Below are 539524 nucleotides of genomic sequence, written 5' to 3'. Positions count from 1 at the left end.
TGCTACCTCTGCACTAAATTTATGACCTTAGGCTTGTTTCTTAACCTCCCTTGGCCACAGAATAAAACCTTCAACCTAACAGGATTATTGTGAGGATTAAATAACATGATATGTGCTGAAAAAGTTAAAATATGTAAATACATGAAGGTCTACATGGGACATAATATTGAGCAAAAATAGTAAAACTGGATCTGTATTCACTGATATAAGCCAAAATTCAATTTAGCATGATGTAAAGCATTAGAATTTTAAGTCCACTGGATTTTTGTGCTTGTATAAATTTAGCTGGTTATAATAAACATTGTAACTTAAATATATTTCCATTTCCACAGCCCCCATCCCTTTCTCCCTTTTGCTCTTCCTCCTTCCTTTCCCCTTTCCCCAAGAGCAGTAAATATTAGTTGAAGCCGTGGGACAGCCAGACCAGAGCTGTCATGTGGAATCCAGTATGAAATCAGCCACCCAAGATGTGGAATTTATATTTACAGCTTGAAGGCCAAGAGAGGAGCTGGGCATCTCACTCAAATAATACCCAACCTTTTAGCATTGGCATTTAAATAAAAAATCAGATCATTTTCAAATGCCAAACCCATCATTTTACTTACTTCCTCTTCCTCCTCAGATTTTTGGAGGGTGGGCATTTGGCATTTCTCTAGTTTCTGCTGCATAGAAACGCAAAGCCTAACTTCAAATCACCTTCTGAAGAGGATGACAAGTACACGGACTCTAGCATCAGACCAATCTGGGTTTGAATCCCAGTTTTTCCCACTAAGGAGTTCTGTTTCCTGGGTTCTAAATCACATGACTATCTGTGTATTATCAGGCAGCAAAGGTACCAGCCCCCAGGGGCAGCCTGCCAGATGGTTCCAAAATTGCTGACTCGGGGAGGAGGCTGCAGTGGTCAGCCTGGGTCTGACAGGCCTCTGCTGTCATCCTTGTAGTCTGGGAAGCACAGGCCTTGGAGAAAAGGCTACGAGAATTTATAAATCTGGGGTAAGTGTCTAATGGAAGGCAAATTTCCCATTAAAAGAAAGGGAACTGGAGAGAATGTGACATTCCCAAAGCCATAGCTGAGAAACTCAGAAAGCCTGTCAGAGGACAGTGCCCCTGGGCCTGGAACCCCCCAACCACATCCCTGCCCTAGGTATGGCTCTGCCCTGCACGGACTACCCATCCATACTCTCTCTGCTCCAGGAGAAGAATTTGCTGAAGCACCATCCCAAACAACCCAAACAAGGTTTCCAGCAAAAGGCCCAGATTGCAGCTCAGCTTTCTTAACAGCGGCAAGAGCTGAAAGACGACAGCTGTTGGCATGGAACGGTGTGATCCTCACATCTCATTCAGCCCCCAAACTTCAAGGCCACCCTGTCTTCTTTCCTGGCATCCATTCATATCCTAACAGCCTGCAGATGCATATTGGAGAATAATGTCACCTATTTTCATTTAAATCACAGTAAAGGTAAAAGTCAAATTACAGTGTTTGCATTTTCTCCCTCAGAGCAGAAGCAAGCGCTCTTTGGACATACATAGCCTTGTTTCAGCACAGATGTCAGCAGTGCGGAGTCTGTAAATCTGCCCAGGCAGTTCTGTTCTTGAATCATTAAGAACAACCGAGTGGGTGGAATGAGAACATGAAATTGCTGTGTGCACTCATGTTTTGTTTATGGAGCAATCATTTCTAGACGTATTTTCTTTTTTCACAAAGAATCTTTTCTGTGTTTGCCTTTTAATGCCCCACCTTCCTTCCTGTCCCCAGTTCTCCCACACCCACTAAAAGGAAACACTGAAAGCATTACAAAAATCTCTGCAAATTTAAAGAATATGTTACATTAAGTGTCTCTCTGAACCAATTCCATTTATTCAGTCAAAATAAATGATTTAGTAATATGCATAACATGGGTAACAATTGAACCTGTACACCGTGTATTGTTTTAAAAACTCATATAACAGCTGAACCAGAGTCATAAAAATCACTTTCCTTTGGCCATCACTGTGCAAAGAGGACCTTGTCAACTCAGTGAAGTGAAAGTTCCTGTGATGCCAATTATCACCGGTGTTTAACTAGTGGTTCCTGTACCTGCCAGACTAGTTTCACTCAAAACGAGAGTCTTCACTTAAATTGACCGAGCCTCAGTTTCTGAATTTATAAAGTGGGAATGGTATCTCCTTGGTGAGGATTGAGTGCCTAGAACACAGTAAGCCCACGTCAAACGGCAGCAGTTCACTGTTGTTACTAATAGCTGCAGCAATTAGGTGGACAGAATGGAGTAGGGTTTTGCCAAATGCTGTTACTCCTCTCCTCTGCCTGCCCCTCCCCCAACCTTGGCACAGAGCAGGCACCCAGGGGACCACCCATCTCCTGCCCTGGAATTTGTGTGTCAAATTCTGGAGCGCTGTTTACCATCCGGGTGGGTCTCACTCTGTAGTCTCTTCCCTCTCACTGTTTCTGGCTTCTCTGCATCGTCCTGCCTGGCACACACCTCCAGCCAGGTTCTCTGTGGCACATCACCCCAAGGTTTGCCTGGTTTGGGCGTCCTGTTTGCTGCTGGAGGCAGAGAATGGTGGCATCAGGTGATTTAAAAGAGGGAAATGAGCTTGGTTTGTAAAAAAGAAAATGTTTCATGGAACAGATCTAATAACAGTGTCATGATCATTTCTCCTCTGCCAGTTCTAATTGCAAAGGATTCTTTCAAAAACTGCTGAGGATTCCTGCTTCTCAGCAAGCTAACCTGACAGCATTTACAGAAGATTTTCTTCCAGTGGAGGGCTGTCCAGGCTTTACCAACACAAACAGGGTCCAGGGAAGTCTCCCAGCACCGAAGACATAAGGGAAGGTCAGCAGGGCCAAGATGTTTGGTCCAGAGAAGCCGGGAGTTCTCTTGGGCATTCTGGGCTTCTGAGGAAGTGAGTGAAGTCATGCCCTCCCTGGGAGAGCCTACAAGGGTCGGGAGGTACTTTGCCTTTTGGTCAGAAACCCTGTCTGGTCAATATCATGTCCCAAGGAAGATGTCCTAACTCCAGGAATGCAAATGAGTCCACTTGGCCAGCTTCCCCCAGGGTCTGGGACTGCCCAGGGCTGTCCATCCCCAGGCAAGCGCACCCCAGGAGCTGATCAAATTAGAGAACTAAGAGCAGCAGCCAACAGATATTTTCCAAAAGAGCTGTAATGCTGTCAGTCAACTAGCAGTTAATTTCCAGTGGGTTGTAAAAGTGCCATTTATCCTGCAAACTTTGGGGTGAGCAGCCCAGTAGGATTATAAGTTAAATGATGCAAGAAGAATAACACTGGGGGAGAACTTTGTGCCTCAAATTTAAACACAAAGCAAAAAGACCAAAACTGCTTTTGTACTGATTGCAAATATTGTAGCAAATGAATCCCTTTACATTAAATTCCCTTTGCAAAGCCAGGGGTATCTGGAGTTGACAGCAGCTGGAGACCCATGGCCATTTAGCAGCACCTCCGGCACAAAAGGGGCCTTACTGCTATGTCTTTGTGGGGCTGGGTCTTTACAGGTTGGCACTGTGACACTACTGGGCCAATAAGGGGGTGGTCTGCAGGGAGAATGAGCAGAGTCAGGCCGAGAAGCATCTTGGGGTGGATCCTGGGGCAAATGAGGCAGGCCAGGGAAGCAGCTGTGACCCTGGAACAGTGAGGCAGTTGGCTGGGGCTGGCCAGATGCTGGTCTGCTGCCATGGGACATTTACCCACCCCTGGGCTGGCAGGCCCCTGAATTTAGACAATGATAGGGAACTTTACATTTGTAAGAATAGTCATGTAAGAAAGAAACAACTTAACTTCATGCAGCCATGTAGCTGCCACACTGGGTGGTGGGGTCTGCATGTATATATGTGGGGTGGAGTTCAGAGAGGAGGACATTTAGAAAAAGAACTCCCAAGAGTCTCATTGACTTTTCTACTTAAAATTTGTTGGATACAGAAGATGGCACCATAGAGAGGAGTGGAAGATAGTTTGTCCCCTGGAACAGCTAGTAAACAGCCAGGAACAACTAGTAAATAATCTAGAATAAATGGGGGGGGGGGACAAACGTGACTGTCCACTCATCATACACCAACCTGAATTGGGAGGAATGCCCGAGATCGCAGCATAAAAACTAAGTAAAAACTGCAGATTCAAGCTGGGAGCCCCCTCCCCGCACAGCCCAAACTGCAAAGCCTTGTGGTGCTAGAGAGCAGCATTCTCTGAGCAAGCGAATATAGCTCAGCTAAGCTCCAACTGGGATTTTAATTAACAAACATGGACTGCTCAATACAAGCTATGAATCCCCAAAAAGCGGACAGAGGCCTTTGGTGGCCACTGACCTTGGAGAGCCAGAGGGTGGCTGCGGACTGGCTCTGAAAGGGGCTTTCTGTCCCTTTATCAGCTCAGTGTAGAAAGCCTCAGCCATTTTCAGTTCCCAGAGCTCTGACCCAGACAAGGGTGGAGATAGCACAGGCAGAGAGACTATTCAAATATAAATGACCTCTCCCTAGGGGGCGTATCTTCCCTAAGAGGAAGAAGGTGGTGCCAAGCTCTACTACCTGCCTTCCATGCAGAACAAGACCCCAGAGCATGGGGGAAAACAGCCACAGGCCACACCTCCTTACACCAGCCTGGAGCTATAGGCTGACAGGCACCACCTGCTGGGAAGAAAAGCACAGTGACTTGGGGCTTCACAGGGTGTATCAATCTTCTAAGACACCCTCAGGGAAATGGGATACTATTGCCCACTTCCAAGACCTGAGCCCATTCTGGTCTGGGAAAACCTGATTGGGGTAACCAAGGAAACCAGATGCCTAGACAACAGAAAACTACAACCTATACTAAGAAAAACAAAGTTCTAGCCCAGTCAAAGGAGCAAATTTACACTTCAACTGAGATACAGGAATTTAAACAACTAATGCTAAATCAATTCAAAAAGTTTAGAGAAGATATGGCAAAAGAGATGAAGCAGATAATGAAAACACTGGGTGTACATAAGGTAGAAATTGAAAGTTCAAAAAAACAACTAGCAGAATCTATGGAAATGAAAGGCACAACACAAGAGATGAAAGACACAATGGAAACATACAACAGCAGATCTCAAGAGGCAGAAGAAAAATGTCAGGAACTGGAGAACAAGAAACCTGAAAGCCTACACACAAAAGAATAGACAGAGAAAATAATGGAAAAATATGAGCAGTGTCTCCAAGAATTGAAGGACAACACAAAATGCAGGAATGTACATGTCATTGGTGTCCCAGAAGGAGAAGAGAATGGAAAAGGGGCAGAAGCAATAATAGAGGAAATAATGAAAATTTCTCATCTCCTATAAAAGACATAAAATTACAGATCCAAGAAGCACAGCGTACCCCAAACAGAACAGATCTGAATAGGCATATGCCAAGACACTTAATAATCAGATTATCAAACGTCAAAGATAAAGAGAATCCTGAAAGGGGCAAGAAAAAAGCGATCCATCACATACAAAGGATGCTTGATTAGACTATGTGCAGATTTCTCAACAGAAACCGTGGAGGAAAGAAGGAAGTGGGGTGATACATTTAAGATACTGAAGGAGAAAAACCGTCAACCAAGAATCCTATATCCGGCAAAACTGTCCGTCAAATATGAGGGAGAGCTTAAAATATTCTCTGACAGACAATGACAGAGTTTGTGAACAGGATACCTACTCTACAGGAAACACTAAAGGAAGCACTGCAGACAGAAAGGAAAAGACAGGAGTGAGAGGTTTGGAATACAATTTTGGGAGATAGTAGCACAGCAATGTAAGTACACTGAACAAAGATGACTGTTAGCATGGTTGAAACAGGAAGGTTAGGAGCATGTGGGACACCAGAAGGAAAGAGGAAAGACTGGGACTGTATAACTCAGGGAAACCTAGGGTGCTTAACAATTATAATAAAAGTACAAATATGTTTTTACATGAGGTCAAACGAATGTCAACATTGCAAGGTGTTAAAAATGGGGTGGGATGGGGGGAAATACAATCAATGCAAACTAGAGACTAAAATTAACAGAAACATTGTATTATGCTTCCTTTAATATAACAAAGGCAATATACCAAAGCTAAATGCATATGGGGAGTGGCAAAGGGGAAGGGTATGGGACGCCTGGCATTGGTGATGTTGTCTGACTCTTTATTCTACTTTAGTTTAATGCTATCTTTCCTTTTGCTGCTTTCTAGCAGTCATTTTTTTTCCTCTCTCTCTTTTTTTCTTTCGTCTCTCTACCTTCTTTGGCTCTTCCTCCTTCTTTGTGGAAGAAATGGAGATGTCCTTATATAGATAGTGGCGATGGTGCTAAACACATAAATACGTGACTATTCAGGGAACCAATGATTGTTCACTTAGGATGGAATGTATGGTGTATGAACAAAACCGTCTTAAAAAAAATGGGTTGATGAAGAAACCTTGAGGGCACTATATGGAGTGAAATAAGACAGTCACATAGAGACAAATATTGTAGGGTCTCACTGATATGAACTAATTATAATATGTAAACTCATAGACATGAAATATAAGTTACCAGGACATAGAACTAGGCTAAAGAGTGGAGAGTGGTTGCTTACTGTGAGCAGAATGTTGAACTAGGGTGAACTTAAACGTTTGGAAATGGACAGAGGTGATGGTAGCACGTTGAGAATAACAGTGCTGAAGGGTGTGTGAAGGTGATGGAAAGGGTAAGCTCAGAGTCACGTATGTCACCAGAAGGAAAGTTGGAGGTTAAAAGATGGGAATGTATAAAACAGTGAATCTTGTGGTGGACAATGTCAGTGATTAACTGTACAAATATTAGAAATCTCTCTCATGAACTAGAACAAATGTATGACACTATAACTAGAAATTAATAATAGAGGGCCATATAGGAAAAAAATATATACCTATTGCAAACTATATACTACAGTTAGTAGTATTTTAACATTCTTTCATCAACAGTAACAAATGTACTTATACCAAATTTATGAATCAATAATGGACGGGGTGTGGTTAGGGGTATGGGAGGGTTTGAGTTTCCTTTGTCTTTATTTCTTTCCTGGAGTAATGAAAATGTTCTAAAAATTGAAAAAATTTAATTGTGGTGATGGATGAAAAGCTATATGATGGTACCATGGGCAACTGATTGTACACTTTGGATCTTTGGATAATTGTATGGTATGTGAACAAACTCAGTAAAAAAAAAAAGTTATTGGATACAAAGCCTTAACCAACAGTAGTCCCAAAATACTGAGCTCCCTATCTGAGACTCTACAAAAGTTTCATTCACTAAGTTTTCTCTCAGAAACTTAAATCTACCAGAGTGTTCCTATGCCAGACAAGTACTAAAACCCAGAAGCAACAGCCTCTTTAAGAATGTCAACCAGATGCAGCCCCCTTCCCCATAATGTCAACGCCCCTTTTCAATATGAACAAGTTAGGGTGGTCACTGCCTAGACACCCCTGAAGATCAAGAACATGATTAAATGAGAAGAAGGGGTAGCAACAGATGGGATAGGATTTAACAAAGGATTACAAATACCGAATTTTTTTTTTAGATGCTAGGGTGTTAGAATAGCTAGAAGGAAATAACTGAAACCCATAACTGTAACCCATAACATTCTTTGAAATTTACTCTATAGCTACTCATTAAATTGTATTTTCAAAGTTATCACCTTTCTGTATATATCTGATATTTCACAATAAGGAAATAACTGAAACTGTGGAACTGTAACCCATAACAAAGAGTAACTACCTGTTAAATTGTACTTTGAAAGTTATCACCTTTCTGTATATGTTATATTTCACAATAAGGAAATAACTGAAATTGTGGAACTGTAACCCATAACATTCTTTGAAATTTGCTAACTACTTGTTAAATCGTACTTTGAAAGTTATCACTGTTATGTATATATGTTAAATTTCACAATAAAAATGATTTTTAAAAGTTATTGGATACATAAAATGCTATTCTAAAAATATTACCCAAAAAATGCAGTTAACTTGGATAACAAAGGGAGTATAGCAGTGCTGCTGGAGAAATTTCTGAAGTGAGGGAAATGTTCTATATCTGTGCTGTCCAGTACAGAGGCCACTAGTCACATGTGGCTATTGAGCACTTAAGCACAAAATTTAATTTTAAATTTTGTTTGGTTTTAAATTAGATGGCCACATGTGGCTAGTGACTATCATATTGGATAGCACAGGTTTAAGGGAAAAAGGGGGGAGAGAGGTGAAAGGAGACATAAGAACAGCCTCTACTTGCCCAAATCCCAGAAGAGGGAAAGCCAACTCATTTATTAATGAATTCAGGCCACAGAAGTAAAAAAAAATAATTTCAACTTGTATTGAAAAGTGCTTTAATTCCTGTCTGTTGAACCACAAAACCGTCTCCTTTTCACAATTTTGTTGGGAAAAAAATCATTTTGCTCTTCTGGAAAATGGAAGTGTCACTCTCAGCATACAGAACTGATGACTTGTGCCTACCATTAATATCTCCATCTTCTAGCCATGCAGAGCTTTGCCTGCCTAGGCTTCTATAAGTCACATTGGAATTTTTCCAACCAGAGGCATAAACAAGTTCTTCTATTGCTATTGACAAGTCAGGTTTCCCACCCTGATTTAGAGAACCTCTCCACTCAGATGGGCACTGAATTTCAACATTTCTGTGTGTAAAGTAGCAACTTACTCCTCAGAAATGTCCCTCGTGCTGCCGATTGTTGTTCGGCAACAAGCTCATGTCATCAGATCAGAGCACCAGCCCTGGGCGTGGGTGACCATAGATGGCGGTCACCCTGAGGTGACCTCTTCTGCTGCCCACCCACATCCCCAGCAGGCCTTGAAGCCCTGAGCCTTGCCCCTCGCAAGGCACAAAGGTCAAGCAGGGTGCAGTGGTGAGGTGGAACAAAGGGACGGACAAAGCAGGGCCCAGGCTGGCAGCAGGCTGAGTGCTGGGAAGCAGGGAGGGAAGAGGGGCATGAGGCTCTTCAGGTTAAAAAACAGCCAACTGAAAAATCCGGTAAGCCAGCAGCTTGGAGCCGCCTTTCTGAGCCAAACAAGAAGCTTTTAAAAATCCATAAAGTACAAGCACTGCACAAGGGCACTCTCTGATGTCAGAACTCTGCCCTGGCCTTGTGAGAAGCCCCAAGGATGCAGTTTCAGAGGGCCTCTAGGTGGGGGAGAGTGGGGTGGGAAGTCCCAGGTGGTCAGAGGGGTCTGGGCCGGCCTGGCCAAGCGGTTCAGCCAGGCCCGCTTAATTGATATAGGCTCCTAATGAACAGGGTAAACACCACTTGGGGCTATTTGCTATGCAGTGGACCCCGTGGAAGAGAACTCAGACTCTCATAGGCAGAAAACACACACATCCGCAGAAAATAATGTGCTGGAAAAGTTAAAATTGAAGACGTACCGTTCCGAGTGTGCAGAGGCATTAATGCTTATGTAATTAATCATTTCATATTTGAAGATTGGGATTTTTTTCTCTTTTAATTAATTAACCAGTAGACTCATTATAGTTCATTTTTCACGTCAAAAAGGAAGTAGGTTCTAGGAGAAGGGAGGGGGGCTGCCAGGGAGCATGACGACAACAGAAGGGGATCTAGTGGGCCGTGAAGGGCACAGGGAACCCCCACCAGCCCAGCCCAGAAAATCCCCCAAGGAGGGGCCAGGAACACGGAATTGGTCCATATAACACGGGTGGCACCCTGGGGCCAGGGAGCAGGGGGCTGCATTCCAGTGGCCCATTGCTTATTTGACTCTTCTTGAAACAAAAATCAATTTACCTCTTGAATGAAATAAGCCAGACACAAAAGGGCAGTGTATGGTATGACTTAACATGAAATAACTAGAATACGCAATTTCATAAAGACAGAACATACCTTACAGGTTACCAGGGGCAGGGGTGGGGCTGGGGAAGGGGGAGTTGATGTTTAATGGGTGCAGAGTTTCTGTTTGGGGTGATGGAAAATCTTGGTAATGGGTGGTGGTGACAGTAGCATGGCATGAATGTAATTAACGCCACTGAATTGTTTACTTGAAAGTGGCTAAAATGGGAGAGAGAGAGTATAGCACGAGGGCTAAAGCTTGGGCTCTGAAGTCACCACCCTGGGTCCTGACTGTACCTTTTTAGCTGGAGACTCTGGGCAAGTCACTTAACCTCTCTGTGCCTCAATTTCCTCCTCTGTACAAGGAAGATAATAAAAGTATCTACCTCAGGGTTGTTAAGAGAAGAAAGTAAAATAATGTATAGTAGATGCTTAGATAGGCATCTGGCATAGTGAAGAGTCGGAACAGGAGGTTTTATTACTAGAAGAGTTGTGCTCCCTTGTGAAATGCAATAGCACCCCCGACTTCTTCTTCACAAAGCTTTCTGATAGCAAATGCAAAGGGGAGAGCATGGCAGCAACTCCTTGGGTTCTGGGCATAAGAACTGCTATGAGTAGAGGAATACACACTTCCTATTCAGGGTCACTGCAGGCAAATCCTGAGAGTTCCCAAAGGTGACTCCTGATTCAAAGTTGGAAGACTGAGAAAGCGGAAGGTGGACAGACAAAAGGAGCAGTTTTAGAAGCTATACGCAGGCCAAAACCGCCATGGGCCAGCCCAGAAGAGCCTCACATTTGTGTTTCTGGTGGAAGGACAGCCTCCCAGGACACTCGGGCTCCAGCCTCTCACTGCAGCCCTGATAACAGGCCCAGGCAGCAGCAGAAAGGGGTCAGCCTCTGCAGGAGGACCTGAGAGATGAGCATCTTCCCACCCACATGCTCCCACCTAAGCTTCAGACCATGTCCCAGGTCCCTCTGGGAATCAGGGGAGTTGGGGAAAAGCCACCAACCTGTCCTTCTACCACAGCCCCAAGCCTCACTCCTCTCCCAACTGTTCCAGGTCTCTGCAACAGCAACCCATTTCATTGCTCCTATGGTTCTATCACTATCTAAAATTAACTTGTTCACTTATTTGCTTACTTTTTAATTGCACATCTCCCCCTCCGGGCTGTTGGCACATGAAAGGAGGAACTTTGTTTCTCTTGCTTGGCACACAGTAGAAGCTCAGTAAATATTTGTTGAATAAATGGATGAACTGCTCTGTGCATTTCCACTTGAAGGGCCCACTTCTTCCTCAGTACATCTTTCTCTCAAACATAACAAAATCTCCGACCTCTCCCTCTTCCCTACCTCTATTCCTGGCCTCCTGGTCAGTTTTTTCCCAGCCTCTCTTTCTTTCTTCCCCACATTGCCAGCCATCAGCCCTGGGCTGCTATCCCAGCTTGCCGGCCTGCTATGACAAACCATTCAGTGGGTGGGCTTAAACAATAAGCATTTATTAGCTCATGGTTTCAGAGGCTAGAAGCCCAAAGTCAAGGCATCAGCATGGTCATGCTTCCTCTCCAACGTCTGCAGCAATTCCTTGGCCCTGCCTCTCTGCCTCGTCGTGTGACAACCTCCCTGTGCAGGCTCTTCTGATTTCTTCTGACTTTCCTTCTGGTTTCCACTGACTTCTGAATTCTGGCTCCTTTTTTGGCTTTCTCTCTGACTCTGTCCAAATTTCTTTTGCTTATAGAGGACTATAACTGTGTGGATTAAGACCCACCCTGATTCAGCTAGGTCACACCTTAACTAAAAATAGCTTCTTCAAAAAGTCGTCTTTACAAGAGATTCACACCTACAGGAATGCACATTAAGATTAAGAGCATGTCTTTGTTGGGTGTATAGTTCAATCTACCATAGCTAGTCCCCAAAAATTAGTTTCAGATTTCAGCCTCTTCCTATTCCAATTTATCCCTCCCAAAACCTCTTTTATAAATCCTTTCACTACATCGTCCCCCTGTTCCCCAATGCCTAATTCATATCAACTCCAAATTTGTCTGCTTAATTTTCTAAATACCCAGGTCCAAAGGGTTTTTATGTTAATTGTAACACTCAACATTATTGAGGGTTCAGGGAAATCTGTACCTGCTCATACATTCTGCCTTTTGAACTTTAGCTAATCTAATAGGCAAAAATTATATTTCATTGATGTTTTAATTTGCATTTCTTGAAGCACTAGGGTTATTATGGCAACTTCTCCTAAGAGTGCTGCTGGTTTCCCAACGATGTATTCATTTTAGCCAGCGGATTGTGAAAATCTGAAAATTGCATCGACATTCCCAGTACTCTGCAAAGCCTCCTATTGCAGGCAGTTGCCTGCTCCCCAGGGCGAACTGGGGAGACCCTGGACTTGCCAAAGCTGTGCCTTGGGGGGCCTTACCTACTCGCCAGCCTTCCTCTTTTTCACCCTCAGGACAGCCCTGTGACAGGGCTTAGGAGGCAGGGACACTGGAGTTAGTCAAAGATCAGCAGGGCTTGGTTTCCTAAGGGACTGGGAACCCTAGGGAGGGTCTCAGGAAGCCTCAGGGCTCAGACCTACCACTGACAGAGCCATTGACAATTCAGCTGCCAGTAGGATTCCAGATTTAGTGAATAGTAACACAGAACAGCCAGTTAAATCTGAGTTTCAGATAAGCAATGGATAATTGCTATATGTCCTAAATGAGACATACTTATATTAAAAAATTACTTATTGTTTTTCTGATATTCAAACTTAACTGTGCATCCTGTAATTATCTGGCAACCCTAGCTACCCAATATTTCAAGATTTTTATCAACCTGCTGTATTAGTTTCCTATTGCTGCTACAAGAAATTACCAGAGATTTATTGTTTTAAAACAATACAGATTTACTCTCTTACAGTTCTAGAGGCCAGAAGTTCAAACTCTGTGTCAGTGGGCTAAAGTCAAGGTGTCAGTAGGAGTGGTTCCTTCTGGAGGCTCTAGGAAAGAACCTCTTCCCTCGCCTCGTCCAGCTTGTAGAGGCTCCCTGCGTTCCTGCCTCAGGGCCCCACCCTCCATCTCCAAAGCCAGCAGCAAAGCGTCTTCTCTCCTCTCTTATCTCTGCTTCCATCCTCACGTCTTCTCTCTCTGACTCTGATCCCCCTCCCTCCCTCTTATAAGGACCGTTGTGATTACACTGGGCCCAGTCAGATAATCCAGAATAATCCCCCCTCTCAAAATCCTTAACTTAATCATATCTGCAAGTTCCCTTTTACCACATAAGGCAACATATTCACACAGGTTCAGGGATTCAGACCTGAACATCTTTGGGGAGGGGGAGTGTAGGTGGGGGGGACATAATTCTGCCTTCTATACCTACCTGGGGATCATCCTACAGTACATTGCTCCTGTTGGAAAAGGCAACCTGAGTTCCAAACTCCATCACCAACTTTCTTCACTGATCGGTACAAAAGCACCCGGCATATTATATTGTAACTATATTTTACATGATTTTTTATTAAGGCTATCTCTGCCTTCCTGCTCCCTGCCTTGAAGGCTTTGAGAATAGAGACAAGAATATTTCTGAGCATCCTAGACCCAAAATGCAGTAGATGTGTATACAAGTGATGATTCAATCAATACTAAACTGTGAATTAGGGCTTGTTTCTAACAATATATTTATCTTATAGAACTAAACAAAACAAGGTGTGGACGTGGCTCCACACCAGAGAGCTGAGTACAGTGCTCCGAGGAGCTTGGACAAGAGAGAAAAGAATAAGGCAGCAGGGAAGGAGCACCCCCAAACCGTGCCCCCAGGTCCTGGATGCAGACAGTGTACATTTAGGAGGTAGTTATGGGTGTGTGTGTGTGGGGGGGATCCCCAAGCTGACCCTGAAGCAAGAATTTGGGAGCACGGTGAGGGAATCGGGCAGTGAGACCAGGAAGGGAAAAGGGGGTGCTGTGGGCAACTGGGGCTCAGTCCCCCAAGTGGCCTCCTAGGGACTGTGTAGAACATACTGCCAAGTTTTCCCACAGAGAGGTATCAACAGGGACATCCGTTGCAGTCTGCCTCTTGCTCGGGCTGTGCACATGAGACCTGTTTGCAGGTGACCTGAGGGGGACCTAAGGGGGCAGGGCACCAACTTTGTCTGCTCAAAGTGGTTATTATCAGGAGGTGGGAATACAAGGATGCACATCTTTAACATTATCTACTTTTGCATTATTCATAAATTTTACAAAAAAAAAGAATACTTCAATTTTGGGGAAAAAAAATAGATAACATGAACTATATATGCCCCAGCCCTAAAGGTCCAATCCTGCAGTTGATCTCCAGGAAAATGACTGGTTTTCAGCCTCCAGGGCAGCTTCACTGAGATTCTCCTAAAGCATGCACAGAAAACATTCTCCTGGCATCTCTGCTTTTGGTTACTAATGATCCTCTTTCTCCTACCCCCTCACTTGTCACCATCTTCATACAGTTATCAGTTTCTAGTCACAGTTCATCAGAGTCCATCTCTGATAATTAATTTTCTCTTATCAAAAGAAAATAAATCTCAGTAATTATAAATTCATCAAGTCCATTCTGAAATGATGAACTCCTTTTTCCCTTTATTTTCTTGTTATAATTAATTTTGTCTTATCTGGCTGTTTTCAGACAAGAGATACCCCCTAGCAGGATGGGCCCATATGAGAGCTTAGGCCATGAAGAAAAATGCTGCCAAACCACCTGTCAAAGGTGACAAAACCCTTCTGAGTATGAAGAAATCAAGTGACCTGCTAGGCTCCTTCGAGGCAGAACACTGTCCCTTGGGTAACAATGATAAGATAGCGGGGTCCCCACCAGCCGTCCCTGCGGCCGCTCCCAAGGGCAATGTGTAATAACAGCCGTCCCTGAAACATCCCCATTTTGGTAGATAAACCAGAAACACAGCTACCCAAAGGCAGTGGGACCCCTTTCCTGTCTAGTTTCCTGAAGAGAAAGCAGAATAAAAAATACAGAAACCTTTTTTCTACGTATTCCTCCCACAGATTCTTGTTGAGTGTCTGCTGTGTGCCAGGCACTGTGCTAAGTGCCCCGTCAGAAATTAAATATGAATTATTCTTTCCAGGAGCAATAAAATGCATGACACCTGAGATAAGAGCTGGTCAGTTCTGAAATGAAACAAATTAAGGGGTGGGAAGGAAATAGAAAGAAAAGGGAAGGGGTACAAATAATTCCTGAGGGAAACACAGCTCCCAGCTCACTGCTGGCAGCCTGAACACTCATGATGGACAAATTTTAGAAATACATATATATGATCTCCCATTCTATCTAGACTCTTAAGGAACACAGTATTTCCATAAATAAGCATAAACCACTCACACGTACATACACATGCACACACACTCCAGAATGCTCCATCCACAAGCCTGTCACATACAGTGGGAAAGGAGGGGCTGCCTTTCTGCTTACTCTGGCAAATGTAACTGCATTTCTGGAGTCTCACCCTTAGGCCTGCCTCGCAGACACTGGTCCCTGTCATGCAAGTGTCCCTCATGCTGCTGGCTCAGGGTGGGGGTGGGGTGGGAGGGTGGAAAGGATGACCCAGTAGGGCTGGTTAGAGCTCAGGCCACGGTCCCCTGCCAGCTGTTCCCTGACTCCCCATCCTTCCACCCTTCAACTGCGCAATCTGTCTTGTAAAAACAATTGGCATTTGGTTTTCAGGGGATGAGCACCAAATGCAAAATTAGTTGCCAACCAGAATTTAAGCTGTGTCACAAAATTGGTTGCCTCCTCAGTGAGTTAAATACAATTAGCTCCCCCCTTATCTTAGCTGTGAGTTACGATAACCAGCTGCTGAACCTCTTCCTGATCTCTCTGCAAGGGAGTTCAAGGGAGGGAGAGATGGGCATTCGGGAGATGGGCATTCGGTGGGATACGCAGTTGGCAGAATACTGCTGCAAGATGATCATCTCCTTAGCAGCAAAGAATGGTTGGCGCTACCCCCACATTTATTCCAGCTAAGGATTTCACTCCCCTCTCCCTCCCCGCATCCACACTCAGAGCACTCAGAGCAGTGGGGGACCACTCAGCTCTGACAACTTTCTCTGCCACTGACATTATCTCCTAATTATCTTCTCAGCAGTGAAGGCCTGGTACCAGTCGTCAAGTTATGCAAAATAATTATAATGCCCAATTCTATTGAGAGGAAAGGAAATCCTGTAGTTCTTGGAGCTTCTTGGGGCCATTATGATTTTTCCAAAGGGTCTAAGTAATGGTCACGACAATCACAAGGGAAACACACACACACATATACACACACACATTACTGCAAATGACAATTACTTGGAAAACAATAACACATGTTTTTCAGCCAGATGAATATGTTTGTCCTCAGCTGAGCTTCCAAGGACCAGAACCATTAAGTTAATGGCCTGAAACAGAGCCCAAAGGATGTCAGCCCTGTGTTTATTCCGTGATGTACACCCTGGGTGGTGGGATGCACTGCAGCCTTCAAAAAAAGGATACTATTTTCTTTAGAACAAATGACTTTCCAACAGCCTTGAGGTATGCAGCTGCAGTGCGTGGCCTACTTTGCTAGGGGAAAAGGCCAGTTTGGCCCAGAGATCAAGTAGTGGTGTTTAAAAATCAACTTCCACAAGTCTGTCACTGCCCTTGTGCCCTTCCTTAGAGAAGGAAGGCTGGAAACCTCACCTGGAGTCCCCTCCCCAGCCTCAAGCCCCTTCTCTAATCTTGGGTCGCCTCTTGGTGGCCTGAGCCTGTTTCCTCTCTCCACTCCCCATGTGGAGCCAATTGGTCAGCTGGATGGACCCTGAGACTGCTGAGCCTCCATGAGCTTTGCTTGGTATCAGAAACCCGGAAGCCTGGCTGGCCATGCTGGTGGTGAGAATCGGAATCCGATAAAGGGCTGGGAATGGACTGGTGCTCTCACTCAAATGGGAAAGCCACCCAAAGCGTTTGCAAGCCTGACACCTGGGGGTAAGGACCACCCATGAGTTCTGCTGGAGGTTAAGTCTACCTCCTAGCCTCTTTCCTCCAGAAAGACTCTCTGGAGACAGCCTGAGTGAAGGGCAAAGGCCTCACAATTTGGCACAGTGCACACTGCACAACTTCTTAGTTCTTGCTTATATGGACAACAGCTTTTAGATTTGCAGACGAGAGCAGCCGTGTGGGTTTGCTATAACTGGGAGTTGGAATTGAATCTCCAGTCCTGGTTTGACTCTGAAACTCACTGTGCTGTTTTCTAAAAACCACCTAACTCTTTGGGGCCATTTTCTTTCATTTTGCAAAAAAAAGTTATCAGAGCAACCTCCCAAGCCATCAGCTTACTAGTCATTAAACCTCAGACTTGCTCAGGTGAAAGGTACTGTCTAAATTTACAAAAAAAAAAAAATCATTAATGATTCTATTACTGACTTTATGGAAGAAAATGTTGCAAGAGCAAGATGGTAACATTTGAGCTGCAACTTTCCCTTCCCTTCCAAAAATACAGCAGCCTGGTGCTTCTCCAAGCCCTCCTTTTTCCTCTCCTGCCCACCTGCCTCTCCCCAGCTCCACAGGGCACAGCCTTGCCAGTTTCTGGAGTGTGGTCGTTAGCAAGGCTGATGCTGCCTCTTGGGGAAGCTGGGACGCAGGGACCATCAGCTGGGCTGGCAGTTGTCATTTATAACTTCAGGCCCCTACTATTTCTACTATTAGGGGAACAAATGCCTCCCCAATGCTAGTCTTACCTCTTTCCTTCCTCAAATCAATTCAACAAAGATTTATTGGGCAGTTACTAAATGTCAAATAGTGGAGGAGATAAAATTTAATCCCAGTGAAGAAATATTTATCATTACCCAGGATATGCAAGGCACTGAGGGTGGCTCTGAGGACATCCCAAGTGCTCTCTTTGAGACAGTGACAGAAGACACTGTCCTTACCCTCAGGAAACACTCAGCCTCAGAGACGATAGTAGGTGGCAGCCCCCCAGCTGTGGCACAGGCTGAACAGGTACAAGCAGGTGCTGGGGGCCGAGGGGGTTGTGTGGGCAGCAGAGGGAGCCTTTCCCAAGGCGGGGCTAAGGAAAGCTCCTTGGAGCCTGACTGAGAAGCATGCACAGGATTTCAACAGGGAAAAGAAGGTGCTATGGGAACCTGATGCAGAAAGTCACAGAGTCAGCCGAGTGCAGGGAGAGATCATGTAAAAGACCCAGTGTGGAGAGGAACAAGGAGAGATGGGCTGTGTCCTCGGGTCAGGACAGTTTGGATCATCTTGGAGGCCATGCTGCAGGGTCTGAACCTGATTCCCCAGCGTCAGGAAGCCAGCGGGAGTGTGGGAGCCAGGACACCTTGCTTCCTCTGAGGAAGTGCCCTTCCTCTCCGTCCTGCTGAAAGGTTTCTTGCTTTCCAGGTGTGCGGGACAAAGCAGGCAGGAGGCGGCGCTGGCTCTGCCTCCAGCTCGCTCCTGTCCCATGGGAGAGTGTGGGGGAAGCCGAGGGCTAACTCCGATCACACGGCCCAGCTGTGGGGTTCCAGGCCAGTCCTGCTCTGGTCTGAGTTTCCTCCTCAGGAGGACGAGAGGCTGAGCCAGGCGACCCCTGAGGTCTGTCCCTCTCCAACAGTGCTACTGTGATTTGGGTGTGGCCCATCTGGGGACAGGGGACAGGGGGACAGGCTCCAGGTCTGCCTCTTCTCCTAGTTCCCCAGTGGGAAGAAAGATCAAGGGTGAAAGGCCAGAACTGTCCCCTCTCACCAGCCACTGACAGGCCTGTGTGCCAAGACACATGGATTTGACGTCTGTGGTCAGCTTTATCAGCCTACAGCTAGCAGCAGTAGCAGCAGGAAACCAATAAAACTGAAGCCACAAACAATAACCACCACCCTTTACTGGGCTTGTGCAATGTGTGCTGGGTGCTCCACATACTCTATATGCCATTTAAACCTGACAACAATTTGCATGCTAAGTATTTTGCAGATGAGAACACGGGGGGCCAAAAAAGGTAAAGTAAAGCTGCCAAGAGTCACAGAGCTCGGAAGTGGGGGAAACCATGTCTGCACCCCGTCCTACCCACTGCATCCAGATTCACCCTTCTGAAGCCCAGTCCTGCTCTTCTTCCTTGCTTTGTTCATGAATTTCCTCACTACCTAGCAACTAAAATCCAATCTTCTTAGCATAGCAATGCAAGACCTATCATATGTTCCCAGTCTTATCTCCCCTCCCCAAATCTTGTATGTGTCATCCTGAGAACAACACCCTGTGTGTTTTCACTTCTGGCCTGGACTCACCTTTCCCCCTTCACCTAAAATATCCCTGTGCTCATCTGCGCCTGTCAAAACCCCACCTGCCTATAGGCACCAGCTCAAGCACCCTCACCCAGGAATCATCAGCTTCTCCTTCCTAGCCTGGGGTGCCTTCCCAAGCCCCCACCGTACTCTGTGCTTCTTTCTCAGTTTTCTCGCTCAGGACAGTCTTGGTACCTTGAGCCAGACAACTTTTTTGTTGTAGGGAACTGTTCCCTAAATGGCAGGATGTTTAGCCTTTCTGGATCCTGCCCAAATGTCAGTGATGGTCCCCAATGATTATGATATTTCGAGAAATCCCCCTTACATTTCCAACCTGACTGCCTTGAATAATGATAATGTCTGTCTCCCCCAGTGGACTGTGCGTGGGCTTGTACTGAGCTTTGCATCTCCTCTACATCTAGCACAATGCCTTGCACATTCCACGCACTGATATATGTCTGTTGAATGTACATATAGCACAATGCTCTTTTTCTTTTCTTACTTTATAAGGAAACGGATTTTTTTTAAAGTTCTAGATTCAGTAGCAATCCCCACACCACCACAAGCTCGCCTTCCTGGTACTTCCACTTAGACACCTAACTTTTTACTTAACTTCCCAAATCCCTGAGCATTAATAAATCTAGCAAATAGCACTGATGTTTGCAACTGTTCTCATTCACTAATGCAAAAACTGTAAAATCCCTCAGAGGATTTAAAGAGCTTATCCAAGCTCATACTTGCCAATGCAGAACAAATATACAAACAGATAGGTTTGAAGTTAGATTCCAACACTGACAGATTCTGGCTTTTCCAGCTATCTTTAGCAAGCACTGCCTTCCTTCTGGGACCTGGCATCCAAGCTTCACCTTGCAGCCAGGTGGATGCACAGGAATAAATCAAGGCTGGCTACTCGAGACTCTCTCAAAGCCTGCACAGCCTTGAGGTTCCAGAAAACATATGGCTCAGAAATAGCTCATGGTTGGCATGGAAGTAGGAGAAAGTGGCATCTTTCTAAAGATGAACTTTATGAGGAGCAGGATTTGCCTGGGGTGGGTCTGTGAAGGACTGAGGCAGCTCTACAAAACCCACTCATGAAAGGGCCCAGGACTGCTGCAAAATAGAGGGCTGGACAGGAGAAGTCAGGCACTGGTCTTGGAGTTGGAGGACTGGTTCTTTGTCCTGGTTCCACCACCAACTAGTCATGTGACTTTGGGCAGCCTCACTCATGAGTAGCGTTATTACCTGCCTTACTTCCTGGTTGTGCCAGTCAACTAAGTTAACACACAGAGAATATGTTTTATACCATAAATCACTGCACAACTATTATCCCTGGCCATTCCAGGGATGAAGGGGTCTATCCCATCACAGAGGACCCGAGGCTGAAGGAGCCCTGACAGCAGGTTAACTCAACGGTGGAAATGATCTCTGGGTGATCTACCACCCCCTCTCAAACACTCTTCCTGGCGAAGACCTAGGGAGTTGTGTTTCTTTCCTCCCAGCAGCAAATTGAAGCCTTCAGAATAAATTCTTCATATTTATTGTTCTTTAAATTATAAAGGAATACATGTTCACCACAGAAAAATGAGCGAGTGAAAACAAGAAAATTTAAAACACCCGCAATCTCACCTACCTAGAGAAAACCACTATTTATACCTTGCTGTTTCTTCTCCCCTTCTTCTAAGCAGGTAGATCGAAAAAAATAAATAAGGTCACATCATGCAGATACTTTGTCATCTGCCTTTTTCACTCAACAATATATGGTGACATTCTTTCCACATCGCCAAATGTTCTTCTCCAACACTGCTTTTAATAACTTCGTAAATCCCTCTGTATGGCTATGCCCTTGTTTATATAGTTCTCAATTTTGGCCAACTTTCCCCATTGCAAGGGTGTGAACACCCCACACCCTTGACTATTCCCTTAAGACAAATTCCTGGGAGTGAATTGTAGGTCAATGGGCGTGCACACCTCTAAAGCCTTTGATGAGTCGTGTCTGAACACTTGCACTGACACTGTATTCCCACTAGCAGCAAACGAAAATGTGGCCTCGCTTCTCCTTAAAATAAACTTTTTATTTTGGAATAATTTTAGATTTACAGAAAAGTTACAAAGATAGTACAGACAGTTCCCATATACCCCTCTCCCCGTTTCTCCCAATGTTAACATTTTACCTAACCAGGGCACATTTGACAAAACTAAGAAATCAACACTGATGTGTTACTGTTACCTAAACTGTAGACTTTATTCGGATTTCACCAGTTTTTCCACTAATCCTATTCCAAGGTCCAATTGAGGATCCCACATTTGCATTATGTGTGCACTTTTTTAAAAAATTTTTATTGTGGCAACATACATACAGCATAACATTTCCTATTTTAACCATATACAACTATACAATTCAGTGCTGTTAATTACATTCTGGCATTGCTCTTTTTTTGCCTTACAATAACACAAATTTATTATCTTACAGTTCTGGAGGTTAGAAGTCTAAACTGGCATCACTTTTAAAATCTTACTTTTTATCCACTGCAGCAAAGTTCCATGGTATTTGGGGGTGTCTCTGATGCTAGTTATTGGTTATTGTTCATTGCTTTGGGCTTAGACTTGTTCCAGCAGCAAAGTACTTCTGTTGTGCAAAGCGGCAAGGGCAGATCAGAGGAACTGACCATTGTGTTCTGCGTCCCCAAACTTTGTAAAGATCCCACAGAAAGGTGCTGAGCGTGTTCCCGCTGGGTCCTCATTTGAATGTTAGGCAGGAAACCTTTATAAACAACCACAATTGGATTTTCCTCTATCTTTGGAAATTTTGGCCTTTGATTACAAAGCAGGCTGACGGTATCTTATTTGGCTCATTCTCTTGCTCATCTCCTGTAATCATTAAATTACAGAGCCATATTTCCAAAGCTCTAGGAAAAAAAATGAATTAGGAATCAAATCTTTTAAGCTCCTGTAGAAAAGCTCTGGACTCATTTATGAATGGCGGATGCAGAGCCCAGGGAATGATCTATTCCGAGCCGTCCTGGGTGAATGATTGTCTTCATTTTCCGTGACTCTACAATGTTCTCTCTTTAATGGGGAACAAGGATGGCACCTTTAATAGCCTGTTCCTGGATGTATATTTGATTGCTCCATGACCCTATCCTCAGGGGTAAAAGTGAATGAAGGAACCAGAAGTCATGAAATACATGAATGATCAAGAGGGAGAAAATAAAAGCCAGAAAAAAAGGCTGCTGGTTTGTTTATCAGACACCTCCGAATAACACCAAATTGATCTAGTGGAGCGGCTCCGTTCCTTTCTCAGAACTGTCAAATCGAAAGTCTGTTCTTTCCTTAGGAAGGGCCGGTTCTCTCAGGAGATGACTTTAGAAACTTAACAAATATTCAGTGAGCCATTAGAACAATTCTTGGACAAGTTCGCAGGCTGCATTATCTTCCAAGCTCCGAGTCTGTCTGAAAGCATGATTGATTTGCTTATGTTTTCATTTTCTATCCTTTTCTCCGAGATTCCTATTTGGACTCCTTTCAGCCAAGCTCCTTGGGGACATCTATGTGTTTTTCCTGCAATTCAGCATTGGCTTAGGATTTCCTCAAGGCTGTCGCCAGCCCCCTCAGTCCAGGGGGAGTCCTGGGGCCCAGCCGGTGAAAGCTGCTGCCACTATCTTCTTCCAGGGCAGCTCTGCCAGGATGTGGCTCTGCAGGCCAGATTTGCATTCCAAATGTGGGGCCCATTTGCCTCATTATATGTTGTGCCTTTATTAAGACTGGGGGTGGGGGGTCAGGGCAGAAGAGTAGCTCTAAAATGGTGCTGCTGATCCTTTATTTGCCAATGCATTGAAAAAATCCCAAACAAGCCACATCTTCCTCAAGGAGCCTTGCAGACGCCCCTCACTTCGAGAGCTGCCAAGGACCCAGGGCAAACTGAGTCACCTGCCTCAGCTCCCACAACTCGAGGCTAATTACTGTGAGCCCAGAATCTTCTGCCTCAAGCACCTTCTAGTTTGCACAAGTGTCCTTGAGATTGGTTTGTTTACAATCAGTTTGGGGAACAAGGATTGAAATTTATACGCCTGAGTATGGGAAGCTTCAAAGAGATAAGGTTGCAACAGGAGCAGATCAAATTTTTCTCTACAGCTTCCCTCGCAGCCTGCTTTTCCTGGTCTCCCGAGTTAATCACGAGAATGAATCTCTAGCACACACTCGTCTCTCTTTTCAACACTTTGTACCTCTTGTCTTTGATTAATTCAGTTGATAAAGATGGTCTTCTGTTACCAAGTGCTCTACTAGTATCTTAAAATTTGGCCCCTAATTTTATCTTCCATAGATAGAGCAGAATATATGGGGATTTCTTTATTCCTAACAAGTAGAGCATCTGAAATTGGCTAAAGAATCTTTTCATCAGTTCAATTCAAATGAAGTCAAGATGTACCAAAGCCCATGCGTGGGAATCGATCCTGAGAAAGTGATGCTAAACATTGAAAATGCTTCAAAGGCATGAACACAGGAGTCTCTCTCTGCTACTGTCCTCTAACATTTCTTAGTTAGTCCATGATGCAGCCACAACTCCCTGCCCTTCCTGGTAAGCTGGTTCCTTCCACCAATCTCTGCTTCTCCTTGGGCCTTTGCTTTCACCACTGCTGGTCATAACCAGAAATTCTGGGATCAACTTGCTACAGAGAATGGGTACCCCAGGGAGGGCAGTGCTTATTTCCACTGCCTTGTCTCTTCTAATTCATTCACTGGGGACACTAAAAAGTCACCGGTAACACAAGATTGTGGTGTGTGGCTGACTCAGGAGTGTTTGTAGCACAACTGTATCAGTTAAGGTTGGATTTGGCTCCATGTATGTAGTTTGGGGCAGTAAGCAAAGTGCTTTCAAGCCCAGGCTACCTGGCTTAATTGCTTTACTACCTATAATTTGACTTCAGGCAAATTATTAATCTTTCTGTGCCTCACTCCTCATCCATAAGCAGGAATAATAATACCTATCCAGTTGAGTGTGGTGTGAGGATTAAATGAGTTAGTATGTAAATCAAGCACTTAGAATTGTACTAGGCATGTGATAAATGCTAGCCATTATGATGCTAATAGTTTTTTAGAAAGAGAGAATTCCATTTCCTTTTACATTAAAAAAATAATATGTCCAGAGGTAAGCAGCGTAGAGCTGGTACAGCAGCTTCATGGTACTATTAGACCCAGACTCCTATCCTTCTGTTCTCACTCAAGTTTACCACATGACACAAGATAACTGCTGGAGCTCCAGTCATTGCATCCAAATTGCAGTCTGGAAGAATGGAAGGTGGACGGGCAAAAAGAGATTATCCCTTGCTGACCCCTTAGTGTATGACCTGATTGGTCTCTGGAACAATGCATATCTCTGAGACACCTGAAACTCGGAACTAGAGCTCAGCAGATATGAATGTCAGTATTAGTGTGTACAGCAACTGTTAAAAAAAAAACCGAAAAAGAGCCCAGACTTCAATTAGTGATATGAATGAAGCAAATCTGGTTAAGACTAGGGCAAACCAGGCCAAACGGTAAAGGTCAAAACTAACTGTTTTAAAACTTCAACTTCCATGTGAGACCAAGGGAAGAGAGGTCTATTTGGTGCAGGGTCTATATTTTCTAAACAGTATAACTCTACAGTCGGTTTGTTCAAACACCACGATTGCATGGAGCTTTGAACAGGAAGTGAGATAAAGTGGGTTGGTATAGGTTAGAGTGAAATAGTGACACATCCCAAAGTAATTTGGGCAGAGAATAAAAAATATTTTACGCCCCCCACCCCCACCCCAATGAGCTGGGGGAAGGTGCAGAAGTGTTGGACTTCCTCACCTGGGCTGGTGTTGATGTCACAAACAGTGGGACTGACAGTTTGATGTGCCAAGCCCTCTATCATGGGATTTGCCTGTGTGGGGCTTGTTACTGCAAAGGAGAGGCTAAACTTGCATATAATTGTGCCTAAGGGTCTCCCCCTGAGTACCTCTTTGTTGCTCAGATGTGGCCCTCTCTCTCTCTCTCTAACTGAGCCACCTCGGCAGGTGAACTCACTGCCCTCCCCTCTATGTGGGACCTGACTCTCAGGGGTGTAAATCTCCCTGGCAACGCAGGATATGACTCCCGGGGATGAATCTGCACCCGGCATCGTGGGATTGAGAATATCTTCTTGACCAAAAGGGGGATGCAAAATGAAACGAAATAAAGTTTCAGTGGCTGAGAGATTTCAAGTGGAGTCAAGAGGTCACTTTGGTGGACATTCTCATGCACTATATAGATATCACCTCTTAGGTTTTAATGTATTGGAATAGCTAGAAGTAAATACCTGAAACTATCAAACTCCAACCCAGTAGTCTGGACACCTGAAGATGATTGTATAATAATGTAGATTACAAGGGGTGACAATGTGATTGTGAAGGCCTTGTGGATCACACTCCCTTTGTCTAGAGTATGGATGGATGGGTAGAAAAGTGGGGACAAAAACTAAATGACAAATAGGGTGGGATGGGGGGATGGTTTGGGTGTTCTTTTTTATTTTTATTTTTTATTCTTATTCCGATTCTTTCTGATGTAAGGAAAATGTTCAGAAATAGATGGGGGTGATGAATGCATAACTATATGATCATACTGTGAACAGTTGATTGTATACCATGGATGATTGTATGGTATGTGAATATATTTCAATAAAAATGAATTAAAAAAAAAAAAGAGAGATTATCCCAGCTGAGTAAAATCCCTTTAAAAAGACTCCATGGAATCTAACATAGCACTTCTGCTTACATCTTCTTTGCCAGATCTTGGTCACCTGAAAATGACTAGCTGCTCAAGAGGCTGGGAAACGTGCTTTTTATTCCAGGTAGCAATGTGCCCAGCTAAAACTACTAAAAAGGAAAGAAAGAGTAGACATAGGTAGAGATGAGTCTCTGCCACAGCACCACAGCACAACAGACAACCTCAAGTTGGATGTTTTGATATTTGGGATATTTAGGCTCCCCAGCCAGCTTCTCTCATAGGGAAGTATTCATCAGCCACCTTTCCCTCCTCACGCCCTAATTTACCCCATCACCTTGGCTCCTGTCTCTCTCTCTCGACCTTTGTCTCACCTGTGCTCTTCTCAAGTCTTCCCCTTTCTTCCCTGGTCTCAGACCCCCCACTTCTCTCCAGAAATTCAAAATCCTCCTGAGTTGTAATGCTGAGCAACTCAGCTTCCTCTCACCATTATCCTCAAATACATCTGGATGTCCAGAGGCCCTGCTATGGCTGGGAGCAAAGTCTATTTCAACCAAAATAATAGCTCAGCTAAACAATCCAGGCACTTCTCTAAACCAAAGAATGGCTAAAGCTGGTGGATTGAATACATGTATTACTCGCGCTGCCTCCCCACACCCCCTAAAGCATCAGTAAAGGATACAAACCCACAAGGACCAAGAGGATGGGAGAGGGCAGTGGCAACCTTTTGGAAGTTGGAAAGCAGATGGCAAAGTGGTAAACGATTTAGGCATTCCAAAAAAGCTGAATTATAAGCCAGCAGATGGGGGAGGGAGGAGGAGAAACAAACAAAGAAACAAATAAGCAGCAATTCCCTCTTATAACTGCACCCACCTTGTGTAATAGGGGTGAAGGTGGAGCCAAAAGCAGGAGGGCTAGCGAGATGGCTGCTGGAGAATCAGCACCCCAGTTCCCCTCTACCAGGTGACAGTCTCTGCCCTACCCCAGGCCTCAGGTCAGGAAAACAGCAGGCACTGTGTTTTCAGTCAGAAAGCAGGGCTTTATAGGATATTCACCTGTTGAATGTTGAAAGCCCCAACTCCTTCCCTCACAGGCTCACAGGAAAATTCCCTCCAGGAAGGAAAGGAAGCGGCTTCCTGTCTTCTCAGGGAATGTGAGTTGCTGACCTCAGGGGACCTCTAAGGACAGCACCCCGCCAGTAGGAACAGAACTAAAGTAAAGCAAACAACCCATAATCCCTGTAATCTGCTCAGAGCTTCCCAACAGCCCAGGGTCCTGACATAGGAGCAAAACCTCTCAGGAGAAAGAAATCAAAACAACCCAATAGCTACCACATCGAGTGAATAAAACTTTTAAAAAGAGGGGAAAAAAGATGCAGAGGGGATAAAGGAACCCAGTGAATGACACCATGAGAAAACAATCAGACAAATCAAGAATGTGGGACACACTACATAGGAGACAACTGGGTCAGGTCTCTTCAACATGTCAATTTGATGGAAATAAAAAGGGGTGTGAGGGGGGACCTGTCATAAATAAAAAGAAATGTAAACTGCAAATACAATTGTGGTACTTGTGTGGATCCTGCTTTTTTAGAATAGTTATATGAGATGTTTTTGGAACAACTAGGGAAATTTGAATTTGGACTGGGTATTAAGAATTTAAGGAATTACTGTTTACTTTGTTAGTTGTGGTAATGGTGTTTATGTAAGAGAATGTGCTTATTTGGGGATTGTATGGAATCCAAAAATTGTTGTATGCAGAATATTATTTTAGATTGTATGCAGAAGTATTTAGATGTGAAGCATCATGATGGCTACAATTTCATTAAAATCAGTAAAAGACGAATAGGTGAATCAAATATGGCAAAATGTTACCAATTTTTGAATCTAGGTGGAGGCATTGGATTTTCATTGTCCTAGTCCTTCTGTTTTGCTATGTATTTGAAATTTTCATAATAAAAAGTAAAACAAACCAACCAAAACAAGAAAAAAAAAATCATGGAACAGGGTGTACCCTCTTCGAGTTCTTCCAGAGAGAAGTCAAGCAAGGGGAGGACAGCAAACCCCAGTTCCTGCAGGCATTTGTACCTGCGTCCACAGTGGGTAATGAGAGCTGGAGGAAAACTAATTCAAGGCCCCTGGGGAAGAAGATTCTATTCCTGGAGAGTCCAGGCACAAGCCTCAAGTTCAAGGCAGGGGAGACTGAGATTGGGGTTACCAAAGCATGGTCCAGAGCCTGGCAGAGAGAATTCAGAGCAGAAGTGGGGTGGAAGATAGGGTTTCCAGCAAGTGCTTGGATAGATGAGATCAGGCATATTCTGAAACCATTAAAAATTACATTTACACAAGGTCATTTATTGGGGCCATTATTTGTAATAGTAAAAAACTGAAAAGAACCCAAATGCTTGTTGTTCAGGGATCTGGTTGAATAAACTAAAATATAGCCACACAATGGACTACTATGCAGCCATAAAAAGCAGTGAATAGAGGCGGGGCAAGATGGCAGACTGGTGAGCTGTATGTTTTAGTTACTCCTCCAGGAAAGTAGGTAAAAAGCCAGGAACTGCGTGGACTGGACACCACAGAGCAATCTGTCTTTGGGCATACTTCATACAACACTCATGAAAACGTGGAACTGCTGAGATCAGCGAAATCTGTAAGTTTTTGCGGCCAGGGGACCCGCGCCCCTCCCTGCCAGGCTCAGTCCGGGGGAGGAGGGGCTGTCAGCTCCAGGAAGGAGAAGGGAGAATTGCAGTGGCTGCTCTTATCGGAAACTCATTCTACTGATTCAAACTCCAACCATAGATAGACTGAGGCCAGACACCAGAGACTCTGAGAGCAGCCAGCCCAGCAGAGAGGAGACGGGCATAGAAGGAAAACAACACGAGAAGCTCCAAAGTAAAAGCAGAGGATTTTTGGAGTTCTGGTGAACACAGAAAGGGGAAGGGCGGAGATCAGGCCTTGAGGCGCATATGCAAATCCCGAAGCAAGGCTGATCTCTCTGCCCTGTGCACCTTTCCTTAATGGCGCTGGTTGCTTTGTCTATTAGCATTTCAATAACCCATTAGATCTCTGAGGAGGGCCGTTTTTTTTTTTTTTTTTTTTTTTTTTTTTTAAATCCTTTTTGCTTTTTCTAAAACAATTACTCTAAGAAGCTCAATACAGAAAGCTTCAAAGAATTGAAATTTGGGCACGTCAAGTCAAGAGCAGAACTAAGAGAGCTCTGAGACAAAAGGCAATAATCCAGTGGCTGAGAAAATTCACTAAACAACACAACTTCCCAAGAAAAGGGGGGTGTCCGCTCACAGCCACCATCCTGGTGGACAGGAAACACTCCTGCCCATCGCCAGCCCCATAGCCCAGAGCTGCCCCAGACAACCCAGTGTGACGGAAGTGCTTCAAATAACAGGCACACACCACAAAACTGGGCGTGGACATTAGCCTTCCCTGCAACCTCAGCTGAATGTCCCAGAGCTGGGAAGGGGGAGCAGTGTGAATTAACAGAGCCCCATTCAGCCATCATTTGAGCAGACTGGGAGCCTCCCAACACAGCCCAGCAGCCCAGAACTGCCCTGGGGGGACGGCACTCACCTGTGACATAGCACAGTCATCCCTCAACAGAGGACCCGGGGTGCACGGCCTGGAAGAGGGGCCCACTTGCAAGTCTCAGGAGCCATACGCCAATACCAAAGACTTGTGGGTCAGTGGCAGAGACAAACTGTGGCAGGACTGAACTGAAGGATTAGACTATTGCAGTAGCTTTAAAACTCTAGGATCATCAGGGAGATTTGATTGTTAGGGCCACCCCCCCTCCCCGACTGCCCAGAAACACGCCCCACATACAGGGCAGGCAACACCAACTACACACGCAAGCTTGGGACACCAATTGGGCCCCACAAGACTCACTCCCCCACTCACCAAAAAGGCTAAGCAGGGGAGATCTGGCTTGTGGAGAACAGGTGGCTCGTGGACGCCACCTGCTGGTTAGTTAGAGAAAGTGTACTCCACGAAGCTGTAGATCTGATAAATTAGAGATAAGGACTTCAACTGGTCTACAAACCCTAAAAGAACCCTATCAAGGTCAGCAAATGCCACGAGGCCAAAAACAACAGAAAATGATAAAGCATATGAAAAAACCAGACGATATGGATAACCCAAGCCCAAGCACCCAAATCAAAAGACCAGAATAGACACACCTAGAGCAGCTACTCAAAGAACTAAAGATGAACAATGAGACCCTAGTACGGGATATGAAGGAAATCAAGAAGACCCTAGAAGAGCATAAAGAAGACATTGCAAGACTAAATAAAAAAATGGATGATCTTATGGAAATTAAAGAAACTGTTGACCAAATTAAAAAGATTCTGGACACTCATAGTACAAGACTAGAGGAAGTTGAACAACGAATCAGTGACCTGGAAGATGACAGAATGGAAAATGAAAGCATAAAAGAAAGAATGGGGAAAAAAATTGAAAAACTCGAAATGGACCTCAGGGATATGATACATAATATGAAACGTCCGAATATAAGACTCATTGGTGTCCCAGAAGGGGAAGAAAAGGGTAAAGGTCTAGGAAGAGTATTCAAAGAAATTGTTGGGGAAAACTTCCCAAATCTTCTAAACAACATAAATACACAAATCATAAATGCTCAGCGAACTCCAAATAGAATAAATCCAAATAAACCCACTCCGAGACATATACTGATCACACTGTCAAACATAGAAGAGAAGGAGCAAGTTCTGAAAGCAGCAAGAGAAAAGCAATTCACCACATACAAAGGAAACAGCATAAGACTAAGTAGTGACTACTCAGCAGCCACCATGGAGGCGAGAAGGCAGTGGCACGATATATTTAAAATTCTGAGAGAGAGGAATTTCCAGCCAAGAATACTTTATCCAGCAAAGCTCTCCTTCAAATTTGAGGGAGAGCTTAAATTTTTCACAGACAAAGAAATGCTGAGAGAATTTGCTAACAAGAGACCTGCCCTACTGGAGATACTAAAGGGAGCCCTACAGACAGAGAAACAAAGACAGGACAGAGAGACTTGGAGAAAGGTTCAGTACTAAAGAGATTCGGTATGGGTACAATAAAGGATATTAATAGAGAGAGGGAAAAATATGGCAAACATAATCCAAAGGATAAGATGGCCGATTCAAGAAATGCCTTCACGGTTTTAACGTTGAATGTAAATGGATTAAACTCCCCAATTAAAAGATATAGATTCGCAGAATGGATCAAAAAAAAATGAACCATCAATATGTTGCATACAAGAGACTCATCTTAGACACAGGGACACAAAGAAATTGAAAGTGAAAGGATGGAAAAAAATATTTCATGCAAGCTACAGCCAAAAGAAAGCAGGTGTAGCAATATTAATCTCAGATAAAATAGACTTCAAATGCAGGGATGTTTTGAGAGACAAAGAAGGCCACTACATACTAATAAAAGGGGCAATTCAGCAAGAAGAAATAACAATCGTAAATGTCTATGCACCCAATCAAGGTGCCACAAAATACATGAGAGAAACAGTGGCAAAACTAAAGGAAGCAATTGATGTTTCCACAATAATTGTGGGAGACTTCAACACATCACTCTCTCCTATAGATAGATCAACCAGACAGAAGACCAATAAGGAAATTGAAAACCTAAACAATCTGATAAATGAATTAGATTTAACAGACATCTACAGGACATTACATCCCAAATCACCAGGATACACATACTTTTCTAGTGCTCACGGAACTTTCTCCAGAATAGATCATATGCTGGGACATAAAACAAGCCTCAATAAATTTAAAAAGATTGAAATTATTCAAAGCACATTCTCTGACCACAATGGAATACAATTAGAAGTCAATAACCATCAGAGACTTAGAAAATTCACAAATACCTGGAGGTTAAACAACACACTCCTAAACAATCAGTGGGTTAAAGAAGAAATAGCAAGAGAAATTGCTAAATATATAGAGACGAATGAAAATGAGAACACAACATACCAAAACCTATGGGATGCAGCAAAAGCAGTGCTAAGGGGGAAATTTATAGCACTAAACGCATATATTAAAAAGGAAGAAAGAGCCAAAATCAAAGAACTAATGGATCAACTGAAGAAGCTAGAAAATGAACAGCAAACCAATCCTAAACCAAGTAGAAGAAAAGAAATAACAAGGATTAAAGCAGAAATAAATGACATAGAGAACAAAAAAACAATAGAAAGGATAAATATCACCAAAAGTTGGTTCTTTGAGAAGATCAACAAGATTGACAAGCCCCTAGCTAGACTGACAAAATCAAAAAGAGAGAAGACCCATATCAACAAAATAATGAATGAAAAAGGTGACATAACTGCAGATCCTGAAGAAATTAAAAAAATTATAAGAGGATATTATGAACAACTGTATGGCAACAAACTGGATAATGTAGAAGAAATGGACAATTTCCTGGAAACATATGAACAACCTAGACTGACCAGAGAAGAAACAGAAGACCTCAACCAACCCATCACAAGCAAAGAGATCCAATCAGTCATCAAAAATCTTCCCACAAATAAATGCCCAGGGCCAGATGGCTTCACAGGGGAATTCTACCAAACTTTCCAGAAAGAACTGACACCAATCTCACTCAAACTCTTTCAAAACATTGAAAAAAATGGAACACTACCTAACTCATTTTATGAAGCTAACATCAATCTAATACCAAAACCAGGCAAAGATGCTACAAAAAAGGAAAACTACCGGCCAATCTCCCTAATGAATATAGATGCAAAAATCCTCAACAAAATACTTGCAAATCGAATCCAAAGACACATTAAAAAAATCATACACCATGACCAAGTAGGGTTCATTCCAGGCATGCAAGGATGGTTCAACATCAGAAAAACAATCAATGTATTACAACACATTAAAAACTCGAAAGGGAAAAATCAATTGATCATCTCAATAGATGCTGAAAAAGCATTTGACAAAATCCAACATCCCTTTTTGATAAAAACACTTCAAAAGGTAGGAATTGAAGGAAACTTCCTCAACATGATAAAGAGCATATATGAAAAACCCACAGCCAGCATAGTACTCAATGGTGAGAGACTGAAAGCCTTCCCTCTAAGATCAGGAACAAGACAAGGATGCCCGCTGTCACCACTGTTATTCAACATTGTGCTGGAAGTGCTAGCCAGGGCAATCCGGCAAGACAAAGAAATAAAAGGCATCCAAATTGGAAAAGAAGAAGTAAAACTGTCATTGTTTGCAGATGATATGATCTTATATCTAGAAAACCCTGAGAAATCGACGATACACCTACTAGAGCTAATAAACAAATTTAGCAAAGTAGCGGGATACAAGATTAATGCACATAAGTCAGTAATGTTTCTATATGCTAGAAATGAACAAACTGAAGAGACACTCAAGAAAAAGATACCATTTTCAATAGCAACTAAAAAAATCAAGTACCTAGGAATAAACTTAACCAAAGATGTAAAAGACCTATACAAAGAAAACTACATAACTCTACTAAAAGAAATAGAAGGGGACCTTAAAAGATGGAAAAATATTCCATGTTCATGGATAGGAAGGCTAAATGTCATTAAGATGTCAATTCTACCCAAACTCATCTACAGATTCAATGCAATCCCAATCAAAATTCCAACAACCTACTTTGCAGACTTGGAAAAGCTAGTTATCAAATTTATTTGGAAAGGGAAGATGCCTCGAATTGCTAAAGACACTCTAAAAAAGAAAAACGAAGTGGGAGGACTTACACTCCCTGACTTTGAAGCTTATTATAAAGCCACAGTTGCCAAAACAGCATGGTACTGGCACAAAGATAGACATATAGATCAATGGAATCGAATTGAGAATTCAGAGATAGACCCTCAGATCTATGGCCGACTGATCTTTGATAAGGCCCCCAAAGTCACCGAACTGAGCCATAATGGTCTTTTCAACAAATGGGGCTGGGAGAGTTGGATATCCATATCCAAAAGAATGAAAGAGGACCCCTACCTCACCCCCTACACAAAAATTAACTCAAAATGGACCAAAGATCTCAATATAAAAGAAAGTACCATAAAACTCCTAGAAGATAATGTAGGAAAACATCTTCAAGACCTTGTATTAGGAGGCCACTTCCTAGACTTTACACCCAAAGCACAAGCAACAAAAGAGAAAATAGATAAATGGGAACTCCTCAAGCTTAGAAGTTTCTGCACCTCAAAGGAATTTCTCAAAAAGGTAAAGAGGCAGCCAACTCAATGGGAAAAAATTTTTGGAAACCATGTATCTGACAAAAGACTGATATCTTGCATATACAAAGAAATCCTACAACTCAAGGACAATAGTACAGACAGCCCAATTATAAAATGGGCAAAAGATATGAAAAGACAGTTCTCTGAAGAGGAAATACAAATGGCCAAGAAACACATGAAAAAATGTTCAGCTTCACTAGCTATTAGAGAGATGCAAATTAAGACCACAATGAGATACCATCTAACACCGGTTAGAATGGCTGCCATTAAACAAACAGGAAACTACAAATGCTGGAGGGGATGTGGAGAAATTGGAACTCTTATTCATTGTTGGTGGGACTGTATAATGGTTCAGCCACTCTGGAAGTCAGTCTGGCAGTTCCTTAGAAAACTAGATATAGAGCTACCATTCGATCCAGCGATTGCACTCCTCGGTATATACCCGGAAGATCGGAAAGCAGTGACACGAACAGATATCTGCACGCCAATGTTCATAGCAGCATTATTCACAATTGCCAAGAGATGGAAACAACCCAAATGTCCTTCAACAGATGAGTGGATAAATAAAATGTGGTATATACACACGATGGAATACTACGCGGCAGTAAGAAGGAACGATCTGGTGAAACATATGACAACATGGATGAACCTTGAAGACATAATGCTGAGCGAAATAAGCCAGGCACAAAAAGAGAAATATTATATGCTACCACTAATGTGAACTTTGAAAAATGTAAAACAAATGGTTTATAATGTAGAATGTAGGGGAACTAGCAGTAGAGAGCAATTAAGGAAGGGGGAACAATAATCCAAGAAGAACAGATAAGCTATTTAACGTTCTGGGGATGCCCAGAAATGACTATGGTCTGTTAATTTCTGATGGATGTAGTAGGAACAAGTTCACTGAAATGTTGCTATAGTATGTAACTTTCTTGGGGTAAAGTAGGAACATGTTGGAAGTTAAGCAGTTATCTTAGGTTAGTTGTCTTTTTCTTACTCCCTTGCTATGGTCTCTTTGAAATGTTCTTTTATTGTATGTTTGTTTTCTTTTTACCTTTTTTTTTCATACAGGTGATTTGAAAAAAGAAGGGAAAGTTAAAAAAAAAAAAAAAAGAAAATAAAAAAGACAAACAAGGGAAAAAAAAAAAAAAAAAAGATGTAGTGCCCCCTTGAGGAGCCTGTGGAGAATGCAGGGGTATTCGCCTACCCCACCTCCATGGTTGCTAACATGACCACAGACATAGGGGACTGGTGGTTTGATGGGTTGAGCCCTCTACCATAAGTTTTACCCTTGGGAAGACGGTTGCTGCAAAGGAGAGGCTAGGCCTCCCTGTATTTGTGCCTAAGAGTCTCCTCCTGAATGCCTCTTTGTTGCTCAGATGTGGCCCTCTCTCTCTGGCTAAGCCAACTTGAAAGGTGAAATCACTGCCCTCCCCCCTACGTGGGATCAGACACCCAGGGAAGTGAATCTCCCTGGCAACGTGGAATATGACTCCCAGGGAGGAATGTAGACCTGGCACCGTGGGACGGAGAACATCTTCTTGACCAAAAGGGGGACGTGAAAGGAAATGAAATAAGCTTCAGTGGCAGAGAGATTCCAAAAGGAGCCGAGAGGTCACTCTGGTGGGCACTCTTATGCACACTTTAGACAACCCTTTTTAGGTTCTAAAGAATTGGGGTAGCTGGTGGTGGATACCTGAAACTATCAAACTACAACCCAGAACCCATGAATCTCGAAGACAGTTGTATAAAAATGTAGCTTATGAGGGGTGACAATGGGATTGGGAAAGCCATAAGGACCAAACACCACTTTGTCTAGTTTATGGATGGATGTGTAGAAAAGTAGGGGAAGGAAACAAACAGACAAAGGTACCCAGTGTTCTTTTTTACTTCAATTGCTCTTTTTCACTCTAATTATTATTCTTGTTATTTTTGTGTGTGTGCTAATGAAGGTGTCAGGGATTGATTTAGGTGATGAATGTACAACTATGTAATGGTACTGTAAACAATCGAAAGTACAATTTGTTTTGTATGACTGCGTGGTATGTGAATATATCTCAATAAAATGATGATAAAAAAAAAAAAAAAAAGCAGTGAATAAAAATGCCTCTTCACTGATATGAAATGAATCGTCTCCAGAAAATACTGTTAAGTGGAAAAATCAAGGTACAATATATATAGTATGCTACTTTCCATGAAGGAAGGAGGGGAAAATACTAATATATATAAGCACTGAAAAGACAAACCATAAATAAAAATGGTTACTTATGGGGGGGACAGAGTAGGAAGGAAAAGGGATTGAAGCTTATCAATAGGAATCATGGTTTACATATTCAAAATATTAAACTGAAAAGAAAAAATAGGTTTAAAAAGACTGAAATAACATGAGAAAATATTGTGATATTATGTATGTTCCATATATTTACAACAATATGAAAATATAAGCACAAGTCTTTGCATGGAATAAATGACAGAAAGGATATATATTACAATCTTAATGCGGCTGCTCTGAATGTTGGGGCAAGATATTTTCTTCTTTCAACTTGCTTTTTCTTTTCCTTTTTTCTTATTAGAGCAGTTGTAGGTTAACAGAAAAATCATACAAAAATAGAGTTTACCTTACCACCACACCCCATTTTCCTCGTTATTAACATTTTTCTATTAGTGTGTACCTTTGTTACAACTGATTGAACAATATTATCACAATTACACTATTGTGAAAGAGAAACTGGAGTCAAATTTGCAGCTACAGCATTTTATTCGGAACAGAAGTTTTGCTGCAGTAAAGGAAACTAGAATGGGAGTGGCTTCAGGGTTGTAGGGATGGCAAACAACTTCTATAGAGATAAAAAGGAAGCTAGCTCGACTCCTATTGATTGGACGAGGGCTTGTCCATCTTCTAGGAGCAGATTTAGGGCAGGTGGGCTTTATTTTGTATTGGGTTAAAGGTAATGAACCAGGGGCTTGATTGGCTATCTGGGTCAGCTGCCTTGGTCGGGATTTCAAATTTCAAAAGATAAAGAGAAAACTCAAAAGAGTATGGTTTTTTTGTTTGTTTTTTATTGTTTTTGGCTCTGAGGGGTCCCCAGGGCTTTCTCTATACAATTTTATCACTATACACTATAGTCTACAGTTTACATTTAGGGTTTACTCTATGTTGTACAGTTCTATGTTCTTTTTTTAAATTCGTATTCTGATACCATATATAAGACCTAAAATTTTCGATTTTAAACATAAATAGAAAATTCAGTGATGTTAATTACACTCACAATGTTGTGCTACCATCACCACTATCCATTACCAAAACTTTTCCATCATGCGAAGCAGAACCTCTTCCCATTCAGCCATAACTCCCCATCCCCATTCCCTCCAGGCCCTGGAAACCTCCAGTCTACTTTCAGTCTCTATGAATTTGCTAATTCTAGATATTTCATAGAAGTGGAATCACACAGTATTTGTCCTTTCATGTCTGGCTTATTTGTCTTAGCATAATGTTGTCAAGAGGCATCCATGTTGTAACATATATCAGAACTTCATTCCTTTTTCAGACTGAATAGTATCCCATAATACGCATATACCACATTTTGTTTACCCATTCATCTGCTGATGGAACTTGGGTTGCTTCCGCCTTTTGGCAATTGTGAATCACACTTTTTATATTTTCAAAACTCTCTTTCATGAATCTGAATTCATTTCATAATTGAAAAAAAGAGTATAATTTTAGGAAGACGTAGCCGACTATACTGTATATCAGAAAACCTTGCATTTGTATGGCCCCTTTTCAATCTGCAATTCACTTTCATGTGTATCCAGTCATTTGATTTCCCAACAACTCTATCAGGCAGGGATTATCTTTAAAGTCAAGGAAAGATAATAACATTTGGGAGACTGACTCTGAAACCAGTGCTCTTTGCCCGTTGTCTTCCTCCGTTTGCTCAGCCCAGTCCTGCGAGTAGCCAGTCTCCTCCTCTAACCAGAGGGGAGCTGACAGCCCCAAGAAAAGTCTTGGCAATTGGGATTTGGCTTCATGACCCATTACAAATCCAAGCTCTACAATGAATTTTTGAGACACACACTATTATGGAAGACTTTGATTTGGCTTTGATAATTATTAGAAACTCCATATTTAAACAATCTTCCACAGAAGCCAAAGAGTGCAGAAAAAAATTGTCTGAGAAATGTAGCAGCTGCTTCCAAAAGAAACCCAAATTCAATTTTAAAGCGCTGGTTATTTTTGACACATGTAACATGGTTATTAATTCTGAAATGTCCTTGGAGCAAATACAATTTGCAACAGTAGAAGAAGGCTTGGCTCTTCTGCTCTGCAAGCGACAGGTCCATATGATGCCAGGCTGGGGACGCTCCCACCAAGGATCGGCGATGGAGGGGACAGTGTTCTCATGTGTCCTGGGGCTAAAGGGGGTCTCACTCTGCCTATTCTTCTGGGGAATTCATGATGAACAAGACAGACCCCCAGGAGTCCTGTTTGCAGTAGAATCCTCAGAGCTCCTGGCAGAAATGGAAAAGGAATTTTGACATACAGACACTGGGTACGACACACACCCAAAGAGAACAAAAGCTGTCCCTACCTCTGGGTGCTCTGCTGGGGCGAGAAACTCCTCACCCTCTGCATCTTTTCATCCACTGCCCTATTCGGTTCATCTTTTGTGAATTTCCTGATTATGTCCTTTGCCCATTTTTTATACTGGGTTGTCTTTTTCTTTTAGATATGTATAAGTTCTCTATTTTGGATACTACTACTCTGTGTGTTAAAATATGGCTCCTCCTGTTTCAATTTAAATGAAGGTACTGATATGTTATATACCAAATGTACTGATTTATATATATTATGTCCCCCAGAAAAAGCCATGTTATTTGATGCAATCTTGTGGGGGCATACGTATTAGTGTTGATTGGGTTGGAGATTTTTGATTGAATGTTTCCATGGAGATGTATTCACTCAACTGTGGGCGAGGTCTTTCCTTGGATAATTTCCACGGAGGCGTGGCCACGCCCATTCAGCGTGAGCCTTGATTACTTTACTAGAGCACTATATAAGCTCAGACAGAAGGAGTGAGCTTGCTGCAGCCAAGAGGGACACTTTGAAGGGTGCACAGGAGCTGAGACAGGAGCTTCAGCTTACAGAGACAGCCTTTGAAAGCAGACTTTTGCTCTGGAGAAGCTAAGAGAGAAAAAATGCCCCAAGAGCAACTAAGGGTAATATTTTTGAGGAGCTGAAGCCTAGTGAGGAACGTCCTGGGAGAAAGCCATTTTGAAACCAGAACTCCATAGCAGACGCCAGCCACGTGCCTTCCCAGCTAACAGAGGTTTTCCGGACACCATTGGCCATCCTCCAGTGAAGGTACCCAATTGTTGATGCCTTACCACGGATGCTTTATAGCCTTAAGACTGTAACTGTATAACCAAATAAACCCCCTTTTATAAAAGTCACTCCATTTCTGGTGTTTTACATCCCGGCAGCATTAGCAAACCAGAACACCAAACACCAGAGGAAATGTGAGTCTAGCTCTCTATACACAGAATTTACAAAGGAAATATCAGAGAACCAGCTCAATAATTCTTAGACCCCTGAGCCAGGTCAAGAATATTTAAAAAAAAAAAAAAGAGTGGGAATGGTGGAAAAGAAATTTCTTGAAAAGATTTCTTTGGAGAGACTTGTGCTATGAGTAAGCGCCATCTCATCCCAGATTGTGGATATGGGGTGTTTTCCTCCTTTACCTCAAGCCTAGAGAGAATGGGCTTCTATGTCACCACTCAGGGAGCTCAATATGTGTGACCCTATGGTTGGAGGCCACCGTGGACTGGAGACTGAGTCCTGTCCAGGAAACCCATAGCAGGCAGGAGAACGAATTGCTTCGGGGGCAGAACCAGCACACTGCTGATATCTCGGCATCCTCCTGCTTCATCAGAACAGAGGATGCCTGAGTGATCCCGGGAGGGATGTGGGCAGTGGGGGAGAGGGCTGGTGTCGCTGGTCTCAGTCTTGTCCAACTGGGCTACTTAAAGATGCAAAAAGAAAAACTCGGCAGCAAGAAGCTGGGGATGAAGCCCAGTTCCTAGGGGCTGGCAGGAGACACAAGCAACCACCCAGAAGAGAGCCACATCTCTCAGGGTTGAGGGGCCTACAGGACAGTGGGCAGTGCCTAGTAAGGGAACCTCCTAAGAGACCATGGAAGTGACTACAAGAGGAAAAACACTTTCAACTCTGCCAAGCCCAGAATTTGAAGGCAGGTTATGGCAGGACCTTTCCAACCCAATTCCACCCTCCCTTCCTGCACCCGGGGCCCTGGAAGGATCAGAAATTGGGCAGCAAGCAGAGGGAGGGAGGGGTTGAGAAAGCCCAGGACAAAGAACTAGAGAAAACGCCAGCCACCTTCCTCTTTCCTGCTGTAGGCTTCTCAACTCAAGCAGTTTTAGGTTGGAAGAGGAAAGAAAGTTTGACATTAAATCAAGTTCAGCATTCTTATTAAAATCTTGGTTGGATATTAAAATTTGTAAATTGAGAACATGCTTGTGCCTTAATGTGACTCTAAGACTTTCTCTTATCTAAGAATGAATAGAAGAGTCTTGGACATGTCAAGAGTTTTTATCTAGGTGCAGAAAAAGACCACCCCAAGGAAAATTACAAAGGAAGGTGAGAGCAAAAAAATTTAAATACTTTCTTTTGATTATTTCACAAGTCATGCTCATCCAATATACTAAAACACATCTTTTAAAAATATTTCACTTCTCTTCTCTTGGTTTTTTGTCTTTTAATCTTATGAATGTTAACTTGTTATAAAAACAGTTAACAATTTAATAGTTAAATTTATTTTTTTCTCCTTATATATTTTTTTAATATTCATTTTATTGAGATATATTCACATACCACGCAGTCATACAAAACAAATCGTACATTTGATTGTTCACAGTACCATTACATAGTTGTATACTCATCACCAAAATCAATCCCCGACACCCTCATTACCACACACACAAAAATAACCAGAATAATAATTAAAGTGAAAAAGAGCAACTAAAGTAAAAAAGAACACTGGGCGCCCTTGTCTGTTTGTTTGTTTCCTTCCCCCATCTTTGCACTCATCCATCCACAAACTAGACAAAGGGAAGTGTGATCCCCCCAATCCCACTGTCCCCCCTCATAAGCCACATTTTTATACAATTGTCTTCAAGATTCATGGGTTCTGGGTTGTAGTTTGATAGTTTCAGGTATCTACCACCAGCTACCCCAATTCTTTAGAACCTAAAAAGGGTTCTCTAAATTGTGCGTAAGAGTGCCCACCAGAGTGACCTCTCGGCTCCTTCTGGAATCTCTCTGCCACTGAAGCTTATTTCATTTCCTTTCACATCCCCCTTTTGGTCAAGAAGATGTTCTCCATCCCACGATGCTGGGTCTACATTCCTCCCCGGGAGTCATATTCCACGTTGCCAGGGAGATTCACTATCTGATCCCATGTAGAGGGGAGGGTCCTTGTATATTTTTAAAGAAATGTTTTCAATAGTTTTAAAGTTTTTTTAGTGCTTATATCTTTAACAACTTTTTAAATCGATTTATTGAGGCATAATTTACATACCATAAAATCCACCCGTTGTAAGTGTACACAACTCAATAACTTTCCGAAAATGTGTAAAGTTGTACAATCATCGCCGTAATCCAGTGGGATTCCAAAATTCCTCTGAGCCTGTTTGCAGTCAATCCCAACTCCAGCCCCCAGTCCCAAGCAACAACTGATCTATTTCCTGTGTCTATAAATTTGTCTTTTTATGGACATTGAATATAAATGGAATCATACAACATGTAGTCTTTTGCATCTGGCTTCTTTCATTTAGCATAATATTCTTGAGTTTCATCCATATTGTAGAATTATCATTAATTAGTTCCTTTATATTGTTGAATAATATTCCATTGTACTAATATAATACATTTTGTTTATCCATTTTCAAGTTGGGGGGAGGCATTTGGATTGTTTCCAGTTTGTCTATTATTAATAATGCTGCTGTGAACATTTGTGTCCAAATCTTTGTGTGAGCACATATTCTTATTTGTCTTGGGTAAACTCCTTGGAGTGGAATTGCTGGGTCATAGGCTAAGCTTATGCTTAACTTTTTTGGAAACTACCAAACTGTTTTCCAAAGTGACTATATCACTCTACAATCCCAGTACATGCTTAGATCTTTAATTCATCTGGAATCTACTTTTTATGTATGGTGTGAGATAAGCATTTGTTTTCGTCTTTCACAAAAAGTCAGTTTTCCTAATACCATTTATTAAATATCTACCCATTCCCATTCATTTGTGAGACTCCACTATCATATACCAGTTCTTATACAAAGGGGTCAACAGATGTTCTGTTCCACTGGACTATTTGTTTATTCCTGCACCAACAACCATCATTTTAATTACTCTAGATGTATAATCCTTTGACTTCCGGTATTTATTCTTATTATTTAAAATTGGGTCTGGATTGTCTTAGCCCTTCATATTCCAAATTTAAGAAAAGTTTCTTAAGTACCACACACACGCACACACACACAAACACACACACAGAATCTATTGAGTATTTTCAATAGGGTCGTATTGAATTTATAAATCAATTTAGAGAGAATTTCCATTTTGAGGTTACTGGGCCTTAACTTCCATAAGCCTAGCCTGGTTTGTTCAGCTCATTCTATGCGTCCTTAGATGTATTTTTATAGTTTTAAAATAGGGTTTTTAGATTTACTTCTGAGTATCTTACTTTGTCTTGCTAATAGGAATAGTATCGCTCCTTTATTTTTTTAACGCATATTCTAATTGGTTATTTCTCATGTAAAGAAATGTTATTGCTTTCTTTATGTATATCTTGAATTCACCCACCTTGCTAAACACCCTTATTAATTCCAGTACTTTCCTGGTTTCTTGGCTTTTTTTGTAACGTGTATGACTTATTAGCAAAGTGCTGTAACCGAGTGATAATCGTAGGCATGCTCCTGACTTCAGTGGAAAGGCTTCCAAAGTTTAACCATTGAGAATGATGCTTGCTGTGGGCTTATGGTAGATATCCTTAATCAATTAAGAAGGCCCCCTTGGACTGCTAGTTTGCCAAGAATTTTTATCATGAATGGGTGTTGAATCTTGCTAAAAGCTTTTTCTGGGTGTTTCTCTTTCAATCTGTTAATGTAGTGAATTAATTACATTAATATACTTTCTAACATTATCCTGAGATAAACCCAATGGTCATGATAATTTTTTAATACAATGCTGGATTTTATGTGCTAATAATTTAATTAGCATTTATGTTCTCAAGACTGGACTTTAATTCTCTGTTCTTGTACTGTCCATATCCAATTTTGGTAGTTTATAATCTACACAAAATGAGTTGAGTAACTTCCCTACTTTTCTTTTTTTTCTCTTTAACAAGTTGCATGATACAAGGATTATCTTTTTCTTGGAAAACTGGCCCATAAAACTGTCTAGACCTAATTAGCCTATGCACCAGATACACATGGAAGTTTGGGGTAGAAGTGGAGTAGCAGCTTGACTACTATTCAGTATATTTTATTATTATTAGTCTATTCAGGTTTTCATCGTTTCTTTGGTCAATTTTAGAAATTTAATTTCTATGAAATTACCCATTTCATGCATTTTTCTTTGCATGTTTTCATGCAAAATTGTTGAAAGAATTGGAGAAGTAGGCTCCAGGCTGGGCCTTCAGAAATGACCCAGAGAAGAGTCTAGAACTTCCCCTCCAGGGAAGCCACCAGCTACTCCACAATCAGGAAAGTGGGAAACCAGACCCTGCCACAGGAACCACGGAACACGAGGCGATCCTGCCACAGCTGCAACCCAAGGTCCAGACGCCACTGCAAACACTGCCTCCCCCCATCCCTAAGCTGGTGGCAGGATGCAACACACTGACTTCAGCTGATGCTGCCCCAGCAGCTGACTCTCCACACCCTTAAAGCTGGATCATGGACTCTGAGTCTCCACAACCTTGTTTGGCAACACCAAAAAAAAAAAAAAAAAGAAAAGAAAAAAAGAAAAGAAAAGCTTCAGGATGCCGGCCACTGCCTCCCTTTGCCAATCAAAGCTCACACAAGTGCAGCTAACAGGCACAACCTGAGTCTCATCTAGAAAACCTACTTGAAAGGTAGTTTTCAGGTTCATAGCCTGTGCAGTCAGGAAAACTCACCCAAAGGAGTTGGAGATTACTGATGAGTTGCTGTGCCGGTTTAGATATATTATGTCCCCCACAAAAAGCCATGATCTTTAATCCAATCTTGTGGGATATTTGGATTAGGTTGTTCCTATGGAGATGTGACCCACCCAACTGCAGGTGATAACTCTGATTAGATTATTTCCATGGAGGTGTGGCCCTGCCCATTCAGCATGGGTCTTGATTAGTTTACTGGAGCTTATAAGAGATTAGACAGAAGGAGCTTGCTGCTGCAGCTAAGAGAGACACTTTGGAGATGGCCGTTGAAAGCAGACTTTTGCTAGCCCAGAGTTTGCTCCAGAGAAGCTAAGAGAGGACAAACGCCCCAAGAGCAACATTTTGAAGACTGCACAGCAGCTGAAGAGGAGCTGGAACACAACCCAGGATCAGCAGATGCCAGCCACGTGCCTTCCCAGATAACAGAGGTTTTCCGGACGCCACTGGTCTTCCTACTCATGTTGATGCCTGCGGGTGTCTGAGCTTGTGCCTCGACTTACCAGGCCTGGGCCAGGGGACTTGATATCACCCCCTGGGGAGGGTAGTAGGTACGGGCGTGAGTGCCCTCTGCAGCCCCCCCGAGCCTGAGGAGCGAGGTCAAGGCAGCTCCCTTTTCCTCACCCAAAATGCCACTGGCAGGGGAGGCTTGCCGGAGGAAACCGCCTTTCTCCCAACTGCCCTTTCCCCACTTCCTTATCTTACCCACTCGCTCCCGGGTGCCAAGGCCACTCCTGCCACCGCCAGTGCGCATGCACCGTGGCCAGAACAACCCCCGCCCGCTGCAACGGCTCCTGAATCCTCTCAGAACCAATCCTAGCCCCTCTCCCTTCAATATTGCCATTTTAGGCTACTTCACCTCCTTTCCAGCCCTGCCCCTCTTACCAGCCTATATAACCTGTAATCACCCCTGAATAAATCTCTTTGGCGCATACCCCTACTGGATGAAGAGTGTTTTTGTCCTTATCGCCGCCCTCCTTGCACGCCTCTCGCCGAGGACCCTGGCCAACGTCCTCCGCCTCGCCCTCGCCTCCGGGAAAGAGCCCCCGCCGCCGGTAACCTTTAAGCAGCCCCGAGAGCTGAGGGCTCGGCTACCGGCCGCCACTCCCCCTAGAAGCAGTAACCCCGACCGCAACTGGTGCCCCGTGTGAGGGGCGTCTCCACACGACAGTTTGGCAGGTCACTCGCTCGCCCGGACGCCCCTCCAGCTTCCCATTTCCTCGCCTGCAAGGTAAGGGCCGCCTCTCCCTCGCCGCTTCCGGAGCCGTGTGAGGTTCCTTGCTCCGAAGCCGCTCCTCCCTTCCCCCACGCTCTCTTCATCCAGTAGGAACTCCTCCCTTCCCCCACGCTCTCTTCGTCCTCTTGTATGCGCACTTCTATGACCCCCGTCCCTCCTAACACTCTCCCTCTTCCCCTCCATTACTTTGCTGTAGTTCTTTGTATCTTTATTTCCTCATTTGGCACCGTGTGCCTCTTTGCAACTGCCCCCCCTGACTGCTCTCGTTGTCAAAGGGCACTGCGTTCCGCTCTCGCCGTCTCCTTCGGCCTTGCAGCCACAGTTTATCTCATTCTCTCTGCTCAGTAAACTACTCCTCCTTCTCCTCCCTGCCAGCCGGCAGGCCCGGCTCGGGAGCAACTCCCCCTCCTCTCCCCTCAGCTATGGGTAATCGTATATCTACATGTCAGGCACCTCAAGTTCGTGCTCTAGCGGGTCTCCTAGACACGCATAGCTGTAAAGTGTCTGTCCGGCAGCTGCAGATATACTGGGATCTCCTGCTGCCCTTTAACCCATGGCTCACCACTTGCCAGCTTTGGGACCCTGTTACTTATGATCGCCTTATTGATCGAGTCACTAATGCCATGGAACATGAGAGCAAGCGTTTCCCTCCCGGCTTGCTCCCCACCTTAATAACCATCCGCTCCTGCCTTCAAGGCTCCCTCCCCCCTGATAGAGGCCCCGTTAAATCCAAGGAGGCCCTATCATCCCAGCCAACAGACTCAGATAGCGATACTAATTCAAATCATGACTCGGACACGGAGTCCTTAGTCGAGCAGATTAACAACGCGCTCGAGGTGACTCCCAAAAAGCAAAATAACACTGCGCCACGCCAAGATGGCGAACTTCCTCCTTCTTCTTCCATCGAGGGGAGGAAATGCTCCGGCGATGACATCAGCCCTAAGCTGGACCGGAAACCGCGTACGCTTTACCCCGCCCTTCCACAGGGCGGAGCTAGTCCACCATCTTATGCCTTGGGCCCCACCCTTTCACAGGGCGGGGCTGATCCACCATCTTGTGTCTTAGCCACGCCTACCGCGCCGCCATCTTGCGACGCTTGGGGCCTCCCACTCCCGCCTCTCCCTCCGGCGAGCTCCCCCTCGGAGCCGCTACCGGCAGCTGCCGCCGCTCCTTCCACCCTGCCGACTAACAACCCCTGGCTGCCTTCAGCACCTCAAGGCAACCCTTGGGGCAACGCTCCCCCTACCCCCACTCCCGCGCCAAGTCCTCTGCAAGCGTGTCCTCCTTTCTCTCGTGCTTTTCGCTGCTTTCCTCTTAACCTTGCCCCCACCCCACAGAGGCCGCATGACTGGTATCCCATTGACTTAGATACTATCAAGCAGCTTCGCAAGGCCGTCAAGGAGGACGGGTTAGGTAGCCCATATGCTTCCCAAATACTACAGGATCTCGCCATAAACTATTGCATCCCCCAAGACTGGGCCTCGCTTGCCCGTTCAATTTTTAACCCCGGTCAGTTTGTTGACTGGCGTGCTCACTTCCAGGCAGAAGCAACTAAGCAAAGTGAGCAAGATGCAGCCATTGGAGTCTATCATCCCCCCGAAGCCTATATGGGCACTGGAGCGTTTCTAAATGCGTCTGCTTATATTAATGCCCCTGCTGCCTTCTGGACTGTCCTCAGAGGCATCGCCTTACGAGCATTTGCCAATTGTTCTACCTGTTAGCCTAATAAATTCACCAAGCTCTTCCAGGAACCGAGTAAGCCTTTCGCCACCTTTGTCTCCAGAGTCGAAGAAACCTGCGCCAGAAAGGTAAGTAACCCCCAGGCCCAATATTACATGTGCCCATCCTCAAATCCTGGAAAATCGTACTGCAATTCCCCCAACGAGTACTACTGTGCATACTGGGGGTATGAAACACTAACCACTAATTGAAAGCCTCCTGTTCCTGATCATTACCTTACCTTAAAGTGGGCCCCTACAGGGTGCAAACTCCCTACAGTTAACTGGCTCGGCCAAGAAAGTGAGAAATCCTGCACACATCTTAATCTTACAGTGCAGCTCCCCACTAATCCCTCCTGGTTACTCGGTCAAACTTGAGGCTTCAGAATCTATGAGAAAGGAGCCGACCGAGAATCACTTATTCTAATAAAAAAGGAGGCTTTAAACCAACCAAAGAAAAATACTGTTATAAAAAAGCCCTTTAACATAGGTCCCAATAAAGTCATTAACCCCCTTTTTTCACAGCTCTCCAGCCGCACCTTAGTTCCAACTAAACGCACTTCAACTACATCTCAGACTCCACCACCCCAGCTTCCTCTGTCCCCTTCTCGTTATTCCTCTCCCCTCCTCAGCCTCATCCAAGCCGCCTTTGCCTCAGTAAACTCCTCCAACCCCAATTTTACCTCTTCCTGCTGGCTCTGCCTCTCCACCTCTTCCTCACTGTACGAGCCTGTTGCCTCCAACATCTCCTTTTCAGAAAGCACAGAAGACAGCCCCTCGGAGTGCAGTTGGAATACCTCTGCCGTCCCCCTGACCTTTCATTCAGTCTCCTATACGGGAAAGTGCGTCCGCCCTCGCTCCAGTAACTCTCCCGACCTCACTGCCTGTGCCAGCTACTCATCTCCCAGTAGCTCGGCAAAATTTCTCATTCCTCATAACTCCTCCCAATGGCTCTGCTCCTCTACAGGACTTACCCCCTGTCTCAGCACAAATATCATCAGCGAATATAAGGAAACTTGCCTCCTAATTGTCCTTATCCCTAGGGTCTTATATCACAGCGAAGAAGACTTCTTCCTCCGTCTGGAAAGAACTGCAGCTCCTGCCCTTCTGCAAAAGCGAGAGCCCATCACCGTCCTTACAATTGCCTCCCTCCTAGGTCTTGCCGGCGCTGGCACCGGAATCGCTGCGTTAGCCAGTCAAGGCTCCGCCCTAACTCACCTCAGGGCGGCTGTTGACGAGGACATTCGTCACCTACAAAACGCTATTTACCATCTAAAAAATTCTGTCAATTCCCTCTCTGAAGTTGTGCTCCAAAACCGCCGAGGTCTTGACCTTCTCCTCCTCAAAGAAGGAGGCCTCTGCGCTGCCCTAGGAGAAGAGTGCTGTGTTTATGCCAATTCCACAGGTCTCGTCGAGGACAGCCTGAGAAGGGTCCGAGAGGGACTGGAAAAGCGTAAAAGAGATCGTGAAGCCACCAATTATTGGTCCAGTTTTTTCACTCCCATCCTCCCATACATCCTTCCTTTTCTTGGCCCCCTATTAATAATTATTCTAGCTCTCATCTTAGGACCCTGCATCATCCGCAAAATTGTCCAGCTTGTAAGAAAACAAACAGATGCCCTTTTTTCCTCGTTCGTGCAAATCCAGTATCAGCGACTCGCCACCTCTGACGCCCCCCACTCCAAGATGACAACCAACCCTCCGCGACCTCAACGCCACCGGTCAACCCGCCAACCGCGAGGCCCTTCTCAATCACCTGAACATCGCTCTCACCTCGAGTTCCAGCTTCTTTAAACCCCTGAACTTTGAACCCCTGAACTTTAAACCCCTGAACTTTAAACCCCTGAACTTTAAACCCCTCACCTTCTCCCAGCCCGCTGCAGCGGAGCCATTGTCAAGCGCCCGGGCACCACACCAACACTGAGCTCCAGCCTCGCTGAGCCACCGTCAACCCCTTTTTCCCTTCCCTTACCTCCCCCTTCCCTCACCCTTAGCGACCTCTCCGGTAAAGCCTCTTCCTCTAATTAGAAAAGAAAGGGGAATTGCGGGTGTCTGAGCTTGTGCCTCGACTTACCAGGCCTGGGCCAGGGGACTTGATATCACCCCCTGGGGAGGGTAGTAGGTACGGGCGTGAGTGCCCTCTGCAGCCCCCCCGAGCCTGAGGAGCGAGGTCAAGGCAGCTCCCTTTTCCTCACCCAAAATGCCACTGGCAGGGGAGGCTTGCCGGAGGAAACCGCCTTTCTCCCAACTGCCCTTTCCCCACTTCCTTATCTTACCCACTCGCTCCCGGGTGCCAAGGCCACTCCTGCCACCGCCAGTGCGCATGCACCGTGGCCAGAACAACCCCCGCCCGCTGCAACGGCTCCTGAATCCTCTCAGAACCAATCCTAGCCCCTCTCCCTTCAATATTGCCATTTTAGGCTACTTCACCTCCTTTCCAGCCCTGCCCCTCTTACCAGCCTATATAACCTGTAATCACCCCTGAATAAATCTCTTTGGCGCATACCCCTACTGGATGAAGAGTGTTTTTGTCCTTATCGCCGCCCTCCTTGCACGCCTCTCGCCGAGGACTCTGGCCAACGTCCTCCGCCTCGCCCTCGCCTCCGGGAAAGAGCCCCCGCCGCCGGTAACCTTTAAGCAGCCCCGAGAGCTGAGGGCTCGGCTACCGGCCGCCACTCCCCCTAGAAGCAGCAACCCCGACCGCAGATGCCTTAATTTGGACATCTTCATGGCCTTCAGACTGTAATTTGTAACCAAATAAACCCCCTTTATAAAAGCCAATCCATTTCTGGTACTTTGTATAACAGCAGCATTAGCAAACTGGAACAAGTGCCAATCAACTATACTTAATATATCTCATGATTTTTACCCCTCAGAATTTAACTTTTTAATTGATTTTTAGATATCTTCAATAAGTGACATCATACAATATTTGTCCTTATATGCCTTGCTTATTTCACTCAATATGATGTCTTCAAGGTTCATCCACATTGTTGCATGTGTCAGATCTCCATTCCTTTTTATGGCTGAATAATATTCCATTGTGTGTATATACCACATTTTGTTTATCCATTCATCTGTTGTTGGACACTTGGATTGTTTCTATCTTTTAGCAATTGTGAATAATATTGCTATTGACATCAGTATGCAAATATCTGTTTTGAGTCCCTGCTTTCAATTCTTTGGGGCATATACCTAGTAGTGGGATTGCCAGGTTATATGGTAGTATACTTAGCTTTCCAAGGAACTGTCAAACAGTCTTCACAGTGGCTGCAGCATTTTACATTGCCACCAACATTAAACGAGTGTTTCTCTTTCCCTGCATCCTCTCCAACACTCGTTATTTTCCGATTTTTTAATAGCGGCCATTCTAAAGGATGTGAAATGGTAATTCACTGTGGTTTTGATTTGCATTTTCCTGATGGCTAATAATGATAAGCATCTTTACATATACTTCCTGACCATTTATATGTCTTCTTTGGAGAACTGTCTATTCAAGCCTTTGGCCCAATTTTTTATTGGGTTGTTTGACTTTTTGTTAAATTGAAGGATTTCTTTACATATTCTGAATATTAAACCTTTATCAGATATGTGGTTTTGAAATATTTTCTCCCATTGTGTAGGTTGTTGTTTTACTGGAGGATGACCATGTGCACTTGAAAAGAATGTGTATTTTGTTTTTGTTGTTTCCCTTCAGTTTTGCCAGATGTCTATCTTGTTTGTCTTTTCAGAAAAATAAAAATTAGTTTTTATTAATTAGTTTTATTAATCCTCTCTTTGCCTGTTTTCTGTTTCATCAACTTGGCTTTTATGTTTATCCTTTATGCCTTTGGCATTTGTCTTTTGTTCATTCTCTAGCCTTAAATTGAACACTGAATGATGTTTTCAATCTTGCTTATATCCTAATAAATGTGCTGTTTTTATTTGGAAGGAAAGCAACAAAAACAGTTTTGTTTTTTTGTTTTTGTTTTATAAGGTTTTATTGGCATTCAATGACAAATATTTGGCTATTTTCAATGTTTCTTTTTTGACCTATTAGTTATTTTGTGGTTTCCAAACATGTTGATTTCTGGGCTTTCATTTCATTGGTGGTTCTTAATTTTATGGCACTGTGTTAAGAAACACTCTATGTGATATTTCTTTGAGATTTATTGATACTTTTTTAGTGGCAGAATTCTTAAAATGTTTCATTCGTGCCTGACAAGAATTCATATTCTCTTATTTGTTGGGTGCATGTTCTACGCAAACCTATCAGATGATGCTTGATCAAATAATTTATATCCTTATTATTTTTGTGTGCTTGAGCTTTATTTTTTTAAATTAGAAACTTTTTCAAGTATTTTGTAATAGTTAATGCATTCCATAAAGGAAAACTGTTTTTAAAATATACTGTTATTTTCATTGTTATTCCTTTGTAGATAATCTTTTCCCCCCTGGTAACTTTTAGAATGATCTCTATGCAAAATATTTTGTAGTTTCACTGTGATGTTCTAACTGTAGTTTCTTTTTTTTTTCTCTTTTTCTTTATTTGTTTTGTAAGCTGTCTCAGCACACAGCAAACTTTTTCAACCTGACAACTCGTGTCCTTAAATTTTGGAAAATTCCTAGCTATTTTGCCTTCAAGTATTGCCTCTTCTTCACTCTTTGCATTCTCTCCTTCTGGAATTCCTAGTTCACATAGGCGGAAGCTTTTCAATGTATCCACTATGTCATCAATCAATTGCCTTGCTGTTCTGTATTCCAAGAGATTTCCTCAGTTCTATCTTCCTATTTGCTAATTCTCTCTTTAAATGTGTGCAGCCTAGTAGTTTTTAATTTTAATTACTAATCTTCTTCACATCCACCTGTTCTTATTTCATAGCTTCTGGATCTTATTTCACTGTTACTGGTCTCTCTGTTATATCTTTAAGTATTTTAAATGTACTTATTTTAAAGCATTTTGGATTGGCCTATTATTTCTATTTCCTGAATAAATTCTCCCCATTTGTTAGATTTATAATTCTCTTTCGTAAAGCTGGACTTCCCCAAGTGCTTTGCATCTTATGCCTGAGAGCTTATCTTGGGAGTTTTGTCCTGCTTTTGCCCCTTCCTGCCAAGTGGTTTCTCTGTTGCCATGATCACGTGCAAGGATGTGAGCTAAACCTCACATTAGGACTCAGGACTTTTGCCCCTTTCAGGTAGTATGACTCCAGATCTTGCAACTGCTCATAGTGAGGTCTCACATAAACCAGTGCCCTCCATTCCCCCCATGGCCACAGGCAAGTGATATATTCCTGGTTACAATCACATGGTAATTGTATTACGACTCTCAAATATTCACCATTCTTCCCTACAGGACAATTATATTGTCCCACCCCAATGCTGTCAGACTTGGACATGTGACTAGCTATATCAATGAAATGTGAACAAAAATGAAGTAAGACATTTTTGAGCTTAAGTTTTAAGACTTTGCATGCTTCCACCATCTTCTCTTTTTCCTCTGACACAAGAATGGCAATATTCCAGATAAGGGCAACTCCGGCAACCTGGATCCCAAAATGAAGAGGATGTGGCACAGAGCGGTGGCCAAGCTGTGAAAGACGTGTAACATGAGCAAGAAACAAACCTTTGTAGTTCTAAGACATTAAGACGCTGGGTTGTTGGTTATCGCAGCTTAACTTGGCCCATAGTAACTGATATAGGTAAACTGCATTTTAAAAGTGTATTTTAAAATCATATTTTGTAAACCATTTCTAAGCATTTAGAGTAGAAGAAAAAGACTGTATGCTCACTATGCTTTCTTGATCTAGAGGTAGCTGAATGCATGCTATTATAGAAAAGGACCTGAAATAGTACACAACAAATCATTACCAGTGGGTACCTGTTGGATTGAATTTGGAATGGAGAAAACAATTTCTATGCAATTTTAAAAACTATTAAAGAATTTGTAAAATAATTGCTTCCTTTTGATCAAAAGGGGGATAAACAACAGAGACAATGAATGAGTCCAAATGTGTTTTTTTTAATTATTAGTAAAAGCTCAGGGTGGCTCCACTGCTAATCGACCGGCCACAGAATCTCCATAAATGAAGAAGAGCATTTATTAAAAATTAAAATCATACTGGGGGAAGCTGTGTATGACTAAATGAAACTCTTGCACATAATACTATCACTCTTTTCCTCCTTTAATTCTCCTTCGTATTGGACATTACGGCTCATGAAAATGATTATTGGTAATAACATCCTTTTTGAACAAAGCTGAAATTCATTACAGTATACCACATTCCCTGACTCTAAATGTGATTAAGAACACACTAAATTTCAACCACATCATTTGTAGTAAAATGCTACCCTCGTGTAAACATACGGATTTTAAATGAAAACGCTACTGTGATTTTAGCTGTTCAAACTGTGTAACATTGTTCCTGACAGGCCCATAAGAAGAGTTTTTGGGTGCCTCTATTTCCCAAGTGGTTTGAATAAAGTTCAAATGGTGCTTCCTAAAATCCTTGCAAAAAGTTAGATGCCAAGAAATGGAAACTTTTAATCAAAGGTTTGCTAAACCAGAGTTGGGAGTCCTGGCCTTTGCACTCATCTGCTTCCATGTTCTATTCAGTGCAACTTGAACATTTAGCCTTCCAATTAAAAATAAGATAACCCATTCTTTTCATATTCTGGACTTGCTGGACATATGTGCATCAGTATGAACTGACAACTGGCAAACAACAGTAGTGAGGAGACAACAGTGGTGTATTTGTCAGGGTTAAATCCCAAAACCAATTAGGGCCAGTAGTACTGCAGGAGAGCCAAGGCTGTAACTAGAGGTAGAATGAGGATTCAGTGTTAGGAGACCTAGGTTTGAATTTCAGCTGAGCCACAAAAAGCTAGTGCGTGTGTGTTTTTTGGACAAGTTGTTTAATTACCCTGGGATAGTTTCTTTATCTTTAAAAGGAGGCTGATAATACCGACCTCACAGGATAACTGCAAGAACCAAGCAATAGCATGTGTGGGAAAGTGCACTGGAGAGGGCTGGCCCACATCGTCCCTCCTCCATCTCCTGGGCCACTGGCTCTGGGTCCCCGCAGGGCCATCATCCACAGTGACAGGTCATTCTGACCCCTCCAACAGCTGATCAGTTTAGACAATTTGACCATTAAAAACAAAAAACAAATAACTGAATTGACTGATTATTTAAATCCTCTAAGTTCCAAGATGTATCCCTAACCTGGACCAGTCACTGCACAAATGTATGTTGTTAGAAACAGAAGAGGGCTGTTTTGTGAGTGAGGATCGCCACAAAACTGCAGGCTACCATGCAAAAATGACTCAATGGGAGTGAGAAACAAATAGAAAATGGTAGCATAAACTGATCTCATTTTTGAAAGGAAAAACCAGCTTGGTATGTAGACATATACAGAGAAAAAGCATAAAAGGGAATATGCGAAAATGTTTAAAATTATTATCTCTTTACTCATTCATTCAACAAACATTATTGAGCACCAATTATGTGCTGACTTCTGTACAACATGTTGGGGATACAGTATTTAGTTACACATATAATGTCACTGCTCTTCTGAAGCTTATAGAGTTCAGAAGTGATTGTGATAAGGGAGGACCAATGGAACAAAGGACCATGTAATGAACCTAATCTATTACAGGGGTCAACAAGGCTCCCCTGAGAAAGGGTTGTTTATACTAAGACCTGAAGGGTAAGTCAGAGTTAGTTGGATAGGGTAGGAGTATGGTAACAGCATGGTGGAGATTTTTATTTTCTTCCTTTTGATTATCTGTAATTTATATATTTTTTCTTAATGAACATAATACTTAGGGTTCTTACTGTTCTGTAGATAGTATCTTCCTACTCTAAGGCACAATGTTTTCTAATCATACTGCAAGTTTCAGCCAGTCAATTTACCAGTGGTTATGTGGGGTCAGCTGTGAGCCCTGCACTCTTTTAGACACTGGGAGATGCCAAAAGAGAAGCCCAGAGCTAAACAGCCCAGAATCTTAGAATTGGAAGGAACCTTAGAAAATACCAACAAATCCCCTTAGCCAAGAAAACAGACCCAGAGAGAGTAGGATTTTAACCAGAGCAAGAATGGTCAGCCCAGAGTGACAATTAGAATGATGTGACAAGTTTGGTTGTTTTTATTTTTTTCATTTTAAAATCTTCAATCCAATATGTGCTTTTTGAGCTGGTTGGCTAGAGACTAAAAGGACTGTGAGATGTGACCACTGGTAATCAGGTATGGCAACTGATACGAGAAGCCAATGTTCCTCCACTGCATTAGGAAAATAATGAGTAAAATCCAATGCTGACAAGGGTGTTGTGAAACTGCCATCAGGCATTGCCGATGACCCTGCCCATCAGTACAGCCCAACTGAAAATCATTGTGGCAATGTATTGCAAAAGCCATAAAAATAATAAGACTCTTTGGCCCAGCAATTCCATTTCTGGAAATCTTATCCTAAGGAAATGGTTAGATAAGTTCTGGTACACCCGTCTGCAGACATTAAAAGTTATGGCTAACCAGAAAGAAAGTTGGAGGTTAAAACATGGGAATGTGTAACACAGTTTGTGGTGGACAATGTCCATGATTAACTGTGCAAATGTTAAAAAGTTCTTTCATGAACTAGAGTAAATTTATGACACTATTAGAAGGAGTTAATAATAGAGGGGTATATGGGAAAAAATGTATCTATTGCAAACTATGGACTATAGTTAAAAGTAATATTTTAATACTCTTGCATCAACAGCAACAAACGTACCACACCAATACTATGGATCAATAATGGGGGGGGATAAGAAATATGGGAGGATTTGAGTTTTCTTTTTAATTTTTAATTCTTCTTTTATTTCTATTTCATTTTCTGAAAATGTTCTAAATTTGATCATGGGGATGTATGCACAACTGTGTGATGATGCTGTAACCCAGTGATTGTGTACTCAGATGGTTTGTATGGTGTGTGTGTGTGAATATATCTCAATAAAATTGCATTTTAAAAAAAGTTATGGCTATGAGAATGCTACAACAACAGGGGAAAAGCTCAGAGCTTAAGGGTGATGCCGTTCCATACATCCACCATGTTTAAAAGCATGTTGAATGTCTTATTTCACAATAAGGAAATAACTGGAACTGTGAACTGTAACCCTAACATTCTTTGAAATTTGCTAACTACTTGTTAAATTGCACTTGGAAAGTTATCACTTCTATTTATATTTTATATTCCACAATAAAAAATATGATTAAAAATTAAAATTAAAAAATTAAAAAAAAATTTAAAAAATACCATGTTGATGAAGAAGCCTGTAACCTGGCATCTGCAACCTAAGTCTCCATTGTGGCTTTCTCCAAAGTCCGCGTGAGCTCCTAGTTGCTGAATCCAATGGATACTTTTCAGCCCTTAAGCTCACCTGACTGTTGGAAGGCACTAACACCCTCACATCTCTGCTGGGCTCTTCAACCCCCTCCTCCTGTTGCCCATTTGGCGAAGTTCTCTAGGGGCCGTGCCTGGATTACTTTCTCTATTCTCTCAACACACCCTCTCCCAGGAGAATTTCTTTCCAATACTGTTTCAAACTAGTTTCCACTTCCATCTGCAAGCAGACAATCCCCACATCCTGACCATTTGGGTAGCCCTGGATCTGACCTCCAGGCACAGAACTACCCGCCTGCTGGGTATTTCCATTTGGATGCTGCCCAGCCTCCTCCTCAAATTTAGTAAGTGTAAAATGGGACTAACTGTATCCACTCTCATTACCTCCTACCCCATTGGACTATGTTCGTTTCCCAGTTGGTCCCACTATCCCAAGTCTCTCTACCCTCGACACAGCTGACAGTGATCCCCCCTTGCAGTACAAACCCTGCCATATCACTCCCCTGACTCCAGTCCTTCAATGGTTCTCTGCCTGCAGGTGAAGCCCACCTCCTTGGCTGGCACATGCAGCCTTTCCTGATCTGTCCTCTGCCCACCTGACAGCACCCTTCTCTGTGAATTTATTGAACCAGGTGTGACTGTCAGAACAAGCCCCTTTCTCTGGCTTCAGAACATGCTGAACCCCATAACTGCTGCTAGTCTGTGAGGGTCTGCCTCTCCGAACTGAATTTAAGAATCACTCCTCCAGGGAGTCTTCCTTGGCTCCCGAGCTGAATGAGGTGACCATCTGCTGGGACCCCACAGCACTCACTTCGTAACCTTTAACCTACCCCTAATCCTCTTTAATGTTTTATTAGGGTCTCTTTCCCCATCAGGAACTCTTTAAAGACAGGGACTGCGGCCTCCACATGCTTAGAGCCCAGCACTGAGGGAAGTAAGGTGAGAGGAGAAAAATAAAGCAAAGCAACGACAGTACTTGTTACAGTGATACGGAAGTACATGGCTATTTTTTCTCTTCTTGTTTTCTATTTTTTAGTATGTGGATAAAACTATTTTTTATACTTTCAAAAAAACCAATCCATTTTTTAAAAGTTGTGTCCAATCTTTCCTAGGCAGCTCCAATGAAAGGACTTGCTAAGTAAAGTTAACCCCAAGACTCCCTCAAGCCCCACAAATTCTTTGGGACACAGAAAAGTAACAACACTTACTTCAACATTTTCAGCAGACAGAAGGACCACCCACACACACAAAAATTCCTGGGCCTTGAAAAGGTTATATTGCTCTTGCAGCTGAGTGCCAAAACCCATTTTTGGCTAAATATTTGTCAGAGCCTCACTTTACTCAGCCTGTACACAAATGAAGAGGTACCTGCCAGAAGAGGATTATGATTTATAGAGGACAGAGATGATGGAACTTTTGACTGACAGATCTATCACCTTGTCAACCTGGGATGTCAATGGGGGATAGGACAAACAAACAAACAAACTAACTGACCAACACCCTCTGAAAATTCTTGCCCCCTTCTTCACCACCACATTAATGATCTTATCAAGCACCATGAATGCTGGCTGATCTTTCAATATATGAAAAATAATCCAACCATATAATGTTCAGTCTGATGTTTGCTATTATTTCTCCTTAAAAGAAAACAAAACCCTGATTAGTTCCAAAAATAAAACATGAAGAAAATCTCAGTTGAGAGGCAAACCCTGTGGCTTAGAAATCATCACTCTGATTAACAGCACGTGTTACCTGACAAATGAATTCTTATCTTAAATGCAATTATCACAGTGATTCCCACTGTTTTTTAGTATATGCCCAGCTCTTGAAGTAATAACTTCAATAGTAATAAATCGAAGAAAACCTCTCTCGAGTCCAAGGGCAGACTGTCCCACACCTCAGTGGGCAGAGACCCTGTAGTGGAATGTTGGGTCGTGGCCTGGCAGCTGTCCAGGAAGGTAGCTACATCTCTGCTCTCAGAAGTGCTTGTCTCTCCTCCTGAAGGGGCACTATGCACAATTAAGCCCATCTCTGGAGCCTGCTGAGACAATCAGAACAGCAGAGCCTCTGCCCTCCAGAAAGCCCTGCCCGACGCTTGCTGGATGGCTGCCTGGGGACAGCTCTGCAACGTGGCCACTGGTGCCAGACCAGGGCATTTCCAAAAGGCAGGCTCAAGCACCACCCAGTCAAGGGCCTGAGAGACCAGCACTGGGCAGGGTCACTGGATGCAAGAGTGTAAAACTTGGAATCACTTTCTCCAGGATGTAAGAGGGACACAGTGAGGGAGCGTGCAGAAGACAGAGATGGGGGATGAAGTGCACAGTGGGAGGGACATTTGGCCTTTCCACTAAGAGAAAGGAGAGGGTCTGGCAGCATCTGTGCACTGAGAACATACTATAATCAAACAGCAGCATTTAGAAGGTACCATTCCCAAGACTTCTGATTCAACTTAACACATATTGAGTGCCTATAGTTACCCATCATCATCGCTTGGACACTTACCTCATGTAGATTATTTACATTCTTACCACAGGGACAGAAGTAAAGGAAGAAAACGAGAATATGAAAGGACAGAGGAAGATTAAATGATTGATTCAAGGCCACGCAATCACACAGCAACATACAGGATACACCTTTTATGCTTCAACCACCAACAGTTTATTATGGAGTTAGCTTTTGGATCAGAATGAAAGGGACATATGTCCACCAAGAATGAACTACATTAATTAATGAAGTCAACTCACAGAGAGTAAATGTATTTGGTAGCAGCTGTAGATGGTTCTCAAAGTCAAAATTTATTAACTATTCAAATGATCAAGCTATACAGGTTTTCAGATCTGCATACAACATATTTCTATCATAACAAAATTAAGTTTCTATAAAATATTATTTTGTTAAGGACTAAAGATGCTAAAAAAGCTTCAATCACAAATTAATTACTTGACACATTTATATGTATTATTAGAGATATGACATAGATACATCAGTAACACAGATATGACCCAGGTGACTGCACACATTACGGATCCCATACAAAAGTAAAAAACAAAATTATGTCACTTAAATTGAGCTGATTTTAAGAAACTTTTTATTAGAAGGTAAAAGTTATGTCCATTTTAACCATCTAACCATTTCTAAAGAGCTACCAAACAATATAATTACCACCCTTAAATCCCAAGTTATAATACAAACTTTGCTATGCAAATTACTTTCCATTGGTTGATACAGGACTTCTGACCCCTCCCTGACATATGTAGTGGCCATTAATGAAGGAATTTGTGGTAGTTATGTATACAGAGTAGAAGTTGTAGAACTGACCACACACATATTTGAATCATTACTCTCGTTGAGAATAGGGTTCATGAAAAAAAATAATGGCTAAAACCAACATATATTTTATTTGTTTAATCACCTGTTGTCTTTAGCAATAAAAGCCACACAACCCACAGGCATTTTTTTTTTCACATTATTTTTTCCATAAAATCTTTACGTTTGGAAAATACTTTTTAATCCAGGTTCAGACTGTGAAGAATGAAGAGGTGTTGCATCTTCTTTCTCACCTCCATGGACTTGATCGGCCTGTATTCAACAGGCACAGAGGAAGATGAGTAACTGAAAAGAATTTGACCATAGACCATTTATAAGGTAAATGTGCTGTTTTAAGGCAAGTATCTATCACATACATATATAGCAATTTATCCATGGATGAACCTTATCATGTGATAGTACAAAACTCAACAACAAACTAACTTTACACAACAGAAATACAAATGTCAGAAAGTTTGAAGAGATGTTTTCAATGTACTTAACATATTTTATCCATAACTAAATGGAGTACGTGTCTCAAAATTCTCATACGTCCAGAAATACTTGAGGTTCTGAATTCTAGAAAAAATATGAGAAATTAAATACTTTAAAATCATTGCAGTAAGGCTCTCCACATAAGGCTACCTTTAATATAAGGCTACTTCAGCTTGGTTCTTGAAAATAGAAAAAATGTACACCAAAATTCAAGCTATTCTGAACTAAAGAAAGGGACAGTGAGGCAATGAGTTTATTGATCAACATTAAACAGACTAAAAGCAAATTTAAAATACATCAAATAAAAACATTTCCTGTTATTTTTCAACATAAAACTGAACTATTGTGATGTAAAAATTGTAGAATGAGTAAGGTACTCCTTAGTGCAAAACAGATACACATTCACCTTTAGATAAATAATTTAAATAAAATATAATCCACAAATGGTATTAACAATATATTTTAAAAACCTACATTCTGTGGCCTTTACAAAAGTAAATCTGTTTTTTATTTTCAAGTTAGAAAGTGTCTAGCAGTTTATCTTTGGAGATTTCCAGTTGATGACTGTATAAAATGAAAGAGAATATAAATAAATATCTAAGTCCTACACAATTTGGCACATTAACATGCAAAGCATCACTTTTGGGCCCCATAAGCTAAAAATGACTGATACTACATAAGGAGGAAAAAATATGCCCCAAATTTCTACTCTAGGCCAAAGATACATAATTTTGATATATTTTTCATTATCAAATGTTTTAACAGAATTACAATCAGTAAAAAATCTGGTTACTAACTGTACTCAGTTTCAAATTGTTTGCCCAACAATGAAAACAGACAGTATTAATTATGCCTAAATACCAGAGTAAATTAATGACAAGGTAGTAGGTTTTCAAAAAACTTTGGCAATCACTTTACTCATTTCCTCTATCAAACTCTCAGTGAAATTAGGATAAATAAATGCTAATTATTTTAACCTAATATTTTAATCAGCACTCTAGAAAAATAATCTTCTAAGGGGAAGTTCAGCAGGGATTGCTCACTAAATTTCCAAATTAGAACAAAGTAAGGGAAATAAAACTAAAAGAGATTTTAAAAATTAGACTACCTAACTGAATTAATAATAATAATAATAATAAACAATCCAAAACTGGAGAATTCAAGAGCAAAACATTTTGGCAAACTTATTCTTGATGGTATATAAAGAAAAAGAATTTAGATGTGGCTACATGAATAGAGGCTTCCATTAAAACACCTGCATGCTGAGTAACCAGAAAGATCCACAACCCAATTCCTTTTCCACTTCCAGATGTCAGGCATCATCTGGTTGTGGGATCACCTGCTGATTCCTTCAGGAATGGGTTCAAAGCACCCTCAAGTTTTCACTGGCACCTAACTCAGAGTTACTCTTTTGCAAAAATGTCCTAATGCTTGTTTGTCATAGAGGAGGAGAGTGCAAGGAGCTGTAAGAGTAAATACCAAGTTAAGTGCTCCTTTATCTGAAAGGCTCTAGACATCTGCTTATTTAGTAATTAACCAAGCATACCACTGACTACAAACACCCACTGTGCTTCTAGAGAAGGCCACAAATCAGCCACAGCTTCTGCCCAGAGAATGACTCACTCTTATAACTGTAGCTAATCACGACAGCACTTTGAGCTTTGGGTGAAGTCAATTCTCTACTCTTAAGGCTATCAGACATCTCAATCACAGTGACATCTGTGTACATGCTACTTCCCGCACATCATGTCCAGTCAGCAAAATGCCATCCATGAAGAGGACTAGGCTGTGGCTGTGTGTGATGTCTCTGCAGACCATATCAGGGCGCTGCCAACACTCCTTCCTGGTGAACTGCCCTCCCCACCTCAATAAGACTGCCTCCCCCAAGCTCCCAGGTGGCCTGGCTTGAAAAACTCTTTCCCCAACAGGGGTGATGGTAAAGATAAGCTAATGCTACCCTGGAATCTGAACTGGGAAAGAAGAAAAAAAATCAACCCAAATGGAGAAGACTTGGAAGGGGAGCAGAGATGCCAAGTGGGTGAGAGGAGGCCAGCAAGGCAAACCCGAGGAGCTGGAGAAGAGAACAGACCTGCCAGCCTTGGCCAGGAAGCAGGAGCTGTGAACCTACAGTGAACACCCATTACTAGGGTCACTTAACTGTTTTTCTGCAACAAACGAACCTGTAATGAGAGTGAGGCAGATATATTCTTGAGATATGGATGGTTACAAATATATTTCCCTAAGCAAATTTTGTTTATTAGGATGACCAACTAGAGCCAGAAATTTATTTTCAGAATACTTAATAAAAGTATTAAGCAAAAATAAAAGAATGATAAAACATCAGTTCATTATACTTTTACGGAAAAGTTGCTGTAACTTTTGTTACTCTATAAATCATAGGAATTGTAGCTCCTATTCAAATATTCGATAACTAGTTAATTGGGAATCCTATTATTCCTAAAAATAGTTGTCCTGAATAGTAAGGAATATATTTATTTTACAGTTACAGCCAAGCACAACTCTTTTTGAAAGCTTTCTTTCTAAACAGTTTTAGAAAAAATGTATATTACAAATGTGTGCTCAAAATCTTGGATCACAACTCCCTTAAGTTTGAAATCCACATTTGCACTGAAGATTATTAACACTGGCCTAGCACATTCATGAGATTCATTAAAAATATAGCCATTAACTAAAGGCGCTTGGTGTGTATGCACAAAATTGAAGAACTGTTTAAGTATTCAGGCAAATTCTACAGTGGCAATATTACTCATGAAAAAAATGACAGAGGGGCTTTTCTCAATTCATTAATGGCTAGTCAGACTGGAAAACTCGACCTTGAAGATGATTGTCCAACTATTTGTGGAAGTGTTGTCTACAAATAATACTGGACTTTTCCTCCATCTATTTCACCAACATCATTTCCTAGAGAAATTTCAGAATGAGTATATTCACAGTGATGGATTACATTAAAAAATATGGGCTCGCTGTTTGTGTAAAGGATACTCAGATTAAACCAAAAATGGGTCTTGTTGAGTAGGAGAGATTTTTCAGGTACTAGCTCCTCTCAGAGGGCATCTGGGCTAACTGAGGATTATCTCTGTGTCCCCACAAGGCCCAGTACTGCAGGGACACTCCTTAGGTAAATGCACCTACCATGTGGACACAAAGGACTTTAAAAATACCCCTTTATCCTTTTCCTAGTGCAGTGCCACAGTTTAATTGCCCATCAATCCCTGTTTTTTGAGGTACCTTCTTGCCCACCCCAGTAATTCAATGATACCTGAAATTCCTGTAAGTACTGTAGAAAGATGTAGGTTTAAACACTACCAGGAACCCAATTCCAGGAAGCCCTGAGGTAGGACAGTCCAGGAGGGATCCCTGATTCTCAAGCTCTCCTGCCCTCCCAACTCCAAAGTAGTAAGAAAAGAGAATGGCAACAAGCTGACCCTTCAGGAAGTTGGAGCCCCCTATACCCAAACCCTCTGGCATTCTCCCAGGACTCCTGGAATTTGAGAAGCACAAAGTCAGGTATTTAAGAGTCATTAAAATAAACCAGCCAACAAAATTAGGGCTTTACAAATCATCTAATCTCTGTTGCATATGTTTGTCTTTGTATCTTTAGGCAAGTGAACACAAACTGAAATTAACTTGGATTAATGAAGAGAATCAGTTTAATCAACTTTGAAACCATAAAATGTATATCCATTAAATAATGGTTTAAAAACCAACAACAAGCACTTCCATGGCTTCAACTTGATTAGTTCTTGTACAGATTTAGAAACTCACTTCAAAAAAATTTATTTCCTGATGCAATAGTAAAACTCAACTCACAACGAAAATTTGTCCATATTTTCATTAAAACACACTATTAAAATAAAAAACCTTTCATGACAAAAACAATCAACAAACTAGGAATAGAAGGGAACTTCCTCAGTCTGATAACGGGCATCTATGAAAGACCGATGGCTCATATTACATTTAATGGTGAAAGACAGAAAGCTTTTCTTCTAAGATCAGGAACAAGACAGGGATGTTTACTCTTGTCACGTCTATTCAACAATGTACTGGAGGTTAGCCTGGGCAATTAGGCAAGAAAAGGAAGTAAAAGGCTTCTAGATCGGAAAGAAAAGGCATCTAGATGGGAAATATAAAAAGGAAAACTATCGCGATTTGCAGATGACGTGATCTTACATTTTAAAAACCTTTAAACACACACACACACACACACAAACTACTAGAACTAATAATGTCAGCAGTTGTAAAATACAAGATCAATAATACAAAAATCTGTAGTATTTCTATATACTAGCAATGAACAATCTGAAAATGAAATTAAGACAACAATTCCATTTAAAATAGCATCAAAGTAATAAAATACTCAAGAATAAATTTAACAAAAGAAATGTTACACCTGTACACTGAAAATTATACAACATTGTTGAAAGAAATTAAGGAAGATGTAAATAAATGGAAATATGTTCATGGATTCAAAGATTAATGTTGTTAAGGTGGCAACACTCCCCCAAATGCTCTACAAATTCAATACAACACCTATAAAAATTCCAACTGACTTTTTTGCAGAAAAGGACAAGCAGATCCTAAAATTCATAGGCAAATGCCAGGGACACAGAATAACCAAAACAATCTAGAAAAAGAACAACATTAAAGGACTCAAACTTTTCAATTTCAAAACTTACTACAAAAGTACAGTAGTTAAGAGCATATGGTACTGACATAAGGAGATACATATGAGTCAATGGAAAAGAACTGAAAGTCCTGAAGTCAGCCCATATATATATATTCTATCAATTGATTTTCTACAAGGGTGTCAGTACCACTCAATGAGGAAAGAAGAGAGTCTCTTTAACAAATGGTGCTAGGTCTGGATATCCACATGCAAGAAAATGAAGTTGAACCCCTATACCTCACAGCATATACAAAAATTAACTCAAAATGGATCAAAGACCTAAACATGAAAGTTAAAACTATAAAACTCTAAAAAGAAAACAGGTTTAAATTTTAAATTTTCATGACCTTGGTTCAACTCCTCTTCTTAACAAAATGTTTTTTTGTTGTGGACTGGGCAACAGTTTCTTAGATATGACACTGAAAGCACAAACAAAAGAAATAGTAGGAAAACTGGACTTCATCAAAATTAACTTTTGTGCTTCAAAGGAAACTACCAAGAAAAGCAAAAAGACAACCCACTGAATGGAAGAAACTATTTGCAAATCAAGTATCTGACAAAGGTCTAATATCCAGAATATATAAAGAAGTCTTATAACCCAATTTTTAAAATGGGCAAAGGATTTGAATAGACATTTTTCCAAAGAAGATGTAAAAATGACCAATAAACCTATGAAAAGATGCTCAACACCATTAGACATTAGGGAAATGCAAAATAAAAAACATGAGATACCACTTCACACCCACTAAGAGGGCTATCATTAAAAAGATGGACAATAACAAGTGTTGGTGAGGATGTGAAGAAATTAGAATCCTCATACACTGTTGCAGGAATGAAAAATGGCATAGTTGCTGTGGAAAACGGTTTGGCAGTTCTTAAAAAAATTACACATAGTGTTTATTCTATGACCAAGAAATTCTACTCCTACATATATACCCAGGAGAACTGAGGACATAATTCCATACAAAAACTTGTATACAAATGCTCACAGCAACCTTATTCATAGTAGCTTAAAAGTGGAAACAACTCAAACTGTCCATCAACTGATGAATGGATAAATAAAATGTAGTATATCCATACAACAGAAGATTATTTGGCCGTAAAAGGGAATGAAGCACTGATACATGCTTACAACATGGATGAACCTTGAAAATGTTATGCTAAGTGAAAGAAGCCATACCTCAAAGATCACATACTGTATGATTCCATTTAAATGAAATATCCAGGACAGACAAATCTAAAGAGACAGAAAGTAGATTACTGGTTGCCAGGGTTGGGGGGTGGAGGGAGGAGGAGTGATTGCTTACAGGTACAGGGTATGTGAAAACATTCCGGAGTTAAGATGGGGTGGTGATGGCTGCACAACTCTGTGAACTTACTAAAAACCATACTTAACTTTGAAATGGTGATTTTTATGGTATGTGAATTATATCTTAAAAAAAAAAACAAAAAAGAAAAACACATTGCCAGGACCACTCCACACTTATTTTGCCTCATTTTCCAACTTCCCTAGCTAGTCTTTCCAAATAGCCTAAAGCTTTATTTACAGAGCTACTATGCTAACACTGACTGGACAATTTAGACAAATACCCAGTAACTTTTCCTTACTTCCCTCCCTGGTCATTCAATTGCCTTTTGGCACAATGAAGACATGCTCAACTTCATTTGTGGGGTTTGACCAGAATAGGATGTGGGTCCCTGAATAAGAGAGGGCAAGGCAGAAAAGATTTAGAAAAGGCAATAAAAAGATGGTATCCATCCCACCAACACTGGGTAACCATAAGAAAGCTTTTGTGGAGACATGAGAACCACACCTCTTAAGTGGTAAAAATCTTCATAATTAAGTCAAATGTTGTCATAGTTTACTGAATCTGATTTCAAAAATTTGATCTGGCTTGGATCCCCATGCAAGTACACCCGTTTCAAGAAACCTCATACTTCATACATGAAAAATCAGCTCTTCAAAAGAGATATCTAGGAATTAATAATAAACAGAATGATGACTCACAGGTTAAAAGGATTCCTGAATTCAGTTCGTGTATTATGAAATACGCTGAAGTTTACAAACCCTTTTTTCCCACACAAATGCTTGGATACCTATCTGTTACATAAAGTAGGAAGTCCATGATCTTGTGCAGGCCACCACATTCCAGTGCCTTGCACTGCAGCACAAAATGATGCACAGATTAAAATATGCATTAAAAAAAATACAAACACACAAACGCCTAATTTCTATCTGATTTTATAAAAACTGAGTTAACTGAAAGAGTTACTGAAAAGTGATTTTCCTTAAATTATTGTGAACCAAATTTTATAAAGGAGGGGATCATGGTCCATTATCCTGACTTTAAAACTGTAATCTTTATGTGATTGGTATAATTTATAAAATAAGACTTCCATCTGGTAAGAATTACTGAATAAAAAATGGGTAAGAGTTTAAGCAACATATCTCAAAGCAAAAAAATCTAAACTTTCCACCTCTGTCTTGGCACTACAAATAAATAGTCTTCACATGGACCTGAAAGCTAAGCCTTATATCAGTTTTATGATTTTGCATTTTATCCCCAAGTGTTTCATATAAAAGGGTGGTTATGGTGGATGTGTGCACGTATGACCACAAAATAAACACTTCTTTTGTGTCAGAGTTCAGAATTTGTAATTACAAATACAGCTAGCTCCTCACTAAAGAAGTCAAATTCCCCTGCCTTCTGTATTGTTAGAGAAGGAGGGCATGGAATTCAATAAGAGTTGCAAGGTCAAACTTGCAACATGCAGATAAAAGCAACATATACGTTGATCAAATCATTGTATATTAATACAACAAAAACTATTCTGTCATTACTTATTCTTCCTTTCTTAAATAATTAAAAAAAAAACTTTATGACAATATATACTACAAATGGCCAACACACTGTTATGGACATAATTATTTCAAAACAATTGAAATAAAGTACAGAGGGAAAAATCCTACCTAATACAAACTTTGGGAGATTTTAGCTTTAGTTTTAATATACTTCTACATAAATAAGTACACCAGAGCATTGTTTCCGATATAAATGACATAGAATAACTTACTTCTGGTACATGAAGCCCAAAAAATATTTATTTCTCTGGTTTCCACTCACTAAAAGTCATTTATGCTTTCATGATACTTGGTACTGTGTTGTTGATCTTTTACAATATAAGTCAAGGATTCCCCCCAAAGCTACTTAGAATTAATTTTAAATTATCAGGATAAAAGCAGATTATCAAATGCAATTCTCTAAACAAATAATAGTAAACTGACAATTGAGCTTATGCTAGTGATCAAAAGTACAAGCTTTCATAGGAAAAGTCTGGGAGAACAGGAAAAATCTGAACATTTGGGCATATGAGGGGAATCACTAGAAAGAAAAAAAAGGTTAATCACAGAACGGGGACAATATAGTTCCACTGTGGATGACATTCCACAAGTCTACGGACAGCTCCCCAGCCAAAGGGGCAGTAAACCATTAGTTTACATTCAGGGGCAGAACTGAAGTACCCAGTCCTCTGAGTCCAGAAGGACTTTGGAAAGGCAGGAAGCAAAACACTAAATGATAGCAGAGGGAATTAAAAAACAAGCATTTGCAACCTTCTCTGACCAAAATGGGAGCTTCTCTATAGCATTTCCATTAACGCTTCACCCCAGATTACTTCCTATGCCCCTATAACAACATTTCTAGGCCCGGCCCTTCTAAATAATGCAATGGTAACCATGGAATATCTGCATTTATTGGTATGCATGTGAATGGATGCACAAATGGCAAGTTTTGCAATTAAAAAAAAAAAACTATTAAAAATATTCCATCAAAGTGAGATACGGTAGGTTAGTATAGGCTGGAATGAAATAGTGACACATCCCAGAGTAATTTGGGCAGATAATAAAAAATATATTTACAGCCTCCCCCTCCCCAGCCCCGAGGATCCGGGGGAAGGTGCAGAAGTATTGGACTTCCTCACCTGGACTGGTGTTGATGTTGTCACAAACATTGGGATGGGCAGTTTGATGTGCTGAGCCCTCGATCATGGGACATGCCCTTATGAAGCTCGTTACTGCAAAGGAGAGGTAAACTTGCATATAATTGTGCCTAAGAGTCTCCCCCTGAGTACCTCTTTGTTGCTCAGATGTGGCCCTCACTCTCTCTAACTGAGCCACCTCGACAGGTGAACTTGCTGCCCTCCCCCCTACGTGGAACCTGACTCCCAGGGTTGTAAATCTCCCTGGCAATGCAGAATATGACTCCTGGGGATGAATGTGGACCCGGCATCGTGGGACTGAGAGTATCTTCTTGACCAAAAGGGGGATGCAAAATGAGACGAAATAGTTTCAGTGGCTGAGAGATTTCAAATGGAGTCGAGAGGTCACTCTGGTGGACATTCTTATGCACTATATAGATAATACGTCTTAGGGTTTAATGTATTGGAATAGCTAGAAGTAAATACCAGAAACTACCAAACTCCAACCCAGCAGTCTGGACTCCTGAAGACAATTATATAATAATGTAGATTACAAGGGGTGACAGTGTGATTGTGAAGACCTTGTGATCACACCCCCTTTATCTAGTGTACAGATGAGTAGAAAAATGGGGATAAAAACTAAAGGACAAATGGGGTGGGATGGGGGGATGATTTGGGTGTTCTTTTTTCACTTTTATTTTTTATTCTTGTTCTGGTTCTTTCTGATGTAAGGAAAATGTTCAGAGATAGATTGTGGTGATGAACGCATAACTATGTTATCATACTGTGGACAGTTGATTGTATACCATGGATGATTGTATGGTGTGTGAATGTATTTCAATAAAACTGAATTTAATCAAAAAAAAATATTCCATCAATTGTAACAAAGTTACCACACTAGTGCAAACTGTTAGTAATAGAGGACACTGAGGGTGGAGGAGGTACATGGGAACTCTGTACTTTCTGCATGAATTTTCTGTAAACTTACAACTGCTCTAATAAAAAAATAAATAAAAATCTATTATAACTCTGAGTCCCCTCTATACTGGTCCCAAGCCCTCCTTCCTGCCATCAAAGGCTTCTAAAAGCAACATTTGCTTTTTATTTAAAGATGCAAGGGTTCCAAAGCCCTAAAGAAAGTATTTTTAAAAGAAATCATTTATGCCTCTTGATAATACAAAACAAAAAGAGAAAGCATGTCCAAAGAGTATGGAACCAAAAGTCCAGAGACCAGGTTTCTGGGGCCTGACCTGACCGCAGGGTGACCAACCATGCCAGTGCACTGGAGACTGAGGAATTTCCCAAAATGAGGGGATTTCAGTGCTAAAACCGGGACATTTCTGAGAAAATCAGGAGAAGTTGGTCTCCCTATGGGTGACCACGGCTAAATCATAATCCACTGGGAGCACAGTTCCCTTGTCATTAAAGCTTGTGTGAGGAATGCGATAAAGGGCAAAAGGAGGGGACAAGGTAGACCAAAAAATCTCCAGGACCAGTGTAGCTCTAATTTCCTATGACCCTATAAAATATTTAGATTATGTTTAATTGGATTGTATATGTGTTGTATACCATAAGGACTGCACATTTATGTAGGATCATAGAGCTCTGGAAATAATTCTCCGAAGCTATGTGGTTAACTTTGGAGTTACATAAGTTTCATAGTAGACACAGCTAAGAGTTTGCAATTTTTAATTTTTCATTCCTATAGGAAAAAAAAACTTCAGAAAATACAAAGCTAACAGAAAATTCTCTAATCCCAACATCTAACTTAACCCATCTCTGTCCCTTCCAGATCACAGAAGACATAGGCAGGACATTTAGACAAAAGTTAAAAAGAGGAAATATTATTTTTACTTCTGACAGCCACTGTGAGAGAACGTATTTCTACATTTTTAGGTGAGAAATTACAAATGTGTGGTTACAAGCAACTGCTAACCTGGAGAGCAAACTGAATCAACTGTTTCAACTAGCAACTCACAAGACAATACAGCAATAAAAGAAAAAGACACATAAGGCCTGTTTGCTCTCACATATATTCCCTAATTTTGTTTCTCTAATACTGTAAAGTCCTAGTTAAGAGGATGCAAAATAAATTACATATAAGAGCAAATCACATAAGCTCAGGCGCAGGAAAATCAGAACAAAAATTCTGGCCTCCTCGTTGCTATTCAGGCATTCTAATTTAGGATGATATCTGATTTACTGGTACTAATGTGGATCCTAACGAAAGTATTTTTGTCATGAAAGCTGAGTCGTGAAAAATATCTAAAAGTTCAAGTGAGAAAGAAGGGCTACTTAATAATTTCTTTTAAAAGGCAGCAACATTCAGGGAAAGTTACAACAAAATGCCCCGCTCCTAAAAAACTAAAACATCCAAAGAGGGGAGAATTTTGATATATTTTCTTAAACTCATGAATGAACGCCTCGATCATGTCTCACAGTAAAGGAGTAGCTGAACTACCATCAACATCTGCCCAATGTGCTCCTTTATGAAAACTGGTCCTGAGTTATGAAAAGTCCAGCATCACCAACAGAGATTTCTCACTTCCTATTTAAGGACAGCCTCAAAGTCTGTGTGTGAATTCACATGCATGGCTATACCCACCTACAGATGGGTGTAGGCTTCTCCTTGCCTCTTCATACAGAAGTTCTCCCCCAAAACCAGTCACTAGTTTGGGCACACCTCTGTGCTACGCACAGTGGGGATGTGAAAATATGTGCAACAGAGAGGGTCTCAGTCCTCCAGATAGCTATCATTTTTACTTGGAGAGATGTGACATATTCATATGAAGAGCTCCCAGCACCAGTAAAATCAAAGGTTACCATATTTTTTATTAGTTATATGGGTATGCCATCATCTGCATGTTATTTGCATGAATCACAAAGCCTTAATCCAAGTAAAGGGAAAATAAATCCATGCCATTTATTTCCATTATATTAAAATACAATAAATAAAGAATAAATAACAGAATTTGAGCATGTAAAAAAGTAGCATACCAGTAGTAGGGAAGGTGGGGTGAGATCGTTAATGGCCAAAATATCACACAGACTTAGGAAAGGACATTAGAGACAAGGAAACAGTTTTGCTATTATCTCAACAATGGCAATGATAAAGAAACGTGACTTCTCAGGGCTTTTCTCAAAACACAGAGGTGTGTTAGGGAGAAGCTACTGGACTAGGTTTCTAGAAATCCAGGTTTTAGCCCAATTCTTTCACAATCATATCCTCTCTTGCCCTGTTTTTTTGTGTGTTTTTTTTGTTTTTTTTTTTTTTCTTTTTCCCTTTGTCGTATAGCAGCCAGCGTTTGAACTAGGTGATGGCTAATATTCCTTTAATGAACACTTCTGGTTCTTTCTTTGATAAATATATACTGACCCCCCACCCACCCACCCACTTCTCGTCCCCTCCTTCCCGTAAGTAAACTATATCTTTACATTTTTAATTTTATAGTTTACAGTATACAATATTAAATTATTCATGAATCTATTACTTTAATTTTTGTGTGTTCATACACAGATTTCTTTTTGGCAACTGGTTGAAAAAAGCAAAATTCTCATTTATAGTACTAAAATTTAGCACTGAACAATTATCAGTTTTTCTTTATTTAGTCCTAATAGTCTAGCAGATTATTGGGGCATATTATACAGCAGTTTTGGTGTAGCTGTGATTCATAATGATGAAGCACAGATAAAAAAAATTATGTATTCATTGCTTTTAGCTGACTTAAAATTGGCTTTGGCTATGCAGCAAACAAGAGTACAGAAATAATCAATTTCTCTTTATATGATAATCCAGTGACAACATACAAAGTACAACCTCGGTGTAAAAAGGTTACATAAACATCCTTTCATCTGGTAAGTCTTATTAAACCCACAGTGTTTGAGAAAAAAGAAATTAAGAGAAGAAACCATAAATACGGGTTTAAATACTGAGCAGCATCAAACTATCATTTTTATGTTGGAAACATTCTTGTTTGGACATCTAAATGTTAGGACAATTGTTACTTTCAGATATTATTCAATAAAGTGCTAAACAGTAGGAGCTCTCTTCATTCTTAAACACTTTTTGAGTCATTTCACTTAAAATACAGAAGAAATCCAAACTGGGAAAGGTCTAACACACTCAAGCTTCCATAAAGGTGAATATTAGGAACAAAAATAAATCAGAGAATTGAAAAGTATGCTGGAGAAGTTTAAAATATTATTCTTGCTTGTATGTAGTGCCAACATAGAGTTTAAAATGTGGCCAATTTTTAAAAGTAGTTGTTAAACAGTTCCTGCGTGAGGCATATGTTTCCGGGATACTTCTGACATTGATATGAGAAATTATAAAACATTTAGAAATGAAAATGTTACTCTCCAACCAAAAAAGAAAAATAACACTAGAAGTTCCAAGTTCCTTGTGAATTCATAAGATGGAAAAACATTCATAAAATGGTTCCCTTCAGTTTTAAAATGTTCAAATAATGGGTGAGGAAAATAAAAGTGTAATTGTTCAAGACAACGAGACAAGTGTAGATAAAACAAGGTCCTAAAATTTATTCTAGGAGCCATTACCTTTCCTTTGCCGTCTCAATCCTATTCACTCCATAATAAAGAGATTGTTTTATTCTTTGAGCTGGGAAGGATAATTTTTTCCCTACCAAGATGATGACAGTATTACCGCAGTGCTCACCCAGCAAGAAACGCATGAATATGAAATAGCGTCAACTCTTTCTATCAAACAAAGTGTATGCAAAAACTGATTCGCAATGCATTAATTTAGGAACTCAGCAGAGAGGCTCCTACTATATCTAGCTGATCTAAACTTGAGCTCATGATAACACTGCACAAAGCTATGGTAGATAAAAGTGATAGGTAATGCCAACAGTACAATTCCACTGACAACACAAACTCCTCCAAGAATTCTCCCAGGCACTGTGATAGGATACATATCTCCATAGCCAACTGTAGTCATAGAAATAATCACCCACCAGCAGGCAGCGGGGATGCTGGCGAAGTCCTTGTTGGATGTTTCCAGGTCCAACCCATGTTCAAGAAGCTGAGAAAGTGCACTAAAGATTGCCATGGCAACACAAATGAAAACAAGTAACATAACCATCTCTCGGTAGCATCGTTTGAGAGTCAAACCGAGTGTCTGAAGACCAATGAAGTGACGGGCAAGCTTAATCACCCAAAAAATCCTCATCATCCTAAGAACCCTCAAGGTGACTCCAGCCCTCTGCAGTTGAGAGTTCTCGCCCGTAAATACTGTCATTAACACGGAGATGTAATACGGAGTAATTGCCAGTAAATCAATGATGTTCAGGGGTCTCTTGACAAACTCACACTTGTTTTTGGAGATGATGAACCTCACGATGCACTCTGCAGTGAACCAACCTATGCAGATAGCTTCAATTATCCTGTCAAGAGAACAAAAGAAGAATTGATCATTTTATTTTTAAGCATTTTAACAGCTCTTAAGATTTCTTCAGATAGTACTACACTGACATATGAATTCAGGTACTTTTCCAGAAAACATAAAGAACAGACAGCATCACCAACATCATGAGATCCACCAGGACGCAACAGAACAATACATAGTATAGTTCAAGTGAGAACTGAACTCGATCAAGTGCTTGTCTATATACTATATGTAATACATATAATACCATTAGAATTATTATTTTTTACTTGGCACTAGTTCTTTAAAAAAACCTATTTCTTATTCACTGGTTTGAAATGAATATATATGCAGTCAGCCACACCATGAAACTTTACTTACTCTTTGAGGATGGTGGTTCTCAACCGTGATGTCAGAAGGTGGGTCTGAAAGACATTGTCCTACAGACAGTGGACATACCCAAAATTTTGATGGTTTACTTCTTGGTAAATTAAAGTGAAGTCAAGGTTGTGTACTAGGGAGTATCAAGGCTCAAGTGGGAGACACTGATACTCCCTAGGAATGAGACAGGTCATGACCATCCTCATCCTTGAGTGTCACAGTGGAAGAAAGGCTGAAGGCTCCTGCCCTGGAGCAAAACGACCACTAGGATCTTCCCAAAGACCATGGCCATTTTGTTTGCTTGTTTTCCATATTTATTTTTATGCAGCATATTTTTTTAAAACATGGGATCACATTTTACCTAGAGCAGTGTTTACCAACCTTTTTACATCCTCGTATATGCTGAAAATAATAATGTTTACACACAGTGGGGTCAAGAGCTAGGCTTCTTGGGATGAAAGCCATGAGCCCCGGGGGCCTGTCATCCTGGCCCTTGCCTGACATTCCTCAAGACTGAGGAAATCCAGTCTCAGCACACCAACTGGGAAGCCTGATTGGAGTGAGAGGTAATTCTGAGGTCATTTTAAAATAGTTTAAAAATTTTTAATTCCAAATTAAAAGTTATAATTATACTATCATTCATTTTTTACACATAATTCTTTCTCATCATTGACCTACACACAAACATCAGAAGTGCAATAAAGAGAGAAGAAATCAGAGTAGGTATACTCAAAGCGCATACTACAGAACACAAGTTGCACTGGATGTTACTCAGTGAAACAAGATAAATAAAATTAACCATGTTTTCCTTTTCTTTATTTAGGGCATACATAGTAAATTCACATGGTTCAAATGTGAAAGGTAAAAAGAGAGTATATATATATATATATATATATATATATATATATATATATATATATATATAAAGAGTATATTGAAAAAAGTCTCATTCTCACCGCATTCCCTTCCCCAGAGGCAACAAACATTATCAGTTTCTTATATATCCTTCCAGAGTTATTTGATGCACATCTAAACAAACATACATTTGTACCCTTTTTACACAAATAGCAGTATTTTTTTTTACACAAATAGCAGTAATTGGCCTGCCTCTTGTTTTGTTAATATATCTTGGAGATCATTCCATATCATAAATAGACAGTTTCATTGTATTTTAAATATGGTGCCACAGTATTCCATTGAATGGTTGTAATGCTATCTACTTAACCAGCCCACTATGGACAAATATTTACGTAGTCTCCAATCTCTGCCTACCAAAAACAATACTACGATGAATATCTTTATTTCTGCATCATTTTACAGATGGGCAAATGTATCTGCAGTATCAAATCTTAGACTTGGAATTGGTGCACCAATGGGTGCATATATTTGTAATTTTGATAGATCTTGCCAAACTACCCCCATAGAGATTGTACTAGATTAACCCCCATCGCAATGGATGGCAGTGGCTATTTCCCTACAGCCTCACCATGTATAGTGTTATCAAGCTTGTAGATTTTGGCCAATCTAACAAATGGAAAATCACATCTTATTTTAAGGATGTTGCATACCTCTTTATATGTTTAAGTGCCTTCTCTGCAACTTGTCTCTCCATGTCCTTTGCTCACAGGGCTTTTAATCTGCTCATGTACGTTATGATTTGGGGGTATATAGGGTGTCTCCCATTTATTTGATCAGTTCTATATTTTTCTCTTAGGACCTCTCATCCTTGAAACACCAGTTTTGGAAAACTGTTTCAGAGGTTTTGCCTATAAACACTTGTTTATAGCAGGATTCACAAAACTATGGTCTGTGGGGCTAAATCTTGCCCACTGCTTGTAGGGTTTTGTTTGATTGTTTTTGTTCAGCCTGCAATATAAGAGTGGTTTTTATACTTTTTTGTTTTGTTTTTACATTTTTTAATGGCTGAAATAAACAAAAGAAGAATATTTCATGACATGAAAACTAGGTGAACTTCAAATTTTATTGGCCATAAATAAAGTTTCATTGGAACTCAGCTATGCTTATTTGTTTACATATTGCCAATGGCTTAAAGCTTTAGTATTACAAAGGAAAACTTAAATAGTGTCAGAGACCATATGGCTCCACTTAAAACATTTACCATCTGACCCTTTATAGAAAAAGTTTGCTGACCCTTGTTTATATCAATTTTTCTCAAACTGACAACCATAGAAGTATTCTTCAGAATCTATGAATTCTCTACAAAATGTTCTTAAATGTTTGCTTTCATTTCTATAATAATCTTTTTATTTAAAAAGTGCTTGTATAATCATATTATGAATCATATGGATGATCAGTTTATTGCCATGTGACTCATGCCCATGTTTTTGACAACCATCACATTAGTGCCAACTAGAGTATTTTAATTGTCCTGGGTTAACAAGAGAAGAATGAGACAGGCTTAACAGGTTAAGGATCTATCTTGAAAAAGGGAGGACTACCCCACATCATGGCAGCTCAAATAGTTGAAGGTTTCACAGTCATTCAAATGGAGAAAAGTGCCAGGAGAACTGTACCATCCCAAGACAGACAGTAGTACAGGAAGCCACTGGGCCAAATATTTTGAAAATGTCTGTCCTTGGTCATAGTGGAAGCCCAAGGAGTGGGCGATGGGAGGTTTGACCCAGCCCACATCTACTAACAGAGAAGTACTTTAAGCCCATGTTCTATGGAAGGGCCTTGAGATGGAAGAAATTTTGTGTTATAAAGAAGTACACAGGAACCACACTGATCAAGATGGCTGAGTGAAATGCTTCAGGACCAGTCCCCACACAGAAGCTTTGAGCAACCAGCAAAACTGGCAGAAACATCTTTCTCAAGGCTCAAGAGAACAGTTAAAAGATTGCAATAATATGGCAAGCCCCACATTAAGAAAAAGGCATGTTAAAAGTGGTAGGATTTCATGGAGCCCTGGCTAGCCCCTCAACAGCTCGCATGGAGCCAGCCCACATTCCCAGTGTGGGTTCCTAGTCCTGGTTCTGGAGGAAGTAGAGTAACCCTGGTGCACATACTGGGAGCAGGTAAGTCAGGCCCAATCTCTCTGGTGGCAGTCTAAGGGACTGAACCAGCACACCTGTCCCAGGCTCACCATCCTAGAACTTGCCCTGCCTGCAAAAGAGGCTCACAGCTGTCCTGCAGAAGGCTGTGGGAGAGCAGTCATGGCTGCCTAAACCAAGGCACTGCTGGTTGTGGGACATACAGTGCAGTGCCTAGACACTGAGGAAACTGTTTCCTAGGGAAAAAGGGACCTTCATATCCATGTAAACAAGGGAATTCCTAGGGACACATGCCCACACCCAAGGCAAGACACATGTGCCAAAAGTATCAGGATGGCCCCTATGCTTCAGCCTCGAGCTATTCTCCAACTCATTGTATGGAAAAGCTCTGAAAGAGAGCACTTGCACATGTCCATTTGTAAAGACTAGAAAAGTGTTTTCTTTTCTCCTTTTTTTTTTTTGTTAACTCCTGCCATTCAAGAAAAGCTCTGTCATAACACTAGCTGCATACTAGCATAAGGAAAAGATGTCTCAGAGTCTAAATTCCAATGATAACACATTAAAGTATCTAAAATTCAAGGTTTCAACAAAAGATTACAAAACACACAAAGAAGCAGGATGCAATAGCTCAGGCAAAGGAGAAGATTAAATCATTATCAGCTATCAATAAGGATGACCTGACCTGGGACATACCAGACAAACATTTTCAAAATATGGTCTTAAATATGCTCAAAGAATTAAAGGAAAACATGGACAAAGAACTAAAGGAAAACGAGAATATGATAGAAGAATGTGAAGACAGTATCATAATTTCAATCTCTGAAAAAGAAACCAAACATAACTGAAGACCACAGTAATAGAAATTAAAAATTCTCTGTAGGGATGAAACAGTAGGTTGGAGGTGACAGAAAAAAGAATCTATGAACTTTTAAGATAAAGATCATTGAAATCTTCCACTCTGAGGAGCAGAAAGAATGAAAAAAAGTGAACAGAGCCTAACGGCGCTTCATCAATCATACCAATATATGCATTGTGTGGGAGCCCCAGAAAGAGAATAAAGAGAGAAAGGCGCAGAGAAAATATTCAAAGAAATAATGGATGAAAACCTTCCAAATTTAACAGAAGACATGAAAATATACATCTAAAATGCTCACTGAACTCCAAACAGGATAAACACAACATACTGCAACATATTATCATCAAACTGCCAAATGCCAAAGATAAAGAGAGAATTCTGAAAGCTGCAAAAGAGAAGCAACATGTCACATACAAGGAAGCCTCAGTAAGATAAAGTGCTGATTTTACATTGGCAATCAGAGGCAAGAAGGCAGTGGCAAAACATATTTAAAGTACTAGAAGGAAAAAAACTGCTAACCAAGAATTATCTAGCAAAAGTGCCTTTCAAAAATAAGTGGGAGATTAAGACATACTCAGATAAACAAAAGCTGAAGGTGTTCATCATCACAAGACCTGCCCTACAACAGATGCTAAAGAGTTCTGCATGTTGAAAGGAAAGAACAACAGACAATAGATCAAATCACGATCTCTGGTAAGGGTAACAACATGGGCAAATATGAATGCCAGAGCTATGGTATATTGCTTTTGTAACTCCACTTTTTACCTCCTACAGGATCTAAAAGGCAAATGCATAAAATGTACTGATAAATCAGTGGTTTTAGACTCATGATGCATAAATAAGTAATTTATGAGAGAACTATATAAAGATGGAAGGACAGAGAGGTATAGGAACATGATTTGGGTATACTATTTAAGTTAAGCTGGTATCAAAGCAAACAAGATTGTTATTGAATCAGAATGATAAACTTAAACTCCATGGTAACTACAAAGAAAATACTGGAGAATATGCAAGCTCATAGAGACAGAAATTAGAGCCCAGGTTGTCAGGGGTGGGAGGCAGGGGGAATGGGAAGTTAATGCATACTGGGTACAGGGTCTGCTTGGAGAGATTGAAAGTTTTAGCAATGGAAGATGGTGAAGGTACCACAGCATTCTGAATATGATTACCCAATGAAGGGTATGCTTGGGAGTGGTTGGGATGGGGAAGTTTATGTTGCATATTATGGTCCCAAAATTGAAAAACAAACAAGAGCAACTAAAGAGACAATAACAATTAAATACAACAAGTGATCTTGGACAGGATCTAACAAGGAAGGAGAAAAGGTACAAAGAGACATTACTGGTACATATGAAAAAATTGGACTATAGATTGTAAACATGATACCAGTGTTAAATTTCTTGAACCTGATAAATGTACTTAAGGTGGTTACATAAGTGAATATCCATGGTCTTAGGCTATGTACCTGGCAGTATTAAGTGCTCATGGAGCATGATGTATACAACCTACCCTCAAGTGTTTAGAAAATGGATTGATAGATAGGATAGTTAGATACATAGATAGACAGATAGATAGATAGATAGATAGCAAATGTGGCAAAATGTTAAAAATGGTGGATCTGAGTTTCTGGGAGTATAACAGTATGTCGAAATTATCTATTTGGGGTCTGAGTTGTTTTTTTTTTCTTCCTTTTTTAGCTATCCTGAAAATTTGAAAGTATTTCAAATTAAAAAGTTAAAAAAAAAAAAAAGAATACACAGAACATTTTTTTCCTGCGCAAAAGTCAGTATCTTGTCAACAGTGACCTATAGTTTGTCATGTGGAAATATTTTGAATGGTGAATAATTTTTAATGCCAACTAAGAGGTTACATGTTAGAATCCTGGATGACATTTCTTCTGGTTCCAGAGAAAAAGCTCTACACCCCTTGTAACAATTGCTGCCTCCACTTCTGAGTGGCAATACGGGAGAACTCTTCCATCTAAACCACATCCCCATGATCCCCAATCTCCATCCCTACCTTGCAGAGCTGTCCAGGAAGTCTTTGTAAGAAATCTAGAGGGACAAGAAAAGCAGCCCTCTCCACCCCTGAGATCCTACAGGCCTAAAAAATGAGAGGTCAGAGAGCAACATTCAGCACCCCTAGGATCACAATCCCAAAATACCACCCAAGTCATCAATTCCTCAAAGGTACTGTTACAAAGGCAATTGCCCCTGACCACCAAGAAACTCAGCACCTAAGAATATCAGTTACCTGTGGTTGCTGCAACAAATTACCACAAACTCGGTGACTTAAAGCAACAGAAATTTATTCTCACACTTCTGGAGGCCAGAAGCTCGAAGTCATTTTCACTGGGCCAAAACCAAGGTGTCAGCAGAGCAGGCCTCCCTCTGGAGGCTCTGGAGAAGAACCTGTTCCTTATCTCTCCCGGCTGCTGGCACTCCTTGGCTCTGGGCTGCATCACCCCCATCCCTGCCTCTATGGTATCTCGGTCTCCTCCTCTACTCCCTGTGGAAAATCTCCCTCTTCCTCCTTCTTAAGAGGATACATGTGATGACATTCAGATTCCACCCAGAATCTAAATGCAGAAACCTTTTTTTTTCAATATAAAATAACACTCACATATTCAAGGGATTAAGGGATTAAGATGCAGATGTCTTTAGGGCCATTTTTCAGTCCACCATACTAAGTAACAAGGAGGATGAATGATAAATTCCACAGTAAAATAATCTAACCTACTGCCTGGTGGGGGAGAAAGTCAAAAGGTAAAATCACAGCTGCCCCCACAAGTTTGCTACTGTGGTGTCTGCCCCTCTGCTTCATGGACCCCATTACCCTGTGGCCACCAGCAGCTTTCGACCAACTTTTCAGGAATGTCCCCACCAGGCTATCAGTAAAAGCTGCCACCATGGCAGTCTGCATGAACCTGGAGGCTATGAAAACCAGCAAGGGCATAAAACTTGGGTGGACAGTTTTAATACTGCGTAACTCCTCTTCCTAGTAGTGGCAGAAACAGAAATGATTATCAAATAGTCTATCTGCTCCCCCAAATTTCCAGCTTCTTGAAGTCAGACAGAGACATGTGACTAGTTCTGACCAATGGGTTATGTTCCAGTTTGCTAATGCTGCCATTTTGCAAAACACCAGAAATGGGTTGGCTTTTATAAAGGGGGTTTATTTGGTTACAAAGTTACAGTCTTAAGGCCATTAAGTGTCCAAGGTAAGGCATCAACAATAGGATACCTTCACTGGAGAAAGGCCACTGGCATCCAGAAAACCTCTATTATCTAGGAAGGCACATGGCTGGCGTCTGCTTGCTCCTGGGCTGTGTTACAAAATGGCGTTCTCCAAAATGTCAGTGCCAGCTTTCAAGGGCTGTCTTCAAAATGTCTGTCTCAGCTGCAGCAGTGAGCTCCTTCTGTCTGAGCTTTTTTATAGGACTTCAGTGATTAAATCAAAGACCCACAATGAATGGGCAGGGTGACGTTTCCATGGAAACATTCAATCAAGAGTCACACCTTAATCAAAGGTGTCACTTACAGTTGGTGGGTCACATCTCCATGGAAACACTCAATCAAAAGGTTCCAACCTAATCAACACTACAAGATTGCAACGAAGAACACGGTGTTTTGGGGAACAAAATATATCCAAACTGGCACAGGCTATGAGAAAAATGACTAAATTACTTCCAGGTGAAAGCATAAAGAATGGGTGAACCTTCTTCCCAACCATGGCAACCTAGAAAGCAGGTGTTCTAAATGATTTTCTACAAGATGGTAAAGCCCAAATCGATCTGAGTCCCTGAGTGGGTGTGTAGAGAACAGCAAACACAATCACCATCCTGACCTAGCTTAGACATGAGACACGAGCAAGAAATAAATCTTTGTTGCATTAAGGCCACTGAGATAGATTCTAAGTTTGTTGCCCTAGTAGCTAATAAACTGGCAAATATAGTAGGCAGTAAGATGTGCACTCAAAAGGAACTGCAGGAGCACACAGCACTAATAGTAGTAGTTTTCTTAGATTGGTTTGTAGTTAAAATGTGCCAGTTCTCAAAGGACTTGAATAGACATTTCTCCAGAGAAGAGATAAGTACACAAAAAGATGCTCAGCATCTTTAACCATTAGGGGAATGCAAATCAAAACCACAGTGAGACACCACTGCACAATCACTAGAATGGCTACGATTAAAAAAAAAAATGGAAAATACAAATGCTGGTGAGGATGCAGAAAAACAAGAAAATTCATTCATTGTTAGTGGGAATAGAAAATGGTGCAGCCTCTGTGGAATACAGTTTGATGGTTCCTCAGATAGTTAAACACAGTACTACCATATGGCCTGGCACTCCTATTCCTAGGTATACACCCAGAAATATTGAAAACAGGGACTCAAAGAGATATTTATACACCAATGGTCATAGCAGCATTATTCACAATAGCCAAAAAAACAGAAGAAACCCAAGTGCCCATCAACAGATGAACAGATAAACAAAATGTGGTATATACATAAAATGGACTATCATTCAGCGGTAAAAAGAAATGAAGTTAAGATACATGTGACAACATGGATGAACCTTGAAGACATCACATTGAGTGATGGGCAAAAGGGCAGATATTGTATGATTCTATCACATGAAATAACTAGAATATGGAAATGTACAGAGACGAAAAAGCAGAGTGCACATTACCAGTGGCAATGGTGAGCTAATGGATAAAGGGTGCAGGGTTTCTGTTTGGCATGATGGGAAGGTTTTGGTGATGGATGGCAGTGATGGTAGCACAACACTGTGAATGTGATGAATGCCACTGGATTGCATGCTTGAAAGTGGTTAAAAGAGGAAATTTTATGTTGCATTTATGTTTCCACAATGGAAAGAAAAGTACCAGTTCTCCAGCTAAAGTGCTGTGTCTCTTCTCCAGCCAGTCATGAGGAACAGCATGGACTGGATGCCAAAGGACCACAGTGCTGCTTCCAGTCTGAAGGACAATCCTCACCCAAAAAACGGCAGCTGCAAGGGCCCTCCCAGCTCTAAAATCCAAAAATTCTATTAAATTAAAAAGCATAAAGATTTTAATTGTGCCTGCAATACCAGGACATTTTGAGTCTAATTATTTCCACCAGCAGCGAAAGCTGCTCAGAGTAAAAGAGAGGAAATCCAAGTGGTGTGGAATAATGTCAATAAGGGAATTTTCAAAAAGGTAAACTCAACGGTAATGCGGCCCTCTGGGCGCTTCCTGCACCCGCTCCCCGTTCCCCGCACTGGGTCAGATGCAGTTTATCCAGCATTCCAAGTGAAAGGAACAAACGTGGGAGAAACCCTGGGCGTGACTTTCACCTAGGATTATGCCAAGGCCGTCGCCAACAATAAATAACACTAAGCCTGCTCAAATTCCCTGTGATTCTCAACGGCACTCTCTCAAATGCCACCACGGGCAACAGATGGGAAACTGAGCACTATGGCAAACAGCTGGGCACGCCTGATGCTTACTTGAATTAAAAAACAAATACGAAGAAAAATACTAACAAAGCCACTGAGGGACATCTTATTCCTTTTAGTCTATTCCGATTTCTTTTGAGGTCTGAGCATATAGAAGTTCATGAACTCATGGCTAATAAATATGGTTAGCATTTACTGAGGCCTTTCAGTCAGACACTATGCTGAGAACTTTACAAGCATACTCTGTTAATCCTTCAGAAGAACTCTATGAAACAGTGTGTATTTCCCCTAACATCTCCATTTTACAGATGTCAAAACTGAGGCTGAAAGATTAAACATCTTTCCCAAGGTCACTCCACCAAGAAAGGGCAGTGGTACAGCTATTGAAGCACAAGATCTTTTTAGCTTTAAAGCTATAAGAACATTTGAAAATGCTAATAATCTTATGACAATGTTAATTAATATTAAATGAATATATGTCAATTTCTTGGTCTCTGTGGCTTGCTAAAGTAACATTTTTCAAACTACAGGTTCTTAACCCATTCATGGATTGCAGTTGACATTTTTTTTTCAGAAACAAAACAGAAAATATTAGCATGCATCAAAGTATAGTCATTAAACTTTTGTCTCAGTTATATATAACGGTTTACTCAGCTGTGATGTAAAATGTATTTTCTTTCTGTAGGTTTGAAGTCAAAATGTTCAAAAGCCACATTACTAGAGGACTTCAACAACTGCTTGCAAACATCAGTCATTACTAATTACTCTGATTGATCCATTATCATGGAAAGCACCACTGGAAAAGACCCAGAGGTTTACAAATGGATACAAAGGGGAGCAAATGCTTTTAGTACTAACCAGTACCTACCCCTAACACCCCACCAACCCCCAAAAAAGGCTAGGACAGGGTAAATGAGGCCATTAATTATGCTGTTTAAAGCAAAGATCAGACTCCTTCCAGGTGCTATCTTTTCACACAACCACCCCCCCCTCGGATATTTTATTATGCAAAATTTCAAACATAGACCAGCCCCTATTATCAATTTTTTAAGATACTTGTTTATCAACTGTCCATCTCTCTATCCACACATTAATCCATTTTATTTTTTGATGTGGAATTTCAAAGTATATTGCATTACTGTTTGATGTTTGAATTTAAAACATCAGTCTACTTCCCCCTAACAACTTCAACATGCATATCCATAACTAGACTTTGATATTTGTTTACAATTTTTTTTTGATGTAAACTTTACATACAACAAAATGCACAAATCTTAAGTGTACCATTGCAGAGTTTTGTCAAGTATAACCTATATAGCCCAAATCCCTATCAAGAAAGAGAACATTCGCATCACCCCAGAGAGTTCACTTCTTAGTCATCTTTGTATCTCCAGCCCTCATTTCCCAAACCCATCAGACACCTAAGCAGGTGCTCACTAGATGTCTGTCCTGTACAATTTAAATGCCTTTGCTAGGATGGGAAGGGCACTCCACAGCCACAAGAAGCTTCTCAGTTCTCCTGGGACCTTTAAGTGATAATTGAAGCCTGCCATCAAAAATGGTGCTGAAACTGCCATTAATTAATTAATTGACTTATTTCAAAAGAATTTAAGGTGATAGTTCTTGTCATTAGCACCAAGAAGAACCTGATTAAAATTCAATATTACTGGGACAACTGGGACAATTCAAATGTAAAAACAGCCAAAAGCTGAATATTTTTACTGGATAGCTGACTTGAAAAACCTAAATGAACTTCACAAAGATCAGAGAACCATCTGAAATGGTTATTACATACTTATGTATATTATACACATATTATATATACCTAAATAATTATAATATAGTTATATTTAAAAGCAAGTGCATCTCACAGTGTGTAAGAATGTAACATAAAGAAATGTTTTATAAATCCAAACTCCAATAACTTTGTTTCCTATTCAGTTATCTTTATAAAGAGCCCAGACTTCAATTAGTGATATGAATGAAGCAGATCTGGTTAAGACTAGGGCAAACCGGGCCAAAGGATAAAGGTTGAAACTCACTGTGTTTTAAAACTTCACTGAGTTTTAAAACTCCCATATGAAACCAAGGGAAGGGTGCAGGATCTATATCTTCTAAACAGTATAACTCTACAATCGGTTTGTTAGAACATCACAATTACATGGAACTTTGAATAGGAAGTGAGATATGGTAGGTGAGTATAGGTTAGAGTGAAATAGTGACACATCCCAAAGTAATTTGGGCAGAGAATAAGAATATATTTACAGGGCCCCCCTGAGGAGCTGGGGGAAAGTGCAGAAGTGTTGGACTTGCTCACCTGGACTGTTGCTGATGTTGTCACAAACATTAGGACTTGTGGTTTGATATGCTGAGCCCTCTATCAAGGGGCTTGCCCTTATGAAGCTCATTACTGCAAAGGAGAGGCTAAACTTGCATATAATTGTGCCTAAGAGTCTCCCCCTGAGTACCTCTCTGTTGCTCAGATGTGACCCTCTCTCTCTCTCTAGCTAAGCCATCTCGGCAGGTGAACTCACTGCCCTCCCCACTACGTGGGACCCAACTCCCAGGGGTGTAAAGCTCCCTGGCAACGCAGGATATGACTCCTGGGGATGAATCTGCAGCCGGCATCGTGGGATTGAGAATATCTTCTTGACCAAAAGGGGGATGCAAAATAAAACGAAATAAAGTTTCAGTGGTTGAGAGATTTCAAATGGAGTCGAGAGGTCACTCTGGTGGACATTCTTACGCACTATATAGATAACACCTCTTAAGTTTTAATGTATTGGAATAGCTAGAAGTAAATACCTGAAACTATCAAACTCCAATCCAGTAGTCTGGACTCCTGAAGACAATTGTATAATAATGTAGATCACAAGGGGTGACAGTGTGATTGTGAAAACCTTGTGGATCATACTCCCTTTATCTAGTGTATGGATGGATGAGTAGAAAAATGGGGACAAAAACTAAATGAAAAATAGGGTTGGATGGCGGGGTATGGTTTGGGTGTTCTTTTTTACTTTTATTTTTTCTTCTTATTCTGATTCTTTCTGATGTAAGGAAAATGTTCAGAAATAGATTGTGGTGATGAATGCATAACTATACGATGGTACTGTGAACAGTTGATTGTACACCATAAATGATTGCATGGTATGTGAATATATTCAATAAAACCGAATTTAATTAAAAAAAAAAAGCAATTGGCAGGATCTATCAAACTAAACAATGCACATGGGGCCCAGCTGTCCACTCTAGGGAATTTATCCTATATACACATACCCTTGTATTCACATAAGAACATGCACAAGATCCATTGTCTGTAACACCACGGATGAATACATAAATATATGTCTCTCAATAGGAGGTTGATTATAAAAAATATATTTCCAAAAATTATCATCAGGTTGAATCATACACAATTGCCGAACAGTTGAATATCAGCAATTTAATATGAATCAACCTTATACTAAATAGTTATGAAAAGAAATGAGCTATATCACTAGTGCTTGGAATCTGGAACACTCTTCTAGAGGTATGGTTAAGCAAGATGCTGAACAGTACACATATGCTACAAATGGTAGTGTGTGTGTGTGTGTGTGTGTGTGTGTGTGCGCACACGGGTGCATGCTTGGAAATTTACTGGAAGGACACTCAAGCAACTTAACACCAGTTGCCACTAGGGAGGGAGTCTGGGAGCCACAGGCAAGATGGAAACTCACTTTTTATTTTATTCTCTTTTGTACTGTCAAATATTTCACCATGTGCACATATTATTTTTCCAATTTAAAGTTTTTTAAGAAAACATAAAAATCATGCCCAACTAGAAGAGCAATCACCATGACTGAGTTGTCAGCAGCTTGACACAATCTGCACAACCCCAGGAGCACCACAGAAGAAAAAGTTACATCCTTTCTACCGCAAGCATTTCTAATCACATTTCTAACAGCCACATACAGTGTAATAATACATAGTGCAATAAGGATTTCCAGCAAAAATGCACATCAATATCCACGACATTACCTAAAGTTTCTTTCATGGTCTTACAAGAGTTTTCTTTACAACAAATGGTTAAATGGGAAAAAAGCAGAATTAAAAAAAAAAAAAAAAAAAAAACCTTGATTATTTCCCCTTACACACTTCAATTACCTTATAGGAAAAAAAATACTACTTATGTCTTTTTACCTTCCAACCAAGATCAATAATGAGAATAAATAAAAATACATATTGAACACTTACTCAAGGGCCAAGCATTTTTCTGTAAACTTACATATGTTATCAATTCTCACAACTATATGTGATAGTTTATTATCACTATGTATAAATGAGGAAACTGAGGCAAAGAGAAGTAACTTGCCCATGTCACCCATCAGCCCAGCAGAAGTGGGTGATAAAACGACAGATTAATAATATATACTCAATGATTATGTAGTATATTGAATCTTGGCTGGAATTTATGTATTTCTCTATAGCTTCCTCAGTGTATACTTACTGTTTTATATTCACTTGGTTTTATTTTGTTTACTCATGTTCAATTTGGATGGCTGTTTCTTTAGGATATGTGGCAGGCTAAGGATAATGGTGAATATAAAGGTCACCCTTCCAAAGGTTTTGGATAATGGCTACGGAGGGCTGAGTTGCTCCCTAGAGTTTTTAAGGGACTGCGATTATTCTGCTGGATCTCTTCTTCCAATGACCTCCTCCACTGGGCTGCCCTTGCTGTCTTCACTTTCGCCTTAGATGACAGGAACATGCTGCTCTCCCTTGCCTGGGTAAGTTGGGACTCTACCTCCTGGCTGCATAGCACATTTTCTCCTCTGTTCCTCCATCCTCTGTTTTGGCAACATAGGTACCAGGTCCTCATCCTCTCTTATATGTAGACAAGGACTAATGACCCCCTGCAAAGGAACACTCAAGTTCTTGACTGTACATCCAAGGACCACCACACCTGCTCTGCTAAAACAGGGGCTATCCATCAAATATAAACCATCAAAAATCAGAATGTCTTTCTGGGAGAAATTACAGGCAATTATTATTACAAATAACCCTCACATTTAGTTTGTCAGGGCTGAAGTAACAAAGCCCCACAGTAAGGCTGGCTTGAACAACAGGATCCTATTGTCTCACAGTTTTGGAGACCAGATGCCCAAAATCAAGAACTTGCCAGGATCATGCTCCTTCTGAAGTCTGCAGCATCCTGGTGGCAGGTTGCCCAGCCTCCACTCTATCTCTGCTTCCCTTACATAACTCTCCCACCCCACCACCGCCAAGTCTCCTCCTACTATGGCCAAATTTCCTCTGCTTGTAAGGACTCCAGTCCTACTGGATTAAAGCCCACCTGATTCAGTTTGGCCTCACCCTCACTAATAGTTTCAAAGATCCTATTTACAAATGGGTCCACATCACAGATCAGGGTTAGGACTAGCACATGTCTTTGTGGGGGACATAATTCAACCCCTAATACCTTCTCTGACTCCTTTTAGCATAATCAACACCACTCTCAACCCAAATGTAAGAATTCAATGTGCTTTTGTAGATCCTCAGTTCTAATACCTTTCTAGGAATTCTGCCCCACTTGAATGATGTAGCAGAGATGGATTTTTAAAACTTTTAAGATGAAGAATTTCAAACATGTCATAAGAAGACAAACTGATATTATGAATCCCCAAGTAAACATCTCCCAGCCCCATCAAACATCAGTCCCTAGCCAGTTCTGCCACCTGTGCGCTCCCATCCACATTCCTCCTCATGCATTATTTTGAAACGAATCCAAGCGTGTGGGCATTTTATTGAGTAGAGAATATCGGAAAAATAGTTATAGCTGTAGAGTCCTTTCTCATCCTCCCTGCCTGGCAAGTCAACCAAGTGTTCACAAAGGGAGACAGGAAATATTCATGGCTTCAGCTAGGGTCTCCTCACACAGGTCAATTCTAGAGGGATGTGCCGTCCTGGAGTAAGAATGGGACAATAATCTATCAACTTGGAGGTGGTTCCAAGTCCATGTAGCACACCACCACTTCACTCAAAATGTCATAAAGCCTATTGAATGTCCACTGTACACCATTTCACCTAGACACAGAGACGACTATAATGATGAATTAAAGGTAGAACTTAACTACAGTTAGGTACAATATTATCATTGGGGAAAGATGGATGAGGACACACCAGAACTCTCTGTATTCACAACTTCTTGTGAGTATAAAATGATTTCAGAATAAAAAGCTAAAGAAAGTGGGTAGAACTTAGCCTAAAAGAATGTGCAACTTAGTGAGGAAGGCAATCTAGACTCTCCCCAACAATACCGTTTTAGTTTTGGGTTAAGCAATGGGAACTGATTCGCTCAGTTTTGAGGCCGGGAAAATGTCCAAATCGAGGCAACGTCAAGTCAATGCTTTCTCCTCAAAGGGCATTCGGAATGGCTGCTGGTGATCCTTGGCTTCTCTGTCACCTGGCAATGCACAGGGTGGCCTCTCCTGGTCTCTTCATTCTCTTCTGGGGTCTGTTTCAGCTTCCTGCTTCCTGTGGCTTTTTCTCTCTCTCTGTCTGAGTTCCATTCTCTTACAAAGGACTCCAGTGACAGGATTAAAACCCATCCTGGTTGAGGTGGGTCATATCTTAACTGAAGTAAACTCATCAAAGCGTCCTACCTGATGTGAGTTCACATCTACAGGAATGGATTAAACTTAAGAACATGTTTTTTATGGGGTACATACAGCTTCAAACCACTACCATCCCCCCACACCCATACAGACTCAAAAATAAGATGCCAAAAGTGATTAACATTATAATGAATGTACATTAAGTTTAGAAGAAGTTAAGTTTTTCTTCATCCAGGGGATTACAGAAGGCTTATTTGAAAGCAGAAATTTAATTTACTATGGAAGATCAGCACAAGCAAAGGCAGAAAAGTGCTGGGTAAATATGGAGAAACAAAGGCAAATGCATTTAAGAAGCAAAAAGAGATTCCTAAGGAGGTAGCGGGTGATAAAAATGGAAAGGTTACTTGGGGCTTGAAGTTTACTTGATGGTATTAGTGATGGGATGAGAGTGATGCTATGATAGTGGTGCTTTAAATATATCATATCACATTTATAGGTATACACATACTCAGAAAGAGAGCCAGGTTATCAAACTGCTAGCAGTAGTTACCCAGGGGAAAAAAAGGGGGTTGGTGGGTGGTGATTGTGAAAACAGGTACCTATATTTTACTGTATGTACCTATGAAGAACTTTCACAGTTGGAATATACATTTGAGCACTTACTCTGTAATTTTTAAAACAACCTTTAAGTATATATTATTATTACAAGTTGGTAATCACTATTGTTATTACCTCTATTTTATATATGAGGAAACAGACTCATAGGAGGGTGCTGGGCCCCCAGCAGGGACATTACTGAAAGCAGGAGGTCTAGTTAGGAGACTTCTAAAACATTAAAAAATAAAAAATAAAAATAAAAACAAAGATCAGCATACACCAAAGTTCACAGCAGCATTATTCACAATAGACAACATATGTAAGGAATCCAACTGTCCATTAATAAATGATTGAGTAAAATATAAATGCCAATACTATTGTATGTTCGGCTTGTAACTCCATATTTTACTTCTTACAGGATCTAAAATACTAATGCATAAAACGTAATGATAATTCTATGGCTTTGGACACACAAGGCATAAAGATGTATTTTGTGACAAAACAACATAAAGATGGGGGGACAAAGGAGTATAGGAACATAGATTATGTATGCTGTAGAAGTTAAGTTGCTATCAAATAAAACAAGATAGTCATAGACTTAGGATGTCGAAGGTAAGCCCCATGGTAACCACTAAGAAAATCTGAAAAACATGCACGGAAGAAACTGGGAAGAGATTCTAAATGGTTCACTACAAAAAATAAACTAAATATAAAAATAGGCAGTACATGAAAAATTAAGGGACAAAAAGATATAGGACAGAAAAAACAAATAGGAAAATAGCACAAGTCCTACCTTAGCACCAGTCACTTTAAATACAAATGGATTAAACTTTCCAGTCAGAAGGAAGAGACTGGCAGAATGGATTTAAAAAGCATGATCCAACTCAACAGCAAAAAAACAAACAACCCAATTTAAAAATGGGCAAAAGACTTGAATAGACATTTCTCCAAAGAATACACAAATGGACAATAAGCATGTGAAAAGATGCTCAACAGCATTAGCCATTAGGGAAATGCAAATCAAAACCATCCACTAGAATGGCTGCTGTCAAAAAAGCAGAAATAAGTGTTGGAGGGAATTAAAATGGTACACCCACTGTAGAAAACAGTCTGGTGGTTCCTCAAAAAGTTAAACTACCATATTACCTGGCAATCCCATTTCTAGATATACATCTAAAAGAATTAAAAGCAAGGACTTAAACAGATATTTGTACATCAATGTTCATAGCAGCTTTCTTCACAATAGCCAAAAGGTGGAAATAACCCAAATGTCCATCAACAGATGAATAAACAATATGTGGTTTATTCTTACAATGGAATATATTATTCAGCCATAAAAGAAAGGAAATTCTGATACATGCTGCAACATTGATGAACTACAACAATCATTATGCTAAGTGAGAGGAGACAGACACAAAAGGACACATATTACATGACTGCATTCATATGAAATGTACAGAATAAGCAAATTCTTAGAGACAGAAAGTACAGTAGTGGTTTCCAGAGGATGGGAGGAGGGGGAATGGAGAGTAACTGCTAACAGGTATGAGGTTTCTTTTAGGGTAAATAAAAAGTTCTGGAATTAGATACTGGTAAGGTAGCAAAACACAGTGGATATACTGAGAACCACTGAACTGCACACTTTAAAATGATGAATTTTATGTTATGAGAATTACATCTCAATTTTAAAAATGAATAAACTACTGATAAAAACATCAACATGAATGAATTTTTAAAAACATTATGCTGATCAAAAGGAGCCAGACATAAAGAGTGAATCCTATATGACTCTAGTAATGTTAAATTCTAGAAAAGGCAAAACCAAATCAATAGTGACAGAAATCAGTGGCTACCTGGGGTATGATGCAGGAGGAAACTTCTTGGAGTGATGAACATGTTCTATATCCTGATTGGAGGGGTAATCATAGGGACATTTACATTTGTCAAAGGTCATCAAACTGTATACTTTTAAGAGGGTACACTTGGTTATATGTAAATTATAACTTAAAAGTTGATTAAAAACTAAAAACACATCAAATGAAAACCCACCAGATTAGCAAAAGTTTTAAAGTCAGAAAACATATAGAAATGGCAAGGATATGGAGCAACAAAACTCTTATTCACTGTTCATGAGTATAAATCATTATTAACCACTTTGGAGAACTATTCAGCAACATCTAGGAAAGATGTGCTCAACTTTCAAAACAGCAGCTTGCCCTCCCCCCTACGTGGGACCCGACTCCCAGGGTTGTAAATCTCCCTGGCAATGCAGAATATGACTCCCGGGGAGGAATGTAGACCCGGCATCGTGGGACTGAGAGTATCTTCTTGACCAAAAGGGGGATGCAAAATGAGACGAAATAGTTTCAGTGGCTGAGAGATTTCAAATGGAGTCGAGAGGTCACTCCGGTGGACATTCTTATGCACTATATAGATAACACGTCTTAGGTTTTAATGTATTGGAATAGCTAGAAGTAAATACCTGAAACTACCAAACTCCAACCCAGCAGTCTGGACTCCTGAAGAAAATTATATAATAATGTAGATTACAAGGGGTGACAGTGTGATTGTGAAGACCTTGTGGATCACACCCCCTTTATCTAGTGTATGGATGAGTAGAAAAATGGGGATAAAAACTAAAGGACAAATGGGGTGGGATAGGGGGATGATTTGGGTGTTCTTTTTTCACTTTCATGTTTTATTCTTGTTCTGGTTCTTTCTGATGTAAGGAAAATGTTCAGAGATAGATTGTGTTGATGAACGCATAACTATGTTATCATACTGTGGACAGGGGATTGTATACCATAGATGATTGTATGGTGTGCGAATGTATTTCAATAAAACTGAATTTAATTTAAAAAAAAAAAAAAAAAAAAAAAGCAGCTTTGCTCCTAGGTAGATACATTAAAGAAATTCTCCTAAATGTGCACTGAGACATGAACAAACTTATAGTAACAGCAAAATTTCCACTGACAGAAGAATGAAAAAAATCAATGCCTACTACATAACAGTTAAAATGAAAGGGCTACAGCTAAATATCAACATAGATAAATATTAGCAAGATAAAGTTAGGCTAAAAAGGAAAGCTGCATATTCCTGATGATACTATTTATAAAAATGGTTTAAATATGCTTAAAATATGCAAAACAATATTATATTTTATTTTTGGATACATATATTTGCATATATTAAAAGCATTTTTAAATACATGGGAATAATAAACATCAAAGACAGGAAAGTGGCTATTTCTGTGGGAAATGGAAGGGATTTCAAAGGGAAAGAGGTATTCAATGGATTTTAACTGCAATTTTTATTTTTTATGTTGGGTGGTAGGTTCACAGGTGTTCATTATATTATAATCTATACTTTAACATGCCTGAAAGATTTGATAATAGTTTTCACGCATAATTTCCTCTTCTATCTTTATAAAGCATATGTTTCTTTTATTTCACAGATTGATTTGTTCTGCTTAAGTTTTGGGTAGATGTATTCATGGAAAATATATTTTGATTGTCACAAGGAATCCTTAACTTTTTAATGCTTAAATTTTGCTTCATTTCCAACAAGCCTCTTATGTCAAAAAAAAAAAAAAGAAAAAATTCCCTAAGAGCATTTGCTGTAATGGCTTTTTTGTTCTAGAAGGCCACTTCATATTGCACTTTTAGCTAGAAATCTTAATTTTTCTCTGCATAGGGATTGAAAACTTTTGCTCTTTCAATTACTAGGTTCTTAAATGACATCTGTAGAAAGAACCATCAATTAAATGTAACTTGGTCTTAATTTGGTTCTTATGATGTGAGTCAAAGTTCCCCACACATCATTCACATACCCAAAGCCAGAGTTGCTACCACGGTGAAAGCAATGAAATTTTGGACCAAGCAAGCAATCTCTGCAAACAGACCTGAGCTGATTCCCAACCCTATCACCTTTTGTGACCTACAGTAAGCAAAGCACTCAACTTCTCTATCACCCTACCTATTAACTGAGATACTCATAACCTCAAAATGGTTTCTAACTAAATAAGGCGATTCATGTAATTGCTAGGAACATAGCAGAGAACTTCATTAGTATTATTTCACCCACTCTTATCTTACACACACAAGGAATTATACACACAAAGAGGTTCACAAGATGATATACAGACTAGCCACACTGCCTCAGAGTCTTGTTTAAACTGACAAAAATGGGAATGTTTCTGTTTTTCTTCCACATGCATTACATCATATCATACAATCATAGCTTTAGTGATCACAAATTAATACAGGTTATAAGTAAATGAATAAAGGGGTGGATAAAACTGTCATGAAATCTCCTATGAAGAGGCTTTTGCAGAAAGCTTAATGTTGTCTTCCAGGCTCTTCAGTATTATTTGGGGTTTAAAAGCTTCCTTGGTATCCTGTCCCCTTTGATAAAGACAAAGTTACTTAACGCCATTGGAAGACTGTTGCCTTCAACATCCTCATTTCCCAACAATTTTCCCTGCCCTCTTTCCACTTACTGAGCTACAGCAATGTGACCCTCCAAAACACCCCCTGCAGGTCTTGCCTGACTCTAGCCCACTCAAGCACAGTGGCTTCCCCCAACCCCATTTTTTGTTCTTGTAAATCCTGAATTTAGAAAAACTATATTCCCCCTCCAAAATTTTTATTTTTACACTTGACAATTTGTAAGTCAAAATAGCTGCAAATGATGCAAATCCTAACATAATCCAAATATTGACACTTGTAAAAATAAAGCTGTTACATGGTTCTTTGAAAAGTATCTAATAAATCCAAATACTATAGTGTTTTGATACAACCTACTGAGTCTCGTTATGAAAACTACACTAACAAATTTTTCTTTGAGAGAATTTTACTTCGTTACTTTTTCTCAAAAACCTTGTATTTCCATTCTACTCCCCCCACAGAATTTTGCCCTAATGAATTTTTATGTTTGCAATTTGTTTTAAGTTAAACACCCTATCATAATTTTTTCCAATAACAATACATACGCTTATAACTTAATTTTTTAATTTCTTGTGACTATAATCCACATCAAAAATTTCTTCACTGTTATTAAAATTGTTAGTATATAATTGATCAAAACATAAAAAGAACAAAGTTTAATATGTATTTAATAAAACAAAAGAAACCGCATCTTTGAATAAAATAGATAGGTAGGCTGTTTTTTTCCTTTTCAATTAGTTCATGTCTTTTTAGCAGTTGGAAATTTCACATCCAAATTAATAAATGAATGCTTATTCATAGAACAAGACAGATTTGGCATCAATTCTACTACTACTTTTGTTTTTATAGCTAAAGAGCTAAGACCCTTCTTTCCTTAAATAAAGAGGGAATAGAAGGAATTCTACACTGGAATGTTATTCAAAACTTCAAATTCATAAGTATGTGCCAAAAAATAATACTTTGATGTATTATCAAAAATCATTTTTACACCTCTGTAGTATTTCTACCAAGAAGGTTTAACTTGGCCTATAGTCTTCAAAAGTATCAATGGTAAATATACTGAGTGTGATTACTGTATTGTTAGGTCCTTGTTTATAGGAGATTCTGCTGAAATATTTATGGATGGAGTGTTAAGATGTTTGCAACTAATTAAAATTTTTCAGGAAAGTAATAATTTATAGAACAATAGACAGATGACTAGTTAGAGAGATAGGAAGCAAAATGTTCACAATTAGTGAATCTAGGTGAAAGTTTTAAGGTTGTTTATTCTATTATTTCTGTACCTTTTCTGTAAGTTTGATATCTATAAAATAAAAAGTTGGAAGAATGTTTTTTATTTTTTTTGGGGGGGGAGACTTTGAGCAGGATTAGTGTTAATTTTTCTTGGAATATTTGGTAAAATGTTCTTGGGCTTTTCCTTGGGAGGTTTTTTTTAAAATGCATTTTTTTTAATTGTGAACTTTAACATATATACATAACAGTGATAACTTTCAAAGTATGATTTAACAAGTAGTTAGAGAGCGAATTTCAAAGAATGTTATGGTTTACAGTTCCACAGTTTCAGTTCTTTCCTTATTGTGTAATATAGGATATATACAGAAAAGTGCTAACTTTCAAAGCACAATTCACGAATAGCTACAAAGCAAGTATCAAAGAATGGGTTATAGGTTACTGTTCCACCATTTCAGTTATTTCCTTCTAGCTAGTCTAATACAAAGTTTCAGTATTCTTAATCCTTTGTTAAATCAAGAATGTATTTTTAATGATCTATTTTCTTATCAGTTAGGTCCTTGCTCAAAAGTTTCTTAAAAGCAAAGAATTGAAAATTACCTGACCTGAAAAAGGATTTGTTGTCCATCATTAGAGTCATTCTCCTTCTTACTTCCTGGGAAGCACTGCATATAAAAAGTGCTTAGACCAAGACTTGTCCAGGGATTGTTAAGAATACAAAGTAGAAGTTACTCTTCTACTTTGAGCCACCAGTCCTAAATCAGATAATATTAGAAAGAGTAGGGACATTAAAATATTTCTATACATCTTTTGTCAATACAACATTTCTGATTAAATATTCATATTTTATCAAGTGCTTTAAATATATTTTCATCAAAACTTTGCAATTGGGCACCTAGTTCATACATACTGAATTATGAAAATTTTCCATGTAATCTAATTTGCATGTAATCTAATTTGCAGTTGTGCTTTCTTATGGAATAGACTGATTGTTCAATTCAAATCATATGTAAATACATCTTCCTTTGACAACCATGTCACTTCTGAATTCTAATTCTAACACAGATGGAGGCAGGAAGAGGGAGAGATGGGAGAGGGAGAGGGAGAATGAATTGAAAAAAACAAATAAATAAACAAGACGTTGAGCACTGCCCTAAGTCTACTGACTAGATAGATGATCTGCCTTCATTTAGACCTTATGCTGATTCACTTAGTATTTCCTACCAATGTCCTCTTTGCTTTGCTGTCACACAACTCTCCTTCAAGATGGATGCACTCTTTGACACGGGATAGAAGAGCAGAGGCATTAAAAGAATATTTTAAACAGTCTCCTCTAGTCTCCCTAACTGGTGTCCCATAGGTTTTTACAACCTGGGAACAATTCCCCTTAATAAGATTTAGGATGGGTGAGAGGAATGCTTTCCTTTTGTAAAATGGTCAAAGGAACTGTGAAAGGAAAGATGGAAAGGAGAACAACATCCTACCGTCAACCACATGCATGTTCTCAGTCAGACTGGCTTTATGGAAATGTATACACTGAGGAGTTGGAAACTGGCTCCTTTAAAACCACTATTCTCAAAATTTTGATCTCAGGACCACTTTACACTGTTAATAATTACTGAGGACCTCCAAGAGTTTTTGTTTTATATGGATTACATCTATCAATATTTACCACATTAGAAATTAAAACCAGGGATTAGAAAATACTTGTTTAATCCATTTTTAAAGTAACAATAATAAATAGATTACATATTACTATAAATCACATTTAATTTAAAATAACCATATTTTCTCATAAAAAGTGAGAAGAGTGATATTGTTTTACCTTTTTAGTGTATCTATTATTAGAGAACAGTTGGATTCTCACATCTGTTTCTGCATTCAATATCTTGTGCTATATTGTTTAAGGATATGAAGAGAATTCAGACTCACATAGATATGTAGTTGGCAAATGGAAGAGTATTTTTTTAACTTTATCAGAAAATTAAAGAAAAACATTTTAAACAAAACAAAACAAAGGAATGAGAAATACAAATAATCTAAAATAACTACATTGCTTCCAACATGTTCCTACCATACCCCAAGAAAATTAACAAACCATAGTCATTCCTGATCATTCCCATATCATTAAGATTACCCTCAATATTTTATCTGTTCTTATTAGATTATCCTTCCCCCTTCACTAGTTGCTATCTCTAGGTCCCCTACATTCTACAATATAAGACACTTATTTTACATTTTTCACAGAGTTCACATTAGTGGTAACATACAATATTTCTCTTTTTGTGTCTGGCTTATTTCACTCAGTACGATGTCGTCAAGGTTCATCCATGTTGTCATGTTTCACGACCTCGTTCCTTCTTATTGCCGCGTAATATTTGGAAGAGTATTTTAATAGATCCTTGTGGATATTCTTCTTTGCTACTACATGAAAACTGAACAAGTGGTAGGTTCTTAAAGGTTAGTTTGAATGTGGAAGCTGAAATCATATCATATTTAGGACATTAAAATCCAGTGGTCTCATCTTCAGAGAAGCACAAATCAAAACCACAGTGAGATACCACTTTACACCTCCTAGGATGGCTATAATAAAAAAGACAGGAAATAACAACTGTTGGTAAGGATATGGAGAAACTGGAACTTCACACATTGCTGGAGGGTTTGTAAACAGTGCAGCCACTTTGGAAAAAAGTCTGGCAATTCCTCAAAACATTAAACATAGTTACTAAATGCCCCAGCAAGTCCACTCTTAGGTATATACCCAAGAGAAATGAAAGTATGTGTCCGCACAAAAACTTGTACACCAATATTTATCACACATTGGTCATAATAACCAAAAAGTGTTATTTTGGTAATTTGGATATTTGGAAGCCTAAATATCCATTAACTGATAAATGGATAAACTCAATGTAATATATACATTCAATGGAATATTATTTAACCATAAAAAGGAACAAAGTACTGATACACATGGTTCAACATGGATGAACCTTTGAACACATTATGCTAAGTGAAAGAAGCCAGTCACAAAAGGTGATATAATGTATATGAAATGTCTAGAAATGTAAACCTACAGATAAAGAAAGTAGATTAGTTGTTGCCTAGACCTGGTGGGTGGGTGAGGCGACTGGGGAATGATTACATGGTTTCTTTCTGGGGTGATGAAAATGTTTTAAAGTTGTTTGTGGTGATGGTTGCACAACTATGTAAGTATTCTAAAAACCATTACACTTTTAAATGGCTATACACTTTGATGGGTAAATGGTACAATACATGAATTATATCTCAGTAAAGCTGTTACCCCCCCCAAAAAAAAAAAATTCCATTGCTCTCTCTTATACTTGGAATGGATCTTTTACCCATACATGAATGTGTAACTTCACATATTGGTCATTTAGAAAGCACTGGTTCACTGAATTATTCAGATGTTACAAATGTTGACACATTTCATCCTAGGATATCAAAAAAATCATGTTCGTTAATATCACCACCAATCTCATCTGAGAAATTGTTTAGTATTAGGAAGCTGTTGTGCTCACTGTGACAAGTTTTCCAAATTTCTAATTTTTGCTTGAAATCTTGAATTTGATCATTGGCGACAAATACTGTTAGCTGTTTTCCTTGAAGAGAGACTCGTCAATTTTAGAGAAAATGTCTCTATATGCTCAGGTCTGAATGACCACAGTTTGTCAGTGATTTTTCAAATAAAAATACTATTTCATGAAAAAAGCCACTCGTTCAGCTCCCGACTCAATTGCACAAACAGTTTTCCTCGAGACAGTCTCCATACTTCAGTGTGCAGCAGAAGTGCTTTATGTGACTTATTATTTAATCACAGAGAATATTAAAAAGACGTGCTTAAGGATCCAGATGTAATAAAATTAATAATTTTGACTGCTTTGTCAAGGGCATTCTTAGGTGAAATAGGGTATTTTATGTTTTTGTTTTTGCTTTACTGCGAGTACATGGTAATGAAGAATACAATGCAGTGCAATTTAGAGCCACTGCCCGCCCTTGTGGTAAGCTGCTAGAAGCTGCACTCATCACTGTTTCTGCACCATCAGCACAAATGTCAGCACAGTGGAAAAATGCAAAGCATGTCTAAGTATGATTGCAAAAATAGTTTTGATTTCTTGAATCCCCTGAAAGGGTTTCAGAGACCCCCTAGGGATCTATGGACCACACTTTGAGAATCAGTGTCTTTAAACTATCCATTTTAAGGAACAGATGTAACTCTTGAAAAATTTTTGTGTACCTTTGTCTGAAGACTTGGCAAGTTACTCCCCTTTACTAAGGCTCAGTGTCTTCATCTACGCATTAGGGATAATAACCATACCTACCTTATAAGTAGTGAGAACTAAATGAGATAATATATACTGCCTGATATGTGGTCTCAATGAATATATCTTTACTATAATCCTTATCATGCACGTGACTCCTTCAACCTAGAACCCCTTTACTCGCCTTCTTTGCCTCCTTCAAAACTCAGCTCATATGCCTCACCTTCTGGCACGAGGTCATGGAGTAACCCAGTCCTCTACAGTAGCCCGTAAGGCTGGTGGGACCAGAGCTAAGAGTGGAAGTGGGACCAAACCCAGTGTTGGAAATGAGAAAGTTTAGTCAAAGTCTTGGAAACTGCAGAGACAGTAAACAACCAAAGAAGTCTATCAGGTAATTTGTCATGATGTAAGGACAAAGAGCAAGGGCTCTATGGAAATGTGATAGCCCAACATAGTGACCCATGAATAGAAGACTGGATCATGAACTAATAGTTAGAATGTAAACTCCACGAGAGCAGAGATCTGGTCTGTTTTGTTCACTGAAGTGTCTCAATGGTCTAGAACATGTGCACGTAATAGATGTTCAATAAATGTTTTTTAAATTGAATGAAATTGGACCCTTCCACTGTGTTCTTGTGCAGCGTAGACTTCAATGAGGCCACACCAGAAGCCCTTCCTCGGTGTCCCAGGCTGCACCTGCTCTGCTCCCATGCCCTGCATTCCCTTCCACTGAGGCACCATCACATCCTCTCATCAACAACTTTCTTGCTTTTCCTCCCACTATACCGAAAGCTAACAGAGGACAAGGGCTGTGTCTTGGTTATTTCCCAATGCGGAATACATAGTGTTCTAGTTTGCTAATGCTGCCGGAATGCAAAACACCAGAAATGGATTGGCTTTTATAAAAGGGGGTTTATTTGGTTACACAGTTACAGTCTTAAGGTCATAAAGTGTCTAAGGTGACACATCAGCAGTCAGGTACCTTCAATGGAGGATGGCCAATGGTGTCCGGAAAACCTCTGTTGGTTCAGAAGGCACGTGGCTGGCGTCTGCTCCAAAGTTCTGGTTTCAAAATGGCTTTCTCCCAGCACATTCCTCTCTAGGCTGTAGTTCCTCAAAAATGTCCCTCTTAGTTGCACTTGGGGGTATTTGTCCTCTCTTAGCTTCTCCAGAGCAAGAGCCTGCTTTCAACAGCCATCTTCAAATTGTCTCTGTAAGCTGAAGCTCCTCTCTCAGTTCCAGTGCATTCTTCAAAGTGAAACTCTTGGCTGTAGCTCCTCTTCAAAACATCACTCACAGCTGCACTGAGTTCCCTCTGTCCGTCAGCTCATTTATATGGCTCCACTGATCAAGGCCCAACCTGAATGGGTGGGGCCACGCCTCCAGGGAAATATCTCATCAGACTTATCACTTACAGTTGGGTGGGGCGCATTTCCATGCAAATCTAATCAGCACCAAAATGTCTGCCCCACAAGACTGCATCAAAGAATATGGCTTTTTCTGGGGGACATAATACATTCAAACCGGCACACATAGTATTAGTAAATTCAGCTCATTCCCTTTTTAAGTGTACTTCCCATTTCATCTCATATAAAATCATAAACTTGAAATACATTACTAAAATGTTGTTCCTGATTTAACAGGACACGTCTTTTGAACCTCTATTTTGATCACCCATCCCCTCCCCATTCACCTCCCACATTAACCAATTCAGAGTAAATGAAGGCTGAATTAAAGTTGCTTTCACTAACACAGACATAAAGAACTAATTACTTACTGGAACCTGGAAGTCCCTTGCCATGTCACAATCAGCTTAAAGAAGAGAATCTTGATGTTCTACAAGGTGAAATTCAGGCATGAGTATCGGCACAGAAGAGTGTTATGAATGGAGGTTAGGCATATCTGAAATTCATACAGACAGTCTATAAGTTATAAGTACTCGATTTCCCATACTAACCATAAACACAAGTAAACCCAAAGCCCCTGCTCTACAAGAACTACTATCATCAACTAATAAGTTCTGAATAGGGGAAGTTCTCAGAGAAAACAGAAGAATCTGTGTGACAGGGTGAGCCTCTGGGGGAGCCCATGGCAGCACTTGGCATCAGGCTGGTTAGAAGGCAAGTATCAGTAATGGGTTGGAGTGGCTGAGATGGGAAAGTTAAGTCAAGTCCACAATTAATTAAAAACAAAAAAAGAAAGTACAACTAAAGAGCAATGACAATTAAATGTAGTACATGATCCTGGATGGGATCTAATAAAGGAGGAGAAATGGCTCAAAAAGACATTCTTGGGACATATGAAAAAATGGAATATAGATTGGAAGCTTTATATCAATGTTCAATTTCTTGAACTTGATCACTTACAGCGACTACGTTAAGTGAATATCCTTGTTTGTAGGAAATGTACATGAAGTATTATGTGTTCAAGCATTATGATGTGTGCAATCTACTGTCAAATATTCAAAAAACAGATAAATAGGCTGATACATTGATAGAATGATACAGCAAATGTGGCAAAATGTTAAAATTGGTAGATCTGGCTATGGGGAGGGGTATGTTGGAATTCTCTGTATGTGGTGTTAATCATTTTTACCAATGTCCTGTAAATCTGAAATTAAATTTGAAAAATCATCACTAATGGGTCCTCTCAACCACCCAAAAATGCAGGTACTATCATAATCCCTATTTTACAGATGAGGAAACTCAGGCTTAGAAAAAAAGTGCCTGAAGTCACAGAGCCAGAAAGTTGTGGAGTTAGGTGTGAGTCCAGGGCTGCATACCTGACCACCATGCTCTAGACCAGGGCTCAGCAAACTTTTTCTCTGAAGGGCGAGACAGTCAGTATTTTGGCTTTACAAGCCATCCAGTCTCTGCCACAACTACTCATCTCTGCTGAACTAGGGGAAAACAGCCATAGATATATGTAAAGGAATGAGCATGGCTGTGCTCCAATAAAACTTGATTTATGGACACTGAACTTTGTACATCATATAATTTTCAGGTATCACAAAATATTATTCTTCTTTTGACTTTCTTCCACCATCTAAAAGTGTAAAAACCATTCTTAGCTGAAGTACTGAAAAAAAAAACTGGCCATAGCCCAGTTTGCTGACCCCTTCTCCAGACCATCACCTACCACACTGCAGCAGAGGACCTAAATGACAAGTAGGGACCCTTGTTACACAATGATCTCAGAGACAAACTGGGCCTATTACAACACTATCTTAACCCAGGAAATGAAAAAGAATATTGTGCCTCCAAGGCTGGACCAAATGGCCTTTGGCTGCCCAACCCCCAGGACTCAAGGCAGTGCTTTGGGTGCCGACCTGAAAGGGGGTCACACAGGCTTTTTTCAACTGCAGCGGAAACCACTCCTCATTTCTAATGCTGCTGCCAACTGGCCTCCCTGCCTCTACCCTTGCCCCCTACACACTGGGGCCAGAGGAAGCCTTTTAAAATTAAGGCAAATGATGTCTTCTGCTCACAAGACACATTCGGATAAAAATCCAAAGTCCTTACCATATTCTTAAAAGAAGATAATCAAAAATAAATCATTTTAGTCAGTGCATGTACTGGGCCCAACAAGATCTACATACTCCCACTTCACCCCCAATCTCCCACCACCCTCCGCTTACTCTGCTTCCCTGCTGTTCCTTCGACAGATCAAGCACGCCCCCACCTCAGGGTTTTGCACACTCTGTTCCCTGTGCCTGAACGCTCTCACCCTCATGGATCCACCGCTGCCTCCTGCATCCTTCAGCCTGGGCTCAGCCACCACCCCCTCAGAGAGGCCTTCCCTGACTACAGGGCGCACTCACACACTCTGTAAATCCCTCTCCAGCTTTAGTTCTTCAGAGCACTTGTCACCATATGTGATATGGGAAGCAGGGAGTTTCTGCCCTCATAGGACTTTTAGACTAAAGGGGAGCTAAGACATATGCACAAGTAATCCCAAGTCAAGATAGAGAGTGAGAAGGGGCCTAAGACAGGGGACGATAAAAAACTAAGGACGTTTACCTTCCAGTGGAGGGTTTGGGCTTTATTCTCTCATTTGACTCTCTGCGGGGTGTCCCCCACCTAACTGATGAGGGCTCAGGCCCAACGTGGGGCAATCAATTAACTGCCCAGGGTCACCCCAGGTCCTCTGACTCCAAAGCCTGGGTTCTTTCCTCCACAGCCTGTTCCTTTTGAAACATTTTGCCTGAGAGAGTTAGAAGATTGAGGACCGCCTGAATTACATACTTCCCTTCACCAGTACAGTCAACATTTCAAAAGGTGAGCAGCTACTCAAGGCTAACAGGATAATTTAATGTACAGAACTATACCAAACACTCTACTAGAACCCACCAGTTCATAAATTAATGAATTCAAACACAAATGTTTTGCCTCTTGCTATGCCTGATGCAGATGCTCAACCAAAATGTAATCTCTGGGCTTTTTCCTCGGCCATTCATTGGCTCCAGCTTTCTAACACTCATACTCCTTCAAACATCCCACCAAACATATCATGCTTAAAACAGTATGGTTTGGGGTGATGGGAAAGTATTGGTAATGGATGGTGGTGATGGTAGTACAACATTGTGAATATAACTAACACCACTTTATTATAAACTTGAAGGTAATTAAAATGCAAAAAGTTATGTTGTATCTACGTTACCACAATAAAAATTTAAAAAAAACAAAAACAACAGTATGGATTGTGGTAATTGCACAGCTCTGTGAATACACTAAAAGCCATTTAATTATACATTTTAAAGGTGAATTCTATGGTATGTGAAATACAGCCCATAAAGCTATTGTATTTTAAAAAAAATGGAGTTTCCAAATGTTTACTATTAAAATTTATTATTAATATTAGCATTCTACTCATTATTAATTGAATTAATATGATAGTTATTATCAAAGAATAATGCTAACCTCCCATTCATGTTTTTCAGGAAATCTGGCAATATCTATCAAAAAGTTTTAAAAGCATACTCCTTTTGACCCAGCTATTTTTCTACTTTGGAATTTATCCTACATTCTACCAATATACATTCACACCAGTTTGCAAAGACATGGAAAAGTTTGCACCACTGTTTGCATTATTGAAGAACTAGAGTCAAATTAACCAATCCTCAGCAGAGCAGGATGGAGATGCGAGGATCAGATCCCAAGTCACCATCTACCTGTTAAACGAGTCTGGACATATTAATTAACCATCTACATCTGAGTCATAAAATGGGAATAGTAACAGTACTACTTCATAGGATTGTTAGGAGCCTTGCATGACAAAATACATGCAAAAACTTAAGTGCCTAGCATATATTAAGTATTCAGTACTGACTATACAGCCATTACTATTATCTATAGGGCAGACACTTGTTAATGAATTACGGCCCATCCATACAATGGAATAGTATACAGATATTACAAACAATGAGGAAGATTTATATGCATTGATAAGGAAAGAGTTCCAAGATGTATTAAGTGAAAAAAAGTAAACTGCTGAACAAGATTATAGAATGATCCCAGTTAGTTATTTTTAAAAGAGTCTATAATCTATATTTACACATATGCAGGTGTATGTTTATTTATAGGTATGCATATATACATGTTTGTGTTTGTGTGTGTATGCTTATAGGTGTACAGAATATTTCTGGAAGGATTCTCAGAAACTGGATAGTGTGACTGAGAAGAGGGGGATCATTCACTTTTCTCTTCATACCACTTGGAACCATCCTTTTTTACAATGAGCAAACATTTATTTTTAACAAATAAAAATAATATTGAAAACAACTTGCTTACCAAAAGGGAGAGAAAACACTTTAGTTAGAAGAAAGGCATTGACAAAAGAAAGTTTCCACTGCCATGAGATGCCACCTCACACCCACTGGAAAGCTATTATTGAAAAAACAAAAAATAACAAGAACTGACAAGGATATAGAGAAATAGAAACACTCGTTTGTTGTTGGTGGGAATGTAAACTGGTGCAGACACTGCGGGCAACAGTTTAGTGGTTCCTCAGAAAGGTAAACATAGAACTACCATAGGACCCCAGAATCCCACTTCCAAGTATGTACCCAAAAGAAGTGAAAGCAGGGACTTGAACAAGTATTTGTACACCGAAGTTTCACAGCAGCATTAGTCACAACAGCCAAAAGGTAGGAGCAACCAAACATCCATGAACAGAAGAATGTATAACAAAACGTGATATACACATACAATGGAGTATTATTCGGCCACAAAAAGGAATGATGTTCAATATATGCTACAACATGGATAAACCTTGAAGACATTATGTTGAGTGAAATAAGCCAGATGTAGAAGAGCAAATATTGTATGATTCCACTTATATGAAATAACTAGAATAAACAAATTCACAGAGACAAAAAAGTAGAGTGCAGGTTGCCAGGAGGAATAGCGAGTTAATGCACAAAGGATACAGGATTTCTATTTGGGGTGAAGGAAAAGTTCTGGTTAATGGTAGTAATGGTAGTACAACATTGTGAATTTGATTACTCTCACTGAATTGTATGCTGGGGAGTGGTTGAGATGGGAAACTTTTCGATGTATATATGTCTAATAAGAGAGGACGAAATGCCTAAAAGACCATTATTGGGACAACTGAAAAAATTGGAATATGGACTGTACGCTTTTTATCCATGTTAAATTTCTTGAACTTGATAGCAGTACTTAAGGTGGTTACGTAAGTGAATGTCCTTGTTCTCAGGGAATGTACATGGATGTGCTAAGTGTTAGAGGAGCATAATGTATGCAACCTACTCTCAAATGTTTAGAAAACAGACAGACAGACAGAATAGTACAACAAATGTGGCAAAATACTAGTAGTAACTCTGGGTTCTGGGTGGGGGATACGTTGGAGTTCTGTATATTATTTTTGTATGGTTTTTGCAACTTTCCTGTAAGTTTGAAATTATTTCAAAATAATAAGTCAAAAAAAGAGAAAGTTCCACAGAATTCTAAAATTGGCAGCAGATAGAAAAACCCTGTACATATATATATAAAAGAAACAGGCCACTGTGAAAGAACAGAATTTATCTGAGGTTCTGGGTTATGTTCAATCCTATCAGAGATCTATTAATTACCAACTTCTGAAAATATCCAACTTATCTGCAGAGTAAAAGCATTGAGACTTTCATCTTCAGTTTCAAATACTGCTTTTTATTTTCAAAGTAATGAAAAGCCTATTGATTTATATAATATGAAACTAAAAAGCAATAGAAATGATACAAATGATTTTTCAATTTCCATCATCTGATGTTTCATTTTGATTATTTAATTTTTTTAAACTTAGGCTTAAAATAACACTACAAGAAATTTAAACATTTTTAAATCTCACTACCATAATACAAGGCAATACAAATTACAGATCAAAATAATTTCTAAAGAAACAGATTAAAATTACAGCAAGACTTCTTTATGGTGAAGAGATTTAAACTTAAAAGAAAACAAGTCTGCTGAGATCAACAGAGGATAGGAGTCCAGAGGCAAAGCTCCAAAAAAGCAAAAGGGACAACTACTTTGTAGCTGATCCACCTTTCAGAAATCAAAACACCTCAAAGACAACCAGCAAAGAGCATCTTTTTATGAAATAGGCAGCAATGCTCACTAATTGTAAAAGATGACTATGTCTATACGTTAAAATGCCAAAAAGAATATTAATCTCCTCGGCAGCATCAGAATAATAGTCAGATGTCACTGGAAGGAAAACTGCCAGAAAAATTAGTAGTTTATCTTAAATCAATCAGATAAAATATTAAGAACATCACAATTCTAAGATTAATTAGTTACTAGAATTGTTTGTCAAGGAAGGTTGAAAATACGTGTACAGTTCACCAAAGATCTTTAACAGAAAAGAGAGTCCTCTCAATGAGATGGTTTTAGTTGTATATTAAGGAAAATGGTATAGGAGCCCTTTACCCCTGACTCCCTGGAGATCCCTTTTCTAGAGCCTTCTCTACACAATCCCCAAAAATGGGAAAGAAAAGAACTGGATTCACTACATGTGGGCCAATGGCCATGGGCCCTAGCAATAAATATCTCACCCTCTTTCCTAGTACTGGTAGGTGAGCCATCAATAACAACATAATAAAAATGCATATAATCTACCCAAATCCTATCACTTCCCACCATCTTCACTGCTACCTCCTAGATCAAGCCCACATTCTCTCATTTGCCAGATATTACTGCACCTGCTGTTGTCCCTTGCATTACTCAGGGTTCTCCAGAGAAACAAAACTAACAGGAGACATATATGGAAGAAGGGGGGATTATTCTAAGGAATTGGCCCACAACCACAGAGGCTGACAAATCCAACTCTATAGGGCAGGCTGCAAGCTGGAAACTCAGATAAAGGTGATCCAAAGTTCTTCGTCCAAATTCCGCTGAAGAAGTTGGCTGGCTGGAATTTCTGGCATGAGCCAATGGTGAAGCTGAGTCCGAATTCCTCTTCTCACCTCTGAAACCTTCAGTCCTGGCTTTTAAAACCTCCAACTGATTGGATCAGAAGACTCCCCATTGCCCTGGGCAATCTCCTTTGTTAATCACAGATTCAATCAACCGGTTATACATGCAAATCCCATCTTCAAAATACCTTCACAATAACAAGAAGGCCAGTACTCGATCAAACAACCAGATGCCATAACCTAGCCAAGCTGACACATGAAATGAACCATCACACCCCCTCAGTCCATTCTCTACCCAGCGGGCAGTGCTGTTTTTAAAACAAATCAGATCATATCTTTCCTCTGCTAAAATCTTCCAAGGGCTTTGCGTCACATTTGGAATAAAATCCAACTCCTTCCCATGGTCCATATGGCCCTCCTGATCGGCCCCTGCCTCCTCTCAAACCTTATCTAGCACTTTCTCGGCCTTGGACCAAACACAACCCACACGGGCCTTCCTTCCCTTCTACAGCCAAGCGAAGCTCATTCCTATGCTAAGTCCCCTTCCTTCCCTCTCCCCAAGGCTGGCTCTTACTCATCATTTAGGTCTCAATTCATTATGTCCCCTCACACTGTCCAAAGGAGCAATTCTTTCCCCTGCCCTATTACATTCCATCCCTTTGCCCTGCATTGTTTTCTTTGACTATCTGAAATCCTTACTGATTTGCTCACTTTTTCCCCCCACCATTCTCCATTTGAGAGTGGGAACCCTGTCTTATTTACCTCTGACCTGCAGTGCTGGCACAGTTGGCTGGGACAATCAAAGAAGCTCAACAAATAGTGAATGAATGATTAGGATTCACTATTGTTTTTAAATGATTATGTAATTTTCTCAAAGAATAGATACAAAAGTACAGCTATTATCCTCTGGGCAATTGTGATTTTTTAATGGGGTCATAGATTATAGAACAAAATATTTATAACTCATATCATAAAGAAACGGTTAATTTCTTGTATATATTTTTAAAACCTTCAAAGTAAGAAGTTCATTGAGACAATAGGCAAAAGATATAAGTAGTTCACAGAAAAGAAAGTATGATTCCTAAATATCTTTAAAGATGCACAATATTACTCAAAATAAGACAAATACAAATTAAAACTCACAGATATCATTTTTCACCTTTCAACTTGGTAAAGATCAAAAAGTATGCTAAAATACTTTGTAGAGTATGAAGAAATATGCTCTCCCATACTTTGCTGGCGGGATTCTAAGTTGGTATGAACTTTTTGGAGAGCAATTTGGAATTATCTGTGAAAATCACAAGTGCAGGAGAGGGGCTGCACAGAGTGACCATGGAGGGTCAGCATTGGAGCCCAATCCTGTGGTCACCAACTAGTTTCTCAAACAATTGGGTCTAAATCCTGACTGCTAATGCATATGAAGTGGATCCTGAACTCCTCAGGATAGTACCAAGTCCAATCTATGCAGTTGTTACTTCTCTTCCCTATTACAGAAAAGTATGAAGTATGCAGAACAGAAGAAGAGACAAAAACAAACAAAAAAAACCAAACTCATAGACTATTATACCATCAGCATATTTCATGAAGCAAACATTCAACCATGCCTCAAGAACAACTGAACTGATCCATGCTATTGCTAACAATAATGACAAAATGTGGTTTGAACTGCAATCAACCTTGAAAGAATTCCTGGAGGGGTCTGTGTCAACTAGCCCTGATGAGAGAGTCCAATACCTGGAGAACTATGGTCTGTTCTAGTTACTCACAAGTCCAGAGCCCATGAAGGTCACACTGAGGCACCAAAGATAGATGAAAAAGTAGATCTTCATTTTATTGCATTAGTTCATGGAAATTGAAATCTCCATGAATTAGATGGATTGAAACCATTTCCACTTAACCATGGGAAAACTAGTGATGAAATTTTATTAGCAGATGCAATAAAAGTTTGCAAGAAGTTTATGGACCATGACCCAGAGGAATTAAGATTTAACATGGCTGCTCTTTCTGCAGCATAGCTTGTCAATGATGGAAACACCAAAATTTTTAATATTTTCATTAACTTGACTGCTTAAACTTTATGTAAATTAAACTTTGACTTAAAAAAAATTAAAGAGCACACACCCTTTGACTCAATGATTTTTAACTTCCAGGAATGAATGCTATGGATATACTTGCATAAAAAGCAAAATAATGTATATACAAGGTTCTTCACTATAGTATTTCCCATAGACAAGAAACAACCCAAAGGTCCAGTAATATAGGAAAACCATACAATGGAATACTATGCAGTGGCATAAAAATTACACAGGCAGCTCTTTATAGATTCTATATGGAACCATCTCAGTGATGTGTTGGTTAGTTAAAAAAGCAAGTTTCAGGGAAGTGTGCATTGCACTGTTTATGTTTTGTTTTGCAAATATTTATGGATATGCATAGACTATCTCTGAAATGAGACACAAAACACTAGTATATGTCTCACCACAACTTAAAATTAATTAACTAATTATTTAAAAATACCAGTAACTGTGGTCACATCTTGGAGAAGAACTGGGTGGTTAGGAAACAGAGAAAGGCTAACTTGTAAAGCTTTTGGATTTTGAACTTACTTGATTATTTACCATCCAAAGCAAATCAACTTAAAAAGATCATCTTCATACTCAAAAAGTTTTAAAAATTTGGAATGCCTCTCAAGATTTCTTCCAAAATTTCAGTGGTTAATGAGAAAGTACCACATCTTACTGGTACTCCTTTTGCACAATAAGTGTTTGATAAATAGCAGTCCCTTGATTTCCCAGGCGAGTTCCACCATCTGCACTACCTGTCCGAGGAGGGTTACCCTTTCCCTCCTGCCTCTCCTGTGGATCCAGTTGCAAAAATCAAAGTGGATGACTGTGGAAGGCCTAAGGGATGCTTTCCATAAAACAAACCAGACAGTAATGCAGAGACCCGTGACTGCTTCCTTAGCTACCGGGTGACAGGGGTGGTGTGGAATTTGAGCTGAGTGCAGACACCAGATGGTTGGGGAGCAGGTGAATTCTCTTCGGAAAAGAAAATGGGTGGTGACGATGTCATGGCTGTGTCCACAATGACAACGGCAGGGTCCACAAGCAGGTCTTCTATAAGAGAGGCCAGAGGGCCAAAGAGTTTCAGAGAATCCTGCCAGGGATGTAGAAGGAATCTTTGAGAACTGTGTCACCTGCAGATTTAAATGCCCTGTGAATGTTCCTAGAGAGGAAACAATTGTTGATCTGCATTTGAGCTGGTATTATCCCTTTGCTTGGGGTGGGGCCATTCAGGAGTCTATCACTGGACATGCTATAAACTCACCACTGGCTTCAGAGTGTGTTGTCAGTACTTAGAACTATGAAGACATTTTTATGCCATCAGCTGCCTATCAGACAGCTCCTCTATGTTTTGTTTGCTTCTCCTTGTTGCTCTGACCTTCAGCTTACCGATGAGAACCCCTTAACTACATGTGCAAAGCCAAGAGATTAAGTGGATTGGAAAATCTCTACTATAAATATATTTTTAAAGAAAATTCAGTGTAATTTTAGCTCCTATGAAATTTTTTTTTTTTTAAAGAGTAACATTTGATTTCGGCTTTTTAGAAGAAAGAGCAAGTTTCTTTTCTAGTCAAAGATGTTTGTTTAATAATGACCCCATATTTTTGGAAAGTACTTGAGACTTTTCAAAGCACTTTCAAATACATCTTCTTATTGGAGCATCACAATTTCTCTGAGTCAGCTTGATGAAAACTATTATTGCTGTTTTACTGAATGGGATTTGAGACCCAGAAAGCAGCCTTTTCATGACCCACACACCAAGTAGCCTGTACCACTTGGCCAAATAAGACATAACAAGGCATAACCAGTCTCCAAACAACCTTTACTCTCCTACAGCACAGGCGAGCTACTATGAATGCTACTAGAGAGAACTTCAGTGGATGTCACTAGTTCACAGTGAGCCCTTTAAGGAGGAGAACATTCAAATTCTCATAAAACCTAAGGCTTTCGGATATTTATACAACTGTTGGGGAGAAGGGGGAGATTATAATAATTGAAAATGGCTCCTATCTATTTGAAATTTCTTCTCAGTTAGTGAGTAGATGGGAGAAAACATTTTTTATTGATGTTTGGAAAGGTTAGAAATGGAACTGTGAGTGTTCCTGAAGTGAAATTATGTTGATGAGGAAACATCATATCTACTGGAGTAGTCAGGAAAGGCTTCAAAAGAGAAATAAAATCTGAGTTGGGTCTGACAGATGATCCAATTTCAACAAAGAAGGGACTGCACCATGGTTCAGGGATAAATGAGCAGGCCAGTCTGGGAGATCGGAGCCTGCAGATGGCAGGGAGTACCCCTGGCTTCTGGAAGTCCTCCATCAGTCCCCAACACCTGTATCCTTCCTGAAGCCATGGATTAATTTTGATTCTTACTAATATCTCCCAGCGTTGTCACATCTTCTCCATTCTCGTGACCACAAAGTAATCCAAGCTCCAATTCCCTCCCTCTAGAAAGATCTCCAAACTCATCCTCCTGTTTCCAGTCTCCCCCGCATCCAATTCATGGTACATATATTACCACTTTCACTACTTTATATGCAAAACCCACTCACCCCAAACTCTACAAAACCGCCAAAGGCTAACCACTGCCTACAAAATAAAATGATTCTCCCTCGCATTTGAGGCCTTCCACCATCTGTTCTCTATCCACCTCTCATTTCATCACTGAACTCACATTCCCTAAACATAATAGATACACTGCATGCCTATGTCCATGTTGTTCCTCTTACCTGGAAAATTCTCCATATTTTTTTTGCAGGGGGGTGGGGCACACATAGCTGTGCAGGTTGGCAGCCCCTGCCAGTTTTGGGCAGTGCACAACCTCTACAACCTTTCAATGATGGCTTGTTGCCATCCTCCCTCACCTTGAATGCTTACCCAGAACAATTCAATTCTCAGTGATCAATTGTGCCTCTAATTCCCACAGCACCCGCTTGACATCTTTCTTTACCAAAACAAAAAAGGTTACAATATTTGATACACAGACAGTGCCTTGAACATGGCAGATACTCAAAAGATGCTTGTAAATCCTGATGGAATAAGTCAAGAAAGGGAGGTTAGGGTGAAACTGTAAAAAGCCTTAAAGGCCAAGAAAGGAGTTTCCATGACTTTATTCAGTAGATGCCAAATAAGGTCAAATGATCAAAACGATGTTTTAGAAAGACTAACTTCAGCAACCTCAAGCAGACAGTGTTTCAGAGACTATACCAATAGGAAGTCCAGCTAATAGGCTACTCAAAGTGCCAGCTTTGGTGCCCTCTCTACTGCAGGGGGCCTGTGGGGGCTTCTTCAAGAATATGCAGCATGCTGGGTCATTCAGCCATTCTTTAGCTATCTATTTGGGATTACAGATACTGGTTTTCACATACCTACAATTAAGGAGTGAAGTCTTAAATTAAATTGTGCCATTAAACCAAGAAAAACATACTTTTGCTAAGATATCTGAGTATCTAAGTAAACAGTTTTGACTTGAATAACTATAAACATACATAAAATACACACACACACAAATTAAGCATTACTTTTATCCTCCCCCTCATGTCTTTTGTATCTCCCTCTTTTCCAACTCTCTTCCCTTGTTGGTTTTTTCTCTTCCTTCCATTCCCTAAAATTACTATTCTCTTTAATTTCTTTCCAAACGCTTTTAACGTTAATGATCTCCAGACTGCCCCACTTCTCCCCAAACTCCCTCCCTCCTCATATACTGTTTTAGCCAACCCCCCTAAAAATCCATACCAATAATTCAAATCTCCTGTTCCCTTTGCTAATGCAGTTCCAACCTTCACTAACCTTAGAACTGTACAATGACAACTGAATCATTTCAAGGCCAGTCATTTGTGGCTCATTTCATATGGCCTTCTAAAAGAACCAAGGACATTTATGTATTTAGGTATATAAATTAATTGCATTGTACATCTGGTATACCAAATAAGTAATTCTTACCTGTAAATTGAAAATTCATTTAAAACCTAATACACTATGCTAAGATGAATTAATAAAAGGGTGGTATAGGAGGAAAATGCACCTAATGTAAACTATGCACTACAGTTAACAGTAATGTGTTAATATTCTTTCATCAGTTGTAAGAAAGGTATCACACTAAGGCAGTGTCAACTATAGGGGCATATGGAAATACTGTATTTTTATACGACTTTTCTGTAAACCTACAACTTCTCTAGTTAAAACAATAACAATAATTTTTAAAAACATTATGCTAAATGAAAGAAAAAGTTCATATTGGTAAGTTTTTAAAACTCCTTGAAATCAATCCCTGAACTATGATATTTCAGTGAGAAACTATAAGAGAGGAAACTATAAGAGATGAAATATCTCAATGAACCTGCTGAAAATTCCATATGTTTGGATGACTGCACAATTTTAAGGAGAAAATGTTAGATGTAAGCATAAAATCACATGGCTATTTGTTCTAAAAATGTTTCTTATGTCCCTTATTTCATCATCCACTACATGCCTATTTCTTTTAGGTTCTATGGAAACTGTCTAAAATTTTTTAATTAAAAACATCTAATTAAAAAAAAAAAAACTTAATACACTAAGTAAATGAGTTTCCTAATGAATTTCCTTTCAGAGAGGTATCTTGGATTTCATTCCAAGATGGCATATCAGTAATAGGCTCCATGGTAACTATATTTACTTCTTAGATTTATACAAAAATCTTTATTCCCAAAGGAAGAATGCTATGTGGAAGTAATCCACTGTAGTACCAGGGCATATAGCACCATCCCTAACAAGCACATACCTAACAGGAAAGATAACAGGATGCAATCTTGAGTGTAAAAGAATGAAGGAAGGGGTATCTTCAAAGAGTATCAAACAAAGGTTAAAATAGAGCAGATTATCCAATTCGGTTTTTGTCCCCAAGAAGGCTGTCTTCCTGGACTCCCTTGAAAATCCAACTTGACTCTGCTTATTCCTCTCACCAGATAAGCAAAATAAATTCACTAGCCCTAAAAACAGAAACATGGTATCATCATTGAAAGGTAAGCACTGTCTCAGGCAAGATTAAAATATTTTCCTTTCATTCTAGTAGAGTGGAAAGAAACAACAGAAACTACCTGCATACCATTTGTGGATTTGGGGCAGTTTACATCTTTCTCCTTTTCCAAAATAAGAGGTTTTTCCCTCCCCGTATGAAAGACGCCTCTGAAGCCAACAGTGTGATGTTCGGTACCAAACGATGGACATATGCTTTACTAACTCCATATTTCATAGGAAAAGAAGGGAGCAAAGGACACACACATCCATTATTAGAGTCTATTGCTAAATTAATCTCTTTAATAATATTACAATTCCATTTTAGCACAATTATGCCCTGTGGCTGTGTGGGCAGTGTGTAACAGACCAGTCTCACCATAACAAGACTTCAGCTCTTCAAACACCACCAAAAATAGGCAAACAATTCAAACAGCTGTTAGCTCAAGGTTAGATTGTTGAATAAGAACAATAAAAGTTTAGAGAAATCAAATTAGCCGGTTGCTATTTGCTCAAAAGTACACTACACAGTAGCACAACATCATGAATGTAACGAACACCACTGAATTATATATCTGAATGTGGTTAAAAGGGGAAATTTTAGGGTGTATATATGTTACCAGCATAAAAATAAAATAAAAACCATAGGACTGTACAACACAGTGAACCCTAATGTAAACTACGGACCATATTCAATAATATAATTACAATATTGTTGTTTCATCAATTTTAACAAAGGTACCGCAAAGTGCAAAGTGTCAAAAATAGAGAAAACTGTGTAGTGGGAGGGAGGGGATTTGGGAACTATATTTTCTGCATGATTTTTCTGTAAACCTACAACTCTAATAAAGAAAAAAAGTAAACTACAAAGATGGAATATTTGTCTCCCTCTATCCGCCCCTCCCTAGGCCTAGACATTTCGCACTGACCTACACCTGACTTGTCCCGGGGAATGGGGGTGGAGAATGGGGAGCTACCCGTCCCTCAGCCGGCCGCGACTCCCCAGTCAGGTTCGGCCTCCAGGAGTCAGACAGGACGGAGATGGGACGCACGGATCGGACGGACAAACGCGACAAGACGGACGGGACGGGCAAAGAAGCAGTGCGTCCTACCCGGAAGGCTCCCTCCCAGGGCCGGCGGAGTACCTGCTCCGGTCATCCAGGCTGCGGTTGTCTGCGGCCGCAGCGCGCCAGTCGGGCAGCGTGCTGGCGCACAGCACCACCATGGACACGATCACGAACACCACCGACACGCTGGCCAGGATCTGCGCGGCCAGCGACGACGTAGGCTCCTCGAAGGTCCGCCGCATGCGCTCCAGCCAGCGCTTGGAGGGGGCTACCTCGGAGCCCCCCGGCCGCGCCTCGTCGCGGCCCAGCACGCCCGGCTCGTCGGCCGAGTAGAAGGTGTAGGTGTCGGACATGCGGTCGTCGAGGCGGCGCTGGCAGCAGTACTCGAGGTGCGCGCCCTCCAGGCCCCAGTAGATCATCTCGTTGTAGAAGGAGAGCTCGCACATCCGCGGCGCGAAGCGCAGCTTGCCGTGGCCGCGCACGTAGAGGAGGATGAAGCCGAAGGCCTCCGAGTGCCGGTCGAAGAAGTACTCGTTGCGCTCGCGGTCGTAGTCGTCGCACACCTCGAGCACGTCGCGCTCGGAGCGGCAGCCGTGCAGCCGGCTCACCCGGCGCAGCGGGAAGTCCTTCAGCAGCTCTCTGGACAGCGAGTACCGGGCGCCGCCCACGTTCAGCACCACGGAGGTCGTCCCGCTGCGCCCGAAGGTCATGGTTGGCCACTGTGGGGCCCCTTGGCCCCAGGGCGCCGCCGCTGCCCCCCGGCCGCCGCGCGGGGCCTGCCTGCTGTTCGCTGACTGGGAAACGTGCCGTCGGGGCCCACGTGCCGTCAGGCTCCCTCTCCCTCGGGGCTTCGCTCCTGCCCTTCGCTGGCCCGGGAGCCCCTCCGGGCCCCAGCCTCCTCAGCAGCCCAGCCTCGCTGCTAGCAACGCGCTCTCCGCGCCGCGGTACCTGGGGGTGGCCGTGGAGTCCCCTCCAGCGCCAGCGCTGCGTCCCAATGGCCGGGAATAAGGCTGTGTCAGCGCCGCTGAGGGATGCCCCCTCCGAGGGCGGAATGCCCCCTCCAAGGCGGCGGCGCCGTCCGCCCTCAGGGGCGCGGACGCCAAGAGGAGGCGCGGGTGCAGGATGGCTCCCCCGGTTCCCGGCACTCCCTCCGGCCGCGGGTCTGCTGCCGCCCAGCCGCCGTCCAGAGGCGAGAGGCAAAGTGAGCGGGTTCGGAGGCGGCGAAGAGCCGGCTCCGGGAAGCGGGGGCGGGGCCTCCCCCGCGGTCCTCCCTCCTCGCCTCCCCGCGCCGCTCGGCTCACCTCCCTCCGCGCACCTCCCTCCTCTTCCCGCCCGCGCCCGCACCTCACCGGCTCGCTCGGGCTGGGATTCCCCGGCGCCCCGCCCTGGACCTCGGGCTCCCCGCCCCGTGACGCCGTCCTCCCGCTCCGCTCCCGCCCGCGGCCCGCAGCGTCCGGGAGGGGTCGGGCGGGGGCGGGGATGCCAGGAGCTGGGGGCCCCGGGTGGAGGGGGGAGAAAAGCTCCGCGGCCAAGGTGCCGGCTCCCGTGTCCCGCCCCGGCCCATCACTATGACCGGAGCAGCTCCCACATCCGAGCGCCCTTTAAACAACCCCAAAAGGGAAGCGACAGGAGAATAGGGATGGGCGCAGAGGTGATACCTGAGGTGCGGGGTTTAAGGGGCGAGGGCGGGGACAGACAACATTTGGCGAGCTTTTTCCAGAAACTATTCGGAACCCAGCTCATGTTCTAAAACCGCCCCAAAGAATTTCTCAGAGAAGCCACTTCAGCAGCCGCTTTTCTCGCCGACTTTCCTCTTTTCTCCGCGCGGGAGACCCACGTACCGCGTGCTCTGAGGGCGGACACACAACCCAACATCCAGCCTCAGTGCTGGCCGCCTGCCTGCCCTCCCGCGGAGAGGAGCGGCCCCTGCCCCGGCTTTGGGGGGCTCCAGTCCATAGAGGGCACGTTTACCTCGCGTGGACCCCCTTCCGTGATGAACGTCTGGGGAGAATCGCCGTGCCACTGGCAAGAACAGAATTTCTAGTTGCCTTCGTTTGCATCTTCCTAATGTCTTGATTTATTCCGTAAACCCCCGAGCCGGCTGCAGCTTTGGTCCTCGGAGCATGAAGACCCTTAAGGTTCCACAGAGCGAACTGCTCCGCGCTCTGGTCAATGCCCAGGAAGTGGGTTCCACTTGGCAAGGATTACTTTAAACTGTTAACAGCATGCACACGACATCCGATACCCGCAGCCCAGCCTGCGCCGTGCCCTCCCGAGGCGAAATAGGTGAGTTGTAAGGCAAACTATGTTAGCTGCAAAACAAATCCTGGCAAAAAAAAATAAGGGTGGAGTGGGATGGGATGCAGTCATCCGATCACAGTGTAATCTGGCTGGTTGCTGGGGTTTTATCTTGCCCGTTTTTCATAATTTTGTAGGATTGCCCTGTGCCCACTAGAGGTCACTATAAAGAGTAATTTTGCTCTGATTCTAGTGTGGATTCCAAGTGAGAAAGAAGGCACCTAAAAATTGCAGGGCTATCACAAAATAAAATCTCTCTGTTTTTTTTTTTTTTGTTTATTTGTGTGTTTGCTTGGCATGCCTGCCAGGTGTCTGGCTGTGCGTCCCTTCTTGCAAGATCATGAATAAATTCTTTTCTCCTCCAAAAAAAAAATCTCACTGGGTAGTTTCCCAAAGACAGAAAATCTCTGTAAATTTCTTTTTTTTCCCCTAGACTTGGAGAATTTATCTTAAAAGCCCTTAATATAGTAAAAAACAGGGGTTGTTTATTTGTTAAGTAGCAACTAAAACAAGGAAAACTTCCTGGAGGAAGTGAGTTTCAAAGCAGAATTGAAGGAAATGATGGTTGTGATTTGGCAGAAAGAAAGAGCAGTGCATTCCAAGTAGCACAATCTCAAAGATGTGGAAAATAAAGATCTGTTTAAAAAAAAAATTTAATACATTTGCCTGGCTGAAACAGTGGGAATCTCAACTGCGGAATTTAGATTTCACCCTGTAGGCAGTGGGATCCCTGAAGGTTATAATAGAAATGACTTGATGAAAGTTTTATTTCAGGAAGATTCCTTTGCCCTTTGAGTTGTTCTAAGGAGAAGTTCATTTCAGCAATCCAGGAATGAGAACCCAGCCCCAATGTCTGTATAGATGAGGAAGACCAGTTCCTTGGAAATAATGAAGTGGATCGTCTTACAGGGCATGAGAATAGAGAAAAGTTTGCAGGTGTTTGTGGATGTGAGCCAAGACATGAGTCTGGCTTCACACCAGTGGAAACCAATTTCTCAGGGAGTTGTTAAAAATACTTTCTGGAAGCATCACAAATAGTAGAACACAGAACAGCTCTTGTATCAGTTATTTGCCCCTCGTTACTGTATTTATTTCCTGTGCTTTCTATCTAAAATCCCTTTAAAGTCTGTTGATTGAATCAGTTGAAGAAATATCTCATTTTAAATTAAATTTGAGCTTAGAAAACAAATTAATTTGGTGGCAATATGATGTGTGCCTCCTAGGTATATTTTCATAAAATTTCTTAGAGAGAGAGATTTAAATTATTTCATTTGTTTCTACAGTATATTATTATTTGATTTTAATATCATCAACCACTTCTGCTGCAGCAATACCCAAATCATTTCCTTAAACAAAGAAAGCAGTAAGATGTAGAAATGATTGGCTTGTCTCAATATAATTTGGTTTAGAAAGCATTCTTAAGAGCATTTCTGTTCCTTTGTACTGTGAGAAGATGATATTGAGAGTTATTACATCTAAATTCTTTTCTGGATTCTGGAGGATATGTAGAGTCTTCATGTAAATCTTTAGAATGCATTAAAATCTGAAGGCATCAGGCAGACGTTTAGAGTTTGAAAGAACCTAAAGATTTTTCTAGTCTTGTTTTATCAACCCATTTTAGGGAAGAGTAACAACATTTCTGAGAGGTGGCTGGAACCTGCCCAAGGCTCACCAGCCAGCAGCATCAGGGTAGAGAGAAAGCGAGAACCAGGTCTTCTTGTTCCCAAACTTGCATAGCCCTACCTGAATTGCAGGCACATCCTTCTACCTGCTTGCTCTGTACTCCAGTTTCTTTCCTGCCTCCGCGAATCTTGTATAGCACCACCATTTCATCAAGCCTTTTCCCAGTTAAAAACCTACAAGGACTATAGAACTGAAGACTACAAATCATCCATAGAGAATAAAAATCCATGGATTTTTTTATAGGCGAACTTTCATATAGGAACTTTATTATGAACCTGACTTTACATACAAAGTTAGACAGAATGGCAATTACCTTTAAAATTAGCTCATTAAGAAGTTTGTCATATTATAGATATACACTATCCAATCTTCTAGAAAGTAACAGATAACAGATATTGCAACCCATCTTTGAACAGATACAGGAACACCATTACTGAAACTGGCTCCCAGACTAGGGAAAGGAGGAAGTAAGGAAGCATGCATTGTTGATGCAGTATTATTAGATGGTTGTTCCTTAACACTGCTAAAATTAGGTTCCTCCCTAGATTCAAATCCTGGCTGCACCACTTATTTGCTAAGTGACCTTGGGCAAGTTTCTTAACCTCTCTGGGTCTCAGTTTTCTCATCCAAAGAATACAAATACTGATACCTAAATCAAAGGAGGGATGTCAGGATTAAATGAGATGATGTGAAGGTTCTTTATAGCTTAGTGCATGGCACTGGAAAAATCTCACTTCATTTGTTTCTTTTAGCCCAAACACGCTGTACCCATTCCCATTCCTCAGTTCTAAATAAGTTCAAATTGGATAAATGAATTGATTCATCTAAAAATGTGACCAACCACAAATAAATAACCTGAAACACCAAAAATTCAGTGAAGAGTTGGGAGGGACCCTTGTACTACCGACTCTGGGTTGAACACACATTCCTCTCCCACTTTGTTCTGAACAACTGGATCTGTTCAAGGACTGAAGACCCTGCCCCACCCAGAAACTTTAGAAAGTGAAATACCCTGTGGGAACTACCACTCCACACAGCTTGTTTATCAATTCTGTCTGCTTCAAAAGCCCTTGCTCTGCTGTTAATTCAAATTTTGAGTGCCTGAGTTTGTCTTTACATCACATTCTTTGTCAACATCTGCGGGATCAAAATGGGCTTTAAATAAAAATGGGCTTTTACATAGAAATCTAACTTTCCAATTTCTCTAATTTTATATAAATGACAGACTTAGCCTACTATGCACAATTGCCCCTGTCGAAGGTAAAGCTGTATCTTTCAACAGGCTCTGAGGTTATCCCAAAGTCTCAGACAGTAGTTTCATTTAAAGTTTTCAAATGTTCAAGATTGAAGCAGGAAGCATGGCACAATAGCCATTATTGTATTGCCAGGCAACCATTCCCGATGCTATGGCTTTGATAAATGAGATGCCCTCAGAACCATCCACCACAGGGACCATCTTCTTAAACATGAGAAGCCACCATCCACAGCAATGTCCTTGTCTTTTTCTCTGCTCCAGGGCACTTTGTGCCCTGTGCAAGGAAGAGAAACATTAACTGCAAAACCTTGGGGTACTGACTTAGTTTGCTGGGGTGCTATGACAAATACCACACAATGGGTTGATTTAAAGTTCAGGAATTTATTGTATCCCAGTTTTAGAGGGTAGATGTCCAAAATTAAGGTCTCGACGGCCATGATTTCTCCCGAAGTCTGTAGCATTCTCTTCTTGGCTTACCACAATCCTTGGGGTTCCTTGGCTTGCATCACTGCCTCTGCCACATGGCGATCTGTCTTCTTGGTCTCTTCTTGTGACTTTCTCTGACTGCATCTGAATGTCCTCTGCCTTATAAAAACTGCAGTCATATGGAGTAAGGTCTGATTCAATTTGGACTCATCTAAATAGGATCTTAGAAGATTCTATTCTCAGATGAGTCCACACCATGACTCACCTTAACATATTCACAGATGCTGTTTACAAATGGACTGACAACCACAGGAACACAGATTAAGATGTGAACACATCTTTTGTGGGACTCATGATTCAACCACCAACAGATGCCATTGCAGAGCCTCCCCTCTTCTTTTATCTTCGCCTAAACCTTGCCGCTGTCCTGCTGCTGCATTGGAATGTCCCTTCTCTCCACTACTATTCTGTGTCCCTTGCTCCATACAACTACAAAGAGCCCTTTCTGTTGTGGCACCCCATGCTCAGCTCTCCACAACAATGCTTTTCTTGTGGTAATTGCTCTCATTATCACTCTAGTTTAATTGATAAGGAAATGAGGCTTCTCTACTTAGGTGACTTGCCCAAGGTCCCACAGCTAGCCAGTGAAATGCAAAACCCAGTTCTGAAATCTAAAATCCATGATGCCCTTAACGACACGGTTCTCCGTCCTACTGTGCTGGAGTACTGCCAACTCTTCTCCAACAAGTATCAAGCACCCCTGGGGAGAGAGGATTAAGTTAGGTGATACCAGAGGAGCAAAACGGACAATTCTAGAAAGTAGGTCATTCTACAAGACAACAAAAAGTCATTTTCATATCCTGAAATATTTCAGGATGAAATGATGTGATGTTTGATGTTTACTTCAAAATAATCAAGGACAGGAGCAAGTGGGTGGGGCTAAGATTGACCGTGAGTTGATAATTATCGAAGCTATGTGTTGAGGGTTCATTATATTAATCTCTCCACTTTTGTATATATTTGAAATTGTCCATAATAAAAAATTTAAAATAAAATTTTAAACCCTGAGCTTCCTTTAAGCTTTTTTAAAAATTTATTTTCTTTGAAATAATTTCAAACATAAAGGACAGTTGCAAAAATAATGCAAACCCCATAGAGAAAACTCTGACATACCCCTCACCCTGATATCCAGATCCACCAACTTTTAATATTTTGTCACGTTTGCCATATCATTCTATTTACCTATCCATCTATCTATATTTCTATTACTGTATTTTCTAAACATTTGAGAGTAGGTTGCATATATCAGGTAATACATCCACGTGCATTTCCTAAGAATGAAGATATTCATTTATTTAACCATCTTAAGTAGGGTTATTAAGTTCAAGAAATTTAACATTGATATAAATATTACAGTCTATACTCCAATTTCTTCATATATCCCAATTATGTCCTTTTGCATGTTTTCTCCATGATTAGATTAGATTAGGTTGGGATCATGTATTACCTTTCATTGTTACTGTTTCTTTAATCTCTCACTTAAAATTTTTTTTATTGTGGAAACACATATACAACATGAACTTTCCCAGCACAACCACCCCCAAGCATGCAATTCAGTGGGATTAATCACATTCACAATGTTGTGCTACCCTTACCACCATCCATCACCAGAACTCTTCCATCACCCCAAACAGAAATCCTGTACCTATTATGCATTAACGCCCCATTCTTCTTCCTCCCAGGCCCCTAACAACCTCTAATCTACTTTCTGTCTTTAGGAATTTGCATATTCTAGCTATTTCATTTAAATAGAATCACAAAATAGCTGTCCCTTTGTTTCTGACTTAGTTCACTCAACATGTCTTCATAGCTATGTAGTAGAATGTATCAGTACTTCATCTTTTTTAGGGATGAATAATATTTCATTGTTTGTATATGCTACATTTTGTTTCTCCATTCATCTGTTGGTACACGTCAGCTGCTTCATGTTTTCTATTGTGAGTAATGCTACTGTGAACATGGGCGTACAAGTGTCTGAATTCCTGCTTTCAACTCTTTTGGATATATACCTAGAAGTGGGATTGCTGGTCATATGATCATTCAACTTTTTTAGGAGGCACTAAACATTTTCCACAGTGGCTGCACCATTTTTCATTCCCTCCAACAAGGTACTAAGGTCCATTTCTCTGCATACTGGCCAGCACTTGTTAGTTTCCATTTTGTTAATAGTAGACATTCTAGTGGTTGTGAGGTGGTATCTCATGATTTTGATTTGCATTTCCTTAATGGCTAATGATACTGAGCATCTCTTCATGTGCTTATTGGATATTTGTATAGCTTTAAGAAATGTCTATTCAAGTCCTTTGCCCGTTTATATACTGAACTCTTAGAATCCCTTCTCTTTTCTTTCTGTTCAAATTTTTCCAATATTTTCTTTGTGGTTACCATGGGGCTTAAATTTACCATCCTAATTCTATAAAAATTTCATTTGTTTTCCTACTAACTACCTTCAATAGCATACACAAACTATATACCATACCCTTCCATACCCTTCCTTTCTGTAGTTTTTGTCACAAATTACATGTTACAAGTTTAGAACCATTGATTTATCATTACTTTTTGTGGATTTGCATTTTAGTTCCTGTAGGAAGTAAAAAGTGGAGTTACACCCTCCAAAAATACAGTAGCACTTGCATTTATATTTACCCATGCCACTACCCTTACTAGAAATCTTTAGTTCCCATGTAACTTAGATCTGTTGTCTAGTGTTCTTTCCTTTCAATCTGAAGAACCCCCATTAGTATTTCTTGTAGTGGTGACAGACAACCTTAGCTTTTGTTTACCTGGGAATGTCTTAATCTCTTCCTCATTTTTGAAAGACAGTTTTGCTGGATATAGAATTCTTGGTTGGCATTTTTTTTCCTTTCAGCACTTTAAATATATCATCCCACTGCCTTCTTGACTCCGTGGTGTCTGCTGAGAAATCAGAATTAAATCTTATTGAGATCCCTTTGTATGTGACATGTTGCTTCTCTCTTGCAGCTGCCAAAATTCTCTCTGACATTTGACAATTGACATAATATGTCTCTGTGCATATCTATTTAATTTTATCTTGTTTAGAGTTAACTGAGCATCTTGGGTATATATATTTCTATCTTTCATTATATTTGGGAAGTTTTTAGACATTATTTCTTTGAATATTCCCTCTGCCCCTTTCTCTCTTCCTTCTCTTTCTGGGAATCCCACAATGTGTATATTGGTACCCATGATGGTGTCCCACAGGTTCCTCAGGCTCTGTTCACTTTTCTTCATTCTTTCTTTCTCTGCTCCCCAGACTGCATAATTTCAAATATCTTATCTTGAAGTTCACTAATTTTTTCTTCTGTTCGCTCCAATCTGCTATTGATCCCCTTTAGGGAATTTTTTATTTCCATTGCCATGGTCTTCAGCTCTGTTTGGTTCCTTTTCATCATTTCCATTTCTATATTGATATTCTCTTTCTGTTCATCTATCACTTTCATGGTTTCCTTTGGTTCTTTGTCCAGGTTTTCCTTTAACTCTTAGGCATATTTAGAACTGTTTTTAAAAATGTCTTTGTCTCGTATCTCCAAGCTCTGGTCTTCCTCATTGATGCTTTCTAATTTTATATCTAGCTCATTTGCACAAGGCATTATTTTCTGTTTCTCTGTATGTTTTGTAATCTTTTGTTTTAACCTGGACATTTTTATATATAATGTGGTATCTCTGAAATTTAGACACTGAGGCATCTGTTCCTTAAGCTTTAATCAGGCAAGTGTTATGACAGAGATTTTCTTGAATTCCAGGAACTAACAAAAGGAAGAAGAAGAAAACAACAACAACAAAAACAAAAACAAAAACAAATAACAGAAGAAATGAAACAGAGTAAAACAGCAAAAAACACCTTTTCCAGTCTTGTAGCTTGTCCTGTGTGAGTATTCTTCAGAGCTTAGCATTCCTAACGATATGTTTAAAGAATAGCCTGAGGCAGAAGTGCAGGGCCTACCCAGTTTTACTGCACATAAATCTTATTCTGGGCATGCACAAAGGTCCTAGGAATTCCCCTGTTTATGTGAATCCAAATGTCCCCTTTCCCTAGGAAACAGTATTTCCTCTCCCTCCCAGGCACCACACAGTCAGTCGCATAACTTGAAATCCTTTGCCTCAGGAAGCTTGTTTGGCTGTTCTCCGTCTGCATACAGTGGGAGAGCGCTGTGAGCAGACTCTACATGCAGGGGAAATTGTGGGACAGTGAGCCTGTGACAGATATTCTGGTTCAGTCCTACTGGCTGCCACCAGACAGACTGACACAGACATTCATGATGCCAGTATGTGCACAAGGGTTACTCTGCCTCCTCCAGAATCAGGACCAGGCACCTGCACTGGGAATACAGGCTGGTTCCATGGTGTGCCAATGAGGGGGAAGGGGAGGGGCCAGCAAAGGCATCCTGCTGTTTTTGAGTTGCCTTTTTCTTGATTCAGCATTTGCATTGTTTCTGCAACCCTTAAGCTGTGTTCTGGAGCTTTGAGAAAGATGATTCTGCCAGCCCTTGTTTGTTGCTTAAAGTTTCTATGGGGGAGGGAAGGCCTGGAACAGTTCACTCCACCTTCTTAACGACTGGAAACACTCATTTAAGCTTATTTTTGAATGTTAATAATTATTCCTTCAGACTGGACCTGAATACTCTCTTTCACAATGTTTACAATGAAGGGTCCAGAGTTTTAAAAAGCTTAGAATACATTTGGCTGTATCTATTAAAATATAAAATACACATACCTAGTGGTCCAGCAGTTTTAACCCCAGGAATTTATCCTACAGATATAGCCACATATTTCACAAAGAGGTACATTTAAGGACCATTGCATTGCTTGCAATAACAAAAGTCTAGAAACTATCTAAATTCCCAGAATTAGAGGACTGGTTATTTAAATAGTGGCATGCCCATGAATCTAATGCTGTTGATCATATAGGCTCATACAGAACCATTTCTAAGCCAGATTGCTAAGCAAAAAAGCCTAGATCTTAAGCTATGGGATAAATTGTTCCCTCTTTAGATATTTATGAAGAAAAATCTGCATATATATGATAAGGTTTCTAGAAGAATACATAAAATACAGTTATTGGGGGTTGCTCTTGTTCAAGGGACTGAGGACGTCTAAGGTGAATATGAGACCTACTTATTGGTTTTGCAAACCTTTTGTCCATGTTCTTTTTTTTTTTTTTTTTTTTTTTTTTAAATAGTGCAAGGGTTACTTTTTCCATTAAAAAAAAAAAAACTACTTCTTTTGTTGTAGTTGCTGTTTTAAAGCTCAGCAGGTATCCTCCTACCAAATTCTCTTTTTTCTTGGTCTCATCCTTGCTGTGTCCTGTGTCCCCTTCAGCTCAGGTCTATCTGGAGCCTTGGCATCTGCCACTCCCTCTGCCTGAAATACTCTCCCAAAGCATTCCATGGCTCACTCCTTCTTGTCAATCAAATCTCAAATTCAAATGTCGCTTCCTCAGAGAGGCCTTCCCCAACCGCCTGTTATAGTTTGCTAAAGCTGCCAGAATGCAATATACTAGTAATGGGTTGGCTTTTTCAAGGGGATTTATTAGGTTACAAATTTATAGTTCTAAGGCCATAAACATGTCTAAATGAAGGCATCAAGAGGAAGATACCTTCTGTGAGGAAAGGCTGCTGGCATCCAGGGTTCCTCTGTCACATGGGAAGGCACATGGCGACATCTACTGGCCCTTCTCTCCTGGGCTCTGGTTTCAAAATGGCTGTCTCCAAGTGTCTCTGGCATTTCTCTCTCAGCTTCTCTGAACTCTCTGAGTTTCATCTGTCTTTTTATCCTCTCATAGAGGACTCAAGTAAGGTGATTAAGACCCACCTTGAATGGGCAGGGTCACATCTCTGTGCAGACAACCTAATCAAAAGTTCCCACCCAACAATAGGTCTGCCTCCACAGGGGTGGATTAAGAGAACATGGCCTTTTATGGGGTACATAACAGCTCCAAACCAGCACAACACCAATTCTAGCATATCAATCTATTCTTTTGCTATCTATTTTTCTTTTCAATCCCTGATCATTATAAAAAAATCATCTTGCTCATTCCCCTGTTACTAGTTCATCATTCATTTTCCACCAGCCTCTATCTCTCTGTCCTTGAGAGCAGGGACACTGGGGCTGGTTCCCAGCTGCATCCTCAGCTTCTGGACCAGTGCCTCGCTCCATTGTCAAAGCTCAGTAACTATTTCTCCAGTGAAGGACTGAATGACTATTGGTGTTGATATAAGTAATGTTCTCTGAATGCTGAATTGGCAGTACCAATGTACACATAAAGCGAGGCTGGAAATGACCAACTTGGGAAATCCAGGCTCTTTCTGAAAAACTACTTCAATTTTGTTAAATGGTTGACATATTGGTAGAGAAGCTCTCAGCATTGCTGTCCTCCTGTACCTATGGTGTATGCCAGCTTCCTGGCATTTAAAAGCACTACAGAAGCCCTGCTCATTTAGCAGACCCCAACCTTGGGTCAGTGAGGACCATAACTATTCCTCACCTAGCAGATGCTTTAGTCAGGAAACTTCTTGGAATCAGGTCCAGTTATGTCTGGGTCGCATCATCCATCCATACTTGCCTCTGGAGGAAGGAGATAATATGGAAGCAGCAAGGGACTGCAAGGGAAAAAAAAACTGTCCCCCATTGACTTGTATGCTTCAAATGGGTGAATTGTTTGGTATGTGAATTATATCTCATTTGATCTGTTATTTAAAAAAAAAAAAGAGAAGTTGCTGTCTGAAAAGGATTGGATGTGGATTCAGGAGGCTCTGTGTGTCTTAGGTTCAGGAACTACAGAAAATATGGAAAGAAATTTAGGAGGCTGTTGCCCTGGTAGTAGATTGGCACCCCAGAGAGCCGACTCCCTGACTGGACAGTCAAGAACAGGCAGAGAAGCTTTCCAGCAAAACAGGCCTTGGACCCAGACAGGAAAGAAGGAGAGCCAGGCAGAGTGAGAGGGGTTCCCCAACTCTGTCCCTTGTCACATCACAGGTTGTATTCAAACAGCCTGAGAGAGATGCTACTCAGAATCAGAATCAAATACATTTTCAAAGTGAATGAAAGTTCCCTACAGTGTTCTCTCCATTCTGCAAAGAGGAGAGCTACCTTTATCAACAGTAATGAAGCAAAATTAACTAGTTAGGAAATCAGCTTTCAGAACACCTGCTGTTCTTACCCTTCTGTCCCTTCTAAGCATCTATTTCACAGCCCCACAATCCCTTCCCTCCTCCTCCCCACACCCAGTGCTATCCTTTCTGCCTCAGAGGAAGGATTGGGGCTGAAGTTGACTGAAGCCAAGCATATGGCATTCCTGGAAATAATCTTCTCGTTGGAGATGCAACCAAAATAGCATTGGCTCAGCACTTAATAATTGATATACTCTTCAACGGCAATTGCATTTTCTCCAAGGTGAGGGATTTAAAATACAGGCTATTTTTTCTCCAGTTCTTAACTGGAGATGAAACTAGAATCATCCAATACTGATACATGTGATCCCAATACCCTTCCATGTCAAAACTTGTGGTCATTTGCCTGCCTCAGTTTTCCTTCCGGCACAGGTTCTCACAGGTCAGCAAAAAAAAATGCTCTCAGTGTAAACCTGAGAGGTTCAGCAATCTGGCAGATTTGTAGTTTTAAAAGGAAGTTTGAAGCAGATGCAGTTAGGTTGGTGCAAGTCTGTCCCAGGCCTGGGTCAGAAAACAGAGCCTATGGCTCAGCAGAAAAAAAAAAAAAAAAAATGATGAAAGGAGGACATGGCGCAGCTTTCCCAGCTTTTTAGGATTCCTTTTTGAGTGTTGTAACTTCATGCCATATGCCAAGCAACATCACATTTCATCCCCTCTGCCTCCAAGGAGCCTTGTCCTCTGCTTAACATTTGCTAGTACTTTAGGTCTTCCAAGTAGGAGTTATCCATTCCAGAGGAAAGTAATCACAAAAATCTTTGTGGCAAAGGACACTTAGAAGTTTTTTATAGCCTTTCACTAGCCTCCATTGTGATGAATGAAACTGCAAGAACAATTAGAGCAAATGGCAGTGTAAATCGCTGAAAACAGGCTCACAGAGTTTCCTCTGATGAGGCCAAGACATTGTCTTCTCCAGATACAGTGTGTATTTAACCTAGAGTCAAGGAATTAGCAAACACTCAATGCCTGTACCAGTGGTTTATCTCAATAGCAATCAATACTTATCATGGAGAGGGAGAGATTGTGAACATAACTTCCATTGAATTAGCATTCGTCAAGCCTTTCAATTTGTATTTCATTGTGTCTTCACCCCAGTAACCAACTCAATAGTGATATTTATATTCTATATAATTTTCAACATTACTTAGACATCCCCTTACTTATTTTACAAAACTCCAATTTTAATGGTGCCATTCAATGATCAATTCTCTCAGACTGTGAAAATGTGAGGTATGCAAGTAATACTGCCACTTCATCTGAATCAGTCACTGCAGGGTCTCCTAGAAGAATATTCATTTGGCCCTCGCTTCTGCTAACTTGTTAAATAATCGACTAACAGCAGGAGAGGCAGTATTTTCAGATACCACCTCAGTGGGCACCTGATTTCATCTCCGTCTTGGCCAGCACCTTGTTAGATGTTAAAAGTATTTGGGGATGTTAAATGTAGTGGTTTATATTTGCAAAAAACAGTTGGGAATAGAGAAAGAGTGAGAAATCAAATGAGAACTACTTGGGAGACCTGGTCCCTGTTCAGAATTTGACTGAGAAAGGATATAGCAGTCACAGAGCTTAGGTAGGTCAATCTTCTGGGTTTGACAAACATTTCAGGGGTTAAAAAAAAAAAAAAAAAAACCTTCCTGAGAGGGCCACTAGGGGGCGTAAGACGGAAAGGGCAGTGACTGCTCTGGGAAAAGGGAGGACTCCACGTGCCCCCCAGGCCACCCAGCCAGGTGAGAAAACGCTAAATCTAGCAAGAAACCAGCTCCAGTCTCATCAGTCCCCTCGGAAGTATTCTTTGGATAGCCCCGTAGGACAGAAGGTAGAACTTTCAGGTAAGAGATGGAGGGATGCCAGGAGGATCATTTGGAAAATTAGGGTCTGCTGACCTGAAGCTTCCCAGAGGGAAGCACTGGGGTCAGTGAGCCAGGAACTGGGGAGAACTTGAGAGGGCCAGGAAGCCCCAGGGCTGCTGGGCAACCCAGGCTGGTCTAGGGGTGAGTGGGAGCTCACACCCAGGGTCAGACTCCATCAGACCCAGCAATGCCAGGACCCCCTCCTCTGCCTGAGGTTGAGAGACAGAAGAGCCTGAAAAAACCCAGGTCTGCAAGAATGAAAACTGCACAAATTATAGTTATTTTAGAACAAGAAAATTGTGCTCTATGAGTTCACCATTTCTAAGTCATTTGTAAAAATCTATACTTTTACATTTTCCTTTCTATATGTGTGTGTGTTTAAGATCCCTTTCTGTAAAAGCTCAGACTGTGTTTGTCAAACTGAAAGGAAAGGGATTTTTGACCACACTTAGATTTCCGTGTGGCATCGATAGAGACAAATTATAAAAAGCACAAGAAATACTGCTGCTTTTCCCTTTGATCTAGGCTTTCTGATGAGCCCAGAAAATAGAGCTATCTTCATGAAACTCCAGCCTTTTCTAGTTTAGGGTCCCAACCCAGCCTGGTTCCACTCCTTTTCTAACAGTGGTTTTATAGAATTCCAATTTCTACAGACTTGCAATCTGAAGGTTTGTGTTGTGGCTTTATTTCACAAAATGGCAATACCCTTACATTAGGAAGGAAAGGAACTGACATCTAGACGTGAAACTGTAAAGGTGACTGAGGAATCTGGTGATGACAACCCATGGATACCAGTCCAGCCGAAACCTTTTTAAGCAGCTTTAAATGTGGAAAGGAAGCAAAGGAGAGCATGAATATCAAAATATACAAAGAAATTATGAATCCAAAATGGAAACAAAAGTAGGCCTATACAAAGTATGGCACACTTTATCCTAGGTCAGGAGATAGCAAAGAATGAAAATGCAGTTGAGATCAGCATGCCTAGTTCCCAGATCTTGGTTTTTGATACTATTTTCCATTAAAAAGAACCAGGGCTTCTTGGGGAAATGGCCGATTCTAGGACTGGAATAGGAAACATACAAGATGAGCCTGGAACATCCTGTAGTGACAGAAAGTAAGGAAGTGCTGAAACAAAACAAACAAAACAAAAAATCCTACAATGATGGGAATGTCAAAGGGACACAGGAGTCAAATGAAAGAACTCCCAATGACCAAAATTGGAACAATTTGAGCAACAAAATAAATAAACAGTAATGGATTATAACTCAAAGTATAAAATAAGTATTGGCCTACACTAATACAAATAGATGATTGAATAAATAAATAAGTGGGGGAGAAGAGATGAATCTCCCAAGCAGAAGAATTCCAAATAATTTATGTAGATACTCCACCCTCAAGGAGGTGGAGCATAACTCCCCACTCGTTAAGTGTAGGTTGCTCACAGTGACTTCCTACCAAAGAATATAGTGTGGAAAGAGGGAAATAAAGAATAAGCTGACAGGCAAGAAACCTGACAAACCCTACCTTAGGCATGTGCTCACAGTCAGTACATCAACAGTGATAAGGTATGTCCATAGTTTGTATCCCTGATAGGATGTGATGAGGATGGCATTTAATCTCTGTGGTGTTCCTCTCCCAAACCCATAACCCCAGTCTAATCGTGAGAAAAACATCAAACCCCAATTAAGGGACATTCTACAAAATACCTGACCAGTACTCCTCAAAACCGTCAAGGTCATCAAAAACAAGGGAAGTCTGAGAAACTGGCACAGCCAAGAGGAGCCTAAGGAGACGTGACAACTAAATGTAACGTGGGATCCTGGACCACAGAAAGGGCATTTGATAAAAACTAAGGAAATCTGAATAAAATATGGACTTCAGTCAATAATAATCTACCAATTCATTAATAAATGTTCATTAATTGTAACAAATGTACCATATTAATGTAATTTGTTAGTTATAGGGGAAACTGGGTACAGGGGGTATGGGAACACTATACTATCTTTGCAATTTTTCTGTAAATCTGAAACTATTCAAAAAATAAAGTTTATTATTTAAAAATACAGTTGGGCTCAAGAAAAATGTAAACAAAATTCAGGGATAGAGAGCTCATAACAGAGGTCAAAGGAAATGTAGGTGTGTTAGAGACATTTTTAGTAGCAGTTACCCTATGGATCTAACTGTTCCTCAGCCTACCTTACTGTCCCCAAGTCCGATCTAAGTATTCCATGGATTCCATTTATAGCCCAGTTCTCTTCTCTTTCTATGCACTAATCCCTGGAGAGTTCATCAGCAGGAACTGTCCTCCTGCTCTCTCTGCCAGGGACCCCCAACCCTGGCTGCGCTGGCCTAGATCTTCCATTCTCTTCCAGTTCCACCTGGATCTGCCACAAGCACCACAAAATCAACTTGTCCCAGAGCAAACTGATGGTCTCTCTTTATTCCCTATCTTGTTTCTCTGGGCCACCCTCTACCTCCCTCTGTTCTGCCGAGCTTCATGTCTCTTGATGCTGCTCCATAAGCATAAGAGAGCAGCTGTGTGCTATGAGCAGGATTCCCAGACTCAGTACTGGAGTCATTTGTGCCTTTTCCTGTCTCAGGCCACCCCACTGCTGTTTCTCATTCCTTGTTTGATTCCTCTCCTGCCTGGCCTCTGCACCCTGACGTCCCAGAGCCCTATCTCCATCATTATGTTCTTATTTGACTAATGTCTCTTTCTTCTCTCCTGGCATTGCCTAGAACAGACAAGTCAGTTACAGATTCCTTGTTTGCAGTACATCTGGGACCTCCTGTGGTATGCAGCCTGTATGATGGCCCCCAACAATCTCTGCCTAATCCTCTCCTCTTGAGTGTGGCCTGGACCTAGTGACTTGCTTCTAATGAACAGAACACAACGAAAGTGATGGGATGTCACTTCCAAGATTAGGATGCCTGTGGCTTCCATTTTGGGTACTCCTCTCGCTCCCTTGCTGGGTTACTTTCGAGAAGCCTGATGCCAGGCTGTGAGCTGCTCTATGGAGAGACCCACACAACACGGACCTGATGTCTCTGTCCAATAGGCAGCGAGGACCTGAGGCCAGAAGGGCTTGGAGGTGGACCCTCCCCCACCTGAGACTTGAGATGACTGTAGCCTTGGCCAACACCTTTGACTACAGCATGTAAGAGACCCTGAGCTAGAAACACCCAGTTAAGCTGCACCCAGATTCATTACCTAGATAATAAGTCTTTTACATTGTTATGTTTGGGGGTAATTTGTTACACAGCAATAGATAACCGATATACCACCCAAACCCATGTATTGCTCTCATGGGCAGCTCAAACCAGGTGTAGCTCAATGTCAAATGAAGCTGTCAGATACTATGACACGGGGACATTGATCCAGGGGCACACACAAAGGAAAAGTGGAGCTCAAGAACAGGCAGAACTCTCTCTTCACTAATTCAAACCAGTTTGGGAAGCCCTTTGTCAGGCTGGCTAATCTTGGCTAGTTGGCTAATCTAGTTGCCACATAGGCTAAGCTAAACTGGCTAATCTAGTTGCCAGTTAATTGCACCTGATTCATTTTAACAAACTGCCCAAGTCCCTAATACAGATAGAGAATATCCTAACCTTTCCAACTGTGTGATTGAGTCTCCCCATCTTAAATGACTGGGGAGAAAGAAAGATAGTCACAACCACCCTCCCTACAATAGGAACACAAGGAGTTGCCTGCTGCAAAATATAAGATGCCTGAGTCTCCAGTTTGTGTCAAGAGTGCAGTTGGAGCAATGTGACATCTCTGGGAGGGTTGGGGCAAGTGAGTTGTGGCTCTTAGCACGGGGCTTGCCCTGGAACAGTGTTGCTCTTTCCACCCACTTTCCAGAAGGAGCAGTCAGCCCCTCTGGAATGAGACACCTAGGCAAACTACTCAGCAAAGCTGGGGGGTTGGGGGTGGGGGGTGGGGGGCATGCATCTGGCTTAGAGAAGGGCAGGAAGCCAAGGTGTGGTTTTAATGGTGAAATAGAGACCAGATTGTGCCTCTTTTGATCCTCAGGATCTAGCATAGCCAGATGAAGGGACCCTGGGAGCAGAAAGGCTTGGGTCCCCCAAAAGCACACAGACCCTTTGCCCCCTATGGTAGGAGTTCATCTGGCCCTCAGTGAAAGTTGTGAAGCACAGAAGTGGCAAGCTGAGATTCTGCTAAGGTTACCATTGCATGGTGCGTGTTCCAAGCTTGTACGTACTTTCAAAGGGCGCGACTAGAAAACCACCTCCAAGGCTCAGCCACCTTAAATAGCCTCTCCTATTATTTGGTGTAAGACTCCAGAGTCCAGTCAGGTATTGGATAATAATTCATATGACAGTTTTTCCATATCTGGAAACAGGTCCATTATGCTGGGGTGGTTCCCAGGGGTCTTGTCTGGGTTTCTCCTCCCTACCCCCTGGCCAGGGCTGCCTGACAGGTGTTGACTGCTGACCCAGGGTGGAACAGCTGCATTCTCCTGTCTGCACATCTAGAACATCTAGTGGCTTGGTACAGAGCCTGAGGGTTTTTTGAGCTAAATCCAGAGTATTTCCCTGGAGAAAGCATCCATGAACGCTAGCTGCTGAGGTCCTAGTAGCTGTGCTAGTTCCTGTTCTTTCCAAGACTTGATTACTTAGCTCCATTTTTTTCAATTCTAGGAGTCTCTCAGAATCTTCCACCTAGTTCTCAATAATTTTTTCTTTTAACCAAAATAACTTTAACACAAATGTCAACCTGTGTTTTGAGCGCCTTTTAGGTATAGTTATTGAGCTGGGTTCTGGGGCTTTGGGGATTCAAAGATGAATTTTTATCAAAAATCTTTATCCTAAAGTTGTTTACAGTTTGATCTATATTCCTTGAACTTGGCCTTGCAGTTTTAAATGTGGGCTGACTTTGCCATGACCATGGGGTTGGATAGCAAGATGCCTCCCAAATCCATTCTCCTTTTCGCCTTTCATAAGGAAGGGGACATGATGAAGCTATGCATCCTGGCAACCTTTTGGTACAGTTTGGCCATGTACTAAGTTCTCCCCATTGGTAGGAGACCAGCAGTGAGCTGGGGCCCTTAGGTCAGCAGGAGGTCAAGACTTGCTGCTGGAACCTGGACAAGACAATGACCCAGCTTCAGCCTAGAAGTTGAGATAAGGCCAGAGGGCATGGAGGAGCCAAAAAGGGAGGGAACCAGGCCCCTATATGACGTCAAGGAGCAGTTATCTGCTGACCTGGACACTGTCTCAGCTGTTATGTGGGGCAGAAATCAACCTCTTTGTTCTTTGGGCCACTGAATTTGGTGAGTCTTTTTGAAATGGTAGCTTAAGAACCCTGTGCCAGTTTGTATATATTATGTCCCCCAGAAAAATCCCCCTTCTTTAATGCAGTCTTGTGGGGGCAGATGTATTAGTGTTGATTAGGTTGGAACCTCCTGCTTGAGTGTTTCTATGGAGATGTGACCCACCCCACTGTGAGTGACACCTTTGGTTAGGGTGTGACCTCTGATTGAATGTTTCCATGGAGGTGTGGCCCTGCCCATTCAGCGTCGGCCTTGATTAGTTCACTGGAGTCTTATAAAAATTCACAAATATAAAGACCTCAGAGCTGCAGCTGAGACAGACATTTTGAAGACGGCCATTGGAAGCTGATGCAGACATTTTGGATAATACCATTTTGAAACAAAACCTGGTAGCAAGCAGATGCCAGCAATGTACCTTCCCAGCTAACAGAGGTTCCTGGATGCCAATGGCCTTTCTCCAGTGAAGGTACCCTATTGTTGATGCCTTACCTTGGACACTTAATGGCCTTAAGACTGTAACTTTGTAACCAAATAAACCCCCTTTATAAAAGCCAATCCATTTCTGGAATTTTGCATTCTGGCAGCGTTTAGCAAACCGGAACAAACCCCTTCCCCCAACCCCCACCTAATACAATCACCTCTCCAGAAAAACAGACCCTGTGCTGTCATGCCTGAGGCGGACATCCTTTACTCCAGGAATGCTGACTCCAGCACAGGTGACTGATTCTAGCAAAGGAGGAAGACTGGATGGGATCCTGGGCCTAGCAGGGAAATACCTTGAACACACATCCTGAGTTTTGCAAGGTATTAATTAATGCAGCCTGCCTGCTTCCTCTTTCCCCCACACCGCCACTTTAATTGGATTTCTGAAAAAGAGGCTCATGTCCACCTGGAATTGTTGCAACCACTATTTGGGGAAGTTTAAGACCCCCTTCATCTGTGTCTATCTTCACATACCCTGACTCTAGATTTATACTGCAGATAGATGCTTCTAATCTTGGGGTAATGTTACTTTGTCTCAGAATCTGGAAGCAGTAAGTCCTGAAAATCTTGTAGTTTGGTACTGGTGAAACAGAAAAAAGAAACTATCTGGTATCTATGAAAAAAAAAAAGAGACACCTGCAGTAAGGCCACCTTCCAGGTTTGGAGTACTCAATACTCCATGTCCACCCATCCAGTTGAATTCCCAAAACCTGAAGCACATGTGAGTCTCCTAAAGGCTGGGGTGTGACAAGTGCATTGAGTCCTATTATTTCGGCACTTCAATTTCAACATCTCCTTTGCCGCAGAGAAAGAATGACCATGCCAATGCTTTTGTAGAAGGCCTGAGTACTCAGGGACTCCATGTGCCACCCAAGAAATTAAAAGGGAGACAAACTCACCCAGACCTGGAAATCATTACCCAGAAGCAATTAGTGACACCACGCACCTCTCGGACATAGCCCCCAGAGAAAGGCAGTGGCTGGATGGCTACCTGCCCCTAGAGCTGGTTGTTTGTCCTGAGTGAGGCCAAGGTTCATGGCTCTTCCTGTATCCCCACACTCTGTGGAGGCCTCCAGGTTCCTGCCACGATGAGAAATGAGTCCATTGGAACTTATAGTGGTTCTGCCAACACTCATATGCTCATGTGAATCCAGATAAATGACAGGGACCCTGAGGGTCAGCTGCATTCACCCTCAGGTCTGGGAACCCTGGGACATGGGCCTGTGTTAGAATTTATTTTTCAACTCCACCTTTGTCTGGACCATGATTGGCTCATTTTGTTCATTTTTCCATTGGGAAATTTGTATGTGCTAGGCACTGTTCTGTTACCTGAGGATACAGCAATGAACAGATAAAGTCCCAGCAACTTTGGAGCTTCCATTGTAATGGAGAAAGGGAGATGATAAATTAAAAAGTCAATATAGACAGCCTACAAAATACCTGGCCAGTATTCCTCAAAACTGTGAAATAAAGCTTAGTAATAAATATACATCTTATATGTTATTTTAGATAGGGTAGACAAGGAATGACTACATTAAACAGAGACTTCAGTGAAGGAAAAGAGTAAGGTAGGAGGACTTCTGGAAGAGCGGGAAGGAGGAGTGCAAAGGCCCTGAGGCAGCAGCATGCCTGGTGTGTTGGAAGAATACTGAGGAGGTCTGCTTGACCAGAGCAGTGGGAGGGTCCTAGGAGGGGTCATCAGAGAGGTAGACCTGGGCAGATCTGGTAGGGTTTTGCAGTAGGTGCTCTCAGGCATTTTCTACCTTCCGCTCTCCCTCCCCTCCTTCCCTTCTTCCCTTCCTTCCTTTAGGAGAAAATGTGTGAATGTTCAATCTGGAAGGAGAAAGGCTGGATGTGGTCTTGGGACTGTCTTGCACTTACGAGCATTTCAAGACGTAAGTCTTTTTGACCTTCATGGTGTTGCAGATAGACAGAGATGAAATGGGTTTGAAGAGTCCAGGCGAGATATTTTGACTTAAACCTCAGTCTTCTTACCTATGTCATATAATTTTTCCTTTTTGTAAAAAAAAAAAAAAAAAAAAAAAAAAAAGCCATTTCTTGATAAATAAAAATGTCAAAATTATTTTGCGGAACATTGAGGACTGGTGGTTTGATGTGCCAAGCCCTCTATCATGGGACTTGCCCTTATGAAGCTCATTACTGCTAAGCTTGCATATAATTGTGCCTGAGTCTCCCCCTGAGTACCTCTTTGTTGCTCAGATGTGGCCCTCTCTCTCTCTCTAACTGAGCCACCTCGGCAGGTGAACTTGCTGCCCACCCCCCTACGTGGGACCTGACTCTCAGTAGTGTAAATCTCCCTGGCAACGCAGTATATGACTCCCAGGGATGAATCTGGACCTGGCCTCGTGGGATTGATAATAGCTTCTTGACCAAAAGGGGGATGCAAAAGGAAATGAAATGGAGTTTCGGTGGCTGAGAGATTTCAAATGCAGTTGAGATGTCACTCTGATGGACATTCTTATGCACTATATAGATAATACCTTTTAGGTTTTAATGTACTGAAATAGCTAGAAGTAAATACCTAAAACTATTGAACTCCAACCCAGTAGTCTGGACTCTTGAAGACGATGTATAACAATGTAGCTTACAAGGGGTGACTGTGATTGTGAAAACCTTGTGGATCATACTCCCTTTATCTAGTGTATGGATGGATGAGTAATGAGTAAAAAAATGGGAGAAAAACTAAATGAAAAATAGGGTGGGATGGGGGGGTTGATTTGGGTGTTCTTTTTTACTTTTATTTTTTATTCTTATTCTGATTCTTTCTGATGTAAGGAAAATGTTCAGAAATAGATTGGGGTGATGGATGCATAACTATATGATGGTACTGTGAACAGTTGATTGTACACCATGGATGATTATATGGTATGTGAATATATTTCAATAAAACTGAATTTAATAAAAAAAAAAAAAGATACTGAAAAAAACAAATTCTTTTGTGGAATCCCAAAACATTCTCTCATCTCTGTGTTTGGGCCACACTCTCAGCAGGAGTTCCTTATGCCCAGATACTATCACTATGTGTTAAGGATTTGTCCTTCCATAAGATGGCATGAGATCTCTCCTTGGTCTCCTGACTCTCTGAGCAGCCCATGACTCTGCAGAGAGCCAAGGAAATTACCTATTTCTTATGTAAAAGAAACAGAATTAAGAATTGGACCTGGTCATTTGAATCCTGGCTTTACCACTGACTAGTCGTGTGATCTTAGGACAATCACCTACCCACTTTGAGCATCAGTTTGTTCATCTATTTCAACCGTTTTCAGTTTTTTGTTTGTCTGTTTTTGAAGCAGTGGAACCATTTAAAAAACGAAATTTATACAGAACCTTAATGTATAAAAGGGATCATGGAGGCCCTGCTTTGGTTGAGGGGGAGCTTGGAGAACACAGAGTTCCATTAAGCCTCCCTTTGCTCCCCCTTTATCCTATTCCAGGCAAATCCCAGAGGATCTCCACAAACTGAGAGCTGGCAGGACACTGTCTGAAGGTCACTGGAATTGGCACAACTTCACTAGCCCCTGATCTTGATCCCTCTTGCTCCAGGTTCTTTCCTGTCCTTAGGTGACAAGGGCCATCTGATAAACCACCATCCTTTGGGCAACTGAGAGCCAAGAGAAGGTCCTTTTGCAGCTTCCTTGTTCTTTATCCTAGTTTTTATTTCCAATCTGAGGACTTACCAGTTGCCCAAGTGGCTGATACCAAGTATAACCTCATTCATCAGGTGAATCTTCCTCCTACTCTTTGTTTCCTTTGTGAGACAGACCTCAGCATTTCGGTAGCAGGGGTGTGAGACAGCCAATGAAGCATCAGTCGTGTGTTTGAAGAGCACCTGAGGCACTTCACCCATCTGATCTTCTCCCCCTGACAACTGGGGTTGTCAAGGTTGGGCACAGAATGGGGTTGAGCTAGTCCATGTCTATATGGAAACCATGAGGCAAAAAAGATCTGAAGGATCTAATAGCAGTCCAAAAAAAGACATCAATCCCAAGGATTCAGGCAGCAAGCAAAAACCTCACTATGAGATTACAACCGGAGAAGGAAGATGGAACTGGCTGGTTCCTTCTAGAGGAAGGGTCTAGAATTGCTCTGTCCAATATGGCAGCCACCAGCCACTTGTGACTATTGAGTATTTAAAATGTGTTCAGCCCGAGCTGAGATGTGCTGTAAGTGTAAAACATACACTGTATTTCAGACTCAAAAAAAGAATGTAAAATATCTCATTAATAAATTGTATATTGATTACTTGTTGAAATGATAATATTTTGTATATATTGGGTTAAATAAACTATATTACTAACATTAATTTCAATGATTTCTTTTTACTTTTCTTAATGTGGCTATTAGAAAGTTTTATATTAAATATGTGACTCAGAGTTGGGCTGCGCTGGTCTTGACACTGGGCCATAGGGAGATCTTCTTAGGTGGGAAACAGAGAAGTGGGGGCCTTTTCATAGGACATTTGAAGCCTGGCCCTTGAGGGAGGGGGCAGAGGTTAAGAGAAGCATCCCTCTCAGCTTCCCTCCTCTCACAAGTAGCTCAGATGGAGTTTCTTTACCCCGTTTGCTTGGGGGAAGACCCTGTTGTGATTGGGAGGATTCTGAAGATAAACAGCAGATTCCCATGGGGCAGTCCCCTTCCTCACAGGGCTGGCACTGGCCTCATCATTTACTCAGCAGATATACTCCAGTGCCCATTCTAGGTTACTTAATGGAGATGAGGTTAAATTATGTGTTAATAGACAAAGCCCCAAATAACAGAAGCATAAACAAGACAGAACTTTATTTCTCTTAAAGAAAAGAAGTTTTGAACTCCAGCCTTGTTTTTTTTTTTTGGGGGGGGGGGGCGGCTATTTTGTTATTTTTGTCATTGTTATTTCGAGCTTTGTCTATTATATGCAACTTTGTCTATTGTATGCAACTGAACCTAAGTAGAAGTGTTGTACAGAGTTCTAACAGCCATCTTAGACCATGAGACAATGAGCTTTTGAAGACACAGCAGGAAGACAGAAGGCACCCAGGCCCTGGATGACAGTGGAGCCATCATTGGCTTATTGTCTCATGGTCCAAGTTGGCTGCTAGAACTCCACATGCCAGGCAGAAAAAAGGTAAAAAGGGAGTGTTCTAGTTTGCTAATGCTGCCGGAAAGCAAAACACCAGAAATGGATTGGCTTTTATAAAGGGGGTTTATTTGGTTACACATTTACAGTCTTAAGGCCATAAAGTGCCCAAGGTAAGGCATCAACAATTGGGTACCTTCACTGGAGGATGGCTAACGGTGTCTGGAAAACCTCTGTTAACTGGGAAGGTACATGGCTGGCATCTGCTCCAAGTTCTGGTTTCAAAATGGCTTTCTTCCAGGATGTTCTTCTCTAGGCTGTAGCTCCTCTTCAAAATGTCACTCTTAGTTGCTCGTGGGGCATTTGTCCTCTCTTAGCTTGTCTGGAGCAAGAGTCTGCCTTCAACAGCCATCTTCAAACTGTCTCTCATCTGCAGGTACTCTCTCAGCTTTCTGTGCATTGTTCTTGGTTGTAGCAAGCTCACTCCTTCTGTCTGAGCTTATATAATGTTCCAGTAAACTAATCAAGGCCCATGCTGAATGAGTGGAGCCACACCTCCATGGAAATTATCTAGTCAGAGCTGTCATCCACAGTTGGGTGGGGCGCATTTCCATGGAAACAACCTAATCCAAATGTTCCAACTTAATCCCCACTAATACGTCTGCCCCCACAAGATTGCATCAAAGAACATGGCTTTTTCTGAGGGACATAGGATATACAAACTGGTACATGGGGGAAAGGAGACTCCTTCCTTCCTTTTAAGGAGACTCCCCAAAAGTATCACAAAACACTTCTACTTGCATTCCATTGGCCAGAACTTGGTCATGTGGTACACCTAGCTATAAGGAAGCAAGGAAATGTCTTTTAGCGAGGGGAATTGCTGCCTGGAATAAAATCAGTGTTCTCCCTCTAAAAAGGAAGAGGAAAATGATTGTCAGAGTAACACATTTGTAACCCCTGGGTAGACATTGATGACCTCTCTCACTTTGAAAGGCCCCAAGGAGTAGTCCTGCAGCTCCCAGCATGAGCATACAGATAAAGATGAGCTACAGAACATCCTCTGGCCAGTGGTCTCCTGCTAGGCCTCATGGTGGAGGCATAAATTAAAACAAATCGTGCACAGGGACAGGTTGGGGACCCTCTCTGAAGCAATCCTGCCTTATTGGTGACTGGGTGATTTGGAACGTGTAGCAGTCCCTCATGCCCCACTTCTGACCCCAACAGAGGTGTCCCAATTGGTGGCATAATCACCTGGGTACAAGGAAAGAAAGCTCCCTTAACACAGGTTTGGGACACAGGTGTGTCCCAAAGTCTCTGTAGAATACTTTCAAGGTCTTCAACATATTGCAGCATGTGGCCAGGGCATTGTCATGGTAACACAATTCTAACCCTTGAGTGTAAATTCCAGGCCACCTCCATCCTTATACAGCAGGACTTCTCATTTGACACCTGTCAAGCTCTCCATCCTCACTGCAGAGTGACTGGGCACATAAGCATTATGTTGGTTTCCAGACTTTATTAGCATATCTCTGTCTTCCAAGTGGGACTGAATGGCCATGGGGTTCTGGGCATAGTGACCTTCTGTGTGGTCCTGAATGAGGATTGGGAGCACAGATGATGCTGTCAGCCTAATGATTTGGAATACCCTGTGTTTATGAGCCCTGCCTGACATCCTGACTGCAACGTTAGTAGAGACTGATATAGGACCTCCCAATAAAGCCACTCTTAGATTCCTGACTCTCAGAAACTGTGAGATAAGATTTATGGTTACTTTAAGCTGCAAAATTTTGAGGTAATTTGTTACAGAGCAGTAGATATAGTACATATTATTTTTACCCATAACTGTCAATACTTATATAATAGTCCATTAATTGAAATAGCATAGTTTCATGTCATCATTCCTTTGTACTTGAATATTTAGGTCATTTTTAATGTTTTTTTCTGCCTTCATTAAAAAAAATAGAGTGAGAGCATAAAGATGAATTATTATAGGAATGGATTGTAGCATATGGAGTGAAAAAGGGAATCTGTGAGTTATTGCTGATACTAAAAAATAAAAATAAAAAAGGAAAGGGGGCTCTGCTCTGCAGAAGATTCCAGCTGGTGGATGTGGAAGGAATAGTGTCACTATTTTTCAAAGTTTGTACTGTGGTGATTGATTCAGGCAGGTGTTACTAGGGGTTGTTGAGTCCATTGGGTGAGGGGCTCTTGGGGGAAGAGTGGATGTTCATGCCATCTCAGAGCATAAACCCCACCAATTACTTTTGGTTTGCAGAGGGGAAGAGTTATCTTTGCACTGAGGGGTAGAGGACACTATCTTAAGCAGGTCCTCAAAACTTAGCCTCATCATCAGTGATGGAAATGATGTCTTGTGTGGCCTGATGGGATGCTCTGTGGGAAACACAGCATCACCTCTGTGGAATTCCTGCTAAAGATATTTGGTCTGAATTTGGTCTTGGGGAGGCAATCAGAGAAGTCCAGGTTGGGGGACAGGTGGCCTGGACTCTTCAGAGTTGTCAGCGTCATGAAAGACAGGGAAGGGCTGGGAACTCTTCTGGACTGGAAGAGACCTGACAGCTAAATGCATTGCATAATCCTTCACTGATCATCAATTAAAAAGAAGATGCTAAAAGGAGCACTATTAGGACAATTGAGGGTATTTTAAATGCAAACTGTGTGTTGGATGAAACTGGAACGTTGAATTTCCTGGGTATGAGATGTCTATTGTGGCTGTGTAGGAAAGTGTCTTGTTCTTGAGAGATACATGCTGTGGTGTTTAGGGGTCTGGTATCATGGTATCTGTAGCAGACTGTCAGGTATGACAGCAAATAATAATAATAGATTTAATAATAATAATGAATAATAATAAAAGGTGTAAATACAGAGAAAGATGGGGAAGTGTGATAGACATTGGTAAAAGGTAAATTTGGCAATTGGTCTGGGGATGGTCATTACATTGTTTTTGCAACTTTTCTGTAGGTTCTAGTTTTAGGGATAAAAATTTGGGAAGTTGTGTGTGTGGGGGGTGCAGTAAATGTGTTAATATGTAAAGGTTTTTTCTTTTTCTGTGCCTAGCGCTATCCCCTTAGATTAGATTATCAGAAGTAGAATTACTCAGTAAAAGAATATTAACATTTTACAACTCTTCATAAACTAGACTTTAAATCCCTTGAAGAAATGGTCTGAGGTTTCTCCCAGAACATATCTCAATGTCTGTCACATTGTAGGCATATTTGTTTATGAATGAATAAAAGATCTATGCCAAGGTGTTTCCTCAAAATGCTGCCCTTCCCATTGGCTCTCTCTGAGTATGTTTCACCAGACATAACCTGCGTGTCAATCAGTGTCCTTGGTTGCTAGTGAGCCAACTTGAACTAGCTCAGGCAAAGAGAGGACTTTATTGGCTCATGTACCCAAAGTGCAGGAAGGGCACAGGCAGTCAGCCTCAGGGACAGCTGGAATTCGATACTCAAATGCCACCTCTCTGCATTGTCTGTGTCTTTCTTTCTGCTGCCGAATGGCTTCTTCCTCTCATCAGGGATCATATCTACCAAATCAGCTTCAGAGTCTCACATCTACCACCAGAAAGGAACTGTACCTTCTTCCCCGTCTCTGACTGGAAATTTCAAAATGTTCTGATTGGTCCACCAGGAGGTGGGTACTCTGTCCAGACAGCAGGGGTTGAGTTGGGAGAACTGAGAGTGGGGAGGAGGAAGTTCATCATACTATGGATGAACAAAATAATAGATGCCCATTACAGCTAATAGTGGGTTTTAGCTTTTAAGAAACCTTTGCTAAAATGAGAGGTCAAAGATGTGAAAACGATATAGTTGGAAAAAAAGTGTTTGCCCTTTGTTGTGAATATTTTTTCCCATTTGATGTTTGCCTTTTAATTTTAGACATTCAGTAAACACTTGGAAGCATCCATTTTGCACTGGATGCCTGTGCCCTTCAGTATCCTTTTTTCAGTCACAGTGACAGTTGATTAGATTACAGCTTTCATGAAATCCATTTCAGTACTAAAGATATACTCCAGCCTCTCTATAGGATTTAGGTATTTCCCAAGACTTTTCACTTCTCTGGTTAAAGCCTTCCTTTTATCTGAATGGTGACTGTCAATTAGTGAGGGTTCCTTGGTTGTAAATAACAGAAGACTGGCCAGATCAGCTTAGGCGAAAGGACAAAAAAGGATACAGGATCTATGAATCTACAAACAGGCTTGGAAAGGGAATGAAATCTGGAGATGGAAGGCTGTGGGGAATCAACGTAGCCAGCTGTTTTCTCAGTTTTCCTGTGTGTGTGCTCTCTTTCTCCCTCTCCTTCTAGAGCTATACTGACTCTTTCCTCTCTGGCTCCCTGCATGTATGCTGTCTCTATAGATGGACTTTCTCTGTGCTCCTGGGGAAGGTGGCTGCCCCACACAAAACTCAGAATTTATATGTACTCCTAGGTCAGGTCCAAAGACTCAAAGTACCTGTCTTTTCCCTAAATTCTTGAGTAATTGACCTACTTGAGTCGGGGATCTTCCCCTCGTCCACTCAGTTGTGGCCAGGGAGCAGGGACTCCTAGTATACAACATGGTCCTGGACCCACCTTTGTCCACCCACCGCTGGAAGTGTGGGTGAGTTCTTGGAGTGCAGGCCATTTGGGCTTTACGATAAGTCAGAATCTTCCTTCATCTCTTCAGAACACCAAGAGAGTGGAACTTGTGTGTCCATTTCTTGCCTGGCAACTTGTCAGCAGCTGGCAGAGGGCAACCAACTGATATCTGACCCTCAGCAGCCCATTCTCTTATCAACATGATGGTTTGTTTAGACCTCACAGAGAGTAGCAGCCTCTAGGCCCAGGTGGCCATACCAGCAGAAACCAGGCTGGGTCATGAGACACTCAAGTTTCTTCATCCCAAAGACTGTTGTCCTCAAAATGAAATCTCAAGTGGATTAGTTAAGGTCATTTCATGTATGGACTTGTGACATTATGACAAGAATGTACAAGATACATGAGAAGACACGCTAGATTCCATCTCAGTGGAACGTCTCACTCTTGTGGTTTTAATTATCCTCTCCATAGAAAAGATTCATAAATCTATACTGTAGCCCCCTCCTCTGTACTCATCTCTAGATGTGTATTTCCAACTGTACCGAATAGTGTTGTAAATACCCCAAATTCATTATGACCAAAGCAAAACTTACTATCTTCCCCCACAACTGGCTTTTACCACATTACCAAACAGTGGCATTTCTCCCTAAAGACTCTCAAGCTAGAAACCTCCCTGAAGCCTTACTTCCTCCTCTCTATCCATCTATCCCCTTCTCCAACCCACCCCATCCCCACCCCTACTTTGGCTAATTACTCTTATCTTCTGCCTGGACAATTGCAATAGTCTCCTCCTTAATTTTTTCCCTCTTTGTCCTCCAGACCATTTTCCAAGCTAAAGCCAGAGTTACCTATTTAAAAACATAAACCCAGTATTGCCCCCCTGCATAAAAACCTCCCCATCACCTACAGAGTAAAATTCAAAGCTTCTTAGCCATAAGGCTTTTAAAATTTCTGGCTTTTACATGCCCAGCTTCATCGACAACTCACCTCCTCCTTACACCCTATTAATGTCAATTCCTCACCACCCTATTAATGTCAATTTCTCACCCTTCCCTAAAGAAGCATTTTCCTACATAAGGCGACAGACATATTCTAGGGCGGTGAGCAGAAATGCAGTGCCATAGTGGAGTATGCAGAAGTGCTGTGGGAGCCCAGAGGACAGCCAACCAACCATCCAGCTGCAGGTATGGAGAAGAGGTGCAGCCCTCTCTAGCCCCCCTGGAATTGCTGGATGAAGTCAAAGGCACAAAGACCAGGAGACAGGAGCAGAAGGGCAGCTTTCAGAGCAGTCAGCATCTCAGCGTGATGTAGCAGAGTGCGGGTAGCCTTCCAGCCCAGCTGAATTGTAGGAGAGCCAGCAGGGCTTATTAGGGGAGTAGCTTTAAGAGATTTGCAGGACAAAAAGAGCACTCTGGAGTGAAGAAAGAATCGAAGAAAATGCAAGGCCCTGGGCAAGATCTAGGGTAATGAAGATGGAACTCCAGGGATGGACAGGACAGCAGGAGGCTCCCAGATAGAATAAAAAATGTGTGTGAGAGTGTGTGTCCACGCAAGCATGTGTGGCTGAGGTGGGGTTGTCAAGAGGAAACTGGTTCCTCCATGTGTAAAATAAGGCCATAACGCCTGGCTCATTCAATAAAATGTCTAAGGCTTCTAGCTTAGTGCTTGGCACATGGCAGGTTTTCAAGAGGGTTAAAGTTTACACATCATTTTCAAAAAGTTGCATGAAACGATTCTCAGGAGGAGTCTGGGAAACAAGAAGGGCAGATGGCTTACAGATGTGAAAATTGAAGCCCAAGGGTTTCAGCTCCCAAAGTCTGTGGGTATGGGGTTGGTGTTCCAGACCAGGATCTCAGACTTGAGACATCTATACCTTCCACTGTGCCTCACTGCAGTTGGAAGAAATTTGGATGGAAATTCTGGCTACTGAAATTCTTTTAGGCTGGATACTACAAACTTGCTTTCCCAGAAATGAAAGACCAGCACAATGTAACGCTCATCAACATGATAATGGTACTTCTTGAGAGGAGCTTCTCAGCGTCTCTCCAGAATGGGTGATAGGCTGATCCAGGAATTCAGCCTGCAGATAACCTGATGGGGGGAGGGGGGAGGAACTGAGAGGTTTAATAAAAACCATTAACTTCAGCTAATAGCAATAACAATGGAGGCGCCTGGTGACTGCAGGCACTTAAATTGTAAATGGAAAACAGGCTGGCACCTTGGGTTTCTCCATTGTTACATGCTAATGAAGTAGCGTCACTCAAACAAAGGCTGCAGGGGAGATTAGTGGGGGTGTGGACTGGTCCCACACTGGGCATGGAGTCTCTGTGGAATGCTGGCAGTCCTGGGACCAGAAGTAGGTTGTCTTCCTCTGCTTTACTTGGCTTTGTGACCTGGAGCCAGACTGCGCTCCCTTGGACCTGTGTTTCTTTTAGTAAAATGGGTATCTACAAATCTACAGATGGCCATTGCCTTTAGTCCAGCCTGGCAACAAGATACTTGGTCATTTTTTTTCTAGACAAACCAAAAAGAACTGAAAACAATTACTGGTCGTTTCCTGCATACACTAGTAAACAAGAAGCTTTTCCTGTTTTTATTCCTCATGTGTTCCCAGTCTTCATCAAATGCCTGCATGCGTAGAATTTGTGATGGGGCCTGATGGGGTCTCAGTGTGAGGGGCAGAAGCTGTACAGATGTGGGAGCAAAGTGCTGAGGGAGCCGCCGGGGTCAGTCCAAGAAGCTTTGCAAGGATGTGGTCTTTTAGCAGCAGAGGCCCCAAGCCAAGCTGATGACCATAGTCAGTGGAGGAGCTTTGTAAAAATACAGATTCCCAGGCAGACCCCTTCCCCAGAGACTCAGGTTTCATAGGTTTAGGGTGGGTTCTGGTATTCTAGTAAGAAAGCAAAGAAATAAGAAAACGTCTGGTTCTGATGATCAGCCAGATTTGGAGCCCACTGATCAGTGGAGGGACAAGCCCAAATATCGCCATATTATGATAGAGTGCACTGATGGGGTGCTAGGCAGTGGTCTGGGGAGGAGGTATAACAAAGCAAAGAGGTTTGCCTAGTGGAAATGCAGAGGAGGACAGGACAGGCCGTGGTAGTGGGAGAGTGGGTGCAGGAGCCAAGGCCGAGCCCAGCCCATGCCCTGCTCAGGGAGCTCGGGGCACTCGGGGCAGCTCTGAGTTGATGGAGTAGATGGGGAGAAGGGAGATGGGACCAGGAAAGGGAAATTAGGGAGGGAATGTGAAGGGCTGGCCTTAAATATCCTGCTGAGGAGTCTGGCCTGGATTGTGAAGGTACTGGAGAACCAGTGAAGGTTTTTTAAGCAGGCCATAGAATAGTGGATGAGAAACATCTCTCTAAAACAGCTTCCAGCTTGATTCACTCATACTGTCAATGAGTATTTCTTGAGTACCTTCTCTTTGCCAGATGCTAAAAACAGACAGAAATACCTGTTCTCAAAGACCTTACGCATTAGTGGGAGGATCAGATACTAAACAAGAAAGTGAAATATGTAGAATGTCAGGGGTTTGACCTGAAAAATAAAGCAGGGGAAGGCAATGTGGAGAGCTGGGAGACAGGGAGAAGTGGCAGTTTTAAATAGGATGGGCAGGGTAAGCTGGAGGGAGAGAGGTCAAGACCATAGCAGAGAGGGAAGGGTAGATGTACGACTCACATGTGTAAGGTCTTGGGGCCTTCATAAGGATTTAGTTATTTCTCCCTTTTCTCTTTTGCAGAAATTAATGAATAATTCAGAATCCAGGTGTATCTAAGCTAATCAACAAGTTTAGAGTAGAATGTGAAGAAGCTTGTCTTAAGACCAACTCTTACTTGGCTATTGAAAAGGTTTTTTCACCTGGACTTCTTATTTCAGTCTTGCCCTTCTCAGATTTGTCTTCCTTGCTGCTTCTGAGAGGTATTTCTAAAATGCATGTCACGTTCTTGCTTAAACTTCTTAAGGAGCTCCCTGTGGTCTTGACACAATAAAGTTTCATCTTAGCATGGCTTACATAGACATATCTGACCTGCGTCTTCTTAACTGTATTAATCAGGACTTTTTTGGTTTATGTAAACTAAATAGAGAGAGTTAAGCAAAAAAGGGAAGTTTGCTATTAAAGAGGAGTGTCTTATGATCCCAAGGGCAGAATGAAGCAGTGCCTCAAGGAAGGGACTGGAATCAAAGACACGCTGAAGGCTGTGGAGACTTGTTTTTCTCCTCTGCCTCAGTTCTCTACTCTCCTTTCTGCTGAGCAGCCTTGTCTTGTCAGCTCCTGTGCACACAGAACTGGCACAAGGAAAAGGAGGTACAGGCTAGACAAGAGTCTCTGGACTGACAAACTTGACAGCATCAAGTTCTGCTCTGTAATATCATGTCTACGTCTCCGTTTTTGTTCTTGTTGTTTTAGTTTTCTTGTAATTAAAAAAATGTTTTGATGGGAAGAGTAATACATTCACATTATAAAAATGAGTTCTTTCTCACACACCTCCCCTTCTTTGCCCTGAGAGGTTACCGCTGTTGAGTGCAGATCTTTGTGGGGATGCAGGGCCCAAGCCCACTCCCCTCCATAGTGAAAATGAGTTATTTCACATAGCTGCCTACTTGACCAGGACAGACATTAAAAGTCATCAGACCCTCCCGGGGAAGGAAAAAATGTATGGTAAACAAAGCATTGAAACTCCCCTCCCTGATCACTGTTGATAACAAATCTCTACACCCTGTGTCACAAGACCCTGATAGAACTCTCTTCTCACATCCTAAGGAATGTCTTTGTCCTAACCCTTATAAACCACCCAGGCAACCACCCCCCCACCCCCCCACCCCCCCACTTTTGCGGAGTGCTAACTTCCATCTTTCCCAGCTGGCTGCCACTGTGGAACAATCAACTCCTGCCAGTAAGTCATATTAAACTAATATCTAACTCTGTGCCTAGCGTGTTCTTTGGTTTTGAGGCTAGCTGGGTTGAAACAATTGGTGAGCCAGCCAGGAGACGAGTCTCTGGCCTTAGCGGGCATGAGTTCTAGGAAGGGAGAATCCATGGGGGATTCTCAAATTGGCCCATAACATCCATATGGGGAGGGGTGGCTGCTGTCCTCAACGAATGGGGACCTCATGAGAGTATGGGGATGCCCTGAAAACTCCAGCAGGGTTCTTAACTGTTTTGCAACAGATAGCACAACTAGATTTGAGTCAGAAGAAAAGGAACTGCTGTGGAACAATTATCTCCTATCAGTAAGTCCTATTAAACTTATGTCTAACTCCATGCCTGGCATGTTCTTCAGTTTTGGGGCTAAGCTGGTTGGAACAATCTTTCTAGCCAATATTCTATCCATTTATATATATATATATATACACATACATATATATATGTATATATATACACTACAAATATCTAACTTTTTTTCCCTAAATGCAGTTGTATTGTTGTACTGTATGTATTTTACTCGAGCTTGCTTTTCCCACTTAACAATACATCTTGTAGCTATTTTTCTTCGGTATTTTCCTAAATTTCGTAGTAAAAACTCCTTTTGGAAATGTGCAACCTTGTCACTGTGAAAAAATAAATTTCTATACTTGATTTAGGAAAGAGCACCAAGGGGCCTTCTATATGGAGGTGGAAACTCATGCATGTTTAGCACCCATAGACAGCTGGCAGAGGGTGGGAACACAGGGCAATATCCTTGGGAGTATGGTAAATTTTGACTGATGCTTACTCAGCATTTTTTATGCTGCTTAGTGTTTATATGCTGATTGACTGATTGCTCAGCGGATGCTTTAGGGGGCTTGACTGAGGGCTAAGTATGGAGTCTGCAAAAGCTGAGAAAGCTAGCCTCACTTTTTCCCTTTTAAAAATTGTTAGTTTGCCATCTGTTATATTTTCATTTCATTTTTCAAAGGCCTGGGCAATCTCAATCTTCAGATTTCCCACTTTAGATGATCCCAGCTTCCTAAAACTCTCCAACTTTCCATAATCTGGAAGTCTCGAAGGCTTGAATATCCATCTTTCTTAACTCTTAAACCTAAACTCTTAAATCTAAATAACCACTTCTCTTAGGAGTCCCCAAATCTTCCTTTGCCCCTCCTTAACAAGGATCCTCTAGGGCCTGGGTGACCACATCTTCTAGGACTCAGGAGGCCTTAGAAGGCTGGAGTTTCTGAAGTATCACATCCTTGTGGGAGCCACAACCCAGGAGGGGTCCTCAGGCAATAATCCTCTCCTCTTATCTGGGTCATTTTGGAATTTAGGAGATGAGCCCAATAGGCGGAAAGTACTCTTAATGTCTCCTTAAGTGTGACCACTCCTTAGTTTTGGATTTGAGACCCATTTAGAAGAAGCTAGTCACCTTTACTTTTGTTCCCTATCATTAATGACATTCATTAATTAATATCATACAAGTTGACAATGAGAGCAGGAAAAGTACTTCTTGCCCTGTAAGTCACCTGTGCATCTTTATGTCCCAGGAATACTGGGAGTGAGAATGCAGAGGCCCTGAAGCCAGAGTTGGGGATTTCTCTGTAAATTGCTCAAAAGCGTCCTTTCCTTATTTCCAGAGAGAAGACTGACTGCCCCTATCTTCTCATTTTACCCTTTTCCTAAGGAAACAGATGGGTCCAAAATTGACTAGGTTTTGTGACAATGACAAAGAAAGAACATTTTTTTACCAATTCTTTCTTGTCCTATTCCTGGGTTTTTTGGGGGCTAATGTGATCCTGTATAGTCACACAGTACCATTCATTGAAACAATGACTTTTCTAAGGCTTTATTCTTTCCGCTAGTCACTTGGACCAAGACTTGAATCGGGTTTGTATCATTTATTAGCTGGATGGCTGTGGGCAATTTACTTGAATTCTCTAAGCCATAGTTTCCTCCTCTGTTACACGGGTGTACTAATATCAGTCTCATAATCAAAAGATTGATTGGTGAGCATAGAATCATAGCATAGAAGAGTGAGTTGGAGGGTCTTAATGGCTTTTCTGTTGGATTTATGGTGACCCATGTGCCCATTTCCAAGGCAAGGATGGAACTGCCAAGCAGCTCAGAGCACTACTCTTGGCATCCTCTTCTGTGGACACTGCTGGAGACAGTGGCTTTCCTTTGTCTAGATTTTATTTAAATCATTCCCCTTCTCCATCCCTAGGCCTCCTCATCTGAAAATGAGATAACAATGGCACCAGTGTCATAGTGAGGATTACATGAGGGTCTATGCATGGCACATAATAAGTGCTCAATAAGAGCTCATAACTAATATTACTATAATTATTATTGTTCTCAAAGTCTTCAAATAGAATATAATTCATTAAGTTTAAACTTCCTTAGGTATGCCTCTGTGAGACATCACCTAAGTCACTGCAGCTGGAATTATCTCGTAAAATACATTTATAGATTCCCCTTAATTTATTTTTGGAGAAGCTAATCTTGAAGATCATCTCCTGTGCCAGCAAACAGTCTGGTTTTCTCTGTTACCTGCTTTTTATCACCAAAGGACTTGAGACCACTCACCTGTAGCTTGCCTTCACTTCCATTCCAGTCAATTTTCTTTCTTTTTTTTTTTTTATTAGAGATATTGTAGGTTTACAGAAAAATCTTGCATAAAATACCAAGTTCCCACTTACTACCCTATTATTAACACCTTGTTAGTGTGGTACATTTGTTATAATTCATGAAGAACACTTTTATAATTGTCCTATTAGCTATACATTTACTATATGTTTTCATTAGGGTTCCTTATTTGTGTTGTAGAGTCCTATGTTGTTGTTGTTTTAAATTTCTATTCTAGTAGCTTATCTCCAATCTAAAATTTTCCCTTTTAATCACATTCAAATATGTACCAGATGGTTTTAAGCTTCCTGCGCTCCGGGTTTCTTCTGCCGCACTCTGCTCAGATCTCTCTTGTCATTCCCAAAATCCTTCTTGTGAAATCTGAGGGTCATTTTTCAGTCTTCATCTCAGGCCTTGACAGCATTTGACACCATTGATTAACTTTCTCATTTCTCCCTTGTCTTCTGAAATACTTCTCTCTACTGAATTTACAGATAAGCCTTCTAGGGAGCCTGCCTGCTGCATAGGGTGGCTGTATCACAGCGCACGCTCTGTTGTCAGCTCTGCAGATCTAGAACTTGGTATATTTACAACCCAACTCACATGAGACTGTTGTATAAACAAATGCCAGTTTATTATATTTTAGCCATTACCTTGCTTTCCTTTCTTATTGAAATACAAATATAATCATGTTGGCTCCCCATTGCCTATAGCCCCTACAGGATTAGATCAAAACTCCTTAGCCTGGCATTCAAGGCCTTTACAATCAGGCCTTGAACCAACTTTCCAGTTCGTTCTTTTATACCATTCATATACTTCCTATACTCTGTTTTCTCTGGCTGAAATGTCCTTTGTTGGTCCTTTAACAGGTAAATTCCTTTTCTTAATCAAGGGTCATGATCAAATATCATTTTCTCTCAAAGCCTTCTCTGACCAGCCCAGCACCTGGAGCTGGCCATATTAATTGTTCCCAAGTCTGTGCTAGCACGGCCCTTATCTCATTACATTATAACTAGTCATGTATTCGTGCCTGCCTCCTCCACTGGCTATTCCATATATTCATGCCTGCTTCTTCCACTGCCTGAGGACCAGATACTATTTCATCCATCAAGGTAAGCAAGCTTGTAGCACATTGACTAAACACAGGAATCTCAATAAATGTTGAACTGAATTGAATTTACGCATTTGTATTTTTTGCAATTATTTCCGTTTCTTTCCTAAGTTCTTATAAAAGTTAATTGTGAAAATGTCAGCCTGTCTCAGCTGTCCTTAGAGGAAAGAAGAAAAAGGGTGCTTGTTGATGCAGGGACTGAGAAAAAGCACATCCAGGGGGCCAGGGATAGTGACTACTGTGAACAAGTGAGGGACACACACAGAGATAAAAATATGGGCATGGGGGACAAACCATATGACAGCTGTTTCTCTCCACTTGGCAACTTCCTTTTAAGATCTCTTCTTTCTTCAAACATGGAGATTTCTGGATATTTTACATGGAAGACACTGTTCCCCTGCAGCCCTCTGAGTAGGGACTCCTTGTATTTGTGTGCATTGGGTAGAGATTGGCTTCCTGAGTGGGACCTGTTTCAGGTGGATAAGAAGAAAGAAGAAAAGACAGTTCATCCATGGTTACCCATAATAGTTTCCTGGGGCTGCCCTAACAAATTAACCACAAACTTGGCAGCTTAAAATAAAAGAAATTTATTCTCTCACAGTTCTGGAGGCTAGAAAAGTCAAGGTGTCAGCAGGGCCACGTTCCCTCTGGGAGCCCTAGGGAAGACTCTTCCTGGCCTCTTCCAGCTTCTGGTGGCCCCATGTGCTCCTTGGCTTGTAGATGCATCCCTCCAACCTCTGCCGTGTCTTCACGTGGCCTTCTCCCCTGTGTGTCTCCATCATCACATGGGGTTCACCTCACTGCATCCGTGTCTCTTTTCTTCTTGGAAGGACACCAGTCACATTGGGTTAAGGTCCACCCTAATTTCGTAGGATTTCATTTTAACTTGATTACATCTGCAAAGAGCCTGTTTTCAAATAAGGTCACACACAGATCCTGGAGGTTAGGACTTCAACATATCTTTTTGGGGGACACAGTTCAACCCATAACAATGCCAGACATCTCAACACCCTCTTTCCAGCTGATCACAGGGTAACTTGGGATAAATACAATAGGACAGCTCTTGGGAGGCAAGGAGATGGAGGTCTTGGGGTGGGGGCGGGGGGGGGGGAGGAGAAAGAGCAGCCAGAGGCCTGAGTTTCACTTGACTTTGTCTTATTCCCCCAGTGCCACCAAACCATTCCTCCGCTTCTCCATCTTCTCTGTCCTACTCCCACACCCATGCTCTATAGACTCTTAAGATTTGCTCCAGTGAGGGACTATGACGGGAGCACAGACCAGGGCCCCCAGTCTTCCCTCACCATCTGGATGGTGTTTACAAGTCCCCAGCCTTTAAGTCATTTGTCTGTCATGCTCTCTGCTTTACTGAAGAAAAATGGATTTTGCCTCAATTCTTGATTCCTGTTTAAATATTTAGTTTAATCAGCACAGGCCCAAGTGCCTTTTCCATTTCCCTTGGTGCCTGGGAGCCATGCTGACACCAGGGTCATAAATAATGCATAGATCCCAGGAACCAGCCCCTGGCTGGGAGGCATTCCTCCCTCAAGTCCCAGGGCGTGCCCTCTGCTGCAGATGCTTCTGGAAGCTGCACCCCGTGGAGAAGCCAGTCTTGAGCCCTGAAGTCTTAGGCCTCCAAGCTACTGAAGGGCTACTGCAGTGGGGATGGGAGGGGTACAAGGGTGGGTGGGTGTTGTGGGGACCCGGGAAGAGGGAAGAGCTTCAAGGCCACAGTGTTCAAACTCTGTCTTCAGGGACCTCTAGGCTGGTGGGGAGACTTCAGTGTCACTTAGATCCTGGCTAACTTAGACTCCATGTGAGGGTGAGCAGGGGACAAGGATGCCAGGTACAAGGAGGCAGTCGAGTTCAAGGGCAGAGGGAAAAGGAGACTCCAGAAATTCTGGGGCCCTCTCTCCTCCCCCTGCCTCCAGAACATGGGCCCAAACCTTCTTTCCAAAAACACTGTCTGGATTCCACTCTGTTCTCCTGAAAACTGTGGGGGAGAAGGGGGTAAGGTCTGGGGCTCCCAGGGGTTGGACACTATGTCTCCTCTAACAGAAATGAACCAATGACAGGATATGGCTGGACAGGTCCTGGGCGTCCTTTGCCAAAACCTCAAAAGGTTAAACTGCCTCCAGGTGTCCTCTCTTTGGAGCCAGCACCTCAGTACTCTGATATGTGCAATTAAACCTGCAACTTTGCCTTCCCTTGGTTGCCACTAATGACATGGTGCTGGCCTGGTTCTGTAAAAGAAGCTCCTCAGGGCACACTCCTTAATATTCATGTTTCTCTTCTCCAAAATGTTGCAGAGATAAAAGGAGACATAAACGACGATTTATTTATCCAGGGGTTCAAAGTTTAGCTTTGAGCTCTCCAACGTTTTTGGGTTTTTTTTGCAATCAGGAGTCTTCCTGATAAACTTCCCTTAGTCACTTATAGAAAGGTCAGCTGCTACAAATTTACAGACAAAGATGAAAGAAGCTGAGGAAAGGAGCAAATTTTAGTCTCCATTCCTCAGTCGAGGGGGTTCATAAACAGCCCCAACCCTGCCCTTGGGGTCATCTACACCACAAGATATGGAGGGCCAGAACCCTACCAGTTCCTTTAGAGCTGGGTAAGACCTAGAGAGTCAAGAACCACAAAAGGAAAAGGCAGCAGGGGAGTTGGTCTCCGATTACCAAATGCCGTCTTGCCAAATCCAGTGGCTGATTTGCTGCCCTGGTTTGTCACAGTTGGGGACGCCTCCCTTTTCACTTGGCTTCTGGGACCTATTCTCTGGCTTTTTCATACCTCCTGTGTTGTTCTCTGAACCCATCCCCCCCACCCCCACCCCCACCCCCACCCCCACCCCCACCCCATGGCTCTTCTTCCTGATCACTACATGAGTAGCTTTCAATCCTGGTTGCCCATTAGGATCACCTGGACTTCTTTTAAAACTGAAAATCAGGGTCAACGCCAAACTAATTAAATCAGACTCTCTGGATGGGAGCTTGGGCATTGGTCTGTAATAGCAGTTCCCAGGATGCAGTCAGGGGTAAGGAACCAGCCTCTGCCCTCCATATTTACTTGCCCCATGGCTCAGTCGTCTGTCTTCTCCAACTCCAACTCCACTCCCTCCCCAGGTGATGGCATCCAGTCTACACTACCGTGATTCCCAGATTGGTACCTCCAGCTTAGACTTTTCTGCTGGGCTCCAAGGCCCAGATCCGGTTGTCTATTTAGTACCCCCATATGGGTGTCTATAAACATCTGGAAGCGCTAATGACCATTTGTTTTGCCCTCTCTCTCATTTCCCACATCCAATCCTTTAGCAAGAGCTGTTGGTTGTACCTTAAAAATATATCTCCATTGGCCATGACTCCTGTCTTTCCATTCTAGGCCTTTGTTACCTCTCTCTTCCTTGAACCGTTAGCCTCAGAACCAGTTTCTCTGCTGCCATTCCAGTTCCCCATGGACCATCCTCTGCACAGCAGCCCAAGTGATCTTTAAAAGATATAAATCAGATCCCCTTCACTCCCATGTTTAAAACACTCCGAAGGCTTGCCATTATACTTAGAACAAAATCCAAACTCTTTATTATAGCCTACAAGGCTCTACATGATCATTTCCCTGACCTCCTCTCTTACCCACACTGGCCTGCCTGTGTCACCATCAGGTCAAGATGCTTCTCAGTTTGGGGAATTTGTACTTGCTGTTCCCTCTGCCTGGAATGTTGCTCCCCACAGGTCCCAGTGGCTCACCACATCCCATCATTTAGGTTACCACATCCAACAGGCCTTCACTGACTACCGCCATCAATTTGTTCCCTTATCCTGCTTTACTTTCTGTTAACACTAAACCAACCATGTCAGCTAGGAAGACAGACATACCAAACAGATAAACAGATGAGCTGGGTTGAGTGGGGCTTTTTGCTGGAGAAACATTGGGCTTCCTTTTTTCTTTCTGTATCTCTCATTCTGTTTCTATATCCCTTGGTCTCTGAGTATATAGGGCTCTCAGTGTTTTCGGGCTGAATCTATATTTACTTAAAATTGAATGGTGGAAACCATCTGTACTATTTTCTAAGGATTGTCTTGACAAATTACCACAAACTGGGTGTCTTAAAACAACAGAAATGTATTCTCTCACAGTTCTGGAAGCCAAAAGTCTGAAATCAAGGTGCCAGCAGTGTTGTTTCTTCTGGAGGCTCTGAGGAAATCTGTTCCATGCCTCTCTCTTAGCTTCTGGTGGCTACTGCCAATCCTTGGTGTTTGTTGGGTTGTTAGCTGCTTCACTTTAATCTCTGTCTCTGCCTTCACTTGGCCTTCCCCTGTGTATTCTCCCCTTTATGTTCTCTCCTCTTCTCTTATAAGGACACTTGTCACTGGATTTATGAGCCCACTCTAATCCAGGATGATCTCAAGATCTTTAACTTAATTACATCTGCAAAGACCCTTTTTCCTAATAAGTTCAAATTTACAGGTTTCAGGTAGGCATAAATTTTTTTTTTGGGGGGGGGGCAGGGGCCACCATTCAACCCACTATCCCATCTAAGAGGTGAGAGAGTGAGGTAGGACTTGGTCAGATTTGCTTTTTCAGGCTGTGCCCCTTCTTTTCCCTTTCCTTCCTCTTCATCTTCTTTTCCGTCCCCCTCTGCAAACTGGCTGCTTTTCTAGGGCTGGAAGGAAGGATTTAGGGTTGAAGCAAAACTCTCTGTTGATGCCTCAGCTGAGAATTTTGCTGTCTGGCCCTTGTGAGATACTCAGCCTCGGGCAATCCTCCTTGTCTTCACCATGCACCTTGGTCAGTGACTTGGAGCCCTTGCCCAACCCCTGCCTGTTTGCACATTTGGACCTGGACTCTGATCTCCTGAACCGAACCTGCTAAACCTGTTTTCACCCAAGCTGGAAGACTCAGGGAACCTGCTTCTTCCCCTGGGGCCCGGGTTTGGCTTAATACTTAGAGGAGACAGGCCTGGGCTCTGTGCTGATGGTGACATGGAAGAGGATATTTCCAGCCCAGATCTTTCTCCTAAGTGCCAGGCCTGCTCAGGCAACTATTTCTTGAAGAGTTCTACCTGGATGTTTCCAGAGGCACCTCGAACACAACACACCCAACATGGGATCCTTCAACTACCCACCCTCCAACATGCCTCTCCTTTTGTATTCTTTACTTACTGAATCATGCCCTGTCCACCCAAGTTGCCCATAGCCTTGGCACCATCCTTTGTCTCCACATCTCCCGAAAACCACCAGATCTTAGCCCCCTCCTAAATCCTAAATCTTGCTCAAACACATCTACTTCTTTCACATCCCACTGTCTCTCCCATAGACCAGGCCAACATCCCTTCTCACCAAGCTCTAGGCTGATCTCCAGGCCTGGCCTCTCTGCCCTCTCCAATCCACTCTCTGTGCTGGGGCCTAGTCATCCCTACACGCTCTCCCTGTTATATCCTTTCAACACTTCCCATTGCTCCTTATGATTCTACTACATGACTCCTATTCTGCTTAGCCGTCTCTCATTCACATCCACAGTACTCCATAGCCTAAAAAAGGGAAACACTAAGTCAATTAGGTGAACCATCTCGGGGCTTGTCCTTGTCCCCGTTGTGGCTTCCAGTCCCTTTTCCACTACCTAGAGGCAACGTTGTCACTAAAGAAGGAATCTTCATGAGGGTGCAATCGAATGGCTGATCTTTCTTTTGATGGCATGAAGGAACCATGGAATTGAAAACCACACACTCCCCCAAATTTTCTGGGATTTGTCCTGGGTTTCATGTTTTTAGCAAAGCGGACTTATGGAAGGAGACGCTCCATGACAGAAGCTGTGAAACTCCTGGCTCTGTTTTCCTTTCCCTCAAGGGCCCTCTTGCTTTGATTCTTGCTATCACACGCTTACCTTTTTCCCCAGGTATATATTTCTTTACGTTTAAAACCCAGATCATCCTTAGAATAGCAGAGACAGGCTGGCCTTTTCCAAGGGAATTCTACTAAGTAACAAAGTAAGTTAATAAAAGAAAAAAAAGGGGAGGGAAGAACGAATTATAGAAAACAAAAACAAGACTTGGTTTCTTATCCAAAGCCTGGCCTCTGGTTTCAGATTAATTACATTCTAGACCTCCAGGCTCCTTTCCTGGGTTCAATTTCACAAAGATCTCAAGCTGACTGTTGCCAGCACCATTTTATTTTATTTTTTCACATACAAAACTCCTTCCCTAAGCTGCAACAAAGCCAACTCTCCATTCCATCTATAGACTTTTTGCAGCCACCTCTTCTCTTCAGCTGAATGGTGGACCCTAGAGATTGACACACAGAACATCCTGGCAACTTCAGGCATTCTGTTTCACATAGCTCTTTAATCACAACAGCCATGCATAAGAAACTGTAGCTATGGGAGGGCTGGGTTTGTTCTGGGGGACTTCTGGCATGGTCTGAGAGACAGCTCTTTGGTTATGAGACTGGGTAGAAGAGAAGGAAGTAACAAATATGAAGCTCTTCACATGTACCAAACACTTTGTATATTTAATTTTTACCACTTCCCTTTGTGGTAGGGATCAATCACTGGTCCTATTTTGTAAAGCTTGAGGCTCAGAGGGGTTAAGAAACTTGCTCAAGGTCTTTTCAAAACAGCCAAGACAGGAGGGAAGTTGGGGCTATCTGATGACAAGTTTGCACTCTAAACTATGGGGTCTAAGAAGGGAGAGGGGCCTTTGCTTTCTCGGAATGTGCAGGCTTTTCTATCTTTCTTTGCCCAATTAGAGGGTTTCTTTCAATCTACAAACATTTCCTGAAATCTCCTATGTATGTACCTCTCTGTTTGGTATTACAAGTACAATAATTCTGTAGACAAAGTCATTGCAGTCAACTTTGTACCTGGTTCTCTAAACTGAGTCCCATCATTCATTGACTAAAGAGCACATATTATATGGAAGACACGAGGCCAGGAGCTGAAGGGGAAGAAGCTAAATACATAGAATCTAGTTGAAGGAAAGGGCTCCAGGTCCTGCCACCTTTACCCTCCTCCTCCCCCTGTGCCCCAGGACTCTGAGCTTTCTTGGGGTCTTTTGGATAAGGCTGTTCCCAAGGGGAGGAGGTGGGTGTGGGTGTGAACATAGGGAGTATTCTTGGCACCTTTCACACATTTATTGTGGTTAATACAGTCATTACAAACACCTGGTAAGGAGCACAAAGCTGAGGAAATGAAACAGGCAGACAAGGAAGTAACAAAAATACAGAAATATTTTGAAGGGGGAGAAGTTGCTAATTTATTTATTTAAAAAAAAGGGAAAACACCTTTAAGCCCGTTGGGGCTTGTGATCCATTCCTCTCCATCCACCGCAGTTTATGGTTTCCAGGTGGCCTTTTCACTTGGAGAAAGTTTTCCTGGTTCAGAGAACTCTAGGTCAGAGGAAAGGACTGAGTTATAATCCCAGTACTGCTGCCAGTTTACTACCTGACTCCAGGCGAATTATTCAATCTATTTATGTGTCAGTTCAGAAATAGAGTGGTTTGATATGTCACAGTATGTTTTTGGTGGGCTTTCCTGTAAAAGGATTATGATAAACAGCAGATATGTAATGTGCATAACTGAGCACTTTTGCTTTCTTCTCTGGGTCAGAGGAGCTGACACAGGCTCATAGTTTTGACACATGGCATAAAACCCTTGGGAATCTGAAACTTTCAGGTGTTAAAACAAAAGCAACTGACACCTGTTATTTGCATAGTTCTCTATGCTTTACAGTTTACAAAGTATTTTCAGATATCATCACAGCTGATCTGCAAGCCACTCTGTGAAGTGAAATTAGTGTCTCTTCTTGTAAATGAGGAAATCTAGGTCACACAGTCAATCTATGTAATTCAGGCAAAGGAGATTTTTTTTTAATTTTGCCTCAGCTGTCCAGAAAATTATTTCATTCACCTCAATAATTAGTATGAGTAACCATCACAAATGCCAGACAACCAAAACACAAACTTTTTTTCTTTCCTGGGGACACCTCCTACCTTAGCACAGACCTCAGATCCCGAGTCAGCAATACAAAACTGCTCATCGCACCAGAAACGCAAACAACCCACAACAGTAAGGAATCATCTTCATGTTTATTATACAACAATGTCTGGGACTAGTTTGGAATGGATTGGCTTCTCTAAAGAAAGTTGTTTGTGTTTGTTTTGTGAATAGCCAGCTAAGAGTCAACTCTATTTGGTTTTTTGTTTCTGTGAAGGTAGGAAGGCTGTGAAAACAGGGGCTGTCTAGACAATCTGCATGGGAAAAGATAATCATTTGAAAGCTGTTGGCACATAACCAGTTACTGTCCATCAGCACGGTAGAGGCGATGCTGAACTACAGGGCTGCTCACCTAGGGCCCAGGAAACCCCCTTCCTCTAAGGGTTGCCTTCCAGGAGGGACACACTGTATATAGGGCCTCAATAAAGGCAAGGCCTCCAGGTGAGGGGGAATGGGTTCTGTTCAGTCTAGTTTTGGGGTGACTGCTAATAAACCTGCCAATGCAGTTAGGGTGGCCTTATAAGGAAGCCAGTTTCTTTAGCAAAGTCGCCACCTTGATCGCTGATTTGGTCAATTGGAACCACCTGGGAGCCTCCTGGCCCAGCGCCTGCCGGGCTCCGGAACGCGCAGGTCGTTACACCACCTCGTGGAAGACGCCCTCCTCGTGCTCTTATTTGCAGCCAAGTGTTTGCACTGAGATAGAAGCTCGTGCATGAGGTTACACTCCTAACCGGACACACATGCTGGGGCTCCCCAGGGCCAGAAGCCAGAAGCAGGGAAGGGGGGGCCTGTCTCGGGGTGGGCAGGTGGTGGGTAAACTGGGTGGGAGAGACGGGGCCCCTGCCCCCATCCCAATCCTCTAACAATCCCGGATCCGCATTTGCGAGTCCGAGCCTCAGCCTCCACCAGGACCCTGGTGCTAGGACCCCCACTTCCACCAAGCCCAGCCCCCCGCCCGTTTCCCTGCTGGCCCCGCAGCTCTCTGGCTTCCCCGGGCTTCCCCCGGCCCTGCCCACTCGGCGTCGCTAGCCGGGCGCTGGGGGCGGGCACCTGCCCCCACCCCTCGGCGTCCCCTCCCCTTCGTTTCCCCCTCCCCTCGCTCCCTCCCTCCCCTCCCCCCCGTGGCGAGGCGGCGGCGGCGACCGAGGCTGAGGCAGAGGCAGCGGCGGCGGCGGCGGGCGGGGCTCGGCTCGGGCTCCGCGGGCGGGCGGGCGGACATGGCGGCCAACATGTACCGGGTCGGAGGTAGGAAGGCTCGGCCCGACCCGGCCAGTCTGGGAACGGGCTCCGGGAGTGGGGGGTCCGGGCGAGTTCACCCTAATCACCGGGAGTCTTGGGCGCCCGGGCCAAGGGCGGAGGGGGCGGGGTGGGGGGCGCCGGGGCCCGCAGAGGGGGCCGGGGCTCCCCACCCCCACCCCCACCCACCTCTTCACCCCCCCCCCACTCCTGTGGCCTGTAAGGGCTAGGGCCCCACCAACACTCCACCCTCCTCCCAGATTTTTAGGGCCAGGCCTCTACTTGGGGCTATGAATGATCAGAAACACCCCCCCAAGCCTCATGAAACCCACAAGGGGGTAGGGGCCACGGAGCCCCCAAACCGGGTGGCTCCTTCCTTGCGTGGCTTCTGGGCAGTGGAGACTGGAGGATGGGGGACCACCCCTCCACGCTTCTCCCCTTCAGGGGGAATAGGGGTTGAGGGGCTAAGGGGACCCAGCCAGAGGCACAGCTAGACAGGCCTGTCCGTAGGGGCAGGGCCCTGCACCGTCCCTTCTTCACTCCCCCCTTCATTTCTTGCCTAGCCCCCCAAGAACGGGGCTTGGTGGGGCCAGGGAACCACAGCCAGAGGTGGGGAGTTGAGTTCTGCCTGGACGTTTGTCTGCTGTCTGCCTCCTTCTCAGCCTTCAGCAGAAGAGAGAAATAAGGTCAAACAAACTTTCTCCCTACTCACAACACCCTCCTCCCTCTTTCCTGGTAAAATAATAATTCAGATAAGTGGCATGTTTGTGTGTGAGACTTGCTCTTCCATTAGCCAGGCCTCCTGACGGATGGTGGTGGGAATGGCTTGGCTAAATGAGGCCACTCTGCAGAAGAGAGAAGACAGATGGGATAAAGCCACTGAGATAGACGACAATGCACCCCAGCCTCTTAAATAAACACACGGTGGGAAGTTTCTAGTGAGCTTATTAAATGAGGAAAAACCACTCTTGAAAAATTTTATCCTTTTTGTTGAAAGCTTGCAGTGTTTTTTTTTTTTTTAATAACAAAACCGTAAGTGGATCTGAATTAAATATGGTAGAATAGAAATGATTCTGATGTTATATCCAGAACTCTCTCTGCCTCTCTGAAAGTGATTCCACCTTTTCTTTACCGTCTTCCCAGGGAGAGCTATGGAAAGTCTGTCAGTGTGCTCATCTGATTGATTTTTTTAAAAGTTGGTGATTGAAATATAGGCTGGGCTGCTAAACCTTTCATGACTCTGAATTTGCCTTAGGTCATCAGTTTTATGTGAGACGCATGTTTCAGGGCATATTGGGTTGGAGGGAAAAGATGTGGAAGCAGCTATAGGATTGGCAGACTCATGTTTAATGAGCCCTGACAGTGATGAGTGTGAGAGATGTCTCTTTCTTAGTTATTAAAAAAATGACATGTGCAGGACAAAAGTCTAGAAAAACTTGATAAAAACAGTAATTGAATTGAAAATTCCAGGAAAATAAGGACCTGTGATTAGTAGGCACATGAGAGAGAATGTATTAGGGTTTCTTTACTAAGTTTGCTTTTACCAGTGGAAGAATTAGGTGCCTAATTTTGAATGTGAATTGCCTGCTAAAGGAGGTCAAAGATTGACAAATGTGAACTTTCTCTTGGAAAGATTAAATTCTTCCTTTAATTACAGATTACGTCTACTTTGAGAATTCCTCCAGCAACCCATACCTAATCAGAAGGATAGAAGAACTCAACAAGGTATATATATTGAGTGTTCTTTATACTAATACTCAAAAAATACATGTTTTTCATTGAAGGGTAATTGGCTAAAGGGCACAGGACTTGATTTTACTTTCAGTTCCACACTTCTTGAAAGTACAGGTTTCAGAATTGAGAGCTATGCACAATTAAGAGTATTTTCTTTTTATAACGATCCATTTTCCTCTGATATTAAATATTGCTATTGGAGATATATATATATATATAATATATATTTAAATATATGTATTTAAAATCTGGGTTTCTTTAAATTACTCAGAACAGGTCACCCTGTAACTCAGGTTGTTCCTTTTTATATTTACAGGAATAAGTTGTATTTCTCCCTTTTTTGTGTGAATTATTTTTTTCCCCTTCCAACTTTAGGAGGAAGCTAAGAAACAATATTGTAATGAAGGGAGTTTGTAAAATTCTGGACTAGGCTAACTAATACGATTAGAGTTTTGATATAATGTAAAGTAGCTTTTTACCTTAGGCCCCAGTAAAATAAAACTTTTACATTGAGATTAAAATGTAGGTGTCTCTGATTGTAGATGTCCAGGACATCAGAAGCATCGTGACTGTAGTAAATGAGCTTTTATAACGGAGACATTCAAAATCAGTCATAAACTACACGGACCATAGATTTCTCGTGATGCTCAGGTTTCCTCCAGACCACTTTACGGGTTATTTGTGTGGCTTATGAGATTCATAGTGTAAAATTTTCAGGACTGTCTACCTAATATCTTCCCTCAAAAATAACAACTGAGAGTTGGTCCCAGGAAGCCAGGCCTGGCCTAGGTCATTCGTGACTTACAGAGCTTTGAAATACTGGTTTGCTTCTGGGAATACCCCCAGAGTGCTTTGGATTTTAAAAATTCACACCACCCCTAAATGAGCAGAAAGACCTCAGGTTTAGATCAGTTTGTGTGTGGGAACTGTTGGGGTATAATTTTGATCTACTTCTCTTTTATGTTACTGATGTAAGGAATAAGACAACACTAACGTGTCTACTGTATTAGTTTATTTAGGAATTTCTCTATGATTCAAATGGAAATGTTGGCCTATGAGACGCTATACTTTCTGGCTGTGCCTGTTCCTCTCACCTCCACTGTTGCTACCCTCTGCCTTGTTCATTGTGTGCCAGAGACAGTGGGCCCTTGGCTCTTTCTCACAGCACCCACTTTTAGGACCATTAATTGTTACCAGTCCCCTGTGCTTTGTTCTTGTTTTGATACCACCTTCAAATACACTTATTTATTGTGTTTGTTTTCATTGTCTCTCTGCCCACACTTAGAATGTAAGCTCTCTGTGTAGTGATCCTTTCTCTTTTGCTCACTAGTATATCCTAAGAAAGTGGCTGGCTGGTAGGCATTTGGTATATATTTGTTGGATTAATGAATTTCTCAAATGTCTGATGTTGATACTTGAAAATACCTTACCTGTGTACAAAGTATTTTGATTCATTTATTTCACAAGTATATCTTGAGGACCTGTCATGTGCAAAGGTGAACAAAATGGGTCCAGTAGGGTAGACAGACATCAGCCAAATAATCCCTTGGCTGTAAGAAAGAGCCAAGGGCCCACTGTCTCTGGCACACAATGAACAAGGCAGAGGGTAGCAACAAATAAAAGTAAAATCACATCTGTGCTAAGTTCAGAAGCATCAGCGCATGGTGCTATGAAAGCATGTTATCTGGGGAATCTCATTTATTACCTCTTTTGAGCCTCACAATAACCTTAAACCTTTATGATAGCTAAATCATGGACTGTTGTCCAGAGGCCCACATGGTTAAATGACTGGGTTGCACGTCTAGCTTGAACCTGATCATTTCACACTCCTTTTTCTTTATCTTGTCATTCACTTCAGACGTGCCCCTCTGCTCCCCTGTCTTCATCCCTTTCCTGGCCTACCTGCTTTCAGCAGAGTCATTAATAATCATGGTCCCTTGAGGGCCTGGGATAAGTGAACGGTGAGAGATGGGATCCTCTGTGATTTCAGAGAATGGTAGTTTGGACGAATGGAGTATTGGCAAAGAAGAACTGAGACTGACTTGCTAAATACTAAATATTTATAAGGGCCTTTACTTATGAAGGGATGTGAAACAGATGTCTCATTTTAAATGATTCATTAAATGGATGTTTATTGAGCACTTGGTATGTACCAGGCTTGTGCTCATCCTAGGGATTCAACATTGAGCTTGCTGGACATGACATGCTCTCTGTCTGGATGGGGTGTAAATTCATGAGGGAGATGCATGAAAAAAGAAGTTAACAGACATAGAAAACATGAGTTGTGTTAACTCATAAGAAGGATATAAGCAAGAGATTAGACCCAGAGAATAACAGGAGGTCAGTTAGTACAGGTAGAGTAGGAAGGATCCTCAAGGGCATGGATGTTGAGACCTAAAGGAAGGGAAGAGAGAGATGCAGCCCTGGGAGGAGAGCATGCAAGATTGAGGCTCTGAAAAGAAGGGAGGTGATGTTGGCAAAGTGGGGAAATTAACATGCTTGGGAAATCCAGATGATGAATTTAAGAACACTCGATATTTTCTAATTGATAAACCAGAGGTAGAAGGGACATTAACCCATTTTGTTAACTATCCTCTAAATAGAATGCGTTTTTAAACAAAATTGCTAGGATAAGTTGTCAATCACCATTTCTATAGAAAATTTACTTGTATAAGATGGTCCCCTGTTGAATAAAAAAAAAAAAGTCCTATTTGGAAGCAACACAAGTGCTGTTTCTTGGCGGGGTGGGTGGGGGGAGGGTCTCAATTTTTCCCCTAAACATTTTGGAAACTTTTAGATTCAAAACTAAATAACTGTTGATGAACACAGCTCAGCGTTGCTTATCTTACACTTCCTCTTTTTCTCTCTCCTAGTTTGTACTAAGATATAATGAAGACAGTCTATTGGAAGAGTAAAACGTTAAAATAGAAAACAACTTTTTGGTAAATTTTGTTAAGTGGCTGTCTAGATTGAGTATTGCTCTTTTGTCTAAAGATTGGGGATGCTTACTTTTGTGCACATAATAATGAGGTTTTCTTAAAACATAACCTTAAATATGGAAGTTATGCTTGTGGATAAATTAGCATTTTATTTGTTATTGATTGGTTATTCCTACTGGGTTAGTTTTTTGAAGGAGGGGTGTTCTGTTTTGTCTAATTTATCTGTATCTGGATATTCTCTATATTTTATTATTACCGTTCCAACTTGCTGTGAAATTCACTTTTATGTTTACTCTCTAAACAAAACAAACATTGGGAGATAAAAACATTTGAGTTGTGTTGAGAATAAGGTAAGAAATTAGGAAAGGAAATTCCCTCTTTCCATTTGTTCTTTAGTAAATGTGTTTGACACAATAGAGATTTAAGAGGCTGCAACCTAAATGGAGAAAAGAACATAGTAAATAAGTTGATGCACATAATGGTTTATTTACACATGTCCAAGCTTTTCCCATCTGTGGGTCTTTGCTCATGCCCTACCTTTTTCCTACAATACTCTGTCCCCCAGGCTTCACCTGTGAAATCCTTTCCTTCCTTCCTGGCCTACTTGGGACCTTCCACCCCTTTCCTCCTCCATGAAGTTTTTTCTGCCCTTATCCGAACAGGTCATACCTTCTGTTTCAATAAGTGAAAAAAAAAAAAAAGGGCAATAAGGCTGGAAATATTGTAAAAAGTCAGGATTGCTAGTTTTACTTTTATCGTGTAGTTGTGGGGAACTTTAAAGGTTTTTAATCAGGAGAGAGATAAGATTACAAGTGGGCTTAGGAGGATTGGAGAGGTGATGATGTGTACACAAGGCATCCTTGCTAGAGTGGAAGAGCCATGCTGGCAGGCTTCATGTATCCTGAGTACTTGGCACACAGTAAGGCATCAAAAGAAATTTGGGAGTTGAAAGAATACCCAGATCTTTTTATGTACCAGCTGTTTAACCTAGGTTTTTAGAGCAGGTGAAGGATTTGTGGTGAAGGATTTTAAAAAATTTTCAATCTGTCTTGGACTGCTACTTTTGTAAAAAAAAAAAAAAAAAAATGCACATGCAAAAAAGGATGTAAAGTTAAAAAAAGGCTTATAAAAATACAAGTTCCAATTTTTTATTACTAGAGTCAATAGATACAAAATTATTTCTGTTAATTGCTATAAAACAATTGCTCTCAGTCTTTGTACTTATTTCATTACATACCAGTAACAGTGGTGTACTGGCACTGGACCACGGGCTGTGATGATTTGAGTAGTTGTGTTTTAGAGTAATGTTTGAGGTGTTGTGTGTGTATCATAGAGGGAAAGAAGAAGAATATTATAGTTGTAAACTACCCATAGCCAAGTGTGTGCATCATCCAAAAGAGAATATTTATTTTGAACTATACCCTACCATCAAGAGGTTTAAACAAACAGAAAAATAATTAGCTTTGTAGAGCTTCCTTATTGGAGGACCTCACTGGAGAGGAAGAAAAAATATGCCTTAAAACTTGTGCTCTGGATTTTTAACATGATTTTGTCTCAGAGAAAAATGATAAAGAGCTTATAGTTGAAGCTATTGTTAGCTGTTACTTACATGGAAATATTGGCCTATTCATTTAGCAGATTTCTGGATCATTACTTCTGGAGGATGTATTTGATCACAATATTATGAAAGATGGAAGCATTTTGGTTAGGATTTAATATGATTTCAGTTTTAAGGGGCAGTATTTCTGCAGGACTATTTCCGTAAAATACTGCTGCTGTACTTCATAAAATTGACAAGTTCATTATAGCAGATGTAAATATATGCATATGTGTAAATATATATGTACTCATTTCTATCTGAATATATCTGTAAGCTCAGAGAAATTCTAAAATTTTGTTCTCAAATTTGTTAGAAAGTGGAAATCACAGTAGCATTTTATTGTAATCTGTATGTTTTTTGCAAATAATTTTGTAATGAATGATTGACCTTCCTTAAAGCTCTCAGAATTCATAGAATATAGGAGAGTAGGAGTGTGGGCCCCAGCTGCAGTAAATTACAACCTAACTGAATATTGATTGTATTCTAGATTGTCATCAAGAAGAAATAAGAGCCTCTTGTTCATAACTAATACTTTCATATGTGAAGGTGAACTAAATACTACTTAGAATATTGACTCTTATGAATCCATAGACTCCCTTGGACTGGAAAGTGCTTTTCCAAGTCTTCTAGTTCATTCTGCATAATGGTTGCTTTGTACTCACAGCGTTTCACCATCAGTAGAACATGGGGGTGTTTGAGAGGGCTGGGTGGTTGTATACTTACCCTGTGCTTCTGGGAATGGATTTGGAGGAGATGTGATTAAATGTCTTAAATAAGTTGTAGTGTGGCTTTTAAAATTGTCTTAAGGTTAATCAGAGTTAACTATGGCTGAATTTATTTATTAAAGTGGTCTTAATCACTTAAGTTTAATTGATGCCAATGAATTATTTTATGTTTGATGTTCTGGTTCACTTGGAACCTGAACAAATGTTGATCAACTTTATTTGAAATTTTTAGTTCTCAGGTTATCTTATAGTTGTGGTTGGTACATTGTAAATGAGAGAGATCTTATAATTGAACTGTATATAATTTTGTGTTATAAACTGTTTGACTCTCATATTCAGGACAGTTGACACTTATTTTTTTAATTTCTTAGACTGCAAGTGGCAACGTGGAAGCAAAAGTAGTGTGCTTTTATAGAAGACGAGATATTTCCAACACGCTTATAATGCTTGCGGACAAACATGCTAGTAAGTTAATTGTCTTTTTCTTGAATATAAAAAAATGTTTACATCTTTAAAAATATTCTGTGATGTGAGGAGAAATACTTCTGTATAATCTACCAGTACTTGCTGTTTTTCTTTTTCCCTTTTTTTCCCCCCAATATAACCTTCATTGTGAGTGTGAACTGGTATCTCATTGCAGTTTTCATCGGCATATCTAATGGCTAATGATGTTGAATATCTTTTCATGTACTTACTGGTCATTTGTAGATGTTCCTTGAAGAAATGCCTATTTAAGTCTTTTGCCCATGTTTTTAAAAATTTACTACTTTGAAATAATTTCACACTTAGAGAACGTAGTTGCAAAAATAATACAGAACTGTTAGAGAGAACTCTAATATACCCCCTTCCCAGATACCAGATTTATAGATTTGCCTTTAAGCATTTTGCCACATTGGTTATATCATGCTAACCATATCTATGTTCTAAACATTCAAGAGTAGGTTGAATAAATCATGGTCCTTGAGCACTTACACTTCATTACATTTCCTAAGAACAGTGGTCTTGACGTATGTAACTTCATTGAATACAGTTAGTAAGTTCAAGAAATGTAATATTGATATTAAGTGTACAGTCTATGTTCTGTTTTTTTTTCAATTGTCCCAATAATGCCCTTTTGAGCATTTTCTCCTCCATTATTAGATCCATTCCAGGATCGTGTATTGAACTTAATTGTCATTGTCTCTTTAGTCTCTGTGTTTTGTTTTGTTTTTAAACTGTGATAACATATATACAACATATAATTTCCCATGTCAGTTACTCCCAAGCATACAATTCACTTACCACTATGCATTACTGAAATTTTTCCATCACTCCAAACAGGAACCCTGCACCTACTATGTGTTAACTCCCCATTCCCCCTCCTTCCTGGCCCTGGTAAATTCTAATCTACTTTCTATATTTGCATATTTCTATATATTTCATTTAAGTGGAATTATGCAATATCTGTCCTTTTGGGTCTTGCTTATTTCATTCAACATGATGTCTTCAAGGTTCATCAGGTTGTAGTATGTTTTAGAACTTCATCCCTTTTTATGGCTGACTTGTATGTATATAACACATTTTGTTTGTCCATTCATCTGTTGATGGACATTTGGGTTGCTTCCATGTTTTAGCTGTTGTGAATAATGCTGCTATGAACATTAATTTATCTGATGGCGTCTCTGTTTTCAGTTCCTTTGGGTATATGACGTGAAGTGGGATTGCTGGGACCATTGGTAGCTCTGTTTAACTTTCTGAAGAACGGCCAAACCATTTTCCACAGCAACTGCACCATGTTAAGTTCCCACCAAGAGTGTACAGTAGGGTTCCTATTTTTCTGCATCCCTGATGGCACTTTCTGTTTTATTAAAAGCCATTGGGATTGGTGTGAAATGGTGTCTCATTGTGGTTTTGGTTTGCATTTCCCTAATGGCAAATGATGTTGAGCATCTTTTCATGTGATTTGAGTCATTTGTATATTTTCTTCAGTGAAATGTGTGCAATCCTTTTAATGTACTTTTGGATTCAGTTTGCTAGAATTTTGTTGGGGATTTTTGCAACTGTACTCATAAGGGATATTGGTCTGTAATGATCTTCTCTTGTGTGATATCTTTATCTGGCTTTGATATTAGGGCAATGCTGGCCTCAGAATGAGTTAGGAAGACTTCCTTCCTCTTCAGATTTTTGAAAGAATTTGCAAATGATTATGTTAATTCTTTGAAAGTTGAGTAAAATTCACCAGTGAAGCCATCTGGTTCTGGACTTTTTTTGTTAGATGGTGTGGGATTATTGATTTAATCTCTTTACTTGTTATTGTTCTTTTGAGATCTATTTCTTCTTGGGTTAGTTTAGGTAATTTGTGTGTTTCTAGGAATTTGTCCGTTTCATCTAGTGTTCCCGTTTGCTAATGCTGCCGTATGCAAAATATCAGAAATGGATTGGCTTTTATAAAGGGGGTTTATTTGGCTACACATGTACAGTTCTGTGGCCATTGAAGTGTCCAAACTAAGGCATCAACAAGAGGTTACCTACACTGAAGAATGGCCGATGGTGTCTGGAACACCTTTGTTAGCTGGGAATGCATGAGGCTGGTGTTTGCTTGTCCTTTGCTCCCGGGTTGTGTTTCAAAATGGCTTTCTCCAAAATGTCTCTGGGCCATTGTTTTAACTCCTCTCTCAAGCTACTGTGTGTTCTTGCTTCTTTCTCCCAGGGCATTTCTCAGCATCTGTGGTTCATCTCTTAGCTTCTCCAGGGCAAACCCTGGTCTTCATCTCTTAGCTTAGCATCTCCAAAAGTCCTTTTGCATGCATGTCCAAGCATCTCCAAGCATCAGCAAGCGGCTGGGTCTGTGTCAGCTCTTAGGTTCTCTCTTAAATACTTCAGTGAGCTAATCAAGATCCACCCTGAGTGGGCAGGGGCCACACCTCAATAAAAATAATTTAATCAGAGATTCTACCCTAATGAACAGACTAATCAGTCTGCCCCCACAAGATTGCATTAAAGAGTATAGCTTTTTGGGGGGCATAATGTATCCAAACAGGCACACCTGGGTTATTTATTTAATTTGTTGGTGTACAGTTGTTTGTAGTATCTTATAATGCATTCTTATATTATAATTTGCATTCTTTCTCTTTTTACTTTGTCAGTCTAGCTGAAGGTTTGTTAATTTGATTGATTGTTTCAAAGAGCAATTATTAGTTTTATTGCTTCTCTATTTTGTTGTGTTTTTTTTTTTATCTATTTCATCTATCTCTGCTCTAATCTTCATTATTTCATTCCTTCTGTCTACTTTTGTTTTAGTTGCTATTCTTTCTCTAGTTTGTCCAGGTGTGAAGATTTACTTATAAATTTACCCTGAGCTACATTTTCTGTATCCCATCCGTTTTGGTATGATATGTTTTAGTTATTATTTTATCTCAAGATATTTCCTGCTTTCCCTTATGATTTCTTTTTTCTCGTTGGTGATTTACGAGTGTATTGTTTAATTTCCACAAATACATGAATTTTCCTATTCTCTCTCTATTATTGATTTCTTGCTTCATTCCATTGTGTTCAGAGAAGATAGTTGGTATTATTTCAATCTTTTAAAATTTATTGAGACTTTGTGACCTAACGTCATCTGTCTTAGAGAATGACCCATGTGCTCTTGAGAAGAATGTGTATTCTGATGTTCTCCTGTTTGTTGGATGAAGTGTTGTATATATGTTTGTTGGGTCTATTTGGTTTATAGTATTGTTCTGGTCCTCTATTTCTTTAATGATCTTCTATCTAGAATTTGTATTCATTATTGAATGTGGTATGTGGCATTTCCTACTATTAATGTGGAACCATCTGTTTCTCCCTCAGATCTGTCATTGTTTGCTTCATATATTTGGGGTCTGCTGTTATGTGCATATATATTTATAAATGTTATGTCTTGATGAATTGACCGTTTTTCTCTTTTCACAGTTTTTGACTTAAAGCCTGTTTTGTCTAATATCAATGTAGCCACCCTATTCTCTTTTGGTTACCATTTGCATGGCATTTTTTCCCCATCATTTCACTCTCAGCCTAGTTGTGTCTTTTAATTTGAGGTGAGTCTCTTGAAAACGGTACAGTTGGGTCTTAACTTTTTTTTTTCAATCCCTTCTCCCAGTCTGCTTTTTGATTGGAGAGTTTAACCCATTTACATTTAAAATAACTATTGATAATGCTGGACTTATTCTGCTATTTCTCTGTTTGGTTTTGTAAATCTTACACCTTTTCGTTACTTAATTCTTCAGCTATTGCCTATTTTTGTATTTTGTTGATCTCTTTTTGACCCTATAGAATTTCTTCTCATTCTTTTCTGTGGATATTCTTTGGATATTTTGTTGATGGTTACTGAGATTTAATTTAACATCCCAAGTATATAAACTTGATACCATCCTAACCTCAATAGCATGTACAAACCATGTTCTTTTTGCTCCTCCATCCCCTCACCTTTATGTTCTTGTCACAAATTATATATTTATACATTATGATTCCCAAACCATAGATTTGTCTGTGTATTTGCGTTTTAGATCCTCTAAGAAGTACAAAATGGAGTTAGAAACCAAGTGTGAAATAGTACTGGCATTTATATTTACTCATACAGTTACCTTTACTGGAGATCTTTTATTTCTTTCTTCGTTTGGTTTCTGTCTACCATCTGGGGTCATTTTTCAACCTGAAGAATGCCCTTTATCCTTTCTTGTAGGGCAGATCTGTGGTGACAAAATCCCTCAGCTTTTTTTTTTTTATGGAAATAATCTTAATTTCTTCTTTGCTTTGAAAAGATAGTTTTGCAGGATATCACATTGTTGGTTGGCAATTTTTTGCTGTCAGCACTGTGAATATGTTGTTGTTCCACTGCTTTCTTGCCCCCATATTTTCTGATGAGAAAATATTGCTTAATCTTATAGAAACTCCCTTATATGTGGCTCATTGCTTCTCTCATTCCTTTTTGGATTCTCTGTCTTTGCATGTGACAGTTAAATTATAATGCATTTCAGTGTGTGTCTTTTGTTGTTTATCCTTTTCATAGTTCATTGAGCTTCTTGGATGTGTATATTCATGTCTTTTTGTTAAATTTGGGGGTTTCAGCCGTTACTTCTTCAAATATTCTTACAAAGCCACAGTAATCAAAATGGCATGGTACCGGCACAAGGACAGGGATATTGAACAATGGAATTGAATTCATAATTCAGAAATCAATCCTCACGTGTATGGCTAACTGACTTTTGATAAGGATGCCTAGTCCACTCAAAAGGGGAAGAATAGTCTCTTCCACAAATGGTGCTGTAAAAACTGGATGTCCATATGCAGGAGAGTGGAGGTGGATCCCTATCTCAGTGTTCTAGTTTGCTAATGCTGCGGAATGCAAAACACCAGAGATGGATTGGCTTTTATAAAAAGGGGGTTTATTTGGCTACACAGTTACAGTCTTAAGGCCATAAAGTGTCCAAGGTAACACATCAGTAATCGGGTACCTTCACTGGAGGATGGCCAGTGGCGTCCAGAAAACCTCTGTTACCTGGGAAGGCATGTGGCTGGCGTCTGCTCCAAAGTTCTGGTTTCAGAATGGCTTTCTCTCAGGACGTTCCTCTCTAGCAAGGTTGCTCCTCTTCAAAATGTCACTCACAGCTGCACTGAGTTCCTTTTCTTTGAGTCAGCTCATTTATATGGCTCCACTGATCAAGGCCCACCCTAAATGGGTGGGGCCACACCTCCATGGGAATATCTCATCAGAGTCATCACCCACAGCTGGATGGGGCACATTCCAAGCAAATCTAATCAGCACCAAAACATCTGCCCCACAAGACTACATCAAAGATAATGGCGTTTGAGGGGCACAATACATTCAAACTGGCACACTCAGCATATAAAACATCAACTCAAAATCGATCAAAGACCTAAATATAAGAGCCAAAACTATAAAACTCCTATGAAGAAACATAGAGAAGCATCTTCAGGACCTTGTGTGAGTTAATTTTTGTATATGGTCTAAGATAGGGTTATAAGTACTTTTATTTTGAAAGTGAATTTCAAGACTGTATATGTACTTACGTTTTTCAGAAAATTTGGTACTTTGTACTATTATGATTTCAGGGTTCTTGAACCTTTTGAAGTGTTTTGGTAATGGGGAGAGTTGGAAATTTGCAAAAGTCTGTTCTGAGCGTGCTTGAGTGTCAGTTCTCCATTGTATCACCAGTTTAACCAGGCAAATCTATTTTTCCATAAATTAGACTTCCACTGGATTTCCTGCTCTACTTCGTAGTGTTTTCAGTTTTCCATTTTTCTATAGAAGTTTTTGTTATGTTACAGAATGTTGTTTTATAATTACAAATTATATATTGAAAAATTTAGGGCATTCATATTTGCCCCTCATATATGAGACCAAAATATTGTCTTTGAATATGACATACTAACCAGTTATTTTTGATATTGCCAATTAAAGCTTTTACTCAAAATGTTTGGATTTTATTCACCCTTTACAGCATAAGCTTAAAAGATGTAAAATGTCTCATTTATATTCATGTAATTTTGTTTTACTTTATCTTCCAATCTAGCTTCTAAGATTGTTGCTGTGAAGGTAGTGAGATATAAGGATTTTGAAGGGGGCTGTCAATTTTTCATTTAAGGTCTCAATTAAGTATCTTGGTGTTATTTTATGCTTTTATATGTAGAAAATCAGTTTTTTCAATATTGTTTTTTCAAAACCAGATGATTTAGTGGCACTCTGCATTTTTAGGGAAAGACCTGGGTTCAGATTCTGATCTGCCATTTATTTCTTAACTAGGGAAAATTTCTTCTTGCTGATCTTCATTTTCTTCATCTGTAAAATGGGGATTCTAAAAATTACCTTCATTTTTGAGGTGTGAAGATTAAATGATGTAAGGAATGCCTCATACATAATGTGTGTCTAATAAACCTCGGTTGATTTGTTTCTTACCTCCTCAGACTTTATAAGTCATGTCTTTGGGTGGACTTCTTCTGTGTATATTCTTCTGTTTTCAACTATTTCACTGCATTTTGGTTGGTATTGACTAAAACTTCAGGTGGGGAGAACTCAGAATAAATTTGCCTGAATAGTTCATGTTTTATGCAGAGGCATTAAGGAAGGATTAATGGAGAAAGTGTAGCGTATTGGAAGGATTTAAAGATTGGAGTCCTGGGTGTGCGGCACGAAATCTTTGTAAGCCTTAGTTTCCATTAAACATTTTTTTTTCATTATAGACTCTGTTTACACTTTTTATGACAAATTTTCAAACATACAAAAGTAGAGGAGGGAGGCGGAGCAAGATGGCTGAGTGGTGAGGTGTATGTTTTAGTTACTCCTCCAGGGCAGTAGGTAGAAAGCCAGAACTGCATGGACTGGACACTGCAGAGCAATCTGACTTTGGGCATACTTCATACAACACTCATGAACACGTGGAACTGCTGAGATGAGCGAAATCTGTAAGTTTTTGTGGCCAGGGGACCCACGCCCCTCCCTGCCAGGCTCAGTCCCGTGGGAGGAGGGGCTGTCAGCTCCGGGAAGGAGAAGGGAGAACTGCAGTGGCAGCCCTTATTGGAAACTCATTCTACTGATCCAAACTCCAATCACCATAGACTGAGACCAGACACCAGAGAATCCGGGAGCAGCCAGCCCGGGGCAGAGGAGATAGGGATAGCAAAAACAGCAAGAAAAACCCAATAATAAAAGCAGAGGCTTTTTGGAGTTCTGGTGAACATAGAAAGGGGGAAGGGCAGAGCTCAGGCCCAGAGGCTTATATGCAGATCCGGAAGAAAAACCCTCTCTCTGCCCCCTGGACCTTTCCTTAATGGCCCTAATTGCTTTGTCTCTTAGCATTTCAGTAACCCATTAGATCTGCGAGGAGGGCCCTTTTTTTTTTTTAATCTTTTTTTCTTTTTCTAAAACAATTACTCTAAGAAGCCCAATACAGAAAGCCTCAATGACTTGCAGTTTGGGCAGGTCAAGAGAAGAGCAGAACTAAGAGAGCTCTGAGACAAAAGGCAATAATCCAGTGGCTGAGAAAATTCACTAAACACCACAGCTTCCCAAGAAAAGGGGGGCGTCCTCTCACAGCCATCATCCTGGTGGACAGGAAACACTCCTGCCCGTTGCCAGCCCCATAGCCCAGAGCTGACCCAGACAACCCAGTGTGACGGAATTGCTTCCAATAACACACATACACCACAAAATCAGGCATAGACATTAGCCTTCCCTGCACCCTCAGCTGGTTGTCCCAGAGATGGGAAAGCAGAGCAGTGTGAATTAACATGTCCCATTCAGCCATCCTTTCAGCAGACTGGGAGCCTCCCTACACAGCCCTGCAGCCCAGAACCGCCCTGGGGGAATGGCACTCACCTGTGACATAGCACAGTCATCTCTCAACAGAGGACCTGGAGGTGAACAGCCTGGAAGAGGGACCCACTAGCAAGTCTCAGGGGCCATACGCCGATACCAAGGACTTGTGGGTCAGTGGCAGAGAGAAACTGTGGCAGGACTGAACTGAAGGATTAGACTATTGCAGCAGCTTTAAAACTCCAGGAACACCAGGGAGATTTGATTGTTAGAGCCACCCCCCCCTCCCGACCACCCAGACACACGCCCCATATACAGGGTGGGCAACACCAACTACACAGGCAAGCTTGGTACACCAATTGGACCCCACAAGACTCACTCCCCCACTCACCACAAAGACAAAGTGGGGGAGAACTGGCTTGAGGGGAACAGGTGGCTCATGGATGCCACCTGCTGGTTAGTTGGAGAAAGTGTACTCCACGAAGCTGTAGATCTGACAAATTAGAGATAAGGATTTCAATCAGTCTACAAATCCTAAAAGAACCCTATCAAGTTAAGCAAATGCTAAGAGGCCAAAAACAAAATTTTAAAGCATATGAAAAAACCAGACAATATGTATAACCCAAGCCCAAGCACCCAAATCAGAAGATCAGAGGAGACACAGCACCTGTTGCAATTAATCAAAGAACTGAAGATGAACGACGAGACCATGGCACAGGATAAAAAGGACATGAAGAATAGCATGACACAGGTTATAAACGACATCAAGAAGACCCTAGAAGAGCATAAAGAAGACATTGCAAGAGTAAATAAAAAAATAGATGATCTTACGGAAATTAAAGAAACTGTTGACCAAATTAAAAAGATTCTGAATACTCATAGTACAAGACTAGAGGAAGTTAAACAATGAATCAGTGACCTGGAAGATGACAGAATGGAAAATGAAAGAACAAAAGACTGGGGCAGACTCTGGGTGTCATCTCGTAGCTTAGCATCTCCAAATGTCTTTCTGTCTGCATCCCCAAGCATCTTGGTCTGTGTCAGGTCTGAACTCTCTGTTTCTCTTTCTCCATGAGCTCTCTTAAGGACTCCAGTAAACTAATTAAGACCCATGTTGAATGGGTGGGGTCACATCTCCATGGAAATAATCTAATCAAAAGATCTCACCCACATGTCTGTTTACACCTGAAACTCAGAGCTACAGCTCGACAGATATGAATGTCGGTATTAATGCATACAGCAACTGTTAAAAAAAAAAAAAAACTGAAAAAGAGCCCAGGCTTCAATATGAGATATGAATGAAGCCGATCTGGTTAAGACTAGGGCAAATTGGGCCAAAGGGTAAAGGTCGAAACTAACTGTGTGTTAAAACTTCAACTTCCATGTGAGACCACGGGAAGAGATGTTCATTTGGTGTAGGAACTATATTTTCTAAACAATAGAACTTCTGCAGTCAGTTTGTTCAAACACCACAATTACATGGAACTTTGAATAGAAAGTGAGCTATGGTAGGTCTGTATAGGTTAGAGTGAAATAGCAACACATCCCAAAGTAATTTGGGCAGAGAATAAAAATATATATTCGGGGCCTCCCTGAGGAGCTGCAGGAGGATGCAAGGTGTTGGACTTCCTCACCTGGATTGTTGCTGTGTTCTCACAAACATTGGGGGCTGATGGCTTGATATGCTGAGTTCTCTGTCTTGGGGCTTGCCGCTATGAAGCTTTTTACTGCAAAGGAGAGGCTAAACCTGCTTATAATTGTGCCTAAGAGTCTCCCCCTGAGTGCCTCTTTGTTGCTTAGATGTGGCCCTCTCTCCACTTTGGTGGGTGATCTCACTGCCCTCCCCACTAAGTGAGACCGGACTCCCAGGGGTGTAAATCTCCCTGGCAATGAAGGTTATGACTCCCAGGGATGAATCTGGACCCTGCATCGCGGGATTGAGAACATCTTCTTGACCAAAAGGGGGATGCAAAATGAAACGAAATAAAGCTTCAGTGGCTGAGACATTTCAAATGGAGTCAAGAGGTCACTCTGGTGGACATTCTTACACACTATATAGTTAACACTTTTTAGGTTTTAATGTATTGGAATAACTAGAAGTAAATACTTGAAACTATCGAACTCCAACCCAGTAGCCTTGACTCTTGAAGACAATTGTATAACAATGTAGATTACAAGGTGTCATAGTGTAATTGTGAAAACCTTGTGGATCGCACTCCCTTTATCCAGTGTATGGATGGATGAGTAGAAAAATGGGGACAAAAACTAAATGCAAAATAGGGTGGGATGAGGGGGATGATTTGGGTGTTCTGTTTGACTTTTATTTTTAATTCTTATTCTTATTCTTTCTGGTGTAAGGAAAATGTTCAAAAATAGATTGGGTTGATGAATGCACAACTATATGATGGTACTGTGAACAGTTGGTTGTACACCATGGATGATTGGTATGAATATGTCTCAATAAAACTTCATTTAGAAAAAAAAGATCCCACCCACAATAGTTCTGCCCCCACAACAATGGATTAAAAGAACATAGTCTCTTATGGGGTATATAACAGATTCAAACCAGCATGAACAGTTTAGGCCAGATATTGAATTCTTGATTGGCAGTTTTTTGCTTTTAGCACTTTCAATGTGTCTTGTTGCCACTACTTTCTGGCGTCTGTGGTTTCTGATGAGAAACAGGCACTTGATCTTTTCTTGAGGCTCCTTTGTGTGTTACATGTTGCTTCTCTCTTTGGCTTTCCATGTTCTTTATTGTTGGCAGTTGGACAGTTTGATTATATGTTGTGGTGTGGATCTATTTGGGTTTATCCTGTTTGGAGTTTGTTGAGTGTCTTGGTTGTGTTTATTCATGTCTTTTTAAATTTGGACCTATTTAGCCATTATTTCTTTGAATATTCTCTCTGCTCCTTTCTCTCTTCTTCTGGGATCCCACAGTGCATACCTTAGTATGCTAATTGGTATTCCACAGGTTCCTATGTTCTGTTTACTTTTCTTCATTCTTTTTTCTGATCCTCTGGTTGGATGTTTTTGGTTTTGTTATCTTCCAGTTCAATTTTTTTCCCCCTTCCATCAGCTCAAAACTGCTGTTGAACCCCTTTAGTGTTTTTAAAATTTTTACTGTGGACTTCGGCTTTGGTTCCTTTTCATAATATTCTTCTCTCTGTTGATATTTTCTTTGTGTTCATCTCTCTTTTTCCTGATTTCCTTTTTTTTGTTTATGTTTTCCTTTAGCTCTTTGTGTGTATTTAGACCTTTTACAAAAAGTTTTAGTTTGGCATGCCCCATGTCTGGTCATCCTCATTGGTGATTTCTAATGCTTTAATGTTGTCCTTTTCCTGTTTCTTTATATGTTTTGTAATCTTTTGTTTAAACCAGGACATTTTTTAATGAATTCAGTTTTATTGAGGTATATTCACATATCATACAATCATCCAAAGTGTACATTCAACTGTTCACAGTATCATCATATAGTTGTGCATTCATCACCCCAGTCTATTTTTGAAGAGTCTCCTTGTACCAGAAAAAGTGAAAATAAGAATAAAAAATAAAAGTAAAGAAGAACACCCATAACACCTTCCCTCCCTCTTTATTTTTCATTTGGTTTTTTGTCCCCATTTTCTACTCATCCATCCATACACGTAAAGGGAGTGTGATCCATAAGGCTTTCATGATCACACTGTCACCTCTTGTAAGCTATTGGGTTGCAGTTTGATAGTTTGAGGTATTTACTTCTAGCTATTCCAGTGCATTAAAACCTAAAAAGGGTTATCTATACAGTGCATAAGAATGCCCACCAGTGTGACCTCTCAACTAAACCAGGACATTTTGATATTTTAATACGTTATGGTTGAAATTTAGACTCTGAGTTGTTTGTTCTTAAGCTTTTATCCAGCTGGTGTTATGATAGAGCCTTCCAGGAGCTTAAAACAAAAAAAACAGAATCCCAGTCTTTGCAGGTTGCTCTGTAGGAGAACTTGCTTTAAGAACTTATCTATAGGAGTTTAGAGATTAGCTCCCAGCCAAAGTGTGGGGCCTCCCTGATCCTTTCTGCGCATGTGTCTTTTCTTGGGCATGCGTATGTGGCCCTAGGTATTCCTCCCTTTACCCAGATAAAAATGTCCCGTCTTCACTAGATAACAGTTTCCTCATGGTTCCCAGCACTGCAGGGTATGTCTTAAAGCCAGCAGTTCCTTGCCCAGTCAGCCACTTGACTGCTGTCCCCACAGCGTTCTGCACTCTGTACTAAGGGCAAGTTCTGGGACAGCGAGTCTCTCAGGCTACCCCCAGACAGGTTGGGCCAGACATATGTGGTCCCTGTATGTGCACAAGGCTTGCCGTGCTCCCTCCAGAATTGGAACAAGGGATCTGCAGTGGGAGTGTGGACTGGCTTCGTGCAGAGCTGGTGAGGGGTAGGGAATGGGACAGCTAAGGTGCCACAAGATCCTCTAGCTTTTAAGTGACCTTTTTCTTGATTTGATGCTAGCTGTGTTACTGCAGTCTTTAACTGTTTTGTGGAACTTTGGGAAAGATGTTTTTGTTAGCTCTTAATGGTTGTTCAAAGTTCTGTGTAGGGACAGTCTTGAAGCATCTCATGCTACCATCTTGTTCCTTGTGGTATATTATTAAGAATTTAAAAAAAGAAATCTGACTTGAGGTCTTGTTACTGATTCTTCTTTTCTAAGACAGTTTCCTAAAGATAAGAGTACATACTTTGTGTTTTGAAACATTCTTGGTTCTTTTAAAGAAATGGAATTTTCAGCTAAGGAAGTGATGGTGTTGAGAATGGATATATGGTTCTCAGGTCTCATGGAGTCTTTGCAAATGAACAATTACCTTGGCACTTTTGCTGGTTTGAATCTGTTATGTACCCCATAAAAAGCTATGTTCTACATCCCAACGTAATTTGGTCAGAGAATAAAAAATATATTTACAGCCCCCCTCTGCCCCTGAGGAGCTGGGGGAAGGTACAGAAGTGTTGGACTTCCTCACCTGGACTCTTGTTGATGTCACAGACATTGGTTCTGGAGGTTTGATGTGCCGAGTCTTCGATCGTAGGACTTGCCCTTATGAAACTCGTTATTGCAAAGGAGAGGCTAAACTTGCATATAATTGTGCCTAAGGGTCTCCCCCTGAGTACCTCTTTGTTGCTGAGATGTGGCTTTCTCTCTCTCTAACTGAGCCACTTTGGCAGGTGAACTCACTGCCCTCCCCCCTACGTGGGACCTGACTCCCAGGGGTGTAAATCTCCCTGTCAATGCAGGATATGACTCCCGGGGATGAATCTGGACCCGGCATCGTGGGATTGAGAATATCTTCTTGACCAAAAGGGGGATGCAAAATGAGACAAAATACTTTCAGTGGCTGAGAGATTTCAAGTGGAGTCGAGAGGTCACTCTAAGTGGACATTCTTATGCACTATATAGATAACACCTCTTTGGTTTTAATGTATTGGAATAGCTAGAAGTAAATACCTGAAACTATCAAACTCCAACCCAGTAGTCTGGACTCCTGAAGACGATTGTATAATAATGTAGATTACAGGGAGTGACAGTGTGATTGTGAAGGCCTTGTGGATCACACTCCCTTTGTCTAGTGTGTGGATGGATGGGTAGAAAAGTGGGGACAAAAACTAAATGACAAATAGGGTGAGATGGGGGGGATGGTTTGGGTGTTCTTTTTTACTTTTATTTTTTCTTCTTATTCTGATTCTTTCTGATGTAAGGAAAATGTTCAGAAATAGATTGTGGTGATGATGCATAACTATATGTTCGACCTGTGAAGAGTTGATTGCATACCATGGATGATTGTATGGTATGTGAATATATTTCAATAAAACTGAATTAAAAAAAAACAAAACAAAACTATGTTCTTTTTTTTTAAAATTTTTTATTTATTGAGATTGTTCACATCCCATACAATTATCCAAAGATCCAAAGTGTACAATCAAACAGTTGTCCCCGGTACCATAATATAGCTGTGCATCCATCACCACAATTAATTTTTTTTTCATTTTTTAGAACATTTTCATTACTCCAGAAAAGAAATACAGGCAAAAAAAAAAAAAAAGGGAAACTCAAATCCTCCCATACCCCTAACTAACCCCCCTCCATTGTTGACTCATAGTATTGGTATAGTACATTTGTTACTGTTGATGAAAGAACGTTAAAATACTACTAAATGTAATTAGTTTGCAATAAGTATATTTTTCCCTATATACCCCTCTTTTTTTTTTTAAGTTTCAGAATAGTATTTAATTTTCATGTTTATAGTCATCTTATTTGATATCACAAAATAGTGGCCATGTTATAAATTTTACAGATGAGGATATTGTTGCACGATTCTCACCATACATAAGTTGCAGTATAAATCTGAATACAGAGCAATACTTCCCCTTCTTCCTCCTTTGTTTGTTCACAAACATGCCTATACCTAACCCTTGCTAGTCACATTATTTTCATCTGAACCAAGTAACTAAATGCACTTAGAGAATTTTGTTTTGTTTATAGGAATTCTCACTGTCAACTATGCAAGCTTAGGGATCAGAGAGTAAATAGATGTTTTTGGTTTTTTTTTTTGCCAAACCCTCTGTCTGAACTCAGAAGCGAAAATGGTTCAGTATTTTCCATTAACTATGCAATAAATAGCAAATCTTGGGTCCACAATTAATGTTCTTTTGTTTCAGTGTAAGAAATAGATGTTAATAATTGCCACTTAAATTTACTGGTTCAGTGACTACCATGACATGTCTCTCCATACAGAAATAGACATTTTTACCAACACTGCTCCCTATATGCCTTTGTTGTATATATCCCATGCATATCTTCAGACAATGGGATCTCATCTACACCAGCCAATAAAACATAATTGAGAATACACATTTTTCAATGGTCTCAAAAAGTGTAAGAGTATTCCTTTGGATTTTCAAAAGAAGTCTATATTTTCAGACTTAAATTTAATAGTTTTTAATTATTATTAGTCTAATTCCTTTGTTATCAATTAGGAAACTAAGAGTCATCTTACAGGTTAAGTGAGATGACCACATTTACAATCAGCAAGTCAGAAATGTGAGGCAAGTATCTTCATCTTTTGACTTTTAGTGTTTCAGAAACAATGCCATACCATAAACCTGAGTTATCCATTTAAAATAGAGTGAAAGAAATGGTAGCGTGGAATAGGATGTGATAACAGATACGTTTTCTCCTTCATAATGTCACCATTCTGCAATGTCTTTTTTTTTGTTGTTGTTAATTTCTTTTTTTTTTATTAAATTGTTTTATTGAAATACATTCACACACCATACAATCATCCATGATGTATAATCCACTGTCCACAGTATGATAACATAGTTATGTGTTCATCACCACAATCTGTCTCTGAACATTTTCCTTACATCAGAAAGAACCAGAACAAGAATAAAAAATAAAAGTGAAAAGAAACACCCAAATCATCCCCCCATCCCACCCCATTTGTCCTTTAGTTTTTATCCCCATTCCTCCACTCATCCATACACTAGATAAAGGGGGTGTGATCCACAAGGTCTTCACAATCACACTGTCACCCCTTGTAATCTACATTATTATATAATTGTCTTCAGGAGTCCAGACTGCTGGGTTGGAGTTTGGTAGTTTCAGGTATTTACTTCTAGCTATTCCAATACATTAAAGCCTAAGAGGTGTTCTCTATATAGTGCATAAGAATGTCCACCAGAGTGACCTCTCGACTCCATTTGGAATCTCTCAGCCACTGAAACTATTTCGTCTCATTTTCTGCAATGTCTTTTTGTTCCTCTCTAACATACAGAGTTAAAAACAATATAGGTTTGTGTCTAATGATGATTATGATGATAAGAAAGCCAAACTTATGTTCAGTGGTCACTATATGGCTTAAAAAAAGCATCTTCGTCTAATATTACGGAACTTTTCGCCATCTCTCTGTTTCTCCTTTCTTTGTTTTTCAGTCAGTACGGCTCCCTTTAGTATCTCAAGTAGGGCAGGTCTTTTATTAGCAAAATTTCTCAGCATTTGTTTGTGAAAAATTTAAGCTCTCCCTCAAATTTGAAGGAGAGCTTTGCTGGATAAAGAATTCTTGGTTGGCAGTTTTTCTCTCTCATAATTTTAGATATGTCGTGCCACTGCCTTCTCGCCTCCATGGTGGCTGCAGAGTAGTCACTACTTAGCCTTATGTTTTTTCCTTTGTATCTGGTGAATTGCTTTTCTCTTGCTGCTTTCAGAACTTGCTCATTCTCTTCAGTATTTGACAGTCTGATCAGAATATGTCTTGGAGTGGGTTTATTTGGATTTATTCTATTTGGAGTTCGCTGGGCATTTATGCTTTGTGTATTTATGTTGTGTTTTGGGAAATTTTCCCCAACAGTTGGTTTGAAAACTCTTTCTAGACCTTTACCCTTCTCTTCACCTTCTTGGACACCAATGAGTCTTATATTTGGATGTTTTATTTTATCTGTCATATCCCTGAGGTCCATTTTGATTTTTTCAATTTTTTCCCCATTCTTTCTTTTGTTCTTTCATTTTCCATTTTGTTGTACTCCAGGTCACTGATTCGTTGTTCAGCTTCCTCTAGTCTTGTACTATGAGTATCCAGAATCTTTTTAATTTGATCAACAGTTTGTTTTATTTCCATAAGATCACCTATTTTTTAATTTATTCTTGCAATTTCTTTATGCTCTTCTAGGGTCTTCTTCATGTCCTTTATATCCTGTGCCATGCTCTTCTTCATGTCTTTTCTGTCCTCTGCCATGGTCTCGTTGTTTGTCTTTAGTTCTTTGATTAATTGCTCCAAGTACTAGGTCTCCTCTGATCTTTTGATTTGGGTGTTTGGGTCTGGGTTCTCCATATCATCTGTTTTTTCATATGCTTTAAAATTTTCTGTTGTTTTTGGGCTGTTGGTATTTGCTTAAGTTGATTGGGTTCTTTTGGGATATGTATGCTTATTCAGAGACTTCTCTAATTTGTCAGATCTACAGCTTGGTGGCATACACTTTCTCTAACTAAACAGCAGGTGGTGTCTGCGAGCTACATATTCCCCTCAAGCCAGTTCTCCCCAACTTTGTCTTTGTGGTGTGTGGGGGTCTGATTCTTGTGGGGTCCAATTGGTGCACCCGTTTTGTATGTGTAGTTGGTGCTGTCTGCCCTGAATGTGGGGTGTGTGTCTTACTGGTTAAGGAGCAAGGGTGGCTTTAACAATCAAACTTCCCAGTGTTCCTGGAGATTTACGGCTGTTCCAAGAGTAAACCTGCAGTTAGGTCTCGCCACAGATTGTCTCTGCTGCTGACCCACAAGTCCTAGGTATTGGTGTATGGTCCCTGGGATTTCCGGGTGGCTCCCTCCTCCAAGCCGTGCCCTTCTAGGGCCTCTGCTGAGGGAAGGCTGTGGTACGTAACAAGTGCGCGCCATGCCTTAAGGGAAGTTCTGGGCTGCTGGGCCATGTAGGGGCTTTCCCAGCCTGCTGAAAGGATGGCTGAATGGGGCGTGCCGATCTCTCCCCTTTCGCACTGCTCTGCCCCCCCCCCCCAGCTCTGGGACAACCCGCTGCGGGTGCGCAGGACGCCACTGCCCACGCCAGACACTGTAGCGTGTACGTGCATAGCTGGAAACACTTCCCATCACACTGGGTTTCCTGGCACAGCTCTGGGCTGTGGCGGTGCCGGGCAGTAGCGTTCCTAGCCCGCCGGGAAGATGGCTGCAAGGGGCATGGTTTCTCTCCCCTTTTGGCTCACTTCTGCCTGCCTCGCTCCGAGACATTTAGCAGTGGGTCCGCGAAAGGCTATCGTCCACGCCAGATACTGAGGTGTATGCACAGGTTGTGGAGACGCCGTTCCTGCTGCGCTTCCCTTTGCGTTCCCTGCCGCTGTATCTGCAGCTACTTTTGAGCTTTTAAAAAGATCTAGTCCGACTCCAAACGCCAGCCCAAGCTTCCCCACACTGCAGTGTGGCTGCCAGACATTCAGCAGGCCTGCTCACTTGCCCTAGAATGCAGACTCCCAGCCTCACCAAGTGCATGGTCCCTGCAGATCCAGCAGACCCTGTCTAGCTGGTGCATCACTGGAACCGGTGTTCTGGGTAACCCTCTGGCCTTTATCTAGTATTTTTCATGGAGGTGTTTTTTTGTCCTGTCTTTCCTAACTGCCATCATTTGGAGGTCCAGATCAACAGTTTTTACTTACAGATTTTATGCTGTTATCTTGGGCATTCCTCCCAATTCAGGTTGGTGTATGATGCATGAGTGGATGTTCATGGTTGTCCCCCCCCCGCAATTATTCTGGCTTATTTACTAGTTGTTTCTGGTTTTTTTAGTTGTTCCAGGGCGACTACTTGGCTTTTACTCGTCTCTGTGCTGCCATCTTTGATCTCCAACAGCTATGTTCTTTAATGCAATCTTGTGAGGGCAGACCTATTGTTGATTGGGACCTTTTGATTAGGCTGTTTCCATGGAGATGTGATTCTACCCATTCAGGGTGGGTCTTCTTTAGTTTACTGGAGTCTTTATTAGAGCTGAGAGCCAACACAGACCCAGACGCTTAGAGATACAGACAGAAAGATTTTTGGAGATGCTGAGCTGAGAGATGAAGCCCACAGTTTACTCTGGAGAAGCTAAGAGAGGACTCCCAGGTGCTTTGAGAGAAACGCCCAGGGAGAGCAAGCAAGGATGCACAGGAGCTGAGAGACAGAAGCTGAGACAGACAGAAACCAGAGAAATTTGGGAGACAGCCATTTTGAAATACAACCCAGGAGCAGAGGACCAGCAGATGTCAGCCACGTGCCTTCCCAGCTGATAGGTGTTCTCCGTATGCGATTGACCATTCTTCAGTGAAGTTATCCTCTTGTTGATGCCTAGTTTGGACACTTTTATGGCCTTAGAACTTTAAATTTGTAACCTAATAAATCCCCTTTATAAAAGCCAATGTATTTCTAGTATTTTGCATAACAACAGCTTTAGCAGACTAGAACAGCATTCTTTATGGCATACCCTTTGACATATCATGTATACTTTTAGATTGTTTTAGTTGTAACCTTTTAGAAAATTGAAATTGGTGTCATCTTCCTCTTTTACTTGTTTGACAAAAGGTAATATGTTCACTTTTGCCTCTTTTCCTTCCTTGCAGTTTTCTCCCACCTTTTCGATAGCTTTGTTACTCTGTAGTTGAAGTTTGGAAACAGGAAAAATGGAATGAATGAGAATAGTTTTTTACTTACTAGCTGTTCATTGTACTTGCACCTGTGTTACCACCCCAAAACACATACACTTGGAGTTTTCCAGAAGGGGAGAAAGAAAGGTGGGAAGATTTGTTTATACCTACTCAGAATTACAGAACTGGAATTAGCTTTGATGGAGGATTGGGAAGAATCTACTTCTGCCCACTTGAAGTTCTCTTTATACTGTTTACCAACTGATTGATTATTCTGGCATCTTTTGCTGTTTTTGTAAGTAGATTTAGAAAGTGGTGTTGAGACTATTCTTGTTAAAATTTAAATAGGCATTTTGTGGTGTGGCAATATTATTAGGCAATAAGATTATGATATCCAGTTAAAATGCTCTTATGAAATGGCATTTGAATTGCACATTTTGGTTTTAAAGGACATATTAGGAACTTTCTTTTTTAAATAAAGATTCATGTAGCGTATGCCTAAGAATTATTAAAAGAATGTAGAATGCTTAGTTCATTTTACAGGGTGTTTGGAATAACAAGGGATTTTGTAGATGAATTGCAACCCCTTTTTAAAAGATATAGAATAAGACGTCACAATAATTGCTTGAAAGTACTGAAATTGGATGCTGGGAGCACATTTGCTCTTTCCTTTCTGGCTTTCTTTTCTGGCCTTGGTCAGGAAAGAATTCTGAGAGCTGAATGTTAAGTTCCTAAATCTTGGGGACAAGATCTTCATCACCTTTCCAGCATTCCTCTGTCCTGCTTATTGAAGTTTCTCCACAAATATTTACATCCTCTTATGTAACTCTGAACAGCAACCAGATTGCCTTTTGTTTCATTTTTGCCCATTGGTTGGCTGAAAAGAATTGGTGGTGGTTTTAAAACATGGTTCCAAGATTCTTTGACATTTTCCATTGAGAGTTGGAGTCTGTGTCTCCTCCCCATCATGGATCTGGGTGGTCTTGTGACTTCCTTGACCAGCCTAGCTCAGTGGAGATAATGCTCTATGTGACTTCCAGAGGAGGTCATAAGGGCCATGCAGCGTCAATCTGGTTTGTCTGCTTCTTTTGCAACATTTGCTCTCAGGATATTCCTTCTGGGAGTCCAGTCACTGTACTGGCTACGTGGAAAGGGCTCGTGAAGACGCTTGTTGAGTCCAGGAGCCAGATACGTGACTGAAGGCGTCACCATATGATTCTAACCCCGGCCATGCAAGTCCTCCTCTTGAGGCCCCAGTTGTAGTTACGAAAAGGTGCAAGCCATAGCTTTTGTGCCCTATCTGAATTTCTTAGTCACAGAACCCATGAGCAAAATAAAATAGTTGTTTTACACCACTTTTGGGATGATTTGTATCACAGCAATAGATAACAGGAACAGGATCACAATAATTTTTCTGACTTTGCATATATTTTCAATGACAGTTTTAAATCAGCATCTAAGCCTGTGACTGCTTACTAAAAGTATTTAGTCAACCTAGTTTTCTTTGATTAGACCTCATGGTTTTTCTTTTGACAGCTTGACTAACTTGAAGAAATCTTGCACTCTTGCCTCATACTGAATGTTTTCTTTCTGACTGCTTTTTGGCCACAGTGAGTGAGCCCAAGTCAGGAGAAGTGTCCGCTTTTCCATTCTTTACTAAAACCCTGCCCCAGATACTTTTTTCACAGACATAAAATGCATTTAGGCTCTAATGTGAGATAACAGGGTCATGATTAAATGTGTATTTAGAAAGCCTGTGGGTTAATTCCTTTGGTACTGGGATGCTGTGCTGTATACTGCAGGACCTCTCAGTATATAGCATCCTTGCCTGCCACCCATGAAACGTTATGGCGCTACTTCCCAGCCATTGTGACAACCAAAGGTGTCCCTGCATTTCTAAAAGATCACTTAGTTTGTGGGATAGGGCACATGTAGAACCACGGCACCAAACTGTCTGTCATAGAAGAAAAGGCACGTCTGCCTTGTTCAAGTGCTGGAAATGTGGGAGATGCTCAGCGTGTACAAATAAAAAAAAGGAATTCTCTTAAGATTTCCCCTAATTCTGAAAAATTAGAGATTAAATTTCTAAACAATAAAAATATTAAAATGATTGATATTCACCTAGGATTGATATTGGCGTGACCTGGGAATGATAGGGAGAATTTGGTAATGTCTAGCAAAACTAAAATTCAGAATTTTTATTACTGTCTATTGGTCATAGTTAAGTGCTCAAGGAAATGTGCCTTTCTAGTAGCACATTTTTAGGTGCTGGAAACCTAAGTGTCTAGCAATAGAATATTGAGCTAAATAAATTATGGAGACTGTACCTATTGCAGGCATTTAAATGAATGAAATAGATTTATATGTATCAACATACATCATACAATATTTACTTGGATAAAAATGCATTATATATAAAACTAACTGAATTTTGAAATAAATATATGAAGAGTCAAATTTCATATACATTTATGTGTGAATTTATATATGATTTATGTGACATATATATTGTACAAAGTAAGAACATTTCTTATAAGTAAAGAATAGTCAGAATAAGAAAGTGTTTCGGAGAAGTTAAAAAATGCTTGTTAAAATACAATAGTAAGTTATTAGGACTGAATAATAAAAATATCTTCCCTGATATGGAAGATCTAAAAATCTAGGAAATATCTCAAATATAGAGCAATAAGACAAATGTAAACTACTATAGATAAATTAAGAGACTTAGAGGATAGATTCAGAAGTCATAAGATTTAAGGAAGAAAAATAATGACAGAAAGGAAGAAATTGTTAAAAACAAGAAACTTTCCCCACAGATGGATAGGAATCTTCAGAATGTCTGAAAAAAGACCTTTACACATTAATTCAGAACACCAAAGAAAAACAGACTTCTGCAAAGTGTTTAGAAAGGGAAAGCTAACAACAAAGGGATAAGGATCAGATTTCTTATGTATTAGTAGCTCAAATCATTTTAAGTTGAGAATTTAATAGCGGTGTGAAAGACCAAATAAAGGTATTTTCAACACATTAGAAATGATATAATTCAATAATTTAGGAATAAAAATTCCAGATTATTGTTATCAAATATCAGAAATGGGAACAAGGAGTACAAGTGTTTTTGTTTTTGTTTTTGTTTTTTCCAATTTTTATTGAGACTTTACACTTTTTTTTTATTAAATTCAGTTTTATTGAAATACATTCACACACCATACAATCATCCATGATATACAATCCACTGTCCACAGTATGATAACATAGTTATGCGTTCATCACCACAATCTATCTCTGAACATTTTCCTTACATCAGAAAGAACCAGAACAAGAATAAAAAATAAAAGTGAAAAAAGAACACCCAAATCATCCCCCCATCCCACCCCATTTGTCCTTTAGTTTTTATCCCCATTCCTCCACTCATCCATACACTAGATAAAGGGGGTGTGATCCATAAGGTCTTCACAATCACACTATCACCCCTTGTAATCTGCATTATTATATAATTGTCTTCAGGAGTCCAGACTGCTGGGTTGGAGTTTGGTAGTTTCTGGTATTTACTTCTAGCTATTCCAATACATTAAAGCCTAAGAGGTGTTATCTATATAGTGCATAAGAATGTCCACCAGAGTTGACCTCTCGACTCCATTTGGAATCTCTCAGCCACTGAAACTATTTCGTCTCATTTTGCATCCCCCTTTTGGTCAAGAAGATGGAGTACAAGTGTTTTAACAGTCTGATATTTGGGGGGAAGAGGTGGCTGTAGGTAGTGTTCAATTTATTCTGTTTATTGAAAGTTCACTTTATTAGTTAACTATATCTCAACAATTTAAAGATAACCAGTAGAAGGATACAGTGAATCATTTGATTTTACTTCACCTAAATTGCCACGTTAATAGGTGAATTAAAAATAGGCCCACATAAACCACGGTTCAAAAGGAGGAAAAAGAACAATAAAAAATTATAGTAAGAAGAATATAGGATGGCTGGAATGAGTCTGAACATATCGGTAATAATAAAAAATGTGACATCTTTATTAAAAGATAATCTCTTATTCATAACATTTGTGTATAAATGAGGCCCAAACCCTCTCTCTCTACCTAAGCCAACTTGAAAGGTGAAATCACTGCCCTCTCCCCTACGTGGGATCAGACATCCAAGGGAGTAAATCTCCCTGGCAACGTGGAATATGACTCCCGGGGAGGAATATAGACCTGGCATCGTGGGATGGAGAACATCTTCTTGACCAAAAGAGGGATGTGGAAGGAAATGAAATAAGCTTCAGTAGCAGAGAGATTCCAGAAGGAGCTGAGAGGTCACTCTGGTGGGCACTCTTACGCACAATTTAGACAACCCTTTTAGGTTCTAAAGAATTGGGGTAGCTGGTGGTAGATACCTGAAACTATCAAACTACAACCCAGAACCCATGAATCTCAAAGACAATTGTATAAAAATGTAGCTTATGAGGGGTGACAATGGGATTGGGAAAGCCATAAGGACCACACTCCACTTTGTCCAGTTTATGGATGGATGAGTAGAAAAATAGGGGAAGGAAACAAACAAACAGACAAAGGTACCCAGTGTTCTTTTTTACTTCAATTGTTCTTTTTCACTTTAATTATTATGCTTGTTATTTTTGGGTGTGTGCTTATGAAGGTGTCAGGGATTGATTTAGGTGATGAATGTACAACTGTGTAATGATACTGTGAACAATCAAATGTATGATTTGTTTTGTATGACTGCGTGGTATGTGAATATATCTCAATAAAATGAAGATTTAAAAAAAATTTAAAAAAATACAAAAATAAAAACATAAATGAGGCCCATAGAAAACCTTAACAAATATAAAAAAGCAGGAAATGCATAGGTAACATTCCTTGTTTGTAAGCCAATAAAATAAACATTTAACAATAAAAAGAAAACCAGGAATGATATTATCCAATTTGGATTTATACCCTTGGAAATCAAGGCCCACGTTGCCAGCGGGATTTACACCCCTGGTTGTTATGTTCCATGTAGAGGGGAGGGCAGCGATTTCACCTGCCTTGTGGGTTTAGAGATGGCCACATCTGAGCAACAAAGAGGTTCTCTAGTGGTGACTCTTATAAATAGGCTCAGCCTCTCCTTTGCAGCAACAAGCTTCACAAGGGCATGCCCCAAGATCGAGGGCTCATCCAACCAAACTGTCAGTCCTCAACGTTTGCGAGAACACCAGTAGTAACAACCCAGGTACCCACCCCCTCTTTTTATTTTATGCATTTTTTTTCTTTTTTTTTTTTATATAAGACAATATTGTGGCTTTTTTATTCAAAGAAAAAGAACATTAAAGCTGACTTAGAAGAAATGAAGTAGAAGACACATGATAAAACTGCTAGATAATTATATATAAAACCAAAATTGCCTATTTACCTATCTTGAATACAAACTAAAATTTACTGGTTTTAACTTAAAACATTATACAGAAACAGGTATCTCTCTTTAGAACTCTGATCAATTTATCTGTAGTTTCCTGAAAACACACCAAGTCAACCATGCTACTTCACTGTTTAGTTTTGGTAGACTTTAGGCTAACGTCAATGCCTATTTTTGTTTTAGGAGTGACTGATTCATAACATCTATGCTGAACCAAGTGACCTAAGTTGAATTTCAGGTCTATTGACAGACGGAGTCCATGGTGGTTGTGGTCTATGTATTGGATCTCTAAAGACATCTGGAAAAATCTGTGAATACACTCTTCCCATGCTGTATTCACACACTCCATTCGTATCTTTGGCTTATCCAGGTTGTTAGAGTGTTGGATAAGATGACTAAAGGTTTCAAGATGGAAATTTCGATTTTTTCTTTCTGATTTATAAAATATGAATATCTTTGCTTCGATATTCTTCATCATGTTTTTCCAAAGGAATTGTTTCAAAGTCAAAATCCAGTTGAAGGAGTTCAACATATTTTTCCTCAATTTCTGGATTTTTCCCCATTGTTCATTGTTCATAACAACATATAATACAAGTCTCAGATCCAGTGAGATTTTTTAGGGTTTTCAGCAATGGCTTCAAAGACTCTGTAGTATATGCAGTCGGCCATCAGTATGTAGTCTGGTGGAGATGGAAAGTCTTCTATTTCTTTCCCTTTTGGCTTGAACACAACCAGTGACAAGATGCTTGTTCATATTAATATTCATCTTCAGCAAGTCTTGCAATTCCTCAAGATCAGTGACTACAGCATTTGCCCCGAGGGTAGCAGCCATGAGCCCCACAGCCCCGGTACCCGACCCCAGCTCCAGCACCGACTGCCGGCTCAGTGAATGGGTCCCATCGCTGGAAAACTGGGTGTTTCCAGGTATTTAGAAAGGACAATCGCAGCGTCCCAAACCACGCAAACCACGCAGCTCACGCCGCCGGAGCCATATTGCTGCAGTCTCAAAACCGTGCCGTCTTGCTTCTCCAAGACCTGCACAAAGCTCCTCAGCGGATCCTCCACGGACTCTGCAGTAGGCGCCATAGCTGCCTGGCAACCGGATGCAGCACATGCAGTCTTTATGCATTTTTTATTATGAACTTTAACATATATACATAACAGTGATAAACTTTCAGAAGTACAATTTAACAAGTGGTTAGCAAATTTCAAAAGTGTTACAGGTTACAGTTATACAATTTCAGTTTATTTCCATTATTGTAAAATATAATATATATACAGAAATGTATTAGCTTTCAAAGTACAGCTCAGCAAGCAGATATATAGGTAATTTCTTAAAATGTTACAGGTTACAGTACCATGGTTTCAGTTCTTTCCTTATTGTGAAATACAGGATATATACAGAAAGGGGATAACTTTCAAAGCACAATTCAGTGAATAGCTATAGAGCAAATTTCAAAGATTGTTAGAAAAAAACTGTTCCACCATTTCAGTTATTTCTTTCTAGCTATTCTAATATACTAGCATCTAAATATATGTATATTTATATAAAGCTTCAGTATTCATAATCCTTTGTTAAATCCTATGTTGTCTGTTGCTACCCTTTCCTATTGTTTAATCACTTTCTCCATCTTCAGAGATGTCTAGACAATGACCACCCTAACTTGTTTGTATTGAAAGGTGTGTCAACATTATGGGGAAGGTTGCTGCATTTGATTGTTGTGCTTAAAGAGGCTGTTGCCTCTGGGTTTTAGGACTTGTCTGGTATAGAAACACTGGTGGATTTAAGTTTCTGAGATGGAACTTAGTGAGTGAATCTTTTATAGAATCTCAGATAGGGACCTACGTGTTTCGGGATTACTGTTAGTAAGGGCATAGCATACTGTGGCCATTTGGGATGTCTAGCTGGAGCTTGCATAAGAGAAACCTCAGGATAGATAACCTTTTTACCCTATTTGAAATCCCTTAGCCACTGTAACCTTATATTGTTACCTTTCTTTTCCTCCTTTGGTCAAGTAGGTGTTTTCAATCCCTCAATACCAGGGCCAGGCTCATTCCTGGGAGTTGTGTCCCACATCACCAGGGAGATTCATTCTCCTGGGAGTCATGTCCCACATCAGGGGAAGTTAATGAATTTATTCGCTGAGCTGGGCTTAGAGAAAGAAAGGCCACATCTGATCAACAAAAGAGGTTCTCTGGAGGTGCCTCTTAGGCATAACTATAGGAAGGCTTAGCCTCCCATTTACAGCCCTAAGTTTCACAAGAGCAAGCCTCAAGATTGAGGGCCTGATTTATTAAATAGTGGGTTCCTCATTTCACATAACATATATTCTGTCCCAAGATAAACAGTCATTTTCTCACATTATCTGCACTTAGTTGTACAATCATCACTTTCAATTTAAACAATTATCGTTAGCATAAAACATCTCAGAGCTCTTATCAGCTGCTAATTATTCATCCCTAGTATTAATGTAGTGCTTCTAAGATATTCCTATTCAATATAGTCTATAATATGCAATGGGTAATTTTTCCATATACTACTCTGTTGTTAACTCTTGGAGCGAGTGTCATACCTTATAAATATATCATGCTAACACTTTTGTATGTTTGTAGTGCTAATCTGTGTTACATGCCTTTAAACAACCAGTTTCAAACATGTTCGTCTTCAATGCAGCACTGATGCTTATAATCCCATTAATGAACCATAATCACCCCTGTCCATTCCTGTATCAAGTCATTATCATGTCTGTACACATTAGATTATCATTCCCCCTTCACTAGCTTCTGTCTGTCTCTAGGTCCCCTGTGTTCTGCATTATAAGACACTGATTTTACATTGTTCAGGGAGTTCACATTGGAGGTAACATACAATATCTCGTTTTGTGTCTGGCTTATTTCACTCAGCATTATGTCTTCAGGGTGCCTCCATGATGTCATATGTTTCAGCACCTTGCTCGTTCTTAGTGCTGCATAGTATTCCATCATATGCATATACCACATTTTGTTTATCCACTTGTCTGTTGAAGGACAGTTGGATTGTTTCCATCTCTTGGCAATTGTAAGCAATGCTGCTATGAACATTGGTGTGCAAATGTCTGTTCATGTCACTGCTTTAAGATCTTCTGGGTATATATCAAAAGGTGATACTGCCAGATCATAGGGTAACTCGATATCTAGGTTTCTGAGGAACCGCCAAACTGTCTTCCTCAGCAGCTGCATCATTGTATAGTCCCACCAGCAATGAATAAGAGTTAAATTTCTCCACATCCTCTGCAGCATTTGTAGTTTTCCTGTTTGTTCAATGGCAGCCATTCTTATTGGTGTAAGATAATACCTCATTGTGGTCTTGAGTTACATTTCCCTAATAGCTAGTGAATATGAACATTTTTTCATGTGTTTTTTAGCCATTTGTATTTTCTCTTTTGAGAAGTGTCTTTTCATATATTTTGCCCATTTTGTAATCGGTTTGTTTGTATTATTGTCATTGAGTTGTAGGATTTCTTTATAGATGCAAGATATCAGTCTCTTATCAGATATATGATTTCCAAATATTTTCTCCCATTGCGTTGGCTTCCTGTTCACCTTTTTGACAAATTCCTTTGAGATACAGAAACTTCTGATTTTGAGGAGTTCCCATTTATCTATTTTTTTTTTTTTTTTTTTTTGCTGCTTGTGCTTTGGGTATATGGTCTAAGAAGTGACCTGCTAATACTAGGTCTTGAAGATGTTTCCCTACATTATCTTCTAGGAGTTTTATGATACTGTCTCTTATATTGAGGTCTTTGATCCACTTTGAGTTAATTTTTGTATAGGGTATGAGGTAGAAGTCCTCTCTCATTCTTCTGGATATGGATATCCAGTTCTCCCAGCCCTGTTTGGTGAAGAGACTGTTCTAAGTTCAGTGGATTTCGGGGCCTTATAAAAAAATTAGTTGACTGTAGATCTGGGGTTCTATTTCCGAACTCTCAGTTTGATTCTGTTGATCAGTTTGTCTGTCTTTGTGTCAAGACCATGCTGTGTTTATGCTTTTTTTGATAAAATCCCTTAAAAAGGTAGGAATTGAAGGAAACTTCCTCAATAGGATTAAGTACATGTTCCAGTTTGCTAATGCTGCCATTATGCAAGATACCAGAATGGATTGGCTTTTATAAAAGGGGTTTATTTGGTTACAAATTTACAGTCTGAAGGTCATGAAAATATCCAAATTAAGGCACTAACATGAATATACCTTCACCAAAGGAAGGCCAGTGGTGTCTAGAAAACCTCTGTTATCCTGGAAGGCACGTGGCTGGCATCTGCTGATCCCAGGTTGTGTTCCATCTCCTCTCTCAGCTCCTCTGCATTCTTCAAAATGTTGCTCTTGGGGCGCATTCTTCAAAATGTTGCTCTTGGGGCGTTTTATCCTCTCTTAGCTTCTCCGGAGTAAACATTGGGCTAGCATCCTTAAAGTGTCAGCAAAAATCTGCTTTCAGCGGCCATCTTCAAAGTGTCTCTCTGAGCTGCTTTGAGGTCCTTCTTTGTGAGCTCTTTTATAGGACTTCAGTGATTAAATCAGGACCCAGGCTGAATGGGTGGGCTACAACTCCATGGAAACAATTCCTTCAACTGGTCACACCCTAATCAAGGGTGTTACTAGTCACATATTCATGGAAATAATCAAAAGGTTAAAAGGTTCCTGCATAATCAACACTGATACCTCTGCCCCCACAAGATTGCATTAAAGAATATGGCTTTTCTTGGGGGACATAATATTTACAAATTGGCACAGGGCATTTATGACAAACCTACAGCTAGCATAGAATTCAGTGATGAGACACTGAAAGCTTTCCCCCTAAGATTGGGAACAAGAAAAGCATGCTTGCTGTTACCACTTTTATTCAACATTGTGTTAGAAGTTCTAGCCAGAGCAGTCTGGCAAGACAAAGAAATAAAGACATCCAAATTGGAAAGGAAGAAATAAAACTGTCATTATTTTCAGATGATATGATCACATATTTGGAAAATCTGAGAAATCGATGACTCAGCTATTTGAGCTAATAAACACATTCAGCGAAGTGGTGGGTTGTAAGATTAATGCACAGAAGTCAGTAATGTTTCTATACTCTAGAAATGACCTAACTAAAGAGACACTCAAGAAAAAAATACATTCACAATAGCAACAAAAAAATCAAGTACCTAGGATTAAAAACCACAGGACGTAAAAGACCTTTACACAAAAAACTACATAAGTTTACTAAAAGAAATAAAAGGGGACTGTTCTAGTTTGCTAATGCTGCCAGAATGCAAAACACCAGAGATGGATTGGTTTTTTTAAAAGGGGGTTTATTTGGCTACACAGTTGTAGTCTTAAGGCCATAAAGTGTCCAGGGTAACACATCAGCAATCGGGTACCTTCACTGGAGGATGGCCAGTGGTGTCCGGAAAACCTCTGTTAGCTGGGAAGGCACGTGGCTGGCATCTGCTCCAAATTTCTGGTTTCAAAACGGCTCTCTCCCAGGACGTTCCTCTCTAGGCTGCAGTTCCTCAAAAATGTCACTCTTAGTTGCACTTGGGATATTTGTCCTCTCTCAGATTCTCCAGAGCAAGAGTTTGCTTTCAACAGCTGTCTTCAAACTGTCTCTCATCTGCAGCTCCTGTGGTTTCTTCAAAGTGACCCTCTTGGCTGTAGCTCCTCTTCAAAACGTCACTCACAGCTGCGCCGAGTTCCCCTATTCCTCAACTCATTTATATGGCTCCAGTGACTCAACTTAGACCTACTCCAAATGGGCGGAGCAATACCTCCATGGAAATTATCCAATCAGAGTCATCAGCCACAGCTGGGTGGGGCGCATCTCCACAGAAACACTCAAAGAATTACAATCTAATCAACACTGATAATGTCTGCCTACACAAGATTACGTCAAAGATAATGGTGTTTAGGGGACACAATATATTCGAACTGGCACAGGAACCTAAAGAATTGGAAAGATATTCCGTTTTCATGGATAGGAAGGCTGTGTCATTAAGATGTCATTCCTACCCAAACTGATCTATAGATTCAATGCAATTCCAATCAAAATTCTAACATCCTACTTTGCGGACTTGAAGAGCTAGTTATCAAATTTATCTGGAAGGGAAAGGGACCTTGAATTGCTAAAAATGTTCTAAAAAAGAAAAATAAAAACAGGAGGATTTAAATTTCCTGACTTTGAAGCCTACTGTAAAAGCATACACATAAATATACACATAATCCCACCTCCCAACTTTTTTTTACCCAAATGACAGTCATTTTCATATATTTTAGCTCTGAATTTTGTTTAATTATGAAAAACTTTTATTCCCGTATGCATTTTAAAGTTGACATCTAAATTTTTGCACCAAAAATTTAAAAACCTGCAAAGGATGTAATATCTAATATGTTGTAAATAGTGACATTTTAAAACAAGATGTTATATCACAGGTTAAAGCATGTTTGGTGTCACATTAACAGGTTAAAAAAAGGCATGAATAAGCTCTGCGTTCTGTTTGAAATTTTACATGAGCCTTTTTTCTCTTTGAACTTATTTCCATTTTGCTTTCTACATAGAGTTTGATCCTAATGTATTTGATTTTTGAAAGTTTTATTCATCATCCTGTCATTTTCTGCAACAAAGATGTATACAGGAATTAAAATTTAAAAACTGTTTATATTTCCTGAGTTCCTAGGCACAGAGTCAAACATTTCTTTGGATTTGGTTATTATAATCATAGTACAAATGTTGTACAAATATTGATAATTACTAAATATCAAATTACATTTTTACTGGAAATCATCTCTTAACAAGATCGATGGGGCTTCCTCTACCTCCAGTTAAAGTCCCCTTGGATTAATTTAACTCATTGCTAAAATGAAACAATGATTTTGGCATTGATTCTATTCCCAATTTTTGTGTTTATATATGTAAGTACCAACAGAATTCTTTCACTAAGTAAATATATGGGAATGGAGGAGTTTTCTCATTTATGCATTTATCAAATACATATTGAGCTTCCTATTACATATCAGACGATATTTCAAGCCCTGCTTAGCAAAGCAACTGAGACCCTTGCCCTCAGTGACTACAAGTAAGTCCGTTCTTTGATTTTCTTCTGAGTTGTATGTGAAAAATCATATAGTAGTCTTTCATCAAGAATGATTTTTAATGATTTAGCAGCTGAATGATTCAATTAGGTCCACCTTCAGTTTAGCTGAAAGCAGAGAATTTGAAACCACCAGATTTGGAAAGAGTTTTACTAGCCAGTCACATTAGTCATTCACTTTCTCATTTTCTGAGAAGCCTGGTAAAAAGGCTTCACCAAAACTTAACAAATGAATGTTAATTATACATTTAAGTATACTTATACTCTTTTGCCTATAGGAGCTTTATCAATCATGGTCCTACCAGAGAAACAGAAACAGTAGGATGTATATGTATCCTTTATAAAAAGAAAGAGCTTTATTGCAAGTATTGACTGATGTGATTGCTGGGGCTGGCTAGGCAAGTCTGAGATTTGTAGAGCAGGCTGACAGGTAGACTTTTTCCTTCTTTAGGGAAACATCAGTTTTGCTCTTAAAGCCTTTCAACTGATTGCTCTAGGCCCACCCAGGTTATCAAGTTACTTAAAGCCAAATTGATTGTGGATGTTAACCGCATCTACAAAATACCTTCACAGCAACATCTAGATTAGTGTTTTGATTGAATAGCTGGGTACTATAGTGTAGCCCAAGTGACGCATAAAACTAACCATCACAGGGAACTTATTTAAACCTTTGCATTTTAAATTAATTTTTGGTAAAATATTTAAATTTTACTATGTACGTACTCAAAATATATTTATACATTTAAACGTGTATAAGTATATAGAATAGAAATTAAAGTATATTTAAATATATTTTCATCAAATTGTTGGAATTGCCATTTATTTGATAATAATCTGGTTAGTGAGACAGTTAAACTTGCTGTGTAACTGCTAATTATAAAATGTCATTCACAAAAATAAAAACGTAAAATATCAAGGGAAAAATGCCCTTATGAATGAAAGTTTATTACTTTAATGTTGTGATAGAAAATAGATTTTATGCCAACTCCAATCAACTGATGTTAGCTGCCTAGAAAGGACTGAGAAGAATCCCCAAGAATAGCCCTGAGCTGAAGGAAAACCAGGAAGTTTCTTTTTTGCCCCAACATATTCACCAAAAATGCTGAGAATGGTTAATGAAATAAATCCAACATGTAGAAATAGTCTGGTAAAATTTCAGAATGTCAGTTTTAAAAGGAAAAAAATCATAAAGGCTTCCAGAGGGAAAAAAAACATGTTACCTATAAAAAAATAATAATCTAATTAGCATCAGACTTCTTATCAACATTAGGTACCAAAAGACAATGTAGCAATTTCTTGAAAGTTCTGATAGGAAACTATTTTCAAAATAGAATTCTGTAGACAGCCAAACTAGCGTTTATTTCTGATATTAAAATACAGGCATTCAAAACAAAATATGACACTCTCTATATATATTCATACTTATTTTCATTTTCATGTGAAGACCTCACTTTTTCTAGTCCTTTTTGACCACTTTTTCTAGTGGTCAAAAAAATGCATAGCTCCCGAGAAAAAATCCTGAGAAAACAAACAAACAAACAAAAAGAAAGTTGGTTAAAAATACAGAAGGCCTTAGTCCATTACAGTAGGGCTCTGGGCATTATTCAGGAGTCTTAGGCTTTTGAATTCAGAAGGAACTGGAAAAAAGGAGTCAGACTTTCTTCAGCAAATCAGTGTGATTTAGCTGCTGGTTTATTAATGAGGACTAGCTTTGCCATTTTGGTTACTGGTGGCTATTTTTCATAATTGAATAAAATAAGATAGAACATGATTTCTATTTCTGTGCTGTCCCTTTATTTTCCATGTTCTATTATTAGAATCAGAAGATTGTGACTTATTAACTTGATCCTCATTTTTCCATTTCTTACAACTTTTGTGCTATTTACTGGGAGAATTCTTTGATATGATACTGTAGCTCACTTCTGGGATCAGCAAATAAATTCACCCTATGGATTCTATCCTTTCTATTCAGCCTGTTTATGGAATTTTAGTACTTCCAGCAGAACTATTGATGAGAGAAGGATAAATACAACAATAACAACAAAAACCCACCCTGAGATTTGAAAATTGATTTCTTGTTTTCTGATTTTTGTACTTTGCAAATTTTGTTCGCAGCGATAGAGCCAAGCATGTTTGCTTTCTAGATGTCACGTTGTATCATAAAGGTACATGTTTTGAGAACATGGCCCATAGGCCTGTTGTTCCTTTGTCCATAAAGTGTGTGGGTGACACGCTCCTGAATCCAGGGCCAGGCCCGGCTAATCTGAGTCACTGAGTCCTGAGTGCCCTTGAGGATCCTTCTCCATCCTTTCCAGGCAGCTAACCAGTTGATTGGAGTTGGCATAAAATCTATTTTCTATCACATTAAAGTAATAAACTTTCATTCCTGAGGGCATTTTTCTCTTGCTATTTTATAATGCTTTTATTTTTGTGAATGATATTTTATAATTAGCAGTTGTAGCAAGTTTAACTGTCTCATTAACCAGATTATCATAATCAGCTGTAAAAATTACAAAAGTTTATTATTTGGCATATTTATGGTGCCACCATGTTCATATTGATCTTACTTTGAATATTAATTGTTTCTATTATTAAACAAGGAAAGTACTATATGAATACTTAAGTACTATATTAAATTGAAGTTGCATTGCTTATTGATTATTAAATGAGGCATTCTAGTAATTAGATATTTTGAAGCTTTTTCAAATGCCTTGTGCTAGCTTTGCTTCTATAATTGGATGACTTAATTTGTGGGTTGGAAAAATACAGGTTCATATATTTTCATATGACTTGAAGGAAAATCATTTTTATAGTCAAAGTAGCTAATCTAAAATTTTCTGCAGGTTATCTTTGTTAAAAAAAATCTTTTAATTGAAGTATAATATATATCCTAAATTCCTACTAGTGCTTTTAAGTATATTGCCTTTATTTAGTTAGCCCAAAGTACTTTTTCATATATAGCATTGAAAACCTTAGAGTGTTAGACCTGGAGAGACCTTATACATAATTTGTTTAAACCTTCCGTGTCCTACAGCTGAGTCCTTGGCTCAAGGTACCTAGCTGCACTAGCATCCTATTGCTTCTTTGGTATGTTTTGTTTTATTTGTCTCTAAGATTTACTTTGGAGCAGATACATATTACTATACCCCATTTTATGTTTGTACAATTTGGTGTTGTGGAAAATTGAGGATTTTGGAGTCAAACCTGAGTATTAATGCTGGCTACATTAATTGCTGAGCCTTAATTTCTAATTCCTTATAGGGAGCCTGCCTCAATTCTATCTGCCTTATTACCTTGCCTGTCGTAGGTTGAATTATGTATCCCAATGAAAGATGTGTTCTTAATCTTAATCCACATTCCTATGGGTGTGAATTTATTTATAAATGAGACCTTTTGGAGATGTTGTCACCAGTTAAGGTGTGGCCAACTGAATCAGGGTGAGTTTTAACCCAGTATTACTTGAGTCCTTAGAAGGAGAGGGGAAGACCATGCAGGAAGAAGCCAGAAGTCAGTGGAGACTGGAAAGGCAGACACAAGGAGCGAGAGATCACCATGTGACGTGAGGCAGAGACATAAGCCAAGGAATGCCAAGACTGGGGCAAGTCTCAACCATTCTGGGGAGACAGCATAGTCTTGTTAATACCTTGAAACCGTGAGACAATAAATTCATTGGAATCTCATTTTAGTTCTAGTCTACAACTCTGGGTGCATGGGAAGATGGGAAGTAGTTTTGGGCTTTCTGTTCTCTCCAAATGGAGATTGAGAGATTACAAGTGTCCACCACTTGTAATTGTAATTGTGATGGTTAATAATGGTGGGTGGCAAAGGATTATTCTTGCCATGTTTATTATATCTCATCCAGAATTGTACATCGGATGGATGGCATTCCAGGGCAAATAACCTGGAAATCCCAAATCCAGTTTTTTTTTCCCAGTGGACTGTGGTCCCTCCAATATCTTATTCTTTATACATTCTACAAATAGTTAACTGAGCATCTCTCAGTAATGAGTGGGTGTCTGTTCTGGGTGCTGGGGATGTTAGCACTTAACCAGGACTTCTTCAGATGACTTCAGTCCCATGTCACAGACTCAGCAGAGACGCGGTGTAGTAAGTGCTGAGGTTGAAGTGAACACAATACTCTTGAAATACCCAGGAAGGACACCTGACCCCCTGTTAGGGGCACTTCTAAATTAATACCATATGCTTTTAAAAAATGAGCATTAACAAGTTTGAGTACCCCAATTGCTTATACTTATTATAAAAGAGTAAAGAGAATTGTTGGCATGAACATCTTTGATAAGAAAACAGGACTGTGTAAATGAGAGATTCTTCAGAGAGATGGAGAGAATACTTAAGAGTTAGAAAACCCCTGGCCAGTTCTCTTGGTCACTAAAGAAGGACACAACTCTAATGGTTCCTGCCAGTCCCCATTTATTGTCTTGCAGGGGCCATATTCCTTCCCTAAAGAGTCAAGTAGGCATCTGTGGCATAAGTGCAAATTCCTGGACCTGAGTCCAGATGTTCTTCATACTTTCTCCCTGTCCTCTCTGTTTTCTTCATCCAATATGTACATAAGGGTCTCCTTACTTGTATTCTTTGTGTCCAGTAAACAAGATTTTAAGGCATTGAAGAGGTGCTTTTCTCCCCCAATCTGTTTTTCTGGGGTAGCCAGGTATGGTTGTCCTTATTTCTGGAGGATACAAAAGGAAAAGCAAAAGATCATAGCTTATGTCAAAATTTCCTCTGCATTTGAGAACAAATACAAATTATTTTCAGTAGTTACTTAGAAAGAAATAATATCCTGGAAGCTATAAGTGTACATAGACTTTTGTAAGATTACCCCAGTATTTCACTAGGTCTTAATTTTGTTCAGTTTTTAAGCTTAATTCAGATATCTTTGCCCTGTGTCTTGGCTGTAGAGCAGCATTTTTTTTTTTTTTTTTTGCCTTTGGCTCACACGCTTTGCATCTCCGTTAATGTGTTAACTTTCGTTGGTTACTAAAAGAGATTTTATTCTTTTAAGCCATCAGTAGTTTATCTTGAAGGAAGAAAAACTTAATATTTGGAGCTCGCTCTTTGTGCCAGGTGCTACACTAATTACATACTCATTTTGACTTTATTTTTTAGTTATTTTGAAATACTTTAAAATTTAAAGGATAGTTAACAAAAATAGTACAAACCTTATGCACAGAACTCCAGCATATCCCTATCCCCCATATGCACAGATCCATCCATTTTAGCATTTTGCCATATTTACTGTATCATTCTGTTGTCTATCTACCAGTCTTCTTACCAGTCTCTTTATATCAATCCATTTCCTGAATACTTGAGTGTAGGTTATATACATCATGCTCTTTGAACACTTAGTGCTGCCATTTTCATTTCCTAAGACCAAGGATATTCTCTTATGTAACCACCTTAAGTGCATTTATCTAGCTCAAGGAATTTGTGCCGGTTTGAATGTATTATGTCCCCCAGAAAAAGCCATATTCTTTGATGCAGTCTTGTGGGGCACACGTTTTGGTGCTGATTGGATTTGCATGGAGGTGCACCCCACCCAACTGTAGGTGATAACTCTGATGAGATATTTCCATGGAAGCATGGCCCCACCCATTCAGGGTGGGCCTTGATCAGTGGAGCCATATAAATGAGCTGATGGGCAGAGGAAACTCAGTGCAGCTGAAGAGTGAACGTTTGAAGAGGAGCTACAACCAAGAGGGACACTTTGAAGAACGCACAGGAGCTGCAGATGAGAGACAGTTTTAAGATGGCTGTTGAAGGCAGACTCTTGCTCCAGACAAGCTGAGAGAGGACAGGTATCCTAAGTGCAACTAAGAGTGACATTTTTGAGGAACTGCAGCCTAGAGAGGAATGTCCTGGGAGAAAGCCATTTTGAAACCAGAACTTTGGAGCAGATGCCAGCCACGTGCCTTCCCAGCTAACAGAGGTTTTCTGGACAAACATTGGCCATTCTCCAGTGAAGGTACCTGATTGCTGATGTGTTACCTTGGACACTTTATGGCCTTAAGAGTGAAACTGTGTAGCCAAATACACTCCCTTTTATAAAAGCCAATCCATCTCTGGTGTTTTGCATTCCAGCAGCATTAGCAAACCAGAACAGATTTTGGTACCAGAGAAGTGGGGTGCTGCTGAGTTTGCAAATACCAAACATGTTGGAATGGCTTTTTAAATGGACAAGGGGAAGATTCTGGAAGAATTCTGAGGAGCTTGGTAGAAAAGGCCTAAGCTGCTTTGAAGAGACTGTTTGTGGAAATATGGACTCTAAAGACACTTCTGACAAGGCCTTGAACAGAAATGATGAATGTGTTCTTGCGAACTGGAAGAAAGATGATCCTTGTTTTAAAGTGGCAGAGAATTTGGCAAAATTGAGTGCTGGGGTCAGATGGAAGGAAGAAAGTGACAATGTGGAATACTTAGCTGAGGAGATCTCCAGACCACGTGTGGAGGATGTACCCTGGCTTCTCCTTGTAGTTTATAGTAAAATGCGAGCAGAGAGAAATAAACTTAGAACTGAACTCTTGGATTCAAAGAAACCAAAAGCTGATGGCTTGGAAAATTACAGGCTTCCACGGGATGGAATCCCAGAAGCTACAGCCCAACGTGAGGATGTAACCAAACATGGAACCCAGATGCCATTTCAGTACAGGCCAAGATTGGAAAAGGATTTAAGCAGAAAGGATTTGTGGAAAGTCCTATTGTCTGATGGCTTTGACCCCTGTGTGCTTCATGCGAAGCCAACAGAATTTTTGCGAGATCTTTATAGACAGTGCCATTGCTGGTCTGGGCTGGAGGAGACAGACAAGGAACAAATTGAAGGAAAAATTTTTTCAAAGGCAGAGCCATGGAGGTTGAGGTCTGGAGTCAAGAGGTCTTGGGCTGGGAGGGCGGAGTGACCCACATGCGTGGAAAGGGTGAGTTTTCCCCGGAGGTCGAGGGTGGGCATTCCGCCTTGATGCTCAGGAAGAGTTTTGCCACCCAAGGTCCCAAAGAGGGTGGAGCACATTCCCAGGGAATTGGGGATAGCCTGGCTGCCACCACAGTGTCCTGAAGGGGTTGAGCGTGTGCCCCGGAGGTGGAAGGGAATCTGGGTGCTGCCCCGATGTTTGAGGAGGGTGGGGCCGAGAAGGTGGTCTCCGCAATGTGTGGATATGTTGGAGCACTCACCCAAGCGTTTGGAGAGGACAGGGCTGCCACAAACGCCTTTAGAAAGGGTTAGACTCCCGCTCTCTCAAGCCCCAAGGATGCAACATCGTTCTGTCAATGATTCTCAGACTTTGAAATCTAATGGAATTTGTCCTGCAGGTTTTAGGAACTGTTTTAGTCCTGTTAACCCTGTTTTCCTTACTCTTTCTCCTTATGGCAGTGGGAATGTTTATCCTATGAATGTCCCTCCTTTGTATATTGGAAGCACATAACTTGTTCTAAGTTCACAGATCCACAGCTAAAGGAAAATTATGCCTTAGGACTGACCATGCCTATAATTGATTTTGATGGAATTTTGTACTTAACTATTGTTACTGAAATGATTTAAGTTTTTGTGATATTGTGATGGGATGAATGTATTTTGTATTTGGAAAGAATATGTTTTTCTGGGGTCCAGGGGATGGAATGTGCTGGTTTGAATGTATTATGTCCCCCAGAAAAAGCCATATTCTTTGATGCAATCTTGTGGGGCAGATGTTTTGGTGCTGATTGGATTTGCATGGAGGTGCACCCCACCCAACTGTAGGTGATAACTCTGATGAGATATTTCCATGGAAGCCTGGCCCCACCCATTAAGGTTGGGCCTTGATCAGTGGAGCCATATAAATGAGCTGATGGGCAGAGGGAACTCAGTGCAGCTGACGGTGTTTTGCATTCCAGCAGAATTAGCAAACTAGAACAGAATTTAACATTGATAATCAGTCTTTCAGTCTAAATTCCAGTTTATTTGTATGTCCCAATAATGTCCCTTGGAGCCTATTCTCCACCCTTGGCTAGATCCCACCCAGAATCATGTATTGCATTTAATTTTCATTGTTTCTTTAGTTGCTCTTTCTTTTCTTGTTTTGATTGTGGGAACATATATACAACAGAAACTTTCCCATCTCAACACTTCCAAACGTAATGTTTGGTGGGATTAATCACATTCACCACATTGTGGTACTCTCGCCACCTTCCATTACTAAAACTCGACCATCTCAATGAAAAGAAACTGACACCCAGCATGTATTAAATCTCCATTCCCCCTACCTCCCACCACTGGCAACCTGTACTGTAATTTCTGTCTCTATGAGCTTACATATTCTTCAATATTTGCTTTGTAGTTACCATGGGGCTTAAATTAACATTTTAAATCTGTAACACTCTAATTTGCTTGGATACCAACTAAACTTCAGTGGGAAACACAAATTATGTTTCTATTCCCCTACCTTTGACCTATGAATTTGCTTATTGTAATTATTTCACATCTGTGAGATCAGTCAATACACTTTTAATTATTGTAGCTTTCTTATAATTCTTAAAATTAAGTTGTGTTAGCCCTCCAACTTTGCTTCTCTTTTTCATAGTTGTTTTGACTATTGTATGTCCTTATTATTTCCATATGTATTTGTGAATAAGCTTGTCCATTTCTACAAAAAGTCTGCTGGGATTTTGATTGGGATTGTGTTGAATCCATAGATCAATTTGGGGAGAACTGTTACCTTAACAATATTGAATCTTCTAATCTACACGTATCTCTTGGCATAGCGAGAGTTTGTTCATTTTTACTGTTGGGCAATGTTCCATTGGATGTATATATCACAATTTATTTATTCTTTTATCTCGTAACTGACATTTCAGTTGTTATTAGCTTTTGGATATTATAAATAAAGTTGCTATGGATATTTGTGTAGCAGTCATTGTGAGGATGTACATTTCCTTTTATCTTGGATTGAATATGAATGGCTGGATCATATGCTAGGGGTGTTTTTTAACTTTTTAAGAAACTGCCAAACTGTTTGCCAAAGTGATTGTATCATATTATATTCCTATTTGCAGTGTAGGAAAGTTCCAGTTTCTTCATTCACATCTTCACCCCCACTTGGTATGGTCAGTCATTTTAATTTTATTCGTTCTGATGTGTATGTAGCACACATTGTAAATTTTATTTATTTTTTCCTGGATGAATCTACTTGAGCTTTGTTCTGGGATGCAGTTAAGTTACACAGAAACAGATTGATCCTTTTGGCTGTTGCATTTATGATTTGTTAAGAGAGTGAAGCAGTGCTCAGTTTGGAGCTTAATATTCCACATTACTGAGGCAATGATCCTTTCTGTGTTCTATAGCTAACTGTGCCCTCTGAGTTACTATCTAGTGTTGTCGTTGGGAACAGATACTGTTCATGGCCCTGTGTGAGCACTGGGCACGCTTCCCTCTACTTCTTTCCAGTGATTCTTTTCCTGGCTTCTGGGAGTTCCCTCACGTCATGTGCTGCCGTACTTTGCTCTTCCCTCTGTGGTACTCTGTCTTCTGAATTCTGGTTTGTTTGGGTTCCCCGGTCTCTCACATTTGTCTCCTCAGCCTGGGGAGTCTGCTTGGCTCTACCTCAGTTTCCCCTCTGCACTGTTGCCTGGAGACTCCCTTTGGGTAGTAAGCAGGACCAGTGCTAGGGCACACCTATTTCATTTCCCATCTGTCAAGGTCACTGTCCTTGAAAGCCTGGTGTCCAGTGTTGTTTCATGTAAATTGTCTTTTTTTTTTTCCCCTCATTTTTCTGTTTTTTTTTTTTGTTGTTGTTGTTGCTGTTGTTGTTGCTTGTTGCTGTTGCAGACATGAGGGTGTATCTAGTCCATGTTACTCCATTTGGCCGGAAGCAGAAATCCCAGTTCTCTTTTTAAGTTTTTAAATTGAGGTATAAAATGCAGACATGGGGCGGGTGAAGTGTGTAGCTCAGTAAATTCTCACAGACGTTTGTACTCCTCATCACTCAGACCAAGACACAGAAGCCCTCCAGTACCCCAGAAGTTTCCCTTGTGCCCCTTCCTGGTCATTATCACCCTCTTCCTCCCCAGGTAGTAACTATTATGACTTACCATCTGTTCCTTCTGCCCGCTCGTTAACTTCGTGTCTGTGGGATTCATCTCTGTGCTGAAGTTTATCAGTTGTTGTTTTTTATGGCCCAGTGGGATTCATTCTCCTACTGACAGACACTTGGGTTGTTTCCAGTGTGGGCTGCTGTGACTGAAGCTGCTATGAGCATTCGCATACAAATCTTTTGGCAAATGTAAGCTCTCACATCTCTTGGATAAAATTGTTGGTTCGTGGGGTGGGTATAAGTTTACTTTATTAGACATTGCCAACCAGTTTTCCAAAACGGTTGAACTAGTTTCATTTCCTCTGATAATGTATGAGAATTCCAGTTGGACTATGTTCCAAAGAGACTTGTTGTTTTCAGCCTTTTTAATTTTAGCCATTCTGTCACCACCAGCTTTCTTCCAGTAGGCCAGGGCACAATGCTTCAGTAGAATGATGTAAGAGTGAGGATGACCAACCATCCCAATTTGCCTGGAATTGAGGAGTTCTTTGAATGTGGGACTTAAGTTTTAAACTGGGACAGTCACCCCAAATGAGACTCTCACGTGAAATAGCATGGTGGGAAGAGGAAGTTCATCAGCACTGTTCAAGACTAGCCCATATACAGATAAGGACCTGGGCCAACCTCACCCCCTCCTGGAGTTCTCTGGAGTTCTCTTGTTAAAAGTTTGAAAGACTCACCCCCCCCCCCCCCACACACAAACACACACACCCTGTCCTTTTTTTTTTTTTGCTTGGCTAATCATCCATTAGGTCTTACCTTATCATCTGTGTGTGCTTTTTCAGAGAGGCCTCTGCTGGCCCCTCAGTCTGCATTGGTTATCTTTGTCATACTTGTGGAGTACGCTATATAATTTTATACTTATCACACTTGGAAGTATATATTCTTGTCTGTAACCTTTAATAAACTGTAATCTTTATCAGGGCAGAACTGTTATGTCTTCCTCATAGATATCCCTGGTGCATGTTGGCAGGCATAGCAGTAAATTTTCTGTTTTGGGGGGAGGGAGCATAGGTCTTGATGGGACATATGGCAGGGCAGATCATTAGGAGATTTATAAACTGTGAAAGAGGTTTAGCATTTTTCATGGTGGCAGTCGGACACTATTGAAGGGTTTTTATTAAAGCAGGGGAGAACCGTGACTGTTTTCAGAAGATGCCAGCTGTAGTGTCAGTGGAGTTGGAGAATAATAAGACTGGATGCAGAAGATAACTTGAGGTGATGGTGCTGTGAGGTGCTGGGTAATTGGTTACTTCTGACTCTTTTATTTTGCTGTTTCTGAAGTTGTAAAATTGAAAGTGGAAAATGGGAAAAATGCATGGTAACATGTTAAAGCTGTATAAAAATTCCAGATGGACTTTGAATATATTGTAAGATTGGGCAACCTTTTCCAGATGCAGTGTTCTTTGAATAAATATAAAGCAGAAATAGCTTAAATGTTTGATGAAATTGTACTTTTCTATAAAGTAACTGATAAGTTGTATCTCATATCTGAAGATGTAATTTCTGAGACGAGTTTCTTAAAACCAGTAAGTATAAGACCCTTGCCTCCGTCAGTTTTTGCTTTTCTTTCCATATTGGTCTTTCAGTTACGATTTCTTTTGCATAGGTCAGTTGTTCCCAAAACGCTTTTGGGGAGTCTGTGAGGTCAAAATAATTTTCGTAAAACTAAATTGTTTAACTGTTTTGCTAATGCTCTCACGGGTACGCAGTGGAGTTTTCCAGAGGCTATATGATGCTCGATGATGTCTTTGCTGTCATGGCAGAAGGAAATGTACTTGTGATTTCTTGTGTTGTAAAAATTTCTCCATTTTCATTTCTAATACAGTAAATATCGCTAGATGTACCCCACATAAACAAAAGCCCTTTCAGGTCCTCAGTAGAATTTAAGATTGAAAAAGTATCCTGAGCCCAAGAAGCTTGAGAATTGCTGGCATAGGTGTTCTGCCAGAAAAATGCTTTATAAAATGAGTGTTTTGTAACAGTGATTTCTAACTGAGGCTGCACTGCTCTGATTCTGCTCCAGAGCGTCTGAATCATGATCTCTAGGGTTGGGGCCTGGGTATCTATTTTGTTTATTTATAACAAAGATGAAAGCATACTCCACAGTTTGAATTCTGATGTGATTTGCTTTCTTAATTAGGAACTGTTGCTTTAGAGGCTAGGGATAGTTTTCAAAATGTCCTAGGAAACCCAATTAAAATTAATTAATAGCTATTGTTCATCTAGTACTGTGTGTTAGACTCTGTGCATAATAACCAATTTATATGTATTATCTTAAACCTCATAGTACACTTATGAAGAGGAATTATGTATGCATTTTACAGATGAAGAAACTGAGGATTTCAAAGATTAATAATAGGCCCAAGGCCATACGGCTAGAAGTTTGCAGAACCGTGCTCTGAATTCAGTTGTGACTCTAAAACCTATTCTCCCACCCACCTTGGATTAGATCTTGAAAGAAAAGTAGTTTTTGGAAAGCCCTGGAATGAAATGATGAAAAGTAGAATTCCTTGGACAGTAACTTTTTGATGGTTACTCCATCCGATGTTTTATGTCAACTTTGTGAGCCTGTCCTTGCAGCCACCAACTTCAGAATTACCTGATAATTTTTACCTGGTGGCATGGAAACATTTCTTGAGGTTCTCCCTGTTTTAACCCAAGACTTAAACAGGAAAGATACAAAGATAAATGACCCATCTTTGTTTTCAAGTGAATCAGGTAACTGCAGTGCAAGGCGTACTGTGACAAGAACCCTCAGCCAGGCGTGGGTGCTGCTTTGTAACAAAGAGGAGTCTCCAGCTGAAGGCTGGTGGAAGTCTCGTAGATCAGGTACCAGCATCTCAGAGGCTCCTTCCAACTTTAGATTGATTTTCTCGCTCCTCTTACCTTTTCATCTACTCTGATACTTTCTCGATTGATCGCAAATATTTCTACAAAGCAGTATTTGATTCTTGGTTCTTTTCCTGTTTTTGAAGATCTCCCAAGATGGCCCACTTTCCTATTTTGCTCTCCTTATTAATCTTTAAAACCAAAATCTATTTGTACAGTTTCAGAAATTGGTTAATGCCATGCAGAATGCCAGTTGGATTTTTGTTTTGGCAAGATGATGGGAAGAGTTGGAGACAAGGAAGACATAGGTAAAGAAGTCAACTGTGATGGTTGCCCTGTTGAGGAAACAATGAATTTAACATGGATTGGAATTTAGTTACAGGAAAAAAGAAGCTTTTTTTCCTTCTACTGAGTCCTATTGTTTTTTTTTTTTTTCACCTTAATCTTTTTATTTTAAAATTATTTCAAACTTACAGTTCAAACTTCAGGATAGTTGCAAAAATAATACAAAAACCTTACAGAGAACTCCAACCTTCCCATACTCAGATCTGCCAATTTTAACATTTTGCCACATTTGCTGTATCATTCTATCACTATCGCTATTCATTTTTTTTAATTCTATTGAGATATATTCATACATCACACAAACAATAAATTCATTTATTTATTTACTTATTTGCTTATTTATTTATTTTTGGAAACCAAAAAGGACAAAGAATAGCATAGTGGTAGCTATGTACCTATCTACCTATCACCCAGCTTTCTCATCTCAATATTTTGACAAATTTACTTCAGATTCATTAAACTTGTTAGGTACAGCTGTAGTGGCCCATGTAACCTCCCCAAATCCATTCCCATCCTAGTTTCCCCATAGGAAAATTGCCATGATGATTTTGATGTTTCTTTTCCATTCATTTAAAAAAATACTTTTGCTACATGTGTATTTTTTTTAATATAGCACTGTTTTTACATCTTAAAATATAGATGCTATTGTACATATGTGTCCTGTAGATTGCTTTTTGGCCCAAAAGTAGCCATGTTGGTATGTGGGTTCACTGATTCATTTTTAGCTACCAAATAGAATTCTAGTACATGACTGTTGTTTGCTAATGCTGCTGTTTTGTAAAACACCAGAGATGGATTGGCTTTTATAAAGGTTACAAAGTTAGTCTCAAGGTCATAAAGTGTCCAAGGCAAGGCATCAACAATAGGGTACCTTCACTGGAGAAAGGCCATTGGCATTACGAAACCTGTGTTAGCTTGGAAGGGACGTGGCTGGCATCTGCTTGCTCCCAGGTTGCTTTTCAAAATGGTGCTCTCCAAATTGTCAGCTTTCAATGGCCATCTTCAGAATATCTGTCTCAGCTGCAGCTACTCTGAAGTCCTTCTGTTTGTGAGCCCCTTTGTAAGACTCCAGTGAACTAGTCAAGGCCCATGCTGAATGGGCTGGGCAACACCTCCATGGAAACATTCAATCAGAGGTCACACCCTAACCAAAGGTGTCACTCAGTTGGGTGAGTCACATCTCCATGGAAACAATATAATCCCAATATCCCATGAGACTGGATTAAAAGATCATGGCTTTTTCTTGGGAGACATAATAGATCCATACTGGCACAATGACTATACTGAAATCTAACCATTCTTCTGTTGATCTTTCACCTTTCATTTGATTTTTTAACTTTTTGTGGACTTTGTTTTTAAAAAATTGAGATATGACTCACATACAATGTAGTTCACCTCTTTAAAATATACAATTCAGTGACTTTTAGTATATGCACAAAGCTGTGCAACTGTCACCATTATACTGTCATAATTCCAGGATATTTTTATCAGCTTCAAAAGAAACCCCATATCCAGTAGTAGTCACTTTAACCTGGCCACTGGTAACCTCTGATCTACTTTATGACTATGAATTTGCCTATTCTGAACATTTGATATGTGGCCTTTTGTGTTTGGTGTCTGGTATCTGGTTTCTTTGACTTAGCATAATGTGTTCAAAGTTCATCCACGTCATAGCACAAATCTGAATTTCATTACTCTTTAGACCTGAATAATCTTCCTTGTATGGATATATTATTTTGTTTATCCATTCATCAGTTGAATAACATTTGCATTATTTCCACTTTTTTTTTTTTAACTATTACACTGCTTTGAACATTCATGAAGAAGTTTGTGTGTGTTTTGTGTGGACCTATGTTTTCAGTTATCTTGTTTAAATACCTAGGAGTGAAATTGCAGCCAAACTGGTTTCCAGAGCATTTACAGCATTTTACATTCCCATCAGCAATTTATGATTGTTCTTATTTTTCCACATCCTTGACAACACTTATGTTCTAGTTTGCTAATGGTGCCGTTATGCATACCAGAAGTGGATTGGCTTTTATAAAGGGGGTTTATTAGGTTACAGATTTACAGTTCTAAGGCCATAAAAGTGTCCAAACTAAGGCATCAACAAGAAGATAACCTTCAGTGAGGAAGAGCCAGTGGCCCTCTCTTAACTTCTCTGGGGGAAACTCTGCACTTTGTCTCTTAGCTTAGCATCCCCAATGTCCTTTTATTTGGATTTCCTAGCATCAGCAAGGTTTGGGTCTGTGTCAGCTCTTGGCTTCTCTTTTAAATATTCCAATGAACTAATCAAGACCCACCCTGAATGGGTGGGGCCACAGCTCCATGGAAATAATCTAATCAAAAGTTCCACCTTAATCAATAGACTGATCAGTCTGCCCCACAAGATTGCATTAAAAAAATAAAAAGGCTTTTTGGGAAACATAATATATCCAAACCTATGCAACTTGTTTTTCATTTTGTTTGGTTATAGACATTTTTGTGGGTGTGAAGCAGTATCTCATTGTGGTTTCGGTTTGTATGACTAATGATGTTGAACATCTTTTCATGTACATTTTGGGCATTTGCATATCTTTGAGAACTGTCTGTTCAAATCTTGTGCCCATTTTTGGATTTTTGAATTGGGTTATTTGTCTTTTTATTGTTGAGTTGTAAGAGTTAAAAAAAAAATGAATCCTGAGCACTAGATCCTTTGTAAATACATGATTTGCAAATATTTTTCACGAAAGGTTTTAATTTTGTTGAAGTTCAGTTTGTCTATTTTTTTTTTTTTTTTTTGCCTCCTTTGGTTGCTTGTGCTTTGGTTTCATAGCTAAGAAATCATTGCCAAGTCCAAGGTCACAGAGACTTACACCAGTGTTTTCCTCTATGGGTCTTTGATCCATTTTGAGTTAATTTTTGTGTTTGGTATGCGGTGTAGGGGTCCAACTTCATTCTTTTGCATGTAGTTATCCAGTTGTCCCAGCACTATTTGTTGAAAAGACCATTCCTTCCCTACTAAGTTGCATTATCATTCTCGTCGATAATCAGTTGTCCATGAATGTATAGGTTTATTTCTGGACTCTGAATTCTGTTCCATCGATGTACATCCTAATGCCGGGACTACCCAGTCTCCATTGTTGTAGCTTTGAAGCAAGCTTCGCAATTGGGCAGCATGAGTTCTCCAGCTCTGCTCTTCTTTCTCAGGATTGTTTGCTTGTTCTTGGGCCCTTTCAGTTCCTACGAATTCTAGGATCAATTCGTCAATGTTTGTAAAAAGGCTGGCTGGGATTTTGACAGGGATTATGTTGAATCTATAGATTGCTTTGGGGAGTATTGCCATTTTAACAATATTAAGTTTTCCAATCCATGTTAAATTTATTCCCAAGTATTTCACTCTTTTGATACTGTTGTAAATGGAATTGTTTTCTTTTTCATGTTCAGATTGTTCATTGCTAATTTTAAAATTACAACTGATTTTTGTATATTGATAATTTGCTTTTTAGACTGCCAAACTGCTTCTTTCTCTTTATTCACATAGTTCCTGAAATCTGACACATTACAAAACTCAGTTTTATATAAATTGCTTATTACTCTACAGAGGATTTTTTTTTCCTCTCTCTCTTACCAGGCAGATTTGAGTTACATCAATATTGAGCTATTTTTAGTCAGATAATTTGCCTCAAACATTTGTTAAATGCAGCTATGGACACATTTTTTTTATCATCTGTTTTTCTTTAAGGTCTATACTAGCTAATGTCTTATCACTGTTGGTATTTCATTAAAATAGAGATCCGAGTCTGGTTGAGAATAACCTGTGAGGATACCACCCCCCCCTCCATGCAGGAATCATAACTGTTCTGAAAATAACCCAGTTTCAAGTAACTAAAATCTGTAATGGCTCCTCCTTCTCTGGGTTCTGTCCCTTGGTGCTCAGGTGCCTTAACTCATCAGTCGTCTACTCTGAGCTTGTATATGCCATTTTCTTTTGAAAAAACATTTTCATTGTCTAAGTGCTGTTTTTTGCCACCGTTTGTTTTGATGGCATGGGAATTGATCATTTATTCTGGTTTAGAAGCCAGTGTAAATTTTCATTGTATATGTCCAATTTCTCAAGTTTTGCCCAAGTCACTGATTCTAACTTGCTGCTGAGACCAACTGGTTGCTGAGGCAGTCTGAGCTACTCAGCTAGTTTGATATTTTTCTCTGACCCCTGCCTCTTGGATGTTGTTTGTGCTAACCTTTTCCAGTCCCTTCTCAGCTTGCATGTGTAATAGCCTCACTGACCATTTTTGGCCTTAGCTTCCTTCTCATCCTATAGTCTAAACTTTGAAATGTGTAGGAACCTTGCTAAGGCACTTATTGTATGACACATACAGCTAAAATCAAATATATGAGTATATCAGTATTTATATTGCTCTTCAACACTTCAGGTAAAACCTTTGTACAGTTTCCTTCTGTTCCCTTCTCCCTTCCCTGCTCCCACTGCCTTATTGTTAATAAACTATGTGTACTGAAACTTTTCCAACTGTAAAAGCAATAGAGTAAATAATTCGGAATCAATCTCTTCTATCACTGCATAGTACCAGATTTCTACTTTAAAATGTTTTAAAATGTAGCAAATCTGATATTTCACCAAGCTTGGCAAAGTGATTTTTAGGAAGATTATTACATAAATATATTTTGTTTATAGTTTTCCCTTTCTTTCTCTCTCTCTTTCTTTCTTTCTTTCAAAAAAAAAAACCATTTTCATTGTCTAAATGCCATTTTTTGCCACTGTTTGTTTTGATGGCATGGGAATTGATCATTCATTCTGGTTTACAAGCCTGTGTAAATTTATAGAAATATGTAAATGAAATTTAACTAGCAAATTTTTAAAAATGAGTTTCCTTACTGATCTTCATAAGGAAAGATGCTGTCATGGTGATTTCCATCTTTGGTTACGCTGGACTTCATTGACTTGAGTCCTCTTCACCTTATACCAAGGGGTTATCCAAGAAAAGGAGATTAGCTTTGTTAACATTATCTGTAGAGCTTGTTACTGTTTTATTTCTGTAGGGCATGCATTAGAATTCAGTTAGCTGTGTGATACAGAACAACAATTTGTCAGATCCTAATTAGGTAATTTTCTGTGTGATATTGTTGGTGCTAATAGTGCCAGTGCAGCAGTAACTTCATTGATCTCTACTGGTGAAATGTTATTAGATGTGCAGGTAAGTGGTACTTTTAGTGCTGCATTTCATTTGGAGTAGTTCATTAAAGATAACATTTAGATAAATGCTTTATTCTTTCTTTGAGCCTACGTATCTTTTCCTAATCAGTTTTTTTTTACATGAAGGTATACATATTTATTTACATGCAAAAAACATATATTCATATATTAAATTGTGAGAAATCTAAGACGATGACTTATACAAATATCTCCAGGAGTGTTCGCTATACAGGGAAGATAATATTTCAGTTGGTACCACCACCCAAACAAGTCCTTACACATAAAAATAAAATCTGTGCCATGTTTCAGTCAACATTCAGAGATTATAATGTTTAGAATCTTAACTTGACTCAATGATTCCCAGTAATCTGAAAAACTACCATAATGCCAAAACAATGATAGAATATTCACTAAAATCAATTTAATCTTTTGGTTACTATTGCCTTTATAACATAAAAGAGTAATTAAAAGTGTAAGTAATATAAATGGATCTCAATTTCTGGGTCATTGATAGTTCCCACATGTGCTTTTAGCAAGTGAAGACGATTTTAGAGATATCAAATGTGGGCTCTGACATTGAGGACTGGTGGTTTGATGTGCCGAGCCTTCTATCATGGGACTTGCCCTTATGAAGCTTGTTACTGCAAGGGAGAGGCTAAACCAGCTTATAATTGTGCCTAAGAGTCTCCCCGTGAATCCCTCTTTGTTGCTCAGATGTGGCCCTGTCTCTAGATAAGCCACCTTGGCAGGTGAACTCACTGCCTTCCCTCCTACATGGGATCTGACTCCCAGGGGTGTAAATCTTGCTGGCAACGCGGGATATGACTCCCAGGGATGAATCTGGACCCGGCATCGTGGGATTGAGAATATCTTCTTGACCAAAAGGTGGATGCGAAATGAAAAGAAATAAAGCTTCAGTGGCTGAGAGATTTCAAATGGAGTCGAGAGGTCACTCTGGTCGACATTCTTATGTACTATATAAATAACACTTTTTAGGTTTTAATATATTGGAAGAGCTAGAAATACGTACCAAAAACTACCAAACTCCAACTCAGCCTTGACTCTTGAAGATGATTGTATAACAATGTAGCTTGCAAGGGTGACAGTGTGATTGTGAAAACCCTGTGGATCGCATTCCCTTTATCCAATGTATGGATGGATGAGTAGAAAAATGGGGACAAAACCTAAATGAAAAAGTAGAAAAATGGGGACAAAACCTAAATGAAAAATAGGGTGCAATGCGGGGGATGGTTTGGGTGTTACTTTTACTTTTATTTTTTATTCTTACCCTGATTCGTTCTGGTGTAAGGAAAATGTTCAAAAATAGATTGGGGTGATGAATGCATGACTATATGGTGGTGCTGTGAACCATAAAACTGAATTTAATTTAAAAAAATGTGGGCTCTGAGTATATTCTGCCAGTTTCAGGCTATTTTAAAATTTTATGTTCACTCATTTTTTTTTTTCAGGATGTTAATTAATTAGTTAATTTTATTGAAATATATTCACATACCATACAATCTGAAGTGTAAAACAGTTGTTCACAGTATCACTATATAGTTGTGCATTCATCACCACAGTTTTTGAACATTCTCATTACTCCAAAAAATAAAAATAACAATAAAAATAAAAGTAAAAAGAACACCCAAAACATCCCATACCCCTCATCCCCCATAATATTCATTTACTTTTTGCCCCATATTTCTACTCATTTGTCCATACACTGGGTAAAGGGAGTGTGAGCCAGAATGTTTTCACAATCACATGGTCACGCCATATAAGCTATATATTATACAATTGCCTTCAAGAATCAAGGATACTGGATTGCAGTTCAACAGTTTCAGATATTTCCTTCTAACTATTCTAGTAAACTAAAAGCTAAAAAGGGATATCTATATAATGCATAAGCATTACCTCCAGAATGACCTCTTGATTCCATTTGAAATGTCTCAGCCACTGAAACTATATTTTGTTTCATTAGTCTTCCCCCTTTTGGTCCAGAAGTCTTCTCAATCACACAATGCAAGGTCCAGGCTTGTACCGGTTTGTATGTTACCTCCTCCAGAAAAAGCCATGTTCTTTGATGCAGTCTTGTGGGAGCAGACATATTAGTGGGGATTAAGTTGGAACATTTGGATTAGGTTGTTTCCATGGAAATGTGCCCCACCCAACTGTGGGTGATAACTCTGATTGGATACTTTCCATGGAGGTGTGGCCCCACTCATTCAATATGGGCCTTGATTAGTTTACTAGAGCACTTAATAAGCTCAGACAGAAGGAGCGAGCTTGCTACAGCCAAGAGGGACACTTGAAGAAAGCACAGGAGCTGCAGATGAGACAGTTTGGGGATGGCCATTGAAAGCAGACTCTTGCTTAGGAGAAGCTAAGAGAGGACAAATGTCCCAAGAGCAACCGAGAGTGACATTTTGAAGAGGAGCTGTGGCCTAGAGAGGAACGTGCTGGGAGAAAGCTTATTTTGAAACCAGAACTTGGAGCAGACGCCAGCCACGTGCCTTCCCAGCTAACAGAGGTTTTCCGTACACCATTGGCCATCCTCCAGTGAAGGTACCCAATTGTTGTTGTGTTACCTTGGACACTTACGGCCTTAAGACTATAACTGTAACCAAATAACCCCCCTTTATAAAAGCCAGTCCATTTCTGGTGTTTTGCAAAAAGTCCACATTAGCAAACTAGAACAAGGCTCATCCCCATGAGTCATGTCCCACATTGCCAGGGAGATTTACACCCCTGGGAGACAGGTCCCACATAGCGGGGAGGGCAGTGAGTTCACCTGCCGAGGTGGCTTAGAGAGAGAGGCCACATCTGAGCAACAAAAGAGGCCCTCTGGAGAGGTGACTCTTAGGCACAAATATGAGTAGGCTTAGCCTCTCCTTTGCAGTAACAAGCTTCATAAGGGCAAGCCCCAAGATCGAGGTCTTGGCCTGTTAAGCTGGTAGTCCCCAGTGCTTGCAAGAATATCAGGAATTCCCCAGCTGGGGAGGTTTAATATTTCCACATTTTCCCCCAGTTCCTCAAGGGGATTACCCATCCACTGTGGCCTGCCACAGAGATGGGAGGTAAGCACGGGCACCCCAGCAAGTTCACTGTGTGTGGTAATATAGATCTGCTGGCTTTCAGTGGTGCTGTTTTCCACCGGCTAGCAAGACCTGGGTTTGTTTTGGACCCCGGCTTTAACAGTTGGGTCTTCCCTATTTCTCAGCCCAAACAGGGCCGGGTTTCCATACAGGGTGTGTAGACCAGCCCCTGTGCTCCTAAGAAAGGGTCTGAAGTATCTTTTAAAAGGTATTTTACTTCCCTTGCACTTTCTGGACTGTCCAGCAGATGGTGCTGTTTGGTAACGTTGCCTCCTAGCACAGGCTCTATCTGACCTGGCAGATCTGAAACTGTGGGATTCCTATGCCCTCAACTTTTTTGGCCAAAATCTGGCTAAATGTGGGGCTCCAACTGTGGCATAGGACTCCATCACCGACCCAGCACTCCAGCTGTCTCCAAGGCAAGGAAATGGCTGCCGGCTGCTGCTTCCCTCAAGTGGAGGGAGGGTCTTTCAGACCCAGGGCTGCAAATAGTCTTTGTCCATGGTTTCTCAATCTCTTTGTCCATCACTGATCTGGGCCTTAAAATGTCCTCCCCTTTCCACCGGGTCTTCAAACAGTGAAGGTATTTTTCACTGCTGTGAGAGATTTTAAAATCTGTGTTCCTTGTGAGAGGGGTCCCGTCTGCTGATTCTGTGCCTCAGAGACAAGTGTGTGGGAGGGAAGAGGCCCAGCCGGTCTGGGGCAGAAGATTCCTACCTGATATTTCTTCTTTCTTCAATTCAGCATTTGCACGGTCTTTCTCCAGTTTGTATTTGCCTCCAGAGTTTTAAGCAATTCAGAATTGTCCTTTTTTTTTTCATTGAATCTCTGGAGAAAAGTTTTCAGTAGCTTTTTACATCGGCATGTTGACAGTGTCACTCTCCTAATCAGTTTTTAAGCTTCGTTTTCAGTTCAGAGTTTTAAAAGTTTGAAAGTCGAAAATATCTGACACTTAGACCACTCATTACTTTAATGTAATTTGAAAGAACTACTGCAACTAGGAAATTATAAATTGATAAAATTCATTTTGTAGTCTATTTTGGTTTGCTCAAGCTGCTGAAATGCAATATGCCAGAAATGGACTGGCTTTTAACAATGGTAGTTTATTAGCTTGCGAATTACATTTCTTAGGCCGTGAAAATGTCCAAATTAAGGCATCAAGAAGAAGATACTTTCTTGGAAGAAAGGCTATTGGCATCTGGGGTTCCTCTGTCTGATAGCAAGGCACATGGCCAGTGTCTGCTGGTCCTTCGTTCCTGGGTTTCTTTGCCTTTCGGCTCCTGGTTCTCGTGGGTCCTCTGTCAGCACCTCTGGGGCTTTTATATCTAGGGTCTTTCTGGGTGTCTCTTCCTGAGCTCTCTTGGTTTCATCTTTCTTAAATGATTCCAGTCAGAGGATTAAGACCCACCTTGAATTGGGTGGGTCACCTCTCAATTGAAACAACCTAATCAAAAGGCCCCACCCACAATAGAAATACACGCACAGGAACGGATTAAAAGAACATGTCCTTTTCTGGGGTACATAAAAGCTTCAAACCACATCTTCAAAGACATAGTGCTACATCTTGAAATCAGAATTGAGAAGAATTTTGAGGAACAGCTGTGTGTTGCTGTGGGTGTGTGCACATGGGCACGTGTGTGGTGCTGGTTGATTTCTGAAAATTAAAGGCCTCTTAGGATTACCTGAGGCCTATCCAGATGTTCCACGTTTAACCTCGGGCTCTCTTCCTGGGTGAAGAGCCAGCTTCTGTCCTCCCGGCCCTGTAGCAGTCTCACCCTCCAAATTCTCACCGCTCCTGTTATTCCCATCACCACACAGTCTGGTCCAGGTGAGATTGTACAGAGTCCGTGAACCCCTAGAAGTATTATATTTAAAAAAATTTTGTTCAAAAGTAATTGGAAATATATCTGTAGATGACATTTGGTCATTTTTTTCTTTAAAGAGATTATTAAATACAATATATATATATATAAAATCTCATATAAGGGCCCTTCCTTCCAGCTCAGCTTCCCAAAGGCAGATGCTTTTGTTTCTTCCTTGTAATTGTTTTGTTCACTGCTTATCCCCACCACCTAGAATAGGGCCTGATTTGGTGCCCAATAAATATCTCCAAATGAATGAAAGGATGTCTTTATGTCCTCAGACTGAATAGGTGGTTTGGTTACTGTAAATTCCTAGTTGAATATCATTTTTCATCTTGGATGGCATTATTCTACCGTTTTAGCATACAACGTTCCTATTCATAAGTGATTCCGTTCTGATTCTATTTCTTTGTATGTGACCTGTTTTTCCTTTCCGTAAACTTTATGTTCTATCCATGTTATTGCCTTTTTTTTTTTTACATCATTAAGTATGCTAGTGATTCAATCTGGAGACTCATTTGTACAGTTAAGGGGAAATTTTCTTAAATTATTCCTTTCATGGCCCCAGCCCTACTCCCCCCAAGCCCTCCCCTCTCCATATGATGGAAGACAGAAAGAAATCTTTTATCTCTGTTGTTTCTTTCTGGAACTTTTATTACTGGGATATTGGACTTCATGGATTGTTCTTTAATTCTTTTATCTTTTGGTTTTCAGTTATATATCTCTTTAATTTTTGTTTAATTTCTGGAAGATTTCCTCAGCATTACCTTCCAATCCTTCTTTTAGTTTTTTATTTGTGTTATCATATTTGAAAGGTCTCTTTCTTGTTTCCTACTTGTTCCCTGTTTTTGTATAATACTCCGTGATTAAGTAACTCTGTTGTTTATAGGCTTTCGACTGCCCCCTCATTTTTAGCCCCTTGCCTCTCTCCCTGCAGTTTTGCTACCTTCAAGTGCTAAGTCAGTAGATGTCTTGATGTCTTGTTGCTTGCTTCTGCATGGCTTCCCCCTGTGGAGGCATAAGGCTTCTTATTTCCTTTTCTTTGCCAAGTGTTTTCTTTCTTTCTTTCTTCCTTCCTTCCTTCCTTCCTTTCTTTCTTTCTTTTTCTTTCTTTCTCTCTCTCTCTAAAAAATGTTCTGAAGAATCGTCTAAAAATGTTTTTTTTTTTGGTTGAAAAGCTTGTTTCCATTATTGTTTCATTGTCATTTAAATGTTAATACATTTTAATCATTATTTTGCTGTGGTGTTTTGGGGGAAGAATAGATAAATGCATATGATCGATTTCCCAGTTTTAAATTGGAGTTCTTACTCTTCCTTTGAGGCCCTGGATAACTTGATTTTATGATTGTGATTGAAGTGACAAGGTAACTACGTAAATTTAAAATTGGTTAGTTTGAAGAAAATATTGAATGAAGTGTTGATTTAATCTGTCTTAATATCTAAATAGATAACGTGCTTTATAATAATGAATTCTTTGACTTTTATTTGTGTAGAAGAAATTGAAGAAGAATCAGAAACTACAATTGAAGCTGATTTGACTGATAAACAGAAACATCAGTTGAAACACAGGGAACTCTTTTTGTCACGCCAGTATGAATCTCTGCCTGCAACACATATCAGGTAAAAACATTTTTGAAGTTAATCTAAAATACTCAGTGATACTGTGATAGTTACAAAAAACAAACAAACAAAAAAACACAACTCATCTTTGAAGCATTTTCCAGATTGTCCTCAGGATCTTGTTCAAATTAGTTCATTAACATCCTCACACTGGAATTTTATGTTGGAAATTTATAGTGCATATTAGCTTATGAAAGTCCTGCAAAAGTTTTGCAGTAAAGGAACTATTCTGCCTTTGTTTTAATCCTGATTTTCCCAATTTATTTCAGTATCTGTTAGCATCCTGCACAGTGGTGTCAAGCAGGCACCATTTTGGGAAATGCCGGTCTTCTCCAGATTCCCAGAAAATTGTATTGCCGTTAGAATCCAAGAGTGTTGGAACCCAAGATCTGGTTCTTAGGCAGGTCATTCTTGACCTTGAAGAGTATCCGGCCTTTTATTTTCTTTGGAGGATTGCTAGGATGGAAACTTTGTATTCTTTATCAAAATTGTTCCCTTGCATCTGTTCTGTGCATTGATGGGGATACAAAGTGAAAAATTCCAGTCCTTTGTGGTCTTGGAGTTGTGGAGGAATGGCGATGGTCTCTTGTGACCTACTTGTGATAAAACCTAAGCACAAAGACAGTTGAGTGGTTGTTTAGAGCAACCTTAATAGATTCATCTTGGAGTTCTGTTCACAGTGTTCAAACAGGCAGATTCTGAGCCCAGGGGTCAGAAAGGCTTAAGAGGAGCTGGCATTTACACATCTTTCCAGGGAGTGTGGGGGTGTGATGGAATGCAGTGTTCAGTCTCCTCAGGTTAAAGAAATGTATTTCTTTTGTTCTGTTCTTTATTGGTCACCCTTGTCATGAGGAACCTTTTGTATCCTAAAGTAAAATGTATAAAATATTTATTTTGGTGATTGCCCCCTCCTCTCTAACCCCCAGTGTTGAAATTGAACCTAAGTCTGCCTTTGTAGGTTAAAAAAGGATAGTAGCTTCCTTCAGCTCAGATCCGATCCTTGTGCTTCTCATCTTCTCCTCCTCCCCCAACCCCAAGGACTCGTGTGTGAAGATTCTGTTTGTGAAGTGAATGCAGAGGCTCTCCAAGGCTGGAAATGTGTGATGAAGAAACTGGAATTCCTTTTTCTCCAAATCTTACAAAAAAATAACTTGACACTACCTCTCTCCCCCACATAGTTAACACCATATAATTATTTTATTTTAATGGAAGCATCTTTTATGTGGAAGCATCTTCAAAAAGAATTCTTAATTATTTAGGTTTTCTTAGAGGGCAGTATGTTTAGATTACCAGAGTTAGTATACCCTGTGTGACTTAAGTCCTTTGATGGCAGTCAGCCAGGTAATGTGGGAAGAGTCCTTTAGCCACCAGTAGGGGTGTTTCCAGAAAGAAGATGGAATAGGAGAACATCATATTTTGAGATTTTCTAAAAGATGTATGTAACTAATAAATGCTAAAGAGCCATATGCATGTTATTATTTAATTGGAAGATGCTGGAGTATAAAGATACCTTTTAAGCTCAAGAAATTATGTGACCAATTCTAAGAATCTTGCCAGAACAAGAATCTGACAAATGATTTTAAAAATGTATCCCAAACAAGCAAGTATATTTATAATTTACCCTCCTGATAGCTTGGAATCTGTTTACAAGTAATGTTGGTTTCCTTTAACAGATTGCTTGGAGTGGAAAAATAAGTGATATTTTTCATCTTTCATAAGGAGTAAGAGTATATTAAAATATAATTATCAAGGCACCCATTTGTTTAATGTAGAAGTTACATGATATGCACGATCTTTCTGTCACTGTTGCACCGATTTCCTGAATATATTCCTGGTGAGGGACTTTACTTAGTGGTTGATGAGTAAAACAAGGTCCCCAGCTTCCAGGAGTTTACAGGGTGGTAAGTCCTTGAATTATGAGAAAGAGATACAGACTTGTGGGGCTGTTAGCTGGATTTTTGAAGTTAGAAGGAAGTAATGCAGAGCGTTTATTCTTATCAGTGGCTTTCATTTTCAAAAAGCTGAATGAGGTTAGGGGCAGAGGCTCTGGCCAAGACATGGAGCTGTGCAGACCAGCCCACATGCTGACATAGAACAAGTATACATTGCAGTGGTCTTGACATTTCATGAATGTTGAAGTCATGCCCTATCTATTTCTGCTATAACAGGAGAAAATTACTGAAGCCCCATTGTTCTTTGGCAGCAAAGAGGGGTAATTTGATGAATACTGGCTTTTTATTCTCAGGGACATTATCAAGTGCCCAGAATTTCCTTGGTGCTATATGGAACATAGAAGAAAACCTGACTGAGGCATTCTTCAGGTCTGTTGTAGTCTGTGAGCTATGATACTCACTGGATGCTGTAGCCTTCTCAGAAGGGCAGATGGGCAACTCATTGTTCCTTCTCATGCCGTAAGAAGAGTGAGAGCAGGAACCAGTTGTTGATAGAGTTAGTGATGTGCCTTTCATTTGTGAGACAGGTAAGCTTTGAACAATGAGGACTCCCCCCCCCCCCTTTTTTTGTGGGGCAGCATGCTTCATGGACAGTGACTTGGATCATTTATTAATAGATTATATGCTCCATACATTATAAAGCACTATAAAATTTATCATTATGCCAGCTGCAAGTCATGTATATATGACTTCAGTCTTATGTATAGCCCAGATTATATACAGCCCATTAGTACTGAACTTAATTAAAAAAATTCTAACATTATTGAACTTTTGTGCTAGGTATTTTTCCAGTTGCTTGATGTGTATCTTATTTAATCCTCACAACAACTCTATGAAGTAGGTCCCATTGTCCCCATTTTATAGATGAGGAGACAAGCACAAATGATCAAATAACTTGTTAAAGCCTCACAGTTCATAAGTGGAAGATTTCAGGAACTGAACCCAGAATGCCTGGCCTCAGCTGTAAAATGTTATATGGTATATAATACTATAAGTGGAACAAAAAGCATCAAAGATACAAAGAGAGAAGACTATTCAGTAACTGTTGTTAAAATAGGCAGGCTCTTGATTTTCTATTTATTCACATAATTCATTTTATTTTGATGCTCAGGGCAGATGGGCAGAAATAAATTAAAAACTTAGTTAAGCATATGAACTATATTGCTATACTAGAAGATAATGTTAAAATGCTAGATGTATAGAAGGAACTGGGAAATTACCTGCTTGATTGAATGCTGCCTACGTTTATGGATATACATTATAGGATCCATTATCAGTTTTTCTACATCTGGATTGCACAAAGTTGTGCTTGCTAAAAACTTCTGATTACAGCATGGGTACCTGTTACAATTACTGCTGTTTCCAGCCTCTGGTGCAGCTAGTCAGTCGTGTTTAAAAAGAACCAGTACTTTCTTGCTTGGCATCTTGGACCATAGCCTTTGAGTTCTGCTTCAGCATGTCTTTAAAACATTTTCTTCAGTAACTGCTGATTATTGGCTTTTGTTTGTCCTACAGCAAGGTCTTTGGGACCTGATGACCTGTTCTCCAAGTCTTGGAGACACATAACAAGTGTCTTGTTAAGAGGAGTAAGTGATAGAGAAATCATTATATCCATACTGGTGGACCCTGGCCCTCAGAACATCACTGCTGACGCTACTGTGCATCTCCTTGTTTAACCTTGACTATAATTTTTTTAAAAAGACCAGAGAAGCTATTCCAGAACCTGACTTTGATGTCAGTATTAGGATAGGTCTTAAAGCCGTAAGTGCACCTTGTGCTCCAGCAGTCTCTTAATGGCAGAGTACTTCAGAGAAAGCCTTAACATTCTTCTCCTATTTCATAAAAAAAAATTTATTTTTAGTTGCAGTGAAATATATATACAATAAAAATCATTTTAAGTGGACAGTTCTTTGGCATTAGATATATTGTTTGACTGTAGTGGATAACTTTCACCACTGTTTCCAGAATATTTTTATCCTCTCACACCAAACCTCATACTCATTTAGCAATAACTCTCCCCATTCCTCCCTCCCTCGACCCTTGGTTAATACTATTCTGCTTTCTTTCTCTATGGATTTGCTTATTCTAAGTATTACATTTAAGAGAAATCATACAATGTTTGTCCTTTTATGTCTGGCTTATTTCACTCAACATGTCTTCAAGGTTCATCCATTGTCATAGCACATAACAGCACTTCACATATATATATATATATATATATATATATATATATATATATATATATATATATATATATATTTATTATTTTGAAATAAATTCAAACTTACAGGACCAGTTGCAAAAATAATACAAACCCCATACACAGAACTCCAGCATACCCCAACCCCTCTCCACCGATACCCCGATCTACCAACTTTAATATTTTGTCACTTTACCATTTCTTTCTTTACCTCCCTCCCTCCCTATCTATCATCTATCATCTATTGGTCTGTCTTCTGAATATATGAGAGCAAGTTGCACACATCCTTGAACAAATAATATAATTCACGTATGCATTTCCTATGAACAAGAATATTCATTTATGTAATCACATTTAGTGTAGTTAAGTTCAAGAAATTTAACTTTGATATAAAGCTTACATTCTATATTTCAATTTTTTTCTTATGTCCCAGTTGTGTCCCTTTGAGCCTTTTCTCCTCTATTCTTAGATCTCGTCCAGGATCATCTATGGCATTTAATTTAGACTGTCTTTTTTTTTCAATTGTGGAAACATAATCTACAGCATAAATCGTCCATTCCAACCCCTCCCAAGCATTCCATTTAGTGGGATTAATCACATTCACAATGTTGCAATGCCATCACCTTCCCACCATCCATTACTAGAAATTTCGCTTCACCCCTAACAGAAACCCTACACTCATTCCTTAACTCGCCATTGCTCCTTCCCCCACTTCTCGTAACCCATACTCTGCTTTTCATCTCTATGATCATGTTCTCTGATACTTTCTTTGTGTTTACCGTGGGGCTTAAATTTAATGTCTTAACTCTGTAACAATCTTGTTTTCTTTGATACCAACTTGACTTCAATAGGACACATAAGCTATGTTCCTATACTCCTCCATTCCCCCACCTTTATGTAGTTCTTGTCAAAAATTACATATTTTACATTGAGTCCAAAAACACTGATTTTATCATTACAGTTTATGTATTTTAGATCCTGTAGGAAGTAAATAGTATAGTTACAAATCAAAAATACCGTAGTATTGGTATTTATATTTACCATGTGATCTTTACTGGAAATCTTTATTTCTTCATGTGTTTTCAGTCAATTGTTTAGTGTCCCTTCCTTTCAGCCTGCACAATTCCCTTTAGCGTTTCTTATAGGACTGATCTACTGGTGATGAAGTCCCTCAGCTTTTGATTATCCAGGAATGTTCTCATCTCCCCCTCATTTTTAACCTCCAGGTGTTTATGAATTTTCTAAGTCTGTGATGGTTATTGACTTCTATTTGTATTCCATTGTGGTCAGAGAATGTGCTTTCAGTAATTTCACTTTTTTTTTTTTAAATTTATTAAGTCTTGTTGTATGTCTCAGCCTATGGTCTATTCTGGAGAAAGTTCCATGATCACTAGAGAAGAATGTGTACCCTGGTGATTTGGGATGTGATGTTCTATATATGTCTGTTAAATTTCTCTCTATCTCTCCTTTCTTTGTTTCTCTGTTGGTAGGGCTCCCTTTAGTATCTGATGTAGGGCAGGTGTTTTATTAGCAAAATCTCTCAGCATTTGTCTGTGAAAAATTTAAGCTCTCCCTCAAATTTGAAGGAGAGTTTTGCTGGATAAAGTATTCTTGGTTGGAAATTTTTCTCTCTCAGAGTTTTAAATATGTCATGCCACTGCTTTCTTGCCTCCATGGTGGCCGCTGAGTAGTCACTATTTAGTCTTATGTTGTTTCCTTTGTATGTGGTGAATTGCTTTTCTCTTGCTGCTTTCAGAACTTGCTCCCTCTCTTCAGTATTTGACAGTCTGATGAGAATATGTCTTGGAGTGGGTTTATTTGGATTTATTCTATTTGGAGTTCGCTAGGCATTTATGCTTTGTGTATCTATATTGTGTAGAAGGTTTGGCGAATTTTCCCCAGCAATTTCTTTGAATACTCTTTCTAAACCTTTACCCTTCTCTTCCCCTTCTGGGGCACCAATGAGTCTTATATTTGGATGTTTTATTTTATCTATCATATCCCTGAGAGCCATTTCAGTTTTTTCGATTTTTTTCCCCATTCTTTCTTTTGTTCTTTCATTTTCTGTTCTGTGGTTCTTGAGGTTGGTGAGACGTTGCTCAGCTTACTCTAGTCTTGTATTTTGAGTATCTAGAATCTTTTTAATTTGGTCAACAGTTTCTTTTATTTCCATAAGGTCATCTATTTTTTTTATTTACTCTTGCAATTTCTTCTTTATGCTCCTCTAGGGTCTTCTTCATGTCCTTTATATCCTGTGCCATGCTCTTCTTCATGTCCTTTATATCCTGTGCCATGCTCTCATTGTTTGTCTTTAATTCTTTGATTAATTGCTCCAAGTACTATGTCTTCTCTGATCTTTTGATTTGGGTGTTTGTGTTTGGGTAATCCATATCGTCTGGGTTTTTCCTATGCTTTAAAATTTTCTGTTGTTTTTGGGCTCTTGGCATTTGCTTTACTTCATAGGGTTCTTTTAGGATATGAAGGATTATTCAGACACTATTCTCTAATTTGTCAGATCTACAGTTTGGTGGCGTACACTTTCTCTAACCAGCAAATGGTGTCCGTGAGTTACATATTCCCCTCAAGTCAGTTCTCCCCAACTTTGTCCTTGTGGTGTGTGGGAGTCTGATTCTTTTTTTTTTTTTTTTATCTTCATTTTATTGAGATATATTCACATACCTCGCAGTCATACAAAACAAATCGTACATTCGATTGTTCATAGCACCATTACATAGTTGTACATTCATCACCTAAATCAATCCCTGACACCTTTATTAGCACACACACAAAAATAACAAGAATAATAATTAAAGTGAAAAAGAGCAATTAAAGTAAAAAAGAACACTGGGTGCCTTTGTCTGTTGTTTGTTTGTTTCCTTCCCCTATTTTTCTACTCGTCCATCCATAAACTAGACAAAGGGGAGTGTGGTCCTTATGGCTTTCCCAATCCCATTGTCACCCCTCATAAGCTACATTTTTATACAACTGTCTTCGAGATTCATGGGTTCTGGGTTGTAGTTTGATAGTTATAGGTATCCACCACCAGCTACCCCAATTCATTAGAACCTAAAAAGGGTTGTCTAAATTGTGCGTAAGAGTGCCCACCAGAGTGACCTCTCGGCTCCTTTTGGAATCTCTCTGCCACTGAAGCTAATTTTTTAAGTAGTGCTTATTCTTCAGCGCAGCTGTTGACATCTTCGTTCTTTCTAGGTTGTTTGGTTGGTTTTTACATATGTGAGAAATTTAGCTGGAAAGTGAACGATGCAGCAGTGGAAAGAAAAACAGTTAAATATTAAGGCTGGGAAAATTATCTTCTTGAGAAGGTGACACATGTGCATGATAGGTTTAATGTGGATGAAGGAGCAGCATGAAAACTAGAGTAAGAGTGGTTTGTTACTCAGTTAGAAAGCACACTCATTGAAAACCGAGCCCAAGTGTCACTGACTTGGACTAGGTAAGATTTTTTATGATCTAAAAAAATATTCTCCTATGTTTTCTTCTAGAAATTTTACTGTTTCACCTTTCCTACTTAGGTCTATTTTTTATATATGGTGTGATGAAGGGGGTCAATTAGAAAATTAAATTTAAAAAGATAACCATTTACAATGTCATCAGAAGACATCAGACATCTAAGAGTAAATCTAAAGAAAGATGTGTTACATCTCTATATTGAAAACTACAAAGTATTGCTGAGGGAATTAAAGAAGATTAAATAGGAAGCAGGATATATATCGTGACCATGTGACAGTATGTCAGTTTTTTCCACCTTGATCCAAATATTGAATACAATTTCAAACAAAAGCTCAGCAGTGTTTCCTCTGTGTGTGTGTATGTGTTTCTGTAAGTTGAAAAGCAGATTCCAAACTTTATGGAAATAGGAAGGACCAAGAACAGTTGAAACAAGGGATTTTTAAACTACTCTTCAGGGACACCTGGATGCTCACAAGACCCTTAGGAGTTTGTAAAATCAAAACTGTTTTCATAACAGTTACTAGTGTTATCTTACTAGATGTTATGTGCCTTTCCCCTGTGTGGATTGTTTAGTTTGTGGATGATGAAAAGCAATAGTGGGTAAAACTGCTGGTGCCTTAGCATGAATCAAGTCAGTGACACCAGACTCTGCTAGCAGTCATTGAATTCTTCACCATAATCCATTTAAAAAGATGGAGTTAAAAAAATTCCAGTTCCATGTGAGTGCTGGTTTTTTTCTTCATGGTTCTTGTGTGAATTCTAATGAAAGAGACATTGCATTCAGACTTACAGCACTCATGGTGATAATTTTTAGAGGACTTTAACAGCTTCTTTGCCACTTAAGTGGTACAGAGGGTGCAGCTGTTTACCTGAATGTATTCTTAAATAAATGACTACTACCATTTTAATTCTCCTAGTTGTAGCTCTGTTACAGGTAACTGACCACATGTCCGTGTCCCACACTTCCTTTGCCAAAACATTAATTACAGGGGGTCCACCCCCAAAGTCTCAGGGTAAATTAGGAAAGGGCCAGTTAAATGAGGAAACAGGCCATTCCTTGGTAAAAGTTTGTAGCTTTCTTTCACCTCGTTCATCTCCTGCACTTGTAAGATGGGCATTTGTTGATGGTGTTCCTCCCCAGGCATCTTTTTAAAGGCACCTACCAGAGAAATTTTTCTCTGTGGTTTTTATAGGCTGTTATGCTGACAGCCGAACACGAGGATTCAGGTTGAGAGGTCCCTCACGTACTGGAAAATGTATGAATTTTTTCTCATCATCGCACTATTTTCTATTTGTAACAGCAAATGATTCTTGGGCTGCAGCATCAGGGTGGTACTCGGTCTTTTCTTCTGGAGGGTTCTGCAGGAAGTAGAGTTGTTCAGGCAGCATGTTGGCAATTTTCTCCTTTCCCAGGATGTGGGTACTCAGGAGTGGACTGACATTCTTTCACTTTCTCCCTCCTTTCATGGGCCATTATTTTTTTTTATTATAATTTTTTTGGTCTGAGCCTTGATGTTCTCCCAGCAGTTCTTCAGCTGTTTGAAATCCTGCAGGGATACACTTGGCTGAGAGTTGTATCTGTGGCAAGTGCTTGCCAGGTACGTTGCTTTAGAACAGAAGTTTGCACCTCACTTTTCTGCATTCAAGCACATAACTTGTACTTTTCTACTAAAGCAAGCAAGGTGCTCTTTTCCAATTCTGAGAAGTGTTTGGCAGGTTTTATAATTTCGTTGTTCTCCTTTTCCACTATATTTTTACTGGCTGTTAGCTAGCTGTGTGTGTAAGAACTGGGCAAGGCAATGAAGATAGATAAATGCCACCAGGTTCCTGCCATCAGCAGCTCACAGTCCAGTGGGGCAGGCAGAGAAGTAAGCAATTACAATACCCTGTGATAAGTACTGGGGTAAGAGGTGTGCTCAGAGAGCAGAAAGGATACCTCAGCCTAGCCAAGAGGAGGCTCAAACTAAAAGCCCAGAACATGGTCCAAAAGAGAGGAAGGCCCTAAGGGGCACACACAGCGCGTTCAAAGTGCTGACTTGAGCAAGCTTGGGTTTCCTCTCGGGATGCCAAATATGACATTCCTTGTAACCCCCAGGGATTTTGTTTCTGAAAAGCTGCATAATTGGTGAAACCAAGATTAGAAGTCCAAAGTCTCCTTTGCGGAGGAGCTCCTGAAGCACCTGGAGAACTGTGTTCTGCTTCCATGAACAACAAAAAAGAATGCACTGGTCACAAGGGATTGATACCAAACAAAAGTGGGGTTCTCTGCCCGATGGGCATAACAGCCAGTCTATGCCACCAGGGTTTCAAAGAGAGAAAGAGTTTATTGATAAGTGCGAAACAGGAGAGCCAGATGGCCTTTTGGCCCAAAAATCTGTCTGTATTTGAGTGCTATTGATGAAGCAGAACAATTTATCAATTTTAATAGTTCTTGACCCTTAATTGCACATATTTTTACTGTTCTTTGTGAAGAAATGGAAGTATGCTACTAAGGTCACAAAAATGTTTGCAACCCCCTACAGCTTCTGATACTAACCGCAAATACTGTAGTTAATTCAGTTCAATTCAATTCAGTTCTTACTGTACCCAAAGTTAGGCCAGACACTAGAGGATGGCTCTTGAGGCACGGGGCAGGTTCTGGGGGCCGTACTTCTGATGAACTGGCTACAGATTTGGGGTTTCTCACCACCCCCTAGTATCATTAATTTGCTAGAATGATTCACAGAACTCACTGAAAGCACTATACTTATGATTATAGGTTTATTCTAGTTAAATGATACAAATAAGAAGCCAAAAGAAGAGATGTATATGGCAAAGTCTGGGAGGGTCTCAAATGCAGCTTTGTCCTCTCTTCCATCCCTGGTGGAGTCAGAACGTATCACCCTCCCAGCACAGTTATGCATCTTCTCAATCATGGAAGGTCAGCAGAACTTCCAGTGCCCTGAGTTTATATGGGGTTTGTGCTGGTTTGAATGTATTATGTCCCCCAGAAAAAGCCATATTCTTTGATGCAATCTTGTGGGGCAGACATAATAGTGGGGATTAAGTTGGAACGTTCGGATTAGGTTGTTTGCATGGAGATGCGCCCCACCCAACTGTAGAGGATAACTGATGGGATATTTCCATGGAGGTGTGGCCCCACCCATTCAGGGTGGGCCTTGATCAGTGGAGCCATATAAACGCGCTGACTCAAAGAGAAGGAACTGAGTGCAGCTGTGAGTGACGTTTTGAAGAGGATCAAGCTTGCTAGAGAGTAACGTCCTGGGAGAAAGCCATTTTGAGACCAGAACTTTGGAGCAGACACCAGCCATGTGCCTTCCCAGCTAACAGAGGTTTTCCGGATGCCATTGGCCATCCTCCAGTGAAGGTACCCGATTACTGATGTGTTACCTTGGACACTTTATGGCCTTAAGACTGTCACTGTGTAGCCAAATAAACCCCCTTTTCATAAAAGCCAATCCATCTCTGGTGTTTTGCATTCCGCAGCATTAGCAAACAAGGACAGGGTTTCATTACATAGGCATGAATGATACAGAATTAGTGCTCATGTGGTTGAACTCATCTGTAGCCCCCTCCCTACTAGAGGTCTGGAGGTTGGGCTGACATGACTGGCTGAGCCCCAAACCCATAATCACACGGTTGGTCTTTCTGGTGTCGCCAGTCCCCACCCTGAGGCTACAGGTGAGACCGGCCTGTGGCAGCCTGTGGCCTGAGCAAAGCAGGCCTCCAGATCTTGGTGCACAGCAGTCTGCATGACCTAGGCAGCTAATGTTTAACCTATTGTCTTTTAAGCCAGTGAAGAGAAAAAGGGCAAATTGACCTTAAAATGTAACTTTATGGGAAGCAGGAAGGAGGTGAGAGGCTCTTATTCTCACAAAAAGAGCAAAATGTAATTGTTCAAGTGTTATTCTAGTCCTTCCTGCCCCACCCCTCAGGTCAGAGTGACCTGTTCCCGCATCTGTACTCCCCCCACCCTTAGGAAGGCCTTTGTCTTAAACCCGTATAAAAGGCTTTCTGTCCTCTTTGCATCGCGCGGTCGACTTCCCTGTGAATGTGATGGCTGCCCGGCCTGAGAGAGCCATCATGATCTCTCCACGACTTCTCACCCTATAAGTAAGCCCTGAATACAAGTTCATGTATCAGAAAATGCTCGTCTTCTTTGGCCTCTGGACTGGCATGGCCCTCATGGGCTGTGACACGGCCCCACCCTGCAACTATCGGGTGGTGTTCTGGGCCCAGCATGAAGAACGAAAGACACTCCGATCACCAGAGGTTACCTTCCAGGAACTGGGACAAACACTAGCCAAGTTTTACATTTTACTGCATTACATGTAAACCACTAATGCTGCATATTGATGCGAGATGGTTATGTTTACAAAAGAACTGATGAGATTGAGTTGTGAACTGAACTAACTAGCTGGCTTTTTCATGGAACATCATTTTTTTACTTGAAGTAACCAGTGAAAGACAAACTATGGTTGTTTAGACATGGGCATTTGGTAAATGTTTTTCCAAAAATGCAGTGAACTTGCCATTCACTTGAGATTTTAGTTGTGTGTTAAGCCAGACATTAAAGAGAGTTGCAGAAATGTAAAACAGTGCCATTCTTAACTTTGTTTTATTTATTTATATTTTTTGCAAATATAGTAATTTTTTGTAACATATTTGTTGGCTTCCTGCTTGCTGCTCTAAATAGCCTGCAGAGAGGGAAACTCTTATTATCACTCCTCAGGTGAAAAGTCTAAGCATGTGGTGGGTAGCAAATGCATAATGTTACCTGCCACCAGGTCCCAGCCCACTCCAGGTTTGTAGGTGTCAGGTTTGCCAAAAAAAGCAGGGACCACACGGGCCCTGGCTGGGTGGAACATTTATCATGTAGACGAGACAAAGCAAGGGCAGCTCCACTAGTGGGCATTTGTCCCCCATGTGGATTTATGTCTAGATCCACAGCCAACACAGGAAGCTGGTCCCTGGATACCCTCTTGCCTGTGCTGTAGGGGGTAGATGCTGCTCCCTCCCTGCAGGAACTGGTATAGCCGAGGAGTGGAGCCAGATGCCATGAAACGTACGTACATTCTTTAGCCCCCTTGTCTCCAGTGAATGTTCACATATGCTCGGGATAAAAGGGGAAGGAATGTGTCCTCAGGCCACTGTCTGCCGGGGGCTGGATTCAAATAGTAATGCAGGTAGTGGGCCACCCAGGACTTGCTTCCGAGTTTAGGCGAGATGCCTCCAGTGTTTCCTCCTTAAATGAAATGTGCATCTTGGACTTCGGTTTACCCTGCTCCTCTGATCTGCCAGTCGTTCCTGTCTTCTGTCTTAACAGAATTTCCTGAAATCTTCCATCTGCTGAAAGCCTCCTCTGATTCTCTTTACGGTGATTTTAGGTTGTTTCTGAATCTCTTGCTACCATTTTAAAGGCCTCTCAGATAAGAGGAGATGAACACATGTGCTTTGTCTGTCACCAGTCATTTGATTCATTATTATTCCGCTAAGTCTCTAAAAATAGCACCTTTCCCCCATAGTCAGGTCACTGAATAAAAATGGTACTTTATGATTTATCACTTTCTGTGTCTTTATGAAACAGTTATCAAACTGATTTGGAAATGCATTGTGATTCTGATGAATTATTCAGCCTTGACAAAACATTGCCATCCAGTTTCAAAGGCTGTAATTAAAAAGTTTTTGGTTCATGTTTTATCACTAGAGCAATTGGATTTTTGAAGGTAGAATTTTTTTCCTTAGGTGATCATATATATGAGAAGCTAATAAATGAACAGAAAATACTTAGGTATAAGCAGAACATTTTTTTAAACAAAGATTCCACAGCCTTTGTGATGTTCTTGTGAGTAGATGGAAATACATCTCCAGAGTGAGTTTTTATATTGCTGTGGTTAGGGATTGGGTGACCAGTTTGGATGAGTGCTTCGTGTAACTTGGCATCCAAAAGCAGTGGATGATGGCATAGTCCTTTATGTTGTCAGGACCACAGAAAACTGATCAGAACCCCTTTTAAAATTTAAAATGTTGGAGGGGGGGATTATGTAATATATCGACACCATTGAAGTATGAAAAGACAAAAATGGAGTGTACAATAAAATGTCTTACTCCTGCACAGTTCCCTGCCCCTCATTGTTCCTAGAATTTTATGTATATTTCCTGAAATATTTCATGCATGTAGAAGCAATGCCATGTGTGTGTATAAGTAAATTGTGGCGTATTATATCATTTTACATGATGTTTTTTATGATACATCTCGGGGAGGATTCGATATTGGATCATAAAGATTGGCCTTGTTCTCTTTTATGGCTGCTTTATATTCCTAATTTATTTGATCTGACTTGATGGTTATTTGGTTTCTTTTGGTCTTACACTGTTAAAAACAGTACTACAAAGAATGAACTTGTGCATAGATTATTTTACACGTGTGATTGTGAGTAGATCTGCAAAATAAATTATATTTCTTCATATTTTTCTGTTGGCTAAAACAGGTTTAAATGAAGGGGATTTGTAATTTGTAAATTTAATTTATGATGTGTCTGTTGAGACCTCTTTAAATAGATCTTCAGAGAAAACAGTATTTGCTTATGTTTATTGAAACATAAATAGTAAAGTTAATTTTTAAGTATATAAGTTTATAGTATAAGTATAAAATAGAACTCCACTGTGGCTCATCAGTCTTCCCTCACTTTAGCCATTAATGTTAAAGAAGATCATTTGGAATCTTTTTAAAAAGTTCTAACAAAGATTGGATTCTTCCTGCAGGTTTCATTATGCCAGTATTTTTATTTTAAAATACTGGACTTTAGCTTTTTTCTTGGTTTCTGTAAACAAAATTTGCATTAGCCAAAGGGTACTATTGAAATTACTATAAGTAGCACTACTTAACAAATGAATTTAACATGAGGAGGTTAATTACTTAGTATACTTAGGACTTTAGGATTGCCAGTAGGAGGAGGATTGGAGGAAAAATACAGGAAATGAAAGAAATCGAATTACAATTTAACACTTTAAAGCCTGCATGTTTTGCTAATTTTTTCTTGAAGGTTGTGTTTATATTGTATGATTTTTACTTTGAAATGACCATTTCCTCCCCCTAGGGCTTGAACTGTTTTCCTTCTCCAATGAATATTACAATGCAGAAGAGCCCTATATTAGATGCAAAGTATATCCTACTTATCATCCCAAGTGCTGGTGGCCCATATGGTTGTGGCCATGAGGTTTTCCTGGTAATCAGAATGGTTTATTTGTCATCCTGTCCTGGAGAGGAGGATCTTCCCAACATCTTCTGCCTTCTTTTGAACATTCCACATACTTTCTCCCAACCATAAAATGGAATATAGTGACATATAGTGACACTGAGAAAAGGATCTTTTTTTTTTTTTCACGAATTCTTCTTTTGACCGTTTCTCTTTTATCTGTTAACAAGTGTGGTTATTGTCCCTGGCTACCTCCTTAGTTCATAACCTTAGATTAATGTCTCCTGGCTAGTCTTTGGTACATTCTGTATGTCACAGACAGAATGAGCGTTCTGAAACACTACTTATTTTCCTTGTCAAAATCCAGTAAGCCCGAGCTTCTCTTGGCTTTTCTGTCTTCTTCCTTACCCATACAAACATAGTTTCCAGTGTTTTTTTGCTTTTGTTTTGCTTCCCTTTAAATTTTTAAAATTAATTAATTAACTTTTAATTGTGGTACAATATACATAACAAAAATAGTTTTAGCCATTTTAAGTAGACAATCTTCTGGCATTAAGAATATTGACTGTATAGGGCAACTTTCATCACTATCCCTATTTCCAGAATATTTTTATCACCCCACACCAAAACTCATACTCTTTTAAAAATAACTCCCCATTCTTCCCTTCCCCACATCCTTGGTAACCACTATTCTGCTTTCTCAATATGAAATTTGCTTATTCTAAGTATTTCGTATAAGAGAAATCATACAATATTTGTCCTTTGGTGTCTGGCTTATTTCACTCAACATAATGTCTTCATTCGTTGTTATGGCTCGCACCAACATTTCACTTCTTTTTATGGTGAATGATATTCCACCGTGTGTGTATACCACATTTTGTTTATCCATTCATCTGCTGACGGACACTTGGGTTGCTTCCATTCTTCTGGCTGTTCATTCTACAATGAACTCTGGTGTACAGATATCTAAGCCCCTGCTTGCAGTTCTTTGGGGGCTATACCTAGGAGTAGAATTGCCAGGTCATATGGTAATTCTTATGTTTAACTTTCTGAGGAACCACCAAACTGTCTTCCACGGTGAGTGCACCATTTTACATTCCACCAAGAGTGTATGAGGCCTTAACATTTCTCCGCATCCTTGTCAGCACTTGTTGTTTTCAGTTTTTTAAAAATAGTAGTGGGTATGAAGTGGTGTCTCATTATAGTTCTGATTTGCAACCTGTTAATGGTTAATGATGTTGAGCATGTTTTTATGTACTTAGTGGCCATTTGAATATATTCTTTGGAAAAATGTCTTCAAATCCATGGCTCATTTTTAAATTGAGTTGTCTTTCTGTTGTTGTGTTAGAGGAGTTTTTTAAATTCCGATATGTGGTTTCCAAATATATTCTTGCATTATATAGATTATGTTTTCACTTTCACAGTAATATCCTTTGCACGGAAGTTTTTAATTTTAGTGAAGTCCATTTTATCTATTTTTTTCTTTTGTTGCTTTTGCTTTTAGTGTAAAATCTAAAAAATCCATTTCCTGGCACAAGGTTCTGAAAATATTTCCCTGTGTTTTCTTGTAAGAGTTTAAAGTATCACCTCTTATGCTTAGGTCGTTGATCCATTTTGAATTAATTTTTGTGAATGCTTTTGCATGTAGATTTGCACATGTCCCCAGCATTTGTTGAAGAGACTTGTTTTTTTCCCCATTGAATGGCCTTGGGACCCTTGTTGAAAATCTTCTGGCCATATATATGTGGATTTATCTTTGCACTCTCAGTTCTATTCCATTGATCTAAATGTCCATCTTTATGCCAATACTACACTGTTAAATTACTGTATCTTTGTAGTAAGATTCAAAATCAGGAAGTATGAGTCCTCCAACTTTATTCTTCTTTTTCAAGATTGTTTAGGCTATTTGGGGTCCCTTGCAATTCTATATGAATTTACAGATCAGGTTTTCCACTTACGCAAGAGAGAGTGCTGGAATTTTGATAGAAATGGAATTGAATTTGTAAATTGTTTTAGGAAGTATTGACATTCTAACAGTATTAAGTCTTCCAATGCATGAAGATGGGATGTCTTTCATTTTATTTAGGTATTCTTTAATTTCTTTCAGCAATGCTTTGTTGTTTTCAGTGTACAAGCCTTTCACTTCCTTGGCTGAATTTATTCTTTGGTATTGTATTCTTTTAGATGCTATTATAAGTGGAATTGCTTTCTTGATTTCCTTTTCAGATTGTTCATTAGTAGTACATAGAAACCCAACTGACTTCTGTGTGTTTATTTGATATCCTGCAACTTTGCTGAATTCACTTATCAGTGCCAATAGCTTTCTTGTGGATTCTTGGGCATTTTTTAGATAAGGATCATGTCACCTACGAATAGGGATAATTTGACTTCTTTGTTTCCATTTGGATGCCTTTTATTTCTTTCTCTTCCCTGATTGCTCTGGCTAGATTTTCTAGTACAGTGTTGAATAACAGTGGTAGTAGTGGATATTCTTGTCTTTTTTTCCTGATCTTAGGGAGAAAGCTTTCAGTCTTGCCCATTGAGTGTATTTGCTCTAGGTTTTTCATAAATGCTCTTACTATGTTCAGAAAGATTGCTTCTATTCCTACTTTTCTGAGTGCTTTTATCATGAAAGCACGTTGGATTTTGTTAAATGTGGTTTCTGCATCAAATGAGATTATCATGGTTTTTTTTTTCTATTCTATTAGTGCTTTGTATTACATTGATTGATTTTCTTATGTTGAGCCAACTTTGCTTTTCTGAGTACACCCCACTTGCTCATCTTATATAATCCATTTAATGTAGATTTGGTTTGCCAGTATTTTCTTGAGGATTTGCATCTATATTCATAAGGGATATTGGTCTGTAATTTTGTTTTCTTGTCCTTTATCTGGCTTTGATATCAGGGTAATGCTGGCCTCTTAAAATGAGTTAGAAAATAATCCTTCCTCTTCTAGTTTTTGGAAGAGTTTGAAAAGCACTGGTATTAAATCTTTAAATGTTTGGTAGAATTCAGCAGTGAAACCATCTGGACCTGTACTTTTCTTTGTTGGAGGTTCTCCCTTTAGTTTTTATTTGTTAACATTTGTTAAAGCAGTATAACAACAGAAGATCAACTTTGAATAGAAAATAAATGTTTAAAGATTTTCGCATTTCTTTCTCCTCTTTATAATATAAAGATCTATAAAATTGTATTATATATTTTCACTTATGTAGACAGTCCTTAAATGTTTATTAGCAAGATATAATTAAGAAACCCATTTGTATGTCAGCCACATAATGTAGAGCAATGGCTCTCAACCAGAGGAGATTTTTGTCTTCCAACAGACATTTGGCAATGTCCGGACACAGCTTGGGTTGTTGCAGCTGGGAAGGAGGGTGCTACTGGCATCCAGTGGACAGAGGCAGGATGCTGCTAAACATCCTATGGTGCACAGGCAACACCCGCATCCCCACAACAGAATTATCTGTCCCACATTGCTGGTAGTGCTGAGGTTGAGAAACCCTTACACAGAATAAAATCCTTGCTCCCTTGGTTTACTAGTCATACAAAATTAGATACCTCATTTATTTAGGAATACCCCCCCTTTCATTTTAAAAATAAATTTAATGATATAGCTGTCTCATAATACCCAAGAACTACCTTATGCCTGGTTCCCACTCTGAAACCATTTTTAATTCCTCTGACAGGTGACTTCTGCATTTATACCATTCTTATATTGCTAATATTAATTTTTCATTTTCAGACATTTCTATTAACTTCTCTCTCTTCCTACATTCCCTTTCCCTCGTGTTTCCAATATATCACAACTTTTGTTTAATGCTAATGTGTTTTCATTTTATGAACACCAGAATAGTCTTCATATTCTTTCTTGTACAACCTTTTGTTTTCCTTGGAATTAATAATTGTTTTGCATTTCCCTTTTCATTAGTCTTCCAAAATGTAAAAATTTTGAGTCATTTCATATCTAAAAATGTTTCTTGCACTTAACTGATTTTTTTAGGCTTATATTTCTGGTTTGGAAATCACTCCCCCAGAATTTTGATTCTTTCATTTTAGTGTATCTTTCAGTGTTGCTGTTGAAAAATTTAACCTTTTCAAAGCAGTTTGGATCTTTGTACTTAATTATCTTTTTTCTAGGTTGTTCATTGTTTGGTAAATCAAATACTCTTTAAAACTGCATGTTCGCTGAATCTTCAATCACAGAACCTAGGTTAGTGCTTTATATGGAAAATTGTTTAGCATCCAGTCTGTGGCAAGTGTAAGTCTCAAAATATAGGAAATGCGTTTCCTTAATGAAGAAAAGAGGCTTTTTTGAACAAGGAAGGAAGTTTTAGTTCAGACTCTGTATCTTTAGTAGTGGTCTTCTAAGTCCAGAGTGTCTAATGATCGCTTGGTGTACCAGTTTGTATATATTATGTTCCCCAGAAAAAGCCATGTTCTTTGATGCAATCTTGTGGGGGCAGACATATTAGTGGGGATTAAGTTGGAACGTTTGGATTAGGTTGTTTCCATGGAAATGCACCCCACCCAACTGTGGGTGCTACCTCTGATTGGGTAATTTCCACGGAGGTGTGGCCCTGTCCATTCGGCATGGGCCTTGATAAGCTCAGACAGAAGGAGTGAGCTTGCTACAGCCAAGAGGGACACTTTGAAGAATGCACAGGAGCTGAGAAGAGATACACTTTGAAGATGGCTGTTGAAAGCAGACTTTTGCTCCAGAGAAGCGAAGAGAGGAAAAACCCCCCCGAGAGCAACTAAGAGTGACATTTTTGAGGAACTGCCGCCTAGAGAGGAACGTCTTGGGAGAAACCATATCTCTGGAACAGATACCAGGCACGTGCCTTCCCAGCTAACAGAGGTTTTCTGGACGCCATTGGCCATCCTCCAGTGAAGGTACCCGATGTTGATGACTTATCTTGTATACTTTATGGCCTTAAGACTGTAACTTTGTAACCAAATAAACCCCCTTTTATAAAAGCCAATCCATTTCTGGTGTTTTGCATTTCGGCATCATTAGGGAACTAGAACACTTGGTGATGCTTGTTACCCAAGTAGATTTCCTCGATCCCTCCCCATGATATTTGGATTCTTAAGTCTAGTGTAGCACTAAGAACTCTCCATTTTTCCAAGCAGGAATGGTGGTCTCCAGCCATTCTACAGGCTTTCAGTTGTATCAAACTAAAGGAAATTCTTCAGGCAGTGGGGAGATGACTGCTAATTTAAAGTTTCTCTTTTATTTATACAGATATGTATCATCTTCAGATAAAAGAAATTTGTAGCCTTTATGTACATTTTTTACCTATAATTTTTGAGTCTAGGAGATTATACCATACATCCTATTAAGCAAATAGGAAATTCCAGGCTGATTGGTACCTGCCATTGAACAGGGACTATGTTGTGTCACAATTATTTGGATGTTCTTTCTGTCCCGGCATTCTGTACAGTGTCTGGAACAGAGTGTACTTTACAAACCTTTTTGAGTGGTTTGTAGGGACCATATATTATCTCTATAGAAACACTATGATCCCTTAGGTTCCATGTATTAAAGCTTTGTGAATAATTATATGGGCCTGTAGTGATCTTTTCTTCATGTTATGGTGTTTCATGTGTTTTATATCATGTTTGGATATCTTCATTCTTTTAGGATTGAAATACTGTGGAAGAGTTATAATGTGTTTCATTGCCTGAGGTGCAATATGAATCCCTTAGGTTATCTGTATTCATTCAGAATTTGATAATAGTTTCTTTAATTTTTGTTTAGAAAAATTCGTTTTTCTAACCAAAAATTATTTTGTATTTATCTGTGAACCAAAGGAAGCCAATGCTTTAATTCTCCTTTTAAACCATTTTTATCAACAACTCTTGGCATGGAAGTATATGTGTTATTTACAGTCATATTTGCTTCATAAAATAATTATGACTCAACATCTTTGTTAACTGATAATATATGTACATGAAAATTTTGTCAGTTTTTTCATTTTTCATTTTTGGTAAAAGCACACTATAGCTGATGAAAATTTTTAAATTAAAATTACTTATTATTCTTTCATGTTTGCATAAAAGCTACATTTTCTAAAAACAAGTTACAATTTTAGATTGGCTGGGGTATCTTTGTTGATTTTATGAGCATGTTCTACTCCAGAAACAGTATAGCCAATGTTTCCTTATCTCTTAATGAGGGTATGAAAATAAGGGTTTAATAATTCAATATAAATTCTTTTGTCATTTCAGACAGCGTCAAAAAAAAAAAAAAAAGGCTTTGAGTATGCTGTATTGTTGTTAGGAACTTTTAACCAACAACTTAACAAGTGACTGCTAAACAGTGGTTTCTAGCAAAATAACCTTCTTCAGCAGGTTGTGCTCTTCTTAACCCCAATTTTTACAAACAATAAACTGACCTTAGTAAACTAAAGAGGAAAGACTTTGTTTCTTTTAAAATAATAAAGTAGTAAATGTTAGAAATTCTCGTTTGACAAATGTCATTGAAGCAAAAAAAGGTAACTGAAAACTGTTTTTAGGAACACCATTTATTCCTTAAGCCTGCTGCATGTGTGAGCACATAGTCACAGGTCACAGGTTATTCTGTGGCAGCTGGAGGTCTACTTACAGCAACAGAACAACTGCCCTGGCCATAATGCTGCCCTTTGTAAGAGCATGTCTTTGAGTGTTGTTATGTGCACTAACCTAATAATGTTAATTTTCTGCTTCACTAATGTGCATGAATAAAATATATTAGAACAACAGAAAACCCTCCTGGGAACCAGATTAGAGATTTTTCAGAATAACAGTGAAAAACTATATGCTCTCAAAGAAATGTTTTGAGGTGAGGTTAGCCTAAAAGAAAGAAATTTTAAAAACTTAAATAGCGAATAGTTACAAAATGTTTAGAAAGCTGTTGTTTTTGAGGTCTACATTATTATTTTACTTTTGTGTTTGGTAGTTCTTTCTTTGAATAGTTGTATTTCATGCTGATAATCCAATAGTAAGCTCTTCTACCTTGTTAGTGAATGTATATGTTGTATATGTTTTCTGTTGTTATTTTGTGGGAAGGTTGTGTCGTTGAGTTTAAAAATCAAATTATATTATGGCTTTTTAAGAATATTTTGTGAACCCTGTCCAGTATCTCTAATTTACTAAAAGTCAAATTTGTAGATAGAATTTACAAAGCTGGTGAGGATAATTTTAAAATTACTTTTAGTAGATTGTTCCTGCTACTTGGATAACCTTAATTTTTCTCAAGCTAGCCAAGTCTTTTTTATAGATATTCATTTGCAAACTCACTCTGGCTGTAAATGCCATCAGACTGCAGGATAGTGGAATCTATATAGATCTTTGTTTTGCCCCTTGCACTATAGAGATTCACTGTGTTCAAATTTTAACTAGTCTTCTCTTTAGAGCAATTTCAATAAAGGTACGTTAGTTGCATCCTGATAAAAATGGGTACTATCTTTAGGGTTCTTACCTGAACAAACATTATTTTAGGCACCAGTGTGCATGGTGTTGTCTTTGTCTGAAGATCCCCTTGTATAAAATTAATTATTTATGGATTCAGAAACTGACTCTCACTCTGAAGATCTCATTGTATTTTCTTTTGAATAGTAGGGAAATACTTAAAAAGTGCTCTGTGTTCCAAGAATTCACTGCCTAACACAGTTCCTTTCACTGTTAACCTCTCAGTAAATGCCTACAGAGGCAATCTTATTTTTTATAGGTTACCCAACACCAAAATTGTAAAATGGGTCTAAATATATACATTTAAATACATTCCTAGTGCCATCTAGTTTCTTAACACTAGTCCCTCTTTGTGAGTATTCCTAACTTTGTATATCCCATCACTATGAAGGTGGCCTTTCTTATATTTATTCATTTTTTTTTCTCTTTCAACAGGGGAAAATGCACTGTTGCCCTTCTGAATGAGACAGAGTCAGTACTGTCATATCTTGATAAGGAGGTAATTCACCATTATACTTGATTTGTTTGGCATTGTTTGAATTTATTTCTTTTTATACCAAATTAGCATCGAATCATTATGGTAGTATTACAGTAAAAGTGTAATGGAGTAGAACACTGAATAATTGATTTTTCTGGTTACTTGAAATGAGAATTGGCAAAAATTCATGTGCCTCTTGCTTTTCAGTTGTTAATAAAAGGCTTTTTAAAATACAGTTTATGATTTAGTTAGCATATAATATGTATTTTGTATCTGCTTTCTTTCGAATCCTAATAAATACATATTATATATCTGCTTTCTTTCGAATCCTAATAAATTTTGTCAACTAAAAATATTTATTTCAACAATAAGTTTTTTTTAACATTTTAAAATGTTGGATTAGAGCATCCTTCATTGAAGGGAGCAAAAGTCCTTTAAACGGAATATTCCATGTTATACAGTTTTAAGTGACTAGCTTTTAAAATGATATCATTTGTATTACAGGAAAAATATTGTACTCTCGTTGATGTTTCAGTATTTAACCTTTATGTTTTTATTTCCAAAATCTTTATTACATATGTGCATTTTTAAATTTTGTAGACTTTAAGAGAGATATTTCTTCTAAAAAAAATATTTCTTGCTATATCCAAAAGTGTCATCCTATTATCTCATAACAGAAAAAGTTTTCTAAGAAAACATACCAGAAAAATATTTATATAAACATGCAACACTATGCATTAGAAAAACTGATAAAGAAAAGTAAAAAAGGAAAATCAGCATGTAAGGCAAAAAAAGTAGTCAGTGGCCTTTGTAACTTGTGTTTGTGAAATTTAAGTAAAGAAGGTAAGGTAGGATATATCATTATTCTGTTCAAAGACATAATTTGGTTGAAAGTGAAAGGATGGAAAAAAAATATACCATGCAAGTAGATAAAAAAGAGAGCTGGGTAGTTATACTAATGTCAGATAAATTAAGTAAAAAACTCTTAAAAGGGACAAAGATGGTCATTATATACTGATGAACATATCAATTCAAGAAAGATATGTAACAATTATAAATATATATGCACGTAACAGCAGAGCCTCAAAATATATGAAGCAAATACTGACAGATTTGAAGGGAGAAAAGAAAGGTCCTACTTCACTTTCTTTTTTTTTTTTTTTTTTTTTTGCCCCATTATTCTACTCATTCATCCATACACTGGACAAAGGGGAGTGTGGTCCACATGGATTTCCCAATCACACTGTCACCCCTCATAAGCTACATTTTTATATAATCATCTTCAAAATTCATGGGTTCTGGGTTATAGTTTGATAGATTCGGGTATTTACTGCTAGCTATTCCAATTCATTGGAACCTAAAAAGGGTTGTCTATATTGTGCATTAGAGTGCCCACCAGAGTGACCTCTCGGCTGTTTTTGGAATCCCTCTGCCACTGAAGCTTATTTCATTTCCTTTTACATCCCCCTTTTGGTTGAGAAGATGTTCTCCATCCCACGATGCCGGGTGTAGATTCCTCCCTGGGAGTCATATTCCATGTTGCCAGAGAGATTCACCCTGCTGGGTGTCAGATCCCACATAGAGGGGAGGGCAGTGCTTTCAGCTGCCAAGTTGGCTTAGCTAGAGAGAGAGGGCCACATCTGAACAACAAAGAGGCATTCAGGAGGAGGCTCTTAGACACAACTATAGGCAGGCCTGGCCTCTCCTTTGCAGCAACAGTCTTGCCAAGGGCAAGCCTACATCACTTTCAATAATGGATAGAACATCTAGCCAGACGATCAATAGGAAATAAAAGACTCAAATGATACTCTAACACCACTAGGCCTAAGAGACATATATACAGAACTTCACCCAAGGGCAATAGAACACACATTCTTCTTGAGTCTACATGGTTCATTCTCCAGAACAGACCATATCTTAGGTCACAAAAAGCAGTCTTAATAAATCCAAAAATATTGAAATCATTCAGTGATTTCATGCAATGGAATGTAGCAAGAAATCAATAACAGGGAGTAGTGGAAAATTCATAAATATATGGAAATTAAGCATCGTACTCTTAAACAACCAATGGGTTAAATTGGAAATTACAGGGGAAACTAGGAAATATCTTGAAGCACATGAAAAATGAAAGGAAAACTTATCAAAACTTATGGGAAACAGCAAACAGCCAGTGCTGAAAGGGAAATTTATAACTCTAAATGCTTACATTAAAAAAAGAAGATAGATTTCAAATTGGAGACCTAACCTCAAAATGGGAAGAAGTAGGAAAAGAACAAACAAAACCCAAAGCAAGCAGAAGGAAGGAAATAATAAAGATTAAAGCAGAGAGAAATGAAATAGAGAATAAAAACCAATAGAACCAATGAGAGCAAAAGTTGTTTCTGTGAAAAGATCAATAAAATCGACAAACCTTTAGCTAGACTGATGAATTAAAAAAGAGAGGACACAGATCACTAAAATAAAAAATAAAACATGGGACATTATTAATGACCCCAGTGAAATAATAAGGACTGTAGGAGAATGCAGTGAACAACTGTACACTAACAAATTAGATAACCTTGAGGAAATGGACAAATTCCTAGAAACACACAAACTACCTCACTGATTCAAGAAGAAACAGATGATTTCAACAAACCAATAACTAGTAAACAGATCGGATTGGTAATTAAAAACCTCCAACAAAGAAAAGCCTAAGAGCAGATTGATTCACAGGGAAAATTTCCCAAACATTCCAGGAAGAAATGACACCAGTCCTGCTCAAATTCTACCAAAAAATTGAAGAGGAAGGAATCCTACGTAATTCATTCTATGAGGCCAAGATGACCTTCATACCAAAGCCAGATAAAGATAACACAAGAAAAGAAAATAACAAGCCGATATATCTTATGACTATTAATGCAAAAATCCTCAACAAAATAGCAGCAAAGTGAATCCAACAGCACATTAAAAGAATTACACACCATGGTCAAGTGGGATTTATCTCAGGTATGCAAGGTGGTTCACATAAGAAAATCAATTTATGTAAGACACCATATTAATAGAATGAAGGGAAAAAACTACATGATCATCTCAATTGATGCAGCAGAAGTATTTGACAAGTTTTCTAGCACCCCTTCTTGATAAAAACACTTATAAACTAAGAATAGAAAGAAGCTTCCTCAACACAAAAAAGGCATGTGTGAAAAACCCATAGCTAGCATCATACTTAATGGTGAAAGACTGAAAGCTTTCCCTCTAAGATCAGTAACAAGACAAGGGCACCCACTGTCACCACTGTTACTCAACATTGTACTGGAATTTCTCACCAGAAGAATTAGACAAGAAGAAACAAAAGGCATCCAAATTGGAAAGGAACAATTAAAACAAATCCTTACATGCAGATGACATGAACCTATACTCAGAAAATCCTGAAAAATCTACAACAAAGCTCTTAGAGCTAATAAATGTATTCAACAAAGTGGCAGGATCAATACCCAAAAATCATATACTAGTAATGAATAATTAGAAGAAGAAATTAAGAAAAAAATTCCATTTACAATAGCAACTAAATTAATCAAATATCTAGGAATAATTCTAACCAAGAATGTAAAAGACATACACAGAAAACTACAAAACATTGCTAAAAGAAATCAAAGAAGACCTAAATAAATGGAAGTATGTTCCATGTGTATGGATCAGAAGACTAAATATTGAGATGTCAATTCTATCCAAAGTGATTTACAGATTCAGTGCAATCCCAATCAGAATTTCAACAACCTTCTTTACAGAAATGGGAAAGCCAATCATCAAATTTATATGGAAAGATAAGGGCCCTGAATACCCAAAGCTGTCTTGAAAAAGAAGAATGAAATTGGAGGACTCACCCTTCCCAACCTTTAAATTTATTACAAAGCTACAGAAATCAGCACAGCATGCTGCTAGCACAAGGACAGACATGGAATTTGACTTCAGAAATCAATCCTTATCCTTATGGCCAACTGATTTTTGAATGGGAGCAAAGACCACTCAATTGGGAAGGGATAGTCTCTTCAACAGAAGGTGCGAGGAAAACTGGATCTCCATTTGCAAAATAATGAAGGGGGACACCTAGTTCACACCATATACAAAAAAGCAACTCAAAATGGGTCAAAGATCTAAGTATAAGAACCAGAACTATAAATCTAAAAGAAAACATGTAGGATTGTATACATGGTAACAGAATAAAATTTAAAAAAAAAAAAAAAAAAAAATTCATGGAACTACCAAAAAAAAAAATTTTTTTTTTCAAGCATATGGAAGCATCTCCAGGACCTTGTGTTAGGCAGTGGTGTCTTAGACTTTACACCCAAAGCACAAGCAACAAAAGAAAGTATAGATAAATGAAACCACATCAGAATTAAAAACTTAAGTGCATCAAAGGACTTTAGCATGAAAGTAAGACTACGGCTTACCCAACAGGAGAAAATATTTGAAAACTGTATATCCGATAAGGGTTTAAATATCCAGAATATATAAAGAAACCCTTCTACACAATAAGAAAAAGACACACAACCCAATTTAACAAAACCTTGAATAGACATTTCTCTGAAAAAGATGTAAAAACTGCCAAAAGCACATGAAAATATGTTCAACATCATTAGCCATTAGGGAAGTGCAAATGAAAATCATATTGAGATATCATTTCACACCCACTAGAATAGCTATTATTATTTTTTTAAAAATGGAAGATTATGAGTGTTGGAGAAGATGTGGAGAAATAGGAATACTCATTCATTGCTGGTGGGGATGTAAAATGGTGCAGCTGCTGTGGAAGACAGTTTGACAATTCCTCAGAAAGTTAAGTATGGAATTACCATATGTCCTGGCAATCCCACTTCTAGATATATAATTGAAAGCAGTATCTCAAACAGATATTTGCACATCGATGTTCATAGCAGGATTATTCAGAATTGCCAAAAGATGGAGGGAACCCAGATGTCCATCAACAGATGAATGGATAAACAAAATGTGGTATATACACAAAATGGAATGTTATTTAGCCATGAAAAAGAATGGGGCTCTGACATCCTGTTGAGTGTAGTAAGCCAGGCACAAAAGGACAAATACTGTTTGATCTTACTAATATGATATAATTAGAATAAGCAACTGCATAGTGTCAGAATCTAGAATATACCTTACCAGGGGATGGAGTAGGGGTAGGGAATGGAGAGTTAACATTTAATTGGTGCAGAATTTCTGTTTGGGTAATGGAAAGGTTTTGGCAGTGATTGGTGGTGATGGTAGCACAACAAAAGTGATGTACTAATTAGTAAACTGTGTATAAGCTCAATGCTTATGGTTAATTTATTGTGAGTTGGGTGTGTATTTTAATATTTTTTGAAAATGTTGGGTGGACACTCCAGATATAAGAGTCCCTAGTATTAATGAAGGCCTCTCCATTGTTTGGAATGAACTTTAGATCAGATTATTATTTGATTTCAGGTAGTTTAACTTCGCTAGCTTTTAAACCCAATGTTAGAACAGTTAATGGCTTTCTTTAGACTAAAACAGATAATAACACAACTTTCTAATCTACCTTTATTGTAAACTGTTTCTTTTGCCTGGATTTACGTTTGTACAATTTTTACATGATGTCAATAACACTGCTCTCCTTAAAGATTTATGAATTTATTCACTGAAATGAAATTGTCTGCTCTATGAATTTTTATGCTTTCATTATTGTGGCATTAGATTTATCGCTTTATTTAAAAAAAAAATACAAAGCATTAATTTATCTAGTTATTTTGTCATTTTTTTTCAGGATACCTTTTTCTACTCCTTGGTTTATGACCCCTCAGTGAAAACACTATTAGCTGACAAAGGTGAAATCAGAGTGGGACCTAGATATCAAGCAGACATTCCAGAAATGCTCTTAGAAGGTAGGTTTTTCTTAGGGCTTCAAGTTCTATGCAAAGAAAATATTTATTGCTTTCTTTTGAAACTCAAATATTTTTGTTCTCATATTGAAGAAACAACTTTTGGGATAAAATTTAGAAGTCATAAGCTCTTAAATAGTGATGGTAAAAGAGCAATAAGTTACTTGATCAGTATTTCACTTGTGATTTCGCATTTTTATGATTTCCTTGACTAGATTTTTCTTCTAAATACAGCTTTAAGAAGTAATTGATGTGTTTTAGTGTTGTGAACTATTAATGTGACACGCTTATGCCTTGAAATTCTTGAATCCATTTAAGCCATGTAGACATTTAAGCCATGTAGCCAAGTAGACATGGAAGCTGGTGAATGGTTACATTTTGATCGGCATTTTGGCTGACTGGGTGTCATTTATGCACTGGAGAGATTCAGACTTTTGCACTTAAAAATGTGATCTTTGTAGCAATACTTAATTTTTCTTTCTTTCTCTTGTTTGTGACTGTACATTTAATGTGTTTATTTTCTTGATTTCAAAAGTAAAAGATTCTTACTGTGAATAATTAACACAGAGATATAAGGAAACGTGTAACGTGGAGAATGAAAGCCCCGTGCTTTCCTTCATTCCAAGCTCATTTTAAATTGCTATTCTAATTTTGGTTTGCTTTTTTGTTCACACCTTGGCCTATCCATTCAGGGATAGCCCATGTGCGGTGGCAAGTTGTACCCATTATTCTGCAACTTGCTTCTTTCATTTAACACTGTATCTTTAGTATCTTTCTCCATAGTTCCTCAACTTCACTCTTTACTGTATTTTACTCTTTAGTGAATTCATATATTCACATGGATGTAGCATAATTTCCTTTTAGGTGTTTAACATTTTTTGATATTACAAATGATGCTAACTTCCAAACTGTGTTTGGAAGTTGCTTTGAATAATATATGTTATATATTGAGATACTGTATTTACTGGCCTTCTGATCCATGCAAATCAACTTGTCTTCCAGAAACAATTTTTGGTATTTATAGTCCTTAATGTTTCATGTTAGACTTACAATAACACGGTACCTAAGTGTTCACTATTATTTTATTTAAGCAAACAAACAAAAAACCTTGATTTTAATATTTTAGAAACAGTGCTGAATTAATAATTGTATACTTTGCAAATATAACCAGAAAATATATTCCTAATTGTGGAATTACTAAGTCATATGCATGTTTTGCATTTTCTGTATAATGTCAAAATCTCTTCCGAAATACTTAATGTCAGTTTACAGATGGATTTTTTTTATTGTGGTAACATGTGTAACATAAAATTTGCCATTTTAACAATTTTTAAGTATACAGTTCATTGACATTACTTTTGCAATGTTGTGCTACCATTACCACCTTCCATTGCTTAAACTTTTTTTATCACCCAAAGCGGAAACTCTGCAACCATTAAGCATTAACTCCTTAGGCTCTCTCCTTCGTTCCCTGATAACCTGTAATCTACTTTCTGTCCTTATGAATTTGCTTATCCTAGATATTTCATGTAAGTGGAAAAACTCCAATATTTATCCTTTTGTTGATAGACACTTGGTTTCTTCCACCTTTTGGCTATTGTGAATAATGCTGCTTTAGTGTACAAGTATCTGTGGGAGTCCCTGCTTTCCACACTTTTGTGTTCATACCTAGAAGTGGAATTGCTGGATTGTGGGGTAATTCTGTTTAACTTGTTGAGGAATCACTGCAACTTGTGGATTTGTTTTCTTGTTCTAATTAAAGTATAATTTGATGCACACGTATCATCCTTTACAGTGTATAGTTTTGTGAGTTTTTGGCAAATATATATTGCTCCTAGTGATACTTCAGCAAGTTCATCTGTGCACAGGCCAAAGGCCAGGAAAAGTCCCTAGTGTTTTGCTGAAGGATTATCCAAGAGCCGCCAGCACAGAGACCCAGCTTAATTCCTGTGTGCCCCAAGAAGCCTTTTATTACTTTTCTTTGAACTGCTGCAGACCACACTGTTGGTGGAATTTTTTTACGCTGTTTTTATTGTTGAATTTTAAATATTTTAGTCTGAGGTGCTGATTGTGTGATCTTCACTTAAGCACTGAGCATAAGATAGACATGTAAGTCTAGAAATTTTTGTTTATTGTTGATGTAAAGATAAAAGCTGAACAAAGCAGTGAGCTAGGATGTCTCGAGTAAGAGTGGACTGAAAAGTCAGATCGTGGCATCTCACGAGTTTCTGTTTATTTGAAAAACTATTTAAATATAGTATTTCTCTCTAAAAAAGTATAAAGCTAGTATAGAGTGATGTAACCTGGAAAACAGTATAACTTAAACTTGTTAAAGATATTTTGGGAAACAAAATAATATAAAAATGGAATGATGTATTCTACAACCCTTCCCAAAAACGACTTTAGGTACTTGAGGTTTATTTTCCAGGTATGAGGAATTTTTGGTAACAACTTTTGGCATTTGGGCCGTTACAGGATTTATGGTAAGGCCTTTTCTGTATTTAAGAAATGACAGTATTACTATAATTTATCTTACAGTTCATTAATAGGTCTTTCATTGACTTTTTAAAAAATTTAATATTATTGAGATTGTTCATATACCATACAGTTATCCAGAGATCCAAAGTGCACATCAGTTGCCCATGGTACCATCATACAGCTGTGCATCCATCACCACAATGAATTTTTTTTTTTCAATTTTTGAACATTTTCATTACTCCAGAAAAGAAAGAAAAGACAAAAAAAGAAAACTCAATTCCTCCCATACCCCTAACCACTCCCCCTCCATTATTGACTCATAATATTGGTATAGTATACATTTGTTACTTTTGATGAAATAGTGTTAAAATACTATTAATTGTAACAGTTTGTAATAGGTATCTTTTTTCCCTATATACCCCTCTATTATGAACTTCTAATTATATCATCATATATTTGTTTTAGTTCATGAAAGAGATTTCTAATATTTGTACAGTGAATCACGGACATTGTCCACCACAAGATTCACTGTTTTATATATTCCCATCTTTTAACCTCCAACTTTCCTTCTGGTGATATATCTGACTCTGAGCTTCCCCTTTCCACCACATTCACACATCCTTCAGCACTCACAATAACGTGCTACCATCAACGTGTCCATTTCCAGACACTTAAGTTCAACCTAGTTGAACATTCTACTCATAATAAGCAACTGCTCCCCGTTCTTTAGCCTCATTCTATATCCTGTTAACCTATATTTCGTGTCTGTGTGTTTACATATTATAATTAGTTCATATCAGTGAGACCATGCAATATTTGTCCTTAAGTGTCTGACTTATTCTACTCAATGTAGTGCCCTTAAGGTTTCTTCATCAACCTGTTTTTTGTTTTTTTTTAAGACAGTTTTGTTCACTCACCATACTTTCCATCCTAAGTAAACAATGGATGGTTCCCTGTGTAGTCACATATTTATGTATTTACCACCATCACCACTATCTGTATAAGGACATCTCCGTTTCTTCCACAAACAAGGAAGAAGAGTCAAAGAAGGTAGAGAGACAAAATAAAAAGAAAGAAAGAAAGAAAAATGACAGCTAAAAAGCAACAAACTGAAAGATAGAATTAAACTAAAGTAGAATAAAAGAGTCAGACAGCATCACCGATGCCAAAAGTCCCATACCCCTCCCTGGTGGCCCCCTTTTATGGGCATTTAGCTTTGGTATATTGCCTTTTTTTAAAATAAAGGAATCATAATACTAAAAATGTTTCTGTTTCTGTTAACTATAGTCTCTGGTTTGCATTGATTGTATTTTTTTCCTTCCAATACCACCCTATTTTTACCACCTTGCAAGGCTGACATTCATTTGTCATGTAAAATCATATTTGTACATTTTATCAGTTGCTGAGCATTCTAAGTTTCATTGAGTTATACGGTCCCAGTCTTTATCTTTCCTCTTTCCTTCTGGTGTCCCACATGCTCCTAACCTTCCTCTTTCAACCATACTCCCAGCCATCTTTGTTCAGTGTACTTAACATTTTTGTGCTACCATCACCCAAAATTGTGTTCCAAACCTCTCACTCCTGTCTTTTCCTTTCTGTCTGTAGTGCTCCCTTTAGTATTTCCTGCAGAGCAGGTATCTTGTTCACAAACTCTGTCATTGTCTGTTTGTCAGAGAATATCTTAAATTCTGCCCTCATATTTGAAGGACAGTTTTGCTGGATATAGGATTCTTGGTTGGCGGTTTTTCTCTTTCAGTATCTTAACTATATCACCCCACTTCCTTCTTGGCCTCCATGGTTTCTATTGAGAAATCTGCACATAGTCTTATGAAGCTTCCTTTGTATGTGATGGATTGCTTTTTCTCTTGCTGCTTTCAGGATTCTCTCTCTGTCTTTGATGTTTGATAATCTGATTATTAAGTGTCTTGGCCTAGGTCTATTCAGATTTATTCTGTTTGGGGTATGCTGTGCTTCTTGGATCTGTAATTTTATGTCTTTCAAAAGAGATGGGAAATTTTCATTGATTATTTCCTCTATTATTGCTTCTGCCCCCTTTCCCTTCTGGATCACCCATGATACATACATTCATGTGTTTCATGTTGTCATTCAGTTCCCGGAGACGTTGCTCGTATTTTTCCATTCTTTTCCCTATCTGTTCTTTCGTGTGTAGGATTTCAGATGTCTTGTTCTCCAGTTCCTGAGTATTTTCTTCTTCCTCTTGAGATGTGCTGTTGAATGTCTCCATTGTGTTTTTCATCTCTTGTGTTGTGCCTTTCATTTCCGTAGATTCTGCCAGTTGTTTTTTCAAACTTTCGAGTTCTACCTTATGTTTGCCCAGTGTTTTCATTATACCCTTTATCTCTTTTGCAATATCTTCCCTGAACTCTTTGATTTGGTTTTTGATTTAGCATATTTCTTTGAAAGTCTTTGATAGATTGTTTCATTAAAGTGAAACAATATCTCAGCTGTATCTTGATTGAGGTGTAAGTTTGTTCCTTTGCTGGTCCATATCTTTGTTTTTCCTAGTGTAGATTGTAGATTTCTTTTGTCTAGACATCTGGTTTCCTTGGTTTCCTCAATCAGATTTTCCCAGACCAGAACAGGTTCAGGTCTCAGAATGGGGTTATAGTCAGGGTGTATCTTAGAAGAATGACCAACTTCTCTGAAGTCTTTAGTCACTGTGCTTTTCCTAACCTGCCCGGCAGGTGGTGCCTGTCAGCCTGTTGCTCCCGACTGGTCTAAGGAGGTGTGGCCTCTTTAGTTTCTGTTTTGGTTGTTTTCCCACAGGCTCTTGGGTCTGGTTCTGAGGGGAAAGCTGGGGACCACCTTCTTACTCTTAGGGAAAATACATCCCCTAGGGAGTTATCATCTGCATTTGAATTGTCTCTCCGACTCTGTTATCCACCTCTGTCTGGGTCAGAGCGCTGTGAACTGAAAATGGCTGAGGCTGTTTCCACTATGCCCCTCAGGTTGAGAGAGAGAAAAGGGGACAGAAAGCCCCCTTTCAGAGCCTGTCTACGGCCCCCCAGTTTCACTTGTCGGCCAGAGGTAACAGCTGGTTTTCTGGGCTTCCCGTCCTGGGACAGATGGGTCTTCTAGTTCTTTAAGGTTAGTCCCCACAACAAGCCTCTGTCTGCTTGTGGGGGTTTGTAGCTTGTATTCAGCAGTCCACACTTGTTAATTAAAACCCCAGTTTGGAGCTCAGCTGAGCTATATTCACTCAAAGAGTGCTGCTTTCTACCACAGCAAAGTTTTGCGGCTCAGCCTGCCATGTGGGGAGGGGTCTACCAGCATGGTTCCACAGTTTTTACTTACAGATTCTATGCTGCGATCTCAGGCATTCTTCCCAATCCAGGTTGGTGTATGATGTGTGGACAGTCATGGTTGTCCCCCAGCAGTTGTTCCAAATTATTTACTGGTTGTTCCTGGTTGTTTATTAGTTGTTCCAGGGGACTAACTAAATTCCTCTCCTCTCTATGCTGCCATCTTGCCCTCTCCTTTCATTGACTTCTTTTTTTTATTGAGATTGTTCACATAACATACAATTATCCAGAGATTCAAAGTGTACAATCAGTTGCCCGTGGTACCATCATTCAGCTGTTCATCCATCACCACAATTAATTTTTTTTTCAATTTCTAGAACATTTTCCTTACTCCAGAAAAGAAAGACAAAAAGAGGAAACTCAAGTCCTCCCATACCCCTCCTTTCATTGACTTTTAACATAATGTTTCTCCTGGTAGTCTTCTGGGCAAGTGGCCTACAAACTTTGTTAAAGCAACAGAATCTTTTCTTTAAATGAAGTATTATGCAGCATGACCTTAACTAAGTCAGCTTGTTATGAGTGAAGTAGGAGTAAAGGCCCCCATTGAACCTCTCAGGGCTTCAGAAGGGTAAAGTTGAAAGCCACTCCACAGCTCCTGGAAGGCCATCTCTTCATTAGTCAGTCCCCAAATAAGTGCTGTACCATTGGACATGCTTGTAGTGAAGGCCCTTTGTACCCCAGCATAATAAAGGGCTCTCTACTTATTCTCCTTGCTTTGTTCTGTTTTTTAAATCAAAATTTGTCTTATAAACAATACAAAGGTTGTAGAAAATGCAGTAACACTGGAAATAGTGTTCCTCAGATCATCCTTCCTTACCTGCGAATAGCCACAGTTATTAATTTTTTTAATTCATTTTTGCTGAGATATATTCACATACCATGCAGTCATACAAAGCGTACATTCAGTTGTTGACAGTACCATTATGGAGCTGTGCGTTTATCACCAAAATTAATTTTTGAACATTTTCATTACCACACACAGAAAAATAATAAGAATAAAAATTAAAGTGAAAAAGAACAGTTAAAGTGACAAATAACACTGGGTGCCTTTTTTTTTTTTTATGCCCCCATTTTTCTACTCATCCATCCATACGCTTGACAAAGGGCAGTATGGTCCATGTGGCTTTCCCAATCACATCGTCACCCCTCATAAGCTACATTTTTATACAATCATCTTCAAGATTCATGGGTTCTGGGTTGTAGTTTGATAGTTTGAGGTATTTACTGTTAACTATTCCAATTCATTAGAACCTAAAAAGGGTTGTCTGTATTGTGCATAAGAGTGCCCACCAGAGTGACCTCTCGGCTCCTTTTGAAATCTCTCTGCCACTGAAGCTTATTTCATTTCCTTTCATATCCCCCTTTTGGTCAAGAAGATGTTCTCCGTCCCACGATGCCGGGTCTAGATTCCTCCCGGGAGTCATATTCCACATTGCCAGGGAGATTTAACATGCTCTTCCAGACTGCTTGTTACACAAATACATGTATAGGCATCCACAAAATTATATTTGTTGGGTTGTTCAATTGTGTGACAGATCCATATTTATTAAATCTGTCTCATGTTAATGTTTTATTTTATGGTAGGGCAAATTTTTCCCTCATTGTTCTTTAAAAATTTTAGCAGTCAGTATTCTCACAGACTTTTCTTCCTGTTGACATTTATTATCAGTTTGTCAATTTCCTCCCTTCCAGGTTCTCAAATTTAGGTTCTGATTGACCCTGCATTAGAAGAATATATTACTTTGCAATGTGTTTGATCATATTGTGATGTTGAGTTGTACTTGAGTCTGTTTCTGAGGTTTTTTCTCTATTCCACTGGTCTAGTCCCGCCACCACCACCTTTTTTTTTTTTTTTTTTTTAACTATAGTTGCCTTGTGGTGTGTGTTAATAATATCCAATAAGGCTATTCCCCCTTCTTAGCTCTCATTTTTAGAGTTTTTCTACCTGTTCCTTTATGTTTATTTTTCCAAATGAAGTTTATTGTCAGCCTGACTAGCACAAGAAAAAAAAAACTTCCATTTTTCTTGAGATCACAGTAAATTTATAAATCACTTTAGGGAGAAGTGTTACTTTAGTGAAGTTGAGAAAGTAAACAGAAACAAAGAATGTTCTTTCTCTTTGTCCCCAAGTCTACTTTGGGCCTTTCAGGAGGTTTTGTTTGTTTGTTTGTTTGTTTTTAAATTTAGCTTTCTTCATATAGGTTTTGTCTATTTTTGTTAAGTTTATTAATAATAACTTAAGTTTATTCATCAGAAGTCATCTTTAACAAAGAAAAACACCATGCTTGTAGATTCTTGAGAAAAATACCAGCCTTTTCACCATTGAAGAAGTCATTTTGGACTCTTGTTTCAGGCTCAAGTATTTACTGTATCCAAAATGTTTCTTTTCACTTGTAATTAGGCAGCCAACAAGATGCAAGGTTTAAAGGACCCCTTCTTTCTTTTTTCTAATTAATGTATTTTCAGGGCACAGAGAGTGGGATGCCAACTGTTAATAGCTAAACTAGTTGAGAAACACAGGCATTGTCAACACAGAAGCTTCCATAAGTAGCCAGTACCCAGTTGCAGTGAAATTAAATTGTAGAAAACATCATATGCAAGAAGAGGTATTTAGGGCTTGCTGCTATCAGTGCTTACTGACCCTTTGCATACTCCTTGGTGTGGTTATGTTTCAGCCATGGCCAGATTCCAGTTTGCTTTGGCATGGGGGATGCACAATTTGAATTATTATGCTAGGTAGGTGACAGGAGCAGTACCTTGCCAGAATGTGTTAAAAGCTTGCTTTCTTTGTGAATGTGCCTTATTGGATTCTGAGACATCATTGTGTCATTCGCCCTGCTAGCAAATAAATTTTTATGTGGCTTTGGAATTTGAAAATTCATTTATCGCTATGCACCTTCTAACAAACTGTTTTGAGATCTGGAAAGATCTGTATATGGTTTTCAGATTAAGGTAGAGGTTTCTTTGAGATTTAAATCTTTCATTGAGTTTGAATCAACCACCTTGAGAATTTTCCATAGAAAATTTGGTATTGTTACTTTATATTGTTATTAACTAGTAGAGTGAAGTAGGGTGGGTGCTATTGGCATCTAGTGGGTAGAAGCCAGGGGTACTGCCAAACGTCATATAATGTACCAGACAGGTCATACAACCGAGAATTATTCATCCTCAAGTGTCAATAGTTCCAAGGCAGAGAAACTTTGATGTAAAGCATTAATGATGTTTAAATAATTAATGCATACAAAGAGTGGCTCTTAGGACATAGAAAGCACTCAATGAATGTTAGTCAATATTTTCATAACTATAATGACACTTAAAATTTAAAAGCTAATTATTGTTATAGATATAGTCTAGTTCTGCATGTTCATTTTTGTGCCAGCGTAACATTGTTTTGATTACTGTTGCTTTATTTGATAATCTTATCCAGGTTAGTTTGTCCTATTCCTTATTATTTTCACAATAATAATCTTTGGGTTGTAGAAATTGATATTCTCATAATTTTATTGACTACCAAAACTAAATTCTTATGAATTTAACCTGTTGGAGTACTTGTGGAGAAATGGTGTCCTTAAGATTTTAAATATTCTTTACTCTTTGTTTACTTGTTATCTTCTTTGAAATTTTGTGCTTTCTTTATATAAGCATACCTCCAATTTTATTTCTTAGTGGTTTGTATTTTTTTACTGTAATGAATGTGATTTTTTAACATTTTCTTTGTCTGAAATGCTATAAGTTTTCTATTCATATTTTGTTATGCCATTCAAGTAGTGTATTACTCCTTTGAGTCATAATTTACTGCATCAGTCAGAACTTTCAGAACAGTGTTAAACAAAAATGCTGATAGATAGCGTGCTTGTGTGTTTCTGAATTAAATATAGCATAAAAGTATAGTACTCTGATGGCACAAAGAAAATGATTCTCATTAAGATCAAAGAATATTTTCACTCATTCAGGAAAGGGCCTCTAGGATGACAGTTTCATTTGACCTCAGTTCCTCAGAGTCTTTGAACAGCATTATGTACTGTTAGGGGATATATTGAAGAAGTACGTCATCACTACTTTCTAGAAATCTTAAAATATAGCTGGAGGGTTAGGGTTAACACATTTGAAATCAATGCTGGATCTTATTTCTTCAAAATTATATGAAGCAAAAATAATAAGCTATATACGATCATGTAATTAATTGGTAAATACATTTGTAGGAATTGGGAGGTTAGGGAGATCTTTAGGGCTGCATTACTTGATGATGTGGGACTTGAGCAGATTGGAATTACCAGGATGGTCACAAATGGAGGAAGGGAATGAGATTATTGGAAAAACTGGAAAAAACATTACCAGAGGACAACATTTTTCTTGGATCAGTCTTTGATTCATCCCACAGTTCCCAAGACCATTCCAAAGATTGTTGCTAGCTTAGCTGAAAATTTACTTATACAAATTCTAGATAAGGTAATTCAAGGGCTTCTAAAAGCTTGTCCCCTGTGAAGAAGTGATCTTCTATATAGATTATGTGTATATGTATAAATATAATTGTATGTTGAATTCAAAATGGGGAAGCCCCATTTAGTCTAGAGTTTCCAGATTTTCTGTATTTGTTTTCAATATTAATTTTTATCTCCAAAAATTGAACTTCTATATATTTTGTTGTTGCTGTTTTTCTCCTCCCATTGTGTTGTCTATAGTTTCAGTGTTTAGTGTAGTGAAGTGAATTTATGTAGAATTCTTATACTACCTGAGTTTTCTTTTCTGCTCTATGCTGCAGAATTTATGGATAGAATTGAAATTTAGCAGTGTAACCACCTTAAATTTGAAAAAGAGGTATAAGTTTTACCCTTGCACTCTGGAGTATATTGCAAAAGGAGGTTAATACTGAATAGATTAATTTCATCTTGTATTATTTTAAAAATGTAGTTTTGTTTTTGTTTTTTTTTTTTAATTCAGTTTTATTGAAATATATTCACAAACCATACAGTCATCCATGGTATACAATCAACTGTTCACAGTATGATCATATAGTTATGCGTTCATCACCACAATCTATTTCTGAACATTTTCCTTACATCAGAAAGAATCAGAATAAGAATAAAAAATAAAAGTGAAAAGAGAATACCCAAACCATCCCTCCATCCCACCCTATTTGTCATTTAGTTTTTACTCCCATTTTTCTACTGATTTTTTTCAATTTTTTAACTTTGTTTATCAAAAAATTAAAAACAAACAGGCAAACAACAACGAAAAAAACCCCACAACATTTCAAACAAAGCAATGGATTAAGGAAAACAAATAACCTAAAATAACTACTTTGCTTCCAATATGTTTCTACCATACCCCAAGAAAATTAATAAACCCTGTCCAAACAGAGGAGTAAGAAAAACAAATAATCTAAAATAACTACATTGCTTCCAACATGTTCCTACCATACCCCAAGAAAATTAACAACCCCTAAGAAAACAAAGGAATAAGAGAAAAAAAAAAACCTAAAATAACTCTATTGCTTCCAACATGATCTTCCTATATCCAAGAAAGTTTACAAACCATAATCATTCCTGAGCATTCCCATAACATTGAGATTACCCTCCATAGTTTATCTGTTCTTATTAGATTATCATTCCCCCTCCACTAATTGGTATCTCTAGGTCCCCTACATTCTACAGTATAAAACATTGTACATTTTTCACAGAATTCACATTAGTGGTAACATACAATATCTCTCTTTTTGTGCCTGGCTTATTTTGCTCAGCATTATGTCTTTTTTTTTTTAATCTTCATTTTATTGAGATATATTCATATACCACGCAGTCATACAAAACAAATCGTACTTTCGATTGTTCACAGTACCATTACATAGTTGTACATTCATCACCCAAATCAATCCCTGACACCTTCATTAGCACACACACAAGAATAACAAGAATAATAATTAGAGTGAAAAAGAGCAATTGAAGTAGAAAAGAACACTGGGTACCTTTGTCTGTTTGTTTCCTTCCCCTGTTTTTCTACTCATCCATCCATAAACTAGACAAAGTGGAGTGTGGTCCTTATGGCTTTCCCAATCCCATTGTCACCCCTCATAAGCTACATTTTTATACAACTGTCTTCGAGATTCATGGGTTCTGGGTTGTAGTTTGATAGTTTCAGGTATCCACCACCAGCTACCCCAATTCTTTAGAACCTGAAAAGGGTTGTCTAAAGTGTGCGTAAGAGTGCCCACCAGAGTGACCTCTCGGCTCCTTTTGGAATCTCTCTGCTACTGAAGCTTATTTCATTTCCTTTCACATCCCCCTTTTGGTCAAGAAGATGTTCTCCGTCCCACGATGCCAGGTCTGCATTCCTCCCCGGGAGTCATATTCCACGTTGCCAGGGAGATTCACTCCCCTGGGTGTCTGATCCCACGTAGGGGGGAGGGCAGTGATTTCACCTTTCAAGTTGGCTTAGTTAGAGAGACAGGGCCACATCTGAGCAAGAAAGAGGCATTCGGGAGGAGGCTCTTAGGCACAACCATAGGGAGGCCTAGCTTCTCCTTTGCAGCAACCGTCCTCCCAAGGGTAAAACCTGTGGTAGAGGGCTCAACCCATCAAACCACCAGTCCCCTATGTCTGTGGTCATGTTAGCAACCATGGAGGTGGGGTAGGCGAATACCCCTGCATTCTCCACAGGCTCCTCAAGGGAGCACTACACCTTTTTTTTTTCCTTGTTTTTCTTTTTCTTTTTTTTTTTTTTAACTTTCCCTTCTTTTTTAAATCAACTGTATGAAAAAAAAGTTAAAAAGAAAACAAACATACAATAAAAGAACATTTCAAAGAGACCATAACAAGGGAGTAAGAAAAAGACAACTAACCTAAGATAACTGCTTAACTTCCAACATGTTCCTACTTTACCCCAAGAAAGTTACCTAATATAGCAACATTTCTGTGAACTTGCTCCTACTATATCCATCAGAAATTAACAGACCATAGTCATTCCTGGGCATCCCCAGAACGTTAAATAGCTTATCTGTTCTTCTTGGATTATTGTTCCCCCTTCCTTAATTGCTCTCTATTGCTAGTTCCCCTACATTCTACATTATAAACCATTTGTTTTACATTTTTCAAAGTTCACATTAGTGGTAGCATATAATATTTCTCTTTTTGTGCCTGGCTTATTTCGCTCAGCATTATGTCTTCAAGGTTCATCCATGTTGTCATATGTTTCACGAGATCGTTCCTTCTTACTGCCGTGTAGTATTCCTGCGGTCGCAGTTAAATCGTCTGGGGGGATGGCGGCCGGTTGCTGAACCCTCAGCTCTCGGCACTGCTCTGAGGGTACCGGCGGCGGGGGCTCTTTCCCGGAGGCGAGGGCGAGGCGGGGGACTTGGCCGAGTCCCCGGCGGAGGCGTGCAAGGCGTGGAGGGCGGTGAGAAGGGAAAGGAAAGACACTCTTCCTCCAGTGGGGGTAGAACAAAAAGGGCTTTATTCAGGGGTGAGCACAGGTTATATAGGCTGGCATGAAGGGCGGGGTTGGAGTAGGGGTGTAAGGGCCTTAAATGGTAATGCTGAGGGGAGAAAGGCTAGGATTGGTTCTGAGAGGACGCGGAAGCTGCTGCAGCGGGCGGGAGTAGCTCTGGCAATGGTGCATGCGCACTGGTGGTGGTGGGAGTTGCTCTGGCAACGGGGAGTGTGCGGGCAAGATAAGGGGGGCGGTTTTCTCTGGCAAGCTTCCTGGTGCCCAACATGGGGCAAGATATTTTGGGTGAGGAAATGGGGCCTGCATCCGGCTCCACTTTCTCAGGCCCGGGGGGCTGTGGAGGGCGCTGTCGCCCGTGCCCACCACCCTCCCCAGGGGCTGATCAGGTCCCCCAGCTGAGGCCCGCCAAGTCGAAGCACGTAATCAGTATCCCGCACTTCCCCCTTCTGTTCTAATTAAAGGAAGAAGCTTACCGGAGAGATCCGCTAAGGGATGAGGGAAGGGGGAGACCGGGGAGGGGAAAAGGGGTAGACGGTGGCTCAGTGAGGCTGGAGCTTGACGTTGGTGTGGCGCCCGGGTGCTCGACAGGGGCCTCGCTGCTTGCGGGATGGACAAGGGTGGCGACGCTGCGGAGGGTTAGCTTCTTCAGTGGAGGCAAGTTGTTGATACTGGACTTGCACAAATGATGAGAGGACAGCATTGGTATTGGCCTGGCTTTTAGCAAGTTGGCGAAGTCTGCGGATAACCCAGGGTCCTAGGGTGAGAGCTAGAATAATTATTAGTAGGGGGCCTATGAGGGGGAGGAGGTAAGGGAGGAGGGAGGTAAAGATGTGGGACCAATAGTTGGCAGCTTCACGGTCCCTTTTGCGCTGTTCTAGTCCCTCTCGGACTTTCTTTAGGCTGTCTTCGGTGAGACCTGTGGAATTGGCATAAACACAGCATTCTTCTCCTAGGGCGGCACAAAGGCCTCCTTCTTTGAGGAGAAGAAGGTCGAGACCTCGGCGATTTTGGAGCACGACCTCAGAGAGGGAGTTAACAGAGTTTTTAAGATGGGAAATAGCGTTTTGTAGGTGACGAATGTCCTCGTCAACGGCCGCCCGGAGGTGAGTTAGGGCGGAACCTTGACTGGCTAACGCAGCGATTCCGGTGCCAGCGCCTGCAAGACCTAGGAGGGAGGCAATCGTGAGGGCGGTGATGGGCTCTCGCTTTTGCAGAGGGGCAGGAGTTGCAGTTCTTTCCAGGCGGAGGAAGAAGTCTTCCTCGCTGTGGTATAGGACCCTGGGGATAAGGACAATTAGGAGGCAAGTTTCATTAGTTGAATTGAGGGTTTGCACATTAAGGCAGGGGGTAAGTCCTGTAGAGGAGCAGAGCCATTGGGAGGAGTTGTGGGGAATAAGAAACTTGGCAGAGCTGCTGGGAGATGAGTAGTTGGCACAAGCTGTGAGGTTGGGAGAGTTACTTGAGCAAGGGCGGATGCACTTTCCTGTAAAGGAGACTGAATGAAAGGTTAGGGGGACGGCAGAGGTATTCCAATTGCATTCCGAGGGGCTATTCTCTGTATTTTCTGAAAAGGAAAGGTTGGAGGCAACGGGCTCATACAGGGGGAAGGAGGTGGAGAGGCAAAGCCAACAAGAGGAGGTAAGATTAGGGTTGGAGGAATTCACTGAGGTGAAGGCCGCTTGGATAAGGCCGAGGAGGGGAGAGGAGTAGCGAGAGGAGTAGCGAGAGGGGGGTAGAGGAGGTCGGGGTGGTGGGGTTGGCGATGCGTTGTTTGCAGCTGAGGTGCGGCTGGAGGGCTGTGGAAAAAGGGGGTTAATGACTTTATTAGGACCGATGGCAGAGGGGTTTTTTAGTACAGCCTCCTTTTTTATCAAAATAAGGGAACCTGGGTCGACTCCTTCCAAATAGATTCTGAAGCCCCAGGTTCGACCGAGTAGCCAAGAGGGATCAGTAGGGAGCTGTACGGTGAGATTTAGTTTTTGACAATTATATTTATCGTAATAAGGATTGATGGAATGGTCACGGGGCTTGCAACCAAAAGGGGCCCAATTTAAAGTTAGGTAAAGATGAGGGGCGTAAGGCTTCCAGGTAGTGGCTAATGTTTCACACCCCCAGTATGCACAGTAGTATTGGTTGGGAGCATTGCAGTACTGTTTCCCGGGGTTTGAGGATGGGCACATGTAATATTGGGCTTGGTTAAGGCAAGGTGTGCCCTCCGGGAACAGGATTAGGTCGCAGGGGTAAATGACAAAGGAAGGGCGTCCTGCGGTAACGTGGGTTTGCACAATCTTGGAATCTTCCCATCGTGCCAAGGTCCATTTCCAAGGCTGGTGGGGGTTGGCCTGGGTAGAAGAGGCGAGGGCCAACATGACCATTAGAAGGGAAGCTATGCTTGGGTGAGGGTTGTGGAGGTGTACGGGGCTGGCTTTTGCCTGTCTATAGAGGCGTATGATTTCTCTGATTTCTTGTTTCTCCGGGGTTTCACTCGGACTGGGGTCCAGGCCCAGGTGTACTGTTGTCATCTGGTGCACCAGGTTGCGGAGACGACGGCGTTCTCGTCTCGTTAGACGCGTGGTTGCTGGTGGTGGGCCGGATTGCCCTTCCTGGGATCCAGATTGGTTGTGCTGCATCATCTGGGAAAACACAAGCAAACCCGCGCCCCTGGGCGAGGAGTGGGGAGGGACCCTTCCAGGCATTATTCTCTGGGTCCTTCCAGTAGACCCTCGGGGCCTGGGTAGGCCTATACGAGGGCCCCCAATGTTTATGTAGGGGCGAAAGCCCTTCCTTATTGAATGTGAGTAGATTAAGGTGAATAAGGGCTGCTATGATAAGGTCCCCTGGAGTTGCCTGGGGGAGCATTGCCCTTTCTTTTTCAATTTGTGTTTTTAAGCGGCGATGGACTGCTTCCACAATGGCTTGCCCCTGAGGATTATAGGGGATGCCGAAATGATGGGTGATGTTATATAACTGAAGAAAGGCCGCAAAGGAGGCACTGCGATAGGCAGGCCCATTGTCTGTTTTTAGGTCCCAGGGGACTCCCATGAAGAGAATTCCTTGTCTCAGGGCCTTGATACAGTGTTTGGCCGTTTCCCCGGCAAGGGGGACTGCATAACACATGGCCGAGAAGGTGTCAATGATTACATGCACATATTTGAGGCGTCCAAAGGACGGAACGTGAGTTACATTCATTTGCCATCTAGAATTGGGTTTTAGGCCTCGTGGGTTGACTCCCTGAGGTTGCAGAGGGCCAAGTGGCGCAAAGGGCGCACAAGTTGCGCAATTGCGGACAAGATGTTTACAGGTGTCTAGGGGGAGGCCACATAGATGATGCAACGACGTAGCCGAGAAGTGAAACCTGGAATGCAATAACTTGGCCTGGTTAACAGCATTCCCCGGAGGGGCTGCCGTGTGGGTTAGCATAGCTTGGGTATTCTGAGCTGAGACCGCTTGGTCTACTATACTATTGCCATTAGCCAAGGGCCCCGGAAGGCCTGAGTGACTACGAATGTGGCTAATGAACCAAGAATCCTGTCTATGCTCTAAGATGCTCCTGAGGTCAGAAAGTGCTTTATCGATGGCCGAGTTCCCGGGGAAAAAGGTGGAAAATGCGAGGACTCGGCAGACCTGATAAGTGTAGAGGCTGTCAGTGAAAATGTTTACTGGGTGGTTGCAGTGGGTGTTTAGCGCGTATGACACCGCCAGGATTTCCCCCACTTGGGCCAAGTGAAGGTTGACATAGCTGAATAGGTGGGGTTTTGGGTGGTCTGGGGGATAAGAGAGGAAGGCGAAACGGGTCTTGGAGGCGTCAGTAAAGACGGTAGTGGCACCCGGGATGGGTGCAGAGGAGGGGAAAGGATGGAAGGGGCTGCGGAAGGGAAGCTTGGCGAGTCCCTGTAATAGCCGATGGCTAGGATAGTGGCAGCTGAATTCCCCATGAAACCCTTCTAAAAGGATTTGCATGTCCGGGTTGTCACGTATAAGCAGGCGGGTTTGGCCTGCGTCCAGGGGCCAAACAATTTTTTCCGGCGGCACTCCAAATACATGAACAGCCAGGGTGACTAGATCTGAAGCTAGGCTGATCCAGAGCCGCACTGCGGGGCAGATTTTTCTAAGCCGGCTTTTAGCGGGGTGCGCCCAAAGTAGAGGGCCATCCTGCCACAGGCAGCCCATGGGTGTGCCGGGCGTAGGAAGGATGAGTGCTATAAGATTGCCCTCTCTAGTGCTGAACCTGTTGAGACAGCAGGCGGCGAGCGCCTTGTTATTGGCGGCAATGGCTTCCTTTGCCTCCTGGGTGAGCTTAATGCGCCGGGAGATTGCTAGCGGCGGGGCTTCTGGGACACTCAGCAGCATAAAGAGTGGTTGGAGCTGCGCGGTGGTGATCGGCAACGCAGAGCGGAGCCAATTGATCTGGCCACAGAGCTGTTGGAGCTCAGTGATAGTGACCCGATCCGGTATGTCCAGCTGGGGAGCGGACGGGGCAATGGTTTTATCAATACTAAACCCTAAGAAGGCCAATGGCGGCACAATCTGAACCTTTTCGGGCTGAACCGTAAGGCCGAGGTCAGCTAAATTAGTGGTGAGGTCTTTAAGGATTAGAGGAAGCGCCTCGGCGTCCTCAGAGGCCACCAAGATGTCATCCATGTAATGGATGAGCATGGCCCGCTTTCGCAGGGGGGCCACTGCGTGATTAACATACATTTGGCAGATGGCCGGACTGTTACGCATCCCTTGAGGGAGGACTTTCCATTGGTACCTGCTAGCCGCGCCTGCGTGATTGGGGACGGGAACTGTAAAGGCAAAGCGCGGGCGGTCTCGCTTATGTAGAGGGATGGAAAAGAAACAGTCTTTGATGTCAATGGTGGCTACATGATAGTGGGCCGGGATGGCCACCGGATGGGGGAGGCCAGGCTGCGGGGAACCCATGGGAAGAATATGCTTATTGATCTCCCGCAGATCATGGAGGAGTCTAAATTTCCCTGTGGCCTTTTTATGAATAACAAACACTGGCGAATTATAGGGACTAGTAGAAGGTTCTATGTGGCTTGCGTCCAATTGTTCTTGGACAAGGGCTTGGAGTGCAACTAATTTGTGCGTGGGAAGGGGCCACTGCTCCACCCATATAGGTTCCTCAGTATCCCACTGCAGAGGAACGGGCGCTGGAGGTGTTAAACGAGCAGTGGCGCACATTATTGGGGGGGCTGCGTGGTAAGCACTGCCCCAGAGGCGGTGAGGATATCACGGCCCCATAAAATTTGGTCTATGGTGTGGAGGAACAACGGGTGGAAGATGCCCGAGTGGCCTTCTTCATCCTCCCACTTAATGGGTCCCATGGCCTGAAGAGAAGTGGAGGTACCAGTGGCTCCCACTACCGAGGGACCATCAAGAACCATGCACATGGTAGCATACTGAGCGGGCATGCAAGAGACTTCTGCCCCTGAATCGAGCGTGCCCGTGTACCATTGCCCCCCTATTCTTAATTTACAAGTAGGCTTTTCCGGAGTGATAGGGACTGTCCAGAGAAGCGTTTTATTGCCGGTGAGGTGATGGGTTTTAGTAGAACCGGCCGGCACGCTGCCTCTTAGGGGCGGGGCTGAGGCTTGCCCCGCTTGGAGTTTAAAGCTTGCTCAGCGCCTTGGCGCTAATTAACACCGGGACAGCGGCAGAGGTTTTTGGGGTTATTTTTGCAATCGCGCGCCCAGTGATAGCCACGCTGACAGCGTGGGCAAGGAGTGGAAGGGGGGCGCCCATTGCGCTGTATGGGGGGTGGGCGGCGGACCTCTGCATTGGGGCATTCCCGGGCAAAATGACCGTTTTGCCCGCACTTAAAGCAACCGGCAGTAGTGGCTAAGGCGGCAGTGACAGCGCCAGAGACAGCCTGGGCTAGGGACGTGGCAGCTGGGTCAAAGGCGCTGCAGGCAAGTACCCAATCGTGCAGGCTCTTCTCCCGTAAGGGAAGGATAGCCTGCTTGCAAGGGGGATTGGCTCCCTCGAGAATGAGTTCTCGAGCGAGGGCCAGTTGGGCCTGGGGATCACTAACCTTCCGAGCGCAGGTTTCTTCAGCCCTGGAGACAAAGGTGGCAAAAGGCTCATTTGGCTCCTGGAGGAGCTTGGTGAATTTAGTAGGCCGACAGGCAGAACAGTTGGCAAACGCTCGCAAGGCGATTCCCCAAAGGATAGGCCAAAAGGTGGCAGGTGCATTAATATAGGCAGATGCATTTATAAACGCTCCCGTGCCCAAGTAAGCTTCGGGGTGATGATAGACTCCAGTGGCTGCGTCTTGCTCGCTTTGCCTAGCTGCTTCCGCCTGGAAGTGGGCACGCCAATCAACGAACTGGCCGGGGTTAAGGATGGTACGGGCAAGCGAGGCCCAGTCTTGGGGGAGGCAAAAGTCCATGGCGAGATCCTGCAGTATTTGGGAAGCGTATGGGCTACCTAACCCGTCTTCCTTGACGGCCCTGCGAAGCTGCTTGATAGTATCTGAGTCAATGGGATACCAGTCGTACGGTTTCTGCGGTGTGGGGGTAAGGTTAAGGGGAAAGCAGCGAAAAGCATGAGAGAAAGGAGGACGCGCTTGCAGAGGGCCTGGCACGGGAGTGGGGGTAGGGGCAGCGTTGCCCCAAGGGTTGCCTTGAGGTGTAAAAGGCAGCTAGGGGTTATTTGCCGGCAGGGTGGGAGGGGCGGCGGCAGCTGCCGGCAGCGGCTCTGAGGGGGAGCTCGCCGAAGGGGGAGGCGGAAGTGGGAGGCCCCAAGCGTCGCAAGATGGCGGCGCGGTAGGTGTGGCTAAGGCATAAGATGGCGGACTAGCTCCGCCCTGTGGAAGGGCGGGGTAAAGCGCATGCGGTTTCCGGCCTAGCTTAGGGCTGACGTCATCGCCGGAGCACTTCCTCCCCTCGATGGAAGAAGAAGGAGGAAGTTCGCCATCTTGGCGAGGCTCGGTATTGTTTCGTTTTTGGGGGGTGACTTCGAGCGCGTTGTTAATCTGCTCGACTAAGGATTCTGTGTCCGAATCGTGGTCCGCATTAGTTTCACTGTCCGAATCTGTCGATTGAGTTGATAGGGCTTCCTTGGATTTAATGGGGCCTCGATCAGGGGGGAGGGAGCCTTGAAGGTAGGAGCGGACGGTTATTAAGGTGGGGAGCAAGCCGGGAGGAAAGCGCTTGCTCTCATGTTCCATGGCGTTGGTGACCCGATCAATAAGGCGATTATAAGTGACAGGGTCCCAAAGATGGCAAGTGGTGAGCCATGGGTTAAAGGGCAGCAGGAGGTCCCAGTATACTTGCAGCTGCCGGACAGACACCTTACAACGATGTGTGTTTAGGAGACCCGCCAGAGCGCGAACTTGAGGCGCTTGGCGTGCGGATAGACGATTACCCATAGCGGAGGGGAAAGGAGTGGGGGGGTTGTTTACCGAGCAAGGAGAATGAGGTAAACCATGGCCGCGAGGCCGGAGGAGACGGCGAGAGCAGAAAGCAGGACCCTCTGGTAGCAGGAGCAGTCTGGGGGGGCGGTCGCAAAGAGGCACACCGCGCCAAACAAGGAAACAAAGACACAGAGGACTACAGCAAAGTAATGGAGGGGAAGAGGGAGAGTGTTAGGAGGAATGGGGGTCATAGTAAGAGAGGACGAAAGGTAGTCGGGGGCAATAGCCAGGTTAATTCGGGAAGGGAGGAGCGGCCCGGGCGTGGAGCGGCGAGGGAGAGGCGGCTCCGGACGTGGAGTGGCGAGGGAGAGGCAGCTCCGCGGGGCGGCGAGGGAGAGGCGGCCCTTACCTTGCAGGCGAGGAGAAGGGGAGTTGGAGAGGCGTCCGGGCGAGCGGGTGATTTTACTGGACCGTTGTGTGGAGAGGACCAGCCTCACACGGGGCACCAGTTGCGGTCGCAGTTAAATCGTCTGGGGGGATGGCGGCCGGTTGCTGAACCCTCAGCTCTCGGCACTGCTCTGAGGGTACCGGCGGCGGGGGCTCTTTCCCGGAGGCGAGGGCGAGGCGGGGGACTTGGCCGAGTCCCCGGCGGAGGCGTGCAAGGCGTGGAGGGCGGCGAGAAGGGAAAGGAAAGACACTCTTCCTCCAGTGGGGGTAGAACAAAAAGGGCTTTATTCAGGGGTGAGCACAGGTTATATAGGCTGGCATGAAGGGCGGGGTTGGAGTAGGGGTGTAAGGGCCTTAAATGGTAATGCTGAGGGGAGAAAGGCTAGGATTGGTTCTGAGAGGACGCGGAAGCTGCTGCAGCGGGCGGGAGTAGCTCTGGCAACGGTGCATGCGCACTGGTGGTGGTGGGAGTTGCTCTGGCAACGGGGAGTGTGCGGGCAAGATAAGGGGGGCGGTTTTCTCTGGCAAGCTTCCTGGCGCCCAACATGGGGCAAGATATTTTGGGTAAGGAAATGGGGCCTGCATCCGGCTCCACTTTCTCAGGCCCGGGGGGCTGTGGAGGGCGCTGTCGCCCGTGCCCACCACCCTCCCCAGGGGCTGATCAGGTCCCCCAGCCCAGGCCCGCCAAGTCGAAGCACGTAATCAGTATCCCGCAATTCCATCGTGTGTATATACCACATTTTATTTATCCACTCATCTGTTGAAGGACATTTGGGTTGTTTCCATCTTTTGGCAATTGTGAATAATGCTGCTATGAACATTGGCGTGCAGATATCTGTTCGTGTCACTGCTTTCCGATCTTCTGGGTATATACCGAGAAGTGCAATCGCTGGATCGAATGGTAACTCTATATCTAGTTTTCTAAGGAACTGCCAGACTGACTTCCAGAGTGGCTGAACCATTATACAGTCCCACCAACAGTGAATAAGAGTTCCAATTTCTCCACATCCCCTCCAGCATTTGTAGTTTCCTGTTTGTTTAATGGCAGCCATTCTAATCGGTGTTAGATGGTATCTCATTGTGGTCTTAATTTGCATCTCTCTAATAGCTAGTGAAGTTGAACATTTTTTCATCTGTTTCTTGGCCATTTGTATTTCCTCTTCAGAGAACTGTCTTTTCATATCTTTTGCCCATTTTATAATTGGGCCGACTGTACTTTTGTCATTGAGTTGTAGGATTTCTTTATATATGCAAGATATCAGTCTTTTGTCAGATACATGGTTTCCAAAAATTTTTTCCCATTGAGTTGGCTGCCTCTTTACCTTTTTGAGAAATTCCTTTGAGGTGCAGAAACTTCTAAGCTTGAGGAGTTCCCATTTATCTATTTTTTCTTTTGTTGCTTGTGCTTTGGGTGTAAAGTCTAGGAAGTGGCCACCTAATACAAGGTCTTGAAGATGTTTTCCTACATTATCTTCTAGGAGTTTTATGTTACTTTCTTTTATATTGAGATCTTTGGTCCATTTTGAGTTAATTTTTGTGTAGGGTGTGAGGTAGGGGTCCTCTTTCATTCTTTTGGATATGGATATCCAACTCTCCCAGCCCCATTTGTTGAAAAGACCATTATGACTCAGTTCAGTGACTTTGGGGGCCTTATCAAAGATCAGTCAGCCATAGATCTGAGGGTCTATCTCCGAATTCTCAATTCGATTCCATTGATCTATATGTCTATCTTTGTGCCAGTACCATGCTGTTTTGGCAACTGTGGCTTTATAATAAGCTTCAAAGTCAGGGAGTGTAAGTCCTCCCACTTCGTTTTTCTTTTTTAGAGTGTCTTTAGCAATTCGAGGCATCTTCCCTTTCCAAATAAATTTGATAACTAGCTTTTCCAAGTCTGCAAAGTAGGTTGTTGGAATTTTGATTGGGATTGCATTGAATCTGTAGATGAGTTTGGGTAGAATTGACATCTTAATGACATTTAGCCTTCCTATCCATGAACATGGAATATTTTTCCATCTTTTAAGGTCCCCTTCTATTTCTTTTAGTAGAGTTATGTAGTTTTCTTTGTATAGGTCTTTTACATCTTTGGTTAAGTTTATTCCTAGGTACTTGATTTTTTTAGTTGCTATTGAAAATGGTATCTTTTTCTTGAGTGTCTCTTCAGTTTGTTCATTTCTAGCATATAGAAACATTACTGACTTATGTGCATTAACCTTGTATCCCGCTACTTAGCTAAATTTGTTTATTAGCTCTAGTAGCTGTATCGTCGATTTCTCAGGGTTTTCTAGATATAAGATCATATCATCTGCAAACAATGACAGTTTTACTTCTTCTTTTCCAATTTGGATGCCTTTTATTTCTTTGTCTTGCCGGATTGCCCTGGCTAGCACTTCCAGCACAATGTTGAATAACAGTGGTGACAGCGGGCATCCTTGTCTTGTTCCTGATCTTAGAGGGAAGGCTTTCAGTCTCTCACCATTGAGTACTATGCTGGCTGTGGGTTTTTCATATATGCTCTTTATCATGTTGAGGAAGTTTCCTTCAATTCCTACCTTTTGAAGTGTTTTTATCAAAAAGGGATGTTGGATTTTGTCAAATGCTTTTTCAGCATCTATTGAGATGATCAATTGATTTTTCCCTTTTGACTTGTTAATGTGTTGTAATACATTGATTGATTTTCTTATGTTGAACCATCCTTGCATGCCTGGAATAAACCCCACTTGGTCATGGTGTATGATTTTTTTAATGTGTCTTTGGATTCGATTTGCAAGTATTTTGTTGAGGATTTTTGCATCTATATTCATTAGGGAGATTGGCCGGTAGTTTTCCTTTTTTGTAGCATCTTTGCCTGGTTTTGGTATTAGATTGAGGTTAGCTTCATAAAATGAGTTAGGTAGTGTTCCATTTTCTTCAATGTTTTGAAAGAGTTTGAGTAAGATTGGTGTCAGTTCTTTCTGGAAAGTTTGGTAGAATTCCCCTGTGAAGCCATCTGGCCCTGGGCATTTATTTGTGGGAAGATTTTTGATGACTGATTGGATCTCTGCTTGTGATGGGTTGGTTGAGGTCTTCTATTTCTTCTCTGGTCAGTCTAGGTTGTTCATATGTTTCCAGGAAATTGTCCATTTCCTCTACATTATCCAGTTTGTTGCCATACAGTTGTTCATAGTATCCTCTTATAATTTTTTTAATTTCTTCAGGATCTGCAGTTATGTCACCTTTTTCATTCATTATTTTGTTTATATGGGTCTTCTCTCTTCTTGATTTTGTCAGTCTAGCTAGGGGCTTGTCAATCTTGTTGATCTTCTCAAAGAACCAACTTTTGGTGATATTTATCCTCTCTATTGTTTTTTTGTTCTCTATTTCATTTATTTCTGCTTTAATCCTTGTTATTTCTTTTCTTGTACTTGGTTTAGGATTGGTTTGTTGTTCATTTTCTAGCTTCTTCAGTTGATCCATTAGTTCTTTGATTTTGGCTCTTTCTTCCTTTTTAATATATGCGTTTAGTGCTATAAATTTCCCCCTTAGCACTGCTTTTGCTGCATCCCATAGGTTTTGGTATGTTGTGTTCTCATTTTCATTCGTCTCTATATATTTAGCAATTTCTCTTGCTATTTCTTCTTTAACCCACTGACTGTTTAGGAGTGTGTTGTTTAACCTCCAGGTATTTGTGAATTTTCTAAGTCTCTGATGATTATTGACTTCTAATTGTATTCCATTGTGGTCAGAGAATGTGCTATGAATAATTTCAATCTTTTTAAATTTATTGAGGCTTGTTTTATGTCCCAGCATATGATCTATTCTGGAGAAAGTTCCATGAGCACTAGAAAAGTATGTGTATCCTGGTGATTTGGGATGTACTGTCCTGTATATGTCTGTTAAATCTAATTCATTTGTCAGATTGTTTAGGTTTTCAATTTCCTTATTGGTCTTCTGTCTGGTTGATCTATCTATTGGAGAGAGTGATGTGTTGAAGTCTCCCACAATTATTGTGGAAACATCAATTGCTTCCTTTAGTTTTGCCAGTGTTTCTCTCATGTATTTTGTGGCACCTTGATTGGGTGCATAGACATTTACGATTGTTATTTCTTCTTGCTGAATTGCCCCTTTTATTAGTATGTAGTGGCCTTCTTTGTTTCTCAAAACATCCCTGCATTTAAAGTCTATTTTATCTGAGATTAATATTGCTACACCTGCTTTCTTCTGGCTGTAGCTTGCATGAAATATTTTTTTCCATCCTTTCACTTTCAGTTTCTTTGTGTCCCTGTGTCTCAGATGAGTCTCTTGCATGCAACATATTGATGGTTCATTTTTTTGATCCATTCTGCGAATCTATATCTTTTAATTGGGGAGTTTAATCCATTTACATTCAACGTTATAACCGTGAAGGCATTTCTTGAATCAGCCATCTTATCCTTTGGTTTATGTTTGTCATATTTTTCCCCTCTGTCTATTAATATCCTTTATTGTACCCATACCGAATCTCTTTAGTACTGAACCTTTCTCCAAGTCTCTCTGTCCTTTCTTTGTTTCTCTGTCTGTAGGGCTCCCTTGAGTATCTCCAGTAGGGCAGGTCTCTTGTTAGCAAATTCTCTCAGCATTTGTTTGTCTGTGAAAAATTTAAGCTCTCCCTCAAATTTGAAGGAGAGCTTTGCTGGATAAAGTATTCTTGGCTGGAAATTTTTCTCACTCAGAATTTTAAATATATCGTGCCACTGCCTTCTTGCCTCCATGGTGGCTACTGAGTAGTCACTACTTAGTCTTATGCTGTTTCCTTTGTATGTGGTGAATTGCTTTTCTCTTACTGCTTTCAGAACTTGCTCCTTCTCTTCTGTGTTTGACAGTGTGATCAGTATATGTCTCGGAGTGGGTTTATTTGGATTTATTCTATTTGGGGTTCGCTGAGCATTTATGATTTGTGTATTTATGTTGTTTAGAAGATTTGGGAAGTTTTCCCCAACAATTTCTTTGAATACTCTTCCTAGACCTTTACCCTTTTCTTCCCCTTCTGGGACACCAATGAGTCTTATATTTGGATGTTTTATATTATCTATCATATCCCTGAGGTCCATTTCGATTTTTTCAATTTTTTTCCCCATTCTTTCTTTTATGCTTTCATTTTCCATTCTGTCATCTTCGAGGTCACTGATTCGTTGTTCAACTTCCTCTAGTCTTGTACTATGAGTGTCCAGAATGTTTTTAATTTGGTCAACAGTTTCTTTAATTTCCATAAGATCATCCATTTTTTTATTTAGTCTTGCAATGTCTTCTTTATGCTCTTCTAGGGTCTTCTTGATTTCTTTTGTCTCCCGTACTATGGTCTCATTGTTCATCTTTAGTTCTTTGAGTAGCTGCTCTAGGTGCTGTGTCTCTTCTGGTCTTTTGATTTGGGTGCTTGGGGTTGGGTTATCCATATCGTCTGGTTTTTTCCTATGCTTTATAATTTTCTGTTGTTTTTGGCCTCGTGGCATTTGCTGAACTTGATAGGGTTCTTTTAGGATTTGTAGGCCAATTGAAGTCCTTATCTCTAATTTATCAGATCTACAGCTTCGTGGAGTACACTTTCTCTAACTAACCAGCAGGTGGCGTCCACGAGCCACCTGTTCTCCACAAGCCAGTTCTCCCCTGCTTAGCCTTTTTGGTGAGTGGGGGAGTGAGTCTTGTGGGGTCCAATTGGTGTACCAAGCTTGCGTGTGTAGTTGGTGTTGCCTGCCCTGTATATGGGGCGTGTTTCTGGGCAGTCAGGGAGGAGGGGGTGGCTCTAACAATCAAATCTCTCTGGTGATCCTAGAGTTTTAAAGCTGCTGCAATAGTCTAATCCTTCAGTTCAGTCCTGCCACAGTTTGTCTCTGCCACTGACCCACAAGTCCTTGGTATTGGCGTATGGCTCCTGAGACTTGCAAGTGGGCCCCTCTTCCAGGCCGTGCACCCCGGGTCCTCTGTTGAGGGATGACTGTGCTATGTCACAGGTGAGTGCCGTCCCCCCAGGGCAGTTCTGGGCTGCTGGGCTGTGTAGGGAGGCTCCCAGTCTGCTGAAATGATGGTTGAATCTCAAACTGTTTTGATATCTTTGGCCTAATACTGCTCTGCTCTGCTTGGGCTTTTTTAGGCTGGGAGTAAGAATTTCTCTCTGCTTACCTGCCTTTGAACAAAAGGCAGGATGGCAAGTCCTACCATGACAGCAGAAGCTACTTTAGGAGCCTGCAGGTGGAAGGCTGATTCTGTCCTCCAGGTTTCTCTCTTGGGGGGGCAGTGATTCCAGCTTGCTCATACCCTAAGACTGAACACATTGGTGGCCCATAGTCTGGGTTTGTCAGTCACCAGGGGATGTTTGACTTCAAACTGTTGTTCACTTGGTGCAAGGCACTCTCCCTAAAGATGCAGTGATCAAAATCAAAACAAAGCCCAAACCAGTCCCTGTCATCACAGAACTCCCAGCCTGGTAGGAAATCCATAATTGCAAATTAAAATTCCAGTCGACTCTCAGGTCTTTCCATTTACTATCCTTCGTCCTGGCATTGAGTACTGCCTAACAGCCATGTCTCCTCTGCATTATCTGCTTCTTTCCCATACCCATCATCTACTGCTTGTGTTCCTTCTTTCTGTTAAAGCCAACAGTATTCATATAGCTCTCAAAATCTGAAATCTGCCCTCCACATCCAGTCTGTTACTAACATTCCTAAGTCTTCTCTTTGCTCTCCATCAGTACTCTCACTGCTGTGTTTCAGCCCCTTATTACTTCCAACTGGAACTCTTAGAGGAGTTTAATAGCATATCTCTGTCTTGATCAGGTTTCTCTATAGAGCAAATTATATCATGGCTAAGTATGAAATTCGAAGCATGGTTTCTGGTCTTCGCTCTCTGTTATAAATAAGCAGGGCTTCTCATTACCTCCAGATAAAGTCCATTCACCTGAGCCTGCAGACTCTTCAGTAATATGTTTATAACCTTCTTCTTTTAGCTGCTCCCCTTCCCTTTAATGTACTCTAGACAAAATGAGCTACTTTTTTTCTCATCACATTTATCACCCCGTGACTTTGTTCATGTTCTTATTTCTTTTTTTAAATCCTCCTCCCTTGGCAGTGAATTCATACCCTTCAGACCACAGGAGAAATACCACCTCCTTTTTAATGTTGTTATCTAGCTGGCCTGAAATGATTTCTCTGATATTTGAGTTCTTATACCACATCTGTATATCTCTTATGACATCTCTTTCTTGGCAGTTGTATTGTTGTTATTTATACCTAAGTTTTAAGCCTCTTCCAGCAGGAGTGCTTTCTTGCTTGCCTTTAAATCCCAAGCAGCAGGAGGCTTAGTGATCAGGAAATACATGTGGATGACTAAAGAAAAATGTCCTGGTTGGTTTGGTTGTATTATCATCGGTGATCACTTTAAAAATTGTTGAACTTCTACCTCTCAAAAGTGTGTGCCCAGACCGTGAACATTTACCTGACTTTAAACAGTTCAAAGGTGGTGACCATAGCCGTCAACCATATATGTGACCATGTGCTTTGCAAGTAATGGGGCTCCATCTCCTTTGTTCCTGGACAGGAGAATCAGATGACAGGGAGCAGTCAAAATTGGAAATTAAAGTTTGGGATCCAAATAGCCCACTTACGGATCGACAGATTGACCAGTTTTTAGTTGTAGCGCGGTGAGTATAGCACTATTGAAGTAAGAAATATTTGTTCTTTTCATAAAAGTATTTATGGATATATGTTTTTCCTTTCCATTCTACTCTTCTTTCATTGTTGTATTATTATTTTTTTAGTTATGTAAGAAAGCCTAGTATGTAATAAATCTTATCACTTCTATAGGATATGACTTAATATCACTTAATTTCTGTTTTAGAAATGAAAACTGCTTTATTACTTTACTGATTAAGAAAACAACAAATACTCCATGTAAAAAATTGAAGCATTACATAGAAGTATAAAGAAATTCAACACCTGAAATCCTGTATCTTTAAAGCAGTGATCTCCTTTATTCTATATATGTCTAATTGAGGTATCAATAAGAATGTGTAACTTGAATTCCTCTTACTGCATCCATGCACGAGTAACAATGTTCTCCAATCCATGTTTTATATGAAGGCCTATCAATAAGCATAAGGTTTCCCTTTAAGAGCTCAAAGGCTGGCTAGTGGCCGTTTTGCTTCCTTCCTTTCCTTCTTCCTTCTTGAGAAAATGAGTAGGCATAATTTTTTATCTTTATTTTTTGAATTATAAAAGTAAATGATGCTCATGGGGAAAATTGCCACAAAGCAGAAAGTAAATTGAGGTCATTATAGTATTGTAATAATGGAAAAATTGGATAAACATTGAAGTACATAAGCAGGCAATTGATTAATGAATTGAGTTATAATCATATAGTGGAATATTGCTTTACAACAATTAATATGAATCAGAAGTATATGAAGCAAAGAGATTAATCTGAAAAATAATGCTGAATGAGAGTACAAGAGAGTGTAATCATTCATGTAAAGTTTTACAATGTGCAGAGCTGCTTTATTTCATTAGCAGATCCGTAGGTATGTAGTATTAATGCAAAAATGGAGAAAATGAAAATGAAATTTAAGAAAATGGTTTTGTGAAGAGAGAGAGGGGAATGGCATGTGAGAATGTGTGTAGGGAGCTCTTAACAAATTTACACTACTTTATTTCTTTAAAAAAATGAACCAAATGTGACAAAATATTAAAATCAAATAGATCAGGATGGTGGATACCAGGGTTTTCATTATATTACTCTCCATGATTTTCTGTTGAAATTTATTCATTATACAAAGGAAAATAGAGTCTTAGTCCGCCCCTGGACGAGCACTGTTCGTAGAACCAGTCACCATGGATGTCACACTGCTGTTGGCCTGGTGTTTGGACTCCGGAACCCATACACATAACTGCTAAGTGATGGATGCGTTGTCGAGGGGCAGCCAGTCATGGAATAGAAGACACTGAAGAGTCAGGAGGAGAAATGAATTATTAATGAAACCACTGTCTTAATAGACCCAGACAGGTTACCTGAAATTATGGATTATTTAGAAGACATTATAATTTTCAAATTTGATTTGCATTTTGTTTCCTCTTTTCCTGGTTGCCAAAGACCATATGTTTCCCTTTTCCTTGAAGCCAGCATGGGGGGCACCAAGAAGTGCACCTAGTGTCCTTTTCAATTTTTGTTGTTTTTGTTTTTGTTTTGTTTTGTTTTGTTTAAATCTCCTAAGTGCAAATTCAGGCCACAATCAGATACAACTCCGCATTCACCAGTATGTTAAAATTTAAGACTGACAGTGCCAATTGGTGAAGATGTGGAACAAATTGCACTCTCAGACTGTACTGGTAGGAGTGTAAACTGGTACAGCTGCTTTGGAAAACTGTTTATCATCTAACAAAGTATCCCTTAAGTTTCACTCTTAAATATATGCCTGGCAGAAGTGTCTACACCTGTGCACCCAAGATATGTACACAAATGTCGTCAACAAATGTAGTAGCCCCAAACCGGTAACAACTCATGCAGGAGAATGCTGGATAGCAAAGAAAATGAATAAACTCAGCGACAGCCTACAGCGTGGATGAATCTCACAAACATAATTTTGAACCAAAGAAGCCAGATTTTAATAGTACATACTGTGTGGTCTATTTGTTTAAAGTTTGAAAATGAGCAAAATCAATCCTTGGTGTTGGAATGCAGGATGGCAGTTCCCTCTGGGGAAGAGGGAGGGAGCAGTGACTGGGAAGGAGCATGGCTGTCTTCACAGTGCCAGGCACGTTCGGTTTCTTCACTGGGTTGTGGTAAGATGGGTGCAACCTCTTTGCAGTAATTAAATAGCTGTACCTTGTGTACATTTCTGTGTGTGTTATATTTCAATTAAACAGCTTTAAAAAAAAGTCTCTTCCTCAACAGTGAGACTTATCTTCATTTCACGCGTCATGCATTCCTTATATATAGGAATGCCTTCAAAATCATAAAATGAAATCAGTGTTAGTAATTTTTTTTTTTAATTCATGGAATTTTAGCAGAAATCTGTATATTGAGTCCTCAAAGGATGAGGTTGCTATAGTTAATGATATCTCACTTCAAGAAAAGAATGTTACTGAGATTTCACAATTTAGGCTAACACAGTGGTCAGAATTTGCTTTGCAGTAATAGTCAAACTCTGCAGCTGACACCTTTTAATTTTCAGTTATTATAGGAGTTATTCTGTTGTCATGTCCTTATTCAGTTTTCGTTTTCTGAGCGAATTTGAATGCCACCTTCCTCTTTGTGTCCACATAGGCTACCTTTTTTGATTTAATTATGATTCTCCGTGTATGGTCAATTGGCTTGTCAGTTATTAAATCCTTAGAAAATAGTTTTTGATTCTGAAAAATTGTTTTGACTTTTCTTTGACAAATTTTCATTCACTACTCAAACATGTTTTTTCGAACATGCAAAATGACAGAGGCTTAATTTGTCCTCATTATTCCTGTGGTTTGTTCAGTGCTGTTGGAACGTTCGCGCGAGCCCTTGACTGCAGCAGTTCTGTGAGGCAGCCTAGTTTGCATATGAGTGCAGCCGCAGCCTCCCGAGACATCACCCTGGTAAGATGCTTTCTGGAAATTGGGGGTTATTTTTCCTTCTGTACTTGTGTAATTATAAAACCAATACAGCAGTATTGAGAACATGAGTGCTTTCTGGCTGTTAGCCCTGCTGACTGCTAGGTTGGTTTGGTTTGGCTGGTTGGTTAATTGGGGGCATTTCATTCCTAAGTCACGTTTTACATTTTGAACTGAGACAGGGAAGGATGAGTATTCCATGGAATTGGTTTAAAGTGGAAAAAAATATTTTGGGGGAAATGATCCACCATTCTGACACATTCATTTTCACTTTTGTGCATTTTTTTCTGTACACCATCTGTGTACTTACGTAGTTGTAGATTGTACATCAAGTTTTACAATTTTTTTTGTAGAAGTAACTACCCTTTGAAACAGTTATTATATTCAGCTTTATTCAGTTTTCGGTAAAGTTTTTATGTCCATTCATCTGAAAAAGGTTCTGTTTTCTTATATTATTTCATTTCAGTGAGATTTCTGTCTTCTGAGATGATTTCCCTTTTTCCCTTGGTGATCAAACGAAATCTCCCATATTCAGTTTAATTATACCACTAATGCCAGCTCTGGCCAGACGTTGGGCTCGATGCTCTTCTTTATGTGCCCTCTTCAACAAAGCAGACCTGCAGTTTTCTTCCTGATTAAAGCTATTTACTGTATTTGATTCCCACAACTGTTTGAGATTGGGTGGGATGGTAGGTATGGTAGAATGCTCACTGTGCAGATGAGAAAACTGAGGCTTGGTGAGATAAACTTTTTTGACCAATATTCATCACATTTAATAATAATTTTAATTTTTTAGCTTTTTATTTTGAGATACTTTCAAACTTATAGGATAGTAAGTAATAATTCAAACCCCATACAGAAGTAGGGACCGGTTGGGGCATGGCAGGCGGCTCTGGCTCCTCCCCCCATTCCCCTTCTGCTCTGAGAGGGGAGTGGTGGGCAGGATTTCATCTTTGGATTCATAATGTTCACATGGTCAGGCAGGGCTTCTTAGGACAAGTCTTACCACTCGGGGCCCAGGGCAGCATGACCTTCACCTTGATGTCCAGCGCACCCTGTCTGAGCAGCACATGGCACATGGCAGTATCAACATGGTAGTTAACGGGTCTCCCTGTAGATCATCAGGCCGTCCACAAACTTGATGGATTTAGCCCACTGTCCTTGGAGTTTTGCAGACATCTGACCTTGCAGCCGTTGCCCCACTGTCCAGATGAATGCCACACACCACAGCAGGCCCTCCTAGGAATCTGTAACGTAGGGTCTCTGCCTGGCAATGGCACAGGGAGCTCCTGTGGCCACCTTTTCAGCATAGAGCTCCACACTGCCCCAAGGGAAGCCAAACCTCTTCTGAACTACATCAGTCAATTCCCAGGTCCACCAGCCTTTCTCAGTGTTCTGCGTCTTGGTCGCCAGAATAATAGCACCTGTGCTGGGTGGTGTAACTTATACCTCATCTCCAGAGTAGTCATCTGCAGCCAGCTCCCGAGTGAGAAACTCATTCATTCCGTTCAGCTTCGAAGGTGCCATCAGTGGCAGACTTCTTCTTGGAGATTTGTGCCACCATCTTCCCACTGCACGCCAACAAAGAGAAAAGCCACCCTATTATTAACACCTCATGGTGTTAGTGTCCATTTCTTTTTTCTTTTTTTTTTTTTAAGTGGTACAAGCACATTTATAGACATTTCTCTGAGATAAAATTAATGGATAAGGAACACATGTAAAGATGTTCCACGTCATTAACCACTAGGGAATTCCAATTAAGACCACAATGATAGAGCCTCACACCCACCAGAATGGCTGTTATCTTTTAAAAAGTAGGAAATAAAAACTCCTGACAAGGATGTGGAGAAATAGGGATCCCCCTCGTATATTGTTGGTGGGAATGTAAAATGGTCATGTGCATTTCTTAAAACCAAGGATATTCACTTGCATAATCATCTTAAGTACAGTTAACAAGTTCAAGGAATTTAACGTTGATATTTTTTCCTGTGTCCCATTAATGTCCATTTGAGCCTTTTATCTTCGTTTACCAGATCCCGTCCAGAATCATGTGTTGCATTGAATTGTCGTTGTCTCTTTAGTTGCTCTTTTTAAAAAACAAAACAAAACAAAACTTGTGGGAACATACAGATAAACTTTTCCATCTCTACCACTCTCAAGCATATTGTTCAATGGATTTAATCACATTCACAACATTGCAGTAACCTCACGCCCTTCCATTACTAAAACTTTCCCATCTCCCCAAATGGAAACCCTACACCCTTTATGCATTAACTCCCCTATTCTCCCTGCCTCCCGCCCCTGGCAACCTGTACTCTAATTTCTGTCTCTATGAGCTTGCATATTCTCCAGTATTTTCTTCGTAGTTACCATGGTGCTTAAATTTAACCTACTAAATCTTTAACAATCTTGTTTGCCTTGATACCAACTTAACTTCAAGAATATACACAAACTATGTTCCCATACCCCTCTGTTGCAACCCACCCATGTAGTTTTTGTCACAGATTACATGTTTATATATTATAAATCCAAAACCACTGAGTTATCATAACATTTTATGCATTCACCTTTTAGATCCTGTAGTAAGTAAAAAGTGGAGTTACAAACCAAAAATAGAATAGTACTGCCAGCTTATATTTTTACCCGTGCCATTACCCTTGCTGGAGATCTTTATTTCTTCATGCAGCTTAGATCTTTTGTCTACTGTCCTTTCCTTTCAACCTGCAGAACGTTCTTTAGCATCTCTTTTAGGGGTGGCTCTAATGGTGATGAACTCCCTCAGTTTTGTTTACCTGGTAATGTCTTAATCTCTCCCTCAATTTGGAAGATAGCATGACCGGATACAGAATTTTTGGTTAACAGTTTTTGCTTTGAGCACTGTAAATATGTCATCCCACCACCTTCTTGCTTCCATGGTTTCCTATGAGAACTGACACTTAATTTTATTGAGGCTTCCTGACACATTGCTTCCCTTTTTGAGCTTTCAAAATTCTCTCTTTATCTTTGGCATTTCACAATTTGATTATATGTTGCGGTTTAGGTCTGTTAGTGTTTGTCCTGTTTGAAGTTTGGTGAACATCTTGGATGTATATATTCGTGTCTTTTGTTAAATTTGGGAAGTTTTCAGCTCCTAGTTCTTTGAATATTATCTGTCCTTTTCTTCTCCTTCTGGAATGCCTAGAATGCATGTATTGGTATGCTTCATGATTTCCTACAGGCTCCTCAGGCTCTGTTCACTTTTTGACACTCTTCTTTCTCCTCCTCAGATGGAATGATTTTGATTGTCTCATCTTCACGTTCACTGATTCTTTCTTCTGCCGGCTTCATATGCTGTTGAAGCCCCCCAGGGACTTTTTAATTTCTGTCACTGTGGTCTTCAGCTTTGTTTGGTTCCTTTTCATAATTTCCATCTCTGTATTGATATTTTCTTTGTGTTATCTGTTGTTTTCCTGATTTCCTTTACTGCTTTGTCCATGTTTTCCTTTAACTCTTAGAACATATTTAGGACCATTTTCAAAGTCTTTTGTTACATCCAAGGTCTGCTTCTCCTCTTTGATGATTTCTAATGCTTTAATTTTCTCCTTTACCTGGGCCATTGCTTCTTCTCTTTATATGGTTTTTAACCTTTTTTTGCTGAAACCTGAACATTTTGATAATTTAGTGTGTTATAGCTGAAATTGGATTCTGAGACATCTGTTCCTTACGTCTGTATTCAGTTAGTGCTATGACAGAGCTTTCCTGAACGCCAGGAAATTAAAAAAAAGGGGGGGGGGACCCCTCTCCTTTCCTAGTCTTTGCATGCAGATTGACCTGTGTAAGTGCTTTCCTTCAGGGCTCTCTGTACAATGAGTTTAGAAAATAGTTATAGGCCAAAGCTTAGGTGCCTCCCTGATGGTTTCTGCATAATCTGTTTTATCTTGGGCATGCACATGTGGCCCTAGGCATTTTCCTGTTTACACAGATAGGAGTGGCTCCTCTTCCCTAGGAAAGTTTCCTCACAGTTCCAGACATTGCATTTTGTATCCTAAAACTAGCAATCCTTGGCCCCAGGCAGCACGACTTGACTACTCTCCCACCATGTTCTGTAGGAGAGCTCTGTGAACTGCTTTCTACCCACAGGCGTATTCTGAGATGGTGAGTACCCCAGGCCACCACCGAACAGATTGGGCCAGACACATGAGCTCCCAGTGTGTGCACAAGAGTTAGTCTCCTCCCTGGGGAACTGGGACCAGGGTTCCACATGGGGAACATGGGCTGGCTCCACGGGCTGGCTCCACACTAAGCCGGTGAGGGTTTGGGGGAGATCCTAGGATATAATTATGCTCATTCATCCCTAGGGTAGTGCTATTTTAAACTTCACCATAGGTAGCCAAATTATTCTGTATATCACGGTAGCAATTTATAATCCCACAAGCAGGTAAGAGTATTCTTTCTTCATCCATTTCCTTACATTGTCTTCAGACACTTGGTATTTTTTAGACTTTCAATTTTTGCTAACCTGATCCTATATATCATTTTAATTTGTATTTTTCTCTAATTACTTAATGGATATTAAGCATGTTTTCAAATGTTTATTCGTTGTTCAAGTGTTTTCCTTCTTGGTATTTTATACTCATTCTTTGTTCATTCTTGGTTTATATTATTTATTTTTTTCTAACAGTTTAAACTTTATTTACATTAGGTCTGTAACGTATTTTTATGAATGGAGTGAGGTAGGGATCTAATTTTTTTTTTCCATACTGAAATTTTTCCCGACACCTTTTAATGAATACTTTGCCTTTCTCTTTATTTGTAATACCCCCTCTTCTTTCAAGCTCCAAGGTATGCTTGGGTCTCTTTCTGGAATGGATTCTTAATCTGTTCTTTTCTGTTTTTTTCATCTATTTGTCTGTGCCTGGGCTTAGCCCATTTTTTGCTTTATAATAAACTTCGATAACTAAGACAAATCCCATTTGAACTTTCTTATTAACATATAGTTGAGCTTATTTAAAACGTAAGATTGTTTATGTTGTCTTTTTCCCCCTTTGTTTTCCCAACAATATAGCATTAACACTTTCTCATATCATTATAAGAGTCTGGGAAGCTTTTTCTAATGTTGCATGAAATTGTCTTATATAGATACATTATTATTTATGTAACTTACCCCTTGTGGTTAAATTATTCTTGAGAAGTAATGCTTCCCAGAATATAACCAGGGATGCTGTTCCTATTATGGGTTCAGTAAATTCCCTCTACACTGACTGAGGAGCAAGAGTGGAAAGGCCTAGCCTATTCCTCAGGTGGTTCTGAACCCAAGTTCTTGTGGCAATTGGCTCTTGGGGCAACTGTTAGGAGCCACAGGCATGGGCTCCTGGTTAGCAACTGCTGCAACTCTGCTTCCCCCTGCTGGTGGCCGTGTGGTATGGCAAGTGAGTTTCTTCTGAATGCCGGCAGGGTTTTAAAGACTTAGTATTTGCTTCTGTCAGTGAAGGCCATTTATAAAAGATGTATTTTAAAGAGGCCACTGTCTATATGCCTTAATTACTGTAGATACATTTTGTATACATTTTCCTTTGCCAATTTTGCACCTACTAAGGAATGTGCTTTCACACCTCTCTGGTGTTTTCAACTCTTCTTTTTTGTTAATTTTAGTATTTTGTACTTTGGAGGTCACTTCTCTGTTATATATATTATCTTTATATATCCTTGTATATATATAAAGGATATATATGGATACATGAAATTTTAAAAAATTGTTTATTAATTTTTTAAAATAAAAAGGCTCTGAGGGGCAGGGAATTGTTATTTCTCACGTTTGCACAGCTGATTTAAGAGACATGATTTGCATCTGTTTTTCTTTAAGTGTTTACAGATTTATACTGATCAGTTCAGCACCTTTCTCCATTAGGTGCCAGACCATGCACCTGAAGACCTCCCACTGCAAAGAGGGCAGAGAGGACGGGCGTGTGGAATTGCTAGAACTCTGGTAGCCCTTCCTGTATGATTTTTCTTTGTTGCTCTTCCTGTGAGGACTGCAGTAGACTTTCATCAGTCCTAATCCAGTGTCTGTTTACCCAAGACAATAAATGCCACTTAGCAGGTCACCAATATAATTTGGGAAGCAGGCGATTAAGCTGCCTACAGATTGCTAGTTCTAACTGCCTCGTTTTGAGATTTGTTCAAAATACTGCTGGTCTGTGAATTTCCAGCACTGCTAATCTAAGATTATATATGATTTATAAAGGTTAAATCATTGAAGCCATGGAGGTTTTATAGATGTCATTAAAATGTGAAGTGTGGATTGTATAATATGCACCCAAAAATCACTTTACAACAATACCTGCAGTAACCCCCACTTCCCGTGAGAATGAAATTCCTTTGAACAAAGTAAACCATGAATTTGTAGCAAATAGTAATTGGTGGAAGTTCTGGCCTGCTACTTCCTGCTTGTTGGTGGTGGCCAGCAGAGGTCTGTACCCTCATGGTTTGAAGAACAGAGTGTCATGTGCATTGTTAGAAAGCTATTTGCTGGAGCAAAGAGTCAGGCTTTGGTGAGTAGGCACTTGCATAGTACTGGCTTTTTTTTTTTGTCTGGACTTGAAGGGCTAAAGCATTTTGGAGATAGAATCGGAGAAAAGAGGTTGGGGTCTTAAATCTCCTAGGATAGACTGGTTTACAGATGATCAGCCCAAGCACAGAATGGTGAATTCACTTTCATAAGGGCGTACATTTAATTAGTGACAGAATCAGGATTAGAAACCTGGGTTTCCTGTTGCCAAGTCTGATCTCAGAAAGGTCAGGCTGTTTTGATTATTAGGGAGGAAATCGTGTCCTGGAAACATCTCTAATTCCTATATTGTATCTGATTTTTTAAAACCGCTACTGTGATTTTTCTATCTCCCACCTTAAGTCCTTTGGTACCTTTAAATTGCATTTAAGGTAAAAACCCAGATAGACTGTGGGGTTTTTTCTGGCCTCCTTCCCCTGCTCCTGCCCACACACTCTCCCCTACATCTTCTGGCCAGGCTGAACGTCCTCTATTCCATGCTCTGTCTTTTGCCACAGGACCTTCGCATGTTCAGTTCCCTTTGCCTTTATGCTCTCTCAGCTCTACCTAGTTAACTCCTGCTGTGTTTTCAAGTCTTGGTTAACCGTTCAGTCTAGGTTACTTTCAGGTTACTTTGATGATGTGTATATAGAGAACCAACCATGCTCCTTGCTTGAAAGCTCTTAATTTGCAATTAAATACTCATTTTTGTGATTATGTGATTACTTTCTGTCTCTCTCCTTCCCACTCCCCACATCCCAGCTTGTAACATCCAAGAGTATTTTGACTGCATCTGGTTTTTTCACCATTGAATCCCTAGCACCAAACATAATGCCTGGCATATGTGCTAGGTGTTCAGTAAATATTTGGAAATGAATAAATTAATTTCTATCTTTGAGACACAGCTCCTTATTTTAAAAGTTTACTGGAATTTATTATTTCTATTCCATTATTTCAGCATAAATAAATCTTTAAATACTGAGAGAGCGTGTTATCACCAAGCAGTGTGTATTTGTATTTTTATTTCATTGAATCACTGTATACATGCAGTCTGAAGACCAGGCATTGTAGAGAGATTTAAGCATTTGATGCACATTTTTTACTCTATAACTTTTTTCTGGATCTATAGCCTTAAGCAAGTTACTTAACCTCTCTGTGCCTGAGTTTTCCAGTCTTCAATGGGAATAATAATAAAACCTACCTCAGGGTAGTCATGGGCTATGGGGGTTATGGATTGGCAAGAAGAGACATACCTGCTATAAGTTGCTGATTTATGTAATCAAGGATACAGAACGTGATGGAATTGTGGTGGCTCCCAGAGCAGGGTCAGTTGGAGCATGCCTGGGCCGATTGTTCCTGGACCCTTGGGTTCCTGTGGAGCATTGAGCTCTTTTATGACAAGTTGGGTGAAAGATAGCTGCTTTATTGCTGTGTCAAAAATCTTTTTTTTTTTTTTTTAACTCTAAGCTTTCATCAACATTTCAGAAAAAAATTGTATTCAACAGTTTATGTACCTCCATTTAAAGTAATGTTCACCATTTCACCAATGTTGGGCTCTTCTGGCTTTTGAGGCACTGTCCTCACTGGGGGAGAAAGCAGGTGGTGCCTCGGTTGAACAAGACTTCTGGCTCCTGCTTTCCAGCCTCCTGCTTTCCAGAAACAAGGAAGTCTGTTTCTTTGAATTACCATGTAGCTTAAGGATTAAGTGAAATAATACTCATAAAGTGTTTAAATCAGTCTGGCACAATATACAAACTCAATAAATGTTAAGTTGTTTTTGTTGAGATGATGATGATGATGCATTTGATTTTTTCTTAATCTTTTTTTTTGAGTCTCATTTTGTTTCTGATTTGATAACATTATCGATTGTCTAAAAGGAGTTTTGTCATGCCATATTTACTGTCATATAGTAGATTATCTTTTTATTTTCCTCAAGACAAATGATAGTAGCATGAAAATAAATATATTTGAACGCGGTCATTAGTCTATGCCTTTTAATATAATCGTTACAGGGAATTCACTGTAAGATTTAAGGTGGCCAAAGAAGGGATGTTTCCTTTGACTTGATTATCTCCCCCTCAAAAAAAAAAAAAAAAACAAGTTCTAAGTTCAACAAAAAAAATTTCCCACCAAGAAAAACAAACTAAAATAATAATTAGCTTATTTTTCTGAGAAAGATAATTTGACCAATAATAATTTTGTTCTTTAGATGTCAGCTCTTTATAAAGATGCTAGATGTAATCATGTACTTCATTCTCTTTATTTGTGAGTCTTGTTTAAATTACACATTTCATTTGGGGCTTTTGAGGATACTGGAAATTTGTGGAGAGTTTGGAAAGTCAGAGTCATTGTATGATTAAAGAAATTGTACCCAGCAGAAAACATGAATCTTTTGATTAAAATTTTAAGCATCAACTTTTTTTTTTTTTTTTTTACGTATTAAAACTAGCCATTTTATTTTAGGATAAATCATACTCCCTTAGACAAACTTATTAAATTTTAGTCAATATTGCTTACAATAAACAAAATTCACTTTCACACACTTTCTATAACTTTCCATATCCATTCAGGGCTTGTAGTCAGCAATGACTGCAACAAACAAAATTCACTTTCATGCTAGAAATATTAAGCATCAACTTTTACATCAGAAATCTAGCCTTCAAAATGAATATAGAATTGAAATGAGGAATCATATTTTTAAAAACTCAATCTGCTAAAACTTATTATGGGTACCATTCATAATTCCAAGGCTGTAAAATTAGAATTAGAATTAATGAACTACTACTACAGTAAAAAATATGAAACATGAAATTTTTCTCCTTTCCAAATACATCATCAAGGCAGTAGTATTCTACATTAAACGCACTTTTTTATCTGAAGATCTATTACAGGTATGAATTTAACAATTATGTTAAGTAAGGTTATAGTCACCTTAGAGTTGTTTATGTGGGTTAAGATCTTCTTTTCCTTCTTTTTCGTTTAAATTTAAATTTAAAGAAGGTTCTTTTGTAAATACTGCCATATATATATTTACTTTTTCTTCTATGAATTTGGTACTAATCTTAGAAGCATCAGAAAATCACTGTAGATTTTAACTAGGAGGATATACAGTGAACATTGTTTTAACATCTTTATTTAGGGTTGATGATGAAGAAATTTGGGTTTGTAGGTATGAGTGAGTGACGGCTGTGGTTATTATTTTTAAACCTGTTTTCTTTGAGTTTGTGAAATAATATGAAAATCATACAGACTTCCTGTATTCCCTTCACCCATATACCCCAAATGTTAACATTTTACCACATTTTCAAAATCATTTGCTTTTCTCTTTGCATCCTTATTACTATTTCTAAACAGTTTGAGAGTATATTGTGGAATGGAGGTCCCTTTACCTCTGAATACTTAAGGGTTTGTTTTCCCTCACGTATTTTTAACAAGGACATTCTCTTATCTAACCACAGTACAGTGGTCTGATTCAGGAAATTAACAATTGTTTAATCTGCAGGTTTCATTCAGATTTTCTAGTTGTCTCAGTGATGTTCTTTATAGCCAAAGAAGTAGTTTTTCTGGTCAAGGATCTACTTGTATGTGGTTCTCACATCTCTTTAGTCTCTGCTAATCCTGAACAGTTCCTCATTCTTTTTTTCTTTGCCTATTATGATCATGACATTTTGAAGATTACAGGCCATTTATTTTGATAATGTCCCTCGATTTGTGCTATGGTAATAATTTGATTTATAATTAGAATAGGTTTAAGTCCATTTTGGTCAGTTACGTCAGTGTAGGAGATTTTTCATGATCCCCAAGTTTTCAAATTTATTGACATTAATTATCTCAATTTTAAAATACTATGAAAATTTGCTTTATCTGTAGTTATAAACAGCTTTTCATACCTCTTACTGTGTGTATGTGACATTTCCCATTTTTTCTTGATAATTTTGTTTTCTTGTTTGTTTTTGCTCTTTATTATTTTCTTCCTTTTACTATTTTTGGATTTGCTGTGATATTCTTTTTATGACTTTTTAAGACCAATATTTATCCTATTGCATATTATTTATCTTCTTTTCCATTATAAACATTTAAGATTGTAAATATCCCCATAATCACCACTTAGGCTGTATCCCATGTATTCCGATATGTAATATTCTTATTATCACTCAGTTCTGTCTTTTCCTAATTTACCTTATAATTTCTCATTGACCTAAGAGTTAATTTCTAAAAAATTGAGGGTTGTAAATTTATCTTAATTGTCTTGGGGGATGTGGTCAGAGAATATGTTTACAGCCAATTCTTCTAATATATTGCGATTTCCTCTAGGCCCTGGAATATGATCCTCTCCAGGATTTTGCTCCCCAGGTGGTACCTACTTCAGCAGCGTCACAGTCTGATTGTTGTCACTTCACCCTCGTAGGAGGGAGACTTCTGTTGGGCTCCACTTCCCCAGGTTGCAGTTTGGAACGTGCCCTCTGTGTAGGAGGCAGGGTCCATGTGGAAGCTCCCCTTTCCCACTTCGTTTTTCTCAGGAACCATGGCTCTCCTTGCCTGCCTTGATTGTTCCCTAGTGTTTTCACAGAGTTGTGTTATATATTTGTCTGTTTTTTCCCTTACCCCAAAATTTGTATGTCGTTTTTTCTGAGAAGATAGGCCTTAAGCCTCAGCATGATCCTATTCAGTTTTGAGTTAATTAATGTGACTACAGTTAATTGTCACACAAACTCGGTAGTTTAAGCAACCCCTTATGGCAGACATTTAATTACATTTTAACAAATGTAATCTCTCATGACAAATTGTTAATTAGCAGTCCTTGGATATCTATCTTTCAATGTTCTAGGAAAGTTTTTGCCCTTCTTAGCTAAGAGACTTAGAAACTTGACTTTAAAAGGACAAACTTTCACTCTAAGTAAAGGTAGATGTAAGTCATTCATCATGTTAATTGCTAAGTGTATATTTAGTAACATTTTCCTTATCTAACATGTGGCAATGGCCAAGCCAATGTTTGGTCTTCCAGTGTTCCTATTTTATTAGGTATAGGCATTGTCTCCTTTTTTTTTTTTTTTCCTTTTAAGTTAGTATATTAAATGGCTAATTTAGTTTTGTAACCTTTTGCTATACATTTTTTTACCCAGGCTGAACTAAAGATTATTTGTGCTTCAAATCTTTTTCCTCCATACTATTCAAAGTTTATATCTAGTTGAATTTTTTTCCTTGTAGGTAATCTGTCTTTTCTCTGTTGCTTCTCTTAAGATACTCTTTTGGTCTTTGGTGTTCAGCAGTTTGACTATGATGTAAATTTTATTTATCCTTTTTTCAGAATTTGAGGATTTCATGTCTTTAATTAATTGTTTAATATTCTTAGCCTTTATCTCTTCAAATACTGCATTTCACCCATTCTCTTTATTCTTTCTTTCTGGAACACAAGGTAGATATATGATGAATCTTCTCATTCTATTGCTCATATCCCTTAACCTCTCTTCTTTGTTCTGCACTCTGGGTAATTTCCTCATATCTATCTTCCAGTTCTCTAAATTTTCTCTTAAACTGAATTTAATATGTTTAACTAATAGAGTTTAACATTTAAAGCTTAAAGTACATTCCTAGGAGCTTTAAGTCAAATCTGAATCTGGTTTTATTTTGGGATTGGGGGACAGTCTTAGTATCATTTTCTTTTTGATTGTTAAATTTATCTGTTTCACGTATGCTCATTTTATTGTTGCTATCCAGTATTATTCCTATCTGAATTGTATTGCTTGTCTAACCCTCTGGAGTTTTCCCTCCTTCCCTGATTATCCCTTTCCTCCATCCCTTCCTTTTTGTAATCTTCTGTGTACATGGCTAGCTGTTTCCTCGCAGGATACATCATTTCAGAATGTGAGCACCACCCTCAGCAGGACTCCTTAATTCCTTGTCTTGTGTATTCCTGGACCCTTCTAGGGTAGAATTATAAACCCATTTGAGGGCCAGGGCTGTTTTCAGGCTGTAAGTCACCCTGTTGTAGATGTGCTAAATGGCCTCTGACTGGTGCCCTGCAGTCTTCAGGCTCCCCGGAACGCTGCCATGTGCTCTCCCTTGCCTTGCACTGGGAAAAATGGTTTGCTTTTTCCTTCTTTCTTTTTCTCTTACCATCTGTTCTGGTTTACTAATGCTGCTGTTATGCAAACTACCAGAAATGGATTGGCTTTTATAAAGGGGGTTTATTTGGTTACAAAGTTATAGCCTTAAGGCCATAAAGTGTCCAAGGTAATATATCAACAACAGGATACCTTCACTGGAGAACGGCCAATGGTGTCCAAAAACCTCTGTTAGCTGGGAAGGCACTTGGCTGGTGTCTGCTTGCTCCCAGGTTGCGTTTCAAAATGGCGTTCTCTAAAATGTCAGTGTCAGCTTCTAATGGCCATCTTTGTAATATGTCTTTCCAGCCTCAGCTCTAAAATGTCACTCACAGCTGCTCTGTTATATGGCTCCAGTGATTTAATGAAGACCCACCCTAAATGGGTGGAGTAACACCTCCATGGAAGCTATTCAATCAAAGCTCCTGCCCACAGTTGATTGGGTCACATCTCCATGGAAACACTCAATCAAAAAGTTCCAGCCTAATCAACACTAATACATCTGCCCCCCACAAAATTGCATCAAAGATAATGGCGTTTTGGGTGACATAATACATCCAAACTGGCATACTATCTTTCTCTACAATTCTTCTTTTGGCTTGCTCATTGCCTTTGATCCAAAAGTGTAGCTACCATAGTAGAAGACCGGACGCCCTTTTTGATAGCAGCCTCGAATCACAGGGAGCTGTAGTTCTATTCAAGGTGAGTTTGAAGGTGACAGTGAAGGCCATGTAGTCCATGGTCTATTGTCTTCTGCAGCTTTCTTGTTATAATAATCAAAAGGTATGCATATACACAGTATCAGGGTATAGGCAGGGTATCTGGCAGATTGATTTGAGTGAATGACAACCATTAAAATATTTGATGATGTATGAGGAATTTTGTTTCAAGTACCACGCACTGAGGCAAAAATTGAAGAGTGCATGTCATAAACATATCTTTGATATGTTAAAAAATTTGTCTTGATCACAATTTGAAGTTTACTCATGAGAATTTCACCTTCTGCTTGGGAAAAAAAACCATACTCATTAATTTTTAAATAGATTTGATGTTCTCAGTGCCCTAAATTACACAGGAAGCATACATTTAACATTTGTAAAGTTCTAACTGAGAAAATGAATAGTATTAAAATATATGTGTATCAGTTAGCTATTGCCACAATAATGGTACATGTTGCAGTTTGGGTTCCACAAGAAACAAATTCTGAGATGGAGATTAGAATGAAGAGCTGTGTTAGGGAGTACTTTGGAGATCATTACCTATGGAAGAGAGGGAAGGAGGCAGGGTTGGCAGAGAGAGAAGGTGGGCCATGATACAATTTGAATGAAGGCCTCGGCTGGCCCAGTGGGGAGCTCTGAAGGTGAGGTAGCCAAATGGGGACAGTTTTTAACCGCCCACCCCCACATCATTGGATATAGGTTGCCCCAGAAAGGGCAACGAGACTTGCTTAACTTGAGAAATCCAAAAGGATTTCAGATGAGGGCTGTCTCCTCGTTGCACTAATAGCAGGTTAGTGAATAATTTCTTTATTCCCAAAAGGGGAGACAGAGCTTCCATCACACTGCCCCAAATTTCAGTGGCTTATAACAAAAACATTAATTTCTCACACATATCTGTGGATTGTCTGAGATTCTGCTGAAGTAGACTGGGCTGACTTGGGTGCTGCAGGTTGACACCAAATGTTTCTCAACCTCCTCAGATAAAAGTCAGTTGCATAAGAAGCAAGCTCAAATGTGTAAACACATTTTAAGGCTCTGTTCATGTCATGTATCTTAACATCCTATTGGCCAAGAAATCACATGGCCAAGCCCAGCAGAAATGGAATGGAAGGATACTTCTTCCTTTGGAAATCCAGGGGAGGGAGTGAATATTTGCTAAACAAGAATCTCATCTACCACAGCGAGATTCTGCTTAATGGCCAAAAGATGAGAATTCCACTGCCAAGATTTTCTTGTCATTCTTTCTCCTAAAATACTTCTGTTTGTCATCTCCATCTGTTATGAATGAGAAGAAATGTGACAACACCTTCACTGCTATTTGGCAGGGAGAACAGCTTGTGCTGGGTTCCTATGATTTTAAAAATTCAGATTTGAATGGATCTTGTGGTGTTTATCTATTGAAAAAATGGTATCCATGCAAAGTATTTATTTGGAGGGAAGACTTGCAGGTTTTTTTAGGCTTAGTTTTAAATTGTTTTTCTTATTTTAAGTTGGGATATACATAAATTAAAGTATATACAGTTGCCCCAAACTTAGGTGCACAGTTTTTATGTTTACATATGTGTCCATCCACATATCCACCACCCAGATAGAGAATGTAACTGGCATGCTCAAAGTTTCTCATTCCCCTTTCTAGTCAGTAACACATACCCCCACCCCACCTTCTGAGGGATTCATTATTCTGACTTCTCACCATCAATTAGTTTTCCTTTTTCTCAAATGTCATATAAATGGAATCATATGTTCTTTTATATGTGTAGCTCTTTGAGTTTTTGTTACATTACTGATAAATAAACCCTAAGCCATTGGCTTTATGTCAAAGTCCTATGTTCTTTCTTAGCTTATGTCTGTGAGTCTTTACTGGATGTTGTCTCTTCTGTTATAGAAACTGTATTTCATGTTTTACTTCAAGCTTTTTAGGGTAGGGCTATAATGTATAAGAGTCCATTCAAAAGAAATTTCTCTGCTTAACAGAAAGATGGGTTCAATATGGACTCCTGACAAATAATGGGATTCTCTTTTCCTTTGTAGAATAAGTCGTCAATTTCAACAGATGATTCCCTAGTGCATTCCACCCTGCATATGCCTGATGGAATGTTTGCTCTCCATACGCACTGATCAGTACTGCGCTCTTTCCTGGGCTGTGGTAGAAATGTGGGGCACGTAGAGATTTCCCAGCTCCCTGCTGGCTTTAACTGTGACCCATTCCTTCCCACTTGATATGTGACACGTGTGACTCTTTCCCACTTGATATGTGACTCCTCCTCCAGAAGCAAATGCTTACTTCCGTCTTTGGTAACACCAAGTACACATCTTAAAGGACAGAACCGTTGCAGCAATCTATATATTACTTGAAGTTTTGTTCAAAGTTACTTACAAATGTTAAGATATTCCTTTGATTCTTTGAAGCCTTGTTTGATAACAGCCCATCTTCAGTTTCTGAAGTGCTTATAAGAAAGCATTTTCATTTATCTAACATGAACAAGAGACTGAAAATTTATTCCTGCTCTGAATGGTTGGTGTAATATCAACTGAGAAAAACTCATTTAATTCCTTGACTTTTAGTTTCAGAGCGCTTGTTAATTATAAAAATGACTTTTGCCTCTTGATGAATTTCAGCACCACAGTTAATTTTTATAATTATTGGCTTTGAATATCATTTAACTTTTTGTTTTATTATCCATTTTATATTTAGGAAGTGTTAAATAATCATTTTGGAAACATATTAATCGAAGGGATCCCTAAATGGTTTTGAACTTTCTTTCCAGTGTCATGGTTCAGTTGCCAAGAAACAATAAGTACTTAGTTTTAAAGATGATCGTTAAGAGTTAATGAATTCTACAGGCAAACTGCTATGTTATCAACTGAGACTTTAGCTAGAGGAGCAGAGTTCAGTTGATTCTGAAGTTTGCAGGGCACAAACAGAGGATCTAAAATTCTAACATTATTTCAAACCCTGCTGCAGAAGGATGAGGAGACATTTATTTGAAAATTGAATTTATCGTTCTATGGTTGTGACACATACAGCAAAAGACTACACATGGTCAGTGACCTTAGCTGTGAATATAACTGGGAAATTGATGACATCCCTATTTACTTTTGTTTTGTGGAATCGAATGATATGTTTTAAGTGAGATGGTCACTCTTGTTAAAGCACTTAGTTACCATACGTAGTAAGCAGGACTACATCCTCTACTTCTTACATCTAGCTCTGTCAACAAATTCATATCCTATACCTTAATATCTTAGTGTATCAAAATGTATATATTTATGCATACATAATGCATACTTTTGCTAACAGGTTTTCCTCTTTAATAGTTGTTAGTTGATTTCTGAGCTTATTTTATATTCTGGTATCTGTAAGCAATGTTCCACCATCCCTTACCAGATATTTAGGAATCATTTAAAAACTAACCTTTTAGAGATCTGTTGTTGCAGGTAATTGAAGCTTGTCCACATGTGTGAAATTTTTAATAAATAGAGAAGATACTTTTTTAAAAGTTGTGACTTAGCTTTGAAAGAAAGCAGAACTAGTTTTCATTTGGGCAAGAGTTTGATCACCTTGCCAACCAAATTTACATGTTACCTACATGCTTATCTAGACAGCTGGTTTTGCAATTTTCCTACTACACATACAAGGATATACCCCACCAAGAGTTTCTCAAAACTTAAGTTTTAGAGTTTTGTTACCTAGTTTTATTCACTGCTTGTGTTGGGAGGGGAATGCTTTTTTATATAAGCTAGACCTAATGTACTTTTGCAAAAAAGCTGGGTATATGTCCTAATCTTTCCTACTTCCTTTCAAATTATCCTCATTACTCGACCTTAAACTATATAGGAAACCCACATCCAGCCCAGCTGTTCCAAACAAGCCTGGCCATCCATTCGTGGTCTTCCAAAATCTCAACCAAATTACTAAAGTGCCTTTATTGTAACATGGATTTGTAATTTTGTTTTGTCTCACCATCATCCTTAGTTGCCTTTTTTCATTTTCATCTTTCATTTTTAGTACATCATTTTCTTAATCCAACTGAGAATATTTTTTTTCTAAATCCCTGATAATTAATCTGTGTATTTTATTCTAGTCAGGCAGATTATGCTCACCTTGCATAACAGCTTAAGTGTCTTTGGCATTTTTTAACTAAAATGGTGGTAAAACTTACTGGGTTCCCAATTTAATACCTGGAGGTATTTCTTTATGGTTAGGTTACCATAACAGGTGAATGCATTTTAAAAATATTTACTTTAAAAAGTACAATTCAACATTTTCTTAACATAATAAATAATATTTTTAATAAGTAATGAAGTGTTTGAAATTGTTCTTTTAATATATAAGGATAAATACTACCTAAGTATATTGTTGTTAATTAATTGCACCATGCATTACACTATTCTTAAATAATCTAGAGAATTTGCATTGCTGGCTGAACTTTTCTCTTGGTTTTGTTTGTTTTTAGTTTCATGCAATGGATACATTGTATAGACACAGCTATGATTTGAGCAGTGCCATTAGTGTTTTAGTACCACTTGGAGGACCTGTTTTATGCAGAGATGAAATGGAAGAATGGTCAGCCTCAGAAGCAAGTTTATTTGAAGAGGCATTGGAAAAATATGGCAAAGACTTTAACGATATACGTCAAGACTTTGTAAGTAGAAAATTGTGAAATGTTGGGGTAGGAATATTAATTTGTTTCAGAAATCTGGTAAACCTTAAACTATTCATCTAACAAGTTTATGATTTAGTAATTTTTATCTGTTCAACACAGAACGAAGGCCAGTCATTTATAGGGAGAAACTGGCATTTTTGCTTGGAAGTAATTGTAAAGCCGCATTTACAGGAGGCCTCCAGTTCTTATTACAAACTTTGGACAGTTTGCATCTATCCCCTTCCCCTCCCTTTGAGCCTTCCATGTTCAGAATATGGGCAGCTCCTCTTAACGATTTGTGTTCAACATTCCTGGGTCCCCACTTTTTAGGCTCATTGTATTCCTTTAAACTTTTGGTCTTTTTCTAGCTGTTTTATTAATTGTTGAGCCTGGATTTGATATGGTGATGGCCAGTATCAAGCAGAGAAAGGGATTTGCTTTATGGGTTTTCTATATTTGACTCTTAAAAGATACGCAGTGTACTACTAATATTTTAAAACTAGTTCAGTCTAGTCTACTGTTATGTACTTCCTTTTGTTTTTGTATTTATGGATTTGCAGTCTTTAGTTAAACTTACAGTCTCCTTGAAATGGGGAGATTTCTATTTGAGAAGTTCATAAATGGTTTTCTTAACAGTCATTCTTTTTTTGAAATTATTATAAAATAGGATCTTTTGTAGACTATCAGGTAACTGATGTGAGTTAATGTCCTGCCTTTTATGCTGTTATATCTTCTCAGAATTATTTCTGAAGCAAAATTGTTAACTTATCAATGAGTTGATACATTACATTTCAAACATAGTAATTAAAGCTATTAGTGTCACTGACATTTGTTCTTCTGATAAAATTTCATTCATACCTGTATTGTTGTATGTTGAATTTTAAATTTATAGGTTGTGCAGCTGAGAATTTAAAATAAAATGGTGGCATTTGGCTTCAAATGGTCAGGATAACATAGCAGTGTGATGGTGTTAATGTAGCAGTTCATATATAAAGCTACATCATTTAATAGAAACTGCAAAACAAAATCCCCTAAAGAACAGAATCTACAGATCTGATAAGTAGAAGATGCGCAGTGTTAAAGTGAAACTGCTTTTCTTGTACTTAGTGCAATATGGTCATTTTATTTATGTCTTAGTAAACATTCTGAACTCCATCCAAGTTAACAGGTGTTGATTGAGCACCTTCAGAAGTCCAGTTCCTTGGGTAAGCACTGGGTACACAAAAGGAATTTAAAGTGGTCCTTTCTTCTACAAACTAGTTCATAACAAGATCAAGAGATTGAAAAAATATACATCCAAATAAAATATAATGTAATTATTGCTGTCAGTGGTATGAGTAAGTATTGGGAAGGAGCTCTAAGTTGTGCCAATCAAATTGGCAGAGGCTTCACTGAGTTAACTGACATTTCAGCTGATCTCTGATGGTACAGGGAGGAAAAGGCAGAAGGAAAAACATAAACTGAGGTTTGAGACTGTCTGAGAGCACCCTTGGCACTAACTCAGAATTAGGAGATAATGCTGAACGGTGCTGAACCAGTAGATTGGTACCGTCCGTATACTTGGACATATGGGTTTATACTGGTACAATGAGACTAAATTCCCATGTGAAAATGAGAAAAACAGTAATAATGCTGTTAGATGGTTTTTTGTTACCTTCATGATCTAACCATTCATGTAAACTTGTAGCATAATAAATATTAATTTCAGTTCTGTTCTACTCTAGCTTGTTTGAATAGAAGGTGTATTGAAACATTAAGTACTAGGGAACGCAGAGGAAAAGACTGTAGACTGGACTTCCAAGAATGACTCTGAAGGTCATACTTAAGAACTGGGTAACTAAGGACACAGCGTCCCTGCTATGATCAGAAACCTGGCTGCTGAATTGGGATGCCACCGCTGCACCTCGGGCTCCAAAATGCACTCTCTCTGCTGTGATCCCTTTGGTGGTTTTAGTTCCAAGTCCAACTCGTGCCAGTGCATCTGATGGTGCCATGAAATTATATCCAGAATCCTGGATGCACGGGAGTCTGAGAAGTGCGAATTTTAACTCGGCAGCCTTTGCCTCCAGCAAGTTAGGATACTTGTTGATGAGCCGATCTACATTGGATTTACTGCATTTTGGATCCTGGAGTTGGTCACCAGTATCAAAAACCTTGACGTAAACAAGATAGTATGTCAGGAGATGAACATCCTGAAGGGTTTTGTGTTTTTTATAGTTGTGGGTATTTTTAAGCTTATCCTCCCCACCCCCCCTACCCCCCAACACACACACACTTGGAAAAGTAATACAGAAACCTAGTAGAAAACAGAATGAAAAATATTTAAATGACCTCTAAAGTTATAACAGGTACATGATATTGTGGGGCACTCTTTTGCTTTTGGCAATATGATGATGTGAATTTTAGAAATTAACAGGAAATTTGTGCAGTAGAAACTCTCCTGGGCCTCTGCTTTGAGCTTCACCTGAGCACCAAGCAGCTGTGTCCTAATGATCAGTTTTGTTTTGTTTTGTTTTGTTTTAAAATTCATATTTATTGAGATATATTCACATACAATGCAGTCATACAAAACAAAGCATACATTCAGTTGTTTACCGTACCATTATATAGTTGTGCATTCATCACCAAAATTAATTTTTGACATTTTCATTACCGCACACACAAAAATAATAAGAATAAAAATTAAAGTGTAAAAGAGCAATTAAAGTAAAAAAGAACACTGGGTGCCCTTTTTTTTTTTTTTTTTTTTTTCCTTCTCCCATTTTTCTACTCATCCATCCATAAACGAGACAAAGGGGAGTGTGGTCCATGTGGCTTTCCCAATCACATTGTCACCCCTCATAAGCTACATTTTTATACAATCGTCTTCAAGATTCGTGAGTTCTGGGTTGTAGTTTGATAGTTTCAGGTATTTACTGCTAGCTATTCCAATTCATTAGAACCTAAAAAGGATTGTCTATATTGTGGGTAAGAGTGCCCACCAGAGTGACCTCTTGGCTCCTTTTGGAATCTCTCTGCCACTGAAGCTTATTTCATTTCCTTTCACTTCCCCCTTTTGGTCAAGAAGATGTTCTCCATCCCATGATGCCAGGTCTTCATTCCTCCCTGGGAGTCATATTCCACGTTGCCAGGGAGATTCACTCCTCTGGGTGTCTGATCCCACGTAGCAGGGAGGGCAGTGATTTCGCCTGCCAAGTTGGTTTAGCTAGTGAGAGAGGGCCACATCTGAGCAACAAAGAGGCATTCAGGAGGAGGCTCTTAGGCACAATTATAGGGAGGCCTAGCCTCTCCTTTGCAGCAACAGTCTTCCCAAGGGCAAGTCCTGTGGTAGAGGGCTCAACCATCAAACCACCAGTCCCCTATGTCTGTGAACACATTAGCAACCATTGAGGTGGGGGAGCCCAACACCCCTGCATTCTCCACCAGCTCCTCAAGGGGGCTCTGCATGTTTTTTTCATGTTTTTTTTTTTTTTTTTTTTTTTTAAATCAACTATACTAATGATCAGTTTTTAAAGTTCGGTTTCACCCACTACCCAGAAGCAATCATTGTTATTTCCTACTTCCCGTCTTTTTGTTTTCCCACGTGAATATATGAGTTGTGTTGAAAAACAAGTTGAGTAGAAGATGTGTTTATAGTTAGTGCTTATTGATAAGTTTACCGTTAGGGTTAATTCATTTTAAAAATTACACAGTAAAGTTCACTCTTTTTGGTGTACATCTCTATTGAATTTTGATAAATTCATGCTTGTATAGCCATCACCTTGCTCTGGGTACAGTACAGTTTCATCAATACTACACCCACCCCCGCCCCCCACTTCTCTCCTTTGTAGTTAATCCTCACCCCCAGCCCTGATCTCAGGCAACCACTGATCCATATATTTTTCCCTTTTTCGGAATGTTGTATAAATGGAATCCCACAGAATAGAGCTTTTTAGTTCTGACTTTTTTCACTTAGCATAATTCATTTGGGATTTATCAGTGTTGTTGCATCTATCAATAGTTTGCTCATTTTTATTGTTGAGTAATGTTCCATCTTCTAAATGAACCACAGTTTGTTTATTCATTTACCTATTGAAGGACATTCAAGCTGTTTTCAGTTTTTGATAATTATGAATAAAGCTTGTAAACATTCAGTACTGGTTTTAGTGTGAACATAAGTTTTTATTTCTCTTGAGTAAATACTCACAGTGGAATTTCTGGTTCTTAGGGTAACTAGGTTTAATTTTATAAGCAACTGCCTGTGGTGGCTTTGTAATGTGTCAGTTTAGCTGGGCCGAACTACTTTTTCCAGAAATTCCTTCCTGGCATGTTTCCCATCAGGGCAAGGCCACAAGAGAGATTCTTGTGCAAGATTGGGGAGCTGACACAAGGCAGCAGCCATGCTTGCTGCTCATCTGTGTTGTCATTTATCTGCTGGCTCACCTTTTGGGCATGAGGGGGTGGTGGGCCTTCAAGACCCCACCTTCCCCAAGATCCTCTTTAAGCATCTCTGACTCTGGGGCAAGGCTCATGTATGGTTAGCTCTGTGAGGAAGGCACTGCTTCTGTGGGACACACCAGCCAGGTCAACAGCAGTGATGACTGAGAGGGGTTCTCCTGTCCTCGTGGGCTCCAGCTTGTGCTTGTGGGTTTAAACTTGCGACTCACCCCTATTTTACATCCTTTGTCCCTTCCAACTCTGCCTTGTGGACTCCCAGGTTCCAGCATCAGATGCAAACATTGATGCTGTCTTTGCAGTTAAAACCAGAGACTGTTTTAACCACTTCCACAATTGAATAAGGTTAAATCCTTACAACAATCCCCTACTAAAAATTAAACTAAAAATTAGGTAGGTATGTAACCAACTAAATAAATCTGTTTTAGTGGTCATGCTTCTTTCATTTATCCCTGACTGATACACTGCTGAATTGTTTTTCAAAGTGCTTCCCATCAGCAAAGTATGACAGTTCCAGTTGTTTTGCATACTCAGTAGAATGTAGTGTTGTTAGTTATTTTTTCAAAGGCCATTCTGATAAGTGTGTAGTGGCATTTCATTGTGGGTTTTGTTTCCATTGTAGTTTTAATTTGTATTTTCCCTACTGATGTTGAGTATCTCTTCATATTTTTTTGCCATCCGTAAGTTGTCTTCAGTGAAGTATTTGGTCAAATCTTTTGCCTGTTTTAGAAGGGGGCTGTTTTCTTATTGTTTATTTTGAGAGTTATATATATATTTTGGATTCAAGTTCTTTGTCACATTTTCTCCCAATCTGTGCCTTCTGTATATTGACGTATATCGTCTTGTTAATCTGACACAGTAGTTTACATGGTTTCTGCTGAGACGTTTCCTATGTGTGTAATGTTTCTTTTTCTCTGTCTTCAAGGTTTCCTCTTTACTTTTGATTTTTAGCCGTTCAACTACTATGTGACTGGATGTTTTTCTTTGTAATTATTTTACTTATAGATCTCTGAGATTCCTAGAGCTATGATTTGTTGTTTTCCACTGATTTTGGAAAATTCACAGTCATTCTCTCTTTTTTCTTCCCTGTTCTCTCTCCTCTCCTTGTGGGACTGCAATTATACATTTATTAGATCACTAAATATTGTCCCATAGTTTTTGGATGCTCTGTCTTTGCTGTGTCCTGTCTTCTGATTTGTTGAAGGAATTCTTCAAATATGATAACATGTTTTTCTTTTCTAGCATTTGCATTTTTTTCTTTTAAATATTTTTCTTCTCCTTGTGGAAATTCTCCATCTGTTCATGCAGCTTGCCCACCTTTTAAAATAGAACCTTTAATATATTAATATATTTATTTTAAAGTCCCTGTCTGACATTTCCAACATTTGGACTAGATTGGGGTCTGTATCTGTTGACTGCTTTATTTCTTGAATATGAGACATTAATTTATTTATTTTTCCTTTTTTGTATGTCTTGAATTTTTTGATTGAATGTTGAGCATCTTTTGTAAACAAAATACAGACCAAGTTATGTAGTATTTTTACTTTGAAATGAACGTCTCTTCTATTTTTAGGCCATTAGTGTGGGAGATTGAATTCATCTAGTCTTTTGCCAGGTGCTCTATTTACGTTCAGTGCATCAATCATAGACTTCAAATTCTTACTTTATGGTTAATATGGGTCTTGGAATGGTGGAAGGTTTTTGTTCAGTGCTCCTGCTCTAACTTCAACTTTCAGCTGGCCCTAAATAGAGTGTTGTTCTGGTTTGCTAATGCTGCCCATCATGCAGAATACCAGAAATGGATTGGCTTTTATAAAGGGGGTTTATTTGGTTACACAGTTACTGTTTTAAGGCCATAAAGTATCCAAGGTAAGGCATCAACAATCGGGTACCTTCACTGAAGGATGGCCAATGGCGTCTGGAAAACCTCTGTTAGCTGGGAAGGCATGTGGCTGGTGTCTGCTCCAGAGTTCTGGTTTCAAAATGGCTTTCTCCAAAATGTCAGTGTCAGCTTCCAACGGCTGTCTTCAAAATGTGTCTCTCAGCTGCAGCTCTCTGCTCCTGTGCATTCTTCAAAATGTCTCTCTTGGCTGCAGCTCTCTCCAAAATGTCACTCTCAGTTGCTCTGAGGTCCTGTCTGAGCACTCCTTTGATCCAGTTACCACCCATCCAATCAGACGTTTCACTCACAGTCCATTGAGTCACATCTCCATGGAAATACTCAATGAAAGAATTCCAATCTAATCAATACTAATACATCTGCCCCCACAGGATTGCATCAAAGAACATGACGTTTTGGGGGACATAACACATCCAAACTGGCACAAGTGTCTTTCTTTACATTCTTGCCCTTCCCTCAGTGATAGAATTCTGTTGCTTGTTTCTCAGTGCAGTGTCCTTACTAGGATGTGGGGAGTTTCTTGGTTGTCCTCTTCCAGCCACAGTCTTCAGCGGCTCTGTGGGCATGAGTCTCAGGGGTGGAACTTTTGTAGCATTCCTGCTCTGCCCCTTTTATCTAGCAGATGTTCTTCGATATGAATGAATTTCCTGCCCCTACTACAATTGCAGGTGGATTTTGCTTAGTCTAGGGAGTTTTGTACCCCCAGTGGCCACTGACCTTGGCCTGGGATCTGGGACTGGGGTTTCTAGTCCCTCCTCAGTGGTAGATGACTTTTGCTTTATATAAGAAGAAAGATCTGGGAATTGAGCAGTTTTTGTGGCTTGTCCCCAGTGGCAACTGATCATCCTTTTGCCTCCCTACATTCCCACTTATGGAGGCGTTCTTCTGCCCTGCCCTAATTCTTTCCGGTGCATACCTGATTGAGGCCCATGGAAAAGGATCTGTGGACTCCCTCCCACATATGTGGTGGCTACCTGTTTTTGCACTCTGCCTAAGAACTTTTTATGAGTTCTGTCTCTCCTTGGTGTGAAGTTTTAACCTTTGAGATTCAGCTCAGTTGATTTTCTTGTGATCATAGTTCTCTGATGACCTCAAGAAAAGTTTTGTAAATTATCTGACCTTTTCTCAGTTTTCTCTTGTAGATGTCTACATCCCAAGCAGAAGCAGGACCCTCCCTTTAGCTGTATCTCACAAAGTTTGCTAAGTTGCATTTTCATTTTCATTCACATAAAAATATTTTCCATTTCCCTAGTGATTTCTTTTTTGACCCATTATTTAGATGTGTGTTGCTTAAGCTCCAGATACTTGGGGATTTTTTTTTTTTCCATGTATCTTTCTGTTATCGAATTCTAGTTTAATTCTGTTGTAATCAGAAAACATACTTTGTAAAAAACAAATTTCACATTTGTCGAGATTTGATTGCTCATGATCCAGTATATGGGCTGTTGTGGTGCATTTTCAATGTGTGCTTGAAAAGAATGGATATTTTGTTATTAGGTGGAGTGTTCTATAAATGCTACTTAGGTCAAATTTATTGATAGTGTTGTTCAAGTCTTCTATAGCCTTACAGCTTTTCTAAAGTCTACTTGTTTTATTTGTTGTTGAGCAAGGAGTATTAAGTATCCAACTATAATTGTGGATTTTTCTGTTTTTCCTTTCAATTGTATTAGTTTTTGCTCTATGGTTGATGTTCTGTTACTGGGTACATACACATCTAGGATTATGTTCTCTGATGAACTGACCCTTGCATCTCTAGATTGTGTCCTCTTTTATCCCTGGTGTTACTCCTTATGGTGAAGTTGAATTTGTCTCCTATAGAGAGCCACTCTAGTTTTATTTTGTTTACATGATAAATCTTTTTTCCATCCTTTTACTTTTATCCTGTCTTTATCCAAAGTGGGTTTGGTGGAGACAGCATACATTTGGGTCTTTTTTTCTTTTTTTGACCCATTTAACAAATTCTGCCATTTACTTGGAGTGTTTATTCACAACTTACCTGTAATATCATTATTGGTATGGTTAGGTTTAAATCTATCATCTTGCCATTACCTTTTCATTTGCCCTGTCTGTTCTTTGTTCTTTTTCTTCTTTTCCTCTTAGTATTTTATGATTCTTTTTTTTCTCCACTATTAGCTTATTATACTTTTGGTTTATTTGTTTGGTGGTTTTTTGCTTGGGTTTTTTTTTGTGGTTTATTTCTTTAGCTGTTTTTCTAGGGTTTATAAGATGCCTTTTAACTTATCACAGTCTACCTTCAAATAAAATGCTATTTCATATAGAATTTAAGAACCATATACAAATATACTTCTAGTTCCTTCCTCCCATTCTTGTGCTTTTGTTGTTACACGTTTTATTTTTGCCTATGTTTTCAGTCCCACAATGTATTGTTACCATTTTTTTGCTTTAAACAGTCAATAGTTTTTTAAAGATATTAATTTCGATCACCACCATCAACAGGAAATTTCTTGGGTGTCCTGCCCTGCCCCATATCTTTCTGTTGACTACCTGGTAGAGCCTGTGGCTGGAATATGTGCATTCCCCTTGTGTTCAGAGCTTCCATGGATGCTAAACAGTTTTCTTAGCCTACCTTAACTTCTAATAATTTGATGCTTTTTTCTTACCCACATACGTGGTGGCTACCTGTTTTTGCACTCTGTCTAAGAACTTTTTATGAGTTCTGTCTCTCCTTGGTGTGAAGTTTTAACCTTTGGGATTCAGCTCAGTTGATTTTCTTGTGACCATAGTTCTCTGATGAACTCAAGAAAAGTTTTGTTAATTATCTGGCCTTTTCTCAGTTTTCTCTTGTAGATGTCTACATCTCAAGCAAAAGCAGGACCTAAAATATGCAAAGGAACCTGACAACTTCAAAGTACAAAACAGCAACACCTTCCTTCCCACATGTAATTTGGTCTCTTACGATGGAGACTCCTTTCAGCAAATGCTAATTCTTAGCTGCTGAATCATTTAGGCTTCAGGTGCAGATGACAGAAATTTCATGTGCTATTTTAAACACAAAAGGTTTTAATTCTAGAAATTAGATACTTAAATTCATTGGATGATTTGTAGATTGACTTCAGAATAATTCCACAGAAGTGGTCCACCCAGTCAACTCCACCTCTGCCCTGTGAGGGAACTGGGAAGCTGCTCTGCCAGCTTCTGCTCCTGAATCACATCTTCAACTCCATCTCAGAATCAGGATGCTTCTAGCAGAATCATTTTCTGCTTGCTGGTTCTATTCCAGAAATGGATGCCTCTCTATTCCCCCTTAACTCAGTTCTGGGTTTAGATCTTATACACATACATCCTTTGCAGAAGTAAATGACAAGGGTGTCTGGGAAATACATTGTTTGACTTTCTGGTCTTTGAAGAATGGGAAGGTGAACTGGAAGTTGGAAAGGCTACTGAGCAATCCAATACCATAGCTACCAAATTGAAGACAACAGAATTCCAATACCATAGCTACCAAATTGAAGACAACAGAATTCACTTGAGTGAGCTAATTTAAGCAGAATGGGATTTATTACAGTGTTAGAGGCTCCAGGAGGGCCAGGGATCCAGGTTTAGATACTCCACTCGTAGAAGCAGTGTAGCCAGGAGCAGTACATAACCCTGCAGTGGCACCATTCTGGCCGAAACCTTGCTACAGCCTGAGCTGCCTCTGCACCATGCTTGCCTGCAGATCTGATTTCTGTTCCACCTTGACTCAATCAGGGCCATGTATGTAGGGTCTGTCTGTAGAACACTCCACTTCTCAATTTTTTTATTGGTTAGAATGCTTTTGATTGTCCCTGATATTAACTCAAACTAGTTTAGAAAAAAGAATAAATGTGTTGGTTATATTAGTCAGGATTCTTGGTTGAGGAATACAGAATTCACTTTATCTATTTGAAGCAGAAAGGAATATAATAGAGGATATTAGACTCTCACAGAGTCTCTGGGAAGGCCTTAGAACCAGGTTCGTTTGCTATACTTCCAGGAGCAGTACAGCCAGGAAAAATGTCCAGACACTCTGTGGGCCTACTTGGCATCAACAAAAGGTCAGGACATTTGCCCCAGAAGAACATGATGTTGCAGCCACTGTTCTCACCAGACTATCTAATCTCCCTGCATGTAGCCTCTTCCTGATGTTGCTTATATCTGTATCTAAATATCATTCAGGTTTGTCAGCTTGGCTAAACTTGTCCCATTGTCTATGCCCTTGTTCAAGGATATCTGGGAAACAGAGTTTAGAGCTTACAGCCTGTAATACAAGAAAGCTAGCTAGAAGTGGGTTGGAAATGGGTATATAGTATCTGCCACCATACCTGTCATCCACATGCTGCTTTTCCACATTTCAACTCTTAACCAATAACAGTTATCACTGAATCATGACAAAATGTGGTACCATTTCCCTGACTAGGGAGGCCCAGGTTTAATCAAAGCATTCATCTTTTGGTGTTGTTTATTCATCCTCAGGTTCTAATCACAACCCTGTATTTATAACTTGTATCCTCTGGGTTAGATTATGAAGCTAAACCACTGCCAATAGAGCTTATATAAAAATAGAATGAGAATGGGGATACAGAAGGAAATGATTATACTTAGTAATAAAGAAAATAGCATAGCTACTTTGGTCTTCCTTTCTCCATTTTTGAAACTCTTCCTGAGGCCTTGGTTGGCATTCAAAGCCTAACCCCCACTATTCTCTTGCCCTCAGTCAGTCCTTATATCACCAGAGTTCTCTACCTGGTAGCATGGCCCAAACCTTGCTTTCTGAAGGTTCTGAGCCTTGAGTAAGAAGCAATTTTGTATAGGAGTGTCATTCATAAGTCTGTGAATGGTATTGCTAGCCAATGCATTACAGGCAGGAAGGAAAATCCATATCTAGAAAAGGTGTTTATTCAATGAAGATAAATAGCTGGTCCTTCAAGGATGCAGAGAATCTAATGTAACTAAACTGCTATCAGGAATGGTGCCATGCTGGGAGCCCAGTGTTCTCTGCTCCTTGCAGAATGGACACTTGGAGTAATAAGATGACATGGTGAGAGGACATCCATATCCATGTATAATCCCTGTCTTACCTTCCTGTCCACTTTGTTTATGTCCCTTTGAGCAATTATTGGTATGGCTAGGGAGAGGGGCAGATTGATAGCCAGGAGCAGGTCATCTAGTCCACCTCACTAATGAGAATCACCTCTGCAGAGTCTTTGGGTGAGCATGGGTTTACAAACACCCTCACACTCAGGCCTCTTCTGAGAGGTCTGTCTCACAGACCTCTTTCTTAAACCTTAATGGAATCTGATTCCTTCCAAGTCTCTGACTTGAGAAAAATAAATAACCATTGTCCATGAATGGGTTTAGATTAGTACCTCTGGCCATCATATCCTTCCACTCGAAGAAAGCCAAATGAGCAAACTGATGTTCTGCCCTTCAAAACGATCTCCCTTCCTCACTGTCCTTCAGGGCCATTTCTGCATGGAGCTGAAATGCTGCAGCAATGTACTTCTGATTTGGTGCCCGTATATCATACCAAGCCATCTGCTACTTTTTTCCTCCTCAATTGACACCTATTAGGGAATTCCTATGAAGCCATATGTGAAGGTTAAGGGAGTAGACGCACTGGAGTGTGAGCCACTTACTCATGCAGCTTGCCTTCAGGACCTACCACTTCTTTTTATCCATTCTGGCAATCTGCCTTTTGACCAGACAGTTTAATCCATTTACATTTAAGGTAACTAATGATAATGCGGGACTGACTTCAGCCGTTTTGCTGTTTGTTCTTTGTAAGTCTTCCACCTTTTTTGTCCCTCAGTTCTTCAATTAATGCCTTTCATATTTATTTGATTTTTTTTTTTGTATTGTACCATTTTGAGTTCCTTCTCATTTCTTTCTGTATATATTTTTCATATATTTTCTTTGTGCTTAACATGGAACTCAAATTTAACAGCCTAAGTCTATAACAGTCATGTTTGATTTGGTACCAACTTAACTTCAGTAGCATACACTTGCACTCTTCCTATACCTCTCTGTCCCCCCACCTTTGTTGTACTTGTTACAACTTATACCTTTCTACAGTGTATGTCCAAAGCCACAGGTGTATCATTGCTTCATATGTATTTGAATTTTAGAATCTGTAAAAAGTAAAAAGTGGAGTTATATAACGAAAAATACAATACAGTAGTATTATCATTTATAATTACCCATATGACTACCATTACTGGTGGTATTTATATCTTTATGCCCCTTCAATCCACTGTCTAATGTCCTTTTCTCTTAGTCTGAAGAACTCCCTTTATTATTGCTTGTAGGGCATGTCTAGTGGTGTTAAGCTCCCTCAGCTTTTGTGTATCTGGAAATGTCTTAATCTCTCCCTCATTTTTGTAATAAAGTCTCACTGGATATAAAATTCTTGGTTGGCAATTGTCTTCTTTCAGTACTTTAAATATTTTGTCCCATTGACTTCTTGCTTCCAAGGTCTCTGATGAGAAATCAGCACTTAGTGTTATTGGGATTCCCATTTACATAACACTTTGCTTTTCTCTTGCAACTTTAAAACTCCTTGTCCTTGTCATCTGATAGTTTGATTACTGTGTGTCTGGTCATGGTTCCCTTTGAGTTTATTCTGTTGGAGTTTGTTGGACTTCTTGAAGGTGCATTTTCATATCTTTTGTTAAATTTGGGAAGTTTTCTGCCATTATTTCTATGACTAGTCCTTCTGCCTCTTTCTTTTTTTCTCCTTCTGGGACTATTATAATGGTTGATGGTGTCTCTCTCAGGCTCAGTTCACTTTTTTTAAAAATTCTTTTTCTTCTCCTGAATCATATCAATTTTCCTCTTTTCAAGATCACTGATTCTTTATTCTGCCAGCTTCAATCTGATGGTGAAACCCTCAGAAACTTTTCATTTCAGTTATCGTGGTCTTCAACTTCCGGTAATTTTATTTTGTTCCTTTTTAAAATTTCTCTCTTTTATTGAGATTCTCTTATTGTTCATTCAGTGTTTTCTTCATATCCTTTGGTTCTTTCTCCATGTTTTCCTTTATCTTTTTGAGCATATTGAGGATCATTTTTGAAGTCTTTTTCTGGTATTCCCAAAGTCTGTTATTCTTATGGTAGTTTCTGGATTTTTATCTTGTTCTCTTGGATGGACCGTTATTTCCTGTTTCTTTGTTTGTCTTGTAATCTTTAATTGCACACTGTATATTTTAATATTTTAAAGTGTTAACTCTAGGATTTTGTCCTGCCCTGTCTAAGTTTGTTTCCAGCTAGTGTTATACCAGAGATTTCCTTGAGTGTTAGGTGCTAACAAAAACAAAGAAACCAAAGCAAAAAGCACCTTTTCACCATCTTTGCAAATTTGCTCTGCTTTGGCTAGTGGTTTCCTTCAGAGCTTAGTCCTCCTATCAAGAAGATCATCCTGGGGTGAATGCAAAATACAGGGTTCCCTGTGTCTTATCTGAGTATGGGGTTGAGCCTGCTTCTTGTCCTGGGCTTGTGCTTGCTTGTGCCTTTAAATTCTCCTGTTTACAAGAATTTAAATGCCCCCTTTACTCGCTGTGAAGTAGACTTGCACTCCATCATGGGTGCTCTCTTGTATGACTTAATGCAGGTAATCCTTTGCTCCTGGCTTCTTTGTCTTAATTATTTCTTAAACTGGTTTATCTCTGGAAGCCACTACTTCCTACAGGAGAAGTTTTTTTTTGGGAGGGGGCTACCTGGCTACACTAATTTCCTGGTGTAGTCTTTTTAGGCTTCTACCTGATTGGCACCAACATACAGGCACCCCAGTATGCGCGTAGGGGTTACTCTACTCTGGTCCCTGAGGAATAGAGGCAGGGACCCACAGTGGGAGCACAGATTGGCTCCATACTGAGGGGAGGAGGGAGATGGGCTAGCAAAGATGCCATGAGCTTGGCAGGCATTTCTTTCAAGGTACATTTTCTTGATTCGGCATTTGCCTAGTTACTGCAACCCTTTAACTGTTTTCTGGAATTTTGAGGAAGACGGCTCTGCTAGATTTTGCGGAAGAACAACATTTTTGGCCCCCTCATCTTGATAAGAGAGTGGCAGTGCTAGGTACAGCTGGTTAGGAATTTATGGTTTAGATAAAACCTGGTTCATGATGGGAAGCTCAGGTTACATGGTTACTTGGTTTCCTTTTGGTCTGTCTTCTAGACCTAATTGCTTGCCTGAAACTATTTCTCAAAATTAGGACATTTAGGAGGTAATTTCTTAAAGCCTGAGGGACCATTCCATAATTCACCTATGGAGGGCTTCCGTATCTACCAACTCCTAACATTCTGTTTTTTTCTTCTGTTGCTTAAAAATAGCATTTTAACTCTCCTAACCCTTTTGTGACAAGCTAAATGGGAGTCAGAGAGAGTGCTGTAAAATTTGCCAGAGCAAATAAAACTTGTTAGAGTTAATAGACATTTTGTTCAAAAGTTTGATTGGTACTGATTTGCATCTTGGGTGACTAAGAGATCCCCCTTTACGTGAGGGACATTTTGAGTATATTATTTGCTTGTAGGTCTCATGAGAAGGAGCTCATTCTGCAATTTTTGAGTATTAATGGGAAACAGCAACAGTAGGCTTCCTGTTTTTCCAATAGGAACCATGTTCTGTTGTTCTTTTTCAGAGATTCATATTTTTCTTCAATTTAGAACAAAATAAGTTGAAATAAAGCAGTTTTGAAAAGGATGAGAAATACTGTTCCAGAATCCAAATGACACCCAGTTGTAGATGGCATTTTTGGATGTTAAAGTAACTCAGGCTAAAGTTATTTAAATACCATTTCTCAAATTGTGCTGCAACCTCAACTGTAGCCAGAGCACTTATCTGAATAAGTCACACAATATTATCAGTTGTAATATTTATAATTTTTAACAAAATGGAATGTGTATTATGTTAGAGTATCTAACTGAGTATGACTCGTTTGGGGTCCCCTTTGCTAAGAAATAATTTCAATGTTTTCTTCTGAAATGAATCTTCCATATGGATATTTGCCTCATTATTTTTAAAGCATTGATTTTGAAGGAAAACAGTTTTTACAGTAGCTTGTTTTCATTATAATGCTAAATATTCTTTCAGCTCCCTTGGAAATCATTGACTAGCATCATTGAATATTATTACATGTGGAAAACTACTGACAGATATGTGCAGCAGGTAATTTTTTCATGTTGTTTCCCATATTATGCATTAAAGTGAACTTTCTGTTTATATTTCAATATTTCTTGGTAATATATGTAATTTTAAATTTGGTTTATCTTTTCTAGACTATTTTAAATAACATGATTTCATATCTTTAAGATACTAATTTTAAGATTTTAGTCTTAATATTGCCTTGATATCGGATTTCATTATAATATTTTGGAAAGTTGACAGCAATAGCTTGCTAGAGAGCCAGTTTTTTCCTTGCTTGTGACTGGTGCTTTATCTTTGAATGTAGTTGACAAGAATGACCTAAGATGTGATGCTATCACAAACTTTTTTGAACAAGTTATTTTAATGAAGTATTGAAATTTTAGACCAATGCTGTAAGTCGTATAATAGGAGATATTTTAAAAGACTTTTTGAAGCCTTCTTGCATGACATTTGTGTGGATTTATCCTCTAAATCTTTGACCTTAACTGTGGTAATTAATATTTCTAGTTTGGTACTATATACAATTATAGTACTTTGTATTTTTGTGCCAAAATTTGGTACAAAATTGTTAGAGCAGGGAATCGTTTTATTTTTGAGTCCTTTCCAAATGCCCCTAATTGAGGTAACTCTCTGGAGTACTTTCTTTTGAGAAAGATTACTTTGGGAAAAGGTTCATTTTCCTTAAATGACCTCAGCCAGAACTTGTTTTATATACAGGTAGAACTGGCAGAAGATGGGGCAAAGATATTTAATGCAGATACCATTTTTCCTAATTATTTGATTACACGGTAGATGTTTTCAAAATGCATTTTAAGGATCACTTTTTTTTTAAAGTGCCATATTGAGTTGTTATGTGGTTGAAGTCATAAGTGATGAATAGGTAAACATGACTTGTTGAAAAATTTTCCGGTGTCAACATCATACATAATTTAAAAAGTGCTGATTTCAAACAATTTAAATGGAAGTAAAGACTGTGTGTTCTGGAAACATGTGTTATTGAAATAAAAAAGAGTCCCTGAAGACAGTGAAGATAATAGCACCTAGGATTGTTGAAAAGTATTTAGATAAAATCATTTCCAAATTTTAAACTCTGTAAAACTTTCAAGTTGTCCCCCTAAGTGTTTTTGTTTTCTACTCATTGGACAAATGAAGGATTCCCTTAAATTCTGGTTTGTCTTATTTTTGGATGTATACTATATTTTATTTTCCTTCCTTATTTGCATTTGTTATTGTAGTGATCAATTCCTAGATTTGATTATATAATCTCTTTCCTATGTCTTTTCTTGCATTTGGCTCCTAATTGGTTCCAATAAAATCCAAAGTGAGTTCAACCAGGCTTCAGAGTTCACTTCATCTCTACCGACAGTTGGAAGCGGGGGCGGGGTAGGGGGTAGAGTCTTACTTGTATGTAGAATAGTTCCTATCTCTTTCTCATGCGTGAGTGTAGAACCTAGTCATCTCCAGACATTTTTCTAAAAGCAAAGATTATTTTCCTCCAAGAAAAGCAAATACAAAATAAAATAGAAACTAAATTTGAAAAGTCTCGTTTATTCACTTATGGAGGAATGGGAAATGGAGTTGTTCATTGCTTATTACTTTTTGTATTTTTTTATGAACTTTAACATATATACATATTAGTGACGACTCTCAAAGTACGATTCTAACAAGTACAATTCTAACAAGTTGTTAGAGAACAAATTTTAAAGAATGTCATGGGTCACAGTTCCACAACTTCAGCTGTTTCCATCATTGTAAAATATATCATACGTACAAAAAGGTGTTAACTTTTGATGTACAACTCAACGAACAGTTATGTAGGTAATTTAAAAAATTGTTAGGGGTTACAGTTTCACACTCTCAGTTCCTTCCACTTTATGCAATATAAGGTATATACAGAAAAGTGACTTTTAAAGAACAGTTAAACAAGTAGCTATAGAGCAAATTTCTCATTGCTTATTTTAAAGATATATGTCTAAAATTATTAATACTTATAGTTCTTTACCTCAGAATCTAGTGACTTTTCTTGTAAGTTAATGCAGTTTAGAAGTTTGCGTATGTTAGAAAAGCCTGCTTTTAAATGGCAATTTTTAAATTATTATGCTTTGATATTTAATTTTCTTGTGTTTTTTTTTTTTAAGATGGCAAAGTGGTCATTATTAGGCATTGTATATAAAATATTTTATCCATCTTTTGTATTAGAAACGTCTAAAAGCAGCAGAAGCTGAGAGTAAACTGAAACAAGTATATATCCCAACTTAGTAAGTAATGGAAATCTTTTCTATTATTTGTTCTCTTATTAATTATATCAGTACAAAATATGTCATTTTGTTTAGTTTCAGCCAAATTTGTGAAGTTCTTTGTATGTATTAATTTCTTAATCTATAAAGTATGTGACTTGCTTCTCATTACACCACTACCATAATTTTATAAAAAGAAAAATCAGCTGGTGAAAAACCCCCAGGTAGAATAAAGGATGCCATATACTACAATGCAGGGGAAAGCGTCAGAAAACTAACTTATGAAACCATGTATTTCTTGAAACAAATGTGTTTCAGAAAGCTAGTAACTTCTGAAATGTCTGCATTATGGAATGACTTTTGTATGGGTAATATACAATACTGATTTGAGGTATGTTGTTTATTTAGTTGAGGATTTTGTATTGTTTTCTTAGGAAAGGATCAGGGAAAATGTAGATATTGGTTAATAATGGATAGGTTTCTATTATTTCAGATATTCTATCATTATTATCCTTTTGGTTTACAAAACATTGTCATGTCAACATTTTCTGAACGTTTCATTTGCTAGGTATGAAATAATCACATTTTATTTATTTGCAGTTTCTCTCTTTTTGTCTCTGTCAGTCTAGCTAAGCTTTGTCGATTTTATTGATCTCAAAGAACCAACTTTTGGTTTTGTCGATTCTCTCTATTGTTTTTTATTCTCCATTTCATTAATTTCTGCTCTGATCTTTGTTATTTCTTTCCTTCTGCTTGCTTTGGAATTAGTTTGCTGTTCTTTCTCCTGTTTTTCCAGTTGTTCAGTTAGGTCGTTGGTTTTAGCTCTTTCTTCCTTTTTATGTAGGCGTTTAGGGCTATAAATTTCCCTCTCAGCACTGCACTCTCTGCATCCCATAAGTTTTGATGCATTGTATTTTCATTTTCATTTGTCTCAAGATATTTATTGATTGATCTTGCAATTTCTTCTTCACTGATTGTTTAAGAGCATGTTGCTTAACCTCCATAAATTTGTGTATTTTCCAGTTCTCTGTTTGTTACTGATTTCCAGCTTCATTCCATTATGGTCAGAGAAAGTGCTTTGTATAATTTCAGTCTTTTTAAATTTATTAAGATCTGTTTTGTGCCCCAGCATATGGTCCATGTAGTATCGAGTAATCTCTTACTCCCTTCAGTTTTGTCAGTGTTTGCCTCATGTACTTTAATCCATTAACATTACTATGAAAGCAGTCCTTAATTCAACCATCTTTATCATTTGGTTTTTACTTGTCAGATCTATTTTTTCTCTCTTTTAATCCTTTTAGTTACCTTTATAATACTCTTCAATTCTGTACCCTTCTCCAGACCTCTCTCTCCTGTCTTCTCAGCCAGCAGCACTCCCTTTAGTAGTTCTTGTGGGAAAAAAATGGTTTGAGTACTATGTATATACATACACAGGTCCGTATCTCTGTTAGCTGAGGTTATTTTCTCAATAAAAATAAAAAATATATTACAGATTTCTGTGTACTGCTCCAAGATTATTCTGTTTGAGGTCAGTACAGTTGTTTTATTCCTAGTCTTATGATTACTGAATTTAGATATATTATTTAATACATATTCTTATATATGGGAGGCCTTATGGACAATAAATTGTGATATTTACCTCACGGCAAATAACTGGTTTAATTTGAAATGCATATAATTTTCAGGATCCATACTTTTTGTACAGAGCTATAATATTGTTTTGCAGAGTTGTTTCAAATTATTTTCAAATTATATATTTTATTTGACTAATTTATAAAAGAGCGACTACCCAAAGAAAATACTATTGTGATTCAAGTGTCTTAGATTTTCAAGGCAAGCAATACCGGCTTTCTTCTACTTCACAATGCTGACTCCATCGAAGGGAGAGCACATTTATCCAGTTTTGACCAAGTAACTCAGATAATTGTTTCCATTCTGCTTTGCCATTTACTTTGCAGTCTTAATCTAAGTTGGAGATCAGGAAATTACAGCCAGCTGGCCAAACCTTATCCACCACCTGTTTTTTGTAAAGTTTTTTTGGAACAGAGCCATGCTCATTCATTTATGTATTGTCTGTGTGTTCTTTCCTGCCACTAACAGCAGATTTGAGTGATTATGGCAGAAATTGTATGCACACAAAGGTTGAATTATTTACTATCTGACCTTTTACAGAAAAAGTTTGCCAGTCCCTGATCTAAGAGTGAACAACTTTCAGTGCTCAAGTTAGAGTTTCTAATCATACATTTAAAAAAAATTACATTATTTACATAAATAGTAAATACACAGCTGCATTATTGAGTTTGATAAGAAAGTGAGTCTTTTGGCAAATTTCCTAGTTTATGCTGGATAGACTAAAACAAATAATAGGATCAGAACTACTTATTCAGTCATTTTGTTGAGCCCAGTAGTCTCCTGTGTGTAAACCACTCTGTTCAGTACTAGAGGTAGAAGGCTTAAGAAGACAAGCTGTTCCTAGAGCTCATATTCTTGGGTGAGGGAGACAGATGCTAAATAACCAGTCACCCCATGTGATGAGTACTATGTGGAGAAGAATAGCTTCAGTGAGAGTTTATTCTGGGGAACAGACTGGATGGATGCCATCAGGAAAGCTTCCCCGAGGAAATGCATTTGAGGGACCTCTGGAGGAGTTAACCAGGTAGTGGAGGCTGTCCAGGCCAGTGGGATCCTGGGGTGGGAAGGTGCACCGTCCGTTGATGGTTTGCCAAGATCAATGAGGTGAGAGAAGGGCAGTGTGGCCAGAGTGGGAAGAGAAGTGGTGAGCCATGGGAGACTAGTACAGGAGGCAGCAAGGTCTTGGAGTTTGACCCATTGAAGAACAGTGGAAATGAATTTTAGAACAGGAAATGTAGTAGTCAAATTTGCACTTTAAGAAGTTCACTGCCTATATGTTGGAAATTGGTTTAGAGGAGGGAGGGTACAAGTGGATGCAAGGAAACTAGTCATAAAGTTCTTGCAGAGGATGGTGATAATTACCTTCCTAGCGAGTGGCCCTGTAATATTTGGAGGAGAGTGGGAGGTGTCAAGGATGAGCCCATTTCTGGCTAGCAAGACTAGGTGGGTTGCTCTGCTCATCACCAAGCTAAGAAGCTGTGGCAGAGAGTGATGTTAGTACATGTTCAGTTACGCCATCCAAAAAGAGATGTTAAATAGGCTGTCATATATATTGATTTAAAATCAATGTCTGAGTTTAAAACTCAGGAGAAACCAGTTTTGGCTGGAGATATAAATTTGAACTTCATGAGCATATGATGCTTCTTTGAAGCCATAGATGAGATTTCCTAGGGAGAGCAATAAGAGAAAAGGCCTTGGACCAAGCCTTGAGTAAATCCAGTATTTACAGGTGAGATAGAGTAGGGTAGCTATAAAAGTCTAGTGAGATAGAGTGTCTAGAGAGCTAAGAGGAAAACAAAGGAAACCATACTCCACAGAAGCTGAGGGAGGAGACTGTTTAGAGGAGGGAGTGAGATTAACAGTGTCAGATGTTGGTGGACAGTGTCCAGTGAATTGGCAACACGGAGGCCATTGGTGACCTTTAATGGAAGGGTGAGGACTGCATATGAGCTGAGGAAAGGCAGGTTATGAACATTTGCAGTTTTCCCAGAAAACTGACTGGGAAGGGCAGTTAGAGAGCGCTCTTGACTTTGAGACATGAAATGAAATAGGGTAGTGGAAGAGTGTTCTAAGTGGTGAATAGGAGAGTCCTGGGGAGAGAAAGTGGGAGAGGTGATGTCCGGAGCACAGATGAGGGGAGGGATGGTTGGGTGTTAAGACAAAAAGAAGGGCAATTTCATAAAACAAAATCTTTAGAGACGTTTCTGTATGTTTGTCTTACAGTGGAGTTTTATTCACATTGTCACAATGACAATCATTTGTCCCCTGAGAATTATCTGTAGATATTTGGTTTTGCGGGATGTATTTTAAATGATTCTCGTGTCTATATTTAGATTTGTATTCTTATTTTTCTTTTGTAATTATTAAATTAAGGTCAATGATTTACTTAGTCAAATAACATTCTAGAATCAGTTGAACAACTAAATTTGTTTTAATATCATTCTTTTTTCAGGCAGCTCAACTGTAAATTTGTATTAGCTCTTTTCAGCATGTATTTAGCCCCTGGTTAATTGTCAGAATTTTTCATTTTTATATCAGTCATTTGGCTTTAAGGGATTATATCAGCCATTTGGCTTCAAGAGATGATCATTTCTATCTAGATATAGTAGATTTGAAAAAAAAAAAAAACACAAAACAGTACTACTTACCATCCTTGGAATGTAGTTATTCTAAAACACCCCTTTTTATTTTATATGTTTTCAGCTGAAAAAATAAGGGAAATACATTCTGACTAGTTTAAAATGTGTTTTTAAAACCAGTTTGCCTCCAAAATTCCATTGCTGACACAGATAAGAAGTATAAATAGTAGTACTGTGTATAGATTTTTGAACCCAGTGCACATAGAGGTTAAATGATTTCTTGGGGCAGTGGGCAGGGGAAGGGTGTCATCAAGAATTATAGTAACAGGGCCAAAAAGAAATCTTAAGTAGTTTCTTTGTTGTCAGCTCAGCCTTCCCACTTTACGGGCCAGGTTTACACATTAGGTTTGACTGGTAAATGGAGTTGTAATGGAAAATAGAGCAAAGAGGCAACTCCTGAGCCAACTCTTTCGAGACTCCCTGAGTGTCTTGATAGTTTGATACTCTCGTTACTTCAGTAGCCATGGAAAGATAGAATACAGGCCGCATTTATTCATTTAGCATTCATTCTAATGAATAATTTTCCAATTTATTGGCTTATTTTCTGCCTTCCTCCTCTAGAATGAAAGCTCTCTGAGGTCAAGGACTTCGTGTACTAGGCAATGAATAAGTATATGTTAAATGAACAATGAGTTCATTGAGGATATACTGTGTTCCCATAGTAATATGTACAGTATTCTTGAGCCTGGTTTATAGGCAGGGGAATTAGAATTAGCCTGCCCTGGGTAGGGAGAAATTCGCCATGCTGTCTCTGAGAAATTTGCATGTAGGCTTCTGATAGACATCTCCCTTTTCTTCCTCCTTCCAAAAAATATTTTCTTTAAAACACACACACACACACACCCCTCAAATACTTTTCTTTATTAGCTTTTCTAATTACAAATAATCTTCCTCACTGAAATTCAAACATAATAGAAATTGATTACCATGCACAGTCAGAAGCTTCCTGAAATGCTAACTTGTCTTTAGAGAGAGATCTCGTTGAACTGGACAGTGTCTCTGTTGAACATGTTGCCTGCTCCTCTTGTGACCAGCCAGCACCTCTCACACCAGCAGCAAGACTGGGGCTGTGCTTTTCTCAAACCATCAGGCCCAGGGACAACAGAGTTCAAAGGGCCTGCTTTTGGCTTATTTGGTCTAAGAAATTGTTTCATTTTCTCAGGGGAATTTATGATAATAAGTCATAAAGCTTAATAATTTCTATCTTTCAAAGGCTTCGGAAGATAATTCTGAGCAAATTGTATTTGGGTAGAGAAGCAATATGGCTGTTTATTTTGTGATTGTCAGGATAAGAGTTCAGTTTTTACACACCCTTGTTTTTTAAAGATGAGTGGTTTGGGGCTCATTTTAACACCTGGCTTTAGCAGTTTTATTTCTTCTTCACCAAGCATTTAAAAATGTTTGTTTGTGTGCAGTTAAGATAAATCAGTGATCAGATCAAGAGTCTTTTTGCCTTGTTATGCAAATCATTTTTATCCCCTCACTTTACATTTCATTGAAAGCAGCAAACCGAATCCCAACCAAATGTCCACCAGCAACAGCAAACCTGGCACTGTGAACGGAGCCGTGGGGACCACATTCCAGCCTCAGAACTCCCTCCTAGGGCGAGCCTGTGAGAGCTGCTATGGTAAGTCCCCTTCAGCCCTGGCACTGGGGCCGGGAGCTGGCAGTGTGGACGGTCGTGGCACTGGGCAGAAGTCAGAGTAGCGAACCCCCCGGGAAAGAGTAGATGCCCGGTGTGACCTTCTTTCTGGAGCACAGGGACCCCTCACTGGGCACTTGTTTTATGTACCAGGCACTAAATTTAGACGTTGGCTTTCCTTTGATTTGCTTCTGTAGGGTCCCGTGTTTGTTGAGTATCCACAGCCATGTTTCCTAAACTCCATTCAGAGTTGTTACTAGCTTTGTGCAAACCATGGTCCCATGATAGGTACCAAATCCCCTCCCTGGGAGTTTCTCGGTCTCATTCCATAGGAAAGACATGTGTGATAAGCTACTATTTATAATTCTCAGACGAGTTTCCCTCAGAGCACCAGTTTGGGAGATGCTGTTCTGTGACATTTGCCTTTGGCTTCGGGGCTCTGCTGTGCTTATCCCTGTCAGAACCTACTAGAGGCCGTGCCAGTGTTATATTACGTTTGCCCTGGATGTTAAATGGGGTTGTTGAGATGGACTGTTAGGTATTTGGTTTACTTATATGCTTATTTAAATCTCAAGCAATAGTTCAATCTCTTAATGGGGCATTGGTGACATCTGTGTTTCCTTTCCGTTTAAGTGACCTGGAGTGGGAGAGGAAAGGAAACCAATGTTTACTGAAAATCAACTTGGTGCCAGGTTTTTGCCACCCACCAGCCCTTTGGGGGTAGATGGAGGTACCGCCTTAAGGGTGTGGGAATGAGGGAAGCTTGCTCCACACCAGGCTTCAGCATTAGAAAAGGCTTTTAAAGCCAAATCATATAATTATCTCTCCTGATTCTAGGGAAGGTGTGAGCCAGACAAATTTCAGACTTCATAGAAATGGTACATGGGGATGTGTCTAACCATTTTCTGCACCATGGGAGCACAAAGGGAAAAACAACTCATGGAAAATTAGATTCTTTTGATCAAGATTTTGTATGGGCAGCATCAATAAATGTCTATGAGTGGGGAATTCTTCAATTTTGAAGCTCATTTAATTTAAATGAAAATCAAAAGAATGCTGCAAAGTATAATGGGTTAAAATGTCTTATTTTTGTCTTGCAAAACCTTTTCACACTCATATGTAGTCTCACGTATCCCTTTAAATATTTAGTCATTTTTATGTGTTCATACCAATAAGTGATTTTAGTTTTACTTTGACACATATTATTTGTCTCTATCATAAAATATGTTTTAATAAGATCTGCCTTTCTATAAAGATAGAATTTGTTATTTTCTGTTTATCAAATGATATTCACTTTTTAATTGGATTTTAGTAAATTATGTAAGGAGAAAGTCATTTGTTGACGAATATTAAAACGACATGTCATGATTAGTTTGGGTGAAAATGTATATTAAAATAAGAGTGAAATTTTATATTCAGAAACCAAAATAGATGCTAAAAAGATTAATTCGACGTAATTGTTTTTAAATTAGAAGACCAAAGATTCTCCAAAAATAACAAATGATAGGTACACAGTATTATCCCCTGATAAACTAAAAGGTAGCTTGAATAAAATGGTCACTGTATTTTCTCTTTTTTGATATTGGTTTGTGAGGTATTAGTAAACACGTTGATATGCTGTATGGATTTTGATCCGACAAAGGTAACCTGCAGATCTGGGGAAGAATATTCTGAGGCAACTTACAGAATTATAATAATTTTTGTGCACCTCATTAACTTATGTGTCACTGTCAGTGTTTTTATCTTTAATGTCTGATCCATGGTGGGAATGCTTTAAATGTTAACTGGCCATAATTAAACTGCAAAAAGAAAGCTTGCTGTGATCTCAGCTGCACATGCACACTTGGCATGTGTTCATAGATGGGAGGGGTTTCTGTTTTTAAAGGGAGAAATATTTAAATAATTACTTTCCTATTGATTAAAATAAAGGAATGGAAAACAGATACCAAAACCATTCCTGCCTTTACCGATGGGACTCCTGCGAGCACCTTAAATAAGTCCTGAGGGCTTTCTCAACCAGAGGTTTGGAAACCCTAATGTAGACTTTAAAAATCTGACAGTAATAATACCTTTTTGAGAACTTATTTCCAGAAATTTTACACAGTGAAAAATGATTGTATCTACAGCACAACACATAATAAGGGTACCTCGCTGGTAAGTCTTGAAAAAAATCTGTGTCTATACTATATTTTTATATTTGGTTTGTAAGTGAGGAAAACAGAGAAAAAAACACTGTAGGCTAAAGATGGCTTTGGAATACTTTTGAAATATTTGATTGTATTTGTATGGATGTTACAGTTAGTGATACAGCATTCTCTGTTTTTCTCCCCCCTCCATCTTCAGCTACACAATCTCATCAGTGGTACTCTTGGGGCCCGCCTAACATGCAGTGTAGATTATGTGCAACTTGTTGGCTTTACTGGAAGAAATACGGAGGTCTGAAGATGCCCACCCAGTCGGAAGAAGAGAAGTTATCTCCCAGCCCAACCACAGAGGTACACAAGCAATGGTCTTTTTAGTATTTTCCATTTAATGTTGTTTTTCAATGGCTATATCACTCCTGGGAAGCAGAAGTACATTATAGGGTAATTTAAAAACAAGCAAAGCTATTTTCATAGTCAAACATAGCAACACAATGCTCGGGGTGGGTGTGCAGAGAGAGGGGTAGGACAAAGCAAATTTTCTCAGGTATTCAAAATATTGTCCTTTTGAGATTACTCAGACAAAAGAAGACGAATGTGTGTGGGAGGTGTTAGCATAAGCAGAGAGCTTAGTGAGTGAATGTTTGTTTTAATTGTTTTTTTGAAAACAGTTTGCAACCTTTAGATACTGTTAGAAAATGTCTTATTAAATAATATAATCAATACAGTTAATACAAATTGAGTCTAAGAACTCCTTTAATATTAAAAAATAATAATAATCTAATTAAACCCCTGGTGATTTTTTTCTATGTGATTTTTGGATTGTTAAGATCAATTCAAAAACAAAGTAGAGAATTGCACCCTGCACCCCATCCAGCTCCCCTCATTTCCCCCCACCTTCCTCCCAAAAGGAGCATAATTGTCTGTAATACTGGGATAGGGTAGTAAGTCATAGACTCTTCAGTGGAAGAATTAAAAATTGTACTTTTTTTTTTTGAGCACAATTCTAGTAGTTTTGTTTTGATAAGTTCCATTCTTTAAATCTTTGCTGATTTCTGATTTTGCAGGATCCCCGCGTCAGAAGTCACATGTCCCGCCAGGCCATGCAGGGAATGCCAGTCCGAAACTCTGGGAGTCCAAAGTCTGCAGTGAAGACCCGTCAAGCTTTCTTCCTTCACACTACATATTTCACAAAATTTGCTCGTCAGGTCTGCAAAAATACCCTCCGGCTGCGGCAGGCAGCAAGACGACCGTTTGTTCCTATTAATTATGCTGCCATTAGGGCAGAATGTAAGATGCTTTTAAATTCTTAACCTTATGTGTTGTGCTTCTGACCATTTTCTGTCTTTCCCTTTTTCTCTCTCTCTCTTATTTTTTTTTGTTTTTGTTTTTGTTTTGTTTGCAATAAACATGTTCTTGTGTACAGCCCTTTATTTGGTTTATTTTTTAACATTGTTTTTGTCTGCTGCCATTTGTATCATGCCAACCTGAAAAAAAATTTGAGCTCTCTGTAGTCTTTATTAGAGAATAATGTTCAGCAAAAGATTGTTTGGAGTGGGATTTTTTGATGGGTTTGCCTAAAGGACCCTTATTGAGGAGGCACTTTTACCTGTGAGGAGTGCTACAATATAATCCCTAAAGATGGTGTTATAGTGAGACTCCATTATTGAGAGAGTGTAGTCTCATCTTCACGGATTTATTAGGTTTGAGTAAAGTTGTCCAGTTTACAGTACTCAAGAATTGTGTGACTTTATAAACTTCATCTCCTGCGAATCTTTTACACTTGTCATCCAGCAGTAGAGAAATTCACAGTGCTTCATAACATGCTACTTTATTAGGAGAGTTAGCAAATTATAAATGAATTCTAAAGTCCTTTTTGGTGAATTTTCTGAAAATACATGTTTAGGTTTTACAAGTTAGAGTCTGAATGAGTGGTTGAGCATTCTTTCTATTCAATTTAGTTTCCATTTCATAATCATGTATCATATATACTTACACATAATGTTTACATTGTCATCATTTTCAACACATTTATTCTTGCTTATGTTTCATTTTTTTGTTAGAACATAGGTCATGTGTACCATTGCTCTGTTATTACCTTGCACCTGAAAATGTGTCCGTAATTTGTATGTTAACTCTGATGCTAGTCTTGCTTGTAGTCATGTTCCTGGATAGCATGTTAGATGCATGCCACTTTTTTCCCTTAAGGAATGAGAAAACTAGCTTTCTGGCTTAACAGATAGGATATCTTAAAGACATTCAGTAGATGGTTTTAAAGGAATGATGATTGAAAAAGTTTTTTTTCCTTAAGTTAATTTTCAGCAAAACACATGAAAGGCTTTAAATTTCCTCTATAAGAGGAAGAAGAAAAGTGCCTTGTAAAGGAAGTTGCAATTGGTGGCGTCCTCAGTGAAAATTAGTTACAGCATTAGACTCAGGTATAATTGAGAACTTGCTCATATATGACTTGGTGCTGGCATTTCTGAGTTCATGGTTTTATGTTATTATCACATTCTTACCCATTTTAAGGAACCAAAAAAACCAAATACATTCGTTTAAACTGTTCTCCTGATTTAAAACACATCCACCTCTCGCTATATATTTATTTGTAAATAAAATGAATAACAAACATTTGAGAAAGAAAATGAATGAAATTCTTCCATTAAAATTGTCTGGGATCCAGTATCATCTTTGTTCCTGTGAGTGGAAAAGAAACCATCCCCAACTAAATTGGCTGCTGAGGAATCTTCCGTTTCCTGTGGCACTTCTGACAATTTCTCAGTTCATTTGCACATTGTCTTTATTTCGTTATTCTTCAGTGAATTATGTTTTCTGTTGCCTCGTTCTAAATTTTTTTCCCAATTGAAGGGCCATGCTGCTTAAAAAAAGGGGGGGGGGGATTGAGATTAAATTATTTTTATGAACATAGATTATAATTTTAAAACGAGTGATTTGTTGTGATGAGAGTCAAAGAGCTTATTTTATTATGTTTTTTGTATTTCATTTTGTTGGTTATCAAGTTACATGTAGAATCAGATTCTCAGAATAAATAATTTTACTCCTGAGATTTAAAATTATAAGGTTTTAGTAGTAGTTATATTTTTGGACAAGCAATTAATGAACTTTCTTTTCCTAGCATCTGACTTGTTCTTAAACCATCTTCTCCCTTCTTAGATGTGACTTGTTACAACCTCTTCAGCAGATTCCTTCATCTTGGCTTTTTTGTGAGATTAGGTGTTACTAATCTATTATCCATAGACAACTGTGTCTGCTGTCCACCATAGGTGCAGTTTTATTTTGTTTGTTTGTTTGTTTTTGTTTTTTTCCTCAGTGAGGGACCTATAAGCTTTCATTGATTTCTCAAAGGTACTGGTGACACCCTCCCCACCTCACCCTCCAGAGTAACAGTAGAGAATCACTAGGATGCAATATGTTTTTGGATCAGATGGAAGTTTATAATTGTAAAAACTGATGGATGAAAGGCTCTAATATCTGTTTTAGAATAATTGTGAATATTGTTGAGGAAGGAAAATAGTTTTCCATGTAAACCTGAACCTTCCTCTTTTATGCGCTATAGAAGTTGATTGACCCTCTGTATGGCTTCTGGCTTTGGCAGCGCTGTCAAAACCAGTGACATAGCAGAGTCTATGGGACAACGGGCTGCAGGGGAGTGAAGCAGTGTAATACCAAGTAGCTGAACTCTCAGATAGGGGAGAACATAATCATAGCAGTAAGGTCTTGATTTGTAAGTTAAGCCCTGGTAAGAAGAAATTTGGGGGAGTTGATTATGGCAATATTCTTTAGTCTTTATTTTCATTAGGAAACCTGTATTAAGAAATACAGTATAGTAAAAGGGGCACTCGGCTTGCATATGCATAAAATATCTCAAAGAATGCATAAGTAGTAACATCTGTGGGAAGGGGAGCAGGAAGGCTGAGGGAAAGAGGTGGGAAGGAGACTCACCACTGTTGATCCTTTCAACCGTTTAAAATTTTGAATCATGGGAATATATTTTCTATCTTAAACGATAAAGAATAAAAAAACAAATAAATATAGTATGAACACCATATGTTTTAAAATGTATACGTGAGGTACACATGAAAAAAAGGATTTTTAAAATGAATTTTTCCAAATACCTAAGTATTCATTGTATTATATTATGCTGTTATATGTAATTATATAAGTCCATTCCTCAAATTACTAACATCAGTAGAATGCTCGTTCTACCACCTAGATAGCGCTTATCAGAAATGGACTGATAGACCAAAACCGTACCCTTGACAAGATTTGCAGACTGACAGCATTGCTCTAATGCAACGTCAAGGGTGACACCCTCTCTTCTCTGCCTTGACCTCTCACTTTCCCACGTGCCAGTAAAAAGCTATAATGTGTACTGTCACCAGACATTAGCATGAAATTACGAGATGACTTTTGTCAACAGAAGATAGCCAAAATCACCCCAACGCACAGGATTGTCACTATTTGAGATTCACACTGTTCAGTGACTGAGTTTAAATAGAAGTAGATGTGTTAGCAGTGTTCATAGAAGCCAAGGTTCCTAGAGTAGTAAATCCAAATGATTTACCTGCTGCCTTTGTAGTTTGCATTGATAATTAAGTGGTTTCTGCACCCGACTTAAATGACAGCGGTTTTTCCTAATGTGAAGTTCTTCAGACGGCGTTTGGCAGCCATTTTTTCTGTTTGAAGATGTGAATTCAACTTAAGGTCCCATCTTAATGAGAAATGTTTGTATATTCTATAATTTTTTTCTAAATATTTCTCAGCAGAAGTTACTAATGTATAATAAATTGCATAAATTGAAATTTTAAGCTCTAAACATGAGAAGAGAACCATTTGGTTTAGTTTATTTTGGTATTTTTGGTAGAAATTTTTAATAAAAATTTGTGTTTGAATGAATACATTGAAATTTTCTACAGGTAAAATAGTGTGTACAAATATCCCATTCCCATTCCTGGTTTACTCTTTTTCCAGGTAACCACTGATATTAATGTCTTATTTATCTCTCCAGACTTATATTATGCATCCTTTAAATTACTTAAATTTTTAAAAATTTTCTTTAAACAAGTATATCATAAAAGTAATCATTTAAACCATTTTTAAGTGTACAATTCTGTGGCAATAATTATATTCACAATGTTGTGCAATCATCACCACTGTCTATTTTCAAAACTTTTTATCACTCCAAACTATTCATTAAGCAATAACATCCCACTCCCACCTCCCCCTAGGGGGAGATAACCACTGATCTACTTTCTGTCTCTGTGAATTTTCTTATTCTAGATATTTCACAAAAGTGAAATTACACAGTATTTATTCTTTTGTGTTAGGCTTAATTCACTTAGCATAATATTTTCAAGGTTCACCATGCTATAGCATGTATCAAAACTTCATTCCTTTTTATGGCTGAATAATATTCCATTGTATGTTATTGTTTTATCTGTTGAGGGACATGACTTATTTCTTATCTTTTGGCTATTGTGAATAATGTTGCTGTGAACCTTGGTGGTCAGGTATCTGTTGGAGTCCTTGTTTTCCATTGTTTTGTGTGTATACCTAAAAAGAATTGTATATTTAACTTTTTGAAGAAGTGCCAAACTGCTTTCTACAGTGTCTGTATCATTTTACATCCCCACTGACAGTGCACAACAGTCCCAGTTTTTCTACTTCGTAGGAGGTATGAAGTGGTATCTCGTGGTTTTGATTTGCATTTCCCTAATGACTGATAATATTGAGCATCTTTTCGTGTGCTTCTTGGCCATTTATGTATATTTTTTGAAGAAATGTCTGTTCAGTTCCTTTGCCCATCTTTTAATTGTATTGTTTGTCTTGTTGAGCTGTAGGAGTTTGTTGATATATTGTGATATGGGATTTGCAACTATTTTCTCCCCTTTTATAGGTTTTCTTTTCATTTTCATGATATCATGTCCTTCATTGCACGAAAGCTTTTAATTTTGATGAAGTCCTATTTATTTCTTTTTTCCCTTATTTTTTGTGCTTTTGATGTCAAACCTAAGAATCCTCTGCCAAATCCAAGGTCATTAAGATTTACCTCCTTTGTTTTCTTTTACCTCTTATATTTAGATCATTGATCCATTTTGAGTTAATTTTTGTATATGGTGTGAGGTGTAGGAGTCCATGTGGAAATCCAGTTTTCCTAACATCATTTGTTAAAGAGACTATAAAGAGGAACATGCATTTTGGATTTTGATAGTCATTACTCAGTTGCCCTCCAGTTAAACTCTCACCCGCAGTGTCTAGAGAGTGCCTGTTACTCTTCAATCCTTCCAGCAGTGTAACCAATCTTGACTAGCTTACAGATAACATGTAAGTAATGTTAGTTTTTCTCATCATGAATGAGATAGAAATATTTACATATATTTGGTGATCACTTGTATTTACTTTTCTGTAAACTAGTGTTGCCCCTGGTCTGTTTGCTACTAGATCTGTAGACTTATTCTTAGTGACTTGTTGGAACTTTTTATATATTAAGGACATTAACTCTTGATCTGATATGCACTGCAAATATGCATTTGTCTCATTTTTTGAAATGTAGTTGAATTTATTGATTTTATTTTATTGTACCAGGGTTTTGTGTCTTGCTTAGAAGTGATTTTACAATACCTATGAGGAAATGTTGATGGTTTTATTTTAACAGCAGTCTTGACAGCCCATGAGATGTTTTTGAGAATTTTAATTCAGTATGTGCTTCTTGCAGTTTTTCTATTCCTTTTTCCCTCCTAATATTTCCAAAACATTGCAGAAAAATAGCCATGAGTTACAATAAAAGTAGCAGTGCTTTTCCAGGTTTATATCAAGGGGATAACAGGTCATAGTGTAGAAAGCCAAGGAAATGTGCTGTTTAGTCAAGTAACTTGAGTGAGATAGAGATGTTTTCCCTCTCTCTGTGTAGATTTTGATTCCTTTTGGGTCCTTGGACATTTCTCAGGTGTACTTTCTTTATCTTTGTACTTTTAATGATACTAATGCATTATCTCTGCTTAAATAGAGTTAATTGAATAATTTGGGAGCTTGGACTGGCCCGAGGCACCACTGTGTGGCCTTTCTTGAGCACAGACCAGGAGTCTTTTTAACTCAAGCATGGCCCTGGTAATCCTATGTTTATGATAATTCCCTCATGGCAGAAAATATTTTCCCATTTGTATTCAGGGGTAAATTTTCTTATGTTAAATAGTAACTAGATTGTCTTGACACCTTTCTTCCCAAATTCTTCATGGTTGAGACTACTTACCAAATACTTTCTTTAAAACATAGTAAAGGGGGTTAGTGAAATATGGTTCCTTTTAAAGAGCTTTGATCTTCCATTCACCGGTGCTCTGTTTTGTAAATTATCACTTGGAGTGTCACATAATTAATCCTCCTAATATAAGGAGCAATTAGGAACAAATTAGTATAATTTAAAATAAAGTATCTTTGAGTATTGTGTTGATGAACCCTTTCATGAATTTTTTGATTCTTGTCAAGGTGATAGCAATATGGGAACATCTGTTTAAAGCCCATCAGTTGGCACATTGACAGTTTTCCTTTGGACCTTCTAGACTGTGGAAAAGCGCAAAGCTAATCTTATTACTAGTAATTCAGCAATTGTCTTTGTTGAAGACAGTGAAGAAATAGTCAAGATGATTCATTCGTGCTATTATTTTGACAATAGAAAGGAACAAAATTTTCTCTTGTCCTCATCCCCAGTATAGCATGCATTTTAGGTGAATTAGTAATAGTAAGAGGGAATTATTTAGTGTTAACTTTCAGTGATTTGACAGGCATTTAATCTTTGCAGAGTTTTGGTTGCTTGTTAATGTTGTTTTTAGGTTACTTCTCCAAAAAATGCCTTTACTATTTCTGCCTGTATCTTCACTGTTGCTCAACAACAGGTGAAAGGCTTCATAGCTTAATTTTTTTTTCCCCAAAGGGGATTTGCTGAATGGGAGGGGAAAAAAATTGGATCATTTATAGCTGTCATTGGTTACATAATAATTAGTCAGTGTTTGGGGTACATATTTAGATTCCTATTATTTGCGACTTCACCACAGTATGTCTTTTGTCTATTTTTTTTTAATGCCATGTTTTTAAAAATGGAATTTTCCCGCCTTCTATTTAACAGTTATAGAAAAAAGTTTCCTTGATGAAAGGTAGGGTTAGAGCTCATGAATTATATACATTGAATTGTATGTTTTAATAGCTCTGAGTTGCTGTGGACATCAAAGGGAATTTCCTGTATATGTGCCTAGAAATGTGGTCTCTTAGCCCATGAAAGGAAAAATTGGGTGCCTAGGACTTACCTCTCGTTGAATTAGAAAACCATTTGTCAACTATTTGAAGGTGAAAAAAGACATATAGTAGAATCACTTCTGCTAAAACTACTTTGTTAAGCCTTATGACAGTATCTGCAGATTTAAAAAAGTGTTTCAATACAGTTTTGTCTAGTCTCTGCAAACTATTCTTATAACTTAATTCTTGGGTAAGTGAGTCATTTGTGTTCCATGTCTACTCTTTTCCATCCATGACAGCTAATTTAAGTTCAGAGAGTGTTTGTGTTGTGCGCTTTATTACTTTTTTTCCATCTGAAATGTCTTATGGTAGGGCATGAACAGTGCGATGAGAACTTTTATGAGCTAATACCCATCCTCACAGTATCTTCCTTTTCTGACTGATGGATCAAATACTCTGTCGGCAAACAGGTAACCATTTAAATCTCAGCACTAATGCTATCATAGTAGGTTATGAGGGTTAGAAATCCAGTGATAAAACCAAATGGCCGTTATTATGCTTGTGAGACTCATTTAATGGACTTGAGTTTTGCCAGGATGGGTTACAGCTTTACAGTGGGGCCCTGTCCATCTAGGTCAGGGAAGACCTAGTCTGTTCCACTCGTCAGCTGCCATTCTTGCCTGCCATACAAGATTCAACTTACATTAGGACTGAGTCCACCTTACACTTTATGGAATTTTTCTACTATGTAATGTAGAAATGCAGTGGCTAGAAAGGAGGCCTATCTTCATTGCTTTTCAGATGGGTGCACACAGTGTAAGATGTATATTAGCATGTTTATATGGGGCTTTAATGTGAGAGTTTTCAAGTAACTTGGAACCAAAACTGCCAATGATTTCCTCAAACCCAAAGGGAAATTATACAAGAGTCTGGTGGATATTTTGCAGTGGTTTCCACTCGCACCCTTTATTTCTGCAGCATGTGTGGTGTAAGTTGAGAAATCAACCTCATTTGTTGTTTCCACGTTTCTTTCTCTCCTCAGATGCAGACAGACATGCCGATCTATCTGGAAGTCCACTGAAAAGCAAAAGCACTAGGAAACCTTTGGCATGTATCATTGGGTACCTAGGTGGGTATTTTCAAATAGAGGAAAAACTCAAAGAACAATTTCTGTGTGTTATGGATGTTTGACCATTCTAAATGGACATACCTGAACTATACTCAAGCCTTCTAAATAACTGAAATTATTTACTTTCAAATGCGTAGTCAGTTTTATTTTGTTTGGGAATCTTTTATTACCAAAATACATGCACACACTTGAAATGCACACAGAGTTATGGATATGTTTATTTGGTTTAATTATTGAATAAAAATATAATGTGCATTGATGGAAATAAACAGAGTAAAGAAAGAGCAAAGAGAAATGGATCACTCAGTTATTACTTAAAGGATGAATATTCTGAATTTGATTTAGATCTTTTTGTTTCTAATGCTTCTGTGCCCCTCCACCCCTCACAATAGAGGATTGGTTTGTGAGATTGAACTAATAATTTTTAAACTATCTTTTAAAAAAAATGTAACTCAGGATTTCCAAGCATGATGGTTTCATTTACATGTTGAAGTAATACAATTTAAGAATAGAATGAAAAAAGATTACGAGGCAATAGCCTCTATTTTCAATGTTTTAAGAGAAATAATTTACAAACTAATGGTGCTTCATATACCTAAAAGCAAGAATGGCATGTTTTTGTGCCTCTAATATTACTTGCTTTTCCATTTTCTCAGCAAAAACTAAATATATACTCAGGGTTGAATTTTGAACCTTATTGCTCTGTCAGAAAGATTTGTAGTTATGAAGTTTGTAGCCTTCAAACATCCAGTCTTTTAAAAAGTCAAAATGTAGCCTTGAACTTGGTATATTCTCTGGTCCTCATCAGAGCATCCCAGGAGTCAAAACCCACAGCTCCCTTTTTGATGTTACCCTGTCACCTCATTTCTTCTTTTATTTCTCAGGAGCTGAAGAGGTACTTTTTGATATCCCCTTAAAATAACACATGATCATAGTAGACAGTACTTAGGTCATGATGGTAAGGTCCTTGGAGATCGCTGTCTGTGTTTCTTTGCAAGACCTAACCCTAGAAGCCTCTTCTCACCATGCAAGGGAAAGTTTCTGAGCATAAGAAATAGAATGTGGCCTTGTATATTAATCAGCCTTCCCCTGGGTATGTTCCTCCTGAGGGCAAATTGGTGTCTGCCCCATCAGATAAGCTGTGCTGTCCTTCCTTGCTGAGCCACATTTTTACACAACACATTTCTGAGTATTTACTGTGTGCAAGATACGACTAGATACTACTAAGTGATATGGGGGACACCATGATGAGACAGACCTTGCCCTCAAAATTTGTACTGTCTAGTGGGGAAAAGATACAGGTAAGAACTCTGAAACAGAGGAGTAAATCCTATGAAATAATTCAAGTAGTATGCTTTGGGCACTTAGTAGTGATTTATGGTAGTGTATTAGGGTAGCCTACCTGAAGAAAGTGATAGTTGAGCTCAGTCTTGGAGGATAAATAGGATTTGAATAGATGGCACCTCAGGGTGCCAAGATGCACAACGGAACCAAATGAACAAATGCTACAAAGAGTCCAAGGACCTGAGAAGTTCAGGGAAGGAAGGTTGTCTGGTCTGGGATGAAGTACAGGGTGTGAAGGTTGTAATGAAAGATAAGGTTGGCAAACATTCATGGACTTGATGAAAAAATTAGCATGATTTTTTGGGTAGTACTTGAGTCACTTCTAAATTTTGGCAAGTATAGGATTTCAACCAGACCAAGATGCAAAAGTCTCACAATTCTAATGGCTCTTCCTAAAGTTAAGCAAATTGGGCTCATCTGCTGGCCTTCACCTTTGGTGGAGGGTGAGAAGACAGGTGATCTGTGCACAGTCAAGTGCTGAGTGATGGCCCTGAGAATCAGTGATCAGGGTAGGCTTTGGAGAAGAGGTTGCCCAGTATTGGTAATAGACTGAGGTCCTTAAACACATCTACTTCCTACAGCATTGAAATTGTCAACTATGCATCAAAAAAAAGTACAGGTAGTTTTTGGGCTGTTGTTGACAATAAACTTCTCTTGAGAACACCCAGACACCCCATACACATTACAGTGTTGTGATATATCCTTGGCCAAAGCTTTTCTTGTACTATTTCCTGATCACTGTTCTTGGACTTTGGCTTTAGGTTTCACCTGTATCAAAATGTTCTGGGCTGGGAGTGATGGGCCCTAATCCTTTCCCTGATCACACAGCCAGAAGAGGAATCCCGTTTTGCAGAAAGCTCCCACACACCAGACGCGCTACATGTTCTGGTTTGACAGAGCACAGGGGTAGATTTCTCTGGGGCTACCTCTCCAGATAACCTTTTGATTCATACCTTGAAGAGTTAGGTGCCTTATTCCCTTAATAAAATTCACTGAGTGACCTGAAGTGGCTTTCCTTGCTTGTACTAAAAACACGAGGCCCAGAGCTCTGGTCAGCAGGGGAAACCCAGCTCACTTATTATAAGTAAAACCATGGAAATAACACTCCAAGTTGATTAATTATGCAAGTCTTTGGGAAAACATGTTGGTTCATATAGAATTGACTCTCAGCTCATTAAGAAATAAGATGTGTACCTATTAGCCAGTGTAAGTGCACGCAGATTTTAATACCATGCTCTGAGTTGAGAAACCTTTTCTCCCCCTGTCAGAGATCCATCCTGCGAAGAAACCTAACATAATTCGATCTACACCAAGCCTGCAAACCCCAGCTACCAAGCGGATGCTAACCTTGCCAAATCACACATCCCTGAGCATTCTGGGGAAAAGAAACTACACTCATCACAATGGCCTGGATGGTATGTAAGCCCAGGGATGCCGGGGGCTCTTCTGCTAGGCCAAGACCTCTGCCCTTGCCAGCTCTGGCATGTCCTTTGCCAAATGAAAAAATGCATTACAAATAGGCTCTTCTCCCCAGTCAAGCTAAACGTGCAAGAAGGGGAATAAGAGGGAATGCTGCCATGTACCACGGTTAAGGCATTTAGTCAAATGATATTTCTCCATCTCACTGGGAAGTACCTTTCTGCTTACATCTGTCAGGAGGCTTGTTTGGAGAGGAAGCCTGTGTTGAGCAGGTGGCCTCTGCTGGGTAATGTGCCTGCTATGATGCATGCTCACTGCTCATTTAAGTTTTCTTGAGCAGAATAGATTATTTTTACCTTATGTCTGAGACATCAATCCTCTCTGGGAGCTCTTCAATATTCCGTGGGTCATTTTGAATTTGGCATTTGTCCCCTACTTATTTCACTTTCTGTATATTTTTTAATTGCTCAAGAGTGCTGTAAGTCATGAAAGGAATTGCCTGGATGATGTCCTAAATACAGAAATAATAATTAGTTTGAAATGGGGAAACTAAGAAATATGAACCCTTCTCCAAAGCACTTCTCTTGGGCTTCACCATGTAATGACTCTTCAGGTGGAACTGAATTATCTTCCCATTTGAACTATAAACATAACTGTAGTAAGTCATCCAGGCAGTATTTATTGTTCATTTCAGTAGCCCAGGAGTTTGAAGCTATCTTGATTGTTTATGTTGGCATTTATTTATGAATAAAACTTTCCAGGCTTTTTATGCCTTATGGGACTCTAAATAACTTCCGTGGCAATAAATTATTTATAATGAGAGACCTTAGAGCAAGAATGTGGAATAGATCTTCTAATAGTAACATGGTTGTTTTCCTACAGTATGACTTTTGATGGTCATAGTGATGTCAAAAAGAATAAAAATTGAGGGTGAGGAGTTTCATGTGTATTTGTAGGGTATCAGTGTGTTGTAGATAATGTTTTGGAGAATTTAGCTCCACAGCAATCTTCCAGAAACACTTTCTTGCTAATGAAAACTTTGACCATCCTTGCTGCAATATGCCTGATGTCCGAAAGCCAGAGACTAAGCAAGGATCGCGCCAAAATATGGGGATTAGATTTCTTTTCAACTTCTCCTTGCCCACAGCCTGGGACCTTTGGGCTTGGGTTTACATAGAATCTGGAGTCTTTCTTTTCCATCTTATCACCTCCCTGTCCTCTCTAGGTGTATAGTCCTGCTGCAGAAAGCATAAAATAAGTCCAGGTTCATGACTGATGTCATGAGATACTTTCTGGTCTCTTCTACCCATACTCCACGGTCATTCTGAGCCATCCAAACGCTGCCTTGCAGCTCCTTTTGCTTTTCCCTCAGTATCTCAGGTACCTGTCTCCTTGGGATTTCTAAAAGAAGGTGCCACCTCATAGTGTTCTCTCATTTCTTTCTGGATGAATGCTGCTGCCTCGGCCACTTCTCTGCTCTGAACAGGAGGAATGGACAGGCATGCAGCAAATCCCTGCTGCTGTACTGACTGAGACCTTCCACCTTGATAGGGAAAAGACACTTGTCTTATTTTCTGAAGAGACCTAGCTGTTGAAACACTTTTTTCTTTAAGACCCATTCGTCTTTGCTTTTATGTATGGAGAGGAAGGCTGACTCTGTGCTACTCCTTTGTGTGTTATGTCATTTAATTCACACCACAGGAATCCCCCAAGGTCAGGGGATTTTGTTTTGTATACCAGTGAATCCCTACTGCCTGGTGCAGTGCCTGGCACTTAGTAGGTACACAGTAAATGTTAGTTGAATAAATAAAAGTGAGAAAAATGAGACCCAGAGAGGGGAAGTAAGTTTTTCAAAGTTTTCCAGCTGCTGAGTAGCATGGGTGGGGATTCTGCCTCAGGTGTGATTAATTTCAAAGTCTGCTCTTTTAGCCACTGTTATAAATGAAGTGGCTCTCAAACACACTGGATTGCTCAGGTTCTAGTCAGCAAAATTAGAAGCTACATAAGTTATTTGAACAGAGAATTTGATCTAATAAATCAAAATAACATATTGAAGGACTGAGTAAGTAAATGGGAACACAGGAAGCCGCCACCGTCCCTCTAGTTGAGAGAGCAAAAGGAAAAAGCTGGGATTATCACATTGGGTTTATCACAACCTAGAAGCTCAAGGAGGGCCCCGAGGAGCTGGAATCAGACCTCCAGCTGGCTGGAGCTGGCATGTCTCAGGAGGATGATGATGTTGGTTCTGGGAAAGTGAAACCAACTGCTGCTGGCACCCTCTCCCACCTCCCGCCTCGCAGGCTCCCTCTCGTGCCCCCTGCTGGCAGAGTCTAACAGAGCGCCAGATGACAAAGGAGAGATACATTTGCAGAGTCCCAGCCCCAGCACAAAGGCACTGTGTTTAGAAGGGTGGGCTGGATGTGGAGTTGAGAGACAAGAGTATACAAGAGACCCACCTTTTAGAAAATGTCCCCATTCCTGTATTCCTAGTGGACCTTTTCCTTGGCATAATGGTTCTGTTTCTTGTTTCCTCAGGATATAGGATCCTGACTAACCTGAATTTCCAAAGTGTACGGAAAGTACTAGAAAAAAAAATGCTAGGCTAATTGTGAGTTTTCCTGGGACAGTTATTACCATCATATACTGAAATTGATAGATACAATCTCATGGGAAATCCCTGTCCTGCGTGATCCAATAATAAAGTCACTTAGCGCTGCTACTTAATTATCAGCATGTCAGAGAGAGGCGCACACCAAAGGGGAATTAGTTTAACTAGAAACAAAACCTGGTTTTACTGAAATATGCAGGCCTTTCACCTTTAGGACTCCCTGTCACCTTCTCAGAGGCTTGCCTCCTTCACTCACCCTCCACCTTTGCATTTCAGGTTCTTGATGATGGGAAAAGAGTCTCTGGATTTCTGCTGGCAGAAAGGATTTTGTATGGTTGGTTCGCCTGGCTTTTTTTTTTTCCCCTCCCAATGATGGGCAAGTTCTTATTGACTTCCTGAAAGTCGCTGTCTTTCATTTTGCCCTGGGGCCCTGGTGTGGACTGGTGGCAGGGGAACGGCACTCAATGTGTGTGCTCTGTTAAGCTTGACCCACGGTATTGGGCCACACACAGACCTCCATGGCTGTCCTAATGTAACTTGAACTGAGAGGGTGAAGATAAAAGCTGCATGCATAAGAAGCCTCAGTGAAAGGAGCCAGTAATGATAGGGAAGTGAAGGTTCAAAATTTGAAGACCTGTAAGTGCTTTATCAGCCTCCCTGCACTTTGTCTCTTCTCTCAGGTTGTTGGTCCAGTGGTGTCTCATATGCCATCATGGTGGTTTCCAAATCCTGTCTCCTCCATTTCTGACTTACAGATGCTTTGGTGACATTTTCATGACTAGTAAACCAAGTACCTACCACATTTGGCCCACTTGGTTAACTCCAATGGCTACCACTACGGAAAGCCATGAGGTCAGAAGAGACAGAAGACCCATTACTGGAAAACATTTCCATGTCTGAGAACCCAAAAGAGAGAGCAGCAAGGGAGATGGGATTTATCTGTGCCATGGAAAAACGGACATCTGAGTGTTGGGAGGCGGGTGGGCTTAATGGCTGACTTCTCTGATTATTGCCTATGTGGCCTTAGGTGAATCACTTGGCTTGTTTGAACCTATTTTCTCCTCTGTGAAATACAGATTTCATTTGCCTACAGAGCTGTTACAATAATTTTTTTTTTCACATACTTTATATCATTTGACCTTCTAAACACTTGGTGAAGTAGGTGTTATTCTACATTTTAGTAATGAAAAAAACTGAAGCTCAGAGAGGTTAAGGGATTTTTCCTAAAGTCACACTGTCAGCAGATAGCCAAATCTAGTGTTTCTTCCTCTCAGGGAATAAGGACCCAAATTTGTGTGTTGAATGCAGCATGTACATAGGAGATGTTTATGTTTTCTTATACAGGTGTATGTTTGTAGATGGATGGAGGAAGGTAGAGGTATTTTTCTTTGCTCAGACTATGAAATATAAGCCATCATTGTCTGATAAAAGTTTAATGAGCTCAGCCCTCACCTCCGTTTCCTGCCTCTGTGGAGCTTCCTTGTCCATATCATACCCCCTCCTTTCTCTGGAACTTGGGGCATAGTAGCTGTATTAGTCTGGAAGGTGGAAGAAAAAAAAAAAGAAGAGAATAGTCACAGAGTCACTTCAAGGTGAAATGTGTTTAAATTAAATTATATACTGTTGCTAGCAGCATAAACTCTGACACATAGTAGGTGTTCATTAAATCTTAAGATTCCATCACCTCCTTAAGGACTAGCTATTATTAAAGTTTATTTTGAAAAGTACTAAGATTTCAACCAAAGTCTTTGTAGTCATATGTGAATTGTATATAAATAAAATGTTAATACCTTTCTTATAATTACATTTATTTCTCACCTAAAAGTACAGTTCTCAAAAAAAAATGACTCACGGGCTTGCTTAAGGGTAAATGACTATGTCCCAATGGATCTTTGCACATTAGAGGGGCCCAAAACCCATAGATATCAGTGGCCCTTGATTAAGTTATTCAGAGGAGTACTAAAGAAAGGAAATAGGTTTATCAAGAGGGCTCACTTAGCTTTCTGTGGGTTCCTGTAGTTAGAGACCTTATAGCAGAGGGGATGGTATGTCCTATGATCCGAAAACGGCAGAATCTTTTTCAGAGTGAAGGCAGAGTCAAAAAGAATTCCTAAGAGAAGAGCAGGTGGGTTACACAGGCCTCTCATCCCCCAGATCCCCTAAGAGGGGGCTTGGGTTCTTCTCTCTGTGTCAGATGGCTGAGATTTGGTCGATCAAGTCTTCCATTCCACTGCACAGGACAGGGTGATTGTCTGCCATGTCTCAGTCATTATCAAATGGGGATCCTTAAGAAGAGCTCCTGCTTATGGAGTGATACAGACTCAGGGGGTCTCTACGGGAAGTGCTCTCAACCTTTTGTCTCAGGAGTCAGTGTGTCGGGGGAACTAAAGCAATGGGCTCAGAAGAGAGGTGAGTTTTCAGGACAGAGCCAGAGCCTCTGAGTAAAGGAAAGTGATGAGTTGTACAATAAATCCTCTTTTAATTTGTTCTCCTCTGGCTTATTTCTCCTGGGGTATGTGAATACACAGTAGACCTAGTTATTTTTCTTAGTTTCTGCCTTGATTAATATCATTTCTCTAAGTCTCCCATGGAGAGGGTATCTAGTGAATTCCTCTGTAACAGTATTATCATTTGGGGTGTGAAAATTGTCCTTTTGATAACTTGTTTCTGAACTCAATGATTCAACAACTTCAACTGTTGGCATCCCAACCCTGGGAAACGGGTGGCGGTGAGGGGTATTGTACCAGTGAGCAAGCTCTGGGGATGCATCTGCTGTCCTCACAAATCCCAATAAAAATAGACTGTTGGGAACAGCTGATGGCACTCCTAGGCAAGCTTAGGCCTGGGCTGCCTTCTGTCATATTTTTTATGTCACGTCAAAAAAACTAGGTTTTCTTCAAATCTTGTAAAGCACTGTTTGTGAAAGAATATCAAGCATCCCTAGACTCATCTCTGGTCTCCTGGTCCCCAGGTGTAATGTTAAACCTGGCTAAATATGTAACAACAACTTTGAATTTATTATTTTATAGTGGATCAATTATGACCCCAGATTTTATTGAATGTGAAGCAAAGTGGTAGAGAGCCTAATGTGTCTAGAGGGTTTCAGGACTATTGCAGCATTACTTGAGGACAGTGGATGTTCTCTGAGCCTGTGGGGTTGGGTTGTTAGAGGAAGACAGAGCTCTTAGGGGTGTTAGAGGAAGACAGACCCAAGTGCATTAGGCCTGAGTAGTCAACAACTTGGTGTTTTGGAATATTCTGGAATAATGTCAAATTGGCCACACCTAGGACCATTCCTGAGTTTACTAATACTGAAGTTTCTTCCAGAAGGAACTCTAATCCTGACCCCAAGGGAAATAACTACTGTGGGAGCCCATGACTAGTCTGGATTTGAGACCCTCACAGTGGTATGGGGGCCCTAGAAAAGGGACAGAAATCCATGGTAATTATTTGGGCGGCCCGTGTCTGGCCTCCTCACCAAGTGTCCGTGTGTACCTGCAGGGGTTGTTATAGGAAACCTTTTCACCATCCTACCCCTCTGTACTCCCACCATCAGTGACATGTAGAGTATGCACTGCCGAGAAAGTGAACTTCTGACTTGAGAGATTATGAGGTTTTTTTGGGGGGTGGGGAGAAGGGGAAGTGTTTGAGAAAGGGAAAGGAAGGGGACACCAGAGGGAGGGGATTAAGTCTGTGAGAAGAGACTTCCTTAAAGAGATCTGACTTCTCCATCAAAGGAGCATGCACAGATGTCTGAGAAAGCAATTGGGACGTCAGTATTGGATCTTGATGGCCCAGGGAAGTAAACCAGTGGATCTGGGCATTCCCTGCAAGCAATCTCTTTGGGTGCCAGTGAGTGTGGCAGGAGAATCCTTCTGAATCTTCAGAGCCCCCAGGGCAATGGAAATGGAAGGATTTGTCACAGTTTAGTTGATTTGAAGACCCCTACTGTGTTCATTTCAATTTGCCCAACCCTGCTTATTGTTATTTTCTTGCCCTGTTTCCTGTTTTCCCTTCCAGATGACTGAGCACTGTAAGCTCAGAAAACATCTGAGTTACACCCCATGCATTTTCCTCCCTCAACCAAATACGTTATATGTGTTTACGTATAAATGAATATGAGACATGATTCATACAAAACAGAGGAGCACACTCAAAGGTAACTTTGTTAGATGGAGTTTCCCAAAGAAGATATCTGTGAGGACTTTTCATGAATAGTGTGATTTCAGCTTCGCTGAGTGTTTACAAGAACCCCTTCTGGGCCAGCCAGTGAGCAAGACCAAGAGCGAGTCCTAGGAAAAATAGAGCTAACCACATTTAGGGTTTCTGGTTTGGGCATCAGCAGAAAAAAATGTTCAGGATATTAGATGCTGGGTTGTAGCAGACCTTTTCCTGAGGCCCTCTGCCACTGCTGCTGTGCTGGGGTCTCCGTATTTGTGGCCCTTGTTCCTTGCTTTGAGGAAATGCAGTGGGGCTGGGAACACTGAGCGGGGGGGGGGGTGAAGTGACAGCCTTACAGAGGCGGCAGCAAGCACTGGGATCCTTCCACCTGCAGCACAGAGAGGCGACCGATCTGAACTTAAAACCACGGCCAGTGCGGGACAAGCAAGTGTCAACCTGAGGCCCTGGGTGGAGAGGTTGCCTTTGAAATTGGAGCAGGTACATTTATGATAAAAGAAAGCACAGTTTAATATGACAGGTCAGAAATTTTGGAAACAAACTATTACAAGTGGCACTCTGGCCGATCATTTAATTCCAGAGGGGTTTGGACAAATACATGAGTGACAGAGCCCTCCACCCCTACAACAACTACAACAACAAAAAAAAAAAAAAAGAAAGAAAGAAAAGAAAAAGAAAGAAAAGAAAAGAGAAAGAGGTTTCTGAGAGCTGCTGGCACATACGTAACATTTAACTTAGGCCCTGAAGAGCACAGTATTCTCTCTGGGGGCCTCCCGGACCACCTTCTCAGCAGAATGCCAGACGGGATGGAGAATGGGCTTTGCGGTGGCAGCTTGGTGTAACGGGAACAACTCGACCTCAGTTAGGAAGCTCTGGGTTCAAATTCTGACTTCCCAGCTTACTTGCTGTGTGTCTTGAGCAAGTTCCTTACCGTTGTGACCCTCACAAGGTTCTGGTTCAGTAAGGCAGGTGTATAACCTACAGAAGGTTCAGTAAAGCAAAGGTTAGCCCGAGTCCTACTGAGCATGGATAGGTTTTCACTTAACACGTATTTGTTGTGCCCCAATCAGATACCAGGTAATGTGCATATACCGTCCCTATTGTAGAAGGGCCCATGAAGGCAAAGGCCTGCTCCATCCTGCTGTCCCTTCCTCAGGAGGCTGTGAGGGTGAGTGTCTGTGTTTCCTCCGCTGGCTGCAGAGTGGCCTGCGTGGTGGGAGCTGGAGAGCACGTCTGTGGCCCACCCCCCTCCTCACCACTTCCCTAGGAACTGAGCACCAGGTTTCACAACCCACTGAGCAATGCAAGATGGTGACGATAGGGCTGGCAAGCCACTTCTGCTTTTCGTTTACTCATTTCTATTGAAAGGCTCCAATCACCCACCTCTAAGACAGGAGGTCAAAGGTCTGTGGGGAAGTGGAGGGGGTGGGGCGAGGGGTGCAGAGGCAGTTCCCACTGCCCGGTGTGATTGGCTGCCGCTGTGAACATTTGTGCTCCAGAGGGTCACTCCCTTAGTACAGAAGAACGTGCTCTTAGCTATGAGCATCCATATCATCATGATGAAATCTGATTGCCTCAGATCAGATTGTGCTTCCACGGGGCCAGGTGGTTCCCCATTCTTTCAGGTCAGGTGAGAGAAGTTCCACGATGTCTGTCTGATGAACATAGAAGCACTTGCCTGGTGAGCTGTAGCGCCTGACAGTGACCATGGGCCTTCCCCAAACCCAGCTTTTAAGACCCTCCAGGGTCACTCATCTATTTCCAGAGCTTTTACTTGAATTCGTGTTCGGCACTCTTTCCTTGAGAGTTGTGACATTGGTGGGTGGGCCCATTCTATTCTCCCTTTCAACACAGCCCCTCTTCTAACTCCACCCTGTTTCTCCCCTTTTCTAGAACTCACATGCTGTGTGTCAGACTGAGCTCTCCCCATTCCATGCTGTGATCCAGGACTTGCTACACTCTCCTACCGATGTTCACAGCCGTGCCTGGGAAGGAGGTGGCCCCGTTCTTGGTACATTTCATGGGAGACCTCGTGTGCGCCCCATAGAGACCTGATGGGACAGGGGAAGAAACTGAGGCGTGCACGTTCCAGAGGCCGCATCTCCATGTGTGACTCATTATCCCCTTGCTCTCCTCTCAGAGACCTCGCTGTCCCAGAGCGGGACCTGCTTGAGAATTGAGGGGACGAGGGAGCCACTCCACCTCCTCCCTGCTCCTGCACCCCACATCCCAAAGCAGCGGCTCCTCGGGGCCGGGTGGGCTGCAGGAGAGCTCCAAGCCGCCACCGCCCTGCATGCGTCAGCCCAGCTCAGTTTTCAGCTGTATAGTTGTGTACAGGAGGGACATGGCATCTTTCTGAACAGATTTGTTCTTAAGAAGTGTGCCATTATTTATTCAGTTTATAATTTTCCCCTATCCTTGCCATTACTGTCACTTGGTTCTTTCTCAATAGCTTCATTCCATTTTTTTGTAATGGGGAAATTTTGCTCCTCACCCCCTGGATACTGTCTTTGACCCCCTCTCCCCCACACCTCCAGGGCACAGAATTACTTGAGGTTCTGACAAGCTGCTGAGCCTGTAAGCTCTTCCTGCTTGTCTGCATTTTGTCACTGGGAAGAGGCTGGAGTTCTGCTTGGTCCCAGACAACTCCAGCAAGAGCAAGTGTCTAAACTCTGCCAGGCGTGTGTATCACTGTGATGAGCCATTTGCTTCCTGTCCTCCCCTGCAGCCAAACCAGCTGGCCGGGAGCTGCAGCCAGGTGGGTCCTACGATGGGTCACAAGCCACCCAGTTTTATTTTAAGCACATAGAACCTGTTTGGCCTAGGAGGGTGGGGTGAGGGGACTGTGCTTGCAGGTATGAGTCTATGTATGTGACACCATGAACCCCGACCCCTCTGGCCAAAATAGCTCTGTGAGCAGATGTGCCTGGGCCCTGGGAGACTCACCTGCTCCTTGGTCCCCAGTGTCCTGGGCTCTCCCCGTCTGCCGTTAACACCAGCCCTTGGTGGCATCACGGCCAGCTGTTCTGCTCTGTGCACATGGCTGCAGGGACAGGAATGGCTTAGGGCCTGATGAACTCCCTGAGCAGATGTGAGTTTCGCCACCATCCTGCCCTCCATGCAGGGACAGGCTGCAGGGTGCAGGGTCATGGCACCGTGAAGGACACCTGGAGTCTGACATCCCAGCCGTCTCGGGACTGCAGCTGGGAGGCTGCTGGATGGCTGGGAGTAGGTACCCCGAACAGAGCAGGTTGTTTCAAGACAGTGCAGCTACAATTGGATTGAACTGCCCAGGACAAGTGAGGTATCACTAAAATGCTGATGACATGCTAGATGCCTGTCTCCTTGGAGGCCAAGTTCAGCTGAGCAAAGCAAACGTGATGTATGATGGTTGGAAGCTGTGCCCTGAGCTCCAGCTGTCTCTTCTGTTCCCAGCTTTGCAGTCATCTTCGCCTCTCTGAGGAAGAGTTGGCTTTCATCTTAGGTTTTTGCAGGGATGGCCAGGGGCCATTTCCACCATTGCCAATTCTTGCAGCTGCACTGGCTTTTGGCTTGGGGCTGCTGAGGAGTGTCAGAGGTGCTCAGTGAGCTGGGTGGCGGGGGCGGGCATTCCCCACTGGGTTCCCCACAGAAAGTCCCCTCCAGCAAGGACACCAGGAAGAAGAGACATCTGGCTCATCACTGAAGAAAACAGCACAGGATGGCTTTCTCTCTGGCCCTTGTCATGGATTTATGGTCCCATGTGGACATAGAAGGTGAAATGGTTCTCTTGCCCTTTCCCTTTCCTAACCCCGGTAAGCTGCCCATGACTTCACTGCCAGCGTCCTTCTTTCTTCCTGTTGGGAGAGCATCTGTCTAGGCCCAAGAGATGTGGAACCTGGGGCCACGCCAGGTCTTGAGGAAGAACAGAGAGGCCACCCCAGTCACAGTTTGCTACTAGCTTTGGGAAAAGACCAGCTCATTTTGAGCCACACATATCAAGAGGGCTCTTCCTTCACCTGGTTCTGCAGTCCTGTTCTCCTCCGGAAAGATGTCAAGTACCGTTTTATGCTGTCACTTCATCTCCGAAAAGTCCCCCAGTGTCCTCATTGAACACTCCGGGGAATGTTCTATTCCTTGCCTTTGCTGTTCCGAGAGTTGGTGCTGGAGGGTGTCCCAGCCTTCCCCGCACCAGGCCACGGCATCACCGTTGTGGCGTTGCCCAAGGCCTTGCTCGGTGGGCATTTGGGTGGACGTGCAGACTCCATCTGTGTAACCCACGGCAGACGTGCCCAGGGTGAAGTGCCAAGGCCCTTCTGGGCTCCGTTGGATGAAAGTCTTCCTCTCCTAGATCAACTCCGGCCCACCCCGGTTTCCTAAAGGTGGTGCAAGAGGATAGGAGAGTGTTGCAGAAACATTTTAGTACGACTTTTGTCCACAGCCCAATTCCTTTTTGCCTTTGTATCAGGGTCCAACCAGGAAAACAGAAACCAGAGAGATTTTAATCTTGGGAACTGTTTAAAACAGTTTCCCAACGGGAACCGAAAGGCCAAACAGGAGCGAAGTGCATCCCAGAGATGGGGAACAGCAGGAAGTTGCCACCTCCCCAAGGCTGGCAGGACCCAGGAGGAGGCCAGGCCACCAGAGTCAGGGCCAGAGCCACTGGGAGGTACATGGGCCCACAGACGGCCTGTCTCACAGAAGCTGAGCCCCCCCCAGGTGATGGGGTTCATTGTCAGAAACATCCCCAAGGCAGAGAAGGGGGGAGAAATTGCATGGCTTCTCCTTTCTCTTGCCCTTCAGATGCAGGTGCTATGTAAGCTAAATCCAGCTGGAGCCAGTGGGCCTGGGGTTCTGGTTCCGGCTACCCCAGCAGTCTGAGCTACCCCCACCCCTCAGAGCAGAGCAGGAAGGGCAAGGAGCAGGGCCAGTGTGGCCTGGCTCTGCTCTGTTGTCATGTCTGAGCTTTGTGTTAATGCCCCTTTGCTGTCCCAAGACCCCAGTGAGGGAAGACCAGGGTGCGGCCCCCTTGTGTGTTTGTAGATTCTGTTTTACTCTGGCTAGAGATGAAAGTGCTTTGGGGAGAGAGGGGGAAAGCCTTTATTTACAGTTGTCCCTGTTTTCCTTTGGGGAAATTCACCCATTGAGCAATCCCTGCCTTGCCATTCCTCCTAAGGAAAACCATGTCCCAGTTTCTGTCCACCCATCCCCATCCCCCCAACCCCAATCTCTAGTGTTCCTGCCAGAGAACACTTACCCAGGCCATGCCCCAGTGATCATGATTGTTTCCCCAGGATAATTCATTCAGAGCGTGATATTACAATGTGGACCGTCTGTCTGTAAGTAGATGCCAGCTACTAATCAATTTGTATCGTGTTTCCAATAAATTTCTGGAAATTATGCCTGATTTCATGCTGTCCTTTCCAGGTACCAGGGCTCAGCTGTAACACTCATTGTTTTAGCTCTTGCACAACTCGGAGGGACTTCTGGAAGTAATAGGCCAGGCCAGGGCTCAGTCTGATCTCCCCTAAGCCAAGCTGAAACTCCCAGAGGCCTTTCTCCAGGGTCTGCATTTCTTCTCCTGTCTTGTAAGCCACTTCCTGAGAATATGGTTTCCTAAGGTCAGGGCACCCCAAGAGGTGGACTTTGACCCTGTGTCCCCTAGACCTGGAGGTCTAAGGAGCAGGAGGCAGACCTGTCCCCATTACTCACCCCCAAAACCAGCCTCCCACTGCTGGGCCCGGTGCTTGGGGGTCTTCTGTGCCCAAGTCCACGAGCATGAGAGGAAGGCTCCCTAGCACCTGCTGCTGCATTCCACTCTCCTTAGGCCTACAAAGTAAGAAACAGAATTTTCCGAATTGACTTAAAAGGAATAGGGAGCCTGATCAAGATGCTCGGCGTTCTCCAGTTTCCCAGCCCTGAGTGCTGAAACCTGCTTAGGAGGAATTATTCCCTGTTGAATATTTTATTGGTTCAAACCTGTTTGACTGCAATATAGACTCTGCCTCAGTTGCTGTGCCAAGGCCGTAACAGGGGAAGGGCAAGCACAGTGCACACGGACCCCTCCAGCCCGAGTCTGCAATGAGCCGCGCTTGTGGCCCTCGGATGCTGGGCTTCGGGAGGATAAAAACAAGGAGACACTGAGGGCATTCAGGGTCTCGTCGGAGAATGAGACACACACACCCTGGGTTAATGGAGAACAGAAAAGCTTCCATTACGCCTGTGCCCGTACTTGTGGAGTTCTGGGATGGAGAGAGAGTGCAGTGAGGCAGGACCAGTGGTCAGGGGCAGTTTTGTGGATGCAAAGGTATCCCGCCAGGTACCCCAGCACCCCACCCTAAGGTGCACCTCACTCTTTTCTTCCCAACTCATATACTGCCCCCCTCTCTCTTCTCTTTCTGGAAGCACATTTGTAGAGCTCAGAGCGTTGTATGCCCACTTCTCAAGAAATACCAACCTTAATTCCATTGCTGGGATTGGTTTATTTGGTCAAACTTCCAAAGAACTTTCTTCTGCCTCACCCACCCTGGATAAATTTACCTTCCATTTATTCTGACCCTCTCCTGGGCCATTGTACAGAGGAAACCCTACAGCCTGCAGCTGTGGCTACCCCAGAGCTGTGGCTGTGCAACTTACCAAGCCCCTTAGGGCTGCTTGCTTAACAATCCTTTCTTAGGTTCTTCAGGAGCTTTATTTAGCTTTATTTTTTTATTCCAAGAATCAGCTGTTCCACTCTTTTGCCACTCCCTTAGCCCTCGCCCACTGAGAGCCGAGCCTTCCAAGAATCCCTTCAGCTTGCTAAGACCCACTGTCACAGTGCCATCCCCCCCAGCCCCAGTGCTGGGTGCATCCCCCTGCCTCCTTGGGGTCTGGGCCAGATGCCACTTACTAGCTGTGTGACCTTGAGCATGTTTCTCAATCTCTCTGTGACTCTGGTTCCTCATCTGTGAAATGGGGGTAATAATAATATCTAACTCATAGGACTAAAGTTAGGATGTGTACCCTTACCATTCTTTCTCTGCTTCCCTCCATCCCTTCCTCCCCTAAACCTTCACCTTCTCTCCCTTCTCCTCCCACCATTGTATTTAAATCTCTCCATCCAGTCCATAAAACAACCGAACAATCCAGCCACCCAAACATCTCTCCACTACTTGGGTTCATCCAAAGCTATTGCCTTATCTCCCTCTACTGGCAAACTTGGAGAAAGAGGGAAGAGTTTGTCTCCATTCCTTCAAATCTCATTAATTCCTCCATGCGTTATAGTACCTTGTGGCTTCGCTGCTGCCCCTGCCCCCAGCCACTCACTGAAATTACCATGGAGAAAGCCAACCCAACCCACAATTAGTCATCCCACTTGGGTTTTCTTCAGCATTTGAAGCTACTGTCATTACATTACTTTTCTGTTTTCATTACACTGACCTCTTTATTCTCTACCCAGGGCAATGCTAAGTAACACTTAGATATTATTCATTGTTATGTTTTCAAGTTTCTTACACGGGTGATCTCAGATACAGTGGTAGTTTACCTGTGTACTCCCTTTCCATTTGCCTCCATCCCAGAGGTAAGTGCTCTTTTTGATTTGGTTTTTATCATCCCAGTGCATGCTTTTGTACAATTAATACATATGTATGAGTCCATAACCAATTTAGAACATGTTTTGCATAGTGAATTTTATACAAATAACAACCTGTCACTTTTGAAAGGTCTTTTGTTGTTGTTTTTGTAATAGTTCCGGACAATTACTGTGTTACTCCTGGGTGTTGATCCAAGATGCTTGACCAGACGGCGTCAGGCATGCATTCGGGTTTTCAGATCAGCTTTCTTCAGCATGTCATTAGGAAGCCCTTTTGCAAAGGCTCTATTTTGCATGAGGCACTTTGCAGTCTGTCTGGAGATTTTATGTTTGGCTTTTACCTTGACAAAAGATGGCTTTATTCTGTTCTTTTTAATGAGCACTCTCTTTACTTGGGCAAAGAGATTGCCTTGACTTTTCTTATGCCCTTTTTTTCTTGCCCCATTCCTAGTTTTCTTCCTACGTAAAGGTTTCTTCTGAGCATTTCACCGGGTCTTTCTTTGCCAGCGCCTTACTTGCAGGGTATTTTAAATGGTGGTTCTCGGTCCTCTTCACTCTTTCCCCGGGTGACCCTATCCATTCCCATAACCTTAGCTCCCATCCATAACTGGAAGATTCTGAAATCCTTTCTCAGCCCTAAAGGTGTCACTGTGCATATTTACCTGGAGGTCTTCCACTCCCTTCCAACGTGTCTAAACCAGAAAGACCTGCCCCACCACCATCCACCTGTCATCCTCGAAGCCTCCCACTCTTGTCCATTTCAGCCTCGCCTCTCCGTTCTGACCCTTCCTGGTCTGCCCAGCCTTTTTCAGGCCCTTGCCTGGAGCGAATATTCATATTCCGTCCTCTCACCAGCCCTTCATTATTGCCAGAGTAACTTTTCAAATGCAGTACTGATCATGTTCATCAACTTCTTATAAACCTTGTGCAACCTTGTGCAACCCACCCTCACGCCGTAGTGGGTCATCCACAGAATCAAGCAGGCTCCTGGGGGTGGCGTCAGGGCCCCTCACTACCCGGCCGCCGCCCGTCTTTGCTGCCCGTCTCCTGGCTTCACCTGGGCCGCCGCCTCTCCTGCCTCGCTGAAGTCTTCCCCCTCCCCCCACTCACGAGTCTTCTCACAGCTCCGAGCCCTTGCACATGCTCTTCCCTCTGCCAGGGATGCTGTTCCCTTCTCTACTTTCCCCGTCCTTCAAGACCCCATTCACTTGCCACCCCCTCCCTGACACCCCCAAGCAGAGCTGGTTCCTCTGACCCTCTGTACCCTCAGCAGAGCTTTCCTACCTGAAGTACCTTGTATTACGCCAGTCGTGTCTGAGCCATTTGCAGGTCTCTCTCCCTGGGTGGGCTGCGTCTGCTCAAGGTCATTGTGGTGTAGGCGTACTGCCTGCTTTTGTGGTTTAGCGTCCGGCCCATGCTGGGTGCCCAGTGAGCAAGGTATGAATCAGTGACCACTGGCCTTCCCCAGCCTGCCTTTTCGGCCCCCTGCCTGGGAGTGGTGAGGAGTCAAGTAACAGAGGGCATTTGCTCTTCCCAGGGCACCAGGGCGTTTTATTAGGAGAAAGAAGAGAGAGAGAAAGAAAAGGTGGGGGCACTGCCCCAAATTCAGCAGCCATCGCAGGGACCAAAATGCTGCTTTGAACCCAAAGGTAGGATATGGGGTCTGTCCCCACCCTGCTCCCAATTTGGCTTGTACTGCTGAGGGTGCACCCCTTGCATCCATAGAACAGCCTTCTCCCAACTCCCCTCCTCTCCCTCCCTCCTTCCCCCACTTCCCCCACTGCTCCCCCACCCCACCCCCACCCCCTGTAACCACCTCCCTGGCTCAGCGTCTGCCATCACTGTTATTTCCATCTCCAACCTTGGAAGCTGGGCAGCAGCCAGGACCTCTGCTCCCATTTTACAGATGGACAACTAAGTCCAGAGAAGGGTGCAGTGAGTGGGGGGCAAGGCTAAGACCAAGGGGTCCTGCTCATAAGCAGGGGTAGTGCGAAGGCAGCCTGAAACCCTGCTTCTTTCCCACAAAGGCACTGCCAGGCCCCTGTAGTGAAGGCCTTGGGAAGGGTGGAGAGGACAGGAAGGGCAGGGGGCCCTGTTCATGGCTGGGAGACAACGAGGGAGCGCTCCTCAACTCCAAGATGAGGGCAGAGGGGCTTCGGGCAAGTTTAGGGGCGTGGGCTGGGAATACACAGGGTTAGGGGTGCATGTCTGGGACTTTTGTGACCTCTCAGTGGCTCTTTAGAAGCCTAGGAAGCTCTCCACCCCCCAATATTAAAGACACTTCTTATTGTACCAGGGTAGGAGGAGGGGATTGAAATGCCAAATACACACTGAGTCTGCACATGTTTTGTAGGAATTTGCCCTAAATTACCAGCCACAGTGACTTCCCCTGTGGACAGCAGGGCCACACCCTCCCCTCAAAAAACCTGACTCATGCCAGATACACACCTGATGCCTGGGTGTGTGGGGGTCCTGGGCCAGTGGACGGGTCAGCCCACAAGGTCTCCGCCACTCACCACGGGCATACTGAACAGAACAGAAAGGGGTAGAGGTGGACATGATGGCTTTTTTCCCAGGGGGAGGGCTGCAGCCCAGCTCTCGTGACCCAGAGCCCCTGCCCTCACCCTGGGGTCCCATCCTGGTGGGGCAGCAGCCACCACAGGCTCCAGGGTGAGGGCAGGACACTTAGGGCTGAGGAAGGTCACATGGGAGAGCCTGAGCTGAGCCAGGGGTTTGGGTGGCTGGGCAGGTAACCTCCAAGGAGGCTCAGGGTCCCCACGGCTTCCCGGGAGAGCTGGCCAAGGTCCCTGGGTGCCGTGGGCAGGAACTTGGGAGTTGCAGAAGTAGAACTGGAGGCCAGAGAGGAGCGGGGGCCTCCCAGAGATCCAGGGGCCACCCTTCCGGGGGCCTGAGGTCCTCTCCCAGGAAAGCAGCTCTGCCTTTAAGGGCACTCCAGGGCATCCCGGAGCTCTGGGTCAGGACACAGCCCCGTGGGGAAGAGGCTGCTGGACAGCTTCCCGGCTCTGTGCCCAGAGTTGCCCTTCCCCTGGGGGCACTCACTCTGAATCCTGACCCCAGTCCTGGGTTGGACCAAAAGACCTTTATTTGGCTTTCCTTTGAACAGCTGAGACAGCGCTTGTGTTTTCAAAAGGAAGTTTATTCGTAGTGAAAGGGTCAAACTGGAGAGCCCAGAAAATACAGCTGTCCAGTTTCTAAAGCAAGGCCTCTGCTCTTAGAGTAATTATGCTCTGGCTCGCAGCGTGGGTGACCATGCAGGCCCTGTGATGAGTTGGCGTCCCCGTAGCTCCCTGCCTGCCTCCACCTGGCAGCATTCTCTTGCCCACTCCCTGGGAATAGCGTTCTGGACAAGTCGCCCCTGGGTAAGGCCAAGACCCTTTTCTCTGCCTGCCACCCACCTGGGGTTTGCCGCTGTCTCAGCTTGGCTCCTGGTCTGCAGGCATCCCTTGTCCAGTCGTGAGTGGCCTCGTCCCTCCAGGCCAGAGTCTGGCAGGCCTCACGCCTGCAGCCACAGTTCCCCTGCAGCAGACCCCAGGCCTTACTTCAGCGAGCCCTCCACCTGCACCCTCATCGTAGCATCCGCCTTCCTGGAGGCCTCCCGGCGCCAGGCAGAGGGCTGGTAGGAGCTCTCGTCACTCCCTGTGCCCTGCCAGCTCCTGCCCAAGCCCAGCAGGGCCCGGCCCTGGCGGAGGAAGTTGGGGCTGGAGAAGCAGTAGAGCACGGGGTCCAGGACGCTATTGAGGTACGTGAAGGCCAGAGAGCCGTGGAACAGCCACGCGCAGATGTTGAGGGCGTGACAGGCCCGCAGCCGGGAGGCCACCATGGTGGCCGTGCCAAAGATGATGCTCGGCAGGAAGCAGATGGCGAAGACGGCCACCACGGCGGCCAGCACGCGCACGGCCCTCTGCGGGCCTGCCTTCCCACCCAGGCTGCGGCGCCGGATGGTGAGCCCGATGCTCACGATGGCGAAGAGGATGAGGGCCAGTGGCAGGAAGAACTCCAGCATGTACAGGGCCTGGTGCCAGCGGAGCGCGGCCGAGGGCTTGTTGCCCACGCTGTAGCTGAGGCAGGAGTTGCTGGAGTGGGTGGTGGCAAGCAGGTGTCCATTGAGGAGCAGGATGCCCCCCCAGAGTCCCGCGGCCGCCCGGGCAGCCGCCCCCACCGAGGCTCGGCTCAGCGCGTGGTGGGGCCGCACCACCTTCAGGTAGCGGTTGAGCGCGATGGCCGTGAGGAAGACGACGCTGGCTGTGCGGTTGGTGGACATCATGAAGAGATTGATCTTGCAGGCGGCGGCCCCGAAGCGCCAGATCTCGTGACGGAAGTAGTAATCCACACGCAGGGGCAGGTTGATGATCAGGAGGAAGTCGGCGATGACCAGGCTGACCAGGAACACGGTGCTGGATGTCCAGGGCCGCGTGTGGAAGCAGAAGATAAAGAACGCTAAGCTGTTCCCCACCAGGCCCAGGGCGAACTCCACGCCCAGGACAGGCGCCAGGAAAGTAGACACCAGCGGGTAAGATGTCAGAAGGCAGGAACCCGATGCATCTCCCGGGGTCCCCAACACAGTGAAGGTGGAAGGAGAAGAGGGGGGAGAGGGAGACAGGGAGGAAGGGAGAGGGGAGGAGGGAGAGAGAGAAGAGGAGAGAGGGAGAGGAGGAGAGGGAGCAGGAGAGCTCAGGTTCTGAAACTCCATGGGCTGACGGGGCCGTGGGCCTGAGAGAAGCCTCCGGAGCCTTTCTACCCCAGCATGAGTGTCCGGAGCGCGGTGGAATGGGCGCTTGCTGTCAGCAGGCTGGCCACAATGACACAACATCCTGGGGTTTTCATCAGCGTCCTCGCAGCCACTGAGAAACACCCAGCGCTCCTGCTGGCAGGCAGAGGGGAGCCCCACAGCCCCCCATCGCCACCCCCTTCCTCCCCCAGGCGCTGAGTGACCTCCATGTGAGGCCTCCGAGCCCAGCCTGGGGCTGAAATCTGCGCTGCCCAGCGGGGCTGAGATGGAAGCCCAGAGAAGCCCTGACATGGCACAAGGTCCGGTGGGGTTGGGGGTGGAGGCATTAGTGGGGGGAGAGGATTTGCAGCCCTGCGTAGTCAGACACCTGCCTGCCTGAAGGCTGGTCCTGGCGACCTGTGGCTCTCTTGCAGTCCTGCAGACCCTATTGTCATATATACAGGCTGGGTGTCACCTCCCTGCCCCAGCCTCCCTCCCAGCAGGGACCGTGGATCCAGAGCCAACAGGACATTGTCCAGACAGAGGGAGGCACAGTGTCCAGTCATCAACACGAACTGGGCCTATTTGTGTTCAGCCTTCAGTTAGATATTTGGTGACTCCCCGAGTCCGTGTACATGACAGCGTCCACCCCGCGGGCGGAGGGCTCCCCTGCCAAGTTGCTGTCACCACACCCTGAGGAACTGGAGGCTTCTCCCCTAAACAGAGCCCTCCAGAGAGTCCTTGCACCCCCATCCGCCTCCACCATGGTCCTTTTCCAGCCCACTCCGCCTCTCTGCAGGGTGAGGAGGGGGAGGCTGGGGCTGGCTCGGGAACAGTTACAAGGCCCACCTTCCCGCTGCATGGCCAGGCCCAAGGGCAGAGATGAGGATCCTGGGCCTTTGGCTTCTCGTGACTGGACAGCAGGGCCACAGGAAGCTGTGGTCCCAGACCCCAGGGCCCCCCGTGCCCTCACCAGCTGGCTGGGGTCAGCAGGGTACCCTGTGCTGCCAACCGCCTGGGCCTCTGGGTTTCAGGCACAGCGGCCACTGTCTCCTCCCACGCGTTCCTCCAGGCCCAGCACCCCCTACCCTGGGATCCCGTCTGGCAAGGCTGAGGTCAGACAGGCTGCGTCCTCCATCATCGGCACAGCAGGCAGTGACAGCCACCAGCCCGAGCTGTGAATGCAGACAGGCCTGGGCTGGAAACACCTGCCCACTTCCCGCACCTCTCTGAGCTTCCTCAGTGCAATGGGGTGCTACCAACTTCCTGGAAAGTTGTGAGGATTAAAGGAGAGAACTTATGGAAAAGCTTCTAGGGGACTGCCTGGCACAGAACAGGTGCTTAGAGAAATGGCAGGTCCACTGCTGGGATCAGGCTTGTCCTCAGCTCTAGGGACAACCTTCTCTTCTGGGGACTGCCCGGGACACTGCCGTTGCTGCAGACCCGGCTTCTGCCCTCGCCCCCCTGGACTGCTTGCGAGCTGGGGGGAGGCTCGTGGTACTTTCATTTTTCTGCAGGAGAGGAAAGCCCTTAGGAGTTGAGAGTGGGTGAAGGTGCCCACATCTGTCAGTGCCAGAAGCTTCTAGCAAAGTCAGGGTCTTCTCTGCCCATGGATTGAATGAATCAACACGGTAAGCTGCAGGGCTGGGGCAGGGTCTTCCTTCCTCTGGAAGGAAGACAGGATTCAGATCCCAAGTTTTCTTTTCCCTGAGGAAGCTTCAGCTCCCCACAGAGACCTGTTCCCCCAGATTCAGTTTCGGTTGCTCCCACATGGCCCCCTCATCAACTTCTCACCCCTGCCCGAGGACAGAGCCTGGATCTCCCACCGCAGGTCCCTGGTCCTCTTCTCCACCCACTGAGCCTGGGGCTGCCAGCCCCTCCCACCCTGGCCTGGGGGCCCCCGGAGCCTTTGGACATGGGGTCTACACAGCAGGGAGAGCAGGGTCTCTGGGCCAGCCCACCTGCCAAGTTCCCCACACAGCTTCATGCCCCGCTTAGGGCTGATTTCAGTCTAAAGACATTAATAGTAGGTAACTCTGGGTGGGGGGATTTTGTGTGTTTTTTGTATTTCTCCATTTTCTACAATTAGCACCTACCACTTCTACAATTGGAAAAAAGCTCAATAGATGCTATTTTTAAAAAATATATGCAGAAGAGAATAAATGGGAGCAGAGAAAGAGGCAGAGGGATGATGTTAGCTGGGCTCCCAGGATGTGCAGGCTTGGGGGGTCTCACACAGAGGGATGATGCCCATCCAATCGCTGATCCCCAGAAACATCTGAAGTCCCAGGGTTCCCTGACATCCAGACACACAAATGCAGTCTCAGGTCAAGGGGGAGCACGCCAGGGCTGCCATCTGCAGGGATGCTTTATTGAGGCCCTCCTGGGGGCTGGCACAGGGAGATAGGCCGCCGAGAGCTCAGGGCAGAACTGTGCAGAGTGTGCACTGAGGGCGGTGAGAGATGGGGGTTCAGGCCCCAGGGGCCCAGCATCCCAGCAAGAGGGCAGCCGGGATGGGAGGGCAGTGGCGGCCAGGGCCCGCGTCGGGCAGCTGAGTGGCTCAGTGCAGCACCAGTGGGGGCCGAAGGGGTGTCAGCAGGGGGGTGGCTCTCATGTACCCCCTCCCGCGTGGGGCCACAGCAAGAGGGTCACTCCAGGGGCTTCTTGCAGGCAGGGTCCTGGGTCACAGACAAGGCCACAGAGCCTTGCGCTCGCTCCCAGTCATACCTGTGGAGACAGAGGGGCAGGGGCAACCGAGGCTGGGCCTTCCAGACCCCAGGAGAGGAGGGCGGCCCCAAGGTGGGGGGAAAGTCCTCCTGTGGACAGCGCGGGGTCCCAGGGGTTACTCACGCAGTTCCAGCTGGCACTAGGAGGCTGTCATCGGGGGCCAGGCTCAAGCGCTGTGTCCCCATTGTCACCACCGAGGAGCCCTCCTGGGAAAGAGGAGCAGGAGAATTGAATGGAGCCCGGCAGGTCTGAACACCTGTCTGGGTGTCCCTGCGTCTCCCTCCCCACGGAGCCCTGGGACTGGGAGCAGGGCCTGGGCTGCGCAGCCGGCGACCCGGAGCAGCCAGATCCCAGCTCCCCACCCCCCGCCCGGGGCCACACTTGCCAGCTGCCACAGCCACACGTCCACGTCCTGCCTCGGGCCTCTGCTGCTGCCTTGTCCGTGGGCCACCACCTGGTGGGACATGACACGGGTCTTCACGGTGCTTCCTGCCCTAGGCCCGAGTGGGGCCGAGTGGGGATCACCACACGCCCTGTCTCCGTGAGCCGAGGACCAGGACCGGGGGAGGCTGCCTGGCTGCAGGTCCCCCTGCGCCCACCACCATGACAGGGACTCCCACAGGGGGCTGTTTGGGAACGTGCCCTGACTGATGCTGCCCATGTGAAGGCATGCTCGCCAGGGCACGGCGGGGGCACTCTAGGGACACCAGCGCACACGTGTGTGTACAGGACATTCGTGCAGACGCATGACACGCACCCATTAGCTCCCCAGAGGGTGCCCACCTCCCTTCCTCACCGACAGGCACTGGGAGACGGGCCTGAGGAGCAGGAGGGAGGGGAGGGGACGAGCCCGGGCGAGGCTGACCTGCTCCGGCCCAGACCCGACAGCGTCCGTGCAGTGCTGTGCTCCCCGGCCCCGAGGGGGACTCGGGACACTTGGCATACGCTGAAGCAGGTGGGAGCAGGGGTGTGAAAGAGCCCCGGGAGCAGCCCAGGGCTGAACTTGGCCATGAAAGGGCGGGAGGGGCTTTGTGATGCTCCCCTGCCCTCCCACCCCTGTGGAAGCTCAGGGCGTCCACTGGCAGCTAAGGGAAGCCCGGACAGGGCTGGAGCAGGACACTTCCCTCCACAGGGGTGTCCAATTCAAACTGCAAGGGGTTTAGCCGGTGGTAAATTTTAAAGTACCAGCAAGCACAGCCTCCGTGCAGGTCTCCTTGCTCCACTCTTGCCCTCCTAATCCCTTCCCTCCACAGCACAGAGGCGCCTTCCAAAAACACCACTCTGGCCTTGCCACAACCCTGCTTCAATACTTGGGTGAAGCCCCATTGTCTCGAGGCTAAGCCCTTGCACCTTGGCCAGCCCACGAGACTGCCAGGCCCTGGGCCCTGCCTGCTGCTCCAGCTCCAGTGGTCTACCAGTCACACTTGATGCCCCTCTCCCACATCCTGGCTCCTGCCCATCTCAGCTACTTGCAGCGCCAGGCTGCTCTGAGCCTCCATGCCTTGGCTTATGTTTTATCTCACCTAGAATGCTCTCTCCGCCTCCCTTTATTGCTTTTTGCAAACTCCTACTCTTGCTTTAAGACTTAGCTTACACATCACCTCTTCCAGGAAGCCTTCTCTGAGTCCCTCTCAGCCCGGGGTACTCCTTTATCCTCCCACAGCCTTCTGTGGCCTCTACACCAAATAACTTATCATGTGATTATGGCAATTCTGATTAACCTATCTCCTTGAACAGACCATATACTCTTTGTGTCAGTGACTCTCATCTTATTCTCCTACCAAAGCCTGAAATGTAATAGGCACTCAACCAATGTCTGTTGAAGGAGAGGAGGCCAGCTCTGTTTGGGTCTCTCTGTGTACGTCTCCACCCACCCCTCCCACCCAAAGGCCTCCTCTCTCTCAGCCTTCCTGCTTCCATGGTTGTGATTGGCCAAAGGCCTGGGAATTCTAGGCAGGGATTAATCTCCTTCCCCCAGGAACTTGTCAGTGGATGGGGCGACCCCCTACTCTGAGGCCAAAGGAAGGTGCTTGGAACCTTGCATCCACCACAGGCTTCCACTCACAGCCACGCCATCCCTTGTTCCCTGAGTCAGGGAGGAGCAGGGGAAGGCCCTGCTCATACCCACAGCCTCTGAAACGGGGGTGGATGTGGGTATGATTGGATCCCACTTCCCGGGGCTGCTGGGAGGATGCCAGGTGTCCTGGCTGGCCCAGGTCTGCATTACCTGTGTCTCATAGGTATCCCCAAACAGGCTGAGAGGGGTGCCCGCCTGCAGCTCCCCGCGGTGGCCAGCCAGCCAGGCCTCCAGGGACATGGGCTCCACGACGGGCCGTGAACTCAGGGGGAACGGCGGCTCCTGCAGCAGCTGGTCTGCACCGTGCATGGCTGTGGTCAACGTCCTCTGGGCCCACCCCACCCAGCCCCTCTGGGCCCAGCTCCCTGGGGCCCCAGCATTCAATCACTGGAATGGGCTCTGGGTCCAGACTCCCTGTACCCTTGGCCAAGACCCATCCTGTGCTGGGGGAAGAGGGAGGGACAGAGAAAGGCAGTTCCTGGGGCCTCACCAGGAATGGGCTTTCCTGTTTTGTACTGCTCAGAGCTGAAGAACCTGCAGGGAGCAACAGGGAGGAGGCCGGGAGACACGCATGCCAGACTCACCCTCTCTGGCCCAGGAGCACATACAAACCCACGGGCCCTCACACAACTTATCTGCCATCCTTTCCCTGTGGGGTCTCCAGCCCTGACCCTCCCACCCTGGGAGGGGTAGACTGCCAGGGGTCCAGGCTGGCAGGGGCTGCTGGGGGCACTGCTGGGATGGGTCTGCTTCCCCGTCCCGAGCATGGGGCCTTAAGAGGGCAAGGGGCAGGGGCTGGGTTGGGGGCTCACTCCTGGATGATGGGAGCCAACTGTGTGCCGAGGTTCTCACAGTAGAACCACTTCTCAAACAGGATGTCCGTGGTGTCCCCTATGTAGTACCTGCCAGAGCAGAGGACGGGAACCCAGCTACTCACATGGATGGCTTTGGGGCTGCTTCCCTTGAGCCCAGTTCTGCCAGGGGATGTCTGGGGCCTGGCCTTGCAGAGCCGTGCTGCCTGCTTCGCCCCCCATCAGCTGCCCTTCGTGGTCAATGCTCACTCACCTGCAGGTGGCTCTTCCAGAAGCAGGTGTGTGCCCCAAAGTGGGAGGGGGTGTTAGCAATGACATTCACAAAACTCCTCACAGTTCCCAAAACCTGACCCTTTACACAGCAGATAGGACTCTGAGGCTCAGAGCAACTTGGCAGAAGCAGGCCTTAGGGCCTTAGAGACCAAGTGTCTTCATTTTCCCCAAACGGGAAGCTCAGGCTGAGCCTGAACCCAGGGCTCTTGACTCCAGGGCCAGCAGCTGGAGGCTCCTGCCTGCTGGTCCCCACGGCACACAGAACCTGAAGGACCCAGCATGTGGAAGTTGTCTCCCAGACTAGGGGGTCGTCTTCTTTTGGGGTCAAGGATGCCTTTGAGAGCGCAGCAAAGCTCTGGGCCTCTTCTCTGGAGAAAGGCCCACGTGCACACGCATACAACAGCCTGTAGACCTCCTGATGCCCGTCCATGCCCCCAGCACGCTCAGCAGGCTCCTCCGCCGGCCCGAGGAGGGCCCAGCAGGCTGGGGCTCCAGGTCAAGCCCCAGCACGTGCAGCACATGAAAGAGACCTGAAGCATCTGTTGATAGAATGTCTAATCCCCAAGCCCAGCTCCTAGGCCAGGGCAGCTCTGCCTGCTCTTTAACTCCCACAAGAAAGAGAAGAGGTGCTGCCCAGGGGAGATGGTTCAGACATTCTGTGCATCCACCCACCCAGCACCCTAAATTCTATCCTGGGAGGAAGCTGCTAGCAGAAAGCTTCATAACTGAATGGCTATGCCCGAGCCCTCTGGGAATTGCCTGCAGAGTGGCATTTTAATATTGAGACCCAGACTTTTATTAAAGGTCAAAAGCAGCCAGATGAAATCTGTTATTGAATTTGCCGTAAAAATGTTATTGAGGACACCGTCCCCCAACGCTAAAGACTCCCTGTATAAAGTCCCATGTGAAAAATGTCTTTTAGAATTCTTGCCAGGAATCTGTCTCTACAATAGAATATTATGCAGTAGATTATTATGTAGCTATTGAAACTGTGGAGTTTTTTTTAAAGCATTTAATAGTGTGAGAAATACTCATGAAAAAATTCTTATCAAAAAAAGGAAAATTCAAATCCCTGCATGCAATAAGACTGCAATGTTGTAAGACACAGAGATGCACAGAAAAATGACAAGATGGAAGTTCAAGTGCTTTGATAGGTTTAATTGGTAGGATAACAAGCAATTTATTTGTTTTCTCTGTTTTATTGTTTATTTTGTCTTATTGACATATAATTCACACATCATAATTTTAGTGTTAAGTAATTAAAAATTTTTCTAGTTTGCTTTCCTAGACTTTTCCAGATTTCTAGAGTGAATATGTATTACTTTGGTTATTAGAAAGGAAAGCAGCATTAAAAATATTCATTATAACAGCAGACAAGGGGCAAAGTATCCTGATCCTAGTAATTTGCTGGAAAATGAAAATTGTCCAAATTTTAAAAAATGAAAAACCATTTAGCTTTCAGAAAAGCTTTGTTCCCTGAGCTATCCTCCTTTCTGGAACGGATCAGAACTGAATGGGAACCTCAGGTATAGAAACGGAGCATCTTCTGCTCTGCTGCTGAGTCACACTCCTGTTTATACTGTCCAGGTCCTCACCTTGTATTTCTCTATAATTCTAGCTCTGCCACTTAACCTTCCTGTATAAAATAATAATGATAAATGCTATACTACAACAATGGTAACCACTCCAAAGGATTGTCATGAAGGTTAAATACACCTGAAACATTTAGCACAGTGCCCGGCACATAGCAAATACTATACAAGTGTTGTCTCTAGTGGAATGAGCTGGGGTAGAGAAACCAGCAGATGGATTTACTGGGACCCTCTCTGAACTCTGAGGCTGGGGCTGGGAGTTGGCCTCCCTTCTCCCCACCCATCCGAGCAGACTTCAATTTGGAAAGCAGAGGTTCTAATCTCAGCCAGAAGGTCATCAGGCTGAGCTGGCTCCTGGGACGGGGGATCACAGAGAACACCTCCCACCCCCCACTGTCACCCCCAACCCATCACTCCCCCTTCCCTCCCTCTCCCCATCAGCCCGCAGACACAGGGTCTCCAGTTCCTCAGCTGCAAAGCCCTCCCACCCTCTCAGTGGCCATGAAGAGCTTTCTTGAGTCTACCTAGGATCCTTTGGCTGCAGTTTTGAGCTTTACCCCCTCTCTGCTGCTTGCCCACTGTCTCTCTGCCCCAGCCCCCCAGACAAGGCCCCTTTACCTGAGCCCATCCAGCTCTGTCTTCAACCGCCTCCGCTCAATCACCAGCCCCATGGTGTTGGCAAACCTCTGTGGGGAGTGAGGGGTCCTGGCCGGCAGCAGGAATATCTGCAGTGGCGGGACGGGATGCCCAGCAAGGCTGCCATCCTTCCCAGAGACCCCAGCCCCGCACAGCTGACCCATGGGGCAGCAGGGGCTGCTGCTTGCCCACCCAGGGCCCACCCAGGGCAGTGCTGAGGCGGGGGCGGCCAAGAGGAGGGAGTGCTGGGAGCAGGTTGGGAGGGCAGGAAAAGGCCAGGAAGTCAGAGCAGGGTGGGCCTCCGTCCTGTCAGCCCCGGGCCCGGCCTCACCTCTCCCTGCTGAATGACCACATCCCGGTGGACCCCTTGCTCCAGGATTCGGAGAACCATGTCGCCCTCCAGCTGGTAAAACACCTGCCGGACAGCAGAGAGGCTGGGACCTTCCCACCCCCTCTTCCAGGTCCTTGACTGCCGCCCAGGCCCTGAGTTCTGACTGGGAAATTTGAGGAACTTCCTGAAGGCCTTGGCGTTTACCAGCAGCTTCTGCCCCAGTCTCCCCTGACGCAGACCACAGAGAGGAGTGCTGCAGACACACAGGCACCCCGTCGCGAACACCCACGGGACGATCAGAGTGCTGGCTTGGGGCTGGCGGCCAGATGGGGCCCTCACTGGCGGCCTCAGTGACCCCCCACCCAGGTAAGGGGACAGCCTGTTTCCTGAGAGCCTGCCGTGTGCCAGGGGCGGTGGCATGCACTTTCATATACATTATCCAAAATCGTTACAACAATCTCCAAAGGTATTATTAGCCCCATTCTGTAGAAAAACAAACAAAGTGAAAACTGGGGCTCAGAGAGCAAAGCACCCTGCCCAAGGTCACAGAGCTCGTGAGTGCTGGAGCCAGTTTGGAGCTGAGCTTGCCTGCGACTCTGGAGTCCTTTGTTCCTCTGGAGGGGAAGATGCCCTGGCCTGGGGGGTGGGGAGGGTGGGAGGATGCTGTGCCTCGCAAACCCCGTGGAGGTCGCTGGTGTCAGTGGTGGCCTTGATAAGGCTGGAAGCCTGGGGTCACCCCATGGAGCTGGGAGGAGTGAAGAGGCAGATCCCAGTTCTCTCCAGCAGCCACACATTGCACGGGGGTTAAAAGCCCCTGGCCAGACAGCTAAGGACATTATTATTGTTATTATTACTTTTTATCAGAGGAGGAATTAGAGGAGCTAGAAGTTGAGGCCTGAGGTCAAGGACACCAGAGAAACGTGGCTGTAAAGTCTACCACGGGGCGCAAGTTGGCACCTGCCCTGGCACAAGGGACATGAAGGGTCTCCACAGTCCGCACACGCTGTAGGGTGACACTGTCCAGGTTGCCTGTGCCTGGAGGCCTCCCTGTGCTGCAGGACCTTCAGGGCTTTACGCCAGGACCTCCCAGGCAGATTAGGACACTTGGCTGCCCACCCCTACCCCCACTCCAGCAATTCTATCTCCAGGACTGTGGTCCCAGGGGTAATCGGGATATTCCCAGTGGTGACACACATGGCAGTTGAAAGGTAGTTAAAAGCTTAGTCTCCAGCACCAGGAGACCCGGCCTCAGCTCAACCAGGAGGCTGTGGGGCCTTGGCCAATTCACTTAGCCTCTCTGTTCCTCACTGTCCTCCACAAAATGACAGTCTATCATTTTGTGATATCCTGAGGCTGTCTGGATGCCACGTGGTGCCAGCTCAGAGGAAGCAACCAGCCCCTAACTGTTACTGTTAGGGGAGGAATAGCCAAAAAAAAAAAAAAAAAAAAAAAGCTAATAATAGGGGAAATATAAATATTTTACAGTAGATTCAAAATATGGATCATTATCCAGCCATTAAAAGCTATGTTTTTGAATAACTATTAATAAAATGGGAAAAGGGAAAACACTAAAGTTATAACATTTAAAGTGAGATTCAAAATTATACCCAGCAGGACTCCAATTGTGGAGCAATTATGCATAAACACAAGCAAGTTGTTTCCAGGGGTTCCCCTGAGTGGTGGGATTATGGACAAGGTATATTTCTTTCTTTTCTATTTTTCCCATGCTTTATACAATGAACAATATTTGCTTTTATTATTAAAAACAACCCATAGAGGTTATTTAAAACAAATAAGGAAAAAACCTACCAGGCCCCCTTAGGGAGCAGTTTAGTATGCCCCAGCCCTCCCCAGCTGGGAGGAAGTCCGAGTGTGTGTGTGTTTATGTGCAAGTGTGTGTGTGTGTGTGTTGGGGTGCTTCCACGGTGGGGAAGGGGAGCAGGAGCCCACAGAGTCTGAGGAGGGGGCCACAGCCCTCAGGCCCTGCACATACAGCGAAAAGGAGGGGGCAGTCAGGAGTGACTGGTGTCAGATTCAACCCTTTCCGGGCAGGCTTCAACGTATTAAAGTCCATCAAATAAAAACACAAGTAGGAAGAAGAATTGTCCTTCTCTTTTCTCCCTGCCCAGGAGCCCTCCCTGTGATGAGGGGCAGCTTGGCCTGGAGCAGGGGTGCAGATCACAGAACAGAGCATCTCAAACAGCCCTGGGCAATCCAAACAGAATTATTCTGCGTTTGGAAGTAAATGATGTTTGGGGCCTGGGGCTAGCTAGAAGATTAACTGTACTGGCTCAGACAGATATTGAATTGAATCTGGCTTTGCTGGCGGGTGAGGCCGGGAGGGGGTAGGGGTGCCGGGAACTATTGTGTATTCAGCACCTACTCTGCCCCAGGCTCATACCATACCACTCCACCCCAAATTCACTCCTTCCCAACAGGCAGGGCTGTCCCCATGTGCTGCAAGGAGATAGGCTAGAGAGGTGACATGACATGATCTGCCCAAGATCACAGGGCTAGGGAGACTCCAAGCCAGGTCCTTTGCTCCCACCCCAGGCCCCCTGGTGCCTGAGCGCGAGGGAAGGCCTGGGGTAAGGGGAGGACGTGTGGGGCTGGGAGCTGAGGGCCGGATGCAAATGTCTCCCAGTCCCCTGAGCGTCCCTCCCAGGTGAGGACACCTGCTGAGCCGGGCCCCTCTCCTCCACCCCCAGCCGAATCAGGCAAGAGGGGAGGCAGGCAGGGGGCGAGCAGAGAGGGACACTGGGAACAGGCCGGCAGAGAGGCCTCTGGAAGGCAAGACAGGGGCAGTGCCAATCCTTGTAGTTTGGGGTTTTCCTGGTGTTTTTTTCCGCATAGGAAAATGGTCTCCCAAGAGGTGGCCTGCGAGAGGTGCGGGGCCCTGGAGGCAGCACCCCCAGGAGCAACCACGTGAGAGGTGAGGGGGGCCGTGCTGCCCTGCTGAGGCTGCTCCCCGCCCCCGGCCCATCACCCTGCAGCTGTGCGGTTCAGGGTGCCGCCAGCGCACAAAAGGGGTGCTCAGGAAGTACTTGCTGAAGGAGCAAATCCCTGCACTCCCTCCAGTCCCGGCCCTGGCTGAGACCCTACAGTGGGAGCGGAGGCTGGTGGCCGAGACGGACTCGACCGTGAACCCCAGAATCCAGGGAGGAGCCTCTGCAGGAGGACGGGCGGGAGGCCCCTACATGGATTCTTGGGCACCAGAGATTCTGAGAGCTGGGAATCTGCCCACAGCCGTCCCTAAGGGCGCCCACTCTTTTACTTTTAATTCTACTTTTGTTTTTCCTTTTGGGTAAGTAATAGAGAAATACAGTTCAAAATTCAAGGTTCCAAAGGGTATTCAGTGCAGATTCCCCTTCCCACCTGCCCAACCCCCAGCCACACAGCTCCTGGCAACTGAGGTGTATGGGGTGTTAAGGCCCTCTAGGTAAGGAGGGGACCCCAACCCAGCCTGCTCCTCTGCTCCTGGCCCCCACCCATCCCAGCCCCCACTCATTCCATCCCCTCCCTCAGCACCCCTCCCTCGGCGCCCCCATCCCTCGGCGCCTGCGGCAGCCCAGCCTCCCGCCTCCCCCCACAACGGCCTCCCTTCCTGGACTTTGCTGCCTGCCTGCGGGAGAGGAAACTGCTGGAAAACCTGGCTCCTGGGACCACAGGGGAGCACCCAGGCCCCCTCCACTGTTGGGTCTCAGTTGGGAGGCCACCCCTGTACATTATGGTTGGTGGGGGGTAGACCAGGGCACTCCACCTAGATCATGCACAGCCCCTGCGACCGCCTGTTTGCCGGGACCCCCAGGTCGAGCCCGCTGGGCCAGACTTCTCTGCCCATAGTGTCACTCTGTCATAGTGTCACTGTGCAGCCTCTCCCACCAACAGCAGTTTCCTCTGTGACTTCACTTGCATTCCCTTCCCCTGCCCTCCACTTCAGCCATCTGTCTACTCCCCTCTCCCATCCACAAGCTCAGGCTGTGGCTTAAGAAGCGCCCCCCCCGCCCCAGGGGCAATGCTCCCCACCCACAGAGCCGAGCTGGGTCAGGGCGGGGGACAGCCCTCAGGCTCACCTCCTCTCCCTCCTCGATGTGGTAGTCCTTCCTGATGTTGGGGCCTCCGACAAACATGATTTTGAGCTGCTCCTGGTGCCTGTAATGAATGAGGGGAGAGGTCCTGAACCAGTTCCTAGGGTGGGGGCCTGTGGGGTCCAGCAGGGGGCCTGGACACACCTGGGAGAAGGTTACAGGTATCGAATAGTTCTGCATCTCTGTCCCCACTGGGTCTCCCAACACATTTGTCCCCCTCCACTCTCATCTCCTATGTGTGCATGTGTGCATCTATGCGTGTATGCGTGTCTGCCTGTGATTGTGTGGGTCTCTGAGTCTCTCTGCTTGTATGCAGGTGTGCATGTCTGTGTGTGTGTGTGTCTGCCTGTGTCTGTGTCTCGGTGGATATGTGTTTGTGTCTTGTATGTCTGTCCCTCCATGTGCATGCGTGTGGACCCACATTGTCTGCCCAGCCCCTGACCTCTGACCTAGCAGGGGGGCAGCCTTGGTGGTGGCTCTGCAATGACAGGAGAGCAAGTTCAGGGCCCCCACTTCCCGGGACCTTTACCTACCCCCCGAGCTGTCTCCTTATGAGAACCTTCCCTGTCCCCAAACTGCCAGGCCTCGCTCAGTGGACTCACAGGGTTGTGACATCTAGCAGGGGGCTTTGGACATCATCAAATCACCTGGCACAGTGGTTAAAAACATAGGCTCTGGAGTCAGCCTCCTGGGCTCAGGTTTGGCGCTGCCACTGAGCTCGGACACATTACTTGACCTCACTAAGCCTCAGTCTCATCATCTGGAAAATGGAGAAACAGACCTTACTTTGTAGAGTTCACATGGATGACATGAATTACTATTTGTGAGTGCGCAGAAGAGTGCCAGCCTATAGTAAGTGCTATTGAAGTGTTTGATGAAATAAATAAGCATAGGGCAAGCCTCTAATTTTACAGCGGAGGAAGCAAGTTGAGAGAGGGTTCCCCAGCCAGGAACTGCCAGAACTCGAGCCAAGGCCCAGGCTCCCTGACTCCCAGGTCAGTGCCCTGTCCATGAAGCACTGCTGTTTGGAACTTGAAATGGTGCCCAAAGGCTGCAGCCTGCCTACTGGGGGTGTGGTGTCACCTTCTACAGGAAAAGGCATGTATCCCCGAGAGCCAGCGCCCCACCCACCCACGGCAGGGTCTCCTCTCAGGGAGTGGGCACTGGGGATAGTAAGCCCATTTGGGTTCCCGGGCCTTGTCATGTGGCCATGTTACAGAGGGCAGGGCAAGGGCTTTGCTGGGAGAAGGGGAAGTGCTGCAGGTGGGGAGGGCAGGGACCATATGTACACATGCCACTACGTTTGTGTAGAGCCTAACCTTATTGATGATGGTGATGTGTGATGGCAGGGGTGGGCCATGAGAGGGGATCTGAGACCTCAAACCTAGATTGGCAAGTTCTTGCCAAGTGTACCTCTCCTTACCCCTCAGCACTGTTTTCCTGCTGCAGTGGGAAGGGGGACAGGAAGGAAGATGTGGTCTCTTTTCTTTTCCTTCCCTTTTGGAAGGCAGAACCCAATAAATAAGAAACACACCCAGAATCATGCCCCATGTGTGAAAAGATAGACGGGGTCACGGGGCAGGAAGAGGCTGGCATGTGCAGTCCTGAGCTGGGCTTGAAGCTGCATAAGGTTTCCAGGAGTGGAGAGCAGTGGGGAGGAACTTGGGGAAGGAAGTGGAGGGAAAGCAGGGTGCAGAGGCCCCGAGACTGGAAGTACAGGGGGTTCTGGTGGTGTGGGGTGTGTCTTAGGAAGGGATGGGAGATGGGGCCAGGTGGCCCCAGGCCTCTGGAGCCCAGCTAAGGAGTTTGGTCTCAGCCCAGGAGGCACCAGTGAGCTCCAGAAGGTCCTTCTTTTGCAGATCAACTTTACTGAGATATAATTTAGGTACATACAGAAAGTTCATGAACAAGCCCACTCAAGAACTATCAAAACCCTCTGGCAGCTTCTCTGACCTCTGTGGCTGCCATGTCTGCCTGTCTTTGCCTGCACCCCTAGTTTATTTATTTTTATTGACCACCACCTCCAGGAGGAAGAGATTTTGTGTTTTGTTCCCTGCTGTCTCCCCAGAGTCCAGAGCAGTGCCTGGCACACAGTGGGTGCTCACTGAGCATCTGTTGAATGGCTAAAAGGAGGCCTGAGGTTTTGTGGGGGCAGCGCTGGAGGGCTGTTTGGGGGCCTGGAGGCAGGGGCAGCCAGTACCACCCCAGCCAGAGAAGACAAGGTTGGAGGAAGGGCAACGGCCTTGGGGCTAGAGGGGAGGAGACCACGATGAGGCATGAGTAGGGGGGAGAAACAAGGACTGGAAGTGTGGACAGGGATGAAGTGGAGGACAGAGACAAAGACAACGATAGATCGTTGAGTTGGGAGTGAAAACAGCTGTAGAAGAGACGGGCCTTTTGGGGAAATGCTGATGGCTCGCCGTGGAGGTATTGCACAATGACCAAGGGCATGGACTTTGGAGTCAAACTATATTATGGGCTTTAGACTGGACCCTGCCCCAAATCAGCCGTGTGACATTGGGAAAGTTACTTATTAAAATTCCATCTCCTGGGCTGCTGTGAGAATTAAATGAGATGATGTAAGAGCAGTTTGCACGGTCTTTGGCCTGTGGAAGTGTTAGAGATGGAAGCTGTCCGACTTGAGGTGCCACCGTTTGGAGCTGTCCTGCAGGCACTGCAAACATGGGGCATGTGAACCTGGAACTCGGGGCCCAGCAGGCGCAGCCACGAAGCTGCGGGAAGAGGAGGGAGGTGACGGGGCCACAAGGGAGTGAGAGCCTGAGAGGTCTGCGGGAGAGAGATGGCGGTGGGACCGTGGTCAGCAGAGGTGGCCCAGGGAAGGCCAGGTGTGAAATGAGGGGCCCAGGAAAGAGCAACCCATCAAGGTCCTCCCAAAGGAGCTGGTCCTCTGACTTCACCCCGGGTTCTTCTGCAACTCTAGGGCACCTAAAAGTACCCTCCCCAAACTTTCGAGTTTTCCCAAAGTGCCGAGGAATCGCTTGGGGTTGGAGAGCTGGTTTTCGGCCCTGGGGGAGGGGGTGACACCTGCCATCTCCATCTCCCACCGCCTCAGTCACCACAGCCATCTGCAGAAGACAGGGTCCCAGCCCTCACTGCAGTGTCACCAGAAAGAGGAACCCGGAACAGCACGTCGTCACCCTCCCATGCAGGCACCATGAGAGAGAGAGCCCCCTCTCTGCAGTTTCTGCATCAAGGAGCTCAGGGCAGGGGGTAGAGTGGCGGAGGAGGAGGAGGAGGAGGTGAAGACAGAGGGGAGGCGGATAGGGTGGTGGCGGGGCTAGGACTCACAGCAGCTTGTTGCAAACAGGGGGCAGGAAGGCAGCTCTGTTCTTCTCCACCCACGTCTTCACTCTCACCCTACGCTCCATGGCAGCGCGCGGCGCCGCGGACTCCCCGGGAGCCGCGTCCTTCCCTGGCCGTCGGAGGGGCGCGGCGACGCCCCGCTGCCTATTGGCCGCCTGGTGAATCAGCATCGCGGAGGTCAAAGGGCGGGTCACCCCGGGACACTGCGGCGGCGGGAGGTGGGGTCTGCGCCGCCCTGGGGCCTGCTTCTCCGCCTAGACGGGGCTCAGCCCGGGGGCCTCAGCCCCACGCCCCCCCCAGGCCGCCTCACAGCCCAGGGGCGCCCCCGGCAGCCGCGCGGGAGTTGCGGCATAAGTCAGGATCCCGAGCCTTCCTGGTTGCGTGTGGCCTGTCTCTCCGCCTGGCCCCCGGGGAAGCCCCAAGGAAGTCCAGGATGCACAGGACGCGTGTGCCGGCACCGCGGTGGAATCTCAGTTTTCTTATGTGAAAAGTGGCGGTGGCTGCACAGCCGTCCCGCAGTGTTGTGGTGCGCGTGGAATGAAAAGAGGGTGTGCAGCGGCCGCCACGGGCTCCGACTGATGGCTGCACCCTGTTCTCTCACGAGGACCGAGGCCAGGCGGGACAGGCCCCGGATTTGCTGCGTGCGCCCGCTCTGCTCTGCCTTGGGCTCGGGAAGGATGCGCTCGGGAGAGGCCGCGAGGGGGGATGCGTGCACAACGCTGCGGGGGGCCCCTGGGGCGGGGCGGCCGCGAGCCCCCACCTCCCTCGGTTCGCAGGAGGCTGGGGTGCGCTCGGCGGTGAGCCGGGGCAATGCACTGGGCCCTGGGCCAGGCCCCTTTCCGTGTCTTAGCAACTCTTCGAAGTCACTCATCGTTCCTAGAAGGGAGCTAACACCTCCGCGGTTTTTTGTTTTTGTTTTTGTTTGCGCTGGAATTCCCGCCTGCCCCCTCCTCCCAATCCCGGAAAGTCCCCTAGCAGCTCTGAGAACATAAGGACCACCTTATGGGTGGGTGATGGCATGAATGAATTCACACGAAAAAGGGGAAAAAATGATTTCACCCCAACAGATGTTCTGTTACATAGTACAAAGGAAAGCATGATAGTTACCCTATAATCAAATAACATGAATAATTGATGCTGCAAATAGAATTTGGGGGGGGGGTGAATTATTCAGATTAACCTCTACCCAGCCTAAACTACTGCTGCATAATCACCCTCAAATATGCCCTCTGGTTTGTGCGGTGGAGACAAAACCCTACATAAACTCAACTGGCAAGCCACTCAGCTCCAATGTGGTGCACTGTTTAGCTTTAGTGTTCAGAGGAGGGTCCGTTCCCATTTTATCGGGTGTTTTGACATTGTTTAATCACAGCCACCTGGAATCCTTCTGGATCTTGACCTTTGGTTCCCTTCTGGCTTCTGGACTTCACCTGCTCCCTTAGCTCCCCTCTCCCCTCTGCACACAAGAGCTCAATTACACCACGGAATCAAGAAGCCGTGTTTGCTGTGGGACTGAAACACATCAGCGTAGGCCCTGCCTGCTGGGTTCTTGCTCTGGCCTCCCCTGGCTGGGAAGGCATGGTGGAGGCCTGCAGGCTTTGCTGAACCTGTCTGCTGACAACTGTCTGATCCCTTCAGTCCTTGGCTGGACTAAATTAGTTGCTGGCTTGACCCATAGTCTCGTGAAGTTCTTTGCTTCAGCCGGTTCCTTTCCCAGCCCATGTTGGTCTGTCTCTCTATGTCTCTGGCTCCCTTTTCCCCCACTTTCTCACTCTTCCATATAATTCAGCAAATATTTAAGAAAAAATACCTTTATATAAACAAGAGGGCTGGGTCATAAATTACACCGATTCTTTGGAAATCTGGGTTCTGGTCTTGCTATCTCTTTAACTCAAGAGTTATTTACAAGTCTGTTTTAAATATTTCTAGATATATGGTTGGTTTATGTGTTTTCTTGTTTGTTTCAGCTATCATCTTGTTTTTCTTTCTACTTTTACAGCATTGTGGTGAGTAAAAATAGCCTGTGTATTATTTTTTGGGTGGGAGGATATGCTTAAATTTACTTCACAGCTCACCCTGTGGTAGATTTTTGTGAACATTCCACGTGTCTGTGAAAATAATGTGTGTTCTCTGCTTGTGGGATATGTAGTTCTAAATATTTCTATTAGATCAAGCTATTATGTTACTCAATCTTTATCCTTTCTTGTTTTTTTTTTTAACTGCTTAATATTTTGGTTTCTGAGAAAGGTATGTTAAAATCTCCTACTGTAAAATTTGGTTATTTTCTCCTTACAGTTTGAATAGATTTTGCTTTATGCATTTTGAATCTACATTTTAGATGTAAAAAGATTCATGACTGTTGTATCTTCTTCTTGTACCATTTCTTTTATAAATAAGTATTTCCTCTTAGTTTCTTTTCGGTCTCGATTTCTGCTTTTTCTGTTATTAATATGGCTAAACCTGCTCTGTCAGTGTTTTCCAGGTATGGTGACTTGAATGAAAAGATGCCATATTAATTCCTTCCCTCTCTGTATCCGTATCCCCTTGCAGTGTGGCTCTGCCACCCCTCCCAACAAGAGGGGAGTCCATCTCCCCACCCCTTTGATCATGGCTAGTGTAACTTGCTTTGAACAGTAGCAGGCAACAGAAATGAAGTTGTCTGACACCGGGTCTAGTCTGCATGAGGCCTCACAGCTGCCCACTTCATCACCAGGAAAGCTGCAGCCGCCAGGTGCAGGGGCCCGACTGCGCCTGTGGGCACTGAAGACCACGTGGAGAAAGAGACCCACCAACAGCCAGCACAGTGTTGTAAGGCCGTCTTCCACCATCCAGTCCCAGCTGAGTGAAAAAAAATCCAATCTGAGAGCCTCTGTTATTTCATAGTTGGATTCAACCCTTTCATATCTGTGTAATTATTGATTTGTTTGTACTTATTCCTGACATCTTATTTTGGGTTTTCTAGTTACCATGTTGTGTTAATTTCCTATTGTTGCTGTAACAATTTACCACAAATGTAGTGGCGTAAACAACACAAATTTATTATCTTACAGTTGCGAGGTTAGAAATCAGACATGGATTTTACAGCCTAAAATCAAGGTATAGGCAGAGCTGTAAGTTTTTTTTTCTGGGGGCTCTAGGGGACAATCTGTTTCCCTGCCTTTTCCAGCTTCTAGAGGCCGCCTGCATTCCTTGGCTTGTGGCCCTTTCTTCCATCATCATAGCACAGGACTCCAACCTCTGCTTTTGTCATCACATCTCCTTTCTCTCTCTGACTCTCCCACCTCTCTCTTTCCATTACAAGAACCCTTGTGGTTACATTTGGCCCACCCAGATCATCTAGGATGTCTAGATTTTGAACTCATTAATTTAATCCATCTATAAAGTCTCTTTTATCATGTAAGGTAAAACATATTCACAGATTCCAGGGATTAGGACATAGAAATCTTGAGGGGAGGAGAGGGCATTATCCTGTCTACCACATATGTATTCTCCTTGTTTTTCTTTTCTCTCTCTTTCCTTCCTGCTCGATCAGGATGCTTGTGGCTGCAAGTAACAGAAATCCCAGCTCAAACAATGGCTTAACCAATAGGAGGTGTTGACATGGACCCTGGTTCTTTTCATCCCTCCAGTCTGCTCTCTGCAGCGTTGACTTTACCCCAAGGCTGCATCCCTGAGGGGTCAAGGGGTGATCTCCAGTAGTCACCAAGGCTATAGGCTCCCTTATCACACCCAGTGGGGGAGAGAACTGACCACCCATAGCTTTCCCTTAAACCAGGCTTTCTCAGTATTTACTGCTGGGGGCTGTCCTGTGCATTGCAGGATGTTTGGTAGCACCCCTGGTCTCTACCCACTAGATGTCAGTGGCACCACACCCATCTACCCCCAGTCTGCACACATGACCACATATCCCTCAGGGACAGTGATACCTACAGGCCTCCCCTCTGTGTTTACTGCCCGTAGGCAGCTCTCAAGCCCACACCTGAACCAACTACTGGGGTGAGAGGGGCAGGATGCTTGAATTGGCTTAGTCTAATTAGGGTGTACCCCTGTAGCTGGGATGGAGTCAGCTTCCCCCCATATCTGTGGTTATGTGGGGGAGGGCTGGGATGCTCAAACGCAACTGTGACTGGGAAATGGGAAATGATGCTTGGAAGGCAGCTAGCAATGTCTACTACCCCTGGCTTTTCAGTTTCCTTTAATCCATTTTCCCCTCCACAAGCTATCTCCATGTGCCTGGTGTTATTTCAATAAATGCATGTACTGGAACTGCAGATTTCTGATAACGTCTATGGTTAATCAGCATCTGTATCCACTCCCCTCTATAAAGGAAGAACAGAGGAGCCTGAGCAAGGTTTAACTTCCTTCTGGAATTCCCCATCAGAAACATCCATGTTGATATTTCTTGAATTATTATTTAAAGTTTTTATACAAGCAATATTTAGATGTGATCATGTATTTTATAAATGTATTTGCTTTCTATTGTTTCTTGCACCCCATTACTTTTTCCTGGATTAATTCTTTGTATGTGTGTGTCTTTCTTCAGATAATGAGAAATTCTTGGCTATTTTTTAAAAAACATTATTTTTCAAGGAGGGTGTTCTAGTTTGCTAATGCTGCGGAATGCAAAACACCAGAGATGGATTGGCTTTTATAAAAAGGGGGTTTATTTGGCTATACAGTTACAGTCTTAAGGCCATAAAGTGTCCAAGGTAACACATCAGTAATTGGGTACCTTCACTGGAGGATGGCAAATAGTGTCCGGAAAACCTCTGTTAGCTGGGAAGGCACGTGGCTGGCGTCTGCTCCAAAGTTCTGGTTTCAAAATGGCTTCTCCCAGGACATTCCTCTCTAGCAAACTTGCTTCTCTTCAAAATGTCACTCACAGCTGCACTCAGTTTCTTCTCTTTGAGCCAGCTCATTTATATGGCTCCACTGATCAAGGCCCACCCTGAATGGGTGGGGCCACGCCTCCCTGGAAATATCCCACCAGTTATCCTCTACAGTTGGGTGGGGCACATCTCCATGCAAACAACCTAATCCGAACGTTCCAACTTAATTCCCACTATTATGTCTGCCCCACAAGATTGCATGAAAGAATATGGCTTTTTCTGGGGGACATAACACATTCCACCCCCTGGACCCCAGAAAAACATATTCTTTCCAAATACAAAATACATTCATCCCACAATACCACAGAAACTTAAATCATTTCAGTAACAATGGTTAAGTACAAGATCCCATCAAAATCAAATATAGGCATGGTCAGTCCTAAGGCATACTTTTTCTTTAGCTGTGGATCTGTGAACTTAGAACAAGTTATGTGCTTCCAATATACAAAGGAGAGACATTCATAGGATAAACATTTCCATTGCCATAAGGAGAAAGAGTAAGGAAAACAGGGTTAACAGGAGCAAAACAGTTCCTAAAACCTGCAGGACAAACTCCATTAGATTTCAAAGTCTGAGAGTCATTAACAGAACGAAGTTGCATCCTTGGGGCTTGAGAGAGCGGGAGTCTAACCCTTCCCAAGGGCCTTTGCAGCAGCCGTTTCCTCTCCAAACACTTGGGTGAGTGCTCCAACATACCCACACATTGGGGAGACCATCTTCTCGGCCCCACCCTCCTCAAACCTCGGGGCAGCTCCCGGATTCCCTTCCATCTCCGGGGCACACGCTCAACCCCTTCAGAACAGTGGGATGGCAGCCAGGCTCTCCCCAATTCCCTGGGAATGTGCTCCACCCTCTTTGGGACCTTGGGTGGCAAAACTCTTCCAGAGCATCGAGTTGGAATGCCCACCCTCGACCTCTGGGGCAAACTCACCCTTTCCATGCATGTGGGCTGCTCCACTCTCCCAGCCCGAGACCTCTTAACTCCAGACCTCAACCTCCATGGCTCCGTCTTTGAAGAAATTTTTCCTTCAGTTTGTTCCTTGTCTGTCTCCTCCAGTCCAGACTGGCAATGGCTCTGTCTGTAAAGATCTCGCAAAAATTCTGTTGGCTTCGCATGAAGCACACAGGGGTCAAAGCCGTCAGACAATAGGACTTTCCACAAATCCTTTCTGGATAATTCCATCTCCAATCTTGGATTGTACTGAAATGGCAGCTGGGTTCCATGTTTGGTTACATCCTCATGTTGGGCTGTAGCTTCTGGGATTCCACCCCCTGGAAGCTCATAATTTTCCAAGCCATAAGCTTCTGGTTTCTTTGAACCCAAGAGCTCAGTTCTAAGTTTATCTCTCTCCACTTGCATTTTACTATAAGCTGCAAGAAGAAGCCAGGGTACCTCCTCCACATGTAGTCTGGAGATCTCCTCAGCTAAGTATTCCAGGTTGTCACTTTCAAATTCTTCCTTCCATCTGACACCAGGACTCAATTTTGCCAAATTCTGTGCCACTTTAAAACAAGGATCGCCTTTCTTCCAGTTTGCAACAACACATTCATCATTTCTGCTCAAGTCCTCATCAGAAGTATCTTTAGAGTCCATATTTCCACAAACAGTCTCTTTAAAGCAGTTTTGGCCTTTTCTATCAAGCTCCTCACAATTTTTCCAGAATCTTCCCCTTACCCATGTAAAAAGCCATTCCAACATGTTTGGTATTTGCAGACTCAGCAGCAAAAGCACCCCACTCCTGGTACCAAAATCTGTTCTAGTTTGCTAATGCTGTGGTATGCAAAACACCAGAGATGGATTGGCTTTTATAAAAAGGGGGTTTATTTGGCTATACAGTTACAGTCTTAAGGCCATAAAGTGTCCAAGGTAACACATCAGTAATAGGGTACCTTCACTGGAGGATGGCAAATAGCATCCAGAAAACCTCTGTTAGCTGGGAAGGCATGTGGCTGGCATCTGCTCCAAAGTTCTGGTTTCAAAATGGCTTCTCCCAGGACATTCCTCTCTAGCAAACTTGCTTCTCTTCAAAATGTCACTCACAGCTGCACTCAGTTTCTTCTCTTTGAGCCAGCTCATTTATATGGCTCCACTGATCAAGGCCCACCCTGAATGGGTGGGGCCACGCCTCCCTGGAAATATCCCATCAGTTATCCTCTACAGTTGGGTGGGGCGCATCTCCATGCAAACAACCTAATCTGAACATTCCAACTTAATCCCCACTATTATGTCTGCCCCACAAGATTGCATGAAAGAATATGGCTTTTTCTGGGGGACATAATACATTCAAACCAGCACAGAGGGGAAGATGGTGGCATAGAGAGGAGTGGAAGCTAGTTAGTACCCCTGGAACAACTAATAAACAGCCAGGAACAACTAGTAAATAATCTGGAATAACTCTTTTGGGGACAAACATGACTGTCCACACATCATACACCAGCCTGGATTGAGAGGAATGCCCAAGATCACAGCATAAAATCTGTAAGTAAAAACTGCAGACCTAAGCCAAGAGCCCCACCCCCACAGCAGCCCAAACTGCAAAGCCTTGCTGTGCTAGAGAGCAGCACTCTCCAAGCAAGTGAATATAACTCAGCCCAGCTCCAACTGAGATTTTAATTAACAAATGTTGACTGCTCAATACAAGCTACAAATACCCAAAAAGCAGACGGAGGCTTTTGGTGACGATTGACCTTGGAGAGCCAGTGGACCTCTCTGGGAGGGAGGGAGAGCCCAGAGGACCAGGTGCTATCTCTGGCCGACAGGTGAAACTGAGGGGGCAGCAGACTGACCCTGAAGGGGGTCTTTCTGTCCCTTTTTTTTTTTTTGGCTCAGTGGAGAAAGCCTCAGCCATTTTCAGTTCCCAGTGCTCTGACCCAGACAAGGATGGAGATAACAGAGGCAGAGAGACTATTTGAATGCAAATGATATCTCTCCAGGAGATGTATTTTCCCTAAGAGGAAAGAGGTGGAGCCCAGCTCTACTAACCACCTTCCATTCAGAACCAGACTCCAGAGATGGGGAAAATAGCCACGGGCCACACCTCCTTACACCAGTCTGCAGTTACAGGCTGACAGGCTCCACCTGCTGGGTAGAAAAGCACAGTGACTTGAGGCCTCACAGGGTATATCAGTCGTCTAAGACACACCCTCAGGGAGATGTGATACTATTGCTTCCTTCTGAGACCTGAGCCCCTTCTGGTCTGGGAAAACCTGATTGGGGTAACCAAGGAAACCAGATGCCAAGACAACAGAAAATTACAAACTACACTAAGAAAAACGAAGTTATGGCCCAGTCAAAGGAACAAACTTACACTTCAACTGAGATACAGGAATTGAAACAACTGATGCTAAATCAAGCTTAGGGAAGATATGGCAAAAGAGATGAAGTGTGTAATGAAAACACTGGGCATACATAAGGTAGAAATGGAAAGTCTGAAAAAACAATTGGCAGAATCTATGGGAATGAAAGGCGCAACACAAGAGATGAAAGACACAATGGGAGGTTGAACCTAAGATGGCAGCTAGGAGAGAGAGCAAAAAAACACCTCCATGAAAAATACTAGATAAAAGCCAGAAAGTGACCCAGAACACCAGTTCCAGCAATGCATCACCTGGACAAGGTCTGCTAAATCCACAAGGACCGTGCACTTGGTGAAACCGGGAGTTTGCATTCTGAAACGAGGGAATAAGCTTGCTAAATATCCAGCAGCCACAATGGGGTGTGGGGAAGCCATGGGTTGGTGTTTGGAGGTGGACTAATTCTTTTTTAAAAAACTCAAAAGCAGCTGGCCGATAACAGCAGTGAGAACCGCACAGTGAAGCACAGCAGGAACGGGCTCTGCGAACGCCTCAATATCTGGTGTGGAAGATAGCCTTTTGCACACCCGCTGCTAATTGTCTTGGAGTGAGGAAGGCAGAGGGGAGCTAAAAGAGGAAGATAACCACACCCCTTGCAGCCATCTTCCCGGTGGGCTGGGAATGCTCCTGCCCGGTGCCGGCACCACAGCCCAGAGCTGCGTCAAAAAACCCAATGCAACGGGAACTGTTTCCAGCAACAGGCACATACACCACAATATTGGGCATGGACAATAGCCTTTTGTGCATCCACAGCTAATTGTCCCAGAGCTGGGAAGGCGGAGCTGTGCAAAAAGAGGGAAATTAACATGCCCATACAGCCTTCTTTACAGAAGGCTGGGAATGTACCTATACATTCTGGTGGCCCAGGGCTTCTCTTGAGGGACGGTGCGCACTTGTGACGTAGCACAACCTTCCCTCAGCAGAGGCCCTAGAAGGGCATGGCTTGGAAGAGGGACCCACTTGGAAATCCCAGGGACCATACACCAATATCAAGGACTTGTGGGCAGCAGCAGAGACAGTCTGTGGTGAGACTGAAATGAAGGTTTAGATTCTTGCAACAGCCTTAAATCTCCAGGAACACCTGGGAGGTTTGATTATTAAAGCTGCCCTCCCTCCCTAACTGCACAGACACACGTTCCACATTCAGGGTGGACAGCACCAACAACATACCCAAACGTGGTGCACCAGTTGGACTTCACAAGAATCAGACCCCCACACACCACAAAGACAAAGTTGGGGAGAACTGACTTGAGGGGAATAGGTGACTCACAGACGCCATCTGCGGGTTAGTTAGAGAAAGTATAGGCAACTAAGCTGTAGATCTGACAAATCAGAGATTAGTCTTTGAATAATCCTACATATCCTAAAAGAACCCTATCAAGTAAAGCAAATGCCAAGAGGCCAAAAACAACAGAAAATTTTAAAGCATATGAGAAAAACAGATGATATGGATCACCCAAACCCAAACATCCAAATCAAAAGATCAGAGGACACATAGTACTTGGAGCAATTAATCAAAGAACTAAAGACAAGCAATGAAAGCATGGCAAGGATATAAAGGACATGAAGAAGAGCATGGCACAGGATATAAAGGACATGAAGAAGACCCTAGAAGAGCATAAAGAAGAAATTGCAAGAGTAAATAAAAAATAAGATGACCTTATGGAAATAAAAGAAACTGTTGACCAAATTAAAAAGATTCTGGATACTCATAGTACAAGACTAGAGGAAGCTGAACAATGAATCAGTGACCCTGAGGCCCACAGAACGGAAAATGAAAGAACAAAAGAAAGAATGGGGAAAAAATAAAAAAAATAGAAATGTACCTCAGGGATATGATAGATAAAATAAAACGTCCAAATATAAGACTCATTGGTGTCCCAGAAGGGGAAGAGAAGGGTAAAGGTCTAGAAAGAGTATTCAAAGAAATTGTTGGGGAAAACTTCCCCAACTTTATACACAATATAAATATATAAAGCATAAATGCCCAGCGAACTCCAAATAGAATAAATCCAAATAAACCCACTCCAAGACATATTCTGATCAGACAGTCAAATACTGAAGAGAAGGAACAAGTTCTGAAAGCAGCAAGAGAAAAGCAATTCACCACATACAAAGGAAACAACATAAGACTAAGTAGTGACTACTTAGCGGCCACCATGGAGGCGAGAAGGCAGTGGCATGACATATTTAAAATTCTGAGAGAGAAAAATTTCCAACCAAGAATACTTTATCCAGCAAAGCTCTCCTTCAAATTTGAAGGAGAGCGTAAATTTTTCACAGACAAACAAATGCTGAGAGATTTTGCTAATAAAAGACTTTCCCTACTTCAGATATTAAAGGGAGCCCTACCGACAGAGATAAAGGAGAGAGAGATATCGAGAAAGGTTCAGTACTAAAGAGATTCAATATTGGTTTGTTAATGGACAATAAGAGAGAGAGGGAAGAAATATATCTGACAAACATGAACCAAAAGATAGGATGGCTGATTCAAGAAATGCCTTCATAGTAATAACATTGAATGTAAATGGATTAAACTCCCCAATTAAAAGATACAGATTGGCAGAATGGATCAAAAAATATGAACCATCGATATGTTGCATACAAGAGACTCAGACACAGGAACACAAAGAAGTTGATAGTGAAAGGATGGAAAAAATATTTCATACAAGCTACAGCCAAAAGAAAGCAGGAGTAGCAATATTAATCTCAGATAAAATTTAAGACTTTAAATGCAAGGATGTTATGAGAGACAAAGAAGGCCACCGCATACTAATAAAAGGGGTAATTCAACAAGAAGAAATAACAATCATAAATGTTTATGCACCCAATCAAGGTGCCACAAAATACATGAGACAAACACTGGCAAAACTAAAGGAAGCAATGGATATTACCACAATAATTGTGGGAGACTTCAACACATCACTCTCTCCTATAGATAGATCAAGCAGACAGAAGACCAATAAGGAAACGAAAACCTAAACAATCAGATAAATGAATTTGATTTAACAGACATATATAGAACATTACAACCCAAATCACCAGGATACACATTCTTCTCTAGTGATCATGGAACTTTCTCCAGAAGAGACCATATGCTGGGACATAAAACAAGCCTCAATAAATTTAAAAAATTTGAAATTATTCAAAGCACATTCTCTGACTACAATGGAATACAATTAGAAGTCAATAACCATCTGAGGCTTAGAAAATTCACAAACACCTGGAGGTTAAACAACAGACTCCTGAAATAAATGGTTTATAATGTAGAATGTAGGGGAACTAGTGATAGAGAGCAATTAATGAAGGGGGAACGATAACCCAATAAGAACAGATAAGCTATCGTGGGTAAATTTAACATTCTGGGAATGCCCAGGAATGACTATGGTTTGTTAATTTCTAATGGGTATGGTAGGAACAAGTTCACAGAAATGTTGCTATATTAGGTTATTTTTTGGGGTAGAGTGGGAACATATTGGACTCCCTTGTTATGGTTTGTTTGAAATGTTTTTTTAATTGTATGTTTTTTAAAAAATTTTTTATATAGTTGATTTTAAATAAAAAGTGTTAATTAAAAAAATGAAAAAAATATGCAGAGCCCCTTGAGGAGCTGGTGGAGAATGTGGGGGTGTTGGGCTCCCCCACCTCGATGGTTGCTGATGCACTCACAGACATAGGGGACTGGTGGTTTGATGGGTTGAGCCCTCTACCACAGGACTTGCCCTTGGGAAGATGGTTGCTGCAAAGGAGAGGCTAGGCCTCCCTATAATTGTGCCTAAGAGCCTCCTCCTGAATGCCTCTTTGTTGCTCAGATGTGGCCCTCTCTCTCTAGCTAAGCCAACTTGGCAGGTGAAATCACTGCCCTCCTCCCTATGTGGGATCTGACACCCATAGGAGTGAATCCCCTGGCAACATGGAATATGACTCCCAGGGAGGAATCTAGACCCAGCATCGTGGGATGGAGAACATCTTCTTGACCAAAAGGGGGATGTGAAAGGAAATGAAATAAGCTTCAGTGGCAGAGAGATTCCAAAAGGAGCTGAGAGGTCACTCTGGTGGGCACTCTTACGCACACTTTAGACAACCCTTTTTAGGTTCTAATGAATTGGAATAGCTACAGTAAATACCTGAAACTATCCAACTACAACCCAGAATCCATGAATCTTGAAGATGATTGTATAAAAATGTGGCTTATGAGGGGTGACAATGTGATTGGGAAAGCTATATGGACCACACTCCCCTTGGTCTCGTTTATGGATGGATGTTAGAAAAATGGGGGAAGGAAAACAAAAAAGGCACCCAGTGTTCCTTTTTTACTTTAATTGTTCTTTTTCACTTTAATTTTTATTCTTATTATTTTTGTGTGTGTGTGGTAATGAAAATGTCAAAAATTAATTTTGGTGATGAATGCACAACTATATAATGGTACTGTAAACAATTGAATGTATGCTTTGTTTTGTATGACTGCATGGTATGTGACTATATCTCAATAAATATGAATTAAAAAAAATAAAGAAGCACCACAGACAGAAAGGAAAAGACAGGACTGAGAGGTTTGGAAAACAAGTTTGGGTGATGGTAGCACAGCAATGTTAAGTACACTGAACAAAGATGACTGTGAGTATGGTTGAAAGAGGAAGGTTTAGAAGTATGTGGGACACCAGAAGGGAAGAGGAAAGATAAAGCCTGGGACTCTATAACTCAGTGAAACCTAGGGTGCTCAACGATTGTGATAAAAGGTACAAATATGTTTTTACATAGGGTAGAACAAATGAATATCAACATTGCAAGGTGTTAAAATAGGGTGGGATTGGGGGAAAATACAATCAATGCAAACTAGAGACTATAAAAAAACATTATTTCTCATCTATTCTGTTATCTACTTCTGGAATTCTTTTTGATGAATGTTGGAATTTATTTTTTGGTCTTCATGTCATTCAACTTTTTAAACATTTTTCCCACCCCCTTTTGTTCTGCATTCTGGGAATATACTACCTAATCTTCCATCTGACTGTTTTTCTCTTTAGCTGATATATTCTACTATTCAGTCTATCTCCTGAGTTCCTAATGTCAATGGTTTCCTATTTTTATTTACAGAGCCTCTAGTTGGTTCTGTTTCACAGATGGCTTTGTTTCATGGATGTGATACTGCTTATTTCTTCAAGGAAATTATCTGTTTTGAAGTGTGAAGTCTATATTAGTGAAGGTAACCCTAGGTGCTGTAATGGGGGAAAAACCCACAAAAACAAAAAACAACCCAAATGCAGTGGTTTGACACAATGGAAGTTTGCTTCTCATTCATCTAAAGTCCAGTGGGGCAGTAGCAGTGCTCCACATAGCCATGTGGGGACCTGATGTGACAGAAGGCAACAGAGAATCTTGTCTCCTTCCTCCTGCAGCTTCCAGCTGGCAGAAAGCAGAAAAGAGAGAGTGGTGGTACTTATGGGCCAGGCCTGGAAAGAAGTAGGGTGCTGCACTTCTGCTCACATTCCATTGATCTCACCTAACTTCAAGGGTGTCTGGGAAAGGTCTACCTATGTTCCCAGGAGGAAAGCAAAACAGGTTTGGTGAGCAAGTTGCCAGATTTGCCACATAGTCCTGTTCTCGTTGTTCTATTAATCCCCGACTACCCCCCAGTTATGTCTTTCATTTCTTATCTCTCTCTTTCTCAAAAGTTAAAAAGTTAATGACACTGGTGAGAAGTCATCTTTATGGTTGACATTCTCTGTTAGACTGTTTGCTGCCACTATTTGCACAGCCCACTTAGAGAAAGAGGCAAGAGCTGCACACTGTGCTGTTTTCAGAGGGAGTGCGATAGGCAACATCTGCCACCAAGTAGGGCATCTCAGCAGCTGCCTTCTGGGCTTGGTCATTCCCAGTTTCTCCTGCGCGATCCCGGCCACCCCAGGTATTCTTCTGTCTCTCTGATCTGCATTCATTGCTTCCTCCCACCTAGAAATAGACAACCCATCACAGTTGCCTGGACCATGACTGTTTGGGGGCCACCTGGACCATGACTGTTTGGGGGCCACCCTGCTGCCTGCTCCTGCTTCAGTGCTCCAACTAATCACACTAGGAGCTGTTCTTGGGGCCCCTTCCACAGCCTCATCCTCCTTGGGTGTGAAACACCCTCACTCTGCTCCCATCATCCTTGGAGGGCCTCTCCTCTTGGCTCCCTTGGGCATTCTGGGCAGAGGTTTCCTTCTTTAATCCAATCTTGCAGTTTCAGTTCCTCAGATTCCTTGCAATTCTAGGTCCATCGAGATTTCTCCTTCTCGAGTTCTAGTATATCTCTGTATTTATTTTTATGCCTTTCATTTGTTGGATTTGGTGCAGGAGGGAGAGATTGCTCAGGCTGCCATCTTGAAAGCAGAAGTCTGCACCTTTGGTTTTATTTCTCCTCTCATTCTAACTTCTTCTCTTTCTCATTACTTTTTTTGCTCTCTTCTCCTGTCCTCAGTAACAAACACAATGTGACCTTTGTTAAAGAGAGCCCAAGCCAATTATTACTGTCATTAGCCGAGAAGCTGGGAAGGCTAATGTTAGAGCTCTGAGGTGGGAAGCACTGGTTAAATTCTGATTAGTTGATTGTCTTTTCTCACTGCCTCAGTTGTTCTGTTTGTGCAATGCAGTGCCACATCTTTTTCCCAGGAGAAGTGAAAATGCCTGAAACAGAAGAGGGAAGGCTGAGCTGCTGGGGTGAAATTCCTGGTCAGAAGATTTCAGCCTTCATTGCCCCCAGCTTTCTCCCTTCCTGTGTTGCCCCTTCTCTCTCTTCTCCAACTATACTCACTCTGTCTGGGAGCCTAAAGCTAAAGTTGGGCCCCAACTATACCTGGCAATTAGGGGCCCTAAAATTCCACCCAGTGGTCTTGGGCCAGGTGTAGACAGATAGATCTCTGTTCCCTTAGTCCAGAGGCTGCCAGAAATAACCACCCATCTGCCTCCGGGACCACCAGTACTGGTGACTTCAGCACTCTTTTTGTTATTGCTTCACTGAGGTATAATTTACATACACAAAAATCACATTTTAATTGTAAAATTCAATGATTTTTTCGTATATTTGTAGAGTTGTGCAACCATAATCACAATCTAATTTTAGAACATTTCCCTCACCCCCCAAAGAAACCCCATGCCCACTTAGAGTCACTCCTCATTCCCACCCCCCGTTCCTAGGCAACCACTGATCTACTACTTTCTGTCTCTATAGATTTGCTTCTTCTGGACATTTCATATAAATGGAATCATTCAATATGTATTTGCATCTGGCTTCTTTCACTGAGCGTGTTTTAGAAGTTCATCCATGTTGTTAAGGTAACACCTACCAGAACTTCATTCCTTGTTACTGCTGAATAGTATTCCAGTTACTACATTTTATTTATCCATTCACCAGCTGATGTACATTTGGGTTGTTTCCACTTTTTGATCATTGTGGATAATGCTGCTAAAGTCTTTGGGTGGACATATGTTTTCATTTCTCCTGGGTACATACCTAAGTGCAATTTCTGGGTCCTATGGTAACTTGATGTTTTAACATTTTGAAAGCTGCCAAACTGATTTTGAAAATAGCACCATTTTACATATCCCTAGCAGAGTGTGAGAGTTCCACTTTCTATGTACCCTCGCCAACATTTGTTATTGTCTGTCTTATGGGGTCGCAGCACTCTTACACTTTCAATCCTACACTCACTTCTGGGAATTCAAAGGAAACTGTTGAGAAACTGTTGCCATTGGACTTGCTAACTTAGCAGTCCCCTCTTCAACCAATCAGCAAGGCACAAATTCTCCCTGGGACCAGAATGTGGCATGAAATCTGAGGACCATCACTACAACTACAGTAACAATAACGCTGTCTCTGGTCACCACTTATTGAGCGATAACTACATGGCAGACCCTGTGCTAAGCACCATACATTCTCTCATTTAATCTCCATTTACAGATTAGAGAACTGAAACTGAAAGCTCAGAGTATTAACTAGCTTCCCCAGAGTTGCACCACTGGTCGGTAGAAACACCAAGATATAAAGGAACCTGTGCCCATCTGGCCCCAAGGCCTGCACTTTTCCCACTGTGTACTTCTTAAAGAACTCTGCTGCATGGCTGATGCCAATGGGTTTGCGGTGTATGGAGATCCTAGGCGGGCTGGACATTTGGTTCTAAAGTTAATAAGGTGAAAGTTGCATCTATTCAAAATCAAATTAGCAAATTCTTTACATCACCCATAAAGCTGAGCATGCAGTAAGTCTTAGACATTAAAGCTTGGGAACCACAGAGCTAGAACCACCAAAGGAAGTAACAAAAGGAAAATCTATATGTCAGATGCTTGGACATTTGGTTTATTCCACGCTTAAGATATCTCCCACATTTCCAGGTGAGTAGAGGAGGAGTGAGTTATTCTAAAAATCTTCCTGTTTGCTTGCAGGGTTGCTTGATTCTGCATCCTATTAAGCCCTTTGTGCCAGTTATTATTTCTCTCCACTCCAAGTTTACTTCCTATTCGCTGCTTTACGATTCTGGGGCCGCAACTCTGCAACCACACTCTGGTTTGGCAGCTGGTTCTACAACTAAAGGAGGTAATAGAGGGGGACTTGCTCCTTCCTGATTGCTTCCTGTCTGCCAGTGGTTCCTGGGCTTGTCACCCCAGTTCCTTCCCCCAGCAGTTTCTAAATCCAATTTGCAGTTTTCCAACACTTGCAGAATCACCTTTAAATACCCCATCAGAAATACAAGTGCCAGATGCTGGTGCCCCCTTGTCAGAGGTCTGAGTGTCAATTCTGCAGAGCCCTTGCACCAAGTTCTAAATTTTAGTAACAGCCTCTTCTCTTTGTTCCCTCAGCCCTAGGAGTGGTAGCTGCTTTCTGCAGTTGCTCCTTCTGTGACACGGCAGAATTTTCACCTGCACTGTGGTCATCGTCAGCTCTTCAGGGCTCTCTCCAAATAGAGCAGGATGTTTATGTCTCCCTGTCATTTCACGGGGAAGAAAGTCCCTCGGAGAGACTTGCTCAGGCCAGTCTGCTAAGAGCTTCCGGGTCAGTCTATACCTGTGCTACATTTCCATTTTCTCCAGCTCCAGGACCAATGTGCCTTCCCTCTCTCCTTCCCGTCCTCCCCCCTCCCCCCAGCACCCCATGGCATGTCCCTCATTCTTCTGGCAGGGACTGCACAAGCCTCAGATGGGAGTGGCCACGTGCGTTTCCTGTGAGTCCAGGGCACTGTGGGCAGTGGCCAAGCTTGGGATTTCTTATAGTCCCTTGTGACACACTTGTGTAGACAGTTGTAGCCCCAGTGTCCTGGAGGAATTCATACTTGTCACCTTCAGAAGAGAAGACTGAGAAATATCAGTGACCTGCCCAAAGTCATTCAGCCACTCCTATGACTTAATAAAAAATGACCAAACCAAACCAACCAACAAAAACCCCAGCAAGACAATGGGCAAGAAATTTGAACAAACATTTCACAGTATATAAATGACTAATAAGCACATCAAAAAAAACTGTTCAATGTTATTCATCATCAGTGATACACAAATCAAATCTACAATGGGGTACTATTATAGACCCACTAGAATGGCCAACATTAAAAAGACTGAGAATAGCACACATTAAAGAAAACTGATAACAGAAGGACGTAGAGCAATTGGAGCTCTCATATGTTGCTGGTTTGAGTATAAGATGGTGGAGCTACTTTGGAAAAATGTCTGGCAGTTTTTTAAAAACTAAACATAAACCAACCTTATCACCTAGCAATTCCACTCTTGTATTTACCCAAGAGAAATGAAAACAAAAAGAGTTGTACAAAACGCTCTTAGCATCTTTATTCATAATTGCTCCAAATAGGACATAGCTCAGATGTCCATCAACAGGAGAACGGCTAAGCCAGTTGTGATCCTGTGTGTAACGGGCCATTATTGAGGTCACTCATCCTGTTGTTGACCGAGCAGAGACATAAACACGGGCAGTTTGACTCCAGTTCCTTGTCTTTCCTCAGCCCCACAGAGTGAGTCAGAAAACCCGAGCTCTATGGTTTTGTCTGTTAAGACTCTTCCTTCTTCCTCTCAGAGGAGAGTCCCCATCACCATCTGTGCTGTCCTCTCTGAGAACCTGCCACACTGTATCTGGTTCCTTAGGTTGGGGCCAACCATTGCCGGGACTGACTGAGGAACCTCCCCCAGTTGCTCAGAAGGTGGGGGGCTGTGCATTCAGGTGCCCTGGCCTGCCTGCACCCTAGTTCTATCTGGTCTTTCCCATATTTCAATGCAGAGTCTCCGTGATCCCTGAGCAGTGCCTCTATAGGACAACTCCTGAGAGGCGCAGTACTTAATGTCAGACGCTCTTGCTGTCCTCCTTTCTCCGGAAGGCAAATTGAGCAATCTATTCTGTATGGTGTTAAGGGCATGGACACTTTTTATTTTTTAAATAGTGGAAGCAACATTTATATATATATACACATATATATATATCACATAAAATTTCCTATCTCAACCCCTCCCAAGCATACAGTTCAGTGGGGTTAATCATATTCACCACCATCCATGACTGAAACTTTCCCATCACACCAAACAGAAACCCTATACCCGTTAGGTAGTAGCTCCCCCATTCTCCCTCCCTCCACCCTGGGCAACCTGCACTGTACATTCTGTCTTTATGAATTTGTATATCTCTTTATTTCATGTAAGTAGAATCGGACAGTATCTGTCCTTTTGTATCTGGCTTATTTCACTCAACGTGATGTTGTCAAGGTTCATCCATGTTGTAGCAAGTACCAGCACTCCGTAATTTTATTACAGCTGTGCACACCAGTGAATAAATATCTGTTTGGGTAAGGGCATGGACTCTTAAGTCACGTAATTTGTAAATCTGTATTTGAATCCCAGCTCTGCTATGCATCTGAGTAAACTATATAACCTCACCGAGTCTCAGTTTCCTCATCTGTAAAAGGAAATAATAGTGCTATTTCCTTCATAGGGTTATTGTGAGGACTAGATTAGTTAATAAAGTGTAAAGTTCTTAGAGCAGCGCCTATCACACGGCAGGCACTATGTAAGTATTTGTTATTTTTACCCACCTGCTACCATGTTATCCATATTCTTTGAAGGATTTTGTTATCAAATGATAAGTGAACAAAAATAACAAATGCATCCTGTATCAGCCAGGATCCAGTCAGGAGACAGAAACCACTGCTAACTATTAAATGGGGATTGGCTACCAAGAGGAGTAAAAGGACCCTAAAGAATCCAGGAATAAGAGATGAAGGGAGCAGCCACTACCTCTAGGACTGACATAGAGAACGCAAGGAAGAAGTGAATTTGGAAGAGGACTCCGCCCCTCCGCTCCCCTCCCCTCCCCTGCTGAGGCTGAGGTCAGGAACTCATTGGTGAGGTTGTGGCTGTGGCCTGCTGGGCAGTTTGCTGAGGTGCTGCCGGCTGGGGCTGGCCAGCGGGAAACTCTGCTGTAGTGCTGGCAAAAGCTCCCCGGGAAGCCACCCACGGGCAGCTGTGCTGTAGGAGCCAGAAGAGAAGTCCTGGAACCACCAAGAGAAGCCCCTTCAGTGTCCCTCTAGCACCTTCTACTGACAAGGCCTCACACTGGCACCTGACAACAGAGAAATGCTTCAGGGCTCTGCTCATAGAGCAATGCTGGGTGTATTTGGAGCAGAGAAGTGATAAATTGATAACTGGCACATATTCTATGTTCTCTTAATTGAAAAAAAATTTAACAGGGAATTATCCCCATTCATGTTATATGTATTTATAGAAGTACAAAAGAGAGCTATGATTAGGATGGGACCATATGTTCCAGATTGTCTAGGACAGTTTCAATTCAAGCCTGTTGATTCAATATTATTTATAGTGCCCTCCTTTCAAATAAATGTCCCTATGTAGAGCATAAGTAATGGCCACACAACCTATTGATGTATTGTTTTACTTTCTTGGTCTGCTCAAGTAAATACCAATGCAATGGTTCCGCTTAAACAGTGGGAATTCATTTGCTCATGGTTTTGAGGTTAAAACAAAGTCCACATCAAGGCATCATCAATGTGATGCTTTCTCCCCGAAAACTGTGGTGTTCTAGGGCTGGCTGCTGGGATCCTGGGGTTCCTTAGTTTGGCACATGGGAAGGCACATGGTGGTGTCTCCTGGTCTCTCACTTCTCTTTGGGTTCAGCTTGTTGCCTCCTGTGGCTTTCTCTCTCTCTCTCTCTCTCTGAATTTCATACTGCTTATAAAGGACTCCAATAATAGGATTAAGATCCATCCTGACTGAGGAGGGCTACACCTTAATTGAAGCAACTTCTTCAAAGGGTCCTTCTTACAAAGGGCTCACACCCATGGGAATGGGTTAAATTTAAGAACATGTTTTTCAGGGTACATACAACTTCAAACCACCATGTGTACCAACTTCTATCAAACTAACCTTCCTGTTAGATCCCAGAAGAAGAAACTAACATGTAGAAGGAGTTTCTAACCCAGGGGCCCCGCAGCTTCTCGCACAGAAAACAGGTGCCCTATATACTAAAGAATGAAGGCTGTTCAAAGCTGTTCAAGGCTGTTCCAGCCACAGTGGTGCCTCAAAGGCAGGTAAGGCAAGGTCAGATATATCCATAAGACGAACAACCAAAAAGGCCTGCTCTCCCCAGTTAGATAATGCAGCTGCTTTCCTAAAAAGAATATTGTCTCAGAATTCTACCAACCAATCAGCCCAAAACTAGATAGGCACTTACCCAATTGAGGCACAGAATATCACAACAGACACCCTACCCAATGTGGGTTCCTTTTTTCATTAAAAAATGCTGCTCTCAGATAAAGAGTGGGAGCCATTATCTTTTTCTTCTTTTCTGCTGGCTCCCACTTGCTTTCTTTCTCTAATAAATCTTAAACTTTATACTTGAACTTTGACTCGCTGCATTATGTGGGTTCTTGAACGGCTCCGAACCTGACTTATGGTGCCGAAACCCGGGATGGAGGTTCGACTGAGGTTTAAGTTTCCTGGCCCCTCAGGGCAATGGGGCAGACTTCCAGTCGACTCTGTTCCCCGAACTACAGCCATTCAGGTTTCCATGCATTCAGCGGCTTGAGTCCATCAACTCAGACCACCTTGATGCGATGCCGGCTCACCCACACAGCTCTCAAATATCTACAACTAATTCGGCTCTAGGTAGGTAAGTGATGTCTTTCTGCCCAGATCCCCCCTCGAGAGTTTTGTTCGGTGTCCTGTGGACACCCTGGCCCACCTCTGTGTGGCGCCTCGGCTTGCTTTAACGCAGCGCCCGGCTTCATAAGCCTAGGAAAACCTGAGTACTCAGTCAAAACTCTCCGACACTCCGTGAGTGTCTTTCCCTATTGCAGCAGTCAAAGTAACCCGGGGGACACCTTGGGCGAAAGACTGCATGCATTTCCTGACCCTCAATGACAAACTGGGGATGCCTGCTTTGTTGTTGCAGCGGTCGTGTGGATCTGGGCCGTTAGTCTCACTTGAGCAACGTTTTGGGTGGCCTCTGTAAGCCTCTAAGGGAGTGGGGGGACTGTGGGGGTCTCATGGGGGATCTCCGTAAGCCTCTGATGAGCAAAATTCCCTACAGTGAAACTGTAAGCCTCTAAAGGAGCAGGGGGGCCGTGAGTCTCCCATGGGCGATCTCTGTAAGCCTCTGATGAGCATAGCCCCAATTCGTGTCAGCCTCATTCAGGGAGACCGTGAGCCTCTAAAGGAGCGGGGGAACTGTGGGGGTCTCATGAGTGATCTCTGTAAGCCTTTGATGAGCAAAGTTCCCTACAGGGAGAACGTAAGCCTCTAAAGGAGCAGGAAACCGTGAGTCTCCCACGGGCGATCTCCGTAAGCCTCTGACGAGCAGAGTTCCCTAACAAACCTCAAGCCTCTCAAATTTCTTAAATAATCATGGGTAATAACTTTTCAGTAGCTCCAAAACTGAATTTCCTCCTAAATCTACCCCCTCAGATGTTTAAACTTCAATTAAAAGGGGAAGTAGAACCGAAACAATTTGGCCACAGTATCCTTTAGAACAACAAAAACAGCCAGAAAGTGGCACTTTCAATTGGCAAATTCTCGCTGAACTTAATAATTTTATTCGGCACAACAACAAGTGGTCTGTAGCTTCTAATCTTAAACTGTTCTGTCCTGGCTATCTTTATGCCACTCTGTTGCCTCCTACCAAATCCTCCTCCTTCACAAAAAAAGCCTTCTAAGTCTTCCGCTTTCCTTTCTACAAAAGTTAACCCTAAAAAGCCTTTAAATAGCTTTGGCTTCTTAAACCTTGCAAACCATCCCCCTCGTAACTATGCTCCCCCTCCCAATTCCTCTCCAACTCCTTCCACCCCCTTCCCTCACCCTTAACCCCTTCCGTTCCCCTCCCCTCATCCTTAACCCCTTCCCCTCCCTTCTCAGCCCGTCGCCGACCCCTCCTCACCTCACCCTGCCCGCGCGCAGTCTGCTCGCTGTCCGCGCACCTCTCCCGCCATCTCCCACTCCAGCCCTCCTCTCCCTGGCAGGGGGGTGCAACGCAAGCCTGGAGCGTGTGCCTGGTGCAACCAGAAGATAGATGAATAACTCCTCAAGTTACTGTCTCCTGCTGTTTACTATCAACCCAGCCACTCTCTTCCTGCTCCTTCTATCCTACTTTTCATAATAGTAATTGTATATTTTAAAATGTTTGCTTAAAAATAATTTCAAAATTCATTTTAATAACTTTTAAAATGAAATATATATACAAATGTGTGTTTTTATTTAGAAAAAAAAAGTTTCCTTAAATTATTGAGGTGTTCTTAATAAAAGGTTGTAAAAGTGTTTTTCTAAGTAATCAGTATAGGATGCAAAAAGTCTCTTTTATCAAAATAACTTCTTGCACTTTATGTTAACATTATTACGTCCTTGACTCTTTATTTAAATTCTTGTATTAAGCACTCTTTACTTTTAAATTGTTGTCTGTTCCTACACTCTTATTTAAATGGGAGGTTACTTAATGAAACCCAAACTGGCTAAACAATGATCTGATAAGGCTCAGGCCTTTTCTGATAAAAACCATAGGTTTAAAGTGTAACAAACAAACCTGTAACAGTAACACAAAGTCCCTTTAACAGCCTTGTTTAGCCAATAAATAAAACTATATTTACTCATTTTATATTAAATATAACTTTGTAAATGTATAAAAATATTATTTGTTCTCTAAGCTATCCATTCCTCAAATAAATATATCCATCAATTACTTAGTAATCACTGTAATAAACCTGGAATATATAAAGAAAACAAAATACTTTCATAAATTTATTGCACTCCATGGTAACTTTATCATGTCCTTTAAAAATATTGTCTTCTCACTTTTAAAAGAGCTATGTCTTTTCCTTTCCCATTTTGGCTTAAAAATCAGCCATAGTTTTCACAACACCTGTGTTCTAGCAGCAAACCCATTGTACTTTCTCAAGGATAAACCTTAAAAAGTATCTTTTTATTCCCAACAGTTACAAAGAATTTGTTCTTTCACTTTGGGAAAAAATATAAATAAACTACTAAAAATGATTAAATTCATATAATATGTTATAAGTTGCACAAGAAATGTTTAGACAATGTTATAAGAATTAAAAACTTCTAAACTTCTAGTTACTGATGTGCATAACATCAAACAACAATATAGTAATGATAATTTCAGTTATTTTTTAAGTGTTATCTGTTACAAAAACAGCCAAATGTCCTTATAAATTACATTATTTTACTCTAATGCTTCTTTAAAAGTGCTTGCAGTTAGTACAAGTCAAATCTTCATCCTCAACTACAACAAAAAAACTTTTTAAAAAGAAGCAAGGCAAGTACGTAAATTATGTTCTACACATTATCTAACATAACCCTAGTAAAATGTAAAAAAAAAAAAAAAAAATTAAACCTGTTTTAATTAAAGTGCTTGCATGTTTAAACCAAGCCCCTAGTGCTATGCCTGCATGCTCCCTCCCCATCAGAGTTATTGGTAAGACCCATTTCTGTGGTCCCTAAAGCTATAAGGGTGCCAACCACATCACATGGATGTGCTCTAGAAGTAAATGGACACATGCTGTTACTGCAAACACCTTTTACCACAGACACCTTTGCCTCCGCCTACCAGAAAAGACTCAATCACTTTAGCTTTTCAGTGAACACTGCCTCCAGACTGGCTCTGCTGCATAGCGTCAGAGGGCACGATAAAACAGCCCAGTGGAACCCTAAAGCCCACCGTCCTGTTTCCCAGACAACCAACGATGCTGCGCTACAACAACTGTACAAAGAAGATACCTCCTGGAGCTGTAATTGCCCGTGTGATGTGGTTGACACCTGAAAACAATTAATAATTAACACTAAAGCCTGCTTCTATGAGGGGACAGCATGTATGGTACCATAAACTTAACACCCAATGCAGCTCAGGAAAAAACTTAAGCATTCATTAGCATTAAGTGCTATACATATATACCAAATAAATATAATAATGTCTCTTCAATATTAAATCATATGCAAAATAATAATGTTAAAATTACAATAAACTAAATTCATTTTCTAAATGGTTAATGAATTTACTATAAAATAGAAAATAGCCCTTCTTACCATAGTTTTTATTCTATTTGTCATTTGCTTATCTCATTATTGCCTATATTGTATCTGTGATTTTATGTCCAAACATCTTCCAAATTAATATAAAAAACTCTTCACCCTTGCTCAGCAAAAAGCAGTTACCAAAAAAAACCTCCGCCCACTTTCCCTTTTATAAGAGATGCTCACAAGATACCATTTCTTAAAAAGTCTCATAAAAAAGGAAAATTTAAAAGCTAAATAAATAGAAAATATTCAATATAATTCTTTAGCTAAAAAATGGTTAATATAGTCCTCAATAACCAATAGAGAAAAAGAAAAAACTGTTTATTAAAATTACTTCACTCAAGCAGCTTTATTATTCTAACAAGTTATTCTGACCATAAAAGGCCCTTGTTAACATAAATTGCTGTTGCTCTAATCTCAACAACAAAAACTTATTCTCTACTCCCAAAAACTTTCCCAGAATTGCCAGTAGTAAAATATGAGGGATGTAACCGTATAGTCTCATAATCAAGACCTTAAAAAGCAAGCCTAAATAAGAAAAAACCTAAAAATAACAAGAAAATGCTAACCAAACAGCTTTCTCTCTTCTACCTAGTTAAAAAACTTTCTATCAAACTTTCTTTCATTCTTCTCCATGCCTCTATGAGCTATTTTACTCCCCCTTATTGGGCCATTAATTATCCTTATATTAACTTTTCTTTTTGCTCCTTGCCTCTTACAATGTCTAATTAAATTTATCAATAGGTCAATAGCAGCCATGACTTACCAGCGAAATTCCGAAAACATGCTCCTGCTACAACACAAATGTGAAGGTCAGCTCCTGCCTCAAGAAGAGCCTCGCTACCAGCCAGTTCCAGCAAAAGATATCCAGACATCAATTTAATACTGCTAAAGCTTAGTTCAAGGCAACTACCCCCAACTACAACCCTGCCCAGCCAGAAGCAGTCAAAGAGAAAAACGATACCCCAGCCCCCTGCAAAAAAGTTGACTTGAGCTAAGTTAAAACCTTAACCCTAATACAGCCCAGACTTTTGCCAATTTTTTTAAAAGCAAAAAGCAGGAAAGTTAGATCCCAGAAGAAGAAACTAACATGTAGAAGGAGTTTCTAACCCAGGGGCCCCGCAGCTTCTCTCACAGAAAACAGGTGCCCCATAAACTAAAGAATGAAGGTTGTTCAAAGCTGTTCAAGGCCATCCCAGTGGCCCCTCAAAGATGGGTAAGGCAAGGACAGATATGCCCATAAAATAAACAACCGAAAAGGCCTGCTCTCCCCAGTTAGATAATGCAGCTGCTTTCCTAAAAAGGATATTGTCTCAGAATTCTACCAACCGATCAGCCCAAAACTAGATAGGCACTTACCCAGTCAAGGCACAGAACATCACAGCAAACACCCTACCCAACATGGGTTCCTTTTTTCATTAAAAAATGCTGCTCTCAGATAGAGAGTGGGAGCCATTATCTTTTTCTTCTTTTCTGCAGGCTCCCACTTGCTTTCTTTCTCTAGTAAATCTTAAACTTTATACTTAAACTTTGACTTGCTGCGTTGTGTGGATTCTTGAATGGCTCCGAACCTGACCAAGAGTAGCTAGAAATTCTGTAAATACACACAACACACACACATACACACACACACACACACACACACACACACACACTTCTGTTTGGAGGCAACAAAGAGCTACCAAGGCAGTCTAGGAGTTGAGGGGCCAGGACTGCAGGGAGAAGAGAAATGCATTGAGGTGTGACACCCTGAGCTGCTTTTCTTCCTGATGCATTTGCTGGTTTGTAAGTGGTTTCCAAGAGGCTGAAAATCTGAGCAAAAAGCAGTGGCTTGCAAGAGCCATATATAATAAAAATACGTACATCTGAGTCAGACTAAAAGAGCTCTTTTAGTAAGTATAAAAATTCTAAGCAATATGAAAGAATTGTATTGTAGTTACAATGGCAACATTTTTTCTTTCTTAACGGTACATAAAATAACAGTACATTTTACAATTTAGGACATCTTAGATTTGATGATACATGGTATATTTATTCACAGGTATGAGTGTTTCTATAGGAGAGAGTCCTAGAAGTGGAACTGCTAGATCAAGGATATATGCATTCAAAACTTTTGATGGATATTGTTAAACTGGCTTAACGGTGTCCATTTCCCCATACTCTCACCTCCACTGGATGTTATTAATCTTAACATTTTTTTTCTATCTGATAGGCTCTCACCTTTTCTTCATTTCAGGTTCATTTCAGAGAGCAGGGAGCTGTGCCTCTCCAAATTGTTATCATGCTCCACTCTTAATGTGTAATTGGTTCAAATCTGCATCACACTTCCCTGGAGTGCACCTTGGGATGCACATATCTTTCTACCTATAAGAGAAAATAAAGGGTCATTTCCTGATCTGGACAATTAGGACAGGGTGGGACCTGAGATACTGCTTGTGCTTGTTTGTATATTTGTATCCCCCAGAAAAAGCCATATTCTTTGATGCATTTTTGTGGGGGCAGATGTATTAGTGTGGATTGGGTTGGAACCTATTGGTTCAGTGTCCATGGAGATGTGACCCACCTAACTGTAGGTGATAACTCTGATTGGATAATTTCCATGGAGGTGTGGCCCCACCCATTCAGCATGGGCCTTGATTAGTTTACTGAAGCACTATATAAGCTCAGACAGAAGGAGCTCACAGCTAGCTGGAGCTGAGAGACATTTTGAAAATGGAAGCTGATGCAGACATTCTGGAGAATGCCATTTTGAAACGCAACCTGGAAGCAAGTAGATGCCAGCCATGTGCCTTCCCAGCTAACAGAGATTTTCTGGATGCCAATGGCCTTTCTCCAGAGAAGGTACCCTTTGTTGATGGACACTTTATGGCCTTAAGACTATAACTTTGTAACCAAATAAACCGCCTTTTACAAAAGCCAATCCATTTCTGGTGTTTTGCATTCCAGCAGCATTAACAAACTAGAACACTGCCCAACCCGGGGGGTTCTGAGAGGTATGTGAGATGATCCACACTGTTAAAGATGGCAATGGCATATTTAAAGAAATAATAATTAAAAATAACTCATTAGACATCTCCTGAATTAAAATGGAAGGACTTTGGGAGCCTTTGAATGCCCGTTGAGCAGTACATGCAGCAGTCTTTGAACACCAGATGTGTGTGTGTGTGTGTGTGTGTGTGTGTGTGTGCGCGCGCGCGCGCGCGACTAGCTGCTCAGGTGGTTCATTGCGTGGGTTTTGACTACTCCGTGGCAATATTTTTTAAATCATATACTGATTAATAGATACCCATAATGATCAGTGGGCTAAAATAAAAATATAAAAAGTTTGCTGAATTAAAGTACATGAGGACCATAAAATGATAAGTCTACAAATCTGAAGCCAGATTATCTTTATCACTAGACCCACAAACTGCATTCAGCTGATCAAAATGTTAATATGTCTCATTGTGATGTCTCTTGTAAGTCAGAAACCAGAGTCATAAAGAGAAAATACAGTGGCCATTACATCCAATTTGGCTTTTCATTATAAGGAATAAAGAGCAGCCATAACCCCTTCATGTTATTTGAATGGTGCATGAAAGTAACAAAAATAAACCAGTTATTTTTTAAAGTGCAAAATGTATAATTCCAAGCATTCAGTAGGAAAGCATTTTTGTCTATTTTTGATGCTACAATGAGTCATTAAATTTCATGCATTTTAATATACATTTGTCTTCAAACCAAAATATATGTTATTTTAAAGTTGTTAACAAAGCATCCTTTCTCTTACATAATTAATTTAAAGTAACTTAAAGATTTTGCATTTCTTGGTAAATGCGAAATGGTTGAGACTAGTCTTTTTATGTTATGGATATTATTCAAGATTGCTTTGAAATTATACATTGGTTTAAAATAAGTTTTATTATATTTAAAAATCACTTTTTTTTTTTACACATCACACATAACTTATTAAATTATTAAAATATTTCCAAGGGGAGAGGGAGAAAAGATGGCGGCATAGAGAAAAGTGGAAGACTGTTAGTCCCCCCTGGGAACAATTCATAAATGACCAAAAAACTAGTAAATAACCAGTAATAACTTTGGGGAGACAAACGTGACTGTCCACTCATCATCCACCAACCTGAATTGGGAGGAATGCCTGAGATCGCAGCATTAAATCTGTAAGTAAAACTGCAGACCCGTGCTAAGAGCCGAGAGCCGAGAGCCCCTCCCTCACAGAAGCCGCGCGGTGCTAGAGAACAGCACTCTCCAAACAAGCTAGTGTACTGCAGCCCAGCTCCATCTGGGATTTTAATGTTAACTGCTAAATACAGACAGTGAATCCTCAACAAGCAGACAGAGGCTTTTGGGGACAACTGACCTTGGGAGAGTTGGGGGACATATCTGTCTCAGGACGGGAAGTCCAGAGGCTGACGGGTGAACCTGGGAGTTTTCTGTCCCTTTTGCTCTCTGTAGAGAAAACAGCAGCTGCTTTCAGCCCACAGCGCTTTGCAGTAAAGACAGACTCAGCTATTTTAAAATCAAAATACTTTGATCAGCAGAGTCAGAGAAACAAAGAACTTCCTGGTAGGCAGTGACCTCTTTGGAGGGGGCATAGCTTCCCAAAGGAAAGGGAGGGGCCCAGCTTTACCCCCTGCCTTTCTGGAATCAGACCCCAAAGCCTGGGGGAGGAGAGCCACAGGCCACATCCCCTTACACAAGCGGCGACAGACTGCACCTGTCAAATAGAAAAGCACAGGTGTATTAATCCTCTAAGAAAAACCATCAGGGGAATCAGATACTGAATATTTCCTCCTTCTGTGACCTGAACCTGTTCTCGTCTGGGAAAACCTGATTGGGCTGGCCTAGAAGGTCAGATGCCTAGACAAAAGAAAACTACAACCTACACTAACAAAAATGAAGCTATGAGCCAGTCAAAGGAACAAACATACACTTCAACTGAGATACAAGAATTTAAACAACTAATGCTAAATCAATTCAAAAACTTTAGAGAATTTTTCACAGAAGAGATAGAGGCTGTAAAGAAAACACTGGGCATATATATGGCAGAAATTGAAAGTTCAAAAAAACAACTAGTAGAATCTATGGAAATGAAAGGCACAACACAAGAGATGAAAGACACAATGGAAACATACAACAGCAGATATCAAGAGGCAGAAGAAAACACTCAAGAACTGGAGAACAAAACACCTGAAAGCCTACCCGCAAAGGAGCAGATGGAGAAAAGAATGAAAAAATATGAGCAACGTCTCCGGGAACTTAAAGATGAAACAAAGTACAAGAATCTATGTATCATTGGTATCCCAGAAGGAGAAGAGAAGGGAAAAGGGGTAGAGGCAATAATAGAGGAAATAATCAATGAAAATTTCCCATCTCTTATGAAAGACATAAAATTACAGATCCAAGAAGCGCAGCGTACTCCAAACAGAATAGATCTGAATGGGCCTATGCCAAGACACTTAATAATCAGATTATCAAATGTCAAAGACAAAAAGAGAATCCTGAAAGCAGCAAGAGGAAAGCAATCCATCACATACAAAGGAAGCTTAATAAGACTATGTGCGGATCTCTCAGCAGAAACCATGGAGGCAAGAAGGAAGTGGTGTGATATATTTAAGACACTGAAAGAGAAGAACCTTCAACCAAGAATCCTATATCCAGCAAAGCTGTCCTTCAAATATGAGGGAGAGCTCAAAATATTTTCTGACAAACAGACAGTGAGAGACTTTGTGAACAAGACACCCACCCTACAGGAAATACTAAAGGGAGCACTGCAGAGTGATAGGAGAAGATGGGAGTGCATGGTTCGGAATACAATTTTGGGAGATGGTAGCACAGCAATGTAAGTACACTGAACAAAGATAGTTATGTATACGGTTGACAGAGGAAGGTTGGGAGCATGTGAGACACCAGAAGAAAGGAGGAAAGATAAAGAATGGGACTGTGTAACTTGGTGAAATCTAGAGTGTTCAACAATTGTGATAAAATGTACAAATATGTTCTTTTTTTGACAAACAAATGTCAAACTTGCAAGGTGTTAAAAATGGGGAGGCATTGGGGGAGGGATGCAATCAATGTAAACTAGAGACTGTAACTAACAGAATCATTGTATTATGCTTCCTTTAATGTAACAAAGGTGATATACCAAGGTAAATGCAGATAAGAAGGGGGGATAGGGGAGGCATGATAGACACTTGACATTGGTGGTGTTGTCTGACTCTTTACCCTACTTTGATTTAAGATTACTTTTCCTTTTGCTACCTCCTAGCTGTCATTTTTTTCCTCCTTCTTTTCTCTCTCCACCTTCTTTGATGCTCCCTCCTGCCTTGTGGAAGAAATGTAGATGTCCTTATATAGATAGTGGGGAAGGTGGTGAACACATAAATACGTGACCATACAGAGAACCATCGATTGTTTACTTAGGATGGAATGTATGGGGTGTGAACAAAACCGTCTTAAAAAAAAAATGGGTTGATGTCAAAACCTCAAGGACAATATACTGAGTGAAATAAGCCAGACACATATGGACAAATATTGCAGGGTCTCACTGATAAGAACTAATTATAATATATAAACTCATAGACATGAAATATAAGGTACCAAGATATAGGATGAGGCTAAAGAATGGGGAGTGGTTGCTTAGCATGAGCAGAATGTTCAACTAGGATGAACTTAAATGTTTGGAAATAAACAGAGGTGTCGGTAGCAAGATGTGAGAATAACTAACAGCGCCGAATGGCATGTGAATGAGGTGGAAACGGGAAGCTCAGAGTCATATATGTTACCAGAAGGAAAGTTGGAGGTCAAAAGATGGGAATGTATAAAACTGAATCCTATGGTGGGCAATATCCATGATTAACTGTACAAATATTAGAAAACTCTTCCATGAACCAGAACAAATGTATGACAATACAACTAGAAGTTAACAGTAGAGGGACATATAGGGAAGAAATATATACCTATTGCAAACTATATACTACAGTTAGTAGTATTTCAACATTCTTTCATAAACAGTAACAAATGTACTATACCAACACTACGAGTCAGTAATTGAGGAGGGTTGGTTAGGGATACAGGAGGATTCGAGTTTCCTTTTCTTTTCCTTTTTTTTTTTTTCCCCATCTTTCACTTTATTTCTTGCCTGGAGTAATGAAAAGGTTCTAAAAATTGAACAAAAATTAAGTGTGGTGATGGATGCACAGCTGTAAGAGGGTACCAGGGGCAACTGATTGTACACTTTGGATCTTTGGATAATTGTATGGTATCTGAACAATCCCAATAAAAAGTAAAAAAAAAAAAATAATTCCAAGGTATTGGCAAGGGTATACATGGTGAAAAGGGTTCTCCAGTCAAAATAGGCTGGAAATAAAAAAGTTAAACACAGAATTGCCACATGACTCAGCAATTCCTCTCCTAGCTGTCTCCTCCCCAAAACTGAAAACAAGGACTCAAACAGATACACATCAGTGTTCATAACAGCATTATTCACAATAGCCAAAAGCAGGAAACAACCCAAGTGTCCATCAATAAATGAATGGATAAACAAATGTGGTACATCCATACAATGGAATATTATTCAGCTGTAAAAAAGAATGAAGTTCTGACACATGGTACTATATGGATGAGTCTTAAAGACATCTTGTTGAGTTATATAAATCAGACACAAAAGACAGATGTTGTATGAAAGCACTTAACTAGAACATGCAAATTCACAGAGTGAAGGTTACCAGGGTCTGGGGGAAGGGTGAATGGGGAGTGTACTGGTTTGTATATATTATGTTCCCCAGAAAAAGCCATGTTCTTTGATGCAATCTTGTGGGGGCAGACATATTAGTATTGATTAAGTCGGAGCGTTTGGATTAGGTTTTTTTCCATGGAGATGCGCCCCACCCAACTGTGGGTGATAACTCTGATTGGATAATTTCCATGGAGGTCTGGCCCCGCCCATTCATCATGGGCCTTGATCAGTTTACTAGAGTACTATATAAGCTCAGACAGAAGGAGTGAGCTTGCTACAGCCAAGAGGAACACTTTGAAGAATGCACAGGAGCTGAGAGAGAAGCTGCAGCTTATGGAGACATTTTGGAGATGGCCTTTGAAAGCAGACTTTTGCTCTGGAGAAGCTGAGAGAAGAAAAACGCCCCAAAAGCAACTAAGAGTGATATTTTTGAGGAGCTTCAGCCTAGAGAGGAACATCCTGGGAGAAAGCCATTTTGAAACCAGAACTCCAGAGCAGATGCTAGCCACATGCCTTCCCAGCAAACAGGTTTTCTGGACACCATTGGCCATCCTCCAGTGAAGGTACCCGATTGTTGATGTGTTACCTTGGACACTTTATGGCCTTAAGACTGTAACTGCATAACCAAATAAACCCCCTTTTATAAAAGCCAATCCATCTCTGGTGTTTCGCAAATGGCAGCATTAGCAAACTAGAACAGGGAGTTATTGCTTTAATGGACACACAGTTTCTGCATGAGGTGACTGGGAAGTTTTGGTAACAGATGGTAGATACAATTAATGCCACTTAATTTTTATTGTACATTTAAAAATGGTTAAAATGGCAAATTTTATGTTATACATACATATGACCACAAATTTCTTTTTTTATAAATTCAGTTTTATTGAAATAGTCACATACCATACAGTCATCCATGGTATACCATCAACTGTTCACAGTATGATCATATAGTTATGCATTCCTCACCACAATCTGTTTCTGAACATCCATACAATGGAATATTATAAATAATAAATAAGGATAATAAATAATAATAAGAATAAAAAATAAAAGTAAAAAAAGAAAACCCAAACCATACCCCCCATCCCACCTCACCTATCATTAGTTTTTATCCCCATTCTTCTACTCATCCATCCATATACTAGACAGGGAGTGTGATCCACAAGGTTTTTGCAATCACACTATCACCTCTTGCAATCTACATTATTATACAATCGTCTTCAAGAGTCCAGACTACTGGGTTGGAGCTTGGTAGTTTCAGGTATTTACTTCTAGCTATTCCAATACATTAAATCCTAAGAGATGTTATCTATATAGTGCATAAGAATGTCCACCAGAGTGACCTCTTGACTTCATTTGAAATCTCTCAGCCACTGAAACTATTTTGTCTCATTTTGCATCCCCCTTTTGGTCAAGAAAGATATTCTCAATCTCACGATGCCGGGTCCAGATTCATCCCTGGGAGTCATATCCTGCGTTGCCAGGGAGATTTACACCTCTGGGAGTCGGGTCCCATGTAGGGGGGAGGGCAGCGAGTTCACCTGCCGAGGTGGCTCAGTCAGAGAGAGAGAGGGCCACATCTGAGCAACAAAGAGGCACCCAGGGGGAGACTCTTAGGCACAATTACATGCAAGCTCAGCCTCTCCTTTGCAGCAATGAACTTCACAAGGGCCAGTCCCACGATCAAGGGCCTGGCACATCAAACCACCAGTCCCAATGCACAAACAAATTTTTAAAAAATAGGCTGCAAAACTCTGATCTGGACTAGATTCCACAACTTATATATGAGGAAACTAAGGCCCAGATAAGATAAGAGACTTACTCAAGATCACACAGAAACTGAGGGCCATTGCTCAGGCTCCTAGTTCACTGCTCTTCAGATTCAATCTGTGTGAGATGAAGTGATACGAAGCTCTCAGGAGATGGCTCCTTCCTAGAAGATATCTTAGCAGCAGAGCCACCAGCTTCAGCAAAGCCCTTAATACGTTTCTCCTTTAGAGCTACGTTTCCTTGGGAGGCTAAACTATTTAAGTTCCCAATAGCTTTCTTTTCCCGTTTTTCTAATTTTAATTTTCCTCTACTAATTTTTTGCGTTTCTTTTTTGTTTTCAGTACACTTACAACTCATAAGTTATTTTCCGTTGTTGACAGCAATAGTTGGGAATTTTTTTTAACATTTTTTATTGTGAAACACATATACACAAACGTAATAACTTTCAAAGTACAGTTTAACAAGTAGTTATAGAGCAAATTTCAAAGTATGTGATGGGTTACAGTTCCCAAAAGCTTTCTGAGGTGCTGCCTTCCCCTTGCACAGAGCCAGGGATCGGTCAATATCTGCTGAACCAACAAAGGAGTGGATCCATGGATGGGGGCAGTGGGAAGGGAAGCAGGACCACCAGGGGCCAACTTTGCTATTTCACCAGGTAGTTCTCCTTGAGGGACTCAGGAGGGAGGAAGGGCACATTCGTGCAACTGCATCTGAGAAGACACTGTGTATGAGTCCACAACTTTGTAGTTTATCGGAAATTAACCCCTTACAATTTAGAAGAGAAAAAAGTTATATTCACGCCCTGTCCGTCCCTACCATGCATTTACTTTTCAGCCTGTTCCACCTTTTGGGAGGAATTTATTTCAAAGGATCACTGTCTGCTGCTCTTGATTTACCCTGGACTTGCCCACACTTGTTCCTAGAAGCCCTAACCCTGGCATATTGTAAACACTGCATCCACCACCTGCCTGGTGCCTGATGGGATCTTGCAGGGGTGCTGACCCTCTCCTTTCTGAGCTCTTGCCTCTCAGTGTGTCTTTCACTGCTTACAAAACCACCTGTGTCCTTTCTCTGGGTGGATAATCCAGTCTGCACAAGGCATCGAGCTTCCTAAACACACTGCCTTCAAGAGGCCCCTGCCTTACGCATAATCTGTTGTCTCTTCATTGTCTACCTGATCACTGTCACTTCTTCCACTTGAATTTCAAGGCCATCTACAAGCTGGTACCATTGTACCGTTCCACATACATCCCCCTAACACAACCTGCTACTGTGGCCATGTTACCATCAAGCTGACAACACGCATGACATTCATACTGACCCCATCACTGGCTCATGCCAGATCCCCCAATCTGGTGTCATAATTGGCCTGTTGTTTGCTCCCAGGATGGCAGGGGTCACCAAACTGGTGGCCCAACATGCCAAGAGGAGTCCAGGAGACAATCAAGATGAGTTGAGGCAAGACTGGAAGAAGAGAGAGGGGGAAGTGGATGCTTTGTAGAGGTGGCTGCTGTAGACAATCCATCTTCCCAGGAGGGATCCAGGTTCAGAGAGGAAGCAGGTCCTGCAAAATCATCAATTAGGTACGGTAGGCACAGTGCCTAGGGCCAAAAAAAAGGTTTCAATTTTAATTTCTTTTGAAATCAAAAGGAAAAATGAGTATCATAATGATGTATAATCATGACTCCTGCCTGGATTACATCAGTTGTACCAACACAGTAGTAAAATACAATGTTTATATATGTATATTTAAGTGGAATTGGCCCACAAAGACAAAAGTGTGTGGGATCCACGAAGGTCATAAAGCAGCCCTGGGTCCAGGGTTTAGATTTTCTCATTTTTGTAAGAGAAATAGATGTCCACATATTTTTTTTTTTTTTTTTGGGAGAAGCAGAACACTCTTTACTAGCAGATAACATGATCATCTATGTAGAAAATTCTAAGGAATGTACAATTAAAATACAAGAACTAATGTATGAGTTTAGCAGGGTTTCAGGATACAAGACCAATATACAAAAGTAAACTATCTTTCTATATACTAGCAATGAAAAATTGGAAATTGTCATTTACTATAGCATTAAAAAATAGGAAATAGGGATAAATCTGACAAAAGATGACAGTGAAAACTATAAAACATTGCTGAGAGGAATTTTAAGAAACCAAAACAAATAGACATATTATGTTCATGGGTACACTGGGTCAGAAGACCAATAATGTTCAGTGTTAATTCTTCCCAAATTGATCTTTACATTCAATGAAATTCCAATCAAAATCCCAGTAGGAAATTCTAAAAATTGACAAGCTGATACTAAAATTTATACAGAAATATGAAAGACCCAAGGATAGGGGAGGCTGGGAGAGAGAGATTACTAAGGAAACTTTTGGGTGATGAACTCATGGGTATATAATATGTCAAACCTTATCAAGTTGTGTACTTTAAATGTGTACAGTTTGTTACATGTATATCGACTATACCATAACAAAGCCGTTTTAAAAAGGATGTTGTGCATATTTGGCAAAATAAATTAACATTTATTAAACCTGGATAGTGAGTATATGTGTTACATTTTCCTTCATACTTTTCTGTATATTTGAAATATTTCATCATTTAATTTAAAAGATCTAATTAAATCCCTTAATGTTAAAGCTAAGGAAACTCAGTAAATGGTGAAGATGAGACTAGAGCCTAGATCTTTAGATTCCCAATTCAATACTCTTTCCATTTTGTCAGAAAGAAAAAGTAAAATTTGTACACATATATGAGGTTAATAGAGAAGTGCTTACCCTTAAATTTATTCATTGTGCCAATGTTTCGAAGAATTCTTCTAGGACTGTTCGCTGCAAAAACAGCTGCCTTTTCATATTCACCAAGTGAGATTAAGTCATTGAACCTACAGCATTTTATAATGTGTTATAATGGCACACATATACACACACAGAAAGAAAACTCATTAGAAATGTCTGTATTAGACTAAATATAGTGACATAATAATAAACAACGAAAAGCAATTCTAATGTACTGTAACAAGATTCACTCACTCTGCCATATGTTCTTTCAGTTCTTTCCCTAATGATGTTTTTTTGTAGCCTCAGAAAAAACATCCTCTAGCTGACCTTTGAACCTGATCCTATACTTTATTTCTGTAGTACTCACAGGAAGCCAAAAAGAATGGAATGAAAGGGCTTGAAGTAAATTTATGATGAACTCAGATTTTTTTCTATCATATCATATCTAAACGAAAATTAGGGATTGGGAAAAAAGAGCAATCTGCTTAGAGGCTCAGCCTAGGGGAGAACAGTAATTGGGCTGTTGAGATGGAGATCAAGAGGTATCCCTGGTACTCAGAACCTTATGTTGTTCAGACAAGCATTAGACTCTCAATTAAATACTAGGCAAACACAAAAATGAAAGACAATAGTTAATATAAATCAAACCTCTACTCCTCTTCCTGTGCAAAAGATCTCCAAATTAGACCTTACCTCACAATTAATAAAACTATGGCAAAGCAAAATTTATAAACTGTTGCAAAGGGATATATGACCCAGAATGAGAAAGCCACTGAAATAATATTAGGCAAAAATACATGAAATGTTCAACCTCAACAGGGAGTTTTTCCCTCATATCTAAAGCTGGTAGCTTAGGGAAGCATACAGTGTATGGAAACAAGACAAGCTCAGGTGCAAAACAATCAAACAAAAGGATCTTTACCTTCTTTTTACTATACTAATGAGCAAAACAAGAGTTGAAAACTACTGAACATATTAGACCAGGAATATTAAATAATATTTTTTACATATTAATCTCATAGCCTATGAACCTCTTAAGGAATATAGTTTTAGATCACTTTAAGCCTCTATTATACACTACATACAATAATAATAACACTAGGGAGACACGCTTTCTTAGTATGTCACAGGATGGAAATGATGAAAAAAGGACTGAATTCGCTAGAAGATATAAGAAATTAAACATATTCTTAAAAACATTTTGTAACATCAAGTTGAGGGTTAAGGAATGCAAGAAAAATATAAATACAACTTGTATAACACTATAATCCTCCTATCTCTTCAAAAAAATTTCTTAGACTACAAACCTAGAATTTTTTCATAAGGAATCTATGAAAAAAATGAAATTCTAATTTATTTTCTAATTTGTATATGAGAGTAGAATTTTAAAGATCCAGATACTAAAGCTTATGGCTCATCAAGATGCTAAATATGGTCATTTTAACATGGAAAATCAAAGCTTTTAAAATATTTGCCTTTCAATATAGTAAAGCAAAATTTCAGCTTCTTTTGCCCTGTTTGGATCATCTTCAAGTAACTCCTCGACAATGCCTTGGTCACCATGTAAATCTTTGGTTTTCTGAATTTGCTCCACGAAGTCTGGAAATGAGTTGTTCATATCAGATTTTAACCAGGAAGTAAGTGCATTTGAAATAATTTGCAGTCTTTGATGACGAAACTGTAACTCTTTGTTCAGATTTTCAGCTACATCACGTCGTTTTAATAACACAATCATTTCCTTATCTAAGTCAGCCTTCCTCTGAACTGGTATGTATTTTATCAACATAGTTCGCTTAATTTCTGAATATTTATCTTCAAGGTATTTCAGGTATTTAGTGAGAGCATCCAGACTGACGGACTCTTGGAGAGTCATGCCTGGAATAGGTGTTGAAGGATCTTTGGAGAAAGAACAATATTTTACTTCTTTTGTGTCATACTCTGCCCTAAGCTGTTTCATTTTGTCTATTTGCACTTGAGTCTTGGTGGAATTATTTTCAATAGCTCTCATTTTTGCTTCAAGTTGGACTATTCTTTTCTTGTGATAAATCAGTGCTGTGGGCTCTGCTGCCAACACTTTAAGTTTTCCATGAAGACAAAATGCAGTTCTTCGGTCTTTCTTTATTGTTTCAATAAAGGTATCATATTCTTTTTTGACTGAAGCAAGAATGGATTTATATGCAGTGACATATTCTATTACCTGAAATATGATTTTTCTTAATCCCTTTCTCCAAACACCAATTTCAGTGCTTGCAGATAGTAACTCATGTCCACATATTTTTATGAGGTCTCTTGATTTTAAGTACTGGAAATTAGTTTTAAAAACAAAACAAAACAAAGCACTTTCTGGCCCAACAAAACACGCAGGGCCTACCCTGTAGCCTCTGGCAGGCGAGGCCTTTTTTGGCGTCCTCGGCATGCCGCCAGCTCGACAGCACTTCCAGGACTCGCCTTCTGCCTGGAGCGCCCCGAGAGTAGCTTAGGGTGGCACAAGGCGCCCCACACCTACGGGGTCCTGGGAGGGGCGGCGTCACCCGTGCTACCCTCCCTGGACTCTTGCCACGTCCCTACCGCACGGGAGGCAGAGCACACGCTCATTAAAGGTTTTCCCGATTCCTAAGATGGCGCGCGACCGCCCGCGCCGCGCGAGGAACGTGAGTCGGCTTCTCGGGGTTATTTCTCGCCTTGGGGCGCCGGGCAGCCCCACCCCTCTGCCGGCCACAGCAGCAACAAGCCCCGCCTCCTGGCCGGCGAGTCCCGTAACCTCCGGGTGGGCCATGCCCCTCGCAGCGCCCACTCCCGGGAAGGGAAGCCCCACGGCGAACACGTCGGTGGCCGCCAGAGCCGGGGCCGCGCCTCTTGTGCCGCTGCGCAGGAATGCAGGCTTTCAACACTCCAATGGCCCGCCCGTCACGGCCATGCCAACAGGCATCTCCATCCCCAGAGGAGACACTGGCATCATGCCCAGCCCATAGGCCGGGACCCGTGAGCCACGGCCGTATTTTCCCTGTCGGAAGTTCTAGAGGATTCGGGGCCTGGGCTCATTTCCCCGGAACCACGAGCGCATGCTTCGCGCATGATCTGTGGAGGCCCGCACCAGGCCCAACGAAACCCTGATAAAGTATTCGCGAGGGCCGCTCAGCAGAGCTCCAGTGGCGCAATCGGTTAGCGCGCGGTACTTATACAGCAGTACATGCAGAGCAATGCCGAGGTTGTGAGTTCGAGCCTCACCTGGAGCATGACGCTTTTGGATACGCGTTGGTGTCTCATCCTTTTATCTCCTTGCCCAAGGAAGGAATTTATCTCTCTTTCGTCTTAAATTCTCCCTCTGCTCGCTGTGGGTGCACGCCCCATTCAGCCGCAGGGAGGAAGCAGCTCACCGCAGAGCCTCACATCCGCTCTCCAAGCTTATTGGTGCCACCGCGCGTCGCCCAGCCGCTGGAACCCGGGCATGTATCTATTTGTCTTACTGGTTCTCCTCTCGCGCGGGTTCATTGGCAGTACCCAGTCCCGGCCACAGAACCGAGATGCGGACGGGAGGTCCGGGGCGCTGTACCGGCGATGCGGGCCCTGCCTAGGCGTCGGGATCGAAAGCCTCGTCAGTCTACCCTCGGGGTCACGGGACCCGAGCCGGGCGACCACTCCCGGGAGTTTGTGCCTGAAGCCCGTGGGGTCCGTGGGGCGCGGTGGGCGGGATGCTAGTAAAGATCTGGGATAGCCGCACCCCTCCGTTTTTATTATTAATAACTGGTTATTACCCCTTTCCCTTAAGTCCGCAGAGACCCCTAGGCTGCGGGCCTTTCCCCTCTATCTAACCAGGCACGCAGTCCTCCCAGGGCAGAATTGCAGTTTGGAAAGTGTGCCTGGGGGTATTTCTAGTCTGTGCACTTTCTCCCTTGTGTCAGTCACCCCGCTGAGTCTGGAATAGTGGAGTTGCCTGGCAGACCAGAGAGGAGAGGTTTTCTAGGGGACACCCGAGGGTGGGTGTCCTTTCAGGAATGCCATAAATCTCAGGTTCCGAAGTCCGCCCGGGGGATGAGGGTCCGGCCGCCCCACTCGCAGGACCCGCTGGTTTGGGAAACAAGTGCAAGAAGACGCCACTGAAACGCGGGGTCTACTTTTTTCCAAGAGTGGGTCCTGTCCCACGTCCCCAGGAGGTGTGAGCAAAGTGGAGAACAAATTTAGTTGCTGTTTAGAGGTCTCCCGGACTTGTTCTCTCAGAAGGGTTGTTTTTAGCTGTTTTTAGGGCGTGGTGGTTGTGAAATTCTGGGATGGAAATGCTCATAGAAAGTAGATGGGGAGTGGAGCTCTTATGTGTCTCCTCGGGGCTACCAACCCAAACCTCGGGCTCCTCTCACCCGCTGCAGCTGCAGATGCAGAACGGGAAGCCTCACGCCCAGGGCACTGGGAGAAACTCCGGCCTCCTCACTGAACCTCGGCAGCCAGAGCCTTTCCCAATCAAAGGTGGCCTGTGGCACCCAGAATCTCTATTCATTTTTTTTTTTTCTATTCATTTTTGATCAATGGTGAAAATGTTGGACTTTTCCAAAGAAAAGTTGCTGAAAACTGCTTTTTAAAAGGGAGGTAATTTTAAAATGTGCAAAGCATAAAAGTGGTCAGACTTTCAAAGTGCAACTTTCTAGCTTTCAGGGGTTACTCACTACAGTAACTGGTCGGGTACCTCCCCCAGCAGGTTGCCCACATGGACAGAACTAAATGAATGGACTATCACTCTGCCCAACTTCCCAAAAGAGAAGTCCCTTCTACAAAACTCCAGCTCCCATTTGGAAACTTCTAGCATCAGATCTTACTTATTCACAAGGCAACCCATTCCATTTTATTGCAACTCTTATGGTTAGAATAGTCTTCTTAACTATTTTCTGTCCCTGCTGGTTATAGCTGGAATGGTTGTGGGTCTGCAAAATATTATTTCTTGTAACATGGTAGGATAGGAAAGAAGGTGGCCAAACTAGTTGCCTTTCTCTAATCTAGAAATATCCAGTTATGAAATTATTTTTGGGTTACAAACAAACAGACTGCTGGCAGATTTGTAGTCTAACATTTTGATTGTATTTTTAGGGCTGTGGTGGGTGATAAAGACCAAGTCAGAAAATTATGGGAAAATACTTTAAAAACTACAAGGTGCTATATGAATGTAAGGAGGTGACATTATTTTCACTACAAGACTAGTACATTAATGATCTGTATATAATGTATGGTGGTTTCAAGAAGTACATGGACAAATGGGGTGGACAAACTTGGAAGGTAAGTTGACGTTGTAGCTGAAAAGTCACAGATCCATAGCAGATGAGGAGCTGGGTAATCTTAAACTTTTGCTTTGTGGATGGCTTTGATAAAGCCTGACTTACCAAAACTGCAAGTGATACAAAGCTGAAAAGGGGTGCAAACTCAGTAGAATTTGGAGGAAGAGTAAAGCCAGTCAAGAGTCAAATGTTTCTGATAAATGACAAGACAATTTAATAGTGATAATTATAAGTCTATGTTTAGTGTAGAGTTCAGTGTGGGTGGTGCCTGGCTTGACAGCTGTTTACATGTAAAAGATGTGGGGATTTCAGATGCATGCAATCTCAGTTGTGTCAGCAGTGTGACCCCACCACTAAGAATGCCAATCACTTATTAATCCATTACAAAGAACATGGTGTGGTGTCAGAGATCACAGAATAGCAGTCTTGTCGAACAAATCTAGCCTGTAGATGGGGGTTTTGTTTGGCCTTCCAGTAAGACTTGCAAAATGGTTAGGATTTTTTGAATTTTTAGCCTACCTATTGGGATATTTCTCATAAATGCCCAGATTCCCAGCTTCTAATGAAAAAACCAGAAGACCTAGCCATCCAGCCCTTATTCCTGCCTGGCATCAGTTGACTACCCCCTTTGGATGCGTATGTGATCTTTGGTTTGCCATAGTCTCCAGCAGTCTCCATTCATAGCCTACCTGAAAGTGGGTGCCAGCTGCTGTGATCCACCTGCTTGATTTGCTCTTTTCTTTACCCCTGACTCACTTCATTCACGTGTACTCTACAGACATTTGTGCGGTCGCAGTTGACTCGTCTGGGGGGGGGAGGTGGCGGCCGGTTGCCAAATCCTAGGCTCTCAGGATTGCTTGGAGGGTACCGGCGGCGGGGGCTCTTTCCCGGAGGCGAGGGCGAGGCGGGGGACTGGGCCCGGTCCCCGGCGTAGGCGTGCAAAGTATGGAGGGCGGCGAGAAAGGAACAGGCGGGACACGGTTCTTTAAGGGTGAAGAAGCCAAGAGAGTTTATTAGAGGAGAGTACAAGCTTATATCGGGCGTTTAGAGGGCGGGATAGCTGTAGAGGTTAAAGGCTTGGATTGGTTCTGAGAGGGCGCGGAAGTTGATTGAAAAGGGGCGAGAGTTGCTCCGGTAACGGTGTCTGGCAACAATGTATGCGCACTGGTGGTGATGGGAGTTGCACTGGCAACGGGGAGTGTCCGGGCAAGATAAGGGGGTGGGGAAAAGGCGGTTCCCTCCGGCAAGCCTCCCCTAACAGTGTTATTTTGGGTGAGGAAATGGGGTCTGCCTCCGGCCTCACTTTCCCAGGCCCGGGGGGCTGCGGAGGGCGCTGTCGCCCGTGCCCACCACCCTCCCCAGGGGCTGATCAGGTCCCCCAGCCCAGGCCCGCCAAGTTGAAGCACGTAATCAGTGTCCCGCATTTCCCCCTTCTTTTCTAATTAAAGGAAGAAGCTTACCGGAGAGGCCCGCTAAGGGATGAGGGAAGGGGGAGGCCGGGGAGGGGAAAAAGGGGTTGACGGTGGCTCAGCGAGGCTGGAGCTCGGCGTTGGTGTGGCGCCTGGGCGCTCGACAGGGGCCTTGCTGCTTGCGGGATGGACGAGGGTGGGGGGTTTAAAGTTGGAGGTTCAGAGAAGCTGGAGCTCGAGGTTGGTGCGATGTTCAGGTGATCGAGAAGGGCCTCGCGGTCGGCGGGTTGACCGGTGGCGGTGAGGTCGCGGAGGGTTGGTTGTCATCTCGGAGTAGGGAGCGTCAGAGGTGGCGAGTCGCTGGTACTGGACTTGCACGAACGAGGAGAAAATAGCATCCGTTTGTTTCCTTACAAGCTGGACAATTCTGCGGATAATGCAGGGTCCTAAGGTGAGAGCTAGAATAATCATTAGTAGGGGGCCGAGGAGAGGGAGGAGGTAAGGGAGGAGGGGGGTAAAGATGTGGGACCAATAGCTGGTGGCTTCACGGTCTCTTTTGCGTTGTTCCAGTCCCTCTCGGACCTTCTTTAGGCTGTCCTCGGCGAGACCTGTGGAATTGGCATATACACAGCACTCTTCTCCTAGGGCGGCGCAAAGGCCTCCTTCTTTGAGGAGGAGAAGGTTGAGACCTCGGCGGTTTTGGAGCACGACCTCAGAGAGGGAGTTAACAGAATTTTTAAGATGGGAAATAGCGTCTTGTAGGTGACGAATGTCCTCGTCAACAGCCGCCCGGAGGTGAGTTAGGGCGGAGCCTTGACTGGCTAATGCAGCGATTCCGGTGCCAGCGCCTGCAAGACCTAGGAGGGAGGCAATCGTGAGGACGGTGATGGGCTCTCGCTTTTGCAGTGGGGCAGAAGCTGCAGTTGTTTCCAGGCGGAGGAAGAAGTCTTCCTCGCTGTGGTATAGGACCCTAGGGATGAGGACAATTAGGAGGCAAGTTTCATTAGTTGTATTGAGGGTTTGCACGTTAAGGCAGGGGGTAAGCCCTGTAGAGGAGCAGAGCCATTGGGAGGAGTTATGAGGAATGAGAAATTTTGCAGAGCTGCTGGGAGATGAGTAGTCGGCACAAGCTGTGATGTTGGGAGAGTTACTTGAGCGAGGGCGGATGCACTTTCCTGTAAAGGAGACTGAATGAAAGGTTAGGGGGACGGCAGAGGTATTCCAATTGCATTCCGAGGGGCTGTCCTCTGTGTTTTCTGAAAAGGAGAGGTTGGAGGCTACTGGCTTATACAGGGGGGAGGAAGTGGAGAGGCAAAGCCAACAAGAGGAGGTAAGATTGGGATAGGAGACATTTAGTGAGGTGAAGGTTGCTTGGATAAGGCTGAAGAGGGGAGAGGAGTAATGAGAGGGGGGTAGAAAAGGTTGGGGTGGTGGGGTTGGCGATGCGCTGTTTGTAGCTGAGGTGCGGTTTCCGGATGCGCTGCTTGTACTTGAAGTGCGGCTGGAGGGCTGTGGAAAAAGGGGGTTAATGACTTGGTTGGGACCTATGCCAGAGGGTGTTCTTAATGCAGTATTTTGGCCTGGTTGGTTTACAGTTTCCTTTTTTATAAGAATAAGTGATCCTCGGTCGGCTCCTTTCTCATAGATTCTGAAGCCCCAAGTTTGACCGAGTAACCAGGAGGGATCAGTGGGGAGTTGCACTGTAAGATTAAGATGTGTGCAGGATCCCTCACTTTCTTGGCCGAGCCAGTTAACTGTAGGGAGTTTGTACCCTGTAGGGGCCCACTTTAAGGTAAGGTAATGATTAGGAACAGGAGGCTTCCAATTAGTGGCTAATGTTTCACACCCCCAGTATGCACAGTAGTACTCGTTGGGGGAATTACAGTACGATTTTCCAGGATTTGAGGATGGGCACATGTAATATTGGGCCTGGGGATCACTTACCTTTCGAGCGCAGGTTTCTTCGACTTTGGAGACAAAGGTGGCGAAAAGCTTACTCGGCTCCTGGAAGAGCTTGGTGAATTTATTAGGCCGACAGGCAGAGCAGTTGGCAAACGCTCGTAAGGCGATTCCCCAAAGGATAGGCCAAAAGGTGGCAGGTGCATTAATATAGGCAGATGCATTTATAAACGCTCCCGTGCCCAAGTAAGCTTCGGGGTGATGATAGACTCCAGTGGCTGCGTCTTGCTCGCTTTGCCTAGCTGCTTCTGCCTGGAAGTGGGCACGCCAATTAACAAACTGGCCGGGGTTAAGGATGGTATGGGCAAGCGAGGCCCAGTCTTGGGGGAGGCAAAAGTCCATGGCGATATTCTGCAGTAATTGGGAAGCGTATGGGCTACCTAACCCGTCCTCCTTGACGGCCCTGCGAAGCTGCTTGATAGTATCAGAGTCAATGGGATACCAGTCATACGGTTTCTGTGGTGTGGGGGTAAGGTTAAGAGGAAAGCAGTGAAAAGCACGAGAGAAAGGAGGACGCGCTTGCAGAGGGCTTGGCGTGGGAGTGGGGGTAGGGGGAGCGTTGCCCCAAGGGTTGCCTTGAGGTGTAGAAGGTAGCCAGGGGTTGTTAGTCGGCAGGGTGGGAGGAGCGGCGGCAGCTGCCGGTAGCGGCTCCGAGGGGGAGCTCGCCGAAGGGGGAGGCGGAAGTGGGAGGCCCCAAGCGTTGCAAGACGGCGGTGCGGTGGGAGTGGCTAAGGCATAAGATGGTGGACTAGCTCCGCCCTGTGAAAGGGCGGGGTAAAGCGCTTGCGGTTTCCGGCCCAGCTAAGGGCTGACGTCATCGCCGGAGCACTTCCTCCCCTCGATGGAAGAAGAAGGAGGAGGAGGAAGTTCGCCATCTTGGCGAGGCTCAGTGTTATTTTGTTTTTTGGGAGTCACTTCGAGCGCGTTGTTAATCTGCTCGACTAAGGACTCTGTGTCCGAATCGTGGTCTACATTAGTATCGCTGTCTGAATCTGTTGACTGGGTTGATAGGGCCTCCTTGGATTTAATGGGGCCTCGATCAGGGGGGAGGGAGCCTTGAAGGCAGGAGCGGACGGTTATTAAGGTGGGGAGCAAGCTGGGAGGGAAGCGCTTGCTCTCATGTTCCATGGCATTGGTGACCCGATCAATAAGGCGATCATAAGTAACAGGGTCCCAAAGATGGCAAGTGGTGAGCCATGGGTTAAAGGGCAGCAGGAGGTCCCAGTATACTTGCAGCTGCCGGACAGACACCTTACAGCGATGTGTGTCTAGGAGACCAGCCAGAGCACGAACTTGGGGTGCTTGGCGTGCAGATAGACGATTACCCATAGCGGAGTGAGAAAAGAAAAAAGGGGGGTTGATTATTGAGTAAAGAAAATGAGGTAAACCGAGGAAACGGCGAGAATAGAAGGCAGGAGCCTCTAGTAGCGAGAGCAGTTTGGGGGGGGCGGTCGCAAAGAGGCACACCGCGCGAAACAAAGAAACAAAGACACAAAGGACCACAGCAAAGTAATGGAGGGGAAGAGGGAAAGCTACTGGAGGAAGAGTGTTAGGAGGAATGGGGGGACATAGGAAGAGAAGACGAAAGGTAGTCGGGGGTAAGAGTTAGGTTAACGCGGGAAAGGAAGAGCAGCCCGGGCGCGGAGCGGCGTGGGAGAGGCGGCTCCGGACGTGGAGCAGCGAGGGAGAGGCGGCCCTTACTTTGCAGGCGAGGAGAAGGGGAGCTGGAGAGGCGTCCGGGCGAGCGGGTGGTTTTACTGGACCGCTGCGTGGAGAGGACTTTTAATTCCAGGGGCCCCACGTTGGGCGCCAGTTGCGGTCGCAGTTGACTCGTCTGGGGGGGGGAGGTGGCGGCCGGTTGCCAAATCCTAGGCTCTCAGGATTGCTTGGAGGGTACCGGCGGCGGGGGCTCTTTCCCGGAGGCGAGGGCGAGGCGGGGGACTGGGCCCGGTCCCCGGCGTAGGCGTGCAAAGTATGGAGGGCGGCGAGAAAGGAACAGGCGGGACACGGTTCTTTTAGGGTGAAGAAGCCAAGAGAGTTTATTAGGGGAGAGTACAAGCTTATATCGGGCGTTTAGAGGGCGGGATAGCTGTAGAGGTTAAAGGCTTGGATTGGTTCTGAGAGGGCGCGGAAGTTGATTGAAAAGGGGCGAGAGTTGCTCCGGTAACGGTGTCTGGCAACAATGTATGCGCACTGGTGGTGATGGGAGTTGCACTGGCAACGGGGAGTGTCCGGGCAAGATAAGGGGGTGGGGAAAAGGCGGTTCCCTCCGGCAAGCCTCCCCTAACAGTGTTATTTTGGGTGAGGAAATGGGGTCTGCCTCCGGCCTCACTTTCCCAGGCCCGGGGGGCTGCGGAGGGCGCTGTCGCCCGTGCCCACCACCCTCCCCAGGGGCTGATCAGGTCCCCCAGCCCAGGCCCGCCAAGTTGAAGCACGTAATCAGTGTCCCGCAATTTGAGTGTATACTCTCCATATGGATAAAGGGAGGGAATACTCCTGTTGAACTCTCAGTGTGGCAGAACAAAGCCAGAGGGCTATGATCTGTATGAAAAGGGCATTTAAATTCAACCAAACCAAACCAAATCCAAGGCTTTATTAAATGAAAAAATTCAAATAGGCACAAAAGTAGAGAGAATAGTATATTTTACACCCATGTATCCATGATCAGTTTCAAGAATTGTCAACATCACTTCATCTATCTCCTTCCCCACCATCGCTACTGAAATACTTTAAAGGCAATCCCAGATATCATTTAATGTAACTTGTAAATACTTTAGTATGTATATCTAGCAGGTAAGCACTTTTAAAAACGGGATAATCACAGCAGCATCATTATACCTAGCAAGATTTACAATTCCTTAATATCATCTAATACCTTGTCTCCGAAAGGTATTTTTACAGTTGGTTTGTTTGAGTCAAGATCCAAAGAAGGTTCACACATTGCATTTGATGAATATGTCTTTTAAGTCTCTTTAATCTAAACCAATTCCCTCTCCTCTGTCTCCCTTTATGACATTTATTTGTTGGCCTATAGAATTTCCTACAGAATTTGGCTAATTGCAAACACAACGCATTATTTAACATGTTCCTCAATCCTCCATACTTTCCATAACATGATAATTAGGTCTAGAAGCTTGATAATAGTTAGATTCAGTTTTTTTTTCCAGACCATATTCTAGGTGGTGCTGGGTACTATTGTGTCACAATAGGAAGTATATATGTCTGGTTGTCTCTCATTTAGTGAAGTTAATTTTGAATAGTGATTTCAGATGTGGTCAGCCTAATCCATCTGTTATAAAATTCCTCATTGGCCTCTAACCTAATGATTTTAGCTACCATTGATTATCTTTGTTTACACAATGGTCGTTTTCTAATTCTATTCCCTCTGCATTTATGACTGTGGTTCTAAGAAAACCTTTCTGTCATCAACTATTTGTTTTCCTTAAACCACAATTCACATAGAAGAGACTAGATAATTGCTTGATTCTTTCTTTTCCTTTTTTTTTAAACCAACCTTTAGAATAATTAGTTGATGCCCTAACAGCTTCTAAAAGTGTCAGCTAGTTTTTTTTATTTTACATCTTTTTTTTTTAGTTATAATTGATGCATAATAAACTGCATAAATGATGTTGAGTAGCTTTTTGTGTGCTGATTAGACATTCGTATATTTTTGGTGAAGTGTCTGTTTAGATCTTTTGTCCATTTTTTTATAGGTTGTCTTTTTATCATTGAGTTAAAAGCATTTTTTGGCATATTCTAGATATAAGTCCTTTTTTTTTGGACATATTCTTTGTAAATATTTTCTCCAAGTTTGTGGTTTGGGTTTTCATTTTCTTTCTTCTTCCTCCTCTTATTCCTCCTCCTCTTCCTCCTTTTCCTCTTCTTCCTCTTCTTCTTGCATAATGATGACCTGGAAGGAGCCCAAGTCCCTGGGGATATTAAGCTGCCATTCCTACCATGGATTGCTTTAAATCAGCACTTTTTTTTTACATGAGAGAGAAATGACTTTTTTTCCCCTTTTAAACCACTTTTTTTTTTCAAATTTTATTGAGATATATTCACATACCATATAGTGCATCTAAAGTATACAAGCAGTGTCTCACAGTATCATCATCTAGTTGTGAAATCATCATTACACTCAATTTTCAACCATTTCCATTACTCCAAAAAGAAAAATAACAAATAGACATAAAAAAAAGAAAACCCCAAACACCCCATACCCTTTATCCTCCCCTATTATTGACCCCTAGTAGTGTGTGGTACACTTGTTGCTGTTGAAAGAATATTAAGATTTTACCATTAACTATAGTCCATAGCTTGCAATAGGTACTTTTCCTCCATATACCACTCTGTTATTAACTCTACCAGTGCTGTATGTTTGTACTAGTTCATGAAAGAATTTATTTATATTTGTAGTGTTAATTGTAAACAACGTCCACCTCAAGGTTCATATTATATGATTTCACTAATATGAACTAATTAGCATATGTAAACTCATTGAAATAAAACATAGAATGTAGGTTACCAAGAGATAGATTGAAGCTAGAGAGTGGGGAGCAGTTGCCTAAAATGTACAGAATTTTTAACAAGGTTGAACTTATATGTTTGGAAATGGATAGAGGTGAGGGTAGTTCATTATTGAGATTACAAGTAATAGTGGTGAATTCTAGGTAAATTTGGTTGAAAGAGGTTGTTTAGAGTCATGTATGTCACCAGAAGGAAAGCTAGAGGTTAAAATATGGGATTTGGATATTCCTTCAGCTATAATTGCATAGAAGAAGGAATTGGGAGGGCATCAATGCCATCATAAATTGTACAGTTACAAATAACTGTTCTGCATATATGCTGTAGGGAAAAGGGAGAAGTCTGAATTAAAGGAGTAGATAAAAGTGGCTCGAAGAACATACAGGCTGTTCTAGGAGCCCAGTACTGGCAGGAGAATGGAAACACAAGGCTCAAGAACGTCAGAGCTAAAGTTGTGATTCCACTGTTCAATTCTAGCATGAAAGGAACAGCTATAGCGTCTAAAATTAACAGAGAATACTTTTCCTGTGTTGAGATTCAAAAGGAAAAAGTTACCCTCTGATTTTCCTTCCAGTAGAGCTTTAGCTACTTATTTATCCATAATTCCCCAGTAACGTGGATTGTTACTGATCTGAAGGAGGTCTGGTACAAGACAGTGGACACAGTCAACCTGAGGTGTTTCCAGCTGCAGAATTTCATCATCCATTTCCCATTTGGGTTTGTTTCTTTTTCTGGAACTTGTGCAAAGTGTTATAATTCCATCTTCTGAATCCATGTCACTATCTTCAATATAGTGTTATTTGAAACCTAGTTCATCACAGACCCAGTGTTCCAGTTTGCTAATGTTGCCGTTGTGCAAAATATAAGAAATGGATTGGCTTTTATAAAGGGGTTTATTTGATTACAAAGTTACAGCCTGAAGGCCATGAAGAGTCCAAGGTAAGGTATCAACAATCAGGTATCTTCACTGAAGGATGGCCAATGGCGTTCGGAAGGCCTCTTTTAGCTGGGAAGGCACGTGGCTGGTGTCTGCTCCAGAGTTCTGGTTTCAAAATGGCTTTCTCCAAAATGTCAGTGTCAGCCTCCAACGGCCATCTTCAGAATGTCTCTCAGCTGCAGCTCCTCTCCAAAATGTCACTCTCAGTTGCTCTGCTCTTTTATATGTCTCCAGTGATTTAATTAAGACCTACCCTGAATGGGTGGGTTAACACCTCCATGGAAATTATCCAATCAAAGGTCTTGCCCATTGTTGATTGAGTCATATCTCCATGGAAACAATCAAAGGATTCCAACCTAATCAATACTAATACATCTGCCCCCACAAGACTTCATCAAAGAACATGGTGTTTTGGGGGACATAATACATCCAAACTGGCACACCCAGTCATAGGCCCACTTCTACATGATGCCTTTTTAAATTAATTAATTAATTAATTTATTGTATTCCATTTTCTTGCTCCCATCTGATTTTTTTTTATTGTGAACTTTAACATATATACATAACAGTGATAACTTTCAATGTACAATTTCACAAGTAATTCAAGAGCAAATCTCAAAGAATGTCATGGGTCACAGTTCTACAACTTAAGCCATTTCCATTATTGTAAAGTATGACATACATACAGAAAGGTGTCATCTCTCAATGTACAGCTCAATAAGCAGTCATATAGATAATTTCAAAAATTGTTATGGACTGCAGTTCCACAATTTCAGTTCTTTTCTTATTATGCAATACAAGGTATATGGAGAGAGGTGAAGAACTTCAAGGCACAATTCAACAAGCAGCTATAGAGCAAATTCCAAAGGATTCTATGGGCTACAGTTTCACCATGTCATTTATTTCCTTCCAGCCATTCCAACACCCCAGCATAAAAATATATATATACACACACATATATGTATATATATGTGCATACACACACATATTTATATAATTACATAAAGTTTCAGTATTCATAGACCTTTGTTCAATCTTACCTTGTTTGTTGCTACTCCTTCCTCCCACTTAATCTCTTTCTCCATCTTCAGGGATGTCTAGGCATTGAGCACTCTAACTTGTCCATATTAAAAGGGGGTGCTGACAGTATGGGGAAGGGGGCTGCATCTGGTAGTTGATCTTAAAGAGGCTGTTGCCTCTGGATTTTAGGACTTGTCTGGTATAGGAACACTCTAGTAGATTTAAGTTTCTAAAAGATAAAACTTAATGAGTGCATCTTTTATAGAATATCAGGTAGGGACCTAGGTATTTGGGGACTACTTTTGGTAAGGGCATGGCATGCTGTGGCCAGTTGGGATGTCTAGCTAGAGCTTGCATAAGAGAAACCTCCAGGATAGCCTCTCGACTCTATTTGGGGTTTCTCAGCCACTGTGACCTCAGCTTATTACCTTTCTTTTTTTCCTCTTTTGGTCAAGTATGCATTTTCAATCCCTCATTGCCAGGGTCAGGCTCATTCCTGGGAATCATGTCCCACATTGCCAGGGAGATTCATTCCCCTGGGATCATGTCCCTCATGGCGTGGGGGGGTGGGGGGCGGAGGTTAATGAGTTTATTTGCCGAGTTGGGTTTAGAGAGAGAAAGGCCACATCTGAGCAACAAAGAGGTTGCCTGGAGGCACCTCTTAAGCATAATTATAGGAGGGCTCAGCCTCCTATTTACAACCTTAAATTCCATAAGAGCAAGTCTCAAGTCAAGGGCTTGTTTTATTAAGTTGTGTGTTCCTAACTCGACTTAATATATATTCTATCCCAAGATAAATGGTCAGTTTCTTACATTATCTTCACTTAGTTGTACAATCATCATCACTCTCAACTTTAAACAATTATCATAACATAATACATCCCAGAGCTCTTATCAGCTGCTAGTTATTCATCCCTAGTATTAGTGTAGAGTTGGTAAGAAATTCCTATTAAATATAGTGATTAATGGATAATGGGTAGTTTTTCCATACCACTCTGTTGTTAACACTTGGCAGCAATATCATACGTTGTAAGTATATCATGCTAACACTTATTTAGGTTTGTCGTGCTACTCTGTGGGTTACTTGCCTTTAAACAACCATTTACGAACATGGTCACTTCAATGTGTCACTGATAGTTATAATCCTATTAATGAGCCATAGTCACTTCTGACCATTCCCATGCCATTAAGATCACCCTCATTATCACATCTGTACATATTAGGTAATTGTTCCCCCTTCACTAGGTTCTGACTAACTCTAGGTCCCCTATATTCTACATTTTAAGAAACTTATTTTACATTTTTCACAGAGTTCACATTAGTGGTAACATACAATATCTCTCCTTTTGTGTCTGACTTATTTCACTCAGCGTTATGTATTCAAGATTCATTCACGTTGTCATATTTCATGACCTCAGTCCTTACTGCCACGTAGTATTCCATCATGTGTATATACCACATTTTGTTTATCCACTAATCTGTTGAAGGACATTTGGGTTGTTTCCATCTCTTGGCAATTGTGGACAATGCCACTATGAATATTGGTGTGCAAATATCTGTTCGTGTCACTGCTTTCAGTATATACCACTGCTGGGTATAAGCTGAGAAGTGAAATTGCTGGATCGTAGGGTAACTTGATATCTAGTTTTCTGAGGAACTGCCAAACTGTCCTCCAGAGTGGTGCTGTACCACTATGCAGTCCCACCAGCAATGAATAAGGGTTTTAATTTCTTCACATCCTCTGCAGCATTTGTAGTTTCCTGTTTAATGGCAGCCAGTCTAATTGGTGTGAGATGATATCTCATTGTGGTCTTGGTTTGCATCTCCCTAATAGCCAGTGAAGATGAACATTTTTTCATGTGTTTTATAGCCATTTGTATTTCCTCTTCAGAGAAATGTCTTTTCATAACTTTTGCCCGTTTTATAATTGAGCTGTTTATACTATTGTCATTGAGTTGTAGGATTTCTTTATATATGCAAGACATCTGTCTCTTATCAGATATGTGGTTTCCAAATATTTTTTCCCATTAAGTTGGCTGCCTCTTCACCTTTTTGACAAATTTCTTTGAGGTACAGAAGCTTTTAAGTTTGAGGAGTTCACATTTATCTATTTTTTCTTTTGTTGCTTGTGCTTTGGGTGTTAGGCTAAGAAGTGACCTCCTAATACTAGGTCTTGAAGATGTTTCCCTATATTATCATCTAGACATTTTATGGTGCTGTCTCTTATATTGAGGTCTTTGATCCACTTTGAGTTAATTTTTATGTAGGGTATGAAGTAGGGGTCCTCTTTCATTCTTTTGGATATAGATATCCAGTTCTCCCAGCCCCATTTGTTGAAGAGACTGTTCTGTTCTAGTTCAGTGGATATGGGGGCCTTATCAAAAATCAGTCAACCATAGATCTGGGGGTCTATTTCTGAATTCTCAGTTCAATTCCATTGATCAATATGTCTATCTTTGTGCCATTACCATGCTGTTTTGACTACTGTGGCTTTATAGTAAGCTTCAAAGTCAGGAATTGTAAGTCCTCCCACTTTGTTTTCCTTTTTTGAAATGTTTTTAGCAATTTGAGGCATCTTTCCCTTCCAAATAAATTTTCCAAGTCTGCAAAGTAGGTTGTTGGAACTTTGATTGGAATAGCATTGAATCCGTAGATCAGTTTGGGTAGGATTGACATCTTAATGATGTTTAGCCTTCCTATCCATGAACATGGAATATTTTGCCATCTCTTTAGGTCCCCTTCTATTTCTTTTAGTAATGCTATGTAATTTTCTTTGTAGAGGTCCTTAACATCCTTGGTTAAGTTTATTCCTAGGTACTTGATTTTTTTAGTTGCTATTGAGAATGGAATCTTTTTCTTGAGTGACTCTTCAGTTAGCTCATTTCTAGTGTATAGGAACATTACTGATTTTTAAAAAAATTTAATTTTATTGAGATTGTTCAAATACCATACAATTTATCCAAAGACACAAAATGTACAGTCAATTGCCCATGGTACCATCATACGGCTGTGCATCCATCACCACAATTAATTTTTAAAAAATTTTTAGAACATTTTCATTACACCAGAAAAGAAATAAAGACAAAAAAAGGAAACACAAATCCTCGCATACCCCTAATCACCCCCCCTCCATTACTGACTCATACTATTGGTATAGTACATTTGTTACTGTTGATGAAAGAATGTTAAAATACTACAAACTGTAGTATATAGTTTGCAATAGGTATATATTTTTCCTATATGCCCCTCTATTATTGACTTCTGATTATAGTGTCATACATTTGTTCTAGTTAATGAAAGAGATTTCTAATATTTGTACAGTTAATTATGGATATTGCCCACCACAGGAGTCACTGTTTTATACATTCCCATCTTTTAACCTCCAACTTTCCTTCTGGTGACATGTGACTCTGAGCTTCCCCTTTCCACCACACTCACACACCATTCAGCACTGTTAGTCATTCTCACAATGTGCTACTGTCATCTCCGTCCATTTCCAAACACTTAAGTTCAACCTAGTTGAACTTTCTTCTCATAATAAGCAACTGCTCCCCATTCTTTAGCCTCGTTCTATATCCTGGTAACTTACATTTCATGTCTGTGAGTTTACATATTATAATTAGTTCATATCAGTGAGATCCTGCCATATTTGTCCTTATGTGTTTGTCTTATTTCACTCGATATAGTGCCCTCAGGGTTTCTTCATTAACCCATTTTTTTAATGGTTTTATTCACACAGCATAATTCCATCCTAAGTAAACAATCACTGGTTCCCTGTATAGTCACGTATTTATGTGTTCACCATCATCACCACTATCTATATAAGGACATCTCCATTTCTTCCACAAAGAAGGAGGGAGAGTCAAAGAAGGTAGAGAGACAAAAGAAAAAGAAAAAAGAGAAACAAGCAAACAAAAGAATATGACAGCTAGGAAGCAACAAAAGGAAAGACAGAATTAAACTAAAGTAAAATAAAGAGTCAGACAACATCACCAACGCCAAGAATCCCATACCCCTCCCTTATGTCCCCCTCTTACATGCATTTAGCTTTGTTATGTTGCCTTTGTTAAATTAAAGGAAGCACAATACAATTTTTCTGTTAACTATAGTCTCTAGTTTGTATTGATTGTATTTCCCCCCCCAATACCACCCTATTTTTAGCACCTTGCAGGGTATACATTCATTTGTACATTTTATCACAATTGTTGAGTGCTCTAGGTTTCACGGAGTTATACAGTTCCAGTCTTTATCTTTCCTCTTCCCTTCTGGTGTCCCACATGCCCCTAACCTTCCTCTTTAAACCATACAGTCATCTTTGTTCAGTGTACTTACATTGCTGTGCTACCATCACCCAAAATTGTGTTCCAAACCTCTCACTCCTGTCTTTTCCTATCTGTCTGTAGTGCTCCCTTTAGTATTTCCTGTAGAGCAGGTATCTTGTTTACAGACTCTGTCATTGTCTGTTTGTCAGAGAATATTTTAAACTCTCCCTCCTATTTGAAGGACAGTTTTGCCAGATATAGGATTCTTAGTTGGTGGTTTTTCTCTTTCAGTGTCTTAAATTTATCACACCCTTCCTTCTTGCCTCCATGGTTTCTATTGAGAAATCTGCACATATTCTTATCAAGCTTCCTTTGTATGTGATGGATTGCTTTTCTCTTGCTGCTTTCAGGATTCTCTCTTTATCTTTGACATTTGATAATCTGATTATTAAGTGTCTTGGTGTAGGCCTATTCAGATCTATTCTGTTTGGGGAATGCTGAGCTTCTTGAATGTGTAATTTTATGTCTTTCATAAGAGATGGGGAATTTTCATTGATTATTTCCTCTATTATTGCTTCTGCCCTTTTCCCTTCTCTTCTCCTTCTGGGACACCCACGACACATACATTCATGCATTTCATATTGTCATTCAATTCCCTGAGATGTTGCTCATATTTTTCCATTCTTTTCCCTATCTGATTTTTTTGTATGTAGGACTTCAGGTGTCTTGTTCTCCAATTCCTGAGTGTTTTCTTCTTCTTCTTGAGATCTGCTGTTGTATGTCTCTATTGTGTCTTTCATCTCTTGTGTCGTGCCTTTCATTTCCATAGATTCTGCCAGTTGTTGTTTCAAACTTTCAATTTCTACCTTATGTTTGCCCGGTGTTTTCATTACACCCTTCATCTCTTTTGCCATATCTTCCCTTAACTTGTTGAATTGATTTAACATTACTTGTTTAAATTCCTGTATCTCAGTTGAAGTGTAAGTTTGTTCCTTTGACTGAGCCATATCTTCATTTTTCTTACTGTAGGTTGTGTTTTCTGTTATCTAGTCATCTGGCTTCCTTGGTTATCCCAATCAGGTTTTCCCAGACCAGAATGGGCTCAGGTCTCAGAAGGCGGAAATATTCATTATCAAGTTTCCCTGAGGGTGCGCCTTAGAAGACTGACACGCCCTGTGAGGCCTCTAGCTGCTGTGTTTTCCTTAACCTGTGCAGCAGGTGGTGCCTGTCAGCCTGTAGCTCCAGACTGGTGTAAGGAGGTGTGGCCTCCTTAGTTTCTCTTTTGGCTTTTTCTCCCTGGCTGTGGAGTCTGGGTGTGAGTGGAAGGCTGGTAGTAGAGCTGGGTCCCACCTCCTTCCTCTTAGAGAAGATATACTCCCTAGAGAGTTACCATCTGCATTTAAATAGGTTCTTTGTCTCTCTGACTCTGCTATCTCCACCCTTGTCTGGGTCAGAGCACTGTGAATTGAAAATGGCTAAGGTTTTCTCCACTGAGCCGCTCAGGTTGAGAGAGAGAAAAAGGGACAGAAAGCCCCCTCTTGGAGCCAGCACACAGCCCCCAAGTTTCACTCATCAGCCAGAGGTAACAGCTGGTCTTCTGGTCTCCCCCTCCCAGGTCAAATGAGTCTTCTGGTTTTTTAAGTTCAGCCATCACTAAAAGCCTCTGTTTGCTTGTTGGGGATTTGTAGCTTGTATTAAGATGTCCATATTTGTTAATTAAGACCCCAGTTGGAACTGGGCTGAGGTATATTCACTTGTTCAGAGAGTGCTGCTTTCTACCACAGTGAGGTTTTGCCATTCAGCCTGCCATGGGAGGAGGGGGCTCCTGGTGCATTTCCACAACTTTTACTTACAGATATTATGCTGTGATCTCAGGCATTCCTCCCAATCCATGTTGGTTTGGACAGTCACGGTTGTTGCCCAGCAGTTATTCCAGATTATTTACTAGTTGTCCCTGGTTGCTTATTAGTTGTTCCAGGGGGACTAACTAACTTCCACTCCTCTCTATGCCACCATATTGCTGCCCCCCCATTAATGACTTTTTACACAATGCCTTGTTAGGAGTTATGGCACAGGGCTGAACACACGGTTGTACAAGAAACAGTTTTCATCTTGTTCCATGTTTTTTCTTTGTTTTAGCTGGCCATCCTTCAATTCATTCTGAGACAAGTCTGTGCTTACCCATTCATCTGATTTGGGATTTATTGGGGATTTATTTCATCTTCAAAATTGTTTTGGCTGATCAAGGTGGCAAACGACACTTACTTAACATGAGTTCACTGATATGAGCTTTTCTTTTAGATGGAAGCCCCTGAAGAGTGTTGAGTACTACAATGTTTAATTAGAAAATACTGGCCCACAGCATCTTGCAGTTTCTGTTTAAGGGATGGGCCTAAAAATCTCTGCCCACAGGAATGACCTAAGTCCAACTTGTGGCTGAACAACTGTGTTTCCTTTCTTGGCTCCTTAAAGGAACTTCAGTTCTCTCTACAGCATTCACTGTTGTTCAGCATCTGAACAACTCTCACTCTTAAACTTCTTTCCACTGCATACATAACCATCCTTTCTGTCAGCATGTCTACTCCGACTACTTTTGGGCCTTACATCTACTTTTACTATTATTTTCACTATATTCTGCCATTATAACAATTTATCCACAAATCTCAGTGCTATAAATATTGTTTCTTCAGATTTTCCAGCAGGAAGTGTCTTCCGGGCACTTTCTGGATGTCCCTTTGGGAGTGCAGCTTAGCTGATGCGACCTGAGGAGCTGCCGCCATCATCACCGTCACTCTGGGTGCTCCTGAGGTTGAAAGGTAGCCCAGTCACTCCTGCACCTCATGGAGGTCCTACATGGTGGTGCCTTTCTGCACACCCACCCCCTCCACACTTGGTTCCATCTCAGATGCTTTGGCCCCACTGCTTCTGCCGGTTCCCGAGGTACAGTCACCACTTCCATGTTGGGCTCTTTCTGTTTCTCTTGCTACCTGGCTCCAGGCTCCTTTCCTCCCAGCACCATTTCTTGAAAGTTTCTTTCCCCTTGCTCTAAATCAATTGGCCACAGATGTGTGGGTTATTTCTGGACTTTCAATTCTGTTCCATTCTGTCTTTATGCTGTTATTGGACAAATGCCCAATGTGCTCAAATAACTAATTCCTGAGACACTGAGGTTTCAAAGAGAGAGTTTATTGCTAGGCTCAAAGCAGGAGAGCAGATGGCCTATCAACCCAAAAATCTGTCTCCATGAACTGCAGTAATTCTGATAGTTTTATAGTATCAAAAGATGGGCAGAGTTTTAGGATAATGAGCAGAGTGTCTCCAGATGATGTAATTAGAGGTGATCAAATTATTAAGCATGTACAGATTGATTGCATGCTCAGTTACAGAACATATGTAAGAAAATGGCAGCCTTAATAAGATGATGGGCATGATTTTTAGTATTCTAATGAGGTTTAGGTCACTTATAAGTTAAAGTCTAAGCTACTGCACATGTCAGACGGACCCATTTTGGTTAGACTCAGTTTCAGTTATCATGATAAGTTTGGACTTGGCGTGGGTTCATTCTGGGAGGACCCAAGTCCCTTCATTAATAAACATTAGTGATCACAAGACTCCAAAAAAAAAAAAAAGGGTACAAATGAGGGTCAGTCACAGGTTTTTACAATCACAAGGGCAGAAGATAAAGGCTGTACTATCATTATCAGAAATCAAGGCCGCTGGATTACAGTTCAGAGATTTCAGGTATTTTCCCTCTGTCTGCTCTAATACACCAGAAAGTAAAAAAGGAATATTTATATAATGATTCAGTAATCATAATTATCACTTAAATCCTAATTTCTCAGTTACTATGCCAGTACAACAGTATTTTGATTACTGTAATTTTGTAGTACAATTTGAAATTGGGATGTGTTAGTCCTCCAACTTTGTTTTTCATTTCCAAATTGTTTTGGCTATTCAGAGCCACCTTTTTTTCCCATGTTTGCAAAAATGGCTCTGGAATTTTGATTGGGAATGTTGAACTTGCATATCACTTCAGGTAATACTAACATCTTAATATTAAAATGAACATGGGATATTTTGCAATTTTATTTCGGTTATTCATTTCTTTCAACAGTGTTTTATAGTTTTCAGTATGCAAATCTTTCATATGCTTGGTTACATTTATTACTAGATGTTTTATTTTTAGAAGCTATTGTAAATGAAATTGTTCTCTTAATTTCCCTTCAGAATGTTCATTGCTAGTGTATAGGAACACAATTTATTTTTGCATGTTGATCTTGTATCCGGCCACTTTGCTGAACTCATTTATCAGCTCTACTAGTTTTCTTGTGGACTCCTTTGGATTTTCTATATATAAGATCATGTTGTCTGCAAACAGAGACAGTTTTACTTCTTCTTTTCCAATTTGGATACTGTTTGTTTATTTTTCTTGCCTAATTGCTCTGGCTAGAACTTACAGTATAATATTGAATAGCAGTGGTGAAAGCAGGTATTTATTTTTGTTCCTGATCTTAGGGGGAAATTTTTCAGTCTTTCACCATTGAGCATGATATTAGCTGTGGGTTTTTCATAAATGGACTTTATAATGTTCAGAAAATTCCCTTCTATTCTGCTTTTCTGAGTGTTTTTATCAAAGTGTGCTAGCTTTCGTTGAATGCCTTTTCTGCAGCTTTTGAGATAATCATTTTTTTTTTAATTGATTGATTGGTTTCTGTACATTGAACTACCCTTGCATTCCTGGGATAAATCCCACTTGGTCATGGTATATAATCTTTTTATTATGCTGATGGATTCAGTTTGCTAATGTTTTGTTAAGGATTTTTGCATCTATATTCATAAGGGAAATTGGTCTATAATCTTCTTTTCTTGTTATGTTTTTACCAGGCTTTGGTATCAGAGTAATGCTGACCTCATAGAATGAATTAGGAAATGTTCCCTCCTCTTGAATTCTTTGGAAGAACTTGAGAAAGATTGGTGTTGATTCTTCTTGAAATGTTTAATTTGGTGGAAGGTTTTGGATGATTGATTCAATCTCTGTACTTTTTATAGGTTTGTTGAGGTTTTCTGTTTCTTCCTAAGTCAATTTAGGTAATTGGTGTATTTTTAAGTTTTTTTCATTTCTTCTAGATTATCTAATTTGTTGGTGTACAATTGTTCATTTTATTCTCTTATAATCCTTTTTATTTCTGCAAGGTCATTTGTGATATCACCATTTTCCTTTCTGATTGTAGCGTTTTTGTATCTTTTTTTCTTGGTCAGTCAAGCTAATAGGTTGTCCACTTAATTGTTTTTTCTTAATGTGTCTCTTAAAGAGCAAAATTTAAAAATTTTTATGAAGTTAAATTCATCAATTTTTTTCTATTATGGATTGTATTTTTGGTGTCAAATCTAAGAAATCTTTGCCTATCCCAGGGTCACTAAGACTGTATCCTATGTTTTAGCTCTTATATTTAATTTATAAGTTTTGTGTATGATGTGAGATAAGGGCCTAAGTTCACTTTTTTTTTTTTTGGCATATTATTATCTAGTTCTGGGACTGTTTATTGAAGAGATTATTCTTTCCTGATTGAACTGCTTTAGGATCTTTGTCAAAAATAAAATGACCATAAATGTGTGGGTTCATTTCTGGACTCTCTATTCTGTTTCATTGATCAGTATGTCTATACTTATGCCAGTGCCACAATGTCTTGATTACTGTAGCTTTGTAGTGATTTTGGAAAGTAAGTTATTTTTTCTTAGTAAAATGGACTTTATCGCAAGAGTTAAGTGTGAGGGAAGGGACTCTTCTCTCTTTATGAATAACTTTAACACGTATGAAGCCGATTTATAAATTCATGTCTGTTTAGATTTGTTGTCAGTGATTCATAAGCTGCTTATTTATGTAAATGAAAAGATGTTTGCATTTTCAAATGCCACGCTGAGAACAAAATAAGCTTTGCAACAGAGAACCTGCTTAGAAAACACTTGTTTGTACCCTGAATAAATCCTTCAGCTTTGTTCTTCTTTTCCAGAACCTTGCATTTCCCTAAAAATTTTGAGCTTAGCTACCCAGTTTCTATGAAAATATTCACAGGTATTTTGATAGGGATTCTGTAGAATCTATTGATCAATCCAAGGAGAATTGCCTTCTTAAGAACAATACATTGCCTGACCCTGCGAACCCTGTACATCTCTCCATTTATTTCGGTCTTCAATTTCTTTCAGCAGTATTGTGTAGTTTTCAGTGTACAAGTGCACTGTGTGGCTCTTTATATGGATAGTCAGGTGTGGCAAGGACGAGTGACACCAGAGACCTATGAAAGAAAAGTTCATTAGAACTCGCAGGGTCCTGGAAGAGTGAGGGGTGGCAGGCCCTGCAGGGTCACACAGGGACACAAATCAGGAGTGTAGACTCAATGGAGCAGGTGGGGAGCAAAAGGGTATAGTGGTGGGGGGAGACTATGGCTTTATGATGTTAAATCGGCTGATCAGTAGTGGTTGGTCAAGCAAGAGTGAGGATTGGTGAGTTTGTATTTGACTTTCACGGGGCGCAAACTTGGGTACAACCTAAGGAGGAGAGGCAGAAGCTGTTTGTCTTGTGGCTTGTTTATCTCAGTGGTCACTGAGGTAGAGTTTAAGATGCTGAGGCATCATGATAATGTAAAAGTCCCTTATGCTACTAACGACAGGGTCAGAAATGCTTAGGTGGCATGACAGTGTGAAATTCCCCTATTTTATTTTAATTTACTACAGCAAGTATTGTATTATTTCTTCATTAGATGTTTGGCAGAATTCACCAATGAAGCATGCTGGGCATGCTGTCTTCTGTATGGGACAATTTTTTTTTAACCCTGAAAATTAAATTTCTTTAATAGATACAGGGCTATTCAGGGTTTCTATTATATTTCCCTTGGATGAGCTTTGGTATTTTGTGTCTTTCAAGAAATTGGTCTGTTTTCTTCAATATCTTGACTTTATTGGTGTAAATTTATTCATAATATTCCCTTATCATCCTTTTTGTTATCTGTAGGATCCATAGTGATTTCCCCTCTTTAATTCCTGTTATTGGTAACTTGTTTTTTTTGTTTTTTTTTTTTTTTTTTAGCTTTTATTGATCTTCCCAAAGAACCAGCTTTCGATTTCAATGAGTTTCTCTATTGTTTTTGTTTTCCAATTTATCGAATTCTTTCTCCTGCTTACTTTCATTTAAATGTGCTCTTATTTTTCTCATTTCTTATAGTGGAAACTGAAGTTATTGATTTTATACATTTCTTCTTTTTCCAATATAGGTATTTAGTGCTATAAATTTCCCTCCAAGCACTGCTCCCACAAATTTTTCTATGTTGGATTTTCATTTTTATCCAATTCAAAATGCTTTCTAATTACTTTTTTCCTTTCTGACCAATGTGCTGCACAGAAGTATATAACTTAGTTTCTAAATATTTGGGGATTTCTGGGAATCTTTATGTATCAATTTCTGATTTAATTCTATTGTGGTCAGAGGTAATACTTTGTATTTATTTGAATCCTTTTAAGTTTCTTGAGACCTGTTTTATGACCCCCAAAATGGTTAATCTTTATAAATGTTCTGGTGCACTTGAAATCTATAAATATATATTGTGTTTTGTTGGATGGAGCATTCAACTTATATGGTTTATAGCGTCATTCAAGTCTTCTATATTCTTACCGATATTCTGCCTACTTCCTGTATCGATTATTGAGATAAGGCATAGAAATGACCAGCCAACTGTGGACTTTTCTATTTCTCTTTTTGGCTCTATCTTTTTCAACTTCATATAGTTTGAAGCTCTGCTATTAGATACATAAATGTTTAGAATTATTATATCCTCTTGATTAATTGATCCTGTTGTTATTTTTGATGCTTGATTTGCCCCATGTTTGGCCAGTGGATGTTCCATCAAGTTGGCTCCTGAGTCCTTTTGACGTTATCTCCGGCCTTTGATAGTGTCCTTGTTTTCCAACAAGACAAGATATTTCAAAATGTATTTTCTTCATTTCCTCCTTCAAACCTAGAATCAGCCATTTCCCCAGGGAGCCTGGTTCTTTTGTGGGAAATGTTATTTCAAGACCACAATCTGTGAGCTTGGGTTGCTTGGTCTTCTCTTTGTTTGCCATATTTTCTAGGCCATTTCAGTGACTAAAACAAAGGAATACATATTTTTTTATAAAGAGAAAAATAAAGCCTGAGTTTATACTGATTCAAATTTAAGACGACAGAATTTATAGTTTTTAATTTTATATTTGGGTCCCTTTTCTCTTCTAAAAATATTACTTCTTTATAACTTTAACATAATTACTTATTTGCTTTATTATACTATACACACATCATAATTTCAAACTCATAATACCAATATTATTTCTAACAATAAGATTATTGAATGCAGTTTAAGATTCCTTTGTTATTCTTTTCTGTCCTTTATATATATTCTACTAGGGATGGAAGGCCACAATACTGGTTTTTAAAGTAAAAGTAATTTTTCTCTGTATTGCCATGTCATCAACTTGCTATATAGAGAATGTCATAGGATTTATGTTTTTATTTATATTATATTTATATTTTTTGAATCATATAATTTGATTTATATTTTTAGGGATTGCTTTTTTAAAAAAAAAATAGTTTTGGCTTATTTATCTAAAACATCTATATGCTTCTGAAGTCAAAACTATAAAACATGGTTAATTCAGAAAAGTCTAGCTTCCATCCTTGTCTCCTCCATCGTTTCCTCCTTTATAGATATCATGGCTAGAGTTTGTTTTTGGTTTATTTCCAATGTTTCTTTTTAAAAGTACAAGCAAATACACATAGTAAGGTTGTATTCTGCTTCCTCCCCTTCTTACACAAAAGCTTTTATATTCCTTGCTTGTTTCATTAACATTAAGCTCTGAAGATAATTTCAAAGTTGCAAATAGAAATCCTCCACATGCCTTATCACAGCTGCTTAGTAATCCATTTCTGTGGATGTACCACTGTGTATTCCACCAGTCCTCTAATGAAGGACATTTGGATTTTCCAGTCCTACGGTTTTGTAGATAGTGATGAAATGAAGGACTTTGTACATATATAATTTAAACTATTGTGATAATGTATCTTTGGGATGGATTCTAGAAGTGGGATTGCTGGTACAAGGGCTGATGCATATGTAATTTTCCAGATGCACGAAATCACATTTTAAGAGGGTTCCTAATGTGATAATCCACCAGAGTGAAGACTCTAGAAACCACTTCATCAGAGAAATGGTGGAAGGTCCTGGACTGACCCATGCTAGATGAGCATGCAAATATCTTTCGATTCCAAAGGAGGCACCGCTGGATGCCTTTCCCCCATGGATACCCAAGGGAGGGGGACTGATTGGAGGCTCTGACACAAGGCATGGCTTAGGGTCCCAGGGCTTAGGAACAGCCTGCGAGACCCCTACTCAGCCCTCCTGGTACTTCTGGTCTTTGGAACCTGTACTGCTGCTGTCAGTGTAACCTATTTTTGTCTTATCTTTAGTCTTATGATTTTAGAAATCATCTTTTTATTTTATTTAACTGATTATGATTTCATGGTCTGAATGCTTATTCTTAAACTTTGTTTTAAATTTTTTTTCTGTCTGAACTATTTCATTCCTTTAAAAAATATTTTGTTAATGAGTATATTTTCCCTTTAAACCTTTCATAGTTCACCTTTTCTTCTATCCTTAGACTTTTCATTTATTTCCATTTATCCTTTTAATTTTTTATTCTAAATTTGTTTATTTTTATCTTATCTGCTTTCTTCATTTCTTTTTTTTTTTTTTAAAAAAAACTAAATCTGTAAAATTGAATTCTCTTTAATTGTTTTATTTTCCCTGCTAGTTGACTGTCCCCTGGGAGCAGCAGGCAGCTGCGGGAGTCCTCTCTGTGAAAGCCTGGAGGAGGAAGGAGCTTTGCCTCCTTAAGCCTGTTACCTTCCTTTCCCCACCAGGTCCTTGATACTACAACCCCTGATCTTAATGACCTGCCCCTCCCACAGTGTTTTACAACTCAAAAAATGATCCTATCGTCCATTAATCCGAGTTCTCTAGTGGAAAAAATTAGGAGATGGCCTTGATTGCACCCTTTCCCTCCCCCTTCGTCTAATCCATCAGCAAGTCCTGTGTCTTCCTCCAGCTTGTATCTGAATCCTTGAGCTTTTCTTTGTTTGCAGTTTCTGTCATCTGCTTGGACTCTATGTCCACTTTCTGACCCCTCCAGTCTGCTCTCTACACAGGAGCCTAAATGAATCTTCAGTAACCCAAATCAAATCCTGCCATCCCCTTGTAGCCGTCTTTGGCTTTCTGTCACATGTATAGTAAAATCTGAAGGCCTGCAACAGTCCACCAGCCCCTACGTGCCCACGCTGGCTCCAGCTTCAGCCCCGGTCACTGTCCTGGCTTGCTCCACTTCAGCCCCTCTACTCTTTCTATTCCTTGTTTCTGCCTCATGGCCTTTGCAATTGTCATTCTTTCTCCTGGAACACCTTCCCCAGAATCTCAGGGTGGCTGGCTCATCAACCTTCAGATGCCAGAGCAACTATCACTTTCTCAGAGATGTCTTTTAACATAGTCCCTTTGCCCCTTTCTTATTCTATTTATTACTTTCTAAAATCATGTTTACCTCCCATCACTAGGATATCAGCTCCTACTTTGCTAAGCCACTAGATGCTCAAGAAATATTGAATGAATGGAAGGATAATAGAGAAGCAAAACATGGTACAAGCTCTAAAACTGACTAGAGAACATATATCCAGTTGCTGCTTGTTTACTGTCCAGTTGCAAAGTTGGAGTCTGAGTTTTAGAAAGTTCTTTGGAGTATTGCCAGGATCTCATACCTAGTTGCAGGCTGTGCCTTGGGGAGCCCATGGTGTGGTTGAGGAGCAGTGCTTACACTAGAAGCCAACGAGAAAACACAATCACAATGTTGGATTAGGAGCTTACAGATGTGTTTGTGAAAATCACATAGGGAGCTTGTTCCAATGCAGATTCCTGGACTACAGCTGCAGGGATTCTGTCATCTACACTTAGGAACCCCGAGAACCAGGTGGTGAGGACAGCTAAGGATGAGGGTGACCAGCTTGTTTTGTTTGCCGGGACTTCCCCAGTTTTAGGACTCAAAGCCCCATATCCCAGGGTCTCCCTCAGTCCCCAGCAAGATGGGTGGGATGGGAGTTCAGAAAAGCAAATTGGGGATGGATGAAGGAGCTAGGAATGGTTTCTTGGAGAAAATGAGACAGAAAATTCTCTCACCCTAGTTCTTGGGTTTTGGCCATCTCCTTGGCTCTGCCTTTGAATGTGTCTGGGTTTCTCAGGTCCAGAAGGGAAAGGAAACCATTGTTTCCTCCATGCCCGCAGTGAGACAGGAACTCCTCTAGGTGCTTTATTACCTAATTGATTCCTCCAGCAGCCTTTTTATTACTCCCATTTTAGAGACCAGGACAATAAGGTTCAGCTGAGGTTAGGTAATTGCGCAGCTCAGACACCTGCTAAACAGAAGGGAGCGACTCAAAGTCCGCCTGACACAGAAGCCCAAGCCCTTCCTCGGTGTTTTGCTGTGGGACTCAGAGGTGTGGCCGGGGCCTTAGCTTGACAACGTCCCTCAGTCCTCGGGGTTGGGGCTGTCCTGGGATCTGGGGAGGAGTCCAGCGCCTGGAAGCGGCGAGCCCGCGGTTTCTTTGGGCCGGCTCTGGCCCGGGCTGCGCAGGCGGCTCCCTACCACGAGGTGGCGCTGTGGCTCCGCCTTAGAAGGCTCCCGCATGGCCGGCCACGGAGGGGCGTTTCCTCTTCAGCCTTTTCAGGGCAATCCGGGGCCAGTCCGTAGCTTTCTGCCTTCCCTGGATTCTGCAAGGCCCAGAGGAGAGGGGAGAGAAAGGCACCTGGATGGATTGGGTGTGGCTTTGTCCAGTACACTCGTGGCAGTGAGGGTGACCTTATACGGCTGCCCCAAATCGTCCCCCAGCCCCTGCAAAACACTTCAGTAAAATTGGAAAGTGGCTCCACTGTGGTGAATGTGGACTACAGGGGGGCTCGGGCAAAGTGAGGCATTCCCCGCTCCCCCCGTCTTGCAGGCTGTCTTGGCCAAGTGAAGGCCTGGGGGTGGGAGAACCAGGAGAGCAAAGAGGAGAGTCAGGAGCCCGGGGTGCCCCGAGCCGGGTGAGAGACAGCCCCAGCCGCTGCCTGGGTACCCACCTGCTGGCCCCACGGCATCCTCAGCTGGGGCCGCGGGAAAGGTGCCAGGCTTACTCGGTGGGCCCTGCCGTTTGGGAAAATGCCTCCGAGGACGCTGGCCTTCGGGAGCTGGCTCTGTTACCACCTGTTTTGGATCCCAGGCCCCATCCCATGGCCTCAGCCCTTCTAGTTTCTCATCAAAAAACAACAGCAGCAAAACTTTAACTTTTTATTTAGAGTCCACATTAGGGCCAAGTTGCGACTCGCTGTGTACTAACTGCCTGACCTGCAGCCTCATCTCAGTGTGAAGTGGTGACTGAACCAAAGGCTGCTCCCCCAGGCAGCCGCGGCCTCTTGGCCTGGGATGAGCTTATCAAAGCCCACCAGAGAGCAGATTTCGCTAGTAGCGCATGAAGGAAACTTTAGGGGGGCTTTGGGAAAGAGGAGTGCTTGGAAGTGGGACAGGGAAGCAGAAGGTAGAGGAGGAGGGCTGTTGAAGACAAATTTTGGCAACTTTTTGAATCTACTGTCCCCTGGTCTCTGGGTTGAGAGCTGTGACAGAAATTCCCCTTTGGAATTTTTTTTTTTTTTTTTTTTTTTTTTTTTTTTTTTTTTTTTTGGGGAATTTTCATTCATCAAATAGAATCAATATTTTTTATTTTATTTAAAATGTCATTTTTTTCTTTTTTTATTCAATAGATAATACAATCACAGACAAAATTAAAAGGGTTCAAAATAGGTAAACTTTTCCTGTTCGATACATAAACAAACAACCTAATATTCCCAATGAAAAAGCAGCTAGGACTTTAAAAGACAATTCATGGAAAAAATATTAAGAATGTTACCCTGGTGTTGCAAAATCTCTTTCCCTGAAGGCTGTTTGCCTTTAATTTTCACTTATTATGGATGTCCTGAAGCCTCAACTTTTCACCAAGGCATGCCTCTCCGGTATTGCCGGTCCTGAGATCAGTTAGTCTTTATCTTCAATTGCTTTCTCATTGCTCCATATTCTGCTCACTAATCCACCTTTGGACATTTTATGAGGGATGTGATTAAGAGGTGGAAGTGTGTGTGTGGGGGGAGGGGGTGGGGGGGCTCCTTCAGGGAGGTGCCTTGGGGAGGACAGTGGGCCTCAGACCCCATCCCAGCTCTGTCCACTCTGTGTCCCTCACCATTCAGCCTCACTCAGGGCAGCCCCTGGGAGTGGGTCAGCTGGGGAACTTGCCCTGTGGGGACCCAGAGCAGGGGTGGGCAGGCTCTGGGAGTGGGGAGTCTGGGTAATCCTAGATGACAGCCTGTGACCTGGGGAGTCCTGCCTGCGGACCCAGCCAGGATCCAGACCCTGGAGATAGAGTACCGCAGAACAAGAGAGCTGATACGCCTGAGGTCTCTGAACAGGGACCCAAGTGGGTCCAAGTGAGGTGGCAGCAGGGGATATGGAGGACGGGCACTGGGCAGGGTCCCCTGGCCGCGGGCCTGCCCTTGTTGCATTATAGAAGACGGCACTGGGGAGGCCGAAACGTCCTGTGTAGTGACGTGTATGCGAATCCCTAGGAAGCGGAGTCACGACCCAGAGCACCTGCAGGAGGAGGTACCTGGTGCCTTCCCCCCTCACTCCATCTCCCTGGAGGTGGGGCATGCCCCCGTAAGCCGCTTCCCTTCCGGGCTGGGAGGCAGGGCACCGAGTGTTACCTTTAAGCAATACCGGGTCTCCTGACCTCGGCAGCATTCCGCTCTTTCTTGGCCTCGGTTTCCTCATCCATAAAATGGGATGATGATTTTGCTCCCACCAGCACACCCGATGACCAAATGAGGGGACAGACGAGAAACCGCTTTGGGAAAAGGGAAGCGATTCTGCTGGAGGCCCAAGCACGTGGCTCCCCGTCGGGCTGTCCTTCCCCCAGGGCGCCGGCAGGTGGCAGCGTCGCCCTCCGCGTGTGCCGTCCCCGCGGCGGGTGGGCGCGCGAGCGGTTCTTCTCCAGCTTCATGCCCCACGTCCCCCCTCCCTGGGCGGGAAGCGGGTCAGGGGAAGGAGGGACCCCAACAGCCTCCGAGGCAGCGGCCAGGGTTGGGATCCCTAACGCACGCTCCCCGGGACTGGACAGGCTAGAAAGCTAGGGAATCAAGATCTCTTTCTTCTCTGAACAGAAGCGCAGCTAACCCAGGAGCGCGGGGACGCGGCCTGGGAGGGAGCCGAGAGGGCGGGGGGGAAACCGTTCTTCCCCAGCGGGGTCCCCACCACCTGGAGAGGACAGGGGGGTCCGGAAGGCCAGGACTTGTCCTCTGCTGGGGTCATTGCCTTTAGCTGGAAAGCCCTGCTGGCATTAAAGTGGGGGCAGTGAGTGTGCGTGGCCCTCTTAATTTTGTGCGTGCAACAGAGTGACAGTTTAACTCATGCTGCAGTTCGTCTGTGAGGAAAGAAAAGTAATTTCCTTATTTTCTTCATCAGTCATCTGGCCTTTCTCCCAACCCCCCACCTGATGATGAGTGAGAAAAACAGTTGAGTATTCATCCTGATTTAAACGTAGTGGGTCCAGGCAGTTTAACCTGTCTGTTAAGTGGTGTTCAGGTTCTCTGGGATGAAAATGCTGTTTTCAGATTGCCTCTCCGGCTTCTCCCACTAAGGTGGTGCAGGATGTGTGGGCAGATGAGAGCAGAGTGTGTGACATTCTGGCAGGAGGAAGGAGGTGGGATCCTAGGGTGGGGGTGCTCTGGTCTCCGGGCAATGTTCCTTGGCCCTGTGGCGGCTGATTGTGCTAGAAGCTGAGTTTTTCTAACTCATGGTCCAGTCCCTCTTGGTCTGGCCAGAGCCCCTGCAGTGCCCATGGCTGACAGCCCCCTTGCCCCTGGGCTTTTGCTGGCTGCAGACCCAGAGGGTCTCCCACTGGCCTTGCAGCCCTCTCTGCCTCTCCCGTCTTCCCCTGCAGACCTGCTGGCTCACCTCTCGGCTGCCAGGCCCCATGGGAACGGAAGTTGGTGTGTGGAGAACTGCACTTCTGAGGCTCTGCTGCCTTGCTGGGAGCCCTGTAGTCTGAGGCAGAGGCCTGGGTGGGCGTGGAGCCGCCTGTGCTGCCTGCTTGCTCCCAGGATTCCTGGGCCTGTGGGACGAGAGTCCCTTCCTCCTGGGCTTCCCTCTCTGGGAGCAGAGCCTGGGGAGGCGAGAGTGGGCCATATCCTCCTGCTTGGCTCCCCTTGTTTGCTTTCCTCTAGGTTCCATCTCCTCTACCCCCTGGGCAGGAGGGAGGGGACTGAAACTCTTCCCCTTTTTGTCTGAGCATCCATTACATAAGGCCCCGTGGTCACACACAAGGAGGGAGATGAAGGAATCCTGAAAAAATGTCCCCTCTGTTTTTTCTCTGTGCATTCTGTCTGTATCAAACCTTAATCCTAGTCTCTCTTTAGGCAGAGCTGGATGTCTCAGGCTGGAGATGAAGGTCATATGCTCATAGCAAAGGAAAAAAGCACATTCACACTTTTTCAAAAATCACCCTTTTTTATACTTGAAATGTTGCCAGCACTGAATAATGGAACCAAAGGAAATGATGGGTAAAATGTGGAGGTTTTACCCACCACGGGGATTTGCTGTCTGGCTGGTGTTAGACTCTGTCCTTCCCAGGGAGGGTACACAGTGAGTCAGAAGTAGATGCCACTCAGCACAAAATGGCCCACACTGTTAAAGACAGGCCAGCCCAGTGGGGAGCCTTCCTGGGCTCAGGGACTCTGAAAAGAGGGTCTGCGCCCAGGGCCCGGCAAGACCCAGCCTCTGGTAGGGTGAAGAGGGGGCTGTGACCGGCGTTCTCATGAGCTCTTTCCTGCTGGAGGGAAGAAGGTGCAGGCAACTCAAGCCAACAGGAGACCTGGGGCCAGGGGGCGGCTGGTAGGCACACGTCACAGACTTCCTCGGGGCTGTGGCATAGGCAGCCCGGGATATGGGTCCTCTTTCCTCCCACAGCTCACTCAGGGAGGGGGTGGTGCTGGGCAGAGCCCTACTCCCAGGCGCTCCCTGGCACATGGGGCTGGATACACACTTAGCTGTTCCCATCACACCTGTGAGTGTTTCCACGCAAACACCTGCAGAACTCTCCGAGCAGTGCCCAGCCCACAGCAGGCAGCCCGTAAGTGCCAGCCATCCCTCTTATCACACACATGCAGACAAGGGCTCCTGGACCTAAGCATGCACAGGGACACACATCCTCCTTCTCCTCATCCAGACACCCAGTTACCTTTATGCAGGTGCTTGTAGATGTGGAGATACAGTCACAACTAATAAAGACAATGAACACCTATCAGGAATTTACTACACGTTAGACATTGCCCTAATGTTATACAAGATTAAGTAATTTAATCCTTACCACAATTTGAGGTAGGTGTTATTATTTACCTCCACTTAACAAATGGGGGATTAAGTCACATAGAGGTGGAAAGCTCAAAGTCACAGAAACAGTAGCTGGTGAACTTGGGACTCAGGCCCGGGCACCCTGGCCTCCAGGCCAGCCGACGGGACCTCGGGTGCTTCTGCCCCCTGCTCACAGGCACCCCCGGTGAGGCAGCCACTCAGTCACAGCTCTCCATTCAGATGTGAAGAACCCTTCAACCCACACATAGACACACCCATGTTCACAAGACAGACTCGGATCCAAGCTGCATGCAGGTGGAAACAGGGGGTCTCTGAGTCTTGCAGACTCTTCCCAGCCTTCAGATTAACTGGCTTCATCTGGGAACGTTTGCTCTTGGTTGGTGCGCTTGCTCACAGCTCCGATCCCACACTTGCTGCAGCAGTTGTAGGGTTCATAGCCCCGACTCTTTTGGGGAGCCCAGTGCTGATTCAGGAAGGAGGCTGGACCTGCCTTCAACTCCAGTGGCTAAATCAAGTGCTGGCGTTGTCTGAGGATTTCAGAACGCCCGACCTCTTCCCAGTGCCACCCTCGTGCAGCTCCCCGGTCTTTTCTGGGTGACCGTCCAGGTATCCATACTGGTCCTGATATGTGCCCGACTTCTTTACCTGCTGCTGCATCCCTTCTGGCCCTGCCTTGGTCAGGCACCTATTTTATTGGTTCAAGTGATATTGACTTTGGGGGAGAGAGTGAATGGAAGCCCACAGAACATAGTCTAAATATTTAAAAGTTATAAATCAAGCTAACAAACTATTAAAATAAAATATGTCCTAGCCTTCAACCTTGACAAATTTCCTTCAGAACAATAAAATCGAAAAATATTTGTAAAGTTATGATGTTTATATGACTGAAAGCCTGAAAAATATTGAAGATAACTGAATTTATTGGTGAGTACCTCAGGGGTTCTGTTGATAAGCCAGTGATTGAATGTGTAAGGAAATAAAATTTATAAACATAAAATTAAATTAAAAAATAAAATTTATATTTAATAAACGAGTATATATTTATTGTTTAAAAATTCTTTCCTTGCCTGAATTTCAGTAAAATTATTAATCATATTATAATAGAGTTTTCGCATAATCTGTGTTTCAGTGACAGTAATGATCCAAAGAATTAAAAATAAAATGCCACTGCATTCAGAGTTGTTTCAGTTATCTATTGCTGCACAACAAAATTTAGTGGCTTAATAAAAACTATTCCTTATCCCTTGTGGTTCTGCGGGTTGACTGGGCTTAGCTGAGCATGTCTTCTGCTGATCCTGCTTGGGAATCCTCACATGGTCGTGGTTAGGTAGTGGATGGAGCTAGAGTCAGCAGAGGCTCAACTGGATGCTGGGGCAGCTGGGCCTCCCCCTCACGTCGTCTCTGACCCTCTGTCTCTTCACATGGCCTCTCCAGTGGGTGGCTGGACTTCCTTCCTGGCAGTTCAGGACTCCCAGGAGTGAGTGTTCGAACGGGAAGCTGTGGAAGCTGCCAGCCCTCTGAACGGCTGTGTCCAAGACTTTTGCACATTCCATTGGTTAGCATGAGTCACAGCCCAGCCCAGAGTCAATGTGGGGGGACCACACAAGGCCATAAATACCAGGAGGTAGTGTTCATGGGGGCCAAGTACCACAGTGCTGGAAGTGGTATGTTGTTGTAACTAAAACCTAAAACCTGTGGCATTTGCTTGGTGTCAGGTGGAGGGCAGAAGCTGAAGAACCTTGAGGAGATTGTTACTGAAATCTTGAAAGAAAGTGTAGAAACTGTTATTGGAGGCTGGAGCAAAGGTGACCTGAGAGATTCAAAGGCAGAAGAATTAAATAAGAACCTAACCTTTAGGAATGTGAAAAATCAAAATGAAATTGTAGATCTGGCTAAGGAGATTTCCAAGCAAAATATTGAAAGTGCTAACTGGCTTCCTTCAGATAACTATGATGAAAGGAGGAAAATACAGAGATGATCTAAAGAAGGAACTGTTCAGTTTTTGAGCAGAATTTAGGAAATGTAGGGAGCCCAGGACTGTTATTCCAACCAGCAAAATGTTCTTAAAGTAAAAAATGGTCTCAGGGCAAAAATCAAAACCAGGGTGTTGCCAGTAAAGTGTGGTTTCAGGTAAAGATGAATTCCAGGGTGTGGCTGCAAGACCCTTTGTTAAGACCTCAGAAAGATTTAAGGGCATGTCTCCTAGATCCTTTGGATAGAAAATAGGGCTTCTAAAAATCTTAAGGCTGTTCCTCTTAGACCCTCTCTGCTAGACAATAGGACTTCCACAAATCCCACGGTAACCTCATAGGTAGCCTAAAGTAGAGATGGGACTGTCTTGGAAATAAATGGGGCTGTGGATTTTGTCTTTTGTAGTCAGTTATATTTGATATATAAGAAACCCACAAAGTCTTTGAAAGAATTATATTGGCTTGGATTGAAAGGGACAAAGACAATTTAAAATGAAGACAGACCTTTTTTATTAGACAGGAAGCAGGCTGGGAAGTCTGCTTACCTGCAAACAATGGCCATTTATTATGGAAAACAAAGGATGACTTAGAGTGTGAAGCTAAGTGCCCATAGGGTTGATCCAAGAGCCATGGACAGCTACCCCAGAGAGCAGGACTGGCCCTTAATGAAGGAACTGGCAACTTGTGCCTGGCTTGATTTCAAAGTTGCTCTGAATAGTTTCCCCTCTTCTGAATGGGGTGTCTGTTGCAATTTTCTTGTGCCTATCCCATGGTTTTATGTTGGGTGTGTTGGGGAAGATGACTCGTCTCTTTAGTTTACAGATCCTCAGATCAAGAGGAACCATCTCCAAGGACCCATGTCTGAGAAGCCTCATCTGTACCTGGACCTGATTTAGTTGTTGAGGTCTTGGATTTGGAGGCTAAACTTGATGACTTAATGGGATGAGGCTTTGAGGGTCTTAGAGAGTAAGTGTATCTTGCATGTGGGAGGGTCATGATTCATTAGGGGCCAGAAGGCAGACTGTGGTGGCTAATCTTCAAAGATAGCCCCAAATGAACCACACCTCTTGGTGTCCATGACCTCATGTGTTCTCCTCCCCTTGAATCTGGGCTGTTCCTTTGACTCATTTTTGACCAATGAAAAGCCGTGATAGTGGCGCTGCATGGCTTCTGAGGATGTTTCATAGGAAGCCTCTTGGCTTCCCTCTGGACCTCATAGAATGCTTACTCTGAGGTAAGCCATCAATCGTGTAAGAAACCCCACTCCTTTGAGACTGCCATGCTATGAGGAAGCCAAGATAGTCATGTGGAAAGCAACTACTCATCCAGCCCCCAGTCTTTCCAGCCATTCCAGCTGAGGCACCAGATATGTGAGTGAAGATGCTGCCACCATGGATGTTCAGTCCTGTTGAGCTTGCATTTGATTCTAGACCCTGCTGTCATTTGACTGCAACCACATGGGAGACTTTCCCAAGCAGCCAAACTCAGTCAACACACAGAACTGTGAGAGAGGATGATAATTTATTTTAAGCCATTAAGTTGTGGGGTTTGCTATGCAGCAATAGATAACTGAATCAATATAACATTTGCATTTATTTTCATCCAAAATGAGAATTAAGAAAATTGTGAAACATCAAAAATTGGTATCACTTTTCATGTAAGTTTTTAAAAAGGTATTTTTCTTTAAAATACCCAAAATTACATGTTAAATTTAAAATGCAAATGTAGCTAATATAACTAATAAATTCTCTCATATATTCAAATTTTAAATAAAATATTTAAATTAAGCTGAATTTTTAATTTGAGCTTTGAGAACCTAATTAAATATTATTAAACATTTCTATAAAAATAAAATTATTCATAGTTCTAGCATCCACTGCTTATCTAGTTGCCATTGTAAAGCATCAGTATCACACTTGATGCATGTTACATCTTGATCTGCATCTATGCATATAAAGGAGATTTATGAATTATTTATACTGGAAAATGTTCCTCAGCTGCCATGTACAACTGTAGCTAATACTGTGCTAATTTGTGAGAACCTCTGGAACCACAAAGGGAAGAAAGAAAATGCTGGCTTGCCACTTCTGGGATATGCTACTTCTATTGCATTCTTGGTATCTGCAAGAAAAGATTTGACAAATTAATCTGCCTCTGCTCTTACCTAAGTGCCTTTGCCATTCAAATCTCCCCTGTACTCCAGAGTGGGCTCTATCTCTGATGTTAGCAGCAGCACAACTCCCAAATCTTTGTAGCATTTAAACATGGCCTCCTTTTGATTCAAGGACATAATCCAAAAGATATGGAGAAGCATTTCCTTGGGGCCTGAATGGTGCTACTTATGAGAGTGGAGGTTTAGGGTTTGAGATGACACTGTGTTAGTGCTCAGTCCTTGATCCCAAGTGACAGAGGTGGCCATGCATTCTTTAAAAAGTGTGTGTTGCATGTGGGCCCTCCCAAGTGGGGAGCTCAGAGCAGGGGCCTCTTTTGCCCACATCTGAGGGCTGTACTGCTTTCAGCTATTCTGTGCAGAGCTGGCAGCTGCTTCTGTTTTGCTTCTTTCCTGTAGGTCTAGAGGACGCCTCTCACTCTAACTTAGTTCTTTGGTTTGGCCCATGCTTCATAGTCTGGTGTGTTCATTAGGACATTTGTAGCTACAAGTGACAGAAGACCAATTCCAACAGGCTTAAGTAAAAAGGTGTTATGTTGGCTCCTGCAACTGAGTAGTCCAAAAGCAGAGATCCAGGGCTCAAACTTCGTTTTCAGGGGTGGGAGTGGGGGAGAACTGTGAATGACAGAACAGAGTTCTACTGGTGAGCTCTTGATGAGAGAAGACCCTTCTAGACAGCCTCTCACAGACATTCACTTCACACAAGAGCTCCTCCAGAAGGACCCCCCAGAAACTTGGCGAGTAGGACAGATTTCCCTCCCCAAGACCCCTCAGGCTACCTTCTCCAGCGTTCCCTTCTCTCCATTCACTTCCCACTGACTCTTCCAGCTGGATGTAAGTGCTGCTCCTTCCTCCCCTCTCCCCATCGGTCCAAAGTCCCCCATGTTGCCACACCTTGGCTCGAGCCAGGCCTTACCTGATGGGCTGGGTCCTCTCCTCTGAGGCTCAAACCCCTGCTCTAGTGGGGTAATCCCTTCCTCCCACCCTTCTTCTCTCTTTCTCTCCCTTTCTCCTTTTTCCTCTTTAGGCCTCTCATTATTTCCTTCCCCTCCTGCTCATTTGTTCTCTGAGTCTCTCCCTTTTGCTCCTCTCTCTCCCTTTCTCCTCTCCTCCCCTTTCCCTCTCCTCCCCTTCTTTCTCCCCAACCTAAATGAGGTTGGTTAAGCGAAACTTGGTTCATCCAGATTATGAACATTGTAAGTCAGATTATGTTTTAGAAGAATGTTTGATGACATGAAATCATCCATGATATATTGTGGAGGGAGGAGCAGGCTCACAAGGCATTAGAGGAATGAGCTCAGTTCTCTAACCCCCTTTCCCTCCCAGGAGATGAGAGAATCACATAACCCGGAGTCATATCTATATATAAAATCACGTGTCCACTGCCTTTCAACTCTGCCCTTTGGGGTCTAGGCCCAAGTGCCTGGGGCAAGGCCCCCATGAGGCTCCAAGGGACCGCAGAGCCCGCCAGGGCCGGAAGGCATGTCAGAGGCCGGCCTGTGCCTCCTCCCCACCCCACTCGGGTGTTTGTCACTTCCTCCCCTGGGAGCATCCGGAGAGCCTGGCCTTGGGGAAAGATGAAGGCAGAATCGTTGGCTCAAAGTCCAAACACGTAATAAAGGCATCTCCCAGCCCCACCTAAGGACATGATAATGTGTGTTTACTCACACAAACCCAGCACAGCGGGCTGGCCCGCCATAAACCATCTCTTATTACCAAGCCAGAATCTTTTCCATCTGCGTTTAAGCTGCAGCCTATGAAATAATGTCTATAAAAATAAGTTTGGAAATGAAAATATCGAATGCAATAAATTATGGCTACATTGTGTTCCCTCCTGAGGGACGCCCTGGCCAGAGAGCCTTCAATATTTCTATCTAGGACTGTGCTTTGTATTTCCTCACAAAGCATGCCATTTGTTAACAGGAAGAAAGGGCTTAGATGGCTGAGGTTTATTCAACAGGGCTGTAGTGCTTGGCTGTCTGTATCTGCCTGGCATCTTAATTTCTCTTCCAAAGCAGAGTTGTTGTTTAACTGCAAAACGAAAGCCAAAAGGGAGGTTGCCCAGGGAAAGATTTGTTGGCCCATTTCCATCATTACTGCCATCTCCCTTCTCAACACCCCATCACCACATCCCACCTACCATCAGGACGCCGTAGCCATCTTCCCTCACTGATTCAACAAACCTACCATTTCCCAGACACAGGACAAGGGCTTGGGAGGAGGGGGCCTGGGGGATTAATATGACGTAGATTTGCAAGCCTAAAAGCTCTAGGGGGAGAGAAGAAAAGTATACAAATTACTTAGAACAAGAAGGAAAGTTATCGGCAAGGTACTGAAAAATTCTCCCAGTCTTCAAAGGAGGGAGAGATGAGTGTCTGGAGGAAGTGACTTTTGAATTGAGCCTGGAAGGGTGGGTTGGCTCTGGACCTGCAGAACTGGAAGAAAAAGGCCTTACCAGAAGAGGAATTGATGTGAGGGAAATCACAAAATTGTAACAGATAGTTGAGGATGGCGGGAATAAATTCAATGCAGCTGGACCCCAAGGTGCCTGAGGAGCAGTGAGGAAAATCAGGTTGGAGGGTGAGTGGGACTAGATCAAGGAATATGATGGATAAAAGAAAAGTCCACTCAGACTAAGTATTTTGGCTTTTTCTATGATGGAAAGCAGAAGGCCAATTGAAAGTCATTGAGCTGTGGAAGGAAGGAGCTAGTTTTGTAACTAGTGATTGCTGGGCCAGCAAACATTCCCCTTCCATACTCTCTTCCCGAAAAGCTCTCAAATCTTCCCTGCTGTTGACTGTTTCAGAAATTCAATGGAAATTTTGAGTGTTACCCATATAGTTCAGATCCTGCCATTCTGTGGCAGAGAGGAGAGAGTGGGATAAGAATGAAACATATAAAGCATTAACTACTACTTTTACCCCAGGGCGAATCAAGGCATCTTTCTGGAGAGTTGATTTTGCTTGGGAAAGAAGTGGAGCTGAGGGTACCAGGGTGCTTTGGGGTTGGCAGGCACCACAGAAGGAGAGGTAGAGAGCTGAAAGGGCAGACTTGGGGTCAGCTAACCCCAGGATCAACCGTGAACGTGGCTCTGAAGTGCTAGACTCGGAGGAGGGAACCCGAGGGCCCAAGCCAAAGGCAGTCTCGGGGGCCAAAGGGGTGTACAAAGCTGGTGCCCCCTTCCATGGGGCATCCTTTGGTGTTGAGGATGATGCTGCCCTCATCCTACTCCCCCAACGATTCTGAGGTGGACCCTGGAGTTGCATCAAGAAGGCATCCTTAAGCTCTTCTTAAATTCCTTACTTGGCTTTATTTAATAGCCCTGCTCCAAGTGCAGTTGTATGCCCTATCCTCTCCTCTCTGGGCCAGGTAAATGGGAGATGAGTGTAGAGGCAGGAAAATGAACCAGTTGGCCAGTGGCATTGGGCATCGACCCTCGTGCTCCGGCAGACATCTAGGATACAGAAATTGAGTCACCCACCCCCACCCCCAACCAAGCACAGAGGGCGAGTCCAAGGGGTTAGGAACGATTGGAGAAGAGAAGCTTGTGACCCTCCCAGCTCCCTGCCTCATTATTCTCTGAAGACAGGCAGTGAGGGCACTTCCAGGTCGCTCTGGCAGCCAGGCCAGCGTTTGTGGTAGGCGGTGTTTATGTGAACGCACAAATGTTTATGCAAGATTGCCAGTCGGTTATTTATGAGTCTCTCAGCCCTTCCCCAATAAAAGCTGTTCCCTCAATGTTCTGACAGGCCCCGCATCTGTAACCAATGTGTCACTCCCCCAGCTAATGCAGTTCACTTGTGTTTATTTTTGCACAAAAGTAATTTATCCAGCTGCTCACAGAAAATGGCCCTGTCAAGGAGCCTTCTTTTGAGCACAGTGTTTTTCCTCAAAAGAGAGTCCAAATGGCTCCCAGTGCAGGGCAGGCTTCTGTTGCATGTCTGAACAGGCTTCTGGCCATGTGTCCGACGGTACGTCCCAGTGTAAAAGCCTGAGTGTGAGAGAGTGTACCCTGGCTGTGGTCTCAGAGTGTATGGTTGTGTGTCTGTGTGTCTGCCTGGGACTGTGTGGGCTTGAGTGTTTGTCTCTGAATCTGTGAGTTCTGCCTGTGTGTGTCAGGATTGATTTTTAGAAAAAGGTATTGGGTGTGGACTTAGGTCTAACTTTGCCTCCTCCCTGGTGGACATAAATCAAAGTTGGGAAAGAGGATTATGAGCAGTTTAGGGGCCTGGAGGAGGGGGCGGGAGGCAGGAGGAGGTGAGACTGAAGGGTAAAAGGGAGGACGATTGGCTTCAGGGCCAAAGGAACATCAGTACTCAGAGGCCAAGGCCTGTAACTATGAAACTGGGGGAGACTGCTTAAAGATTGCTCAAATTTCCTTCCCTGTTTTGTTAGTTTTATCAGTCCCACTCTGTTTTCCCTCAGTACTGGTTGTCAACCTTTGTAGTGAAAAGGGAAGCCCTGTGGGCTGGTTTTGGGGAGCAATAAGAAAGGAAGCTCGTGGCTGCACAACCAGATTTTGGGGAAAAGGAACCAACGGAGTAATGGCAGTGACCAGGCGGGTCGGGAGGCTGGCTGAGTGCTTGGGGTCTGCTGGAAAGAAAAAGAGGCACCAACGTGGGCTTGGGAAGGGGCTGGCAGCCTCTGTGCTCCCCATCCCCATCCCACAGATGGTCACTTTGACCCTGGTCAGTCAGCCAGTGAACCAGCTTGGGCTGGGCAGGAGAGTCCAGAAGGTTCGTGCAGACTCTGCTCACTGCTGGAAACGCCCCGAGGAGCCCCCTGCCAACTGGCATGGAGGGGACAGCCCGATGGCAGACGTGTTTCTGGCTGTGCTTCCAGGGCCCAGCGGTAGCTGTGACGTACGAGGATGGTGGTTCCTAAGCAGCTGGGGGAGCTTGGCGCGCATTAGCTGAGATGTCTTCTCACAAGACCCCATCATGGCTGCCTTGTCCCAATTGGCAGGAAAATATTAAATTCACATTCTGAAGTTTCTCAATCTTGAGTTTTTCTCCAGTTTAATTTCATTAAGTCCTTGGTGCTTACCAGATAAATAAGAAGTAAATAGAAACATAAAGAAATAGACCATTGTGCTTTGTGTGGAAGCTTGTTTTTTATGGACCTGGGCTACCGCCGTTGTGATTTCATCTGGCATCCTGAGCTGTGAGGTGTGGTAGCCCATGAGGAGAAGCTGTCTGTCCACCTCACTGTTTCTCTAGCCAAGTGACATTCTGTCTCCCTGTGACCAGACTGAACTTGACTTTGGGGACTGCTTTTCTTTCTGGATGGGGTGTGTGCATGTAGGGGGCACGGAGTGGAGGGGTCAATTTTTACTCTGGTTTCCAGTGAGGGAATTCAAACGGGGCAGGGTGGGGGGTGGGGCAGGCATTTGAAAAGTCAAGGTTTGTCCTCTTCGTCTAACTACCTCCTGTGAGTGCCCTGCAGACAGAGGGGGCCTCCCTGCCCGCCCTCCGGTGCCTGGGGAGGGGGCATTTCCTCTGTCCCCACTCTGCACTCCTATAGTTCCCTCCCTCCCTCCCGCTTCTAGGCTTTCTCCCCGGCTTCAGGCACCCCGGGATTTTCAACTCCTGGCCCCTGAATTCCATCCCTGGGCCGGTGGCCTTCCTTCCACGATGGGTGGGTCTTCCAGCCACTTCTCTCTTGGAAATCTTTGGGACAGGCACAGGCCTGTGGCGTGGGTTGTGAGTCTCAGCCACCCCCTTCCTGTCCTGTGCCCCTGTGTATGGGGAGAAGGGGAAAACCTCTCAGGCAGGGGGTGGGGGAAGGAGACTCCAGGGGTGGCTTGTGCTCTGGGAAGCAGCTCACCAGCTTGCTTTAGAATCTAAAGAGAAACACTGATAACTCACACACCAAGAATTCAACTCCCTCCCACGGCCCCCTCCCAGTCTAATGACCAACTCTCCCCATCTCTGACTGTCACAGCTTTCTGACCCTTGGGCTAGCACGGCGTCTCCTCTCTCTTTGGCCTTATGTTACCTTACAAGGCTGTCTTCTCTTAAGGTAGCCTTGGAGGTGCTGCCACACCCAAGTCCTCCTTCCTAATTCTCCAGCTCTCACCTCCCACCTTCACTGCTGCAGGTTGGGGAGAGGCCAGTACCTCCGATCATGGATCATGGATCATGGAGCCATGTTTTCCACAAGCAAAGTTGTTCTCAGGTCCTATGATGAGGGATCACACATCCCAATGCCCAGAGGGGCTGGAGAAGTCCTGTAACGAGAGGAGGGGCAGCACTGAGGAAAGATGAGAGATGGCACAGGGCCGTAGGGTGGAGGGCAGTGAGGAGGGGTGGGGACTGAGGCCAAGCACACGCTCCTTTTACAGGGGCCCCCACTTCTTTGGGAGAATGGAGGTGCAATGGGAGAATGCTGGCCTGGTGGAGCTAGTTCTTCTTTTTTGGTATCTGGATTTTTATGTGAACTCTCCTAACGTTACCCGTTGGCAACAAATTCCGGTTTAAAACATGGTGTGGGCCAAGCAAAAGGTGGCTGATGGCTGGTTGTGGCTAGTGGCACCCTCTGCTGTTGCAGAATGCAGTGGAGCTGTCCTTCTTGATGTTCCAAGATGCGCACTGAGTCCCACCTCTGTACCTTAGTAGCATGAGCCCTTGGGCAATGGCGTCCCCTCTCCAGAGGGCTTCAGGACCCTCACCTGTGGAAGTGTCTGGCTCGTCAATCTCTGAGCCTCCATCCTGTCTCCAGGTTCTCTGACAATGACTGCTGCCTGCTGCTTCTGTAGCTCGATTTGACACATCTTTTAGAGCAAGAACTGGGACTGCCCCTTCACCATTGGCTCTTCACTGTCCAGCAGGGCACAGGGCACACAGAACTCAATATATATTTATTGACTGAACGAACAAGGCCAGGTTGGTGGCAGCGGGGAGATGGCCATGTGTCCAAACCACAGGCAAGGCAGGCGGGAGGCCTGGGCAGACCCCAGGGGCGGGGAGCCCTCGTGCTGTGCCTTCACCCCAGCTCCTGGTGGCAGGTGGGAGGGAGGGTGCTGCAGAAAGAGGGCCACACAGGCCTGAGGCTGGAGGGGTGTCCCAGCCCAGCATCTTCTATAGCTTGGCTGGTAGGAGCCTGTGTCCCTTCCCCAACCCCTGCCCTGCCCCACCTTCCCCAGGAACTGCCCCTCAGGACCAGCCTTTCCAAGTCCTTTCACATCTCTGAATGCTTAAAATTTTTAAAAATCAAACCTTTAGTGAATTCACTGGGAGAAGGTGGGCTCTGGACCCACTTCTGGTGTGCTGGAGAGTGAGGTTTCAGCAAGGCCTCACCAAGTTGTTGGGTCGGCTGGTGAAGGCAGGAAAGAGAAGGTCCCAGGCCTAGACTCTCAGTTCCTGGAGGAGTGGAACAGAGGCAGAAGGTGGTCTTGCCCAGGGCTCTCTGGGTAGCTTCGGGTTTGCAGCTGCAGCTGCCCAGGCCTGGGTGCTGGGGCAGCACGGCCACGTGGGGCTCTGGGTTTTCTGTGAGGCCTTGTGGAGGGAGGGAGGTCTAGGGTGGGCTGAGACAGTCAGTCCACAGGGTGACAGGAGGGCTCAGGGACCCCTGGCAGGAATCCCAGGGCACCCTCCCTCAGCTGGCCTTGAGCATAGTGGGGGCTTCAACTGCTTGCTGCCACCCCACTAAGTTCTCGTCCCCCTCCAGGGAAGGAGGACTCTCCTGGGTGCCTCCCTTGGGTGCTATAGGAGCAAAGTGGGTGTCCCCATGGGTGCATTTTCTCTTCCTCCAGGTGTTGATCTGAGAGTCACTGAGTCATCCGAAAGCTCCTTGGGGATTTTGAACCTGGGGGATATGGGATGTGAAGCTGGAAATTTTTCTTTCATCCTCTACCTTCTGCTCAGGTCTCACTTTCCTAAAATATTGCTATTATAGAATAATTCAGGTTTACCAAAACAAACAGTGATATAAGGAACACCTACGTAGTCACAAACCAGTTTCAGAAATATGGCTATAAATCTCCAAGTGTGCACCTCTAAGTACACCTCCCTTCCACTGCACCCCATCACCCCCATGAAGGAACCACTACCTTATATTTGGCTTTTTTTTTTCACTCTTGCAAATTTCTTTATCGTTTTACTACATATGCAAATTTTCTCAAAACATTTATAGTGTTGTTTGGCGTGCTTTGAAACGCTGTAAAAATAGTGCCACCCTAATATGTGGTAATTAGCTTTTTTTCCTCCCCTTAATACATCTGCGAGATTCTAGCGTTTTGACATGTGTAACTCTGGCTCATTTATTTTCAACGTGGCGTAGAATTCCATCGCATGAATATATCTTTTCTCCAAGGAGAGCTCGGGGCCCCGGGGCTGGCGGGCGGGCAGGTTCCCAGCGAGCAGCCTCTGGCCGCTGAGCATCTGCCCCTCGCAGAGGCGCCTCCAGTTCTGCCTCCCCTGGCGGGTGCCGCGGCCCCTCCCTCTCTCCCAGAGCCATTGCTTCACTGAGGAGGAATTCAAGGGGCTTTTAGTCAACCTTGTGCTTCCCATAAATCAATGTTCAGAGTGAAACCCCGGCACGGGGGCCTCCAATTGCAACCAGCTGAGCGCAGGCAGGCTAATGTGAAGCCGGCCTGGATGGAAGGAATTGTTAGCTCCGAACCGACTCGAGTCTCTGACAAGGACACTGGCCAGGCCCTTCTCTGGAACAAAGAGGAGATCATTTTCTTGGCTGCAGGCCCTGGCCTGGCTTCCCCAGCCCTGTCCTTGGTGCAAGCCACCCATCCTCTTCTTTGCTCTGATCCCTCTTGCTTTGCCCAGGGGGCTCTGGGATAATTTTTTTTTTCTTCTTTCTTAAAATGTTTTTTCATCATGGAAAATTTCAAACACACCAAAGTAGAGAGAACTAGTATAATGACCCCAAGTACCCATAACCCAGCTTCAGTAATTATCTACACAGCAAATGCCTTAATATCATCAAATACCTAGTCAGAGTAAAAATTTCCCTGACTGTCTGATATGGTTTCCAGGGTGAGTTTTGCCTGAGGGATGTGAGGCTGCCGGGTCAGCTTTGGGGAGGGGGAGTGAGGTGCCATGTTCTGGGACCTGCCAGGGCAGCAAGCCCCCACTCTCAACCAGACCCCAGCACTTTTGCCTTTGGGGGCCCTTCCTCCATAAAAAAAAAATATTTAAAATTATACTTTATGATTGCATCAGTATAAAGATGATAATCCAGGCTGGATTCACTGCTATATATTCATTTTATTGTGTTCATTTATTTCTTACAATTAAAAAGAAAATGAAAGCTAAAACATTCATTTTTGTGGGCCCCTAAAACTCTTGGGGGTCCTCGCTCTGTTTGCTGTGGTTGATGGCGAATTTGGCCCCAATAGTTCCAGCAGAGCCTCAGACAACCCACAGTCTCTATGGAGATCGCATCGCCTTTCTCCTCCAGGACTCCTTCCTTGCTTGATTGGAAGGGAGGGAGGACATGGCGAGCCTTGGCCCCAGGCCCCCCAGACCCTCTCCTTCTACACGTCACAGGGCTTGGATGCCACATGAGGTGTGAACGGAGAGCTTTGTGAGTGTGGCCTGTCCTGGGCGGCAGCGGCCAGCCCATCCGGGTGGGGCCCAGCTCAGGGCCACATGGCAGATCCTTCCCGGGGGCTTTGTGGTGTTGGATGGCAGTGGGGGAATTATCTTCTGGGGCCCTGCCACTTTTCCAGATAACCCTGCACCAGGATTGTTAGAGGCTTGTAGCCTGGGAGTGGGAAATTCTGCTCTAATGTTTGTTCAAGTTCTTGAACAGACAAGGATCCTTTCATCTGCATCTTCAGGGTGAGCTGATGGTCTCCCTATTCCAAGGAGTTTTACTTTGAGGGAGGCCCTGGGGCTGTCTTGGGTTTGGGGGGAATGGGACTGTTACGGAAACTAGGGAAGGGGTGACGGAGCCCACACACACAGGACACCACACCTAAGGGGCACTATTCATACCATAAGCACTGTTATTACATATTTTTATAATAATTTTGTCAACCCCAAAGTGGGCAATTTATGTATTTTTTATGGCAAATTTCCAGCAGATAGCAGTGAAGTGCTTATTCCAACAAAATCAGTGTACTGTAATAATTTTCTGACCAATGGAAATAAAGTATCTGGGAAAAGGAAAGTCTTTTTCTACACAAAGACGCCATGTTTTGGGGCTGCCGAGCCCGGCCACATGACCGTGAGGGCTCTGGGCTGGGTTGAAGGAGACTGTGTGACTGTCTAGACTTGGCCAGATTGACTGATGCTGAGCAAAGTCATGTGGCTGTCATAGTCTCATAGACTAAGTTTATGGAGGGGGGTCGTATGACTCCAGCAGCCTGTAGACTGGGCTGGCCATGTGACTCTGGCTTCTCTTGGTCTGGAGATGACCATGGTCTTTAAAACATTGATAGAATCTGCTCTCTCAATGTCTGCCCAGTCTATGGAGGCAATATGGGGGATGGCCTTAAACCATCCTCACCCTGACCATCCACGAACAGTCTGGGGGCCCTGGACCAAAGCTGGCATCCCCACCTGCTCCTCCCCATGGCCCCACAAGTCTTCTGGAAACTCTTTCTCATTGCTCCATGTGCAGGGCCCTCTGGGTCCCTGATGTCCCCAAACTCAGGGGCTGGCTAGTACAAGGAGGTTGGGAGATCAGAAGAAGTAAGGGGGAGAGGAATCAGTGAAGCAAGGAGTGCTACAAAGGGGGCTGCTGGGAGCCAGTGAGGGCCAAGGGAGGGGCGCTCTCCCCTTCCTCCCAGAGCCAACCTACAGCCCCTGGGGTGAGCACCGTGTGCCAAGCACACAGAGGTGTCCTCCATAGCTTGTCTTCCTTGTCCTCTTCCTGTTTGCCCTGGTGAGGCCCACAGGGATTCTGAGAGGTGGGGTTGGGAGGGGAGGGCAGCGAGGCTCATGGCAGCTTCTCAGCCACCTCCGACTCCACCAGAGAAGCTCACCCGTCCCTCGGGAGTCATGACCCAGCAGCTGGAGGACCACCGCAGCCCTGCAGTCTCTCAGGACTGAGGTTTGGACCCCAACATCTTGGCTCCGCAAATACTAAAAGTCTGATTCAATCCAATTTAGGTCCAAATGCAAACTCAGGCTGTGCTCCCTCTCCCAGCTCAGGCTCTCAATCCTCATAACCTTCCTGTGAGGTAAGTGCAAGTGTCTTCCTTCCACACAAGGGCTGGGAGAGTTTAGTGGCTTGCCCGGGGCCTCAGACAGCAAGTGGCCGAGCAAGCTTGGGCTCCAGCCCCGTCTGACTCCGAAGCTGAGAGTGAGATGCTTGCTTGGTGCTGGAAGCAGCAGCAGGGACGGGAGTGAACACAGCGAGGGATGACGCTCTGACCTCTCCTCTTTTTCTGCCTCTCTCCTGCCGTTCCACGAGGTAGGGCCCTGACATTGGTTGTTCCAAGCGGGGCAGACTGCACCCAAGCACTGAGCACATTTGGGGGGGGACTCTTTGAGGCCCTTGCCACAATACTATCCCTTCGGGATATCCCACAGGGCCAGCTGTGGTCCCAAAGCCCGGAGGTGCGTGGGGGCTGGTCAGCCTCTGCCTGGCTCGCTCTCTCCACGTCTGTCTCTGACTGCACGCGAGTCCTCAGCCAGAGGTTGGGGGCAGTGTGGTTGGAACTCTTATTTTGTCTTTGCTAAAAAATTCTCTGTCTCTCGGGCAGAGGTTGTTTGAAGGTGAATTGTGGAAAACGATCTTGCCATTCATTTCTGAGTCCTTCCCAACACTGCTCAGGAGAAGGGGGATGGGCTTTGCCAGAGACTCAGCCCACCCCTGGGTCGGTCAGGGGTGGCAGTAGAGTGTGTCTCTGTGTGCATGCTTACATGTGTGTGTCTGTCTGTTCAGTGTGTGTTTACACGTGCTTTGTCAGTGCCCATGCATTTGCATGTATGTTTGTATCTGTGCATGCAAGCATATGCATGTTTATGTGTGTGTTTGTGCGTGTCTGTGCATGCGTGTGCACTCCAGAGCTGTGACAGGATGAAGACTGGGCATGAGGTGGCCGAGGGCAAGTTCTCAGGCCTTGCCCCAGGTTTCCAAATGGCCCCAGATGTGACCCTTGACCTTCTTCTGTGGCTGCTTAACTCTTTGCTCCTAAGACTAGAGAACTTTCCTTTGGAACCATGGGGACCTCACTGCCTGGGGAGGGCGAAAATCTACTCTCAAAAGCAAACAGGGTCACCCTTGTCCTGGGGAGCCTGGAGCTGGCAGGCCTTTGTTTAATTCCAAAGGAATGTGTGCGGGTTCCCACCCAGCAGAGCAGGCCCGGGCCTGACTGGGAGCCGGGGAGCACACCCGCCAGCAGTAGCTGCCTTTGAAACGGTCCCTCCTTTGCCAAGGGGAGCTTGGCAGGCCCGAAAAAACCATTCCAGGGAGAGACAATCACACAGACTTGTGTGGCTGGACTGGGCTGGGGTGGGAGAGCTTTCTTTGGACCATTCTGGCCAGTGCGTCCAGCTCTGTGCCAGGGGGCAGGGGGTAAGTGGTGGCAGGACAAGCAGGGAAGAGGAGAGGGTCCAGCCCTGAGGGAGCCTGGGATCTAGCAGGGGAGAGGAAATTCCCCAGCAGTGGACAGTAAAGGATAGTGTTTTGTGGGGGAAAAGCACATAGTACAAGCAGGAGCAATCCCTGGGGACCGTGGTCGTCAGGGAAGGCTTCTTGGAAGAGGTGGAGGCTTAGGTGGGCCTTGCAGGGTGGGAGGATTTGGAGGGAAAGAGGACCTTTCAGAAGGAGGAGGAGGAGGACATTCTGGGGAACTTTACAAAAGATGCCAGGATGGAGAAAGGTGAGGTATTTGAAGAAAGATGGTGCAGACAGTGGTTAGAGGGAATTTGAGAAGGGAGAAGAGGGGGATAAGGCGGGAAAGTCAACTCCTGTCCATTGGCCTAGGGGAGCTATTGAGGATTCTTGAGGGGAAAGTGATTTGATGACTCCAGGATTTTAAGAAGAGAGACTGACCACTCGTTCAGGTTATATGGTGGGTGGGGAGAGAGGCTGCGAGAGCAGAAGGGAGAGGTGGCAGGGGGTGCTTGGGGCTGTGAACGGGTGAGTGGCCGAGGCCTGGGGAGTGAAGGTGGTGGAACTGAATCCACTTTACATTTTGTGACACTTGGAGACTCTTCAGGTCTTATTTCTGAGTTTGGATTCCCCTGACCTGAGGACATGCATCAGCCTGAGCCAGCCTGAGCCAGCCTCTCACCCACAGACAACTGGAACATTTTGGCCTGGGAAACAGAGGCCAGGCCCCAATCCAGTCCAGGCCCCAAACCCCTCTTAGACACCCTGCCCAGAGTGGCCCTGACCTCTGTAGTGGGCCCCTGGCTATCTCATTCTGGCATCTGTTACTGTGAGGCAGGTGTCACCCTAGGGAAGGCAAGGTAAGAGGCCTTTGAACCCTGACCATTAATACAGCCAGTCTAAGTGAGCATGTGACAGTCAGTGTGGTCCAGGGCCAATGTGAGCACAAGTGTGAGCTCTGTCCAGTTCTCCCGAGGGTGTGCAGGACACTGCCCTGCCCAGACGTGCACACAATGTGGTTTGAACCTGTGTGCAGCACCCAGTGTGAGTGTGTGCACAGACCTTCCCAGGCCCGCCCAGGGCCTGGCTCATAGTGGGTGCCTATCAACGTTTGCTGAGTGAATAAATGTGAAGGTAGGCACAGCTCAAGCCCCTGGGCAGACAGAACTCCCGAAACGGAGGCACAGCCTGCTGAAACTGTCCTCACCAGAGGCCTGCCTCTGTGTCTCCTGGTGGGTGCACACTGGGTCCTACCCCCACCCCCACCCCCAAACACACAGCGTAGGCCTGACAGACTGTCACTGGGGTGGGGACCCTGATCCACCTCGCCCCTCCCCTCCATCCTCGTGGCTCGGCGGGCTGGAACCTTAGCCTCCCCACCCTTTCTGAGCTCGGTGCCATCACGACATATGACAGTGAGAACGTCCCTGGAAAATGGCCCTGGCTTGGAGGTGCGGGCAGCTCCTGCCCTTGGGAAGGTCCTGGAATTATGGGGGAAGGAGGCCAGTCCCTTCTCTGGTCTGGCTGAAGAGACTTAGGCCACCTCTCTGGAGGACAAGATGATTTCAAAGAGTTTTCTAGAGGCAGTGCCTTGAGCCGGCTTGAATTTCAGGGAACGGTGAAAGCCTCTGGCAGGCGTGATGGTGGTATCCCTGGGTGGCTGTGTGTGGAGAGGCCCCGGCCCACCGAGCCTTTGAACAGGAACCAGCTTCTCCACTGCTCAGACTCTGGGGTCTGCTCGGCCCCGGGTGCCCACCCCCTCTGTAGAAGGGGCCTCCAGAGCCAGGTGTCCTTTCCCCGAGGCACCCCAGTGGCCCTGGGGGAAATGGAGGTGGTATTTGACATAAGCTCTTGGTATCTCACCAGTTATGTGAGCAGACCTGCCCCAGCAGGCTCAGGGACAGGGCGGGGAGGGGAAACCCACCACCCGCCCCACCTCTCGATTCTCCTCTGAACCCTCCCTCAGCCTCCCCTTCCCAGCCCCTGCCCCTTCCCCCTCCTTCCGCAAGCCCCAGTGGGAGCTGGAGTATGCAGCCCCCTTCCCGGCCACATGCCGAAGTTCTTCCAGGTTCTGGCTGCTTTCCGGGCTGTGCACTCTTGGGCTGGTGAAGGTCACCCAGCCCTTTGCCTTCACAGGGGGCAGCTGCACTGAACGCCCCAGGGCAATGGCCTCCTCAAGCCACCTGCAGAACCCAACCTCCAGCCAGGTCCAGAGGTCTCTTGAACCCATGCGGAGCTGTGTGTTCCTTCATCCTTTTGACCCTTCCTGCTTGGAATTGTTTCATCTTGACGTAGAGTCAATGCAATGTCATGCCAAGCCATAGTGGAGCCTGTGCAGAAGGAAAAATCAGTAATACAAATGTGATATTTGGTTCATTGATAATTTTTGCATTAATTTTGGTTATTTTTTTTTTTTAAGTATTGCATTAAAATATTATTTATCTTGACTCCTGAGTTTCTTGGCACAAACTTTAAATTTTGTACCTGGGGCAATTGCCTCACTCACCTCACCCTAATCCCAGCCCTGAGTCCGTGACAAGGTGAAGGACTGAAAAGGAAAAGAATCCCTTGGTCTGTGCCCTGGTATGGCTGAGGACAAAGATGCTGAGACCTTTGAGGGTCTGGCTTGTGGAGTCTGCTGTATGTGTGTGTGTGTGTTGGGGGGGGGGTAGGGGACAGAGGATGGAGTGGGAGACAGAATCTCAGAGCCTCCACCCATGTTTCAGTGGAGATGAGGGGCAGGACCTGGAGTGGAAGGCCCATGCAGGGAGCAGAATAGGGGTGGAGGAAAAGAAAGTTCTTTGAAATAAAGCAGAAGGAATTCGTTCCTATGCTGGGGGCTTGAGGGGACAAGACTGAAAAATGGGAAAGCTGGGAGGCTTGAAAGGCGGCAGAGGACAGAGCAACAAGGTGTCGCAAACCCTCCTGCACCCCAGACCTTCCCACATACCTGCCTCGCTGAGTGGACCTTTGGTGGGGGAGTGAGGAAAGGGGTGGATTCCAGGTTTTGAGGCTGCCCTTATGGAAGTGGGACCGTGAACACGGGGCAGGGATGCTACCCACCCACTGAACGAATTCAGCAGAGGCTGGTGCTCTGGAAGAGCGTAAATGACAGGCCAGGTTCGGCTGGATCCTCAAAAGGGCAGGTTGCCGGCTGCGTGTGCAGCCTGTCAGTTTGAGGGGTCCCAGGACCTCGGCTTGCTGCTTATTTCTGAGACCTTTGCATACTTTCTTCCTCACTAGCTCCTCCTCCAGGGGGCAGATGGGAACGTGTCCGGGAGTCACAGGTCGAGTGGTGAGGGGACAAGGCAGGTGGTGGGGCCTGCACACGCGGGGGCTGCTCCCAAGCAGCCGTGACTGCTTCCTGGAGCTCAGGTTTGCTGCCATCCTGCCCCCCTGCATCCTCGGCTCCCAGCGCTGCCTGGGGCCACACACACAAGCCCACACCCAGGGCAAGAACTCCTGACCTCTCTCCTTGGGCTGCCACCCCCTCCTCCATCCACGTAGCTCTGAGCACACCAGCTAAGGTCGCTTGTGTTGCCCCTGCAAATGCTGAAGGTGAGAGGAGACCCTGCCTTGGGTTTGGGGTGGAGGATCTGGGGGGCCTGGCTCCCATTTCCTCTGGCTGGGTGCATCCAAGTCGCCAACCTTATGCTTTACTTACCCTTTAGGCTCCACTCTCTCCATCTGGGGGCTTCTTCCTGGCTTCAGCCTGGGTTGGGAGGGAGGACCCCCTTTCTCCCTCACCCTTGCACCCCCACTGCTTGTTCGAATGTAGCCAAAGGCCTTCCCTCCAACAGAATGAAAGTATAGGCACGTGCTCCATCTCTGGTCCACAAATGTCCCATCTTTTGTTTAGTCTAATGTTTCCCTGAGTATAAAACCCACCTATGCTAATTGTGGGAAACCTGGGAAATTCAGAAAGCATAAAGAAGGGAACAAAGGTGTGGCTTAAACCCTGCACTTAGAGAAATGAGGCTGTTGCTGATTTGGGATGTCCCATAGCGCTTGAATTCATGACAGTTCTGCACCCTCGCTGGTAAGAATGCCCTCCTGCCCATATAACACTCAGTTTTCTCCCATGGCCTTATAAGGACACATCAGCAGTCTCTGGTTTCTCCTTTGCATCACTGGGGAAGCTGAAGCCGAGAGGCAGGCGACACGCTGGAGGTGGTCCTGCCTCAGCTCAGCCCAGGAGGAGGCTGGGGGTGCAGCCCAGGCCCCCTGATGGCACCATCCATGTGCTTGCAACCCCCCTTCCAGGGTCTGTGCAGCCGAGTGAGCCGGGGCGGTGAGCCTCTCTGCCCAGAGCCCACTCCTTCATCAGCTGAGTCCCTCAGGGCCCAGTGCCATGGGTGGGCCCCCTTTCTCACCCCCTCATGCTCCCCACTTCTCCCCCTCCCCTGGGGGCTGCAGCACAGGCCTAGCTGTTCACTCCAGGGCCACAGGGAGGGGGCGGGTTTCAACTGCGTGCCTCCTGGAAACCACATCAAATGGAGCAGCCAGGAATTAATAAATAAATTTGGGAGACAAGTCAATTACCCTCCCCCTGGGGCCCCTGTCCCCAGAGGCAAACGGCAGCATGCGGTCCCAGCCCGAGCACGCCTTCCCGGGGGCAGGCCCAGCGCTGCAGCTGGCTTCTGTCAGATTAGCAGGGGCGAGACGCAGCAGGCCCCGTCCTCTGGGGAAGTGGCTCCCTTCCTGGGAGGTGGTGAGAGCAACCTCGGGTTGCAGCGTTCCTGTCCTCTCCCCGCACCCTCCCTGCCTCAGTCCCTTCATGGGTGCCCAAAGCAATTACTCCTTCACTACCCAAACGGAGTCCCCGGATCAGTTCCTCATCATGCCCAAAATCCCACCATCACAGCTGCAGGGGTGAAACGGTGCCTTCAGAAGATATGTGTGCAACGTGTACACTCGCAGGAGAGCTGCCTCGTTAGCATCTTCCAGATACATTAGCTCTATTATTCTTATCTTAAAAATCAGATTAACTACTTGTTGTTTTAGAAAACATTTATTTACTCAGCAAATATTAAAAAAATGCCTTCCCGGTGGCAGAGTTTTCGCTAGGCTGTGGAGATACCGAGATACAAAGCCACAGCCCTGCTCCTAGAGAGCAATATGCAGACCCACTCCATGGGGCGCTTTGGGAGGAAAAGGAGGGCTCCTAGACCCGCCTGGAGGACTGCGCAGGGGAGGGATCCTGAACCAGGACACTTGGGGTGCGTGCCGAGGGATGAGCTATCACGGATGGGGGAAGGAAAGGAGTGCTGAGCCAGATGGAGGGAACAGCATTGCAGAGGCTCAGAGGCGAGGGAGTGAGATGACGGCAAGGGCTGAGAAGGGCCTCGCCTGGCTGGTCACAAGGTGTGAACAAAGAAGGGGTGAGAGGAGGGGCTGGAGGGGGCAGCAGAGGGCAGCTCAAGTTAGGCCTTGAAATGTGTGTGTGTGTGTGTGTGTGTGTGTGTGTGTGTGTGATTATAACTTATCTGTTAACACGGTTACATGGGAGGGGGGATGTAAATGTCTTTCTTTCTCGTGTTAAAGTAATTGGATTACCGATTCTTTTTAACTTTCTGTGTGTCTATATGTGTGTGTGAGGTTTTTAGTTTTTCTACTTATATACAATGACAGCACAACTCCATGGAACACAGCAGACAACGAAAAGAAAGCAAGTGGCCTTAGACTTAGTATCAGAGAGAAGCATCATGGAAAACAAGCTCCCCTCTGATATTGGCTGCCACTGAATGTTCTGATTGCATGTCCTTTAGATTAGCGATTCTTAAGTTGTAGTATGCATGAAGAACACTTGGGAAATTTATTTAAAATGTGGATCTTTGGGATCTGTTCTGGAGATGCTGAGTCAGTGGGGCCCAGCAATGTGGATTTTTAACAAGCTCTCCTGGTAAATCTGATGTGGGTGGTCAGCAGGACACTGAAAAATACCATCCAAGAGCCTCATCATTTGCACTAGGGGAATTTGCTTGCAATTCAGGAGGCTGCCACCAGATGGCAGTGGTGCTTTGCGATGGAAGGAGAAAACCAGCTTTCTATGGGGATAGTTCTCTTTTATTGCAAGAATGTATGGAAAACAAATAACTAGTTTCTAAAAGAACTTGATCATGAAATCAGAAATTTCAGAGCTTTAATTTTAAATTGAGATTTTCAGTTCAAACTGTAGAGCTGCCTTTTCAAATCGGTGACAACAGCCACAAGTGGCTTTTGAACAGCTGAAATGCAGTTGGTCTGAATTGAGATGTGCTGAAAGTGTAATAAACACATTGGATTTCAAAGTCAAAAAAGAATGTAAAATATGTTAATAATTTTTTTAATCTTGATTACAAAATATCACAAAATAGAATATTTTGAGTTAAATAAAATGCTATTATTAAAATTGATTTCACCTGTTTCTTTTTTACCTTCTTTAACGTGACTTCCAAAAAGTAAAATTACGTAAGTGGCTTGCATTTGTGACTCGTATTCTGTTTCTACCGAACACCACCACATTAGAAATCATCTGAATTAATTTCTTTCATTTAAAAAATGAGGGAATGAGGCCTGCAGTGGTTGGATGGAAAAGTGCTAGACTTGAAGTCAAAAGACCTGCCTTTAAGTCTCAGGCCAAAGGCTAACTGCCTGCCTGCAGGCAAGTAATGTAACTTCTCTTGACCTCCATTTCATCATCTGTAAAAAAGGGATAATTACAGCAGCACTACCTACTTAAAAGAATTATTTAAAAGACCAAGTGGGGCAATGTGTGTGAAGCAGCTTTTGTAAACTCTAAAGCACCGAACAGCTGTCAAACTACCATTGCGTGATTTCCTCTAAGGACCAGAACCCAGGCCAAATAAATCTGACCTCTAACTAAAGCACCCACTATGTGAAAGACACTGAATTTAGCACTTAGAGACTCTTAGGAGTTTGCAACTGAGTTGAAGAGTTACAAATAAACATATGAAATGTAAGATGGCAATACATGATTAGAATAATGATTCAAGCAAATAACGGGAAACTCATCAGAAGGCATATGTGGTTAACAGTGAGAGTCATATCTCTTTCTTTTTAAAATAAACATGTATTGAGCTGGGGCAGCAGGAGGTTGGAAGGTTGGAGTGGGGCAAGAGGAAGTAACAAAAAGAATGTTATTTCTGTTTGCAAATGGGTTTATCATCTGGGTGGGGAATAAAGACAGATACAAATGGTACACAAGAGTGACGAGTGCGGAACCGCCAGCTTCAGGACCCACATTCAGAACACTGGTGTAAGTAATGTGTGACAAGGGCTGCCAATTCCTAATCTACTCTCTGCTTCCCTCTTCTTCCTTACTAATAGTATCTTGTCTTTGCTGGCGGTTGGAAATTGGCCCAGCTAAAATACCACATTTTCCAGCCTCATTTGAAGATAAGGGTAGCCACGTGATGTACTTGTGGACAAGGCAATGTAAGCAGAAGTCATTGGTTTGGGCCTCTAGAAAAGCTCCTCAGAAAGGGGGCACATTCAGCTGGTTCCTGCCTGGACCGTGGGTGTGATGGCAGTGACTCCAGCAACCATCTTGTGAGTGTGATCCAATGGTCACACCCTACAGTAGCAGAGGAGAAAGCTGGAGTGAGCCTGGGACCTAGATGACATTGTAGAGCTGCTAGACTGTACTGATTTCCAACTTTTGATCTTCCAATTATGTGAGAGAAAAATGAACCCCTATTTTTTTAAGCTGCTGTTATTTGGATTTTCTGTTCTATTCATCCAATTCAATTCTGAATGACACTGAGCCTATTAGTGCATGTCTCAAGGCTCTTGACTTCCATGTGCCTATGGCAGGGAGAATGTTAGAGGATCTTATCGGGGTCTGGGGCCAGAGGATCACATGAGCCCTGTCCCAGCAGGATGGATGATGGTGAAGCAACCTTCTCCTCCTGAGGAGAACACAGACAATAATTGCACTAAGAATCCCAAGGAAGGAGGTAACATAGAAATATCACAAGGAGGAGCATTTATGAAAGAGGATATTTAGGCACTGGCTGGTGCCAGCCCACCCTACTTCATATCTCTTCTGTATAGGGATGTAGGTGATATAAGGGGAAATTAATTGGCAAAATATATTGATATTAAGCTGATTTCTTTTTAATATCTTCCTTTGTTTTCTTGCAGCCTTCCACCTCTGGGAGTTGCCACCGGGAAGGAGAGGGAAACATGTCATCTTAGGGGCTCGATGTTGACTTTCTAGACCTCATTATTGAAACAGTGGTATGAGGGGCCCGGCTTTGTGGAAACAGGGCAACAGCTAACAGGGTGTCTCCTTTAACATAGGAAGGGTCAGGGAGGACTCGGGTAATGAAAAAGGACAAAGAGGGCCACCCCTCCCTGGCTAAGGGATTGTGAGGAGCATGGCAATGGGGGCAGGGGAGAGAGGTGGTGCTCTGATTCCTTCTACCCAGGCCTGCACCCTGATGGAAGGAGGCCCGCTGGTCTGGGTGGCGGGGATGCCGGGGGGTGGGGCAGATCACCTCGAGGTCTGCCCCCGCACCAACCTGTGGGTCCACATCAGAGTAAAGTTGGAGAGTCAGTGGGGTCAGGCAGAGGGAGGGCCTGAGCTGAGCTTTCTGCAGCTGCCCTGGGGGTCTGTGTGGTGCGGATGGATCTAGAAGCATCTACATGAACCCAGGAGGGGCTGGAGGTCAGCTGAGGGTGGACTGGGAAGTTGGCCAGGTTGCAGCAGTAGGGGTGAGTCACCGAGTGGGCCACCATGCCAGCAGCAGGGGGCAGTGATGGCTGGACCTTAGGGAAACCACAGCCGAGGTGAGGCCTCCGCTCAACACGAGGAGAGGAGAGCAGGGGTCTCTGGCCATGGGCTTCGGCCTTGAATGCCAGAAGGAAAGCCACAGACAAGGGGCCAGGAGGCACACTGTGGATCAGTCAGCTTTGCTAAGTAACAAATGGCCCCATGCCTCCGTGTCTTAAAAGAGGTTTGTTTGTTTTTTTCCCTCATCACGGCCCCTGTTGGTTGTCCTGGTTATCTGGGGCTCTGCTCTATCTGTCTTCTCATCCTGGGACCCAGACTGAAGGAGCAGCTCTGATCTGGGACATGCAGGGGAAGAGTATGAGCCATGGTGGACGCCCACGTGGCTCTCTAACATGTCTGCTCAGACGTGCCACATGTCAGAGCACTCAGTTGCCATCGGCCAAGGAAAGCTGCTCGGTGGCCACGTCAAAGGGGTGGGCAGGAGACAATGCCCATGAAGTCCCGTGGCTCAGAGCAGGGATGAATAAGCCTCTTTCGAGAAGGGTGAGTGAGCACTGAACATGAAGATACTCCACCATTGGACTCTGCCTCTTCTCCTCCAACACACGCTCCTACCTGCAGCCTCCTCCCTTGGTCTGGAGCACCCAGACTTCTTGGAGAAGAGTAGTGGGAGCTGAAACACAGAATTTACCTGCAGAGGCTGAGCCCCTAAAAGAACAGGTTGCATCACTGACTCAGACTGAGGCTGTGGGGAAGGACTAATTGTGGGGAGAAGGGCCTGAGAAGACCAGATTGGTGACGAGGAAAGAAGCCGTGTTGACTTTCCACATCAGAGCATGAGCTGCGTCTCTAGTTCCCTGCTCAAATGGAAAGCACAGGGCAAAGCGGTGCCTGGTGGGTTTTCTGCATGGCCTCCCTTCACAGATGGAGGGGCTTTCCCTCCCTTGTTGCAATGCCTCATGGTTGCCCCAGCAGGCAGAAACAGGCATCCGTGGGCTCCTTTTGCTGCAGGATGTATTTTCCCCATGTGGACAGAATCAACCTGTTCTTTACCTCAAACCTGTTTTTAAAAGGGCTTTCCTGGTTCTTTTTCTTTAATTACAGAATGTTTTTATAACATACTTTGAACAAAATAAACAGAACCTAGCAAACAGTTATAAAAGAACTATAAAATGGTTTCCCCACACTTGCCCTCTTTCATTCCTTCCTTGTTCAGATGTGCCGGGCTTGGTCAGGGCTGTGGAAAGTCAGCTGTCTGCAGCCCGAAACTGGGGTGCCTGGGGGAGTTGTCAGGTGAATGAATGACCTGTGAACCAGTGAGGGATTCAGACAAGGAGCCCAGCATCCAGTCCTGAGTCCAGAGGAGCTGGGGCACCTCCTGTCCCCCATCTCTGCAGCAAATCCTTGCTCGGCCACCCTTGGCTGTTCATAGGCTGCAGACAACGCAGAGCTCTCTGCTCCTGGGGCCACAGGGCAGGGCTGACTTAACCAGAAGTGCAGGTGGCCATTGAGCCCAGCGGGAGTGGGACCATCTCTTTTCCCATCGCTTCAGCCCCCAGCTGCCATTCCCACAGCTCTTTCAAGGGGCTGGAGATCCCACGATTAGAACCTGGGCCTTTGGGTCTGGCACTGAGGCAGTGTCCCGGCTCCTTCTGTGACTGTCCCCTGTTAAGCCACCAGGGCCTCTGTATAGTGGGTCCCTTGTGACCGCCAGAGCCAGGGTTGCAGGAAGGCACTGGGGCTTTGGAGAAGGGAGGAGAGGTTCTCGGAGGTGGGAAGGGGCGGGGAGAGGGCTGGAGAGAGTGACCCAGGTGGGAGACCACCTCTGCCAACTGCTGCTTTTGACTCTAGCTGATCTGGGCCCCCACCCCCAGCTGCACCCAGAATGCACGTGGATGAATCAGCTGGGCTTGTGTTCCTGGGAGGATGGCGGGCAGGGCTGGGAGCACGTGGGGGATGAGCTGAGTCTCCTTCCTCCTACCCTCACCCCCTGGAAGGGTGGGGTCTGGGTAGCCCATTCCTCCCACCCCTAGTCTGGTGTCCCTGTTTTGAGGAGGGGTCGGGGAGTCGGTCCTGGGCCGGCTGACGCCTGGGTCCCTCTGCCTGGGTGTGTGGTGGGGCTGGGGGAGGCATGGAGGGTGAGTCTTCCCTGTTCTCAGCACGGCCTTCACAGTGCAGAACTGAAGGGAAAACCCCTGGGGCCTGGAGACACCATTTTTGAGCCTCTCTGGTGTGATGCTTCACGTGGACACCCTCTGCTGTCACTGTCCCCCGGCACCTTCCTGAGCCCCGGGCAGCTGATAAACTGATTTACTCTGAGGAGCTCACGGCTGCAACTGTTTCCAGTTTCTGCCCAGGAGGATCTGCCCTTTGATCTGCCCTTTGATAGAGTGAAAGGCCTCACTAGAAGCTTGATTGACAATAAGAAGGAAGAGAGAGGTAATTTGAGGCGGGGGTCCCTTCTGCCACTCCCATCATGACACCCCCATACTGGTAGACTGTGTTAGAATTTACAAAGACATTTCACACATGGCACCTTATTTGACCCTCCCACCAATCGATAGAGGTAGGGAAGTTAAGGACTATTGTCCTCAGTTGCAAATGAAGAAACTGAGGCACAGAGAGACCAGGGCGGGTGGGGCAGGGGAGTCCAAGGCCACACACCCAGAAGGCGGCAGAGCCGGGAGCGACACTCCACTCTCCTGGCTCTGGCCAGGTCTTTCCCACGGTGCTGCCTGCAGAGGCTCAGCCCCGGCTCACGGGCGCACGGAAGGGCACGGCCCGGGATGCACCTGCAGGTCAGGGCCAAGGAAGGGGAGCCGACATCCGAGAACCTGCCTTAGGATCCTCACCTGATCCCTCACCCATCGGTTAGTTCAGAGCTCAGCTTCCTCCCCTGTAAAGTGGGGATAAAAACCCCTTTCTCCTCTCCCCCAACAGGGTCATTGTGAGGATCCAAATGAGATAATGCGACTGAAAAAGAGCAGCCGGCTGCAAAATGCTCCACACAGGCTGTGTTCCAGGAAGCCAGGGCTGGACTCTTCACTCCGCTCACGCCCTTCCTTTGGGGGAGGCAGCAGCTCCAAAATAGCCTTCAGTCCCGTCCTCCCTGCTTCCCCCGGGATTAGAGCTGAGTGTTTTCTTACGGAAAAACAAAAAATCAAAGCAGATGCAGAAAAACCAAAAGCCTGTTTCTGCTTCCCCTCGGCTGCCCTCCTGCTCTCTGAGTCCAAGAGGAGAGGATGTCGCTGGAGGCCGGGATTCGTGGGGGCCCTCCAGCACCCTCGCTGCCCTACGAGGACCACAGGAGAGGCCTGGGAAGCATTTGCCACTCGTCCAGCTGGCCACAAAGAACAGAGGCCATCACCAGTGATCCTCTGAGGTCTGGGCCCCTGATCTAGCTCGGGAGATGGGGCAGAGAGGAGAGGGGCCTGCTCATTGTGCCCAGGCCATCGCTGCCTGAGAACACCAAGGCTTTCCCTGGGCACACGCAGAGAAATGAATCCTGTCCTCTTAGCCAGAAGTGTTTAATTTCAATCGGCACCTTTCTGGCCACTTGCAAAATGGAGTTCAGCAGCCTGGAGTTCTAATAATCAGCAGATGAGTTTTCAGGATGTATTCACCTTTCTCTAGAAACAGGGAGAGACCAGTTTTGGGTGGGAAACAAAATGCACGGCACACCTGTTGTGTGGCACAGCCAGGCAACCCCAGACGTGAGCGGTCCCGGGCCTGGCCCCTGTGCGTGGCACTGGCTGCCGATCCGCCTGCCCAGGGGCCCTGGACCCGCAGTGGAGATAGTGAGCTGGGCCTGCTGGCCAACCAGGGTCTCCTCAACCACGTCCAAAGGAGGTCTGTTTACTCGGAACTTGGTAATTGCAGCCAAAGGGATTTGTTTGGAAGAAACTAACCTACATTACAGAATAAACTTTATGTATCCACAAATACATTCCCAGCACTTTCCAACAATATAAAGTCTGTGTCTAATGCTAATTACTATCCCTCCTCAATGAGAAGGGCTGAAAGGAATGTTTCAGTCCCTGTTCTAGCACAGATTTCCTTTTCTGCCAGGGTCCAGGTTCTGCCCTTCCCTCTGACCTCCCCTTGCCCCAAATCATTCTGAGTCCCCTGTGGCCCATGCCACCTGCTCCTTTCCTCTGAGAGACTCATTCCAGGAGCGCTCAGTTTCTCTGTCAGCAGGTTCCCAAGCTTAGACTTTAGTATACGGAGTTCAGCAGTCATGTTTTCATAGCTCTAGCATACGGAGTTCAGCAGGCATGTTTTCATAGCTCTAGTTCTTTGCTATTTGTTACACCACAGGCTTGTCTGGGGACTGGAGACATGCTGGGTGGGGCTCTCAGCCAGTGCACATTCTGCTAAATCAGCCTGCTGTGCCAAGAGCCTTCTTTCAGCCTCTGCTGCGGTAGTTACGGATCTACTGGCAGCCTTGGGTTTTGATAGGAAAGGCACGACTTCTGAGATGAATATTGTATCAAAGAATTTTCCTCTATTTTACAATAAAAATTTTTAAAAACTAATTAGTCTACAGCTATTCACTACCAGCTGCCTACACGCATGTACACACACAACATGTAGACCCACAAATGCCAGGTATGAGATGAAATGGGAATCTGCAGATTTCTCTCTGAGCATTTATCATAAGGCTGAGTAGAGCATCATCAGGGAGGCGTCAGGAGGCTGGAGCAAGTCATCAGAGGATTTTATTTGAGGGGCTTTGTAATTTGTTAGGGGATGGGGGATAGCAGCTGGCGAACACATCACCTTCCTGATGGGGCAGCAAGAGGAACCCACTGAGGCAAAACCCAGTATTCAGTCTGTTCCATTCACCTGACAAATATTAGTTGAGCATTTGCTGCATACCAGGCACTCTTCTAGGTGTTGGGGACACAGTCATAAACAAAACAGATAAAAGTCACCACCCTCATGGGCTGAATTTCCAGTGCTGTCTTGTGACTTCATTCATTTGGCCTTGGGGTTTAGGTTTCAAGGCCCTCACCTCATCAGTGTGGTTGGTTGTGAAAGACTTGGGTGAGATCACCCTTCCGCACCTCCTTTCTATCCTCATCCACTCAACTGGGAGTTATTACCCTATTCCTCAGCAGTCAGACCCAGGACTCTCCTTGGGCAAGACCCTCTGCTCTGGAGGCCACCAGCCTGGGGCTCCAAGGTATATGGTGACCATTTCTCAGGGGTTCCCTTGACCCTCATGAAGAGGAAATCTCTGGATCTGAAGTCACAGAAGCATCCCTGCCCCTCTTTTGATTTCTTCTCACCACTTCCAGGGAGACTGACTGTGGGTTGAAAATCAAACATGATGAAAAAATCTTAAAAACAGGTGGAAATAAAGACACAAGACTGACAACTGACTTCTCAATTAAAACAATGGAAGCTGAGAAGACAGTGAAATAATGTCTTTAAAGCTCTGGGAAGGAAAAAAAATACAACTACTACCAACTAGAATTAGATAGAAACAAAAATATTCTTCCAAAATAAAGGGGAAATAAAGATTTTTTAGAAAGACAAGATCTGAGAAATGCCATCACCAGCTGACCTGCCCCAAAGGAACTACTAACGGGTATTCTCCAGGCAGAAGGAAAATGATCTCAAATGAAATCTGAGATGCAGGACAGAATGAAGAACAACAGAAATGTTAAATCTGTACGAATATTGACTTCATATACAACAAAATGATATCTTGTGGGTTTAAAATGTATAGAATTAAATATCTGACAATAAAAGCATATGGTGGTAAATAGAGTTAAAGCAGTCTGAGGCCCTTGCATATACCAGGAAGTGGTAAAAGTACCTAACTGACCTTGATAAGTCAAAGATGTATATTGTAATATCTAGCATTATCACTGAAAAACAGCAAAAACACCTAAGAGCATTGTTTTTCAATAGAGGGGGTCAAGTTGGCGTTATAAAAGGACTGAACCCATCCAAAAGAAGGCAAGAAAGGAGAGAAAAGGGATCATGGACTAGGAAAGACAAATGCAAAGTAAGTAAATGGTATATTTAAACCCCAGAAAACAGTAATTACTATAAATACAAAAGGATTAAAGACTCCATTTAAAATACATAATTGTCAGAGCAAATAATAAATAGAACCTAATTATATCCTGCTTACGAGAGACATGCCTTACACATATGTATGCAGAAAGATTGGAAGAAAAATGATGAAAGATTACATATGAAAGAAAGTTGAGATAGCTATATTCATATAAAATGAAATAGATTTTTTAAGACAAAATCTACAACCAGAGTTTGTGATACTTCATAAGGATATAAAATTCAATTAACTAGGAAGATAAAACAATTCTAAGGTTGTATGAATCTAATAATACTGTCTCAGAATAAATAAAGCAAAAATGACAGAACTAAAAGGAGCATTAGACAAATCCACAATCATATACATGGGATATTTTTATATACTTCTCTCAGAAACTGATAGATCAAGCAGAAAAAAACCCAGGAATGATACAGAAGATTTGAACATGTTCATGATTAATAAACTAGAACTAATTGATATGTACAGAACATAGCTTCCAACAACTGTGGAACATACATTCTTTGCTAGTATAGACGGAACATTTACAAAAATTGACCATATGTGAGACTGTAAAGCAAGTCTCAAAAAATTTTGAAGGATTTAAATAAAATAGAATATGTTTTAAAAAAAGAAAAAAGACAAATCAAGCAATATATATATTTTTTCGAGTTACTCGGAGAGTTTTACATTAGGAAAAATTTAGTGAAAAATGTGATATGCAGAAAAATGTGTATGATATGACAAATCATGTAGTCTTATATAGGAATGCAAAACATATGTACATAAATATGCTTTTATATAATCATATTATTGGGTAATATATAAGGAAGGATGCAGATTTGGGTAAATTTGGATTACCCTTCACTGAAGGATGGCCAATGGTGTCCAGAAAACCTCTGTTAGCTGGGAAGTCACATGGCTGGTGTCTGCTCCGGAGTTCTGGTTTCAAAATGGCTTTCTCCCAGGACGTTCCTGTGCCAGTTTGAATGTGTTGTGTCCCCCAAATGCCATTATCTTTTTAGTCTTGTGGGACAGACGTTTTTGGTGCTGGTTGGATTTGCTTGGAATTGTGCCCCACCCAGCTGTGGGAGATGATTCTGATGAGATGTTCCCATGGAGGCGTGGCCCCACCCATTCAGGGTGGGCTTTGATCGGTGGAGCTATATAAATGAGCTAACTCAGGGGGAGAAAACTCAGTGCAGCTGTGAGTGATGTTTTGAAGAAGAGCAAGCTTGCTAGAGAGGAATGTCCTGGGAGAAAGCCGTTTTGAAACCGGAACTTTGGAGCAGATGCCAGCCACGTGCCTTCCCAGCTAACAGAGGTTTTCCAGATGCCATTTGCCATCCTCCAGTGAAGGTACCTGATTACTGATGTGTTACCTTGGACACTTTATGGCCTTAAGACTGTAACTGTATAGCCAAATAAACTCCCTTTTTATAAAAGCCAGTCCATCTCTGGTGTTTTGCATTCTGCAGCATTAGCAAACTAGAACAGTTCCTCTCTAGGCTTCAGCTTCTCTCCAGAATGTCACTCTCAGCTGCTCTTGGGGCATTTGTCCTCTCTTAGCTTCTCCGGAGCAAAAGTCTGCTTTCAAAGGTCCAAAATGTCTCTGTAAACTGCAGTTCCTCTCTCAGCTCCTGTGCATTCTTCAAAGTGTCCCTCTTGGCTGTAGCCAAGCAATATTTTTCTAAATAACTGATGGTCAAAGAAGAAATCCCAATGTAAATTTAAAAATATTCTGAACTGAATGATGATGAAAATGCTACATTGAAAAGCATGTAGGATACAAATAAAGCTGGACTTAGAAGGAAATTGATAGCCTAAAACGCTTATATTGGAAAAGAAGAAAGGTTGAAAATCAGTGATTTAAATATCCAACTCAAGAACCTAGAAAAATAAGAGCAAACTAAACCCAAAGAAATAGGGTGATAAAAATATTAAAGATGAGAGCAAAAATCAATGAAACAGAAAACTAGCAAATAATAGAGCGGATCCACAAAGCAAAAAGTTGGTCCTTTAAAAAGACCAATAAAATTGACAAACCCCTGGTGAGATTAACCAGGAAAAATAAAGAGAGAAGATGTAAATAGCTAATATCTGCAAAGAAAAAGAGGACATTAGTACAGATTCTACAGATATTAAAAAGATAAAAAACGGAGATTACAAGCAACTTTAGGCCATTACATTTGAAAACTTAGATGACATGGACAAATTACTTGAAAAAAACACAACTTATCAAATTTGATGCAAGTAGAAAATCTGACCACTCATAACTCTTAAAAAAAGGGAATCCTTACCTAATATTTTTCTCACAAAGAAAACACTAGGCCTGGATGACCTCATCAGTAAATTCCACTAAACATTAAACAAAGAAATAACAGCAGTATCGTCAATTATTTTTAGAGATTAGGAAAAGAGGGAACATTTCTCCACATGTTTTATCAGGCAGCAAAACCTTGATACCTGACAAGGACATTACAAAGAAAGAAAAATTACAAGTCCGTTTCTGTCATGAACATGCATGCCAAATTCCCTAGTAAAACATTAGCAAACAAAATCCAGTAATATACAAAAAAAATATTAAGTTATGACCAGAGTGGGTTTATTTGAGAAATGCAAGTTTGGCTTAGCACTTGAAAATCAATCAATTTAATGAATCACATTAATGGAAAAAAGGAGAAAAAGCATAAGATCATCCTAATTGCTGTAGGAACATTATCTGGTAAAATTTAACATACATTAATGATAAAAATTTTCAGCAGAAAGGGAATAGAAAGGAACTTTCTTGTTCTGAAAAAGGGAACCTTCAAAAAACGCACAGCAAAGACCACACAATTGAAATGTTGAAAATTTTTCCTCTGTGATCAGGAATGAGACAATGGTATCTTCCATCCCCACTTTTAGTCAACATTTTTCTGCAGGGCTGGGCAATGCAACAAGACAAGCAAAAATATATAAAAATAAATATAAAGTAAAAGCATGGAAAAGAAGAAATAAAAGTCATCATTGCAGAAACAATTATTTTATATACAGAAAATCCAAAAGTGATTCTATAGTTAAATTATTAGAATTAGTAAGTGAATTTAGTGAAGTTGCTGGATACAAAGCCAAAATACAAAAATCAAATGTATTTCTATATTCCAGAATAAACAGAAAATGAAATTAAGAAGACCATACCATGGACAATAGCATTAAAAACATAGAGTACCTAGGAGTAAATCTAATGAAATATGTACAAGTCTTCTACACAAAAACCTATAAAACATTACGGAGAACAAATAAAGAAGACCTAAACAGGTGAAAAGAAGTATCATGCTCATGGATTGGGGGACTGAATATTGAAAATATGTAATTCCTCCCCAAACTGATCTATTAATTTAATACAATTCTAATAAAAATCCCAGCAAGTCTTTTGTGTGGGTGGAAATTGAGAAGCTGATTATGAAATGAATATGGAAATGCAAAGGGACAAGTATAGCCAAGAAAATTTTGAAGAAGAACATAATGGGAGGACATATCCTGTTGGATATCAAGACATATCATAAAGCTCCAGTGATTAAGACAGTGAGGTATTGATCTGAGGATAAGAAAGAGGCAAAAGGAACAGAACAGAGGGTCCAGAGACAGACTCTTGTAGATATGGCCATGCAATTTAGGAAAAATGTGCCGTGGGAGCAGTGGGAAATGGATAGACTTTCAAATAAATGATGCTGCATCCATATGAGATCTATTCCAAAAAAGAATCTAGATCCCTCTTTCTGTACTTAAAAACCAATTCCAGGTGGATTCAAGATCTAAATGTGAAAGGTCAAACAATAAAATTTCTAGAAAGTAAACATAAGAATATTTTCATGACTTTGGAGTAGGGATAGATTTCTTAAGACATAAAAAGTACTAACCATAAAGGAACAGATCTACGAATTGGACTACATTAAAAGAAAAACTTCTGTTTGTCAAAAGGCACTATTAGAATACAAAGGTAGGCTAGGAGTGGGAGAAGATATTTACAATGCATATAACTGCCAAAAGATTTGTTTCGTCTAGAATACATACAGAGCTTTTCAATAAATAAGGAAGAAATAGACATCCCAATGGAAAAAAGTGCAAGAAATTTGAACAAGCACTCTGTAAAAAAGATATCTAAATGTCCAATAAATATATGAAAAGATGCTCAACCTTCTTAGTGATCAGGGGATTGCAAATTAAAATGACCAGAGCTCTCTCTATATAAATACCAGAATGGCTATAATGAGGAATTTTTGACTTGTAATATCAAGTATTGGCAAGGGATGTGATGCAACTAGAACTCTTATACATTGCTGGTGGAAGTGTACATTGGTGCAAACCACTTTTGAAAAGTGTTTGAGCATATGCATACCCTATGACCCAGCCCTTCCTCTCCTAGGCATATATATCCCACAGAAACGCATTCTTCAGGACACCAGAAGTCACGTATGAGAATGTTCTGAGGAGCTTTATATAGTAGTCCTAAACTGGAAACCACCCAAACATCCATCGTCAATAGAACAGATAAATGAACTATGGCATACTCGTACAATAGAATACCATTCAGCAATGAAAATTAAAAATAACCGCACCCAACAACATAGACGAAACCCACAACATCATTTTGAGAGAAGCTAGATGAATCACGGTGCAGGGTTTCATTTATATAATGTTCGAAATAGGCAAACTAATATCCAGTGTTTGCCATCAGGATGGTGGTTACCTTTGGGAAGGAGGTGGGCGCTGGTGATTGGGAAGGGCCTGGAGAAGGCTTTTGAGGGACCAGTCTTGCTTTATCTCTTCATCCTTGTGTTGGTCACGTGGTACGAAGAGAAAGAACAGTGGGGACGTGGATTGGAGATGGACAACTCTTTCTAGAAAGTTTGTTGTAAGGGGGATTATGAGTAGGGGAATGGGTCAAAAGTGTTTTTTCTCTTTTTAGGATGGGAACAATCAGGACAGGTTTGTAAACTGGAGAGAATAATCCAGTCGAGAGGGGTGAATTGATGACACTGGAGGGAGAGGAGAGAACTGCTGGAAGGATACTGACGGGAGATGAGTGGAGGGTGGGCCCGACATAGGAACTTGGACTGGCCACCCATAGCCTCAGGGAGGCAAGGTGGGCAGCAGGGACCTTGTGGGGGGTGCGGAGAGGAGCTCACCCAAGCTCCCTCCTCCCCGTGGTTCCTCTTTTCTTTCTCAGGCTCCTCCAGTATGCGGTGCTCCCAACCACACTCTCTTTCCCAGGCTAGGTCACTGGGTTCTGGGTTTCCTGAATGATAGACAGGGTCTGAGAGTCCAGGGCTCGTGGCCAGGCCTGTGCCCCTTGACAGAGGCTCTTGGGGAGCCTGGGCCCCGCCTGAGATAGGCTTGGGGAATTTTCTGTGGGTTTCTGCCGCTAGGAGCTCCTGTCCTGATTGGCTGGTTCTGGGTAAGTTAGAGCACGGCTCCGAGCTCCCTGCCTTCTGCCCTCTGTCCTTTGCCCCTTCCCTGACCCATTTTGGGGCAGTGGCCACTCGGCCACTCTCAGAGGACCCCAGAGCTCTCCCTGTGAGCAGTGGGAGGGGACCTCGGCTTCAGGAAGGGCAGGAAACCAGCTTAAAAAAGCACATTCCTTGGCAGGTTAAAAACTTTTTTTTTTTTTTTTTTTTTTAAGTGTAAAGACTTAACCTTTGCTGGGAAATGGTTGCGGTATTTTCTTTAAATGAAAAGAGACCATTGTGATTCGAGCTTTGGAAAATACACAACATCCTGGTGCTGTCTCCAGGGCCCAGCTCAGGGCCCTGGACTCTGGCCTTTCCCCTCAGAGGGCGGCGCGGTCACTGGGAAGGGCCCCCTAGACTGCTCAGCCCTTCCCCAGCAGGGGCACTCGGCAGAGGGGCTTCTGCGGCCTGCACCAAGCTCTGCTCAGGTTGGGCTCCATACTATGTGGGCTCAGTGCAAAACAGGAATGCGGGGGCCCAGGTTTGCGAATTAAGAATTTAAGATGGTGAAAGTAGCACATTAAACCTGGGGTGGGCCCCTTCTGAGTGTGGGGGCCCTTTTCAGCAGGAGTCCCTGAGCATCTGCCCAGGTCACTTGCCCGTGAAGCTGACCCTAGTGCCACTTGGTCCTGATGGGTGATATCACTCTCATTCTGCAGACCAAGCTTGAGTTTTTGGCTTCTGTCTTTATAGAACACCTCCCGGGCTGGGCACAGACCTCAGATGGTGGAGGGCAGGGCTCAGGGCTGCCTTCTGGGGACCCACCCCCTCCCCGGCACTCACACACCAAATCTGGAAGCAGTTTCCCAACCTGGCCCTTCCCTCAGATTTGTTCCCTGTCACATTCCATGGACAGTGATCCCCAGTCGTGAAAATCTTCTGTGTTTAATCTGCGCTTACTGTAACAGGGGTGGGGTGGGAGTGGGGTGGTGGCGGTGGTCATCAGGGAACACAGAACAGCTGTGTTGAATGCTGGGTCACTTACCACTCCTTGAGCTGTTTACAAAACTTCCCATAGGATCTACTGTAAATAGAAAAGTGCAAACACATGCTGATTTTGCAGCAAATTGAAACCATCCACTGCTTTCCCGAATCTTAACACGTAGAGTTTGTGTTCTGCAGCATTGATTACCTTGCATGCTCTTAACAGACTTGCACAGTTCTCGGCTCAGCGAGGCCTAAGCATTTGGGTCCCTAGGTCTGGGAGGTCCACCATGAGGAGAGTTCCCAGGATCAGCCTGACCTCAGAAACCTAAACTCAAGGCAGTGGCCACCAGCCATGTGTGGCTCTTGATCACATGCAATGTGCTGGTGACAACTGAGATGTGCTGTGGGCATAAAATAAACACCAGGGTTTGAAGACATAGTTAAAAAAAAAAAAAAAAGTAAAATGTCTTGTTAAGTTTTTACCCCAATTATATGTTGAAATAATATTTCTTATATAAAAAATTAAATAAAATATATTATTGAACTTAATTTCACTTTTTAAAAAATGTAGCTACTAGAAAATTTAAAGTTATATATGTGGCTTGTCTTTGTGGCTTGCATCATATTTCTATTGGACAGTGCTGCTTCAAAGCCTCTGCTTGTGATATTTCCATGTCCATGCCTATGTGGATTTCACACGCGTGCGCACACACGCACACCCCTGAGTGATTGACAGACCCTTGGGAGGAAAGCCAGGCCTCGAGAGATCCCGTGACGCAACCCAGAATGCCACCTCCTCCAGGAGGACTCCTTGGACTGTTCCATGGCCACTAAGACCGTCAACCCTGGGTCTTTAAGTTATTGGTGATCAGCCTGCCTCATTTTTTTAATCCAACACATATTTACTGAACGCCTAAAGCTGCGAGGAGGTGCAGCAGAGTGACTTCATGTGAGCCTGACTCTAGGTGTGGGCCTGTTGCTTATGAGCTCTGTGCCCTTGTGCCCTCCTCATGCCTCGGTCTTCTCATTTGTAAAATGGGAACGATAGTAGCCCAGTGCAGCCTCAGGGTGGTGGTCCAGGTGTCCACCTCGCAGGCTTGCTGCGAAGCTTTAATAGGACAATGCCTGTATAGCCCGTAGCATGGAGGCCTCCCCCACTGTCAGCTCCTCTAGCAGCCATGGGACCGATCTGGCCCCTGGATGTTCACAGGGCTCGGCAGCCTCCAAAGAAGGAGGGAGCAGGACTGAGGACACTGGAAAGGTAAACGTGGGGACTGTGATCCTGGGGAGGCTCCAAGGCAGAGTGGAGAGACCCCATGCTAGCCAGGACACAGTGGCAAAGGGTGTCCCGCTGGGGTGCTGAGCTGGAGGCCCAGCAGAGGTAGGGCTGGAGGGGCTGGGTTGATGACGGGGAGTTCCACTCCACTCTTGGTTCTTTGAACTCCAAGCATCCCCTCACTGGGTGACTCACTGGGTCCCCTACACGGAGCACACTGGGGCCAGGCTGGAGGCCTGGGCTGGGCTCATGTTCCCAGCTCTAAATTAGGGCCAGGTAGGCAGATCTGGGGTGGGGGATTGGACCCATTTTCTTGCAGTCTTACCCCTAGAAGGATAATACTGAATTAGGGCGAGACTTGTTGGTAAAACAAATTAATCCCAAATTTTCAGTGGCTGAACACAATAGACATTAATTCTCTCACTCACATAACAGTCTGTATGTTTCAGGCCAGAGGGGCCTTCCCTGTGGCGATTTGGGGACCCACGCTCCTTCATCCAGTGGTTCTGCTCTCCCTTATGGCCTCAGTCCTCTGGCTCTAGCGGGCAGACAGGAGAGAGGGCAGAGAAGGCACAACCTCTTTAACTACTGTGGCTTGTGTAAAGTATCACTTACACTCACATTACGCTGGCGAGAACTAGCCACAAGGCCCCACCTGGAAGCATAACCTCTGACTGGGCACCAGCTTCCCAGGGGTAACTCCGTACAACAGAAGGGAGAAGACTCAGATTTGGTGGCCCTCTCTGCCAGCTCCCACCCTGCAGGGAGAGCTGACCCAGCAGCCAGGCCTCAGACCCTCCCTCTGCTGTCTGCCAGTCACAGTACCCAGGCTCCGAGAGGGCTTCTGAAGAGACACAGAGGGAAAGCCATGGAACTTCCCTAGGGAGTGACACACGCAGACGCCCAAAGAGCACACACACCATGGTCTCATCAGTCAGGGCATCCCTGGGTGATTCCAAAGCTCCCTTCTCAGAGTCCCTCAACCCACACCTTGGTTCCGGCCCTTCGGAGACACACGGCTCAGGGAGCTGAGCCAGGCCTGCAGTGTGGGCCTGAGGAGGCTGAGGGCTGATGGATGCAGGAGCCACAGACGCTTCTAGAGTGTCTCCTGCTCTGGCCAAAGGCAGCTCGGAGGATTGGGAGGGAATTGCTGGGATCTTCTGGCCTCTCTACCTGTGCCCTGGTTACTGTGCTCGAAACCCCATGTCCCACTGGTCAGGATTGGATCACAGGGGAGAGATGTGGGTGGGCTTGAGGACAGGTCATGACGTTATGTGATCTAGGCCTTGTAGACCCTCAGCCAGTGCCTTTTTGTCCCTGCTGACCGATGGGAAGATCACAAAAAGTAAAAAAAAAAAACTTGACTGGGCCTCAAGTTGCTCATGATTTCATGGACAAGATGTCCAGACATCAGTGACTCTGTCCAATGCAGAATATGTGCAGAGCCCCTCAAAGAGGGGTAAGCCAGAGGGGCTCCCATGAGTGAGGAAGTCCTTCCTTTTGGGGCAATCAGGGAAGGCTTCCTGGACGATGAGGCCTGGAGGCTGGGGCTTGAAGGGCTTGAAGGGAGGGAAGAAATTCCTTGGGGTTTCCAACAATGCTCCCACCTGTGTCGTGCCTTATTGTTTCCAAAGCCAGCGAGGCAGGCAAGGCAGGGAGGAAGGCAGAGACAATCACCTCCTTTGGACAGTGGAGGAAGCAGAGGCCCAGAGAGGCTGAGCTCCTTGCCCAAGATTGCACAGGAGTTTGCCGGTGAGAACGCAGATGCCCAGCCTCCCAGCTCTGGGCTCTTTGTATGACCTTGGTAAGCACGTTTCTCCCTCAAGGCTGGTCAGGACTGGGTCCCCAGGTGGGGCTGGGAGACGGCCCATTCAGGGAGCAGACCCTCCCTGGGGGCTCCTCGGGGCTGGGTGCTCAGCCTCTCCTGCAAAACATGTGTTTCCTGTTTTCCTTCCCCCTCTGGCTGAGGACAGAAAACAGGGTTTTCCTGAGCGGAAGAACCTCAAAGACTTGGCCCTGGACCAGCGAGTTCTGGCCAATCTGCCTGTTCACGGCTCTTTTAACTCAGGGTGACGAACCCCTCACCTACCCATCCAGTGACATTTGTGGCCATTATCCCCTCACTCTTCCCAAACTCCTGAGACCGGGGGCTGGAGTCCAGGGCCTCGACTCCCACCTTGGTGTTCTTTGGAGAGTCTTGGCTGACCCGTTACGCTCCTTGACAAAACCTGGGACACGTGCTGCTCTGGAATCGAGAAGTTAGGAAGGGTGGCAGGGCTCTGCACCCCACGGCCTGGGAGAGGCCAGCCGGGACTCCGGCCAACCCTGCAGCCACGGGAGGTTCGCAGCCCCCACAACTGTTTCCCGTCTGTCCTGGGCCGGAGGCAGGGCCAGCTGGCGCTGTCCCCCGACTCTCCAGCCTGTGGTAGGATCCAGGGCCGGGTCCCTAAGTGCTGTGACCCACAGAGCCTTTGGACTGGAGGTGTGCATCTCTCCCCACTGTCGGCTCCAGGCCTGTCCTCACTTCTTGGATGGAAGAGACATGTTGAAAGAAAGAGAGAGTGTGAGAGCTCCCAGGTCTGCACTTTCAGCCCCAGTGCTGGCCTGAGCATTCAGGGGTCCCCACCCTGCCTCCACCCTGCACGTCTTCTCCACTTCCTCACCTCCCTTCCCCCATCCCAACAAAGGGGAGCCTCCCCTGCTCTGTGTTTAGGAATTGCTCTCAGGTGTGTGTGTGTGTTCTGCGTCAGGGAAGAGGCTGTGTCTGAAGGGGCTCTGTGGTTGGCCAGGGTGTGTCTGTGTGGTAAGCCAGTGTGGGTGCTGCGTGTGAGCACACCTCTCTCTGGGGCTGGTGAGAGGTGAGATTCAGGCCCTGCTGTGGCCTGAAGCCCGCGGACAGGCCTGGTGCCCACTGGGGGAAAAGACCACCCCCAGGACCCCGCTTAGAGGCTTTGAAATCCTCCTTCCCAGTGAGAGCTCCAGGATACAAGTGCCTGGGTTTATTAGGCACAGGTTTATCTGGGCTAATTTAACTTGTTAAGATAATTGTGCCAGAGCCCACGGCTGGGAGGCCAGCCTCAATAATTACCCTTCTCCTTGTCTCTTTCATCTCTGCAGCCCCATTTGCAGAGCTTTGCAGGGCCCCTCACTTATGCCACTCCTTGCAGGGTCTGGGGAGGGGCCCTGGCGACCCTTTCGTAGGGTCTTATGTTTTTACAAAATTTGCACAAGTAAGTTATTTCAACCACAGCCATTTAGGGCTGCTGTTTCTTTTCACCCTGACTTCCCCTCTGTCACATTTTCCCTCCTGTCAAGTGGTATTATTGGAATAATACTGCAGGCATTTTTGGGATCCAGCTAAGGGAAACGTGAGTCGTGCGAAGGGGATAGATTTATGTGGAATGTCATCTGCGTATATAGCATTTCATTAACGTGGCTCTCGGTGACTTCTCTGCACTGTGATAGTTACTGGGGGAGGAATGGCTTCTAGGAAGTGTCCTGCAGACCAGGTGCTGACCCACCTGGTGTGCTGGGTCCTGAACACGGGCTGGGATCCCGGTGCAAGAAGCGCGGGCAAGGGGGGAGCTGCAGGCTATGAACTGTGCGGAGCCAGAAGCTAGTCCATGGAACGTTTCTCTAAATCTTGCAGCTCATGTAGGAAACTCGTCAGGGAGTTGCTCCCAGTTGACAACAACCCTAAACATTTTAGACAGTTGTGATGCTGAAGTAAACTTTTCTGAACTCCCAATAACAAAAGACAAATTTGGATCAACCGTGTTAAGAGAAAAGACTATTCTATTCCCTCCATAGAAAATATTACAAAATCATTGACACGTGGTGAGGCAATCAAAGAGCATGTGCAGCCAAAAATGTAGTTGTCAAGTGTGGCAGGGTGTTAATTTAGTGGAATATAACTTTTTTGGATTTTGTGGTATTTTCAGTTTTTGACAATTTATGAGTTGATGTGGTTTCTAGAAAAGAATGAGAGCCATTTGAAAGAAATAAATTTTTAACCTAATTTTGTATTTGTAATTTTGTGTTCTGTTTCTTAGAGAGGGCCTCAGGAAAGCTAGATCACCGAAGGGGCTGCTGATGTGTGTCTGAGGTGATGGGGGAGTGGGAGGACGGGGCCCTGAGATTTCCCGGGGTCAGGGAGCAGGGCAGCGGGGGGGCTCGGAGGACTTGGCTGCTGTCTGCCTGCTGCCTGGGGCCCCCGAGAGGCCCGGGAGGACCTGCTGGCCCGGCTGGGCTCCCTGGCAAGGCCCCTGGGCTGCCAGAGCTTGCGGAGAGGACCTTGCCGCAGGCAGAGGCTGGAGGAGATGGCATCCTGCAGGCGCTGCCCCTGCTCTGTGTACGTGTCTGGGGGCACAGGAGAGGAAGGGCATCCTTATCACCACTGCCAATCAGGTTTTGTGTCTACTGACTCTCTGTTCTTCGCGGTTTGTTTTAATTTTTATTTAATTTTTATTTAATTTTTGCAGAACTATTTCTTTAAAGTCAGTCAGTCCCCCCTACCAGACTGTAAGCTCCACGAGGGCAGGGACATTGTCCTGCTCACAACTGTATCTCCAAAACTTAGCACAGTGCCGGGCACAGAGTCATGCTTAATACACTTTTACCAGAGCCACAAATTGAACAAAAAAATGAATGAATAAAGGCAGATGGAGGGAGCCAGACAGCTGCCAGGCCTTTCTCTCCTCTCTGAATTAGGAGCCCAGGGAGCAACATTGCAGACCTGTAGACAGAGTGTGTGTGCATGTGTGTGTCTCCGTGTGTGCATGTGCGTCTCCGTGTGTGCATGTGTGCATGTGTGCATGTATGTCCGTCTGTGCATGTGTGCGTGTGCATGTGTCCATGTGTCCACGGGTGCAGCCTGCTTGGGGAAGCCTGTGCCGAGGCTGACGTGGAGGCTGCAGCGGGGGGTGGTAAAGTGGAGGTTGAGATGACAGTGATGGTGAGAGTGGAGGAGGACAGTGCTGAGGGACTAGCCGTTCCTGAACCCACACTAGGGAAACCAGGAAGGACTGTGGGCCCTTCAGATGACATCAGCGATTGGTGGGGGTTATGAGCTGCGTTTTGAAGCCAGGATGTGCCTCACCTCTTGGAAATTCAGAGCCAGAAGGGCCTGAGAGTGCTTCTAATATGCTGGGTTCCTCTCCATGGGGGCACCTTGGGCATCCCCCCACCCACCATGTTAATGTGTATGAGTGTGAGTATGAGTGTGTGTGTGTGCATGTGTGTGTGTGTGAAGGGGTTTATGGGATGGGTGGGAGCTGGGCTCTGAGCCATTTCACACACTTGGTTCAGGGAAGCCCCTCTGCAGGTTCTCTACATTCAGGTTCCCCTCAACAGAGGGTCCTGACAGTAGGAAAAATGTGGAAACCATTGATCTAGAACAAGACTTCACAAAACCAGTTTTTATTAGTTTCTCTGTGTGTGTTTTAAAGTATCACATGCTAGTTCTTTTTTTTGTGTAATAGTGTTAGTCCGTATTTTGAAAAATCTAAAATCGGAGAAATTTATGTCTTGAAACTACCAAGTGAGTTAAAAGCTACATTAAAATTTCAAATAGAACAAAGGGATGCTCATTCAGAAAGCATTTTTGTACATTTCCATACTTCCCAAGAGGGGAACGAATAATAATATAGCAAATAACACATAATCAGCACAGCAAAGCTTCTCCTGTAGCGCTAACACTAGTTCAAAGATCTCTGATGAGGGACGAATGAAAAAGCCATACAAGTAACTGCAGGGGGGCCTCCAGCTATACCTGAGGAGAGTAAAGAATATGTATATTTTTTAAATAAAAAAGAATGCTTACTATCAATAAAAAGGATCAGATTCTCTGCCCACCTCCTTCCCCAAAAAAAGTTCAAAAAGATTTTCTCTAAGTTATTAAACAAAAAAGAGATTTATTCCCCCCACAATGATGGTGTCAAAAGAAGATATTAGGTGTTAGTTTGTATCTCTCTCCTTGCAGTTCCCCTGAATGGTGTAGTCAGAAAGAGCTTTTATAGCAGTGAGGAAGATTTTCACACAAAATATGCTTAACTTAAGGAAGACTTCCTTTTTTTTTTTTTTTTTTAGGATTGTGCTAAAAAAATCAGATAATGGGAAATTAAAAACTTCAATGGTTAATTACATTTTCCTCATTTTAATGTGGTGTTTATCGTGTCATCTTTTGAACATTAATTTTGATAACTTTTGTCTCCTAATCATTTGTTCTGATATGATAATATGCTTAGTGTTTATATTTTTATAAATTTGTTTACTTAAAGTTTTATAACATGTTCATTACCTTTTGAAACTGACATGAATTAAATGTTTAGTTTCACTGATTTAAAACAATTATAGATACTTTTGAACACTTAAAATACTGGTATTAGCTGTGTGGTTTGGGGTTATACAAAACTAAGTGCAGCCTTGGAGGGCGATCCCTGTGTGGAAAATAACCCCTCGTTACACAAGGGACAGTGCCACCTCCCAGAGAAGTTAAGGAAACTGACCCCAAGGCCTGAGGCTATTTAGTGAGGGGCAGGGGGTGGCCTGTGAGCCCATCTCGTCCTAGGCCAAGTTCTAGAGGGTGTGCCTCCACACCCCACTGCCCTGTCCCCTCTGGCTCAGGACAATCAGGTCACGTCCCTGTGGAAAGCCCACCCCGACTCAGGGCCTCGAGCTGGCTCCCACCGGTCTCAGCTGCTGAGACTGTAGGACATGGTACCCAGTCTCTCTTGCCCGTCAGTGCCCAGGAACCCAAAGGGCCACTTCAGGGTGTGGGGGGTACAGGCCCCAAGAGGAGGGAGAAATGGGAGTCGAGAGCCAGGGAGTCAAAGAGGCAGGGCTCCTGCCTGCTGTGAGAGGGACAGATGCTGTCTGGGTGGCTTCTGCCTGCACGTCGTGTGCTGGCCTTGTGGGGTGCACACCACCAGGTTGTGTATTGCATGGTCCCCAAGTGGCATCAGGAGCCACATGGGCCATGTGAGGGCCTGGCCAAGAGCCCTTTCCCAGAGACACCCTGGGGCTGGCTCTGGTGACCCCGATCTACACCCCGTAGCGTCGCCCTGGGTCTAAGGCTCCCTCACAAACATCTCGGCCCTTCACTCCCGCCTCACAAGCAGAGGGCCCCATTCCTGGGCAGCCCTAGCTGCTGGCTGTCCTGCTAATTAGTGACTGCTGATTGGCCCAAGAGGCCCACTTATTATGCCCAGGCAAGATCAAAGCCGGGCCCAGTAATCTGCTAAATGAGATGTCAGATTAGGGCATTCTTCTGGGCCATTAGAAAGATTTTTCTCCCTCAGTAAAGGCCTGTCAGGACATATGACCCTGTCACCCTCCCTGAGCCCAGCGAGCCAGTGGGCAGCTCTGCAGCTTTCCTGCTCCTCTGGCTTTGAATGTGGCCGTTTAATGGGACAGCCTCACCCCAGGGGCCCAGGCAAGTCATGCTTGGGCAGGGTCACCTCTACCTGTTCATTCTTGGGGTTGCTGGGTGATTCTGGGGATCCCAGACTCTCTGGGTCTCTGAGCTTTCAGCTATATTATGGACATACTGCTTCAGTTTACCTCCTGAGGACTGGGGATCAAGTTTTATGTTAGTAACACCCTCTCCTCTCAGAAGCTAACCCCAGACTGACACTTATTTCAAACTGAGAGCCCCAGTGCCCCCTTCCTCATACCAGGGTGAGAAATCAGGCCCCAGGAATTCGTGTTAGTGCTAACAGCCGATCACATGCAGTGTGTCACGCACTGTGCTAAGGGATGGACTGCTTATTGCATTTCTCTGAAGACCTTATAAGCTAGGTATTATTAACATCCTCTTGAGGAGCATGAGGCTCCAGAACTTGGCCAGCCACCCAGCTCAGATCAGCTGTGGCTCCAGGGCTGGATCCCGACTAGCTTAAGTCGACCGGAATATTCATCCACATGGCCATTGTGATTGGCTTAGACATAGGCACATGGCCTGACCTGGGGCAACCAGAGAGCATGGATCACTGTACCTACTTGGATCACTTCTGGAATTGCAGAGGCCATTTTGCGATCAGCAGAGCAGGAGCTATTGAGAGGAGGAGTGAAAAGGGACCAGGCAGAGCCAACGTTGTGGGTCTTTGGAATCATTGTTTGAGCTATTGGCTCAAGCTAAACTAAATGAGAGAGTGCATTGCTTTTGTTGTTTAAGGTAGTTGGAGTTGGGCTTTCTGGGACTAACAACTGAAAGGCACACAAAGCAGAGACTTCAGCCCCTGTCCCAGAGGAATCAGGCCTGCCCAGGGGTCAGGATACCAAGAGGCCAGGAGGCTGTCGAAAGCAGGTGCAGTTCAGCCACTCCCTCTGGTCACCACTTACCCTGTTGCCCCCAGTCCCAGTGCCACCCTGGAGCCCAGCCTGGCTACGCCTCACCTGTCACCTCTGCTTCTCAAGGCCCACTTTACCTGATCACCTGTGGAGTGATCATGATCTCCTACCATCCTCCATCCTGTCTCACCTAGTTTGGATGCCCTGACCCAGCTCTTGTCTGGCACTCCTGGTTGATTAGGATTAGGTTTGACCTCAAGAAGCAGATATTCGAAGTGACATTGGCTTAAACAAGATAGAAGGTGATTTCTTTCCCACATAACAGTTCTGGAAATAGGGACTCCAGGGCTGGTATGGCAACTTGGCCCCATGGAAGTCTTCAGTTATACCTTGGCTATTTTTATGCTGATTAGCCTTGCCAGAGGTTTCTCTATTTTATCAGTCTTTTTGAAGAACCAGGTTTTGGTTTTGTTGATGCTTGCTATGCTTGTTTTCTTTTTCATTAGTCTCTGTACTCATTTTTATTATTTCTTTTCTTCTACTTTATTCAGGTTTATTTTGTTGTTTATCTGTCCACTAACTTCTTGAGTTGGACACTTAGTTAAAATCTAGCCGTCACTTCTTTTCTTATATAAGCTATAAATGAAGACTACAAGTTTCCCCCCAACATCTCTGCAGCTGCATCAAGAGATCTAGAAATGCAGTTATTTTAATTATTGTTCATTTAGAAATGTTTTCTAATTTCCATTATTATTCCTTCTTAAACACTTAGTTATTTAGGAGTATACATTTATGAATTTACAAAATGATATTTTGAAAGTTATTTCTTGGCTATAGATTTCTAATTTGTTCATAATATATCGTCAGTTTTTGTAATTTTTCCAAGGGAAAAATTTGAATTTTACAACTTTGGAATAAAGGGTTCTCTATATATCTACATCTACATCCAGATTTTTAATTTACATTATTGCTAAAATTGTCTACTTGATCTCTTAGTTATGGGGAGATCTGAAATGATTGTGGATCTATCCATTTTTTTTTTTTTTAATTCTGTTCAGCTTTAAATATCTTGGAGTCATGTCCTTAGGCATCTACAAATTTAAAATTGTTATATCTTCCTGGTGAATTTAATTTCATCCTATGTGTTGACCCTCTATATCCCTAATGATGCCTTTTACCTTAAAATCTATTTTATCTGATGTTGCTATCACTATAACAACTTTCTTTCAGCTGTTATTCTTTCTGTTATGTCTAATTCCATTCCTTTACTTCACCTTTTCTGAGTCCATATAGTTTAGCTATGTCTCTTATAAATAGCATATAGCTAGATTTTAAAAGTCCAATTTGACAATTTCTAGCTAGATTGGCTCATTTACATTTATTGTAATTTCTGTTGTATTTGTTTATTTGGGAATGCCTTAATTTTTCCTTTATTTTTGAAGATAGCTTGGCTAGATACAGAAATCTTGGTTTGTTGGTCTTTTTTCAGAACTTTGACTATGACATCCCACTGCCTTCTGGCCTTCAGGGTTTATAATGAGAGCTCTGCTGCTAATTGTATTGAGGAGCCCTTATTTGTGATGAGCTGTTTTTCTCTTGCTGCTTTCAAGATTCTGGCTTTGTCTTTCAATGGTTTGACTATGATGTGTCTGGGTGTGGCTCTCTTTCAGTTATTCCTAATTGGAGTTTGTTGAGCTTTTTGGAGGTATAGATTAATGTTTTTCATTATGTTTGGGAACTTTTCAGTCATTATTTCTTCAAACATTCTTCCTGCCTCCTTCTTACTCTTCTTTTTTGGGACTCCCATTATGCATATGGTGGTACAGTTGATTGTGTGCCTTAGGTCTCTGAGGCTCTGTTCATTTTTCTTTCTTATTTTTGCTTTCTGTTCCCCAGACTGGAGACTCTCAATTGACCTAAATTCCAGTTTGCTGATTCATTCTTCCGCCAGTTCAAACCTGCTATTAAGAATCTCTGGTGAATTTTTCATTATAGATATTATACTCTTCGACTCCAGAATTTCAATTTTTTTTTTCTAAATTTCTGTTACTTTATTGATATTCTCCATTTGGTGAGGTATCATTGTCATAAGTTCCTTTATCTCTTTAGACATAATTTTCTTTAGTTCTTTGAACATATTTAAATAGCCAATTTAAACACTTTTGTCTAACAACTCCATCTGGGCCCTCTCAAGGGCAGTTCCTATTGCTTGCTTTTTTTCCTGTGCATGGGCCATACTTTCCTGTTTCTTTGTCTGTCTTGTAATTTTTATTGACAACTGGCCATTTAAGATAATATAATGTGGAAACTCTAGAGATTAGAGCCCCCTCTCTGCCCAGGGCTTGTTGTTGTTGCTGCTGCTGTTTGTTTAATGGCTTTCCTGAGCTAATTCTGTAAAGTCTGCATTCCCTATAGTATGCAGCCCCTGAAGTTTTGCTTGGCCAATAATTTCCTTAAATGCCTTAATAATTGGTCAGTGATTTCCTTAAATGCCTTGAACCAACAAGTCTTTCATGATTTGCCAAGGGGCTCTGTATGTGTGTTGGAGCATGCCTTCAGTGCTCAGCTAGTTTACAACTCTGACTTGGCCTTCACTTCCTACTTGTACAGAGCCTCAGGGTCAGCCAGAGGTGAGAGATTGGGATCCTCTCAGGTCTTTCCTGTGTATGCACATAGCCCTGCACATGTGTGTAGCCTTATAGATCCCCCAATATATGTCATAATTTTTCAAAGTTTCCTGTGAACATCTCATTCCCTCCATCATCCTTTCTTGCCAATCTCTTGTTTGCTCTATTGTTATCACCATTTCAGGCAGCTATGGTGTTAAACAATTGTCACTTACTGTTTTTGACAAATGCTCTGGGGGCAGGATTCTTTTTTCTCAGAGCCCAGACTAAGATCAATAACTTTGCAGGTGTTCTTCACATGCCAGAGATAGATCTCTTTCCCCAGCTTCTCCAGAAGTATAATGCTGTAATGCTGGCTTTATGCAAATGTCTCAGTTTTAACTCTTTTCCCTTTGGTTATCAAGAGCAGTAACTGCTTGCCCTCAACAGCCTCTGCAGCATGAGCTCACCATAGTTAAAACTTTGGTCTTTAGTTGCTTTTTGGTTTTGCCTTCAGGGGAATTTTCCTTACTTTCTTGTGCGCTCAGCCATGTATTTTTTTTTTTTAATGTAATCTTTTACCCAGCATTTCTAGAGACATTAAAGCCCTTATTTTCTTAATGACTTTATCCCAAACATACAGAGAATAACGGATAATATAAAAAAGCCATATATATACTCCCTAGCTTTAAAAATATTCATATGTAAGCACAGTTAATTTAAATTTTAAAAGGGATTAAAACATTAAAAGTACAATTGAACTTCCTTTATGTCATTCCTTACCTTATGCCCCTTCTTCTCTTCCCAGAGGTGATCAATATTCTACAATTAATGGAAATGTTTTCCTCCTATGTGTTGCTTTTCTACATAAACAACATGTCATTTTGTGTATTTAAAAATTTACATACCTGGTATCATGTTATATATATCTCTCTGTAATTTCTTTTTGTTATTTTTCAAAATGGCTTTATAGATTTATCCATGTTGATACATGAAGCTCTAATATATTCACTTTAACTTATGTATAGTAATCCATTATATAAATATACCTGTTTTTTTCAGCCTTTTAGTGGACATCCTATTATTGGACATTTAGGTCATTTATAATTTTTTGATGTTACATACAAGATTGTACTGAATACCTTTGTGCCTGTTTCCTTGAGTCTGCATATGAAATCTTTCTACCATATATACCTGCAAGTGTCATTGCATATCCTTAAGCACAGTAGATATCCCCCAATTTTTCTCCAAATTAATTGTACCTATTAATATATCCATTATTGGTATAGTTTTTTTTTTTTTTTTTAACTTAGCTTTAAACCTTATCTCAAAAATCTATTCTTTCAAAGAGCCTTTTGTGGTTCTATGGCTGAAAGTAACCTCTTTCTCCTGCACCATTGTGGAATGTTGTTTATTTGTATTCTATTGCATTACCTTCACTTTGTCTTGTGCTATTGTTAGTATGTATGTCCCTTCTCAACCACCAGATTTGCTATCTCTACAGGGCATAGAACAAGGTACACAATAGTCATTGTATACCTACTGAATTGAATTAATCACTGTTTTCTGGATCTGGTACAGGTCCAGTCCCACAGGGGAACCTTCTGCTTTCCTTCTTTCTCCTCTGAGTTTTTCAACTCAGCTAAGTTCCTCAAGTATGTTTGAGCACCAAAGTTGGGAGATGAGAGCCTTGAGATAGGTTAGGGGTGGGATCAAGGTTGTCTCCAGGTGGAAAGTTTGGCTACACTCTACTTCCTACTGTGAAATGCAAGCTTCCTCATGAGCCTCCAGCTAAGGCAAAGATCCCTGATTGTGGCCAGCTAGTCATTTGGGGTTTGGTATAATTTGGACGTGGCTGGGAAGAAGTTAGCCTCTGCTTAGCCGACACTTTCTTCACGGAAGTACAAAGAGATAGTGAGAAAATGCTTTTGGAAGAGACTTTCAAACAAAACATTGAAAAACATATCTGAAAGATTGCCCACTCACGTATAAACAACTGCTCTGCTGGTTACAACTCATTCCTACATAGTCCTTGAAGCAGCCCCCAAGGACCCTTCCTGGTCACACCTGGTTCCCATTACCGTATCTACTTGAAAGTAATAACACTGCTGTTCTTCAAAAGTATTGTGAAACCCAGTAATTCACTGTGATCTGCCCTTAGGTTGTCCAGATAAGCTTGCCTGACAGGTTCATGTGATCACAGTTATTCACAATCTCTCACGAAGGCATATTCTGTCCAGACAAAAACAATTGGCCTACTAGTTCAAAATGCCAATGGGGTACAGGGCACGCCTCCTTGAGCAGACACATCTGTTGGCAGCCTTGGATCATGCATCATCCCTGTAGGCAGGCAGGCACATTCCCCCTGGGAACAAACAGACCTGCCTGCTGCTGCCTGGGTCCCTAGCTGAGGAAGTTCCTTGCCCCTGTCAATATGAGGGGCTGAGGAAAGCTGGGATTTGGTGATCTCTGGGGGTGTGTGGAGCTCTCATAAAGAGAAAGGCTATTCCTCCCCTTCCAATGGAGAGGGGAAGGGACAACCTTTTCTTCCTGAAAGTCAAAGGAGTAGGGGTGGGGATGCACTCCAAGAGACCCATTCTTAAAAGCTCAGGGTGCTTATGAAATGAGAGAATGGAATTTCCAGTCCTTCCTGTGTGACCTGAGCAGGAGAGAGGAGGATTAGAGAGAGACAGCAGAGTGGATGGGTGGTGGTGAAAGAGCAGTACCTCTTCCACTAATTAGCAGGGCCAGTGGGTTTCCTGTGGGTTGGGTGGGTGCTGGAGAAGGTGGCTGGCTGTGGGTGCTGTGGCAGGCACATCCTCTCCCGCAGCAGGCTGTCAGGTGAGAATCACCAGCAGCAAAAGGCCCTAGTGTCGACTGTCTTTGGTCCTTGCAGGACTTTCTGTAGAGCTTGGACATGCACCCACGGGAGAGCCAGCCTGTGGCCTCCTGCCCCCTGGAGAGCACAAAAGGCCATTGGGCTTGGTCAATAAGCAGTGGCAACCAACCAGGAGAGGACTGTGCCTTAAGTTAGGAGACATTCCTCCTTCTGCCTCTTCCACTTCTTCATCCTGAAACACCAGAAGAGCTTGGCTAGGAGGAGGAGGAGGGAAGTGTGTGAAGATCAGACCAGGTCCCTTCTCCATTCCAAGTAGCCGGGTCCACAGCTCTGGCCTGTCCTGGGAGAGGGAGGAGAAGAAAAACAAACACAACTGAGTCTTAATTACCAGAATCAGATGGTTCTAGAAACTCAAGGTAATTGAAAAGTTACGGATTTTACTAATATATAAGTTAAGAGTCTTTAACCAACGAGAAAAGGAATTCGTCATAATGTGGATGGGGGAAGATAGAAGAAATAAAAATATTTTCATGTTTATTCCTTACAAGCTGAGACTCTTCAATAAACTAGTTATATTTGTGGATTCCTTAAGGATCAGCGTACAGTTCTACAGAGGCCATAAACCCTAGACCTGATTACAGAGTCACAAACAAGAGACCGCAATGAAGAGTCAAGAACAGCTTATGGCTAAGTTTTAAAGATAAAAAATTTCCAGAAAGAGATTCAAAAGTTATAATGGGGAAGAAACTAGGAGGGAACAAAGTGAGTGAGTAGAAAGAGAACATTGCACAAAGAGAAGCAAAGATGGATTGAGAAGGAGGCTGGGCTCAGCTTTGCCTCAGCCCCGATTTCCTTTCCTTTCCATATATATCCTTACAAATGCCATACCTATAAAGCGGTCCAGTTCCTCAGTGGTGTTGTTTCAAAAGAACAGAGTTCAGAAACCAAACCTTATGTCATTACACCTTCAGTTCTTTCTTTACCTGTCTCAAGCAGCATGAAAGGAGATAGCAGAGCCCACTGATACTTCTCAACCACCCGCCGTTTCTCTCTCAGCCCTTGGGTGTCTAGCCCCAGCCCTAGCCCAGCGCCTCTCTGATCTACCTCTCCTTTCCCCATTTGCTTCCAATTCTGCATTTCAAAGTTCCAAAGAACCATCTGGCAAGGCAGGGTCCTCTTCAAAGGTGGGGGGGCATCAGAATCCCTTCGCAGGAAAGGGAGGGGCCAGGCTGGGAGCAATCACTGCGGAATCATTTTTAATCCCATCAAACAATAGGAATGTAGGGTCTTTGTGATCTAATGACCCCGACAAGGACACTGTGTGACCCAGAGCTAGTTATTTAGCCTCTCTGAGCCTTCAGCTCAGGGGCCACAACTCCCTTAGCACCCCAACTCCGCCCCAGGATTGGGGGCTTCTCGTCAGCTCCTCCTCTCAGCTGCTCTGGGCTCTCCCTGAATCTCCTGCTCCTGCCTCAGGACCCAGCCCAGCTGTCTGGGAGCTTCACCTCTTGCTTTCCCGAGGTTGGAGGAGCAGCTATTTCATCTGAGTTCCTGGTTAGTTGGCTCACCATAGTCACCTTTATCGTGCCTCTAGTGCCCCAGGCCCTGCCGTAGGAGCCTGAGACTTTGGCTTTTAGAGGTATTGATCTGGGGGCCTGGCTGGGAAACATTCTTTGTTGGACACCCAGGCTGAATAGCCTCCCTAATCTGGCCAGTGCCACCGGTCTCCAAGCCAGTACCCTTCGCTGGGCCCAATGTCTCTGCACTTGCCACTTCCCTTTGGCTGCTCTGTGTGGGTCGGGCCAGCGGACCCCCTCTAGTGGCTGGGTCACAGCTCCTGACCTCCCAGCACCCTTGCCTCCTGCTCAAGACATGGGCCCTGAGGCCTGGTTCCTCCCTCCTCCGGCACTGCCCTGGGATTGCCTGGAAATGTGGCTTTTGGAATAAAAGGTGGAAATCTGGGGGGCAGGAAGGAAGGAAGCCACTTATCCATCACAGGGCTGTGATGTGAGGTTCACAAGATTCTATCTTTAAAGGACGAGCACAGGGCCTGGCACAAGCCAGTGCACCACAAAATAAGGTAGCAGGGCGGCTACTGATCTAACTTGCCAGTTTATTCATTTATGTGAGTCAAAGGGGAAAATACCTGCAACACCCTCTCCTTGGTTTGGCTTTGGGCAAACCCAACAAGCCCGAGAACGAAACAGTCGAAGTTCCACCGCTCTGCAGGCGCTCACCCAGGATGTGAGCTCTTCTGACCGGGCCGGGCATGACTTTACCTCTCCCCGCCCGGGAACAAAGCAGGGCCAGTGTCAACAGGATGGGAGATTGAGAAGCTGCTCGGCCCACTTGGTGAATCTGCTGCTTGGAAACACAGACAAATAATGAGTGTGCTAATTAGTAATGATAATAATGTTTTACAGTTTTCAACAGATATCAGTCAGCTCATTTGAATCTCCTGGCAGCCCGTGAGAGAGGACAAGTGTCGTCCGTGTGCGGATTTACGGGCGAGGCCACTGAAACGTGGAGAGGTTAGGAAAGGTGGCCAAGATCACACAGCTGAGCTCAAGTGCAAGCCCAGCTCCGTGTGAACCCGCCTTGAGGGCCAGGCCGCCGTTGCCCGCCATCTGGGGGCCTTGTTCCAGGCGGCCCTTGGTCAGCGAGGAAGCTGGTGGGTGTTTGGCTTGTCCCTTTCTCTCGTTGGTGGATAGGTGACCCCTCCCTCTTCTGTGGGTGCTGAAAGCCCACCCCATGGTGGTCCCAGGATTTTGACCACCTGCTGTTCCCCAAAGGTTCCTCTCTCTTCCTCCTGGCCCTGGAAGGAGTAACCGGGGTGTAAGGAGCCTTCCTGGGAAAGCCCCTCTACGCCCCAGTTTTCTTTCTGCTGGTGCACTGGGGGCTTGGGGTGGGACCAGGGCAGGAGCACTAGCCTGGGAGCCAGGCAGCCCTGGGCCCAGGACCCAAGCACTTAGGGGCTGTGACTTTAAGTGAGTTGCTTCCTGTGCCTGAGCCTCTTTTCCTTCAGCTGTAAGATGGGACAGGGCTGGGGGGAAGAGGCCTAATAATTCCAGTTTCTCATAGTTGCTGTGAGCAGCTGCTCAATAAAGGTTCTTTTTATTTCTGTGGCCACAGAGACTTCTCAAGGCCACCTTAGGCTGTGCAAGGAGAGGGAGGCCTTACGTCTGGTGGCAGGTGGGAAAACTGTTGAGGATAAAAGAGGGCTAGAAGGAGAACAACTTCTCAGCATCTTCCCCAGCCAGATACCCCTTGCAGACATGCTGGGGTAGTTATCACCCCATTTCACAGTTGAGGAAACTGAGGGCCAGAGGAAGAAGAGGTGCGAGTAAGTACCTCCCATGTACCCAGCCTGCCCCGGGCACCCCAGCGCCTGGTTTCACTGTGATGCGGCCCCCATGGGGTAAGTGTTGCTGGGCTCGTTTGCTGCTGAGGACACTGAGGCTCAGGGAGGAGTGATTTGCCCAAGGTCACAAGGCTGCCAGAAGGTGGAAGGAGGATTGCTACCAGGTGCCTCTGACCATACAACCTTCGCTCACTCTGCCCCACAGGAAGCCGGGACACGCACCCTGTCCCCAGCCAGCCCTCGGACTATCTTTCCGTGCCCTTTTCTTAGCCTGTATTCCCCTGGTCCTGCCCAGAAACTTCAGAGAGCACTAAGCTGGGAGCCGATGGCTGTGATTTTGTCTTCCCATTTCCAGTTGGCTCCCACTTGGTGCTGTCTTGGCTTCTTGGAAAGAAAACCCAGTGAAAAGTCAGGGCCCCGAGAGCCGCCGCTGGGGCAGCTGAGCTCAGGGGACTCACTGCCTCCTTGGGAAGAACCGTCACATCTGTACAGCCCTGTTTCCCTTCTAAAAGCCCTTCTGCTTGGCAAGTGTCAGTCAGGGGGTCCCAGCAGTGAAGCTGGGTGCCCCTCTGTTACTGGCGCCAGGGCTGATGCCACTGCAGCTTGGGCTCCTGACCCTCAGACCTGCCTGGGAAGGCCAGGGGTCCCTTTGGAACTGGGAGCCTGTTCCCCAACCCCGGGGCCGACGTGTGCCTCCCTGATAGGTCATGTGTTTCAGGGGGTGCGGAGAAAGGGGTGTGAAAGAGTTAACTGGATTTTGGCTGTTATTCCTGTTTGGCATCTGCAAGTCAACTTAATGGGATTTCAGCTTTCCTGTTGCCTCACCAGTGAAACACAAACCAGACCACAAGGGGGTCTGGAGATGGTTAAATAGCGATGCCTCCTGGTGGGCAGCAGGGCCTCCTCTGAGGGTGCCAGAAAATGATCGTGGCCTGAAATGGCATGCTGGGTTCCCCTGCCACCAGGGCGTGGGAAGGGGCAGGGAATGGGGCTCCCCTGGGGGCCGGGCTCCAGGCAGAGGGGAAAGAAGGCAGGTGCAGGGGTCCACAGAGCTTTGCTAGAGCCCTGGCCCCACCACTGGGTGACTGTGTATCTTACATCTTTTAGTCTTAGCCTGCCAGGGGTTGCTGCCTGTCAGGATTCAGTACATTTAAAAGCACTCAGCTTGGTGTGGAGTGTGGTAGCTGGATGGCTGTCGGGGAACCTCAACTTCTGTTTTTTCTCCCTCCCTATCCCCACTGCCCAGAGGCCCCCAGGCCTTTGCAATTCCTGTCCTCTCTTCTTGAAGTACCCTTCCTTTTGTTCATTTCTCAGCCAGCTCTTACTCATTCTTCAGCCCTCAATTAGAATGTTACTTCCTCCAGGAAGCCCTCCAGAACCAGGCTAAGGACCCTACTAAGGGCCTCCCATTGAAATGAACTTCCCCGTTCAGACTCATCCTCCTCCAACCAGGCCACTCGGGTCTCTCTCCCCACAGGCTGGGGTTGAGTGTGGCTCCTTTGTCTTGAAGCCCTGGCACCCGGCAGAGAACCCCGCAGAGTGTCCGCTCCAACAGGGGATTTAGCCAGCTCTAGGTTTGGGACTCTCCTGCAAGGATCACTTTTCTCTCAGCAGTGGTTTTCATTATTTTTCATTCCCAGACTATTTTGGAAGCTGGCTGCCATGGGAACTGAGTCTTTGGAAAGCCCCGGCCTCTTTTTCCCTCCTCCCCCCACCCCCAATCCCCATTCCCTCTTAATTGGTTTTTAGTTCCCTGGCTTTCAGTCCGGTCTGTTTATTTTGATTGCAGTGCTGCAGAACAGATCTTTAATGAACCAGCTTGTGGGGAGAGCTATTAGCAGCCGCCTGCCTCAGGGCAGTGGGGAGGGGCGCCTGGCCGGGGAGGGAGGAGGTAGCCAGGTATGGGGTGACGGCTGGCGCTTCAGGCCCAGTCTTCCTTTCAGGTACGGTCCGGAGAGGAGAAAACAGAGCGTGACCTCCTCAGCCGGTTGCAGCCTCTGCCAGGAAGACTCACGGCCCCTTTGAACACCCCGGGGCCTTCACGTGGCTCGGCAGTTCTCCCACCGACCGAGGGGTGCACTCTGAGTAACCTCCCTCTGCAGATGAGGGGGCTGAAGCTCAAGTCACCTAGCCAGCAGGCCTGGAGCCCCACTGACATGCCAATGCTTTTTTCCCAAATTTTCAGGCTGAGCTCTTTCAGGCCCTGGTTTTCTGGAGCAAATGCCTCCTTTTAGGCCTTAGTTTCCACATCTGCAAAATAGAACCATCTGGGCCTTATACTACTTATGGGGCTTCTTCTTGGACTGGATGAGATCATTTGTGCTCAAGAGCCTGACAAACAGGAAAAGGTTGTATTAATGTGTGTTATTATTATGAGAGTCTAGGACAGAACAATCTCTGCAGCTTCTCCTACCTGCGGCAAGCCCAGAGGAACTCCCTGTGTGTGGCCTTGGGCTGACCCCATCTCTGGGTGCCCTTAACAGACATCGGCAATTTTCTCTTTCTTATTGGTCTCATTCTGTCAGAGCCATTGATTTTAGAAGCGAGACCCGTGGGTATGGGAGTGGGCGGCTCCTCAGAGATAAGCCCGGTGGCTTTCAAACTAGTACAACGACGGCCAGGAACCTAGGGGTGGGCTCTGGCCTCCTCCCCACCCAAAACTTCAGCCCAAGGGGCTCTGCTTTTATCTGCTTCATACCGTGGGGTCATGTGGCTCCCTTTCTGTGGTGGTCATGGGTGATGCTCTGACATACATTCACACTAGATGGTGGTCTCCTTTTCCTTCTCAGTAACTGGTTTGGGAATAGGCTCTTCTGGCCAATGAGAGGTACATGGAAGTCTGGTGGGGCTTGTGGGAAAGATTTCTTTGTCCTAAAAACAAAGCACAAAAATGATGGACTCTTTTCTTCCTTGGCTGGTGTGGTGCCTGTTGGTGATGCCTGGTGCAGTGGCAGCCATTCTGTGCCCCTGAAGGACGGAGGACAAAGCCGGTCCTTGGAGAATTGCAGGGTGCCTGATGACACTGGTGAGCAGTTGACTGTACTTCCCCTGCAGTGGGCAGTCTCTGGACTTCTTTTTACCTTAAATGATAAGGTTTGAATATGCTATTTGAGGGGTGTGGATATTTTTGCTGTTTGTTTTTATTCATTTGCTTACTCTTGTTATTTACACAGAATGCAAACTGATTGATATACTTTACATCTGCTGACCTGGCTCAGTCCTTTCATTTTGTGGACAGGGTGACACGAGGCCCCCAGTGGGGACTGACTGGGTTGAGATCCTACCCTGGTTAGTGGCAGAGGTGGACTGGGACCTCAGGGCTCCTGCCTGCTGCCCTCGGGCTCTTTCTTTGGATCCACAGCCTGGGATCTGGTATACTGGGATTGTCCCAGCTAGCAGTGCCTCCTGGCCCATGCTGGAGGATCCAGGCAAGCCGGGCAGACCCTGCAAGGCTAAGGAGTGGGGACAAAGGTGGGCAGCACAGACTGAGGGGGCTTTTCAGCTGCAAAGCTCATAGCAGATGCATGACTCAATCTTGCACTAGGTGGTAAGATCCTGAAAAGAGGGAAACTGAGGCATTCAGGGTTGCCATGTACATTAGTAATTACATTTGCCTACTTAAGATAAACCTTAAACAAGTAATGGGTTATTTTTCTCACATAAGAAGAAGTCTGGAGGTAGGTAATCCAGGCTGGCCCAGCTGCTAAGACTCTTGCTAGCTTCCTGCTCTGCATCCTTGACTTGTAGTTTTTGTCCTCATAGTCACAGATGGCTGCTGTGCTTCCAGGCACCACATCTGAGTTCTGGCTGGAAGAAGGGGATAGAGAAAAAGTTTGTGTCAGTTGAATCTATGTCTCTTCATCAAGACAAATATCTTTCCCAGAAGCCCCACCATAAAATTCTTTGTGTACCTGATTGGCCACAAATAGGTTACATGAACATCTTAGCTAGATTTGAAGGGGAGGTGGTGGTGGTGAATATTTTTAACAGGGAATTTTCCTGTCAGGAAAAACTAAGGATTCTGACAGAAAGGACAGAGGGGGAAATGGATTTGGGAGGCAACCAGTATGTCTTCCACAGCATGATTTGCAGAGTCTTACTCAGCAGGGCAACTGAGCCAGGAACAAAACCCAGAGGGTGTGAGCCCCTCTCTGAAAGATCTGAAGCTGCTCCAGGCCTCTGTTTGCTGCCTCCAGGGCTCCTCCCTCCAAATCATCTCTCCCACAGATGCCAGAATCATCATCCCACAGCACCCTTTCTGTCACATGACTTCCCTGCTTGAAATCTCCCTTTGGCCTTAGGATGCAGTCCTGATTTCTTGGACTGGTGTTTAAGGTCCCCCCAGATCAGCCCGCAAACCACCTCATTGCCCCAGTTCGTCTCCTCTCCCCACCCTCAGCTTCTGTTCTGCCCCATTTAGACAGGGCCCCTTAACTTGTTCTCATGGCCCTTCGCCTGTCCTTTCTTCCTGATAGAACCCCAGCACCTTAGGGGCTAGCTCATCCCTAAAGCCTGCTCAACTGCTCAGAACTTTCCCTGTGGTTCCCTAATGCATGATAACTTGTGCTACTCAGATTGTGCATTTAACACGTATCAACCAACTCAGAATTTAAGCTCCCTGAGGGGTGAAAATGGGCCTTCTCTATTTATATACCCATGTCTTACAGGTAGGAGAGGCTCAATAAATAGCCACATTTTCATTCAAAACTATTCATCTCTGATAACCTCAAGCCAGGGGGCTCTCTGAGGGTCCTTGGATTACTGAGGGATTTCAAAATATGGAACTGGGGCTCTGCTCCCAGGAATTTAAAAATGTGGCAGCATCAGAGCGCACTTGACCTGCTGCAGCTGTTAGATGATCAGCAGCTCTGTGAGGGCAGGGAGCTGGCCGTCTTGACCATCACACAGCATGGTTCCTGGCTTTGTTCAGCATCTTGCCTCCCTTGGATCAATCTTTGCCTTTAGAAAATAATCGTTCTAAATACTTGCACCTTTTCTGGGATCCACCTTTCCCTGGAGCAGTAAAAATCACTGCCACACTTGTCCAAAGGAGCTGTCATTTTGGAATCGCCTGTGTGGTTTTCAACCTTCTTGCAGTAAGTCAAGAAAACTCAGTTTGCTTATCTCATCACCAGTTACGTTTTTGGGGGAGGAGACCTTCCACAGGAGTTATCTTGGATCTGTTTTTAATATCTTACACATTTGCCAATATTTGGCCTAGAAAAATTCACATTAAGGATGGACGCAGACATGAATTTCCTTGGAAAAGAGCAATGTGACGTTTGGACACACACACTTTCTGCAGCAGCAGGGTAAGAGAATCCATTTGAATCCTGAAAGAGACCCAGCATGCATGCATTAATAATTAGCCAATTAATTCACTTATTTACTCAACATGCCTTTGGGGTACCTACAATATATGGGACCCCATGCTAGGTGACGGGGATAAGCACTGAGCAAGACAGAAGAGGCGCTGGCCTCGTGCAGCTTACAGAATGTTCCTTGGAAGCACGAGTATAGTGTTCAGGCTTCCCCACTAGTTCAGCCAGTCTGCCAAGCCCGCGGCCCGCGGCTGGGTGGGCCCTGAGGACTTCCCAGGGCAAAATGGCTTCCTCGCTCTTCCGTGCCTTTGCCCTCCTGCTGCAGTGAGTGTGTGTGTCCAGAATTTGTTCTTGATCTCATAGAGTTAAAGAGCTGAAAAGACCTTAGACATATTTTTCTAGCCTCTTATTTTATAGATTGGTAGTGAACCCCAGAGATATTCAGAAATTTGTCCAGGATCACAAAGTATGTGTGTGTGTGCACGCATAAAAAGAAGGGCACAAAATCATGTATTTTAAATAAAATGAGTCAGGATCAAGGTCATTAAAAATGAGCTTTCTGAAAAAACTCCACTTTGTTATAACTCCTAGGTTTTATTGTTGTTGTTGTTTTTTAAGTAAAAGATTGTTCTGTTTGAATACTGAAACATCAGTGTTTCCCCTTGGATTATAAAATATCACATCCACTGCCCACGCGTGTCATCCCTTCTCTAAATACAGCTCACGTTTCTGTCCCGGTGGTGTTCCGGGGATGTGGGGGAGAGGAAGACCCTTTTGGAGGCATCGGGCTTCTCTCCCTGGGCAGGCAGCCAGCTCTGAGGGACACAGAGGCCCCCCCCCCTGCCCACCTCTTCTCCATGTGGAATCAGGCTCTGTCCTCTCAGCCTTGCTGACCCCAAAGTGACCCTTCCAAATCCAGATAATCCCCTCGGGGTCAGCTCACAGACCCAGCGCCAGCAACTTCGCCAGAGCCCGAGAACATCCTGGGCGCCGAAGAAGGGAAATTGGGGACCTCAGACACTGACCCCCTCCTCGTCAGTGGGGATGGTCTTGTTGGTCTGGTATGAGGGCCTGGCAGAGGGGCCCAGGCCTCAGAGACAGGAGACCTCTTCTTGCCCAGGCTGGAGCAGTTGAAGGAAAGGGACATCCATTTAGGAACCAGCCTGGACCACTATTTGCTTTGTTCTTTGGGGATCTATTCTGCTTTGCAAGGAGGCAAAGGGAAGGCTGAAGATGGCACAAGGGTAATGGCAGCGTACGGGGAAGGATAAGCCCTGGAGATGCAGAAGCTGTTCCCAGACAGGAGAGGGAACTGGAGGGGAGACCAGCGGGGACAAGCTCAACCCCTGTCCTCAGAGAGCCTGCCCAGTGGGCTTTAGCTAGAGCCTCTGTTCCTAAAGAATTTAGACCAAATAGCCCCAAGCCCCATGAGGCAGGGGAACAAGACGCCCTTTCCAGGCTGGCTTGGCGGCCTTCCTGAGTCTGACGGGCTTTGTGTTTGGGGTGACTGAGGGGGGCTGGCAGGTGGGACCAGGCCCTTGTCGGGGAGAGAGACCAGAATGCCTGTAGGAGCTGGACAGAACCTTGGCGATCATCTCCTTCAACCCCTTCACAGTACAGGGATGGACGCTGGGGAGCAAGAGCTAGCAAGACCTGCCCACATCACCTGCTAGCAAGAAGGAGGACCTTTCACATTTCGAATGCAGAACTCCTGCCTCCTAGTCTAACCCTCTTCTCAGATCCTCAGCCTGAGTGCAAGTTTCGGGTTTGCTGTGGATTTGCTCATTCATTTATTCATTCGTTCACGTGCTTATTGAGTAGCAACTTTGTGCTTAGCTGTGGGCAAGATCTGTGGAAGAGTCAGGGGAATTCACCATGTCATCTTTGTACTTCAGGAACTTAAACTGTAAACACACACACACATATACACATGCATACAAACACACAAACAATTAAGTGTAATAGAAAGCAGTGTACAGTCTCTTCCATAATGAACCATATGGACAGAAAGTGTCACAGGAGATCAGAGAATGAGGAATCAGTATGGCAGAGGCAGGGGTCACCCTTTAATTCTCTAAGAGCACTTCTTACCCTGGGCCTCAGTGAGTCGATTTTGTATGTGTCTATCTGTGCAGCTCCCCAGGCCCTGCCTTGCACGTTGCCAATATTGTTGGGATTGCTTTGAATTGAAATGGGGCTGTTTGGGGGGCAGAAATGAGTTCCCTTGTGAGTATGGGGAGGAGGCAGTGGGAGCTGGAAGGAGGGAACCAAGGGGCTCTCAATGCCTGGTGCCTGGGAATTCTGACCCTGCCTAGAGCATGGGGCCCTCCTCCTGGGGGCCCAGACCCTGGTGAGATGGTGTAGGAGCCAAAGGACATGAATGACAATGACACCAGTCTGCACACCGCCACCGTGACGGCGGGCGGCCAGCGAGGGGCTTTTCCAGTGGGGAGCCATGGAGGTGACTGGACGGCACTTCTGCGTCATTTGCAGACTCGTGGCTATTCTCCAAGGTTTCCACTTAAGACGAGGAACATCGTTCATCCCTCATCTGCCAAACACTCGCCAAGCACAGAGTTTAGCAAAGAGCCACAAAAGGTGGTAGCCTGAGCCTGGTTCTTTCCCAGCTGAAAAGACCAGGAAAAAGTATCGGAAAGTGAAAGAACAAATTAGGGGTAAACAATGAAGCAAGCTTTGGCTGCTCGTAGCAGAAATGGCTTTTCCTCCAGAGCAGAACTCATCCCACCCAGTCTGTCCTGCGGGTGCCATCTCTTTAAACATAATGGGACTCGTTTGGGGATTTGCCTTTTGAGCCTCAGCACATTCTTTTGGTTAGTCTCAGGGAGCCTTTGTAGAATAGGATTTTTGGAAGTAATCATAAGTCATCCACAGCCAATGCGGGCCATTCTATACAGTTCATCTCAAGTCAATAAATATTTGAGTGCCTACGGTGGGCTAGGTTAGGCTAGGTACTGAGAATTAGATGATCCCTGACTCTTCCTGGTTGGAGCTGACAGTTTGGTGGGAAAGATTGACACTGAGCATAAGGACAAGCAGTGACACGTGTAGTGAGGGAGTGTTCCAGAAGGCGGGTGTGATGGGAACACGGAACAAGGGTGAGGCATTAGGGAAGGAGGCGGTGTTCCGGGTTGACGGAATAGCATAAAGGATAACAATCCCAGCCATTATTTACTGAGCACTAATTATGTGCCAGGCACAATTCTAAGCAATTTAAATTTATATAGAGGATTTCATTTGATCCCCACAATAAACTTACGGGAAGGTGCCATTATTTTCCCCAAATTATAGACGGAAAATAGAAGCACAAGAGGATGAATAACTTTCCTGATCAGTAAGTGGCAGACCTAGCATTGGAGCCCAGGCATTCTGGTGCCAGGGACTTCTCTTAACTGCTGTGCTAGACAGCTTCCGTGCACTCAAAGCAAAGAGCATCATTTGGGTGAGAGAAGGAGAGCTCCTCTCAAGAGCCCAGGGCAGGAGAGCTGTGAAGTATAAATCGGTATGATCTTTTTGAAAAATGATGTGGTAACATGCGACAGGGCCTACTGTTCACACTGTTCAACCCAGAATTTCCACCTCCAGAAATGCATCTAAAGAGAATGATCAGAAATGTGCATATTTGGGAGATGACCCAAATGTCCTCCAGTAGGGATTGGTTAAATAGATAATAGTACATTTATGCTGCAAACAAGTGTGCAGCTTTTAGAAAGTACGAAGTCACTATTTTGAAAAACCCTCTCATACTCTACCTGCATACTATTATGATATTAAATATTTCAACTGAATTGACTGATCGTTTTCTAGTTGCATGCTCTCCGCTCCACGTCAATCTATGGGATGATCTCTTTTACCACAGTTAATTAAGTCAACCCATTGTTTTTGGTTACATTTGGATAGAACATGTAGACTGAAATGAACCTTAGAGGATTCTTCAGGCAAAGGACTGTCGTCCATCCTGTGAACCCATAGTACAATTATAATTAAGTCCTTGGCTTTTAATTCTATGTCTCTGCCTAAGGTAGTGGTTCTCAAAGTGTGGTTTCCAAACCAGAAGCATAGGCTTCATCTAGGAACTTCTTAGAAATGCAAACTCTCACCTCTCCCCCACCCCTGCCAGCCTCACTAAGTAAAAAATGTTGGGAGAGGATCATTATAATCATCTGCATTCTTAAAAGTCCTCCTGGTCATCCTGATGCACACTAAAGTTGGAAAACCATTGACCTAGAATATAAGCTTCATGAGGGCAGAGACTAAGTCTTACATCAACACTGAATCCCCAGCACCTAGGACAACACTTGTATTTGTTAGAAGCTCAGTCAATAGTCACTGAAGAAGTGAATGAATCAATGGATAGTTTTGACAATATATTTGAGAGAGAGTAATTTGCTTACAAATAGCAAAGAAAAAAAGCAAGAAAGATAACAAATATAATGGAAGATGGCATCAGAATCCAAGATGATCTTAAAGGGTGGATGGTTTAGTAGGTCTGGTGAGAATAAATTTAACGTGGATAAACATAGATTCTTAGATTTGGATTAAGAGAAAGAAATATGCCTGTACCAATAGAGGCCAGGAAGATATGATTTGGATGCAATATGTAAAAAAAGGAGTGGGATTTTAATTTAAAATGAATTTGATATGAGTCAAAAGTGAGTCGAGTTGAAAAATGCTAATAAATCCCAAGTTGCATTATAGAAAGTATGATTTTCTATCTTGAGCAAGGAAGGTCAGAGCTCCCTTTATTGAATTTGTTTCTCAGAGGGAGAAAAACACTTCAAGCATTAAAAGAGGTATAGCTGGGATTCATCCATGTGTTTAAAAGTACATAAAAACAAACGTGCTGGTAACGGGCTAGGTGTTCAGAATGCAAAGGTGAGTGAGACCTCACCACCCATCAAAGCAAAACAGCAATCCATTTTTTCCTCTTGGTTTGGGTCGCAGGAGTTTTTTGAGGAAGCACGAGATGGGCCCTCTGTCTGGACACCAGGAGACTGCAGAGAGGCCCCCGGGTGGTTCTGGGGGAGGCCAGGGGACCAGGCAGGGGCGAGGCCCGCCAAGGGGGGGTGAGACTTGACTCCAAATAAACCTGAGCCCGGGGAGGGGTGGGGGCTGCGGCCGGAGGAGCTCGGAGCAGCCTGGGCCCTGGCACGGGCTCCACGCTCTGGGTTTAAAGAGCTTTAAAAGCTTATTAAAAAGTTTCCTTAGACATCAAATGGCTCTTAAAAAATCAATATTTTGATGATTTAAGTGCAAGAGAATCAGAAACATATGGATCAAATTCCCCTCAAATTAAACACACTTTACAAGAATGTGTTGGTCTTTAGCAATCCCCAAATATTTGAAAAAGAGAGCGAGACCTTTCCCGCATCTCCAGACAGACCTGGGTCAACTTTCCAGAGAGGAGGGAGGTGGGAGTGGGGCAGGCTCAGAGGGAGAAGCCTGGGAATTCCTCTAGCTGGAGCCTCCCATGAGGGTTGGCCCGCCAGGACCAACTCGTGTGTGTGTGTGTGTGTGCATGTGTGCACACGCGCACGTGCATGTGTTGTGTGTACGTGTGCAAATGAACAGATGTGTGTGCACATTTGCCCCTGGGTCTGCAGGGACCTTCCTGAGCCCACACCCATGGCTGTCCTCCCCGCTTCGTGTCCTGCTTGTGCGTTTGTGTGTCAGTGCTGGACTCACCCGAGGTCTGAGGGACGAGAGCCTTTGCGAAGCTTTCACTCCGTGTTTCCGGGGCCTGCCCTCTCTCCCCGAGCAGTCTGGGTGTTCCTCCACTGGAGATGGTGCTGCCCGTCTCCACAAGGTCCCAGCTGGGAAGGACGCAGGGGCGCTGGCCTGGTGGTGATCCCGCGTTTCTCACCTGTGGGCTCGTTCTGAGAGTGAAATCTTCAGGTGAGGCCCAGAGCTCACTGGTAACCCCAGGGCTGCTAGGGGCCTGGTTCTCCCCCACAGAATGCTGGGGCTCCAAAAGCAGAGTTTGAAAACCCTGGTTCTCACTCCAAATCCTCATTTTACTGAGGAGGAAACAGAGGCCAAAGTAGGAAGGCCCAAGACTCACCAAAAGGGCCAGAGGGAAAGCCACCACGTGAATCAGTTCAGCGTCTCTCAGTCCACACCAGGGACTGTTGACTGCCCCACCCCTTCTGCCTCAGCACAAAGTCCTAATGGGGTGGTGGGTGGCAGAGCCTATGGGACCTTGGTATCCGTCTGGTGGTATCGGAGAGGTGGGGTGCTGCACTGAGTTGAAGAGAACTCTGACCATGAGGCCCCTCCTGGGCTCTCTTCTACCTCTGGGAGGTGGGGTGGGGGCTCCAGCTTTTGAACTCTGCTTCTTGAAGAAGAAGGAGGCAGGCCATGCCCAGAGCTTAGAGGGGCTGAGGACAGAGCGGCTCCGGAAGAAACAGGATGGGGGTGGGGGGATGGGGCAACTCCTTCCCCACCTCCAGTCCCTCCAGCCTCTCTGGGCCCTTTCAGGTCCCCCATCCCTGTGGGCCAAGGGGGGGTCCTGGTTGAGCTGTACACAGGGAAGGGCTGAGACTTTAGTGTCCTGGAAGGGAGGATTGTGCTTCAGCAGGCCCCTGGGGCACCCCACCTCCCTAACTGGACCCGTATCTGGGCTGGGATTTGGCCCTTCCCATGGGACCCCCTGAACCTCTTGTGTCTCACCAAACAATGTGCGGGGCCCCAGACCTTGTGATGGCTGAGAAGGACAAGGGGCTTGCTCTTTCTTCCAGGCCCCAAAATGGTTTGGGGAGCATTGCCTTCCTTCTGGGGGCCTCACCCACTCAGCCCATTAGTGCCGGCCCTGCCCTGTGTGCCCCCTCCCTCTCCCCACACCCACTGGTGCAGCAATGGAGGCTTGTTAATTATTGCAATGATTTCCACCTCGATGGGCAGGTCTCACTGGCCAGAATCGAGGCTTGGGTCACTTGCCCACAGCCTGTACACACATGGGTGACCATTCAGCCTGAGCTCGTGGGACACGGGGAGGCAGAAGGAGAATCAGAAACACAGATGCCACAGAGACAGAATGGAGAGACAGAGGGCAGGGGGTGTGCAGGGGGTCCTGAAGGGGCTGGGGCCGCTGCTGGCACCTGAGGCCGAGTGAGCACAGGCCTGTGGGACGGAGAGGACCGCCGGCAGCCAGCCACTCGTTAGGAGAGCTGGAGACACAGGAGAAAATGGGCTGTGTCTGCTGGTCTCATAGGCTCTTTACAGCCCTCTCCTCTGGGCCTTCCTTGGGGAGGATAGAGATGGGTCTCAGGGCTGGGCTGGTGGGGAAGCACTGGGGCCTGGGGAGGAGGGCTTAGGAAGCAAGGGGGCTCCCACGGGCTTCTCCTGATAGTTGAGCTGACCAGAAATCTGGGATTCATCCTTGACAATGTCCTTGTCGGTTCATCACAAGCCTCTCCCACTCCCTCCTAAGTGTCTCTCATATCTGAGTCCTCACCTCCATCCCTGAGGGATGACCATAGCCTTCTAACTCGTCCTGTCTTACTTCCCACTGGCCCCTTTCTCCACGTTTCTAAAAGAGTAAACTTGCCAGAATGCAAAGCAGCTTATGTCTTTTGCCTCTTAAAAGCCCTGACAGGTTCCCCACTGCCAACTAGATGAAGCCCTGGCTTCGTGGGCCGGGGGGCTTGCCCTCTGTGACTTGGCCCCAGCCCTCCTCCAGCTCCTTCTTTGGACCCTCCCCTGCCTGGACCTTCTGATCCCAGGCCCTCTCGGCAATTTCCTACCTCTGTGTCTTTGCACATGCTGTTCCCTGTGCTGGCACACCCGCCCCACCCCCAGCCCCAATCTCAGCCTAGGCCTGACTCCCTTGTGATGTTGTCTCTGACACCCCCAGCAGAGCCGGGGCTCCCAGAGCCCTTCCCTCTGTGCTGGGACTGAGCCCAGAACACCGGCATTGCTTCTTGGACTGTGTCTCCTTAACGTCTGGGCACCCTTCGAGGGCAGCCACCACGTCTAAGAACCCCGTGCGGCATGTGATAAAATGTCCATGAAATGGAGTGACTGAAGGAACGTGTCCAAAGGGAGCACGGCAGCCCCCCTGCTCTGCCCCGCTGTGGGTGGGGCTGCTCCCCTTCGGAGGTCCCATCAGGTACCAGCCTCGGGCACACCTGTGCACCCAGCGTCTGGTCCTTGCACAATCAGCAGGCAGCCGGCTGGTGCAGCTGATTTTTGTTTTAAGTTGAGGCTGTTTGGGGTACAGCTTGGGGCTCTGAGTGCACTGCTCGCCTCTGTTGTGGAGGGAATTTGATGGGGGTGGGGGAAGCAAACACAAATCCATGTGGGGTCTAGACATCGAGGGGCAGGGCTGAAGACCTAGGTCCACCTGCCTGGGTAAGTAGCCATTCGTTTATTTTTGCACGCCACGTGAATTTATCGAGCACCTGCTCTGTGCCTGCCACTATCCCGGAAGCTGGGATACACGGTAAACAAAACAGACTCCAGCCCTTCCCTTCCCTGGTATGGGAGGCAGGCATCAAATAAGCACACAAAGTCAGCTTGTACCTAGAAGGAATAGAACAGAGAAGCCATGAGGGCAGTCAGCTCCGACAGGAGGTCAATCCATTGTCCTTGGATGGATGGACAATGTTTCAGCTGAGAACTAGAAGGGGGGTGGGGGAGAGAATTCTAGAGAGAGGGCAGCCTTGCCAAGGCCTGAGCAAGGCCATCAATCCCTCCAAGCCTCAGTCTCCCCATTTGTGGTAGGTGGACCATAATGCTTCCCCTGCCTACTCATGGGGTGCTGGTGAGTGTCACAGGAGCTCGTGCTGATGCTGCCACTTCCCGGCAGACTCAGAGGTGCTTCCCCGAGCCTCACAGTTCAGCCACTCCTTGGCATGAACACCATACGATCGCGTCTATCCAGAAAGCTGATTTTCACAGGTCAAGAGTGCTGGGGCCTAGGACAGAACCGGGCAGCCAACACCCCCAAGGGGCAAGTGGGAAGACTGTGTCTTCCTGACAGTGACTCCCTCCAGGATCACCCCAGGCCTGGCACAGGGCCTGGAACAGAGCAGGCGCTCCACACAGGCTCGGTGAGTGAGGGAACAAGTGATTTCATGACCTCACAGCAGAATTCTGGCTCTCAGGCCATGACAGCCCTCTGGGGTCCTTTCTTCCTTCCCCGGTCCCCTTTCTTTCTTCAGTTCTTCTTTCCAGTCTTCCCTTGCTTTTCTTGCAGCATTTTAGTGGTATTAATTTTCTCACTTTCCCAGGGGACATTTAGCCAGGTCAGAGGGATTGTGTGCGTGCACGCCTGTGTGCATGTGTGTGTGTGAGCACAGGCCCTGAGGGGGCTGGAGACAAAGGCTCCAGAGTGAGATTCAGGGCACAGCTGAACTGCCCCGAACTTTCTTTTTTGTTTTCAAGGAAATGCATAATCCAAGAACCACCCACGGCCCTGGCAGCCGAGCTAAGCAGGGCTGGAATGTGCTGCCTTTCCCGTTAGTAATTGTTTTTTCTGGTTAGCCTGTAACCCTTTCCCTGCCATCCCCTGCTGCTGGGGAGGGCCCTCCTTTCGGGACAGCACCTAGAATGCCCTCCGCAGAGCTCCCCCAAACTCTACCTCCCCGCTACACCCATGCATGGCCCGGGCTGCTCCTGGACCTGACTTTGGCATCCACATCTGCCGGCCCCGCTGCTTGCCTTTGCTCTCACTAGAGGGGGTGGGGGTCCCCAAGGACTCTGGCACCCTGAGGGCAGCGTGGCCCTTCGGGAGGTACCCGACTGTGGCCGTGCTGTGGCTGTGAACGTGTGTCAGCATGAACGGTGTGGCAATGTGAGTTTGTGCTTGTGGCTCCAAGGGCCCATTTGCGGCCTCCAAGTGTGTGCTTATGTGTGACTCTGTGGAAACGGGGACACATTTGCGAGAGCCAGTCAGTGTGGCTGTTTTTGCAAATGCGTGTGTAAGTTGGCCAGGGGTGTGTGTGTGTGTGTGTGTGTGTGTCTGTCTGTCTGTCCTGGGGAGGGAGGAGAGGCACCTCCCAGGCTGACTTAGCAGTTCTCGCAGTGCCCACCCCAGCCACGTGCCCAAGCCTCTGCTCCGAGGAGGAGGCAGCACCCCCTACCCCCATGTCTCCTTCACTGGCCGCCCACCCCCTAACAGGACCCCTGTCTGAGTGCGGATTACAGAGGTTGGGTTTGAGGCTGTTTCCTGACCTCTCCCAGCCAGGTCCTGGGAGAAGGCCCTGCACCCCCTGGCTTTCACATCCTGAGGCGGCTGTAGCTCAGGGCCAGGCTGCCCAGACAGAGGCCGAGGCTCCCACCTCCACAACTGTGGAGGAAGACGCCACCACCCTCTCCCTGGCGCTGACAGCAGCTCCTCATCCTCACAGACGCCTGACAGGTGGCCCTGTTCTTAGAGCAGGTGCTGCCCCTCCAGACGGGGCCTGGGGTCCTGGGCAGACTCAGTCCCCAGCCTCCCAGGGAGGTCTGCACCCTCCAAAAGTGGGGCTTGGGGTCACTTGAGGGGCTAGGAAGTCAGGAGGTGAGGAGAGCCAGGGCCCACCCTGACAGTCTCCTCCAACAAAGTCCTAAGTCTCTGGATCACAGGCCCCAGGGCAGAGGCCTGTGCCCCGAGCAGCTGGCAGGGGAGGCTGCGCCAGGGCCGGGGCCAGTGTGGCCGCTGCACATTTGGAGTGAATTAAGGGCCTTTTCCAGCCAGGGGAGGTATGCTGCAGAGCGGGGTATGGGAGTGGGCCTGGCGGGGCAAACACTGCCCTAATTGAGGCTCTTCTAGACTTTTAATTATAAGCAGTGTTTTCCCAAGCTTCCTAAATTGACCGTGGAGACCCATTGGTGTTCATGCCCATGCCAGGGACAGGGAAAACAAATGTTGTTGAAGCTTTTTCAGCAAGGTTCATTCAGTGGATGTTTTGAAGCAGAACTCACCCAAGGTGGAGGTCAGAGCCATTAGAGGGACCAACGCTCATAGGTGTGATCAGACACTCAGATAAAACACGCCGCACACAAACACACATCCAACACAGGCACAAGTAGGGGAAGACACATGTATGGACAGACACAGTTGCAGACGCAGCCGTGGATGTGAAAACACCAGGCTGGAAATGTAGCCCAAGCACCTGGATCACTTTAGAAAGGAAAGCATTGTTCCTCGCTCCAGGTGTGCCCCACCTTCCCCTTCTCCCGCCAGCCCCTAACCCCCAGGTGGCCTGGCCTGGCTGGCTTCCGAAGCCCCTGCCCCTTGACGAGGCCAGCTGACAGGACCTAGCATGGTCTCAACTCCCAGTGTATGGTCCTCATGCCAGGGGACCCACAGCCAGAGGAGCCTGCACCCTGAGTTTGCTCCAGTCACCTGGGGACAGTGTCTGGGAAGGAAGACCTTGCACCCGTGGCATTCATTTGCAGAAGAAAGGACCCAAGTTTCAGCACCCCAGCTGGGACCTTGGGTTGTCTTCCAAGAGAAGCACCCCTAGAACATAGGTTTCTAAGGAGAAGCCCATACAGGCTACAGGGGCAGAAAACTGAGCGATCTCTGGGAAACAGGGTGCCCCACAAGGAAGCTTCCCTGAACACCGATCACCTGGATTCCAGGACTCCCCAAGAGCAATAAAATCTCGAGCCCCATGGCTGGGGCCTGGGGTTTGTGCTTTATATTACTGCTCACCCCTGTGCCTTGGACACTAAGGGCTCAGTCTGTGTTGGCTGAATCTGTGAAGGGTTTGTTCTGGGCTCTGGGGCTGCTGACAGCTGGAAGGATTGAGCTAATTCCACCAACACGAGTGATCTGGGGGATCCCAGAGGGGCCCTCTACACCCTCTGGAAACCCCATCATTGGCACTCCACACCTGTTGGGCTGGACCCCCAAGCAGCCTCCAGAATCCCCTCCCTGAGTCCACAATGAGCCCGGGAAGGGTCTCCGAGAGGCCAGAGACAGCTCTGCCTGCTCCGCCATCTTGCCAAGGGCCTGCTGGGGCCTGGGCTTTGCCGAGAGGCCAGGAGCAGAGGGAGGCCGTGGCCCAGGCAAAGCAGCTGTGGTGGCCTGGTGGCCGTTACCAGCCGTTGCTCTCGCCCCTTATCTGGGGCTCCTGGCTCTTACACCACGTCCCCAACGGCCCCCGGAGTCAGGGCCCCTGCTGCTCCCTCCCCAAACAGACCGTTACTTGGTTTCCGTTGTTTGGGGAGGGGGTGGGGGGCTGTCTGCTTAATTAATCATTTCAGGCCACCCTGGGAAACTCATTAAGCCACTTCTCCAGGGTTGGGGGCAGAAATATTGCTCTCAGAGTTGGAACTTTCTGGTCTGCCACATCAGGGTCCGTTTTCCCTCCACGCACGTGCACACATCTGCGTGAGAGTATAACTGTGTGTGTGTGTGTGTGAGAGAGAGAGAGAGATTGAGAGAGAGAGAGAGAAAGAGAGTGCATTCCCTCATCCCTAGGATTGTGTGTGTGTTTGTATTTCCTAGATTCTGCAAGGAACTTCCCCTGATTCTTCTTAATTGCCAGCCTAGAAGCAATTCAAGAAGCTTAGAGCAAAGGTCAAACTCCACCTGTTTTCCCTGCACTTCATTTTCTGGCAGTTCCTACAATAGTACAGATAAGTAAAAGATTAAGGCAATCTTTTCTAATTAAAGTAATTAAAAAACAGCCGATGATTGCACCTTTCATCTGAAAGGGAAAATATTTACTCATCCAAACTGCAGGCGTTTAAAAGCATCCAGGAGGCCTATTCTGACAGAGCTTCCTCTCCTCCCCCAGCCCACGGCTCCCTCCTCCCAGACACACACACACACACAGGCTGGTTTATTTAGCAAGAGGTGGCTTGATGAGGGCACCTCGAAAGCCGGGCCGGGGAGGGTGGGAGCCTGGGGTAGGCTCTGAGCAAATGGACACTTCAGCCCCATCTCTGCCAGACCCTGGTGAGAGGGTTTCTTGGGCCGTTGGGATATTGATTTGGCCATTGATGTTGCACCTTCTTCATTCCCCAGCGGCAACCACCCGAGGTCCCCTGCTACCCTCTGACAACTCTTCCCTCTGAACTGGCTGGGATGGGGAGCTTGAAAAGAAAGGCTGTCCACCGATCTTCCCATGTTCCCATCCTTTTATCCAACAAGCATGTATTAAGTTGCTCTTGTGCATAGACCCATGTGCTTGACCTAGAAATACTTGATCACTGCTAAAGGGGCTGCGGGGGGCGTGTGTGGCCCGGTCCCTGCCCTCAAGAAGAGTCATTTCTGACAACCTGTGGAGCAAACTGCCCTCAGCTCCCCCAGGAGAAATCAAACTGTGAATGCAGCCAGCAGTGTTTCACTTTGAGTGCTTAAGGCAATACGGATTGCCCAGTTTCCTGGAGAATGGGGTCGGATCTCACAGATGGCCATGTTTCCTAAATTGTGGTGCTGCTCCTCCAGTGACATGTGACAGTGAGGACAGTGTTGTCCAGGCACTGCAGGGACAGGACACTGGGGAGAGGGTCCGTTGGGGAGTGGGAACAGCAGAGGTGTCAGTGCCCAGTCCCATGGTCTGGGGGTGACCCCATGTCTGCCCCACCCCGTCCCCACCACCAGGGGACGGGACAGGCTCTGGAGTCCATGCAGCTGGGGCTTGGAGCAGACTGGATGGGCTAATCCCACTTAGAGGCAGTTCCCAAATATGAAATGAAGGAACATTCTGGGAACCAGCTCCAGGAACAGCCAGACCCAGCTGTCCCCAGAGAAGGGCCTCGTTCCCTCTGCCTGCCCCAGGCCAAGCTAGAAAGTGTCCTTAGCATGACCCATAGACTTCAGCTGTACTCCTTGCAGGGGCATAGCCTGCAAGAGCCAGCGCGGGCAAATCCTTTTATGCCATGGAGCCTGCTGTCCAGGGTGGGCTGGGTGGCAAGAGGGATGGGGAGTGTGTGCGTGTCTGTGAGTGAATGTGTCTGCCGTGCAGCTGGCCTGTTTGTGGATGGGCTTTCCTGGGACCAGAACAGCCTTATCAGAGGTTGGGGCCAAGCATCTGGCATTTTCTCTATCCTGTAGTCTCAGCCTGCCAGTGGCATCATCTTTGGACTCTGTGCTATGGCAAAGCCACCTGTCTCCTGGCCTTGCCTCTCTGGTCACCACCTCCAGAGTGACAGTCCTCACTGTCACTTCCCGACCTGGCCGCCCCGCAATGACTTCTCACCTAGCAGAAACAGATTTACTCATGCCCCCAAAGCAAAGGGTCCCTGTGGCCCACCTCACATCTCAGGGAGCTTGATTTGTAGCCTGACCACAATTACTTTTCCTGCTCTGTTTCTGGCAGCTTCCATATGCTAGGGAAGCCCGTTGAGAAGCTGCGGAAGCCATGGATTTGCGCCCTGGAAAGTGCACACCTGAGCATGCACAGGTACCCCCCCCCCCACCCCACGCACACACTATATGCAATAACTGCAGGGTCCCTTGGAGCCCTGAAGCCCATAACCGCAGCCAAAGTTGGGAGCATTTGTCCCACAGGCCCAGTGTGCTGGCTGAGCCACCCCCACCCTGTCTTCCCTCCAAGCTTAATCCAGCCTCCTTCTCCCCAAGGGGCCTCCCAGTTCCAGGCCCCTGGGTCCCAATCCCTGCCTGAAGCCTGCAGGACACCCAGCACAGCCCGATGCTCCCTGTGCAGCCTCAGTTGGACTCAGTGAATCCATATGACCCAACCCATGTGTTTGGTGATTAACTTGCTCAGTGGAAACAGTCCCCAAGGGACTGGAATCCTTGTTGCAAAAATAAATTTTCCCTCTGGACCTAGCTTTTCTAACCTTACTTTCTCTGCATTCTGACTTTTTTTTTTTTTTCCTCTCTTTCTAGTATCTCTCCACTTTCATTTCTTCCTTTCCTCCCACTGAGATCCAAACCAACCTCAGGTAAACAGACTCTCAGCCACTGGAGGGACCCAGGCCGGGTCTTAAAGAGACAGAACCTTGCTTCTTGCCAGCTGGACTTGCATTTCTGCCCTCACTCTGGAGAGATGCGCCAGGCAGCTGTTAGAGCTCATGTTAGGAGACTCACAGGAAGAAGTATGCTAAAGCAGCTCACCAAAATGAGCCTCTCCCTTCCCACACCTCACTGGAGACACAGAACAGGAAGGGACAGTTTGGGGTTTCATTACAGCAGAGCCTCCCTGAGTGGTTTGACTATGAGACTATTACTTTCTGTTGGCTGTCTGACCTGAAAAGGATTCCTTCCTTCTTAAGCATGTTTAAAAAAAGAACATTTCGCATCAACCTCCCCCTACCCCAAGGGAACACATCTCTGAAATGATAATATCAGACAAAGGGAAAATATGATCAGAGGGACAAATTTCATTTGCATACAACTTTTCTGGAACTTGGCTACTTTGCCGCTTGGCTCTGGTCTTCATTTGTAATTGTTTGTGCGTTGCTGGGCTGGGGAGCCGCAATCCCCGTGGGGTGGGGGCGCCTGTGTGTGCTCACGTCTGCAAGCGGCCAGACAGCTGCCCAGAGGGGTCTCTGCCCGGAACCGGGGTTCTCTGCAGCACTGAGCAGGTGGACAATCTGAGGACAATCTGGGGACAGTCTGAGGGCACACCTCGCTTTCCTCCTGGCTTGCTGGATCTCAAAGACCACAGCTCTTGGAGGGCTGGGCAGCCCCCTTTTATCCCCCAGTGGCAGAGCACTTGGCCAGCCTAGATCCAGAAGGTTCTCCAGGCCAGGCCTTCTCAGACTTTCCTGGGCACACGAATCAGCTGAGATCCAATTCAGCTGGTCGGAGAGACTGGGGATTCTGTATTTGTCACCAGCTCCCAGGCCCACACTCGGCGTGGCGCCATGGTCCAGCTGCCCGCTGAGAGGGCTGGGAGACCCTGTCCCCTCCTCGTCTCCTTCTACGAGGCCTGGTCACTTCCGCATGGTACCTCCAGGGTGGCACAACTGACGTGACAACTCCTACCAAACCAGAGACTCTGTGGAACAAACAAAACCTAACAAAGGTGGGTTTTTTTTTTCCCTTTAAGAGAATACATTCCTTAGCAGGTCAGTTGCCCCCAAGGGCTCTCTCCCACTCCCACTTGGAAGCCAGGCAGAAAAATTGCCTGATGGGCTGGATTAGGGGATTAATCAACTTTCCCAAAACAGACCCAGAGGCTCTGGGTCCAAAATGAAATGTGTTTTGGTGTGAGCCTTTCCCGGTGATTAGGGACAGATGTGTCAGTCCGGCCCCCTTCCCCCAGCCTCGCCTCCTCCCTGCATGCTCCTAACTCATTGTGTTACCCCAGTCGCAGGCTCCAGAAATTTGGGGAAAAATATGTTTCAGTGAAAATTAGCCTTAAGCTCAGGGAGGAAGATATCTGTGCTTGGACCTAGGGTCTGGCTTGGCCAACCCCTCCTCATCCCCTCCAGAGAGCAGCCCACCCTGTGAGGCCATGAGGGGCTGTAGCCCATCCAGCTCTGGCCTCAGATTTTTCTTACATGGTGGGAGGCTGGGTTGCCCTGCTGTTTCGAGTCAGTTTGCCAGCTGACGAGTTCCAGAACTGGCGATTCTCAGGAAACAGACCCTAAAGACCTGAGGCCACTGTGCTGGGACCACCGGCCATCTGAGGATGTTGCTGTGGGCAGACACAGGGCTTGGATCTCAGCCCGGGAGGATGTCGTGTACTTCCCTGAATGGGCCTGGAGGTATTGTCTGCATTTAGAAATTCCTTGCAGAGAAACCATGCATCTACAGCTGGTGTCACCACAGCAAAAGCTCCCCTTGGAGCTTTCTTCTTTATGTAAAAGTTGGTGGCAAGGAAAGAAAATTCTGGTTCTTTCAGTAATGCCTATGATCCCCACAGTCAGCGTGATCCCCTTTCTAGCCTGTTGGCTGCTCAAAAAACTCCCGGTGGAGCTGACCTGGTAGTCTGGAGATGTTGGCTGCTTGGACTCAGATCTTCTGGGTCATTGTATCCCAGGCCACACCCAGAATCCAATCCTGAGCCCAGGGCACAGATGCCGGACCAAGGCCAGAGTTCAGGCAGAGCTCCGAGCTCTGTGACACCCAGCTCGGGCCAGCCTGGAATCAGGGACAAGGCTGAGCCATCAGATTTTTTCAAGGGAAGGGCTAGTCCTTCATATGCCTGTGAAGCAAATAGTTCTCATGGGTAAAAGAAATAAGGCTCATAAACAACTGGGGCTGGAGAGGTGTTTATAGCTCTTCTATCTTGGGCTTCCGTCAGCATCACCTGGGGGTGCTTGTTAAAACAGACATTGCTGGGCCCTGCCCGAGAGGTTCTGCTCCTGCAGTTCTGGCCTGAGCATTTGGCTTTCTAACAGGTTCTCGGGTGATGCTGTTGTTGAAGAGGACACACTTTGAGAACCAAGACGCTAGTCCATCTCTCCCATTTCACAGATGCAGACACCAAGGCCCAGGGGGGACGAGGCAGCTCGAGCCAGGGCGTGAGGGGTGCTGCTGGGAGCGAAGATCTCCTGACTCCCCAGCTGGTGACGTTCCACCGCCCAGTCCCGCCTGATGGCCCAAGACCCGGGGTCACTCAGCTGGCAGCCAGCCCTCCCTGCTGGCTGCCCCGACCCTCTGAGCGCTTTTTGGTCCTGGCTGAGACTTAGAAAATGGGTGGGTGCCTGTAGCACCCAGTTGGTGCTGGAAATGGAAGTGGCAGGTTTTGGCGCATCCTGGCCTTCGGGCTGAAAACTGTTTATTTGGACAATTAAGAACACGGCTTCAGCTGAACCACAAAGTCTGACGGAAACCTTTATCTTGGGTGGCACGCTCTTGGTTTCCTCCCAGGCCCTTGCAGGCTTGTGGGGTGGGGCCACATTGGACAGGGCGGGTCTGGGAGGGATTCCAGTGGTCCCTGCCTCGGCGGGAATCTGGAGCAATCAGTCGAATGTCAGGAGCCAGCCTCCTGGGCCACCCTTTGTGTCAATGATGGGGGTGAGGGGTGTTGGGAGGGGACCCAAGCCCTTTAATCAGGGATGCTGGGGCCTCTGGGGTCCCTTGAGGAGAGGGTGGGGCTTTTGTCTGCAATTGACCATAAGGTGTAGTATCTGTTGGAGCATCTTCCACTTCCCCAGAGATCGCTGTCTCAGATGATCTCTTCTCCTTCCTCCAGTGAAGATGTGGGTATGCGCACGTCGCCTCTCCCCTCCAGCACCTCAAGGGGGGCCCTTAGTTCTGGCACTACCTGCTCCTCAGCCAGTCCCCTTCCCTCCGGCCATTCCTGGGCCTCCACTACAGTGAGGAGTTCATGGGTAGATAAGTCAGGTATTTGCTTATAATCTTCCTTGAAGTTTAAGCTTCTCCCATATCAGGAATGAGACCTGGGGCCTCAGGGCTGGGGACCCCCACTGAGGATTAGGGGTGGAGCTGGAGAACCAAAGATAATAGCCTCCTGCCCGCTCCACTCCCCCCAAACTCCTAAATCAAAACAAACAAAACAAACACCACAAAACACAGGGGAGCTGAGAGGACCTGTTCTGAGAATTTGCTTCCCTTTGCTAAACATTGGCCTGGTCATACCAGGCCTGTGGGGCCCACGGGGATGACTCAGACCCGGAGAAAGGAGAAAAGCCCAGAAATAACCACAAGAGAAGCTGGCCCAGGAGGTCCAGATAAGGGGCTGGGGGTCAGATGAGGGCAAGATTGCATCAGTCTCATGCTTGGTGGCCAGAAGGGCTCAGAGAAAGAAAGCAACTGAAGCCTCAGTCCCCCCCCACCCCCACCCCACCGCCCCCAGGGCAAGTCCCCAGCAGCTCCGCCTAGGCCACGGCTGGTCATGGGTCAGTCACTGTGTTGAGACAGTCTCATGACCAGGCACTTGGGGGCTGTGTGGGGGATGGTTGCACTGCCCCCCTCCCACGCTGCTCTCCCTCGTCCAGTCTCCACCCCATGCGGGAACAGAGCAGGCCCTGCCCTGCTCTCACACCTTCCAGGGCTCCCTACTGATGGAGAACAAATCCAAACGGCTCGGCCGCCTCCTGCTCTCACTCGGGTCACATCACTCTCCTCTAGCCCCCAACCTCAGGCCTGCCTTTACCCGGGTGGTCCCCTTTCTACAACCAGCTGCTGCTCCTCCAAAGGACGACCAAACTCCCTCCAATTCCTCAGTCACATTTGCCCACTTGGGTGTCTGCAACAGGACTTGTTTCCAGAAACTTGGATTTTAAAGTCCTGCATCCTATTCTGTTTCTAACAGATTCACACTTGTCAATCATGTCTCCACAACTGCAGACTGTAACAACTTCTTGGGCGGGAACGAATCCTCCTGCCAGTCACGAGTCCCACCTACCACCCCCTCCACAACCCACCTGGGGTCTCTGTTGTGGCTGAGGAGTGATTTTGGCATCCACCACCTCAGCTAATGACCCTTGTCACCGGGTGTGTGAGGGCTGGGGGCTGGGGGCCGGACACATGGTTTCTCTCTATGCCTCAGCTGCTACCTTGGGACGCCCCTCAGCCACCCACAGCCCCTCGGGGTGGGATACAGGGAGGGCCCGTAGTGTTCCCTTTGGGGAAGTGCTTTATCCAAGTGGATTCCCACAAAGGAGGTGGAGAACAGGAATCTCGACAGAAACAGTGAAATCCCCAATCTGTTTCCCCATCCTGGTTCCAATCCCAAGAATGTTCAAAAGAAAGCAGCAGCAGCAAAGAAAATAACTGCAGTTATGTTTGTGAAAGAGACAAGGGGCGGCCCAGCCTGGGGCTGAGCCGAGGGCGGGAGAGGTCTGCAGTCGGGGGAGGTGAAAATTAACCAAGAGGGTGAAGAATTCTATGTTGCGTCAAAATTGGTCAATAGCTTCCACATTCACACAGGCTCACAGAGATGCCATGTTCAGGGAAGTAGGATATCAGGATCGAGTTGAGGAGAAACAAAAAAACATAACAGAAACCTGGGGCCTGGGCTGGGGCCTGCCCCATCCCACCTCCCGGGGATGGGGAGGGAGGGAAGGTTTTCCAAGCTGCTGGCTGAGGACCTGGGGGAAATGAGGAGGCCTGCCTGAGAGTGGAGGCCCGGGCTTGGCGGCTGGGGAAGGAGGGACAGAGGGCTGGGGGCTCTCTGGGACCCTCTCTGGAAAGGACACGAAGTGGGGCAGAGAGAGTTGGAAGCAAGGATTCAGCCTGCCTCCCGGGGAGATGCAGCTGGATTCGGTCAGCCATTTTTTCCCGGGACCTTACCCTTGGGAGAAGTCCCCCTACACTCCTTGCGCTTCAGGGGAAGAGGATAGACAGTCAGTAAAAATAATCCCTTTTGTTTACTGAGTGCCACGTCCCGGGCACTGGGAGTAAGGCTTCACCCAACATCACAACCACCAGATAAGGGGAATTAAAGTTCCCCTTTTACAGAGGCCCAGGGCTGGCTTATCACAGGGGTGTTGGGGCCTGGCAGGGGACGTCCTGCTGCTGAGCCCCCAGCTCCCCACCCTGCTGTCCTGTCAGCCACCATCACTCTGTCTGCAGGGGGCCTGCCCCATGGAGCCCCGGTCCAGGGCGGCTGGGGAGAAACCGGCTTGGCTGTGGGCAGAGGGGCTGACGTGGGGCCCGGTCTCCGTCGAGGCAGTGTGCACATGCGTCCCCGGCACCCAAGGCTGTCGTGGCTCCTGGGAGGTGTCAGTGCTGCTCCCAGCAGAGCCCAGTCCACACGCTGATCACTGGTGCTGGCTCAGCTCCTCACCAGAGGTGTGAACACGCCCGGGTGATGGGAGTGTAACGGACAAGTTGGAATCCGTTTGCGAGCAGAGAATTGCCGCAGTCCCCAGGCCATTTTCCATCATAAATCTAAACTATTTGACTTTGCAGATACCCAGTGCTGGAGCCATATCCAGGACAGCAGGGAGACTTGTGGGAGCTTGAACAGGGCCTGCAGCCTGGGGGACAGGAGTCAGGCCCCAGTGTAGGCCACCAGCCTTTGTCCTCCTCACGCCCTCCTGCCCTCGCCGTGCTCAGCGCGGGTCCTGCCTCCTGCCTTGAAAGCATGTTCTGGGCTCCCAGGGCGGGCACTTCGCTTGGACCATCGGGCTGGCTCCTTCCTGTCCCCTTGTGGCTACATTGTTCTGCTGCCTCCCACCAGGTTCTGTCCCAGGGTCTCTCTTGGGGGTGTCACCTGTGCCCAGGGCTTCGGGGATCAGTGTGATTTCAGAGCTGCATCTCTGGTCCTGACTTCTCTCCCATGTGGCTGCCTGTAGGAGTCTCCACCAGGGCATCCCATGTGCACCTCAAACTCACCTTCCTCTTCTCACCCACCCCAGCTCACCAGCAGGTCCAGGCCTCTCTGGAAGTGCCATTGGCTCCTTCCCCCAGGTGACCCAAGTCTTACTTCTCTACTACTAAAGGCTGTTTTTCCACCTTCTCTTCCCCATTCCTCTTGAAATCCCAAGTACTGCCAGAGCTTCCTGGCTATCTGCCCTGAGCCCCTTCCAGTAGCCTATACTCTTAAGCGATCATCCCAAAGTCAGGGCCAGAGCGTGATGCTTCTCGATTCAAGCACTTTCGATGGCTCCCCAAGGCCTCCAAAGCAAAGCCCAAACTCTTCAGCAGAGTTTCACTGTCCCCTCCTTGAATCGTCTCCCGACCCACCTTTCCAGCCTGGTTGCCCACTCTCCTTCCTTAGAACCACTGGGCTGCGGCTGTCTCAGTCTCCGTGCCACCCCCAAATCAGCCTGGCACTTGCTGACTCCGTGGCTTGGCACCCACATGCCGTCTCCTTCACATGCCCACCCCTTTGTTCAAGGTCTGGCCTGGACACCAAATACCCAAGCCAAGAGTCGGTCAAGAGCATGGGATCTAGAGCCAGACTGACCGGGTTCAAAACCCACTTCTTGGGCAAGTTTTGTGTTTTTTTTTTAACTGTTCTGGGCCTTGATTTACTCATCTGTGAAATGAGGGTAATGGTAGTAGCAGCTGCCTCGCTGGGAATCGTGCAGATTAAATGAGACTGTACATAAAGCCCTGGGAAGGTTTCTGGTGTCAGCCCTCGGTGAGTCAGTTCTAACATGAAATACAGTCTTCCCTGAGCTCCTGGAACAAATCAATCCCCCTCTTCTCCTCTGAACTGCCATGGCATTTTCGTGGACATTGCTAGCACTTATCACGTTTGTGATCTCCGCTTCTGGGGTTAGAGTTCTTTGATGGCAACTGGGCAATTGGCAGAAACCCACTGGAGCAAACAAGCCCATGGGTGGGTCTTAGAGCAGCTAAGGGCAGGAATGTAGCAAGCACTTCAGGGAGTCCTGCACTGGCATCTGGGACGCCAGCAGGAGCTTGGCCAGTGTTCTCTCTCTGAACAACCATTTAATGGCTCTCTTTGTACATAGTCTTGCAGACGTGGCTATAATGGCTGCCGATAGCACTCACAGGTACATGACACAGGTCCAACTTGGAGAGATGGCATCTCTTTCTTGGTCCCAATTCAGGAGGTCTGATCAGTATCTCTCTGGTGAGGGGGAAGGGGGACTCCTGTTATATAGAATTATTGCTGGTGTTTGCCCCATTATGGCTGAAGGGGTGCATTTGGGTGGGTGGAGCATCCATGGCAGGGATTACAAGTTGGTGCCCAATATCTATGTCTCCATCTTTCTTAGTGATAGGATTCCCATTTTTTTGCTGCCTTGAATAAAGACTACATTTCCCAGCCCCCAGCCTCTCCCCCTTGCACACAGCTGGGTATGGTCATGTGAATAAGCTCTGCCAAAATGTCATTAAAGAGAAGGGAATGCCTATCTTTGTCTCTTCCTACTAGCTGGACTCTGGAGCTAGACAGCCTGAGTTCAAATCTTGGCCCTGCCATCTATGGCTGTGTGACGTTGGGCAAGTCACTTAACTCCTTTGTGCCACAGTTTTCTTATCTATAAAATGGGAATAAAAAGAATATCTATGTAATAGGATTACTGTGAGGATTATATGCATTGACATTTGAAGAGTGAGTAGAATGGTTCCTAGCACATAGTGCATTCTCAGTAAGTGTTGCCATGATGAAAACAATGATAATGAGGATGAGGATGGTGAGGCTGGAGCTCAAGCAGCCACATCAGCTCATGAGGTAGAAGCCATATATTGAGGATGACCTGGATCCTTAATGACTGTTGAGCTACAACACTAGTCCTGGGCTGTTTACCTCCTGACTTAGTTATTGGGAGAGAAAAATTAACTTCAACATAAAGCCACTGTCATTTTGGGTTTTCAGTTACATACTTATAGCCTAACCCAATCTTAAATGACACAGGCCTTGTAGGTTCAGCACACACCCCCGTCCACTGTACCATGTTGTAGATTTTGAGACTAAATCTTAATGGTCCTACCCAGGTTGTGCGCTCCTTGAAGACAGGCAAGCTTTCCAAGTTATCTTTGTGTTTTGTTTTCTTTTCTCTAAATATCTCTTATAAAATCCTGCTCATAGTATAGGTGCTCAGTAAGTAAATATCGAATCAATGGAAGAATGATGCTGAAATTCTTGTTCTGGTTAGGTAGACCCTACTTATATTCTGAAACATCCAAAGGATTCTTTATGTTGGTTGGTTGCTGAAAATTGGTGACAATAATAAGAGCAACGTTTATCAAACAGTGCTTGGTGCCCTAAGTACTTCCTGTGCATTATCTCATGTGACCTTCACAGCAACCCTGGGAGATAGGTACTATCGTCAGCCCCATTTTACAAACGATGAAACTGGGCTGCAGGGAGAGGTACATCAATGCCGAAGGTCCAAGCCATTAGAGCCCGGATTCAAATTTAGGCAATCTGTCTCCAGAGCCCAGAACCTTAACAATTTGGCTGTGAAACTTTCTCAGCTTTTCTCCTGGGAGCACTTTAGAACAGAGGTTGTCATCGCTAAGAACCATCTGGGCTGACAAAAACCCATCACATCAGATGACCTTCCTTCTCTTTAAACTTTGAAGGTTTGTTTGGAGGGCAGGGCTGAAAGGAAACGCCAGGGTTTTCCTCAAGGTAATGGAGTGAAGATCCACAGAGATTAGAAGTCTCCCCTGATCCTTTGGACCAAATCAATTTCTCTCTGCTCCCTGTCGCCATAGCACTTTTGTTGACACCACTAGCAGGTGGTTGAATTGGCTGACCTGGGGCAAAATTGTGACTTTGGTAGAGATTTCCTTCC

The 539524-nt window shown here is 42.8% G+C and overlaps 4 protein-coding genes, 1 long non-coding RNA gene, 1 other non-coding gene and 6 pseudogenes across 18 annotated transcripts; 4 read left to right on the top strand and 8 right to left on the bottom strand.

The window, feature by feature from the left end:
- Positions 1-71029: 71029 nt before the first annotated feature.
- Positions 71030-118570, bottom strand: KCNG3 (potassium voltage-gated channel modifier subfamily G member 3). The gene is made up of 2 exons (XM_037807642.1): positions 117796-118570; positions 71030-74403 (listed from the first exon to the last, which is right to left on the bottom strand). The coding sequence occupies exons 1-2, from the start codon at positions 118458-118460 to the stop codon at positions 73758-73760; spliced, it is 1311 nt and encodes a 436-aa protein (XP_037663570.1). The 5' UTR covers positions 118461-118570; the 3' UTR covers positions 71030-73757.
- Positions 110837-111643, top strand: LOC119512768 (annotated as a pseudogene).
- LOC119512767 lies at positions 112309-113097 on the top strand (annotated as a pseudogene).
- A 47210-nt stretch (positions 118571-165780) lies between the features above and the next one.
- Positions 165781-358131, top strand: MTA3 (metastasis associated 1 family member 3). Of its 4 annotated transcripts, XR_005212454.1 has the most exons (18): positions 165781-165841; positions 167490-167557; positions 173202-173295; positions 229671-229797; positions 252511-252574; positions 258333-258450; positions 287044-287146; positions 289970-290069; positions 307891-308079; positions 323482-323556; positions 325735-325793; positions 331546-331670; positions 334029-334180; positions 334894-335116; positions 343116-343202; positions 345815-345961; positions 348850-348907; positions 354646-358131. XR_005212454.1 is itself a non-coding variant. In XM_037807604.1 (17 exons), the coding sequence occupies exons 1-17, from the start codon at positions 165814-165816 to the stop codon at positions 354669-354671; spliced, it is 1782 nt and encodes a 593-aa protein (XP_037663532.1). In that variant the 5' UTR covers positions 165781-165813; the 3' UTR covers positions 354672-358131. The 4 variants fall into 4 exon arrangements, 3 of the variants coding, with proteins under 3 accessions (XP_037663532.1, XP_037663531.1, XP_037663533.1); XM_037807604.1 differs by lacking the exon at positions 348850-348907 and having other exon boundaries at positions 331549-331670; XM_037807603.1 differs by lacking the exon at positions 348850-348907.
- Positions 198010-198758, bottom strand: LOC119512821 (annotated as a pseudogene).
- Positions 237058-242335, bottom strand: LOC119512766 (annotated as a pseudogene).
- LOC119512764 lies at positions 290596-291648 on the bottom strand (annotated as a pseudogene).
- On the bottom strand, positions 353452-367215 carry OXER1 (oxoeicosanoid receptor 1). 9 transcript variants are annotated; one of them, XM_037807607.1, is made up of 7 exons: positions 363721-367215; positions 362753-362830; positions 361589-361721; positions 358444-358560; positions 355699-357107; positions 354653-354803; positions 353452-353730 (listed from the first exon to the last, which is right to left on the bottom strand). In XM_037807607.1, the coding sequence occupies exon 1, from the start codon at positions 365343-365345 to the stop codon at positions 363861-363863; it is 1485 nt and encodes a 494-aa protein (XP_037663535.1). In that variant the 5' UTR covers positions 365346-367215; the 3' UTR covers positions 353452-353730; positions 354653-354803; positions 355699-357107; positions 358444-358560; positions 361589-361721; positions 362753-362830; positions 363721-363860. The 9 variants fall into 9 exon arrangements, with proteins under 9 accessions (XP_037663535.1, XP_037663538.1, XP_037663534.1 ...); XM_037807608.1 differs by lacking the exon at positions 353452-353730 and adding an exon at positions 353772-354407; XM_037807610.1 differs by lacking the exon at positions 354653-354803 and having other exon boundaries at positions 361589-361793.
- Positions 367216-367366: 151 nt separating this feature from the next.
- Positions 367367-381035, bottom strand: HAAO (3-hydroxyanthranilate 3,4-dioxygenase). Of its 2 annotated transcripts, XM_037807617.1 has the most exons (11): positions 380879-380894; positions 378217-378329; positions 377555-377633; positions 373482-373565; positions 373133-373239; positions 370650-370739; positions 370328-370371; positions 369988-370133; positions 368146-368214; positions 367884-367966; positions 367367-367760 (listed from the first exon to the last, which is right to left on the bottom strand). In XM_037807617.1, the coding sequence occupies exons 3-11, from the start codon at positions 377609-377611 to the stop codon at positions 367682-367684; spliced, it is 759 nt and encodes a 252-aa protein (XP_037663545.1). In that variant the 5' UTR covers positions 377612-377633; positions 378217-378329; positions 380879-380894; the 3' UTR covers positions 367367-367681. The 2 variants fall into 2 exon arrangements, with proteins under 2 accessions (XP_037663545.1, XP_037663544.1); XM_037807616.1 differs by lacking the exon at positions 378217-378329 and having other exon boundaries at positions 380879-381035.
- A 14143-nt stretch (positions 381036-395178) lies between these two features.
- Positions 395179-410182, bottom strand: LOC119512456. Its single transcript, XR_005212384.1, has 3 exons — positions 410063-410182; positions 407923-408066; positions 395179-395802 (listed from the first exon to the last, which is right to left on the bottom strand). It is a non-coding gene; the product is annotated as an uncharacterized LOC119512456 (long non-coding RNA).
- Positions 410183-421140: 10958 nt separating this feature from the next.
- On the top strand, positions 421141-421233 carry TRNAI-UAU. Its single transcript is given in 2 exon segments — positions 421141-421178; positions 421198-421233. It is a non-coding gene; the product is annotated as a tRNA-Ile (tRNA).
- Positions 421234-431357: 10124 nt separating this feature from the next.
- On the bottom strand, positions 431358-440010 carry LOC119512105 (annotated as a pseudogene).
- Between the last annotated feature and the right edge of the window lie 99514 nt (positions 440011-539524).

The sequence above is a fragment of the Choloepus didactylus genome, chromosome 17 (genome assembly GCF_015220235.1).
Source record: "Choloepus didactylus isolate mChoDid1 chromosome 17, mChoDid1.pri, whole genome shotgun sequence".
Classification (NCBI taxonomy): Eukaryota; Metazoa; Chordata; class Mammalia; order Pilosa; family Megalonychidae; genus Choloepus; species Choloepus didactylus.
Note: the sequence above shows the minus strand (reverse complement) of the source record. Positions and strands in the feature narration are given on the sequence as shown.

Excerpts from the sequence above, each read along its gene's own strand:
- HAAO (XM_037807616.1), bottom strand. The coding sequence starts at position 380,958 with ATGGAGCGTAGGGTGAGAGTGAAGACGTGGGTGGAGAAGAACAGAGCT. Across the intron at positions 370,372-370,649 it reads TTGGCTCCCATCATCCAGGA|GTTCTTCAGCTCTGAGCAGT; the intron begins GTGAGCCCCCAA and ends TGCTCCCTGCAG. Across the intron at positions 367,967-368,145 it reads ACGTGTGGCTGTGGCAGCTG|GAGGGCTCCTCGGTGGTGAC; the intron begins GCAAGTGTGGCC and ends CCTCTTTCCCAG.
- MTA3 (XM_037807603.1), top strand. The coding sequence starts at position 165,814 with ATGGCGGCCAACATGTACCGGGTCGGAG. Across the intron at positions 165,842-167,489 it reads CAACATGTACCGGGTCGGAG|ATTACGTCTACTTTGAGAAT; the intron begins GTAGGAAGGCTC and ends CTTTAATTACAG. Across the intron at positions 287,147-289,969 it reads CAGTTTTTAGTTGTAGCGCG|TGCTGTTGGAACGTTCGCGC; the intron begins GTGAGTATAGCA and ends TGGTTTGTTCAG.
- OXER1 (XM_037807610.1), bottom strand. The coding sequence starts at position 365,345 with ATGTCAGGGCTTCTCTGGGCTTCCATCTCAGCCCCGCTGGGCAGCGCA.
- KCNG3 (XM_037807642.1), bottom strand. The coding sequence starts at position 118,460 with ATGACCTTCGGGCGCAGCGGGACGACCTCCGTGGTGCTGAACGTGGGC. Across the intron at positions 74,404-117,795 it reads CCTGGGAGGGAGCCTTCCGG|GATAATTGAAGCTATCTGCA; the intron begins GTAGGACGCACT and ends TTCTCTTGACAG.